Source organism: Ursus arctos, unplaced genomic scaffold (genome assembly GCF_023065955.2).
Source record: "Ursus arctos isolate Adak ecotype North America unplaced genomic scaffold, UrsArc2.0 scaffold_6, whole genome shotgun sequence".
Classification (NCBI taxonomy): domain Eukaryota; kingdom Metazoa; phylum Chordata; class Mammalia; order Carnivora; family Ursidae; genus Ursus; species Ursus arctos.
Genome location: NW_026623078.1, coordinates 71,266,975 through 71,843,690, shown reverse-complemented (window position 1 = coordinate 71,843,690; position 576,716 = coordinate 71,266,975). Strand labels below are relative to the sequence as shown.

The 576,716-nt window shown below is 44.3% G+C and overlaps 7 protein-coding genes, 1 long non-coding RNA gene and 1 pseudogene across 45 annotated transcripts in view; 5 read left to right on the top strand and 4 right to left on the bottom strand.

Annotated features, from left to right (window-relative positions):
• The window catches only part of ZNF572 (zinc finger protein 572), a 5,935-nt gene extending 3,780 nt beyond the window's left edge, over nucleotides 1-2,155 (bottom strand). Inside the window, exons 1-2 of one of the 2 annotated variants that reach the window (XM_057307869.1) lie at nucleotides 2,014-2,154; nucleotides 1,361-1,394 (exon numbers count right to left, since the gene is read on the bottom strand). The gene's annotated coding sequence lies outside the window, so the exon portion shown is untranslated. Of the gene's footprint in view, nucleotides 1-1,360; nucleotides 1,395-2,013 lie in introns of both variants that reach the window. The other variant, XM_026495427.4, reaches the window with a different exon arrangement.
• Nucleotides 2,156-181,143: 178,988 nt separating this feature from the next.
• MTSS1 (MTSS I-BAR domain containing 1) lies at nucleotides 181,144-337,870 on the top strand. Of its 19 annotated transcripts, none has more exons than XM_026495433.4 (17): nucleotides 181,162-181,800; nucleotides 203,610-203,671; nucleotides 207,450-207,523; nucleotides 302,504-302,588; nucleotides 304,835-304,926; nucleotides 306,324-306,398; nucleotides 310,419-310,430; nucleotides 321,864-322,021; nucleotides 323,243-323,350; nucleotides 324,619-324,716; nucleotides 326,623-326,833; nucleotides 330,596-330,715; nucleotides 331,591-331,785; nucleotides 333,024-333,197; nucleotides 333,766-333,928; nucleotides 334,937-335,290; nucleotides 335,399-337,870. In XM_026495433.4, exons 1-17 carry the CDS (start codon nucleotides 181,729-181,731, stop codon nucleotides 335,635-335,637), a joined length of 2,292 nt encoding a protein of 763 aa, XP_026351218.2. In that variant the 5' UTR covers nucleotides 181,162-181,728; the 3' UTR covers nucleotides 335,638-337,870. The 19 variants fall into 19 exon arrangements, with proteins under 19 accessions (XP_026351214.2, XP_026351218.2, XP_048068482.1 ...); XM_044382594.3 differs by lacking the exon at nucleotides 181,162-181,800 and adding exons at nucleotides 206,041-206,134; nucleotides 207,189-207,332 and having other exon boundaries at nucleotides 203,609-203,671; nucleotides 334,937-337,870; XM_026495429.4 differs by having other exon boundaries at nucleotides 181,144-181,800; nucleotides 334,937-337,870.
• Nucleotides 337,871-338,607: 737 nt separating this feature from the next.
• On the bottom strand, nucleotides 338,608-345,537 carry NDUFB9 (NADH:ubiquinone oxidoreductase subunit B9). Of its 2 annotated transcripts, XM_026495441.4 has the most exons (4): nucleotides 345,433-345,537; nucleotides 342,722-342,914; nucleotides 341,991-342,104; nucleotides 338,608-338,838 (listed from the first exon to the last, which is right to left on the bottom strand). In XM_026495441.4, exons 1-4 carry the CDS (start codon nucleotides 345,531-345,533, stop codon nucleotides 338,707-338,709), a joined length of 540 nt encoding a protein of 179 aa, XP_026351226.1. In that variant the 5' UTR covers nucleotides 345,534-345,537; the 3' UTR covers nucleotides 338,608-338,706. The 2 variants fall into 2 exon arrangements, with proteins under 2 accessions (XP_026351226.1, XP_057163811.1); XM_057307828.1 differs by having other exon boundaries at nucleotides 338,608-342,104.
• Nucleotides 345,532-388,904, top strand: TATDN1 (TatD DNase domain containing 1). Of its 7 annotated transcripts, XM_026495444.4 has the most exons (12): nucleotides 345,596-345,688; nucleotides 356,828-356,893; nucleotides 358,766-358,815; nucleotides 361,432-361,495; nucleotides 363,178-363,321; nucleotides 363,429-363,471; nucleotides 368,667-368,752; nucleotides 368,841-368,881; nucleotides 371,082-371,158; nucleotides 383,947-384,017; nucleotides 385,226-385,352; nucleotides 388,703-388,904. In XM_026495444.4, the coding sequence occupies exons 1-12, from the start codon at nucleotides 345,667-345,669 to the stop codon at nucleotides 388,797-388,799; spliced, it is 888 nt and encodes a 295-aa protein (XP_026351229.3). In that variant the 5' UTR covers nucleotides 345,596-345,666; the 3' UTR covers nucleotides 388,800-388,904. The 7 variants fall into 7 exon arrangements, with proteins under 7 accessions (XP_057163803.1, XP_026351229.3, XP_048068486.2 ...); XM_057307820.1 differs by lacking the exons at nucleotides 385,226-385,352; nucleotides 388,703-388,904 and adding an exon at nucleotides 371,653-371,768 and having other exon boundaries at nucleotides 345,532-345,688; nucleotides 371,082-371,154; XM_048212529.2 differs by lacking the exon at nucleotides 383,947-384,017 and having other exon boundaries at nucleotides 371,082-371,154.
• A 587-nt stretch (nucleotides 388,905-389,491) lies between these two features.
• Nucleotides 389,492-401,574, bottom strand: RNF139 (ring finger protein 139). Its single transcript, XM_026495442.4, has 2 exons — nucleotides 401,375-401,574; nucleotides 389,492-391,556 (listed from the first exon to the last, which is right to left on the bottom strand). The coding sequence occupies exons 1-2, from the start codon at nucleotides 401,553-401,555 to the stop codon at nucleotides 389,746-389,748; spliced, it is 1,992 nt and encodes a 663-aa protein (XP_026351227.1). The 5' UTR covers nucleotides 401,556-401,574; the 3' UTR covers nucleotides 389,492-389,745.
• Nucleotides 401,575-401,868: 294 nt separating this feature from the next.
• On the top strand, nucleotides 401,869-409,380 carry LOC130542886 (uncharacterized). The gene is made up of 3 exons (XR_008957758.1): nucleotides 401,869-402,407; nucleotides 406,848-406,894; nucleotides 408,649-409,380. It is a non-coding gene; the product is annotated as an uncharacterized LOC130542886 (long non-coding RNA).
• A 112-nt stretch (nucleotides 409,381-409,492) lies between these two features.
• On the bottom strand, nucleotides 409,493-451,865 carry TRMT12 (tRNA methyltransferase 12 homolog). 5 transcript variants are annotated; one of them, XM_057307819.1, is made up of 5 exons: nucleotides 451,337-451,809; nucleotides 412,773-414,670; nucleotides 412,561-412,652; nucleotides 410,162-410,190; nucleotides 409,493-409,735 (listed from the first exon to the last, which is right to left on the bottom strand). In XM_057307819.1, the coding sequence occupies exon 2, from the start codon at nucleotides 414,140-414,142 to the stop codon at nucleotides 412,832-412,834; it is 1,311 nt and encodes a 436-aa protein (XP_057163802.1). In that variant the 5' UTR covers nucleotides 414,143-414,670; nucleotides 451,337-451,809; the 3' UTR covers nucleotides 409,493-409,735; nucleotides 410,162-410,190; nucleotides 412,561-412,652; nucleotides 412,773-412,831. The 5 variants fall into 5 exon arrangements, with proteins under 5 accessions (XP_057163802.1, XP_026351236.3, XP_057163801.1 ...); XM_026495451.4 differs by having other exon boundaries at nucleotides 412,791-414,670; XM_057307818.1 differs by lacking the exon at nucleotides 412,561-412,652 and having other exon boundaries at nucleotides 412,791-414,670; nucleotides 451,802-451,865.
• A 55-nt stretch (nucleotides 451,866-451,920) lies between these two features.
• Nucleotides 451,921-557,310, top strand: TMEM65 (transmembrane protein 65). Of its 8 annotated transcripts, none has more exons than XM_057307825.1 (10): nucleotides 451,931-452,742; nucleotides 472,871-472,951; nucleotides 474,536-474,596; nucleotides 475,304-475,359; nucleotides 491,648-491,692; nucleotides 494,344-494,411; nucleotides 498,815-498,869; nucleotides 499,727-499,769; nucleotides 502,239-502,329; nucleotides 551,852-557,310. In XM_057307825.1, the coding sequence occupies exons 1-10, from the start codon at nucleotides 452,445-452,447 to the stop codon at nucleotides 551,879-551,881; spliced, it is 828 nt and encodes a 275-aa protein (XP_057163808.1). In that variant the 5' UTR covers nucleotides 451,931-452,444; the 3' UTR covers nucleotides 551,882-557,310. The 8 variants fall into 8 exon arrangements, 7 of the variants coding, with proteins under 7 accessions (XP_057163808.1, XP_044238538.1, XP_057163807.1 ...); XM_044382603.3 differs by having other exon boundaries at nucleotides 451,932-452,742; nucleotides 502,239-502,344; nucleotides 551,852-557,309; XM_057307824.1 differs by lacking the exon at nucleotides 551,852-557,310 and adding an exon at nucleotides 508,747-523,571 and having other exon boundaries at nucleotides 451,934-452,742.
• A 14,561-nt stretch (nucleotides 557,311-571,871) lies between these two features.
• The window catches only part of LOC130542882 (40S ribosomal protein SA-like), a 6,688-nt pseudogene continuing 1,843 nt past the window's right edge, over nucleotides 571,872-576,716 (top strand).

The window sequence follows — 576,716 nt, the reverse complement described above, 5'->3', positions numbered from 1 at the left end:
TCTGCTAAAAATGTCCTTTTTCCTTCTTTCCCAACCATTGCAACATAACAACCCTAGGCACAGAATGTTCTGTGCACCAGACTGAAAAAAAGAAACATGGTCTTTAGAAGGTTTTTTTTTTTGGGGGGGGGGGGAGTGGGGGATCTTATCTCAGATGCAAGTGTTTCAAATTAAGTTTAACCCAATTTACTTTTTCTAAGGAAATGCCAATAAAAAAATTAAATCTTCACACTGAAGTCTGAGGATCAAGCTTCAAAAACAGAATGAATACTAATACTCATTGTCCACTCAAGAGTTTAGAAACACTTTTAATTGAAAACAGGAAGGTTTTTTTGGAAAAGGTAACAATAACAAGACTTCAAAAAATAAATATACAGGTATAGGAAGCAGTTAAAGAGAAAGCACCCTGTTCAGAAAGAATAAGCTGGCCCTTGACAGAAGGATGAAACATTGAAGTTCAATTTCAAAAGAAAGTTAGAATTTATATAATCAGTAAAGAAAGAAAAGAAAAGAAAAGAAAAGAAAAGAAAAGAAAAGAAAAGAAAAGAAAAGAAAAAAGAAAAAAACATAGGACAAAGCAGGGCTAGAATAATTATAGCCAATAACCCCTAAATCTAAAAGGGAAGCTAATGAGGGAGTTCTTCCTTGCCTCTTACTTTCTCAGTCTATTATAATCACCATATTCCTTTTAGCCTAAACTTTATCTTCTGGAGTCAACTATGATTCTTGACCTACTTTAAGGGACTCATCTATCACTGGAAGGCAGGCATAAATAGACTTGCAATCCATTTCGGGATATAAAGAACAGCATGATTTGGGAAAAATAAGAGCCTAAAATAAGGATGTACAAAGACACACGTGGAAAACAAACAAAAAATTTGTTTTTGGAGGAGTATAAAAAGGTATAATTTTCACCTTATTATTGCCTATTATGCGCCAGGAAGTGAGCTAATACTTTACACATAATATTTCTCATATAATTTTCACAATAGCCCTTGGAGATCTATAAACAATTACCAGCATGTTATTACAGATGAACAAACAAGACATTAAGAAACTTTCCCAAGGTCACACAACCAGAAAGGGCTAGAGCAGAATTCAGTCCCAAGTCTGTTTGGATACTGACTTTCACACTCGTATCTATTATGGTAAGGCAGAGCAGGGGACAGAGCTGGGCATAACCCCAAACTGCAAATGAATCTCAAAGAGGACCTTTATTCTAGAAAACATTTACTGGATTAAAAAAGATTTACATCTATCGACCTGATACCAAAAGGAGCTGGCATTCCCTAAGCACCTCAGCAACTAGGGATTTGTTACAGGAAAAGGTGAAACTAGTCTAAATTACAAATAACCCTACCGTTTGAGCGAGGTGAAGGGGGGAACCCACACACCTAAAAGGAAAAAAAGGGGGGGATTGTTCATTTGGAGTAATATGTTTTGCTGTCTATCTATTTCATCAAAGTCTTTACAAACGAAGTAAAAGTCCGGGTAACAGAGACCCGTGTAGCATTTTCCCTGCTAAGAAACTATTTACTTTGGTAGTAGGGGGCCCTCAGAAACACTGGCTCAGCAAACCGGTAGCAAACTCAGGCCATAAATGGTATTACAAGGCTGTTCCTTAGATGTCACTCCACAGAAATGGGCTGTTTTCACTGTCCTAGAGCCGAGGTGCTTAGGATGGGGCCGTGCTTTGGATTAGAAAGTCTTCCAAAGAAAATGCACTGCCTGAAGCTTAGCTGTAGGAACCGTTAGCAGGGGGCAGAGGCTGGGGTGCACTGCAGGGTGAAGTTCCAGGAGACCAGATCGTCTCCAGCCCACAAGCTCCTTTAAGGGACCCGCCAGGCAAGGGAGGCGAGGGTAGCGCGATGGCCGGGGCGGCGGGAGACCCTGGGCCTCGGCCCCTCGCAGCCGCGGGATCCCTCTCCGGGCACACACTGCAGCCTGGGTAGTGCAGTGGCCACTCCTCCAGCCCGCAGCCCTTGGCTCCCTTCCCCCCGAGAAGGAACTCACTGTTCCGGGGGCCACGCACGAGGCGCCCAGCACCCCAGCAGGCCCAGCGGTCCCGGAGCAAGAAGCCCCGAGCTCCTTCTGACCCCACCAACCCAGGGTCCTAAACTCCCCAGACCGGAAGACAGAAACAGGAAGTCACCCTAGCCCCTCCCCACTCCCCCGGCCGGCTGAGCCGGAGCCTCTCTAGGAAGCAGGGATGGCCAGGTCTCGTTGGTCTTAACCCTTAGGATCCCGGGCCAGAAAGGGAGTGCTGGTGGATCTCCTTCCCTCGCGCTGTCTGTCGTCTGTCCACTTGATTCTCGCTCCTCACACTTGTCAGGCGCCTTATAATAGGGGCCCGATTGGAGCGAATACTTTCCCTTGCCATCAGGGCATCAACGGCTTTTTCATCATCAGTACAAGAAAAATGAATCGAGCATTTGCTAAACTCCTGTTGTTTCCGTGGCCACCGCTGTGAACAGGGATGTATGTTTAGCTGTGAAACAGTTGAACAGCTGAGGCATCCACCCACGCACAAAACAATTAGTTAACAAGGCGCCGTTATTAATAACACCCGGAGAAGCTCCTAAACTCTGGTCTTTTACTACAGAGAAAATGGAAGGCAATCCCTTCATCTCCCCCCGTATCAAGCCTACAAATCTACTTAGGTCTGCGCCCTGGCCACTCTCTTCCCTCCTGTTACAACGGAGGATTGATCCACATTTAAAAGGAGTCCTTTACTGCTGCTCACTTTTCTTCCCACTCTTACACTAACAACTAACCTCTCAATTCTACCACTGCCATCCAAAAATAGTTCTTCGGCTTTTTTTTCCCCTCACAATGTTTCCATTTTATGACTTCCCGCTGACGTTTTAACTCATTTCTCCTGCCTCAAAAGCAATAAATCACTAAGATCACCATTGACTTCTGTGTTGGTATCTGTCAGTTCCCAAGTCCTCTTTGGGGAGTTTTGAGACTGCTGAGAATTCCTTTCTTCTAGAAACACTTTCATTTTAGCAGAGCTTTGTTAATCTTTAGTTAACTTTTGCCCTAGATTATATGCTCATCATTAAAATAAATGAGGACTTTCAGAAAACAACATGAACATAAGACATCAGTGTAATTTTTTTTTTTTTTTTGTAGATTTATTTATTTGAAAGAGAGAGTGTGCACTGGAACAAGGTGTAGAGGGGCAGAGGGAGAGAGAAAGAAGCAAACTCCCCCCTGAGTACGGAGCCCAGCTTGGGGCCCGTTCCCAGGATCCTGAGATCACGACCTCGGCCAAAACCAAGAGTTCACTGGTCAACCAACAGAGCCACCCAGGCACCCGAAGATATTGGTGTATCTTATATAGGCTGATAATAGAAACATTCTTTTAAAGTGACACCACATTATCCTCATTGTCGTCCAACATCTTTAGCAGTCCTGATAGTCTCTTTTGCAAGCCTGGTCTTCTCTAAATGTTGAGGTTCCTCAACGGCATCCCAGGACCTCTTTCTTATCCTGAAATGTCCTCTGTCTGGGCAACCTCACTCACTTTCACATTTTAAAATGCCACCAGTGCAGACAACTCGCAAATTTATATCTCCAGCCCAGGCTACATTTCTGAGCTCTTCACTCTTATCACCAATGGTCTACTTGACATCTCATCTTAGAGGTCTCAGGAACACCTCAAAATCAAAATGTCAGAAGTCAAAATCTTCTCTCTCACTTTCTTCTCCCGTATAGACATACGAACACAAAATAAACCTGTTCCTCTTCCACTATTCTCTCCCAACCATCCATCCAGTTCTAAAGAAGCCTAGAAGTCCTTTCTGTCACCTCCCTTTTCCCTCCCCTCCCTATATAATCCATAAGCCTCATCCGTTGTGTACTTCACACAGAATTCTCAAATTCAGATGCTTCTCCCAACCACCTGGGCCACCCTAAATTCAGACAACTATCACCCTCACCTGAAGAATTTCAGTAGCACACTAACAATGCCCATCGTTGCCCCTTCTCCTCATCCAATCTCCTCAATGAGTCCAGAGTGACCTTTTTCAATGATAAATTTGAACCTCTCACCTTTCTTCATCTAGTCAAAGCCTATCCTACCTTCAGACTCCAGCTCACTTTACATCACTTCCTCACAAAAGCTTTCCACACCCTTCCTGACAGGGTCAAATCCCTGTTGACTGCCCTTCTAGCACCATGTTTCTCTCCAGAGTAGCCTATCTTATGACTGCAACTTTATATTTGTTTGCATGATTGCTATTTTATTTTGCCTCCCCAAACAAATGTCAAGCTCATGAGGGCAGAGTTCATCCCTGTTTTTGCTCACTCTTCTACCTTAGAACCTAGCACACTTTCTGACTCTAACAAATATTTGTTGAGAGCCTCCTATGTGCCTGTTACTGTATATTCTTAGGCACTGAGGATGTAACAATACACAAAATAGTGTGGGGGAGACCATCAATGAGCAACACAACTGATGTCTATCTCTCTCTCTCTCTCTCTCTCTCTCTCGCATGCTGAGGAAGGTGTACTATTTTAGTTAAAGTGGTCGTGAATGTTCTCTCAGATGAGGAGATATTTCAGCAGAAATCGGAAGGAAGAGAAAATAAGAACCATACAGTTATCTAAGGGAGGAACAATTAAGACAGAGGAACAGTAAAGGAAAAGAACTTGAGATGGGAATGTGCTTAACGTGCTCAAGAAACAGTAAGGAGCAAAATAAGTGAGATGAACCATGGTAGGAAATAGGGCAGAGAAGTCAGACCCCATAGTCCATGACTGATGGACACGGAAATGTGTCACTCAGATTCCCTTTTAAGAAAAGATTTATTGGGGCACCTGGGTGGCCCAGTCAGTTAAGCGTCCAACTCTTGATTTCAGTTCAGGTCATGATCTCAGGGTTGTGAGATTGAGCCCCGCATCAGGCTCTGCGCTGGGCGTGGAGCCTCCTTAAGATTCTCTCTTTCCCTCTGCCTCTGCCCTTTCTCTCTCTCTCCCCCGCCCTCTAATAGATAAATGAAAGAAAGAAAGAAAGAAAGAAAGAAAGAAAGAAAGAAAGAAAGAAAGAAAGAAAGAAAGGGAGAAAGAGAAAGAAAGAAAGAAAGAAAGAAAGAAAGAAAGAAAGAAAGAAAGAAAGAAAGAAAGAAAGAAAGAAAGAAAAGGCTTGCTGCCCAACTTCCGGGAGTGCTCTGACCAGAGAGCTCTCAGCTGTCAGCCCCCCTCAGGGATTGCCTTAGCTGCAGAGAAGAGATTCTCCCAAAGTCACACTCTTCCTGGGCAGTCCACAACAATGACTGATCGAGGCAGAAGTATAAAACCTGGACCTTGCACCCAAAGCAGACAACTCTTATGAACAATTTCAGCTCCTAAGTTCTCGGTGGGGTGGGTAGAAGCAGCTGTGGTCAGTGCCCCCCCAAGTCAGTAGGCGAACCTCTCCTTCTGCTCAGGCCTGGGTTCTTGCCCTCCCTTCCACATCTGAGACTGGGTTCAAGAATGAATACATGAGTGAATTTGCTCATCAGATTGTCTTATATTGTAGTAGGCTGGGTAGGTATCTGACCCCCAGGGTAGCAGGTGAGCCGAGCACAGAATCCTGTCTCGTTCTTACATTCGAAGCACAGAGGACATAGTAGGAGCCACCAGATACTGAATGCTTTAATAAACTCCTAGGCTGAAAGGTCTGGAAGGTAACGGGGCATATTCCTGTCGTGAAGCTGGGAAAATTCATCAAGTCCTTCTATTCCTCCTTCCATTTCCCTTGTTTCTTTTGTTCTTTCGTGCACTTATTCAACCAATATTTAGTGTCACCAGCTGTTGACTTCCTGAGAGGGCCCCCCTGCGTGGGAACTGGGCTGGCTTGCCCTCGCCCCTGGCTGGCTGATGCAGGGCACTAGCAGAGGGGGCTTCTGCCCGTCCCCGGCCGTGGCTGTTTCCAGGCATCGGCGTCACTGAGAGTAACAGTTGCAACTGTCTTTACAGGGCTTCTCTGGGAGTGTTTTCAGCCTCACAGTACAGACTACCTTACTCACAATTGTTTAAACAATAAGGACTTTATTATTCACTTAGAAATGTCTAAAGGAGGCAGCACTGGGATAGATTGAGCTGCCCAAAAATTCTCCTGTGTCTAGGAGAGCAAGGGGCTTGGCACTTGCTGTCAACTGAATTACGTCCCCTCAAAATTCGTATGTCAAAGCCTTAACCTTCAATGTGATGGTATTTGGCCACAGGGCCTTGGGGAAGCAATTACGTTTAGAGGTGGTCATGAGAGCGGGGCCCTCATAGTGGGATTATTAGCACTCTGACAAGAGTGGACAACAAAGATCTTACTCTGTCTCTCCACCATGGGAGGACACAGGCAGAAGGCAGCCATCCACAAGCCAGGGAGAGAGGTCTCACCGGAAGCCCACCATGCTGGCACCCTGATCTGACTTCCAGGCTCCAGAACTCTGAGAACATAAAAGTCTGTCATTTAAGCCACCCCAGCCTGTGGCGTTTTGTTATGGCCTTCTGTCACTTGAGCTGACCAATACAGTACCGAGCTGACGAGCTGACAATGCGATCAGAACAGCTTGCAGGAAATGGTCAGTTGTCAGGTTTTATTCTCTGCAGGGATATTTGCGTTTCAAAAGAGAAGGGGGTTAGAACAATGGCATCCCTAATGGGCAGGTGTGCAAAGCCATGTGGTGAGGGGCGGTGTGGTCTCCTAATCAGCACATTCTTTGCCTCACGTACAAGATTTAAGGCCCTTTACAAAGAAATTGGATTTCTCTAAGCCTCAGTAACTTGCCGTGTGGTGATACCCACCTTCCCCAGAGTTTCTGAGGCTTATTTTGATGACTTTCAGTGCTGGGCTTTCGGGTCCTGTCAGCAGATCTCTGGCTCCTTTTCTTCTCTTCATCATCCCGCCTTTCCAATTCTCCCTCTATTACTTGGCCTGGGGGTGTATACAGAGAATTGTTCCTGCAACAATCACTAATCCACGGACCTTTGCACCTGATTCAACGCCTCCAGGGTGCAGAGAGCAGAGACTTGGCTCAGCGAGAAAGTATGGACTGGCACAGAGCACCAAGAAGTCCAGGAGCTGGGATGCCTGAGTAGCTCGGTCTGTTAAGCGTCTGCCTTTGTCTCAGGTCATTACCCAGGGTCCTGGGATTGAGTCCCACTTCTGGCTCCTTGCTCAGCGGGAAGCCTGCTTCTCCCTCTGCTTCCGGCTCCCCCTGCTTGTGTGCAATCTCTCTCTCTCTTACAAATGAATAAATAAAATCTTAAAAGAAGAAGAAGAAGAAGGGGAAGAAGAGGAGGAAGAAGAGGAAGTCATCAAAGAGCCATCCGGCCATCGTCCCTGACGCAGAGGATTACCTGGGTTGAAACTGATACCGAGGAGATCCTAACATCTTTTTAGAAGGTGGGTGGGTGACTGGGTGTGGAGGTTGGGAGGGGAAAGAAATGTCCAGGATGGTTGGATTCTGGTGCTAAGGAAAGGCGACGGGGTCAGCAGGGCCGAGCCTAGATGGCGCCTCTCTCATAAGAGCACTGGAGGGCTCTTTCCTTCTTCCTAGTAAAGGCTCACGATTCTAAACTGTGTCAGCAGGTGGCCCCAGAGGCAGCTGTTTGGAGAGATTGTCACCAAATATAAGCAACTCTGAGGAGGGACTGAATGCTGTACAATCTTGGAGTCTTGATGCAAACACGAAGTGGTATTTGTACCAATTAGGTTTAACCAGAATAAACCTGAGTGTAATGGAGGATTATGAGGATTGTGGATTCTCTCTAATGTGAGCCATTTGGAATTAATTAGCATAGAGGAAGAGAGACTATTGTCCCCAGGGCCAAATACCACTCTCTAGAATGTTAGGGGTCATTTTTCCTCCTTGGCCGCAGACTTTCTTTAAGGTTAGCTGTCTTCAAACGTCCTCATCTTGGCACCCGCCCTGTGGTAAGCCAATCTTCCTCCAGAAGCCTAAAACTCAAGGCTAGGCAGACCTCATTCCTGGCTAGACAGGTGAATTCTGGTTCTTGGGGCCAGGTCTAGTTCTCCAAGTCACAGAGCCGGCGAAACCTACAAAACTGGCCTCAAGTTATACCAGAACCTAGAAAAGGAAGATGCCCTTTGGAAATTTGAGGTTTGGTAGGGGTGTTGAGGAAGAATGAAGAGCTGCAGAAATATCTATATATTTTTATTGTCTTTCAACAATATTAAATCAAATGATAGCATGTATGGAAGGTTCATACTTCTCAGCCTGGCACTGTAACAACTCAGTACATGGGCTACTGTTAATATGGAAATCACATGCAAAAGGACTTCCTGGTTAATGTGTTTCATATCATAACTGCAGCTTGGCAGGGGGTCATGCTCTATTTTCTTCTTTTCTTTTAAAGAATTTATTTGAGAGAGAAAGACAGAGAGAAAGAGTGGGGTGGAGGGGCAGAGGGAGAAGGAGAGAGAGAATCCCAAGCCGACTCTGCACTGAGCATGGAGCTTGATGAGGGGCTCGATCTCACGACCCTGAGAGCATGACCTGAGCCAAAATCAAGAGTTGGACTCTGGGGCGCCTGGGCGGCTCAGTCAGTTGAGCATCTGCCTTTGGCTCAGGTCATGATCCCAGGGTCCTGGGATCGAGTTCCTCATCGGGCTCCTTGCTCAGCAGGGAGCCTGCTTCTCCCTCTTCTCCTCACTCGTGTGCTCTCTTACTATCTCTGTCTCTCTCTCTCTCTCTCTCTCTCTCAACTAGTAATCTAATCTAATAAATAAAATCTTTAATAAAAAAAAAAAGAGACGGGTGCTTAATTGACTGAGCCACCCAGGCACCCCTGTATTTTCTTCTTTTATCTAGAACTCATCTTTCAGTTCCCATGAGTCTCTTCTTCCCTCTAAATTTCTCATTAAATCCTTTTTACATTAGATCTCAGAACAGAAAGTGACTGATTTTTATGATACTCATTTGTGAAAAATGTATTCCATCGAGGCAGGCAATATATAAATAACAGCTTTGAGTCTATCTGCCCGTCCCTGATCGCATATTGCTTTGGGCTGGCATGCTCGGAGAGAGACGGTATTATCAGCTTCACCTAATGATATAACTAATGCATTGGGTTTCCACTGGAGTCAGTTAAGAAAGCACTTTTCTCCGAGAACCATCTTAGCTGTGATCAAAAAATGATAGCCAAAATTAACAGGCAAACAGGCCTTTGAAAGTATTTGAAGTGAATGTGGAAATTCTCAAGGTTGTAGAACATTACAACAGGAAGTCTTCTTAGAGTTCTAGGACACATTTGAGAATATGTGGGACTTTTTGATTATCTTTGGGTCCCTTTGGCTAATACTACCAGTAGTTAGTGGGCAAATGCTACATACTGAATGGGTCCCCCCAGGTTTCAGGTATGAAGTCCTAACCCCACAATGTGACCGTATTTGGAAATGTATTTCCTTTAAGGGACTTTAAGGGCCTTCAAGGAAGTAATTCAGGTTACATGAGGTCGTATGAATGGGGCCCTAATCCAATAGGACTGATTACTTTTTAAGTTTTAAGTAATTGATTTACTTATTTATTTATTTATCTGAGAGAGAGAGAGAGAGCACAAGCAGGAGGAGAAGCAGGCAGAGGGAGAGAGAGAAGCAGGCTCACCACTGAGCAGGGAGCCCGACTCGGGACTCGATCCCAGGACCTTGAGATCATGAGTAGAGCCAAAGGCAGATGCTTCACTGACTGAGCCACCCAGGCATCCCTCTTTTAAATTTTTCATGTGCTTATGTGCAGTTTACCTTTTGTCTCAGTTCACCTGAGCTATTTATCTGCTTGGGGGAACATCATTTGATACTGAGGGACTGCGAAGAGACAGACGAGGGTAATGCTGAGCGGTTGACATTCAAAAATGACATTTTGCTGCAAGACAATCTGGCATTCTTTGCCAAGCTCTTGCCTTGAGAGATTATTTAAAGTCCTTTCACATATGAAGGGTTTGCTTTGGGGCTCAAAGAGTTTTTCCTATGGGGGTTCCCGAAAGAAGACAAAGCCCTTTGGCTGAGGGTGGAGAGCTTTAGACTGAGAAAAGTAGTACTGGGAGCGGGAAGCTAGTGCCCCCTCCGTTCCCTGGCCGCCCTGTCTAGAACTTGTACCCCAGTCACTTATGGTTACCTGACACTCTGTTTTATACTTGTTTGTTTCTTTGTTCATTGTCTTTCTCTCTGACTAGCGTGTCCATTCTATGAGGCAGTGCTTTGCCTATGTAATCACGGCTATATTCCACGCATCTAAAACAGTACCTGGTAGTTCAAGAAATATTTACTGAATGAATGAATGAGTTTTCTTTTTTCTTCATCTCCCTTCCACATCTAAAGAAGTAGGAGAAAGAGAAATAATTTAATTTGAGAGGATATCTTTAAAACTTTGGAACTGATTCACTGGATCTCCTCTACTTGCAGAGGAAACCCTAAGAACTGGCTTCATAAATTCACATCCTGGAAGATCTGAGGACAGGCCCATTTCTGACTCACTACTGCTCATTGTTCTGCAAAATCCAAGTGTGCTTCCTTTGAATTCCTTCTCAGAGTTTATGGTGTGACAAATGATATCTCAAATGGCCTTGGGCCACTCATTGGTCAGAAAGTGCATAGAGAAAATAGAGCTGATGCCCTGGGTGCCTGCCTGTTTCTGGCCAGCAAACCTAGGACGCTGTTGCATGGACAGTGGCGACCCCTTCTCCGTCATCGGTTTAATGGGCACTGGGGCTCAGAGGAGCTACCCAAAGAAACATGCCATGTCACTGAAGGAAGTCATACCTCCTTGACCATCATCTCTGTGGGAAGTGGATATGGGTGAGAAGGTGAAGACAGGATTCTGCATTAGAAAACAAAGCTAGCGGGAAATCCAGTGCGTTCAGGTCACGGGGATTTAGCAATCCTCACTGGGACTTTTCTTTGCCACGAAACAATAAATGTCCAAGGAAACACTAGGTTGAGTGACCAAGAATGTGCGTCTTCACAAAGGATCAGGACCATCAAGTTCTTTGTTTATCAGGATCCAGAAAGATCAATCACATTCCTTTGAGATAAATTACACAGTGACTCTTGACTAGAGTGGGAAAGGGAAGGAGGGAGAAAGAATCCACAAAGAGCGTGGCACTTGGCAATAGGACATCTGTATACTATCAAGTTCAAGTTCAACAAGTCATTTGTTACTTGTGACAGCCTCTATTCTAAAATGGGGTCTCATCTAGTATTTTGCTGTTTCCTTATTACAGAATTAACAGAATTTTAAAGCTAGCTGGGAAATAGAGCTGTCATCCAACCTTCTTTTGTGGATGAAAAACTGAGAAGCAGAAACATTAAGTAACTCAGATGGATTAACTTGCAGCCCATGTGTGATTTATGTCTTTACTTCATAGTAGAAAACAAATATGTATTTTATGAAAGGAAAATTTCTCTGTCTGCTTTCAGGGGACTAATTAATGTAGTTACGTAATATTTCAATTAACTTGGAAGGATAAATAGGTCGCTGTAACACCAATGTGACAGACATTTTTCAACACTTATAAATGTTACTGGCTTTAGAAACTTAACCATTGTTGAAATTTCTTTGCTATGAAAGCATTTTGCTAATAAATACATATATTGGGTAAATACAGAGACTAAAATTAAACAATGTCACTGTTCTCACTATAAGCTAAGGAGCCTAATATATATCTGGGAGTATTTGTGCCCTGTGGTGTCCACCTGTCATGGAATTTTCCAGAATATTTTCAGGTTAATGTATTTTTATTCCTTTTCATGGATGTTACTTATAAAATGTGTGACATGTAATTTAATTTTTATATTTTGTATGACTTTTCCATAAATAAATTTTTAAGTTAGGGGGAAAAAAAGAATAAAATGGAGTCTCTTCAACTGCAAAATAGGAAAAACCTTCTAGCAAGCTATTAAATTATAATAAGAAATAATGGGCTCTTAATCTATATTGTCATCATAAAAAGAACATTTATCTGCTGAGTGGTGCAAAGTTGACCAAGTACTTTCCCACCAATATGCCACTTATTCCTCGCCACATGTCTGTGAAAAGAATAGAGCAGGACCCATGAGCATTTTGAAGACAGGAAAACTGAGGGTCCGAGAGGGGAAGTGAGTTGCCTAAGCCCATAGAGCCAGTGGTGGAATTGGGTTTTTTATTTTTATTTTTTTAAAGATTTATTTAGAGAAAGAGAGCATGCGAGTGATGGGGGGGCACAGAGGGAGAGGAAGACAAGCAGACTACCCGCTGAGTGGGGACCCAGTGCAGGGCCAGATCGTAGGACCCTAAGACTATGACTGAGCCAAAATCAAGATTCAGATGTCCAACTAACTGAGCCACCCGGGCGCCGCTGGAGTTGGGTTTTTTAAAGCCCTGGTCTTCCAGCCCCCACTCTCAATATGTCTTGCACTACATTTGAATTCAGCGCTCCATGGTGGGTCACCAATAGAGTGAGCATGAGATTTATCACCCAAACCAGGACACTTTGGAGAGTGAAAGAGGCTCTGTGAATAATTATTCTGAGATAATAACTGGAAACCAGGACCGTCTCAAGGATACTTGGATGAACAGTTGCCTTAATCATGGGCAGAAGTGGAGGTGATGGGCGCCCTGTCCTCTACACTGCCCTACTCCTCTTTCTTCAGCAGAAGACATCAATCTTCTCTTTTTTTTGGAAAGTGAGTGACTTTTCAGTCCTGAGCAGCACAGTTCAATAAACAGACTGGTTGGGTCAAGTAACGAGGAGCCAGTTCTCTACTTTGGGCCACCATGTTTGATCAATTTGGACCCCAAAGCTCAGGAAATATGGCCAGTACTTGGAAGATGCAATCAAGAGTAAAAGAAGGAGGGATGTCTGGCTGGCTCAGTTGAGGAAGCGTGCAACTCTTGATGTTGGGGTTGTGAGTTTGAGCCCCACATAGGGTGTAGAGATTACTTAAAAATAAAATCCTTAAAAAAAAAAAAAAAAAGAGGGGCACCTGGGTGGCTCAGTTTATTAAGTGCTGCCTTCAGCTCAGGACCCTGGGATCAAGCCCCACGTTGGGCTCCCTGCTTAGTGGAGAGCCTGCTTCTCCCTCTCCCTCTGCCCCTTCCCCCCACTCATTTTCTCTCTCTCTCTCTCTTGCTCTTGCTCACTGTTACTCTAACTCTAATAAATAAATAAAATCTTTAAAAAAAAAGAATAAAGGAAGGAAAGATGAAGTGGCTTCTGTAGGACGGAGAGTAGGAGGCTGATGAGAACAGTCAGGAAGGACAATTGGGCAACTCATGATCCGACAGCTGGGTGGCAAGCTGCTTGGGTGTTACCAGTGTCCATGTGTTTCTGCTGGGGAAGGCAGATTCTTTCACGGGGGTAAGGCCATGAGGCTTCCTAGAAGGGTAGAGTCTGCCCCATCCGGCTGGCTTGATTATTTGTTTCCTGGTCCCTGTGAATATCTCAGTGGTCCCTGTGATACCTGTTATGGCAAGAGCTTGCTTCGGGATAGAGTTACTTATGCAAAAGTGCATGATAACAATGAAGAGTAATTATATTTCTAATAATAGCACATTTCTTTTGCAGAATGCATTTATCATTTTTAATGTTTTTACCACTGTCCTGAGTTCATATATGTAAAGTTATTAAATCAGTACCTGCCATGTAAGAAGTGTTAATGTGTTTTCTATTATTATTTTGATTTCATTTGATTCTCAAAAACACCCTACAAGCTCAAACAGATATGACAGAAAAGAAAACGAAGCATGCTTTGCCTCGGTTTATTTTCCATTGCTAACCAGCCTATCTATTTCAACAGCATGACGCTGGTTAGAATTCTTTGAGTTCCGCTAAGAACATCTTCAAACCAATTCAGCCTGTAAGTCTAGACACCCTTCTGGTCCATGCCACTTGGATATTTGGAATCTTGAAGCAAGTATGCCTGTCCCCAAAAGCTCATCAGCATCCTAGGGTGACAGTGTGGCCAGGTGATTCGTTGTGTCCATGTGTGCTGTATCTTGTCTAACTCACTCTGTGTCACCAGCACAGTAAAGCAATGTCCCATCACAGGAGCCGCGTTTTTGAGCCTATTCTATATAGCTGTGTTTGCAAATGCACAAAGGAAGCCAAAGACATCTGTCAGAGTACATTTTTGCTGCATTTCCAAAAAATGCTCAATGAACGAGGAAAGAATTGGCCTCTTTCAGTCACGTGGCAGGGCGTTGCTGATTTCTCTCAGCCTCCAGCAGCAAGGATGGAGAAGTGAAATCAATACAAAAGCAAATTGAAGTTGTTTCTAGGGTACATGTAGACAGTTTGCCAAAATCATGTCTTTAGAATAAAAGAAGAATCAAAGGGAAAGGTTACTGTGGGTTAGCCCATTGAGAAAGGTCAGATCTGAGTAGGGATAAGCCACATGGTGCCAGCCCAAGGTCAAAGCCATTTGAGAATTAGATGTGGAAACCAGAATAGTGGGTGCTTGTGTTTGATTCTGATGCACTTACAAGGTTGGTGACATCTTGTTGTGGACTTCTCTGGAAAGGCCCTAACCTTGGGACTGGAGGTGAGCGTTTGCTGCCATATTAATTAGGGTTCTCCAGAGAAACAGAACCAATGAAACAGCAGGGGGAGGTGAGGGAGTAGACAGATTTATTATAAGCAATTTGGTCATGCGAGTATAAAGGCTGACAAGTCCCAAGGTCTGCAGGGTGATTAGGCAAGCCGGATGCTCAGAAGACACAGTGCTTACTTCTAGCCCAGGTCCAAAAGCCTGAAACTCAAGAGCCAATGTTTCAGTTTGAGTCCAAGACAGGAAAAAACATCCGTGTCCTAGTTCAAGGCTATCAGGCAGGGAAAATCCTCTCTTACTCAGGGGAGGGTCAGCCTTTTTGGTCCAGTCAGGCCTTCAGCTGATTGGATGAAGCTGACCCCCATTAAGGAAGGCAATCTGCTTATGCCGCCTACGGATTTAAATGTTAACCTCATCCGGAAACAGCCTCACAGAAACCCCCAGAATCATGTTTGACCAAATATCTAGGCACCATGGGGCCTAGTCAAGTTGACACAGTATTAACCATCCCAGCTGGGATCACAGGTGCACCAGAAATGACAGAGTCATCCGGGAACTGCTGGAAGCAGACGTCCATGATCTTGGTGCACATATAAGGAGATGTCCAGCTAGCCAAGGGCTCTGGTGGAGTGCTAGAACTCCGGGGAGACATAAAGGAAATTAAGACCATGCATCAGCCCACCAGGGGAATCAACACAGCCAGAGAGTATTGCTGGACTCTTTCTGGACTGAGAGCTCTTCCTACATCTGGCTGTTGAGAAAGCACATCTTAGGCACGGGCTGTGTTTACCGCTAAAACAATGAGAAAATCTAAGAAAAGAAACTATGACCAGAATTCCATCAGGATCCTAGCAAGTATTGTTTCTTCTTTGTTTCTCCCAGTTTTTATTCATTTCTGTACAGGTTTTCATAGAGTGGTCTTATATGTTGAATATGCGTTCCACTTGACCAAAGGCAAATTTACACACACACACACACCCCCAGCCAGGGGACGTTTGGCAACGTGAGGAGACATTTTTGATTGTCAAAACTAAGCAGGCGGGTGTACCACTGACCCACTGGTGGAAGCCAGAGGTTCTGCTAAGTATCCTGCAATGCACAAGACAAACCCCACCACCAGCAGAGAATTATCTGATCCAAACAGCAACACTAAGGTTGAGAAACCAACTACTAACCAACAAGAGAGAGAAACCAACGGTTGAGAAACCAACAACTAATTTTACTTCCTATACAGTGTTCAATATTACCACACGTTTGAATTAATTTAATCTAAGTGTTATGTTGTTGGCACTGAATTGTGGACACTGAATGAAACTTATGAATGCATAATATTCCATTGAGTTGATGTGAAGAAATCTCCCAAGCTATCCCCCTTGAACATTAAAGTTGAGACACTTTGCTACTAAATATAGCGCTGCAATGAAAGTTGTGAAAATAGCTTGATTCGAAATATTTCCTTTGGATTAATTCCCACTTATGAGATAGAAGGTCCACTGCAGAAAAGGAGACTGGTAATGTTTTGTGTACATGCTTTAGATTCTTGAGAGCAAGGACTGGCCTCATGTAATGATTTAATCCCTAAAACTTAGTCCAGTGCCTTGCCTACACTGTGTCTCAATAAGTGTTTATTTAATACAAATTTTTATTATGTTAAGGGAGTATTCCTCAAGATCCTGTTTACTAAGAATTAGTTTAAAAACTGGAATTGTATTTTTTTCTCCTGTGACCTGTGAAACAGACTTTATTAAGATTAACACATTTTCTAATGTTTTATTCTCCTCGTATTCTTGGAATTAATCCTACTTGACCATGAGTATTATTCTTTCTATACATTGATTAATTTGAGCTATTAGTATTTCATCTAAGTTTTACTCCCCAAAGAGATTAATTTATCATTCTTTTTTTATGCTGCCTTTGCCTAGGCATGTCCTAAGGGAGGAGGAGGGTGGCAAAATGCCCACAGAGAGAGTGGGGAGGTCACAGAGGGGAGCAGAGGGAAAATCACACGAAGAGATAAATGTACAGGAAAAAAAACCCCAATAAATCATAGCTTCACCACATGGCCTCCCTTTTTGGTATCTTTAAAGAGAGCACAGAACTAGTTGGGAAAAAGTATGATGCCAGACTAAACATACATCTCTTTGAAGTAAATAAATGAATCAATCAATAAATAGCCTTCCATCCTTGGAGAATTTATTCAATGCTTTTACATACATCAATTATTCAATAAATATTTACTAAGCACCTACCACAACAAGCCATTGTGTTGGATGTTATAGGTTTCACGGTGAATAATTTATTCTGTCCAGTGGAAACAGCCATATCTTGGAAGGTACACTTTAGGCAATGCTACTCTTAACTCAAAGTGCTGGGGGAAAAGAAGTGATCTCTCTAATTATGAATTTAACACATGCTTAGTGCAAAAAAAGAAAGAGAAAAACACCAAGAAGTGTATACATATCCATAGTTCCATTATCATCCAAACATCTGTCTTGTTGTGTATAAATGTGTAACGAACAACCCCCAAACACAGTGGTTCATGCAATTTGTTCTTGTCTTTCAGAGTTCTGGGCCTGATGCGCTCAGTGGGGCAATTCTCACTAGAAGTGCCTCAGATGGTGACATTCAGAGAGCATCTTTCTACCCAACCTCCCTGTGTTCCTAGCCTGGGCTTCCTCGGGCGTGGTGATTTCTGGGTGTTCAGACTTAAGTAGCAGTTGGCTTCTCTCAGAGCAAGCGTTCTAAGAGACCCAGGCAGAAACTAACAGACCTCTTGGGACCTAGCTTCAGAAGCCACATAGCATGACATCCGTCGCATTCTGTTGTTCACAGCAGTCCTAAGTCAGGTCACACGCAAGGGAGCATGGGAACAGGCTGCACTTCCGGCTTGTGTACGCAGAGCATCTGGCAGGGATCACCCTTACTTGCCTGTCTTCCCATTAGATTAGAAACGTTCTGAAGGCAGGAACCATGGCTCCTTTGACTTGGTGAAATTACAGCCCAACACAGCATCTGGCACATGGCCTTCTAACATGGATGCTTAGTAAATAAATGACTGCAGTCCAGGCAACCCAGTGTGTGATATAAAGGTCAGGGTCAACAATGGCTTCTTGGGAGAGGAGGCAGTTGACATGAAATGAAGGCTCAGTCCAGGTAACCAACTGGTGGCAGGTGAAAGAACGCAATATGTGCCTTTGTTTTACAAATATTTGAGGGCCCTCACGTGCACACCGGTTGCTTGGGGGTGGATGACAGTGAGTGGGACAGACGTGGTCTTTGCCCCCATATGGAGTCTCCCGCTTCGTGGTGGAGGTAGACAATCAAGAGAGAAATACATGAATAAGCAAGACAGTTTCCGATAGTGGTTAAGTGCTTTGAAGAACATAAAAGAGGGAAATAAGATAAAGAATGGAATGGCTGGGATGAGGGAGTCCCCCTTTAGAGAAAATGATCCAGGAAAGCCTCTCTGAGGAGGTGACGTTTCCGCTGAGACCCACAAGATGAGAAGGAGCCAGCTTTATAGATGGGAGTGTTCTAAGGAGAAGGACTAGCCTGTGCAAAGGTCCTGAGGTGGAGAGACTTGGCGCTTTTCAAAGCACAGCACGAGGACCTGGGCTGGGCACAGGATGAGCAGGACAGTGGAGGAGATGAGGCTGGAAAAGCAGAGCCCAGATCATGGAGGCCCCGGGGGCCCAGGTAAAGAGCCATGAGGTACTCTAATCACAATGAGACCACAAGGGAGGGTTTTGCAAGGAGGTTGGGGGGGGGTGGGGGTGAACCGTCTGATTCATATGTTGCAAAGATTTTCTAGGGTGGGAGTCAGGTCAGGTGAGTGAACCGTGGGTGAGCTGCCCTTTCAGGGTTGAGTTCTATAGTCCCCAGTGGGACTTCCAGTCAGCATTTGAGAGGGAGCTGGGAGCTAAAGACAAAGGGCCATGTCTGTAAGAAATCTGTAGGCTGTTTAACTTCCTTATATTTGCTGTTTTTGTAACCCCGTGTTCTGCAAAATCCTTAGGCCTCCTGGATTTGTTTCTGGAGAATGGAGCAATCGGGTGGAGCTGATGATAAGGAACCCCAAGGAGTAGAGTAGGAGGCCTGCGGCCAAGGAGAAGAAAACCAACCAAGTGCCCAAGGCCTGTTGCAAAAAAAAGAAAGAAAGAAACACCAAAACACCAGAACCAGCAGGTTTGGGCTTGAGGAGCACAAAGGGAGAGGGAAAGAAAGCTTTTACATGTAAGTCCATCCATTCAGTCATAAGGGCAACCCCTTTCTCACAGCCGTTGATGGCTCAGCCCTCACAAAAGCAGTGCATTTGCATCGCCTAAATAACACTTCTACACCTCTTACCAACATTTAACTCACTCTTTCCTTGATTGCAGCCCTGGAACCCTATGTGGACAGTGGGTTTTACTGGCACTGGGGAACCAGCTTGAGATACTTAAGATGCAATGCTAACAGCAGGCTCAAGGAAGACTTAAACCTAATAGGTTGTAGAACTTTCCATGTGCAGAGGGTCCCGCTGAAAAGCTGGTCCAGCAATCCAGGGCCCCATTGCCTGTGATTTAGGGCAGCTGTTGTAAAAAGGAAACCAACCTGAATACAAGGGAAAGGGCAGGTTCGAGACTCTTCTTAATTTCCCTTCCGGTCTTTCTACTGGATGACAAATATTGCTCCACACATTTGAAGGAACGTTTTTTGCTGTTGTTGTTTTTTCACCTCCAAGCTCACGGATGCTGTGCTCAGCATGTCACAGTTACTTGGCAAAAGTTATGAAATAATTCTTAAGAAAGAAATAGGCCATAGAGCTACTGGATGAGAAAACTAGGTCATGGCACGAAGATAGAAGGGTTGCTGACCAAGGCGCTGGAGCCAGACGGCGGCCTGCAGGGACAGGTTCCTTTCCACTTCCTGCCATGAGCCTGGGCTGGGACAGTTGTGCTGAAAGCAGCCACAGCTTCTCATCTCTCATCTCTTTCTGTTGCTTGGCTGCCTTACAAGGTGGAATTCCATCTCAGCCTTCAAATCCTGGCTCGCTAGCTCTGTGACACTGGTAAGTCACTTAGTTTTTTGGGGGTTTTTTTTGTTTTTTTTGTTTTTTTTGGGGGGGGTTGCAGTTTTCTCATCTGTAAAATAGAAGGTGATGATACTTACCTAGGGTTTCTGCGAGTTGAACTAGAGACTTAGAGAATTGAGTGCCCAGGTACTCGAAGTTTCTTTCCGTGTAGCAAAATGGTGGTATCGCGTGAAACCCAGCTTTGCCTCTTTGCAACTACCTGACAAACTGGCTGCTTGGGCAAGCTATTAGACACCTGTGTGCCTCAGTTTCCTCATCAGCAATTTGGGGACGATCGTAACAGAGCCTCCCCTCATAGGGTTGTGAGGAGGACTAAATTTGTAAATATGTGGAAGGTGCTAAGAACGGGGTCTGATCCACAGGAAATGTATCTGGTTTTCTCCTTCCTGTCCCCAGAGCACCAGACACACAATATACATATTGGGACTCCTCCATGTTTCTAAGAATTAAATCTCTTGAAAAGTTCAATAGAATTCCCTTTCTTAGAATTGCCCTTTGCATTTGCTTCTGTTTCCTCAGAAAAACACTGCCATGAATTCAAATTTCCAAAGAAGTCTCTGGAGATTTAAGTTGAGAAGCTTTGTAAGAACAGATTTGTGTTAGACCACTGGCCATACCTTTGGTGTTCTCTCACATTTCACCGTCCCATGCCCCCTTTCCACTCCCCAACCTGTGGCATGGCTCCTCACAGCTTCTGTGAAGGGGCAACATTTCCTGGCAAGGCCTGAGCTCCTTACCCCATTGCTAGTCAGAGGAGAATGTCCATAGTGAATGTGGCCCATAAGAGGAAGGCAGGACAGAGCGAGAGAGGAGGCTGGTGTCAAGAGGGAGCACCTCTGAGGGCTCTTGCAGGAAGAGCTTCCCCATACGTGGACAACTTGGTGGAACCACCTTAGAAAAGCACAGCCTGAGGACCTTAATGCAAATGTTAGATCACGGTGTCCAACCATGGAGAAGACCTGGCATTGTGCTGTTTGGGGACATTGTTTTGTATCTAGTCTGTCAATAACACTCCCCAAAGAAAGGGAGGAGTCAAGTCCACAGATGATGGCTCTGACTTGGAACAGAGATCCAGAGGAGAAAGGGATGCTGGAAATTGGTCATTAGAGGCAGGAAAGAAAAGAATGGGATATATGGCTACCTCTGCTGCCCCCTGGGAACAGCAGAGTTGTTTGGGTTGTGGTTAGGAAGCAGGTGCCAGGAATGAAAAGTTGCTGATGACTACAAGGACTTTACGATATGTGGCAGGAGACAACTGACCTGTCCCGAAAGCTTCGGGTCAGGTTTTTCATGGCAAATTCTGGTGATAGGCATCAATGTATTGTCAGAACTAGAGAAGAAGCAAAAAGAAAAGTTTTAAAATGGGTCCTTCTGATTTTCATATTCCTGCTCCCAAGCCGTGGTCCAGCCAGTTTCCTGAGCTCAGAGTCACAGCAAGCCAGCTGCTCTGCAGAGAGGCTGCAGGTGTAACCAGGGGCTTGGAGAGGGAAAAGCAGTTTCAAGACATGGATCTCTGGGTTCTAGCCTGCCTCCGATGACAGCTGTTGTGAGGAGAGGAAGGCTGTTTCCTCTCCACTGAACTTGGAACAATCCTGCAGGGCCATTCTAGTTCCAGAGGTCCACACAGCATTAATGCCATGTGAATAGTGTAATCGAGATTTGATCAAGGGCTTTCTGACTCTGTAGATAGTCAAATTACTATGCTATTCTGCTGCCATGGAACCATGCAGAAAACAGCAGGAAGCAAAGAAAATAGAAACATCACAGTGTTTTCTTGGTGAACACTTGGGCTGAGAGCTGTTGCCGGAAATTGCTTTTCTCTAGCACATAGGGGCATGGCGGGTTGGAGGGGCAGCCATATTTAAGAGCTATTATGTCATGTTTCCTATTGGGTTTTACTGGTAAGTCAATTGAAGTTGCTGACTCATGGAGTCACAAATAGCAAAATCTGGAGATGACGTTTTAGGGAGTACAGACTTGGATGAGAGAAGGTGGACTATTAAGGTCTGAGGTAATCAGCAACATCCTACATGATTATTTGGAGAGCAGTGGGATTGATGAAATAGAGCACGGAGTGGTATCCACATGAGCTTAATGAAAACAGGGTTCGTTCCTGAAGAATCCGTGCTCCATTTTGAACTCACAACATCATTCTCATATCTTCCTGGCCGTCCCTCCCTCCTTTAACCAGCCAGCCAGTCATCAAAGATTCACTTGTTTCCTCCTGTATCCTGGGCCCTCTGCTAGGTTCTGGGATGGAAAGATACTTAAGCAATAGTACCAGCTCAAGGAGCCTCCTGTCCCTTGGAGTTGACAGATCTTTCCAACACAATGGCATCATTGCTCGGATCTGTCAGCTTAGGGGAAATCAGGCTGCAGTAACAACCGATCCCCAAAACTGCAGTGGCTTACAACAATCCAACTTTATCTCTCCCTCGCCTTACTTGATCTTTATAGGTTGGCTGAAATTCTGCTCTACCTCCTTTTCACTTGGGGACCAAGCTAGTGGGAGCAGCCTCTATGCAGAATATGCTGGTCTCATGACGGAGGGAAAAGAAAGAGAATGGAAATAAACAAGAGCTCTTCAAAGCTTCTGTTAGCACGTAGCGCATGCCACTTGTGCTCACATTTCATTGGCCAGAGCGAGTCACATGGCCTGGCTGTGACATCAGCAAGGCAACCTTGGGCAGTTAACAGTTAGCAGTTGGCAGTTAACAGTTGGGAGGGAAAAAATCACAGTCCTCCATAGCGCCCTCGCAGAGTTAGGCACCGGGCACAGACAGCAGGCAGGAGGGCAGCGACATTTTGGAGCTCCTCTCCCAGTTCTCTTTACTGATTGATACATTTTAATTAAGCCCGCAGGTTTTTTTTTTTTTCTTTTTCTGTCCAGCCTTTAGAGACAACCTTTACAGAACTACCAGTGAAGGGAAGGCGTTAGAATTAGTGTTACTCGCTGTTTCTATAAAACTGGAGCCTGCATAAAACGTTCAAGCAAAGTGGAAACCCGCTTTTATGACAACCCTACGTGGTACAGAGATGTTACTATAAATTGGGGGTATGTTTCCGGATAAGCCATTGGGCTTGAACCCGGGTTTGAGTCCTGCCCGGCCTCTTTCTAGCTGTGTGACTTTGAGGAGCCAATTCGGGCTCTCCCGAGTTTGAGTTCATCTGTAAAACAAGGGTAATTTTGAGACAAGGACGTTGTCAACAGCGAAACACTATTGAAATGTTCAGCCTTTGTAAAAATGTGATGGAAATGTCCTAAGAAGTGGGCAATTGTGTTTTTTGTTTTTGTGTTGTTGTTTCCTCCATTGCTGTGGGAAGCTGGTGTGCAGAATCAAAGTTTACTGCAGCAGCTGACATGTGCAGAAGCTGGTAGTTATCTGCAAGACAGGCTGAGTTTTGATTGTAAGTGTGCCTGGAAAACCTGTCACTGAGACGTGTGCCTTGACAAAATGCTGCCGGTCTATTTACACAGAGGCAGCTGTGATGTCATCAAAGAAGGAAAGGCAGGCTAGAGGTCTAAGTCATTACGAACGGGAGGACTTCCATTTCTCTGGGCGGTTGATAGTTCCAGGATTGGTAAAAATATGGTAAAAACATGAACAAAGCAGTTCTTGAATTTTAATAATAATCCAGGATCTTAGAGATGAAGGCTTAGCAATGATCGAATCCAACCTCTTGTCTGTAGAGATGAGGAAACTGAGACCCAGCAGGGTTAATAAGCTAGGTTTTATCACACCTGTGCTTGGCTAGACACAGCGCTAATTTCAGAGTGGCTGTTCATACAGAGAGAAGAACTTACCTGTCTTTTGTGTAATGAATGTGCTATCTCATTAATCTCTAAAACAACATTCCTTTTAATATTTAGCATTCGCATTTCTAAATATTTATTTGCTATTTACACATAATCAACTAAAGCATAAAAACTTAACATTAAATTTCCCCGGACATTTAAACATCAATGACAAATTTGTAATCAAGATCTCATGTAAACAAATAATTAAAACTACGAATCTAATAAATGAGATTCTTTCACACGCGCTAAACACTTTAAGAAGCAGACAGCACGTGCGCAAAATGTCACGTCGATTACAGAAGGGACTGCGCTGTGGGGAAATGGTTTTCTGAGACACTGGAAAGCCAGAGGGAAGACGGTTTTCTTCTTCTCTTGTGTAAGGAGGAATCTTGCTCATGCTGTGTGGCTCAGAACCTAGGAGGTGGTCTATGAGTGTATTTTCAATTACGTGTGTGGATTGTTGGCATAAATTCTTCCTGAATGACAATATTTAATCCTGTAGCCAAACACACGCAGGGGCTGCGGCGGGCTGGGAATGAGCTTAGGTCTGTCCGTTGCCCACCCTGACGATAATACTTCCAAAGGGGCTGGCTTCTCTCGGGGGTTCTGGGGGCCACAGGCTGCACTATGGATCATTTACCTACTGCTGCCTTTATAGCCCCAGACTTCTGACGACTTTCTGCGTCCTTAGCTCATTCTATCAGGAACTTTACAGAGTGAAGGAGAGCAAAAGTCAGAATGGGAAAGGTCTCCCCTCACTAATGCGTAGCCCACCTGAAAAGTTGCATGACCCTTGCGCTGCTAAAACCAGCAATACAAGCACGAATACCATGAATTTACATCTGTTTCTTTATTCTCTGCTAATCTTTACTTTGAATTCATAGCTTCCCAAGGTTACCGCTTTTATAGCTTTCCAGTATTACAGTAATTTTTATAGGATGAGATTTCTATACTTTCTTAGAGCCACTGACTTCATAAAAGCCTCAAGAGCAAAAGTTTGTAGGTTAGGGGGATTCTGACACAGAACCAGCCATTCCTTGGATCACCCTTGACTGCATAGTCCGAAGTGGTTCTCCAGCACATCTGAATTCCAGCAGCAGGGTGGGGAGAAGGGGAAGGAGAGGGAGATAGGTTCCTTCCTTTTAAGGGCTTGTCTATATTACTTCTGCTCATTTTCATTCAGGCGTTTGGCCACACTAGCAGCAAGGGAGGCTGGAAATAGCCTGGCCAGGTGCCCAGACAAGCATCGAGTGTCTTATTAGTCTAAAAGAAGGGAAGAACTAGCGCCGGGCTGATATCTAACAGTGTCTGACACTATCCATGCTTCCCGCCACCAAGTGTTTATGGGCCCGCGTCTTCTCACACCAAGACACATTTACCCCTTCTCCAAGGGAGATGAGACCCGAATCCCAAATGCTTTGATGAGCTCAAAACCAGGAGCTCCTGAGTGCTAATCAATCAGGGTGAGTGTAGTTCCTGTTGGTACCACAACTTGAAGAAATGAGGGGTCTCCCCCAACTTTTCTACACCAAGAGACCATGCCAGGTAGGAACAGGAAAATGACAGTAAAAAGTCCCATTCAGGAGAGGAACACAAAAAAAACCCATGTATGTGACTACACCATAGCAATGATCACATCCCACTGGGCGGGAACAGAAAAGACTTTCTTCTCCACCAGCCAGTGAGTCACTTGCGGGACCCCTCTAGCAATCCTGGTTCTGCCCCCCAAGGGACCCCCCTCCGGCTGACTCTTCCCCTTGGGAGGGTCCACCTCGTCCACCTGAGATGGCATTCCAGGTTTATGCCCATTGGGCTACAAGGCTATCACAGTCCCTTCCTGCAGGTGTGGGGGAAGAGCCTAGACCGGCCTCTGGGTCAAGGGCTTTGGCAGGTCAGCCTAGTAGTTTCTGGGGCAATAAAATTCCCCCAAGAATGCTTTAAATAGGCTTTAAGTCTATTTGCTCAAATAAGGACAGCCGAGATCTGTTTTTTCCTAGGTCCGTCTAAAAACTGTATTTACTGACCTCCACGCTCTGCTCAGCCCCAGTGTCTCAATCTAAGTTGTCCCGAGCTCACCTGAATAAACAGGCTTGGATAGGAAGGCAACATCCTTGATTCTGTCTCTGCTGTTGCCATGTGGCAGAGAAGTCTGGATCGTGGCGCTTGAGAAAAGCTTGCGGACAGAGTCTTATTTTTTGCTAAAGCTCCTTAGACCACTCACCCCACCCTGCAAGGGACTCCCGTCACGTCGTCAGATCGCTCTCTCTCCACCTGTCTGCTGTGTTGTGCTCCAGACTTCTTATACCCACTCAAACCAGCTCCCCAGCACCCCTAAGCCTAGAGAGTCCTGATTTTCGAGGGGGACACACACGATTGCTTCCAGCGTCCACACATAAAATCCTAGGGAAGTTCCTGATTGGCCCGGTTTCTGTCACCTACCTACCCTGAATTAGTCATTCCGCCCAGGAGACAGAGTTCTTTGGTCAGCCTCTGTCGTTTGACCACCATAATGTGGGGCATCATGTCTGGGGACTCGGCTAGGACCACATAAAGGGCAGAAGGGTCAGCTTCCCCCACCCTCCACCTAAAATGAGGGAGGTGCTGTGAGACCAAAAAGGAAAGTGTGTTTGGCAAGAAAAAAATGAAAGAGACGCAGACATTAGGCCCCCAGCAGGGGGGACCGTGTTCTTCGGGACCTGGAAGGCTTGGTAAAGAGGGTGGAACGGCTAAGACAAACTTAGTTTTCGTTTCATTTGATAAGATTTGTTAAAACCCAGGCCGTATCTGTCTAACTGCCCCTCACTCGTTCACTGTTGCTTTGGACAGAGTGGACCAGGCTGGAGACCACATGGAGACGGGGAAGCATGATTTCCTCCCCAGCACTTACGGTAGCCCCCCCAAGAGCAGTGTGCTTGGCCCACAGCTGGAGGGAGCGGAGAGCCAGGTTCCCCTCTCCTCTCCTCTCCTCTCCTCTCCTCTCCTCTCCTCTCCTCTCCTCTCCTCTCCTCTCCTCTCCTCCTCTTCTCGGTGCCTCCCTCTCTGAGGCGGTGGGTCTCATCCTGGGGTCCTTGCCCTGATGGGGCAGCTGAGAGCCTCTGGGTGTGGAGTCAGGTCCGCAGCTGACAGAAAGGAACTGAGCTTGGCAGAAAACAAGCAGGCTTGCAGTAAACTCCTATATCTCTGGAGAGAGGTGGGAGAGGGCAGAGGCCACCACCTTCCACACCAACCCAGCTAGGGAGTGTTCTGGCCTGCGCCCCGCTTGTGTCCATAGTCCCCCCCCCCCCCACTCCCCTACCTGATCCCGCTTTCTCCAACTGGCTCTTCCCTTCACCCACACATTCGTCCATGGAGCTTTCCGAGCATGAATGAGCCCTGTGCCCACAAAGCTGCCGGTCTCCACACGTTCGAGAAGCTGTCCGAACGATGAAGCCCTTGGACAACGTTTGTTCCTTTGCCATCGGGCCCCTCCCTCCTCCCGTGCGTTCTGCTCCGATCTGCCCCGAGCTCCTGGAGCGCCCCCTCGGCTCCAGCCGTCCTGTGTTTTGGCCCATCCCCCACTGCGGGCAGGATGGTGAGAGGCAGATGTCGGCCAAGGTGGAGTGGAGTGGCGCAGGTGCCGAGTGGTTTTTGAGAGATGTTTTCTTGGTCTTGCCACTTCTCCCTCCGCAGCAGCCTCCCCATTAACATCCAGACCAGGAGGAGAAGCAGGCGGTCCTCTGGACGGGGCTCTCTAAGTCCAGGCCCCTTCAATGCAGAGGCAGCTGTGGGCTTCCTCTCTTGGGTCCCCAATACTGGGTCTCAACCCACTGTGCCCTTGGGGGAAATGCAGTTATGTCCGGAAATCAAGAATAACCCAGAGAGTTCTGGAAGACTCTTGATGAATCTCAAAGGGTTAGCAAGCTCCTGTCAGGGGGAAAGTAGGTTGGGAATTTGCCATTCCCCGAGGTTCCTAGAGTCTGAAGCCCTGTTTGTAGCCACTGGTGGGGAAGCTGGGCCCTGCCCTGTCCTCACCCACCACCTCGCTGTGGCTGATTGTGCTTTCTGAAGCTGGCCACCCAGTACCTCTCCTCCTGAATGCTCCTCTGCACGGTGACCTTGCCACTCCTCCATCAAGAAGTAGACTTGGTTTTGCCACGTCCTTGAAGACAGGCAGGCCTGGGGACTGCTTGTGATGCTGTGCCCCCTCGGGCGTAGCCCTTCACTGGCCTGGGGTTGGCTTTCTGCCTCTTGGAAGCCAGCCACTCTGTAAGAAGTTGGTCTATCCCCTGAGACCCTTACACTGTGAGCAGCCCAAGAAGCCCCCGTGGAGATTCCCTGCCAATGAAATGCCCCCGTGGAATCCCGAGGCACCAGACATGGGAACGTTGAAGATTGCAGAATTTTCACTTAATTTCTCTGATTTTATTCTTGTATCTCTTTCTCTTACGCCCCAAATCTTGAATCCTCATGACATTAACATGTAATCACTTATTCACTTTATCTTACCATATACCTATAAACATTTCAAATGGCAAGAGTGATGCCAGTATTGTTCGTAGAATATTTGAGATTGTGATCTTGAAAAGATAACTTGTTATTCTTTTTGCTTTTACAATAGACTCCTTTATGGCAGGATTTCCCAACCTCAACACTGCATTTTGGGCTGGATAAGTCGGCTGTGGGAACACACTGCACGTTGTAGCCCCCGTTTAGAGGCTAGTAGCCGCCCTCTAGTTGTGACAGTCAAAATGTCCCCAGACACTGTCAAATGTCCACTGGGGGGAGCAAAACTGCCCCAGTTAAAGACTCCTGCTCTAGGGACATACAGTCAAAATACTGAGTTTAAAGTCTTTTGAAGTTTTTTTTGGTTTTTGTTTTTGTTTTTCTGTATGACTCTGACGCCCGCTTGACTATAGTTAGGTTCGTTTGTTTCAGTGGTTTTCAGGTTTTAAAGATTGTTTTTTTACTCCTTTAAAATTTTTAAACCTATGTAAACTATTTATATTGTTCCAAAGTCAAAATACATAGCCAGGTAGTTTAATTTTTTTAAATCCTGTAAAATGCAATATTTAATACCAATACTGTCAAGGAAGTTTCAATTCTATTCCTCCAGCCTGTTCCCGCCCTTCCTCTACGACAACCATTTTCATTACTTTGGGGTTATCCTTCCACTGTTTCTTTTGGGAAGTATAAATAAATATGGATTTATATGTGTTTGTGTGCATATTGACTTATATTTATTACCCCCTTTCTTGTACAAAAGTTACCACAGTCAGCACAATTGAGTCTACCCACAAGCGAGGATTTCTATCTACGCCTTTCGAGAACGTTGCCTGACTTGCCCGGCATGTGTTCATAAAGATGCCTCAGGAGAGGCTGACACAAGTGTAGAAAGAGTGCCCAGAGCCCCTTTCCATGTGTGCTAGCTACCGGATTCTGTTACAGGAGGCATCAAGAAATCTTAGGGTCAAAGTTAGCCCCTCACTTCTGTTCCTTACTTGTCAAAATATCTATGGGTACAAGTGACATATGGATAAGTTTGTTACCTTTTATGATAAAAACTTCCAAACAGAAGCAAAACTAGAGAATACAATAAACAATGTGGCCCTCACCTGGTTTCACCACACCTGCTTTACCGAGGGCAACCTATTTTTGCTGAAGTTGTAACACAAACCCCACATAATACGCCATTTCACCCTTACATCCATCTTTTTAAAAAAGTAAGGGACAGGACCCGGGTAGAGCATTTTTTCGCATAATTACAATGTCACTATCATACCCATCTATTAAAGAGAACGTGAATTTGTTAATATCACCCAATATCGAGTCCAAATGTAGATTTCACTTGTCATCTAAAATAAAAACAAAGCCCCAATAACTGTCTTTTCCATTTGCTTGAATCAGGGTCTAAACAAAGTCCACTCGCTGCCTTTGGGGAGCCTGCTCTGGGACATAAACTGAGAAAACATGAGCCCAGGGCACTCGGGGGGGCTGGAAACAAACCGCAAAGCCTCACAAAATCCTGACTCCTGGTTGGTTTGATACCAGATACTTGGGGTTGTTGAAAACACCTGTGTTCCCCTTCCGACTTCTCCAAGTTGAACACTGTCGATTCCTTCCATCGTTTCTCTGTGATATGTTTTTTTCCCTCCTTCCCTGTCTTCTCCTGCTTGTACGCTCCAGTTGGCTAGTGTCCCTGGCAGACCCTTTACAAGGAGATGGTGTCCTCAGTTATCAGTTCTCAGATCAGCACTGGTGTGCCTCCTTTAGAGATAAGGAAAACCAATAACTTCTTGGGAGGGTGACTTGGTTTTGAGCTCAGTGTCAGTTATACACTCCAGAGGGAGGCCAACAACTCCCAGCTTTGTCTGATTCTTCTTTTTGGAACACGAACAAGCTATTTTGGTTCTAACCATCCTTTGGTTCCTACTAAAATCCCATTTTACTGCTCCACCATTTGTGAATATCTAGGTGCCCACCCAGCAGAGTATGGTCAAGAGCTTGGGTCCTGGAGTCTCAGAAGCATGGTTTAGTGGTTAGATGCACAAACTTTGCAGCCACATTCTCCAAGTTCAAACTCCAAGTCTGCCAGCTATGAGCTGAAAGACTTGGACAATTCATTTAATCTATTTCTCCATTTGTTTCTCTACAGATGGGCATGGGGACAAAACCAACCGCATTAGGCTGTTGTGGGAATTAAATTAAATGCTTGTAAGTTTCAGGGATGGCGCCTGACACAGCGTTACATGGGTTTGCTACTTCTTACCCTGCACCCACCACTTAGGTGCCGAGCAAGTCATCCAGCTGGAATATGTCTCCGAGTCCTTATCTCTTAACTTGGCGGTTACAGTGGAACCAACTAAGAGGAATATTGGGGGAAATTAGGAGATAATGCACCACAAGCTGAAAGAAGAGTGTCTGGTACATAATAAGCACTCAATAAATATTAGCTATGATTAATTTAGCACTTCGTACTCACCGTGGTACAGAAAGTCAGGTGTGCCAGGCCAGAAAGTCAGGTGTGCCAGAAATAACGGCATCTCTTTATTTTCAATAAATCAACTTGATTTCGTTTCCAGCTTCATACTGCCTCAGTCCTTCTTGGTTTCTCTTCCCCGAGTCCCTCCAGAGTTTGTGTCAGGGATCTGACATCTTACCTGATCTCCTGGTTTCTGGAGGGTTCCCGCTGGTCATCAGTCCCCCATCCACTAAGATGCCCGTGGTCTCTGACCAGGAGGTCTCTGCCACTTCTGTGCCACACTTGGGACGAGAGGTCTTAGCCGAGCCTAGGGGCCCCTGCCCAGGGCCAAGTGTCCTGCATCATTTCCAGCCACAGGCTCAGAAGACTCCCGGGACTCGCCGAACTCTCTCTCTTACCTCTTGCCTAAGTCCCTGGAAATCTATTCTTAAACCAGAGGAAAATCTATTGTTCTCATACACTGTTCACCTCCATGGGTTTTGGAAACAAAAGTCTGGGCATAAGTCTCTCCAGAAAGAAAGAAGCACAGGGCCTGCCACATGGCTGAGTGGGAGCAGGGAAGGGCAACAATCGGGGGAAACATCCTACACCACCATCTCACAAAGCCCTTTCCCCTCACGTCTGTCCACATGAGCCACCGCACAGAGGAGACCCTCACAGTCTCCCGAGAGAGCACCTCCCAAGTGCCAGGCAGGGGGGCACGCTCTCAAAGAAAAGAAAGAGCTGACCTACCTATGAACCCCGCCCTCAACAAGCTGTTCCCCTAGAGGACTCGTTCTCAAGCAGGGGTGATGTGGGCTCCCAGGGGACGTTTGCCCATGTCTGGAGACATTCTCGGTTGCCACGACTGGAGGGGTAGTGATTCGGGCTTCTAGTGGGTAGAGGTGGGAGGTGCTGCTAACACCCTACAATGCACAGGACAGCGTCCTGCAGCAAAGAATCATGCGGCCCCCAATGTCAATAGTGACGAGGATGGGATAGGACGACTGTCAACTCGAGGCGAAGAAAATTATAAGACGATTGTCCCAGAGGCTCGTCCAACAGAGATCACCGAAGGGCACCACTCTAACCAGAAGGAATACGCCTGGGAAGTTTTTAAATCACAGATGGATGACCTGGGATAAGAAGAAGCTGAAACTTTAGCTCATAGTCCCTTCCACACAACTTGAGACATCAGTGGCCTAGAAAAGACGTGGAGAGCTAACCCTCGCCAGCTCCCACAGGCCTGGCAAACTGAGCTGGAGCAGGCTGCTGTCCTGAGGTCTGGGGCCAGAGAAGGACCTGCATAGGGCCCATGGAGAGCAGGGGTGCACCTGGGGGTGGCCCTTCTCCCACTCCGGTCTGTGACACTGTCGTCCCCGCAGTGACCAATGACCAGGCTGCTCAGATGAGGAAACTGTTCCTGAGGTTCTTGACCCCAGCCTCGTGGCGGGTTTGCCCAGGGATTCCGAGAACTTCAAGAAAGGGCCCAGGTGGGGCTATTTTTTTTTTTTTTTTATTAAACTCTGCAGGTAATTCTAATGTGCAGACAGGTTGAGAGATCTGTTTTACCAAAATATCATGTCTCATTGCTTTTGCTGTGGAACATAATTCAGAACTATTTCCACTGCGGCTGCCGTGGATGGGAGAGGAAGACTGGCGGGGGGAGTGGGTGGAAGAGGGAGAGTGGGAAAGTGCTTCTCTGATGACCTTGACTGCAGAGGGCATGGGGTAAAAACCATGGGACAGGGAAATGCCCTGTTTCAAATTTTAAACATTAAAGGAGTCCTGTTACCCAAGATGTGAAGATCTGTATTTAGAAAATAGATCATGTCAAGAGTTTACTATTCGCTTTTATTTTTAGCCTCTTCTAGGACATGGAAAATAAAGTTCAATTTACAGAAAACCAGCATTCTTAATGGCAGACCAGCCAAGAATTTCAAGGGTCTCTTTATTTCCTGCTCTAGTTGGGGGTGAGGGGAGGCCTCAGCCCACCCCCTCAAATGTTCTGGCAGGGTTCTCTCCGAGGCCACACCCAGCCCAAGAGCCATCTTGTCTTCTCTGATGGCTTCAGCTGCCAGCTCTGCGCTGCTGACCCTCAGTTCTATTCCCCAGATGACTTTTCTCCAGCCAAGCTAGCCCGCTTCCTCCTGGGTAGACCATATTCTCAAACTCATCATGTCAACAACCACTGAATCATTCCCTGTGTCCGGTCTCCCAAGGTGGATTTTCTATCTCAGTGACTAGCAGGCAAATCCACATTACTCCTTCTCCCTCACCCCCCCTGCACTTGCCAAGAGCCACTCATTCCAGAAGGTTCTCTGTTCTCAACATCTCCCATTTCAGTCCTGTGCAGTCCTCCCCCAATGCCTCCATGCTAGCTCAGGCCATGACCACTTCACATGTAGACCGTGGCAGTAGTCTCCTATGTGACCCTCCTGGTCCACTTCTGTTCCCTTCTACTTTATTTTCTACCTAGAAACTAAAGTGACTTTCTAAAATGTACCAACGGTGAGCTTATGATTCGTGGAACATTTGGTATATGTGCGTCACCGTGCTGATCTCTTTACATGCATAACCTCTTTAAAAACCTCCCGAGGGGGGGCGCCTGGGTGGCGCAGTCGTTAAGCGTCTGCCTTCGGCTCAGGGCGTGATCCCCTCGTCGTGGGATCGAGCCCCACATCAGGCTCCTCAGCTATGAGCCTGCTTCTTCCTCTCCCACTCCCCCTGCTCGTGTTCCCTCTCTCGCTGCCTGTCTCTCTCTGTCAAATAAATAAATAAAATCTTTAAAAAAAAAAAAAAAAAAAAAAAAAAACCTCCCGAGGGGCGCCTGGGTGGCACAGCGGTTAATCGTCTGCCTTCGGCTCAGGGCGTGATCCCGGCATTACGGGATCGAGTCCCACATCAGGCTCTTCTGCTATGAGCCTGCTTCTTCCTCTCCCACTCCCCCTGCTTGTGTTCCCTCTCTCGCTGGCTGTCTTTCTCTGTCGAATAAATAAAATCTTAAAAAAAATAAAAATAAAAAAAAATAAAAATAAAAAAATAAAAAAAAATAAAAACCTCCCGAAAAACTGGATGAGAAAGATCTTCATTATCCCCATGTCACAGATATGGAAACTGGGACACAGAGAGGTTAAGTATCTTTTCTGGGGTCACACAGCCATTAAAAGGAAAAGTCTCTGCTCCAATGTTACTCTCTGGTTTAGAATCCTTCAGTGACTCCCCAAATATTGACCTTCAGGGCAAAATGCACACTATCAACTTGGTCCCAGGACCCTTTGTGACCTAGGCTCAGCCTATCTGTCTGGATTTATCTCTCACCACACTTCAGCCTGAGCCCTGGGTCTCCGGCCTTGGGGAGCTGCCCACAGCTGCTCGGAGTGCCCACGCCTCCTCCTGCACCCCCAAGATGCCCTTCCCGTCTGGTCTGTGCGGCAGACCCATCTGCCTAAGTTCAGCTTTAAGGATGCCTCCTCCGTGGAACCTTTCCAGAGTGTATCCCACCCCCACCCCTTGGAGAACGGACCTCTCACTCCCTGGGCTTGGCTGTTACCAGGCTACGCATTATGACTTTGTGACCAGCTGTGAGAGCAGAGGCCGAATCTCCATGCGCTGGTGCTTATGGGTATTTACTATGGGTGCTTGTGGCCTCATTAATTCATGCTGCCTGGAGAGGATGTTTCTCACTGTCTCAGTGGTGTGGGCGATAATGATTGGGTGTGAAGTTAATGTCCTTTAGTGTCAAGAAGAGTGCATTGGTGGCCAGCCGGATGCCCTGGGGTTGGGTAGTATGGTTCAGGGACCAGGGGGGCCCCCGGAGCCTGGAGAATGGCTCCCCCGGGACAACAGGGAGCTCAGGAAAGGTGGGAAGAGCTGGCCAGTGTCCTTTGGGTTCTAAATTCCTCAAATTCCCGGAGAGGTCTTGTGCAGCTGGAGCCTGTCCATGATGCAGTGGAAAGTACCAGGTGGGGATTCTTGGCCCAGGCTGTGGTAGGGGTCTCCTCTAGTGTCCTGTGGCTTTGAGCAGTCCCTTTCCTGTGGGATGGGAGACCAGCCCCTCCCCTCCCTTCCCAGGCTTCTGTCCCATTCCTTTGGGAGTCTTCCCAGGCCACCTCCAAAGACCTTTCCTCACCCCGTGTTCGGTCCTCAAAAGCCCTGCCTCACTCCTTAGCCCACTGCTTGGGCAAGTCTGCTCCTTCCCCTGCTTCAACGTCCTTCGTTTTAAAAGGGAGCAATTCCTAGCTGCTCCGTGCAGCACACTTGGCAGTGGGCGCCGGGGGAGAACCTGGAAGAAGTGCTTTCATTTCCTCAGGACTGAGGACGCGGAGGAAGCTCCATGGAGAGCTAATATTGAGTCATAATTTAAGCCCAAACTGTCGGGAGCTGGGATTGGGGGAGGGGGGCTGCCCGCTGTTCCCAGTTTTCATTCCCATTCTTCTCCAGCCCCCACGGGGTTGAGACCTGACACAGCGGAGGCTGCCCCGCAGGCTGGAGGGGTGTCCAGAACCCGCCCCCCATCACTCCCCCTGCCCCAAGCCCCCCTCCAGGGGAGGGCATCTCTCCCTTGCAGGCAAGCGGGGCAGGTGCCCTCCCGCTGGTTCATGGAGGCATGCCAGAAGGGGGTTTCGAAAACCCTGAGGCAGTCTCTACAAAGAGCTGTATCTTTGTTGACAACAGATTGAGTTGGTCCCTTAGATATTCTTAGGCTTCGGTTCTTCCTCCGAAGGGCGGCAACAGTGCCCTCCTTTGGCCCTCTGAGCCCTTGCTGCGTGCATGCCTCCAGGAACCCGTACTACTCCGGTTCTCATCGTGCTGATTTGTGTACGTGCCTTTCCCCTACTCCCTCTAATCTTTAGCTGCCTGTGTTCCTCATCTTCATATTCTCAGTGCCTAGCCGGGAGCCCGGCCTTGGTGGGAAACTGAAAACGTGTTGAATAGACATCGCTGAGAGATAATGACCTCAGCGACACAACATCTCAACATGTTCTCTGGTCTTCCCTCATGGTTTTATCGTTACACTCGTTATTATTGTATCACTACTGCTATATATTCCTTACTATCCATAATAGTATATATTATTACCAATATACCATTTGTAGTTTGTTACTAATATTACGTACTGTCATTATAGGCAAAGACACTGATAGAAGTCTGAGGTATGTAAGAAGGAAAGAAACACGACTCTGGTGACACATCTCTCTCTCCTTTTCACCCTCTCTCTGCTCCTGTCTCCCTTGCTTTCACTGGACCTTTCCATATGCTGTTCCCCTTTCCTTGGCACTCGCTTCCTTTCATCCCTCCTCCTTCGACTCATGCTTCAGAACCCAGCCCACATGCCACCCACTTGCCTGATCTCCAGGAGTCTGAGCAAGTCTCTCTGGAATTTTTAGACCGTCTTCTGCTACAAGACACAGAATTATTATGTCTCTTTATGTGTCTGCCTCTCCCACTAGAATACCTGCTCCTTGAAGGCAGGGCCCAAGCTGCTTTCTACGCCTAGCCCAGGAATGGGTAGAACACGTGCATTCATCACACATTCAAAAAATGCTCTTTGAATGTCAACCATGTGGCAGGCACTGGGGTTCTGTTAACACATAAACTATCCTTGTGGGAGCCAACCTCCAAGATGGCCCCCAACAATCCTCATCTCCAGTGTTCATGCCCTTGTATGGTTTCCTCCCACCTGAATGGAGATTGGACTATGGGGCCCACAGGATATGGCAGGAGTGAGGCTCTGTGACTTTAAGGCTCTATAGTCTAAGATTCGACCATAAAAGCATTTTCAGCTCCCTCCATGGTCTTTTGGATTGCTTGCTCTAGGGGGAGCCAGCTTCCATATCAAGAAGACTGTCAATGCAGCCCCAACAAATTGTCCAAGAGAGGAACCAACTAGGCAGCAACCATCCCCCATGTGAGTGAGCCACCTTGGAAACGGATCCCCCAGGGTCTGTCAAGCCCACAGAGGATGACAACCCCGTTGGCATGGGGGAGAACCCTGAGCCAGAATGGCCCTACTGAGCCACTCTCCAACTCCTGATCCACAGATGCCAGGATCCTGGTGGTTGTAAACACTAAGTTTGGAGATGATTTGTTATGCAGCACTAGATAACTGATACACTCTTACTGTCATGGAGTTTATGCTCTCGCGGAAGAATTACAGGCACAGGCTCTCTCCCTTCACTGACTCAGTACTACTAGATACGGCCAGGCTGAGAGGCTAGAGGGGCAAGTAAGACACTAGACAATGTTCTTTTTCTTGCAAAGTCTATGCTCTAGTGTGGGAGACAGAAAATAAACAAGTACATTCTATCGAATATGAGGTCATAAGTGCTAAGAATGAAAGAAAACCCAGCAAGCTGGATAAAAGGGAGAATTGCGGTTTAGATGGTCTATGTTGTACCAAGCATTTTTCATCTTGATATCATTTAATCCCTCCAAAGATTACGACGGAGGTAGTTTATCCCCATTTTACAGATGAGAAAATTGAAGGCTAGAAAAGTTTCATGACACAGCCAAGGTCGCACAGCTCTGCTCTTTGGCTCACCCCAAGTGGAAGCCAGGCTGTGCGGACTCCAAAGCCGGTGCTCTTTGCGGTACCTCAGGCTGACCATTTTGGATTTTCCTGTTAGTCCTCCCGCGGGGGCTCTGCCTTCCATGCCGCCAGGCCTCCGCATTGGCTTGGAACACACTGGTAGGTGGAGGGCCGGGAAACGATCTGCAGACAGGCTTGCTTACCGCAGGCTGGCAGCGGGCGTCGGCCACCTCTTTCTCTGACTCTGGAGAGTATCAGTGGCTGCAGATCCACCGACTGGCTGGGAAGGTCCTCCCAGTCCCCTAAACCTTAGCTGCTCTAGTTGTCTGTAAACAGTGACGTCCGCCCCTTCCTCCCCACTTCCCTTTCCGCCTTTCCGTGGCCACTTCATTCGTTCTGTAACGAAGGAGCTGCGGTTCTTCCTGCCAACCTCATACCGTAGGCTGCCCCTCATTCATCCTCACTCTTTACCCAGTGCCTCTTGCCCCTCGTCCTTTTTTTTCTTCCTTGTGCCGAGACCACTAGATGGAGGTATACTAAAACTTACTGGACACGAAAGTGCCAAGCGCCCTTCTATGGGCTTTTCCTGCATGGGTTTGTCAAACTCTCATGACAACCTTTTGTAGACATCCCATTATTTTCCTCATGGATGTTGAAGCTCAAGGTCATTCAGCTACTACCTGGCAGGGCTGGGTTTCATTTTTTTAAAATGTTTTTTTAAATTATAATATGTTAGTCACCACACAGTACATCCCTGGTTTTTGATGTAAAGTTTGCTGATTCGTTGCATATAACACCCAGTGCACCATGCAATACGTGCCCTCCTTACTACCCATCACCAGCCTATCCCATTCCCCCACCCCCCTCCCCTCTGAGGCCCTCAGTTTGGAGTCCATAGTCTCTCATGCTTCATTCCCCCTTCTGATTACCCCCCTTTCTTTATCCCTGTCTTCCCCTACCGATCTTCCTAGTTCTTATGTTCCATAGACGAGAGAAACCATATGATAATTGTCTTTCTCTGCTTGACTTATTTCACTTAGCATAATCTCCTCCAGTGCCATCCATGTTGCAGCAAATGTTGAGAACTCGTTCTTTCTGATAGCTGAGTAATATTCCATTGTATGTATGGACCACAACTTCTTAATCCAGTCATCTGTTGAAGGGCATCTCGGCTCCTTCCACGATTTAGCTATTGTGGACAAAGCTGCTATGAACATTGGGGTGCATATGGCCCTTCTCTTCACTACATCTGTATCTTTGGGGTAAATACCCAGTAGTGCAATGGCTGGATCATAGGGTAGCTCAATTTTTAACTTTTTAAGGGACCTCCACACTGTTTTCCAGAGTGGTTGTACCAACTTGCATACCTACCAACAGTGTAGGAGGGATCCAAAGGGGCGCCTGGGTGGCTCCATCAGTTAAGGGCTGGGTTTCAAACCCATATCTCTTTGAATCCAGATTTCATTGTTTGGCCAAGATCGCACACGGAACTGGAAGAAGTCTGAGGAGGGGTGATTTCAGAGGTCATCTTGTCCATTCCTTTGCCCTGGACAGGGCCAAATCCAGATGATCTCCAGAAGGTTATAAATAACTATCTTAAATTAGTGCTAGAGAAAAGGAAAAAAAATTCCTGAACAGCTCATTACAGCTTATACAAGGATTCGCAGGTTTAACATTCTTGTTAATGTCTCACATAAGTCTTTCATGTGCTAAACTTTTATTAGGTGCCTCTTGTGTTAAGTCCAGTGCTGTGATAGGGTTAGGTGTGCGGACGCATTATTAACATGCAGTATAGAGCGGGGGCACTGAACAGACCGGCAAGTCAGGGCTGCCCCCCGCTGATGCTAAGTGAACCCTGACAATCTTATAGGGCTCAGGCAGCATAGACGGGCATGCAGACAGGTGGAACAATGCACCAAAGGCAGTCAGAGGTGACTGAGAATGACTTGTTTCAGCATATGGCCGGAGTTGACAGGAAGTGCTGGGGAGGGATGAGCAATGGAATTAAGAGATAAGCAGGGGCCAGATCAGTGCCAAGGTAAGGAATTTGCTCTTTATCTGGAAAGCACTGGAGAGCGATTGAAGTTTTGGGGTAAGGTACTGATATCATCAGATTTGCATAGTAGAAAAATGATTCCATCGGTGGTATGGGTGATGAATGGGAAAGCCCAACTAGAGAGGATATTGCAGTGGTTTGGCCAAGAGAGGATGAGTAGCTGAGAGAGAGGGAAATGTGGAAGAGATATGGGGGAGAGGTTTAGGAGTAGACAAGTTAAGACTTGGCAACTGCTGGTTTGTGGGGGGAAGGGAAGAAGGAAGGCGCAGGGACTGATTCACCAAGCTTCCTGGCTGAGGCACATGACTGGGCGGTGGTGCCCTGTGCGGAGATGGCGATCGGGAGGAGGAGCAGGTTTGGGGCAGGGTTACTCAGCTCTCATTATGCCTAGACTCCTTAGGGCAAGCCTAATTTCAGATGAAGAAATCAAGACTCAAAATGCTGATGTGATTTACTCAAATTCACCTAGGCAGAATAGTGCCAGAGGTGGGACTCAAACGTAAGTCTTCTTTTTTCTGGAATTATTTCCCCACGCCCAAGCAGATTTACTTTGCAAGAAATGTAAGGAGGGCTTAGTACAGAGTAACGTGCGGCGAAGCAAACATTTCCGTACATCAACCTACCGTTTTTATATTGGTTCGTTCATTCATTCATTCATTCATTCAGCAAAACTTACTGAGCACCTACCGTGTGCCACGCACGTGGGGGTGCAGTGCTGAACATAATAGGCAAGGACATCACCCACGTTGAACCTCTGGTCTCCCCTTTTCTATGCAGATAGGCAGTAGGCAGATAAGCAAATACTGACAAAATACACCATCAGAGTGCAGAAAGCGTGGCAGGAATGACAGTGTGGATGCTCCTTTGGATAGAGTGTTCCAGAAAGGCCTAGGACCTGATCATTTGATCAGGACCAAAGTAATGAGGGAAAGTCATACAAAGATCTGAGGAAAGTTGGTGGGGGGGGGGCTTCCAATGCAAAGGTCCTGAGGTAGGAACCAGCTTGAATATTCAAGGAATCACAAGGAAACCAGTGTTCCAAGAAAAGAGTGAGTAAGGACGAGAGTGGTAGCAGATGGAACTGGAGGCAGGGGCCGGCGCCTGTAGGATTTGTGAGACACGATCACGAGTGTAGACTTGTTCTAGGTGCAATAGGAAACTCTCGGAGGTTTGGAGCAGGGCTGCGACATCCATCTCTTAGTTTACTTTTAAATTTTACTTTTTCTTTCAAGGTGCTTGCAGACCCACATGCAGTTGTAGGAGACAATACAGAGGAACCCCACGTCCCCTTGTCCCATTCCCCTTCGACTGCAGCATTGCGCTAAAGTAAATGCAACGTCACACGCGCGAGTGCTCACTGTGGTTTTAATTTGCACTTTCCTAATGGTTATGTTGTTGAATGGTTTTCGTGTTCTTATTTACCATCCATATATCCTCCACAGTGAAATTTTTGTCTTTTGCTCACTATTTTTTTAAAAATTTTTAATAGTTTTTGTTGCCCACTTTTGGGTATTCTTTACATATTCTAGACACAAGTCCTTTGTCAGATAAGTGACTTGCAAATATTTTCTCCTGGTGTGCAGCTTGTCTTTTCATCCTAACAGAGCCTTTTGCAGAGCAATTTTAATTTTGATGAGGTCCAATTCATTACTTTTTCCTTTTACGGACTGTGCTCTGGGTGTAAGTCTAAGAACCCCGTGCTTGGCCCTAGCACCCATAGTTTGTCTGCTGTGGTTGTCTCAGGAAGTGGAAGCATAAACTGACTACAGCAACGCAGGGCAGAACTGGGGGCCCATCTGAGAATCAGGCGCAAGTGGCAAAGGAATGGGTGAGGGAAGGGGTTTCAAGGCCCTTTCTACTCCCCGAAGGGGGCTCTGTGGGGTACAAACTCCTTCCCCTTCGAGCTTGCGTTACAGGGACACAGAAGACGGTCATCCTGGCATTATAACCACAGGCCTAGGCTTCTCCCTTCCTCAAGAATACTCACCGGCCCTGAAAAAATAGTCTTTTTATCCCCCCAGAGCTTTACCCACAGCAATGTGCTTTCACGGAGTCCTCGTGACTGACTTCTCACAACAATTCTGTAAGGAAGATATTATTATCCCCTTTTACAGAAGATACAACTGAGGCCCAGAGAAGAGCTGGGACTAAACACAAATCTGAAATCTGAAACCCAAGGAGAAGATGATTCTTCTCCACCAGCTGATGCTGAATTTCCACCACCAGTTTTTACTCGAGGTCAATGGTTCTCAAAGGATGGTCTAAGGATCCCCAGGGGTCCCCCAGACCTTTTCAGAGGGTCTTTGAGGTCAAAGCTATTTCCCTAATAATACTAAGACCTTATTCTAGCCTTTTCACTGTGTTGACCTTTTCACTAATGGTGTAAAAGGGCACGTGGGTGAAACTGCCGATCACCTGAGTGTGAATCAGAGCTGTGACACCGCCTGTCCTGGTTGTCACTGTATTCTTCAGCCCCCTCCACTCACAGGGGGAGAAACAGCCAGTTTCACGCTAATATTGCGATTAAATGGGAACTATACAGAAAGCGTTTCTGTTGCACCCTGAAGCAAGACTGTTACCTTGTGGAACCATGCCTCTCCAGTGATTGGGGTTGCAAGCCGAACTATCCTCATTTCACCCCCAGAATGCAGTTTGCACTCGGGAGACTGACTGACGAACTCTAGGTATTCAGCCTTGGACGGACGGCTTCTTAACAAATGAACGAAGTTGAGGCTGTCACGTAAAGGAAAGCAACCGATAATATTTTGCGCTACAGAGAAAATTCGAGCATTTGAGTGAAAATAAAAATTTGGGGAAAAAAAGCTCATTCACTCCTTTGAGCTTCACAGCTTTCCAATACTTTGACTTTTCTAATAATATCAGTGGTAATATTAATAAATGCGATGTATTGAAATTGCATAAAGAAATGTGCTTATACTTCGAGGAGCTGCATAACTCCGTAAGCTCGGGAGTTTCCGAGTGACCAGTATATGGCGGAGCAAATCGGTGTGGGTCAAAGATCCAATAGAAGTGTAAGATCCAGGGGCGCCTGGGTGGCACAGCGGTTAAGCGTCTGCCTTCGGCTCAGGGCGTGATCCCGGCGTTCTGGGATCGAGCCCCACATCAGGCTCCTCCGCTGGGAGCCTGCTTCTTCCTCTCCCACTCCCCCTGCTTGTGTTCCCTCTCTCGCTGGCTGTCTCTATCTATCTCTGTCGAATAAATAAATAAAATTAAAAAAAAAAAAAGAAGTGTAAGATCCAACAGAGTAGGACTGATTCATTGGTACGGTCTCAGATTCCATATTGCAACTAATCTTTAGGAAACTTCCACTTGTCGAGTCTTGGGGAGCATCAAGGAAGAGTATCCACACTCCTTGCTTTCCCTGCTGCCCAGCTGCAAGAGGCTGGACTTTCTACGTGTACTTAACTGAAAAAAACACGTTGGAGGAGACTCCAGCTGTCTTCCATGAAGCCAGACAGCTTGAAGCACAGCTGAGCCCCAGCCAGCCCGGCCCCCTCTCACTTACAGCTCTTCCCTGCAGAGCTCAAAACATTTCGTCTACCTTTTAACCACTGCTTCCCCCAAACTAGAGTCCTTGTCCCCCGACCCCAGGAAATTTCCAAAATCTCCTAGGGGTGAGGCTCAACCTCCCCTAATCTCTAGCTGTTCCAAGGGGGTGTCAGGGGTGGTGTTCCCAAACTTCTAACTGACCCAGGACAGGGGTCCCAGCGTCCCCATGCACTCTCCACTGCCCCCAAGAGCCTATGGGCCTATGGTCAAGTAGACATGGTCTAACCTACCCTAGGTGGGGGTGTGGGCCCTCCAAATGTTAACTGAACCCAGCTCACGGAGGGGGGGGGTCTGAGCCTGAAGACTTCCCAAGTCCACACCTCCAACTCCCAAGGAGGGTGCTGAGCCCCTTTACGTGGGACCCACTTTCCAAACAGGGTGGGCAGATGATGTTGCTCGTTGGAGACAAATTCAACCACAACCCCCAAGCATCTTTCATGTTAAAGATGGAAAACTGTAAAATGATCTTTACTCCAAATCTTTGTTTTTGAATTAATACATACACATTTAAAAAATGCCTCAGTTTTAATTTCAGTTCATTGCAAATATCGCTAGGCACAACCCATATAAACAAAAGCTCTTTTAGGTCCTCAATAATTTTTAAGAATATATAGGGGACAGAAAAGTCGAAGAACTGCTTTATGCTAAAATGGCGAGGGCTCCTGTGGGCGGCTGTGAGTAATGAAGCATCACCCAGGGGTCCCAGCGCCCCCACATGCCTGCTCGCTCCACTGTCCCCAGGAGCCTGTGGCCAAGGAAACAAAATCTAACCTACCCTGGGTGCGGGTGGGGGCCCTCCAAAAAAACTGACATCCGCATCCTTTTCCAGATTATTCCCCAAACTCAGGCTTCAATATGACCCTAAAATAAGGGACTTGACTTCAAAGGACAGCTGAGAAAACTAACAGGGGACCCAGGGCTCTGATAAGGGCACACACCCTTTCCCTCTCCCTCTGCTGCTCTCCCTCCTGACAGACATCGTGGACCTTGAGGCAGGCCGACTTTGGTCTCAGTCTCAGCCTCGCTTTTAGCCAGCAAGGTGACCCCAGGCACGTCTCTCAATTCTCTGGTTTCCATAAAGCAATAACACTGCCCGCCTTTCCTTAGGGGATTGTGCTGAGGATCAAACCAAGGAAGGGAGACAGATCTGTAGAGGCCTTACAAATGCAAGTGACGAAACATTTGCCAACAAAGTCTCATACACATCTATGGCCATTCATTTCATAAATATTTACCAAAAAAGCGGCCCGCTGCAGGCCTTAAAGGCAAAAACAAGAACACACAGCTCCAGCCGGCAGGAAGCCGTCTGCCGAACAAGGCAGAGGAGCCCGGACAATGACAAGACAGTGTGATTGGTAATCTTTGAAATCTTAGCCAGTCTTCCTCCCAGGCACCCGCTCGTGCTCCTTGCCTCCGTATGACCCCTTTTTCCTGCAGGCAACCAGATGGTGCTTTGGCAAAGGGATGAGCCCGAAGAATTCGAGAAAAAGGTTTGGGATGTTTCGTCAAAAGCCTGGCCCTGAGCAGTCTGGAGGTTTAGAAATGACAAAGTGAGGCAGGATAAAGCTGCCCCTTCCCCTTCCCCTCCAAGACTAGAAACTGGGCTTTGTGGGCACCCTAGAGGGGAGACATCGGGGGGCCCCTGGGGCTCCAGAGGAAAGGTCCCAGCCAAGGGGAACCACGGGGAGCAGGCCAGTGCAGAGTTCATTCCAACAAACACCATCCAACATCGGAACCGGGCGGCTTCCTGGGAACTTAGACCTCTGAGCAGCGCAGATCACGGCGCTGGGGAGCCACGCTCTCTGTCCTCCTTGGCATCCGACCTTCTCAGCAACCAGCTTGTTCTCTGTTAATCAGTAGAAGTGGCTCCCGTGTGTGCTCTCAAGACTCGGCTTAACCACATTCTGACTATTCTTGCATAGATAACCTTTCTTCGTGGATGGCCTGAGGCTCTGAGTTGTTAAGGGGTGGAAAGGAAAGCCTCATAGGAGCTTGTGCTGGGGCGATACCAAATGGAGCCAACCCGAGACCTCCCCCTGTTACCAGAGAGATAAAAGCTTGAACAGAAATGCGCAGGGAGCAGCAAGAGTACAGAGGAAGTGACTCATTCTTCCAGGCCTTTCTGGGCAGGAAGCGGATGGGAGGAAAAGGGTCAGGGAAGGCTTCACAGAAGAGGTGACATTTGAACTGGGTGTGGGTGTCAGGCCACCAGTCATCTCCACAGAGCTCAGCCTGCCCAGCTGAGGACAAAGAGTCCATTTCCTGGGAAAGAGGAACACATTGAGAAGGCACCACTGGGAACCAGAAGTCAGGTAGAGAGCCAGCAGACACCAGCCCTTCTCTAGAAATTGGGGCGTGGTTTTTTCCAGAGCACCGATATTACCCTGTTTACTCTCCTACCCACTGACAAATGGTGATCGATACTCCTGTGCTGGCTTTAGGATGGTTACCCAGCAGAAGAACCACAAGTGATTTACTGAGTACTCAATGTCCATCAGGCGCGGTGCTATGCATGTACGTTCATTAGTCCATTTTGCCCCATGGGGGAGTTGTTTCGATCCTGAATGCACAGATAAGAACACAGGCGAGAGCTCCTGCAGCTGGCTAAATGACAGAAACAAGACTGAACCCATACTTTACATTCTACCTGGACTTCAGCTTGGACAGCTTAGAATTTAGTTGGATGGTTAAGGAATAAATGCTTGAAAGGGTAAATAAGAACACAAGTGGTAAGCTCACATTTGGGGGCAGTGCCCTTCCACAGACCCCTGTACTTACCCCAGCTGGAAAGCCCTGTTGGTCCTCCCTCTAACCTGTACCCCACACCTGTCCTCGTCTCTACACCTCCACTCCGCCCGTATTCCATCTCTCACCTAGACCAAGCACTAGACCGAACACGGAGTACAAGGTCTTGACAGAAAGAAAGTGGGTCTCTGCTATCAGGTTTCCCATAGTCAGAAAGGGCAGCTGGTAGAATCTGTTAAGTGTCCCCCAACATTCACTCGTCCTTCTGCTGGCGCAACAGAATCCCTGGTTTTTAGCTGGGTAAATAGATGCTCAGAATAAGGACTGCACTGCCTAGCCTACTTTGTAGCTGCATGTGGTCATGTGACCAGGTTCTGACCAATGGGATTGGATTGGATGGAACACCTGCAACTTTGGGCTCCGACCCTTAAAGGGAAAAGGTGTGATTCCCCGTCCCCTTCCATCCCTTCCACTGGCAGGAATGAGGATGTTGTGTTGCGCTATTTTGGACCGTGTAAGCGAGGTGACACCTAAGGGACAGCAGACCAGTGAGTCTGAAACAGAGCTGCCCTTCCAACGCCAAGTCTTACATGAGAGAGAAAGAAACTTCGTTAAGTCATTTGGAGATTATATGTACATCCGAATAAATACAGGGGAAGAAAAGATTGAAAACCCATCACTCAAGTATATAATCTGTATAAGTACAAATTATAATAAATGCAGTGAAAACCAGATAGCGTTTTTCCCGAGAGAATAGAATTTGGGAGGGAGGGCTAACTTGTAATTGTCAGTTAAGGAAGGTTTCTGGGCTAGTTCAGGTTATTATAACAAATTCCACAGACTGGGTGATTTCAACAACAGACCTTGATTTCTCACATTTGGAGGCTGGGGCACCCCAATGAAGGTGTTCGCAGATCCTGGGTCTGGTAAGAGTTCTTTTCCTGGCTTGTAGATGGCTGCCTTCTCGCCACGTCTTTACATGGCTGAGGGAGAGAGGGTTCGGCTCTCTTCTTGTTTTTGTAAGGGTGCTAATCCCATCGTGAGTGTCCCGCTCTCATGACCTCGTCTAAACCGAATTACCTCCCAAAGGCCCCACCTGCAAATACCATCACTTTGGGAGTTAGCCCTTTGAGACACGAATTTGAGGGCTCGCGAAACTTCACTCAGCTACACTGAGAAAGGGTTACTTATGCTGAGATGGATCGATGGGTAGGATTTGGTCAGGGAAAAATAGAGGAGCAAGGAAGGAGAATCTGTGAAGATTCTGAGGCCATAGAGAATTTAGCCATTGCTGGGACCCCAAGAAGGGCCATGGGGACAGAGCCCCTTGGTACCGAATCACCAGTCACTTCTCAGGCTCCCCATCCTCCCCCTACCGTGGGTGAGGGCCTGGGCCCCTCAGAACCTAGACATGAGGCCACACAATGACTTCTGTCCAAACACCTCTTGAGGGGATGGCCGGTGCCTCTAGAAAGATCTGGAGGACAGATGCAAACCTTCTTCCAGGAAGGAGCCCCCAGAGTCAAGCCAGAGAAGCTGAATCTGCCGTTGGGGCCCAGGAGGAGCGTGGGCCAGGGAGGAAGGGGAAGCCGGGGGTCAGAGCGGCTCAGGAGGAGAGGAACCAGACAGCTGTGTAAGCTGAGGTTCCGAGGTGTTGGGTGTTAGCGCGTGCCCAGAGCTGCTCCCTGTATTAAGGGCTTGATGTGTGAGCGTGTGTGGTTGTGGGCTCACTGCTACTTCTAAACTGTGCTGGGCACAACGGCAAATTCTCTCAACACAGAATCTCTCTGAATCCTCCCACACTGACTTGACATTATGAGAAGGCATTATCTCCATTTTACAAATGAAGAGGCCGAGGCTCAGAGAGGGGAAGGTCAAACCTGGTCCAAAGTCACCAAGTGGGTAGCGCTGGCCTGGGGGGGCGGCAGGTAGGTCCAGGGCTCATCTGACCTTGCACCCGAGTTCCTGTGGGGTAACACAACACATTCACCCTGTCCCGGAGACCACTTGGGCAGGGTGTGGAGGACTCTCGGCCTAGTAACCACAGATGGTCCACAGCTGTGTTCGCTCTGACTGGTCCGTGATTTAAACACACAACTGAATTTGAACACCTGTAGGCAGAGAATGGACTTTATAGATTGTCATAATCTCCCCCCACTTATTCTCATCTACTCTCTGCCATGGCCCCAAAGACATTTCAGTGTTAATGTGGCTTTCATTCTAGAAAATCCTTGCTTTAGCACCAGAAGCCAGTGGAGGAAGCTTCCCTCTGCCCCTCTTCCAGTCACTCTGGGAACACGAGGGAGACTTGGAGCCTGAGTCATTATCTAATACATTACATAGGAAATATCTAGGATCTATAACACGATTTTTTCTCCTATCAAGGAGGGTAACGCACGTAGGCCAGGATCTTGCTTTACAAACTAGCCATTATGTGCACACTAGCGAGTGAAGAAAGACTGAACGGGCTGGGTCCTTGCCTGGCATTCTTTAGGAAGAGGGGGTGGTTGTGTTCTCCAGATCTCCAGAGCTGGAACACGGCAGGTAGGCAGCTGGGACACACTGCAGTGGAAGGTTCGAGGGAGCATGCTGTCTGAGAATGTCTTTTTCAGGCATTTTGCCCAGCTTGCTCACTCTGGGGCAGCCAGGCAATTGAGTCTTAACCCCTGGCTTTCCCGTTGTATACCCTATCTGTTCGGTCCGGGTTTAACCAGACACCACCGTCAGGCCTAGAGTTTTCTTTGCAAAGCGCTGTCCTGGGAATAACTAGAGTGTTTGGAAGCACAATTTGCAGACCCCTCTTGCCATTTAGAGTAGCAGCCATTTAGTTCAAGCGGTAGTTAAAGGACTTTGAGTTCCTTTGGTTGCAAGTTGCCTTGGGCAAGGGAAGTTGTTTTCCTGAACTCAAAATAGCCGTCTGTGTGTTAACTACTTTTTTTTTTTTAGATGAAAGCAACTTTTTTTTTTTTTAAACCAAGATAAATTTAAGTTGTCCATCGTCTGTCTAGTGAAAAGCTATAATCGAGGGGCTTATGTTTCATGAACGCCTTGAAAATTAAAGTTTAGCATAAAAGATGGGATTGAGTGCAGGCAGGATCCCTGGGAAGAAAGACGGCACCTCTCTCTGTTAACTTGGGCTTCCCAATGAAGGGGAAGGCGCTCATCGTTCACCCAAACCTCACCCCTTGAAAAATAAGTTATGCTCCAATGGAATAGGCAGGAAAGGGGTGGGGCTCCTGGGCTTATGAAATTTCATCTCAAACAGCAAAGTGAAACATGCTTTGCCTAGGGTCACAGTCTAACTCCCTCTGAGTAAGCAGATTCTGAACACGCTATTCTTCAAAATCTCCAACCTGCTTCCCTGTGCCTGTTTTGAATTTCCTCTTCTCTAACGTATATTTATATCCTGCCTGTTACAAGCCGACAAGAACAATCACTAGCATTATCTGTTTCCTTTCAGATCCCGGGGTAACTCGCTTACCTTCTTCCCACGGGTTTCCCCCCCTTGAAATAAACCAAACTGTCTTATAAAGATGGAGGGAGAAGAGCAGTTGTACTTTGGGACTTTATTAAAAAACAAACAACAACAACAGCAAAACCAAGGTTATTTGGTGCTGGTTACATGAAGGAGTGGAGTACATTCACATGTTTATTTCTTCCCTCAAGAATTCACCATGTATTGGCCCTATGGCAGGGTGTGGGAACAAAATGGAGGACATGACATGGTCCCTTTTCCTCAAGAAACTCACAGTCTAATGGAGCACAGAGACAAAACACATACCTTGGGCTTTTACAAGAGACGCCAGCATGAATGAGCCGGACGGTTGTGGTCGCACAGTGCATTTGCAGGTTGTAGGCCAAAGGAGGAGTAAGGAGGGTGTCTGTTGATTTGACTTGATTGAAGTTGTCAGGCCATTCTTATTACTAACAATAGTGTATTAGGGACTCCCTACAGGGAAAGCAAGGCTTTCTGTGGACAATTGCCATCTGTCCAAGTTCACCAACGCCTCTGGCTTTAGCTCAAGGGGTGTGATCTTCGACTCATTTTCTTAATCCCAGGACGCAAAGAGAGGAGTACAAAGCACAAGAGAGCTGGAAGGTGAGAGCAGGGTGAGAAGCCCATCAGCTCCTCAGCCTTTAAGAAGGTTCTCTCTGTCTCCTGTGCTCTGTGCGGTCTGCAGCTGAGGTCTTGCAGTGGCCGACGTGCGAGCTTTTCCAGGAGGGGGGCTGGCCTGCCATGAGGATACAGGGCATCGGGGAGGGCAAAGTCCCAGCACGCATGCTGTCGCTCCCCTGCCCGGCATCCAAACACCAGCGGCTGATATCTGACTGCCTGATCTCAACCAGCGTTCTTCATCGGAATCAGAGAGAGCAAGGACGACTTTCTAGATTGCCCTAAGCATTTACATGATTCATCCCACTGTAGGTGCACAAGGGAGACGTTAATCCATTGTCATCAATGCCCTGGGGCGCTCGGCCTTCCTTGTCTGAGGGACCCGTGTGCAATCCGACAGTCCCTTTCTATAGGTAACACGAGGCAGGGACTATCTACCCCGCAGGTTGGTGAAGGAGCTGAAGTTTATTTGCCATCCTGGGCAATTTGGAAACCTGAGGGGAATGAAGGAAATGCCACAGAAAGAGTATCATTAACTCTTCCACTAGGGGCTTCTGAGAGCTCCTTTGGGTACAGCCCTGAAGGGAGGCAGGAAGACACACAAGGAAACTGGGCGTCGTCATGAACTTTCCTCTTGACGTTTGTCATGTTTGTTGTATTGGCAGATACTGTGGCAGGCAGAATTCCAAGATGGCCCCAGATTCCCGCCCCAGGTGGACGCACACCCTGTACTCCCCACCCCGACAGAGTGAGTAGAGTGGGTGGGACGTGCGAGTGTGGGTGGCATCTCGGTCCTGTGTTCAGGTTACACTGTGTGGCAAAGGTGAGGGGACTTTTCAGATGTCCCTCTTTAGTTGACTCTGAATTCATCAAAAGGGAGAGTATCCTGGTGGGCCTGACCCAATCAGGCAAACACTTTGAGGGTTTAGAGGTCAGAAACAGAAGAGTCCGAGAGGTTCAAAGCAGCAGACACCCTCCCCTATTGGCCTTAAAGAAACAAATTGCCATGTTTGGAGAGGGTCTCATGGCCAGGACCTGCGGGTGGCCTCTAGGTGCCGAGGGCCTCAGCCCTCCAGCTGCAAGGAACTGAATTCTGCCCACTACTGGTGAGCTTGGAAGAGGACCCCGACCCTCAGCAGTGATAGCAGCCCTGGTCACCAGCACCTGGATTTCAGCATTGGGAGACTGAGCTGAGAAAGCCAGGTGAGCCCACGGGAACGTGGAGAGAATAAATGGACATTGCTTTCACTGCTAAACTGTGGTACACAGTGATAGAACACTAATGCAGACCTTACCTACTGTAAGACCTGCCATTGAGTGCAGGACGTACCACTGACTTCCTAACACTGCGGAAACAATAAAAGCTCCAGCATTAAATGTTCACATCAGCTATAAGGCATAAATTGTAAGACATCTGATTTTAAAAAACAATAAAATGAGAAGTGTATCTTGGTATTAAAAAAATGTCAGGGGCGCCTGGGTGGTTCAGTTGTCAAGCATCTGCCTTCGGCTCAGGGCGTGATCCTGGCATTCTGGGATCGAGCCCCGCATCAGGCTCCTCTGCTGGAAGCCTGCTTCTTCCTCTCCCACTCCCCCTGCTTGTGTTCCCTCTCTCACTAGCTGTCTCTCTCTGTCAAATAAATAAATAAAATCTCAAAAAAAAAATAAAAAAAATAAAAAATAAAAAAATGTCAGTATTATTACATTTGTGAAGCCCTAGACATTTCCCAAGCCTTTCACACAAGGTTTCTTTAACTCCAGTTAATTAACATACAGTGTTATCTTAGTTTCACGTGTACACTGTAGTGACTCAACACTTCCATACATCACCAGGTGCTCATCACAAGTGCCCCCTTAATCCCCATTGCTGAGTCCCCCATCCCCCCATCCACCTCCCCTCTGGTAACTCTTGATTTGTTCTCAACAGTTAAGAGTCTGTTTTTTGGTTTGTCAATCTTTTTTATTTCGCTCATTTGTTTCTTAAATTCCACAGAGGAGTGAATTGTATGACATTTGTCTTTCTCCGATTTTTTTCACTCAGAATTTTACTCTCTAGATCCGTCCGTGTTGTTGTGAATGGCAAGACTTCATTCTTCCTTATGGCTGAGTAATATTCCATTGTATATCGACCACATCTTTATCCATTCATCAGTTGATGGATGCTTGGGCTGCTTCCCTAAATGGGCTATTGTTGATAACGCTGCAATAAACATAGGGGTGCATCTATCTTTTTGAATTAGCTTTTCACATAAGATTTTATTTAGTCCTCCTTTGCCACTCTGTCATAGTGAAGAGGGGAGGGGTCATGATGAGAAAGCTGAGGTGCAGAGAAGTTAAATGACTTAACCAAGGTCACCACACCAGACAGAGCCAGGACCAGAATCTAGGCTTGCGCTTTCCACTGTACCAGGACCAGACCACGGCCAAATCTAACACCCCTACGAAGTGAAACTTTGCCACCAACAACCCTGTTTAAGGAAGAGCCACAGAGGCCATATTTTCTTTCAAGCGAGCCTGTCCCTTCTGAGCTAATCTGAGGGGATTTGAAGTGTGTCCCCGATCCAAGGCAGCCATTCCATAGTCTGAGAAACTACTTCGGATGTGGGCCTATTCAAAAAGATGAGTTGGGCTAAGCAGATGCCCTCTTTCCGGAATTGTGAAGCACTAATTCAGCAGGAGAGCAGGAAGTCCTGTGAGCCATGGGTAGTCAGAAGCTAGGTGGGAGTTGACGCCATGTGCAGTGAGAGGAGGCCCTCCAATGGCCTGAGAGAACAGAGCAATGGAGAAAGCGGACGAGCCGTCTGATAGAGCACACAGGGCCCATGAAAAGATGGTCCCTGGACCTGTTTCTGGTTCAGACATGCCCCAATTCCAATTCAAACCCTTCTGTATCCTTAAAATCCCCTCCCCAAGCTTTCTGAGAAACTTGGGTGCGTCTCTTCATTGCAGCTGTATCATTTATAAAGTCACGATCTATGTGGTCCGGCTTTGAAGCAGAGTGATGGTTCAAGAAACATAGTTCATGCAAAAAAGTAATGTCTGAGAACCTGGTATTTACCAAACACCATTTTTCTCCCCGAACACCCCCTATCCTCCCATACTGCAGCTGCACAGGTCCTTAATAAGCCCCCGAGGAAGACGCTCTAGCCCTCCCCCCATGTGCATCTCGTTGTCTTCCTCCCTTCTTCACTGTCTTGTAATTACCCATCAAAGAAGCCCAAGAACTGGTCTAGCCAGACAACGTCCTCCTTGGAGGGTGGAGGAGGGTAAGAACCTAAGTAGTACAAGTCGGAATCCTCCTTAATGAGCAGAGGGGGGAAAACAGATGACAACACTCACATTTCAATCACTATTTACCCTGTCATCACACAGCCAAGAAGAAGCCTGTAACTAAAACGGAATCTAATTTTGAAATCCTGGTCACTGTAGGTATATGCCATGAATATTAGGAACTGTGTTTCTGTGGTGTACCCACACTTATCCTGAATTTTCTGGGGGCCACACCCATCAAATGATGTGATAAAATGAGCTAGATGGACTAGATGATAGTTCTCTGAACGAAAACAGCGAGTGAAGGAGCAGCAGGATGGGGGTGGGTGGGAGGAGATGTGGCTGAGGGTGAGTTCCTGCTTCGTCTTGGGAGGCTTGGCCGGAAGCAGTCTATAGACAGAGCAGAGGGAGTTCCAAGACCTGAGTGAGGAGGCGGGAGGTGAGCCTTCTGGAAGCAGGATGCGGGCAGGCCGACCGGACCATCCTCCTAGGCTCCTCTCTCCAGCCGGCCCTGCAGTGCTGGCTGTGGGCCTCTTCAGGGCAGTTCAGAGCAGGGAAGGGAGCCTCAAAGGGTACTTTGATTTTACCCAGCTCCAAAGGAGGCTACAGAAGATGTCAGGCCTAGAGTTGAGGTCATGCCATGCCAGAAACTCCCTCCCAGCATGGATGGCAGGGACTGTTCCTTAACAAAGAGGCTCTTCCTCAAGGGAGGACATCTTGGGAACCGTGTCTGAGAATCTGTGAAACCCATCACAGAGCCCCAACTAACAAAACAGTCCCAGCTCACCGAGCCGAGGCTGCTTAGCCCAGCATCTCATCTATACTGAGCAGAGCTAAGAATCAGGAGACATTCCAAATCACAGCAGAGTTGCCAAAACAGATTTCCTAGTGTCTACCCACTGATACTCACAGGAATTGGTATTCTAGGTGCAGCTACCATTTATGGGATGGTAGCTGGTCAATGTCAGGCACCTTGCCTGCATTTCCTTTTATTTCTTCCTCCATCCCCACCATGAAGTAGGTATTATTGTGCTCATCTCACGGATAGAGGAAACCACACCATGGGAAAATTAAATGACTTGCCCAAACTCCCTTGGCTATTAAGTCAGAAAGCAAGGATTTGAACACAGGTCTCTTTGACTCTTGACATGAGAGGGCAAAGGCCCTACTATAGTACATTTTATCCCTGTTAAAGTCCTATGGCCCTGCCACCTTGACTGTATATCTGAAGAAAGCCGGACACCCACCTTCCACCTCCCCTTGTCCAATGACCAACTCGGGCAAGCTCCGTCAACTACAATGCTTTCAAGTTTTCAATTCTCTCCCAGCCACCCCCCCCCATCCCAATCCAGGCCAGGTCTCCTACTCTGATTTTTAACCCCATTTTCAGCCATATCCATTTTTTGGAATATGCTAGCAGGTCTCACTTTCCCCAGCTCACCCGGGGGTAAACACTCAGATCTGAACGCACCCCACTGGCTGCCTTGGGAAGAAGCCCTATGGTCCAGCTCTGACCTCTGTGCTATAAGCCCCAGTGTTGCTCACCGCCCTGTGGTCCTTACACCCCACTGCACCTCCTCCATAGAGAGGGCGGTGAGAACATGCTATACAATCTTTTGGTGGCCTAACATTTCCTTCCCGCCAACCTCTGACCTTGGGCTGTCCTTGCAACTCTGGTTTGTATGGGCATTTCCTACTGGTGACTGGGTTCCTGCTTCCAACCTACCCGCTCCCACTCCCAATACCCATTCCTGCACAGTTTTAATTGTAGCCACCACACCCTCCTGTTGGGTACCTGACCTTGACTCTTCCAAGTTCTCAGTTTCAAAAGTAAAAATGAGGTGCTACAAAAGGAGAGTTTCTCAGGCATTCGTTCAGAGTCTATTTTTTCTTTATGCTAATACTTCTATTTTTAAATTGAAGCATAATATGCATACAGAAAGTGTGTAAGTCATAAGTGCTCAGTGAATTATCCCAAAGTGACTACATCTCTGTGCATACCTCTCTGGTTAAGAAATAAAGCATTAGTGGCTAATATCAAAAAGCCAAAGAGGGGCATCTGGGCGGCTCAGTCGGTTGGGCGTCTGACTTCCCCTCGGGTCATGGTCTTGGGGTCCTGGGATCAAGTCCCATGTCGGGCTTCCTGCTGAATGGGGAGTCTGCTTCTCCCTCCCCCTCTGCCCCTTCCTCCTGCCCACACTCTCTCTGTCTTTCTCTCAAAAAAATAAATAAAATCTTAAAAAAAAAAAAGTACAAGGAATGGGCACCTGGGTGATTCGGTCAGTTAAGTGACTGACTCTTAATTTCTGCTCAGGTCATGATCTCAGGGTTGTGAGATGGAGCCCTGTGTTGAGTTCCATGCTCAGTGGGGAGTCCACTTCTCTCTCCTTCACCCTCTCCACCCCCCACCACTCTCACACAATTTCTCTCTCTCTTAAGAAAAAAGATAAGGAATAACAGGTGTTGGTGAGGATGTGGAGAAAAGGGAACCCTCATGCACTGTTGGTGGGAATGTAAACTGGTGCAGCCACTGTGGAAAACAGTAGGGGGATTCCTCAAAAACTTAAAAATGGAACTACCATATGATCCAGAAATTCTACTTCTATTTACCCAAAGAAAATGAAAACACTAATGTGAAAAGATACATGAGCCCCTATGTTTATTGCAGCCTTATTTATAATAGCCAAGATATGGAAGTGTCCATTGATAGATGGATGGGTAAAGAAGATGTGGTGTGTGTGTATACACACACACACACACACATATATATGTATACACACCACATCTTCTTTATCCATCCATCGATGGACACTTCCATATATATATATATATATATACATATTCACTCAGAATATTACTCAGCCATAAAAAAGAATGAGATCTTGTCATTTGCAACAACAGGAATGAACCTAAAGGGAATTATGCTAAGTGAAATAAGTCGAAGACGAACACCATATGACTTCACTTATATGTGGAATCCAAAAAACAAAACACGTGAACAACAAAAGCAGACCCACAAATGCAGAGAACAAACTGATGGTTGCTGGGAGGGAGGTGGGTGGGAGGATGGGCGAAATGAGTGAAAGAGATTAAGAGGCATAAACTTCCAGTCATAAAATAAATAAGTCACGAGATTAAAACAACAGTGTAGGGAATACAGTCAGTAAGACTGTCGTAATGTTGTATAGTGATAGAAAGTGACCACAGTTGTCATGGTACAGTTGTTGAAACACTGTGTTGTGCATCTGAAACTCATTTAACACTGTATGGCAACTGTGCTTTGATAATAAAAATAAAAAATAGGAAAAAATAGAGTATAAGTGATACTTCCTAAGACCCCTCACGCTCCTTCCCGATCAGATCTTTGTCCTCCTTCCCAAAGGCAGCCCCATCCTAATTTATAACACCTTAGATTCGTTTTTATTTAGTTAGTTAGTTATGTATTCATTATTTATTTATTGAGAGAGAGAGCATGCGTGTGTGAGTGGGGGCAGAGGGAGAAGGAGAGAGAGAATCTCAAGCAGGCTCCACGCCCAGTGCGGAGCCCCACCTGGGGCTCAGTCTCACGACCCTGAGATCATGACCTGAGCAGAAATCAAGAGTCGGACACTTAACTGGCTGAGCCACCCAGGTGCCCCTACCTTAGGTCAGTTTTTGAATGTTTCTGATTTATATATGAATGGAAACACACAATGTGTGTTCTGTTGCATCTAGTTTCTTTCATTCAAATGAGATTCATTAGTATGTCTTCATGCGGCTCTAGTTTATTTTCATTGCTACAGAGTATTCCATTGTATGAATATGCCTTAATTAATTAATTCTATTGTTGATGATATTTGGGTTATTTCCACTTTGGGATTATATACACATATATATAGATGTGTATGCATATACATTTTATTGTGAACATTTATAATTATACGTAAAAATGGAATAAAACAATGAATGTAATATACCCACCAATCAGCTTAAAAAATTATCAATGTGATTATTATTTTATCTTTACTCTCCCACTGGTGTTCCCTCACTTTGATTATTTTGAAATGAATACTAACATCATATAATTTTCTTTCTAAATACTTGAGTGTACATCTCCTAAAGATGTATACTCTTTTAAAAAAACCCGCAAAACCAATATCCCGTCTAAAAAAAATAAATGTAATTTCTTAATATCATCACATATGTAGTCCACATTTACATTTCCTGATTGTCATATATCTTTTTCTTTGCATTAAAAAATGGATCTAAAAAAGTTCCAAAAGTTGCAATTAATTGATAAATCTCTTATGTCTCTTTTAATTTGTAGTTTCTCCTCTCTCTCTCTCTTTTTGTTCCTTATAATTTTTGTGAAAAGGCCTAGGTTGTTTGCCAGATGGAGCTTCCCATATTCTGAATTTCTTCCGATTGCAACCCCAGTGTGTCCCCCGCCCCTGTATTTCATGTGGATTGGAAGTCAGATCTGGAGGCTTGACCAGATTCAGGTTTGGTTTTCAAGATCGCTTTACAGTGCATTGTATATTTCTATCAGGAGACATCTGATTGGTTCTCTTTCTTTTGTAATGTTATAATGCATTGCTGATCCATTTTTTTTTCTAAATACATACTCCAAATTTCTTTCAATTCAGATTTAGAATTACAGGTTTTTTTCTCCCTTTCCTTTGTCGAAATACAGTTGACATACAGTGTTATAGTAGTTTCAGGTGTACAACATGGTGATTTGACAATGACGTACATTATGAAATGCTCAGCATGTTAAGTGCAGTTACCCTCTGTCACTACACAACGTTATTACAATATTATTGACTATGTTCCCTATGCTGTACTTTAGGATTACAGGGTTTTTAACTTAACTTCACTGATCTTAAAAACTCTGTCTCCTTCCAACCATGCCAAAAGTCGCAGTTCTCAATGATACCACATTCTTCATTCTATTTGTCCTATAGTAGACAGCAGTCTCAGAATATCAGGTCAAATGCTATTACCAACAATAGGGTCACTGAAAGCAGTGAAAACATTTTTTGTAGCTCCTTTTGTCCTTAGAGTATATCTCATGGTGATGTCCGGCCAAAATCATGGAGTTTTAAAGAAAGCTCCTCCCTGTGTGATTGTGACGTGATTATGCCGTTAACTGAATGCAGTTAGGTTCGTGTATTTCCTTTCACTTTTGATGTGTATAAATTGTTTTTCTAATTTAGTTTTAATAAGTTTAAAAACTTAGGTTAATAATTTAATAAGATAAAATAGCTACATGGTCCCAAAGTCAAATATGCCAGACCTATTTTTTATTTCCTACGGACTTAGTTTTCTCTAACCACCTTGGAACTTTTTTATCTAATAGAGCCCAACGTGGGGCTTGAGCTCATGACGCCAAAAGCAAGACCTGAGCTGAGATCAAGAGTTGAATGATCAACAGACTGAGCCACCCAGGTGCCCCTGAAACTTTTTTTTTTTTTTTTTTTTGAGAGAGAGAGAGAGAGAGAGAGCATGTGTATAGATGCTCGAGGAGGGGAGAGGAGCAGAGGAAGAGGGGCAGAGAGAATCTTATCCAGGCTCCATGCCCTGTGCAGGAGCCTGACACAGGGCTCGATCTCATGACCCTGAGATCATGACCTGAGTGGAAATCAAGAGTCCGACACTTAACCAACAGAGCCCCCCGGGCGCCCCATTCCTTAAGGAACTTCCCCAAGGAAATAGATGTATTAAGTAACAGTGTCAGGATGAAGCCCAGCTCTTCAAGGATTTCCATTTTCTAGAAAAGATCTTATTTGTTACTTCTCCCGTTGTAAAAGCAGGATATTTAAGTTTACATTGTAACCAGTAGAACAACACTGAGATGTATCTAGAAAAACTCTCCTGCTCCGTCTCTTACTACTGAGGGAGTTAGTGTTAATGGCTGGGTACCCGTCTTCCCATATTTCTCTCCTTGTTCATCCATTTAAACCCAGAGACATTTATAAACAGGGTTTTTAGGTTGTTTATTTGCTGTGAATGAAATAGAATGACATCACAGTATTTTTCTGGACAATTCTATATCTCTTATCGTACCTCTGTATCAGTGAACGTGAATGTAAACTTTCCCATCTTCCACACAAACGCATACAGAAGATTGAACAATTGAGATCCAATTAAGTATGTTCTTTTTAGCCAGACTTTTTTCTTTTCAAAGTTACATTCCTCTTACAACCTGCATCACCACTCCCTGCATACATAGGCACGGAAAATCCACGTTAACAATCAGTGTGATTCCTTCCACGCTTTTCTGTGTGTTCAAACATCCTACAGAAATATGTCAAAAATACACATACACATGTGGGCTTTTGTCATTGTCTACTTTATGGAAATGAGATGAATTATACACATTTCTGTACATACAGTTTTCTCGGGACCGTCTCCTGGCAATCCCTCCAAGTCAACTGATAACAGCTCCGATTTATTCCCTTCAGTAGCTTCATAATATGGTGCAGCTGTGCCAAAATTTATTCACCCATTCCCATCATGATGGGCCCATTTATTTCTATTTTTGTCGTTATAAACCGCTAACAACAATCGACTGCTGCACGTAATATTCTTGTATCGATGAGCTTATACATTTGTGCTTCTCCAGGTTGAAAGTAATCTCTACATAAAAAGATCTAAAAACTTCAGTAATCCAAGAAAGGTTCTGAAATCTTGTATTACTGTCAATAAAACATAAATGATGTGAAAAACTTAAGTATAACAAAAACCCCCTTGCTTTTGCTGAAATGAAGCAAGAAAAATAAATGGTATAGTCTAGATGTATATAACTGGTGAGTTATATTTGTCTTTATTTTGTTATTTATCCCCAAATGCTCAGCCTCTCAATAGAATACCTCAGCATTTGCAATATTAATTAGGCATGAACATCTTTGATATTCTGCCTACTTTAAGTCACACTTAATCCATAACTTTTCATGTATCTTTCCCCTTTTTGGTTATAAAGATGTATTTGTCGAGCTAGGAAGCAGGAACATTTTATTCAACAAGCTTGTCAGTTAGCTTGTTTGGTAACTTTTATTATTGAAATATATCGTAAGAGAGCCTCAGCGTGCTCTCCTGCCCAGGCCCTGCGTTTATTCATGAGGGACTGATACACTTCGGGCCCCAGACTATACTCATCTATTAATTTGTTCCTTCTTCATTCACTCAACACACATCTGCTTCATGTTTTCTATGAGTCAGGCATTGAAATAATTTCATTCTTTCCATAAACGATGAGTGCCGAGGACTGGTACTAAGGATGCTTGGATTAATGTGATCCGATTGCAATCAGGAAGAGTGCAAGCCCATGAAAAAAGATAGAAGAACTAAAAATAATTCAAACATCATGGTACATGTTCAATGAGGGCGCCGTCCAGAGGGCGAGGAGCACACAGAAGAGATAATCTCAGTCCGGGGAAGTTGGGGGCATCTTTATAGAGGAGGAAGTGATATTTGAGGGGGGACTTAATGGGTGAATGCCGGCACTGGGTATCAAATAAATATAGAATGTATATTATACATATAATATATATTTATACTATAGTTAGTAACCTAAAATATTGTTCATGTATTTATAATTAGATCTAATATGACATAATAAAGAAATATATTTAAATATAGAATTCATTCTTCTAATATATATAATACACACTATATATATAAATTTTGGACCATAGGAAAAGTACAGGTAGAAAATGAAGGCTAACCTGGGGAAGAATTTGGCTCCCTTTAGAGTCTTGCCACTCTTTTAAAATGTTGATGAAACTTGTGGAGGGAGACAGGAATTTGGGGGTGAAGGAAGGACAGGACTGAAGAAATCACCATCTTGAAGGAAGGGACAGTCGCTTGTGGGATTTCAGGCTTGTAGATTGATTATGGTAGAAACTCAGATCTCCTGGGCCAGAAGCCAAGGTTCTGTCCACACTGGTGAAATGAAGATAAGGACCAACCAATTAGCTGGTGAACTTGGCTTAAGCGGCTTGTTCTAGCCGTTGAGATGATTCACCCCAAAGCAACCCTCAGCAATGGGTTGATGAGACCAACGTCATGTTATTGCATTTGCTAGTGGAGGCTTTCCAAGGCTCCCTCCGACCACCCTGACTCTTCCCAGGTGCTGCCTGCACATGCATGAAAGAGCTTTTGCCTGCAGGTGTTTTTCTGACCCACTACCTCAATCTAGAATATTCTCTGAAGCTGTTATTGCCCACAGCACCTAACTCTCTCACACCCCCACTGCTCAATGATCTCACCTCCCCAAGATGGCAGCTGAGATTACTGGGAAAATTCCCACTCTGGTGACGTGCACACAGCAACGGAGGAAGCAGAGAAGATTCTGGCCCATCCTTCTAATCAGAGGAGGGATTCCAGCTCCCCTCCTGGCAAGAATTATACTCCCCCACCTGAGTAATCAGAATGGAACAAATTTTGAAAATCATAACAGACTGAACCCCTTTCATGCACCAATCCAGGAGAGTTTTCCAGCTGTGAGGAAAATGATAGAAAACTTCAAATAGGTCTGTTAAGAAATCCAAATTAGGTCAATGGTGAGAACCCAAACAGAAAATCTAAGCCAATAATTGCATTTTCCTCAATGGCAGTGAGGAATCCTCCACATTCTAGCTTCAATTCTTTTCCTCTGTTTGCAAAGACAGCCGAGGAAGATATTGCTTAATCTATAAACAAAAGAAATCAGGGATGGTCGATCAGAAGGCTAAGGGTCCTTCTCCAATAAGGATTCACAATCCCTTGCTCAGGTTTTGGACCACAGGAAAAATACAGGTTGAGACACCCGAGCCCATTTTCAAACTCCAAACACATTGCCTGAGGGAGAGGTGAGTTCCCGGGAGGAGCTTACAGCAACACTAGGACCAACATACAGCAACGAGTTCCTCCCTCCTTTCCTGTGGCCAGTCACTACCCTGGGCCATCCTACCCTGGAGAGAAGCCGACCTCCAAATGTTTCAAATATCCCAAAGACTGCTGGACACAGAATTCAAGTTATCATGAGGTATCTGAGACCTGAAGTGTCAACATGGTCCCTCAGTAAATGAGGGGCTTATGGAATCTGGCTCAGTGTGAGTCCACCGGGTCCACGGACAAACCTAGTACTTATTTCTTCAATCTCCAAATGTGTGGTTTTAATGGATCTACTTGGCAGTTCACTGAACAGCCACATTGGTTCCTTGGTTTGGTGGGAGGAGGAGAGAGCTATAGCAGGGGAAACATTAAGTGGAAGCTTTTGAAATGGCTTCCTCCCCACAGCCAACGTGGTCAATCCAAACTAACATTGTACCTTTGCAGGGACAGCCGAGATCATGCCTCCCTTAAAGACCTACCACCCGAGAGGCAGTAATCCCTACCATGCTTCCTTCAAAGGCAAATGCATCCTCGAGGATGACCGTGGACTCCTGAGGTGGAGTAAACTCATTGCAACTGCTGTGCCAGAGGGAGGATCTTAGATTAAACTGACATGGTCTCAGGCGCATTGATTTGGGGAATCTGGGTTTTTTGGTTTTTTTCTTTTTTATCCCTAGCAGGAAGGAGAATGAGAAGTAGCTGGAATTCGGTTGAAATGCACTCCAGCGTTCATTTATAGTCTTGCCCCATAGAGAAGAATAAAACTCTATGCCAAATGAGCCTCAGGACCTAGCTGATATGTGCCGAAGTGACCTGGACCAGCTACACATTTCAAAGGACTTCACCATGGTTCACTGTCTTGATGGCATCCTGCTGATCAGAGTAGATGAGCAAGAAGTGACAAATATGGTGGAGGTCTTGGTAAGTCCCATGTGTTCAAGAGGGTGGGAAGGAAGTCCTGTAAAGATTGAGGGGCCCACCGTATCAGTGAACTTTGCCTACATTTGAAGGCAAATGGACAAATGCACAGATACAGCCTGAGAAGGGCAGCGTGCCTAGGAGCTCAGGCACTTGGAGGGTCTGGTCACGCCCCTAGGTAAACCATCTGGATCAGCAGAGACGCTGGCCGAGGGTGACGGTAGTCTAGGAAGGAGAGTGGAGGAGGGAGACCATGAGGATTAGTGGCTGCCTAGGGACGAGCTACAGTGAGAGTGGCTAGTGCTTGCCCCATTGGCTTTCCCCTTATACAAAGTGGCCCAGGGGCAGATCATAGGGGAACCTGAGGTATACCACCCAATCCTCTCCTTTGGGCCCGAAGCATACTTCTGGCAGCTGCTAGAAGTGCTGATGACTGATAGCTCAGCTGGGCTCCAGCACCTCCGGTGACACAACTGTCCTTAGCAGGAGGGAGTTCCTCACCCGGGGTCCTAAGTCCTTGCCTGAGCAGCCCCCACGCAATGACCAGTTAACACAGGGCTATACACGCCTGGCCCCTTTGCCCCAAGCGAGAACCACTCCTCAGTGCCACCCCAGCTCCAGAGTCTCCCCAAATGGGCTGAGACCTTTGCTGTGACTGTATCACAGCCCCATTCTGGTCCCTTCGCTCTCCCACAGCACCCAACATGCTAATCTCCATTACAGAGTCGGCTTCCCATGGAACTGGAGCTTCAACACGCAATAACCTTGCCCAGCTAACTTTTTTAAGAAAATATTTAAAGATGTCTGAAATTTCAGCTTATTCAAGACCCCAAATATCATTTATGAAAGAGAAGCCTTTAATGCCACCATGTGGTAATACGACATACCATCATTGGCACATAAACAACAAAGAAAAAAGGAGAGAGGGGATTATAGGGGTTATATAATGCCAGGATGTTGCCAGGCATGGGAGGAATTTCTGCTATCCATGAGAACAGGGAAGGGAATGTGTGACTGATATGATCCTGGAATCATAAAGGTGCTTGGAAAGAAATTTACAGAGGTATTGGCTTTATGTGGATAATAGCCAGTTGTTAAGTGCTAGGTCTTCAACAAGGTTCTTTCCCATATTATCCCACTTTTTGCAATCATCTTTGAGGTGGGTAATAAGATGATCACTGTCACTTTGCAGGAAATCGAGATTTCCAGAGGTTAATCTTGTCCACAATCACACAACCCATCAATGGTGGAGCTGGATTTGAAACCAAGACACCTGATTTCTGAGCCCGAGGGCTTCCAGAGGCTCTCCTGCCTCCTTACAGGAAAATGCCTGGACACCTAGACACTAAGCATGGCATTGTGTAATTCCTTTCCATGCAAAACCTTTCTACCAGAATTACTTATACCCTGGGAACACATACCATATTTTTATTAGATGCTATCAATGGGAAAAGAAGATTTGTTTTACAGGGATTGACTCATGTTTGCTGGAACATACCAATTTTGTATAATAAAGGGTATCTCTATGAATCTGGCTCAACCGCTCAAACTCTGGCTCAGTAAAGAGGTGACAACCATGTGGGGTTTTAATGTCACCCCATTTAGTAACTCTCTATATGGTGCAGGTCTGCTACTCCTGAGTTATTGGCTTACAGTTGACATTTTTTTTTCAAGATTTTATTTATTTATTTGACAGAGATAGAGACAGCCAGCGAGAGAGGGAACACAAGCAGGGGGAGTGGGAGAGGAAGAAGCAGGCTCACAGCAGAGGAGCCTGATGTGGGGCTTGATTCCAGAACGCCGGGATCACGCCCTGAGCCGAAGGAAGACGCTTAACGACTGCGCCACCCAGGCGCCCCTTACAATGGACATTTTAAAGAAATTGTTTTATTGCATTTTTTAAAAAGCTTGTAGCAATTTACACTGTCATCAGAAGCATGTGTTTGGGAAACTGTAATTAGTGAAGGAAAATCATACAGTGCAGGATAGCAATGCCCAGGGCCTCGTGAGGTTTATCATGGTCTAACTGCTTCCTAAGCCAAGGTTTCTTACCGAATTGTTTACCCCCTAAAACACACACTTCATTTTCATAATGAAAGCTGATTAAAAAAACAACAACAGTATTTGCTTTATAAGGATGTACTTTGTACAAACGCAGAACATATAAATTTTGCATGATGAATGATATTTCTATAAATACGGCTTCATAGAATTTATATGTGATTTACATATAAATATAAACTTTATATAATATACATTTGCTTACCATTCGTTGAGGGTTTACTGCGTACAAAGCAGTGTTTTAAGTGCATTAACTCATTCAATCCTCCCAACAGCCCTATTCAATGAAAATCTATTATTTTTACAGATGAAAAGAGCATAGTGCTTTGTATAGATGAGGAAACGGAGGCACAGCAAAGTTAATGAACTTGACCAACAGCATATAGACCACGACCGGCAGAGCTGGGTTCAAACTCAGACACTCTGGCTCCAGAAGTCTCTATTCTTTGGGTGTAGAGTTAATCAACCAAAGGAGGACAAGGGCATCATTCCCGCAGTCCTCCTTATGTCCTTCTACAATGTGGATGGGTTTTAGCAGGTTCCCTCTCTCTGCCATATTTTTTTAAATGAATGTAGAGAACTCAATCTTAACTTGGAGAATAAACTAATAATAAAGGAAATTCAGGCCACACTGGGGGAGATATTTAGAGGAATGAACCCCTAGGATTTTGAACTTGTCTGTTCAAAGAATTATTTTATCAGCAACAGTGATGGATAAACACGGCAGGGGTCCACTCTGATCAAAGCATCTGGAAGAATTAGAGATATTTCCAGTAAATCAGATGCTTACAGGTGTCAGGCAGGGAACTTGCGAATGGAACAGCTGGTTGGAGACGGTGGCAAACTGGGGCTCTCACGCTCATCTAATGGGGGCAGCTGCTTCTCAACGCCACCCTGGAGCTGACAGTAGGTAAATGGGTCCAGTGTGGACAGACCCTCCCATTTTTTTTCAAGAGAATCCATGAATATAGATAAAATCTCCTAATTGCTAAACAGGAGTAAAAAAAATTTTTTTTAAAGATTTTATTTATTTATTTGACATAGAGACAGCCAGCGAGAGAGGGAACACAAGCGGGGGAGTGGGAGAGGAAGAAGCAGGCTCCCAGTGGAGGAGCCTGATGTGGGGCTCGATCCCAGAACACTGGGATCACGCCCTGAGCCGAAGGCAGACGCTTAACAACTGTGCTACCCAGGCGCCCCAGGATTAAAATTGTTAATGGCGATATTTTGCAAGCTACACAGAATCCATCTGTAGCCCAGCTACGGCTCATGGGCCGCCATTTTGTAACTTCTGATCTGAATGAAAATTAGGAGGGTGGCCTCCCAGGTGCTATGAACTGAAGAGAATTGGGGAAATGGCCTCATTCCTGTAAATATCTCCCCTAGTGTGCCTGAATTTCATTATTAATTTATCCTCCAAATTAAAATTGAGTTCTCTACATTCATTTTTTTAAAAAAAATGTGGCAGAGAGAGGGAACCTGCTAAAACCCATCACTGGACTATGAAGAAAGTGATCAGATACTGCAAGCCCTCCTTCTAGAAGGAGACACAGTCCATTTTTAAAAAACTACCTAAATGGGTTGGACTGAGGGGTGCAATGGAACCAGATTCTGCTTTTGGCTACGGTGCTTCAGACTTTCCTTGGCCAAGACTCGTGGGCCCACCAAGTCCTCAGGCCTCCATCCTTCACTGCACCTGACTCCACCCCTTTTTTGAGAGATGATTTTATGAATTAAGATTTTTTTAGTTGCAAATGAAAAAACAACTCAAAGTGTCCTAAGTGAGAGAGAGAGAGAAAAAAGAGAACCTTCTAGAGAGAAGGTATTGATTCCAGCTGGAAACTAATCACATCCAGTGATACCTTTCCCCATCTCCCAGCGTCATGTTCCTCTGTGTTGGCTTCATTATTTGGCAGGGTCTCCCGATAAAGTGGGCAAGGTAGCAGCTCTGCTGTACCTTGTACCCACCCGGCAACTCTACAGAAAAAGGCCCCCCGCCCTTCCTCAATGGCCCCAGAAAAATTCCCGGAGTGGGCATTCTGGACTAGGGTCATGTGTCCATTCCTAAAGCAGTCACCGTGGTGGGGGTGGGGAGTGGGGTGGTTTACAGCTCACTTCCTCTCCCCCAGAAGCCGGAATATAGGGCCAACCCCTTCTAAAAAGTCATGGGAGTAGAGTCTAATGCGTGAGACTGGCTTCAGAATAAAAACCTGAGGACCTCTTACCACAGGAAATGGAAAGGGATACCGGACAAGTACAACACTATCTCAGATTTCCAGGGAGACCTGGACAGTTACCCAGTTTCCTTGCACCTGACTAACAAGGAAAAGCAAATCCAGTGGCAAATGAAGCAGCTTAAGAGCTTTTCTTTCCCGAGAAGCCAGTTGCATTAGGTGGTTCCTGATCTGGGTTCTGGCCTCTGCCTTTGGGCCCCTGCTGATGGGGCCACAGGGCTCCAGCCATGCTGCTGGGCTGATCTCCCGGACAGGAAGCCCCGCCTTCCAGGGGCTGTGCCGCTTCATTGTCTCCCCTCCAAGTGCTCCTGCAGTGTTCCCTAAACTTGCAATGCAGCAGGCAAGCTTGCGAGCTTGCAGTGAAAACGGGTCCAAAGCACAGCCTCAACCCAATGTTCTCTCCCAGGCATGACTACCGTACTTCCTTCCTCAAAAAACTACTGTGGCTGAACTTGGCTAGACTTAACTGCAGCATTGAGAAGACCTGTGATTCGGGCTCAACCTATCTACCTTTGGCTTTCAATATAATTCTTTATCATTCCACTCAGCTGCTTTCCACTCCCTCCACAACCTGGAACTGTTCTCCCTTACCTTTGCAGATTCTGTTCCATCCCAAGTGTGCCTTTCCTTCATTGCTACCTACTGTTGTAATCCTACCTACTGTAGAGGAACTTCGCCTTTTTCTGCTGTCCAGTATTCAACATCACTCCTTTCCCATTAGGTCCAGGGTGTGGTTCAGACACACTGTTTCCTTATTGATTTTCTGCCTGGATCATCTATCCATTGATGAAAGTGGGGTGTTCATGTCCCCTATTATTACCATAATTACTGTCCATCTCTCCCTTTGTCTGCTAATATTTGCTTTGTGTATATGGACGCTCCAATATTGGGTGCATAGGTATTTACAATTGTTAGAGCAGTGTCCTTCTGATTAGAATACTGATCCACAAGAGAAATTCTCCACGTCTATGATTTTGATGGAAAGGAGTGGCCCACTCCCACGAAAGAAGCCAAGGGTACGTATTCTACTCCCTCCCTCCTCCCACCCCGGGCTTCGCCAGCCGCCGATTCTGTGACTTTGCTCAGCTTGTCATACACACTGACCTGGGACTTTGACTTGGAGAGAATAATAAAAGGACATTCTCAGCAGTAACGAGGCTGAACTAGCCTATTCTTTCTGCGTGACCGCTGCTGGGGTTCATATTCCTCATCTTCCATTTTCCAAATCTGGTTGTTTCCACCTCCTGACAATTCTGTGAGCCCCTAATCTCCTTCCCATACTTTTCCCTCTTTTTGTTTCAGCTAGCCAAGGAAGCTTTCTATTGCTTGCATCTGAGAACTCTGACAAAACCCCTTTAAGGCCCAGCTCACATCTTCATTCCTGCTGTCCTGCAAACCATCTTCTCTTCCACATTTCCCTAAATTCTCCAACAGAAAAGCGAATCTTTGGAATTGACTTTGATTTTGAGTTCTTCACTGACATATTTGTCCCCTACATCAGAGCAGGGGCTCCTTGAGGACAGGGACTGTGTCTTAGGTGGCTGTGGAACTCCAAAGCTAGCTCAGGGCTTGGCACACAGTAGGTACTTCATAATTGTGCATCGAATGAGTAAATACGGGTTTAGTTGCATTTAGGCAATTGTTTCTTTCAGAACATTGCCCTGCTGCAGGGATTTTCCTCCCGTTTCTATTTATTTAAAAAGAAATTTATTTCAGCTCTCATCTCGACCAGTATGTTCACTTGAGGCATTTTCACCCTTTTTCCAGAGTCTTAAGAAACACATCAAAGATTTTGGGTTCCTTTCCTTTCTCCTGGTCCTGCTGGTCAGGCCATGGGGATAATGGTGACGACAATCATATTTACACAGCCTTCACTGCCCACAGAAGTGGCCGGCTGCTCTCCATGCAGTAACAGGTCAGTAAGTGTGATTATGATCCCCTTTAGGGCTGAGGAAACTGACGTCTGGCAAGCTCACGTGGCTGTCCCAAAGTCACAGAACCGGTAAGACGTGGGAGCTGCTGTGACCCAATGTGCTTTCCATTGCTCTCCACCTACCTCTTCATGGTGATTCTCCGAAGGTATGGAATGTTTAAAAGATCGGAAGAAATATAAGGAGAAGCAGGAGGCTGAATAATGATCACAAGAAAATAATCAGCTCTTGGATGGCTAAGAAGTATCTGCTTTTTGGGGGGGGGGGCTTAAGTTAAACGTTTTATGGGAGCATCTTACCAGGACTGTTTCCAAGTTTTATTCATTATGGGACCTCCTCTTTTTTTTTTTTTTTAAGATTTATTTATTTATTTATTTATTTGAGAGAGAGTGTGAGCAGGGGGAGGGGCAGAGGGAGAGGGAGAGAGACAATCTCAAGCAGACTCCCCACTGAGCACAGAGCCTCACATGGGGCTCAGTCCCATGACCCTGAGATAATGACTTGAGCCGAAATCAAGAGTCAGGTACTCAACCGACTGAGTCACCCAGGTGCCCACTATGGGGCCTTCTAATTCAGTAGATTTCAGTTTATTTGAGCCCCCATGTGTTTCATAGCTCCAGTGTTTAAAACACCCGGAAAGTATCTGCAGGTGAGAACCCCATGGATCCAGAGATGAACAGACCAAATCCCAGTCCTGACAAAGCTCCCCACTGGTAGGGGCCCAAGGTTAATAAAAACCCTGCCCAAGGACAAAAGAATCTTCGAGGGACCAGCAATTCCCCAAATCTATATCACGGTGACGTCACAGGGCAGGAGACTGGAGAGATGTGTACGGGAGGAGCAAAGCATGGTGGTTACAAGGGGAGACTCCAGAGCCAGCTGCCTGGGTTCAAATCTTGCCTGGAGCACCTGCCAGCTCTGGGATCTTGAGCGAGTTTCTGTGCCTCTATTTCTTCATCTGTACAATGAGATAATAGCAAAGATACCCACATCATTAGGTTCCTGTGAAGAGTTAACACTTGTGAAGTCTTCAACAACAATTGTTTTTTTTAAAGATTTTTATTTTTATATATTTGACACAGAGACAGCCAGCGAGAGAGGGAACACAGGCAGGGGGAGTGGGAGAGGAAGAAGCAGGCTCCCAGCGGAGGAGCCCGATGTGGGGCTCGATTCCAGGACTCTGGGATCACGCCCTGAGCCGAAGGCAGACGCTTAACGACTGAGCCACCCAGGCGCCCCTCACCAACAATCTGACACCAAGTGAGCGCTGTGTAAGTGACTGATAAGCTAATATGTCAGATGAACAGAGAAGAGTGCAGGAAGGTATTCCAACCGTGGAACCACTGCTCAAAGTGAGGATGGGTGCCTGGCAGACGGGGACAGGGCCTGATCCAGGGACCCGGAGCACCAATGGCACAGAGGAGGGGATTGAGGAGGACACTTAGGATGGAGATGAGCTAAACCACCTGGGGAGGGGTCAACACCACTCCCTAAAATGTGAACCACCCCCTAGATGCCATACAGCAACTTTCCCAAGCAGTAACCCCAGTTTGGAGCCAAAGATGGTTGCAACATGCCATGAATTTGGCTCCCCGAGTTAGGGCAGAGAAAGGAATAAACTACAGGAGAGAACCTTGAGTGTTTCTAAAAGGAAAAACCCAGGGAAAATTATTTTGACATGAATTTTTAAAATAAGCTCATAGAAGGGCAGGGAGGGAGGCCTGTCCTCTCTGAGGCAGGCTACACATGTCTGAAGCAGCCCTAATAGAAAAACATGGGCACCTGGACAGGGCACAGAGTCGGGAACCCTAAATCACAACTCAGTTCTTGCCGTGTACCCCTCAATGAGTCACTGAAGAATTTCTGAATTTCCAGCTTCTCCACCCTCAAAATGTGGGCAAAACCTCCTTTGTCTGCTAGGAAGCTAAGGGTGTGAAACCCTTTGCGGGGAAGAGGGTCCTGCATGCATGCTGGCTAATAATACCACATGCAAATATTCCCAGAGCCCCTCCCATCGCCACACACAATCCCCAAAGCCATGATTAATCCTTTTTGAAAGCTCTGTACACATTTCACTCTGCTTACCTCTCTCCCAAGAGGGCACAGTAGATTAATTCTGAATTTCTCAACTGCCCTAAGACAGTTTGAACTTGTAAATGGTGATTTGGTGATTCTAACTGGTTCAAGGTTGTAAGGCCTGGCACACCCAGGAGCCACAAACCCACCAAACAGGTTCACCCAGTCCCAGACACCCTGATGGATCAAGAGAGGGGCCCCTAGGACAGGCTAAATTTAATGCTCTGATCACACGTGTGGCAAGGGAGGGATGACTTTCCTCATTTGGGAAACCTTGAAAAAAATTGAACTAATAATCTACGTACATTGTAAAAACACTAGATAATGTAGCCCCCCCCGAAAGAAAAGAAAACACAAATTATCTACAGTCCTACCACCCATAGAAATCCAGAGTTAACTATTTAGCATATGTAATCTTTTGCTAACCTGCTAAGGCTATTTTGTCACATAACCTTCCAGACTTCCTTTTATATATTTTTTACAAAATGGACTCTTACTCATTCTCATCCTTGTTGATGTCTTATTATTCTCTAAGATTTTTTTTCAATTAAAAATACACAGCGAGTGTCTCTCTGTGTCCCAATGTTGCTTTATATTATCATCTTTAGTGGCAAACTGGCATTTCACTGTATAATAACAATCAGAACTCTGGGTGGGATAGAAGCCCAACTCAAACTGGTTTAAGTCCCATGGAGGGAATTTATGGGCCTGTGTAACTGAAAATCCAGGGACAGACTTTAAACATAGTTGAACACGAGGATGCAGATCTCAGCCTCCCCCATCCATCCCCTCCACATTCCTCTGTGTTGGCTGCTCTCCGGTGGGCTCCCTTTGCTGCCTGCATAGGTCCTACCAGCCCCACATCCAGCAGAGACCCCTCTGTCTTGATTTTTCCCAAAAAAAGTCTTTGAGTAGACTCCCATTGGTGCAGCCTAGATATGTGTCCATTCCTGAATGACACTATTCACCATTGTCAGGGGTTAGAATGCTCCTACTAGTCAGGCCTGGGTTCCTGTGCCCTTCATAGAGTTGAGTTAGGGATTAGCCCCTTCCAGCACCAAGAAAAGAGCTCTACTTCTCACTTAAAGTTGGGGTACTATTACTGTTAAAAAAAAAAAAAAGAACAGTTGCTAGGCTGACCAAAACATATCATGTTTACTACATAGAAGAATCATTCTCCTTTTTAAAAAAAAAAAAAAAGATTTTATTTATTTATTTGACAGAGAGAAAGAGACAGCCAGCAAGAGAGGAAACACAAGCAGGGGGAGTGGGAGAGGAAGAAGCAGCCTCCCAGTGGAGGAGCCCGACGTGGGGCTCGATCCCAGGACCCCGAGATCATGCCCTGAGCCAAAGGCAGACACTTAATGACCAAGCCGCCCAATGCCCCAGAAGAATCATTCTCCTTTATTGAGAATTCCATATAGGTCTGGCAGTATGCTAGTCACTCTACAGTATCTCATATAACCCTCAAATAATCTGTGAAACTGGGGTCATTGTTATTATCACTTAATCTGAAGCTTAGCAAGGTTAAACAGTTTGCTTAAGGTCACAGAGCTAGTAGGAGGCAGGAGTAGGGCATGAGCCCAGGTTGTCTGACTCTGGAGTTGATCTCTTCAAGTGCCGTACTTTTCTGGGCAGACCTTGGTTTATTGGACCAGTCCCCATCTTGGTGGAGCTGAAGAATCATTCACATTGGGTACCAGAGAGAGTGAGTTGGAAAGATAGGAGGTGAAGATCAAGGAGAGAATGGATAAAATTAAGATTATCTGCAGGGGTACAGATACTGAGTAGGGCAAGGTCCGGTATGACCATGGCAGTGGGTGGTTGAGATATAAAATCTTTGGAGAAGAGATCAAAGAACGGAGAGAGGCCAGGACACTGGAAGGATTAACTATGTGGACACTGAAATCACCGAAGTTAGGTTAGGCCTAGTGATGGAGAGAATGACAAGAGGTCAGGAACTAGAATCCTCAGGAAATGATGGGAAGTCACCTGGGTCTGGTGAAGACTGCACCCAGGAGCAGTTGTGGGTGGTATTGTCTCTTCACATGACCTTCAGAGTTGTTGGTTCTCAGGGGAGCACCAGGTCACAGTTAGAGCAAGAAGGTGAAGGGAACAGAGAGTTTGAATTCGTCAAAAGTTTTTGACAATACAGAAGACATTACTGATGATGGTCAATGCATTCCCAAGGTTACACCGGGGAGTAGAGAGGTGCAAGATGCGACAAAATCAAGGCATATACAGAATCTGGGTGATGCCCTGGGAATTTGGACTTTTGGGTAGGGCTTGTCAGTGTTAGGGATAGAGAGCATTATGGGTGAATCCTGAGGATCCCAAGAGGGTGGGACTGAAGCAATGAGTGTTGCTGGTAAGGAGAGGATGAAAGTTCTGGGTCCCCTTTTCACTCCTTCCAATGAAGGTGTTTGATTTTTCTTATAATGGCTGTTTATAAATAGCTCCCCTTTCCAGTGTTCCCCTCTAAATTTCCCTAGGCCTAACACATCTTCGCTTTGGCAAGGGAAGTCTTGATAAAAAAAAAAAAAATCAAAGCCTTAGAATCAAGGTCAAAATAGAAAATGATACGAAAATCTCTATAGGATATAAAGGATATATATCGTTTCTCGGGCTTTTGGCTAAGATCAAGTGTAGGGTATAAAGGATATAGTCCGGCTTCACTCCTTTTATGGCCAAATGATATTCCATTGTATGGATTTGTCACATTTTGTTTCTCCACTCATCAGTTGATATATATTTGGGTTGTTTCCACTTTTTGGCTATTATGAACACAGATGCTACAAACATTTGTGTACAAGTTTTTGCATAACCGTATGTTTTCAATTCTTTTGGGTATATACCTACCCTTAAGGACTCTGTGTCTATCTAGAAAGGAAGGAGTCTAAGGAACTAAACTCATAAATAATGTGAGATCCTTCCCCTTGAAAATCGTATTTTCAAAATAATGTCTGCCCATTATGGATGGAAATGCAAAGTTCCAGCCCATTACCAGAAAAAAAAGATGTTCCCTTGAGCTGATTACTTGTGCACACAGAGGAGGAGCAATCCTTTCTTTTACTACTGAAATCTCGTATCCGTTCATGCAAAGTCCACTTGCATGGGCTTCTGAGAGCCCTTCTGGCAGGTTATAAAAACCCTCCACTTTCCCCGCACAGACCTGCCCTGTAATAAGTAAACATTCGTTTAGGTGCTGGAGATGCAGTGCAGAACAAAGTAAATACAGCCTCGTTGAGAAGAGAAAAATTAACCAAATGCTTACATGTCATGAAGACTCCCGGGGTGGCTCACAGAATACAGTGGAGGATGGAGCAAACAGGCCTGGCGCCATTAGCCTAGAAATCGGAGCCAGGGTATCCAGGGGGGCGTGAAGGACTTGCTCCTAGCATCTTGTCTGAGTCGTCTCTCTGAGTTGATTTCCTTTATTTTCACAGGCTGTTCCATGAGCAGCTTTGAACTCTCAACCTCTCACTCAGCTCCACTTTGAAAATCTCAAGAAAGGTTCTCACGGCGCAAGGAAGTGAAGTCCTCTAACTGGTCAACATGGGTCATATGCTACCTATGTTGTTAGAAGGGTAGGATATGTTACCCCAAAAAGGAGAGAAGGAAGGAGCAGACCAAAACATAAAAGCCCACCGCATGGCCGGTCCCAATTTTCTAGGTCAGGGTCGAGAAGAATGAATGACTGAGAGTGTGAAGTCTGAGACGCATCAAGACAGGAGAGATGGGCAAGCTAGATTATGGGGAACTTTGATGCCATTAAAGAAACTTGGGCTTTATCTCACTGCCCTTGAGAAGCCACTGGAAAGCTTTAAGCAGGGTAGGGATATGTGTTTGAGAGTTACCAGCCTTGAAGTTAGGAAGAGGCGTTAGAGGGCTTTGTACTCATGCATGTGAAAGGTGATGGGATCTGAGCAAAGGTAGTGAGGAGAGAAGAGATTTAAGCTGTGGTGGGGGAGGAGCTTGAGCGGCTTGGAGATGCGACCAGTGGACAGGGAGGGGCAGGTATACACACACCCCCATTTAATAGGTCATCAATTTCATTTGTGACCAACTTCAGGCTCAAGGCAATTCAAAACCAGGCCAGAGAGAGTTGGGTGCTGCAAACAAAAAGCAGGAGCCTTAGGTCTTTGCCCCAGGGACTCCTGAAACATTAGGAAGCCAAAATAACTATATGAGAAATATATAGTGGAAGGTCAATTAAGCCAAATATAGTAAGTGAGACTGGAAGGAAAGGATACTCTCATTTGGTTGGCCAATGAAGGCAGATATTATAAAAGAAAGACAACCGACTGGAGTTTTAAAGAATGAGAAGGAGTCCTACAGGTGGAGAGTTACTGGGGCCATTTCCGACAGGAAACAGCATAAGCAAACACATGGTAATGGGAAAAAACGTGGCATATTTGGAGAGCATGGAATGACTCCTTCGGCTGGGTGTTAAGAAGTTGCGAAAGATAAACCAACAGAATGACAATAAAGGGAGGAAGGAAAGATTGTAGCTTTTTTTTTTTTTTTGCAGTGGAAAAATGACTTTAAATAAAGGAGATTATTTAGAGAAAAGATACTAAGTTTCATTTGGAACATATCGCATTTGAGGCAACTGTAGAATATCCCAGTGGAGATACCCAGTTGGGAGTGATAAATTATCATTTGTATTTCTAATGAGAGATGAGGGCTCAAATATTGAATGGATGTGTGCACATGCATGAGTTTGTTTATACCTCAAGTCATTCAAAAAATTATTTGGCATACACAGATTTGCACCAATTTAAATAGACAAACTAAAGAAAGGAAAACACAAGGACATGAAATAAAATTGAACGTAAGCCATAAAGTTAACCCATCATCTTCATGCCATAGGTTCTGCTAGAGATGGACCCCAAACTTTGGCTTTGAACTTCCTAGCAGCCAAAGCAAAGAAGGAAACCTGATTAGTTCTAAGTTTTCTAATGGGCATAAACACATATTTGCAAATCTGCTGGACAGAGGGAGAGTTGAGGCCTCTGATGGGTATAAGACAGCTCCAGAAGAGACACTTGATGCTGTCTTCACCTGGTGCTCCTCTCATTCAAGAACATGCCCATCTTGAAGTTAGATATGGCACTGTATTTGCTCTATCCAAGAAATGTGAGCATTATCGGTGTGTCATATTTCCAATGGGAAGATTAAAAGGCCAGTATGCAATTCTCCATGCACTCTTTCCCATGTTACAGGGACCCACACTGCCAAGGAGAAGGGGATACAGGGGGGAAAAGGAAAGAAAAGAAAATGGAGAATGGACTCTCTGGTAACATCTAATGTTTAAGACAAGGAGAGAAGCCAACACAGAAAAGAGAAGAAATGGGTGAAATACCCAGAAAGGAGTCTATGGGAACCATTGTATTCCAAAAACCAAGATGGAGACTTTCCAAAGGGAGACACAGAGATGAAATGCTTGACCACAGGCACATAACCAAGAAGTGGTAGAACTAGAATTTGAGTCCACTTCTTAATGACATGGAGAGCTGTGCTCTTAATTGCTTCCTTCCGAGGGGAAGGGAACTACAGGCCCTACCACTTTCCAGCTGTATATCGAGGGCATGGTTACCCACAGTTTACTCATCTGTAAAATGGGGATAATAATAGTACTCCCTCTTGCCATGCTGTAAGGATAGATTTTATATACTGCCCACAATGTATAAGGATTTATGGTTCTGGGCTTTGAAGACCTGGGATTTGCAACTATAATATGAATATTCATTTTTACCTTTTAAACCCCAGAAAAGTGAAATGGAGTTTCAAGCATCCATTCCTGGAAACCTCACATCTCCGGACTCTGCAACCCACTGAGGGCCTGTGTGACCTGGGCAACCTTAACCTGCTAGAGGAAGATGTAATGAAATCACAGTGTTGGCCAAGATCCACCCTGGCAGGCACCAAAAGGCAATCTTTTGGCAGGAAAGGGAAACAGTCTTTTATTCCTCACCCCTTGGATACCAGTTTGAGCAAAAGGCCCATTTTATGAAACAAAAGCAGTGATCTGGCCAAAAAAAAAAAAAAAAAAAAGTTTAAATTGAGTATCTAGTAACAAGAAACACTGCCACCTCTTGAATGTTATATCCAGACACTGTCCTAGGGCCTCGCAGACATCTGCTTTGTCTAAGGCTATGGTTCGAACGTCAGCTGATATCCAGGTAGTGGCTCCATCTTCCCTAACGTTTGTCACACTGCCTGGCTTCCTTCAGTGGCTGCCCGCCCCACCCCACCCACCCTCATTCCACTTAGATCCCCACGTAAGTAAGAGGCTTTGGGAAATGGTAAATTTTTGGTGCTTATTTACAAGAACATTTTGTATTAGATCAGTTCCAGAATAGAAGATAATATGAAAGATAATTCAGCCCTACTACATTTTCAGGACCAAAGTATTCATCCTGTCTGCACTTGATTACTTTTTTTTTTTTAAGATTTTATTTATTTATTTGACAGAGAGAGACAGCCAGCAGCGAGAGAGGGAAGACAAGCAGGGGGAGTGGGAGAGGAAGAAGCAGGCTCCCAGCAGAGGAGCCTGATGTGGGGCTCGATCCCAGAATGCCGGGATCATGCCCTGAGCCAAAGGCAGACGCTTAACTGCTGTGCCACCCAGGTGCCCCTGCACTTAATTACTTCTAATGACCGAACAGCTCCATACCTACCAAAGAAGAATATTCTTTCAAGGCCATGTGTATTCCCACCTCCAAGCTTTGCCATTGAAGTGACTTCTTCCTGAAACCCTTCCCTCTGTGCCCTCAGTCCAGTCATCCTTTCCCCTACACATGTGAGCCTTTCTTCCACCTCAGTACAATTTTACTCAGTTTAGAGTTTTTACAACAGCATTTATTGACATCTACTACATGCCAGGTACTGTTCTAGCCTTTAGATACAAAGACGATTAAGACAGTTCTGCTGACAGGGTTAAGAGCCCAGGGACTGGAGTTAGAGTTGAACTGAAATCCTGCTTATAAGATGTATCACCTTGCATCAGTTACTGAGCCCTACTTTTCTCATCTGTAAAATGGGCCAAACAATAATTTCTATTTCAAAGGGCTGATGTGGTGTCTGCATGAAATAACAAGCATAATGTTTTTATCAGAGTGGCTGACGCAAGATCAGCACTTTGTAAATGGCAGTTAAGGGCGGTCAGGACATTTGAGCACACTGGGACTTCGGCTTAGAGCTTTCCTAACTTCCTAAGTTACAACACAGGCAATTAAATCCTGGCTTAAGCATCACTTGCTCAGGGAAGCCCCACCCCAGACCAGGATGGTGCCCGACTTCACAGTCGCAGTGCTGTCTACCTTTCTTGATGGCGTGGCCACAGCTGTGGTTCCACCTGCATCCGTGTGATTATGATTAACTTAGGTCTGTCCCCCACCCTCTCCCACCGCCCCATCCCCATCAGACCGTAGCTTTGCAAGCCCAAGGATCTGGCTTATTTTTACTAACTGTTCTAACTCGTGAACTTCAGTTTGTAAGAATCAAGGAGGCACCTAGTAAGTATTTGAATGAATGAAGACACAAATGAACAGACAGATAAAGAATATGTAATATTAGACATTCCCAATGACACTGAGGTACTATACTGGGAAAAAAAATCAAAATGTTTAGCCTCCAAAAAACCAGTTAGTGACTATCAAGGAGCTGGGATGGGATAGGATGGGCAAAATAACTTTGTCCTGACCTTCCTGGGGAGAGGGTTCATAGCAATGTGTAGAGCAGAAAGAGGCATGCAGCTCACTGGGGCAGGTCCTTTAAGAAAAGATAATCATAGCTAACATCTAAGTAGCACTTACATTGCTCCAGGCACTGAGCTAAGGGCTTCATACATATTAATTCCTTTAGCCTTTACAATCCAATGAGATGGGAACTATGCTGAGGGGTTAGCTTATCTGCCCTAGGCTAATGTGATGGAATCATGTTCCCTTTTGGGGTCTTATTACTAGTACTTGGGTTTTCTTTTCTCCATGACCTTCTGGATTCTGGCCCTTTGCCTCCCTTAGCACATGCCAGGGAGGCAAAGCACTCCCAGACTTTGCATGTTTCTGACCATTAGTAACCACAGACTTCACCTCTTACTTTCCAGCCCTTTGATATGACTTGATTTCCAATGCTCATGAGGGCATTAGTGCTGAGATGACCCTGGAATGTTTCTATGGTATTGCTACTCACATCCTAATGGAGAAGACCAGAAATATTCGCCTCCTACTCAAATTTCCTTTTCTGGCTTGAACTGAGTTGTCTCAGTTGTTCCTCTGTCATTCGTCGTAGAGAATCATAGAGCGAGCTGGTGTCTTCAAGGTCATTTAAGGGAATCCCCCCACTGAATTCAGTAGTCTACTGGACGGTATCCCAGAAGAGTGGTTTTCTAGCCTCTATTTGTACACTGCCAGTGATGGATAATTCATCAGCCCCAAGAAAGTCCATTCCATTATTGCCTGTTGGAAAGGTCTTTCTCTACCAAACTTGAAACTTCACTCCCTATAGCTTCTCCTCGTGGGCACTTGCACATCAAGCAGTAGAGGGACAGTGGGAGCTGTCTGTCCCAGCAGGAGAGAATATTTTATTACCAAAGGTGTTTAGAATGTCTACCGTTCAATGCTAATAAAAGCATATCAAGTTTTCATGAGTTTTATCGTTGTTTTTAAATTCTGCAGACAAGATACTACCTCATTGCCTGTGCTGGGAGGACTTCTCACACCATGGCCCACTGGACCCAGTCCCATCTCCTGGGGCGACACAGGCCCCATGACCATTCTTTACATGTTGGAAGTGGCCTGTGTGGCCACCTCAATCTTTCTTTTACCTGGTTCTTCCTGATACCTCCTCATTATCTTGATTATCCTCCCCTAAACAAACATACTCCAATCTGTATCCCTTACAGTACTTCCAGTTTCCTGCAACAGAAAATCAACTCAAAATGGCTTAAACAGTAAAGGGGATTTACTTGGGCCGCTGACTTTAGGCAAGGCTTTGATCTAGAGGTTCACAGTGGCATTAGAGATGTGTTTCCATTTCCCTGCAATTTTCTCAGCCTTTTCCTGGGCTTCATTCTCGGAATGACCTCCCTTTGTGTAGCAAGATGGCTGCCGGTGCTCATAGATCTCCTTGCTTCTCATTCTCCTCTCAGGGGGAGAGGATATTTCTTCTTTAGCCAAAGCACGAAAATATCCTGGCCTTCCCCCTGATTGGTATCCAAACTATCCATCCTCCTCTATGCATGATGGCTACTAAGGGGAAGGGTCATAGAATGGATGTTGGGAGATGTATCAGTTTGCTAGTACTGTAGGCCGAGTGACTTAAACAACAGAAATTTATCATCTCACAGTTCTGGAGGGTGGGCGTCTGAGATGCAGGTGTGAGCAGGGTTCATTCCTCCTGAGGGCTGTGAGGAAAGAATCTGTTTCGGGCATCTCCTGTTGGCTGGTAGACGGCCGTCTTCTCCCTTGTCTCATCACACTTCCTTCCTTCCGTGCTTGTCTTTTTCTCTTCACATGGCTTTCTCTTTATAAGAACACTGGTTGTATCAGGTTGAGGGCCACCCCCTACTCCAATATGATTTCATCTTAACTACTTGCACCTTCAACAACCCTATTTCCAAATAACGTCGAATTCTAAGGTACTAGGGAGTTAGGATTCCAACACATCTTTTTTGTGGGGAGGACACAATTCGATCCATATTGTCCACCACAAAATACATCTTAAAATGGGCCGGGAACTGAGTACAGCCTGCAGGTGTGGTTCGACTTGTGTAGAGAATTGTAGATTCAGCTTCTGACTTTGGAGGAATCAGTGTCCTTGACTTGTTACCTAGTCCATGACTCATCTCCAGAGAAGATTATGTGAAAGCCATGTGACAACACTGAGTGAGCACTGTAACAATTTCGGCAACAGCTTAATGTGATGGTAGAAATCTACATGGTGATTGCATGGATGACGTGCCACACTGATTCCACGAGACAGTCAGCAGAGTGGCAAGCCCAGGCAACAACACCATGAACTGCCTGTTCATGAGACCTGGATCTTTTGGGGTAACATGGAGCTTGCAAATTTTTCCTGGCCATAGAGGTAATTCATTCATTTATAGATTCATCTAACAGATATTTCCGAATACTTTCGGCGTTCTATGCGAAGTGATGGGAAGCCACATATTTACCTTTAACATCTCCCACGCTCCGTGTCTTTCCAGACACCAGTCCTGATCCCTAGATGCACTCCTCTTCATCCTTCAAAACCTAGATCAAATGTCACCCCTATTGTTAAGACTTCTGAGCCTTTCAGTTCACTGAATTTGTCTCTTCCTCCTTGCATAGGGCCTTGTACTAATGTCACAGATCAGTTTTAGGACTTACATCCTAATACATTCAGGTACTTGCAAAAATAACTCTGTCTCTCAACCCCTCTTGACTGAGAGTTCTTTTTTGTTCATGGATTTCTCCTCCTCCTTCTTCTTCTTCTTTCTTCTTCTTCTTCTTCTTCTTCTTCTTCTTCTTCTTCTTCTTCTTCTTCTTCTTCTTCTTCTCCTCCTCCTCCTCCTCCTCCTCCTCCTCCTCCTTCTTCTTCTTCTTCTTTCTTCTTCTTTTTTTTTTTATCATAGTAGCCTCAGGCCTACCGCAGAGCCTGGGCCTAGTAGGCACTGGCAAACATTTGTTGGAAGAATAGATGTCCTGCCTTCCAGAAGTTCACAGTCTCACAGAGAGAAATGAAAATTGGACAATTACAATAGATTATATGTCTTTATTTTATTTTATTTTTTTAAAGATTTATTTATTTATTTATTTATTTTAGAGAGAGAGAGAGAGCATGCAAGTGGGGGGAAGGGCAGAGGGCGAGGGAGAGAGAGAATCTCAAGCAGACTCCGTGTTCAGACCCCATGACCCTGAGATCATGACCTGAGTCGAAATCAAGAGTCAGAGGCTTAACTGACTGAGTCATGTAGGCACCCCTAGATTATAAGTTTTTATGATGAGAGAACTATAACACGCTGGGAGTCAGACAGATAATCCAGTCATAGGTGGTCAGAGAGGGCTTCTCAGAGAAGGTGACACTGGACTGGAGTCCCAAAGGATGAGAAAACATTTGCCAAGCAAAGAAAATCAGTTGGAATGGGGAATAGAGGAAAGAGCTCTTCCAGGCAGAAAAAGCAGCAACTGAAAAGGAAAAAAGAGAGACTCGTAAACACAGTTGGTTAGTGGAGAACACGTTGTAGTGAAGAGTGCAGGCTCTGGGATCAGATCCTTGAGTTTAAAATTCAGCCCTCCTACTTACCAGCTATGTGCCTTTGAAAGTGAACTTAAAACTCTCAAGCTTCAATTTCCTCACCTATAAAATGGGGAAGGGATGGTTGACAGGATTAAATGTGATAACGTCTGTTAACTGCTCAGTATCTGTCTAACATATGATGTATACTCAACGAGATGGCAGAGAGTCTTTCACTGCTGGAACCTTGGCTGCAAAGGGTAGGGGGCTATCAAGAGATGAGGCTAAAGACGCAGGGAGGGCCAGGTCAGAGACAGAGGACAGCCACTAATGGGGGTCATGTGGTTAGATGTGGATAGATTACTTCTTCTTCTTTTTTTTTTTTAAGTTTTATTTATTTAAGTAACCTCCATGCCCAATGTGGGGCTGGAACTCACCACCCCAAGATCAAGAGTTGCCTGCTCTTCCAAATGAGCCAGGCAGGCGCCCCTAGACATGGGATAGATAACTTCTTCCATTGCTTGGGAAATATGTGGCAGCAACTGTGGTGGCCCACGTGACCATTAATGGGGGTTAGAGGGCGTGGGTGAAATGTAGATCCCTACTCTCCTGTTTTACTGCCTGACAATGCCAAGTGCAGAGAGAATGAGGTCCAACAGCATCCCTGATATGGTGGTGGTGGGAATGTGAACTGGTACAACCATTTGAAAAAGAGTCTGCTTTTGCTTGTAAAATTGAATATTCCCATACTCTGCAACTCAGCAATCCCACTTCTGGATATATGCCCAGAACAGATTGTCCACTCATTCATCCAACACAAATCTAGTGTCTACGCTATGCCAAGCCCTATGATGGAGATGGAGAGAGAGATGAATAAGACCCAAAGGCTCATAGTCTAGCAGGGGAGACAAACAAGTAAGCTGCGTGGGTGAGACACTTTCACAGAGGTCTATGGGTGCCGCTGCAGGTGCAGAGTAGACGGATGGAAAAGTGGTACATTCTGCCACCATTGTCAGAGGCTGGGGTTCCCAGGCTGGGTCTCTGGGGGTGCAGGAGCACTGAACTTGGAGTTAATGGTAGTTGCTTGGGAGCTGGGTGAACTTGGGCCCAATGCTTAATCTTTCCAAGCCCCAGGCCCCTCGTTTTAAAAAAGAGGCACAGATCACTGTTGGGGAAGTGCAAACTGGTGCAGCCACTGTGGAAAACAGTATATGGAGGTTCCTAAAAATATTAAAAATGGAACTACCCTACAATCCAACAATCGTACTACTGGATATTTACCCAAAGAGTACAAAAACACTGATTCAAAGGGATACATGCACCTTGATGTTTATAGCAGCATATTTACAATAGCTAAATTACAGATGCAGCCCAGGGTCCATTGATAGATGAATGGATAAAGAAGAGATGGGGTATATATATATATATATATATATATATATATATATATATATACATATACATACACACAATGGAATAGTACTCAGCCATAAAAAAGAAGGAAATCCTGTCATTTGCAGCAACATGGATGGAGCTAGAGAGTATCATACTAAACAAAATAAGTCAGTCAGAGAAAGACAAATACCATATGATCTCACTCATATGTGGAATTTAAGAGATGAAACAAGTGAGCAAAGGAAAAAAGAGAGAGAGAGACAAACTAAGAAACAGACTCTCAACTATAGAGAACAAACTGATGGTTATGGGGGGGGGATGGGGGATGGGGGGAAATAGGGGACGGGGATTAAGGAATGCACTTATAATGATGAACACTGGATGATGTATGGAAGAGTTGAATCACAATATGGTACATCTGAAACTAATATAACACCATACACTATCTAAACTGGAATTAAAATTAAAAACTTAATTTAAAAAAAGAGGCACAGATCAGATCAGACATGTGCCATGTAGAAGACCGGAAAGCGCTGTGCATGTGCTCATGACTGTCCCTGTGCTGACATCTGAGGCTCCAACAGGAAGTGACCTTGGAGCTCCAGGGACCAAAAAGAGGACAAGGGTGGGAACCCTGCCCACGACCAAAGGGTGGAAATAGCAGGGGTTGATGAGGAAATCGTAAACCCAAGAATCAGAGCGGTAAACAAAGCAGGAATCTGACCCATAAGGACCTTTTATACTGATGATTGTACCAGCCAACACACGGAGCGCTATGCTCTAAGCATTTTACAACGCATTAGTTCAGGAATATCCACAACAGCTGTAAGAGGTAGAGTGAGTGTTACCCCATTAGGCAGGTGAGGAAATTGAGGCACAGGAGGACTAAGTACTTTGCCACGTTTGCACGTTCCATAAGTGTTGGGGCAGGGATGCCAACACAGACCACCTGACTCTGGAACCTGGGCTCTTGATCACTCGGCTCTGGGATGCTTCCAGGTGGCAAGGCCGACAAGGTAAGGAAAAGACTGGGGCGGTGGGTGGATTCAGGTGGGAGGTCCTAAGACTTGACCGGACAGGGCTTCAGGGTAGCTGAGGAGGCAGTGGGGCCGGGTTTCTGAGACAGGAAAGGAGGAAACTCCCAGCAGGGGGAGAGAGAGCCACAAGGAGCCGAAGCAGAGGCACTGGAGCTCAGTTCACCTGCGGCAGCGTTCCTCTGGCGAAATCCCCCGGATGGGCGCTTGCCAGGTTCAGGCGTAAGTAATTCCTAACAGGTGCCAGGCCCTGTGCTACACACTTCGTTCATATTATCTCCTTTACCCTAAACAACAACCCTACGAAGGAGATGGAAGTGTCCCCACTTTAGAGTCCCAAAAAACTGTCGGGGCGCCTGGGTGGCTCAGTGGGTTAAGCATCTGCCTTCAGCTCAGATCATGAACCCAGGGTCCAGGGGTTGAGCCCAGCAGGGAGCCTGCTTCTCCCTCTTCCTCTGCTCACCCCTCTCTCTCTCTCTCTCAAATAAATAAAATCTTTAAAAGAAAAGAAAAAAGAAAAGAAAAAACTGTCGGTAAGGTTAGTGTGCCCTTGGTCGCACAGGTAGAAACTGGGCTTTGGGCTACGGGGGCAGCTTTGCCCACAGGAAGTGTTGGGAGTGTGTGTCCGGAGGCAGCCCTTCTCTGGGGGAGTGCGAGGGCCCTGCTTCTCCCGGTGAGACAAACTCGGAAGGCATAACTTACACCCCAGAGCTACTCCCACCCCACTCCCACCTCCCCCGACCCCCGAGATCAGTGATTAGGCTGAGGCAGGGACTTGGTGGGAAATCCCTCCATCCCTCTGAAGCAGGAAGGTCCTTTGGGTTCAAGGTCAGCCTCCCCCTTGTTCGGTTGCTTCCTCTTCCCTGTCCCTCTTCTACTCCCATCCTGGTCGCTGCTGGGAACGCTTCCTTAATGAGTCACCTGCTCTTCAGCCCTCTTCTCAGGATCTGCTTTGGGGACCCCCACATAGGACACGCCTTAGCCTCTTTTTGTAAAAGATTTATTTATTTTAGAGAGACAGCACGAGCGGGAGGGCAGAGGGAGAGAGAAACCCAAGCAGACTGCGCTGAGCTGTTGAGTGCAGAGTCCATGCAGGGCTCAATCTCGAGATCCTGAGATCACAACCCAAGCCGAAACCAAGAGTCGGACACTTAACCGACTGTGCCACCCAGGTGCCCCCCAAGCCTCTTAACCACCATCCTACGCACCGTCTTTTTGCTCACCACACTCACTTTCTAGGAGCTGCTCACACTCCCCCAGTCACTTGCCTTCCCTCCCCTCTCCCCCTGCCTGCAAGATCCACAGGGCTTCCCCTCTGCAAATTCCTGGGACCACCTCCCAGCCAGAGCCCAAAGAATGAGGCTTGTGCCCACCGCCTCCGAGCAGAGTTTGGGCTGTGCAGGCTCCGACCAGATTGTGCCATTCCCAGACTTGAGCAAGCCCAGACTCAGCCCACCTCCCAGGGCGTGGGACAATGCGCTGTGAAGTCAGAGGTGGTTTTCAGGGCCCTGTCCAGACTTGTGGGTGGTGCAAGCCAGATGTGCGAGGGATCAGCCTTGGTGTGTCTGGGGCAAGAGAACCAGACAGACCACTCCTCAGGGAAAGAAGCCAAACCAATAAATAAAGGTCTTGCACCAAAGCATAGGTCTTAGACTGTCAAGTTTCCCAAGGAATGCACAGCACAGAGTTAGGCATAGCCCCCTGGGATGGAGTGGCGTTTCTACGATGGATCGTTGGGCTACGGCTCACAGGAGAAAGGCGCTGGGAAAGCCAGTGGTCTGACTCAGTGCCTCCCTGTGTCAGCCTCCGCTCAGACCACATCTTGCCTGGAAACTTCTCTGATCTTTTCCCTACCGCTTGGTTGGGTTGCGTGTCTCTCCTCTCTGTTCCCACATCATCTCGTCTACGTCTGTAATTGCCTATCTGTCTGTGTGTTGGTCTCTGTGACTAGACCAGACCTCAGTGACACCACAGTCCTGTCGTTTTACCTCTGAAACCCCAGGACGTAGCACAGCATCTTGGACACGATGAGTGCTCAGTAAGTGTTTGTTGAATAAATACCCACCTTCTAGGGGTGTTTGAAGGTCAAATGAGATAATGGATGTGAAAACAAACCATAAATTGCCATTACATTTGTTCTTATTTTCCATGAATATATTAATGAAGTTTATGCAAACCGACATATCATATGTATTAATAACATAGTAACATGTGCCAAAGTCTAGGCAAAAAGACTCCTCTAGAGTCCTATGTTGAGAGAAACAGAAATACACATGTATATTTACAATGGTGTATTCATCTCTAAATTCATACCACCAGTGACAAGAAATTCTTATAACCCCTAAAGACGGCAGTCAGGTCTCTAGATTCTTTGTCCAAGAAGACAGAGGAGTGCTAGCCTGGGGAATGACTGTCACCACCTCTGCCTTTCATGTGTTTAAGACTTTTTGGTTTCCAGCAGATTCTGTGTCATTGGCCCTTGCATTTGCCACGTAAATTAATTTAAGAAATCAGACAAATTGGAAGGGGAAAAAATGCACTAGGTCCTTCTTTTTATATCTGCATTCTTTTCTCAGGAGACAGGCATGCCCACAGGGAACCCTGTGCCTCCTTTCTGGGAGTGAAGAGGAACCTGAGGAGGGGGCCGTGCGTGCATGGGAGCAGCTGCTGAAAACAAGGGCAGAGCTGAAGCCTGAGGCTCACCGTCACACCCCGGTGGAAAGACACCTGCCAGGAAGGCCGCCAGACTTCAGTGTCAGGTTCTCTCCCGTAAGTCAGCGGCCCACCTTCCTTATCATAATTGATGCTGAACCAGATCCCGTGATGCTCAGTGTGTCCCTCCCCTTCTCGGCTAGGACAGACCTGCTCTCCTTCAGTCCCATCTGATGGCCCAGGACTCCCTCCCTCCTCAGCCCTCCCACTTCTTCTCTCCCTTCCCTTCCCTCCCTCCCTTCCTGCTATCCTGCCTTGTTTCTTCTTTCCTTAATACAATTTTGCTCTATTTAATTTTTTGAATAGGTAATACATTCTTAAAGTGATAAATAGATGATTATAAAAAGATACAGGGAAATTTCTCAGGAACTCAGAGCCTGCTACGTATCCCTCCAGAGATTTTTTTTTTTAACGTATATACAAGCATGACGCGGGAATATGATTATATACCACCCCATTCCTTCCTATACAAACACTGAATATTGTGTAGTGATACATAGTGTTCCGCCCCTTAATTTTCTCAATTAATAGACTTTAGAAGGTGAAGAGCTGCTTCTACCATTTTTTTTTCGTAGCTGCATAGTTTGCCAGCCCATAACTTATTTTAATCAGACAGACATTTACGACCAGTGCCGCAGTGGAAAGCCTTAGACATACATCATTTCCCAACTGTTATCTGTACTTAGCAGTGGGGCTGCCGGGTCAAGGGGCGGGTCAATTTGTGGTTTTGAGAGCTATTGCCAAATTGGCCGTCATAGGAATTGCACAAACGTATACTCTCGATCACTGTATGAGAAGAAACAGATTTCTAAAACTTTACAATGGGAATCATTCTACCACCGAAACACATCGATTAAGCCCTTGCTTTGTGCCCAGCATTTATTATCTCATTTAACCCCCACCATGACCTTTCGAGTCGGTGATGATGGGGTTCCTGCCGCCAAAGGAGAAAGCTCAGATTCACAGGTGAGCGCTATTGCTACGCTAGGTCTCTCATCCGGAAGTTGGGAAGTCAGCAAGTGTTCATTCTGATAATCACAAGAATAATTCTAACAGCCTGTGTTTACTCGCTTGACCCTCGCAGCCCTGTGACTCAAGCTCTGTCGTAGGCTCCACTTTCAGTAATGAGAACACCAAAGGCTAAAGCAGTCACAAGCCCCTGGTTGAAAGTTATGCAGCAAGTGGGCCGCAGTCCCAGGTTTGAACCCAGACAATCTGACGGCACCACCCAAACCCTTCACACCACTACACTGCGGTCACAGCTTAGAAGTTCCAGAACGCGCAGGCCTCGGCAGTCGTCCCCTGCGAGAGCCTCGATCGACAGGTAGGGAAGCCGAGACCCAGGGGGGAGTGGAGGGGGCCTGGTTAGTGGCTGCCCTTGGTGAGGACTCCCTTCTCTTGACTCTGGGCAGCGCTCTCTTTTTACACCTTGCAGCCACACAAGTGCTGTGATATTCTCAGCCCTGGGCTGGTACATAGTGCGGATGACAACGGTGGTTTTGGCACAGCTCATAACCCAGCTGGTAGGATCCAGCCCCACAGCCCACCTGGCAGGTTGCCGCCAAGGAATCAGAGGGTGTGGGTCCCCGGGTTACTGCTCCTACATACTTGCTACCAGTTGTTATATGATGACAAAAGACACTATTTAGCACCTACTATGCGCCTGGCGCTATAAGCACATTGATTGACTTCATCCTTAAAACAAGCCCACCACTCAGAGAGGTTAAGTGATTTGCTCATGTCACAGTCAGTTCATGGCAGAGCCGGGATGTGAACTTGGATATTTTTGATGTTAAAACCTATGTTTTTAGAGGTAAGATGGTCCAGTGGTTGGAAACCCTGTCTCTGGAGTCACGCAGACTGGTTCTCCCACTTAGTATTTGTTGAATCAGGAGAAATTACTTAATATCGCTGAGCCTCAGTTTCCCTCTCCATAAAAAGGAGATTCAGAATATAGTTGACCCTTGAACAACACGGGTTTGAACTGCGCAGGTCAACTTATATGCAGATTTTTTTACAGAACAACATTGTCAGTGTATGTTGTGTTCCTTCTGATTTTCTTAATAACGTTTTCTTTTCTCCAGCTCACTTTATTATAAGAATACAGTACATAATACAGATAACATACAAAATATGCGTTAATCGACTGTTTATGTTAACAGTAAGGCTTCTAGTCAATAGTAGGCTAGTAGTAGTTAAGCTGGGGCCGGGGGGGGGGTCAAAAGTTATATGTGGATATTTTACTGCGCCGGAGCCTGACAACCCAACGTTGCTCAAACAACTGTATCTGTTTACTCAAAGAGATATTTGCACACCCATATTCATACCAGCATTATTCACAATAGCCCAAACATAGAAGCAACCCAAAGGTCTATCCGTGAGTGAATTCTTTAACAAAATGTCACACACACACACACACACACACACACACACACACACACACAAATATTATTCAGCCTTAAAAAAAAGAAGGGAATTCTGGCACCTGCTACAACATGGACCGTGAGTACATTATGCGGAGTGAAGTAAGTGAGATAAGCTGGTCACGACAAGACAAATCCTGTTCGGTTTCACTCATCCGAGGTGCCCGAGATACTCAAAAACGTAGAGACGGAAGGCAGAATGGTGGTTGCCAGAGAGCAGAGGGAAGGAGGGAGAAATGAAGAGTTGTTTCATGGTTTTAACGGGTATGGAATTTCGGTTTTGCAGGATGAAAGGGGTTCTGTGGGTGGAAGGTGGAGATGTGCCCCGTGGTGCGAATGTCCTCAACGTCACTGAACGGCACACTTAAAAAAGTAAATGTAAGTGTTACGGTCTAGGTTTTCTTTACTGCAATTCTTTAAAAAAGAAAAAAAATAATAGTGCCTGTTTTGGAGAGATGTGAGGATTAGATCACGTTTGTGAAGGGCCCGGGACGGGCCTGGTTCGGAAGAAGCACCGAATCGACGGTATTACGTGTACTGTTCGCAACCACTGTGTCCACGGCGGGAGCCACCCTGGCTGAGACTTCAGTGTCCCTGTCTTGTCTGCTTCGCTGAGTGCATGTGGGGAACAAATGAGCTCTTGTGTGTGAAAATGCTTCATAAACTGTTAAAAAAAAAAAAGCTGAGAAACGATTGATCAAGGCGTTAGGGGCCCGTTTCTCAGCGAGCTGAGCTTTTGTCTGTCATTTCTCAGCACTTGCTATTTATCCCCACCACCCCACTTGTCACCTTCCCTGGGGGTGACTCCTCCAGGACTCTCTCTCTCTCCCAACTGGAATCTTCAGGCAGGAGTTCCTGTCTCCCTTCATTCCACATCCCAGCACCCAGCCCAGCGCCTGTGTCCCCTTGAGTCATTTTTGCTGTCCTCAACCGAGTGGGGGGGGGTGTGAGGCAGCCCCCCAGATCCATGTAGCTGGGAGATGTCCTTCTGAGGTCAGAGGTGGGGCCTCTCCTGGGTGCAGCTCCTCACGGTACGAGTCTGACCGGCTGCCCTCGAGAAAATGTGGCCTCAGTCGCCCAGCAGGCGTGGCCTGTGGGGAAACAAGAGAGGCAGAATTCGGGGAAAGTGGACGGAACACTCCTGGACCGCCCAGGAAGAAGTGACTTCGGGACGCGGGTGATCTCGGCTGTGGGCACATGCCCTCCGCAGAAAGGGCAGCCCCAGGAGGTTGAGGGACTTGCCCGAGGTCTCTTGGAAAAGTGTCAGGGTGGGGACAACAGCTCACAGTTGCGGGCCAGCACGGATCCTACTACCCTCTGCTGACTGAAAAGTTGGGTTGAAGTAAACTGAGGAACAAAAGCAGTTTTTCTGGGATAGGCAGGCTTGGAGCCGGGGCAGGCACCACTGCAAGACCTTCATAGTCACATAACAAGTATGTTCACCCGAGAGCCTCTACACCTTTACAAAGTTGGAATAGCTAAATTTTGAACTGAATTTGCCCTCCAAATACCAGACCAGAAAAATCACTTATTCGTCATTCTTCCTTTTGACTCATAATCCCTCAGCATATCCTACAGAAGGGAGTGTTGGTAAGCCCTGGAGAAGAGGAAGAAAACATGATGAGGTGGCATGAGGGCCTTCCTTAGTCATCAGATGCTTAAGAACAAGCTTACTCAGACCGTCTCAATGATTAACAAGGGACTTTCTCCTCAAGGAAGGAAAGAAAATGGCCGCCATGGTAGTTGCCACTTCACAGAGCACAATTTGACAGTGCATGCCAAGCGTCTCTGTAACTCCACACTGTTTCTGCTAGCAGGGTTTGGTGGTGGTCAAGGGGGATGGTAATTAATGTTAGATGGACATAGTGAAGTAAGACAGGGAGAGGATAGACACGGCAACCCAGTGAAGTCAGACTCAAGGAGCCTCACTCAGAACTCAAGTTCTTTCCTGCTTCTGGAAGATTTCACAAGGCCAGGAAGCCAGCTGTCCTGGGTCAAGTGAAGGGGAGGCAGCTCCGGGACACACCCAAGAGCAGTTTCTGGTCAGGCATTCCTGGCAACATGGGGTACCTCAGCCCACCCACGCCTTGTCCACGATGAAAGCTGATAGGCAAGGCCTGCGGAATGCTGGGGCAGGGCAGTGCCTCCCTGGTGGTTTAGGGGCACTGAGAGGTCTCCTTCTAAAAATATCTCCCTCCCCTTTCCTGCCGTGGAAGCTGAAATGTTCACATGGAAGTCTTACTCCCTTGGTTTGAGGCATTATATTCTTAGTAGATCTGATTTAAAAATTAAATACCATCATGTGCAGAACAAACTGAGATATGATCACGCCGTGACACTTCACTTGGCATTTATTTATATCCCTGCAGAAGTCCAAAGAAGGATCTGAAATTATCACACATTTATTTCTCAGATTAGCCAGCTGAGGGAACCAGATCTTATTTCAGCAAATCTGTGGAGCAGCCGAGAGAGAACTTTAGTTCTGCCCGGGACACCTCATTTTTCTGCTCAAACCGTGCACCAAGACCTTCCCATCGCTCCTTACGCAGAACCCTCACCCAAATCAGTCACCATCTTGCTCGCTGCATTCCCAACTTACGCAAATGCACCAAGCTCTTGCCTGCCCCAGACTCCCTGAAAGCTGCCCCTTCTGCTGGCAGATCTTTCCCTCCACTCCTGGCTCCTCTCTTCTTTAGGCCTTGGCTTGAAATGCCACCACTCAGGTGGCCCCTTGACTTTGCCAGTTAAGATAAGTGTTTGTTCCTGTCTTTCAAAACAGTATTCTTTGGTTCACAGCCTTTCTTACCATTTGGTATGTGTATCTATGGTTGATCCGTGTTATTTGTAAATTCTGTACTTATGAATTTGCCTACTCCCCAAAACGGATTTGTATCGCCAAAATCAATACTTGCCGTGCTTTGGAGGTCATCTGTGGACATGCGCAGAGCAGCAACAATTCGAGTCACCCAACGCACGGGTTCCCACCTGAGATCCAACAAAGTTGACACTCTGCTTCTTATCTCAGCTCTCAGACTTGTTTAAACAAGTGTCCTTTTTGCAATTTTGTGTCCCACTTTTTGCAGGTTGGGGCTCGAGGTTGGTGGTTGCCCCCAAGCACAGTGCTGAAGGGCTGTCTGGCGCTCCTGAGCCCAAGAAGGCTGCCGTGCGCCTCGTGGAGAGAAGGGTAAGTGTTGGATAAGATTCGTCCAGGCATGAGTTATTCTGCTGTTGGCCATAAATTCAGCATTAATGAATTGACAATAGATACTAAATAAGATGTCTTTCAACAGAAGCCCACAGAAACTAAGATTAGGTAATAATTGGTGGATGAAATGTTGTGACCAGAGGCTCCCGGGAACCTAACCCTGTGTTTCTCCTGGGAGCAATGGTTCAATGCTCACGAATTCAGTTCCTGCGGTGTCTTTCTAGAACATAATCCTGTGGATAACAAGAACCGCATTTGTATTCGTTTGATTTGTTTCTTAGGGCCGCCATAGCAAATGCCACAAACTGGGTGGCTTAAAACAGCAGAATGGTATTCTCTCATGGTTCTAGAGGCTAGAAGTCCAAAATCAAGTTGTCAGCAGGGCCTCGCTTCCGCTAAAGGCTCTAGACAAGGATCCTTTCCTGCCTCTTCCCAGTGTCTGGTGGTTTGCTGACAATACTTGGTGTTTCGTGGCTTGCGGTGGCATTTCTGCCCCAGTCATCACATGGCATTCTCTTGGGTGGCTCTGTCTCTGTGTCACTTCTCTTCTTGTAAGGACACCAGTCAAATTGGACTTAGGGCCCAACCTACTTCAACATAAACTTGTCTTAGAAACGTATTTATTACGTGTAATATATAAAAGCACATGTATACTATATATTATTCATATATTTCTATAATTTATACATTTAATCAATACCTATCTACCCAACTGCCCTGCAAACTCCATGAAGCAGGGACAATGGCTTTCTTATTCTTCTTTTCATCCCCAGCACCAAGTCCAGCCTGACACAAGTCAGTAGTTGTTTGTGGGGGATGAATGGGTGAATGAATGAATGGATTTCAAAGTTCAGAATGTTAGACGCCATTGAGCCAGCAGCGACCAAACTCCCTTGGAGCCCTAGGCTTCTGGACATCCTTCTTCCATCCGGTCAGGCTGAGAAAGAGGCTAGGTGGGCGGGCTTCCTCTCTCAACCCCCTCCCTGACCCACGTCAACCAGTCACGCTGTGGGTACCTGTTTTACGTACTCCACTTGTGCACAACATTGCTTTTATAAAGGAGCTTTAATAAGTTTTGAAAGTGTGAAAAGTCCCGAGCTTCCCCTCCCGCCCACCTTTATAGATAAAGAAACTGAGGTCCAGAGACATAAAGGGGTTTGTTCCAGGTCACCAGGCAGTCGTGGGAGAGGCAGCCAGGTTTTTTGAGCCTTATTCCAGAACTTTTGCCCCGATGCTCACCTTCCTGCCAAGACATACAATGGGAGAATTTTGGAATTTGCCCTCCCTGGGACCCTGTTTTTCTATCTGGAGCAACTTCTGGGAGAAGGAAACAGAGCCCGTGGCATGTGCCCCTTCCCCACAGCTCTCAAAAGCCCTTTTGTGCCAAGTTCCATGGACATTCCACAGGCCCGCTCTACACAAATCCATCTGCCAGCAGGTCACAAGCCGTGCCTTCATCTCTGAGCTGCGGTGGTTCGGCCTTTCTGTCTTTAAACGCACCCGTTGCTTTCTAGAAAGCTGAAACCAAGGGAGGGAGGTCGGACTATAGAGGCCAGGTGCAGATGGGCTGGGGGGGCTACCAGAGGAGAGGGGTCTGTTTCGCAGACCTGGCTTGAGACGAAAACTGTGCTAATTATCTCCCAGGCCCAGCTGCAGAAACGCCTTAGCTCGGCAGCAGATTATAAATAGCCCAGAATGCACTCTCAGCCGCTTGAAAACAAGGATATTTTTTCCCTGGGTTCGAAGAACAGCTCTTCACAGCTATCCCGGGCCCCCTCCTCAACCCGCCCCCAAAGTGCTGTGATTTATGTCTCAGCACCATTACTGGGACCAAGTATCACACAGCCCCGATAAACAATGATTAATTCATTGCCAAGTTTTGTGAAAAAAGGAGGCATTTCTTTGGAAGTCCTCTCTTTCATTTTGGCAGAGACTTGCTGACCTGTGAGACCAGAGGGGCAGTTTCGCTGCGAGTTCATTACCCTGGCTTTCGTCTGGCTGTCTCTGCCCTTGAATGCGGTGGGGGCTGGGGAAGGCGGCGGGTCACTGATGTGAGGGCAGGAGGACGCAGAGAAGATTTGCTCTGAACTTGACCATTTGCTGAGATGCTCCAGAAAGAAAAAGCCAAGGATGCTGGGCCCATCCGTCTACACTCGAGTCCTTCTTTCTAGAAGGAAATCAGCCTCTCTGTGAGGAAATCAGGCCTTAATGCACATACCCTAGAAATCCTTGCACCAGCTGGCTCACTCCTTAGGACCTGAAGTTTGAACAGTAGCACCCAATGTACAAAGCACTTTTCATGTCCTGCTCTCATCTGACCCTTACAACAACTGTTTTATTTGTTTGTTTTTCTGGAATCAAAGACAATCCCTGCTTGTTGTAGAAAAGTTTAAAAATTTCACAGAGGCATAGAGGAGAAAAAAAAAATCCCACCCAAATCCCAACACACTGAGACAATAACGTTTTCACGGTCATCCTTCCAGACCTCCCTTATCAGATTATAGATGGATATCATTTTACCAGCCTGGAATTATTTTAGCGTGTTAGTTGGGCTCTTGGTAGAAATAGATGGCACATTCAGATGAGTAATTGCAGAGAGTTTAATAGGTACTGTTTTCATTGGCCTGGGCAGAGGTTAGGAAAATCAGCAAGGACTGGTGCAGTACACCGGGGCTAGCAGCAGGGGAGAGCCATTATGAGTCCTAGGTCTAAAGGCCAAGGGCAGAGGGAGCAGTTACTACAAACCGGAGCTATACGAAACCTTCAGTGGAGACACAGCCAGCCCCAGCCACCAGCAGAGATGGACCCCTGCTCTCACTCTCCCTTACCTTCCAGCTGCTGATGGCTCCCATTGGCCAACTCAGCCACAGTTAGAAGGCATAGAAGCCCATTGACCATAGTCCCCAGAGGCCAATGCCCCAGGGCGCAGAACAGGATGGAGAGGGTAGAGAGTAGACAGGAGAGACAAGCAGAAAATATCCTTTACATCCACTGTTTTTATCATTCTGCGGTAAGCCAAGAAGTTTCTAATTCAATGAATATAGATCAACATCATACTTTTTAGTGACCTTTGTATGGATGCAGCAAATCTATTCCACCGAGTCCCTGTTGACGGACACACAGCTCGTTTCTAATTTCTCAAGAGCGTAGACAGTGCTGCGACGGGCCGATCTGTACATACAAACTCTCTGTGCACTTAGGGCACGTGATTTTGATTCCCCTTTGACATTTTTTATAAACTGATGCTCGTTGCCTGTGAGGCTTGCCCCCCGTCACACAGTGGTCATGTGGCTTTTCTAAATCTTCCAACTTTTCAATAATGACAGAGAAAGGAGGAAGAAAATAAGTTTTGATAGAAATATTGATAGAAAAAGGAGAAAGAAAGTAAGTATTTCGTTTTGAAACAAAAAAAGTGCTTATTCCCTTGAAAGTCCTATCACCCACACGACTCTGAAAGGGAGAGGACTCTTAGGTCCTGGGAGCACAGGGCCTCAGTCAGTCATGGGGGACAAGGGGAGGAGGACAGGGGAAGTGCTAAGGGGAAACAGAAAGTGTGTCACAGGACACCCCTTCACTGGCTTCACAAGTGTCACCTCAAGAGGTGGAAACAGCTCCAGAGGCCTCACTGTGGTAAATCAGGGAGGATATGGGCTCAGGAAGTGAGTGGAAGACACAAAGCCACACTTCCTGTTTGTGCCTCGGTCTCCCCGTCTGAAACGCGGAGACGACGTTCACCACACAGACTCGTCCTGAAAGCCGCTTGACCCACATGTGAAATGCCTGGTGCTTTGTCAGTCCTCAACAAAGGCACATTTCTTCCTTTGTTGCCCCAAAGCTGGGAGCGAAGCCAGGTGAAATCTGATTTTTTAAAATTCACAAATATTTATTGAGGAGTCGATAATATAAGGTAAACAGGACTCAAGGAGCGTAGAAACCAATGTATGTACGAACCCACTCAGTACTTGAAGGTCTCTGCTTTTGTCTGGACTTCTGTTCCTTCCCGGAATGTCCTTTCTCTTCTACCTGGTGAAGTCACTTACCTTCTTCATTGTCCACTTACACGGGAACCCAACCAAATGTGTCACGCCCTCATCTGCACCCCCACAGCACTGTGCCCCTTCCTCTCTCTCAGACCTCATTTCTTGGTGTAGCCCCGTGATTAAGAGTTTTGGAGTCAGATGGGTTGGTCGCCGTCCCAGCTCTGCCACTCACCAAGCTGGTGTATCTCAGTGTCCTCTTCTCAGAAATAGGAAGGACATCTCCTACCGCACAGGGTAGTTGTGGGAACCGGACAGGTCTAGACACGCACAGCTCAGAGAACAGAGCCTGGCGCGGAGGAAGCCCTCCTCAGTCAGCGCTGGAGTTGTCACTCTTCCTCGCGGCCCACCTGGCACCGAGCAGGGGCTCCATGGACGTTTGTCAAAAGAACTCACGATGTGTATTCATTGGCAAAATAGCAGGATAAAAGAGGATTCCGAAACGGTCCAGAACCAAGAACTCACAAAGGGACAAGGTGTGCGGTGGCACACGGTGTGTGGGGAAGAAAGGCTTCTAGGGCGAGCAGCCTGAGGAGAAGGTGCAGGTGGGGCCGGTGCCCGGGGACCCCGCAGGGATTCGTGGGTGGGACACAAAACACAGAAGGAGAGGGGGCTGCTGAGTTCCCATTCCAGCACTTCTGGGCCCTGTGACTTTGGACAAGCCCTGTCAGCAGACAGGTTGGCCTGCTTTGTAAATGAGGAGAAACAGCCCCCTTCGCCCAGAGCGCTGTGAGGGCGAGGTGAGCGAAGTCGCGCTCCCGGCGCGCAGCGAGAGGCAGGCTGGCCACTCTGGTTTCATTATTCTCACGGCTCCTCGAGGCCACATGGTGATGGCGCCCCTCACCTACAGCCCTGCCGCAGGGCTGCGCTCGACCTGCTGGGGTTCCGTTGAGCTTTCCGATTCCTGAGGCCTAGGTGCGGCCCCCTCCGGCCGCGGGAGAGCTGGAGGCTGGGGAGCGTCCTGCAGGAGCGGAGCCTGGGCCTGCTCGGAGCCAGCTTCCGGCCGGGAGCCATCTGCGGGGTCGGCCGGGCCGGAGCCGAGAGGGGAGGCGGGCAAGGAGTCTGTGTCTGAGCTCCATGCCAGCCTGGGCACCGACTTTCTGCTTCCCCCGGTGTCGCCGCAGGCTCCATCAGCCTGCCTGCCTCTCTGGCCGTCCCCCAAGAGCAGCCGCTGGGCCCCGCGCCTCGGTCGCCATGGACACGGCCTCCCTCACAGGCCTTGCCTCTGGTCTCTGCCTCCTGGGTGTTCTTCCAGACCGAGCCCACCCACCACCCTTGCTCCCAGGCTACCTCCTCCTCCCCGAGGGAAGTCTCCCTTTCCATTCATTCCTTCATTCCTTCAGTCAGATGACCAATATATATCGGGTGCCTACTATCAGGCCAGGGACTGTTCTAGGCGCCGTAGATGCGGAATTGAACAGAAGAATAGAGTCCCTGCCCTCATGGAGATTATATTCTAGTGAGGAAGAGAGATAATAAATTTGTCTATATATATAATATAGATTTATTTTATTTATATTTATATGTATATTATATTTATTTATATGTATATTATATTATATATAATATGTATATTATATTATATATAATATGTATATTATATATATGTATATTATATATATGTCTATTATATATATATATACATATATATATATAATACAAAGGAAATCATGCAGAAGTGTCTTCTCAGAGGAGGTGACGTTTGAGCAGAGACCGACACTGTGATGAAGGAGCCACCCCGTAGATGTCTGGAAGAAGCTTCCAAGCAAAGGAATAGCCGTATGAAGACCTGGCATCAATAACACACTCGATGTGAGGAGCAGCAAGGGGCCAGTAGGGTTGGAGTGCAAGAAATGAGGGAGTCACAGTGTAAGAAGAGATGGGACTGATATCAGGCGTCAGCTAGCGTATGGCCTAGGAGGACACGCCAAAGACATGGCATTTTTTTCAAAGGGACGGGAAGCTGCTGCCCCCGGAGGATTCAAGCAAGGGGATGCTCTGATTGCATTTTACAAGTTTCCCTCCGGAAACTTGTGTGGAGAATTGGGGGTGGCGGTGTGTGGGGGAGGGGGAGACACAAGTGGACGCAGCGCTCTTGGTTAGAAGGCTGTTGCAATGACCCAGGGGAGATGAAGTGGTTTGGGCCCGCGTGCCGATGAGGTCCGTGGTGACAAGTGCGTGGACCCAAGATGTCTTTTGAAGAATCGGTCAATAAGCTCAGCTGCTAACTAGGAAGTGGAGGGCAAGTGAGTGTCCGGCCTGAAGAACGACTCCCAGGCTCTTAGCCTGAGCTAGGTGGGGGTGCCTTCTCCTAAGATGAGGAAGATACGGAGGGAGAAGCTATTTGGATAAAACTCAGAGTTTGGTTCGGAAAGTCTGAGGGGTCTCTCAAGCCAGGAAAGAGGAAATGTCAGGTGGGCAAGTGCATAGTCGTCGAATCTGGAACTCAGGACGGCGGCGGACTCCGTAGACAAGAAGCCAAGGAGGTGCACACGGCCAAGGGCCTGAACAGGATTCCTGGAGAGCGGGATAGGGGTCGGAGGAAGAAGGCTGACACCAAGTTCAATAAGAGAAAAATAAAGAGTGGAGTTCTAGAAGCTGAGTGAGGAAGAATTTCTACATAGTGTGGTAGGGAGAATAGTGGCCCCTGAGTGATACGAGCTTGCTAATCCCCGAACCCTGTAGATATGCTACTGAACCTGGCCGAGAAATGGTGCAGATGTGACAGGATTATGGACCTCGAGGTGAGGAGATTATGATATTCTGCAGGTGGGCCTTGGAAGCAGAGACAAGGCCAGAAGGAGATACAACCACAGAAGAATAGCCAGAGAAGTTCAGTGTTCCACAAACCAAAGCATGGGAGCAGCCTCTAGAAGCTTCTAGAATCTGAAAAAGGCAAGGAAATGGATTTCCCCCCAGAGCTTCCAGACAGAAACATAGCCCAGCCTATCATTTAGCCTAATGAGATCCCTCTCTGACTCCTAACCTACAGATCTGTAAAATAATAAATTTGTGTCATCCAAAGCCAGGAGACTTGTGGTGATTTGCTGAGTTTGCCACGGAAAACTAATGAAATGAGGAAGTGATTGGCTGGTCAAGTCACAGACCAAGCTTTAGGAAAAAGAGAATGAAAATTTCCAGTGGTTTAGGCAATAAGGACATCCTGGGGACCTTGACCAGGCTAGTTTGGAGGGACGAAGTGAGGTGGGACAGGCCTGAGGAGAACATGGGAGGGGAGCAGCAAAGTCTGAGGACAGGCCAATCTGTGGAGGAAGAAATGTAGAAAAGGAAGCCAGGAAATGGGATAGAGATGTGTGTGGCCTCAAGGGAGGGTTCTAGTTCTTGCTTTTGAAGGTGGGGTGCACACTTTTGTGCCGGTGAGAATGATACTGGAGAGAAGCAAAAATGTGATGAAGCAAGAAAGAGTCGACATTCCGGCTGCAAGTCCCATCCCCCGTGCACTCCTGAGCCCTCCACAGCCAGGAGCCGAGGCAAAGGACCCAACCTTCCATGGAAGATAGGGATCTCTCCCGACAGTGTGGACACAGGACTCATCTCGGGCCACTCCTCTCTCCACGTGTGGTTCTGTGGTACCTCTCCCATCCTGTCTACCTGTGTTCCAGGGGTCGTGAGGTGTCCAGGTTTGTGGGTGCGTGGTTCCCTAGGCAGCAAGACTGTGTCTATTTCATTCTTTGTGTTTCCCCAGCCAAGCGTAGACACTGACACATGGAGGGCATTCAATAAATGTCTTGCTGAGAGATGGTAACAGCCACATCTACCAAGTGCTTACTCTGTGCCAGGGGCTTTGCTGGCCACAGGTGTGATCTCACATAATCCTGACAATAGCCCAATCATACCCATTTTATAGGCAAGTACGCTAAGGCTCAAAGAGGCTGTTTTGGTTAATCCAACCAAAGAGGTTAAATGACTTGCCCAACATCACATGGCTGGTAAATGGCAGGGCTGAGACTTGAATCCGGGCAGTCTGACCCAAGAGGCCCCTCTTGCAAGCGGCCCACCACCTCACCTATGACTTGTAACTACTGGAGTGAGCCAACTCCAGGCGCTAAAGGAGCAGAGTGGCGGGGGACCCAGGCCTTCTCGGAAGGGACACCTGAGCTTGGTTCTGAAGGCTGAGGAAGACTCAGCCAGTGAGGACAGCGGGGAAGGGAGCCCTGAGTGAAGAGTGGGCAAAGGTGGGGAACATGGGCGCGCTGTCAGGAAGCTCCCCGAAGCTGGTTCCATTTTGGAGTAGTGGAGGAGCTTGGAGCAGGGGGAGAGGGATGCAGGCGAGGGAGGCAGGGCCTGGTGCGTGAAGGCCTGGCAGGCAAGGGAAATGCCCAGAGGAGCCTAGTGAAAACTATGCAGAGCCCCAGCCCCGCCCCCCCCAACAGGCTGGCGGGAGATTTGGGCGCGGCCGGAGCTAGAGAGGCGAACCAAAGCCGAACCCAGCCAGCCGTCACCCTCACAGCTGACGCTGGCCTCTCCAAGTCTAAGAAGATTCAAGTTCAATCTGGAAAAGCAGTGGCCAGGGACCAAGGCCCGAAGGGGGAAGGGCAGTGTCAGAGAAGGGAGCAAGGGCCAAGCCTCTGTGTGCCCGCAGACAAAGGGAGAAAGCAGGCTAAGAGTGGGGACAGCATGTGACACCTGGGCTGCAGGCCTGGGCAGCAGCCGCTGCAGCCCTGGGGATAATGGCTCCTTTTGTCCTCCTCATAAATTCTCTGTAAAAGAAAGGATTCCAGGGCCTGCTTCTCCTGCTTGCACAATGCTGGCTGCCCAGGGCCCACTGTGAGGGCCTGCCTTAGCGTTCGGGGAGCATTCAGGCCTCTTCACTGTCTGTTTCTTCCCTGTGTGCAGGAGCGGGAAGCCGAGCGCCGTGCCAGACGTTCTGCAGGGGGTTGGGAGTCCGGGCTGAGGCACAGCCTGAGCCAGGAACTTTCTTTCACGGCCCTGAGGAAACCAAAGCATCTTGAAGCTCTGAATGAGTCTTCATATCTGTGTTGGCTCCTCTAATGCTTATCTTCCCCTGGGGTAACCCTCCACCCCCTCATTCCTGCACTCGCAGCAGACCATAGTGATTCCAAACACAGGCTCTGGCCTCAGACACAGCTGGGTTCAAATTCTGACATGGCCACTCAGAATGGCAAGCTATTTCACCCCAACAAGCCTCATTCTCCCTCTCTGTAAAATGGACACGATAGCCCCTACTTCCTAAGATTGGCAATGAGAATAAGGGAGAAAATGCGTATAACATGCTTAGCTTGGAACACAGCCCCAGAAGAGCTCAGTGACGGTAGACAGCCCAGGGGATCATTCAGCCTGTCCCTAGTCTCCAAAGACAAGGCACTTGCACCCTGTATTCTATATTCAGACCAAGTGCAAAGCTGCTCTTATATTCTCATTGGTGCTCGGGGTAGAGAGGAAAGGGGCCCAGGCTTATGAAGCATTTCCTATGTGCCAGGTGTTACCATAAATGACTCAGAGAAACTAGGGGCCTTGTCCACACCACGCAGAGGAAGGGATCAGGATTCAAACTGGAGTCTGTCCAACCCTCTGCACCATGATACAAGAGAATTTCCTATCTGTGAAAACGTCTTCCATGCCCTCCTTGGTACCTTCTCTTCTCCAGGGAAAACATTCCCAGGGCCTCAAGGGCGATGGTTTTGTGTTCCTCCACTGTCTTGGCCTCTTTCCTCCAAGTCTGCTCTAATTTGTCACTATCTTCCTTCAAAAAATAGCCTCCAGACACAATATTCCTGTTGTCTTTTGACCAGTGCCAAATAGAAACACATTCTCACCTCCTTTATCATAGCTGCTATGTTTCTGCTAATAAAACCTAAGATGATGAGACACCCTGGCCATCACTTTATGCTGATGGCTCTCTTATACTCACTATATTCAGCCTATGGAATAATATGCCCCCTGTGCTCTGAACATTTGTAGCAGTCATTGTGGATTTTCGTTGCCATAATAGAACCCTTCCCAGCTAGTTTAAGCCATCAAGCATATTTTATTTGGTAGCTCACAGAATCTCCAGCATAGGGCCAAAGATTCCAGCTCAGAAGGAAGACAGCCAGGAACAATTCATGAATACCCCTGACGGGGCTTCTCCACCGGAGTCAGTACTGCCATTGGCCAAGGCGGCACCAACCTCACACTGCACATGCTGGCATGGAGCGTTGTCTCTACGACATCTGAGATCTGGATTTTTCACACGGCGGCAACTCCTTCTTTGCTTCAGTCTCTTCTAACTAAGCCTCCCTGGGCACATGGGAGGGACTGAATGAGTTAATACACATGTAGCCAGCCACCAAGATGGCTCCAGTGACCCTCGCTTCCTGGCGTTTGTGTCCTTGTGTGGTCCCCTCCCATAATGAATAGGGCTGACTGGTGTAACCAATAGGATTTTGCAAAAATGACAGTGTGACCTCTGAAACTAGGTCATAGAAGGCATGGCAACTTCCAGGCTGTTCTCTTGGAGCACTCACTCTAGGAGAAGCCTGCCACTAGGTCATGAGGACACTTAAGCAGCACTCCGAATTGGCAAGGAGGTCACCATGCAAGGTACAAGAGCCTCCTGCTGACAACCAGCCCAAGTGAGCCAGGCCTGTGAGGGAGTCATCTTAGAAATGGACCCTCCAGGGACACCTGGGCAGCTCAGTCGGTTAAGCATCTGCCTTTGGCTCAGATCATGATCTCAGAGTCCTGGGATCGAGCCCTGCATCCAGCTCCCCATTCAATAGGAAGTCTGTTTCTCCCTCTTCTTCTGCTCCTCCTCCACACTCATGCTCTCTTTCTCTCAAATAAATAAATAAAATCTTTAAAAGAAGAAGAAGGAGGAGGAGGAGGAGGAGGAGGACAAGTAGGAGGAGGAGGAGGAGGAGGAGGAGGAATGGATCTCCGGCCCCAGGCAAGCCTTCGGATGATGCAATCCTGGCTACCGTCTTGACTGCAGCCTCACAGGGGACCTTAAGCTGGAACCACTCAGCTAAGCTGGTCTCAAACACCTTATCCACAAAAACTATAAGAGATATAAAATAGGGTTTGATATATATTGTTTAAGTTCTGGGCTAATTTGTTGTTATGAAGGAATGGAAAATTAAGGCAATACATGTAAAGATTTAGAACACCACCTAGCATGTGGTCAGCATTCCTTCAGTGCTGTCCATGCGTTTGTCCTCACTCACCTCTGGGCCAAATGTCAGAAGCCATCACCTGAGCAAACTGGGGAGTCTAGACAAGGGAAAAGAATGCCAAGTTCACTTAATCTTCACAGCAGCCCTATGACTAGGTATACTGGGCTCTTCATGTCACAGCTGATGAGAAGCTGAATCACTTGCCCAGGGATCTGAAGACTGAGAGCCAGGAGATGAGCTCTGGCCGTCTGACTCCAGCTCACCGCGGCAGCAGGCACCGAGGGAGGCTGAACGTCACTGTGGGAGCTCCCAGCTTTGTGAAATGTCACTTCACGTCTTTGTCAGAATGACATGTGGAAGCTGGGAGGATAAGCAGAAGCGAAAAGGGGGAGAAGCTGGGAATTATAACTTAATCCCATGAGACCCCGGGAAAAATGTTCTTAACACCAATTTCTTCACCACCGCCCCTTTGGGCAGAGATGTCGCAAGGACCCACGGTAATTCAGCTGGTAGGAAGAATTCTGAGCGGACAACCCTGTAGCAAAGAGTTTTCTGATTAAGGTGCAGACTGTCTGGGAAATTCCCAGTTCTCCCAGGAAGCCCCCAGGGCTCCTTGTTAGGCTGGGCTGCCTTCCTCACACCATGTTTGAGCTGCCACCCCCAGCTGGATTTGGGGGGGTGCCCTGTCCCCCACCCAGCACCAGCCCTGAAGTGAAACTCTAGCCCTCTGCCCCCATTTCTTTGCTGTCTCCCAAACGAAGACCGAAGGCCCTGTCATTGCAAGGTTTCTCTCACTAGTTGCTGTGGGGTGAAGGAGCAAAACAGAAACATCAGAGAGTTAGGGGGAAAGAGCTCCAGGAATTTGTAGCACAGAACAATGGAAAGAATAGAGATTTGAAGACGGAACCACCGTGACTCAAAGCCCGACGAAATCATGTCATTGCAATGGCCCTGGGCGAGCAACCTAACTTCCTTGTGCCCCAGTCATCTGAAAAATCGGGAGGCCCCTTTGGGGAGAGCAATACAGCAAAATCTCTCAAGATCGACAGTACAGATACTCGCGCCACCAAGAAACCACCCTACAGGAACACGCTCGCCTACACTCAAGAGCCAGGTACGAAATTCCCTGGTGACACAGGCTGTGACAAAACCTTGCAAATTCTCATTCCTCAGGAAGTAGGTAAACAAATTATGGAGCACCCAGAAGATGGAATTGCTTGGCAGCTGTCAGAAAGAATGAAACAGAAACAAAGAGACGACCTCAGCAGCTCATTTCTTCTCCAGCAGTTTCCTGTGCCGTCCGCCCTTCCCGGCCACCTTCCTGTGGCCCCGAGATCATGCCGTCTCACTCCCGCTGCCCCCACACCTAGCAGAGCACCTGGAAACCAGGGGATGTTCCACAAAGAGCTGGCGATTCGTGGATGACACAGCGCTGGGGCCACCCTCTCTGAGACAGCCTTCTGACCTTTCTGAAAGGGACCCGCTTTACGGACAAGCCAGTGGCAGAGTGGGGAGGGGCCCCAGGCCTCTCAGCTCCTAGCCCCGTGCTTCCCTGGGAACTCGGGCTCCCCTCATGCTCCTTCTTTATTGCAACAGTCTTAACCGAAGATTCTGTTTCTTTCCCTCCATCCGTCCTCCGTGCTGCTGGCAGAATGATCTTCCCAAAGCACAGCTCTGCCCTGCCCTACTCCCGGCGGTTACAGAGGAAGGTCCTCAGGCACAAGCCCAGCAGTCACACACCACTACCCCAGCCCCCCATTATCTCCTGCTAATTGCCTGTAAGAAGATCCTTTGCTCCAGCACCCTCGTGCTAGCCTGAGGCCCCACCTTTGCCTCTGTGTATACCATTTTCTTCTCCTATAATACCCTCTCCCTTCCCTCGCTCTGCTTCCCTGCTGGGACCCTTGCTCCATACCCAAATCATACCCATCTTCTGACACCGCCTCTGGGAAGACTGCCCAGATCACAGCCTCTTCCACCATTCCTGCCACCCCTCTGGCTAGGAATTCCTGGGGCAACATGTACAGGACAGATGTCCCCATTAGGCAAGGAGAGTAGTCCCCACCAAGTCTCTCTGAGTCCCCACCCCCACCCCCAGGGGACCTGGCATTTCCAAGGCAGCAGGTGCTCAATAACTATGTGAAAAAATGATTAATGAGTAAACCAGGCAACGGATTACTCCAGGAATAATTTCCAAGCAAATGAAAGAGTAGATGAATGAATGGCCCTGAATTCATGAAGGAATGATAATAACCAAGACGAGTTTCATGGCCCCTGGTCCCTTTTCTCCAGACAATTAAAGCCAACAATGCAAAGATCGTCTTGGTAAAGCCACGAGCTGAGGATATAATTTCCGCAGGATCACACGAGGTCACCCCCGGTAGAGAAGAATTAGCAACTGCATGTACAGAAAAGGAAAACACAGGTGGCCAAAAAATATGAAACTATGGTCAACTTCACTCATGATTTTTAAAAATGTAATTTAAAAAAGACATAGATTTTTTTTTTTCCTGTTAAATATCTAATGCTTCATGGGCAGAGGAAGGGAAACAGGTAGTCTCAAATACTGTTGGCGGGACTCTTATTATATCCAACGCTTACAGAGGTCAACCCAGAAATAACACCTCAAAAATTTTAATCTTTAAATGTGTTTACCCCAGGCGCCTGGGTGGCTCAGTCGGTGAAGCGTCTGCCTTCGGCTCAGGTCATGATCCCAAGGTCCTGGAATTGAGTCCCACATCGGGCTCCCTGCTCAATGGGGAGTCTGCTTCTCCCTCTCCCTCTGCAGCTCCCCCTGCCCGTGCTCTCTGTCCAATAAATAAATAAAATCTTTAAAAAATTTTAAATAAATGTGTTTACCCTTTAACCCTGCAACTCCACTTTTAAGAATTAATCCCAAAGAAATAATTGGGCGAGAAGACAAAGACTTATGTACAAGAATTTTTATTTCAGTATTGCTTGTAAGAATGACACATGGGCAACAATATAAAAGTCTGTCTACATGGTCTGGTTAAATAAGCTGTGTTTCATCCACGCAGCGAAACCATCAAACCCTATAGAGCCGTCAGCAGAGCAACCGTCCGAGTAGATAGAACACGATACTCCTACATCGCTAAGTTGGCAAAAGCAGATGAAGAGTGATAGGACCCTTTTTATTGACCGTCCATGTGTATGTTTCTTTGTGAATAGCAGAATTATGGAAGCCTGTACACCAAAGGCGGGGATTGTGAGAACTGTTGCTTTTTATTTTATACACTTTCAAAGTTTTTGAAAATAATCATTGGTTACTTTTATAGAAAGAAAAACATTCGGAGAGCCCAAGAGGCAGTCAGGGGCCCTGCTTGGGTCCTTCTAGCCTTGGCCCTGCTGCTTCCTGCCTCCGACCTCTGCTCTGTCTCCGTCCAAGGACTCAGCCCCTGGGAAAGGCCGCCCTAGCCCACTTTCTAAAACAATGAAAACAATGGTGCTTCCTACAGAATGGCGTATTCTCCGCAATAAACCTTGGGCCCCCTTCACAGCCCACACGAGGGAGTGGAGTACGTGAAGGTCCTACAGCTCAAGGGGGGAAACTGCACAGGGTGGACCCTTGGGACAGACTTCCTCTTCCGTGGCCTTGCCCACTTTGTTCCAAGGTCAAATTGCCTGCGGCTGCGGCCCTAGTAACTCACCAGCTTCATCCAGAGCCCCAGGGTATGAACTAATAGGGCCTGGGCAGGGTTCCCAATCAACCGGAATAGAGGGGAGGGAAAGGGGGTGTTATTTTAACCCAAAAGCTCCATGGGAAGGAGGCAAAATAGTTAAAATAATATTTGCTAATATTTCATAATTGTTATGCCTGATACTGTGTTGATTAAGCCTTGGGGTCAGTGGCTTTGGACAAGAACCTAATCTCTATGACCCTTAGGTTTTTCCATCAAGGAAATGATATGGTAACGCCTTTTTGGGTTGCTGTGCAGAATGAATAGATTATGCGTGTAAAATACTTAACTCAGTGCCTGGAGAACAATAATCGATCAGTAAGTATCAATGTTACATCATTCTTGTTGCAATTACACTTTGATATGTAGACGGTGACCTGCCTTCTTTACCTCCCCTCACCCCAGCCGATCCATTTCAGTGGGGAGAGTGGCCGGCACCACGGGGACCTTCCTCCACACGCAGAGGCCCTCTGACAAATGCAGGTGGGCATGAGCTAATTAGAATGTCAAGGAGATCTAACTCTGTGCTAACTGAGGTGGTCTCTGAAAGGAAGTGGAAGGAGAGCAGCCAGGTGAGGGATGCCATGGTCTTGAAGGTAAGTGTTAGGGGTTGAACTGTGTCCCCCCCAAAAGATGTTGAAGTCCTAACCCCCAGCACCTGTGCATGTGACTGTGTTTGGGAATAGGGTCTTGGTAGATGATCAAGTTAAGATGAAATCTTTAGAGTAGGCTCTACTCCAATATGACTTATATCCTCATAAAAAGGGGGAATTTGGACACGGAGACAGACACACACAGGGAGAACATCATGTGAAGACAAAGGCAGAGATTGGGGCGATGCTTCTAGAAGCCAGGCAGCACCAAAGGTTGCTGGGAACCACCAGAAGCCAGGACAGAGGGACAGAACAGAGTATCCCTCACCGCCGAGAAGGAACCAATCCTACTGGCACCTTGGTCTCAGACTCCCAGCCTCCAGAACTGTGAGACAATCCATTCCTGTTGGTTCAGTTACCCCCTGTGGTCCTCTGTTAAGCAGCCCTAGCAGACTGGACAGTGGGATCTGGTGAGAGAGGTTAGACCTCTGCCTCTTGCCAGCTCTGTGACCCTTGACAAGTTACCTCCTCTCACTGAGACTAGAGCCTTTATCAGTGAAATGGGGTGCACACTAGGGACCACCTCCTGAGGTTGAGTGAGATACTGCATGGAACACTCCAGACCCAGTCCTGACACATCAATGCTCAGCATCGGTCAATGGGCAACTTAGTCACCACTAGGCACCCAGGGGCTCCTGTCCATTGAAATTCTAAACTCCTTGCGGGCAGGGCATGAACCTTCATATGGACTCCCCAGTGACGCCAGGATAGTTCTCTGGATTCCATAAAAGCTCAGCAAATACTTCTTACTCAGTAAAGTGTCTTCTGTATTGGGATTGTATCAGAGTAAATTCTAGAGTAAAATCTGATGTCTTTGCTTCCTCAGTCAGAAGACCTCACCCAAGACAGTCAACGACTATTGATGGATGAGTACTGAATGAACAGATGAACTTTACGGGGTGCATGATTTGGCTCGTAGTAGAATTGAATCTATGGCGAGGTGCGGTGTTATATCGAGAAACAATGGAGCCGCTTCAAGCTATCGATCTCAGCATCATAATAGACTGGAGAAATACAAAATAATGAGCGAAGGATATTAAGCATTTACTGTGTCAGGTGCTGAGCTCGAGGCCGATTATCTGCCTCAAAACAACATTATGAAGTAACGCAGTTCTCACCTTCGATTTGGCAGTGTGGAAGACCTCTCAAAGTCACAGCAAGCAGGGGCACCGCGGTGGCTCAGTTGGTTAAGGGTCTGACTCATGATCTCGGCTCAGGTCTCAATCTCAGGGTCGTGAGTTCAAGCCCCACGTTGGTGGGCTCCACACTGGGCATGGAACCCACTTAAAAAAAAAAAAGTCTCAGCAAGGAAAGGAGAGTCAGGATTTAAACTCAGGAATTCTCAGTCCAGGGTCCACACACTTAACCATTATAGGACACTCCCCTCCTCTTTAGTAAGAAGTATGTGGACCCCTGTGAAGGCTCTATAATCTGGGGCTAGAGCCACTGTGAGGCTGGCAGGGGCCTGCAAGCATCTAATCCAAGACCCTTTAAGAAAATGAAACTGAGAACCAGGGAAGGTGTGTGACTAGCTTTACAATGAGAATGTGACCCGCCTGGGACTCGAACCCAGGCCTCCTGAGCCCCAGCCCAGGTTGGTGTGCCTTGGTGGGAATGGGGACATCGGCTGTAACTAGTCATTCACCCAAGGCCCTAGCTCTCCATCCTACAAATGGGCAGGGGAAGTCAGGGAGGTGTGGGAACCCTGGAACCTTCTGCTTCTGTCCACAGAGAAGACTTGAGCCAGGAAGGGCCATCCTACCAAATGACCGGCACATCTGTCCCTCCCTCCTCAGGGACTGCACTCCTGCTGTTCCCACCTCCTCGGACTTTGAGCCTCGTCAATCTAGGCCCAGTGCAAGTGGGAGCCCACGAGCATAGGCCCAGGCTTTGCTCTGGCCGATGTGCTGCTCGTTATCACTCAGGGCACGGGCGCGACAGCCGGTGAGCTCTGATGCTGCGGGACACCATGGGGCATCTAGCCCTGCTCCTGGAGGAGACAAAAGGTTCCTTATCATGCCACTTGTAACCTGAGGAGGCTGCAGCCAATGCCATAGAAGTCCAGATGGCACCTCTCAGTGCAGGGAAAGGGCACTGATGAACATTCCCCATCTTCACAACATAACGTGCGTTGCCTTGACCTCTCCCCTTGCCTCCATCCTTTCAGTAGCCCCGACGTTGTAGCTGTGGGTCAGGGGCTGGCAGTGGGGCTGGAGGGCTCTAAGCATAACAACCCAGGACCTGATTCCTCTGAAAACCACTCAGGGAGGGTTCTTCCAAAAAGACCTGGGGTCCTTACAGAATGCTCTAGAAATAGCGGTCTCTTTGGAGTCTAAACAGTTCCTGATACCTCATGCAGCCGCCAGCGTCTGGGCTTAATATGCAGGGAAACACGGCAAGAGCGACTGTTAGATGTGAGCTTCTGTGGGTCACTTAAAATCACCCTGTGATTCTCCACTCAATGGTGAGGCAGCACAGCTGACTGGTTTTGGTAGATTCGGTTGGCTGCCTTCAACCAGAGTCAGAAAGCATTGGCACTGAAATGGGTCTGGGGCACAAATGGTGGGGTTGTTGACATACTTTCTTCTGTTTCGTGTATTGGGCTTCCACCCACAAAAACGCACTTGCAAAGAGAGGTCAGATGCTTGGAAGTTAATAATAAAAAGGCTTATCAGTTGGCACTCAAGGTCGATCTTTTCTTTACAGGAGGAAATGGGCCCAGAGACAGAAAGCGACCTGGCCAAAATCACACAGCTAGTGTCAGAGGCAGCAATAGGACCAAGAGAACCGGGGAGTCCTAGGTCTCAGTGAAAGTGGACACAGTGCAGGAAATTTCACCATTAGGAATTGTCACTCTTGTTTTCATAGTATTTGATGGTCTGATTCAGGGATACAAGTAGCAAATGAAAACATTAACATAACTACAAAAAACTTTAAAGACCAATTGTATTTATAAAGCCTTTCAAATTTCTCTTTTGTAATTCTTTGTCTACTTCCCAATCCCATTCCCTCCCCTAGCAGTGTCCGATGTTAACAAATGCTTGCCAAATCTTTCCAGATCTTTTCCAATGCATTTAGGAATACATTTACAACATGTAACCAGATTTTTAAATATACGCTTATATATTACTATATGTATTGTAAGTATAGGTATGTTATTTAAAATCCCAATTCAAGGGCGCCTGGGTGGCTCAGTCGGTTAAGCATCTGACTCTTGGTTTCGGCTCAGGTCGAAGGGTTGTGAGATGCAGCCCTGAGTCTGGCTCCACACTCAGTGGGGAGTCTCCTTGCAATTCCCTCCCTCTCCTTCTGCCCCTTCCCCCTGTGCTCTCTCTCTAAAATAAATAAATAAAATCTTTTTAAAAACGGAATAAAATCCTGGGGTGCTTGGGTGGCTCAGTCGGTTAAATATCTGCCTTCGGCTCAGGTCATGATCCTGGGATCCTAGGATTGAGCTCTGTGTCGGGCTCCCTGCTCTGTGGGGAGTCTGCTTCTCGCTGTCTCCCCCAGTCCCTCCTCCTGCTCATGCTCTCTCTCTCTTTTTTCTCTCTCCAATAAATAAATAAAATCTTTAAAATAATAATAATAAAATCCCAATTTCTATATCACCCCATTTATAAATACAAGATCAAATTATACTATTTTGTTCAGTTAACCTTTTCACTTGGAGCTCTTTCCACGGTCCTTCTAGAACCTCGGCCTCTTGTCAGTGGCTCCATAGGATTCCACTGCATGGATGTACCAAATATATATTTAGCCGTTTGTCTATCCTCCGACATTCAAGTTGTTTCCCATCTTTTTCTATTGTAGTCATAGCCACAACGAACTTCGTTACATACAAATCTCTGGGAGATAAGCCAATGCTTCTGCAGAAGAGGTACCTAGAAGTGAAAAACGTGAGCTCAGTTGTTTAGAGAAGGTCTCCCTTTAGATGGAAACAAGTCACCTTAATGTTTTCCGAAGGGTTCTCTTCTGAGCCTTGGAGGGTCTTCAGCAGCCCCACATTTTCACCCAGAGTCATCGCGGCAACCCTGTGAAGACAAAGCACAGTCGCTACCTGACAAAAGAAGACTGCCGCTAGATTTATTAGCTAAGGCCAGCACAGCTGTCCTCATCGTGCCGCACTAGCTCTGCTGGGGGGTGTCCTCTCATGTCCTCTCAGCCTGGCTTACTCCGCTCATGCAGGCCCCCGACCCCGAGGGCGAGCCCTGCCTGGGCTCGGGGCACAGCTCACCTGGTCGGGTCACCAGGTGAATTCTGAGACTGGAGGAGCGGAAGAGCCACAGCCCACGGTCTGAAGTGGGGGCGTGGGGAGACACCCTCGCCCAGAACAATGAAGATGTGAAGGACATAAGCCCTGAGCTAGAGAGACTTGGGTTCAAGTTGCGGCTTCACGAAGCTCCATGCCTTTTCCGAAGGGAAACGTTTTCTTGGCAGCCCTGATGTCAGGTTTCTCATCTGTAGAATGGAGGTGATACTAGTGCTGACCTCACAGTGCGGTGGGGGCATTGATTCCAAGCATCCTTGCAAGGGGTGAGCAGTCTGGCCGCCGATGCTTGGCAACCTGGCGTTTCTGAGCTTCTCACCAGCCGGAGTGGGAACGGAAAAATATGCCTCTCGCATTCACCTTCAACTTAATTCATTTTAAGGAAACAGAGGTGTTACCTTTTCCGTTGTTCCCTGTTGATTATCCTTCCACCCCCACAACTCAATTCCGCACAGAACTTTAGTTAAAATAGCATTTTGCTATTTGAGGAGGGGGCCTGGAGACCTTGGTCCCTGAAGTTTGATATTGTGGTTCCAGGACAGGTGTCAGAGAGATGAGGACACTTTGTACCGTGTAGCAGAAAAAATACAGGCTCCAGGGTCCAACAAACCTGGATAGAAAGCCAGGGCCTCTGTTGATGAGCTGTGTGACTCTGGCACATTTCTTAACTTCTCTGAATCTCCATTCTCTTCATCCTTAAAAAGAGGATTAAAAAAAATAACTGCTTTGCTGGCTAATTGAGAAGTTTATGGGTAATGAAATAAGGCTCTTAGCATAGTATTTAGCTCTCAAGATCAGTAGCTGATCTTGCTAAGAACATGGAAGCAATCAGAAAACATGCACATATCCCAGCCATCAACCACTGGCCCTTCCTCCGCCTGCATCCACAAACTGCTTTCCCCCAATGAGCCTGTCTTTCCATCGGTATGCGAGATCCAATCCCCCCCATCTACCCAAAGATATCGCTCCAGCAATTTTTCATTTTCATTTGTTCTCTCTCTACGGGATCAGTCCCATCAAATGAAAACATGCTGCTATTTCCCCCATACTTTGAAACAAAAACAGAAAACCTTCTCATGATCTCACTTCTGCTGCCAACTACTCCCCCACATTTTTTAGGCTTCCCTTTGCAGCAAAACTTTTCTCTGCCTCATTCAGCACTTCCGCTTCTGTGTATGTACCCAAAAGAATTGAAAGCAGGGTCTCAAAGAGACATTGACAGCCCATGTTCGTGGTAACATTCCTCACAATGGCCAAAATGTGGAAGCAACCCCAGTGTCCATCAGTGAATGATATTTAAAAGGAAGGAAATTCTGATTCATGCTACATCATGGATGAAATTTGAGGGCCTTATGCTCAGTGAAAGAAGCCAGTCATGAAAAAAAAATACATTGCATGAATTGTTTAGAGTGGTCAAATTCATAGAGAAAGTGAAATGATGGGTGCCAGGGGCTTGAGGGCAGGGGGACCAGGAAGGTGCTGTTTAATGGGTGCAGAATTTCAGTTTTGCAAGGGGAAACAGTTCTGGAGATCGGCTGCACACCAGTGTGAATGGGCTTAACGTTACTGAACGGTAAACTCACACAAACGGGTTAGGTTGGTAAATTTTAGGTTCTGCGTTTTTCACCATAGTCAAAAGTTAAAACAAAAAAACAAAAAATGAGGGCAGCTGCGTCTGGCTTCTCTCACCCCTTTCTTCCTTCAGCACACCCCATCAGCGTTCGTGCTCACCGCCTCCTCCCCAATCTACTTTCTTAGCTGGATTCTGGAACACAAAACCTTCTGACCTCTCCTTCCACCCCATTATATCCCATTGTCTTTTTCCTTCACAATGCTTGTGACCCCATTTCTGGATTACTGAGCTAGTCTGCTAGCTAGGCTCGTATTCCTGCTTCTACCATTACCATCTAGATCCACTCTAAACACAGCAGCCGCGGGATCCCTTTAAAACATGCCAGGCCGTCACTCTTCCAAGTCAAACCCCCAGTGGCCCCATTTCTTTCAGAGGAAAGTCCATGTCAGTACACAGCCCAAACCATCCACCTCCCCCAACCCCCCCAGGCCACCCTGAACTCCCTAACCTCCCCTTCCCCTACCATGCTCTTGGGCCCCAGCCCCAGTAGCCTGGGACCCAGCAGGTGCACATCTGCCTCTTTACCTGTCACACTCTTCACCTGCAAGTCTGCGGAGCTAACTCCTTCACCTTAAAATGTCTATACAGTGTCACCTTTCAGTGAGGTCACCTACACCCTCCTCCTTTTCTCCTTTTCCCCATAGCCCTTCTCCCCTGAGTGTAGGTACCATTGTAACACACTTTAGAATGTTCCCATCTCTCCCCGATAGAATATAAGTGGGGATTTTGTCTTCTTGGCTCACAGATGTATCCCCAGCCCCTACAACAATGCTGGGTGTACCATAAGTGTTGAATGATTTTTCAGAGGATTAAACCACTTCCGGGAGTCCATTGTCCACCATGACCTTCACAGCCATTTTGTGAAGGCCGTCGAAAGATATTATTGTATCCATTTAACAGATGAAGACATGGAGTCTCAGAGAGGCTAGGGGTCTTCATTCACTTAAAATACACTCATTCATTTACTCAGCAAACGTACATTGTGTGACGTCATGATAGAGCTATGCTTAGAACAGAGATTGTTCATGTCTATTCTTGGGTTTTTTCCTGCTTTTAAACACCCATACTCCCTTTTGAGAATTGTTAAAATCTCATGCACCCCCAGTTAAAAAGCAATAGAGAGCCATGGCTGAGAGCAGGGGCTTTGGAGGCTGTGCTGTAACTCTCTACCTCCCCCATTCCCTGACTCTGTGACGTTGGACAGGGTCCCTCAACAATTCCCCACTTCAGTGTTCACACCTGTAAGGTGGGAATGGCATTAATGGCTACCTCTAGCATTGTCATAGGCACTCACAGAAACAAGCGCAAGTAAAGCATTGCTTTAGTGCGGGTGTTTTCTACTTATCCCTACCAGCCCAGGGATTTCTACCCATTTGCTTCCAATAGTTTGCATGACAAAACCAATAGGCTTATTTTGTTCATTTCCAAATAAAAAGCTATATCATAATATTGAATAGGCTTTTTCAAACCCCCAAGTTTGATACGCCCACTCTCCATTACCCCCGGTTCCTCTCAGCATCCACGGATTGTCAAATGTGACCCCAAGTTAAGAGAGGGCCCTAGCCCCTTCCTTCCTCCTTTTGCATCTGTTCCCGACAGAGGAAAAGCTACCGATTTCCAGCTGCAGGGTTGAAATGGAAACCGGCAAAAAGTGCAACCGAAGGGCTCCATTTCCCAATCGCTGCAGCTGAAGAGCGCCCCGAGCTATTTTTAAACCTCTTTTCAGAAACTCCAGCGCTTGCAATGGATCTATTTTCTTAACTGCCAAGAGATAATGCTTAAAAGGGATAGCTTGAAAATATTCCGCAGCACTCATAAAAATGACTGAAATAGACGGTGCATAAGACAGCCTTTGTCTGGAGCGGCGGCCAGGAGCGAAATGAAGTCTTTCAGACCCCGGGGCAGCGGTGCTGCTGGGTCTGCTGCCGACAGCCGTGGCTTTGTGCGTTCACTGTGCATGAGGACCAGAAAAGGCAACAAAGCCAAACAGAGCTTGTAGAGAACATCAGAGACCCGGCATTGAAATCGGTCATCAATTCCAGGAAACAGGGGACCCCAAAATAACTCTCAAAGTTATTGTAAACCTTGTAAACCTGTCCAAGCCTTGGAAAACGAAAGGAGTCTTCTGCCCCTTCCCTGAACTCCTGAAGTTTCTCTGCCTCCCTTAGTTGAACCACGAGCCCTGGGGTCATCTGTGCTACAGATTTACGAATCATGCTCAACTCCGCTTGTCCTCACCTCCCACCCCCAATAAAGTCTTACCAATAGCGTCTCTTAAGTAGCTCTGAAGTCCTGTTCTCTGTGTATTACAGAGACCACCCCCACGACCACTGTCCTGATCCAGTTCTTCGTCAGCTCTCAACTGGATTTTTGCAAGAGCCTCTTAACTAGTCTCCATACATCTATTTTGGTCCCTCTTCAGCAATAGACACTAGGAAGTTTTTAATATTTTGTAATTACATATTTTTAAATTTCAAATATTAGTATTGCTTAGAATCTTCGCGTGTTTAATTGACCTCGGGAGACAGTCTGCACTCGTTAGCAGACAAGACCTTCCCCGACCTGCCCACTGCAACCTTTTCCCTCAGCCCTGCTACGACCTACCTCATGCTTTCTGCTGTAGCGACATCAAGCTCCCTGTGATTTTCCCCACGCCGTATTATTTATTCCTCCACCCTTTTGCTTATGCCATCTCTCTAGCCCAGAATGTCATTCATCTCTATTTCTTAACAGGAAAAATTTTATTGACACATGACATGAATATAGCAAAGTGGTACAGCTTGAAGCATTTTTATAGAACTGACATACTCAAGTAACCGCTGTAGAAATCAAGGCTTTGAATACCACCAGCACTCCAAAGCCTCTCCTGGCCTCTCCTGACACCACACCCTAAAAGGTAGCCAATATTCTCCCTTCGTTCCATTTTGATTGGTTTTGCCCGATTTTGAACTTTACGTAAATGGAATCATACAGTATATGCCTTTTTGTCTGGTTTCTTTCATTTAATATTATTTTGAGATTCACCGACACTGTTGTATATGGCAGTAGGTTGTGCTTTCTTATTGTCAAATGTATGTTCCATTGTATAAACACACCAAATTTATTTTCCAATCTAGTGTTGAATGGTTTCCAGGTTTTGGTTATTAGAAGAGCTGCTATGAGCATGCTTTTACATTTTTTTTTTTTGGTGAACACATGTGTGCATTTCTGCTGAGTAGAATTGCTGGATTATATGAATACGTATATTTAGCTTTAATAGATGGTGCCAAACTATTTTCCAAAGTGGTTGTACCATTTGTACTCCCACTAGCAATATATGAGGTCCTAGTTGCTCCATATTTTTGGCTACACTTGGGATTGTCAGGTTTTTAAAATTTTAGCCACTTTGATGAATTTTTAAAACTATGTCTGACAACATCTCCCTTTTAATTCGAGTGCTTAGATCAACTATTCTTAATGTAATTATTGACATAGCTGCATTTAAGTCAACCGTCTCATCATTTATAGTCCATTTATCCCATCTGTTCTTTGTTCTTTTTTTCTTCTTTCTTTGACTTCTTTGGGATTATTGAGTATATTTTAGTGGCTGCTCCTGGTTTTATATTATGTATCTTTGACTTAACACATTCTATCTTTATTTATTTATTTATTTTTAAATATTTTATTTATTTGACAGAGATAGAGACAGCCAGCGAGAGAGGGAACACAAGCAGGGGGAGTGGGAGAGGAAGAAGCAGGCTCATAGCAGAAGAGCCTGATGTGGGGCTCGATCCCAGATCTCTGGGATCACGCCCTTAGCCGAAGGCAGACGCTTAACCGCTGTGCCACTCAGGCACCCCAACACGTTCTATCTTTAAATAGTGTTATAAAACTTTATGATCTAAGGAGCTTAGAAGAGTATACTTTCATTACACTCTCTTTTCTTGTGTTTTTATTGTCATATGGTGTTTCCACATATATTATAAAATTTATAACTTTTTGGTGTTAAACAATCACCTTTTAAAAAATTTTTAAAAATAAGGAGAATTCATTTATATTTACTCATATAGTTGCCATTTCTAAAGCTCTTTATTGCTTTGTGTAACAAGAACAAGTTTGCAAATGATGCCACTCGATAAAACTTTGCTGAGTAAATGAATGGCTGCACTTTAAATAAATGAATGAAGACCCCTAGCCTCTTTGAGACTCCATTTCTTCATCTGTAAAATGGGTATAATAATATCTTTTGGCAGCTTTCCCAAAACGGCTGCGAAGATCAAATGGGATAACGGCCGACTAGAAGTAGTTTAATACCCTGAAAAATCATTCAGCCTGCTTATCTTCAAATATTTCGTCATCCTATTTTCTCCCTTGTTTTGGCACTTAAATCGTTGGCATTTTAAACCCTTTCACCATGTCAATATGTTTCTTTTTTTTTTTTTTCCTGTAGTTAACATAATTTTCCTCTGTGCATAACTCTGGATATTTCCCACCATCCTCTCTTCAGGTTTACAAATGCTCTCTCCTGTCATATGAAATCTACTGTTAATCCCATCTATTAAGTTCTAAATTTCAATTGTTGGATTTTTCAGTTCTACATTTTCTATTTGATTTTTTCCTATAGATCTAATTCCTCACCTTGTCATCAATCTCTTATTCAAAGATATTTTAAAGATTATGTTTTTTTTAAAAGATTTTATTTATTCATTCAACAGAGAGACAGCCAGCCAGTGAGAGAGGGAACACAAGCAGGGGGAGTGGGAGAGGAAGAAGCAGGCTCCCAGTGGAGGAGCCTGATGTGGGGCTCGATCCCAGAACTCCGGGATCACACCCTGAGCCGAAGGCAGACGCTTAACGACTAAGCCACCCAGACGCCCCTAAAGATTATGTTTGTTAACCTCAAAGTCTAGGTCATCTGTGGGTCTATTTTTATTGCCCAATAGTTTTTCCTTTGGGTTTTCATCTTTTGGTTCTCTTATTGGAATATCTGGTAATTTTTAAAAAGTTTTTATTTTAATTCCAGTCAGTTAACATACAGCGTTACATTAGTTTCAGGTGTACGATACACGGATCCAACACTTGCATACATCACCATGTGCTCCTCACGACAGGTGCACTCCTTAATCCCCATTGCCTGTTTCACCCATCCCCCCACCCACCTCCCTTCTGGCAACCATCCGTTTGTTCTCTAGAGTTATGAGTTTCTTAAATTCCACATATGAGCAAAACCATACAGTATTTGTCTTTCTCTGACCGACTTATGTCACTTAGCATTACACTCTCTAGCCTGGAATATCTGGTGATTATTTAGTAAAGGCTTGGAATTGTCTTGAAAAATTACAGAGAACCTTGATGATGTTATATCTCTCTAGAGAGGCTTGACTTTTCTTCTTGGATGCAGTTATATAGGAGCAATTTGGCTTAATCCAATCAGACATTGAGATGATTTGAGTGCGAGTTTGTTTTTGTAAAGCCTGCTCTCTTTCTAGTCGCCCTCACTCCTAGGACAGGGATCTTCAGCGGTGTCATTACAAGTCTGAGCTATTAACCAGGGCCTTTGCTTTTTGGTAGAACTTGAATTCCTCTAGTGTCTTGAGAGTGCCAAAAATTGTGCTCGGATTTTTAGACTTCTAGCTGTCACCTTCTAATTGATGTAGCCTCTTTCCTGATAAATTGCAAAGACCTTAAGGGGAAAACTGGTGCAGAATATCATTCACTTCTTTACAGCTCCCTCCGTCTACCATCTTGGTCTCTCAAGTCATGCCTACCTCGGTTGTGTTCCAATCCTTCCAAGCCACTGTTTTTGGGTTTTGCTTGATTTATATCTAGCCTTCCCAGTTATTCTTGGCAAGGAGAATTGGTACATCACAATTATCTAATGAATAGAAGCAAATGCCTGTTCATCCCCTTTTTGACTGGAAAACTCCTATTCACTCTTTAAGTCTTAGATGCCACTTGGCTAGAAAATCTCCCCATAATATTGTTCACCCAACTCCACCCTTGTCTCATGACTCCTCACACCCTCTCACATATAATCCCACAAAACACTTAATAGTTCCCACACAGCATATAAACAGGGTTTATCATTACATGACTTTGTCTCTCTTCCCCCATTAAACCATGAGCATCTGGAAGCCAAAACTATGATGTATTCATCTTAGTATCCTCCGTACCTAGCACAATGCCTAATTCAAAAAACATATGCCTTAGTGTGAACTTAACTGGTTCTCAATAGATGTTCAGAAATGCATACAAATGCCAGCCAAATCAGCAAAAAAAGGGATTTCCTTGACCTTGGAAGCAACCACCAGGATTTTCAGACCCCTTCTCAGCCCCCCTTCAATCTCCTAGACGTTTTATCACTGGCCTTGAGAGCATGGCCACTAAAACTGAGGTGATGTGCTCTAGACATCCGGAACTACCACCTTAAAAAGGTGACAATAATTCACCCAGACAAATCCCTTTGCCTCATATGTAAAATAGAAATATTAAAATCCACTTTTCCTGGGTTGACATGATACAGTGATAGCTTTATGATTAAACATCCAGACTTTGAAGCTAGATTTCCTGGATGCCAATCCTAGCTAAGCTTCTCACATGCTGTGTGCCTTTGGGCAGATTAATGAGCCTCCCTGTGTTGGTAAGGAAAGGGTGTCCATACAATTCGTAGAGCAGTGCCTGGCACAGAGTAACTACTAGCCATTAGTATCCTGTGAGGATCAAATGAGATACAACATAAGTAACCTATAAAACAGTATGTTAGTTATTACCATGATGACTGAGTATTATAGTAATTAAATCATTTCCCCTAGAGAAGAGCAACTCAACCCTGAGGCTTCACTGGGTGCTACCAAATGACATATTTAGCATTAAAATAGGAACATGCAACCTTTTACTGTTGGTTTAACTTGCTAAAAAAAAAATTTTTTAAAGACATTTTCAGCCCTAACATTTACTCTGAATGACTCATGTACGAGAATTGAGGTTTTCCCTATACTTCCTAAAATCTATAAACCAGAAACCCAGAGCATTACATGTTTTCCCAATCACAGGCTGTGGGCAGGCCTGAGCCAAAGACAGCAAAGGAACCATACTGAGAAGGGGACAGAAGCCTCCAGACAGTGTGGCATGCTCTGCCATGTCTCCCATGCCCTGGGCTTGGGAGACACTCAGGACCAAGGCGGATTCTGAGGGTGTCACAGAGATGGGGACCGTAAGCTGAGTCGCTGTGTGACCAAGACATTGGGGAGGCCAGAAGGGACTTGGACGTGGAGTTCCAGAGGCGTTAGTGGGATCCAGAGGGCTTAGTAGGCACGAGCAAGGGTTCAGAGCAGCTAGCTACGGTCTCCGTGCGCCAGGGTCTGCATCTCACCAGAGGAGGTGTTCCAAGAGCAGAACAGTCAGCAGGAAGCACTGAAGAGAAGTGCTGCCCTGGAGTGCGTGTGAAAATGCAGAATCTGAGTGTGGCGATCTGGACAAGGCCCAGAAATCTCCATTTTTAACCACCTTTCAGATTATTCTGACATAGGTCGTTCTTGGGCCACATTCGAGAGAGTGGCGGGGTCTACTTAGCTTTAAAGGCCAAGGGTGTGGCCTCTTGGGAGGAGTGTCCTGCGGGGTATAGGTGGCCCTGAGCACCCAAGGATAGACAATAACCAGCTGGAAGTCAAAGACAAGCAGGCTGAAAAAAACAATCAAATACCCCTTTATACCCTGAACAGATTCTTGTCTGTTCAGTGCCTTTGAATGAATTTGGAGAAGATGCCCCTGTGGGCAGATGAACTTGATAAAAGCACCCATACTTTTGGGTAGAGAGGCCCGACTAAGGCTTGGAAAGCAGAGATGGGGGTGGGGGTGGGGGGATTCAGTCCCTACTTTATCCCTTAGCTCGGTGGCCTCGCAAGACCTGAGATAGAGGGGTCGGGGGGGTCCTCTGGTCCTCTTAGCCCCTGACAAGGATCTCACCCCTGAGCTCTGGAGCCAGCGGGGAGCATCGCCAGGCCGACTGGAGGAACAGAGGCTAGAGTTCATGTTCTGGGGTCAGTCGGGATTGAGCCCAAGTGTTTGCTCTGCTGTTTGCTGGTCACGTGACCAGGAATCAATTCCTTACCCTCTTCCCACACCTCAGGAACTTAATCAGTAAAATACAACAGCCCTATCGCCCACCAGTGAGCCATGACCAGCGCCAAGGTAGCCACTCAACAACCATCAGGAACTTCTGACAAACATCAGCAGCCCCAGTGACCACAGGAGGGCAGATGCCCTGGGTCTGTCCCCCACAAACTCACCACCAGGAGGAATGTTATAACGAAAGCAAATACAAGATGACATCCTACCGTATACAAACACAATTAGCAGACAGGCACAAACACAGCTGTTCCCGTAAGCTCAGGGTAGTCCCTTAGGCATTCCCCCAAGCACCGTGCAAGGAGGTTCTCTCCAAGGCGCACAAGGCCAGGTCCAGGGATGCCAAAGGCAATAAAAGAAGAAGAACCAGAAGCCCAGTAGATCTTAATTACACACAACTATGTGAAAGAGAATCCAAACTATTATCATTGCTCTATCTTTCTATTTTTATTTAATAATTTTGGTATTAAGTAGTTCAATGGTATGTTGGATGTATCAGTTATCTGGTCTGAAGCTTCCTCCAAAAAAGATTTGGTTGTACCCTGCTGTGGGAAGACTTCCTGTCTCCAGAATAAAGGGGAACCCTCAGAACTCCACCAGGAAGGTTTAGCTCACAAAGAAAGAACAGTGATGAGCAGTGGCTGTTAGTTCTAGACAGGGCCAGCTGCATAATTTGTGGGATCCAGGGCAAAATGAAAAAAAAAAAAGTATGAAGGGAAAAAAAAGGAGTTAAAGCTTTTTTCTTTCTTCCACTCTCTCTCTCTCTCTCAACCTGTCATGCTGTCTTAGCTTGAGCCACCATAACAAAATACCCTAGACTGGGAGGTTTAGACAGCAGAAGTTTATTTTCTCATAGCGCTGGAAGCCAACAAATGCAAGATCAGGGCGCTGGGAGATCGGGTTCCTGGTGAGAGCACTCTCTCTGGTTTGCAGACAGCAGACTTCTGGCTGTGTCTTCACAAGGAGGAGAGAGAGAAAGAGCTTTCATGTCTCTTCCTTTTAGGGGGTCATTAATCACAACCTGGGCCCTGCCCTCAAGACCTCTTCTAAACCTGGTTCTCTTTCCAAGGTCCCACCTCCAAATACCATCACCTTGGGAATTAGGGCTTTAACGTAAATTTTGGGGAGACACAAACAGTCTATAACCCGTGATATTTTTTTATTTGCTATTTAATGTTGCATTCCCTCAAGCATGGGGATACTTCTGAGGCATTGCAGACCCTCAGGGGTGCCCCAGGACTCTGCCCCCTGACTTGATGCATGGAGGGCACATGCCCCACCCAGCCCTCCCCATGCGCACTCCAGCCCCTCCCAGGCAAAGGGCTGCAGCAGTGCCAGGGGCGGGTAGAGGAGCTGGGAGCGGAGAACCCTTCCCAGGCAGGTGGCGGGTGGAGGACCCCATGTGAGCTTGGTCTCAAGCCCCAGTGTGTGTGTCATGGTCTCAGCAGACTGCTATCAAAACACAAAGTCAGGGCCGCTGGGGTGGCTCAGTCAGTTAAGCGTCTGTCTGCCTTCAGCTCAGGTCACAATCCCAGGGCCCTGGTATCGAGCCCCCACCTGTCCCTGCCCAGCAGGGAGTCTGCTCCTCCCTCTCCCTTTCCGCCTCCCCCTTTGCTCATGCTCTCTCTCTCAAATAAATAAAACCTTTAAAACACACATACACAAATTCAAAGACAAACAATTAAGAATTTCAAAACAGCCACTGCAGAGCATAACGCCCCAAACACAGGTCCTCCTACCGAGCCTATGTCCCCGTGTCACTACACTGGTCACGCGCCCTGATGCCAGAACTCAGAATACTCCGAGTGCCTCGTTGTTTCACTCATTCAGTAACAGCACAGGGGTAATCCCAGAGCACCTGGAGCAGCGGCCTACCCTTAACTGGTGCTCAAAAGCATGTAACACTGGGATTTTGAAAGTTCAAAACTTTTGAAAATAGGCCTAGATACAGAGCCAATGCAAGATTCACAGAAAATAAAATTAACGTAGACGAGGGTGTCTCAAGCTCAGCCCTGCTAACACTTGCGGCTGGGTCCCTCTTCGTGGTGGGGTCTGCCCTGTGCATGCTGGGGTGTTCGGTGGCACTGCTGGCTTCTACTCAGGAGATGCCAGGAGCGTATCCATCGGCCCCTCCCCCTCACCCATGACAACCAAAAATGTCCCTGGTGGTGCCAAATGTTCCCTGAGGGGCGAAATGGCACCTGGCTGAAAGCCACTGGTATAAAATTTGGCACTTTGGGGTGTTAATTTTATTTACATTTGATGAGTAAGTTACACACTGTACTCCCACATTTAAAAGTTAAATTCTGGTGGGCTATCTATATGGCATTCTTTTTGTTTCTTAACCTAAAAATTGTTCATGCCTTACACCGCTCTGCCTTCTTTATTATTCAAACATGCAAGTCCTGCATCAGCTGTTGCCAGTAAGCGGAGAGAGGCTATTCTTGTGGGGAGGGAGGGAGAGGTACCTTTCAGAATATTCAACAAAGATCCACTGATGGGACTGTCATGTAATCAACACTCGATTGCCCAGATTTCGAGGGAAGCAGATGTGTTGATATCCAGGAAAAAAAAAAAAACAGATTATGCAAAAATCAGTTCTATTTGGCTTAAATTTTTGTGTTGTTTTGTTTCTGCTGCAAATCAACTTAACTGGGTCTTGTTTAGGCCGGTACTGAAATGAAAGAGGACGCCATCTGGGCCAGTGGGTATCTGGAATTTAGAAGAAGCCTGGAGGTCGACCATTTGGATTTGACCAAAGGAACATCCGCGAACTAAATTTTTCCCTTTCCTACTCTTTGAAGACTTCTTGACGATCACTTCTTGGAACAGAGAGATAAACAGAGTTGAAACTGTGATGGATGTTATTGGCTCGCATCTAGAAACCCCCAAATCCCTTGGACCAGCTAGCCGTCCATGTCTGTCCCCACTTCTGCAGGCTAACTGATGACACTGCGACTTTCCTGACAGCATTGCTCTCACGTAATGGCCAGGTGCGGCGGCACAAAGGCACAGTTCCTAGGATCTGAGCTGGGACAAACCCTGAGGTGCAGCTTAAGCTCTGGGGTTCCCTGTGGGGTCAGAGTGAAGCTGCGACGTTGGCTGAAATCACACCCTGGCCTGTTTCTTCCTCGTTCCTGTTCTTCTTCCTCCACTCCCTTTCTTGTTTCTCCCAGGAGCATTTCCTTGATGAATCAGTTGCACTCAGGTCGTTGGCTCAGGGTCTACTGGGAAAAACTACCCTGAGACATTTTCCTTTCACTCACAAGACCATGAGGGAAATGTGACCTGTACAGGGCTCCCCCCAGAAGCGCACCCCCCACAAGGTGGGTCATACAACCAAACCAAGAAGACATGGTTTAAGTCCAGGATACCAGTAAGACCTTAGGGTTTTAAAATATCATCCCATTTTTCAGGAACTCTCTGGGTAGGGCCAGAGCCAGAGAAGGGGCCTGAGCCAGATCCGAACAGGCTACCCAGAGAAGGATGAGTACCTTGGGGTCAACCTGAAGCATCTGATTCCTTGGAGTTCAGCCTGAAACGCATACCAAGGAAAGAAGATGAGCCTTGAACCAGGGGCCCAAAGCACAGAGGATGGACAGCCACGGAAACCACCGGACTCGAACCCAAACTGAGAAGACTGGTCAGGGGCTGCCGAGCTGGCCTGCAGCCCCAAACTTCTAACTCGAGGTCCAATGCTCTTGCTCTTATGCCCTGTCCTATACATTGTGGGGTGTACCCATCAGATGCCGATAGCATACCCCTCCACCCTCTCTTTATGACAACCACAGATGTCTCTAGGTGTCACCAAATGTCCCTAGGCAGGGGGGAGGGGGGGTCAAAATTGCCTGCTGTCCCGTGCTGCTCTGTGTTGTTACCTTTCTTTTGTTTTGTTTCCCCTAATAAATGAACTTCAAAACTCTTGGAGAGCAGAGGCAAGAGGTGCCCATCACGTCTAGGGTAGGCTTTCAAAATACAGTTTGGTGGTTGGATGGCTGACTGCGTAATGCTTTTCCTGACTTTCCTCGACATTTTTTCTGTAAAGCAGATAGACAGCCGCCATTCACAGCGGCACGGATGCTGCTCACACAGCCTACAGAGTGCATGGTCCGCGCCAGAGTTGTGCAGTGGACAACACGCTCGACCTTGCATGGAAGCCCAGAGCAGAGGCTGTTTCTCCCGCCAGAATCTGGAACTTCCTCCCTCTAAACATCTAAACTTCCTCCCCACCTGATGCCCCAGGGAGTTCTGGAACACAACTACGCTTCAGAATCTATCTCACTTGAGAATCTACCCCGCACAATGCCTGGTATATGGTGGCTGTGTGAAAAACAACAGTTGGTTGGAGGCTGAATGGTACAGCATGGCGCAGTGCAGACCCATGGGCATTGGGCTCTTTACAATCAGCTAGACCTTGGGCCGAGACCTGGCTCGTCTAGCTGTGTGACTGTGGGCAAGGGATTTACCACATACCTCTCTTCACCTCCCCCTCAATCCTTGCCACCCCCCCCCCACACACAAGAATTGTTGGTGGGAAGGAAGACAGCAGTTGAAAACAACAATCCACAGGCAATCTTTGGGCTGATAGTAAGAGCGATGTGGCGTCGTGGTGGAAAACACTGGTTTGGGAGCATCAGGCATGTGGTTTGAATCCAGTCTCTCCTGGTGCAACACCAGTCAGGGTAGTTAGGTGATCTCCACCCGTCATCACCCGGCTGTGACCGTAGAGATAGTAACAGCCCCTACCTCGCGATCACCGGGAGAGCGTGCAGTCGTACGCACGTAGCGCTTCGCACGGGATTGGCACAAAATGAATAAGTGCTGAATGAATGAACAAAGGAGGAAACAGAAGGATGACCTAAATGGGGTCACAGCCAGGGGGGTAATGGGCTGTGCCTGGCAGAATATCCAGGTTCCAAATCCGCGTGGCAGCGAATGCCCGGTCCGCAGTCCAGCTGGGGACTGGCGAAGGCTCTCCCCGCCAAGTCACCATCCGTTTTCCTCTTCGTGGGTTGTGTGGGTCCAGAGGAGGTGGAGAAGGGAAGCGGCCCTGGTGAGTAATCACAGAGTGGCAAAGAGTGACACACGTGAGAGTTTGCTTCCTGTGTCCCTGTTCAAGCCAACGCTTGGAAGCGTGTGCCTTCCGAGTCGGGAAACTGCATCGAGCCTCCGTTTGAGTGACCGTGTCAGGAAACTATGGAGGGGACGGTGTGATGAAAAAGTATCCATGTTTGAAGCCAGCGGGATCGGCATGACAACCCCAGAGAGCCAGTTGGTTTGATTATGGGTGGATCAAAAAGAGAACAGAAGCCAAGAGAAAAGTCTGATTCTCCGCCTGATTCTTCCGCCTGATTCTCCAGGGGGCTCTGGAACCTGACCTGCTCCACAGACCTGCTGCCTCCTTGAGGCCCTGGAGTCAGCAATTGGCCGCAAAGGAGCTGGGAAGGGGTGGGGGGAGCCTCCCAGATAAGATAGTTCCTGACGGAGGGTGATTCTCCACGGAGTGGGGCAGCGGTGAGCCTCTCAGCAACTGGGGATGGGTGCACCCGACCTGTGGAGAGGCCCAGGGCGGGGCACCGAGAGCACCCACTACAATGGTGATCTGTCCCCCGAGGGGGCAGTTACAACAGAAGACTTCTAAAATAGGACCTTTCTTCCCACTGGAGAGGTCTGTGAACTCGGGATCTTTGTAAGAAACCAGCCAAGGAAGGAGTGGATTTCGTTCCTCTTGTTGGGATTCTCCCCCCACAGCCCTGGGCGGTGTAGGGTCTGGGGCGTGGCTTCTTTCTCAAGCCCCAAGCACCTGCTGGCGTGGTCTCAGCACCCCAGAGGCCCCCAAACAGCAGATCCTACCCTCCAGGCTCTCTCTTTTCTCTGGAAGAAAGACGGGTCTCTTGCTCGCTCGCTCTCCCTCCCTGCCCTGCAGGTGCCCGGCTCAGTGGTGGCCTGGCAGCCTCCACCGAAGAATGTCACTCTGGCCTGGGGCCCGGCCTCAGACAAAAGGCCTTTTGGAGCTAGGCCTGCATCCTCTGGCTGACGGGCCCCTGCCCGCCTTCCCGCTGCCAACTAGGGGTGGCGGCTAAATTCATGCCCTCGAATTGATGGTTTCCACAGAGCAAGGCCTCTTCCCTGCTTAGGAAGTAAAATGAGTCTGAACCCTTGATACGCTGTCCTTGGCTCCGGGACAAATAGCTGACTGTCCTCACATCGAGGAGGGAAGGAAGATGAGACGCCCCACCGCCTGAGACCAGAGGCAGCCAGGCCCGCAGACGCGTGCATGGCGGGTGGGAGGAGGGAGCCCAATGCCCAAAACAGAGACAAAGCTCTGAAGCCCGAACAAACCTTCACACCCAAGCCTGACCCTGACCTGGGCTGGGCATCAGCCCAGCCCGAGTTTGGATTCCTGGCCCTGCTATTTCCCAATGGTGGACCCCTCAGCAAGTCATTCTCTGGACCCCCGTTTTTACAACTTCTACAAGGGGAGATAAAAGGGTTCCTAAATTGATTTAAAAAAATCATATGAGAGAAGGTCATAACTTTGTGATTATAAAAAGAAATAGGTGGAGAAAACTTAGAAAATAAAAAAAGGATAAAGAAAAAATTGAATTAGTTGATATTATGCTAATGATTGTATAATTTTGGTATGTTTCTGTCCTGTCTTCTTTGCAATCATGCACATAAGTGTGAATGTTGGAACCCACAAACTTGGAGCCACTCCGCGTATTTTGTTTGGTCCTAAGAGAATTCACATTCGATATCCACATACGTACATATGTAAGGAGAATGCTTCCCTTGTAATGACTTGTTTTAAAGATTAAAGGAGAATAGAAAAGGTCCCAGCACATTGCCTAGCACTTTCTGGACAAGCCGACCTTCTAATGCCAACCTCTCGCACTGCAGATCCAAACCCTCTTTTTGGGGGTCCAGCATTTAACCTATTTGGAATCTTCCAGATATACCCACATACCCCCCTTAACCAAGATCACTTACGCTGCTCATTCTTACCCTTCCTCTCAAGCCAAGTCTCCCTCTCTTTGTGACTCCATTCCTTCTGAAGCCTTTTCTGGGGCTGTCTCTGGGAGGCCATCAGCCGTGGTCTCATCTGGACCAAGAACAACAGGTCCCACCCAAGTACCCCTCAGATGCGGCTGCTGAAAGTTATGACATGGGGTTGGAGGAGCTGTTTGTTGGTTGCAGACTCATCTAGAATGGGACACCTGTCATTACAGGATTTTGTTGCTACACTGTCTTCCAGACCGCTGTGGCCCTTCATGCCCCCAAGTGAGGCTTGCTTGCTCACCTAGGAAATGAGAAATGTTACAGGTGGATGTGGCCTGAAAGCCAACCCTGTCATCTTATAGATGACAAGTTGGGCCCTCAGAGGGGTGAGATGAGCACAGAGTTGGAATGCCACCTGGGCACAGAGGCAGAGAGGATGGCCTTCCCCTTCCTGCCAGCACCCACTTCTCTGCTTCACACAGTGCTGTTGCCTTTTCCTTCTTTTCTGGATAGAATAGTGTCCTCCTCCCTTGGAATTCATGTCCACCCAGAACCTCAGAATGTGACCTTATTTGGAAATAGGATCTTTGCAGAAGTGCTCAAGTTAAGAAGAGGTCAACTCTGATCCAATGACTGGGGTCCTTATAAGAAAAGGGAAATTTAGATGCAAACACACAGAGGGAGGACAGCCATGTGAAGACAGAGGCAGAGATTAGAATTAGGCTGCCCAAAGCCCAGGGACACCAAGAAGTGACAGCAACCATGAGACCCTGCAGGAGGCAAGGGAGGATTCTTCCCCAGAGCCTTCGCAGACAGCACCGCCCCGCGCACACCTCCCCTTTGCACTTCTAGCCCCAGAACTGTGAGAGACCGTTTTCTCTTGTTTTAAGCCACCTGGTTTACAGCACTTTGTTACAACAAAGGAAACTGATACACCCTCTTGGGTTGGTGTTCTCCTCCATCCCTTGGTGAAAGAACATAACTCTAAAGAGACAACACTAATTTATTCAAACATGTTATGATTTGGGGCCCACAGTGCCAGTCAGATTTACGTTACAGAAGATGACTTCCCTTAAGGGTGATGAAATTTAGGTGATACTAGGGATCCTCACAAGTGGGGTTCTAAATCCAGCTCTGTGACTACCCCCTACAGAGTGTATGATTCCCTCCATTGGCTAGATGCCCGAACCAGGGCTCAAAGAGGCAGAGGTGAGTGGGGCAGGGTCATATGGTGGCAGAGAGGGTGGGATCTGGCCTCATGGCCTCTGCCCAGATTCTCATTCCTCCACTTCACAATTAGCCATATGCCTTTAGGCAAGTCCCTTCACCTCTTTGTGCCTTGGTTGTCTCATTTATAAAGTGGGATGATGATAACAAAACCGATCTCTCAGAATTGGCAATTTCATAAGCACATTCATGGAAAACACTTTGAACAGGGTCTGGCACCTAGTCAATAGCCAATTATCTTAGTTTGTCACCAGTGCCCAGGATTGTTTGGCTGTAAGTGACAAAGGCAACATTTGAACGCAGGCGTGTCGGCTCCAATCAATGTTTTGGTTCTCTAATTCTAGACTGGAGAAAGTCCATGAAGTTCTAAATGCCAGCTTCACCCACAGACTTCCTCCTAGCAAATGAGCCCAAGAGTGTTGTGCAAATGATTCCATGGCTTGATGGGGATACTCGACCCAATCAAATACGCCATCCTGGACGGCAACAAACCCCACCTGGGCCTTCCTTTGGGAAATAGGACCGTTGGGCGCTTGTGGCCAGGAAGGAATGTTCAAGCTCACGCTGTAACCCAGATGAAGCTGAGCCATGGGAAGCCAGCTCTTCATTTGGGTCTTAGATGTTGAGGGGGGTGTGTATATATGTCTGCATGTGTGGAGAGGACTCGGAATCCCCATCTCCCCGGGCAGAGTCAGCTGTGAGGTCAGGTTCACGGTCATCTTTGCAGTCTTGAAGAACCCTCCCTGAGAGGTGGTGTAGACACGTGGTTATGAGCTCCAGCTTTGGAGTGCAAAGGCTTGAATTTAAATCCCAACCCCACCACTTCTTATATTGGGAATATGGTCCAGATTAACTTTCCTGAGCTTCCATTTCCGTTCTTTGTCAGATGGCAATCATCGTTGACCTGCTGTCATGCGGTGGTGACGAGCACACGAGATAATGTCTGTAGAGCATGGAGCCCAGAGAAAGCACCTGGGTTCCGGAAACTGATGCTGCTCTGATAATGGCAGGGATGAACATGGGGGTGAGCTCACTCAGAGACTGAAACGGGGGAGACTGCTGCCTTCTGCAAACCACCAATGCCCGGGCAGCCCCTGGTCTGCGCGGCCTCCCCACAGCTAGCCCTGGAAGGAGAAATGAGATTAACACACTTCAGCCGTTAAAATCCATTTGTGAATTCCTAGTCATAATGGGTAATGGCAAATCCCTGCAATTTTGTTTCCCTGGGAAATGCTATTAAGATTCTGTCTGGTGGAACTTCCCAATCGATGCATAAAGACCTCCTTCGAGAAGGTTGATCCTAAAACCAGCATCTCCGGTAAACACGGCCCTGTTGTGTGAGATGCTAACAATTACTGCGGTTCTTTGTTCTGTGTCTTTTGGCTGACTTTCAGTTCATGAGGAAGTGTCTGTATTGGAGCCAATTTGAATTGATTTTGCAAGTAAAATTTCAGGGGACAATGTGCCAGGTGCCTCGGAGAGCTGGAGTCTGGCGGACTCTCTGTCATCTGCTCACAATAACCCCGACCCAGGTTTGTATGGCGAGCCGCAGTTTCCAAAGCACTATGGTGTCACATTTGCTATTTTATTCCATCTTCACAATAACCCTGGGAGGCTGCCATTGTTCACCCTGTTTTTCACTTTTTCCCCTTAGCAGATGAAACAACAAGCACTTAGGTGATGTACCCAGGCATGGACGCGGCCCCTGGCTGGTCTGGGAGGTGGACCCAGGATTTTCTTTAAAAGCCTGTCAACAATTTAGTGAGTATCTACTATGTATCCGGGATACTGTACTAAGCATCGGGAACATGGAGATGAATAAGGCACAGCGGGCTGCCTGAGTAGGAGGGGAGACGGGCGTGGAAACCACAGTGTGACAGACATTATTATATGCACACGTATAAGAAGTTAGTCACTTGCTCCTTACTCCAAGTCCTTCTTCAACAGCTCTCAACAGGCTTCCATTCCCACCCCAACCCCAACCCCAACCCCATCCCAGTAAACCTGCCCTTACCAAGGTGCAGACGACCTCAGCTTGCCAAATGCAAGGGTGAACTCTTCCTGCTCACTGAACTCAAATTCTCAGAAGCAGTCGACACAATTGACTATTCTCTCCCTCTAACACCTTCTTCTTGGGCTTTCATAATACCAAACACTCTTGAGTTTTTCCATCACGGAAAGCCAAGCTCCTCCGTCTCCTTTGCTAACGCCTGGCTTTTCCTTTGATTATTTGTGAATGTTCAAGAACCCTGGGCTGAGTGTTGGGCTCCCTTCCACACGCCCTCCCTAGGTTCCCTCCTGGTCCCATGGCGATAGATACTAGCCACCTGCTGATAACCAACTCCTTCTCTCCAGCCCCAATCTCTCCCCCTGAGTTCAGGCCCACATATCCATTCAGCTTGCAGGTATATCTCCACGTGGTTGTGTAATCACCATCTTAAAGTTCATGGTAAAATTAGCATACGCAAAACAAAACTTTTGATTTTCTCCCCTAAACTTGTTCCTCCATTCTTGCCCATCAAAGTTAGCAGCACCATCATTCACCCAGTAAGTTGGGCCAGAAGAGTCATGCTGGATTTCTCTCCCTCCTCATAAACCACACACAATCTATCAACAGGTCTTGGCGGTGCAGCTGCCAAATTATGTCTTGAGTCCACTTACTTTTCTCCATCTCCATGGCTACCATCCTGATCCCAGCCATTGGTGTCTCTCTGAAACCAATGAAAGAGACTCCTAGCTCATGCCTCTACTCTTACACCCTAACAACTCACAGAGCAGCCAGATGGACCTTTTAAAAGATGTAAATTAGATCATGTCACTTTTCTGCTTAAAACTCTCCACCGGCTTACTATTGCTTTTACAACCAAATCCAAACTCCTCAGCATGGCCTATCAGGCTTTGCATCATCTCACTCACACCTTCCTCTCTGACCTCATCATCTACAACCCTCACCCCAGCCCCCTCACTGCCCTCCAGCGAACCTGCCCCAGGGCCTTTGCACTTGCTCTACCTTCTGCTTCAGATAATCTCTCCCACATCTTTGCAGGCTTATGCTTATGATTCTTTCAGGTCTCAACTCCCTCCCCTCAGCACGGCCTTCCCCCAGTCGTTTATTTTATGTCCTTCAAAAGATTTACTACCATCTGTAGTCATGTTATTTGTCTCTCTCAAACCCACTAGAATGTGATCCTTATGAATGTCTGGTTCAAACATGTGCTGTGAGTAGAGCCCCATAGCCAGCGTCTGGCATCCATGGTTCCTGCATTTATGGAGAAGGTAAACAAGCCAACATTATATATACTTAGAAACTTGTTAATTGCTGTGAAGGAAAACAACTGGGTTCTGAGAGGAAGATCAGATAGCGCTTGTCTTAAAATGGGTGATCCAGGAGGGCCTTCCTGAAATGAGGCCTGAAGAACAGGAATGAGCATCCATGGAAAGAGCTCCGGGGGGAAGCGTTGTAGGCAGAGGGATCTATTAAGGGCATACACAGACAGAAGACAAGGAAGACAGAGATTATAAACTTCTTTCCATCTCTCTCTGTCTCTCTCTCTCTCTCTCACTCGCTCTTTTTTAAAATGGGTTCATAGAATTTTACAACTTTATTTTAACTTAATGTATCAAAAGCCTCTTTTCTGGTCATTCGATCCTTTCCAGTTTTTGTTTTGTTTTGTTTGTTCTAATGAACAATGCTGCATTAAATATCTTATTTTTAAAGGTATCCACATCCACTAGAAAGGTTAAAACTAAAAAGACAATATCAAGTGTTGGTGACAATACAGAGCAACTGGAACAGTCCTATGCTACTGGAGAAAGTGTAAATTGATATGACTTTGAAAGTCTTTGGCAGTATCTACTTCACTGGGCAGATATTTCCCCGTGACTCAGTAGTTCTACTCCTGGCATGTACTCAGCAGAGCTATGTGTGTCTGTCTACCAAAAGACACGCACGAGAATATCAACACGGCACTGTTGATAGTAGCAAAAACCCAAACAGAAACAACCCAAGTATCCAGCCACAGTAGAGTTAATCGTGCAGTAATCACACAACGGAATCTGGAGAGTGATTAGAACTGAACAGACTATTGCTACACACAACATGAATGAATCTCACGAACACAATGTTGGGTGAAAAAAATCCAGACACAAAACAGTAGACTGCATTATTTCACATTTCGTAACTTCAAAAATGGGAAACCCCATCTATGGCATTGGAGGGGAAGATCAAGGGAGGGGACAAGAGGGAAACTTCTCCAGGAAAGGTCATGTTCTGCTTCTTGGTCTATGTCATCATATGGGTGTGTTACTTTGTGCCGATTTGTGGAGCTGAACGTGATTTCGCACTAAAAAGAAGGGTTTTTTTTTATTTTTTAAGAATTTGTTTATTTATTTGAGAGAGAGAGTGTGAGCAAGAGAAAGAAGGAAGGGGGGAGGGACAGAGGGAGAAGAAGACTCCCTGCTAAGAGGGAGCCCAATGCGGGGTTTGATCCCAGGACTCCGGGACTACGACCTGAGCTGAAGGCAGATGCCTAACTGACTGAGCCACCCAGGGGCCCCCAAAAAGAAGTTTTAAATATTCGTGATTATTTCATCAGGAAAATTCTCGAGCATGAATTTTCTCTAAGGCAAAAATTTTTGGCAAATGGTACTGTGGTGCATTGGGTTGAATCATGCCCCCCTACAAATGCATGTTGGAGTCCTAACCCCCGGTACCTATAAACGTGACCTTATTTGGAAATAGGGTCTTTGCAGATGTGATCAAGTTAAATGAATTCATACTGGATTGGGGGGAGTCCCCAAATCCATTGACTGGTGTCCTTATAAGGAGAGAGAGGCTTGGCGGCACAGAGACACCTTGAGAAGTCCTTGTGGAGGCAGAGAGATTGGAGCAATGCAGGTACAAGCCAAGGAATGCCAAGGACCGTCGGCAACCACCAGAAGCTGGGAGAAAACACGGAGCACATTCTCTCTCACAGCTTCTAGAAGGAACCAACCTTGCCGACACCTGACACCTTGATCTCTGACTTCTTGCCTCTCACACTGTGAGACAATAAATTCTTATTGTGCTGGTTTGTTACGGCTGCCCTGGGAAACTAACATAAGCCCCAAATTCCAAGAAGGATTACTTTGTGATCCCCACTCAGCCTTTTGGTAGCAGGTAGAGAGTGTTCCCAAGCGGTGGTTACAATTTAATCTCTTGAGAACCCTCTTGTTTCCAGCCGAGCCCAGGGCCTCTCCAGACTTTCCCTTGCAAATGATGCGATCAATTCATTCATTTATATGCTGTGTACAGAACCTGGGGGTAGAGGAGGGAGGAGAAGGTGAGCAAAGGGAAGAAGCGTGGCATAATTTTCACATATGTCATCAATCCCAATTCTTAGCTGTTAATGTTATTCAAAGACGTTATTACCTTTTTTAACTTAACTCCTTCTTCATTAGATGATAATTCAGGTTACGAAAATTATAAAATACACGAGAACAAATCAAACAAATACAAGCCACTCATAATCCAACACCCAAGGACAGCCACCATTCATATTTTGGGGTATTGCCTGCCAGACATTTTTCTTTGCAGGGATGTACATTCTCTTTCATAGGAAAAATACCAACCCTTCCCCATTGTCTACATAGCTGCTCTTCCTCTTTACTGATAAGCACAGATTTTTACAAATACTCCTGAGACCCGGTCTACTGCCCACACACACATTTCTGCTTTTGTCTTCCTTCATGCAGTCCTCGCCCGGGGCCCTTTCCTGTGACCAACCCATTCTTTCACACAAGCAGTCAATTTTCTCTCCAGCCCTGACTTCACATGGGAAGGCCTGGATTCCATCTCAAACAGTACAAGGGGAAAGGCTGTTTTCCAAAGACTTCTTTTAGTGTGCTTGCTGCTTTTCCAGCCACTATCAGATTTGCCTTCTCTTTGAGAGCTCAAGGGCTGAGGGCTAATTACGCTCCTCCGTTCAAGACGTGATTAAGCTCAACATTGGAGCAAAGAACCTCTTTTAGTATCTTCCCCTACACTCCGAGTCCTTACTTTCTTTCCCTGTCCCCCACTGACATCCATCCTAATATCTGCAATTTGCATCCTGGAATATTGGGATGGATCCCTTCCGTTTGCCCCTCCAGACCCGCTCTCCATTTCCCTCGGCCCAGCTCTGGGTTCCTGGAGGCTCATCGGTAGGGTGGACATCAATGGTTTGCTTGCCTTCTGGGGATCACAGTCAGGAGATCCAGAAGGTGAGAGAAAGGTGCCCTGCAAAGGCAGGTGTTGGCTGCGTCTCCAGGGCCCCTGTGAGGTGGCCTTCTCCGGGCACTCTCTCAACCAATTCAGCCCCTGCGGGCCTAGGGCATGTCAGGTCACGTGGCCGTTCCTCCTCTAGCCCACTTCACCGTCACTGGTGGTTTTCCCAACCCTACCTACACCTTTGCAAACACAGCTCTTCCTCAACTTAGGTTGGGCTTAGGTCCCAATAAACCCATCGTAAACTGAACCAACCATACGTCGAAAATGTGGGTAATACACCTTAATCTACGCAACATCATAGCTTTGCTTAGTCTACTTTTTTCCCTTTTTTAAAATTTAAATTCAAGTCGCCAACATATAGTACATCACTACTTTCAGATGTAGAGTTCAGTAATTCATCAGTCTGCTCTAAACACGCACAGAACACTTACATGAGCCTGCAGTAAGGCAAAATCATCTAACACGAAACCTATTTATTATAAAGAGTTGAACATCTTATGTAATTTATTGAAAACTGTACTGAAAGTGACAAACAGAATGGCTACATGGGTACAGAATGGCAGTCGGTATATCCGTTGTTGACCATGTGATCGCTGGCAGACTGGGAGCTGTGGCCGCTGCCTATACCCAGCACCACGAGATCGGAGGGACCACTAGCCAGGGGAAAAGATCCAAATTCCCATTCAAAGTATACTTTCTACTGAATGCATTTCGCTTTCGCACCACCTTCAAGTCAAAGAAATTGTAAGGAGAACCTTCCAGACCTAGTCTGTAGTCCTTTTATCAATTCTCCAATGGTGTGTTTGTATGTGCCCATCTTTTTCCTTTCTGAACACGCACGTGTCTCTGTAAAATGGGCACTGTTGCTTGGCGTGCACGCTTCTGCGTATGCACGCGTGCAGTGAATAGCCTTCACCCTATTTCTCCTTCACTCCGTGCAGCGCCGGACCGTGCATGCCCCTGGCTACGGCTCCCACCCACAGCGCTGCAGTCTTGCCGCAACCTCCCTCCCTCACTTCTCAGTCCCCGGCCAGGAACTGCCTCCAACGTCCCGCTGCGACTGCAACACCACAATAAATCCAAAGTTTCACAAATTTCTTAACCCACCATTTTTCAGTTCTTTTTCTGGTCTCAGTCTTGACTTTATGCCAAGCACAGTCATTTTATGAGTAAACCACGTTGCATAAACCTCAAGTCTGTGTTGCTCAATGAAACGTAGTGACCCTACATTCATCAAAAGCACTTTTAGAATGTGCTTCCCCCTCCCGATTTTCCCCCTACCGTCATAAATTGCGTAATAAAAATAAATGACAAGAATCACATAGGTTACCGTTGACTGAGCGCTTCCGTGTGCTGGTTTTGTCCTGTGCCTGGCGTGAACCTTAGCTCATTCGCTGCTCGTGGAGCCAGCTCGTTCTGGCTCTTGAGAGCCAATGGTTACATTTTCAAGAATTTTGCAAGCTGGTTACTAAACACAGCAATTACTAAAAATTAAGTTATGTAAACTCCCAATTAAAGAAATTACATTAAAAAGAACTATAATAAAAACTCAACATTCACCCATGTCTAATTATTTTACTACATTTAACTATTATCTAGGTTTGAATTATGTCTATTGCATCTGCACAGGGGAAATATTATATAATGGTGCACATCTCTGCCAATTTCACGTTTAAATGTGTTACACTGGTATCTTGGACGTCAGCTGTCGGGGGTGTGTTTGTACCATGGAAATTAGCAAACGCTGCAAATCAGAGTTGGTGGTTAAGCAGTTACTGACACACAACAGTGTACTTGGTACTTTTTTCATTTTACAGATGAAGTGAGGTTTCGAGGAGAAAAATAGCTATCCCAAATCCCAGAGCTGGTGGAAGGTAGAGGCAGAATTGCAATGATAACTCATACAACCCCAGGCCACTCCCTCCCAAGGGTGTCATAGAACCATAAACATGGTAACTAGGTCAGATTTAGTTTTGTCACATCCTTGTGCAGACAAGGAAACGAGGCACAGAGGGGTTAGGTTCTTTGTCCAAGATTACGTAATTAATAAAGAGAAAGGAGGTGAGTTCAAGCCAAAGACTCCCAGCCCTAGAGCCCACCCCCTTACCCACCCCCCTCAGATCCTCTTAGGCACTGGAAAGGGCAGGACCCAGGTAGGGATCTTCTGCACCCCTGTGCCTCCCTCTCTGCCTCTCCCTCCTTCTTGCCACATGATGTCCTATTTACGTTCCTCCCTGTGCTTGCTTTATTTTCCTCTCTCTGCTTTTCCGTACCCAGTTCTGCCTTGCAGTTCCCGACTCCTTGATTTCAGAACTTGCCAAGGCTTACAAGAACGGCTGTTCCAGAAAATACCACGTTCCTGGACAGGATCTGATTGGCCCAGCCTGGGTCACATAGCTGCCCCTGGTTCAATCGATGAGTCCAGCAGGGCTCCTGGGCACGCAACCCACTCCCATGGATAAGGGAAGCAATGCTGGGGGCTGGCAGGGGGCAGAAGGACACTGAGCAGACACAGAGGGTGTGTCTACAGGCTTCTTACCCGGCACCCAGCCAGCGGGACCACTGGGACACGCACAGGGCCAAGTAGAATAATAGTGGTAATAAACCACTTTCCTGGTCCTTAGAATATACTGACTCATTAAATACAATAACCCTGTGGAGGACAGGCTATTATTAACATCATCACTCTCATTTCACAGATGAGATAACTGGGGATCAGAGAGGTTGAGACACTTGCTGGACATGGTCAGCGAGTGAGGGGCGAGGCCCAGATCCCAGCCCAGCAGTCTGTCTGCGGTGTTGACACTCTTACCTGCGGCCGTCCCGCCTGGCCTAGCTCAGTGCAGCCAGACCGGCCTCACAGAGCTGTTGAGAGAACCAAATTAGATGATAATGCCTTGGAGAGCCCTCTAAGCTCTAGAAAAATGAGTCCCTCCTCTGTTTCTGTGTCGTCCTTTACGTTGGAATCAAGGCAGCGATACAAAACCACCTGTGGGGCACATTATAGGTCAGCCTGTCCTACCTGCCTCCTCCCCAGTGTCCCCCCAGGAGAGTCACCCCCTGGCCAGAAGCCACGTCTACAGAAGGACTCTGCTAAACCTTAAACAGGTAACTTCAAAGAGGCAATGAAGCTTTTATTAGCCCTCCAGGTGGGGCTGTGTTTTCCTCCAGTGGGGGCTTTGTGAGTGGCAGAGGGCGGGCAAATCTTGCAGGTCGATGAAGGACAGCTGGGGCCAGCAGGACTCGGGCGGAGAGGAGGCAGGAGCCCGTGGCAGGCGGGGGGCTACAGGGCAGAGGGAGAGCGCTGAGGGCGGGAGAGGCGCCGAGCAGGAAGTGGTGGCCAGTGCCAGCGTGACTTTCCAGAATCGCAGCCCTCCGAATCTGCAAGGGCTGGAAGGAGCTGCCCATTGTGCAGAGGAGGACACTGAGGCCCAGGCCTGCTCTGGATCAGGCTGTTGCCCAGGCTGCTTTTCTGGTTCACCAGGTGATTTCTGTTGATGCTTCAACAATCCCCTGGCGGTGTTCTTCCAGGACGGTTTGCTTTGCCGGGAGCAGACCCCATGGAGTCACCAGCAGGGATGCTGGGGTGCCAAAGAGGACACGGGGTGCCCCATGAGAACTTCCTCACGTGCCTTCCTGTCCCTCGCTCCGTCGCAGTGAGTGTTCTGGGGGAAGCGTTGCCGGAGTGCACATCACTTTGCCAGATAAACTCCAAAGGCCTCTGCCCAGTGGTCGAGAGCTCCCTCCTCGTTAGCTTGTCACCTTCCTGTCCTCTCCTTGCCCACAAGGGCAGCGCCACCTACCCCAGCTCCCAGAGCTGCGTCTGCTGTGGTCAGCGGCCCATGGTTCATACCCTGTCTTCACAGCTAGTTTGTCGGCTCGAGGAGGGCTCTCAGCTAAGACTTCTTAGAGCTCGGTAATGGTAACGCTTTTATCCATCCACTGCCAAGCTCTTCTACCTTCTCCCCCTCCCCCGCCCCGCTCCCCGCCCTGCCCTGGGGACTCCTGCAAATCTTCTTGCCTCCCGCAAGACTTTGGCCCAGTCCCTTCCCCTCTCTGGGCTTCCTTGTCCTCCTCTGGGAAACGGAGGTGGGGGACAGATGATGTCATTACTAAGGTCCTTATCGGAACTGTCTTTCCACGAGATTAGTAGTAATACCTGATGGTAATCCCCCGTGCTCCTGCAGCCTTTTACAGTTCATAAAGCCTTTACTCATCCTTCTCATTCAGCACATTGCCTTGGAAACAAGATTTGCCTATATGGTTAGACCAGCTCCCTGGAGTCCCTGCACAGGGTTGTCTCAGCAGGAAGGGCGGTTCCAGGAACAGGCCTGCCTGGGCTGACCCTCAGGTCCTGGGAGGCACTGTCTGTCCCTCCCACTCAGGCTGCCTTCTCCATGGCCTGGCAGGGGGTCCAGCTGGCAGTGGCCAGACGTGTGAAACCACCTCCGTACACAGCCCAGGGAGGCAGGGCCATGAACTGAGCAGCATAGGTCTCTAGGAAACACCTAGTTCTGGAAAGAAATCATGGAAACAGTTCTGGAAGCCCTGTGTCAGTCACTCCTTTATTCATTCAACAAACACCTGTTGAATATCCAGGATGGGACCTCACTGGGCTAGGCATTTAGGATAAAAGATGTGCCTTCTACTCTTGAGGAGCCCACCGTAGGGGAGAGAGTGGAGAGCCAGGGGGCCTCAGTCAAGTCAATTGGGTGTCTGCCTTTGGCTCAGGTCATGATCCTGGGGTCCTGGGATTGAACCCTGCATGAGGCTTCCCCCTTGGTGGGGAGTCTGCTTCTCTCTCTGGCCCGCCCCCGCTCATGCTCTCTCTCTCTTTCTCAAATAAATAAATAAAATCTTTAAAAATTAAAAATAAAATTAAAAAATAAAATAAAAAATTTAAAAAGATGATAAAATAATTGAGGTAATACAATCCCACTTTTCTCTGTGTCTGAACACATAGAACAAGATTGGAAGGATGTACATAAAATTAACAGAGTTTATCTCTGGGTAAAGGGATTCTGATTTTTATTTTCTACCATCTTACCTGCATTTTCAGATACGGTTCTATTATAAACATTACTTTTATTAAAAAATTATTTTTAAAAGTCAAGAAAAAATAGGGCATTGACACCTGAGTCAATAATCCTGAGTACAAAACTGAAATTAAGAAAATCAAGTTTAAAATTCCTTGTGCTATCTAGAAGTTCTTATGTCATTTGATTTGTATGTCCACACCTGTGTCAAATCCATTCGGTTCTCGGTTAAATCACAAAATGCTACATGGTATGGACCTCCTGGGCCCTTCAGAAATACTTGAGATGGCAGATGGGTTATCTACAGCGAGGATCGCCAACTCAAATGCCTTCGGGGTCAGTCAAGTTCCATAAATGAGTGAGGTCAGCAGAACGTAAGTGCTGTGGCGAACCGAACAGCACGTGCTGGTCAGCTCTGGCTGATTATGTGTGGGCGGGCGGGTCCTGTCGTGCCAGATCTTCCACTTTCTTTTTTTTTTTTTCTTTTTTTTTTTGTTTTGTTTTAAGAGAGAGTGCGGTGGGGAGGGGCAGGGGCAGAGGGAGAGAGAACATCCTCATCAGGCCCCATGCTCAGCATGGAGCCCAACATGGGGCTCCGTCTCATGAGCCTGAGATCATGACCTGAGCTGACATCAAGAGTTGGACGCTTAACCGACTGAGCCACCCAGGTGCTCCCAGATCTCCCATTTTTTAAAGAAAAGCCAGAAATCTAGGTTTTTTTAAATGTGAAGTTTTATCATGTTTAGATGTTGAGAACCAATTCAAATTTTTAAAATATGGCATAGGCCGTGCACCGTGTCGTAGCCCTTATCAGATTGTTAGTTGGCCAGTGGTGACCTTGGGTCCACGGCTGGTGTGAAGCCTGAAGAGAGGCAGTAGGAGGCAAACATGCAGAACGGGGGAAATGCGGCTGAAGTGGGGAGCCAGGAGTGGGATCGGGACTGACAGCCAGGGAACTATCCCGGGAGGAGGCAGCTGCAAGAGATCCTTGCGTTACACAGGATCGTGACACAGAATTGCTCAGAGTTAGGCTGAATTGTGTTCTAAGTTCCCAAGAGTAGAAAGGGGCCACCACCGGGGAGGACATCAGATTTGCCCTTTTTGATGACTGACAACATAGCTCATTTGTTGAATCTGTACATTAAGTTTGTAATCATTAAATATATTTTAAAGCTCTGTCAAGAGAATTTTGTGGAAAAATGGCTCTAACGCAGCAATTACTTTCTTTGTATACCCTATCTGTAATTTGTATCAAGGCCATAGTCTTAATGTATAAACAATTGTCAATATTCATTTGATGACACGGTGGAAAGGCTAGAGTCTCTCTCAGTAGGAGTTCTGTGTGACCTTGAGAAAGTACTTAACCTAGGTGGGCTTCTCTTTGTAGCTTTCATTTGTAAAATGAGAACATCTCAAAGATTCTATCAGGAATGAGCTGAAAGAGAAAGATCTCTTTAAGGCCAAGGTGTCATTACTCCCAGAGCTGCGGATGGGCCTGTGCTGAAGCCCAGGGGAGTAGCTCTGGTCATCACCATTTGAGGGCCCATCAAATAATTAACATTCTGGATTGGAAAATGCCTTTAATGTGCTTCAAGAAAGGAGAACTCAAAGTAAAGGTGTTTTTCTCAAAGCTTGGGGTTTTTTTAGATGGGATTTAGAGATATGACTTGTCAAATGTTCCTTGGAAACATGCCCCAAATACTGCCTCTTCGTCTCCATCAACATGACCTCTGCCTAAACCTACTTGCTGGCCCCTGGCCTTTGGGTTTCCATCTCTCATCAATTGTCTTCCTAAGAACACACTGAATATCCCATTCCCCTAATGAAAGCCAAGTGGACTGCCTGGTGCCTGCAGGATCAAACCGAACTCCTTGGCCTGATATCTGTACAGGGTGGCCTCTTTGCCTGTCTTCTTCCTTGGGTCTCCTGACCCCTACAAACCCTGTGCTCCAGCCAGTAGGAACTCCTCCTATGGGTGCAGGCAAACCATACCCTTTCATGACACACCAGGCATCTTCAAATGCTGTGGGACTGTTCATTCTCATCTTGGTAACCCCCAAATCATCTTTCCAGGTACTGAGGATTCAATGGTGAATATAAGAGAGAAGTCATTCCTGTCCACACACAGCCTGCTCTGGGCCTGATGTGTGGTAGTAAGAAGGTACTCGATGAATGCTATCTTAATGGATGAATGAATAAATGAGTGAATAGACAGATGAGTCCTTGAAAAAGTGAATGGACCAATGAGTGAATGAATGAACAGATCAGTAAATAGATGGTTGGAAGGATGGAAGAAAGGATGAATGGACAGATGAAGAAGTGAATAGAATGAATAAGTGGATAGATACACGAATGTAGACAACTAATTCTCAGCGATCTAACAAGGCCAGATTCCATGGTCAGAAGAGAACACAGAAAAGGAAGAGGGGAGACAAGTTAAAGCCAGAGACCTATAGCCGTCCTGCCCTTTTGTTTCCCTGTAGCTGCTAAAAGGGGGCTAGCATTGCCCTCTCTTCTTTTGGGCCCCAACTTGTCAGTATCCTTGTCCCCGACAGTCCTCAGGAGAACATGCCCCACTCTCCTTTCCACCATGTCCTCAGAGCAGGCATGGGGATGCTTGTCTGCTGTGACTGCTGGTGAGGGAGCAAGGCAGGGGGTGCGGGGGCATGAGTTCTAGGGTCTCCTATGGACAAAGAGAAGAAAGCAATTGGTTTTCTTTCCTGCTCATGTTTTGAAAACCTTGTAGCAGTCCCAAGGGAGCCACAGAAGCTTGGGGTATCATCCCACTGGGCCCCCAGAAGGGTTTTCTTCACTGATAACCTAGTCCTCACCACACGAGGCTCTGTGCATTTCCACACCTCCCTGCGTTTGCCGCTTAAGCTCATCCCCATTTCCTACCAGGCAGTAGGGATACGAAGACTACCATTCATTAAGCAGTTAGCATTCCCTGTATGTTATCTCATTTAATCTTTACAACAACCAATGCAGTAGGGACTCTCATCCTCCTTATATAGATGCAGAAATTGTGGTTCAAATAGGTTAAGGAAATAGTCCAAGACCTTACAGTAAGTAACCTGTATGTGGTGAGGCTAGGATTGAAATAGTTTCTTTTGACTCCAAAGTGCATAATATTAAGCTGTATATTATATAGCTATTAAGATTTCTTCAAGGGTGCATCTTGGGCTCCCTGCTGGAAGCAGATGGAACATTCTAAAGGAGTTATTGGGGTGAGTTTAATAAGAGATTGGTTCAAACAGGTGGACGGAGTTAAGGGAACCCAGGGATAGCTAAGAAGCCCTGGGAGCTAGCAATGGCAGAGAGCTGCTATCACCGTTAGGTCTCAAGGGCTCAGCAGGGGAGTTTCCTGCACTGGAGAGAAGAAGTTCTCTGATAGGGATTGTGCCCCTTCGTAGAGGAAACCAGACTATGGCAATCCAAGGCTTGGTAGGATGGGAGCTGGGGAATGAATACCCCAACCTCCATTCTCTTATCCCCTTCCTCTCCTACTGAAGCCACCCATTGTCCAAACCCAACCTTGATCTGGGAGCACAGGAACATAGTGATATAATCCATAAAGATCAGCCTCCTGGGGCACAGAGCAGAATGAAGGGGGGAGGAGAGTAGATCTACAAGAAGAGATGGGTAATATCTAGCAAAGTCATGAGCTCCAATTTCCTTTTCTTTGGGAAGTCTTTGGATCCTCCCCAAGTCAGAATAAAACAGTTTGAACTTCCAGAGTAGATGGACCTTATACCTCTCTTTGTCACCGATTTCCTTATTTTCTCTTTGAGGTGGATGTTTGTATGTGTGTACGTGTATCTAGCTCCCTACTAGACTGTACTGCTCTGAAGGTATATCCGCAGTCCTGTCATCTTCAGGCCACTCTTCTCCACCCTCCCCCTTGCTTAACACAGAGCTTGGCACTTTGTTGACCTTCACAATTATTGGCTGAATTTGCTGAGTGCTGGTAATACACAAGGGATTTTCTCTGGATGAGGGAGATCTGCTCAGTTGGTGCTTGCTGTGCTATGTTAATAGGTTTGCTTTACAGGCTTCCTGCTTTTGCAAATTTTTATAGCATTGTAAGCCAAAAGCTAATAGTTCTGGGTACTTAACTAGAGTTTAAGTACTCAACTCCTACTTTTATTTTTTATTTTTTTTTTTTGTTTTTTGGGTTTTTTTAGATTTTTATTTATTTATTTGACAGAGAGAGACAGCGAGAGAGGGAACACAAGCAGGGAGAGTGGGAGAGGGAGAAGCAGGCTTCCTGCAGAGTAGGGAGCCTGATGTGGGGCTCGATCCCAGGACCCTGGGATCATGACCTGAGCCGAAGGCAGACGCTTAACAGCTGAGCCACCCAGTTGCCCCTCAACTCCTACTTTTAGAACGTTGTTACCAGGCCTCTATCTCCAAGAGCTTCCAGATTCTTTGTTAACTTACTAAAGTCAGAGTTTGGATGCTGCAGGACTGTGATTTTTAGAGGCAGCACAAGTAAAAGGTTCTAGAGAAACGTAGGAGGCTTGGAGACAGGATATTAGATGGCAAGCAAAGACTGTAATTTTTATCAAGTGAACATCTAAACAATCCCCACTATTTTCAAAGTAGATTTATCTAATGATAAACTGAAATCAAAAGTATTAATAACAAAAAGTTGGCATAAAGTGTCTCAAAAAATAAAAATGAGGCTGGGATTTTGGAAGTAAATTCAATCATGTTCTACATCAGGGATGGCCAAATATTTTTTACAAAGGGACAGATAGTGACTATTTAACGCTTTATGGACCATACAGTTTCTACTCTGTCATAGCACAAAAGTAGCCATACACTATTTATAAACAAACGGGTGTAGATGTGTTCCAAACACATCTGTTTCCCCAAACAGGATGAAGTCTGGATGTAGCCTGTAGCTGTGGTTTACCAAGCCCTGTTCTAGATAAATCCAGTGCTCCTAGGTCAACATGACCTAGAGAAATTGACCACTGCTCCTCTTTGTTATATTAAATTTTAAGAGAAGCAATTGATATTTATTGAGTACTTACTAGATACTAGGCACTAGAGTAAGCATATTATACAGATAATCTCATTTAACCCTATAAAGGAAGTACTAATATTATTTCCATTTTACGTTTGATGAAATGTAAGGGATTGAGCTTGGGTCCAAACATGGGCTTGGCTCACTCCAAAGCCCTAAATCTGTCCACCTTATATTATCTTGCAGAGAGCTTGAGCCTTTTAGCATTATGTTTATTCCATTAATATTTAATGTAATTATTGATATGTTTGGAGCTAATGCCACTCTCTTTATATCTGTTTTCTCCTTTTGTCATCTTTGTTACTCCTATGTTCTGAACCAGGACAGCAGAGCTGTGGGTTTTCTTGGTCCATTCCCAGCTAATCCCATCACTTTCAGCTGGGAAAGTGTGGGTTTTTGCCCCTACCAGCTCCTCAGTCAAACTCATCCTCTTCTAGCATCAAAGTTGCTGATTTTCTTGGCCAGCTCCAGAGTGATAAAGCTACATTTCTCCCCTAGGAACTGGAGGTGAGCTGGATATGAGTAGCCAGAGGCAAGAAGGCCATAGACTTCTACCATTCTTACCTAAAGCTCTAATAATGTTTTAAGAGTAAATACTTCTCAATTGTTCTGGAAAGTATTTATTCTTAAAACTCCCAGTACCCAGAAGCTGTTGTTTTTTATAATCTTGTCCAGTTTTAGAATTCCTCCTTTTGTTGAGGGGGGTTGCTGTCCTCTTCACTCTACCATTATGGGAAATCTTTCCCTCTTTACCTTTAATAGCACTTTTGGACGTAAGAGCTACTTTACACAGCACTAGATTTCTTTTGGTTAGCGTTTATGGTACCTTCTCCAGCCCATTTCCTTCTATCCCTTCAGTGTTCTTACATACCTCTTGTAGCAACGTAAGGTTGGATTTTGTTTTTCTTTTTATCTAATCAGGCAATTTTTGAGTTTTAATTAGAATATTTAATCCATTTTCATTTAATATAATTACTGCTCTGTTCGTGTTTAAATCTACCATGCTATTGTTTGTTTTCTATTTGCCATATTTGTTTTTAGTTTTTTTTTTCTCTCCTTTTTTTATTACTTCATTTTCCATTTATATTAGCTTGGTAGTTATATATGCTTGTATCATTCTTTTAGTGGTTACCCTAGGTGTTTCAATGTGCATTTTTGACTTATTACTGTTAATATAAAATACACTTTCATATACACTTTCATATAGAGTATTTAACACTTCCCGGAAAATGCAAGAATCTTAGAGCACTTGAACTCCATTTCCCCCTCCTGCCTTTGTGTTCACAAAACATTATGTCATTAAAAAATTATGTATATATACACTTATGTATATATACATTTACATTTTTTATTATATTTTTTACTATATATATATCCCAGAGGGGACATATACCAAAATATTAAGGTTTACCTTTGGCTGGGAATTAGGGGAGATATATTTTTTATCTGCATATTTCACTTTTTCAACAGTGAGCATGTGTTTTGTCAAACTTTTTTTTTATGCAGACAAGAGGGAAAAAGAACACTTGCCATGCAGACCCATTAAACCAGAGCACTTCCTCCCTGTTCAGCTGCTCTGCACAGACAGACTCCTGCCTCCCCACCAGCCAACGGGGTGAGTCAGAACGTGGGCTGGGCCGTGAGTGAGTGGGAAGCCCCTCGGGCCTGTGAAGATTTACACAGGATCGCACGGTTCAAGCAGGATGAGGAGACGGTGCAGCCCCGTCGAGGCTTGCCTACGAGCTCGTCTGTTCCAAGTGCTCGTCACCACGGGTCACTCTCTCCAGGCGGATCAGCAATATCTGGTTGTGGACGTGACAGGACGTTGTGCAATGACTGGGCAAATCCAGAGTCTTCCTTTTGTACAGCTAGCGAATACTGCTAGCAGGGCTGGGCCTATATGAAAAGGAATTAGGCACAAATCTGCAGGAGCCTCTTCTCCACATGGCCCTCTCAGCCCTGGCTTTGGTCCAAAGCACGAGCCAGGCCAAGCTAAATGCCATAGACCTCCCTTCCTGCCTCTGACTCCCGGAGTCCAGCCCCATCAAGTTCCAGCTGTCCTGGAGTCTCATTTATGCAAAGCTCCACTCTATGCTGGGTGATAATGGGCTGAAGAAGCGAAAATAGTGCTTTGTATTTCTCTAATGCTTTTGAAGTATTTTCGTCCAGATTACCTTTTTTGATTCCTATAACAAGAGAATACAGAAATCACCAGAAGTCAATGCTCTTGAGTTTCCCACCATCAAATTTATAAGAGGACTTGCGTCTGTACCAACGCTCTCCTATTTCTCTTCTGTTGTTAGAGAGGAAAGATCCCTTCTCCTCCAGGAGGCAACTGCTTTCATGTGAGCTGTGGATTTTCTCCTTGCTTACCTTCTCAAGGACCCACTGCATTAATATTCATTGTTCTCTTCCACACCTCCTACCTTTCCTTCTGCTGGGTCCTCTTTCTTAGCACTCAGATTTACTATAATATCTCCAGTGTTTAAAAAACAAGCCCAAACATCCAACGAGAAGCAGAGATTGTCAGATTGGACTAAAAGCAAAAACAAGATCCAATTATATGCTGTCTACAGCAGACAAACTCAGGTTCAAAGATACAAACAGGTTAAAAGTAAAACGATAGAAAAAGAAACATCATGCAAAAAACAATTATGAAAGGTTGGCTTGGCAGTGCTGATATCAAACAAAATACACTTCAAAGCAAAAAGCGTCACTAGTAATAGAGAGAGAACTTTCATAGTGATAAGAGTTGGTGCTCAGTAAGACTTTATTGACTAAGTGAATAGAGATGACAGAATGGAGTTTATGATCTCCTTTCACTGGCGAGAAAATGGAGGCCCAGAGAAACATGGCTGACGTTGAGGCTCAAATGGATAATTTTTTGATGATCCAGGAGTGGGACCTGGGTGTCCTATCCTTTTCCTAGGAGGCAGCCTCTCTAGCAACAATTCCAACGACAACCATTACTGTGTACAAGGCATTCTGTGCCTTTCACATATTAGCTCCTATACCCTCACAGTCCCCATCGATGTATGACAAGGGTACTATTATCTCCACTTGACGTATGAGAAACTAAGGCACGTGGGGTTGAGTAACTTACCAGCTGGTAAGAGGTGGAGTCCAGATGTGAACCCAAACAGTCTGACTCTGGAATCTGTAGATTAGCTCACCACATAATATTGCCTTAAAAAATGATTCCTCTTAATAGGTTCGCTAAATAATATATAATTATCTCCCAGAGAATGATGTCTAACTCACCTCCAGGTTGTAAGGGTCAGGTGAGCCTTCCCAGAGAAAGTACCATTTAGGCCAAGGCCTGAGGATGGGTAGCAATTAGCCAGCCAAAGAGAGACTTGTGTATGGAAAGACCTGGAGGAGAGACACAGCAAGACAATTTGAGACACTGAAAGGAGAACAGGGCTTGAAAGCATTGAGATCAAGTGGTTTGATACAGGGCAGGACAAGGAGGCACCACGTGGGTAGAACAGAATGGTTCTGGAGGCTGCCAGGTACAAAACCTAGGCTCGAACTGCCCTAAGTAATAAGGACACTTTACAAGAGGCTCGGAGGCGGGTGGCTTCAGAGTTGTTTGAGTCAGTGGAGCCAGAGTCTTCAGCTCATTGCTCTGTCACCCTCAGCATCGTGAGAACCTCTCCTCATGGTCTCAAGGTGGCTGTCAGCAGTGGCTGGAGGAACAGACTCCTTTGCTAAGGACGGCCAGTGATAATTACCGGAGATCGCCATGCCCTGGTGATCCAAATTCCCTCCGAAGCTGGGGCTGAGGTGTTTACGTGAATGAATAGAGGTGTAGTTGGAAAGGGGGGGAGGGAATGACGATTACGTACGCAATCTAAACTGTCCACTCTATCACGTCAGAGTTTGGAATTTTTCCTAATGTCAATGGAAAGCCACTGGAGGCTTTTGGGCAGCCCCTGCTTATTGATGGGGTGATGGAAGAAAAGCTGTCTTCCTGATGTGGTCACTCGTAGGGACAGGTCTACCGTCTCTCTCTCTCTCTTTCCATCTTTCCTTCCTCTGTACCTTCCTTCCTTTTTTCCTGTAAACCGATGGATATCTTGCGTGCACTCACCACTTTCCTTAAAAATTCAGAGCCAGATTTACCTCCTGACTTTACTCAGCACGTGGCAATCGGAATCTGAAAAGCTCATGACTTTTGTTTTAGTTCTAGTACAAAAAGGAGTCTTTCATTTGAAACCTTTTTTTAATTTATCGACCTTGCGCTTTGCGTGTGTGTTGTTAAATGCCTGGCATATGGTATGTGCTCGACAGATGACAATGACAATGAAATTGTGCCATGGTCTTGCCATCCTCGCTGCAGGACCCATATTTTCTGTAAAACTGAAGATGCGGCTTTATGGCACTTTCATTAATTCCAGACAATTCATATTAATGAAAACATTCCCCTCCTTGTTTATAAAACGTTTCTCTTTTAGAAAATATTAAACATGCCAATTTTGAACAAATATAATTAAAGAACATTCTTAGGGACTTTAAAAAAATATGAACTAGCATGATACATATCTCAATGTCTTCTCAATAATTTTAATTCTCCTGAAACTTGCTGTCTTTGTCTGCTTTCACACCCGTAAAATGATCATTCGTTTCCATGAGTGCTGACAGTGCGCCTGGTGCTGTCCACTCCATGGATAATCTCATCTGCTCTTTCCTGGGAACTCCATGAGGTCGGTTCTATTAATACCTCCTTCACGGACACAAGACCTAAGGCTTTTACATGAAACAAATGGCCTTCCCAGTGTCTAATAGCCTGAGACTGGAAAATCAATCTTGGAGCCTGAGCTTACGCTCATTTCTCTTGACTTACTTGGTTAGTTTATTACAGAAACTGTGTACTTTTCCTTTACTTACCTATTAGATTTTGGTCAGACATAAATTCCCAATGATTTGCATTTAATCTTCTCCAAATTCAACACAGATTTATTGAATATCTACTGATTGCAAGGCATTGTACTAGACGCTTTGGTGTGGAGGGCATATAAAAGGGCAAGAACTGGAACCCGTCCTGCAAGGACTTTATTTTCTAGAAGGGAGCTGGGGTTGGTATGAAAATTATACACATCACTCTAATACAAGGCAAAATACAGTAAGGGAGAAGTTAACCTCCCCTGAACACTCTACTACGTGCCAGGAACTGTGGGTACTTTATTTACATGATCTCATTTAATTTTCTGGAGAAGGAATCAGAGACTCAGATTCCTTAATAATTTGCCCAACACACCATGTAGGAAGTGGGAGAAGTCAACAAGCTAGAGTTTGAAACTTGGCCCTAACTCCTGCCTTAAGAACCAAGAGAAATTCAAAGTAATGAAAAGTCACTTGAATTTTAGGGGATGAGCGAAAGCGTGGTTGAAGAAGAGGTGCCTTGGAATCGTTGTTGAAGGAGGGGAAGATTGGTGAGGGGATCAAGTAGACAGAGCATTGCAGTAGAGAGAATAACAATGTGCCAAAGGAAAGAGTCAGGCTGGCGCTGTGTGTTTGAAGAATGGCACCCAGTCCATTGAATGGAGGATATGATATGACATGTGCCCATTATGAGGGGAGCATGCTTGAGAAGTTGGGCTGGGTTCCACTATGGAGAACTCTCTCTTGACGGGTAATAGGAAGATGAAGGAATGGGCAGGTCAGTGATGTAACCAGAGCCGTATTTTAAGAAGATTAACTTTCTGAGCTTTAGGCTGACTCATAGCTGATGTCAATCCTGTTGTTCTGCCCCCCAAGCTGCTTTTTCTCAGCTTCTCCTTCTCCCAAGCAGTGAAAGGAAGAAACCTCCAAGGACAAAGGCTAACACCATTCAAAGTCTATCCTCATTGCTTCATTCTTGAAGAGCTTCTGCCTTTTTTTCTCCACTTCAAATGGATGAAGAAACTTCTTTCCTCAGAGAAAATGGCTAATGAATATATATTTAAAGATTTAGATCCACTTGTAGTAGAGAAATACTAATTAAAGTAAATGAGTCAGCACCAAATTAGTAATGCATTTAAAAAGTGATAATACTCAGTGCGTGTGAGGATGTGGTGAGGCAGACACTAACATATGATGCTTGGAAGAGTGTGACTCGATGGACACTGTCCAAGGAATTCCAAATTCATGCAGAGGAAATCACCTAAGATTAAGACAAAGATTTGTACCCAAAGAAGTTTACAACAAGATTAGTGAAAATAATTAAAATTTTGAAACAATTCTGATGTCCAGTCTTAGAAGAAAGTTTCAAATAAGGTACAGCCAGGTAATATAAACAATGTAATGATAACCACAATAAAACTTAACTCAAAAATAATTTTGATTATCTACATAGTACATGAGAACTAGAACCCCTCACTCTTTTTTTAAAGATTTTATTTATTTATTTGAGAGAGAGACAGAGAGAGCACGGGTGGGGGAGGGGCAAAGGGAGAGGGACAAGCAGACTCCCCACTGAGCATGGAGCCCAATGTGGAGCTCCTTGCGGGGCTTGATCCCAGGATCCCAAGATCATGACCTGAGCCAGTCAGACACTTAACCCAGGTGCCCCTCTCTCTTTTCAAACTTGGCATTGCAGGGAAAGCTAACATCCCTTGTTTTCCTGCACCAGTTTCTTTCCTCTCCCTCCGTCTCCCCAGAGAAAACCACCATTTTGAATTTGAAATGTGTCCATTCAGAGCTTTACAAAAATATTTTCCATGTGTGCTTAGTAAATGCACCTTATTATTTTGGCTTGTGTTTTTTTTCTGGTATCAGACTGTATGTATTATTCTGCAACTTGCTTTATAATGTGTCTTTTAATTATGTGGGAGAATCCTTGTGGCCTACCAACTGAGAGGAGGAAGAGATGGTAGTGTACAAACAGCATGAGCTCAGATATGTACACCTGATCTCATGCTTAGAAGAGAGACCAGAAAAGAATATGCCCAAAATACTGTTTGTCTGTTGTCCAGGGGAAGGATTTGCAGAGACTGCTCTTTTCTTTAAATCTTTCTGGACCCCACCCCCCACCCAGATTTAACACATATTAATTTATAACCAGAATAAAGTTATGAAAAATACGTAGAAAGGATCAAAAATGTCCCTTTACCTGTGAAACATCAGTCCCTCCCCTCTCCTGCCTTCCCAGAGAAGTCTTTTTCTCCTTCATTCTCTGGAAGAAGAGAGGCGGTCTCTGCCTGCATCGCTCTCCGTGTGCCTCCGAGGTGGTGACAGACATTTGTCAGCCTTTGTCTGGAACAGCTGTGGCATCTTTGCAGCAGAATTTCAAATAGCCACATTCTTCCACACTGAATAGAACATTCTGAACTAGAGATTGCCACACTTTATACACCATACTGTATAAAGAGCGCTTAGCGTTCAACCAACTTCCTAAATAGTTTCACAGAACATTCTTGCCTGGTCCCAACTCAAGGCGGACAAGGCTTATCTTACGAGGACGCACCTGTGCACCCGTCCACATATCACCAGGCTTCTTCCTGACCTTCCTCCGCCAGTGATAGCCTCAGGACCCTCTATATAGCCATATGCATTCCTAGTGTCCAGGACAATGTGTGATGAAAATTGTCCTTGGGGTCCACAGCATTTTGGTTCCCATGGGGATTTGTAACAGTCCGCTGTCTTTTGGTTGTTGTTGAAGATAACGTAAAAATAACTTTCTTTTTTTTTCTCTTCTGATAAAGAACTATGTGTTTGTGTTTTAAAATAGTAGATACAGATAAATGAAAAGAAGAAAAATGAAATGCCTGTACACACTCAGATTTGGCGTGTGGCACACTCTTCCTTTCTAGATGCCATTATCCGCTAAAAAGAAGTGACCCCTCGAGAAATGGCTCATTCCAAGGCTGGGGCATGGAAGGAACAAGGTGAGCCTGGAACATCTTGCTGTACCAGAAAGAAAGGCCAGAAGGAAGCATTAAAAAAAAAAAAAAAAGACTTTGGGACATGTCAAAAAGGCACAGGAGTCAACATGAATGGGCTCCTACCTGCCACACCTAGACAATTTCAGGCATCATGATAAATATAGACAGTAATGGACTCGTAACCTATTGAATAAAACAAAACTCCGTAGTCCATTTTGGTCATAAGTAAATAAATAAGGAGGAGCTCTTGCTTACAATTAATAACTATAGAAGAAATGATTACAACAGAAAAATCACCCTTTTGTAACTATGCAGTAAGAATTGGTTCAAGTAAGATTTATCAACAGATTCTACGTGGAAGGTGGGGAAGAAGTCTGACAAGGAACAGGAAATTGACACACTCAGAGCATCCTCCCACAAATTATTTACTAGTTACAGAAGGAGAAATTGAAACTATACTGTGAAGAAGGCACAAGTGACAACAAAGTGATGAAAGTTAGCATCACGCTAAGGGACAGACAGATGTCATGGGTCTCTGGACGTGATGCCTTGAGAAGGACACAACACCGCTTATGTGGTATCCCAGCCCAAAATGCGTAACCTGAATCAATCATAAGGAAACAGACAACCTAAATCGAGGGCCATTCTGTAAAATACAGGCCTGTATTCTTCAACACTGTCACTGTCACGAAAGACAAAGAAAGGCTGATGAACTGCCCCAGATAAAGAAGACAAAAAGATGAGGGGTGCCTGGGTGGCTCAGTCGGTTAAGCCTCTGACTCTTGACTTCGGTGTGATCTCAGGGTTGTGAGATCAAGCCCGGCACCCGGCTCCATGTTTGGTGGGGAGTCTGCTTGAGATTCTCTCTCTCCTTCTCTCTCTGCCCCTCCCCTCCTCTCTGTCTCTATCTCTCTAAAATAAATGAATAAATCTTTAAGAAGACAAAAGATGTGACAGCCAAGTGCAATGCACTGCCCTGAACTGGGCTCTAAACAAAAGAAAAATAAGTTCCTGTAATGAACATAATGGGGACAATTGATTAAGTTGGAATACAGACGGTAAGTATTGTATCAATATACATGTCTGGCATTTGGCAATGAGTCTGTGGCTATGTAAGAGAATATCCTTGTTCTTAAGAAATGGATAATAAAATACTAATGGGTAAAGGGGCATGATATCTGTAGCCTACTCTCCCCTGTTTTATAAAAAATAATTTTATAAGCACAAATATAGGAGACGAGCAAGAGAGAGAAAAAGAGAGATACACAAGGGGGTATACAAGTCTTCCGTGTACTGTTCTTGCAACTTTTCTGTAAGTTAGAAATTATTTCAAAATCAGTTTAAAAATAAATAAGGGGCGGGGTCTGGCTGGCTCAGTCAAGCAGAGCGTGCAACTCTTGATCTTTGGGTTGTGAGTGCAAACCCCACATTAGGTGGGGAGCCTACTTCAAAAAAAAATTAATAAATAAATAATATTTCCAAATAACCAAAGAAAGATAGATAGATAAATAAATAACATTGGAATTCACTAATTTTAAGAGTAATTCAGCTGTGAAAAAAGAACACCTCTAATCTTCCTAGCATCAGGCGATCCTCACATGCACTGTGGTGCCCATCCACACAGAGGTGTTTTTCAAACGAAAGCGGAATCGGACTGAGGCCAAGTTTCGTTCATAAAACAAAATATCACCAATGGCTTTCATCCATATACATACATAGCTGTGATTTATAAGACCCGTAATTATTAGCAGTTTTATCATTATTTTGTATTATTCAATTGCATAAAGGTGCCTTCACTAATTTAATCAACAGCTGCCCCATATTGGTTCTTCCAGTTTTCCCAACTACAACTGATAAGACATTGCATCAAATCAAAGGACTCTTGGCTTGTAAGAGACACCACCATTACTTCATGTACAATTAAAGAAAAGCGCATCCCCGTTTCTGAGATGTTGGCAAATACGCGTTTAGTATTTGTGAAATAAGGACTTTTTCTCCAGCGCCTCAGAGAACTGTGGTCTGACAGCTCAAATTCAGGTCAGAAAATGAGGTTGCCTGGGGCCCTTTGCGACTGGGCAAGTTGCTTAACTTTCCAGGATGATTCAAAAAGTTCTTTGGGGTTTTTCAGAATTTAAGAGTCATTATTAAAATGAAGATAATAATGCCTTTCCCTACCAACTTGTTTTTCACTTTTACTATTGTTTACTGATGTTCTGTGTCATTCCTGGTGTCTGCCTCTGAGGACTTCGCAGTTTAATGGGGATGATGAACCAGTAATTGTTCTGCCTGGGGATACTGGGTATGGCCTGGGCAGAGAAGGGGGGAGGGGGAGAGGGAAAGGGACGGCGGGAAGGGGGAGAAACCCGATCTTGTGGGATTTATTCATCCAGCGAATATTTATTCATCTTCAACTCCCTCTTAGGCCCTACTCGCAGGGTCGAGTAGGTATTTTTTGAGACCTACACGGGAAGGGGCATCCCAGGCAGAGGGAACAGTGGGAACAGTGTTGCAAAGGGATGGTAGCATTAAGAGTCTGGTGGATTTGTGAAACAGATTGTTTGGAGAACGTGGGGAGCTGCGGAAGATGAGACGGAAGCTAGGATGTTATCAGCCCCATGCAGTTGGTAAAAGGACAGGTTCAGAGGGTACGGGGGTGCTGTAGGCTCCCGCAGCAAGAGCGCTACGTCGTGTTGGATCGATCTGTTTGAGAATCTGGCTCTGGAGCACGATCTTTAATAACCGTATGATATTTCATCCTATGCTTGTCCTTTGCTTTATTTGACCAAGTCCCTACCTGTGGGGGTACTCGGGCTCTTTGCGCTTTGGGGTGATTTTTGAACGATGTTTCAAAGAACAGTCTAGAAGCAGAACAGGTGCGCCACAAGATATGCAAAAACATGGGGCTTGTGATACACGGGCTGAGGTCGGGGCTGTATTTCAGCGGGCAGGCGTTCACATACACAAAGTGAGAGTATGCCTTTGGGATAGGCTCTCCCGCACAGGGACCTTATCAGCACTACCTCATTGACTCAGGGCCAAAAATCTGAACGTGCGTCTGAACACTAGAGAGAATTTAGTGTGGCTATGTATTAGTTCTAGTACTTGGATTTAAAAAAAAAAGAAGCTGTAGAAATTCATTATCAAGGAGATCTGATTTAGTTACGGTGTGTCCGTCTCTGCGTGTGTGTTTTAGTGGACAGTAAGGTCAGTGGGCTGATAAGGCTGCCGACAGAAGTTACTCAGAGAGTCCCAGGCTGCATTTTCCAGGACAGCAAGAAGGACGCGGACAGCAACAGGCGTTCTGCTCTCCTCCACCAGATCACTGTGGAATAGCGTATTCAGCTCGGCTGTCCCAGTTCTGGAAAGATAGCAAACTAGTGTGTGTTCAGAGGAAAGGGGCCAGGATGGCAGCGGCTTCCTGACTGTGCCCCTTGGTTGGTGGCCTCAGGAACTGAGAGTGAGTTGGTTCTAGGAGAGACTTCGGGCACGTGGTATCAGAATTGTTGACTATCTGAAGGTGAACTCTGTTCAGTAGTTTCCAAAACTCAGATTCTGTGTAAACAAATGGAAACCACAGGCTGGCAGATTTTTAACTCAGTCTAGGGAAGAACTAACAGAGCTGTGAATAAACAAAATAGAGGTTTCTGGAGGGAACCCAAGCAACTATTAGCAGTGGTTACTTCCAGGGAGTAGGACCAGGGGGATGCCCATTGGAAATTACCATTGTGTTCCACTGAAGATGTTTTAAAACCACGTGGTGGGTTACACTTACAACGAAGAAATGGATTTAATAGCGCAACGCCACAGAATGAAAACACAAGTGCATTATAACAGCTGAGGTATTTTGGTTGCAAGCCTCAAAGTACAGCCCTGGTGGGGCACCCAGTGTCTCAGTCGGGTAAGCGTCCAACTCTTGATTTCAGCTCAGGTCATGATCTCAGGGTTGTGAGATTGAGCTCCGCACCTGTCCCGTGCTGGGCATGGAGCCTGCTTAAGATTCTCTCTCTCCGTCTCCCTCTGCCCCTCCAACCCCCCAAAAACTGGCTGATAGGCAAAACAAGCCAAAAAAAAAAAAAAAGGATTTAATAGAAGGACACGACTGCTTCCAGAATTGAAGAGAAGGCTAAAGAAGGTCAGGAGTCCCAAAGCGGCTCAGGGCCCTCACGGGCACTCTTGCTTTGCTGTAACTTGGTTTTATCAGTTTTCTATCCTCGTGTTCCTTGGTGTCCCAGGAGAGATAGTCTGATTGGCCTGACCTGGGCTCTTATGGGTATATACTCCCTCACTGACTGACAGCCCCTGGTAGAATCACTTGAAATAGGGGAGGGCGTGGCCCAAAGGAAACTTGGCACGTTGTTACCAAAAGGGAGGCGGGATGCTGGGCGGGCAAAACCACGATATCCATTACACCGGTTTGCAATAAACAGAATGAGCTATCTCCTAGGGAAGGGAGGTCCTCGTCCCTAGAGGTATTCCAGACAGACCAGAGGAGCACTTGGTGACAAAGTTGTAAAGAGGTTCAGCATCTAATGGGGGTTAGGTTACACCACATCGACATCCCTCCCAACCCTGAGATTTATGGTTCTATGATTTGGGGGAAATGCTATCCTTTAGACAGGACAGATAAGAGCACATTTCCACAGCCAACGTGCCTTTCAGGTTCTCAGTCTGGAGCCAGGCAGACGATGCTTTCCCTGGGCTCTTCCTTCTCATCTTTCTTCCTCTTTCAGTCCATTTGCCTGCACTTCCAATACTTCTCATGTGATGGTTTTGAGGACTCAAAGGGAATATTCGAGAGGCCTGTCTCTGGGGTCAGACGCCAGATCAGCTCCAGGGTTCAGCCTTGACAAATCGTGTGACCCCAAGAAAAGTACTCAGTCTCTCTGGGGCCATATTTCTTCATCTGTAAAATGAAGATAATAATAGTACCTGCCTCCTGGGGTTGTTGAGGGAAAGAAGTCATACATTTAAATGATTATTAGAGGACCTGCAATGGAGAGAGGGCTCCAATAGGGGCGCTTGGGTGGCACAGTGGGTTAAGCATCCGACCCTTGATGTCAGCTAAGTTCTTGATCTCAGGGTTGTGAGTTCGAGTCCCATGTTGGGCTCCATGCTGGGTGTGGAGCCTACTTAATAAAAGGCGGGCCTCAAATAATGTCATCTCCTCCTCGTTCCCCTCCTCTAGCATCAGGGGCTCATCAGCTACAACATATCATTAAAAGGAGTAGCTTCAGAAGGATTGCTGACATTTTGCTTTCCACAAGGAAAGGGGCCGCATCTTATTTATTTTCTAAATTCTTCTCCCTAGCAGAGTTCCTTGTACGTATAGGTGCCCAGTAAATGTGAATAAGTGAGTGAATGAATCAGGTCCCGGGGGGTGCAGAGTAAGAATATTTCTGATGTGGTTTCTACCAAGGTTCCAGAAGAAGCAGAGGAAGGCAGAAGGAGAGGAAAACCCCTCAGCAAGGGTTAAGGGGCAAAGAACAGGTGACAGAGTTAGTCAAGGAGTGATTCACGGACAGAATGGGCCCAAAAAGAGAAGTCTCCAGGACCACCCCCGTGACCCAGGGGTGGAAACTCAGATGATGAGCCATCCGGAGGCCCCTGAGGGACCGTTTTGTACTGATTTGGGTTTCGGGGTTGCTAGAACATGATGGAAGTTTTCAGAGTGAGGCACTTGGGTGATCTATTTTGGAGGAATTATCTAGAGAAAAGAAAATGAGAACTGCTGGTAACCTTTGCGTGATAGCCTTGGGGGGGGGGAGGTGACTCGGGGACATTCTCATAGCCTCGTTTTTCAGGCCTGGTGCAGCGCGGCGGGGTCGCATGCAGACTGAGTTTGCAGAAGTAACACTGTGGCAAAGGGCTCCTGGTAAAGAGTCTATGTCTTATATGGGAGGGGATTTTTAAGTCAAGTTTTGTTAAAATGTAACAGACACAGAGACAAGTGATAAACCAGAAATGTACAGCTCCATGAATTTTCAGAAGTGCGCAGGCGCGTTACCAGCACCTGCGTATGGAAATGAGTTTTACCTGTACAAGTTCATAGGAAACATCTGGGGCACTTGGCAGGAAAGCAGGTTCCTTGGCCCCAATGTCAGAGATTCTCATCCCGTAGGTTGGCCCCTCCTGAATGTGGGCCAGGAATCTGCTTTTCTACAAGCACCACCAAGGTATAGATGACGGTGACCCACGGACCATGCTTTGAGGAATACTAGCCTTTTTGGGTGAGAATGAGCTTTAGAGTCATGTAGGCCTGGAGTTGGAATCCCACCTTCTCCTTGAGTGAGTGATTTGACCTTGTCATAGGGAAAGGAGGAGCCATGGTACAGACTTGTAGGTTTGCTTTGACTATTAAAAGAAAATGCATGTAATCAGAGAAATACAAATCAAAACCACAATGAGATAGCACCTCACACCTGTCAGAATGGCTAAAATGAACAAGTCAGGAAACAACAGATGTTGGCGAGGATGTGGAGAAAGGGGAATCCTCTTACACTGTTGGTGGGAATACAAGCTGGTGCAGCCACTCTGGAAAACAGTATGGAAGTTCCTTAAAAAGTTAAAAATAGAGCTACCCTACGACCCAGCCATTGCACTACCAGGTATTTATCCAAAGGATACAAACATAGTGATTTGAAGGGGCACCTGCACCCCAATGCTTATAGCAGCAATGTCCACAGTAACAAGATATGGAAGAGCCCAGATGTCCATCGACAGATGAATGGATAAAGATGTGGTATAGATATACAATGGAATACTGTCAGCCATCAAAAAAATGACATCTTGCCATTTATAACAACGTGGATGGAATTAGAGGGTATTATTCTAAGTGAAATAACTCAATCAGAGAAAGACAATTATATGATTTCACTCATATGTGGAATTGAAGCAACAAAACAGATGAGCATAGGGGAAGGGAAGGAAAAATAAAATAAGACGAAATCAGACGGGGAGACAAACCACAAGAGACTCTTAACTCTAGGAAACAAACTGAGGGTTGCTGGAGGGAAGAAGGGTGGTGGGATGGGGTAACCGGGTGATGGGCATTAAGGAGGGCACGTGATGATGTGATGAGCACTGGGTGTTATATGCAACTGGTGAATCATTAATTCTACCTCTGAAACTAATAATATACTATATGTTAATTAATTGAATTTGCATTTTAAAAATGCACGTAAATCCACGACGGCTGCTTAGCACAGTATTGGAAACACAGCAAGCACTCAATAAATGTAGCAAAGCAAACACTTGCAGAAAAAAGACAGGGCTCTCTGCAGGTCCTTGTTCTCAGTACCCAGTACAGCACGCGGTCCAACAAGATTAGGGGCAGTGGGAGGGGCGCCTGGGTGGCGCCGTCGTTAAGCGTCTGCCTTCAGCTCAGGGCATGATCCCGGCCTTCCGGGATCGAGTCCCACATCAGGCTCCTCTGCTGGGAGCCTGCTTCTTCCTCTCCCACTCCCCTGCTGTGTTCCCTCTCTCGCTGGCTGTCGCTCTGTCACATAAATAAATAAATAAAATCTTAAAAAAAAAAAAAAAGACTAGGGGCAGTGGGGCACAAGAGTTAACAACACTGGCTTGGTGCTTGGATGCCCTGGGGTGTGAGTCTGAGTCCTGGCTTTACCACCTACTAGCTGTGTGACCCCGAGTGGTTTACTGAACTCCTCTGACTCAGTTTCCTCATCTCTAAAAGGGGCATAATCACATCTACTTCCCAGGGTGAATGCCGGGATGAAATAAGATGACCGGGTAAAGCCCTGAGCCCTGGGCCCGTGGCCTGGTCCCTGAGAAGAGCTCAGTGTTAAGTTGACTACTGCTATACCTGCAGCCGAAGCTAAGAATGTTCCATCGCTGAGCAATGGAAGTTCTCTTCCGGGCAGCCTGAGGGGAAAAGGCCACCTCTGTGTGGTAACATCGAGCTGTGTAATCAAAAGGCTAAGAATTGCATGTTTATTACTAGGCAAAAGTGTCACTACCATAATTATGGGTCAGGCCCAGATGCTCAGGAATCTTCCTCACATGTTTACACCTTGGCGGGGGGGGGGGGGGGGGGGGCAGAGGCAGGAACGGAGTCGGGGTAGGGGGAGGCTTTGCTCCCTGCCTGAAAACTCTTACTTAACTTCCGCCAAACACAGAGGTTGGCATTTGAATTCCTGTAGGGGTTGGGGGCATCAAGCTATTTCCACCCACACTGCCCAGTACTCACATATGAGGTGGGGATCACTACAAATCCCTCCTTGACTTTGAAAATTGGTTTCCAGGGGCCTCCCCAAGGTGCTTTATTTCTGGAGAACTAAGTTATCCTGGCCAATTACCCCAGAGTGGAATACAGACAGCATACCTGGTTAAAGTTTGTTGTCTCTTGCATAAGACAGCCTGTGGCCACGCCAAGAATCAGAGGTTCCAGTCCTTTACTGATCAACCAGGTAGCCTTGAGCAATTCAGTCACCTTTTTAAAATGCTTATAAGCCCAGCTCTGTGCTAGACACTGGGGAGTACAAACCAAAGTACAAGGCAAGTTTTTCATCCTTGAGAACAGGGCTGCCGTGTACAGTTGTGCAGGTTGGAAACTGCCGAAGGCCATTTGACCAGGAGCGGGAGTAAGGGCCAAAGTCCACCTGGCACTTTGGTCCCATGGGCCACGACCACATCCTCCTGGAAGAAAAGGTGCCTTTTACTAATTTGTGCAAATGTGCTATGTAGGTTAGGTTAGTGGTACCTCTTTTGAGAAGGTCATGTCTGGCTACTAACACAGAGATATAAATAAAAACTGCTTTTCCTCCTAACATGAAAACAAATCATTCTGTATTCTTAGGTGAAGAGCGATTGAAAAGACCAAATGGGAGAATAAAGATGAAAACTCTTTGTGACGATATAGAAAACAGAATACAGCTCTAATGATACCACAGTATATAAGCATCTTCTGTTGCAAACTAGCTGTGTGACCTTAGGAAAGTCACTGTACTTTTCTGGGCTTCATTGTTATCATGTGTACAATGAATCAGTATCCCAGGTAATTCTGATGCCCGTGTCCAGCAGGTCTGGTGGATAAACATCGGCCCCTCCCAGATCCAATGTTCCCCGAGTCTGTATTCCACTATGTTACGGCAGATAGGACTTCTGCTTGGCATGAAGTGATGGGAAGGCCAGGAAATAATGTCATGATCGCTAACCTGAATGCAATGATCTTGCAGAGGGGCTCAGCAGCAGTGGCTTTGTGTTCCTGTCCCCAAGCTGAACTGGCTGGCCCCAGACACTCACCAATTATACACACAAGCTCACAGGAATATGGTTATTCTGCCTGGGCCGACACCACTCAATATCCTAACTGAAAATTGGGATCAGCTGCCCCGAACAGATTCCCTGTTGATCTTGCTGTAAGTCCGAGTCAGTAAATGTCACAATAAGCCTCTGGCCAGCCTGGAAATTCTCAGTCCTCAATAGGCTGTAAATACTATTTTTTTTTTAAGATTTTATTTATTTACTTGACAGAGAGAGACAGCCAGCGAGAGAGGGAACACAAGCAGGGGGAGTGGGAGAGGAAGAAGCAGGCTCCCAGCGGAGGAGCCTGATGTGGGGCTCGATCCCATAACACCGGGATCACGCTCTGAGCCGAAGGCAGACGCTTAACGACTGAGCCACCCAGGCGCCCCAAGGCTGTAAATACTATTGGTCAGGATTTTCTGTTTGTGCATTGATCTATTTAACTGAGTGACTTCCTCCTTTCTCCCTCACTTGTCAAACATCTGCTAAGCCTGGAGTCTATGTCAGGCACCGTGCTAGGGGATTGGGATATAGAAATGAATAGTAAGATGGAGTATAGACCCCTCTGATCTCCCATACACCCACTAATGCATAAACTGCTATATGGAAGCCAAGGGGCATTTCAGGCTGTGAATCTTTTTCAGGCCAGTAGCTTCCAAATGTGCCAACTGCCATCTTAAACAGTAGCCTGCAACCCAAGAAAAAGAAACCCACTAAGGTAGTTGGAAGCTTCCAAAGCAGGGGAAAAAACTTCAATGACTCACAAACATGCAGCAGGGGTCCCTTCCTTGGCGACACTATTGTGTTTCATGGACGGAAGTCGGGACACTTTGCAGCTGCCCACATACATTTCCCCTCTCCTGTTCCAACTGGAGTTTCAGCCTTACTGTCTGCAGGTTTGTCTGAAGCCCAATGTGGTCGGCAGTGGTTGAAAGAGGAACCACAGAGCCTGGATTGCTTGGTCTGCGACGATCGGATCTCAACCATAATGTTGCTGGAACAAATACCGGGGGTTCTCTGCCCTAGATTCCTAATTATTTGTAAAACAAACCTTAGGGTCTCAAATGTGTTTTCCACTAATGGGAGGGGCAAGAGAATGAAGGGCGCCCTCAACCCTGTTCCGCGTTGAGATGAGCATGGGTGGAAGTGAATTCGTGCTAATATTGAGTCGATGCTTACTGCGTGCTCTTCACAAGAGCCTTGTAAAGGAGGGGCTCTTGTCCTGTTTCACAAATGAGGAAACTGCTGCCTTGGCATTTTGTCTGGATTGTCCAAAGGTGCACACTCAATGATAAAACAAACAAACAAACATCACATTATCAGCTAGCATTGCTGAGCACTTCCCACCTGTGGACATCATTCATTTTTCTGAATAATTCTACATCGTGGTTAATACTATTATCCCCATTCTACAGATGAGGAAACTGAGGTCTATACAGGTTAAGTAACTTGTTCAGGATCATACAGCCAGTAAGCTTGGAGGAAAAATTTAAACTTCAGTCCTGGAATTACAATTCAGAGGTCTAGACTCTTGGCAAGCTGGGTGTGAAATTCTTTGTCCTCGCTTTGTAGGGGAACAAATTTAATTGGGTTTTAAAAAAAGGGAGAGAGAAACCAACAACAAAAGAAAACACCTCCTGGTCAATGAAAGCAATCAGTGTACTTAGTTAATACACTTCTCCCTCATTTCAGGTCTAGCCTTTCAATATCTGGACTGAAGTTCATGGGCAGATTATCACAGAGAGGCCAGTTGTGTTGCAAATCAAATAATTCTCACAAACAACAGGCTCCTGTCATTGGCCCAACTTTCAGCTGCGTCTCTGATTCGGATGAGAGCCCCTTGGTGCCAAGAAGATGGTTACTGGCATAATCTTCGTGGAAATCTTGACTAAAATAAAATCAAAGTATATTGCAAACAAATAAATAGAGAGCCCCGAGTATGGGGCTATGTTGAGGAAAAGAGAAGATGTTGGGTTTGCTCTCTGCCCAAATTGTCTAGCAAGGAAAATAAATGTTGGGCAAGCAACTCTTAACAGTTGAGATGTAATTGCTAAAATATTGACAAGTAAGTCCTGGAAGAACCCGGGGAAAGGCATGCTGACATGCAACGCAAAAAATGGAAAGGTGTCACTAAAAGGTGACATTTTCGTTGACATTTCATATTATTTTCTTGTTTCTAAGTGAGCAGTGAGCATGCCTCCCAGCACCCATGCCATCTCCCCACTGAGTAGCAGCTCCAAGCTCTGGATGGCACTGAGCCAGCCCCCGGGGAATCTAGCTTCAGGCCCTGGCTGCAAACCAGGGAGATCCCCTACCCATCACCTCACTTTAAGGCTGAGCACCTGATCCAAGATGGTCTAACCACAGGGAAGCCCAGGGCTTCTGTTTGCTGGTTTTGAACTGAGAAGGCTCTTCCTCTCTCCTTCCTGGTGGCACAGATCTCTGAGGCCTGGAACCACTGCCCCATTTTTGCTACCAGACAAGCCAGCCTAAAGGCAGAGCCAGCATAATGAGGACGCCTGGGCCGGAAGAGCTCCAGAGAAATGGACCTAGAGCCGATTTTTTTCACACGGTGCAAAGAGACTCGTGAAGTGCTCTTAGAGTTTAATCAGGATCAAGGATCATTTGGCAGGGGGCGGTGGCCGGGGGGGTCTTCTGATGTCAAGGACAGAAAAACTAGCCTAAACTAACAAGCAAGGGGAAATTTATTAGCACAAGACATGAGCAGTTGGTGAACAAGTTGGGTTTCAGGCATAGCTGAATACAGGAGTTGAGACGAAAATCAGAGCCCTCCACTTCTTTTCGTCCCTCTGCTCAACTCCGCCCTCCTCTGCGTGTGGGCCTTATTCTCATGACCTCCCTTCCCAGGACAGCCTCCATCTCCTGACCTGGCATGTTCAAGTCCAGTGGAGAGGGGAAATCCCATCTTCAGAGTTGTCCGAACAAGTCCCCAGGCATTTTCTGATTTCGTCTTGGCTTCAGTCCGGCTCCCAATCCAGGACTAAGGACTGCGGCCGGGAGAATGGACTTCCCCAGGAGACTTGGGCCTGACGCTTGTGATTCACCTCGGCAACCAACACGGAGGTCAGCTTCATGGGAAGCATGTGGCTGAAAGTGGGGGTGGCTATGCCCCCCAAAACGAAATCCAGCAACAAAACAACAGCTGTCACTGACAGTTCACTTGATAATGCCTCTCGGACAACATTTCTACCACAATGCCACGCACAACAGGGTTTGACGGAAAATTTGTGTGCCACAGCTAAGATCGCCTCTCTCGCCGTTGCTGGCCTAAAACCAGAAATAGCTTCTGCGAGATTTGTGCTCTTCCATGACCTGTATTCACTCTTTCAGCTTACGTTTCCGGGACACTGGCGATAATAACGATAATAGTTATCAACCTCACGCTTGCACATGTAATGTAGGCACTAGCTCATTTAAGCCTTACTACGAGCTCATCAGTTCTCAAGCAGGGGCGATTTTGCCTCCCCTCTCCCCAGCACTGTCTGGAGACAGTTTGGGTTGTCACAACTTGGGGGATGCTTTGGGGGTGCCTAGTGGGTAGATGTCACGGATGCTGCCACATTGCACAGGACAGTCCATCAGTGCAAAGAATTATCTGGTATGAAATGGCAACAGCGCCAAGACTCAGAACCTCTGAACAAGCTCGTGACAAAATCCTTATCGCTCGGATGAAGAGACGTACACAGCTTGCCTAGGCTCACAGCAGGTAGGAAGTGGTGGGGTTGGGGTTTTAATTCAGACACCTTGCTTCTGTCTAGTGACTAAACTTGGCCCTGGGACTCGGTGTCCCTCGCCCACACGGTAAATTCTGGCTCGGTGGGCCAGGGCCCCCAGGACTCAGGATAATGGGATTGCAGGTGATGCTAGGGTTGGAGCAGCTAACTGATGAGAACTTGTGCAAGACGCAGGTGCCACGTACATGGGTGCAACACAGACGGCACCAGGAACTGGGGAGGCAAAGATGCGTGATTTCTGGACGAAACAGATGCATGGAAAACCGGGACATGCATTTCACTCCTCCAGTCTTTGCCCGTGCTTTTCTGTTGCTTGGAATTCCTTCCTCCCTTCATTTTCTGGCTCGTCAGCCTTTAAGCTCATCTAGAAAGCTTGCCTGGCCTCCCACCTCCACAGTCCGTTGTAGGTCGTCTGCCTCTGTGCCCCGTAGATGGTTCAGCAGCCTGAACAGAATTCTCTTCTACCCATCACACCACACTGTAATGAGTGGTTTCCTTGGCTGTCTCATCCGTGGGACTGCAAGCTGCCCGAGGACAGAACCCACACCCAGGTACCAGGTGCAGGCCCCAGTGCCTGGCTGTGGGCTGTTTGTCCACAAATCATTATCTGTTGTCTATTCCAGGAGTCCGCGAACTTTTTCTGTGAAGTGTCAGATAGTAAATCGGGTGTATCTCATCACAACTACTTAACTCTGCTGTGGTAGCACAAAAATAGCCGAAGAAAATATGTAAACGAGTGAACTTGGCTGTGTTCCAGTAACACTTCACGTACAAAACCAGGCAGTGGGCCAGCTTTAGCCTGCAGGCCATAGCTTACGGACTCCTGGTCTGTCGTAATGTCCATTCTTCCTTTAGTAAGTCCTCATGTTTAGCCGTGCGTTTTTGTGTCCAGCCGTCCCCCCAATACACGATAATTCTTAGCCACTCCCAAAGCCAAATGTGACCATTTCAATAAATTCCAGCTGATGGGACACAAGAGGAAGCATTATTTGGGATTGCTTGAAAGGCTGTTTAAAAGTAGCTGATTCATTTGGGAAGGACCCCTTTCTGCTCTTCTGCTCTTCCTCCTCCTTCCATCCCAGGAAGGGCCCCAGCAGCCATCTTGGACCGTGAGGTGGCTTGGAGGAGGAAGCCGCAGTGAGGAGGGGGGAGAGCAGAAAGACAGAGCCTGTGTCCCCGATGACCCCACCGAGTCACCACACTTGTCCTGACCGCCCACATGTAGACTTTGACACGACAGAAAGATAAACATCTGCCTTGTTTAAGCCCCCGTGTGTGTTTGTGTTTTATGTTCAGTAGAATCTAATCTGAACTCTACGTCAGCATGTGGAAATACTCAACAAATAGCTGATAGTGAAAGGAATGCCTAGAGCATAAGGAACACCCTAGGGAAACTCATTCTGCCGGGATGGGTGGGGAGTCATGGAAACAAACAAACACTAGGTCCCCCTCAGGCTTTCCGTAGTTCAGCACCGAGGATGACAGATCTCTGGCCAGTTCCTCCTGCTGCCTTTCTTCCTCCCCACGGGGGACTTTCCTTGTTTCGTGCCCACAGTTCACTCTGTCTTCTGGGGCACCCTTCCCCACCAAGATTGTCGTAGAGAATTCAGTTTCCTACAAGCGAATGCACTGTTCCTTGGTGTTTGAAAGGACAGCACCAGACACCAAGGGGACGCAGCCAGGAGGATCTCCAATATCACACAAAGAACAACGTCTATTAGACTGAGGAAATGCGACAGGTTCTTATTGTCGTGACTTGTTTCCTGTCACTGACAGCATGTGGGTGGCATAGAGGGAAAACCTGGCTTTGGCACCCAGCAACCTGGAATTTGACTAGTGACTCCGTCCCTTAGCAGTGTGACACTGGCCACGCCGTGTCATTTCCCTGAGCGTCACTTTCCCCAAGTACGAAATAAGGCCACAGCAACTTTCTCATAGCAATTGTGTGAGAATTAAACAGGGAAAGAGCCTGGCACAGAGAAGGGGCCTAAATTAGTTCGGAAACGTCTCTCAGCCTGCCATCCTGACGATCAGGATGGAAGCATAGTGGGACGATTACCCGGGATTTGGGTGGATCCCCTGTCCTGCTTTGGAAGGGCAGAATCTTCCAGACTTCAAGCTGAACACTTCCGCTTCTCTTAGCCTGCCCCCACACAACGGCACTTCCTTTTTCATCCCCGCACCCTACTTTAAAGAGCTAGCAGAACAATCCTTTGCATCAGTACAATTCCATTTCTCTGACATGATTTCAGCCACGCTGGGGTCCTGCGTGACCATCCAGTGCCACAAGGACATTCACGATGTCACACTTACCACACATTTCCACTTTCTGATGAACAAGGCCTTGGCACGTCTCCGACTGAGTAAGTGGTCACGGGGCCCTTCAAACCTGCAGGCCCTTTCCATAAAGGTGGCTTACAAATGCAAAATAGTCCACATCCCTGGAGAGGTCTGAAAAAGCTATTAGTGCCATGCAGGGGAAATGAACAACCCAAAAAAGCTGTCAGCCGCACGCAGGATCCCACAGCATTACGGTGTGTGCGAATTGGGTTCATAGAGCCGCTGTTCATGAGGCTGTAAACTTAGCACCGCCCCTTGTAAATGGTGTCAAGGAGAAGTGGGTGAGCTCTAGAGAGAGGGTAAGGGGACCCACGGGCGATGGCTCTTTGGAAGCGTTCATGGCAGAGCCACTAATCGGGGAGTAAAAACAACACACTCAAAGGGAGAGAGGAGCAAATTATGGATATAGATTTGGGTGAGAAAGAAGCAAATGAGCTTTCTCTCTCTTTTTTTTCTTCTAGCACCTATTGAGACAAATGGTCCTTTTCATCCAACGGGCCATCGAAATATAACAAAAGACAGGACTAAGCATCAGGTAAATAGGAACAAAAGTCTGGTGGGGGCAGGGCAAACAAACTACTATTTGTGTGTAGTAAAGCCTTTCTCTTTGGTTGTTTACAATAACGAGGGAGAAAGCTGAACACAAACAAGGACGTTGACTAGTATTAACTTCCAATGTGTATGAAATGTTTTGTTAGGCCCTGTGCAGATGAGACAGAAGCCATTCATTCATTCCATAAATACCTGCTAGGCATAGGACTACGTACTAAGCATTGAGGGAGGTGCTGGAGATTCAGTGGGGCACAGGCAGCTGTGGGCTCTGCCCACATACCATTGACATGGCAGGGGGTAGACCCATAGCAGTGAGGAGTCCGGGTTCTGGAGTCCAACTGTCTGTGTTAGATTCCTGGTTCCATCACACCAGCTTGGTGATCTTGAACAAGTGAGCTAACCCTGCCATACCTCAGTTTCCCCACCTGGATGCCACTAGCGTCCACCTCGTGGGGTCAGCTGGAGGCTTACATGAGATCGTACACCTGCAGTACTCCGAACAGAGCCTGCCATTCTGTGTGTTCTGTTGTGATGGTTACTGCTGCTGTTATTATAACTGCTGGCCAGAGGGGCCGAGTCGGCCAGCCCTGAGCAAGTAACGAGTCCGAGAAGTAGGAAGGAGAAGGGCAGAGCTGTGTGTATCGGAACCACGCAACAAGAAGAACAAATCTACTAACCTTAGATATGCAGTTGGTGGCAGGGTCTGGACTAGGACCCACATCACAGCAGCTACACATATTTGAAGGGAGGGCTATGTGTATGAATGAGCCGTATTACAGCTCTGATTTATACCCTGCAAATAAACGAAGGCCCACCGAATGAGAAAAGCAAAGGCTATTTATGTGCGATCGCAAGAAAGTCGTTCGTTGTCACTGGCATTTTGGCGGAGGCCAACAGGCAGGCAGAAGAGTTGGAGAACTCGACTGTGGAAGTAACCCCGGCTTTCGGTGTGCCCTGACTGGAGGATGTTGGGAAGCTGGAGGCGGGCTAACTAGAAGCAGGGGATCCTATTGGTTAGGGGTGGTGCATATGTACCTTTCTCTGATTGGTCCCAAGTTGGAAGCGAGGGAACAGAAAGAACCAAGGACGGTATCAGTTACCAATCAAGTTCTGGTGGAAACGATCTTTACAGAATTATTGTTTTGCTTCCTGAATTGCCACTAGAGAGGGCAATCTGGCTTCTTGCAAATCTGGCTTAGGGCACGCTGGCTACCTGGGTTGTTAATTGATGAAGATAGATAAAGGATGTATTTCTTGGGCAGGTTGTGGCTCAAAGTTTTTATTTTTTTCATGTGATCTGGCCACTGCTTGTATATTCAGTCTCTCTGTACATGGGCTTGGCGGTTCATGGGTTCGTGAGGCTGTATGGACGCCTTGCAGTAAATTCCGGGAAGATCCCACAGAAAGGAACCCATTCCTTTAAAATATCAGAAAATAAAGTTACCATGCTTCGTGGGACTTAGATGCTTTTTGTGGGTCGCCATCTTGCTTGGACTTCTGGGACCCCAACGGCCAGATACTTCCAAGGAGGTGTGCCCTTCTCTCCTGAGTGAGTAATGTCCAAAGAGGTGGTTTAAGCTGTGGTGCTCAGGAGATGGTGTGGTTAAAAGAGATTTCAAATTAGAGTCCTGGTCCTGGTGCCACTCTGTCAGTTCCTAGCTGGGTGCGTTTGGGGAGTCAACAGCTCCAAGCCTGCTACTGCTCCTAGGGCACGAGTCCCGCTGAGGACTTTCAGGGCCATCCCCACCTCCTCTTCCCCCGCCACCTCCTCCCACCCCCTCTGACACTATGAGAGCTGCAACAATATTCGTGAAAATGCTTCATGATCTGTGTAGAGTTATGCAAATGTAAGTGCATATTATCAAAATTATGGAAATGTTATTGTCTTTAAAACAAAAATTTCCCCCCCTGGCATTGTTCTTAGGCTACTATGTGAGGTTTTACTCCATCAGCTATTAGGTCTTTAAAGTGGCACATCATTTTCGAGTGAGTTATTCAATTAATCATTTGTCATAACTCCAATGTCCCTTTGGACTGTGCTTCTGGAAAACCATTCTAGCTGGAGGAGTGGCCCTAACTAACCCCCTGCTTATCGTGCAAACAGATCAAATGGCCTTGGTGGGGTGGGTGGGATGAGCTGGGTTAATGGCCAAATGAATTAGTAGCAAGTTGGGGGAAAAAAACAGAGAGCCAAATGGTCACCAATACAGTTTACCTTCTTTTACACAATGAGGTGGTCCAGTAATGCAGCTAAATGGGATTGCTACATATTGAATCAAAATGGGGAGATTGCTATTTAAAGGCCCCCCGGGGGGAAATTACTTGATAAAAGATCTTCCCATTTTCATGAATGAGTCCCCTGAGAGAATCACTTTTTCTAAATTAATCCAGTTTTCAAATTATTTTTATATATTACAATATATATTAAATTATAAGCAGAAATTACATTATAGAATAGAATATACAAATATAGAGAGAATATAGTTTAGCTAATATATGTAATTTCTTATAATAATAAGTTACTGAGACCCAGTGGCTAACATGTATGTGAATTGTGTGGCTATTTACATTTCTCCTCCCAGAGATGGTGTTGAAGGAAAGATGGTGCCTTGATTATAGGTCCTTAAGAAAATTCACTTCAACAAGGGGAAAAGAATCCAACTCAGGATAAAGATATTATTTCAAATAAATAGCTATGACCAGCAAGAGGACGGTTGCCATTTGAAGTAGAAAGCTCCCTATCAAAAAAATTGAAACTATGGGGAACAGCTTCGTGGAAATCTGTTTTCATTTGATGACTGGGTTTGAATTTGTTCCAGAAAATACATGTCTATAGGAGGTGTGAGATGGATAGGCCTCTCTTATTTCAACATATTTAGGTTAAAATAGATTTAGAGTTAAGTAAATATAAACAAGCTTTTTGGGGAAAGAAGTGCCCCCATTGCAGCTGGGACACGCTAATGGATAGTGCTTCCTTCTGCTTTGTCTGGTGACAGACAGTGATAGGGACAGTCCAAGAATCCGAGGTAGTAGGGGGCAGGCCTTAACAATTAAGCATCATCTGGGAAGTGACTTTGTTCTTTCACTGGAAATGCCTCCCTGGGTCACTGCCTGGAGCAAACAGCACTCGTCTCTTCCCTAATCTCTTTTTCCAGCTGTTTCCAAAACCTAAACATATATGTACCCACAAAGACAGACACATACGCTTATATATATGAAGTCAACAAAGATCAAGAGTGAGCCTGAAATCAGGCTGAAGATCAGCCATTGCCACATGGAAGACTCTTGTAACATCACCTGGAAGCTACCAACCCTCTCATTTTACAGAGGAGAGCGAGGCCCAGGAAGGATCTCTGACTCCCCGGAGATCCCACAGCCAGTCAAGCTCAGGTGGGCAAGTTCTTTTTTCTCCCTCTGTCTCCTGATGGGCATCACTGGGGATATTACGTAACATCATTCCTGCCTTGGGGCCAGGGGGCCAGAGGGTGTTGTGCTCATTAGTTGGGTAATGCTTGCCACCACCTTTGAAGCGGCTGGATAGGATCGCAGGTAAATATCATTACCCTCTGCAAATGAATGTTTCCCAGCACACAACCTGTTTTCACTTGTTGCCCGGGGCCGCTGGCCACTTGTGGCTGCAGAGATTGCTGCTGATGCCGGTTCACAAGCATCCATTTGCTCCCCAGCTTCAGAAAATAGAAGGGCTGGGGCTCGGTCTTATTATTAAAAGCAAACAAACCCATTATTAAAAGTAAACAAGGCAGAACTGCTTTGAAACAATTGATTAAATGTCTCCTGGCTCAGTGGCCTAAAGTCACCCCTGTTACCCCAAAGCCTCCCATATTGAAAATCTAAAGACCGAATGCCTGCAGTCTGGTTGAGAACCACACACATGCTTACACACACACACACACACACACACACACACACACACACACAATGCTCTTGAGTGCCTGTTACAGCTTAGGCTCAGGAACCACATTATCTCTAATCTTCAAGGTTTTGAAGAATATTTTGCATTTTATCAATGGCATGGGCGGGCCAAGTAATTTGCTCATGGGCACAGCTATAATATGGAAACATGAGCATTTGAACTTAAATCTCTGTGACTCCAAACCCATGCCAAACTACCTTAACACATTACAGACAGGACTTGTATGCCCCTGTGTTTACTGTTGATTTAAAGAAAAGCCCAAGACACAGGAGAGGGAAGTTCGCATCTGCCCTGGCAAAACCTCCTGAAATTGTAGGCACCTTCATCACTTAAATGTGCAAGCTGGGCACAGCAAAGCCTGTAGATGTTAAGTGGCTGGGGTTTAGTATCTTGCCCCAATGCATGCCTAATTCCCAGGCCATTTTATGTATTGGGCTGTCCAAAGAAACCAGAAAGCAGCTTTGTAGGTGCAGAATCTTGGCCTTGTCAGTGAGTCAACAGACTCTTAGGGATAGATTCCTGCTAGCCAGGTTTATGACAGACAGATGCATAGACAGTAGAATTTTGTTTACCTGGGAGTCTCAGTGCTAGAAACATCTAAACAACGGGATTGTTCTAAAATAAATTTTAAAATTTCTAAAATCATGCTATTGAAAGAATCAATAAACAATTTGCTATGGGTTCAATGCTAGGTAATAGAGAGATTTACCATACCACCAGTGACCAGCTGGGGGATGATACAGGGGCCAAATCTCTTAAGGCAGATAGATGGTGTCATTGTTATGAATAGATTGACATTGACTTCATCAGAGCTACTTCATGTTGTGAAAAACCTTATGTAGTTATATGGAATAAAAAACTATTTACTGGAAAATAGTCTGACAATTCCCTAAAAGGTTACAAATAGATATTCCATAGGACGCAGTAATTCCACTATAAGTATATACCCAAGAGAACTGAAAACACATGTCCACACAAAAACTTACATGTGAATGTTTATAGCACCTTTATTCATAGTAGTCAAAGTGGAAACAATTCAAATGTTCATCAACTGATGAGCAGATAAACAAAATGTGGTCTATCCATGCAACGGATTATTCAGCCATAAAAAGGACTGAAGTGCAGAAATGTGCTACAACATGGATGAACCCTGCAAACATTATGCTGAGTGAAAGAAGCCAGATGAGAAAGGCCAATGTATGATTTCGTTTACATGAAATGTCCAGAATAGGCAAATCTCTAGAGACAGAAAGTAGATTAGTAGATGTCTAGGGCTGAGAATGGAGAGGTATAGGGAAATGCTAACAGGTTGGGGTTGCTCTGATGAAAATTGTTCTAAAATTGGTTGTGGTGATGGTCACACAAATCTGTGAATATACTAAAATATCACTGTAAAATGTTTACATAGGGAAATGTTGCATTTTGCAGAATATGTAATATTTTCCATTTTTCAGCAAACTCAGATACCTCTGATTAATTATATCTAACTAGGTGTTTTTCAATTGCTTCACATGGTAGGTTAAAAGTAAAGTGTTCTAACATGCTTTTCACTTTTTGCTGCTACTGTAATCAGAAGTCATATCTTACTTACAAAATGCTCCCTTTTTTCTCATTGTGCTTGTATGGAACAGAAAAAGCTAAGCTCAAGAAGACGAAGAGATCAGATCCTGGACAATCTTGTTCTGTAATTTGCAAGCCCCATTCTCAAGATCAAGGTAATTGAATAACAAGGTAACTAATTTTGCCAAAATAGGAGTCAGCAGGCAGCCTGGGACAATATAAACAAGGAGAAGGAAATCAGACCCTCCTGGGAGAAGTGTGGCTCCGCGGAGTAGATGTTCAAGAAATGTCTCAGGAATGGACTGAAACATCCCTACCCCAGTACGGGGCAGACCTAGAACCATTAGATAGGGTCCCTCTTCCTTGAATGGTCCCAGAGAAATATAAATTCTTATACTTTCCCCCTCTTTTACATCTTCCCTATGAACTAAACTCGCTATGTGATTGCCATAATCAGATGCTACAAACTGGCCTGCAGAGATTTTAAAAACCGGGACATTTTAAAATATTTAGATTTTGGAAAACCTCACATCAAGATGCAAAGTTTCAGCCCCTCTGGAAGGACCGGAATGCGTGGCAGTTAAGGGCACACCTTCCCACTCTGCCTGGGACCGCAGAGCAGCGGGCTCTTAGAGCGAGCGCTTTGCTCTCCAGGTGCCCACTGTCCCCCCACCTCTTATGAACTTACAATTGGCCTGCTTCACACAGGTATGCTGCCCGACCCCATAGACATGATGGGCTTGTGACCCCACTGTTCCAGCCCTACTTTGGACTAGCTACCAATCAGTCCGTGAGGGTAGACCTTCTTTCATTAGTTTCCTGCCTTGGTGACACATTCTGCACATTGAGGTTCTATTATTCTTGGGTGTATCCCAGGCCACCATCCGCAAACATATATAAAACATCTCTTAGGCTGAGTCACCGCAACAGATATTATTTGTTGATTCTTGCTGGTTTCATTTTCAAAGAGGCCTTCGGTTTCTAACTTTGAGACACTTTTATCTACTGACAACTCCCAAGTTTTTCTAAGGGATTTAGTGGGTTGGGGCTCATAAAACATTCTGCAAATAGGTTATGCGGGGGAGCTTAAACCAATTTTATCTCACAGATGAGCCAAGGTAATGATCAATACATGTTAATAGCTAACCTTTATTGAGTACTTACTGTATGCCAAGTGCTGGAGTAAGTCATCCCATTTAGGCCGCACACACCCTCAGGAGTTTGCACTTCCATTATCTATTTTACAGATGAAGAAACAGAGGGACGAAAAGCTGGGAAGTGAAGAAGTCAGAATTCACACCTAGGCAGCTTGACTCTGAGCCTATCGTCTTCGCCACCTTGCACAGCTGTCCCAGCGCAAAGATCCATTACAAGGGTTAGAAATGTCACAGACAATTGTCTGAAGTTTCATGGCATCCCTGAGGCCTTGCCTAGCAACCTGGACACCCATTAGAAACTTACGAGGAGCCTCTAAAGCACGTGGAGACACGGAGGAAATCCTATAATGGGTTAACATTTGGGGGATCTAATGAAGGGTCAATGTGGAAGTCTCTGCACTCTTCTTGCTTGTTTCTGTATGTGTGAAATTATAGTAAAGTAAAAAAAAATTAAGTGAAAAAATGTATTGGAATAATATTAATTGACCTGGAGGGATTTCTATAGGAATTTGGTTTTTTTTAAAGATTTTATTTATTTACCTATTTGATAGAGAGAGAGGCAGCACGAATGGGCAGAGAAGCAGAGGGAGAGAGAGCCCAAAGCAGACTCCTTGCCAAGCGTGGAGCCCGATGCAGGGCTTGATCTCCAGACTGTGAGACCATGACCTGAGTGGAAATTAAGAGTCAGATGCTTAACTGACTGCGCCACCCAGGCGCCCCAGAAATTGTCGATGGTAAGAAGTGTTAACAGGTAGTGTTTTTTAAAAATTTTTATTTCTTTTTATTTTTTAAAAAAGATTTTATTTATTTATTTTAAAGAGAGAGAGCCTGAGCAAAGAGGAGGGGCAGAGGGAGAGGGAGAAGCAGGCCCCCTGTTGAGTGGGGAGCCGGACACAGGCCTCAATCCCAGGACCCTGGGATCATGACCTGAGCCCGAGGCAGATGCTTAACCGACTGAGCCACCCAGGCGCCCCGACAGGAAGTGTTAATAACAAGATCCAGAAAAGCAAGTGTCATGTGATTCTATTCCTGTAAAGCAAATAATGATAAAATATGCACACATACATATGTGTACACACACACGCAGGCCTGTATGCCCTTATATGTGGACGGAATAAAATATGTATAATACATTAAAACAAATCTGGAGCCCCGCCCGCAGAGATTCTACCCTAATTGTTTAGGGGCAGGACCTGAGCTTGAGTATCTTCTTTTAAAGTTCCTTAGATCAAAGTTCTCAAATTTGCGGCACATTAGAATCATTTGGGGAGTTTTAAAAAGTCCTGATGCCCAGGCCATGGCCCAGGTGAATTAAATCAGGCTCCCTGTTCGTGGAACTCAGGCACAGGTGTTTTCAAATTCCCCCAGGCGATTCCAGTTGCCAAGTCTGAGGACCAGGCAGAGCTCCTGGCGCACCTGGGGCTGAGAATCACCTCTGAGAGGGAAGGGAAGTCCTGTGGGTAGACTACTATGTGATAGGCATTTGATATCTACTTCAACCCTGGAAACAGGCCACGAGTTAGGAACCTGCAAGGAAACAGAGGCTGGCTCCAGAGATCAAAAAACCTGCCAGAAGTCTCAGAGCTAGGAGATGGTGGTGGGCATCCTGAACTGCCCTCTACCAGGTGAAGGAGGGTGATGGGAGTGGCTTTGAGAAGGCTTCCTTGCCTCTCAAACTCTCCTTTCCAAGATGACATGACTTGAAATTCCTTTAGTAGAGCTTCATTCCTCTGGGTTCCTCCTCTTAGGAGCTATTTAAAAAAAAAAAAAAAAAAAAAAGGCAAACACTCCCGGGAGGAATTGCATGTTAATCAGATCTTGATGTCTGCCCAGCAAGTGCTGGGCGTTTTGAAGGGAGGAGAGAGTTCGAGGGATGCTTGAACATGGGGAAAGAATGTGATGTAGGAGGTGTAAATCTGATGTTGTCCCTTTCCTGCTCAAAATCCCTCATTCCCTAGACTTACCTCATCTTGTGTAATTGAGAGTCCGTGCCCATTGGCTACCAACTCCCCATTACCACCTTCCCCCAACCCCAGCGCCTGGCAACCGTTCTATGAATTTGAATATTTTAGCTCGTACCCAATTCCACTCATCAGTGGAATCATGCAGTATTTGTCCTGTAGTTGGTTTATTCCCCTTATCATAATGTCCTCAAGCTGAGTCCAAGTTGTTACATGTTGCAGGATTTCCTTTGAGGCTGAATAAATATCCCATTGTATGCACATACCACATTTTCTTTATCCATTCATCCATTATGGACATTTAGGTTGCTCCCACATCTTGGCTATTATGACTAGTGCTTGGCTATTATGAATAAGCTACATCTGTAAGATTTATTGAATGCTTATTTACTATATGCCAGGAACTCTTTTAAATGCTGCTTTACATATATTAGTGCAAGTAAAAGTCACTACAGCCCTATGAAGTCTTTATCCCCACTTAACAGATGAGGAAACGAGGCCCAGTTAGTTTGGTCCACGGTCACACAGTTAGTTAGTAGGTTGTAAACTGGAGTTTAAACCCAGTATAATCAGGCTCTATAAACAGTGACCTGATCACTTTAATACCAATAGTATTAAAAATCATAATAATGATAATGATTGACAGCAAACTGTATGTCAAGCTCTATTATTGGCAAGGTGAGAACGTGACTTACACATCCTAATAACCTTGGGGACAGGATCCAGGAGGGTTGTCCGAGATTGGTTAATTTCAGAAGTAACACTCCTTATGATTTTTGGGAGAGGGGTGGAGAAGGGTTGCAATTTAAAGTTGGGCAGAGTGGGCCATGGTAATATTATCTTTCTGCAGCTGTGATAATGCCCCTCCATGTGCCTCCTTGCAGTTTTTCAAAGCCCAGAACTTTACCTATTACTTAGTGAGCAAGTCTGGCACAAGTCTACAGCATTTTGCATATGGTTTCCCTTTGTCTCCTCCCCAGTATTTTCCTTTTGTTGTATTTTGTGCTTCACATGGTCAGCTCACAGGACAAGGGAGAAGAGTTAGGTTCTTATGTTTAAAGGTCTTTTAAAAGCTGCTCATTGGATTCTCTTCTTCCTTGCCTATTTGGTGGTAATCTCAATGAGGGCTCCAACTATGTGCAGTTAGGCAGTGGAGCTATGAAAATGAACCACCAGCCTCCAAATCAACTCAGGAACATTTGCAGTCTTTCCAGGTTAAACTTCCCAACAGGGCTCTCTGACGTGAAACCAACACCCAAGGCCCTCAGTGGGCCTGAAAACAAACAAACAAAAACAAAAACAAAAAAACCATCCAAGTCACAGGCAGTCAACAGTATCTTGAAACCAAAGACAGTATACAAAAGCTCAGTGCCATTTATTTTGCAATGGCAAATCAATCCACTTTCTCAGCATCCTGCAACTTTTGTTGAACTGGGCATCCCGCCATAGGATACGCCCCCAAACTCTCCTTAATTACATATTTGTTAATTACAAATTAATTACAAATTACGAATGCTGTCTGCAATCCTGACTGGCGTTGCAGTCCTGATATCACAGGGCTTCTTCTCGAAACGCTGCAGTAGCAGCAGCAGCAGCAGCAGCAGCAGCAGCAGCAGCAGCAGTTTTCCCGCCCTACTGAGCGCTCGCTATAATATGCTGGGCACTGCGCTAAGCGTGCCACCCTGCAAGTCCCCGGGGAGCGGCGGTGCACCCTCAGTTCCCGGCGCTCGCAGCCATTGTGGGGTGGGCGCTCGGCCAGCCGCGTGCTGACACGCCCTCTCTGCGCCGCGACCCGCGGCCAGGGCAGGAAGGAGTGCTCTGTGCGTGCTACGAAGAGAAGGCAGCTCCCGCGGGGGTGGAATCCTCGCCGCACCGCCCGCCGGTTCCCCTCAGCTGCGTGCGCTCCACGCGTCTCCCGGGCACGCGCTCCTAGCCCCGCCCGCGTGCGGCGGACGCACGGCCGCGAGCGCGCGCCCTCCCCGCGCCCCCGCGGCGGACGCACGACCGCGAGCGCGCGTGCGCCCCTCCGGACGTCCCCGGGAGTCGCGCCAGAGCGAGCGCCGGGGCCGGGCGCGCAGGAGTGAAAAGGAGGCGGCGGCCGCGGCTGCGAGCTACAGATCTGGACGCGGCGAGCAGACGTGTTCTGCTGTTTGTTGGGCGATTTTTTTTTAAATTTCAAAAATCTTATTAAATTAGAAAATCTCGCATTTTTAAATGGCGCTGGCCCCAGGTCAGCGGGTGGTTTTCTCTGCTTCAAGATGGGCTTTCCTGTTTCCGTCGTGGGCACCAGTGGTGGCCTGATTGTCAGTCTTCTCCGGTCATTTTTAAGGCCAGGAGCCGGGCACTGCATGTAGGCGAATTACCCTGCAGAGCGGTTTGGCTTTTAAAATTATTGTTATTATTTGGGGCAGAGAACAGCCGATCTTGGGCGCTTCGTCCTCTTTGCAGAAGAGGCTGTGAGTCGGAGGTGGGTCGCTCGGAGGGTGGAATTGCTCCGCGGGTGAGCGAGCCCCGGCCCCGCGCACAGTCCAGGCGGCCCCGAGTGTGTGTCCTCTCCCTGCCGGCGCCGGGAAAATGGAGGCTGTGATTGAGAAGGAATGCAGCGCGCTCGGAGGCCTCTTCCAGACCATCATCAGCGACATGAAGGTAGGACGCCGGGGGCGCGGCTGCGGTGGGGGCGGCCGCGCACTGACCTCGCCGCGGTGCTTCGCCTCCGCCCCGGGCCAGCCGCCCGGCCCTTGCCTGCACTGTGGCCGCCGGCCACCTGCGGGAGCGCTCTGGCCCGGTGTCACCTGCTCACCCGCGGCGCTGCTCCGGGCTCTGTTGGGTCACCGGGCGGGCTGCTTCTCTGGAGGTGTCTGATGGCCCCTGCCCTCTCCACGCTCATTGTCCCAGGGGGCGGCACCATCTCTTTTCCCTGGGGGCGCGGGGCCCCGGCTCCAAGTTTTCCATTGTCTTCTGCTGGAGTGTCTGCGACCCGTGAAGACTGGGTGCCTGGGCGGACACCTGATTCCCCCGAGTACGGGGTGGGGGCGCCTGGCGCGGTGGTGGGGAGGGGTATGGGGGCTTTGCCGGGCCGCGGGAACTGGCCCCCCTCCCCGGCCGAGAGCCTGGGAGAGAGGCCTCTCCCTCCTTGGGTTTCAGATCCACCCTGGGGGGGGGGGGGCTGAGCAAATTAGGCATTAATTAGGCTGTTCCTAAGCTGGTGAGGGTGTGCATGCCTTCCCTCAGCCCTCCCCGGGGGCGCGAAGCAGAAGTTCCCAGAGTAGCCTTGCTGGGGACCCTCCTTCCACTGGCTGAGCTCCCAGTCTGAAGACAAGATTGGGGTCCCCTAAACAACTGTATTCCCGCCCCCCCCCCCCCCCAGACTCCAGGTTTTCTCTTGGAAGGATTGTGAAGATATTGTGTGTGTGTGTGTGTGTGTGTGTGCGCGCGCGCGTGTGTGTGCGCGCGCGCGCTTGTGTATATTGGGGGCGGGGAACAACACCCTGGTTTTTTCCTGCGAAGGGTGGGACTGGGGATAACCTGATCCTTGGATGTGGATTTTCTGGTGCATAGAGATAGACCAGGGCCCTGTGTTACTCATCCAAAGGAAATATAACCAGCCTCGGGAGCTGGCTGGAGGTGGGAATTGGGGGCGGTGGGGGGATTTTTTTTTTTTCATGTGTATTTAGGGAGCTTCTCTTTGGCTCTAACCCAGCCCCAGTTTGCCTCAACAGATCCGGGGAGGTGGTGTTTAATTAAAAGCTCGGCTTCCAACAACGAGTAGGCAGGTTTGGAAGGCTGTACGGCCGGTGGGTGTGGACAGCCCCTCTTCAGCCGCTGCCTGGGCGTTTGGAGGAGCTTTTGTCTGATAAGTGTAAGGTTTAGAGAGGGTTTGGTCTGGGAGATGGACTTTGTGAAGGAATGCTCAGCTGTCACGCCTGCTTCCCCCTTTTAGAACCAACTGCCATCTCCCCAAGGGTGAACTTTTCCAAGGTGCCTCCATCCTGGTCTTGGCCCTCCTTCTACAGAGCCTGTGTTTTGTGTGTGTGTGTGTGTGTGTGTGTGTGTGTGTGAAATTGACATTCACATAGCATTATTTTCAGCTAGACCCTGCTTGTCCAGGAATGCCTCTAATCCAGCCACTTGGAATTAGATGGATTATTCCCTGTTCAAAGACAGCCTCTTTCATTCCTTTGCCCTCAATCCACATTGACTTATTGAAGTGCTCTTTTGAGACAAAGATTGGTGTCCCCGCCTCAGACTCGGGTATTTCTTGTTAACTTAAATTCTGTACGCCTTATAATCAAAGATTGGGTTTGAGGCACACGTGTATTTTGATCACCAGGGGAAGAATGTGAGATGGGTTGGTAAAGCTGCTTGTGTTTTTTTTGAAGAGAAATGGATGTTTCCAGTCCCTGAGTAGTTACAAGGACCCAGTGACCTAAAAGTTCTGCCCACTGCAGTCCCAGGGGGGAAAAAAAAACAAAAAATGTGTAGAGTTTTTTTTCTGTCTTTGTTCCTTAATCCATAATCCACCCAGTCTCAGTTCTTTGCATTTATTGGTTTGAACCCAAGGCCTTTCAGGAGGTATCCCACCACAGGATGGGCCCCCTGTTTTCCGCCTGCCATCCCATGGCTGCCCTCTAGCATTCTGGTGAGGGAGATTTGTGGGTGCCAAGGTGGCATGTTTTTCCCTCTGCAAGATTCCAGTTAAAAATAAAGATTTATTTAATGCCCTTTCGGTGCTAGATCTATAGTTTGTGGTTCCTGACTTCTTTCCCTTTGAATTTAGTAGGGTTTGTTCAACATCCTGTGGGAAGGCATTTATTTTAAGGTTGTTTGTTTTGTTTTGGCAAAGATTTGAAAAGCAAACTGGAGGGGAAGACTAAAACTTGCTTCGGAGTCTGCAGGATTCCAGACTTCTGGGGAGTAGAGAGAAGGAAAAAGAGAGGGGTAGACTGATTCCCAAGATTGTTTACTCAGAAGACAGTTGTTGAATATTTTAATGGAGTTTTCTTTTTAAAATACTTCTTCGTGGGTTGGATGGCAGTGACATTTTAAAAGGGAATTTTAAAAAGTTTGAGCATATAGGATAAGCAGTACATAGTATACATAATGCATGAAGTCACCACCAATAACAGTGTTTACTATCTGAAGTCAGCTGGCTTTCTAATGACCAGTTTATCCTCTTTTTCTCTTCTTTGAACTGCCGTGATGGGTTTCTGATGTCTTTGGTCCCCTTTCTGTCGGCTTTGAAGGACAAGTGTAAATGTTGGAAACCCATTTGGAATGCCATCTTGAGAAAATTTTGAGGTTATTTTTCCAGAAGTAAGGCTAGACTGGGGTGAGGAAAGGGTAAGGAAAAAAAAATTTTTTTTTTTAAAGTAGCATTTGATTCTCCAAAATGTACAGCAACACAGGAAGGGAGTCAATTTCCTCTTTGGAGAAAAAAAAGAAAACAACAACAAAAAAATGGAGTAATTTCAAGGCCTAACACCATACATCTTCCAAAACCAAAAACCTCAAGGCATTGAAAAGCTGGAGAGGAATCTTTCTGCTTTTTTCTAGTGATCCTTCATCTGGCTAAATCCTCAGTTGTCAGGGTGTGTGTTTTGTCCTTTCCAGGGGGAAGGGTGCAGAAGAAACCCTCACTCTTCTTCCATTGGGATCCAGCAGCAGCTGTTATATAACTTGACGAGAGGAAACCTTGTGTTTTTTCCCCTGTCTTCCACCCTACTGTGGTGGTGGTCACTAATGATGGTGGTGTGCGGAATCGCTTACTGGCTGCCTTTCCGCCCATCCACATAAATCAAGTTGTCTGGTGTGAGCTGGTCCCAAAAGGAAAAGAGAGGAGATTCACGTGGCTGGAGGCTAGGGCCCATCGTCTCTTGTCTGGGGGAATAGTAGCTTGGAAGTGACGCTGTGGAAGGCCAACTGACTGGCTTCTGATGTTTGACAATGGTTAGACATTAAAGAGGTTCTAGAATCTTTTTGGAGTTTCTATCCAAGTGCCAAGAAAAACGGGCTAAGTGCTACAAACAGCAGATTTGAGCCATTGCTTTTTTTTTTTTTTTAATTTATTGAGCTATAATGAACCTATAATGTTACATTAGTTTTAGATGTACAACACAGTGATTTGATACTTGTAGATTTATTTATTTATTTATTTATGTATTTATTTACTGTTTAGATAGCTGAACCAGCAAAGAATTTGGTGATGTTTGGGGAGCTTTTAAGACCAGGAGATGGGCCAAACTCAAGGGCAAGTCATTGTGGATATCTTTCTTCTTTTAATAATTAACTTAGGTTTTTTGTGTTTTTTTTTTAAGTTGGATGCTAAAGCCAAATATTTTCCTCAGCCTTGTTGCTCAAGAATCAGTTCGTCAGGAGCTGAATTAGGCCTGATGCAGGGAGAACTTTGTACTAGGTTCGAGAGTGTGTTAGGGGTTATGCAATGGGACTGGGGGGGGGGTGAAAAACACCCAACCACACCTTGAATTCCCTACCCCACCTCCCACTGTAGAGAGGGGTGTCCTGTTACCAGCACCTGTTCTGAGCAGAATAGGGGCCTTGTTCAGTTCCTCTCTACTGCCCCCCACCTCTATTTGCACCGGTATCCTCTCTCCTAAGTTCTGCCTAAAATTAGAGCTGGTAAAGGGACTTCTTGAATTCCATGGAAATCTTCTGTGGTTTGAAGGCATGACACAGTATTTTCCCTCACTTATCATAGATCAAGAATGTGGGTATTGGGTCCAGCGCTGGATAATGATTTCAGGATTGTCCCCTCCCCCCCAACACCGCCAGTGCTTTGGCTTTGGGGTTTCTGTCAGATGTGAGGCTCCCTTCCTTGGTGTTTATCGAGGGCCTGCTGTGTGGAAGGTCTCTTGCTGGGCAGCGAGGAGCCAGAGAGCCACAGGCCTGCCCTTGGAGAGCTGCTTGTCCTGTGGGCCGTAAGTAGGTAACATTAGATACCGTATGGTGGCCACGAAGGAAGGGCATCAGTCAGTTTTTGAAGGACGTCCCTTTGACTCTTCCAAAACAACAAAAAAAAAACAAACAAAAAAACCCCAACATTTTCTCTAGGAAGATACTGAAAACCCAGCTAGGCGTCCAAGAGTGGTCAGGTGCTCTGAGGGAGGTAGGCAGCCCTGTAAATGGGGACACACAGAGGCAGGACAAGCAGAGCCCTTGTAAAGTACAGATGGGCCCCATGTTGGTTTTTCTCTTAGCAAATGGCTGTGTTTGTCCAGGATTTTACAGTGTTCTCGGTTTGGGCCTGTGGGAGAAGAAGGAAAAGTGAAGATGTCATAAAATTGGCAGCAGGGGAACTGCCCAGAATGGGTGCCTGTTCTGAGATTGAGGGCCTCTTCTATGTAGATCAGTCTGTTTGGTTTCTTAGGTGCAAATCTTGTCCACGTTTAGAAAGAAGTCTTTTTTTTTTTTTGGTCTTGGCTTGAATGTTTCTATGGGAAAATCCCATATACATCTATACATCGTATTTAACTAAATTGTATAGAACTTGTTGCTGGACACTGTGAACATTTATGTTCTGAATTTCCATAGTTAACGATGCCCCACATGGAGAGAAGGTCAATCCTAGGTCATGGTTTGCATGGAAGATGAGCTGAGTTTGAATTTTGCCTGGTTCAGCTATCAGTCAGTTCTTATGAGAGTAACATGTACTCATAATTCTGTAGTATTTATTGCAAGCACACAACTCAAGTTGCCAGCACTGAGCTCAGTGCTATGATTCAGCAAGTAAAGATACAGAATTTCCAGTTAAATTTGAATTTCAGATAAACAGCAAACTGCTTTTTAGTATAAGCATGTTCCATGCGTCCTGGGGCTTCTCAGCTCTGACCTCTTGTACTTTGAACTGCCCTTTTGCATCCAGGAAAAGGAAAAAGCTAAAATGATATCTGTCAATATGGCCGGCTCATTTGAGGTTGTTAAAATGTTTGGAGGATGAAAAGGTTGAAACTATTGATCTATTAGACGCTTTATCTGTAATTTTCATCTGGGCTTTTCCATCTTCCCGGGGATGGGTGAGAGCTGGCAAGATTCCTTCTGTAGAAGACTGTTTAGGTGCTCAGATTGGGAATGGAAAAATGAGATCATTTTGAGGTCTCCATTACTTCTCGGAACTGCCTTTAGGACACTTTCCCCTTAAACCCATACCTCTGCAAAAACAAAGAAATACCTCTCCTGGAACCAAACAAAAGCCAAAGGCAGATTTAGCTGCCTAGGACATCAGAGGAGAAGTATTTGGGGCTCCTTAGAGGGACCTGATGGTTGCCTTAAGCAGTTTAACTCAGCTTTGCAGATTGCACTGCTGATATGGCCTTATTAAGTAGCAAACCAGAGAGACAAATGGAGTAAATTAATTGGCTGAGCTTCGAGGAAGCCCATTGTATTTGATTGCGGAGGTTCTCCCTTGAATTAGTTGGGCGGCTGCGCAAGGTTTCCTCCAAGTATCTGACACACAGACACACACGAAACCCCCAAAAGCAAAATCAAAGCCACCCAGCATAGATTCCAGAGCAGCCCACCCATTGTCAGTGTTCTCCACCTCTTAGCCCAGGGAGGACCTGGGCTATGTGTCTCTGCTGCTCCCCGATTTAAGATGCTCTTGTGTGCCACCTGTACATAGTAGGTGCTCAGTGTTCATGGCATATGGTGAACACGGGGCAGGAAGGGACTTGCTGAGAACCTGCCATGTGCCAGGCATTGTGCTAAGTGCTTGGTACGCATGGTTTTATGTCATCCTCACATCAGCCCCACTTTACAGATGAGAAAACTGAGGCTCTTAGAAGAGAGGTGGTAACTAATCCAAGGCCATGGTGAGGTGGATTGATTCAGACCTTGGCCAATTTGATTCCCAAAGCTGGAGCTCTTTAGAACACGCTGAAGTAGAGAGAGGGGACTGGATTTATTTCTAATAAATAAATACAGGATTCCACTCTGCTGAGTTCTGTAGAAGGCTCAAGGAAGGAATCAGGGTCTTTTTTCCGTGCCTCGAGCCCGGAGTCTGCCCGGAGGCATGAACTTGAGCTAAGATGCCGTGGGGACTGCTGTGGGGCAGGCGACTCCCATCTGGCTGTCACTTTTGTGAAAGTCATTTAATTTACGATCTATTGACATTGGGCTTCCTTCCCTCTCCCACTCCTCTGACAGACAAACCTGGAATTCTCCTTTCCTCTTCTTCTGGGTGTGCACAGGGTAAAGAAGTCTTCGGGCCAGGCTCTGGCCTGCCACCCTTGGCTCCTGTCCTCATCCCCATACAAAGTGCCCTCAGTCTTCTCCGTGCCTGGCCGGAGGGCCATGTTTATACGTCCGGGGAGCCCATCGGTTCCTGAGACTGGGCGACTGTGCAAGCCTGGCAGCCCTCACTAATTATTTGAATTAAATAAGTTCACCCAAAGTTCAAATGACGCCTCTAAGGGAACTCCTTACCTTGAACTCCTTTTGTGTCCAGCCCTGCAACTCTCCTGTAAAAGAGCTTTTCTGTATTTCATTATGTCCCGGTGGCTCTCCAGTCTGGTTGAGTCTGTAGAGCCATTTCAGGTCTGTGTTTGGAGAAGTTGATGGGATCTCCAACAACAGCAACAACAAAAAACCCCCCAAAAACAAAAAAAACCCCTCCTTTCTGTGCTGATTCTTGGCATATACAGCCTGGGTCATAGTTTCTAAGTGGTTTTTCTTTTCCTGTCTAGTTTAAGTGGGTTTAAAAAAAAAAAAATCAATTGAGTGCCTTTTGAGCTGTGTGTCTTTTTATTTGCTTTCTTCACCTTGAAGAATTTGGGCAACTGTAAAATCTTAGCTTGCTTAGCATGAGCGATCTCCTAAGTCCTGGCGGTGGACAGCAGGTTTGGCCTGGGACTCTCTTCCCTGCCACCTCCCACAGGACAGGGGTCTCTGGGGGGCCGGAGGAGTGGGTCTGGGCTGGTGTGCCCCTTCTGGTGGCATGCGCTTGGTTACAGGCATACAAGTGTCGGATTTCCTGTGAGCCTTTAAGACACTGATACCTGGACCTGTTCCCTGGAGGTTCTGATTCTGTGCTTCTGGGGGACATCCTGGGCATTCACATTTTTTAAAAGCACCCCCAGGTAGTTCTAATCTTAGGCTTGAGAACTACCAAGTTTACACAGTTTTAGCACCCTCAAAAGTACTTTCTCAACCCCACCGAAGCCTGAGTAAAAGCATGTTTAGGTGTTTGTACAACAGCGTGAATATGCTAAACACTGTTGAGCTGGACACTTAAGAATGGCCGAGATGATAGATGGTCTGTGTGTTTTGCCACGATTAAAAATAAAAATAAATGTATAGTGAAACAACATGAAATACATTGAAATATAAAAATAGTAGAAAAAGCATCTTTAGGATACTTAACGATTTTAAATATACAATAGCACAGTCCACCATGGTTTTCTACCATAATGAAATTGTCAAGTATGTTAGCTACTAGCCACATGTGACTATTGAGCACTGGAAGTATGGCGAGCGTGATCAAGGAACTATTAGGCTTTTTTTTTTTTTTTTAAGATTTTATTTATTTGTCAGAGAGAGAGAGAGAAAGAGCACAAGCAGAGGGAGCAGCAGGCAGAGGGAGAAGCAGGCTCCCTGCTGATCAAGGAGCCTAATGTGGGACTCGACCCCAGGACCCTTGAATCATGACCTGAACTGATGGCAGACGCTTAATGACTCAGCCACCCAGGCGTCCCAAGGAACTATTGAGTTTTATTCACTTTTCTTTAAATAGCCGTATGTGGCTAACCTGCCCTGTTGGATAGCGTAGATCTATAACATACCATCTAAGTAAAAACAGTCCTGCACACCTTCTACTCCCTTCTGGCCCCTTCATTGCGTCTAAACCCCTCCTGTGGAAATTCCAGAGCTCCCGCTGACCTTGGCGTGAAAGACATCTGCTTTTCAATCCTGCGGGCAAGTTACTTAATCTCTCAGCCTCCTTTTCCTCTTCTGTACAAGGGTCTAAGAACGTATGCACCTTTGAGGATTCCGAAATCAGGCTGTGCCTGCGAAGTGCTCCACACCGTGCCTTGCCCACTGGCACTGGAATGTTCGCTGCTGTTACTGTTCCAATCACTGTAGTAATTCTTTCCACCACTTCAAGCAAAAGCTACCCCACCCTTGACCTAGCTGTATTTAGAGTTTGCACTGAAGTTGCAGGAAATGGAGGAGTTGAGTTGTTTTTTTCTGGCTAAGTCAATTACTCTTGAGTTCATTATAACCTCATCTGCCTCAGCTGGGCCTATTTGCATTTCTGTTTGCAAACCCACTGTCTATAAAGGGAGAGGAAGGGCTGGGTGCCCAGTGCGGTCCTCAGGGCATCTAATGCTTGAAAAAAAAAAAGTCTTTCAGAGATGTTTACACCAGGGTAAGGGGAGAGGAGCAGCTCTGTAAGGGCTGTCTTTTTCTGTCTTACTCCATTTGAGTTCTCCCTTCTTTTTCTGGAATGACCACCAGGAAAGTAGCCTCGTTTGCCTCTTAGCGGGCCCTGTAGCAGCCTCTTGGCACTGATCTTCTGTCCTTTCCTAGGACTTAACCGTATTTGGGTATTTCCTACCCGCCTACCTGCTGGATGTGTCCCACCTGCCTTACCCTGGGATTCAAGGACCCCACAGTTGGGCCCTAGCTGATTGGTCTGCTGTATGCCTCATGCTCCCCATCCTGGAGTCCCAGGCCTCTTTGAACACACCCTGTGCCCCTCATTCTTGCTGTTTGTCCTGCTTGGAGGACGTTTCTGCATTGTTGTCCACTGAAATCTTTCTCATCCTTCAAGGCCCCACCACAAAGTTATCTCCTCTTTCCACCGCCCCAGGTACCCTTAGGCATTCTTCACATTCTGTGTTGAGTCTCCTGAGTATTACATTCTACCTTACACGGTTGCCGTTGGGCTTTGAAGCCTGGCTCTGCCACTTCCTAGGTAGATTACTCTGGGCGAGTTACTCAGCCTCTTGAGACTTATTTTCTTATCTGTAAAATGGGGGAAATAATACTTCCCTCTGAAACTTGTGGAAACTTCAATGAGAAAGTGTATGTAAAGGGCTTAGGATGAAATAAATGTGAAATAAAATGCTCTCGTGTATCTGAGCTACCCTGGTAGTTTCTAGTGGAGTACCCTGTAATAATGGCACTCAGATGTTTCAGAAAATACAGGAAACCCATAGCTCCACTTTGATAATGGAATAGTGACAATACTGCAGTGCTTTTCAACTTTCAACATATGCATAATTTGAGAGAACACAGTACACATATTCAACAGATATGATGCTGCCCGCACTGTGAGCCAGGTATTGCTGGGGGTGGAGATCTGTGAGTAAGCCAGGTAAAGCCCTCGCCCTAAATTGTTTTGTCTAGAAGAGGAGCAGAGAAGCAGCGGGATCTTAGGAAGGGTCAAGGGGCTTCTCTGTTTGAAGCAGAGATAGGCCCAGCCGACAAGATGCTGTTGGGTGGTTGACTCCCTGCACGGGTGCCTCTAATTTGTCAGCAGAGGGGAGTAGGTGGGGAGCAGGCAGGGTGTTGAGACCTAGGGGTCTGATACGGCCCTCGAAGGTGACAACCATGAGACACATGTTTGTTTTGCTGAAGAAACCCCCTCCCGTCAGGATCGCCCCAGTAACGGCTCTGCACCCCACGTGACTGAGCACAAAACAGGAAGGGGGGATATTTGCAGTAGGAGGCTGGAAATGCTTGAGATTAGTTTCCAGGGAGACCTCAGTTTCACTTCTGAGGCCTGGCTTGCTTGCATCCTCCTGCAGCTGAGCACGGAGTCATTAAGGAAGTCTTTGAGTTTGGTTTAATGGTCGCTCTTTGTTTTGAAGTGATTGTTTACTGAACCTTCAAAGCCAGCTCTCCAGCAGGATGTGATCTTGGGCCTGAATAATTGGATGAGGCACCCCAATAGGAAGCAAGTAGCGGGGAGCAGAGCCAGGAGGAGCTAGCTGGTGGCGAAGCCTTTGGCATCCCAGCACTCAGGAGCTCTGCAAGCTGCCGCTGCAGGGACTGAGGTTGCCTTGCAGCCAGGAGTAGACCTGAAGCAAGGGTCCCCTGGAACCTGGCCTCTTTGATGTGGTGCTGGCCTTAATTAGGGACACCCTAATTAAGTCACTAAGGAGGGAGCTTATTCCTAAAAAAAAAAAAAAAAAAAAAAAAAAAAATTAGCAAGTGTTTTGAGAGCACCTCATGAGGGATTACTTCTCAAAGATTATGCAAGCAATATAAAGTTAGTGGAAGAAAAACTGAGAAATTTCGGTTAAGTAAAAAACAAAACTCACCCGTAACCGCTTGATTACAAAGTGGGTTATGTACACACATTTTAGACAAAGGTTTTCATGCGGCCCACGCTGTGCCAGAAATTTCTTTTTTCACTTAGCTTTTCACTTACATTGCCTTTCCGTGTATGTAATTTTGAGCCATGTCAGTTTTAATGTTGTGTGGTGTTCCATTGTTTGGTGTGTGCACAGTTCATGTATTCAGTTGACCTGTATTTGAGGACCGACCGTATGCTGGGTTCTGTGTTAAGTGCTGGGGGTGCAGCAGTATAGAAAATGGACGCAGTCCTTGCCCCCCTTGGAGCTTACATTCTAGGGCAGTGCAGACAAGCTAAGTCAGTTCTGTATATTAGAAGGATTATGTGCAATGGGGAAAAATAGAGCGGGGGCAGTGTTGTTGTTTTTAAATACCGTGGCTAGGAAAGGCCTCACAGAGCAGCTGACCTTTGAGCAACACTTCAGGAAGTATGTGGATTATCGGAGAAAGAATGTTCCAGGCCAGGGAAGAGCATGTGCGGAAGCCTTAAGGTGGGCACCAGTTCCATACGTTCCATGCTGATTTCATGTTTAGGCTGTGTCCGGTTTTTAACTAATTAGAAGCAATACTGCAATGAGTATATCCTTGTAGCTAGACATTGATTTGCATTGAGAGTTTTGCCTGAAGGCTTTATCCTGTGTCAAAGGTATGTATTTTTCATGGCATTTCAAACATGTTGCCCAATGCCATTCAGAAAGCACGTATCCGTTCATCTTCCCATGTGCGGGTGCTCATCACCAGGGATTATTTCACTAGGAGCTAGACTTGAATATTGGGACAGAGAAATTGCTGAGACCACAGCTCTTTGGGCCTCAGAGGGACGAGATGTCTTACTTGGCGTGGTGATTTTCTTTTCTTTTTTTTTTTTTTAAAGATTTTATGTATTTGAGAGCGAGAGTGAGAGAGCAGACAAGCACAGGGCCCCGCTCAGCAGGGAGCCTGACGTGGGGCCGGATCCCAGGACCTGGGATCATGACCTGAGCCAAAGGCAGATGCTTAACTGACTGAGCCACCCAGGAGCCCCGGTGTGGTGATTTTCAAATCTTGCTGTGTGTGATTTTAGCAAGAAAGTATGAGTGTCCCCTGGGGAGTGTGTTTAATGCAGGTGTCTGGGCCCCCTCCCCAGAGATTTCGATTGTGTAGCTCTGGGGTGGGGCTCAGGCCTCCGCAGTTCTAGCAAACATTCCTAGTGAGTCTCTGGTAGGTTGTGATTATACCAGGAATGGGGCCGGGGGGGGGGGGGGAGTGGGAGCGGTTCTTGGGCCATCAAGGGCCTCCTTTGCAGCTCATGAGGTGAGTAGGAAGACTCTCCCTGCTTCCCTCTCTTGTGTCCCCAAATTACACCCCAAAATGACTCTCATGCTTAAATGCACCATGATCTTCTGTATTCTCTTTCCTTTGCTAATTATTTCTTTTGCAGGGAAAACTGTCTCCCTTCTTTATTTCCTTCCCCTTTGCCAGGAAAACGCCCCTTTGTCCTTAAAGACTTAGGTGAGGCATTACCCCCGCCTCCTTGGAAGCTAGTACTTTGTATCTGGAGTATGGTGTCCTCCGACTGGTCGCTAACACATCCGTGTTCTACCAGCCTGAGTTCCTCAACGCTTTGGCTCCTTATCTCTCTATGGCCTCCACCCGGCTCGTTGCCTGTGTGTAGCAGGTGCTCATTAAATGCCCCAGGGAGGTTGGCTAGCAATGTACGTAGACGCCTGAAAATAGCAGTTGCTGGAATTTATTGAGTCCTAAGTGCCGGTCACCCTTCTAAGCGCCTGTACTATTTCCCTTACCCTCATTACCATCCTTGGAGGTGGGGACTAGCGCGGGTGTCCTTGACACACGAGCACAGGGCAGTTGCGGGTGACTAAGTCACCTAGGCCATCCAGTGGGTAGATGGGAAGTCGGGCAGGCTGACTCTAGCGCCATGCTCTTGACCCCTACATCACACGGGTCCCGTCAGACTCTGGAGTATGGCTGCGCATCAGGGCGCTCCCTCCAGGCGAGGAGAAGGACGTGCCGTGGGAAGACTAAAAGGAGGACCGCAACTGTACAAGTACCCAACACAGTCATTGCCTTTTTTGGCGACGCCCCCGGGGTGTCCTTCCTAGCAGCCTGGGGTGGGGCTTGGGGGTGTGGAGGAGGCACCATTTAGTGGAAGGCAGCAGGGCACCCAAGGGTGTACGACGTGGCGAGGCCGTTGCTCCCCACGGCGGATTTGACAGATTGCTAGAATCCGTTGTGGGGTTGGGTGGAGACAAGTCCGAGAGGGCATTTCCAGGGAGGAGAAGTGGGTGAGTACAGGTGTGCAAGCATGAAATAATGATAACAATACTTGACGTTTTTATGGGGTGTGGAGCTCACCACGTGTTCTGTTCATTATCTCATTGGGATGTTTATACATGGGCATAAACAAATGAAACAGGAGCTTTGGACTCCACATAATTTATTATTTTGGGGGGTGGCTTACATGTACACAGACATCTCTTACTTGCCCTTGGGTGAGAGCAGCCAGCCCCTGTATGAGGGATCGGATACTGAGTCCCCAGGTGTCCAGTTGTGGAGAAGCAATAAGTTTTAGGGGAACCCGTAGGGCAATTTCATTTAATTTTTTATTTTTAAAGATTTTATTTATTTGTTTTACAGAGAGAGAGCGAGAGCATGAGAGGGGGGAGGGTCAGAGGGAGAAGCAGACTCCCCACTGAGCCAGGAGCCCGACTAGGGACTCGATCCCAGAACTCCGGGATCATGACCTGAGCCAAAGGCAGCCGCTTAACCAACTGAGATCCCCGAGCGCCCCTGGGGGCAATTTCATTTTAAAAAGAACTGGGCAAACTGAGGAGCACTACATGATCTGAACTGGGTGTGAGGGCAAACCCTTCTCTGACCTGAGGCAGATTACTTAATCTCCTGGGCCTTATTTTCCCATGGAAAAAGGAAAAGTGTTCAGTTTCCTGTTCTGCCAAGTGCCCGGGCAGGGTTGTCCTGAGAGCCCTTTTTACTCTCAAGGACTATGGAAACATGAGATGGGGCTCTTAATGATGATCGTGAAATACACTTGGACTCTGAGATGGCCCCAGGTGACCCTGGGGGTAGTACAGATTTGGGCAGGGAGAGAGGGAATTTGGGGAAGAAGGAGAGGAGTGGGATTCCATTTTCATAGAAATGGTAGCTCATGGTATGCACCCCAGTTTTTGCAAGAGTGAAACAATGGAACCAGAAGCCTCGTTGTGGCATAGAACAAGGCTGGGGTGCCCAGAGTGGCTTTGTCACATGATGGCCAGCGCTGCCCGGTAGCGCTTTCTGCAGCGGGACACGTCGGGACACGTGTTCTGCACCTCCGTGGCCTAGTACTACAGCCACGGGCCACGTTTGGCTCTTGAGCACTTGAGTGAGGAACTGAATTTTACATTTTGTTTAATCGTAGTGAATTTAAGTCCATGTGGCCAGTGGCTCTTTGGCTGGAAGGCTCAGGGTAGACAAAGGAATGCCTTTTGGCAGAAAATGTAAACAACAACAACAACAATAAAACTTTGAAGGTACAGTTGACACATTTGGTTGGTTCTTCTTTTATTTCAAGTGGCCACCTAGCCAGGGTGTCAGAAAACAGGCATTGTGGGCATAGGACGTCATAGCACTGGAGGAAGAAGACGCCTGATGTCCTTGACTTAATTAGGGTCTTATGGTTACAAATGGAGCAGTTTGTGAGGGGAGGTTGGGTGGAGGGAGCACCTTTTGTGGTTAAATCTTCCTTTTCATAGGCGTATTTATTGCTGGTGAGCTTGGGCAAGTGGGTGAGGGTGGGCGTGTGGAGGAAGCAACCATTGATTATCCCCAAGGCTGTCATCCACTTGATGGACAGGGATAATTAGTGGATTAGGCAGGCCCCAATCAGGGAATAAAAGCGCAGGAATGGTTTTTATGATGGATGGGCTACACAGTGCCTTTCATCCGAGGATCTCGGGAGCCCTTCCTCTTACAGGATGGGGTGGGGAAGGGTGGCTTTGGGGACAAAGCTGTGACAGGCAGGCAGGGGCCCCGTCCTTCATCCTGCACACCCACTTCTGGGAGCGGCAGATTCCTGGCTCATGCTTGTAGAAGAACACGGGGTCCAGGGGCACGCCTGCTCAGATCAGAAGCTTCCTCTGGAAGCTTTGCTTTTCATTTCCCCGAAGTCCACACCGAGGGGTGACCTAAAAGAGGAGGAGCAGGGATGCTGGGGGCGGCATGGCTCATGCCGAGGGGCCTGGTGGCTTGGGGTGGTGACAGCAGCAGCCTGTAGAGATGCTGCAGATAGGCTCTCTGATCTGGTAGAAGCCGATCGGGCCCCGTGTCCATCGAAAACCTGGAGATGTGATCAAGTTACCCATAATCGCACCACTAATGACAGCACCTGTGAACACTGCTGGTTCATTCCTTCCAGACCTTTTTCTACACGAAGGGCTTTTCTTTGTTTTGTGCCTTGTGTTTTCTTTTTCACGTGGTTGAGGATCGCGACCATTTCTGGCTCCCCTGGGGAGCAGTTTTGCAGTTGCAGTCGGGGGGCTGTGGGTTTGGGGAGCCCTTGTACCTCCCTTGGCCTGAGCAGGACCCAGCCTGCCTACTGAGCAGCAGCCTCCTGCAGCCCTGGGGCTGGGCCGGGAGCTGGGGCTATTCATCTTGAGACTTGTACTTCCCAGCGTCAGGGAAGCCCTTGGGCCCCAAAGTCGGTCCTCCATTTCCTTGGCTGCGAAGTAACAGCAGCCCGTGCCTCAGCAGGGGGTGGTGAGCACGGACGGAGTGTGTATCAGGCCGTGCTCCTCCGGGTCCGTGCGCCGGCAGCCTCTGCATCACGTAGGGGAAACAAGCGGCACCCAGGGAATCCGAACCTGCCTTTCTGCAGGGTCCCCAGGTGGTGGACATGGAAGTGAAAGTGTAAGGCCTGCTGATCTATGCCCCTGGCACCAAGCACCTGTTTAGAAACTGGTGACGCTCCACGAATGATGGTGACAGTGATGTCGTCAGGATGGAAAGAGGGGCTTGGGAGGTTAGCCGTCCAGTCGTGTGTGTGCCTGGGACTTGAGTTCTCAGCGGCATGACCACTGGTGAGCCAGCGTCCATCTGGAACCTTTGGGCAGGACCGAGGCCTTCGAGCTGGAACTACACTCCCTGGAGCCAGTGCCTGGTTTATTGTCCTTGTGAGACTTCTCCAGCTCTGGCTCCTCTCACATCGCCCCTTCCCTGACCACAGCTCCTGGCTCCTCCGAGTTCCCTGTGTGGCAGCGTGGGTGTCTGGTTCCCTCAGCTGTCCCCTGAGGTCCCGCTGCCACGGCGGGCTGGGCTGGGAGAGGCAGTTGCTGCATTATTTATGGGGCATCGTTTGCCAGCCGGGCCGATGAGTTACACACAGTTTATTCTTCTGCTCCGTGTGTGGGATGCCATCCTGGGCCTCTGTTTAATACAGAACAAAACAAAGCAAAACAGAACCCCAAGCCAAAACAGCCACAGGCTGGGTCCTGCGCCCTGTGCCCTGTGTCAGGCAAGTGGCCTGTCCAGCCTTCTGGCTGTGGGGAGAGTGGAGGAAGGGGACGGAGAAGAGGAGAGGGACCCTGGGGTGGGGTGGTGTGCCCAGAGCTCAACTTTGCGGGTGGGGGTGGGGAAGCCAACTTGCATATTTGCTTAAGTGGCCCCCAACCTCTTGGGGAGTTGGTAGAGATTGGGTGGGTCTCTTTTCTCAGAAGTGAAAGGCTTCACCACCCACCCCCTCCCTAAGGGACCAGACTGCTGTTAGGTATGTGACCTGTTAGTTTCTCTTGTCACCTAGGTGGCTTGGGAGGTTTTTTTTTTTTTTTTTTAAGATTTTATTTATTTATTTGATAGAGAGGACTAGCAGGCAGAGGCAGAGGGAGAGGGAGAAGCAGGCTTCCTGACGAGCAGAGTGGGGCTCGATCCCAGGACCCCAGGATCATGGCCTGAGCCAAAGGCAGATGCTTAACCAGCTGAGCCACCCAGGCGCCCCGTGGCTTGGGATTGAATGTCACTCACCATCTGCCAGGTCTTTTGCTGCCTTTTTTGTGATTGAACTCTGACCTTGCCCTTGAAGGCTGCTCACAGTCACCTTGTCCACCCTGTCCATGTCCTGCATCTCCCCAGCGTCAGTGTGCCACTCCAGTGTCCCTTGGAGAGAGCCCACTTATGTCCTCTCTGCTTCCCTGTTTTGTGCCAACTGTTGCTCTTACTAGAAATGCTTTTCTTTCCTCCCTCCATTTCTCTGTTCTTGAGCTCACGGTGTATGAGACTCAGGCTCGTAGATGATGAATTGCATGATGTAAGGGTAGTAGGTGCATTCAAGAATGCTTGGAAAGAGGTGACATTAGAGCTAGACTGGTGGTGATGGCTGAATAGGAGTTTTCCAGACGCTTGAATCCTCTTGGAGGTTAGAAGAGAGAATAGCTGTCGGTGGTGGTGTGTGTGGTGTGGGGAGCATGGTGGGCACCCCACCTGGTGGATACAGAAGTGGGGCTTCCCTGCCTGTCTTCAGGGAAGCCCCACCTCTCTTGCTGTAGGAAAAAGGGGGGAGTCCCGCAGTTTGATCAAGGGAGTCCTTTACATGTTTGTAAACAAACTTGTTTTTGGAACAGGAGACTTTTCCTTTCTCTCAAAATCCAGTGTGGTGTGGGTTCTATTTTCAACAAATTGCCTGGGATTGAGAACCTACCCTCGTCTCCAAAGAAGTCAAGGGGTTCCAGGGAGAGGAGACTTTGCCTGTGACTTCGGACTTGGCAGAGCCCCGGTGCCTGGCGCGAGTCTTACCTTCTTTGATTTTGGTCTGTCTGGAGCGTTGTGAAACCTTTATGTGTTCTCTGGTGAACCCCACAGAGGGGTCTGCGTGGAGACTTTTTGACAGCCCCAGGAGTGCGTTCCTGGGGATTTCCTCAAAAGTGAACCAAGCCCAGTCAGAACCAGTGGCCTCGAAGGGAGAGCTTTCTGTGACTTGTTGGTGGGTGGTGCAGATCAGAAAATTAAGGCCTGTGTTGGAATTGTTTTCTGAAAGGGTTCTCAGTGGATACGGCATCTTGAACTGCAGATTTCTTTTGAAACTTCAGTATATTCTCTTTGGCTCAGTCTTAGAGTCTAGAAAATGCCCCGGCTTTTTCTCTTACTTTTAACTCTTCAAGTTTCTTCTCTCTCCTCTCTCACTTCCTCCAAGCTTTTGAATTTTTGTAGTAAATCTACTTTTCAGGTGGGTAGAAACTTTTTTTTTTTTTTTTTTTTTTTTTTTTACCTTGAAAGAAACTTAAAAAAAAAAACTAGATCTAGAGCAATCCAACATCACCTTGCCTTTAACATTTACGCACTTTAAAAAATTCTCAACAAGGAGGTTTTGTCTTCTGTTCTTAGAAGTTTTTTTTTTTTTTTTTTAGAATCCATTAAATTATATATTGCCTAAAACAGGTGGGCCTGACACTCTTTGATAGACTGTCAAATATCATTAAATCAGGAGAGGGCTGCTTTTGGCAGCCTTCTTCTGGCTGAGTGGGTGTTCGTGGGCGGAGAGCTGTGTGCTGCACCCCTTGACTGGAGAGGGGACCCTCCTTTTGTTGCTAATTTGGTAAAGACTGCAATGAGGCTCCCAGTGGTGGGGGCAGATAAGTCATTTTTTTGAAGAGCTTTGAGCAGTTGATTTCCGGCACATTCATGTCGGTCTGAGTACTCCTCCTGCCATGTGCCAGGGAGTGGCGGAGACTAGTCTGACTCCCTGCACCCAGCTGGTTAACTAGCTGTGAGATGCAGCTCGTTCTGTGCTTAGGACTAAGCATGCAGGATTCCAGCCTGGACGGACAGTCTGACTTACAGGCTTTAACATCTGAGCCAGTAGCCTGAGTGAGGTGACAGGGGCCTGCAAAGCCTTGGCTCAATCCTGTCCAATGTTTATTGGACAATGACAGATTGCACTGAGCACTTTTGATGTCTGATCTCTGTTATCCCTCATGCCAACCCCAAGAAGTAGTGACTTATCCCCTTATTTCTTCCCTCCATTCTTTCAGTGTTCAGAGATGTCAGTGTTTAGTAACGGTGAAGGAATTATTTGTCTTTATGGTTCGTCTTTATAAGGAGCTGACCCTGAGAGGTAAAGTGGCTTCCCCCTAATAATGGTGCAGCCATGGCTAGAAATTAGGACTGTGGGCTTCCTGCACAGACCTGTTTTCTTTTTGGCGTGTTCTCATTGAATGTGCCTCACCTTTTTCTTCAATACTCTGGATCATCTCAGATCATCTCATCTGGAACTTCTCTGGGGGCCCATGCAGGAGAGCGGTTGGTGCTGGGGAAAAGAAGGCCCAGCGGTCATGGCCTCCTTTGTGTAGATGAGTGATGCTAGTACCTTTTGGCTAGAAGGTGGTGGTCAGTATGTTTGAACATCTTTAGGTTTTTCCAAAAGCTTCTCATACTTTCTTGGGGATCTGGAAGAGAAGAAAAGATTAGGTGAGGCTGTAATTGGTGGGTTGAACTCTTATGCTCTTAAGGATGTTGATGTCCATGGGGACAGAGATCTCTCGCGGCCAGCCAGAGAACTCTGATCTCAGCCCTTGCCCCTATAATTACTTGGATATAGATGTAGAAAGGGTGTCCATACTTGATGAGAAAATGGTAAATACATTGGGTGTTATAATTGGACTTCTCTACCAGGTCTCGATGGGCCTGGAATGGTAGCCTGAGCCTTCAAGGATTCATTCAACATAAGCTAAACTAAAGTTGTGCTCTTGGGTAGAAGCAGTGCACTGGGGCGCAAAGACGAAGTGGAGGCTGGGTGGCTTAGCAGTGTGCTGACAGGCCCTGTGCGTGGCTACTAGTGTCAGTAGCTCAGGTTGAGCTGCCAGAGCATCTCTGCCAGGAGCCAGTCAGACAGGATGCCTGGCCCGGTGCAGCTTAGCGCCCCGTGGGAGCAAATTGTCGCTTGGGGGAATAAATCCCGAGACCTGCAGTTGGACCAGGCAGGTCTCTGATGCAGAGCTGATCGATGTGCTCTAGTGGCATCAGTGAAACAGGCTTTAGGCTCTGGGCACTTTGTAACTTCATGGTGCTCTTGCTGCTGGGACCTCTAGTCTGATCTTAGAATTAAAAAAATATATATAATGACTATTGTTTTCGTAAAAATGATACTGTTATTTAAAACACACAAAACACAAAACAAAAAAACTATGACCATATGGGAAAATACAAACAAGAAAGCAACACATGGGTCCAAATCTTAGTTTCCAGAAATAGCCCATTTTAATGTTGGTAGACAATTTTCCAGATATCTCTCAGCACATTTTCAGACAGACTTGATAGCTAGAGAGATATAGAAAAAGGCACTTTTATGATAAGATGCAAATCCAAAAATATATTTAATTTTACTTTTATTTAACAGGAGAATTGAAACTTTAGTGAAGTAATACTGAAGAAATTGCTGAACTTCAGATGACTGTTTCATCACCCAAAGAAATTAGTTTCTCAGGCATCCCTTTATTTTATTTTTAAAAAGATTTTATTTATTTATTTGAGAGAGGGAGAGAGCAGGGGGAGGGGCAGAGGGAGAGGGCCAAGCAGACTTCCCGCTGAGCCTGGAGCCCAGTGCGGGGCTCAAGCCTCCCTATAAAGCAGTGGTTCTTTGTTTTTGTTTTTTGTTGTTGTTGTTTTGGTTTTTTTTAACGATTTATTTATTTATTTTAGAGAAAGGGAGAGGGTGCCTGCAAGCAGGGGAGGGGAGAGAGACAGTCCTCAAGCACACTTCCCACTGAGTGCAGAGCCTGACGCGAGGCTCGATCCCAGGACCCCGAGATCCTGACCTGAGCGGAAATCGAGAGTCATACGCTTAACTGACTGAGCCATCCAGGCGCCCCTGTTATTGGCATTTAGTGAACCGAGGTCAGGGATGGTGCAGAGCACCCTACAATGCACAGGACAGCCCCCCACGAAAAAGACCTGTCTGGCCCAAACAGTCAGTAGTGGCAAGGTGGAGACTTTGCACACGAGGGTAAACCGCCAACTCACGGGGCGGCCGATGTTCCATCCCGTCAGTCAGTATTGGAGGCACTTAACATTCTGTCCTGCAAGTACCCCACCCAGGTGTTTAGTCTTAGTTCTGTATGTAAATGGTTCAGTGCCAAACCCTGCTTCTTTGGCCAGGGCTTCTCCTTTTATGGGTTTATTTTGCATCCCCTCTTGCAAGTCTCCTTGGTCTTAATATAAATCGAATGTGTATGTGGAGGGAGGTGTCACGCTCCAGTCTGTTTGCTCCAGTCAGAATGGCACCTGTAGTTTTGAGTTTGTGTCTGAGTACCGTGGTTTAAAGAGGAGCGGGAGATACCTCATCGTGTCCCCAGGACGCTGCCCGGATGTGAAACACCGTCCTGGGTAGGACATGAACCACACTTGGGGAGAGAAGGGAGAGCTGGGGATGAATGTGCTGGTTTTCCTCAGTTCTTTGAAAAGACTTCCACGTGGAGGCTGGGTTGGGCGTCACCCTGAGGGTCCCTAGAAGGTTCAAGCCAGTGCTGCACGGACCTAGAGGACACGGTAGCGGATAGAGGCACTCAGAAGAGGGTGTTGAGTTCCCTGTGAGCTGAAGTGTGCTGGGGATCCGCATGCCATGTCCTATGTAGATGCTGGGTTCAAGCCATCAGCGGGGTGGCTACCCTTACGTAACTTCTCAACCTTGAGATTCTGATCCTTTAGTAATGCTTCCCAGTGGCTGCCAGTCTCTGTCCTGGGGAGGAGTGCAGATCACTCTGGTTCCCTCCTCCCTGCCCGCCGGGAATGAGGGTGGGGAAAAGCCACAGCCATGGGCAGGTGGTTCCCGGTAGAGCCTTGAATGTTCTGCGTATATTGAATTTGGACCCACCATCTGTTACTCAAAAAGTGATCTATCAATGTATGTGTTAGATTCTGCCAAACTTGTTCAAATTGGCGTTTGTAGTATTTACAAGATAACAGGGCCTGAGCACATTCTAAACCCATTTCTGAGCCAATGCATTTATATATAATCTGGGCACCGTATCCTCGACTGCAGAGGAAGAGAGCACACACAGATTGCTCCCTGTGTAATTGGAATTGGGTGTTCTGTTATTGTCTTAATCAGATGTCTATCACAGCATGCCTTACTGATTGATGACTTTGTTTTGTTGTAGGGGAGCTATCCAGTGTGGGAAGATTTCATAAACAAAGCAGGAAAGCTACAGTCCCAGCTTCGGTAAGTAGAGAAGCATGTCATCCCCAGAAAAAATGGCAACATCCTTAGACAGAGGATGGATTAGGATAGATCCAGGGTGCGGATTGAGGTTAATTTTGGAAGCATTACAGATACAGAAGCATGTAGCGGGTTCCCATTTGAGCATTGCCACTTCTTAGCCTTTTTGTCCTGACCCCCGAGTCCCGTATGTAAAACTGAACTCCTATCGGCTCTGCCTTCTTCCACAGGAAGTTTGAGAGTCAAATGAGGTATCATATGTCAGGTAATAATAAGCAACATTTAGGTAATGCTCACTATGTGTGGCATATGTTAACTTAATTGGATCTCACAGCCCCACAGGGGTAAGTACAGTTAGTATCCTCAATTTACTGATGAAAAAACTGAGGCACGGAAAGCTAAGTAACTTGTCCGAAGTCACACAGCTAGTAAATGGCAGAGCAGGGATTTGAACCTGAGTCTGGCTACCTAGTCCATTCTGCTCACTGCCTAGCTTTATAAAGAGTTTACAACTGACTGTTGCTATTGTATAATTCCGTGTGCGTGAAATGTTTAGAAAATGCAGATCTGTGGAGACAGATAACGATTAGTGGTTGCCTGGGACTAGGAAAGGAAAAGGAGATGGAGTACAAATCTTTTGGGGGTGATGGAAATGTGCTAAAATTGGCTTGCGGTAGTGGTTGCAGAATTCTAAGTTTACTAAAAAATTGTTGAATCACACACCCAAAAAGGGTGAATCTTATGGTGTACAAATTATGCCACAATGAAGCTGCTTAAAAAAGCCCAAGATCTAGGGCCGAGCGGCTCTAAGGGGCTATTATTGTTGCCTTGTCTTCTGCGTGCTTGTGTATCATTTGGTATGCAATAGGAAGTTTGTCAGCATCTTCTTGTTACAGCTATATGCTTTTAAATCACTGGGGAGAAGGGTGACCCACATGGTGGGTGCCCCATGAGGGATGGGACATTTTAAAAAGCAGTAATTTTCATGACTCCTGTTCATGGCTTATGGGGGATGACATCAGTTGGTTTGGATATATGGAGGTGGTTTTCCAGAGGACAAAGCAGGTAGGTGTTTCCTAGGATAAAAACCCACGTGGATGATGTGATGCTCTTGGTCCTTTGCCCGTGGATGTCACCGCCCAGAGCTTTAGCCATAAGACTGGACATTCCATGGCTCCCCTGTAGATCATGAGAGAAGAATTCCAGGAGGAAGGATCTTTCCTCTTCCATCCTGTCAGCTTTGTGGGGCCTGGGATTTCTACCCCATGAACCTAGGATTCCCCAAGCTGTGAGTGGTCTTCCAGATGGACAGTTGCCTCGGGCATATAGCCCCTTCTCTGCTTGTCAAATCCTTTACCATTTTGGTGCATAAGAACTTGTACAGACTTAAAAAAAAAAAAAAAAGAGAGAAAGAAAGAAAGAAAAAGGAACTTGTAAAGATTTTCTGCTGGGCCAGCTTCACCCTCCTCTGTTTGAAAGCAGGCCCCTGCGGGGGCCTTCACCAGGGTCACCTTATGAGCTACACCTACCCTCCCATCTCTGCTACTATTCGCATTTATTTCTAACAGTTAGTCTCCATCCTATAGGAGGTCCCTCCTGGAGTAAACCGGAAAAACGTTTCAGTACCCCTCCCCCACCACCCCGTCTCATTTCTTATCTGACCTCATTTAATTGTCTGGCAGCCTTTCAGGGTTGACCAAGGAGAAGATCCTCTCTTCCCCTTTTACCAAAGAGGAAACTAAAACTTAGAGTAATTATTTGTTTAGCATAGCTAATCAGTTACAATGAAACTTAAAGCAATCTTTTTTTAAATTAAAGTTTATTTATTTATTTTAGAAAGAGAGCGTGGGGGAGGGGCATTCGGGAGAGAGAATACTGAAGCAGACTCCCCGTTGAGCACAGAGCCTGACACGGGGCTGAATCCCAGGACTCCTGAGATCATGATCTGAGCCCAAATCAAGAGTCGGCCGCTTAACCGACTGAGCCACCCAGGCGCCCCAACACGTAAAGCAGTCTTATCCCCATTGGTACAAAGAACATTTTATACTTTTTTCCCCCCACAACGTTTAGGCCTCCTGGGGACAGGGACCATTCTTTATTTTGTCAGAGTAGCAGTACCCAGCTGAGAGCCTCCTGCACATGGTTTAGTTTCCATAGTAAAGAAAGGATGAGAAGACTGTAGGAGAGGCGCGTAAGCTTGGAGTGCGCCCGCGGAATCACGCCTCTGTGCTGCCGGTGCGTGCGTGTTGGCTCAGCCCCGGGGGAGAACCAAGATGGCTCATGACAACAGCAGCCAATGAAATAGGACTCAGTGGAGAGTAGTGGTTAAAAGCTCCTAATTCCTCATAGTTGACCACCATTCTCATTTTCAGGGGAGCCCGTGTTGTACGCAAGACACCTCTACAGCTGGCTCATTAAATTGGGATGATCGGCATTGACTTGAATGAGAATCAATCCAGCCATTGTGTGAGATGTTAATCGTCGATCAGAATGAGCTATTTATAAATCCCAGGATGTTTGATAAAGCTAACTTTTCCAGGGTTTGCATTTGATGTCAACTCTTTGAAAAATATGCTTCAGAGTGGCTTTTTTCTTTCGGTTTTGTTCTGTATGTCTTTTTTTTTTTTTTTTTTTTTTTTTTTTTTTTAATTTGAGCAGAATATTTTCTTGCTCTACTCGAAAATATCAGGCCTCATTCTGCAGTTTGGTGCTAAGGCACTGTGGCCTGGGTTTTCCTGGGGACCACTCCCAGCACCTTCCAGAATCTTCTGTGTCAGCTACTGTTGCTGAGGTGTAGGGTCCTTTCTTCAGTTCCATCTTGAACTTCCTTTCTTGTCCTTGTTCTCATGTTCTTCCTTCAACAGTTTTGCATTCTTAGGAATGCTGAGCAAAGACTAGATTCATATGTGAAAAACTTGGAAATGAGCTTATGTGTTCTAGCTGTCACAGCCCTGGTGGGGAGCGGGGCTGACCCTTCACTGGATGACATCTTGGGATCACAGCACTAGGAACCGGTAGACCACAGAGTGCTCAAGAGGATGTGAAGAACTCAAAATAATTTCTAGGACAGCAAATGAGTGCAGTGACTTCTCCCCAGTCTCAAGGAATTCAGAGGATGCAGTCGAGATAGCATTCTAAGGTTGAAAAACTAGTCTCAGTTTCATTATAAGTGGGATTTAGGGGGAAAAGTCACACGGCTGGGATCTTGTCCTGCAGCGGGATGGGCACAGGACTGCATCCTGCCGGGCTGTACCCGTTCCAGTTCCGAGACGAACTGGTGACTTTGAAAGTCACTCTAAACTTGTCTCTGTTTGCCCATCTCTAAATGAATTATTTGAAGCAGAGGCTCTGCTCTCTCTCCAAGATTTCATCTCCCGGTCCATATAGGATGCTGTTTGCCTACTCTAAAATGAATTTCACCTGTACCATTTCTGGTTTTTAATGATGTTTTTCTTTTAGGTTAAAACACCTTCTTTCCTCCTTTGTGAAATTTGGCCCAGTAATTATGTTATGTCATCAGGTGGAACGGGACGGGAAGAATTGCCAGCATTTACTGACCAGCACCCAATGCGCTGGGTATTTTTGGGGGAGAGTGCTCATATGAGAAGGAGAAGTGCTTCCTGAGCAAACGGGGGCCTGCAAAGCCAGTGCCTGCCCACGTCCAGTTGAGTCCTTTCTCCTAGAAGGTCTCATTCCGTTCCCCACAGAGGTGTTAACCCTTTAGCTGTAATGAATTTGCGTGAGACATTCCTCATGCTTTTGTTCTCTGTTTGCATTTTAGGACCACAGTAGTAGCAGCAGCTGCCTTCTTGGACGCCTTTCAGAAAGTGGCTGACATGGCGACCAACACACGTGGTAAGCAGATGGAGGGATGGCTTCCAGCACGAACCGAAGGCAGCATGTGGGCTCTTACCCTTGGGTTGCTTCATGAGGAGCTAGAGCTGAAGTGATCAGAGCTTAGCTGACTCATGGTTTTAACTTCCTAGAAAACTCTGTGGGGTTCCACATATTAGAAGTTGCAGATAGTCCTCCAGATAACGAAGCACATGAGAGGAGGAGTGAAAAGTAGAGAAAAGGAGGCACAGTTTGTGCGGGGTCAGGGGGGCTTGATGTGTGATGTGGATCAGTTTTAGTGGCATGCGGGTTGCAGAGCCTGGGACCGTGTGTTTGGTTGTAGTTCCTCTCTCCTCACATGGGTTGTCCTCAGATTTTCGTTATTCCCTTGTGGAGAGGGAAGCTGTGAGAATGATCCAACAGACCATTTTTCTGCAAGGACCCCTTGTGTAAGTTGTGTCCTATTGTGTTGTATCTGTGTGTCTCCCGCATTTGACTGCAAACCCCTTGAGACTATGACGTATTCATGTCGGAACTCCCCCAGAATAGTGCCTAGGACAAAGCAGGTGTTCAGAAGTAGGTTTATTAAATCGGTGAACAAAGGGAAATCTTGTGCAACTTTTTAATAGTTTCAGTGACTATAATGAGAACATGTGAGAGGTATAAAGAAGCTCCGGTATCCACCACCATTGTCAGAAAGACAACATCACCCATAACGTGGAGACCTCTGTTCGAAGGGGGGGGTGCTTTCCTTTTCATTCCCAGGCAGGGAAGCTCTCCTGCCTTTTTTTTTTTTCTTTTTTCTTTTTTTTTTGCCTTATTTTTCTGGGTCAGCCTGTATACTGTCTGTTCATCGTCATGGTAACATTGGAAAACATGGGTGTTGGGGGTGGGCATTGGGGGGTTGTTGCTCTCAGTCATGTGAAGGTTTAGCTTCTTGGAAACACACGATGGCTACCTCCAGCGGGTTTCAGTTGGTACCCCTTTACCTTCAGTGCCTAATTAAATATTCAAATGAATTTGCAGTGAGGACACTTCTCATTTGTTCAAGAAACTTGAGAACTGCTAATATTTTAGGTACTATTATGGGACCACAAAAATCAATAGATTATTTATTCTCCTTGTCCTGGAGGGGCCTGCAATCAAGTGGGGGGCGGAGAGTAGATGTGCAAATAGAGAATTTCGGGATGGAAGTAATATGTGTGGTACAGTAATAGTGCTGGAACAGCGTGCTTGGGGAATATAGAAAAGTGAGTAATTAGCTCAGCTCAGGGAGTCGAGGTTCTCCCAGGGGAGGTTATATTTCCCGTTATTTCCAAGATGCCAACGGTGTTTCGAAAGGTTCCCTAGGAGAATGTGATGGAGACACGAAAGCAATGGTTGGAAGGACTTGATCTGGTCTGTCAGCTTGATATCGGTCTTAACTCTTATCTTTTCTTAATCCCTTAAAAAATTCTTCCATAGTCGACATGTGTCCATTGTACTCTTCTTACTTGGATATTCTGAAGATTCTGTAACATTTAAGCCAACAATCACCACTGTTAGTGTTTTTGAGTCTGCTTTCAAATATCGTCTTCTGCTTCAAAAGCCTCTGGAACTGGTCTTGTCAGTCACGTTGATGTCTTTCTAGAAGAGCCACCAGAATGTGTCTTCCTTAAAAGAATGGCTCTACTATTTGAAAGGACAGAGATTGCTGGTGTTGCATTTTTGAGACTCTGTGATTCTTAATAAGTTTTTTGTATTTTCATATTTAATTATTGATGGGGCCCTCAAGACGGAGAAGAGCAGCATCCCCCCGAGTTCCCATAATTGCCGGCAGCAGGAAATGGGGTTTCTGCAGAGGCTGCTCCCCGGAGTGGCTCTCGGTGGGAAACCGGAGGGCCTGCAAGTCTCATGGCTGCAGGGAGGAAAAACAGAGCAACCGTCTGTGGGAAAAGAAACCAGAATAGCCTCTCTGTGACGGTGACGGAGGTAGAGTCGCAGCTTGGAGGTGAAGTGTTTGACAAAAGACAAATAATGCCCCAGTGAACAGACCCCCGCTTTGAGGTATTTTTAAACCACTTGATTTCAGGTCATTTTTAGCGATGCCAGAATAACTTCACATCTCGCGATCTCTAGAAATCCCTCTGCATTGGGGTAAAAAGAACTTTCTCTTGAGTGTGAGCGCTTTCACATGACCTAGAAAGGGTACGGTTGATACAAAGAAGGTATATTTTATGGAGGTGATAAGAGAGAAACCATGAAGGCGCTTCTCCAGTGGTCAACAAGCACCAGACGTGATTTTTATTAAGTTATTTTTAACTTAAAAATGGAAAAACCTAGACCATGCGCTTTTGTTTAAACAATTCACATAACAAAGTCTGTAAAGTAAAATCCACCCTCCCCGTGCCCCCTGGCGGGGATTGGGCTGAGCGTCATTTGTAGACTTTTTTGCGTATATGAACACATCTGGGAGGAAGAAAGCTGGTTGCAGAATGACGTGTAGAAAGGTACATGGAGTAAAGTGCTTCTGGATGATGTAAAGGTAGCCCGAAAGGAACACATTCCCATGCTTTTACTCCACGGTATGTTATAATTTCCTTTCCACGTTCATACCTGTGGATCTGTCTCATTCTTTCTAGCGTCCAAACAGAATTTCATTGTCTGGATACAGCACAGTTCTAGCATTCTGCTGTGGATGGAAATTTAGGATATCTCCCATTTATTTGCTGTTACAAGGCACGCAGCAGTTAATGCCCATGTATACATCCTTTGGGAGATCAGGGTGTAATCTGTTTTTAATAGTGTGTGCATCTCCACGGAAACAGTGTGTAGAAAATGCTTCAAACTCTTGGTCAGCGGCAAATCTATTTGGACGTAAGGTCATTAAAGGCTGCGACTCTATATGGTTTGCAGTTCGGTATCTACCTTCTGCAAAAGTCCAGTTTTTTGTTTGTTTGTTTTTTCGCTTAGAATTTTTGGATGTATTTTTTGAGTCCTTCTTGCTCAGAGTGACAGAAGGCAATTTAAGTGCATCTCTTTGGGGCAGGCATCCAGAATCTCAAGTTAGCATGTCTCTGGTTTCCAAAATATTAGCATTCCATATTGTCTCCCAAAGCTCTGAAATTCCTTTGTCCTTTTTAGCTAATATTTTACATTAGCTATTAATACAATTTATTTAGGAAAAACTTTTTTTTTTTAAATAATTTTTATTTTGTTATATTAGTTACCATACAGTACATCCCCAGTTAGGAAAAACTTTTAAAGCTGTTCACTATAAGAGCAACATTAGTGTAGTCATTATATAACTTGTTAAATAGGATGTGGAAATATGTTAGAACTGTTTTTTGTTCATTATACAAATGCGTGTAAGTTGCTATTATAATGTGTGTATTTAGATTAATAATTAAACCATAATGGAATTTAAGAGTTTATTAGCACCATAATCCATAGTACAGTTTCATATTTTGTTGGTTGTGCATTCTGGAATGAATATACAGTTTGCAATTAGCATGAAAGTACACCTTTTCCCATATTACTAGCCACAAAGAATTAGTGTTTAGGCATTTGCTATGCGTGGAACGCCAGACTTTATGGAGCAGAGACCCCATCTTCTTTGTACCCATGATGGACCAGCAAACGACCTGTCATTGGAGTTGGGAAATGTTGCAGTTGTCTGAGTTACTTAAAAAAAAAGAAAGAGAAAAAGAAAAAGAGAAAAGACTAAGGGGCTTGAAGTGGAGGGCTTCTCTGCTCTGGATAGCAGAGGCACCTTTTGGGGAAGAGCGTTCCTGCACCTGTGAGCACGTCCTTGCACACTGGGCCCTGCTCCCTGTTTCACTGGAAGGCAGGGGTACTGAGCTGATGAAACCCTCCACCTTAGTCAGCACTGGCCCTTCGCACCACTGCATTGTTTGCTTGTGTCAGCAAGGGCCTTTGAAGAGCATAATGCTGTGTGACTTTCATTTCTGGCTGCCTCTGTGTGCCTGTGTAATTACTTTATAGCTTTGAAAAATCATCTCAGGGTTGTTTAGATAATGATACACCAAACCCAGAGTGAGGAATTTAAGATTTTATGAAGAAAGGAAATGGCTCCCCAGCCGATCATCTTTAATGTCCAGGAGCCTTTGTACATCACTTTAAAAAAGTAGGCATGGTTTCAATGTTGGAAATCATGATAGCTAACCTTTATTGAATAGTAAAGCGGGCCGGGCTCTGTTCTAAGAGCATCACCTATTCTGAATCTGTTCTCACAACGTGGATACGTGCTCATTATCTCCATTTTAGGTGATGAAGTCAGGGTAAAGAGAACTTACCTAAACCAAGGTTAATGGCCAGTAAGTGGTAAAAGGAATCTGGCCCAGAGCCTAGATTTTAACATTAAGTTACGATTCCTTATGTAAGGAGCTCCTGGATTTAGTATAAGCTTATATTTGCTTTTAAAGTTACTTGATCCTGAATGCATTAAAAGATCTATGTAGCACCTCGGAGTAATCTAGATTGGGAGCTGTGATGCCTGGGTTTGTCTTCTTGTTTTGCCAACTATGTAGCCCTGAGTAAATTACAACAGCCAACTGCCCTACCCCCTGCCCCTTATCCAAGGGGTATACTATCCAAGACCCTCAGTAGATGCCTGAAACTGGGGATTGTCCTGAACCCTAAACATACTGTTTTTTCCTATATATATATACTTATGATAAAGTTTAATTTATAAATTAGGCTCAATAAGAGATTAACAACAAAAAGTAATAATAAAGTAGACCAATCATAACAATATGCTATAATAATTATTTGAATGTGGTCTTTCTGTCTCTCAAAATATCTTCTTGTCCCATACTTCTTGTAATGATGCGAGATGATAAAATGCCTACGTGATGAGACGAAGTGAGGGGAATGACGAAGGCACTATGACATAGCATTGGGCTCTTCCGACAACTTGTCGGAAGGAGGGTCAGCGGCTTCCAGACCACAGTTGGCTGTGGGAAGCTGATACTGCAGAAAGCAAAACCACGGATAAGGAGGGACTACTGTATATTTCACTTTTCTGGGCTTTAATTTCCCCAACTCTAAAAGGGGTTTTCCCAGGACACAGAGTCCTAGATGATCACGAGGAACCTTTCTCGGCTCTTATATTCTATGATTTGAAAAATCTCATTTGGCCCTATTAAGTCCATAAAATATGAATGAAGTTGGACATCCAAATTCTCTCCCCTAGGTTATCTTTAGACTTTCCAATTTTTGCCCTGGAGACAAAGGAAGTGGAGGGAGCAACATTAAGCATAGGATAACGGAGAGAGGGAGGGTTAGAAAAGAAAAATAAAGCCCCCCCCCAGACCTGCAGTATGCGCTTGAGGAGGGCAGGTGGAAACTGGAATGTTTAGGACCACCATGGAGGTCCAGACGGCCAGAGGCGTGCTTTATTCAGCATGTCTGGATTGCTGAGGTTCTGTGCACTGGTGAAGAAAGTCTCTGTGGCTTACGTTGGATAAAGCAGTAGTGGTTCTTGCAAATAGTGATGTGTTTTTAGTATATGTTACGTATTTTTAGTATACAGTTTGTTAAATGCCATGGTCTCCAAATCTGGCTGCGTGGATCATAATCACTCAGGAAGTTGGTTTTAAAAATGCAGATTTCATACAGAGGGGAGGGGGGTGGGGGAATGGGATAGACCGGTGATGGGTAGTAAGGAGGGCACATATTGCATGGTGCACTGGGTGTTATACACAACTAATGAATCATCGAGCCTTGCATCGGAAACCGGGGATGTACTGTATGGTGACTAACATAATATAATAAAAAATCATTATTAAAATAAAAAAAAAATAAAATAAAAATGCAGATTTCAGGGGCTCCTGGGTGGCTCAATTGGTGAGGCCTCTGCCTTCGGCTCAGGTCATTATCCCAGGGTCTTGGGATCGAGCCCCTCGTGGGGCTCACATGCTCAGCAGGGAGCCTGCTTCTTCCTCTGTCCCTCTCCCCCGACTCCTGTGCTCTCTTGCTTGCTCGCTCTCCCTCTCGCTCACACTGCTCTCTCTTTCAAATAAAGAAAATCTTTAAAAAAAAATACAGATTTCATGGCCCTGCCTTATATCTGTGGAATCAGATGGGTGTGGGTAGGACCGGGGAATCTCAGATTTTTAAAAATTCCTTGGGAGATTTTACTCCCTGGTGAGCTTTGTGCCTCTTGCCATAAGCCACCTGTCCAGCAGCATCTCCCCCAGTGGCTGGCAGTTCCACCCGTAAAGAAATGTTCCTGGCTCCCTGAAACCCTTAAATCCTTTGATCCCTGTCTGCTTGCATGTGTGTGCATTCCAGACCTGGAATGTCCTTCTCCCTCCAACCCCTGTCCACCTCCTTGAGATGTTCGAGGATTTGCTGCTTGTTTACCAAGAGCCAGGTTAACAGTCACATCACCGATGATACCGATGATGACCAAAGTAGAGGGAGATTTCAGGCCTCAGGGCCTCTGTGGCACGTTCTTCTGCCAGTGCAAGTGTGGGGCTCACTGTGTCATCTCCGGCCCCCTACTAGAATGCAGGCCCCTCCAGGACAGGCCTGTATCCTGCTCCTCTCTGAGGAGCCTGGGCACCTAGATGCTCAGTGTCTGGCATTTGACAAAGTGCAGACAATGTTTGACGAATGAATGACTGAGCGCAGACAGCAGTGAGCACACTCGCGTGGCCCTCAGTGGATCTGGGTGAGGAAGCCTGTCATCCCCGGGGGCAGGAAGCTGCTGGGATAGGATCTTGGTCGGATTCCACATGGGGGTTCAGAATTCATATTTTGGCGACCCCCTCCCTGAGGTCCAGTCTGATGTGGAATGTGTAACTTCATACTTCTTGTAGCTGAAGAGGGCCGAGCAATTCCATGATGCAGTCACAGGAAGGGGCAGGTGGGTGAATGGCTGGGCCCAGGGAAGAGAGGGAACCTTCCCTTCTCGGGTTGGAGGTGCTCAGAAACTGTTCCGAGAGGCAGCCAGACCGGTTTTGTTTGCCCCCGAGTTTTATTTTAACTAGGTGGTTTGAGATTTCACTGGCCCTTAACTTCAGGATTGACTTTGGTGTTCAGGTCAGACTCAGAGCCTTATGATTTCTACCTAGGAAGCTCCTCAGCCACAAACTGGGGGAAAAATTAATTATTTAAAAAAATCATCAATAAGGCCCTTCTCACAGGCCTGGAGCTGAATATTGTTTGAATATGACGTTAAAGGAATGCCGACAAATTCATTCCCTGATTCAAAATGAAAAGGTCTGGTGGTAGAACATGAACGGTTATTTTAGGTTATTGTCTTTGGGATTTTATTGCCTTTAGGAAAAGAGAGAACTTAAAAGTCTTTGGGAAACAAGCTCAGTTGTGATTTTTCTTTAAGAGCTTAGCTTGTTTTGAAAAATTCAAGGGTCGCGTATTAATTTTTCTGATGATCTTATTCTGAGGATTTACCAGATAATAGGAGAAAAAGGAGTCTAGCATAAAGCATCTTCTGGGGCCTGGAGAAGGAGTTTTATGAAAACGTGGCAGGGGTTAATTTTGCTTAGAGCCTGTATATAGCCATAGTAGGGGCACCTTGGCTCTGATTTCCTGGAGCCTGGCACATTTTAGGTGCTCAGAAAACAGTTGCTGATGTATTAAAAATTTTTTTCTTAAGTGAAACACTTCCTAGCTTGCAGGGTGGATGGACCAGCAGCTATATTCTCTCATATTTTTAAACACGAGTCTAGGTATGCTGGATGGAAGATGACCTAGAAACTCTCCATTGCTTTTCATTTTCAGGGTTTTGAACCTGACTTCTTGGTTTTGATTCCCATGAATTATGCTGAGGAAGCCCTAAGCAAATTGTGCCCCGCTGGTGGTTACATTTTGAAAAGTCTCACTGCTATGATGTTGGCGGGTGTGGGGAGTGAGAACAGAGCTATGAAGAATAGGAACATTTGTATTTGGTGCAAGTGGGAAATTGGCCGGGCAAAGACAAAGTCACCTTTTCTCTCGCATTTCTTTTTTGTTTGTTTTCCCTTTAATTTACAGGCCCGGTGCCAGGACTTGACAGGTGCCGTGTATGCCATGGAGTCATGGCCCTGTGGAGCTTTTAGTTGGGGCCAGGCTGGTTGGTGAAATGCTGGAAATGTTCCATATTTTCACTGTCCAGTATGGTAGTTACTTGCCACGTGTGGTTTCTGAGCACGTGAAATGTGGCTGGTGTACCTGAGGAACTGAATTTCTAATTTTTTAAAATTTTAATTAATTTTAATTATATATAACTTACAACTTTGCTGAGGACTGTGCTATCCCACAATCTGGGAGAGCAGCTTCAGGAATTTCCATCAGCTTCTCAAGCCACTCCGTACTGAAATGTGTACGTGTGGAGGAGTATGTATCCATCTATGTTTGTATTTAATACCTATCATAGTCTCAATCTTACGTGAAGTACAAATAAAAAATTTGTAAGTTGTTGCTTTTTATGATAATATTTAACCTAACTAAAAAGTGTGTGCCTATTATGTAAACCCCTTCGGGATATAAATTCTCATCTCCTAGAGAGATTTTACAGTTGTCTTTGACTTACAAAGGGGTGACATAAAAAAACACAATGTCTTTTTAAGTGGGTTCATAAATGCATATCCTGCTTGTGGGTTTCACTATTTTGATGCTTTTCCACTCTGATAGACCTTGAGTCATTTTAACTCATTACCGCGATACATTTAATCCTACACATTCTGCTTGGGCTAACACAACCTTTTAAAAATGGCCCTATGGGAGGGGTGCCTGGGTGGTGCAGTCATTTAAGCGTCCAACTCTTGATTTCGGCTCAGGTCATGATCTCAGGGTCCTGGAATCGAGCCCTGTATTGGGCTCTGTGCTCAGTGGGGAGTCAGCTTGAGGATTCTCTCTCCCTCTCCCCCACTTCCTGCTCATGCTGTCTCTCTCTCAAATAAATAAATCCAAAAAAAAAAAAAAAAAAAAGGCACTATGGTGTGCCTGGGTGGCTCAGTCGGTTGAGCCTCTGACTCTTGGTTTTGGCTTAGGTCATGATCTGAGGGTTCTGGGATTGACCCCCTCATTGGGCTTTGCACTCCGAGGGGATTCTGAGGATTCTCTCTGTCCTTCTGCCCCTCCCCCTGCTCACATGCCTGCAATCTTTCTCTCTCTCTCAAATATATCTTAAAAAAAAATAATAAAAGTGGCCCTATGAATGTGAAGTTTGTCTTACCATTTTCCATTTTTTAAGAGTGATTATATTTTGGTTTGCTTGATACGAAATTCAGGCTTGGTGTTGAGTCTAGGATAGTAAGGAGGCATGTGTATTTTAAACTTTTTTTTTTTCTTTTGCAAACCATGCTGTAGGTAAGGACAAGAAATAAAGGAATTCATATGCTTATTAAGTATCTTTATTTTATAAATTTTAAAAAATGAATCTTCCCTCCCCCCCCTTTTTTTGGTTGTAGGAGTTTGGAGGTGGGCGCTAATATATTCAGTTATTTTGGTGGACAAATTTGTATATCCCAGGAGATTGGGATCATGAACCAGGCATTACTGGTGATACAATGAAATCCCTCCTTTCTGATCCCATTGATCTTTTCTCGATGTTAAAACTGATGCTTGACAGCAGTACCATTCCCCACTCTTACAAGTGGCCTTTTCTTCTTGATGTTTGGGTGGGTCACAACAGTTGCCAAAGACAAGCCACCTTCACTGTGCTTAGCCAGCGTCCTGCCTGTGCGGTGTTTGGCTTTTCACCGTCTTCCCGAAATGACCCTTGAAACAGCGGTTATTGTGCGTTGGCCTGAAAGGCACTAACATGAGTCCCACTTGAATGTAAGCATATCGTGGGTGTCCGGAGCCCGATGTCCCCAGAATCTGAAATCCCGTAATAGGGAGAGCTGGGGATGTCCGAATTCTGCACCAGAGCCCGTGTGTCCTGCTGAGGCTTGTCCTCCCGCTAACCCAAGAGCGGCATCTGTTCGTGTCCCTTTCAGTGGTGTCACCCTATTTGGCCCCAGTGTCTTTTCCTAGATGATGCTGGAATATAATGTGCACTGTTCTCTGTCTAATCTCAGCAGCCTTAATAAATGCCGGGGAATGACACGGCAGCGGCGGCAGCGGCAAGGGCGGCGGTGGGGAGGAAGGTCCAGGCACAGAGAGGATGTGTGTTTTTACGGGTGACTGGGTCGATCTGTGCAGCGTCGTTATTTGTGTCATTAGGCAGTTTACATAATGAAGTGGTTTGCTCAGCAGTTCCATCCTTCCAGCTTGTCCGGCTGTCTGCATTTTGTACACAAGCCGTGAGGATTCTCTCCCCGTTCTCCCTCCCTCCTCTCCATCCTGATTCTTTCCCTTTGCTCTTTGTTTTGGCTTAATAACTAATACTCCAGCCCATCCTGCTGTTGCACACAAACGTGTTGTTGTTACCTTGGTAACATACGGATTAGCATTCATGGGAGGATGCCATTATTGTAGTTCATACAGATGAGGCAAGTTGTTGTTTTTTTTGCAACTATGTTTTCTTGTGAAAGATCATTTGCTCTAGAGTCCTGAACTTGGTCTGGTCTGCCCACCTCAGATAAAAGTAACGGTTTGGAATGTAAATGTGAACTTGAAGACCCTTGAAATTGTCAAAACTAATATTCTCTTCTCTGCTCCCTCTGATAAAGCCCTAGCCTAAAACTTGCACGAGATATGAAAACGCCTCTGAATGAACGTGATCACTTTGACTGCACATGTGTGCTCTGCTGGAGGGAAAAAAATAGGATGTTGAGAAATAGCTCTGAGAATGCAGACTACTCAAAAGGGTATTCTTCTGTCACAAAAATCTGGCAGTGAGTCCTTCTGATACATTTTAAAGAAATTCTATTTTTATGCACTTCTTTTAGAAACCTATCTGTGGCCTGAAGTGAGAATGATCTGGAGGGTTTTTTTGTTTTTTTTGTTGTTGTTGTTTTTAACCTAAGCCTGTGGTCTTTTATTTTTAGGATGGCACCAGGTTTTTCTTATAGACCACCTAGTGTCTGGTGCAACCTTTTCATTTTTAGGGGGTGAAGTTGCTTGCCCAAGGCCACTCAGTTCGAAGGGACTCAAGGGGGGATCATCCTGCTAGCGCAGCGCCTTCTCCATCGTGGTTTCCCCCGAAAGCTGCACGGTGAACCGCTTGTTCACTTTGTCCCTTGGTTTAATGCTGAGGATATTCAAGGGGAAAATAACATGAGCTGTGGAAAAAAAACAAAACAACTCTTCTGTGCTTTTAGTCGATTATTTGTAAGGATTTTTGTTTGCTTATTTCTGCAGGATCCTTGGTCAACTGGTTTTCCAAAGCCATTTCCCACTTCTATTTCGGTCCGTCGTTTTTCTTTGGAAGATGCTTTTGTTTTCTTTTAGCTCTGTGTCTTTTGGGGTGGAGGGCAGCTGTTTTGCTTCAATTTGGAGCAAAAATATGTTGTTATATTTGACATAAGCATATTTATCGATGAGAGTAACGAGATTTCTTTCCTCTGCATTGTCTTCGTTTTGCAAACCTATCTCCATCCACGCGTGTGCACGTACACACATGCGCACACATACACGCGCACACAATATGTTTTTTGATTCCCAAACGTTTAGAATTGCCACGGGACTCTTATTTCTAGTAAAAGATAGTGCTGTGGAAATCTGCAGCATTTCCTGCTGTGTGTGCCAGGGCCCAGGGACCCTGGTTGCCATGGAAACTAATATCCAGCCGCTGGGTGGTACTTTCCTTTCGAGCTGCATTTGAGCGCATTTCACAGTTCCATACAATGCTGCTGCTTCTCCCTTTAAAATGGGAGGGGGGGAGGTGAATGATTACAAATTAAAAAAAAAATGCTATTTCTGCGAAGGCAGAAAGAGACCTTAATGTGCACCCTTTTCATGTGAGTGAGTGTCAGTAGTAGGCCAGCACCGTCACCCAAAGGTGGCCAGAGGTATCTGATAAAATACAGAACAATTTTGGAAGAGGTGGTGAAAGTGGAACCCTTACCCTAAGCCGGGGATCTGTAGGCTTCTCTCTGGGAATGAGGGGCAGGCCGGGCTAACGTGGCCTTTCATTCTATTGACTCTGGCTGAGTCCATTTGGTTTGTCCGAAGGGCTTGAGAGCAGACAAAAGACCTTCAGCTTTCCGCATGTTCCCTGCCCCGCCCCCCTTCCTGCGTTTCCTGACCCCTCTCAGAACCTGCCCAGAGAACCAGATCAGAGAGCCTGGAGAGCTCGCCTGAATTTTAGCCCTGGATTTGCCAGTTGAGCACGTGGCTGCCATCTGTGCTCCTTGAAAGGCGGATGCTGATGTTGAGAGCGATCCTTCATTTGGATAATGCAGTTTAAAGCCAAGTGCAGGATGTGTTGCTTGTACAAGAACCGGAAGGACTCATGAGCCCTGTGAACACACCCCCTGAACTCCCAGTGGTGTTAGGTGGCCCGTCGGTCACTGGCCACAGGTGGGCCGACAGCACATCCTTGAGGGAGGTGGCAGATACCCAGCCCCAGGTTCCCACTGCCCGTGCGCGTCTGCTTCGAACAGTCCCTTCGAACTGGCATGAGATTGAGGGAGGGTAAGATGGGCCCCAGCCTTGTTCAGATGGACGCCTAGGGCTCTGACACTTGTTTTTCCAAATGTGTACAAAGCAAATGCCGGGAGCGGATCAGAAACAGTGGGACAGCCCAGGGCCTTTGCCCGTCACAGGTGGTGGGGATCTCAGTCCGGTGGCCTTGAGGATTCACTGAGGGCGCTCTACCTGTTGAGGCTCTCAGCTAGCCCTTCAGCTGCTTTATCTTGAGGTGGTAGCCACCCCATTTTGCAAACAAGGGAAACCAGCTTGGTGACTTGCAGTGACTTGGTTAAAACGTCATACAACTTTGAAGCCGCAGAGCCGCCTGGAGTGTGTGTCTGCTCTGCGTGACCCAGTCCCACATTCTTTCCACCTGAGAGATGAGTTGTATATACAGAACCAGCTCGGGATTAGACCAGCGTTCCTTCATCTTGGCACCACTGACGTGTTGGGCTGGGTAATTCTTTGTTGTGATCCCTGTGCATTGTGGGATGTGTGGCAGCATTCCTGGTCTGTCCCCCAGCTGTGAAAACTGAAAATATCTCTCGACATTGCCCAATGTCCCTTGGGGTTAAAACAGTCCCTTTGAGACCCTCAGAACTAGACCCTTCAGGTATTTTCATATGGCAGTTTGATGGAACCATGGCTGTGCCTTTTCTTGGCGGAGTTTTAAGTTCTTTATAACTGTGTTTTGATTTTGGAAATCTGACAGTTCATGCAATTGTTTCGTCTGAGAAACGACCACTGTGCTAAGTCTTGGATGATAAAACTTTGTGAAGAGTCCACATCTTACCAAAAGATTGTTCCTTTTTAGCAGAAGGTCATTTCCCAGTGTGAAAATATGCATAGTATTTTTAAAAGATTAAGTTGAATAAGAACGGTGATGGAGATGAACGGAGGGTTTTCCTTCCCACTGGGCTGGCTTCCTTCACGGAGAGGTGGCTTGGCCGAGGCAGAGCCTATCTCAGGAGGCTGGCTTGAGGTCGGTGCTGCCCGGTCACAGCTGGGTGGCCTTGGGGGGTCAGTCTGATCAGACACACCTCAGCTTTCTTGTCTATTGGAGGACAGTCGGGTTGGCCATATCTGCCTGTCAGGGTGATTGCAGAGCTCGCATGATGCTGTGGCCCTGAAAGCCCCCACCAGCTATGACACAAGGTCATGTGCTCCTATGTCACATAATTTCTGAGGGTCCTGCCCACGTCAGAGAGGTGGCTTCTTGGCTTCTTCTTAGACACCAATGCTCATGTCTGATTCCACCATTGCTTTCCCTATCTCCTACCTCTCTGTCTCCAACCTCTGCCTACGCCTCTGGATCTCTTTACAAAGTCTCTGATTTTCCTCTGAGAGACTTCTGACATTTTAAAATTCCCCTTTATTCTCTGGGCTCTGTTATTATTTTGTTTATTACTATTACAGTTTATTTTTTTGTTTACAAATGAGTATTTGCATATTATAAATATTACATGTGATTATAATATTTTGCTATTAGATTTGGGGTATTGTCATGGTAACTTGAATGAATTTTTATTTTTTTAATGTTTTATTTTTTATTTTTTCAAGCTTATTTGAAGTATGATTGACAAATGAAAACTATATATTTAGGTTGTGATTTTTTTAAGGTGTACATCGTGATGATTTCACGAAAGCATTAACTTAGACATTGTGAAGTGATGCCCACCATTAAGTTAATTAACAAACCCATCACCTGACATGGTTACCATTTTTAAAAAAATGAATTTCGAGATTCGTAGTTGCTCCTCGCATGCCCCCAGTCTGGAAAATCTGTCGCCTTCCCCGACTTGGCGTTCACTTGGAATCTTCCTTTCCTTCCCTCATGCAGACCCTGGCTGATCCTCTAAGGTTGCTCTCAGGCGGTTTCCCCTCTGGAAAGCCTTTTCTTGGTCCTCAGGTGGGTTAGAGACTGCCCTGCTTTGCTCCAAGCCCAGAACCTGGGCTCCACCTGCCCATCACTGTTCCCTTATGAACTTCTGAGCTTCTTCAAGGCAAGGACTCATTCCTTGATTACACTAGTGAGCAGGCTGGTGTGCCCTGTTTTTTCTTTTTTTCTTAATTGAGATGAAGTTCATATAACATAAAACTGTTTTAAAGCAAATAGTTTGGTGGCATTTCATTTATTCACAGTGTTGTAGAACTGTTGCCTCTGTCTAGTTCCAAAGCATTTTTTATCCCCTCAAATTAAACCCTGCACCCAGGGTGATGGAAAAATTGTGGTGGTGGTGATGGATGAATGGATGGCAAATATACTGTAACGCCATTCAACTCTACATTTAAAATGGTTATCATGTTGGGGCTCCTGGGTGGCTCAGTCAGTTAAGCAACTGCCTTTGGCTCAGGTCATGATCCCGGGATCCTGGGATCGAGCCCCACATTGGGCTGTCTGCTCAACGGGGAGTCTGTTTCTCCTTCTCTCTCTGCCGCTCCCCCTGCTTGTGCGCTCTCTCTCTCCCTCTCAAATAAATAAATAAAAACTTTTTAAAAAATGATTGTAATGCACAGAGGATTTTTAGGACAGTAAAGAATACTCTTGTGTCATACCATACTGATGGATACGTGACATTATACACTTGTCCAAGTTCACAGAATGTACAACACCAAGGACGAACCCTAATATAAACTGTGCACTTTGGGTGATAATGATGTACCAGAGTCAATTCATCAGTTATAACACATATACCACTCTGGTGGGGGATATTGATAATGGGAGGCTGTGCATTTGTGGTGATAAGGGCATATATGGGAAATCTGTCCCTTCTCCATTTTGCTATGAACCTAAAATGGCTCTAAAAAATAAAATCTGAATTAAAGAGATGGCTATGATGCTAAATTTTATGTTAGGTATATCTTACCACAAAAAAAACAAAACCCCATACGCATTAAGTAGGTAATCCCTATCTTCCTCTTGTCCACTCCCTCCGCTGGTGTCTGGCAACCACCCTGCCAGTGTTTTGTAGTTTTTTCATCATTATACCCTTAGCCTCCAACATGGTTGTTGCTGAATAAAACTTTGGTCAGTGAACGAAATGAGCTTTTACTTTAACATTGATTTGTCTTTCTGTATTTCTTCAACAGCCGCATAATGAGAAAAGTTATCTTTAAGGAAATTTCTTTGAAATGTTTCCCTAGTATTTATTTAAGAGTTTTCTACTTGTCCACTAATATCTGCATAGAAGTGCCTCTGGAACCAAAGCTACTTGTGTAGTTTATCTACCCATAGTGGTTATTTTTAGTTGATGTTTTGGGTTGATAATGGTTGTCCTGGTTCTGTACCTGGTGGCATCCGTCTGGCACACTCAGAAACAAAGACTTAATGAATCTTTCAAATACATGTAGCGATGGCCAAACTACATGCTTTTTTCTTAGGATGTTAAAATTTTCATTTACTGTTTCTTTTATGGAGGAGAAAAAAATGTAGCCATCCTTTCAGAAATTAATATTTTTAAGCCAATTTCTTCCTTGAAGTATATTAGTCTTTTTCTTTATGCTCACAACTCATAAAATCTTGTTCTTCCCTGTTGCTCTATAATTTATAAAATTGTATTGCAGTTGGCTTGGGTAGAATTTACTTAAGCATAGTTGAGCCTTTAGATTTTCTTTCTGGCATGGACAAAAGCCTCATTAATCATGAATATGAATTCCTTTTGCAAAATGACAAGATTGAACATTTCCTCATGCCAATATCCCAGCTGTCTCATTCTGATGCTCAACAAAGACTTTTAGAGACTGTCTTTAATGGCCAGGCTATCAGATACTTAAAAAAAAAAAAAAAAGGAGAAGAAACTAAGAAGAATGCAAAATAGCTTACAGTTTTGTTTGTCTGGAAAAAATAATGAAAGGTTTTTGTTCTACTGCGGACATTTTCTGCTCTTGTGATGCATTTGTGGGCTCGAAGATTTGGCCATGGCCACAGACCAAAGGATCATTTCTTTCTCTAAAGTGTAGATACAAAATTCCATTTGTTTAGATGATCAGTACTTGGAGTCCCTAGGCTTAGGTCACCTTTTGCCCTCTGACGAACCAAAGCTCACTCTTGGTTTGGTGATGGGAGATGGGAGATGGGAGTGGGTGTTGGTAGCCAGCCAACACTGAGCCCTGATTCATTACGGCCTCCCCACGTTCACATGGTAGCTTCTGTTACCACCACTGGGTGTGTGGGGGGGAGTGAATTGGGGCCTCATTCCAGAGCCTCCAGGCTTTGAGCCACCATCTTCTATTGTCTTATTCCTGAATGTGTCTGTGCAGCCATCGGTTGACCATCTCCGTGCAATAGTTTTTCAGATTCTCACTTGCTGTGCATCCTGTGGTGTTTGATGCCAGAGAAACTGACCCAGGTGTGGCAGTTGGTTCCTTGGAGTTGGAACCCCTGGAAGTGGTGGTTCCACCTCTGGCCTCCAGCTGTGGTTTTCTTGTCTGGAGATGGACCTGTGTTGTCGCATCCTTTCCAGGCAGTCAAAGAAGCCAGCACTCCTGGAAATGCTGTACTAATTTCAGAGCCTAAGGCCCAGGGAGTGCGCATGTGTATGTACGTGTGCGTGGGTATGCGTGCGTGCGTGCGAGCGCCGATGTTTGCTAATACGCTGCGGGCTGCTGGAAATCTTTTTTCTGTTCACAATCCCTTGAGAGGGAAGATGTCCAGTGTTGCTATTCGTCTTCCATTTTTTAATTTAAAATTGTTTGTTATTATTTATTTGTGTGCTTACTTTCACTGGAAGCTCCGTAACATTACACATGAGCTGATCATGCTTAAGTCCCGTGAAAAGAACACGGGGTCGGACAGTTCGGTGTGCTGCTGCTTCTTTACTTCAGGAAACCTCAGGACTGGAACCAGGATGGTCTGGTACCGTCAGAGGCCAGGGAAGGAAGGGCCGGTGACCATTGGTGAGTGTTAGAAAAGCCAGACAAAGCAGCCATCCGTAGTTCGAAGCCCGTCCGTTTTTGTTTTTTGACAAGAACATGGTCAGGGGTGTGATTTGGCTTCCGTAACCCTCTTGTTTTCTTTGTGTTTAGTATACATTCGGCTTCAAGCGCTATTTCACCTTGTTGTGTGTGTTCTTGTGCTGTGTGTGTCTGTGCTGTGTTGTTGTCCCTTCCCTGTGTTGCTCTGGGTCTCTGAGGTAGGGACTGCCCAAAGCTGGCCCTGCCGTCTGCCACCAGCACAGGCAGCCAGCCTTCACCCTTGGCCTTCCATCCAGCAGCCTGCCCCCACACCCCACCCCAGGTTTCCTGCTGCCTTCCAAGGGCCACACTAGCCCCTCCAGTGACCTCTTTGCTGTATTCTTGCCCTGCAGGCATTGCGGCAATGGCCAGAGCCTTCTTGTTTTCTAAGCCTCAAAACCAAACACTTATCCTCTGGAATGGGGCCACTGCTCCCTGCCTCTTTGCTGCTCCTCATACCTGTGACCTTGCAGGCAGAGGGATTATTTGTCCTGAGTGAAGCAGCAGCATGGGGGCGGGGAGGAATGTTAGTTCTGGATCCCAGCTGCTTTGCCACTGATGGCTGTGTCACCCCCAGGGAACGCCAGCCAGTCAGATAGGGCTGACCCTGGCCGGAGGGAGGCTGCTGGAGGGGGGCACCCATGTTGATGAGCCCTGCTCTCACTCCACAGAAAAACGACCTCCAAAATCATGTCAGTGTGAATTGTAAAGGAGGGTATATTTTTCTGGTGTGAATGCTGCCCAGCTGTTAGAGTTGAGAAATTGCACAGTGTGCCAGTTAAGAACCTTCAATTTGGATTGAACCCTGGCCTGTGATTTTTTTTGCAGCATGACCTTTGGCAAATGGCTCTAATCTCTGCATACCTCAGTTTTCTTGTCTGTAAATTAGATGTGATGATAGCACCCACGTAGGGCTGCAAGGAAGTCTGTGTGTGTGTGTGTGTGTGTGTGTGTGTGTGTGTGTTAGGGCCTAGTTCAGTACCTGGTCCATAGCAGCCTTTACATGTTAGTTATTTTTTTTAAAGATTTTATTTATTTATTTATTTATTTATTTATTTATTTAAGAGAGACCGAGAGAGAGAGAGCGAGCAAGTATGAGCAGAGGGAGGGGCAGAGGGAGAGGAGAAGCGGACTCCCCACTGAGCAGGGAGCTGATTTGGGGCTCAATCCCAGGACCCCACGATCATGACCTGAACCAAAGGCAGATGCTTAACTGACTGAGACACCCAGGCGCCCCTGCATGTTACCTCTTACCATGAAGAAGGTTAGCTGCTACTTGTCAGTACGTGCAAATGTGTCAGGCAGTATGCTGTGTGCTTGCTATGGATTATGTTAATTAATCTTTATGCAAAGTGGTTCTGAGAGAGGTGGTATTGATTTACACAGTGGTCAGGTTCCCTGAAATAATTTGAAATATGTTTAGGATGGGTATATTTTCATTGTGGACGTTTAAAAAAGTTACACCCCAAAACACACTCTCTCTTGCTCTCTCTCTCAGACACACATACCCCTAAAACAACTGGGTGTGGCATAAAAGCAGTACCTTTCATGACTGATGGATGATCCTGGGTGGAAGATTAGTTACTTGAGTTTGTCATTTGCCTTTTTTTTTTTTTAAAGAATGCCACAGCTTCCCGTGTTGTTTGGACTTGATAGACACATTTGTGTAGGGTTTCCAAAGTCCAGCTTTTCAGTCAGCAGGAAGCTGAGCACAATAATCCTCCTTTTTGTTTGCAGTGCTGAACCTTGGAGTCTACTCCGTGGCGGGGGAAACCTTTCTACTCTACGCTCTGCTACTTAATCCCCAGGTGGCCTTGAAGAGATTATTAACTTGCTTAAATATGATTAAGGAGCTCCCTTTCTGTGGTCCAAAGAAACCACTACTCTGGTCATGAGGGTCTTTGTGGCCCGGTGTAGCCTTCTTCCTGCAGGAATAAGGGGTAAGGGGTCAATGCAGAGTGGCAATAGCCTACTGCAGCATGGGTAGGGGTGAGGGCTCAGTGCATCCTCACCCGTTTTGCGAAGGGGTGTGTCCTTCGTTCGTGCTGTGGAAGCACTATGCCTGGCACCAGTGAATGTTCTTCAACACGTGGAATGGGTTGTTGAGTTTCTCTGTTGAGAGTATATTCCTGGGTGTTCTTGAAAGAGATGAATGTAACAGAAGTGTTAAAATAATATACTATTACTGTAATCTATTACATGCTGTTCATACAGCGGAAATGCTTTGTTGGGTTCTGGAACCTGAGTGCCTTCGTTGTGGCATATAAATAACCTTTGTTTTTTCTTATGATCATCTTCCCTATTTACCTTGGAGTAATCCCTTCTTTCCCCCCTTTCCCTCCCTGGTGTGTTCTCCCCAGGGCTCAACTTCCAGGGGCTTCCTTCTTAACTATTTTTAGCTGAGAACAGAAGTAGCAGCTGGCTGGCAGTGGGCCCGAGGTTTGATATCTGGAGGAGGGCCTTTGTCAGGTGACTCGTCCCCTCCCTGTCCTGCCGCCTGACACTGGGCCTTACCTGGTGCTCCTGAGCTGGAGATGGAGCTGACCTGCTTAGGAGCAATCCTGTATTCCAGATGCAGGGTCTGATGCAGTGGTAAGGAAGTTGCTGTTTAAAATCTCTTCCTGGGACACCATTCTGCCTTCTGTAGTTTATGTACTGACAACTGAAACTCCAATATAACTCAATTTCTTAATTGAGTTTCCCAGTGCTTAATACATAAATATTGATTGGGAGAACATGACTTAACTGGGTTTGTGCAAACCCTAGATACTAAAAAAAGAGAAGTTCTGGAGAAGATAAGGAACACTAAGTTTAAAGAATGTCTTGGCAGTTGTTAGAGGTGATTTTAATCAAATCCCAGACTAGTGTGTATGTCAGGTTCATAACCCTTTTTTGATGGTGACTGTTGAGGTTAGTCCTGGTCAAATCCTGTGTTGTATAAATTTTCTTCCATTGAGGAGTTAGGCTGCTTTCTAAACTTTCCCATAGGTCTTGTTGCAGAGTGTGGGAGGTTTCAAGAGTCTCACAGTCTATGTAAATCTTCCATTGGCATTCTCAGATGTTCAGTGTGAGGTATGAGTCGACTGGTATTGTGGGTTTCTATACCACATCCCGCTCTTCCGTTGAGACTGAATGGCAGTTGGTTCCGTGGTTCACCCAACATACTCTGAACACATTCCACTCTTAGAGGACCGGGGCAGCTTCAGGAAAGCGCTTTTGAAGCAGATCAGGCAAGGATTTGGGCCCAGTAGGGCTGACTGTCCAGAATGGGAAAGAATGCATGTACCTTCAACCCTGTTGCTCACAGGAAAAAGTAACCATTTCTATGGAAACTGGAGTGTTTTTGAATCTTCATTGGTGGGCCTTTGCCCAGATGAAAATCTGATCTTTCGAAGCATGGGGAGCCATGCAGGACAAGTACATGTTCATGCAGAGATCGACTCCAAAGGCCAACAGGTCATTTGTCAGGTAGAATCTATTGTCATGTAAGTTAACCTCACTGCAGTAAAAACAGAGAGAGGGAGATAGAAGGAGGGAGGTGAGGGGACAGAGGGAACACACCACACGTGCAGTTAAGCTTTAGAGGTAAAGAATTTGAATCTGTTTCTTTTTTTTTTTTTTTTTAAAGATTTTATTTATTTATTCGACAGAGATAGAGACAGCCAGCGAGAGAGGGAACACAAGCAGGGGGAGTGGGAGAGGAAGAAGCAGGCTCAGCAGAAGAGCCTGATGTGGGGCTCGATCCCAGATCGCCGGGATCACGCCCTGAGCCGAAGGCAGACGCTTAACCGCTGTGCCACCCAGGCGCCCCTTGAATCTGTTTCTAATCAGGCTCTTCACCAGTTTTATTTAACTCACATAATGGCTAGGCAGGGTTTGGGTATGGCATCTAAGGGATGAGGCAGGTCACAGACGTGAATGAGTGGAGTCAGGCTGCCAAAGGCAAAACACGTGGCCTGTCTAAAGCAAGCGGATGACACTATTGTCTTATCGGAGTGTGAATCTAGATCCTTGGATTTTTAGGGACAGTGCTGTCCAATAGAATTGTATTAGACTGTAGTAGGATTGTAATAGCCATTGTATTGATGATGGAAATGTTCCATATCTGCATCATCCAGTAAGGCAGCCACATGTGGCTATTGAGCACTGCAATGTGGCTGGTATGATTGAGGAACCATATTTTTTATTTTATTTCAATTGAATCAATTTAAACTTAAATAGCCGTATGTAACTCGTGGCTACCACATTGGGCAGCACAGTTGTAGAAGAAGCCAGAATCTGGGTATTATGTACAATCTTCTGATTTTTAGGAGTTTGCAGGCTACATTTGGCTCATGGACTGTCACTTTACAGCCTCTACACAGATGAAAATCAGAGGAGCATTTAAAAAGTCCTGATACTTGGGCTTCGCTCTCAGATGGTCGGATTTAACTGCTCTGAAGTGGGGCTAGGCATCAGTATTTTCTAAAGCACCTAGGTTGATTCTAAGTGCAGACAGGGTCAGAAACCACCTCTTAGGCCCTGAACATCAGAGGGTGACTGTACAAGATCCTTGTGGATTTTCAAATGTTCTAAAGCTACTGTAGTGTCCAGTTACTTTCAGTTTCTGTACCTGTTCAATGAGGATGGTTATACCTGCCTCTTAGAGTAGTTGCAAAGACTAAATAATCTGTGAAATGAAAAGAACAAACTGAAATTGATACAGGTGCTAGACTTGGCTTACTTACTAGCTAAATGTCTTGCCTTCACAGATGAACCTCACCTCTGTGGGGGAGGAAAACTTTTTGCCAACACCTTCTGAGGTTCTCCAGCGAGGGCCCTGTGAATTGGACTGATAAAAGGCAGATTAACAAGAGAAAAACATACACATTTATTTCATATAAGTTTCATGCCAGATGGGAGCATTTATAAGGAAATGAAGATTCCATTTAAACCTGAGTGATTTTATAAGTTTTGATGAAGAGTGGAAAGTCATGGAAAAATGTGATGGGACAAAACGGTAGGAACTAAGGTAGTTACTGGGGGAAGTGTATCAAGGCCTGTTCATTCGGATTCCTCTAGATATCCCTCTGAGGGCAGAGAGTCTTTCCTGCACCTGCTGCTTCTCAAATCCTTTCAGCTTAAAGTATTTCTTATGTCAAAGTGGCATATTTGGGGGCAGCATATCCTAGCATATCCTGATCCCCCTCACTACTTACAGGATTCAAACCTTGCCTTGGCAAAACCATGTGTTAACACTCGCCATGGACTATAGAATTTCTTAAGAATGGTCTCAGTCAGGAGTGCTTAAATCTTTGAATGCCAGCAGTCTTCTGAAGTCACACTCTACAGCAAGAATGGCAGATACAGGACAGACGTTGTCTGTTGACGTGTGTCTGTTAGATTCCAAAGCCAGTGCCACTCCCAGGGTAACAGGTTGGAGTGGAATTCAAAGTAGAGAAAGCAAAGGAGGATAGGCGTTTTATAGTTTAAGGAGTGTTTTAGGCTTGCGTGTGTGTTTTTACTGAAAACAGCCAATGAGTTGCCGTTTGTCTGTAAATTCCACAGTGGAGGAGACTGGGTTTGCCTTGTTCATTGTGTTCCTCGGGCCCTGGACATTGTAGGGGCTCATTAAACCTTTGTTGAATAAGAGGGTGAATTAGTGCCAACCGGGCCTTGCACCAAAGTGTTGGGATTATTTGAGAAAGATTGTTTTTATGTCTGTTCTCATAAAAGGTTTGGAGAGGTTAATTAGTTTTCCTTGGGTCACAGAGCTAAGTGGCAGAATTAGTATTTAAAAATCTGGTATTGTTCCTATAAGACCATGCTAACTTCATTGCCATAAATACGTGTACTAACAACATATACACAGACAAACACAACATACACAAAAAAAGAAAAAATATATCTATACTAACCTCTAGGTAAAATCATTTCTAAAATGCATGCAGTGGATCAAAGGGGGATCAACTGGGATTATGGATCTGGCAGGGATCAGCCCCAATCTATCACTTCCATAGTGAGGGTATATCACTGAAAACTCTCAGGGATCAAAGACCTTTAGGGGGAAAAGATGTGTTTTGATATCCTTTATATCCAACAGTGTGCCCACTGCTGAACCCACAAGAGGAATCTAAGGAGCACCTACCGATCTGATTCAGAAAATATAAATAAGTATTCTCATACTTCTTTTTCAAGGAGGAGAGAGTGAAACACTTAACTTTTAGAAGTAAGCAGTCATGTTTTAAAATTTGTAGTCTTCTGCCAAGAAGTGATGAAAGGGGTGTTCAGACTCTCTTGCGATTGGTGTAATAGAGGTGGGTGCTTTCTTGCTGAAATGTACTGTTGTAACATCGCCCATGCCTGGTTCTCTTTTGGTTTATGCAAACCTCTAAACCTTTCACCAAAAAAAAACCCCAACACAAAAAACCCCCCCACATATACTGCATCCCTAACAATCTAGCATCAACAATTTAAAGCAGGGTCGGGCAAACTAGACCCTGTGTGCCACATCACCTCACTGCTTGTCCATGAGCCGAGAATGTTTTTTTAATACCAGTTGAAAAAAAGGAGTCACGTTTCATGACGTGTAAAAATGAACGTGAAATTCAGACTTAAGGGTTCATCCATAAAGTTTTGTTGGAACACAGCCAGCCCGTTAGTGTTAAGCTTTGGTCTATGGCTAATTTTGGAGTCGAGTTGTTGTACCAGAGATCCAATGGCCCACAAAGCCTAGGATATTTACCCAATGACCTTTTACAGAAAAGTGTGCTTTGATAGAAAGGAAAGTAGGTTGGGTGGAAGTAGTGTAGGGACGGAGGTAAGGTGGAAAGTGTTTTTGCCTTAACTTTTCCCTGCTTTTGGTAAAACTTAAATGTTCCAAATGAATCTTTCTTTTAAAATGTTTTTTCCCCCTCCCTCCTGAGTTTATGTATCCCTGAATTGAAAGTCTTGACTGGGGGGAGAAAAAAAAGAAAAAAAATGAACCATTGGTGATGGTGGAGGCCGCGGGAAGGAAGGCTTTGATGTTGTTGAGCAAGAGAATTCTTACGGCTCTCGCTGTCTTCTATGGCCCATCCCCAAAACCTTTACAATTTGGAATAGACAGTTTTTCTCTTTGCATCACATGGGGAACACAGTATGAGTATGTTCATCTGACTGACTTTATTATGTATGCGGTGAAGAGTATTTGACGTGACACAGTGAGTCGTGCCAAGTTGCGTCGGCTGCGCTGCGTGCTTGTGCCTGGCTGACTCCTGGGGACGGCGGCTGGCCGGCCTTCATGCTCAGGTGAGACTGCATTTTGCCCTTTCAAGGAGCCTGTTGTATGGGGTTCGCTTTGTATCCTGCATCTGAAGCCCCACACCTTAGATTTAAAAACTATTCCAGGGAACTGAGCCTTTTTCATTGAGAGCTTTGGACACCTAGCGCTTCTGGGGAGTTGGTTCTGTTTATGTAGAGGAGCAGTGGTCTTGGAAGCCGAACGATGGCAACAGGAATGAGGACAATATGAGTCTTCCCAAGTCTAGCTTTGAGCACACTGTTCTTTCATTGGACCCCGCAAGTGCGATGAAGGCCCTGAGGGTCCCTCGGGTCCGCAGTTGCCTGGTGGTTGCCCACCTGGCTTAAGGTGTTGAGCTGAAAGTCTCTGGATGGTAGCGAAGGTGTCCACTGGATGAAAATCGTTCTGGGCAACGGAAGGTCTGGATGTCTTGAAGTCACTGAACTCAGTGGTGAAGAAGTGTGGAATCAGAGATGGGGAGCTTTCCTTTTGCTCTCCCCTGTGTCTCATTTCTCTCCACATTCCTGCAGTGGCTTTACTTTGGAAAGAATTTAATTCTTATTATGGCCTTTACATTTTTCATACATGTTAGGGTTAGGGTCCAATTTTCTAGATGTCCAGTTACATTCTCAGTTATGGTTGATTTAAAAAAAATCAAGTCATGAATAGACGCCGTTTTGTTCTTTCTTCACAACATCTTCATGCGTCTGACTTGGCCTTCGAAGTCCTTCGCCATTTTTCTTGATTAAAACGAAGGTTGGGCAGGGGAAGGATTTGAGTGTGATGAATTAATGAAGGGGGCAGCACGCCCCAAATATCATTCATACGACTAGAGTCTACCTCACAAAGTTGTTAGAATCAAATGTAAAAGTGCTTCAGGAGATGGAAACTGCTACAGCTCTAACAATAGCCAGAAGGTGGAAACCGCCCACCGGCCCATCATGGCGTGAATGATAAATTGTGTTAGATACAGCAGGATATCATTCAACCAATGATATCCTGGTATCATTGAAGGAATGAAGTACTGGTATTTGCTACGACTTGGATGAACCTTGAAAACATGATGCTACGTGAAAGTCATACACAAAATGTCTCGTAGGATTCCATTCATGTGAAACTTTCAGAATAGGTAATGTAGAGACATAGACACAAAAAGCAGGTCTGTGGTTGCTAGGAGTGGTGGGAGTGGGGAATGGGGACTCACTGCTTAATGGGCATGGGAGTTTATTTTGGAGAGATGAAAACATTTTGGAACTAGATAGAGGTGGTCACTGCACAACATTGTGAATGTACTAAATGCCTCTGAATTGTTCGCTTTAAAATGGTTAATTTCATGTTATGTCAATTTCACTAACATTAAAAAAATATATTGGGGTGCCTGGACGGCTCAGTTGGCTGGGTCCGACTCTCGGTTTGGGCTCAGGTCATGATCTTGGGGTTGTGGGATGGAGCCCCACATCGGGCTCTGTGCTCAATGGGGGCAGGGGGGTCTACTCCTCTGCCCTTCCCACCACTCACGCTTGCTTTCTCTCAAATCTTTTAATATATATACATATATATTTTTAAATTTTATTTACTGATTTATTTATATATTTATTTTTGCTGTATTGCCAGGAGCTGGGGACCCTGAGTCTTGGATGATAGAACTTGGGGAAGTGGCAGTTGTAGGATTGGCTCCTGGGTTTTCCTGCACATCTTTATTATTTACACGTGATGTTTGCCGGCAGGGCGACGGGAGAAGCCAGCACAGTGGATAGGCTAGTGAAGGATCACTCTCCCTCTGGAAGCTTCAGATCTACCTCTCAGTGGAAGACCCTTTCTTGACAGTATCTGCCATGGAGCAGAAGGGTTAGTTTCCGCTCTGATTCTTACTAGCTATGTATTTTTGGCCTGGTTATTTCTCCTAGCTCTTTGAGCTGCTTCTCTCTCTTTTAAAATAGAAATAGTAAGAATTATAAGAGGATCATTTAGAGTTTTTAATAAGACATGCAGGCCCTGGGAGAGGTTTAGTAAATGTAGTCTGTTACATACCTGCTCCTTTTACAATCTGGTTCGTTACATTTCCTGGAAAGTTGTGAGGAAAAGTGGTGTGACTTCAGAGGTCTGTCTGGGTAATGAGATGTCCTATGGGAGCCTCAGTCTACCTTAAGCCATGTTCCAACTTGGATGGTTCGCGTTTTCCTCCTGCTCTCTGATGAGGATGAGCCTTCCTGTGTCTTGAGGGGCTGGGATTGCTCTCACAGTGGGGTGGCACCCATGACACCGAAGGATACCTAACCACTTACCAGCCATGTACCTTCTGCCATTTTTCCCGTGGCTCTGGCGTTTGGTTCCATGGAACAGGGCAGTGTTGGTGAAATGCTCTTAGGCTTTGACAAAAGAAAGAAACAGTGCTTGCAGCTGCTTAACACGTCACAGTTCCCGCTTCATGATGCCCTAACAGGAGGCGAGAGAAATACTGCTTCCAATCTGGGTCTCCTTATCTTCCTGTAGTAACAGAAATTGAGGCAGCCCATCTGTGCTGCTTCAGAACAAACAACAATGAAGTCATAGTGCTTAAAATAGCACAGCGCGGAACGGCGGAGAGCAGCCTGCTTTGCCTGACCTCCCTTGGGGACTCTCACACAGCATTTCGGGATCTCGGCCTGGCGCTGGGTTCACTTGGCGTGTCCGCACGTCTGGGTCCCGCATGTCCTTTTGAGTAACTCGCAGCAACCTGGGTGATTTTCTTCAAGAGGAACATACTGTGTGAAGGCAGGTGTGGTCTCCTCTATGGCTTCGTATTTCATTTTATGTGGCTTTCCCTCTTCATCTCTACTGTGCTGTCATCACACATTTTGGTACCACTTTAAAACACAGCTCACCTTACTAACAGAACACACCCAGTCCAGTGTGGCATGTAGAGGAACTAAGTTGCCTAACTTGCGGAAACCCTGATGGAAACCCTGGCTGCTTAGTCCAGAGCCAAGGGCATGGATTTGGTTCCTGAGGTTTAAATCAAGTGGAAAGGACTAGGTCACCTTCCTTCTCTTTCCTGGACGATACGTAAAAGGTCACAGTTCTCCATGAGGCCTTTCTTCCTTCTCCATATTTTTAAGTGGATGAAAATAATATTACCGGGTTAATGCTATCTTTGTGTCCCTTAGCGTCTGGGTGCATCTTATTATTTCAGTCCACACATGCTGAATAAAAGTACATCCTCAATTAGCATTCTTTGAGAACCATGTATTCCAGTTCATTCGTAGAAAGGTTGTCTGGGCATGACTGCCTGACTTCCCTAAAACTTCTACAGAGTAGTATCTACTGAGTGTACAGACATGTACCCTTCGTGTGTGTTGTGATGCTTAGGCATTTTTCTATGAGGTCACCGAATAGAGCAAAAATCGAGCTTTTGTCTGTCTTATGATTGTCTTATACAAATAGTGTTGATCATGATGTGTTTACGAATGGAGTATCTCAATCTTCTTAAGTGATGTTTGTAAAAGAAATGGAGGTTGATCGTGGCAGGTATTTCTTGGGGCAGGATGCTGGGTTCTTAGTTAAGATGGTGGTTATATAACGAATATCTGGTGTTCCTTGTCCAAGAGCTGTTATTTGAAGGCAGCTGTCCACAGTCACAAAATCTCACACTTGGACTTGGGACATCTTGAACTAATTTGCTGCTGCCGTGAATCCTTCTCCAGAGTTTGAGCCACCAGTGGGAATGTGAATGTCCTGGAATACTCTCTCTACTTTGGTTTTCTGAAAAGTTAGCTTTCTTTTCTTTTCTTTTTTAAAGATTTTATTTATTTTAGGGGAAGAGAGAGAGCAAGTGTGAGCGAGGGGAGGGGCGGAGGGGGAGGGAGAGAGAGAGAATCCCAGGCAGGCTCTGTCCTGCGTGTGGAGCCCAAAGTGGGACTCAGTCTCACCACCCTGAGATCATGACCTGAGCAGAAACCAAGAGTCAGACTCTTAACCGACTGAGCCACCCAGGCGCCCCATGAAAAGTTATCTTTCTTTATGGAAACTCTGGGTGTCCCCAGGTTCTCATGCTATGAAGTTTTGGAAGACAAGGCAGCCAGTGAAGGCGAGAATAGTAAAGGAAGGCTTCATGAAAGAAATGTGACTTTTCTGGTCCTGCAGGGACTCTGTTTGGGTAGAAAGAGGGAGGACGGCTTGTCACTAATGAGGGCCGTGTGGAGACTCCTCTCTGGAGGGGAGAATGGGTGAGTTGGAAGCAATGAGAGAAGAGAGGTTAGCACAGTCAGAGAGGCAGGGGAAGCTCTGATTTTGGAAGAGGGCTATGTGGAGGGTTCTTGAGATGAGAAGTGCCGTGCGGAGAGAAGTATTTAAGGAGGGTAGCCTGACGTGAGGGACTGGAGCAGCCCGGACCCAAAGAGCGTATCAGCAGTAGGAATGCAGAGGCACTCAGAGCACAAAACTGAAAAGGTGCGTGTCCTAGAAGGTCTCAGAGGAACTGGTCACAATGGAAAATTAAGGCTGCCTGAGTTTTGTACCGAAAATGGCCTCTGTGTGTTTTGTTTTGACGGCCAGGCCTTTTGGCACTCGTGGGCTCGTACCCCAAGCCTCGTGAAAGAGATGATTTGAAGTGTTCAGAGGCTGGAGAGCCCTGAAGCCACCTCTTTCATCCACAGTCTCTGGCGTTTTCTTCTTTAACCACTTTAGAGACAGGATGAATTGGTTTCTTAGTAATTAAGCACTCACAGTTCTTTTTACTGCTCCTCCTTAACCTCTGACGCTCACTGCTCCGGTATAACCGTGCAAAGATGATGATGTGGTGAAAGCTCTTGGTAGCCCCTAGGGTGCTGTACAAACGGTGTTTATCATAAGCCCACTTCCTTATGTTTATCCTCCCAAACCATCAGTTCTAAGTGTATCATGTTTGCTGAGCTCGTCCGCACGTTTGCTATTTAAAGGAGTAGCTCCGTGTGGATTTATAAAACTCCTTTGCAGGTAGGACACAATCAGAAGTCCCCTGTGGCCTACCTGGCTGCATGGGAGGCCCCTGCTAGCCTCCTCCCCTCCCCCGGCACTTGTTCCCATTGTTTGTTGTGCTCAACCCTAAGGACCCAGCTCCTTTCCGCCCCAGGATCACTGGCAGGATATACTTGCAGTTCCCTCTGCCTGGAAGATTCCTCCCCAGACTTTAGTACAAGTTTTGGCTCAAATGTAACATCAAAAAGGCCTTCTCTGAGTGCCCACCCATCCCAGGTTAAATACCCCATCCTCCTTCCTCTATGTCCCCCCCACCACCATTCTCTCTCTCTTCCACTGTGCTGTTTTATGGCTTTTGGAATTATATGAAATTCTTATTTGCATGACCTCTTGGATCTGTTTCCTGTCCACTAGCATGTAAGCTTCACAAGGACAGAACTCTGTGTATCTCTGTATCCACAGTACCTGGCATTCAGTAGAGATTCATTGAATGAATGAATGAATGAATGCATAAGAACTTTTAAATGAATGGACTTAAAAATAGCTTGTGCTTGCAGACACACTCTTCTGTGGAGATGATATTTGGATACTATTAGTAGGGCAGGAGCGAGACGCTTGTACCATCTGCCTTTATGTAGCTTAGGGAGACTTGAGTGCTGTAGCTACCCATTTTCACCAGGACTAAACTAAGAAGAGCAATTATTAACTTTGCTTCGTCAAGTGGAACCAGCTAGATTTAGCACATGAGCTACAGAGGTCATCGCTTTGCCTTGTATCCCTGAGTATGTGTAGACAGAGACGCCAAAACTATGTGGCTCACTGTCTTTGACTCATTTGTGACTGGGACCTTTTGTAGTCCTGTAGCATCGTATAAAACAGGCAAAAATCATAGTTCCTTGAATATATTCCCTAACTAGCTCTTCGCTGCCCCCCACCGTCCCCAGGCCAAGAAATCTGGGCTTTATCTAAAGGACTTGTTTCTCTATTTCAGATGTCTGTCATTAAAAGTGTGTTTGGAGCAAGCTGTCTCATAAAAGCTGGACAGTGAGGTCGTCTCAGCCTGTGCAAACATCAGAGCCAAACACGTTTTATTTACCCCTTGGTTAGCGTCATTTGTCACGGTATCTCTGTGTAGTAAGTTGGTGACACCCACGCAGTTTCTCAGGCTGTGCTTTCTGCTAATTGTTTGTTTAATTAGAAAATGAGTAAGTATTTATAGAGAAAATAGAATCTAAAACTGTGGGGATGAAACCTTTTCTAATTGTACTGTGTTATCATGGTGTCCTAGGGATTGCATTTTTGGAGCGTGGAGGTGGTTGGGGGTCTTATTTTGCTGCTTGGTGTGTACTGAGAGATTCATTTCGCGCTCAGCATTTTGAGCGGAGCAACGTGAAATCCAGTGGCATTAAACCCAGTTGGAAAAGAGTTTCAAAGCCAGATACAGTCAAAATGTCTGTGTAAACCATGAGGCTTGTGTTCACTCAGCAGCTTTGATGGGGAATGTGATGTATCCAGGGCCTCACGGAGGGTACGGAGCTGTGTGGGAAAGAGCCCGTGGGTACCAAAAGGTGTTTCTTTTCCATCACAGGAACACAGTGAGTCAGACCTTGATGAGCTTTGTAGAATTTGCTGGTAAAAGCTTGTGTTGGGTGAGGTCCTGTAGATCTATCTAAGGATGGACCTTGGATCCTGGGTACAGGAGTTATTTTCCACACAGCGGTCAGTTTGGATGGGTTGTCCTAATACATGGAGGTCTTGGTTTCAACTTAACTTCTTTAGGCATCTTTACATTTTTGTTTTCTGGTCACATTCAGAGGCATTGATTTTTCCCCCCCTTATAACTGAATCTGCTTCGTGGTTGAAGAGCGTCAGGATATGTTAAGTTGACCTTGCGGGTCTCTTTGCCATCCTGAAACAAAATGGCTGATGGGACGTTTTCAGCTGTCCATGACCACATGGAGTAAGGAATCCATTTCCAGACAGACCCTCAAGGGTAGGAAAGAGAAGGGAGGTGTTGAGAATGGGGAAGCAATGGGATGAATTCCTGCTGTAGTTGTGAAACTGAGGGGTAGAAGCTCAGCTTTGGGTCTTTTGGATCAAGCAGATCTGGTGACACCTCCTGTCCACAGTGCCATTTGTAGATTTAGGGCCAGAAGAAAACATGCTGGAGAAGATGTGGCATGTGGAACCGGTTGTGCCCATAAGAAAACCAAATGGGGATGGGGCGCCTGGGTGGCTCAGCCGTTAAGCGTCTGCCTTCGGCTCAGGTCATGATCCCTGGGTCCTGGGATCAAGCCCCACATCAGGCTCCCTGCTTAGTGGGAAGCCTGCTTCTCCCTCTCATTCTCTCCTTACTTGTGTTCCCTCTCTCGCTGTCTCTCTGTCAAATAAATAAATAAAATATTTTTAAAAAGAAAGAAAGAAAACCAAATGGGGAGAGTAGAAGTACCATCCTGCTCCAGCATGCTCAGCAGTTCTGTGGGAACACGTGTGGCTGATTGTGCTGCGCCATCTTGGATCTAGAGTTAGCCGGTGGAGCTCGAAGCCCTGGAGCCTTTGAATCTTAGTTCTGTAGCTTGACAGCTGTGCATCCTTGTGCTAATTACAGAACCTTTTCAGGACTCCCATTTCCTCACTTGTCTGAAATGATAATAATACCTACCTTGCTGGGTTATTATTTGTTTGTTGTAATAAAATACACATACCATAAAATTTACCATTTGAAATATTTTTTAAAATTTATTTTTTAGACAGGGGAGGGGCAGAGGGAGAAGGAGAGACAGAATCTGAAGCAGGCTCCATGCATAGCACAGAGCCCGATGTGGGGCTCAGTTTCACCAGTCTGAGATCGTGACCTGAGCCAAAATGAAGAGTCAGATGTTTAACTGATTGAGCCACCCAGGTGCCCCACCATTTTAACCATTTCTAAGTGTACATTTCAGTGGCGTTAAGTATATTCACATTGTTGTGCATCCATCACAACCATCCATCTCTAGAGCTTTTCACTGCCCCAAACTGAAACTCTGTGCCCATTATATAATAACGCCCATTCTCCTCTAAAAGAACTGAGATTTGAACCCAGGATTTTGGGCTACATGTGTCTAGTGCTCTTTCTACCACATTACAACTCAAGAAAGTTTGCTGTCTTAAATGTTTGATATCTCCTAAGAATCTGTTGTGTTACTTGGCACTGTCTACAGAAATGTGTTTTCTGAATACCTCAGACCTATCCCTGATCTAGCAGTGTGGGTGAAGAGTCTGGACCAGTGAGCCTGGAGTTCTTCCCAGTGATGGCTAAGCTCCAAATCCCCCGGGAGAGCTTCCCATGGAGGTCTTCCTACACCCCAAACTCACAATGGAAACTCAGATTCTGAGAGAGGAGGCAGTGGAGTCATTGGTTTCCCCTCCACCTGAATCCCAGCCTACTCCCCGATTTGTTCTTTTTTTTCTTTTCTTTTCTTTTCTTTTCTTTTCTTTTCTTTTCTTTTCTTTTCTTTTCTTTTCTTTTCTTTTTATAGAGCTAGCAGGATTAGACTTCTGTCTGGGGTTCATTTGAACTATTCCTTCTTAAATGGGAATCTTGATTTCTGTTCTTGTTCCCGTTCTCTTTGAGTCTTTCCCTCTTGTACTCCACCAGCAGCCTCCTGGCTGGTCTTCCCTGCCTCCTCTCCCGGGTGGCCTCCGTGCTGCCGATGGGTTTTCTTTCTGGCAGTCCAGATCGGATCACCCCACTTTTCTATCTGAAAACCCTCCATGACTCCCCATTGCGATGAAATAAAGCTCAAACCCTGCTGAGTGACATTCTCACTCTCTGCAAGGTGGCTCATCCTGAAATGTGTGACCCCCTCCTCCGTTCTCCTTGTCCCCTAACTGGACACACTGACGCAAGGGCTCTTCATCTCCCCTCTGAGGCAGTAGTGAAAGCTGTGACCTCCTACCTGGAAAGGTGTGTATTCACCCAACTAACTCTCCACTCAATTTCAAGGGGTCTGTGGATCCCAGCTGTGAACTTTGCCTGATGCTATGCCGGACCATTTCTGGGAAGACTGCACTCGACCTCTTCGCCTTTGCTCATGCTCTTTCCTTATAGCCTCCCGTCTCTGTCCTTCCCACCTTCCATCAGTATTTCTCTTCAGTGTACCTTCCTGCCAGAATTAAGTTTTCCTTCTATTGTTCTCGCACAGCACATGGCTGGAACACCTGTTTCACATTTGTATTAGAGTTGATAGTTTGCATGGTTGCCTCACCCATGTGTTCCAGAGCATGATGCCTTACATTTGCTGTACACCTAGGCATGCATTCCTTCCTTCCTTCCTTTAGCATATGTTTTTCTAGCCCTCATGAGCTAGCTATAGTGCTGGGCCCCAGCGATATGCTAAAAGATATGACCCACTGTTTACCCCCAGAGAGATCAGTTTAATGTAGAATGTATCCAGATAAACAGGTCCGAGAGCGAGGGGTGGGGGAAGAGAGAAGCCAGGAGGAAATCACTGAAGGCTTCCTGGAGGTGGGTGCCAAATGAGGATGGAGACAAAGTAAGCAAAGGCCCAAAAGTGAGACTAAGTGAATGAATGAACTTTGGATGACATTTTATGAACTAAGATCTCTAGAGATGGGAAAAGAGAGGAACGTAGTGTTCATTGATTAGATTCAGGAAGAAAAATAGAATTCAACACTGAACAGATTGTTGAATAGAGCGAAGGAATCTTTAAAGAATCCCAGAGAGACAACCCTGCAGGACTAATTTTTGTCTTCAGTTTTGGAAGGCAGCCCTGCTTCTTGGGTATACACAGGCATTCAAGTCATCTAGGTGCTGTAAGGCACCCCACGGATTACCTGGCACAAACATTTGCCTTAGGGCGAGTTATTTATCCTCTCTGCTCAGTGTCCATATCAATAAGGGGGGGGACTAAAAATAGATACTTCCTCAAACCCAAGATACTCTCAGTTAAGCTGCACCTTTATTTTTTTTATACCCATAGGAACAAAGTCCTGCTAATGCAAGTATGACATTGCTTTTTTTAGAGATATTAAAATATGGGGAGAGAAAGGATTGACGGTAGAATGAATCGAGACGTCGGCTTGGACTTGGTGAAATATGGTCGTCTGGGTTCAGGTGGACAGTCCTGGGCACACAGTCATTACTCAGTATGTGTCGATGATGGTGGCGGTGGTGTTTATAGAAAGGGGGAAACAGGCCTGGAGGCTGAAGTGACTAATGGCTTGATAGAAGCCAAAGCTCTCTGGAAAGCGCTCTCATTGCAGATTCTGCAGATTTCCGACTAGCCAGGTCTCCTGATGAGCAAGAGCCCTGGCTGCCTGTAAGTCCATGTGACCGTGGGCTGTGAATGTGTGTGCTTTGGGGTATGAGAGAACCCCATGGTCATCCGCCTTTTCCAAACCAAAGGGAAAATGAGGGGCTCGGTTTTAGAGAGTGGCCTTTAATCTCACATACTCTAAACTCTCATCTGCACACTCCCAACCATTAGAGAGACGTTTTGTAACCTTAAATGGTCGGGTTCAGACCTGAGTGCCTGGGTGCTACCAAATTAAAGGCCAGTGGGAAGCCACTTGGAGGGCTCAGCCGCTGGGCCTTGCGGTGGGGGAGCCTTTATCTAGAGACGGGCCTTGCCGGAAGGGAATGGCCACGCCTGTGTCTCAGGCCACTTTAATTAGGGCCATTGACTCCATTGCCCTCTGATGACAGGTTGAACTAAGGCCTGTGGTTCCAAGTCATGAAACCACTCCTGGGAAAAGCCTAGCAGAGCTGTGGGTAGCACCCTAATGCCTCCAGAGGGGGTGGCCTTGCAGGCTCTAGCCTCTGCCCGCCAGTCCAGTGTGCCCCCCTGCTGTTCCCCGATTGGACTTCACCTCTTGTCCCACTCAAGAGTCTAGGTAGTTTCTTCCCACATCCCTGGGCATGGGGTTGCTTCTGTGTTTTGCCCACGGTCTATCCTTTGTCTGCCAACACTACGTGGCCAACTCATCATCAGCTTTTAGACTCATGCTGGGCACTGCCTCTTGAGAAGGCTTTCTGTGAGCCTTGCTTATTCCCTGTGCTCCCCTGGTGCCCTGGCTTATCTCTTCCATTGCATTTTCTATTATCATTTTCGGTTCTGTGTGTCTTTGCCCTTCTTGAAGAATGGGATTGCATCTTCTTTTTCTTTGTATCTACTGTGCTTTGCACATAGCAGGCCATTTACAAAAGGACACTGGAATGGACAAAGACAAAATGGCAGAAGGTGATACTCTGAGGGTCCTTTGAGGAGGAGGAGGAAGAGGAAAGCAGCCTGTGTTTGTAGGTGAAAATAATGGGTCACGTGGCAGAGGAGCCAAGAAGGCGAAGAGAATTCACAAAACCTCTTGCATTAAGGAGTGTGGGATAAAGCAGAAGTGGGGATGCTCCTACACTTGACATTGGCAGGGGCATGGATGGGGCAGGTGGGTCATTTGGGGCAGATTGTGCATATGCAAGTCTGGGTTTCCTGCCAGGGTCTTGAGTCCCGGCTTTTTGAGGCTTCAGGGAGGGAGGGGACTGTGAATGGGCCAGTGAACACAGGACGCTGGGGATTTTCCTTCCCTCCAGGGGACAAGTGTCCTTAGCTTCACTTACAGCTCTTTGCCAAAGCCTTTGTGGGAAGCCTCCTTGAGCAAAAGGGCACCTGAGGCTATGACTTTCTCAACAAACGTGTGTTGTTCACTTAGTATGAGGTTTTATCAAGTGGCCTAAGGAAAGACTTAACAGCACAATGTGCTAGTTCCTGAGAGGGAGTTTATGGCTGAGCTGCAGGTGTTCCTTTTCTGAAGAGACCTACTTGTAGGCCTCAGGTGCAGGTCAGCGCAGGCCACCTGTTTCTGTGCCCGAGGCCATCCAGACAGCACCTGACACAGCGACTCTGAGTGCGGGGTGGGAGCGGGGCACTGACAACCAGCGTCCTCATCTGGTTAAAGGTGAGCAGCTGCCCTTTGGATCAGAAATGGCTCAGTGCCACATTTCTCAGCCACTCAGACCCTTAGGAAGTCGCCCTTGATCTCCGCGTGCTTTGTCTGACTGCAGAGTGCTATCAGGTAAAGGGAAGCATTGATACTTACAAATAAAATATCCCCGGCTTCGCTTCTCTGCCTGTGCCTATGTCCCAATATTTATAAAGGTCACAATAGCTTTATTTTTCTCGGGGGGGGGGGTTCTCAGCTGTGTATTAGAATCATTTGGCTAGCTATTTGAAAAGTAGGTGTGCCACACCCTGTCTTCAGAGGTGATTCAGGAGGTCTGGAAAGAGCTCGGCTCCTGAGTATTTTGGAAAAGCTCTCCATCTCCAAGTAATTTTCATGGGTGCCCTAGACCAAGAACCACTGGATTAGAAGGACAGGCTTCTTGGTGGCAGAGCCTGAACCCTCTCTATCTTGGTGTCTCTTGCTGTACCTCGCATTTAGGACCATCCAGAAATATTCATTGAACACCCGCCAGGGCCAGGCCCTAGAATACAGTGGTGAACATCACTGTTGGTGCTTCTGGAGCCTCCGTGGAGGGTGGGGTGCCTGTTTGTGTTAGATGCTAAGGAAATATGGAGACCAGCTTCTCTTCATGCTCAGGCGTCGTTGGAGTCTGGTCTTCCCAAACACCATTGGGAGGTACCCTGGAATATTGTTCGGTGTTAGTAGTGAATGAGATAAATAGATTTAAAACGCCATCCTTGCCTTTTCCGTCGACTTTGAGACTAAAGAGCAGAGCCTGCAGACAAGACTGGGCTGGATCCTTTTCCTTTTTCTTTAATACAAAATGAAGCTGAGGTTGGCTTCCTTTTCTATTTTAAATGCCTCTTACATTCACTCTGCAACATTTCTTGATCACCTCTTATGTGCTGGACGTGGCCACGAAGGTAAGTAAAGCACAGCCCCCAAACTTGTGGCTTGCTTAGTCTAAGCGGGGGAGACCGATGGGGAAAACAGATAAATGCAAAGAAGCCTAATAGGTTCTCCATGTGTGATGAGCAGACTGGGAACAGGCTCTTTGCTAAAGTGGCTTTGGTCATTTGAATAAATAGAGAAACCCTTTATGAGGCCCTGCTGTGCTGATTTGATTTCCCACGTTCATCGCCAGCCCCATCTTTGAAGGGTGGCATTTGTAGGGAGGGGCGGATCCAGGTCGGAAGCTCGCTGCCCCTCACCTGGGCTGGGAAGGCTCTGGCTTGTGTTTTCTCCCGGCGGTGTCTGTACCTGTGGCCTTGCTAGGATCCCACTACCTGATCATTTGGCCTTTTCATGCATTATGGTCACATGTATATTCTCACTTGCAGATTCCTTTTGAATTAGCCTGAGAAACAGAAGAATGTGTGCTTTGGTGGGCACTGGGGAACTGGGTCATGAAACGTGCTCTTTGTCTAGACACTGTAATTATCAGCCTATGCAGGCATGGGCCGTTTACAAATATCCGTCTGTTTACAGGACAAAAGAGAAAAAAAAACAGAAGGAAATAAACCTATATCATTTTGGAGTTGTTTCTGGGTGGTGGGGTTTCTGAGTGACCTTTTCCCAGGTTTTTTACTCTTCAGTATTACCTTTTCTTTTGGAAAAAGCAGATTGACTTCAGTTTTTAAAACATATGTGTTAGAGAGTTTTTCTTACTGAAGCTCTTTGCTCAAAGGATGCAGGTTCCAAGTGATGAACTTCCTAATGAGGGGGCTGCTCTCCTGCCCTGGGGCATCTTGCTGCAGGGCTGGGCCTTCAAGGTGTTCACGACTGTTGCCTCCCTGTCTCTGTTGATTGAGTTTTCAGTCAGCCGCAGGGCATCAGTTCTCCCCCTTTGGCCCAGGTGGGGAAAGGAGCCTTCACAGTGGGGAGAACCAGAATATCGTGGGGGGAGAATTTGCTATCAGAGGGGAGGGTTCTGGGCTGCCCCACCGTGAGGATTTCAGCACCATTCACATTATACGCACTTAGAGCATCCTTCATGGAAATATCGGGACTGCCTGAATTCCCTCATTAAGCCACAGCCTCCTCTTTGGTGTAGAGTGGGAGGCATCTCAGTCCAGGCAAGTAAGTGGGAGCGGGGCTTAAGCTATAACCCAGGAAGTTCCTTTTCTGTTGGAGGAGTGGGGTGGTGATCTGTGCTATGGTGGGGGAGGCCTTGCTGATTTATTGCCTCACCCCTGTGTGAGGGTGTGTGTGTGTGTGTGTGTGTGTGTGTGTGTACTTCTCTCTAAATACCATAATATACCTTCTAATTATAACCTTGTGTCGTTGGTTTCTTGCCCCCTCCTTCCCCTGTTGACTTTCTTTTGGCTAAAATGCCACCCTGTTCTAGGGCTTGTGTTTCTGTGGCACAACTTATTTCAGAGTGCCCGTATGATTGTGCTTTTTTGAAACCTGACTCTAGGCTGCCCAGTGCCTCGTCATGTCGCACAGTTGAGCCCAAAGCCAGTGCGGGGCTTTTCAAAGTTCTTTTCTTTAACGTACATGTGTGGACTGCCTTGAAGTCCAAGGATATCACTGGGACAGTTGCTCGGTTTTGAGATCTAACTGGTTAGAATGGCCATCCCACCTGCCGTATTTTGTTGGGGTGGGGAGCAGTAAGTTTGAGTAAGTGAAGATACAGACTGTTTCTAATACTCTGGCTTTTGTTACTCAACTTCCACGGGAAATGGATCACAAGGTCTGATTTTAACAGTGAGGAGTCAGGAGGAGGGTTACTCCTTACAATGGTGTGTCCCTGATGGATGGTCCCACGGTATAGTGATTAGCACACCTCCCAACGATGGTGTGTCCCTGTGGTTATTTCTGTTTAGTTATTTTATTTGGACTCTCAATTTCATTCCATTGTTCAGGATCACTCTCACTGTCTGAAGTGGATTTAATATCCATTCTTTAATGTCTTCACACTACTTTTAGTACATTCTGTTTTTTCCTGTGTATTTTATTAATTCCTCAGGGTTATGGGTTCTCCACTCATCCATCCATCCACCTTCTGTCCACTCAGCAGGCATTTGAATGCCAGCCATGAGCCAGGCACTGGGCTGGATGCTGCTGATTTGAAGAACCACAATCCTTTCCTTCAGGGCCTTGGTCGAGATAGAAATATCTCTGGGGAAACCAGTTCCAGGGAAAATGTGATCCAGGGGCTGGGAGAGGTTTCTGTAAGAAGGTAGGGAGGGCACCCAGGTGGGAGTGGGGTGGCCTAGGTGTTATTCCATCACTCTGCTTAGGGAGAGGATCCAGAAGATGACCAGGTAATTTTTCACGGTCCCCTTTGATGCTATGACAATTGTACCTTGTCTGTTTCCTCCCAAGAATGTCTATGGAGTTTATAATTTAACCAGTGGGAACAATGGGGTTTAAGTGTTTGGCTCTTTGCTTCTGGAGTCAAATCATAGTTCTTAGCCTTTAATCTCCCGAGAAATGAGCTGAATGGCTCCATGTGATTTTTAAGTAGCTTTTCTGGAATAAGCCTACAGTGCTGATCTATGTGCTGTGATCCAAGTGTTTCACTTTATTTGAAGAGAAACGTTCAGGTAAAGGCACGTATGTATATATGATCATTCCTGAGATGTGAGTCACTAAAGTGGATCGAGTCACGGGGGAAACGTAGTAAACCACAGCTGGCAGATCCATAGAATCCGAGCTCTTAAACCATGTGGTAGGTGAGACTACTTGGCTGTTACGTATTCAAAGCTACCCCAATGTGAGAAATAACTGTCTGAGCAGGATAGAAAGGTAATTTTCATAGCAACTTGTTTCATCTCAGATCCTCCACAATGCTAGTTGTATCAAGGTTCTTAACTAGTGTTGAGTTCTTGTAAAGGGACTATTTGTCAGAGTTAAGCTGGTAGATTATTAACGTCCTATACAACAAACGTCAGAATTGCTAGGATTTGTTCACATTCATTTGATATAATGCAAAGATGGTATGTGAGTCAGTTTGAGCTTCTGTGACAAAAATACCACAGGCTGGGAGGCTTAAACAACAAATTCATTTCTCACAGTTCTGGAGGCTGGGACATCCAGGGTCAAGGTGCTGGCTGATTGGGTTCCTTGAGAGGCTGTCTTCCTGATTTGTAGTTGGACACCTCCTTGCTGTGTCTTCACATGGCAGAGAAAATCATATCTCTTGTGTCTCTTTTATAAGGGCACTAACCCCATCCATGAGGGTTCCACACTTCATGATCTATTTCCCTTCCAAAGGCCCTACCTCCAAATACCATCACATTGGGGATTAGGGCTTCAGTATATGAATTTGGGGGGGGGGGATACAACATTCAGTCCATAACAGATGGAGAAGGATTTCATTTTGTAATGCTTGTAATTTGACAACTTGAAATAGGTTAATAATGAGGTTATCAGCTGGGTTCCAAACCTCCTGAGGGGTGGGTGTGTGAGCTGAGGGTCTCATGCCTCTTTAAGGAGGTGGTACCTGGGGGTCCTGTGTGTTATTAGAAGGCCCTTATCTCCTGGTTAAATTTGGACTGGGGAAAGGGCTGTGTGTATCTGCCTTGTGCACGATGCATGGAGGGTGGGCTTGGGGTGACCCTGGAACGCTCTCTGGCACAGAGTTGCTGCTGAGCCTTTGTGTCTTTGTGCTCTGTTTTGGCTCAGTGCAGAGGGAGCTGGCCTCTGTTCACGTGCAGTCCATCTGTGACTAAATGTCCTTTGGTTTTGTTTTTTGTTTTTTTTTTTTAAGCTTACTCTGCCTTTAAAATGACATGTGTGTCAAGAAGAAGGAAATAGATCTTTCTAATTTTTATGGCTTCATTTAAAGAAGTTTTTAGTATGGGAATTTTTAAAAAAGATTTTATTAGAGAGAGAGAGAGGAAGAGTGGGAGGAGGGGCCAAGGGAGAGGGAGCAGCAGACCCCCACTGAGTGGGGAGCCTTACGTGGGGCTCAATCCCAGGACCCCCAGATCGTGACCTGAGCCAAAGTCAGACGCTTAACCCACTGAGCCACCCAAGCGCCCCTAGTATGGGAATTTTTAAATACACACACACAAAAGGAGACCAGATTCTCTGACGAACCCCATTTACCCATAACTCAAGTCAGCAACCATCAACTTGCTGCTAGGCTTACTTTCAGACAGGCACGGCCCTCCTGTTTTGTGTGCAGCAGTATCTTAAGCAAAATACACACATGACTTTAGCCATCTACACTTAAGCAGGAACCACTAACGGATTAGGCTTTAAAAAAACAACAGCCTGTAACCACAATACTGTTATCACTTCTAACAAAATTAACAGTCATTTCTTCACATCATTAGTCTGTACTCAGTTTTCCTCAGTTGTCTTTTATTTTTATTTATTTATTTTTTTAAGATGGGGGAGAGGGAGAGGGAGAGAGAGAATCTCAAGCAGACTCCACACAGAGTGCAGAGCTCAACTCAGGGCTCAATCCCAAGCTCCTGAGATCACGACCCGAGCTGAAACCAAAAGTCAGACGCTTAACTGACTGAAGCACCCAGGCGCCTCTGACTCAAATGTCTTTTACGTTAGTTTGTTTGAATCAGAATACAAGGTCCTATCATTGTATTTGTTGATATGTGCTTAAATCTCTCTTAATTGAATCTAATCAGTAACTGCCCCTTCTTCTTTATTTATGTATCCAGCTGACTGTTGCAACAGGGTTGGCATCGAACATCTTGCCTTTTAGAATCATTTGCAGTGACTTTGGGAACAATTGCTTCCCTAGAAGGGCTTGGTGGACTTGCTTGGTACACAGGTGGGGCTCCGCTGGCCCCCTTGGCAAGTACCCACGCCTGGGCTGAGCCACAGGGCGGCTGCACTTAGCACGCCTGGCTCGTAAGCACATCATTTTCTGGTCCACATGTTGCTCTGCTCTTTATGGGCTGCAGAGCAGAAAAGGGAGGGTGGGGTAGTGCCTGACTTGGGATGTGGTTTTATGATGAAGAATAGAGTGCCTGACTGATCTTTAAGTTTCTTATTAGACTGTCAGAGGTTTCAGCCTTAGAAGACCAGAGCCCAACACCCTGTTCTGTTTCTGTCTAACTCTGTGGCCTTGAGCAAATGATTTGAGCTTCAGGGTATTCTTGTCAAAAATTGGCAGAAGATAACTGGGTAGGGTTGATGAGAAGTGTAAGTAAGCTGTCAAGACCTGTTCACATCGGTTATCGTGTTTGCTGATACAGATCTTCCTTGACTTACAATGGGGTTAAGTCCCCATAAACCCACCGCAAGTTGAAAATACCGTGAACAGAAAATGCATGTGATACACTTAACCTGTGGAACATCCTAGCTTAGCAGAGCCCACCTCACATATGCTCAGAACACTTACATTAGCCTGTAGTCGGGCAAAATCATCTAACACAAAGCGTATCTAATAACGAGGTGTTGCATATTTCATGTCACTTATTGGGTGCCGTACTAAAAGCCACAAACAGTATGACTGCATGGGGGCAGGATGGTTGTCAGTGTATCGGTTGTTGACCTTCGTGATCGTGGGGCTGACGGGGAGCCCCAGCATCGCCGGAGAGGATCGTCCCACGTATTGTTAGCTGGGGAAAAGGTCCACATTCACAATTCAGAGTATGTTTTCTAATGCATGTGTATCACTCTTGCACTATTGTAAACTTCAAAAAATCGTAAGTCGGGGACCATCTCTAGATATTTCACGTTATGCTTATCCCAGAATAGTCATGTGACTTATGCCCTCTCTTTTTCAGTAAGGCCACTGGGACCTAGAAGGATACCCAGCTGGCAAAGGTCACCTTTCTAGTAGAGACCGAGCCAGGTCAGGGTAAAGTATCTTGACTCCCGGAGTTCTTGACATAAGAATAGACTTCACAGGGTTTAGCGTGAACCTTTGAATGTTTACACTTTATGAAACTCTTGTTTTTCTCAAAATTCTTCGGAATTATGATTTGTCATTTCTTCTGATCTATGGGAGGGAAGAACTTTCCCGCTATATAGTTTATTAATGTGCCTTACATTTTAGACACTATTCTCACCATGAAAAGTGACAGACGGTGAGAGAGTACATGGGAACATTTACTTCTGTAATGGTTCTCGAAACAGGGAATTTTTTTTCTTTCTGAAGAATGCATTTCTTTAACACGAAAACTGGTTGAGAGAAGAGGGTCAAACATTTAAAAATAGGTTAAAGTTCATTTGGCAAAGAGTTTCATCCTCGGGATTTTCCTGGCAACTGTCTGCAGGAATGCTTCGGGCCTGTCCTTCCTTTCTTAGGAGTTGAGGCTGCTCTGTTAGCTGGCAGGCCGATGACGATGACCCACCTCGTTACCCTCACATGGGGTAGCAGCAGTAAGATATTTCTGGGAGCATCTGCCTAGCAATAGAAGCTCTGGAATGTAAATAACCTGAGATATAGCTGCTCAGCCTGAGAATCTGTGATGGGAAGGAGGACTCTTCCTGCAGCCAAGGCTATACAGCTGTCCTGTGATGGGCACCAGGGGATCAGTGAGTTAAGATTTGCTAAGTGTTTGGCATTCTTTGAGTGCAAGTTGCTTCTAGAGGTTCTCTTGACGGTGGACCTCCCCGAACATCTTTATAGAAAGTCCTAGTTGTAGTATCTCCTATGAAGAAAAAGGGTATTTTTATTCAAAATAGTTACAAAGGCGTTTTCCCCCCTTAAAACTAGTGCATACATCCATTCCCTTGATAGTCTATCAACATAGTTGTAATGAATAAAAACCTACAAAATATGTAGTATGTGAGAAGTATTAGCTAACCATTTTGTTTCAAGATGGCGGGCTAAGCCACAAGTTTCACTTGGACATAACTTTGAGTTGATCCCTCTGTGGACTGGCCCTAACCAGCTGTCATCTCACAGAGCATTGCTGGGTTTCCCTCATGTTGGCACAGGAATTGATTGGGATTTCCCATGAGATCCACTTTTCTGAATTCCCACCCCAGTCCTTCTCCCACCTGCCTAGTGCATGTGTCCCATCCAGACATTCCAGAGCTAGGCCAGCCCCATGTGTCTGGGCACAGAACTGAGTGTGTTTGGGGTTTAAATCTGTGGATTCCTTTCGACAGTTGTCCCAAAAGGGATGGATAACTCAGGTGGTCATGGGGTCAAGCAGAGAATTTGGTGCAGTCAAGTCACAGAGTGAATGAGGTTGCAGAGGTGCTAGGTAACCTACCACCGGCATTGGGAAGGGGGGGGGCACAAACTTCAGGGTCTTTATGTGGAGATTCATTCAAACAGACTCCGTGAGATCACTCTTTAGAAGCACTTTTCAGCATTCATTACAGGTTACTATCCATTTTTGTAAGGTTCCCAAGGTTCGCTATCTTAAAGTGTGACTGTTGGAGGTAGAAGGAGGGGTGGCTATGTCTCAAGATCCTCTAGGATAGAGACATACTGCACATTTTGTGCTTTACTCCTAATTAAGAGGCATGCTTTGATGTGCCTGTGATTATCTTCCTTGTTTGTGTTTTCTTATGCTATTCCTCAAGTCCCAGGTAAGGGTGGGAAGTGGATGCGAGACTGAATTGGTGAGATTCTGTTGCATTTCCTAGATCTCAGAAATTTGGAGCTTATTGGGAGAAAGCAGAGTTTTGTTGTCTTCTATAACAGCCTTAATCTTAAATCTTAAAGTATGCATTGACTGCGGACATTGGTAACCAGGTAGATACATGTGTGTGTGTGTGTGTGTGTGTGTGTGATTTTTTTTTTTTTTTTTATTTGAAGAACCCTTGACTAGACATGTAGATTTTAGGCCTCCCTCTGCTGTTGCTTATCTGTGTGACCTCAGGTTATTCACATTCATTTTCTGGGTGTCAGTCTTCTCATCTGTCAAGTTGGACCATGAGATCTCCAGAGTCCCAGTTCTAGTGAATTAATAGGGAAATGCTGGGTCTATGCAGACGCCCTGTTTCTCAGCCATGGCAGCCTTGGCTAACTGACATACCAATGTGCTGTCTTTGTAGGAAGGAATTGTGTTTTTCCTGTATATTGTTAGAAGGAACACACTCCCCCGCACTGTAGGAATGCCCACAGACAATGGTGTAACCGCCCTGTCCCATACTGTAGCTACTGGCCACTTAATGGCTGTGAAGCACTTGAAATGTGACTGGTCTGCAATGAGATATATTTTTCAGTGGAAAATACACACTGGAGGGTGCCTGGGGGGCCCAGTTGGTTAAGCATCTGCCTTCAGCTCAGGTCATGATCCTGGAGTGCCCTACATTGGGCTCCCTGCTCAGTGGGGAGTCTGCTTCTCCCTCTGCGCCTCCCCCTGCTCATATTCTCTCTCTCTTGCATGCTCTCTCTAATAAATAAATAAAATCTTAGAAAAAAGAAAAAAGAAAATATGCCCGGGTTCTAAAGGACTTGATATTAAAAACAGAATTAAAGTATCTCATAAAGTGATTTGTAAGTTGGCTTTGTATTGAAATGACAATATTCTAGCTATATTGGGTTAAATAAAAATATATTATGAAAATTAATCGCTCCTGTTTCTTTTAATGGTAACAGGGCCCCAGAAATTTAAAAATCACTCCTGTGGCTTACTTTGTGGGTTGCATTCTATTTCTCTTGGACAGTGCTGATGGAGAGAAGAAATTCCTCTGTGGGGTCAGAATCGGAATAGATGTTTCCTGAGTCCCATCCAATTATTACAGAGTTTGTGATTCCTAGTGGACGGGGAAGTGTAACAGTGGTCAAAGCCTGTAGAAACAGCCTGGAAAGGGTGCCCAAGGGAGGTGGCCTTAGAACTGAGTTTTGAAGTTGGGGGGTGAAAATCCTTTAAGGAGAATGAAATGGACAGAATCGGGCTTTCTGGCGGACTAGGAACCCTCGAGGAGGAATGGGGCTCTGGGAGAGAACCATGAAAGGAGCTCTCTCCCTTTGGAACAGATTGCGCTGCAGGCCTCAGATCAGAAAGGATGAAGCCCAGCAAACAGGAAGTCCCTGGGTCCCCTAATCTGGGGGTCAAGGTGACCCCGAGGCAGTGCATCCCCTTGGATGATTTAGCAAGTTCTTCCTGTGCACGGGTGTTTTTCTGCTGAGTGTCGGCTGGGACTCTGTGACCAGTGGAGAGTCCTGTCCCAGAACAGCTGAAATAACTTCTTTTCTTGTGAAGCCTTTCGCATTGTTCTTTATCTGGTCTGTGGTTTCAGGGAACGGCCCTTCTGCAGCCGGGAAGAGCAGCAGCCTTTCTTTAGAGGGCAGAACTCTAAAGAGATGTTTTTAATGTAACATGTTCGCCGCTGGAGTTGTCAATGGCAAAAAAAGAAAACAACAAAAACCTGGCCACAGGGACGGTGTTCGGTAGCTAGGGGCCAGGAGAGCAGTTCAGTGTCATTTATGTGAGTGTGCTGAGTGTATTAAAGAAATGCTCTTTGAGTGGGCATGTCAGGCTCAAGTTTTCATTTTAGGCTTGCGCACGTGACCGACTGCTGCTATCGGCTTACTTTATGGCATGTTATCAGCTTAAGCCAGATGTCTTTCCGAAAAAGGCTCTTGTTGCCTGCTGCTTTAAGACTGACATCCTTGGAGGTGGCTTTTCTCAGGTCATAATTTTAAAAAATTGCTGTATGTGTGTTTGGGGAATGACTATGTGAATGAGAAGGGCAAAAAGTGGTCCAAAGCTGGGGATTGAAGTCAGGTAGATTCAACCCAGTGAGTCAAAGGAGCCAGCAGTTAAGGGACACCTGCTTTGGGCCAAGCATTGTCCTAGTTCATTCAGGCCTCATGGGGTGGCTTACTGTTATTTCCATTTCACAGATGAATGAACTTGGGCAGAGAGAGAGGTCCATTGACGTCCCCAAGGTCAATGGCTAGTCCATGGAAGAGTTGGAATTTGAATCTAGGCCCTAAATAATTGTGGACTTACCTGTATTAACTACCAAGGACTTGCCAGACCCTAGGGTCAGGTATGGAGTGGTGGGTGAGTCAGAGAGTTGTGACTTTGCTGCCAGGCCACAACTCCTTTCTGAGCCTCAGTTTTCCCAGCTTTGAAACTGATACCTAAACCCTGCCCTGCCACTTCATGGGATTTGTATTTAAGATCAGTTTGCCTGGAAGCAGGGAAATGTGAGGGGAAGGTCTGGGGGAAGTCTGGGGTGGTTGAAGGCTGTGCCTGGTTTTGGTTTGCATATGTCAGAAGCGATGGGGTGGAATGGGAGGATGGGGGAGAGGGCTGAGATGTGGCTGCCCCTGGCTTAGGACATTGTCATGATTTGGTCATGTTGGGTGCCTGCCCCTCACTTTGTCCTGATCATCTTGTTTCTTATCATTTGCCGTGCACTCTGGCTGGCGTCACTACCCACATAAAGGAACAGGAGTGGGACCTCACAGCCCTTGAAAGCATCATCTCTTCACAACTGGCTAGTCCATGATGCTGTGGTTTTGTCACTGTCTTGGGTACCCTATTCTACTTGCTTTCTGTTAATAAGGTTAAACACACAGTGTTTAAAGATTGACCCTAGGTGGCTAAGCTCTGGGGCTTTTCCACATCCTGAGGCTGCCTGAAATTTGGTATGGAAAGATTCTATCCAGAAACCATTCACAGTCTTTTTCCCCTAACACAAGAACATAAAATCCTGAGCCTTTAACTTTCTGTGACTCAGGAAAGAGAGAGAATTGCGTCTTTTGTCCGGGTTATACTGCTCTGAGTTCGTGATCCTTTCTGAGATCGTCGCAGGAGGGGCTGTAATGACTGAAGGTGAGTATCTCAGTGATTCACATTTGGGACTCAGATCACCATGGTTGGTGAAGGGTCATTGGCATTAATGGAGCCACCTTGAGGAATACCAGGCCTGGTTCTAGGTGCTTTTTATATATGTCATCCTGTCCGATCCTCAAGACGGCCTCATGAAGTAGGTGTCGATGCTCTCATCGTATAGCCAGAGGAGCAGAGACCTGCCAGAGTCATGTGGTTGTCATGAAAGCTGGTAAGAAGCACAGCCTGTCTCAAAGCCCCCACCCCCTCGGTCCACTGCACCACTTGGGGCATCGTTTAGGTAAAGGGCTGCTTCCTGCTGATAATGCTATGGACCTCCTAGAGGTTTAAATGCTTTGTACCATTTAGGGTGCACTTTTTCTGAAAGGCCACAGAGTAAATACTTCAGACTTTGAGAGATCCAGCAACTCTTTTGCAGCTATTCAACCCTGCCCCGTAGAGCAGAAGCAGCTGTAAAAAATAGCTAAATGGATGGCCCTGGTTGTGTTTCAATAAAACTTTATTTACAACAACAGGCAGTGGGCCATATTTGGTCTGATGGCTGTAGTTTGCCAACTCCTGATTCAGGGTTCAGTCTGAATGGAAATGGCTGTTTATTAGTATTATTTTCTGAAACTTTTTGAAGAATGATGGTAGGCAGCTCACAAAAGACAGAAAGGGTAACTGTTCTGGAGAAGGTTAAATCACGATCCATTCTTGGTGGGGAGATTCTTGTGGAGGTTGGATATTGTAGGAGCTCCTTGAGGGCAGGCTTGTGTGCCCCCATGTGACGTGGACTCCATAGGTTTCGGATAAATAATGGCGTTTTTCATCCTGGCAAACTCACAGCCTTGTGATGTCCATTTCACTGCAGGTGAGAAGGGAGTCTCACCTCCTCTCTCTTACCTTGTGTTGAAACATCCCCTGGTCAGGAGTGGGAATTCAGCTGCTGGTTTGAGGTGAAGGTGGCTTTTGTTTTCTGCCACCTAAGTCTGAGGTGAGGGTGTGGGTGGCTGTAATAATATGAAGAAATGAGAAATTATTTGTCTTAGTACTTTTGAAATTGGCTAAAACATGATAATGATAATGGTGATAGGAATGGTAACACTTCATACACACACACACACACGCACACCTTTTTTTTGTATACTGGGGCCTGTTTTATTGAGGGTAAAAACCGTTAAACACAGAAACTTTGATATGTAATAAAGGCCAAAAAAATTCTGTTAAACAAAAGATCTTAAATTTGGGTGTGTCCGGATATGAGTAACCTAATATATCCATAAAACAGAAGTAATATGAAATTATAGTTTGAGGTAATTCTTGAGCACATAGATAAATTCCTTCTTTTAAAGAAGGTATGTGCAATGATGCAGTGTTTTGTTTTTTTTAACTGTGTGGAAAATAGCTATTAGCTGTGATCCACTAACTTGTACAGCCTGTTTATGTAGTGCAAACGGCTGATACGAATTTTCCTCCAGGGTGCTGGGTGATAGCTTTCTGATGACTGCCTTCTGTGTGGAAGGCTTAGAACTCAGGGGCATTTGTTCTTTCAGAGCAGTTGAGAAGCTTTGTTCCCGTCACACCCAGATACCACATTCTATTTTCTTGGCTTTCTTGCAGGTTGTCTAAATAATGAAAGTATGGATTTAACAGCAGAATGATTTCTGATCATTTATTCCGTTTGTTTACACAGAAATACTATTAGATGTCAGCCATATTCACCGTTACACGTTTTCTAGGCCATCAGCTGTTTAATATGTAATGGATTAAAACTGAGATAGCCCAGCCTTTGAGTTAGTGGACTAGGTTGGGAGCTTGGCCTTGACCGTGTCACAGTGGAAAGAGGGAAGGAAACCCAGAAGGAATGGATTCCTGGATTCCTGGATTCCTGAAGGAGCCCAGACAAGTTGAGATGTCAACATGGCCCAGACTGCTTTCAAAAAATGAGTTACGAACAATTTTCTAAAAACCTCACTCTCCATTACACGTATTTTAAATACTTCATTTTTTTCCTGAATAGCTAAATGGAGAGAAGGGGAGAAATAGAGCAGGAGCAATTGGAGCCCATTTGCATTAGCAGCTCTTGGAGGTACCACAGTCTGAAATGGGGGGAGAGTTGGTGGCCTTACTGCCCTGAAGGAGGAGTGAAGGGTTTCTGTGCAGCTTGGGTTGGGGGCCGAGGAGGAAGCTGGGCTCTGAGCTCAGCAGGGAGTCTGCTTGAGATTCTGTCTCCCTCTGCCCCTCCCCCCACTTATGTGCTTGCGCATGTACACACACACACTCTCTCTCTAAAAATAAATAAATCTTTAAAAAGAAAAGCTTAGAGTGCTCAAAATAGTAAAATGTACATGGTCATTTTCACTTTCTGGGCACTCATGATAAAGAGTTTAAGTCAAAGGTTTGGGCTTAAAATTGAAAATCATGCTGAGTCTTAATGGAGAAAATAAGATTTGGGAAAAGCAGTAAAACAACAATAACAACAACAGAACAACAACCTGATGAGGTACACTGGTGTGCTTTCAGCTTGTGATACCACAGTAGCTGCTCTCAGAGGCCTGGTTCCACTAGCCACCCTGGGTTGGAAGCCCTGTGCGCTTCTGTCCACTGACGGATGTATTTGATCTGCTAACCTGAGACCATCTCTGGGTCAGGTGTCCCTGAGGCCTATCACGGTGCCATGTTTTTCTTCCCGGAGTATAGTGTCCCTTCCCAGGTTTTAGTCTTCTTAAGGACTTGAGTTTAAAAGTCTCCACAGTGAGTGAAAGCTTTATCTGCTATGATTCATTTTAAAAAAAGGAAAATCTTGGGGCGCCTGGGTGGCTCAGTCGTTAAGCGTCTGTCTTTGGCTCAGGGCATGATCCTGGCGATCTGGGATCGAGGCCCACGTCAGGCTCCTCCTCTGGGAGCCTGCTTCTTCCTCTACCACTCCCCCTGCTTGTGTTCCTGCTCTCGCTGGCTGTCTCTCTCTCTGTCAAATAAATAAAAAAAAATCTTTAAAAAAAAAAAAAAAGGAAAATCTTAAGACATGCTATGCTTAGGTACCTGATAGATGTTTATGGTTGAATGAGTCTGTGGATGACCCATCTGACTATCCAGTGTATCGAGGCAGACATTTTTGTAGAAAAATGCCTTGAAGGGGGAAGACACAAATTCTGTAAAATGTTTAAAGCCCCTGATAGTTACTGAATCATGAGTAGGTGGCTTAAGTTACCCCATCCCTTTTTGAAATGATCCACTGATTTCTTTATAATACTCTGTCTGGAGTGTTCAGATGTCAAAGCCTTGCCCACCACTCCTGGAGGGAGGTTTTCCAGTTTGACATTCACCTGTTAAAATTTGGTCTGGATCCTTCCCCCCCCCCCCCCGCCCAACACACACACCACTTGCTGCTCAAGGGACCTGAGGTAGAGACAGCAGGTATGTGTTTAGACACTGTACTATTTAGCAAAGTTGGAGACTTAAACGTGATTTCCTTTTTCCTTTCCCTTAGAAAGATTAATTATGTTTAGATGATGATAAAATTAAATTTGGGTAACGGGAAAATCAGACAGTTTGGAACTTCTGGATGGTGAATGTGTCAAGATTCGCTTCTTTAAAATCGTTGTGGGATGAAGTTGGTGTGAGCAAATTTGTTAATTAGGATTTCTTAGTGAGCATCCCGCTACGGTTGGCCACTCTGTCGCGGGCAGTGATCTCAGGGACTTTGTAGGACCAAGGCTCTGGCATGTGTAGCTGAGGTAGAAGGCAGAGATAAGGTTGCCAGGGAAACCACCAAATGCCATATAACTGTGCGTTGCTTGTGCATTCAAATGTGGTTTGAGGTTTGGGAGGCCCCCCTGCTCCCCAGCCTCCACACCCGCCAACACACAAATGATGGTACATGGAAATGAGCAATGCCCACGTGCCCGGGTCTTAAAGGAAATGACCCCAGGCTTAATGTAGCTCAAGCTTGGGGCCTGAGGGGATCCTGTTCTGTTCCTTCTTTCTGTGTATTCAAGTATAACTACTAATGATGTGCTTCCAGTTCATTTTCATGGAAATGGGCTGTGGGATATCTCTAATGTACTTTCTCTCCCTTCATCACACACACTTCATAAACTTTTTTTCCTGATTTTTAAAATAAACTCTTTTTACAGAATTTGAAAAACACAGAGCACTTCTCTTTTTACAGTGTATAAAAATTACCTGTAATTTCACCATCTGGAAATAACATAATATTTTGTACTTCTAATATTTTTCCATATTTTCCACGTATATACATATATGTATATAATTTAACTATGTGAATGCATAATATTTAAATATATTTATATATGACATATAAGATCTCCAAATTTGGCTACTGATTTTAATTTTTAAAGATTTTTTTTTTTTATTTTAGAGAGCGTGTGTGCGCGAATGGGGGAAGGGGCAGAGAGGGAGAGAGAATCTCAAGCGGACTCCCTGCTGAGTGCAGAGCTGGACATGGGGCTTGATCTCACAACCTTGAGATCATGACCTGGGCCAAAACCAAGAGTCGGACGTTTAACCAACTGAGCCACCCAGGTGCCCCTACAGATTTTAATGTTTAAATTATCATTTTGTAATAATATTTTCATTATTATAATAGAAACACTCATATGAGCATTATAGACATTTATTTAACCATTTCTCCACTGTTGGTTATACTTTGTTTCTAGTGTTCAGTATTACAGATGATGCATGTGTGTGCATCATTTTATCCTTAGGTTAGGGTCCTCAGGGGTGGAATCACTGAGTCAAGGGCACAGGCATTTTTAAGGCTTTTGCCCTATATTGCCAAATGCTCCTTTTGGAAGGCTTTAGATAGTTAATCCCCCACCAGGTGGTGAGGTGTCTCATTAAGACTAGGGATTAACCAGTTTTTTTTTTTTTTTTTTTTTTTTGCAACTCTGCCAATTTTACTGTTCAGAGATCCTTTTTGTTGGTGTTTTTGTTAATTATATAGAGCAGGAGAATGATAGCAGGATCAAGGAGTCATTGTACAGGATGCACTAAGTCTGTTATGTATCTTTGGTTCTCAGTTATTATCTCAGTTATTATTTCAGTTAGTTTCAGCTAACTGAAATAGGTTCCACTATGTCCCCATTTAGCAGATGGAAAAACTGAGGCTTAGAGAAACAATAGGCCATTCACTGTTTTCATATTGTCTTTTAAAAACTTAGAAGACAAGTGAGGCTGTCCTCAGAGGTTCATAGTCCCAAATTGGGTGGGTTAATGCTTATGTTATTAGCTGAGGAGATGCCTGGAGACTTAATAGTTTTGTTTTTTTTTTAAAGATTTATTTATATATTTGAGAGAGAGAAAGAGAGAGAGCATATGAACAGGCGGGAGAGGCAGAGGGAGAAGCAGACTCCCTGCTAAGCAGGGAGCCTGATTTGGAACTCAGTCCCAGGACCCTGAGATCATCACCTGAGCCGAAGGCAGCCGCTAACCAACTGAGCCACCCAGGCGCCCTGAGGCTTAATAGTTTTAAAGCTTAGTTGGGCCCACCAAAGATGGGCCGTCAGAAAGAAGATGGGAATTATCTGAAACTGAGAAGGGTAGGTTGATGTGAGGCTCCTGTTTAAAACTGAGATGTGTTTCTTCCCAGAGTATAACGTCCCCTCCCAGGTTTTAGGTAGGGCTTTCTAAGCACTTTGCGCTTTTGTAAACAAAAAATCTCCAGTGTGTGAATGCTTTATCTGCTGTGATTCATTTAAAAAAAAAAATCTTAAGATGTGTTATACTTAGGGCCTTTCTTTCCATTTCTGCCTCTTTTCCATTAATATCACTTCTGTCACTGAAAGCATGTATCCTGCACCTGTTTCATTTTAGTATTTAAACATCTTTCCAGTTAACTGTGCCATTTAACACATGCGAAGTACTCAAAACCAAACCACATGGTGGTCTTTCTGGAATACTTCCTTTTTAACTTTTGAGACTTGCTGTTTATTGAAAGCTAAAGGTAAATAATTTACCTTTATGCTGGATTTAGCCGTCAGTACGTTTCTCTGTGACACCCAAGTGATATTGCTTCCTTCTCAGTAATTACATTTGGAAAGAAGGAGAGGGGGCCAGATTTCTCTACCAGAGAGTCAGTTTTTTTCTTGAACATCCAGCACTGATACTTTCACAATTCTCTTCTGCTTGTCTCTTTCCTTTATCCTTCCTTTTTTCTCTCCATGCTTATTGGTAAAATTAGGATTCATTCATCTTGGGGTAGGGAAAACTCTGATTCAGGATATAGCTTCTTGATTCATTTATTTGGGCCATTTGAGCCAAACAAGTTACTAAATTGAAGAGTTTTTAGTTCTTCCACCAGACCATTTGTCTGTCAGGCTGTCCATCTATCCATCCAACCATCATCCATCTTCACAGCTTTCCATTGGAAGTATGTTGCTAGGTGCTGTGGAAGAAAGGTACATAAGACAGAGAAGGAACTCATGTTGGTTGAGCAGTTCTGTGTTTCAAGGCCAGGGCTGAGAGCTTTTATATGGTCTTATTTAATTTTTGCTGCAGCTGCATGAGAAACTGCTCTGCTTTCTGATGGAAACTTTCACCAAGTGTTTGCCCCAAGGTGCTTACAGGTGTGTGTGGTAGAAGCTCTCTAACTGGCCTCCAGTGGACCTGCTGGCCAGGGTGACTGCTGCTGTCCGTCCCTGAGGTCCGTGGGGGCTGTGCTTACTGGGCAGTTGGGTTTTTTTTTTGCCTCCAAACTTGTTTTTGCCATTTGCACTTGCTTTTTGCTTTATACAATTGAATGAAGTATTATATAAACTGATGAAATCTGGCTGTGAAGAGAATTTGTTTTTCTGAAAACTGCATTGTGTGTTTTGGAAAGACTTGAAAAGCAACTTTATAAAAAAAAATAATATTAATTTCCTGGGGCACCTGGGTGGCTCAGTCAGTTAGGGGTCCGACTCCTGATTTCAGCTCAGTCATGATCTCAGGGTCGTGGGATCGAGCCCCCACATCAGGCTCAGTGCGGAGTCTGCTTGCCCCCCTCTTTCTGCCTCTCCTTGCTCTTTCTCTCTCTCTAAAATAAATAAATGAATAGAATCTTTAAAAAAAATTCCTGTCATTTTAGGTGTGGTTGAGACGTATCAGTATAAATAAACAAGGGGCACGGTGGTGGTTAAAATCTAGTAGGATTCTTCTCTTTGCAAGTTAGTGAAACTCTCACTGAAGGAAGTTGCACTGGGACCTTGTGGGTGTGATTTTTGCTAGAAAGACCATGGAACTTCAGTCAACAGATTCATCCTCAAAAGAAAAGACCTTGGCCCTTCATCACAAGATTGGGGAATGAATGTTTAAGGTAAATTGTTTAAGGTGTGTATATTTCATTTCTGAGTCCTTTCCTGCTCTGCCTTCTTAAAATAAACAGCCATCACATCAGACAGGATAATCTTTCTGCTGAACTGGAGTGACTGCATTTCTTTGCCTCACCTCCTGTTGCCTGGTGGGAAAAAGGCTTATCCCAGCCTCACCCACCTACCAGCTGTGAGACCAAAGGGAAACCATTCAGTTTCCTCATCTGTAAAATGGGATGGTCCAGCACTGCAGTTGGGGAGGGTCCAACTAGTAAATAGTGTATGTGAAAGCACTTTTCCACATAGTAGGTGCTCATTAAATGTCAGCTGACTGTGCTAGGCTCGTTATACTGGTCTCAATTTATTATGTTTCTCTTATTCACTAATATAATTATGAGTTATGGGGGCAAGAAGTTCAGTAAAAATCTTATTTGATTAGTCTTTGCAGATTCCTAGTTTATAAACATTTAGACCATAACTGTCTTTTTTCTTTTTTTTTTTTTTAAGATTTATTCACTTTTGAGAGAGAGAGAGAGAATGTGCTCGTGAATGCGGAGAGGGGCAGAGGGCAAGAGAGAGAGAAAATCTCAAGCAGCCTCCCTTGAGCATGGAGCCTGAGGTGGGGCTCAATTCCATGACCCTGAAATCATGACCTGAGCTGAAATCAAGATTCAGACACTCCACCGACTGAGCCACCCAGGTGCCCCTAGACCATGACAGTCTTAACACTACATGGAAAAGAAATGCACGAAGCAAGTCAGTACTATTGGAAAAATTGTCTGATTATATATGCTGGTACAGCACTGCAGACAAGCTTGCTGACCCGCTTTTGTTAGAAATTTATATGTTCATTAAAGCAGGTGTTCTAGTCCTTCTGCCTGCCAACACCTGTTTAACCTAGCTCATTACTGTAGATGCATTTCAAAACCAGAAGTCCTTTTCTTGTTAAAATGTGGAGTTAATACTTGCCAGGCCAGCTTTTTGATGAATTCAAACTGGTCTCCGTTCATTAAAATTCTTTCCCTTGTAGGGGCTGATTTTATATTTCCAAAATGATATTTATCATTTGTTTGCTTGTAACACGAAAGCAATAATTACTAGTGATGAAGAAAAGCATTTTCCTCCTCTGTGTACCCATTCTTTTGTGGCCTTAAGGTCCTTGACACCCGCCTGTGTCCTGACCGCAGTGGTAGGAGATAGGTATGTGATGGGTGTTGATCTAAAACTCCTAGGTTATTAAAAGGGAAGCATTTGGGGATATTTCCGCTTCATGCTTGAGTGGTGGTAATTAGCTCTGTGGCCTTTTCCAGTTCTTTGGGAGCTCAAGGAGCACAGAACTGCTCTAAGGATCAGGTGTCTGCCTCTTTCCTCGTGGACCCTCCCGTTTCCTGACAGTGTCCCACAGGACTCAGGTCTCTGCCAGGGAAGGAACTTCAGAAGTGGAATGTCTGTGTGTGATCCCCTTTCCTGTTTCAGATGGAACTCTTCTCGTTCCAAGCTTATTTTAGGATGATTTGGGCTTCCTTTGAAGCTCCACTCAGCAGCATTACTAAATTCTTAGGTGGGGCCACTCAGGGGTAGCGGATTTGATTACAAACACTTCTGTGTTTCCTCTTGACTTTGTCTTCTCCGCCGATTGAAGAAAAAGACCCTGAAAACTGGGCAGTGGTGTTCAAGCTTTAAATCTTTTGTGGTTATGAGATTTGAAATTTCCTTGGCTCTCTACAAGATAAAAGAATTATGATAAACATCTTTATTCAATTTATTGTCAGAGGCTACGTTCTCCATCTTAAATGATAATATCATGAAGGGAGTCGGCATCTTTTTCCCAAAAAAGATACAGGAATCGTAGAATTTTATGAGAAGGAGGAGACCCCAGCAGGGAAAGTTTCTCAGGTGTTGCTTATTATGTACAGTAACGTTTGGGAAACTCTGTCCTCCTCCTAACTGGAATTAATCTCCCTCCTCTAAACTCCCAAACCTGTTTCCCCTCCTTCATTCGTCTAACCTGTGTGTAAGCCTTCTCTGACAGCAGACGTCCTTTGAGGGCAGGTTCGGCTTGATGGGGTGTCATGTTCCCACAGCAGTTTTCCCACCTGGCTTCAGCGAACATTTGCGTAGAATGAACGAATGAGCGAGTACCTCCATGTAAAATGTACCTGTGAAAACCAGCTCTTAACTTTCAGGGGCAGATCACCTTTTCGCTTGGAGACTCCTCAGAATAATGCGGCTCTGGCTGAAGACTCTGAGGCCCACACGTGACACACAAATTCCATTCCTGCCAGGATGTGAGTGGAGATGGCCGACCACCTGTTTCCTGCAGGCCCCAGCATGAAGCAGCAGCTGGGCCACCGCTCGGGGTTTGCCAGTGACCCGACCCCTCCCTCTGCTTCTGCAAGTGTTCCGTGCTCAGCTGCCCATACCAAGCCCACCACCAGCCCATCCACCCCGGAGCCCTGTGCTCTGCTTCCCACTTCCCGTGGGAGAGGGGCCTTCCTGGAGCTGCACCCCCGACCCCAGCCTACAAAGGCTCTTCCCCCTGGACATCCCTCCCTCGGGACTAGCCGTGGGTGACTTTAAAGTCATCATCCAAAACCTCCCTTGATTCTGTTTTCCTGCCCCAGTTACTACCCCATTTCCCTGTGCCCTTTTATAAAATAGACCATCCAGTTGGATTGGATGAATAAATAGGTTCATTTTAAAATCTAGCTGTCTTCCTCTGAACTCTTTGTCTTGAAGGGAGCCAAGATGACTCTTTAGAGAAGCGCAAAGAGGTGGCTCCTGCCCAGAGCAAGTGCCGTGGCTGCAGGCTTCTCTAAAGAGGCTCAAAGACTGTCCTGCAAGGTCGTGATCAGGCAGAGGGCTCCATGTGCCAAGGTGTGAAACAGCCCCCTTTCGCCTGGGCTCTCTCCATCAGGGCTGGTGCCTTTAGTTCGCTGTACAGGAACGCTTGGAGACTCTTGGTCTGGGAGATCCGCGGCTCTCCGGGGCTATCTGGGTGTGTCTCCTTCGTGGGGACCATGAGGCTCCTGTGATGGCGCTAAATGAACAGAGAGGGGCCCTCTGCAAATAAAGCTGCTTTCGTCACAGCTGTCAGAATGACCGTGTCATGTCGGCTGCCCTTTGGAAAACTTTTGGGAGGCAGGCTCCCTGAGTTAATAACCCTTGTTCCATTGGCCTCGTATTTGTGGAATCTCAAAACATGTTTGGTAGAAAAAAAGGAAGGAAAAAATCTGACCAGAGCTGTGATTACTTCCAGAACCTTATCCGAGGCGGCTGTGTGCTCACAGCCCAGGGAGCCTGCTAACCTTAGTGTCTTCTAACCTTAGAGAGCTGAGTGTCGAGGACTTTCTGCATTTAGATACTTGGTGCGAGTAGCGGGGTATTTTATTTGGCCTGGGGGAGAATATCGAGACCAGGGAACTTTCTCCTGATTTTGTTTAGCAGCCAGACGGGAAGCATGCTAACATTCTAACAAAACGGAAATCTGGGAGTCATACATTAAGTTTGATGCCACCTAGGAATAGGGCAGTTGCATCAGAGACAGTGACAGCTCAGGACATGGATGCAGCAGCAATGATGGAGCACCTGTAGTCTACCAGCTCTTGCAGTGCTGCAGTGGGTGTAAAGAGGAACCAGCCACTCTTCGCCTCAGGCAGCTTAGCTTGGCAGTTTGGAGATAAGCAGGAAGCTCCTAATCAGAGTAGCCAACCGTGATAAGGATTTTCATGGGCTCTGGATGGGGGAATATGGGGGATCTTATAGGAACAGAGGTGTTTGGGCATTTGGCTGGGATATGTCAGGCATCACCCGTTTCTCTGTTTACATATGTATTTACAGCTGATCTGTGCAACCAAGAAGTCCTGAGTCTTCTCAGACTTTAGGAACCACGGCCATGCTGCTAGGACTGGTGGGCATGCAGTCTGGAGGGGGCACCGTGCCTGGTGGTTCCACCGGCATCCTCCCTCCTCCCACCTTGCAAGTGTATTTTCCAATCGGACTAGAGTAGCTCTGTCCTGCGTCTTGTTCTTTGCATTTGTCTCTTTTCTCCTGTCTTAGTCTTCTCTTACCTTTTTTAACCCCAAAGTGAGGTTTATGGGGAAGAAAGGGAGGAGAGAAGTGGTGTCTGGAGGGTAAAGACCCAGGGAGGATATAAAATGTTCCCTTTTAGTATATAGGGAACCAAGAGTCACAGTTTATTATTTTGTAAAACTACAAAGTTCTAAGGTTGCCACCAAGAGCAGCACTTGTCAGACTCTAACGTGCATAGGAATTACCTGGCATCTTGTAAAAATCAGGTTCTGATTCAGCAGGTGTGGGGGAGGCCTGGGGTGCTGCACGTCCTTGAAGACTCCTGGGGCGGGTGCTGCGGCTGCAGATCCAGGGACCGAACTCTGAATACCAAGGGCGTGGATTGTGCACCTGCTAGGTGCTGTTAATGCTGTTTTTTTCAGCAAATAGATTTAGTTCAAGGAAGTGTAAAAGTTTGCTGCTCTCATCGGTTGCTCACGAAAATAGGACTGGTGACTTTTATTTTCCAGTTGTCATGACCCCTTTGGTGTCCTTGGTGACAGATTGAGATCTCTTCGTATTTGTAAATATTTATACAATGTGGTTTGAGAGGATAGAGAACAGAGGCATGAAGAAACATAGGGGAGGACATTGGGACTTTTTATAGCTCCCATTTTAAGTAAGGACTGGCCTATATATTAACCTTCTTACTGGTCTTAAAGGAAGCTACGTAGAGAACATTTCTCTTTTATCATTTTGAATAACTTAGATCTTCATACATAAATTTAGATCTGGATCACACCTGGAAGTTTGGGAGAAGTAATAAATTATCTTTGGAAGCTAATTCCATTTGTTCCATCAGCTCCACCTGGCCACTGCTGAGATTTTGGGGGGGCTCCCTCTTCTAGAACCACCATCAGAACTTTGCATAATATCAAATTAGAATCAACAGATGTTATTTTTTTTAAAGATTTTATTTATTCATTTGAAACAGATAGAGCATGAGCAGGGGAAGAGGCAGAGGGAGAAGCAGACTCCCCGCTGAGCCAGGAGCCAGACGTGGGGCTCGATCCCAGGACCCTGGGATCATGACCTGAGCCAAAGGCAGATGCTTAACGATCTGAGCCACCCAGGTGCCCCAACAAATGTTATTTTTGAAACCACTTATTACACTTATTATAGTTTTCACGCACTGAGAGTGGACCTAATTTTTCCCTTTTGCGGTAGGAGTCAGAGTCTTGAGACCAGAGTGGGTGACAAAGCTGTTCAGTACTGTTTTTGATCAGAAAGAGTGTTTGACTGTCAAGTAGAAGGACCACTTTTCTCCAGTTCCTTATGAACCAAATTCCGAATGCTGTTTCTTAAAATAGGAGTTCTCAAAAGGTTTTGGCCAACAATAGGTTTATTAAAGCATTGGCTCCTAAGACAACAACCACCATTTGGTTGGAGAAATTCTAAGTTTGTGGCGAGAGCCACCTTATTTTTACCAACTTTTGTTTGTGGTATGTGTGTGCTGATAAAAGGCAGCATGGACAGGCACGCTCCTTACCCTTTCTCCCCGTTCTGTTTGATTTCTGTTAAAACCAAACCAGACCAATAACCCCTCCTGGCAAACTCCAGGTCTGTCACTCCAAGAGCTGCCATAGAAGACCAGGAGTGTGTGGGTGGGCAGTTCCGGGAGCCTCTGCCTTTGAAGGACCGTGGGTTTATACCCCAAACAGTAGCGCCACCCAAGGGCATGGTGGGGTCGGAGTTGTTGTATGGGGTTGACCAGGGGAGTGATGCTGAACAAGGATTGAGCTGTGGAGAAACAGAGCCAACAGCCCCAGGGCTTTCATGATAAGAACCTGAGATGTGGTTTGTGGAGTGAAGTGGACAGTACAGGGCCAGAGACCTCTTGGGACAGAGATAGTGTGCCTTGAGCTGACTCCAGGCCAGGTTGTGGTGAGGTACAGGGGCCAGGATAGGATCTGACCTAGGCAGAGGTGTTGGGACCCTGCTGCGTAGACCCTGCCTTTGCTTTGTATGTGTACGTGCCTCCAGTGCCTGAAAGGGCTCACCTCTTGTGAAATCGGTGTGTTGTGTTTGCTGGCTCTGGAAGTAAAGGACATTTTGTGTCATTGGGGATATTTGTAGGTCAAGGTAGTGACCTTTGGTCTGTGCTGCCCTCAGGGCCTCCAGCGGTGGCAGCTGGTTGGAATCAGGGTCCAGAATTGCTGGCCTGTCCCCCCTCTGCTGGCTTCCTTGTCTTTGACTTTAGCGCCCTGTGAGGTGCTTTAGACTCAAGGACAGAGCCTTGGGGGCTGGCTGACAAAGTGTTTGAGCACCACCATTAGTCATCATTTCCTTTTCATCTAAAAGTGTGTCTTTGCCTCCAAGTGTTGTTGGCAGCTTTCTGCCGGCGATGATGCTGTGTTAAATTGTGTATTTAAGAACACACTGGTGAGTGGCAGCACATGGCAGCGTATCAGGCAGGCTCTGGAGTGCTGTGGCCACAGGTGATGGTGATAAGAGGCGAAATCTGGTGACGGGCTCTGCCTTCAAGTGTTGATGACAGCACAGCCAACTGCTGCTTTTTTTGTTTTGTTTTTTGTTTTTGTTTTAGCAGATTTTGTGCTAAGTGCTTTACCTGCATTATTTTGTTTACTTTTACTTTACCTTGTAAGTCGGTTCTGCTTTCCAGATGAGAGAGTACAGAGCTTGCTCTGAGTCACATACAAGTAAGTATTATTGCCAGAACTGGAACCCTGATTTTTCTGACCCCAAAGTCTGTGCACTAGGTGAACACTTCTCGAACTTTAAAGTGCCTGCAGGGGCGCTTGGGTGGCACAGCGGTTAAGCGTCTGCCTTCGGCTCAGGGCGTGATCCTGGTGTTGTGGGATCGAGCCCTACATCAGGCTCCTCCGCTGTGAGCCTGCTTCTTCCTCTCCCGCTCCCCCTGCTTGTGTTCCCTCTCTCGCTGGCTGTCTCTATCTCTGTTGAATTAAAAAAAAAAAAAATCTTTAAAGTGCCTGCAAATCACCTGGGGTCTTGCGGACATGCAGGCGGGAGGTGGGGGCGGGAAGCCTGCAGTGGGGCTCCCAGGTCTTGCTGCTGGTCCATGGGTCCCTCTTGTGTAGCAAGTATCTACACCACCTGCTGTCTGGCTTAATTTCTTTTGAATCTCATTTCCAGAACCTGTAAACCAAGGAGATCATTTACTGTGTGTCCCTTCTTCCTTAGAATCACCAGGAGAAACCTGATTGTAAATGTGAAATCTCTGTAAAGCAAATTAATGGGAAATATTCATGGTCCTTTGTGTCCTTTTTTCCCCTTCAGTCCTTTCTGAACATCCTCTCCTTCCAGTTCTTTCCCTCTGCCCCTGCTCCTGCCTGTTGTTACCATTATCTCCATGTGGTTGACCCCTGTCCATGTCGTGGGGACCCACTTGTCTGCTGATGGCTGTGTTGATGGAAAGCCTAATGTGAATAATATGTTTGAAAGAAGATGACAGCTAAAATGAAAAGGAAAACTTGTAGCTTGCTTGGAAAGGGAGTTTTCAGTCATTGGGATGATTCACCGAGGAAGTGAGGGGAAGCCTTGCAGTTGGAGCCTGGGAGAAGGGACCCTCTGGTCAGGCGGGCTGAGGAGAGGGCCGTGTGTCTGTGTTGGGATGGAAACAGTGCCCGCCCAGCCTCCCACCAGGACTGGAGGACACTCGTGTCCCAGTGCTGGGCACAGAGGAGCTGGCACCTGGGGCTGTTATAGGAGGGGTGTCCCCAAAGCCCAGCTCTCCTGTGGTTCAGCGGGCAGATCTTGGGCAGCAGAATGGGTGCCTTCGAGCTAAATACCCGGCCCCAGCCTTCTGTTGTTGTGTAACTTGAAGTGACTGGAGCTCCCCGCGTCTCCCATTTCCTCATCTGTAAAATGAGGATAACAGTACCTCCTCACTGGGCTGTTGGAAGAATTAACACGAATTAACGTGTGTACAAAACTTAGGCCTAGGCCCCGCTCATTACCGGTTCCTTGCCCTCCTTGCCCCCACGGACCTTCCCGGTGAATAAAACTTTCCTATGGATTGTCTAGGCTTACATAATAAGCATGCATGGTACCTTCACAGTGTGCTGTGCTTTGATGGGGCTCTGATGTACAGACTTTGGAGCCGGATACCCTCTGGGTTTGAATCCTAGGTTTACCCACATAGGAGGACTTTCTAGTAGCCTCAGGCTCCCTGTCTTTAAAATGGAGGGGAGGTGACATCACACTTGCCTCAGAGGCCGGCCATAAGGATTGAATGAAATTATGTCAAGTGCTCCTCGCAGTTTCCGGCCCATCAGTGTGCACCCCGTCGGAGGAATCTCTTAACTCACAAAATGCCTGTAACTTGAGGTTTTGTAAATTGCTCATCCTTGGTGGGGAAAGCACCCCCTTTGGGGTTGGAGCATCCTGACAGCCTTGTTGTGCAGACAGCAGACGTGAAGGTGAGCGAGCCCTGGTTTCTCTGGATTCTGCCATCAGTGACGATTTGCCCTTTCCCAGAGCCCCTGCTTGGGGGGCCTGAGGGGGCGGGAGGCGGAGGGTCCTGCTGGGCTCACCTGCCGTCCCGGGGTTCCTCAGGCGAGCTGTGGGGAGCAGGAGACACAGCCTTCTTGCTAATCAGGGTCATAAATGCCAGCCCACAGCTGAGTGAGCATCCTGCTGCTGCTTTCTGTCATTGGATCTGGTATCCTGTGGCGGTGGTTTAATTGGAAGAGATAATTGGTGCTGTGCTCTGGGGAACATGATCCGAGAGCGAGAAGACCAGGAGCCGCCAGGCTGATGGAGTTCATACTTGCTGACCGTGGCGGGAAGCACCCCTCTGCCCCCTGCCAAGCTTTTAGTGTCTGCTCCTTTGGTGACCTGTGCTGTACTGTGCATCCTAGCTCGTGTTCTAGCCACAGGAAAGTTTTACCCGTAGAAAATGGTGATGTCACGGTTTTCTTTCCAAAGTGCAGTTCATGTTGCTTTCCTGTGCTTCTTTCCCTGGCTCCCTGTTGCCTGTGGAAGTTCCGACATCTGGGCTGGCACCTGACATCCTTCTACGTGACCCGCTCAGCGGTGCCTGGGGAACCCATGGCTCCACTTAGGCTCTGATTCCATTCTGCCCTCTCTGTGACTGCTTCCTGGCACTCTCCTGTCTTCCTGGTTTCCTGTCACCTCTCCTCCTTGGCTATGGCTTCGTGTTATGGGGGACTTGAGAATGCGGTTTGGAATCTGATGGTTCTGGTTTGAATCCTGGCCCCAACACGTTCACATTTTGTGACCTTGGATAAGTGACTTAACCTCTGTGAGCCTGAGTCTTTTCCCTTATGAAGGAGAGGTGCCTGCCTTGTGGGGTCATGCAGAAGAGGAAGTGCCAAGTGCCTAATGCATACAGTGGCGCTCTGTGTTAGCTCATGCAATGATTATGCTCCAGTTTCCTCTGATAGCCAGCCCTCATCCTTCGAGTGCCAACAGAATAACTTAATTGAACCATTTTTCGATAGTTTAAGATGACTCAGGTCTTCAGACAGCTCAAAGGCACCGCGAAGACACCAAGGTCAGAGGTGCCAGGGAGTGGGAGAGGAGATAAGCACAACCTCACTTTCTCTCTTGAGAACAGGCTGGCAGCCTCTTAAGGCCCCCCCCGGGGGGGGGGATTTTCTCTGTGCAGATTTTGGCCTGGGCCCTGCATCTGCTTCCTATGAAATAGGAATGAGTGTAGCACTCGGGAGGGATGCGGTACCAATTGGCGGGTACTTGGCAGGCTCGCTTCTGACCCTAATGTGCAGTCCGGGCAGGGGCTGCAAGCGCACTGCTGACTCCTCAGCCACAGTGACCCGAAGATGCCTCAGGAGACCTTTCTTGGCACCGGGGCCATGTGTATCAGACCCTGCAACGGTCACTTCCTTTCTCTGCTATCTCCCAGAGCAGAGATTGGGATCACACACACACAGGAAGAAACCTGCAAGCAAATGTCCTGGATGGAACGTGCAGGGGCGCTCTGGTCTATTCTCGCTGGGCTCTGGCCATTTCTCATCCCCTGTCCCGAGACCAGGTGCATCCTCCTATCACCTCTTTTCCAGTGGTGGGTGGAGTACCTCCCAACAAACTGCCTTACAGAGCGGAATCTCACTAGCTCCCCATCCCCACCCCCCTGTTCCGTGGCCAAAATGGCAAATTTCTGGACTTCATGCTTCTCAAGGTCCTTTTGACTGGGGCTACCTTGACTATGGGATCGTCTTTTAGCTCAGCGTTCTGGCAGAAAAGGCAGCTGAGAAACTCATCAGTGGGCTGAACCAGCCCCACACTGCATGTCGAAAAATGTTCCCAAGACAAGAACTTATGAGACGTTAGAATGGCTCAGTGTAGTGAGAGGTGGATTCTACTCGTGGAAGACCCACACCCTGCACCTCCCTCTCCCACGGCCCTTCAGGGTCAGTGGTCTTTGCTTTTGTCAGGTCCCTTCTCCTCCTCCTCCTTCTTCTTCTTCATCACCATCATCATCATCAGTATCATCATCCTTGCCTGCACAGTGCTGAACTTAAAAATCCTGTCCTGGAGTCATACTAAGACCCAGTCTCTCCCTTCCTGTTGCCAGCAGACTCTGCACAGTGCTCTCCTGCACACAGTAGGTGCTCGCTGTGCTTCAGCCAGAGTCACAGACCGTGGAAAATGGATCCGTAAGCCTGCTGAGAGGTTCAGAGAGGCAGGGGAAATATTGCGGGGATGTGATCCTATCATCTGGATTTCTTGGGTGTAAACTGGTCTGTATGCGGATGTGCTCCTCAAGATGGATGTGTAGGCTCCCCCTTCTGCCACAGTGCCTGCGAGGCTGGTCAAGAAACTAGACGTGTTTAAGGAAGGCAGCGTAGCAGAGCTAGAGCCTTTAAGCCCCTTTCACAATGATTCTCGAAGCTGCAGCTTTTGTGTATGGGTGCCTTAACTGGCCCACTCCCTCCCTCTCTCTCTCTCTCTCTCTCTCTCTCTCTCTTTCTCTCGGAGCCAGGACTGGGCTGCCTCTGGGCATAGAGTTGCCTTGAAAGCAGGTGGTATATACGCTGAACGTTGCTGTGAAAGCCTCCTGTGTTGGAGAACTGAGTGTCAGTGTCCCAAAGTACTGGTCCATCTAAAGTTTCAGCTTTTGTGATCGTTAAATCCCCAACCCTACGCTTGTTTCTCTGGACCCGAATTCTGCCCGTAGGAGTGAGTCAGAATTGTTGTGAGAGGTTCAATGCAAGGATCGGAAGGATTCTGCTATTTGGCAAGAATCCCTTGCTCTTGCGGAGGGCTTTACCATTTTGTAGTGTGTTCTCCTGGGGTTTCACTCACAGGTGCCTTAACTGCAGTCTTTCAAAGGCCGGAGAGAGTCCCACTTTACAGATGATCACACAGAGGCTCAGAAAAATCCTTTCCAGGGGCATGTAACCAGAGGTAGGCGGAGCCTTGACGAGAGTCCTCCATACTGCTCCACCAGATGAGATCAGTTACACTGTTCTGCTCCCTGCCTTCCCATTCACTCTCCTGCTGGCTCCCAAGCCCCGCCCATAAGACCCGTTTCCCTGAAAGGGGGTGATTTGCATATTTGGATCTGAAATCCACACACCCTCGCCCTGACAGATTTGGGGCCTCTTGCTGTTACAGCTGTGAGTCTGTAGCTGGGAAATGTGGGCATGTTGTTGATAGCATTTATGAGGGGAGCATCAGGAAATTTCCAGGCACTTGCTAGACATCTGCCATTTGTAATGTGGAGGGCAGGAAACGGCTTTGTGTGTAGGCCACATTAATTCCGGTGCCCACATTCCCCTCTTCTGGGCAAATCCACTGCCTTGGGTTCATTTCCAATCCCCTGCTCCAGCCGTCTGCTGGTTGGTCTCCATCCATCTGAACAGACGTTGATTTCGGTGCCATCCACGTACCTGGCACAGTACAGGGATATTGGTTCCCACCCGGTGGCACCGGAGACTCTGCCAAACTAAACTGCCTCCTCTTGATTTCCGTGTCTGTAACTGGGCCTCTCAGAGAAGGTCCCCCGGTCCTGCAACTTGATCCCTCTGGTGCTGGCTGCCTGAGAGCCCGTGCTCCCTGTGGTTCCCCTGTGCCCATCCCTTCCCTTTCTGCTTCTCCTTCACGTCACCCCCGAGACCAGGTTGCCATGGGCCATCTCCTCTCTGAATGCTGATACCTGCCTCTCTCGTTTCTCCCCTTACAACCTGGGCAGCTAGTCTTCCAGGAAAAAGGCCCCGCCCTGCTCCAAAAATGGCACTCCTTTGCCATCTACTCACAGTGCCGTTTGGTTTGGAGATCTTCTGTGACTGAGAGTAAACAGCGCATGCATGTTCCTTTCTCTCCCACTCTGGTCCAGCCCTTGAAAGCAGGGGCTGTCCTACTCTTCTTAGGTCCTGGCAGGCCTTTGCACGGTGTCAGGCCTCCTCGAACCCATGCACGACGGCTGACTGGCAAGTTTAAATGGAGATTGCAAGTATACCTCTCTCCTTTGTTTTAAGTGGGCTTAACCAGGGCGTCTCTGTTCACTGACGGGAAGCAGTGTTTGATGGCTTTGAGCTGATGACGAGAGGAGGAGAGACAGTTTTCCTATCTCTGTAGGGAAGGGCAAGAGGGTAGCATATTTTAGAAGACGCTTCCTTGTTTTAGCTGTTCTTTGTTTTTTGTGGGAGGTTTTTTGTTTTATTTTTTGTTTTGTTTTGCTTTAAAGTCAAAAGTTTAAACCGGATGGTTAATTTTATAAACTTCACTCTTTGGGGACGTTTTGTTAATTCAACAAAAATTCATTGTGCAGATGAGTTGTTTTGGGAGAGAGTTGGGGCACCAAACTATTTCGAGTTCCAGATTGACTTGTGTTTGGTAAAAAGAAAATGTGGTGTTCGGAGAGTTGAGCCTCACCATGTTTTCCAGTAATTTTGGCCCTTCATTATTGCCATCTGTAAAAGTGATTGATCGATACCTTAACGGAAGCTATCTGGGGAAATATGACACGTTTAATATATATGTGTGAACACAAATGCATGCAGTTTAGTCCCTGTGGCCTTTGTGAGAAGGATAAACATTGGTGTGAGTTCACATGATAGCAGATGGAGTTAAACATTTTCCGTAGGGGACCAATATGCCTCAGAACAGCCACATCGAGTAGTTTGGGGAATCGTTCACCCTTGGAGCCCTTCAATGAGCCAGTCCTCTGGAACAGATAGCACTTGAATGCTTCACCTAATGATTCCCGTGGCTCCAGCTCCCGGAAGGGCTGATGAAGGCCAACAGGTTGGATCGTTCTTACTGTCCTGTTCTTGGACAGAGATGGGTTGTCTGATCTCTGACCTTGCCCTCAGCTCTCTCCCCTTATTTTCTTGGGATGCTACTCGGGGAGAGTCTTCTCAACTGAGAGAGTGAAGCCAGCTTATGGTAGCGCGTCCCCTGAGAGAAGCAAAACCCAACCAAAGCCTTAAACCTACAGTTCAATGCCAGGAACCCACGTGAGACTCTTCGGGGCTCTCCAAGGCTTAGTAAGGTTTTCTCCACAAGAGGTCATGGCCTCTGCTTCTCTGTGACATGAGAGACAGTGCCACAGGGCTCTGAGGGCAGATGCTCATTCCTCTTCCTGCCCCTGGGCCTGCTTTCCAGGTCTGGTATAGGGCCGCCTTCTCTCTCCTAAGCAACTCGCCCTGCCGGGGAGCTGACTCTGCGCTCATGAGACCATGGCCAGGGCTAACAAGGCCCCAAAGTATACAGTGCCTCAAACAAAACCTAAGGCCACTAAATATTTAATTGAATTATTTCACTCTGGGGATATTGTGACTCATGTTGAAAACTAATCACCTGCCTTTTTATCTGGCCCTTAAAAAATATATTCCCTGGTTAAACATTTAAAAGTCAGAGTCATGGTGGTTGCAGTGGTGTCATTGTTTTCCTTCCTTGTGGGTTTGGGTGGGGAATGGGAAGGAAAGGGATGTGTGGGAAGGAAGAGAGAAGTTGCCTTTATGGGTGAAGGGATTCCAGGTGATCAGGATAGCTGTGCATGTGTGTGTGTGTGTGTGTGAGTGTGTGTGTGTATACAATTTTTTTTTCTTTTGGCCTTCCCTTGTCTTGATTCTCCAGAGGGATGTCAGGAAGGGGCTGGAATGTGGGTGAGGACGGCCTTTGAACCGGACAACCGTGCTTAATAGGAGAAACCGTATTCCGTGTCCAGTCATTCAAGATAGGGTTTCATTTGCACCATCAGAGCTTGGTGAGGCATTGAAATTCCATTGTTCTGCCTTTTAATTTAGTTTTTTATGCAGAAAGAAGGAAATAGGTTTGAAATTGCTGTGGTTTTTTCCTTCCTCGGCGCACCGTCGCTGTATGCACAATGTAGCCATTCTTACTGCTGTGATGTCTCATCCACAATGGTTGGAGCCTAGCTTTATTATTCTAGTAATAAAATGGATTGGCCGTAATTAACTTTTTAGGTGACTCCAAAAATGCTTTGCCCTCTACCATCTGATAGGAATTTCCAGAGAAGAATGGAGGGCCTTGAAAGTGAAATGGGTGTGGCTGACATTGGGTCTTTGTTGGTAAAAGACCAACTTGGAAAGATTTCGAGCATTCCCTGTGTGCCAAGACCTTGTGGGGCACCCGTGGGAATTAAAAAGAGTTAGTCCGGTGCCTTCCATGAATGCCTATCGAGAAGGGAGGGGCAAAAGCTATCCCCTAGAAAAGACGGATACTTCTAAGGACAAAATGCCCACCTCTATGAAGTCCTAACTCCTTTAAATTTTTGTGGGTTTTTTGTTGTTGTTCTTTGGGGGTTTTTTTGTTTTGTTTTTTTTGTTGTTGTTGTTTTTGTTTTGCATCTGTTGGAGTCGATAAACAGGAGAAAGGTGAAGCAGTGGAAAGAAAAAAAATTCTCTAATTTGTGTACTGTGATTCTGCAGAAAAATAGGCCTGCAGCTTATGGCTCTTCGGGGAGCAGCGTCTGCCAGGATAACAGAGCATCAGTGATGTGTTTGACTCAGTGCAAGTCAGACACGTGTTCCCTGCATTATATGGATATGGGGCCATGTGACCCTAGGATCCCTTCCAGTTCCATGAGTCTGAGTTCTGCGATACTTACATCTAGCCAGCTGGAGATTTTAAAAAGCCTTTTTTTTCCCCCTTCTTAAGTCTAGAAAGATCAACCAGATCTATTTCCTTTGCATTTCCATTGTTCTTAATGATACCCCCCCCCAATAATTCCTGGTTATTTCTTCCTTCCCATTTTCCATCATTTGGCAAGTCTGTGTGGAGTGCTGCTTGGGCCAGGCGCTGTGCAGCGGGCAGGACCCCAACCTGCAAGAAGCTTGGTCTTGGTGGAGAAGACAAGTAGTAGAGAGACCGTGGCAGGACAGCGTGTCGGGCGGGGTTGGGTGCAGACGGCAAGGGGGCTTCTCAGAGGCGGAGCTCTGGGAGTGCAGCTCAGTCTGGGGGACAACCAGGCACGGTCACGAGGGGGCATAGAGGCCAGCTGGCAGGGCACCGTCCCAGCAGAAGGAACGGCATGTACGGAAGCCGAGAGACGGTGGAAGGGGGGATGGGGCATCTGGGAGCTGCCAGGATGCCTGTCATCCCGAGCGCCGGCTTTGGCAGTTTGGGCTGATTTTGCTTTCCGTGAAGACTCTCAGGTGCCAGCTTAAATGAACGTTCACAGCTCTGCCTTTTTGTCTGTTAACTTTAATAGATGTCAACTCTCTGAAATTCAGGTGAAATCCTCCTCCCATGAACGCTAATTACCTCCTGGTAACGCGTACAAGAAAATTTGAGGTAAACTTAGAAAACATCTGTCCCAGTCATTTGGAGCAAAGCACTTCATCCTTGCCTCTCCCAGCCATCATACCCCCAAATGTTATAAATCTGTTATTGTCAAATGATTCTGAGGCTGTGCAAAAGTCATTGTCAAAGTCTGAGACTGTCTCGCATCTGTTCCCCTTTGTTCCTTAGAACCATATTTCAGCTTGCTTATCAGTTGCTGCTTTTTGTGTTTGTGTTGTTTTTTTTTTCCTCCTTTGTCTTTCTCCACGTCTGGGGAAGGCTGCTGTCTGTGGCTGAAGCCAGCACCCGCATTACGGAGAGCTGCTGGGTGCCAGAGTCCCTGCAGAGCCGATCCGGGAAGCCATGGGCCCGAAACGTGGTGTCCCTTTGGAAGGAAAGGAAGGGCCACGGCCTCCTGCTGCTCTTTGCCAGCCTTCAGTTTGGTCACGATGCGTAAGAAGCACGTGTGCCCTTAGGAGCAGGGTCACCAGGTCTGCCCCGCCAGCTGTCCGAGGATTAGTTTTGTCAACTGCAGATCAAATATGAAAGAACTGGCTCAGACTTGCTGCCCTGTTGACATCATCTTTGAAAATCTGTCTTGTGATAATGTGGAACTATGCGGTAATGTGGAACTATGCGGCGGCTGCTTGCTCTGGGCGTGAGTGAAAGCCAGGAATGTGGTGAAACAGAAGAGAGTGTTTTGGGTACTTGTCTGCTCTGAACCCTGGTACCTGGAGGGTGATGGCCAGTTCTCTGCAGCTTCCCCTGAAGCCTAGGCGGCAGTCTGAGAGATTTCGGTTAGAGAAGCAGTGGGGTTTGGTGGAAAGAGCACGGGCTTTGGAGGTACACATCTGGTCTAAAGCCCAGCTCCCTTATGTTTGCTTTGTGACCCATGGCAGGTTGCTTACCCTCTCTGTGCACGGGCAGCTTGAGAATGTTGTTACATAGGTGTCTGGAAGGAGTACTTTTACGTAACACTTGTACAAGACTGAGGAAACATGCATAGCCCAACAAAGAATCCCCCTTCCAAAAAACAGTTGATGTGGGGTGAGGGCTAAGGCGCCAGGCCACCTCTTAGAATGAGTGCCTCGGTTTCCTCATCCACAGTGGGAATATTAATGTCTACCGTGCACAGCTGTCATGAATATTAGAATGTATAAAGTATATACATTGCCTAGCATAAGGTTGCCGCCCTGAGAGAAAGGAGAGTAAAAGGTGGTGGTAAATCTTGCCAGCTGACTTATTTAGATCTCTGAGGTCCCTAAAATGAGGGTGTGCTCTAAGTTTTGAATGGCATTATCAGATGGGTGAGCTCTCAGGTGGTGCCCAGGGGATTGGGGTGGAGAACAGTCTAGGAGGAGCCTCTGCACTCCCAGACCCCTTCTGGCCAGCACTGGACCTCTTTTTCTCTGTAAGACATCTGAACTCAAAATAGGGTTTTGCTCCTTAAAAAAATTATTTTGCAAATCTCTGGTTTAGGTGAGATCCCTTATGAAGTACCAGATGAATTTTCAAGGACCTTCCCAGATCCCTTGGTTTTCTCATTTGTAAGAAGTGGAAGAACAGAATTTTTGGTCCTTCGTACTTCATAGGCCAGGAAAATGAAGGTAAATGGGTTAAAGCAGTTAATAGTCTTTTGGGGCCTAAAAGTCTGCCACCTCCCTGGTTGGGAACCCTGCGACCCCGCTGGCCGTTGGCGAGCCCTTGTTCTCCTGGAAATGGAAGTGAGAGTCCTGGGGCCCCTGGAGGCGGCTGCGGTCTCAGCAACAGGGAAGCCCGGTAGCCACATCAGCACCTCTTCCGGCAGGGAGGACGTCCTCCCTGGATGCTGAGCCCTGTCTGAAAATGATCTTATTGCCACCAGTGTTCTGGGAATGAATCCTGGGAAGAACATTAGGCACAGACTTTAAGTCCGACGGACTCCCTGTGCCAGAGGGAGACACCCTGCCCTCACTCTGTCCACGGACAGCATTTCCAGCTGTGGGTTCCTACTTACGTAATCCTGATTGGAAAAACATTAGGATTTGTTGCAGGCTGGAGGGCAGATGAAATGCTAGTCCTTAGGTCTGGATTTCTCTGCTAGTTAATCTGAATAGTTTGCTAATCAATCCCTGTTTTTAAAGAAGCTCAAAAATGGAAATAAAAAAGCAGTCCAGATTTCAATAGCTAAATGCCTCATTGGTCCAGGGGGTGAATGAGAGGGGCTTAATTCTCTCCCGGATATTATCAGTCGAGAGTCTGTAGCAGCAGCAATCACTTCAGACTCTCAGAGAAGGCATTTGTTAGAGGATTTGGTGGGGGGGGGGGGGGCGCTCACAGGACCCTGTGCTTGCCCCTCCCTCCTTTCCTGTCCCCCTACTCTGCCATACCCTTGACACGCAGGTGTACTTTATCTCATTCCCTTGTGAGGTCATGGGTTCTGACCACAGCGATGGTCTTATTTGTTGTGTCTCATCCCCTGTGCTGGCCTGTGGGGGTTGAGTCACAGCAGCTGTCCCCAGGCAGGATGTCCGATCACGTGGAGGCCTGTTGCCTGCCCTGCTCACAGAACAGAGCAGTGCCCAGGGGCTGTTTTTACTACCTTAAACAAACACACTTGCAGCAGAGGCCACACCCACAGAAAGAGAAGGTGCCTTGAGCTAATGCTCTTACCCCACCCACTTCCCAGTCAACCCAAACACCACCAAACACAGGCTCGGTTTCACAGTTCACTGCAGGGATCCCTTCTCTGCTACGTCCTCAAGCCCAGGACCATGCCCGGAGCCTTCTGATGTCACACAGAGCGTTGGCATGTTCTGTGAGTGTCATCTTATGAGGTCTGGCTTATCTGTACCCTGCATGTGGAAGTGTGAAATTGCAGTCCCGATTCGATCCGAGGCAGATACAGCCCTGAGACCTGACGTCGTCACCAATGACACCGGCCACCTCTGATGCTGGCAATAGGAAGAGCGTTGAGGAGGGACGGGAGGACCCTGAAGGGCAGAGGTCTTGGAGCCCAGATGCCAGAGCCTGAAGGAGGCTGACCAGAGAAAAGCACACAATTTAGCAGGTTGCACTTCGATTCTTAATGACTCATTCTGGGACCCCCTGGCTGATCTGGTCCAGGAAGGGTGTCACATTCCTGTTCTTGTATTAGCTTCTCCTCCAAAACCATTCCCAGAGCAGAAGTGGAAGCAGAGATGAGATCACTGAAATCTTTTGAAAATTTTTTTAATCTTAATTTTTAAGATGGTAAAATACATATAACATAAAATTTACCATTTTTTTTTTTTTTTGCCATTTTTAACCATTTTTAAGTGCGTAGGTCAGTAGTAGTAAGTGTATATACCTTGTCATATAATCAGTCTCCGGAACTTTCTCATCTTGCAAAAACTGACACTCTACCCACTAGACAATAGTTCCCTGTTTTCCTTGTCCCCTAGCCCCCGGCAACCACCATCTCACTTCCTGTGTCCATGAATTGGACGACTGTAGATACCTGCAAGATTTATTTATTTATTAGAGAGAGCGCGTGAGCGAGCATGAACATGAGCGAGGGGGGCAGAGGAAGAGAATCTCAAGCAGGCTCCCCCACTGAGTACAGAGCCCGATGTGGGGCTCGATCCCATGACCTTGACATCACAACCTGAGCCGAAACCAAGAGTGCGACACTGAACCCAGGCGCCCCTCACTTTCCTTTTTAAGGCTGAATTATATTCCGTTGTATGTATACACATTTTATTTATCCATTCATCCACTGGTGGACCCGGGTTTCTTCTGCTTCTTGTCCATGCCTCTTCTTTTTTTTTTTTTTTTTTTAAAGATTTTATTTATTTATTCGACAGAGATAGAGACAGCCAGCGAGAGAGGGAACACAAGCAGGGGGAGTGGGAGAGGAAGAAGCAGGCTCATAGCGGAAGAGCCTGATGTGGGGCTCCATCCCAGAATGCCGGGATCACGCCCTGAGCCGAAGGCAGACGCTTAACCGCTTAACCGCTGTGCCACCCAGGTGCCCCCATGCCTCTTCTTTTAAACCTTTCCATGGCTCTCCCATTTGCCTGGGGGTGAAATTTCTCCGGCAGCGTAACCTTGTTGCTGAGGCCATTTCAAGGCAGGGCCTCTTCCTGCCTCTCTCTCCAGCCTCATCCTCTGGCTACTGCCCCTCCATCCAAGATGCTCTAGCCACTTTGGACTCCCTGGAGGCCCCCAGACCAGTTCCCCTCTCACTGCTGGTCTTCCCCACTCTCTGAACTCACCAGCACACTGTCGTAGCCTGGCCGGGCCCTGGCCTGCTCAGCTTGGACAAGCTCTTCTCCCCAAACCTGGGACCTTACACATTGTATCATCTATTTCTGTGTACTTCTCATTTTGTACCAGGGGCCTGTGAGCTGTTCTTAGAGCGAGGACCATTTTATTGACGAATCCTAGCATCTGCGCGTGGTAGGTGTGGCATGTTTATTAAACACATGAGGAATACTGTCTTTTCAAATGCAGGAAGCTCTTCACTTCCTCTTTCTGCTCTGCCCTTTTCTCTTTGCCACTAAAATCCATGTCCCACCTAGAAACTGCTCTCTTTTCCCCATACCCACACTGTGGCAGGACTGGTCCAGTTCCATAGTACTTGGCTCAGGTATGTAATGTGTCAAGTTGTGGGCTAGCTTGAGAACTGCCATCGTGGCATTATGTCTTTGTGGGGAAAAAAAAAATGTCCATTCTTGAAACAGCAAATACAAATGGTCTTCTGGAACATGCACCTCTTTGGTAAGTTGAGGTCTGCTGGTGATGCTGCCACTGATTTGGAAAAAAGATATTTTTCCTTCCCTGTAATGAGGACAAAGGTGAGTGGGCCTTTGTACATCAGGAAAAGAAATCTACCCATCCATCCGCAAGGGAGAGCAAAAGGTGTTGCAACTTCATTCGTAGTCAAGTGATTCCTGAGAATGTAATGTATGATTTTTCACAAATGGGGTGGGCCAGCGGCATTAGGCCCTGGTCTCCATCTAACAAGGTTTCAGTAGAAGATAATCACCCTGTTCTTTCCTCTGAGCTGTCTGGTGTGGGAGCTGTCCCTTTGCTGAGAGTGAATTGGTCCATTTTAAACTTTGCTAACAGACAAAGGGAAAGGAAAGGAGAGGGTGGGGGAGAGCAGAGCTGGCAGCGCTGTGACTCCAATGCCACTCACATCTCCTGGATTTGACTGGGGTCGAAACGAGACTTTCGGAGGCCTGTGATTCACTGTCTGTGGGAATGGTATCCTCTGGAGTCCTGCAGTGCACAACCTATGCAGCCGTATACATCAGTCCCAAGAGGCTTGAAGGGCCTTTCGGTGGCTGTCTTTGAAGGCAGTGACCTCTTCCTCCTAATCGATCACTATTTACATTTCTGCTGCAGTTGAAGCATTAAACAGAAAACTGAAATGCATTTGGGAATGAGGTGGGATGTAAATCCAAAACCAGCTTTAGTTGAAAGAGTCTTGTGTGAAGCCGTGCACGCAGAGGCTCAAGTGAAGAGGTCTGGAATCAGGCAGCTGAGGTCTTGAATGTTGATAGCATGGTAATAGCAAGTGTCTGTTGAGCACTTTGTCTGCATAGGGCCTGCTCAGGGGCCTGGCATCTTGCTTGGATTGTCTCACGCAGTCCTCAGTGGCCCTGTATGGAGGAAGTGCTGAGCTGCAGAGAGGATGCGGCCCAAGGTTACACTGCGGGTTGGAGGGAGAGCTGGAACGGTCACTAGGGATGGGTTCTGGGTTCAACTCCAGAACCCAAATCAGAGCCTCTCTTAGAACAGCAGCCAGCTCAGCTAGGTTACCCTGAGTTGATCTAGAGGGGGTGCAACCGGGGCAGTGGGTGCAGACGCTGTCCTTCCAGGGCCAGAGAAACACCCCCTAAGCTCCTTTGCCCAAGCATCATGCTTTGAGGAATCCGTTCATTCTGAGGAAGGAACTTGAAGGAGTAGCCTGAGTGCAGGATTTGTCTGCCTGTTCAGTGGGGGCATTCACGGCGGGGTGGTGTCTGTCTTGGGTTTACTTAATCCACTTGATGGGTCTCAGTCTTGGAACTTAAAAAATAAGAAAATTGGGTTTACTCGGACTCATTTTCCAGCAGTTATTAATCCATTTTGAGTGCTGGTTTGTGGGTTGAATAGAATATAATTCCGTGTTAATCTAGCAGGCTTGTGTGGCAGGGGACCTGTCCCTGCCCTGGGTTCCCTTGTGTCTGTCTCTCTTACACACACAGATGCGCAGAGGCACACATACCCACTCTTGAAATGGAAGCCATTGAAATGTCATTGCTTTTCCTGTTTTCTGGCTGGGGACAAGAAGGTCCCTGATGTGATTTCCAGCTGAAAGGTCAGTCTCAGGTTTGTTATAACTGGGTAATTGTCTCTTAAAATAAACCGAGCATCTCCAGGGCTGTAAGCTTGTCTTCTTAGCTATCTGGACGCGAAGCTGTTGTCAACTAATGGCTGCCCACAAGTGCCATTTCCTGTGGCCCCATGCCATCATCTGGAAACGTGGCCAGCAGTCCCATGGTGGGGGAAGGCTGGCTTCTTTCTCTGTAATGGGAATGTGCTGACGCCCGCCGCTCCTTCCACCCTTGGGCTTCCGCCCCCTGGTCAGGAGCCACTCTCTGTGCGCCTGTCCTCCCCGAGTTGTCACCGCTGGCTTGGATGGGTACAGAGTCTTCTCTGTGGGATGCTCACCAAATCAACACTCATTCTTACAGGAGCTACATTCCTGTCTCAAACTTGAGTCCATGTGCTGATTCAGAACCGTTAAGGTTTGCTTGCTGGGCTTTTCCCTGAATGAGTGCTGGATTCCTGATTGGGAACGTTGGCGGGAAACCTGGGCGGCTGCCTTGCAGCGTTCCGGGGAGACAACTGTGCACTGGTATTGTCTCCATAGCAAATCTGTGAAAATGAGCCCTCTTGGGTGTTTGATTTCGATAAGAGCACTGTAAATCATACAAATAGTTTCATCTTTTCAAGTTCTTCCTGAGGATGGCAGATATTATTTATAAGGCACTAAGTAAACTGGAGCTTTAAGAACAGATCGTGTAAATCGTTCTGAGTCTTTCTCCTTTGAAATGAGCCTTTAAGCTTGCTTCAGGATGGCGGTCCCAGGTAGTGCTGCCCTGGCCCAGGGTGAAAGATGCAGATAGTGTCCAGAGGCCATCCGGGAAGTGGCAAGCTAAGGGGCACGGTGTACTGAAGGAAACCGAGGTTCTGGACCATTCCGTTCTAGACAGGATACAAGTAGGCACCCAGGGGAGCCTCTTGTTTTGGAACCTCACTGTAAAGGGATGATGGCAGGAAGACAGTTGGAGATCATCTGTTCCAGGATCTGGAAGATTCCTTTTCAGACTGTGCTGCTCCTCACAGCACATGTTGGTGGAATGTGGGGTTCCCCTTCAGCAATGCTTGTGTCCACTTTTACGATGCAAATCACGTGCCCAGCAGTGCCCCCAGTTCAGCCATGTCCCCTTCTCCTGATCCTGGTCTGCACAAGGGTGTTCCCCTGGGAGTTACCCAAGCATCCATATGCATTCATCTCAAAGGTGTTTGCTGCCTGGGGCCCTGAGAGAAGTCCTTGATGCTGCTCCATGGAGGTGACTAAAGAGACCCACATTATGTTATGGTGGCTTCCTCTCTCGTGGTCTGTGCACACATGCATGTACTCTGTATATGTGTGGACACAAAGCATGTGGTTATGTTTTTGCCATATGCAGTATCCCGGGTGGTTCACTGAATACCATTAGGGTCCCTGGTGTGCCGTGTCTGTTTCAGGTCACAGTAAGACAGTGACAATCATGAAATGTCCTGGTGGCATTTCTTCAAGGTAGAAGAAGCTACCGTCCATGGCTGTCTTTGTTTTGTTCGGCCTCATTGAGCTAATGGCAGATGTTGCCGAAGAGGTAAGGGTGCTTTACCCATACCTTCTGCCTGGAAAGGGAGAGGTTCTTCAGATGAGAAGTCCTGCCCTTCGTAAAGCTTCGCCTGTGCTCACTTCACTCCAGGGACTGCGGAGGAAAGCTCCCTGCCCTCTTCCTCTGAGCATGGGACATGGTGAGTTCTCTGGTCTGGGGGATATGTCACCGGAGTCTAGGCGACTTGGCAGGGGTGGGAAGGGAAAAGAAAAATGCCAGTAACATGCTAAAACTGGGCTGTCCCTCAGTCCCATTCAGCTTGTACATTCTCTAACTCCTAGATGCTGAAGCTTCTTTAGAAAGTGAAACCTCAGGGCTTACCATTGAGAATACCATTTGGTGGGTCCCTCGTCCTTCTTTATAACTCAGCCAAGCGATCGTTGTCATGGCAACAGAGCTACGCCTGTGAAGGCTTTTCTAATCGCATATAAGGGGCTCTGGAGCTTCCTGAGGTTGTTGGTAATTATCTTCTAAAAAAATATGTTCTGAATATTGTGAACATTTTAATGGGCCCTGTTCCATCCCAATGGGGACTTCCGAGGGCCGTTATCAGTCCCCTATCTCCAAGTAAAAAGACTACTCTTCGTTTTGCCTTCTTGGTTTTTTTTCTTTTGTGCATGTTCTTATATGGAAGAAAAATTGCTATTCCAGCGTTACATAATGCCTTGCACATAGTAGGTACACAAATAATTTTATTTGCACGGGCAAAACACCTGAGCTTAGATCTAAATTTTTTATTTAGATTTTTATTATTTATTTATTTGAGAGAGAGGGAGAGAGAGAGAGCATGAGAGGGGGGAGGGTCAGAGGGAGAAGCAGACACCCTGCTGAGCAGGGAGCCTGACACGAGACTCGATCCCAGGACTCCGGGACCATGACCTGAGCCAAAGGCAGTCACTTAACCAACAGAGCCACCCAGGCGCCCCCTAAAGTCTTTATTAGATTAACCTTTAGATATATTCTTTCACTAAATGATCTTGAACCTCAAGCCAGGCAGGCCTCCCAGAGCTCACAGGGCTCAGAACTCCTGTCCCTTTTGTTTTCACTCCACAGGTGAGCCTAATTCTGGTAAAAACTGCTCATCACCCTCTCCTGGGAGCTCAGATTTCGCCCCAGCTACCAACTTGCTAGGGGTACCTGCTCTTCAGGATGGGTTATTGCCCGATTAAAAATTTTTTATTTCTGTTTTGGTTTCCTGTATCTGCAAATATCTACTGAGCCTTTATTCTGGGCCATGCATCTTGCCAGACACTGGGAATTCAGAGATGGCCAGGACGTTGTGGCTGTCCACAGGAGGTCACTGTCTAGCAGAGGACACAGGCCCAGGATGTAGTAAGCCCCGGACAGCATTACAAGTGTGGTAATGCATGAATGTGCGTGGGAAAGAGGGAGGTGAGCTAGCAACCATCTGGTCCCCTTAGTCTCTCCTCTCCCTCCATTATCCCATCCTGAACTGCACATGCTGGAGACCCGTGAGGTGCTAATTCTCTGTAAGGCAGAGGAGAGAGCCAACTCCATGCCCACGTTTTTATCCTGCGTCACTCTAAAGATTGCTTAACATCCCAGGTAAGGGGGGAGCCAGAGACTCTCGGGAACCAAGGACCACTTTGTGACCTGTACTTAGCTTACATCCAGCCACTTTGCCCTCACTTGTTGTCTGATGCTTCTGAGCTTTCCCTTTTTCTTGGGACCCAGATTTGCAGTTTCACTTGTTGGCAGGGTGACCTCGAGAGAGGGGTGGCAAACTTTGCCAGCAGGAGGCCCAGTGTCTTATGGGGGAGGTAATACACAGTGAACAGTCTCATTCCCCATGTCCCTCCTCCAAGTCTGGGACATCTGGTCCACCTAGATTTCACCTGGCAGGGTCCTCGTTGTGGTAGGGCTCTCGGGGAGTTTGGGAAAGGGGTATTGGCTGATGAAGTACCCCAGCCCCTTTGACCCAAAGCATGGTTGCTGGTCTGGCAGCGAGTCATCATCAGCTGGGAGCTGGTTAGAAATGCAGTCTCAGGGGCACCTGGGTGGCGTAGTCGTTAAGCGTCTGCCTTCGGCTCAGGGCATGATCCCGGCGTTCCAGGATCGAGCCCCACATCAGGCTCCTCCACTAGGAGCCTGCTTCTTCCTCTCCCACTCCCCCTGCTTGTGTTCCCTCTCTCACTGGCTGTCTCTCTCTATCAAATAAATAAATAAAATCTTTAAAAAAAATTAAAAAAAAAAAAAATCCCCGAGTGATCACATTAAAGTGTGAAAGCTTACTGCTCTAGTTCCTGTGAGACCTTACGGCCCGAGTAGCAAATACAAGGCACGCATCCTTCCGTGGTTCCTGCGTTCATGGCAGACACTGCTAGCTGATCTAGACACCCACTTTTCCATCAAGTCCAGATCCAGCCTCAGAATCTTTCTTAACACCATGTTCCAGGCATCATTAGCAGGCAGGCAATGAGCCCAGAAGATAAAAACCCATTTGCCCCACCCCACCCTGCCTTTGTGAAGAACTCATCTTAAAAAACAAGGAATGCCTAGACCTTAAGGGTTGAGAATTATGGCCCTAATCATTCCCCAGGGGAGAGGAAAGGAACTCAAGAGCCACTGAATGAACAGCTGTTGGCCACCGGAACATACACAGCGCGGTGGCCATAAATCAGACCCATCTGGTCCCCGGGGACGGACAGCAAGCTGGACGGAGCAGGGGAAGCCGCTGTGTTCCCCGGGCTGCCATGTCCCCCCCCTCAGGATGCAGGGCCTGTCCAGTGCTTTCTGGCAGCTCCCCGTGGGGTTTGTTTGATGACTGAGCCACAGTTAGGTTTAAACCACTCATGGGTGGGAAGTGTTCGTGCTCTGTCAGAAGAGCTAGGGAAAAGACGGATGGAGGGGAACAGAGAGCAGGAAGAAGAACAGGAGTGGCTCTGATCATTGAGTAGAAAGTTCATGTCCCGTCCTGTGACTGGCTCTTGGGGGCATCTCCTGGAGGCCGGTGAGGCTAACCTCGGAGGCTCATCAGGACGCTGGGATTGTATCCTGTTTTCTTGGAAATTGGGCAGGACCAAGAAAGTGTTTCGGGGGAATGCGTGTTTATCTTCTGCGTCCAGCAGCATCTTCTGACCACTGAGGACTCCTTGTACTTCCCCAACATCTGTGGACCTGCCTCAAGCTTCGTAAGATCTTGTTTTCTGAACCAATGACATTTTAAGGAATATTTGAGCTGCCCCCCGCCCTTTACTTTGGAGGACTCTAGTAACTATGAGTCTGGGGTCATTTTTGCCAGATTTAATGCAGTTCCGGTACAACACAAAGGACTGTGGGTGGTTGAGTTGGCCAGAGCAGTAAAGAGATTTAGAAATAACTGAGAACAGTCTTTGGTTCACTTCACTACTGCTTGACCTTGAGACTCAGCTGGGGAACTCGAAACTAAAACCAGTCTATGCCCTTGCATTGAACAGATGGAGGATGGGAGAGCGGGGGTGGCCGGCCCGAAGGGTCCTGTGGATGCTTGGGTTGCATCTCGGTGCTGCTTTCCTGCCTGCCTGAGCCCTATACCCGCTTTCTCTGGTTGGAAGAGCCAGCCTCCTGTTGGCTTTTTTCAGGGTTAGATAGAAGAAACCTGATCAGAAACCATCCAAAGATTCATCCAGAAACCATCTGGGGAAGGTGTGGCCCAAGATAGAATGGAGGGGAAGAAGGTTGGGGTGACCTTCGATGAAGCTGGGTAGGAAATGTCTGTATCCTGTGTGCCGCTGACGGAGTCTTGGCTGATGCGGCCACTCTTCCGGTAGCATCTGATGCCTGCGCTTCTCTTGCTCACTTCCCTGTTACAGTGGCAGGTGAGGTGGGCAGCAGGCCTGGAGAGAGGGGTGGGGAGCAGAGGGAGGTACTAAGAGAATAGGGAAGAGCCAGTGTTACAGGCCTGGAACCAGAGCTCAGCATGCCTGCCAGTTCCCACATACGGAGGTTTGCTGAGCACCTACTGTGTTCAGAGATTTGCACACATCCTGTGATGTGCCGTTTTAGGAGATGTCAGTGTTTCTAGAAAACAAAGAGGTCTCGATTTAGACTGAGCAAGGATGAGGTCTCCACAAAACTGCTACGGGACTCCTCCTGGGATGGGTCAGTAGCCGAAAGGGTGATCTTTGAGAAGGACACTGCTAGTGAGTAGGGAAGGGTCCTTTGCATGAATAAACAGAACCCTGCTCCGAAGGAAGCTGGCAGGAGGTGACCTGCTGAGACCATGTCCACCCAGAAGCCAGGGCCTTGCATGCAGACCAGCCAACCTGTACAGAGTCCCACAGGGATGTGGCGACAGGGGTTTGAATCTCGCTGATAAAGCAGATGTTTGAGTGGAAAGGTTTTTATTTTATTTCAGTTATAGCAAGGGCAGGGGGCGAAAACCTGACTTCTCATCCATCACATATTCTGAGATGTATTTGCAACAGTGAGCTATCCTGAAGAACGTTTAAAAGATCTATAGACCAAGCCCTGGATACAGCTCCTGAATCCTACTGTGTGACCTTGGGCAAATGACTTCACTTCTCTGAGCTTCCCTGTCCTCATCTGTGAGATGAAAATAATAATACCTACCTTATAACGATACCTATATGAGTAGAATAAGGTTTTTAAAATTGAATTCAGCGTGCTTGCAACTCCCTCTTCACTTACAAGCTCTCAGTAAATGGTAGCTATTCCTAATAATTTGGAAAACAGCAAGACGGCTTCCTGAGAGTTGATAAAGTCAGCACATTCTAGCATAGTTTAGGGATGTACAGAAGCCCCTTAAAGGAGTAGAGGCGTTCACAGGCCAGCAACACATTTCTGGATAGCAGAGGTTTTAAGGGTAAATTGTTAGTCACAGGGAGGGTCTGGTCACCAGCAGAAGCAGAACCAGGGGACAGCTAAAGAGACAGCATCAAGGGCTCACTCTTAGGGGTTTCATTGCGGGACAGTGGGTGCATCAGGCTTTCTCTGATCCCCAAGATACTAACTGCCCTGTTCTGTGTCCATATTCCATCAGGTCCCCTTCTAAATGACCTGGCCTTCGCTGAAGGCCGCCTGGGAGGTAATGCCCAGATCAGTGGCTGTAAGCATCTTATCTGCCCGACAGTTCAATTTCACCAGCTAAGAAAACACAGCAGCCCACATCTGCCTTGCTGGCACGAGTTGGTTTCCTTGAGTTGAGCACCTGGCTCTAGTGGGAGCGTCTTTCCGCGCCTGTGCAGTAGAGGCAGACCCTCGCAGTGGGCGCTGGCGGGGCCGCTGTCTGGGGGGCCAGGGGCATTTCCTGGTTGATACCCCCACAGCCTTTTCCAGCCGGGCACCACGGCGTTCCAAACGGCGGCAGGGAAGGATCCCTGGCGGAGTGCATTCGCTGCTGCTCTGTCTTCCCCGGAGTGTGAGCGGGTCCGCGTGTTTGTGTTTCCATATTACCACTCTCGCTTTGCTTTTAAAACAGCAACAAAGAAAGAGGAATATTGGTCTTTATGGCTGCCAGTACCGTGCATGCCAGAATCTCGTGCTTGCTGAAGCCGCCAGATGGTGGTAGGACTGTGTGTGGTTTTGTTTCCTCTGCTTTTTGAAAAGTCGTGAAGTGGGAGAGGCTGGGGAGTGTGAGCTTGGCTGCAAGATTGTCAGCTGATAACAGTTTGCAGTGTCTTCCACCCCGCATGTGGGCACAAGGGTGTCTTCCCAAAATGTGTTGCTGACCCTCTCCAGCATTTGCTGAGTGCACAGTATTAGCTGTCCCGTAAACACCAGCTGAATTGTCCGGCACCTCCAGCCGCATACAGTAGCTGAATAATACAATTTTTCAAACAGGAAACTCCATGTGTTTTTCTCTTCCGTGAAGATGGAAGCCAGTGGTTAGGATTGCCATTGTAGCAAAAGGGAAGTTATGCTTCCTTTGTGGGGGAGCTTTTAAGGGTTTATTTTTAAAAATCTTTATAAGTTTTTTTCACATTTGTCCTAAGGGACGCAATGAGGACAAAGGGGCAGATCCTTAAAATCTGCTTAAAATATTGTTCACGTTTCTCATCTGTTAGTTTCCTTGAAATCAGATGGTGGATTTGTTGCAAGAACATTTGGGTGATCTAAGTAGCATGTGCAAAAGTGTTGGGTATTCTTGAAACCGTCGTCAGGGTTAGCATAAGGCGTTTGGATGCTGTTCAGTGATTGAAGTCTGACCAGTGTCTCTACTGAGCAGAGCCAGCTTACGTGGTTGACGTTAATGGTAAACGGTCTGTATGGTAACCCGCCATACCAGGAACTGGTTGTTTCCCTCCCCTCCCCTCCCCTCCCCTCCCCTCCCCTCCCCTCCCCTCCCCTCCCCTCCCCTCCCCTCCTCTCTCCTCCCCTCCCCTCCTCTCCCCTCCCCTCCAGTAAACAAATGTAGGGCATCAAATGATGCCACCTTTTCCCTGTTGTCCATCTCTCTGTGCCCAAGGATAAAAATAAAATGCTGATGAAGCCAAAAGAAACACAGTTAATTTGTTCTTAATATCCTGAGTGCCTTCTTTGACCTTTCATGACAATGATGGTGCCCCTGACAGGAACCAGCCGCCTCACACATGCGCAATGACGGACTTGGGTGTGTTTCCCAAATACGAGAAAGGACAGCCAGTGTGGGACTCCTGAGAGGGCAGCAGGAGCTTCTTTGCTAATTAAAGGCAACAGTGTGATGCTGAGCAGTAAGGAACTGCTGGTTCGTTGCTTGGTGAGTTTTCTAAGGGATCTTCCAGCCCAAAGGTCACCCTAAAAATTCCTTGCTTCCGCGTGTTGATGAGCTGTGTGTTCACGAAGGCTGGGGCTGTCTCCCAGTAATGGAACTGTAGTAGCATTTCCTCAGTGTTTGTTGAGTGTGGGACTGCTATCCCATCTCTTCTCCAGCCTCCTGGCTTCTGTAAGATGCTTTTCCTTGAAGGAAGAAAGAGGGTCAGCCTGGAGGTCACCCGGAAAGTGAACTTTCTAGAGCCTTAGGCAGGTATGCCCTCCTCTAGCTGGGGTCCAGTTGGTCCCCTGCCTGGATCGCCCGAGTGCTCCCTACAGACCCATTATTTTGTTGGTCCGGCTGTGGTGGTGCACCTGATGGCCCTTTGGACTTGGCCCTTTTGGACTGGATGTTTGGGTAATGCGTGGTCTTTATTAGCTAGGGCGTCATGGTTGAGCTTTTCCAAGGATAAGAATTGAGCTCCCCTCTTTCTTATTAGAATTCAGGCTCACACTCAGGTCCCCGAGACACTTTTATTCTCCCTTTCGGAGTCCGGGCACCATCACTTAGAGCTGTGAGAACCCCAAAACCGCCCTGCAAGATGGCAGAAGTGGGGCGCCAGCTTCCCCGTCAGGTACAGCGCTGGCGTGCATGCGGAGCCGTGGTGGCCGTGGCAAGTGCCGGCAGATGGTGTCCCCAGCCGTGCCCTGCTCCATCTGGCCAGAGCGGCAGCTGACGCACGCTGGGGCAGCTTCTGTGATGCCATGCCTGGGCAGTCTTCCAGCCGGCCGTCAAGGTGAAAGACACCTGACGTTTTAAGACTTCGGGGCTCTTGAAGAGCAGGGGCTGGAGAGAAAGGACAGACATACTCTCTTGTTGTGTACTGAATCTTCAGTGTTACAACCTGCCACAGGCCATTGGCAGGAGAGCTCCTGCGTGTCCTGTGATGGTACCGAGCAGAAGAGTCCATGGGACCTTTCCTTTCCATCCTTTACTGGAAGGAGGCCAGTGACACACTGGTCTCGATCTTTGCAACGTAAAAGTAAACAGCAGAAATATAGGGCTGGGGACACATTCAAAAGCTGGCCAGCCAAGGACAGCTGCCTGCCTGTTTCGGAGGCCTGGGGGCACCGAGAAGTTGAAGCTCACTGCTGCCGGCTGACCGTGAACCTCTTGATGCCACAGCTCTGAGTTCCATCAAATGACCACTTGGTTGATGTGTAACTAAGGACAAGCAGACGTTTCCAAGGCAGACCCTCTGGACCACTCCTTCTCAGCCTTTGGTCTCCTGAGATGTTTGGAAAGAAGGAATGATCCGGGCTTTCACAGAAAAACATCCTTTGTGCTGTTAACTTGCCTTCCATGTTCTCATCAGGCAGCTCCTTGGAGAAGGGCCATATTCCACGTGGGAGAAGTGAGGGCTGTCCTCTGGTTGCTGGCACATTGATGCAGGCAGTCGCTCCAGCCAGGCCAGAGTTACACTGGCCTCTGCCTTCCTGTAGGACCTGGCTGATTATTGCCACACCAGAGCCCTACTTAATTGGCCCATTGATGTAACCAGTGCTCTTTCTCTAGAAACTGTACCAACCCCTGCCTTTAGTAAGCTCATAGCTGGTAGGCTTCTCTCATAGCCACACAGTATGGACCATTATTAAATTATTTAATTATAAGGTATGTAAATCCTTTGAATATGAGTGTAAAATCAAGATTGGTTATTTCTACAAAATAAATGGAATGCTTAAGATATGGGATAGAAGCAAGTTGCTTTTAAAAAGAAATATCACCATCAAATGGCACACGAATGAGGCAGTTGTGAAAGATCAGGGACAAGACTATAAAAAATCTGAGATACTCAGGCTGTTTCACAAGAAGCCCAAACTCTGAATCATAGGTGATGCGTTTCAGGTGTGATGTGTGCAACAGAGACCCGAAACACAAGTCGGCACTACTGTTTATTAGAATACAGTCATCCACATTTGAGTCTAAGCAAGTTAGACCCTTCCCGAGGTCACACAGCTTTGAATCCACATTGTTTCACTTCAGAGCCTGGCTCTTAACCCTTTGGCTCTCTCGCTTTTCTTCTTGATCCGCATGTTAATTTGGGAGATGGCAGGGGGCTGGTGCCACGACTCCAGATCAGCCACGGTGAGCGGTGAGCATGTGGCTGTGGGAGCTCCGTGGCCTGCAGGCTATATGAGGTCCGCATGTCACTCAGGTATGTGGCACGGGGGGAGGGGAATACAGCTGGGAAGGGGCCCCCAGAACTCTTTTGAGGTCAGTGGGGGAGGGGATGGGGTTCACATACCACAACAGGTAAGATCTGGTGTGGATAAGACAGATACGCTTTGGAAAAAGGTTCCTGATTAAAATATGTCACAGGGGCAACCTACAGTCTTACTTGGTATGTGTGGCGTATCTGGCGTGTTTGGTGGTTGTGTGCCTGGGAACCACACACGGCCGCCCCTCTTAGATCTCTTAAACTTTAACTAGGTGGGTTCGGGAAGCGATTGCATGCATCCGTGTGCACAAGGATGGAACACCTGCCCGGGCTAGGGTAGTGTCTGGTGTCACCGATCTTCAGAGACACCATGGGGCGGTCAGTGCCTCGCTGGCCTGTGTCCAGACAAAAGTCATGAGCCGTTGAGTGGCTAGAGATCACTTTCATATTCTGCTGCCCTTGTTCCTCTGAGCCTGTGTCGGTCCCACGAAGGAGCTCTTCTTAACCACTGACGGTGGATCTTCTGTGCCTGGGATCGGGCTCTTCTCCGCCCCCCTTTCATGGCTATGTGGATCCTTCTGGTGTTTACCCTGGAACATAAGCTAGCCCTGGTGGAATCTATGTGTCCCTAGGGCTGTCGGGGAGGGAGTCAGTGCCCTGTTGACCTTGTGGGGAATGTCCACTGTGTGTGTTGGAATTAATGTTTCTCTAATGGCAGTGGAGTTGTTCCTTCCTCACATGAACAGGGGGTGCCTGTCACCTCTGTGCTCAGGAAGCCGGGGGGTGGGCAGCGAGCTCGCCTCTTGGAGCGGCTGAAGTGTGTGTTTGCGGGGCCGCTGCCATCCCGGGGATAATGTCAGCTGTGGCTTCTCCAGGCCCAGTGCCCAGATCAGAGAGCTGTCCTTGTGGGAGAAGGTCACTGTTCCCCTTGGCTGGTGGCTCTCAACAGGGGTGAGTCTGCCCCCCAGGGGACATTCGACAATGTCAGGAGACATTTCTGGTCATCCTGACCTGGGGCGTGCTGCTGGCACCCAGAGGGCCAGGGATGCTGCAGGATATCCCGCTGTGCTCGGAACAGCCCCACACAACAGAGAAGGATCTGGTCCAAGACGTGAGCTGTGCTGGGGTTGAGAGCCCCTGCAGTAGGTGAGCGACCCTGTCCCTTTGACCCCGCTCCTGCAGAGGCTTCGGAGAGCCTTCCCCTGTCCAGTGACTCTTTCGGACTGCTAATGAGGCTCCCACCGACTTGAGCCCTCGGAGGGCCTCCGGGAGGCAGAGTGACTTATTGTGGCCCTATGCTCCAGTCCGGGCACTGCTTAAATCCTGCTTCCCCCTCCCCCTGCCCCCTTCCTGCCGCAGAAGCTGGGCCTGACAGACCAGCTTTTTAGCCCTTGCTGGCCACCTGCACGCCAGAGACCCCACCATGGCCGGTGCATTAGTCCCCTGCTGTGTGGGGAGACGGAAGCTGCCTGCCAATGAGGCGGCGTGGAGGGACAGACAAGGCCACTAGATGCATGCCACTGTCCCGCCTCTCTGCAGAGCCACCGTGTGGCAACTTGCAGTCTGAAGGGCGTAGCCCTGTTGGACTTTTGGGGGGAAGGACCGTGGCTCAGCGTCTCCTTATTTTCCTCTGTCGTCCCGCAAATGGCATAAAACTGTTTGCATTCTGTTTGTGCCTTTAATGTGCCTCTTTGTCCTCAGTTGGGAATGTCTCCAGCTTGTCATAGTGGGAAAGGGCCTTTGGATGTCAGTAAAAGTGGGGCTTGGAGCTTAGCTCTCCCACTTCCCAGACCTGTGGCCCTCAGCAAGTTAGTTCACCCACCTGAGCTCCTGTTTTTCCATTTATAAAATGGGGACAGTAATACCAACCCCACAGTGTTGCTGCACCATTTCCTAACTATCCCCCCAACCAGTCTGCTTTGGTATCACTTTAATTCTTGCTGCATGGTAGATCCTTATTATGGGGTGCACTGAGTCTCCCAAAGAAGTAGGTCGACATCTTAACACCCCAATAACAGTGAATGTGACCTTATTTGGACATGAGGTCTTCGCAGGTGTAATCAAATTAAGGTGAGGTCATGAGGGTGGCCCCAATCCAGTATAGCTGGTGTCTCTATAAGAAGAGAGAAATGTGGACACAGAGATGTGCAGAGATGGGAATGGCTTCCCAGGTGCCTCGTGTGAAGACGGACTCACACAGGAGACTGCCCCTCGATGACGAAGACAGAGACCGGAGTGATGCGTCGACAAGCCAGGGGCTGCTTGTAACCGCCAGCAGCTGGGCGGAGGCAGGAAGGATTCTCCCCTGTGGGCTTCTGAGGAGCACGGCCCTACCCACACCTTCCTGTCAGACTTCGGGCCCCTAGAAGTGTGAGACAGTAATCGTTGTTGTTTGAAGCCAGCTGGTTTGGGGTGCTTTGTAACGGCAGCCCGAGGAAACGGGGGCAACCCTCAATGAGCATTTGTGGAATTTTAAGTGTCTTCAGGTGCAAAACAGCATCTGCCCCAGCATTCATACTCTGATGGTCTAGCCTCTGCACTTCTTTTTTTTCCACCGTTTGTGTCCTTTGCAATTCATCCAGTGTAGATCCCCGACTGATTCTGTGCTACGCTATTATAAAAACCTTTGCTTGTTTCGGCAGAAAGTTCTTATATGTACCACGTTGGAAAGAATTAAGATTTTTGCCCTAAAGTAGATTTGTGGCGCTCGGCAGCCACTGCCCAGACCGCGCTCTCGCAGCAGCGGGTTGCTTCCTGCTGCTCGGGGGACGTGCAGGAGGCCCGCGGCACTCTCCAAATGAGCATCTCTTATGCGGCGTCGGCAGGCAGAACAGTGCCCTCCCCAAAGGGGTCTCCATCTTCATCCCCAGGACCCCCGACTGTGTTGCCACAGTGCAAGGCAAAAGGGGCTCTGCTGCTGTGAGTCAGTTAAGGATCTTGAGACAGGGAGATTATCCCGGATTATCCGGCTGGGTCTGTGTATTGACAAGTATTCTTATAAGAAGGAGGTAGAGGATCAGTCAGAGAAGATGTGAGGAACTTGCAGAGGTCAGAGAAGAGAAAAGATGCTAAGCTGCTGGCTTTGAAGATACTGGAAGAGACCGCAAGCCAAGGGATGCAGGCAGTCCCTCGAGGCTGGAAAAGGCAAGGAACAGATTTGCCCCTAGAGCCTCCAGAGGGAACACGGCCCTCCTGACACCTTGATTTTAGCCCAGTGAAACAGATTTCGGACTTCTGACTTCCAGAACTGTAAGATGATAAGTGTGTGTTGCTTTAAGCCAGTTAGTTTGTGGTAATGTATTATAAAAACAATAGAAAGTGAAAAACCATTGTTTCTTTAGATTGACCTTACGTCAGTCTAGACCTTTCTTAAGACAAGACGCTTGTATTTATTTTGAATATTCTATAGTGTGTACGTAGAAGACACACAAAGATTTATGGGTTCAACAAAAGACAGACCCAGCCCCTGGTCCTGCCCCCAGGTAGAGGCCTGCCAGCCTGGTGATTGGCTCTCAGAATGGTAGATGGTGGCTCCTTCCTTCAGCACAGTGCTGGGTGTGGGGAATCCAGAAACAAGTAAGATCTTGTCCTCACTCACAAGCTGCTGAGTGTCTCAGCCAGCCTTTTGATTCCATAAATATTCTCACTGTCAAATCGGAGCCCTTCCAGATGTCTGCTCTGTCTTCGTAGCTAAAGCCGGTTTCCTCTGAAGCTTTTTCAAACTTGCTGATTTTTTTTTTTTTTTTGGTAAGTTTTAGCAAGGGTCAGGAAGAGCATAAGATGTTAAGCACATTCACGGATAGAGCTATTTTTAGGGTGCCCCATGCTGCTGCGATCAGCAGTAATTCCAGCGGACGGGTCCCGGGGTCCATGGAGGAGGTCACCGCCTGTCTCCTGCCCTGTGCCAGTTGGACAGAGACGCTGCTGTTTGCAAGTTGTCTTTGCGGTTTTTATTTCCTCCCCTCTCAGGCTTTCCTGGGCTGCGGGGGCCCAGCAGTGAGCACATGCAGCCCGTTTAGAAACTGCTGGTTATCGTACCATAGGTCAGCTGTTTCTGGGAAGCCTCTGGCTTTCCTGGGGGTGGCACGTGACTGGTGGCCATCTATGGAAAATGTCTGGCAAGGTCACAGAAATAATGGAGCAGAGAGATGGGGTGAGGGAACCGACCTTGAGTGATCTTTTCCAAGTCTATTTCGAGGAAACTGAGGCATGGGTAATCCGTGAGGAGCCGCCCACCACTGCGCCCTCAGCGGTAGCTTAGCAAGGACGGGAGCTCAGTCCTCTGCTACCAGTTCAACATTTCTAGGCTCCACAGCCAGAATTTGAGGGCCGGTCTTTAAAGGCCTAACGCCGCTCAGAGCATGTTGCTTAAGTGAATTTAGCAGTATTCATTCTAGGCCCTTGGCTCTGCCCCTGCCCTACCTTCCTCTGCAGTCAGAGCCACATGCGGAGTGGTGACACGTAGAGGCTCTGGGGCCTCGGTCTGGGTTGGAACCCCACTCACTAGCAACGTGAACTTGGACAAAGTCCATAAGGCACTTTTCCTGTCTATGAAATGAGATGTAATTGTGCTAGCAGTACCAGGAGTGTCTCGGGCGCTGAGGGAGTTCGTGTGTGCACGGACAGCACTTCTCCCTGGGCCTGGCACAGCCTGAGCTCTGTCCCGCTGGCTCGCCTTCCCACGACCTTCAACAGCTCCCGCCTGTCCCGTGGCTGACTGCACGCCACTGTTCTACGCTTTCTTTAACCTGCTCCCCAGAATGGGATTCTACCTTCAGTGTTTACTGTTGTCAGCAGCGTTTCGAGGACTGTCCTCCTGTGAAAGGATTTGCTCTTGTCCTTAATTGTTTTCTCTGGTTAAATTTCTAGAAGTAGAAGTGCCGTGTTAGAGAGGGGACTTGTTTTTAAAGGCTTTCCTGGATGGACACCGCCAGATTCTCCTCCACAAAAGGACTAGTTCACACTCCCTCCAGCAGTGCATGAGTGTGCCAGCTTCCTTGCATGGCCAGGTTATTAGCTTTTAATCAAATGAAGGCCCTGGAAAAATGGGAGACACTTCCCTGGGGATAAAGTGTTCCTCGTCTTTGCTCCTAAGCAGTAAAAGCTTGGGAGGACCTGAACAGAGCCCAGGAGGCACGCAGTGCGTGTGCAGACAGCGCCCTCTACTGGTCGCCCCTGGTGGAGACTGGTGAGCGGCAGTAGATGGGGATGCCCAGGTGGCTTCTGACTCCCGGGAGAGGCTGCAGGTGCCAGGGGCTAAAGGGTGACATTTTACCAAGACTCCCGGCTGGTTCTGCCCAGCCTCAGGTGACCTTTAGCTCTTTCTCAGTTTTCTTACAACAGTGCTTCATAAACTGGGTTTTTGCGGCCCAGGGAACACTTTATACTGTCTGGACACATGTCTAGATTCACAGATCGGGGAGCTGCTACCGATTCGTGGAAGGTCGAGGCCAGGGATGCTGCTAAAACCATCTTAAAATGTACAGGATCCCCCACCCCCACCCCCAACAAAGAATTATCCGACCCCACATGTCAGTATTATTCAGGCCGAGAAGCCGTGTTTTGGAGGAGCGGGGGAATTGTTCTAGAAGGCTTCTCTTTTCAGTCTAAAACAGGATATAGAAATGTTAATATTTAATACATATTACTATTATCACTAATTTTTTTTTTTTTTTTTTTTTTGGTTCTGGAACCTGTTAGTTTTGCAGAATAAAATAGAAAATAAGAGGAACTGAAATTAGCACATTGGTGTTTCTAGAAGAACAGGCAGAGGGGGCGACATGAACCGTAATAATGTCACCAGTACTAATAAGGGAGGGCATTTTTTTTTCCTGTTAACTCGGCTTGGTTAAACCTACCGTAAATGCCTGCAGCTTTCCCTTGAAGGCCTTGTCTGAAAAATAGTGCTTTATTTGATGCTTCCCCCTCCCCCCGATTTCATGAGTTCTAGTATTTTCATAACGTTTGTAATTGAGCTTTCCAGTGCTTGACGCTGAATTACCATCTGTGGCTGCAGTTTGCTCCCCCACACCCAGCTAAGTGCTGACTCGGGCATTGTTTCTAAGAGGGGAAAGGAGGGGAACTTCACAAATAATCTTAAAGAGGGTGTGCCCGAAGGGAGCAGGATGACCAGAATTTCGGGAAAGTCAAACTGAATTACAGCTTACTTTGACTTTTGTTGAGTCTGAGGACCTCTTTCACCAGAGTTACCCAAACCCTTTAGAAAACACTCCCCTATTTCATTTTGCTTTGGCCTCGCTAGTCTCCGAATGATTTGTCTTCTAGACTATGTGTCTTGAAATAGCTAGAGTGGCTTTATTAGCTGTTCTAAGTAATGCTACGGGGGTTATTTGCCAGAAGTGGAAAGCAAAACAAAACAGAACAAAACAACAGCTTTTCCTTAAATATCAGATACTATTTTAATCATCTTCCTTGGGACATTATTTTTTACGTTGCAGGTCATGATCTGCGAGTGGGTTGTAAAATCAATTTCTGGGTCACAGGCGGCATTTCGCGAAAATCAGAATAGAAAGTATTACTGGGCATTGTATATAGTAAAGATACCTTTTATTTTGGTGATTAGAGAAAAATGTGTCACCGTATATATTTACGTGTGTGTGTGTGTATGTGCTCGCAGGTACACACGCCTGGCGAGAGGCAGTGGCTTGGGTTTTACCCCGTGATGAAATCCGGCTTCTTTTCAGATGATTTCATGCTCTTTTCAAGATTTCCGTGATTCCAGCTTGTCTCCTGTGCTCAGCGTCGCCTGTGTTTCTTTCTCAGGTGGAACCAGGGAGATTGGCTCCGCCCTGACCAGGATGTGCATGCGGCACAGAAGCATAGAAGCCAAGCTCAGGCAGTTTTCGAGGTGAGGAGCGCGTCTCGCCTGGATCTCACCAGCCCTTGCTGGTTTCCGGGGAAGGGGCAGTGACCTGCCCAAAGCAGCATTTCTTTCCCCGTGGTGTTTGAAATGCCCACAGCCCGTCACGCTGCTCACTCACTGAACAAGTGGGTCGTCTGCTGCGTGCCAGGCTCTGGTCTGGATGCTGGGGGTGCAGCAGACGACCAGACGGCACGGGTCCCCACCCTCGTGGAGCCTGCACCCCACTTTGTGCTCCTCTGGGTCTCTCCTCGGCCCCTGCCAGCATGAGGGCCGTGCTCCACCGTCTGGAAGGGGAGCCGCGGTGCTGGGGAGCTGGGCACGTGCGGCTCCTCTGTTCCCTGTGGACATCCTCTCCACCCCCCCCTCCCCCGGAGGACAGCGGCAGCGATGGAGCCCTCCGTGCTCCAGCCTCTGATCTGTCTGACCGTGGGGATTTGGAGTCACCAGTGTTCTAGTGAGGGGGGACGTTCTTCCAAGCAGATCAGACCATCTGCTTTATGGATCGCAAGTTGTGTGAGGGGTTGCCGAAGGGAAGGGCTCTGACCCTCCTGGCTGGGCCACCGTGGGAGGTGGAAGAACACTGTGGGAAGTGCCTGGTCTTAGAGACAGGTAGGCCTGGGTTGGAACCCCGGACTGGCCGCTCAGGTGCTGGAATCTTGGCTGCTACAAAGTGGGGTGCTTGTGAAAAATCCATGGAATGCCCGCCTATTTCCAGCAGAAAGCACGTGGGTGGCAGGTGATGCCATCTGCCCGCCTCCCCTCCTGCCGGCTCCCAGACCGTGCCGCGCCTCCTCTCCCACTTGGCATCCGGGTTTATTTGCAGGCCAGTCTTGCAGTACCCCACCCCATTTTAGGGATGAGGAGACACCATTTCAACAGCCAGCGTTTATGGAGCACCTGCTGTGTGCCAGGCACTGTCTCAAGGTGTGGGGGCTGTAGCAGCGAGCAGGACCGTGCCCTGTTCTCACAGGGCTTATGCTCTAGACACCGTACACCTCCCACAACGTCAGGTGGTCGGAGATGCCACAAGGTGAAATCCATGGGATAGGAGACAGGTGGCCACTGTTTGACACCGGGTGGTTAGGGAGCAAGTCTGTTCAGAGGGACGATTTGAACAGAGACCCGGAAGAAAGAAGCGAGTGAGCTGTGTTGATGGCCGGCATGTGTGTGAGGGAGGGGACACCCTGGCGAGGAAACGAGGGAAATGTACCAAGAACTTAAAGATTTTTAGGAAGTGCACGATCAAAAAGTAGTCGGAGAACTCCTTCAGAGTAATTCTCACCAGTGCAATTCGAGCGATTTATGGGCACTTGCTAATGTTTCTACAACATCTCTGTGATATAGGAACGTGTCCGTTTTCCTTCCGTTACACAGACAGAAACCCTGGGGGTCCACGCCTTGCTCGGTTCCTCTGTGTGGGGAGCCGCCTGGGGACCGTGCACAAAATGAAGGGCCGTACCTGGGGATGCCTTTGCTGCTCTGATCCAGAAGGTGGCCGTTCAGCTTTTCCTCCTCCAGGCTGTCCGCAGTTAGTCTACATTCATGACTTTTTTTTAAATTTAAATTTAAATTCAATTGATTAACATATAATGTATTATTTGTTTCAGGGGTACAGGTCTGTGATTCATCAGTCTTGTATAATACCCAGTGCTCATTACAACACATACCCTGCCCATGTCCATCACCCAGTGACCCCACCCTCCACCCTCCATGCTTCCAGCAAGCCTCGGTTTGTTTCCTATGATTAAGAGTCTCTTACGGTTTCTCTCCCTCTCCCTCTCTGGGTTTGTCTTGTTTCATTTTGTCCTCTCCTCATGACTTCTAATCCCGAATGCACATAGAATCATGTGGCTCTTATTAAAACAGTGGTAATACTGGGGTCCCACCCGCCAGGTTTCTGTCAGGCAGTAGGTCTGGGGTGCAGCCAGAGGGGTGGCCCCACGGGTCTGCAACCATGCTTGTGAACGCAAGAGTGAGAATATAAGCAGGGGAAATGAGAAGAGGACTCGCTCCATCCAGTCACGTTGACGGCCTCCTACCAGTCACTGGAGAGCATTCTGAGAATAAGGTTGTTATGAAATGGGGGGATTTGGATGTGAACTTGGGCTCAGTTGCTGCCTCGGTTTGCACCCAGTTATCATGATTTAGGTAGTTTTGACAATCAAGTATAAATCTTCACAACAGAATGTATCTGTTTAATTTCTCCTTTTCTTTCTTTTTTTGGGTAAAAGTGCTTTAATCGATTGTCTGATAAACCCACTTCAAGAACAGATGGAAGAATGGAAGAAAGTGGCCAACCAGCTGGATAAAGACCACGCAAAAGGTACAGGGACAGGCTGTCTGCTGCGTGGTAGCATGCACTCCGAGCAGAGCTGTGCGTGCTGCCGGCTGCTGCCGTGTGCCCCTGCTGGTGTTCCCCTCAGGGCCCCCTCTGGTCCTACTTCTCCCATGTCAGCGTTGCAGAATAAAGACTCATGAAACTCCCTCGGCAGCGGATGGCCCAGGCCCTCAGTGGTATCAGTTGGGATCAGGTGAATGAAACGTGAATGGTGAATGGTAATGGTAGGCTTCAATGCCAGAGATGCGCAGATGAGGCGTTCGGCACAGTTTGAAAGCCAGCCTTTTAATGGGAGGAGCTAACCTTGGGTCTCCTGCCCAGAACTGCCACCCTCTCTGGAATATGCTTCCACAGATGCGCCTCAGCACCTCGTGTGCCAGGGTGTGGGGGCAAGAGTGGTCCAGACAGACACCTCTCGAGCTGGTCTTCCTGGACCCAAAGGCTGGGGATGCTGGCAGCATGGAAGGGGCAGGAGACATTGCTCCAAAGAGCATATGACCTGCAGTGAGTGCTGGGGAGGAAAGGCATATGGGGAAATCAGAGGCGGGAAGAAGCCAGAAGGAAGCGTTGGCGAACAGCAGATCCCAGGAGCACATGACTCTGAGTGGTGGCATGGGGCTTGGGGGAGGGAAGCATCTGGAAAGGTGCGAGGGAACTGGCCGAGTGGGCAGTTACTTGAATATGAGGGCACCAAAGGTGGAGAGAGGTGTCAGAGGCTGTTGTCATCTCAGATGTGCATGTCTGGGTGACAGAGGCACCAACAACAGAAATGGGAAGTCCAGGAGCAGGTGTAGACTGGTGGGGGAGGAGGAAGTCATTGTAGGGGAGACGTGTATACGTGGGCTGCCCCTCCTCAGGGTCCAGTGCTGGCCTTGGTGTGAGTGTGGGAGTAAGGCTAAGGCTGCTGGACCTTTCCCAGTTTTCCTGCATGCCATCCCATCGCTCACGCTTTGGTCTCAGGTGCTCTTTGCTGAACTGCAACATCTAGCCAGCGTCTTGCCACATGCATTCTTTTTTCAGCAAAGCGCTGCGAATTTGGGCCTTTGGGAAAGCAAATCATATTTTTCAATTTCCTGATACATGAGCCGAGAAATTGTGGATTTTTCACTTTTAGTGAAATATCCCCGAATGACATCTTTCTTCACAGCTGATACGAGTGAATACTATCAGGAAAAGACCAAGGTGCATTTTGTGGTTTTTCATGTTAATAACCCCTGCGCTGTCAAGTGTCAGCGTGAGATTCTTATCATAGGGCGTCCTGGATAAAGCTCTTTATTGCATGTCATCATTTCTGCTTTCTGTGATGAAAGTAATGGCTGCTCCTTAAAATATTTTCCATGGAGCAAAGTGGTAAAATGATTCAATATTCTGCTTTCTCTTAGAATATAAGAAGGCTCGCCAAGAGATAAAAAAGAAGTCCTCGGATACACTGAAACTGCAGAAGAAAGCAAAAAAAGGTAACTCTCCAAATTCTGCCATTAATAGCGCTACTTTGGGAAAATGAGCACGTGCTTGGTTTGTCTTTGAAGCAGAAAGCATTCGATTCAGACTCTGTTGCATGTGACGGCCCTGGGGAGCAGGAGCACATAGAATCCATCTGAATTAAAGTTCTCGAGTGCAGAATATCTATTAATTTGAGGCCCTTGCAAAGTTGTACTTGACTTGTTCCCTCCCCCCACCTTTGTCTCCAGAATTTGACAGTTTCCATGCCTATTGTGCGTTGTAATGAAACCTATAAATTTCTTGGAAGCCTTGGGATAATGCATAAAAGCCTTCATGCAAATGTCCTCCAGTAATTATTACAGAAATTATGTCCTTTTCTCCTCCATCTTTCACAGCCTATAATCTCCGAAACCCTTTATTAAGCCTTGTAAGAATGTTAGAAATGGCTGCAGTGGGAGCCTGTGCTGTGTAGAGATTTTTCATGGTGTTTGTGAGTGTCGGGGCTCTGTAGGGAAAACTAGACTGGGGCAGCGTGGCCCTCTGCCCACCTCCCTGCATACTGTCGTCCACACATTGGCCCCCTGTCAGATCCGTGACCCAGCTCTGCTCTTCCAGCGTGGACTGGGAATGTGCAGAGAAAAATCTAGCTACGTCCACTTTGCAAGCATTTGTGACCTATTCCTAAGACCTAAAATCTAGGGACTCGAACTTGAGAAAGTGACATTCTTTCCAGACTATTCTTCTTGGTACCAGGTTTTTGAATTTGTTGTCTTACAACTGATAAAATGTTTTTGTTTTTCCCATAAGGCTGCTCTGTGTTTAGTGCTTGTTTGGGACAATGTTTGGGACAATTTTTAGGTGGAAACACCCAAAACCAAATTTCCTCTTTTCCTAAATGGGCAGTTCTTATTTGGAATTAGAAGAAAATACATTCAGAGAGATGGAATAGCTTGGTGGAAGGGGGGCAAGGACTGGACAAAGTTTTTTTTAAGCTTTGACATTTCTCAAAAATGTCTTCCCAGTTCTTATAAAAACCATAAAACCATTTCACGATAAGGGCAGAATTTTCACCCATAATCAGATTTTCTGTCAGTATTGGCCTCACTCATTTGTTTTGGATGTGTTTTCTTGGTCTTGGTGCTTTTCGAACACGCAGCGCACCTGGGAGCTAGCATTGGACAAGTAACAGGGTTTGCAGCCAGTAACATTTTAGTGAGTCTAGAGGTAAATGCTTATAAATAAAACGGCCATCATTTCCATCGAATCTGGGGTCGAGAGCTGGCTGGTAAAAATTCAGAACTGATTTCCATGTTGTTGACAGCTTGGCAGCTTTGAGATGAAAGGGATTTGGAAGGAAGGCCCAGGGAAGACACTCACAGGTTGGGAAAGGTTTGGGGAAGTTTGGTAAAAAGGATGAGGGAATAAAAAGTATCTGTTTTCCCTTAGCTGTTCCAGAGTTCCCTTTCCAGAGGCCTTAAGTTCTTGGCTGCAGTGATAATCCTTTTATCTGAATTCTGCTTGGAGGCTGAAATAGTCCTCATCTGTCACTCAAAGTCCCTGGCATTGCCCAATTAGCAGAATTTGGACATACAGGGAAAGCCTGATGGGTTGATTGCAGTGCAACACAAAAGGAAGTTTCTGGCAATTAGACTTGCCCAAGCACTGGCTCAGGCTGCCTAGAGAGGATAATGAGTTCCCCATCAAGGCACCCGAGAGAAAGATTCAGGACGCCTAGGGTGCTGGACTGTGTAACATGAAAAGACGCTTCTGGTCCCAGGACTCAGTATAATTGGCATTTGGTTGTGAGGCTTCATGGAGCACTTGGGCCTGAAGGCAGAGAACGGAGGCTATGACCAGGGCTTTCTGGAAGCATTCTCTCTCAGCCCTAGCCATATAGCTGGTACTGTCAGGCACCATGTCCTTCCAGACAAGGTGGCCATGGTGGTGTAGTTATGTACATGCGCCAAGTCAGATCAGTTGCTTGGAATGTTCCAGATGATTTTCTAGTTAGTTATTCCGGAGTACAACCAGAAAACAGTTTTCTTTCTTTTCCTTTACAAAAAAATTTTTTTCTAAAATCTATAAGTGCATTTTTTTTGACCGAGCGCACACATTCGTGTATATCTGGGGTGCATGGAACCTTCTAGAAGGCACCAGAGTCCTCATTCTGACTGTTTATATAGGAGTGCTCTCCTAGAAGGTGGATAGCCTGAGGATAGAGCAGGAATGCTACAAGTTAAGGGCCAGCAGAAATCTGGTTATTTGAGGCTTCCAGTGATTTGGGGTCTGGTTACCTGAAGTTTCTCTCCCTCTCGGCCAGAACTCCTCTAGAGGCATCTGAATTACCTCCCACAGGTGGTGGCTTCCTGGACTCTTGGCTTAGAAAGCATTGGTAGTTTCTTCTGAGATTTATACGATGTGTTAAGATAGACCCATGTGCAGATACTTTTTTTTTTTCTTTTTTGGTCCTGATAGAACTGAGTCTGATAACCAATTCCCTTTTCATGTGTTTTCAGGAGATCACCAAGCAGCTTTCTGCCGTGCCTTTTTAAAAAACTGTGATCTTTGATCTAAAAATCCTTCTGACTCTCCTTTTCAAAATTTCAAATGCCTTTTGTGCATTTAAGCATGGTGGTAGCACTGCCTTTGACATAGGCAGACATAATGGGACCTCATTTTTGTATGTGACTAATTTACTTTAATTTTCACTCTGCAGATATCACCTTTTGTCACACACTTTTTGGACTCTTTTTTTTTCTCTATAATAAAGATAGTGGTACTTTATAATCAAAAGGTATTTAAATATTACCATCAAAAAAAAAATTTCGAATGTTCTTTGGGGGATTTGGTTAGATTTTATCTCAAAACCATTTTAAAGCAGGTGTCATCTGCTCCAGCTGTGGGTGAGTGTACCTATTTTAGTGGAAGGCAGGTTTACCGAACACCTACCAGGAGTCAACGCTAGGCAGATGTTGGGGGCTGCAGAGATGGTACCCTCCCTCGGAGAAGTTCCAGGCTGATGCCCAGGGTTAGGGACCCAGGACAGAGCCAGCCTGATTGACAGGTAATGGGGAGAAGACCAAGGCAGTGGGAAGGTAGGGACGTGGCATGGAGCTGACCCAGTAGCCCGAGCTCTAGAAGGCATCCTATGAGTCCTTGTCAAGCCCGGCTGCTTGATGTCAGCTCAGGTTCCAGAGCTGGCCGAAACGTCACTGGGGAAGTGAGCGTGGATGGAATGTGGGAAACATGTTCTGTTCTTTGCTTGCTTTTGCCACCTTACTGTACAAAGTCTGCAGCCTTACTTCTTATTTAATTAGCTCCCATGTCCTATTAATTTAAATGTAAAAATTAATTACGGTCAAACCTTCTGTTTCCATCTGGAACTACTGAAAGCTTATCAGGACTTTCTTTGAGGCTGCTAAAACTGGAGCGTCTTATTGTATTAATCCTGTTAATACTACTGTTTCAGTAGTTCAATCTGTCATTTTTGACCAGAGGCTGGGAAAAGCGAATACTGTAACCCTAATAAACAGACTCACAGAGGTCCAGACAAACACGTTATTTGCTCTTCTACTAAAATTTTAACTTTATTTATTTTTTTTTTTCATTTTTCACCTCAGCTTAAATTTTGTTTCCTGGGTTTCCCTAATTACTCTTCAAGTTATAATAAATTATACTTGAAAGATTTTCTTGGTAAAGCATCTTAATTGGCTTCTTTGGGGAATATAGTCTTCATCTCTCTTCTTAGAAACTGTGCCGTGATCTCTAGGGGGTGATGCTTGCTAACGAGGAAGGTTTGTGTTTAGAGGAGAAAGAAAAGTATTAGCAAGTCAGGGAAGAAAGGGACCGTCGATGCACAGCTCTCAGTGGAGGTGGGTTTAATTGCCCCGATAGAAAATCTGGTGGCAAGCCACGAACTGTGTAACACATGAAAGGAAGGTAAGACTGCTGCTCGAATCCCAGTTTGACTTTATTATTTTCCTTTTTGTGTCAATTGTGTATCCTGCACTTTCTCACCGTGCGCCCCCCGCCAGTGGACGCTCTGGGTAAGTCTACCATCCCGACTCTCTGGTGGCTGGTCACGATGTGGTCCTTGCTGTGGGCTTTCCGTGGTTGTCCAGACCTATGCTAGTTGCCCAAGTCTTCCTGCCAGCTCGGAATAATCAGTTGTGACTACTTAATTTGCCATAACTTCAAGAAAATCGTGTGTGTGTGTGTGTGTGTGTGTGTGTGTGTTAATCATTTTCTTTCTTCGGTGTTTGGCCCTTTCACGGGTTAGCCCAACATCCTGAGGGCCTTTGCATCATCATAATTCAGTATTAGACTCATGGAAAAAAGAAATACAGAGTGATTTGCACAGAAAAGAAACATATTTATGCATACATATATATCTGAGTATATATATGTATGTGTGTATTTATGTCACAAAACGTGTAGAACTGCACTAAATAAACCCTCAAAATAATCCCCAAATCAGATTTGGTTGTATTAAGCTAGCAAAATTTCTTTAACTTTGTCTCCCTAGGACCATCTAGTGCTTTTCAAAATGAATAATTCGTGGTTTAAAAAAAATCAAAAGTATTTCTTATTTCAGTGGAGTTTGTGAAATGTTTCATTTCAAAGGTATCATATCTTCCAATTCAATAATCCAAATGATTCTTCTCAACTGAATGTTGACCTTTATTCTCTGGGTGATCTGCTTTTGGAGTCTCGTGGCTAGCCCTCTGTCTCAGAAAGGTCTGTCTGTGAGGTGTCCGTGTGGTTTATCTTGCCTTCAGTGTGCCTGAGTGTTCTCGGAGAACATTTTTACCAATCAGCTCCAGAGAGGTTTTTGAAATGGAATCTGCCATCTCCAACAAACCCAGATGGCCCGGGTCTCCTATGACAGTTGGGGGGCCGAGAGGGTCCGCTGTTGTTCACACAGGACATGGCCCTGCCTCAGTTTCCCCTCATGGCGACATTGGCCTCGTTGTTCCCTAACTTTATAAGCGATGATCTTCTCCAGTCCTCAATGTTGTGATTGTGAAACACTCACAATCTTTAGTGTACTTTTGGGAGGAAGGTAAGACAGCCACTTTTTTTTTTTGCATATTATTATGATAAAATTTATATAACCTAAAAGTCACACTTTAAAGTGTACGTTTCTGTGGCTTGTAGTACATTCACAACATTGTGCGACCATCACCACTGTCCCATTCCAGAAGATTTGCACCACCCCGAAAAGACACCCCTGCCTTTTGAGCAGCGACTCCACATTCTCCCTGCCCCCAGCCCCGGACACCCACCCATCTCCTTTCTGCCTGTATGGATTTGCCTCTTCTGGACGTTTCATATAAAAGGAACTGCACAATAGGTGTCGTTTCGATCACACAGTTTTACTAGAACCTTCTAAGAGCCTGGTGTGAGTCCGTCTGTGGAGCAAACTGGGCATTTTATTTGCTTTGAATGATGGGCAGTAGGGTTGGGGATGAGGAAAGAAACCGCACAGCCCCCTTTGGCTCTGTCGCGTAAACTCTGCTCCTCTCAGGAGAAATTGCCACAGTTCTTTCTGTTTCTTTCTCTTGCAGGGTCCAAAAGCTAAACCACAGTGACATGTAATCATAGCCATGAACTTGGGCATAAAGACATAAGAGAGCAGTATGGCTTGAAGCCCTCCTAAATTTTTTTTTTTTACAAGTTTTAAATCATTTTTGAACCTGGACATCTACATTTTAACAGTTTCACACTAGTTAAATTGTCCTGGTTCAACGAGAGAAAAAAATATAAATGAAACTCTCATTTGGTCTAGTTAGAAGTATTTACCTTGTGAACCCTGGGTTCCTGCATGAGCTTGGCTCAGGGCCTCCATGAGGGAAGGAATTTACAACTCAAAATGTATTCTGCCAGGGATACGCCACCCCCTCGAGGAATTGGGTCTCTAGTGGAAGTAAACCAGCTTGTTTAATCCGGTGTGCTCAGCTCTCTGAGGAGTGTGAGCAAAAAGTAGAGCAGTGGGCGAAGAAAGAGGAACTCAGCTCAGCTTGGGGGTGGGGAGGTGATAGGAAGATGGGAAGGGATCAGCTGGTAGAAAGTAGGGCAAGGGCTGTTCAAGGGGGAGGGGACAGTATATGCCAACATACGGCTGTCACTGGAATCCTGGTCAAAGGTGACCGTGTCCCGAGGGGGCACCCTGAGGGCAAGTGTGTGTGCTACCCTGAGTTAACTTTTCAGGAGGCTGCCGGTCTCCCTACAGGTGAACTGTAGCCATATGAGATCCACAGGGATTCCCCCCTCGCTCAGCCTCAGCTCCCCGGCTACCCCGACCTGCCTCCGGATGGTTCCATGACTAGGCCTCGTTTCTGCTCAGACCCCAAACTGGACTAAACTTCTTCACCATCATCTCCCTCTTTCTTAGCGCCTGTGCAGTGCCGAGTGCCTTCCACCACGAGCGTGGTTTACGCGTCCCACGGCCACATCAGGCGTATGCGCACATCCCCACGTGTGTTTCTTCTGTACCTACAAACCCGGCAGAAACCACTCTCCGAATGCCCCTGAGACCTGCAGTCAGTGTGGGTCGTTGTCCCTGCCTCCGTGGCACAAACTGGATGGGTCCGGGTCTGGGTCTCTTCCAGCCACCCCTGCCTTTGGTTCTGGAAGGGGATAGTTCTAGGAGCCCTCTTCCCCACAGGGGGTTCCCACCTAAAAATCTACAGTCTGAGCTGTTAGTGGGTCGCCTGGCGTTCTTGGCTGGCACGGGGCAGAAGACGTCCTTGCTCTGTTCCTGCTGCTGAGCACGAGAGACACCCGGCCGCTCAGAAGCTGGCGTGGCTGGCACGAGGAGCCCCGCACGGCTGTCCACTGCCTGTGTCCTGGGTGTGCCTCTGAAAGTCGCCCGGAGTAGCGATCCCCTTAGGACCTCCTGGGCCACTGGAGTCGGGATGGAGCCGAGAGGGCCCCCCCGCCCTGCCCGGCTGCTTCTGGCTGTCTAGGTTCCGAGACCTGGCCCTAGAAATTGACTGCTCGTTGCGGTCACCACCTCACTAACACGTGTGGGCAGTCTGCACAGCAACAACCCAGCCACTGTCCTTCCTGAATACTGTCGTAGGTGGTGGGGGGCTGGCCCGTGGTCCAGCTGCTTCCCCCGTCTGCGCTCACACCAGTGCAGATGGTAAAGGTGTACTTACTTTGGGCCTGAACAAATGACTGCTGTCTGTGGAAATGGAAGCTGGAACAGTCCCTTCCGAAGTCGGGGGCAGGTGATGGCTCCAGCCTTCGGAGGTGGTTTGGCCAGGTGCAGTCTTGCGATGTGTCTGGGGATTTGGATCCAACTGTAACTCGGGGGAGGCTGTTGAGTCACGGCTTTGTCCCAGGCTTGGGGAAGGCATTCCAGGAGCACACATATTTAAGTATGCAGGAAATAATTGAATGGGTACAAGTCTTACTTAACGGGAAAACCTGTGTGACATGGACAGGGAAGGACTTTGTAACTAGGGAGCGACGGCCTGACGGAGGTTCTGGCCCTCGGAAACACCGGATAGAGCACGCAGCAGAGCAGAAGCGAGAGGAGCAGCCGGCGGGTGACACAGCCGGCCCTGTGAGGCAAAGCCCAGGGCTAGCGGGCTGATGGGGAAAAGCACAGCCTGGGACAGCCCGACTCCTTCCACCTTGGTGGAAGCAGGAGTGATGAATTTTCCTTTTTATACCTTGTGTGGCATTCGGGAAGGCTGTCCCTGCCTGAAATCAGTAGGGACGTTGGAATTTAACCCAGGAAACTCCTGCAAAGGGCTGTTGCATTGGAGAAGAAAGCAGGTGGTCCTCAGAAGCGGGGGGGATTCGTTCGCCATATTTCACAGCTAAGAATTGTAGGTAAAAACAGGCCACGCAGACCCCCCCCCCCCCCGCCCGGAGGCCCAGAGCTGTGAATCCCCTTCCTTTGCAGAGCTGATCACTGAGAAAGCCTCACCCCCACGCAGCTCACCAGGGGCCTCGCCTGTGGCTCTGATTACGGATGGCTGACCCCAGGAGCTGAAATGCCAAGCTGTCCCTTGCACAGTGACACTGTTGTCATGGGCTGGAACTCCCGGCTTCCCTGCGGCTGCATTCAGGAGCCAAGGGAGAGGTAAAAAGGCTGTGGTAAAAGAGAGGTGTTTACAGTGGCCTGGAGGGGATACAACAGGAGTCCAGTGGAAAGGCCAAGAATTGAAAGAACAGCTTGCTTGAAATACTGATTTCTTGCACAGTGTGGGTTTCACCTCCTTGGCGGCGGGTGCGGGGCGGGGGTGTGTGCGGCCGGTCTGTGTCGCTAGAGCTGCAAGCCAGTCTCGGTTTTCACGGGGCTAGTTGGTTCCCATCTGGTGGCCTCTCTCTCGTTCATAAACGTCCTCCCGGGAGACTGTGATGAGCCCCGCGCAGCAAGCCATTGAGGGAGATAGGTATGAGTGCCCCCCTGCCCCCCGCTAGCCCCCGCGGGCAGCTAAGGAAGCAAAAGTGGCCTCTGCCCCCAAGCTGTCCCCAGGGTGACAAAGGCATTTATGTTCTAACATCAATTGTCTGACGCCTATGACTGAGCCCAGTTCTGACACTAACTACCCAGAGTTAGCATAGATCCCAGAGGCTAAGTGCTCAGTTCCACAAGACCACCCCCACTTCAGTCACTAGCCACAGGTGGGGGTCCCCAGGCTTTGGCCTGGCCAACCTCGAAGTCAGGGTTTCCTGTAGACTCCCCTCAGGTTTGCTAATTCGTTAAAACGACTCCCAGAACTCAGGGAAGCACTGTACTTAGGATGACTGGTCTGTTCTAAAGGATACAGATAAACATCCCGGGGAAGAGATACACAGGGTGGTGGGGTCAGGGTGGGTGCAGAACGGCCGTGCCTCCCCGGGCGTACCACTCTCCCAACTCATCGGAATATTCCCCAGCCAGGAATTCCTCCTGAAACCGGCTATTCACGTTTTTACCTCGGCTTCATTATGGAGGCACGATTGATTAAGCATTGGCCATTGGTGATTGAAAGCCCATTCCCTCTCCCCTCCCTGGAGGTCAGGGGTGGGGGCTGAAAGCTCAAACCTCGAATCCTGTGGTTGGTTTTCCTGGCCAGCATCTCCCATCCTGAAGCTATCTAGCCCCCTACGCTCCCTGTCACCTCGTTAGCCTGACGGAGACATTCCTGCCATTCTGGAAATTCCAAGGGTTTGGGGAAGTTCTGTGCCAGGAACCAGGGCAAAGACCAAGTGTGTGTATATTTGCGTTGTGTTCTGAGACAACACACTAACATCTTATGACAACTCTGACATGACAACATGACAACAGTTCGTTATGAAGAAAGTGCTGGTGCTTACACAGGAGGCAGGGGCTGGGTTTTCCTTGGGGGAGCTCAAGGTTTCCAGGAGGAGACAACACTCAAACCGACTCCTGAAAGTTGAGTCAAGAGTGTCTGCAGAGAAAGGGGCGGATGGGAGAAGAGGGGAGCAGGCACTCACAAAATCCGCACGGCTGGAAGCTGGAGGGTGGTTCCATTGACGTTTGACTCAGTTAATGCTGAGTGGTGCCTGCTAGGCGTCCTGTCGGGCTACACGCTGGGGTCACGTTCTCCCCGTGCTGAGGGAAGATGGAAGAATGTGCTGTATATATCGAGACCTTACACGGGCGGGAGTGGTCTTGACTCTTCCTCAGGTACAGGACTAGGCACAGGTGAGCAGGCTGACGGGTCACAGCCTTTTTCCACGTTAAAGACGTGGCTTTCAAGACTGTGAAGCCCTTGTAGGCTCGTTGGCTTCTAGAAAGTTCTTCTGTGACTGTGTGCATTTGGATTAGGTAGTGACCCAGCTGGATGCCCATTAACAGGTGGCTGTTGTTGTCCAGGCAGGAGGTGACCGTGGCCAGGGCTCAGGGAAGTGGCCACAGGGATGGAGAGAGACGGGGGTTCAGGAGCTTTTTAGGGGAAATGTGAGAAAGAGGAGGTGAAGGGGAAGCAAATTTCAGGCAAACAGGTGATGGATGGGAGAGTATGTCTTTGACCATGGAGGAGGAATCTTCTCAGTGACACGAGGATTCTGAGATACCACGGGTGCTGAGCCACAGGTTGGCAGGGGACATTTCCTGGTTGTCCTTGGAGCTGTCTTTGCTTCGATTACACAGCTGATTGCTCGGGGACCAGCGAATCCTGATGACGAAACTCCTGCCTTTCCTGAAAGGATGATTGGATGTTATGCATTTGTGCACAGCACAGAGGACATTGCACCTGAAAGCCCCTTTGAAACAAGCCCGAGTGCCCTGTGCCCTGCATACTGTCCCCTGCCGAGGCGCCCGGTGCGGGGAGGATGGCTTGAGAGATGCCAACAGCATCGGACTCCGAGTGATCACCACATACCGGGTGCCGTGCTAGTACTGTCTCAAGACCACCGTGCGAGCTGGGGACTGCTATTAACATCGCACAGATAGGGGACACGGAGGGCACAGCCTGGCAAAAGAATAACAGAAATTGAGTTTGAAAAATGCTAGGTCAAAAAGCCTTCAATCCGGTCTGATCGAATCTATCAATCTTTTGATTTCTAGTGGTTTTTCCTTTGGGGAATCACTCAAAAACTGCTACAGGGTAGCCGAGCAGAACTGTACGTGGATAGCAAGGACAGCCGCCTTTTGATGGGAAAGGGGAATTATCATTGCAGTTCTCATCCCCAGCCTCGCCTTGGACATCCGTTTCCGTATTTGTATCCCAGATTTCAGTATTTCTATCCCATATGATTTGTGAGCTAGAAAAATGTGAACAAGTGGGTGCCTCTGATTGAAGTGCGGTATGCTTGCGTGTGTGTGCACGCATGTGTGTGCGTGCACGTGCATGTCAGGGGCAGGTGGAAGTCACTTTGTGGGATTCTGCTAGTTTCCCTGTACTTCTGTCCCAGGAGGAAGAGATGACTTTGGGTATTCTTCTGACCCTGGTCTTGACCCAGTGTGTCCTGGGTTGGTTGTCTGTCAGAAAGCCCTTTGCCTGAGAATGTGTCTGGCTTGGTTCCGCCAGGGCTCAGGTGTGGGCTGCAGTGTGTGTGTGAACGGCTGGGAGGTTCCAGATCACGCTCCTCACAGCTGACTGGCTTTTTACTTTGGGCTGTCGAGGACATAGAGCGTGTAGCTCCTTGTGGCTTGTTCACGGGGTTCATGCTTGCTGTGGGCATGGAGTACGGAGAGCATGGGTTTCTGAACAAGAAAGACCTCCGGGTGAGTCTGGCCGCACTCATTCCTCGCTCGGTGGCTCTGTGCACGCCACTTTGCCTCCCTTGGTCTCAGTTTTCCCCTCTGTCCGTGGAGGGTATTAACTCCTGCCTTGAACATTGATATAAAGATTAAGGAAAATAAAACATAAAATGTTTGGAAGATATAGCATCTTCATATCATTCCGGATAGCTTGGTAAACTCTCCCTACTAAATTAAAATAAAAAAAATCCTTTCTCCTTTAGGGGTGCTGCTTTGGACCCTGACATTGTACCCATTATTGGTACTTTGTCCCAGCAGCATTTTCTGTAAAGAGAATCGTGCTCTGACTTCTGGGGGAGTAAAGGACTCCTGGCTGTTGTTAGAATTCTCCAGTATGAATACAACCAACACCTGGAAACTGGCGGTAGGGGAGAAATAGTCTCAAGACTAAGGTGACTTTAGTTTTAGAGAAAAGGTCATAAGCGAGTCTTTGCTCAGGAATTTTGTCTGGAAAGCCCGCTGTGGCTGCTCGGCAGTCCTGGGATTGGTGAATTTTATAGCGTTAGGCCCTTTAAGGACAGGATGGTCGAGGCCAGTGAGCAAACTCGGGCCAAGTTATTCTGTCAGTGCCTCGTTCATTCGCAGATATCTGGGTGCCCATCTTCCAGGCACACGTGCTGGGTGAGAAGGTACATCCCTGAGCAGAAACCTTCATGGGGTTCCCAATCAGTAGGGCAGACTGGCATCAGTCGAAGACCTCGAAAAATAAAGATGGAATTTATACTGGGAGCTGTGTCCTGTGGGATCCATGTAGGGGACTTCCGAGATCAAGTAAGAAAACCCCAGTCGGGTGAGAGAGTTCAAGAAGGACTTTCCTGAAGGCTGGAGAGTTGCCAGGTGAACAGGTGCTTAGGTGGGTGCGAGGAGGAGAGCGCGTATGAGGATGGGATGGAGCTGGACCCCGGACCCCAGAGAAAGGCCTGTGCAGTGGCGGAAGGAGGGAAAGGAGCGTGTAGCCGGAGAAGGCTCTAAGAGGCTGCCAGTGGGTGGGCTGACCTGGGCATGCCCTGCAGGGCAGGCGGTGTTGAAGACATTGGACTTTTCTTGAAAGCACCAGGAGCTGTTGAAACGAAGAGGTACTTTGCATTTCGCAAGTCATCTGGCATTGTGCTGGGCGGGCATAGGAGGTGACAAATTAGGGGACGTTGTAGCTGCCCAGGCTAGACATGGAGCTGACCCAGGGAGGGAGGCCATAGCAGAGGAGAACCGAGAGGATGGAGTCCAGTCCCATGGGAGCTGGAGCGGCCGGCTGTGCGGGGCGAGTTGGCATGGGCTCCCCGAACATCGCCAGCAGGAGCCCCGTGAACGGGCTGTACTGACTCAGCACCCATACAGCTCTGGATTGTGTCCTAAAACCGGTGCGTCCAGCTAGGACATAGAATAATTTCTTCCACAGCTTTTTTATAAATATAATTATATGTTGTGTCGGTGAATTTAAGAAATACACAGTGTGTTGTTTTTAGGTTATGATATATCCTGAATGGAGATGGACTCAAGTGCCTATGATTAAGCAGTTTTTAAAGTTTATACTTACTTTAGAATACTACAATTTGAAAGTCCTTTAATTATAATATGGTACATATTTAAGATAACTTTGCTGTAATTATAGAATAATTGAAATTTTTATTTATCAGATTAGAAGACACTTGGTTCCGTCACTTTGCATTCCTATGGACGTATATGCTTAACAGTCAGTGTTAATTACTTGCAGATAGAAATGTGCCTTATATCTTGTGAAAGGAAGGGAAGATTCACGTTTTCATAATTTCTTATAATTATAGGCTGATAGGAAGAGAAATTGCTGCCGTAATCGGAGCACATCCCAGTGGGCTTGGTCAAGCACTGTGGGTTTTACTCTATCTTCCCGACTCCCCCCACCCTCGTCCACAGCAGTTGAGAACATTCTGATGCCTGGGGCTCTTCGTGTTTTGTTAGAACATCATAGAAGAGATGGAGAGACTGAAAGAGTACTTAGACCAGCCCTAAACCCCTCGGCCTCCCCGTGCAGGGACGGAGAGGGGCCAGGCGGTCTCACAGGCTGCAGAACAGCCGGGAATGTTGACAAAGCCTCTCCCGGAGGAGCTTGGCTACCAGAGGCTTGTGCCCGGGCACCTTCGGTGCATATGCACTCAGCTGCACAAACCAGCAATTCAAGAGGGGAAGAGAAGGCCCCCGTTTCTCATAGGGCCGATGACACCCCAGCCTTCCCTCCTAGAGCATGTGCCCGCGGACAGTGGGTGTCCTTGGTGGGGAGCACCTGTCCCCTCCCTGGTCAGCCCCCGGTGAGAAGGGGCGCGTGCGCTCTCAGGTCTCCTATCACTGCAGACGCGTGAAACCTGGGGTCTGGGGCCAGGTTTACGTGTGAGGATGATGCCCCCCATCCTTGGGGAGGCGCCCGAGGCAGTGGTGGGGAACCTGGAGTTGGTGCTAGAATTATCCTGAGGGGTAGGCAGTGACTAATTGGAGGCGGTCAGCTTGGACGTAGGCAGACTCTCCCATTTGGAATTGTTGGATCAAATCCCTGTGCGGAATTCACTCCTGCCTGTTGCAGCCATCATGCGCCTGTGCTCCCTTGGCTCGCGAGAGTTGTGCACAACCGTGTTCACTGTGCTTTACCGCCGTCCAAGGCTTTTTCAGGGGTGACCTTTGAATTCACAGGATTTTTCCCTCTCTGTGCTCACCTACAACTTCATTCTTGCCCAGGAATTGACTTTTCCTTAATAAAACCCAAAGACCTTTTCCGTTGGAATGTTCTTGAAGCCGAACCACCTCTTGCTCCAAATTAAGCTTTCTCATCTGCTTATGAGAGAAAACATGGAACATATTCCTCCTTTCAAGGCAATTTCCCCAACCCTTTCCTTCTTCAAACCAAATAACACATTTCATTTAACGTTCTCTACATCATTTTAAAGAAGGGCAAGGGGTGACTGCTCAGGCCCCTTGCTGGCAGGCAGGTGGGGCTCCTTCCTGCGGCTGAGGCCGTGGGACAGAGGAGGATGAGTCCAGCATCCAAGGAGTGAGCCGTGTGGGCTCTGTCCTGCTCTCCGGCTTTCCCAGAATGACGCTGGACAAGCCCCTCACCTTCTGGAGGCCTCTGCCTCTACTGAAGCAGGTTGGACAACCCCGAAGGCCCCCTCCATCTCTAACGTTCTGTGGTTAAAATGACCATGTATTGAGCACCTGCTGTATACACACATGACATTGCCGTGGGTAGGGGCTGGGCGGGGAGAGTTCCAAGGCCCTGCCCTGAAGGGGTTTAGAAATTTTCTCTGTTCAGGTGATAGGTGAAGCCCCTACGTGGGGACAGTAGCACGGAAGCCTGTGAGCTGGGCTCTCAGGTCATCACCCCCTTGTCCCCCGTACAGATCAAGTCTGCAGGTCCCTCTCCTTCCGACACAGTGCCTGTGTGTGTCTTCTAGTGTAACGAACTTTGTTTCCGAAGAATCAGATCGTAAATATTCTTAGTGCAGGGGCCATACAGTGTGTGTGCCACCGATTCCACTCTGCAGTCGTAGCAAGAGCGGGTGTAGACAGTGTATCAGCGAGTGGGTACAGCTGTGTGCTAATAAAATTTTATTTGTGGAGATAGTTTGCTGACTTGAGAAAGTTTGAGTTTAAAAGGTTAACACTCAAAAACAAACAAACAAGAAAAGGTTAACCCTCTGTCTTAAACTCTAGAAATGGTTGCCTCATTGTAACTGGGTCTGTGGACATGGCCAGACCGTTACCTCACACAGGATGGGCTCAGCACTGACCCAGGTTCTCACCAGCGGAGACCTGACTGTAGGGCTTTTTGTTCCCGGGCTTGTTTTGTAAGAGGGACATTCAGGACTCTCCACCAGGGAATTAAACTGACTGCCAAGAATTCCAAGGGGCCCCCCAGAGACAGGAGAGCTGGTGCTTGCCATCTTTGTCTTCAGGGACGGAAACTTCTGTCCAAACAGAGGCTCTTGGATTGAGGCTGACCCAGCAAAGCCAGCGTGTGCCCATTTTGGGAAACAACCACAGGCCCTCACCTTCTTCATCTCTTAGCCTCTTCAGAATGTTCTAAAAAGAAAGACTGCTGTCTGGCTGCCTCATCCTGGGGTTTTGTTGGCGGATGTCTCTGTGGGGTTGCACGAGGCAAGAAGGCAAGTCAGGAGGAGTCACCCAGGAAATCTTCTGGGAAGTCCGGGAGGAGGTGGTGTCCACTCTGGCCAGGACTCGAGGGAGGAAGGGCATTTGTTCCAGGGCTTTGTTCTGTTTGCAGGGAGAGGCGACATCCAACCGCAGTTGGACAGCGCGCTCCAGGATGTCAACGACAAGTATCTGTTGTTGGAAGAGACAGAAAAGCAGGCGGTCCGGAAGGCTTTGATCGAGGAGCGCGGCCGATTCTGCACCTTTATCTCCATGCTGCGGCCAGTGATTGTAAGTTAGTGGAAAGCTCTGGAAGGCATCAACGGCCGGTTGGGAGGAGACTTTCCTTTATTGACCCGCCCATCATCAAGTCACGGGGAATGTGCTGTGCGTCAGGAGTCATGATGGCGGAAGGGCTCCTGTCAGCCAGTGATTCTCTACGGGTCTCTGCTGGCCATGGGGCCCCCTCCTTGTTCACGGTTCTTAGCACTAGGTATTCACTTACTCTTTCTCCCCAAGTCAAGAAGGCCTTGCAGAGTGGTTCTTAAGGTGTGGTCCCCAGGCCGGCAGCGTCCCTGGGGAACGGGTTAGAGATGCTGCTTCTGGAGCCCAACCCAGACCCTCCTGAATCCAAACCTCTGGGGGCGGTGACCCAGTCACCTGTGTTTTAAACAAGGCCTTCGGGTGGGTTTGAGACTCGGTGGCCCAGTTCAACACCAGTAGTGACCATGAGATTAATAATGGGAAGAGCCTCAACGAATCAATTCAGACTTAATTTTTTAAGTAAAGCATTTGTATACAAAAATCGAGAACTGCTGCTGCCGGCGTTCTTGAAGCTGATAAGAAGACACCAGCTCATTTCCCTCAGCCCTAGCAAAATATGAGTCATGCCTCTGAGCACAGAACTTCTCCGTGGCTCGTTCTTGCCCAGGCCTGCAGTCCCAGCTTGGCACTTCGGTGGAGTGAATGACTCCCTTCGGTAGTCTCCTGTTCCCGTCTCACATGCCAGTTATTAAGTTGGTGGAAAACACAAGAGAGAAGGGGGATACTTAACACTATAGCACACACGTGGGCCGTCTCAAAGATCCGTTATCTGATCTGGACCCAGATCACTCCAGCTCGGGTCAACCATTGAAGCTAAGTGACTTCAGAGCAGGGCCTCAGCCCATGGGGGGCTGTGCTGCAGGATCCTGTGAGAATATGCAGGCAGACCATCTGAGCAGGTGTGCTAGCCCCCCGCCCCCAGACCCTGCAAGGAAGGCCACGTGTTTGCTTTGACTTGCTCATCACTGTCCCGGGGGGGTACAGGTCACCCCATAATTATGGCAGATTCCTTTCTCCCTTTCTGTTTCCCGAGAGAGGGCTGGTACCTTCAGCACAGATGTACCAGTCTCGGGGTGCCTTTTCTGGAAAGTTGAAAGGGATAGACAATAACCCTAAGAAGAACAGTTGACCAAGACAAGGAAGTGAATCACTCATGATGACAACATGTTGTGAATTACTCTCCTTTAGGAAGAAGAAATCTCAATGCTAGGGGAAATAACTCACCTTCAGACCATATCAGAAGATCTGAAAAGCCTGACCATGGACCCTCACAAACTGCCCTCCTCAAGTGAACAGGTAGGAGTCGCGGCTTGAGCACTCGGGAGAGCAAACCAAAGACATAAAGGTTTAAGGTCTTGAGGGTTCCTCAAGGCATTATCCATTCAAAATCCTGTCTGTGTTTTGCAGGATGATGTATAGTCATCATCACTGTGAGCCATTATAGGGCACCTGCTGTGTGCCAGGTAGTGTTCTAAGCTCTTTACATAGACTTCCTCAGCTAATCTTCAGTATTATTCCCATTTTATAGAGCAGGACAGTGAGGCACGGAGAGAGAAAGTCCCTTAACCAGGTTCACCTAGCTACTTAGTGGCAGAACTGGGATTTGAACCCAGCAGTCAAGAGCCCGTGGTCTTAACCACTGTGGTTGTCTGTCGTCTAGAAATAAACTCTTACAGGAACATGGCAGTGGTCTTGGTCATCGTTGTGAACCAGTCTCACTGGATTTCTCCCATTCTAATTAATTAATGCGTGAGGCTCGCTCTCATGAAAAAGATGACATTTTCATGCTTATTCATTTGGTTCATAGGACAGTAACATTATCTCAAGTGGGAATTGCTGATGAAGCTGGCTCTTGGCCTTTATTTAAAGTTCTTATTGCCTCCCTAGAGAACCAACTCCGAAGACCAACGCAAGGGTTTATATTTTCTGTTCTATGAAGTTGCTTTGTTAAAGCACAGCGGGCGTGTGTCAGCTCAGTAAACAGACGTTTGTGGGGCATCTGCTGTGAGAATGGAAGGCCGACCTCACGTGCAAGTGGTTACTTGTCAGGCAGGGGAGCCAGGTGCAGGAGTACCTGTGAAAACACTGGCTTTTGCTCTTGCTTCTGTCAGGTGTTAAAATATCAAGTCCTGGTCAGATAGGGCACGAGTGACCACTGAATCCCCAGCAGTTAAAATGCAAGATTAACAAATCCTGAAGCCGTGATTGAATGCGTAGTGCTTGAAGACAGAAGTGCTGTAAATTCTAGCCTGGAGTGTAAATGACTTGTAAATTGTTCATCTGTAACTATAAATCTCTCTCTCTCTCTCTCCCTCCCTCTCTCTCTAGACATTCACGGTCCCCTCCCCCCCACCAATTTTTTCTATTTTTGCTTGTGTCAGAAAAAGGATGAGGACATTGATGGATTGGTAGTATGGTTCTTTAATTTAAAAAAAAGACCTGAACAACAGTTTTTACATTACACCCCTGGATGATGGCAGAACTTTGATGTTATGGGTAAAGATTTGATGGATAAGGTTTCCCTGCTCAGCGACTCACTTACCCACTTGGCTCTGTCCCCGTAGGTGATTCTGGACTTGAAAGGCTCTGATTACAGTTGGTCGTACCAGACGCCGCCCTCTTCCCCCAGCACGACCATGTCCCGCAAGTCCAGCGTCTGCAGGTAAGTCAAACTGGACTCTGCTCCTGCTGATACATGAGAGAAGCATCTAGAATCATCCTGCCATCTGCAAAATTGTTCTCTAGCAGTTTTCTGTTTGACCATTCTTGGCTTGCTGACTGCAGAGTTCACTCTCCTCTTTGTGAAGGATGGGAGCTTCATCTTGTACCACTGATCCTTCTTGGGGGACTCGACCGATTGATCTTTTTCTTTGACTTTCCAAAGCCAAATGAAGTTCCCCTTCTTGCGAATTAGCACTGGGGGTAAAGAGCAGGTTGGATCTGCCAAATCTGGGTACTGTTGTGTCTCTGTGCACACTTGTGTGTGTCCTTTCATATTTGAGCAGGCATAGCAAACACTGAGCAGGGATTTCAGACTGGAAGATGCTACATCCTGACGTTCCGCAACCCAAAAATATTGGTTGCTTTGGTGGCCTCTTTTGTGGGCTGTGTGTGTGTCTTCGACAAATCTACTGGGTTTTCATTTTGGTAACCAAGAAAACTATCTCACTGGTATAAAACAAAATTGCACGAAAATCTTTCTCTCTTATAGTGTTAGCTTCGTTCGAAAATCCCGTTGCACTGACGGCATCGGCCATGAACTTGGTGGAGTGCAGTTGCCATGAGCGTCACTGTCAGTCCCCAGATGCCCTCTTCTGACTGATTGGCAGGGGGTGGGGGGAAGAGGGGAAGCAAAAATTATGATAATTATCCCCAGCAGGAGTGATTTCCTCTGGCACACTCCCGTATATCCGTCAGAACATCCTCCCCGAGTAATTCTAGCGTAGGGCGGTCACACAGCCCTGACTACCACATTAGCTGTCAGCGTTGGCGACATTTGACGAGATTCTTGCCAGGAGCAGAAGCCACAAACTTTCTAATCCCGGGCTGGGTTGGTTGTTCTGTCCCTTCCGATACTTCTACAACTGCACTTTATATCTCACTTCTGGTTGTTGGGACCACGGAACTCTGTTCTGTTTTCTGGTTTTCATAATCTGAGGAATTAGTGTGCAGAGCATTGTTAGACCTGGAGATGGAAGCAGACAGAACACCCAGTGTGTATCCCTTCTCGACATCCTGTTTACTGTTCATCTCGGAAGCAAACAGCTCAGCATTGACTCCCTGGAGTTGTTGAAAGCTGCACACCTCTCGCCAGGTGTGCTGGTCACACCTGGCCCACAGATGTTATCCCACATTCCTGTCATCAGGGTAAAGCCGTTCATTAAAGCATCAGCTTTGCTAATAAGAGGTAAAGCACAGCGACACGAACACACTGAGTCGATTTGCTCATGTTCTTGATGATGGTCTCGAACCAGGCTCGCGTAGGATAGAATCACCTTGAGGAGGCCCTCGGCACCTGCACTCCCCAGGCGACGGTTGTCTGGGTTGCCCTTGGTTTCCTGGACCCAGATGGTCCATCTAAGGGAAACGCTTGACTCTTCTAATTGGGTGGCGTTGCAGCCTCGTGGTTTTTGCTACAGGGTCATGGGCTTCTGCGAGCCGCTGAGCAGCGAGGATTCGCCCCGTCTTATCCTACCACAGACGTTAGGTCTCTAGCTTTGGTGGCAGATGACGTGCAGGACTGAGTAGCACGGTAGATTCTTTAGAATCATGGGCCTCCGTGCTAAGGACCCCTCGTGGGACCATCAGAGAAGTGAGTCCGGCAGACCCCCGGTTTATAATAACGCTAGTTTTCTCTCCCTTGCTCACGTGAAAAAACTTTTGTTTGCTAGCTTCATGATCTGGGGTTCTGAAAACTTGTCTTACCGTTCGCCCTGCTTCTCAGTGGCAGATAGCTGATTACATTATGTTCTCCCCCCACCCCATCCCCCTGTTTTTTGTTTCCCTCCTTCCTCCTATGCCTCCTCCTTTACCTTCCACGCCTGCCTCCCCTCTGCCGGCCCCCACAGCAGCCTGAACAGTGTCAACAGCAGTGACTCGCGCTCCAGCGGCTCCCACTCCCACTCCCCCAGCTCCCACTACCGCTACCGCAGCTCCAACCTGGCCCAGCAGGCGCCTGTCCGCCTGTCCAGCGTGTCCTCCCACGACTCAGGATTCATTTCCCAGGACGCCTTCCAGTCCAAGTCACCGTCCCCCATGCCGCCAGAAGCCCCCAACCAGGTAAGGGTGCCCTTGGCTCCAGAAGCAGCTGTGACGTCAAGTGCCGGGCCACCAGCAGGGGCTGGAGCCAGAGACGGGTGTTGGCTCGGACAGACCCCTGGCCTCTTCCCACGAGAAACCTCTGGTTTAATTTTTCATCTTTAGATGTGTTGTTTCCCCAAAGGGTAAGAACTCTAAGTTGGGTTTGAAGCCTGTCTCCATGGTGGTGATGGTCAAGTCACCCTGTTAGTTGGGGGAGTTCTCTCATGTAAGTAGACGGACTCAAAGAAGTTGGGCCACCTTCTGGCATCCCTGTAAGTGTCCGGCTTAGCATGATGCTTCATTAATGACTTTGGTGCAAACAGTGGCCTGTCCTTCACCGCCATCTCTGCTTCTCTCTGAATGGTGGAGATTCTGTGCTCGAACGGTGCCTTGGAAACCTTCCTTGGCACTCTCCGGTTCCCTACAGCAACTGGTGTGAGAATGAGAATGAATCCTGAGAGCCCTTGCAGAGGAATTCTGTGGGCATTCTGCTCCTGGGAGAAGGGAAGGTGTTGCATCTTTCAACCACAGTTGGGTTGGGTGGCACTGGGGCCAGCCCAGCGGTTCTAGCTGGAGCAGGAGGCAGGAGCTGGACTGGGCATGCGGACACCCTCCGCCTGCTGCCCTCTCTGCCCTCTTTCCCCTGGTGTCAGGGGCCTGGCTTCCCACTCAGTAAGCAGCACAGTCGCAGACACCAGGAAGCGCCCGTACCCGGGGTGCCCCGCAGCACCGTCTGCTGGGGAGCGTGGTGGCTCGGAGCCTGCCGCACTCTGAAGCTCGCCACGGCCTGCAGTCCACAATCCTGGGGACTCAGAAGGTCATGTGCTTGTCTTGTTTATCCAGGCACCCAGTTCGCTTAACAGTCCTTGAATATCTCCTGTGTCCCCGGCACCACCCTAGGACCCCCCCATCCGTGTCCTTCCAACAACCACGTGGACTATTGTGATCCCTATTTGTTGTGGAAACAGGCTCAGAGATGTGACTTACGCACGTTGCACTATTGCGTGACCTGCAGGTCGGGGACCCGGAGCAAGGCTTTCTGGTGACTGATCCAGAGCCCTGTCTGTTCTTTCTCAGCCATGAGGCATCCTTGGAGGAGTGTTCCGGGGAGCACTTCGTGGAGAGGAGCAGCTGCAGTGTTTTGGGGATTTAAGCCGGAAGGTTACTTATCTGACGTTGCTGAACCCAGAGGTTCTCAGCTCAGTGGTCCCTCTGGCATTTTTCAGCTGTCCCAGGCGACCGTGGCCTTGCTCTGTCTTCCTGGGACAGAGACTCGATTTCCCACAGAAATATTCAGGGCCAAGAGGCATGGCTTTACGTTCTAATGTGCTTGCCCTTGCGGGGGTGCTCCGGCTTGGTCCGTCAGGTGTCCCCTGCCTGTCCCCCGCCATGTGCACACCAACCCACACGGGTGCGTCTTGAAAGCAGTGTGAATGGTTGAAAGGAAAACAGGAATGTGCGATTCTTCCAGGGCTATTCCACTGTGCAGCCTGACTCTGTGTGTGTTTTTAATCAGCTGACAAATGAGCATGGTGTCGCGCGCTGAGGCTCCTTTCTCAGGAGAGGCCTTGCGCTCAGGCCTTCCCGTCAGAGACCGGGTGCGGGTCCGGCCGAAGTGAGGGTTCTGCCTCCGTATTGGCGAGGGAAGCAGGAGGTGGCGTGACGGGATTTCCTGAAGTCTGAGCGCCGGTGCCCAGGACCTGCTTGGCTCGCAGCTCTAGGGTAGTTTTAATAAGCTCAGGGAGGCTGCAAAATTCAATAGAGAATTCTGTTTTTACAGAAAGGCATGACGGCTGCTTGTAATTGTAAGGTAGAGGGGAAGTTAAGGAAATCGCACAAATCACATAGGCCGGAGGATACAGTCTCCTGAAGGTCGTAATGGTACCTTATTTAGGACGCGAGGAGGGGAACACGCATCTCTAAGGGGCAAGATCCCTTCGTTGCTCCCCTCAGTCACATGGCTCTAAGTGAGTGCTGAGTGATGCCAGGTGTTAAGAATTCTCCCATTTTCGTCCACGGTGCTCTTTTCAAGTCGTACCTTAACCCACGTATGCCCAGGAGTGGGGCTGTGTCTGTGGTGAGGGTCTTGTCCGAGAGCTGTTCATTCCGTCAAGGCGAGAGGATCTTTAGGAAAAGTGAACAGAAGTCAGAGGAAATAGGAACCCGCAGTCCTTCGCTGGTTTCCTGGCTCTTTCTTTCAAGCTGAACAGACTTGAACTGGAGGGACCAGAATGAACAGCCCTGGCAAATGACAGCGATAACTGGCTTCTCTGTACACAGACGTACGCTTTCGTCTTCTCTTCATCCATTAGATAGAAAATCTCATTTCGTCTTCTTCTGTTAGGTATTACTGGTCCCTAAAGATGAAAACAATCGAGATTTAGATTAAGCCCAAGGTTCCTCCACTGAGAAGTGACAGAAACGTAACTTAAATCCGAACCCCTCAAACTTTGGATCCGGGACTGCTCACCAGAGCCCGAGCTGGAGGGGCCGCCAGGGCACCCGCCGGGGAGCCTGTCCTTGCTGGTTCCGCAGGTCCTGAGCAGCGGGGGGTTGTCTTGGAGCCTTGCTGCTTGCAGGATGGAGAGCCACAGCCCTGTCGCTTGGCAGTCTTTTTTTTTGGCAGTGAAAGAAGTGGACAGAAACAGGAGTCTGGCCCCCTCGGCAGGGAATGCAGAAACACTTTTGGGGACATAACAGTGGACCCCAGTAGCGTTGGGCTTTAAGCAAAAGGACGAGCCAGAGGTTGCAGTTGGCCATGAACAAAACTTACAGCAAATACCTGGGTGTGCCCAAAGCAGCCTCCTAGGGAACCCAGCTTCTACGGAAGAGATGGTCATTGTCGTGCATCCGTTCAGTAATTCTGAGCACCTGCCAGGTGCCAGGACAGGACTAGAAAGTTGAGACGGATAGGTGAGCCCCCTGGCCCAGTCCCTGCCTGAGCTGAATGTCAGGAGACTGACCTGGGAGCACGGACCCTGGCCGATGCAGGGCGGGAGGTCCCGGCAGACTGGAGGTGTAATAAAGATGGGCATGAAGGGATATTGTCCCAAGTCAGACCTCCTTTCTCTAATGGCCCAGATCTCTCCAGATGCTTCCCCCTTCCCTGGACAGCCACTTGAAACATTGCACTGAGCTCAGGGCTTCAGTGTCCCAAACCTCAGAATCATTTCCCTGGGAGAGAAACGGAAAAACCTGTCCTGCAAGGATGCAGCTTCCTCGCTGGAAACCGCCCTTCATGGGTGCGGAGGCTGCATGGGACCAAGGGCACGGCCAGGAATTGGAGATGGAGCCAGAGCCCAAGCTGGTGTGCGTGTGTGTGTGTGGCGGGGGTGGGGGTCAGTCCTCAGGCAGTTAAGAGGCCTGTGCACCTGGCATTTTCCAGAGGCAGGCCCCCCTGGGACGTGGGCTTGTGGCGTGAGAAGAAAGCCCCAAGGGAGCACCGGGAGTCCTGTCCCTGACCGGTCCTGGCACAGACTAGACACACACAAATCGGGGTCCCCAGGGGGCTGACAGCCTGGCAGGTCTGGGCCTTGCCGCGTCTCAGGCTTCTTTCGGAGGGCTTGGAAGCCTCTGCGTGGGTGCAGCTTTGGGGGAAAAATAACCCTAACCCTCTGCTTCTCTCATCCTTCCCTCTCGTGTGTATGTGTCTGTCTCTCTCTGTGTGCGTGCCCTCCCCGCCCCATCTTCGCTTTCGATTTCCTGTTACTTTTGGTGGCCTGTGGTCCCCGGCTGCGGCAGAACTCGTCCAGCTCGGCCTCCTCCGAAGCCTCGGAAACCTGCCAGTCCGTGAGCGAGTGCAGCTCGCCCACCTCAGTCAGCTCAGGCTCCACCATGGGCGCCTGGGCGTCCACAGAGAAGGTGACCGGCTGGGCCCCGGCCACCGCGGCCGCCCCTCCCCGCCCCCTCTCCTCTGCCCGCAGCTCGCTGTCACGCCGGGACTGGAAACATGAACTCAACAAAGGCACACCCAGGGCAGTCCCTCCTGGGGACAGAGAGGGGGACAAGGCTGAGGGCTTTTTCTTGAGTGGGCGCCTGACTCCTGAGCCATGACCTTGCCGTCGTCCTGAGGGAGAGGAAGGGGTCTGGGGAGCTCGGAGGTGGAAGGCTCCTTCCCAGAACAGTGCCGTGTGCTCATCCATCTCCCCCCTCCCCTCGCAAGACCCCCCCCCCCCCACCGTGGCCCCCTTGTCGCCATAGTCCTACCGCCGGATGGGACCTCTCCTACAGCAGAGGCTGTGCGCTTTTCGGCCTTTTCGTTTGCCATCCCCTCCCCCCTCTTCACCCCGATTTGGAATCTGCTCCTAAACAGTGAGATGATTTCAGAAACCTAGGATGAACAGATTTAGTTGACGCCTGAGAATTTTTACATTTGCATAATGAGATGAGCAAGTCACGCTCACCATGAAATTCTGCTTCGTTGGCTGAATGATCAAAAACCATTGCGCTCGCCACAGACGAAGGACCCTGATCAGTCTCCACACTATCCAAAATGTAGATGAATGACGTCCTTGACCGAGCACTCATCTGGTGTCCCACTGCACTCTTTGCCCCGTGGCCCTTTGTGCCCCACGGGTCATCCACGAGCAGCAGAGCCCTGCCGCTTGTTTGACTCATAAAGTCTCCGGTCCCCCTCCTCCCTTGAATGTCAATGCCATCTTGTGCCTCCACACTCATCCTGTTATATTAATTTTATTTTCCTTTTTCCCCCCCTTTTTTGTTTGTTTTGTTTCCAGTTGTCTAACGGGTTTTCTCACTGTAGTTTGCCAAGTGAGTCCCATGTGGGGCCCGTGGGGGCAAGCCTTTCCCCTCATTGCCTGCCTGCCTCCCGCCTGCTCCCTCGGGTCACCTCTGTCCACCTTCCAGACTTCGCTCATTATCACACCATTGGGCCCGGCATGTTCCCGTCATCTCAGATCCCTAGCTGGAAGGTTTGTGTCTCTCCTCCCTCCCCTCCTCTCCCTCCACCCTCTCTCACGGCTCTGTGCTCGCCCCCTCTTCTGTCCCACGATCCTCATCCTGACCCCCCTCACCCCTCCCTTCCACACTCTGCCTTCCTCCCCATAGAACACCTCTCCCTAAGAAAGTTCCCTCTGGGAAGAACCAAAAAGCAGCAGGCAGATCTGAGAGCGAGATTTCCACGTGGAGCTGAGATGGGAGAGGCTCCCTGGAAGACACCTTCCTTAAGCCCGGGTAGACGGCAGACCCAGACAGGGCCTTGGGCAGTTCTGCCCTGCCGAGGGCCGTTGCACAGTGTCAGTATTACCAGGGACCGGGAGCCACTCCTTCCCCGGCCACGTGCCCCACACTTTTCCCCCGAGTCCCTTATTGGGCCGTGGGAACAGAACCATAATCCAAACTATGGTTTGGTTCACCATGTTTTATCTCAAAAGTAAATGGAGACTTTATTGTTTAGTCTCATTTGTTTACTATTAAACTGTGTTTGCCCTCACACAAAAAGTTTCAAAATGATTTCCTAGCAAGTCCAGAAGGATACTCTATTTTGAGAGGTGGTGTCCCTGATTTGAATAGTAGGTGACCCTAGGCTGTGGCCTTTTGAGCCGATCTCGACTTAATCCCTCACAAGTAGTGTGGACCCCTCAGACTCCTCAGAAGTCTTTCTGCTGACCCCAGAGGCCTTCCCTCCTTATGAGGGCCTCAGAGGGGCCCGTCCTGAGTGCCCTTTGGGGCCCAGTTTCCTGGAAGTGGAGGTTCAGCCTCAGGGGGAGTGGCTGAATCCCGTTAGTGCCCCCTGGTGGCCACTTGGCTCAAGTGAAGACATTTGGGCTGGAGGAGAGCGGGTGCCTTCAGACACTGGAAGGGAGGGCCTGCTCTCCACGGGCTGGGGCCTTCAGACGTCCTGGACATTGGTCGGCTGCCGGGTGGCTGTCAACTAGGAGTCTCCCGCAGGTACCTGCCTGGTTGTTGAGGGTTTTCCATCTTTGGGCAGATAGGAGGAAAAGGGAGGTTCCCAGGGGGCCCCCAGAGGAGTTTGCACTCCCTTCTTTTAGAGCCGGGTGAGGACCTGGTAGAAGGGCCTGCCGGCCTGTCCTCGCCTGAGCTTCCCCAGAGGGCCCAGCTGCCTTCTGTGGGCAGCTGTCCGGAGGGTTCTACAGCCCCCCAAATGGAGGCAGAGGCCCCGGCGTCTGACCACGTTCGTTCTGCTTAGGACTGGGCCAAGCCAGGACCTTACGATCAGCCTCTGGTGAACACCCTCCAGCGCCGCAAGGAGAAGCGGGAGCCCGACCCCAATGGAGGAGGCCCCACTGCCGCGGGCGGCGCGCCTGCTGCGGCCGAGGAAGCTCAGAGACCACGGAGCATGACTGTGTCAGCTGCCACCAGGGTGACTTTTTTTTTTTTTTTTTTTTTTTAAGATTTTATTTGACAGAGAGACAGCAAGAGAGGGAACACAAGCAGGGGGAGCAGGAGAGGGAGAAGCAGGCTTCCCGCCGAGCAGGGAGCCCAATGCGGGGCTCGATCCCAGGAACCCCTGGGATCATGACCTGAGCTGAAGGCAGATGCTTAACGACTGGGCCACCCAGGTGCCCCCAGGGTGACGCTTTTATTCTCTATAGCCAGTTGGACCCCTCTAGACCTGGCTGGTGGCTATGCTGGCCAGCAACGGGGGGCTGAGTCAGCCTGGCGTCTGGAGGGATCTGAGCCCCGTTCCCCCTCTCCCTGCTCTATACGGGTTAGAAGGCCTCCAGGGAAAAGCCTGGCACTGAAATCAGACTCTTAGAATTTTCTAGAGCCTGGGCAGGACCCACAGATGGGTGATGTTCACAGGAGGAGAATAGGAGTAATATTGAGGCTCCCACTTGAAGAAGTATGTGGAAAGGCTCTGGGGACATGGGACAGGGGATTCATGGCCCTGGTGGCTGGTCTGTGTCTCTCTCTCCTCCCACCTGCAGCCTGGCGAGGAGATGGAGGCGTGCGAGGAGCTGGCGCTGGCCCTGTCGCGGGGCCTCCAGCTGGACACGCAGAGGAGCAGCCGGGACTCGCTTCAGTGCTCCAGTGGCTACAGTACCCAGACCACCACCCCGTGCTGCTCCGAGGACACCATCCCCTCCCAAGGTATGAGGCAGCCTGGGCTTTGCAGGTGGGCTTCCCGAGCAGGGCCAGGTGAGGAAGGGGAGTCCAAGGAGCGGCCCAGAGCCATCGTCCTCCTCTTGGAGCACTTCAGAGTGCTGATCTGTAGTTGTCAGGTCTCTTAGAGCCCCAAGTTCTGGATCCTTCCGGCCAAATCCCTCACTTCCCCTGCCTCTCTGAGCACCGCGGGCGCCAGCCAGCAGGACGGCAGCCCCAGGCTGGAGGAGATTGGGAGTTGACCAAGCTGATTTGCAGCCCGTCAGTCAAAGTTTCTAAGACTAAGTGGGTCTCCATGGAAGGCCATTTTGCGGTCGGGGGGACACAGGGCAGCGTGTGGAGTCCTTGTGGCTGTCGCACGGGGAGGGGGTGCTGCCGGACAGCCCCCTGGCCCACAGCGAACTGCCCTGGCCCCAGATGGCCGTGGTGCTGCAGCTCAGAGCTGCTCGGGGAGGCTGCAGCTGCCGGCGTCCACCTCCCTGGCGGCCCCGCGCTCGGAGGGGACACGCGCATACCGTATGGGGGAGCTGGATTTGTACGGGGTCGCAGGGCCTCAGTGCCAGGAGCGCCATTCCTTTCCAGCCTTTGCCCGGCGAGTTACTTAGGAGCGAGGTGGTACGGGCCGGGGCAGGCTGTCTGAGGCTCGTGTCTCACGTCCAGTTCCGCACTGGGGGGTGTGTGGAGTTTCTCTTCTCTTCTTGCACACCCCCTTTATCCCCCCCCGAGACGCCCCACCACGCCCCAGTATCTGAGCGCCTGAGTGCGCGCCTGTGGCATCTGCTGCTGTCCTGCGGCCCAGGTTACACGGGGAACGGGAGGAAGATCCCTGCGGGGACTTGTCAGACGGGGGGCTTCCGAGGATGGCGCAGAGACGGGGAGGCTGGGGAGGAGGTGGGGGAAAGCACCTTGCCTCTCTTGCCTTCTGTTCGTCCAACACCAGAGAACCGCAGAGCAAAGTTGCGGCCTCGGAGAGTCCCAACCACATCTTATCCTCAGTTTCAGATTACGATTATTTCTCTGTGAGTGGTGACCAGGAGGCGGATCAGCAGGAGTTTGACAAATCCTCCACCATCCCGAGAAACAGCGACATCAGCCAGTCCTACCGACGGATGTTCCAAGCCAAGCGCCCGGCCTCAACGGCCGGCCTCCCCACCACCCTCGGACCGGCTATGGTCACCCCAGGGGTGGCAACCATCCGACGGACCCCTTCCACGAAGCCTTCTGTCCGCCGGGGGACCATCGGCGCCGGTCCCATCCCCATCAAGACCCCCGTGATCCCCGTCAAGACCCCAACCGTCCCAGACCTGCCCGGGGTGTTGCCGGCACCTCCAGATGGGCCAGAGGAGAGGGGTGAGCACAGCCCGGAGTCGCCCTCTGTGGGGGAGGGCCCCCAGGGTGTCACCAGCATGCCCTCCTCGATGTGGAGTGGCCAAGCCTCCGTCAACCCTCCTCTCCCAGGCCCGAAGCCAAGTATCCCCGAGGAGCACAGACAGGCGATTCCAGAGAGCGAGGCAGAAGACCAGGAGAGGGATCCTGCAAGTGCCACTGCTTCCCCAGGCCAGATCCCGGAGAGTGACACCACAGACCTGAGCCCGAGAGATACTCCGCAAGGGGAAGACATGCTGAACGCCATCCGAAGGGGCGTGAAACTGAAGAAGACCACGACGAACGACCGCTCAGCCCCTCGCTTCTCGTAGGCTCGCGTAGGCTCCCAAGAAATGCTGCCAGTGGGGGAGGAACTGTTTAATTCATAAAACCTAATTTGTCTCGATCCATTCCAATCTATAATCAGACAAAAGATTTTGTAGGCAACTCAGAATACAGCTCTTTTGAAAGTACTCAACACCTTTAGATAAGAATTAAAAGCAACATACGTAACTGACATAACTTTGATCTTTTAATTTGTAAATATTGACCGTTTTCTTTCTGCACATTTTAATCTTAGTTTCCCTTTTGATTTTTCTGAAGGTGCCAAATTCCATTTAACTTTTTTACAAGTCTTTGTAAAATTTTAATGCATAATGGGTGGGGGGGTGGTCTGGGCAGGGGAAACACAAAGTAGTTAATTTCAGAAAAAAGGATAATATACTTAGCCTTTTCTTTCCTCTCTCCTTTTTTTCTGCAAGCTTTTGTAGATGCATTGTAGTAGTCTGGCTTAGAAGCAAATTCAAGTTATTTTAATGTACAAACAAAATGGATCAAGGGGTAAAATCTTCATTTACATGTAGTATGTTCTGGCTGAGAAAAGCAGGAGGAACAACTGATGAGCAATATTCCGTGCAGTAAATCTGGGGATGGTAGACTCTGGTGGGATTGGGGGGAGGGCCGTGGGAGGGGCACACTGGCAACATAGCCGATCCTGTTAACATTTAAGAGTAGCCTCGTAGGTTGAATTTCTAGTAGCTTCATGGTAAATGCATCCGAATAAGCCATACTGGATTGCAGTGTTTGTTTCTGTAGGGTGTTTAAGGACTTCCTTTCTCCCACGATTCCTCTTGACCGCGCACAGCACCCACCTCCAGTCCCGTGCATGCTGCCGCCACCGGGTAGACCCAGAGCCCCCCACTTCAGTTACTCGTCTCTCGCACCCACGTTCATTGAATCCAAATACATCCAAAAAGGGTAAGGCAGTTTTAAAAATGTGAAAACATTTAAAAATGATAGCAGGGAATTCTTAGGTATAGCCAATGCCTTTTACTTAACCATGCCCAGCAGGCTGGGCACGCTGAAAAGCCCAAATATTTTGAACAAACTTGAGCGGATTTAACAAGGGTAACCAGCTTGGAATCTAGCAACTTGCCAATGTGTTTACCGATCTGGGGGCTTGTTTTTCTTTTCTTCTTTTAAATAAGTGGCAGTTAATTGGCATCATTCCAAACATTGAAGAACGGAGGATTTATTTATTGTCACTGGGAATCTGACCACTATACTGTCCTTTTTTTTTTTTTTTTTTTTTTTTGGTATTATCGGTAATGTTTTTTGGAATGGATTTATGTCTTGTCTTTTTTAAGTGAAAGTTGAATTTGTTCTAATGCCCATTCCCTAAAGCCAACAGAGATTTGTAGATTTAAAGGGATCTTGTTTGGAGCAGACAACAGTGTTTGAAAAAAACCAAGCCAGCCCCTTAGCACTCGGGTCAGTTTCTCTCGAAGGAACCAGAGCTTGGTGGGGCCCACAGACCCTGCAGGTTTCTGTTGGCTCTGATCTTCAATGACATAATCTTATGCTTTAATACATAACTGCATTGGATGTGAGAGTAACGTACCTGTATAGTCACTGTTCTATATATTAACACTTAACCCTGCTGTGATTGCTCAAGGGCATTTATGTTATGGCTTTAAGGCAAAGGCATGATTATTAGAAACTATTTAAGCTTTTTTTCTTTGAAAAACAAGCTCCTTCTACAGAATATAAGCAACAGTAGTGCCTGTGGTTTAGCCCACCAATCCTGATGACTAAAAGTAGCTGATGCATTGTGCATATGATGCTTGAGATGGTTTTTGCAAAAGCAGAAATCACTGCAAGGTAATTACAATAGATAAAAGTGGTATTTTAAACCTTTGAAATAAATGGATGTAACTGTACCTCGGTACAGCTTTTCACTTGTTTAGTTTTTAAACGTTAGTATAATCTGAATAAATTTAATATAAAATGTTGCCAAATTCAATGTAGAAAGAATGTGACAACACACCTTGGGTAGTTCTGTTTGTGTTTTTGCATATTGTAAAAGCAGTGTCACAGCTAAAAATAAAGAAACCGTTTCTAAAGGTAAATTATTGTGGTTTAGTTGCTAGTTTGTACTGAGAGTTGACCTCTCCCTGTGCAGTTTTTGTTCTAAACTTGTATAAATAACAATTGTGTAATGTGTCTCCCTTCTACCTTGTAACAGTTGCTTCAGCCTACATTACAAATAAAGAACCACTAGAAAAAGTCCTGTATGTCAAGACTTATTAAAATTCAGTTTCAGGTCTTCGTCAACTGTTAGGAGACGCACTAAGGCTCCGACTGGGCGCACTCAGGAGCGCTATTTCTGGGATGGCCCCGAGCCCCGGGAACACTACAGCCTCCGCTCATGAACTATCTGGATGTAATTCTAATGAGTTATCACCAACTAAAAGCCAGTGGGTTTGGCTGACAGTTTTAAAAACGACTCTACCTTTTAAAGAAACTTCTTCCAACACTTAAAGAGTTCTGCTGCCCCCTGCCCTAGGAGTCGGCAGACAACCCAAGCTACAGTAGAGGAGGCAGAGCTGGAAATCTGCCCCAGGGAAGTTTCACCCCAACCCCCAAAGCTCCGCTCGCAAGCAAAGCCCATAAACTCCATGGTGATTTGTTGAATCTGTGCTGCTTAGTTACCCTTTTAATCACACTAAAATTTCATTCCTGGCATCTTTACAAAACCAAAAAGGTTATCTCAGGTCCTCAGTATTTGCATACCTTCTCCCGACCTTGTACTCCTTCCAGTCGCTAAGCCTGCAGCTAGCGTTTGTTCCACTACACGGATCCTCAGAGCACACCTTGTATCTGGTTCTGCTCTTTTCCCTGGTGACACGTGTTGCAACAGGACGTCCTGGGACAGGGACACCTGACCACACTTCCCGTTCTTCTAGCTGCAAGGGGCACAGGCGCTTGGTGTCGCGCTAACCCTCAGAAGAACACAGCAGTCATTCCATGTTGAGTAACTTTTATTAGGGCAAGTGCGTCCATGTTCTGTAACTTCGTTCACTTGCGAGCGCGACTGACTGGTGCGGTGTCTTCCTCTCCCTCTACATGGGCCGCTCCCGGGGCCTGGTCACAATGTGCCACCACAGCGGGGGCAGATCACCTTCCTTCCGGGCCGGGGGCAAAGCTTCAGTGTTGGGACCACCGACCGGGGTTTCCTCCTGCAGCTGCTTAACCTAGAAAGGGGGGAGGGAGGGACAATTAGAGTCCAACCAACTGGAAAAATCTGCAGCCGTGAAGTAGCAGCTTTGTGTCCGTGTCACATTTACACGCATTCTGGTCTTCACCACTGGCGTGTTTTTTATATATACCTGCATTACGTTTATACCCACAGTTTAACTCAGAAAAACAATTCTCCGTAAAGGTTTTCCCATTCTGAAAACAGCGAAGTGGAGAAACCCTCCCATCCCGTCTCTTACTCATGATGCAAGACTGTGACTATTACCTAAGTCCCAGTCCCTTTGTTATGGTCCCCTACCTGTCCCCCCACAGAAAATATTTACTTTTATGTCTCAGCTAAGTGCTCTCTAAAAGCACCATTAGGAAACCTTAATTCATATATATTAGAGATGTTAATTTTAAAGCCCCCCCTTCCCCCGGAGCAACCAGGACAAGAGATACCATGAAATCACATGGGAAATGTGCCCCGCTCAGCCTGATGCTGCCCGCCCGCCCCCAGCTCCAGTGATCTCCCAGACGGTCACTGTCCCGATAGAGGAGGACACGGAAGAGACCCACTCCCCACATCAATAGTTTTCTAAAGCTTCCTCCAGAAAACTCAATTCTGGATCGTGGGTGACGTGAGTCTCAAGCATACGTGCTGTTGTGCTGAATAACGTCAGCGAGACGAACTAGGTAAAGACAGTTTTGTGGAGAAGAGGAGGTTATCAGGGACCGACTGCGGGACCTCCATGAACGCACACACCTCCCGTTTCCAAACGAGACACTTCTTAGCAAGCACTGCCCTCCTTGGTCACAGTGACTCTCCTCTCACTTCACCCTGGCCAAGGACTTCCTGCAGTCAACACCCTGGAACCCGTATCACCAGAACCCGTATGACTCAAACTCATGAATCAGGGGCGCCGGGGTGGCTGTCAAGGGAGAGTCTGACACTTGGTTTTGGCTCAGGTCATGATCTCGGGGTCCTGGGATCGAGCCCCACATTGGGCTCGGCGCTGAGCAGGGAGTTTGCTGGAGGATTCTCTCCCTCTGCCCCTCCCACAGCTTGAGCGAGCACTCTCTCTCTAAAATCTTAAAAAAAAAAAAAATCATGAATCAAATATCCCACCATCTAACCACAGAACCCCTCTCCAGCTCATGTGCTTAAATGTCCCCTTGAAAATGCTTTTTGAAACTCAGAAATGGCCAGTTCACAGATCCTCCGACCCAGTTTGTCCTTCTCTGCATCAGCCTGTCCCTGTGCCTGCTTCACCCACTTCCGTCCCATCATGACAGTCATTCCCTCTGGAATAACCTCTAATCTCTTGACACTCTCCACCGGACACACACCATCCACCTTCCAGACTGCACCCAGACAGCTGGTGTTGCTAGAAAGAAGAAAGTACTGGAACCAATGTCACAACACATTGATTATTCCAATCGAACGGGCCTTCAGCACTACCTGGCAACCCTAGTATTATCTCCGGCGAGCTCACCCTCCGCGTGACTCCCACGTCTTTTCCACATTCTCTGACCAAGCTGCGCCCACTTGACGCCTTTTCCTCTTTGCTAAAACAGAGAAGCCATCACATAGAACCCCCATTTTCCCATCGCCAAAACTTCTAGCCCAGACGTCTGTACGTGCATCTGGGGTACAATTCTAATGGAGGAAGAACCCGTTCTTTCAAAGGCCTCCACACATGCTTGGGATCTCGTCGCTCTTCTCGAAAGCTTTCCTCCTTGACCTCTTCCACCCTGCTTCAACCCGAACCTTCTCTCAGCACACATGCATCACTTATCTTAAAACCAAATAATGCCTTGGCCTCCAGTTACTTTTCCAGCGAAACTTCTCAAGAATTCCCCCCTCCCCCCACCGCTGTCTTCTATCTTCTGCTCACTCCTACCAGTGTGATTAAACCCTCTAGAAAAGGTTCTCACCAAGGTCACGAATGCCCTTCCAGAAGCCACAATCTGTGGAGGTTATTTCCACCTTTTAGCCACTTTCAGCAAAGCCCAACGCTGACCGGCCGTTCCTGAATCCCTTTCTCTAGGACTCGAGGTCACCTCTCCCCCTTGCTGGGTGCTTTGCTGCCTCCTTTCCTCGCCTCCACAAGTGGGAGCGCCTGTGACTTTTCCGCTCTCTCTCTCCTCTCGCTCACGGATCTCCTACATTTCTGTGGCTTCTAAAACAATGGATAACTCACAAATTTGTTTTGAGCTCAAATCCCTCCTTGGAGTTCCAGGTCCCTACACCCGAAGTCGCCTGTCGATAACATCTCACTTGGTGTCTCACAGGATTCTCAAATTCAACAAATTTAAAACCAAACACTTACTTGTCCCTCTGACGCTGGTTTTTCCCTTATTTTTTTTAAAGATTTATTTGAGAGAGTCAGAGAAGAGAGGGAGAGAAAGAGCACACATGGACAGAGAAGCGGACTCCCCACTGAGCGTGGAGCCGTACACGGGGCTCCATCTCACAACCCTGAGATCACGACCTGAGCAGAAATCCCGAGTCGGATGCTTAACTGACTGGCGCCCGATTTTCCCTCTTCGTTATCTCCACAGACCACCACCAAACTCCAGGTGGATCTGATTCTCGAGTCCTTCCTGTTCCTCATGTGTCCCCCACATCCAGTCAGTCTTCATATCCCTCCCAATGATACCCTGATTCGATCTCTTTCCCTACTCACTGTACCCCCTGGTGCCAGCTGCCGTAATCAGAAGATTATGCAACCACCCCAACTGACCTCTCCACTTCTCCCCTTGCCCTCGCCAATATTTTCTTCACGCTACGGTAAAGCTGAGAGCTTTTCAAAATTTAAGTCAGACATCATGAATGAAAAACGTCCAAGGCGCTGCTGGAGAGGAAAGTTCAGGGACAGGAGGGTGCCGCAAGAAGGTCAGGCAGAAGACTGAGGGGAAGGAGGGGAGAGGCAAGATCAGGGAGCAGAAAACCCAACAAGACCAGCGACGCCCTGCCAGCTGTTTGCAAGAAGGCTGTGCAGCTGCCATTTACCACATATGGAAACGCAAGCATATCCAAGAGGCAAGCGGCCGCGGTACCTGTCGTAACTGGACTCTGGACCTCTGCCCCTGGGGAAGGGCCTGAGCCCCTTCGGGCGCTCACCACGTGGGCCAAGCCGCGCAGCGAAAGGCATGGAAGACTCACCTCCCGCTCCCAGCTTTCCATCCGCAGCTTCTTCCACTGCTCTCTCTTGGCAAAGTAATCAGGATACATCGCCTTCTCGGAGGGATGCCAGTCATCTAAGCACCACTCGGGCACCTGTCGGGGAAGTCACCGCGTCAGCCCACAGGAGGCCCGGACAGGCCACCCGCAGGGCCTGCTCTGGAGGCAGAAGGCAAAAATGACGGTGGATTCTTACAACCATTGCAAGCATCAGACATTTCAGGCACTGCACAACGAACAGGAGAGGGCAAGCTGGCACCGACGTAAAGAACATCCCAAAGAGCCAAGGGCTCAGAAACCTCAGGGTCAGTTCGAGGACAGCTGGCACCATTCTTCTCTGGTCAGCATTCTCTCAATACCCAGAGCGGCTTGACGCCACGCGGTAATGCTACCTGTAATTGCTCGGAAATACTAGCACCAAGCCGAACTGGTTAACTTTAAGATCCCCAAACGAATTATATACCAAGTAATTTAGCACACGGCTTTGCCAAAAAGATATCGTAAGACCTTGGAGCTGAACCCAGAAAGACAAGGCTGAATGTCACCTGGGACAGAAAAAACGGACACCCGGAAATAGGAAAGTACTTACCACTGGCTGGAAAACAATGTACCTAGCTGTCCCTAACGGGGCAAGCGGATTTGGGGCTGAGGTCTGGGACGGGAGAAGTCTGTCTGCCTCCCCGAAGGCGGTCACCACTGCGGCGCTCACCTACCTTGTAACACTCATATCTCTCGTACGACGTCCCTCCCGGGGACTCAGGGAAGATGTAAGGCTGAGGATGCTGGTTGTGCCAGAATTCTTCCTCGGCCGCCCTCAGCAGCTGTGCGGCCTTCACCATGTCCTTCTCATTCTTGTGTTCTTCAAACCGGGCTCTCATCAAACAAGCAAAGTACCGGTATTTGTCCCTTTAACCAAAATGGTTTTGGAGATTAGAAATGTGATCGACTCAACTGAGCAGGATTACCGTCTGACAAGAGGCTGTCTTCTACTAACGTCTTCTGAACGTGCAGCAGACCTGCCTGGAGCCGCCCCGGACCCTGCCAGTGGAGCAGCCACATCATGATGACTGTTTCCTCGGCAGGCCCCCCCACGGCTGCAGCAGCAAAAAAAATACTGTAATAAACACAACCTAACCACCTTTCCCCCATCTCATCCCAAAAAGGAACGCTGATTCAAACACACCAAAAATGATAATCTGCAAAAGAGGAAAACTCTGGCCTCTGTAGGATCATTCAACACTCACTGAACAACTTACTGAGGCTCCTCCTCCCTTGTGCTACATAGGCACTGTGCTGAATTCTGGAGATACAAAGATGAGTAGGAAGGGTGGTGTTACACAGTGGAAACAGTATTGTTTGAATCACACACACCTGGCTTTGAATCCTAATTCTGACACTAACTGCACGATTGTAGGCAAGTTAAGGTCGGGTTCTAGAACAAACAGTAGGGAGAGATCATTTCGCTTTGACAGTAACCCAAGCCACAGATGAGAAGGGCCTGAAGCAGGCAACTGTGATGGTAGGAGACAGGAGAGAAACATTTACATTACAGAATTATGAGAGTGTCTACTAAAATCAGATCGCTTCAGACTAAACTTACTAGCTGTGTAATCTGGGGTAAGTTTACATCTTTAAGCCATGGGTTCCTCCTCTACAGAAGTGTTAATAACAGGATCTAGATCTTAAAAGGTATTCTGAAGATTTGATGAGTGAAAAACATCAACACACTTCAGATAGCGCCTGGTACCGCCTCTGCTCAATGTCAACTACAGTATTATTACACTGCGGAGAGAATTACCAAATCAGTGTCCAAATAAACACAGCACACAAGCACGTGTCACTTGTCACTGCAGCCGAATCAGTAGGGAGTACTTAAGAACAATTCTAAGACTTAAAGCTGAGTGACTGAATTACTAATAATGCTATTAGCTGAGACAGAGCATTTGGGAAGAGAATCAGAATGAAGTAGTTTTGAGTTTGGTTTTAAGGCATTAAGACAAGCTGAGTTTCAGAGAACTGCAGGTTACCTAACAAATAACTGGAAAACAGCTCTAGGGACAAGTGAGCATAGGCGGTAACTCAACTCCCAGCATCAGATGAGGCTGCCCAAAGCATACACACCAACAACAAGGACCTGGGATGGAACCATGGAGAACAAATAGCACTGAGGACAAACGGACAATAAAAGTCCTGGGAGAGGACATCAGTGAGACTTAAAAACCGCTGAGTCAGTGTTATCATAGGAGACGCTTTCATCTCCCCTCCAGGACTATGGACTTTAATATTCCCAGATGCAGTTCAGTGTTACCTGAATTCTAGACAGCTCAACTTCCTTCATCTTTATAAGATTGACAATTGTTATCTATTTGTTTACGTGTCCATCTTCCCCATTAATCCGTGAGCTGCTACAGCTGATAAAGAGGACTTAATTTTTGTTTATCAGTAGCTGGCACAGAACCCGAGTTGCAAATTTTGTCAGCTGAATTAATAAGGAAAAATTAGGGAAGAAACTAACAATCTTACAACAATGAACCTGGCCATCTTTTTGTCTAGCAAAGAGAATTAGGTCAATGACTTTCCAATAATCACAAATACGCAATCTGGGCTTTAAGGATACCCTCCACAATTTTTCCAGACCTTAGTTTTCCATCGGTTAGAGGTTTCTCCCAGGAGCCCTTATCCTGGAACTAGGCTTTAGGATTCCGATGAGGCAGTGGCGGCATCCACACATCCGGGTTGCTACCCCATCATGCACTGCATCCAGGTCACGAAAAATCTATGTTTAAGACTACTCTCAGATGGAGAGAAGAGAATGACATGGCTGGTAAAGAATCATGTGGATGTGAAAACAGTGGAAAGGTCTGAAGCTAAAAAGAGGAAAGCTGACTGGAGAGGTGGGAGACTGGTGATGCTTTGGGGTTAGCACCTGAGTTTTAATCCTGGCCGGGCCACTCACCAGCTGTAGGGCCTTGCCAAATTACTCTCCATGCCTACTTTCTTACTTGCAAAATAAGGCTAAGTAATCCCTAACTCCTGGAGTTGTTATGAGGACTACAGAAAACAATGCATATTCCTGTTGCTAATATTAGCAACAAGAAGGTCAAGAAGAAAGCTCTTATTTAGTGAGCGCTGGACGCACAACTAGAGTTTTGGGCACTCTCCTTTATTTCATTTAATCGTCATGCAACCCTCTGCGCTGGTCCTGCGTCGGTCTTCCTGAACAGAAAACTGAGGCTTGGGACAGATAAGCAACTCGTCAAGGTCCCGCAGCTAGGAGCGACGAAGCGTGGATTCGAACCCCGGTCTACGGCCGCCTTCCCACTTCGTCCCCCATGTCCTTGAACAGCTCGGTCCCGCAAGGCCTCTAAGCCTCTTTGAGGATCCCCGGGGTCACCTCCCCGCGCCCCGGCTCTCCCTCTCCCACCTGTGGACGCAATACGACTCCAGGTGGCGGAGCGCCCGCTTATAAAGCCGCAACACCTTCTGCTGGTGGGTCAGGTAGGCACCGGGCCCGCAAAACGCCATGACGGCCCGCTTCGTCCAGCAGCCGCGGGGGACCCCGGGAAGCCGGAGGCCGGGCCGAGGGGCGGGGCAGCCGGAAGGGCGGGACGACGGCGACCACTTCCGCTTCCGCCGGGGAGGAGCCGGCGCTGCAGACATGAGTCGCTTCAAGTTCGTGGGTAAGCGTCTTCCCGGTTCTTAGGCTTTTTTGACCACGCACGGGCGTCGCTTACCGCGGCCGGGAGCCCAGCACTTGAGCTCTCCGGCTTTCTGAAGGTTGAGAGGGCACTCAGGGGAAGAGGGCGCGGGGAGGCTTCTGGGTGCCGTTAATATTCTGCTTCTCGGCCTGGGTGCTCGTGTCACGGTGTGCTCATCTGTGAAAATTAACGAGCTGTACAAGTTGATTTATGCTGTTTTCAACATATGCGTTGTATTCAGTAAAAAAAAAAAAGGAAGCAAAAGTAGGCCAAAAAAAGGCCACTCACTGTATCCCCCTCCATCCCGTGTGCACCTCCCACCCCTTCCCCTGTTGGTGTCTGAGAGGATGACGGCTTCGAGGCTCCAGTTCACCCACTAATTCACGCGTTCATAGCACAGTTATTGAGCGTCTCGGGGGGGCCAGACACCGGCGTAGGAACACAGGGCACAAAGACTCGGTCTCTGATCTGCTGGCATCACCATCTGGTGGGGAAACTGGAGCACACAAATAGTGGGGAGAAAAACGAATTTTATTACTTGGCATGTGCAATAATCTGTTCACCATCAGTAGAACAGGAGAGGGAGAATGCGACAGGAACCAAAGGGGTAAGAGTATTTGCTACTAGGCACATGGGAAAAGCTGGAGACATTGTGAGAGCTAGGATCGGAAGGGTAACTTGGGACTCACAGGTCTGGCTGAGTTTACTTTCACGGTGTGTAGAGTGAGGTTTTGTGGAAGGCTTTCAGCCTTTCTTCAAGTAAATCATGGAGTGCCAGTTATGTACCAGGAAGCTTGGGCTGTGCATTACAGCAGTTAGTAAAGCTGGTTGTGATTCTTGTCTTTGTGGCATTTCCAGCTACTTGAAGGTGGGAAAGGGCAATGATCACATCTCTGCTTTAATAAGGCAATCCTGATAGTTACTGTAGGGGGAGAAATGGAGAAACATTTCCGAGCTTGAACTAGGGCAGTGGAAAAGGGAGAGAGAAGTAGAAGAGATGTACATATGCAGCATTTGGCAGCTGTGTTTATGGCAGCAACGGAGAGTGAACAGCCAGAGATGACTCAGGGTTGGGATAAATACCTAAATATGAAATAGAAGCATGATTAGTTTGGCAGTGGGTGGTAGGAGATGGAGTGAAATCCATGTGGATTAGGTTAAGTTTGAGAGTCTTACAGGACATCCAGCTGGAAACATTTACTGGGCAATTGGAAATGTAGTCTTAGATCTGAGAGTTATTTTTTTTTTTTAAAGATTTTATTTATTTATTCGACAGAGACAGCCAGCGAGAGAGGGAACACAAGCAGGGGGAGTGGGAGAGGAAGAAGCAGGCTCATAGCGGAAGAGCCTGATGTGGGGCTCGATCCCATAACGCCAGGATCACGCCCTGAGCCGAAGGCAGACGCTTAACCGCTGTGCCACCCAGGCGCCCCAGATCTGAGAGTTATTTTAAGCGATATTTTTTCCAGAGACTGTGCTAACTTTATGGAACTATGAAAGATTCGAGTGGTGCAGTTATTTTTCAGACTAGAGAGATATGTACAATCAAAGCAACGTCAGGGGAGAATGTTTTCAGTGCCCAAAAGAAGTTTAAAAATGCTGTGGTAGAGCCTGGGGTGGGGTTGGGGTGCTGTCCTCAGTGGTATGTAGCCATTTCCAGGTGTGGTGTCGGTCTGCTTCTCTATTCCAATCTGTGATATAATTAGTGGGGGAGATGGGCTAAGGGCCATGAAACAGTCCACAAGAAAAAGATAACTTTTTATTTGTGATATAAAACTAAATCCCTGCCTCCAGTCATGTCACCTTAAATCCATCATACATACAGCCTTCAGTGTGGTCTGTATAAAAATCAACTACGGTTTTCTTCTGCTTCAAATCCTTCAGTTACTGTCCTCAGGGTAGTTGAAGTACCTTGACGTCCAAAACCTTTCCGTGTTCTGCCCTGCCCTATTTTCCAGCCTCATCCGTTTTATCTTTGATAAACACTTGGGCATGCTCTTTCTTGCCTGGAACAAGGTTTTCGAGTGGCAGTTTGGGACCATAATGTCACTTTTGCCTCTGATATCCCCATGACTACCTTCTTGCTTGGTTGATTTTTACTTGCTCTTTCAGACTTCATAACTCTACCCTTTGACACATTATTTTATAATTAAATATTTATGTGTCTGTCTTTTCCACTAGACCACACTCTTAAGGCAAATACTGAGTAGTGTTTGTTTCCCAGGGACTCAGTACGGTGATGGTCAATGGAAGTATGAATCAATGGGTAAAACAATATATGTAGTTTCAGTACCATGGTGGTAAAATTGATAAAGGAATTTGAACCTTTCGGTAAGATAAGTTCAGAAAGACTTCTTGAAGAAAGTGGGTTTATTTTGAATCATTTTTTCCCTACTCTCCTGAGACAGCCAGAGTTAAAAGTTAAAAGTCTATCTTCCCTAGTTGTTGAATAGATTTATGCATAGAAGGAAGCATATTCCAGGGGTGGTGGGGGTGGCAGCGGTGATGTGTAACTCTTGATGCATTTACATTTCTTTGGATTTTTGTGTTTATCTTTGAAATAATAAAGTGCCCTTTTTAAATTAAGATATTTTATCCCCTAAATTTTCCAAAGTAAAATTGATACTCCAGGAAATCTCAAAGTGTTACATACTCTGTGAAACACCCATAGTTTTTTGTTTGTTTTTTAGAGATTGATTTATTTTAGAGCACTCGAGAGCCCAAGTGCATGCTTGCTTAAGTGGGGGAAGGGGCAGAGGGGGAGGGAATCCTCAAGCAGACTCCCTGCTGAGTGTGGAGCCCGAAGTGGGGCTTGATCCTAGGACCCTGAGATCATGACCTGAGCCCAAACCAAGAGTTGGACGGTTAACTGACTGAGCCACCCAGGTGCCCCGGAATACCCCTAGTTTGAAAAGCACAGCTTCGGATGATTCCTATTCTACCAGTCCCCACCCCCCTCCATGAGCCCATGAGAGAGCAGCTGACAGTAATTAGTAGCATAACGATCTCTTTGGGCCATCCAGCTTTTAGGTACCTAACATTAATTTATAATTGTCTTTTTTCAACAGGATTCTGATCCTGCCCTGTAGCCCTAGAAGCAGGCTGGTTGGGGCTTTTGGCCAACTTTTTTGTATAAATTCCATTTCCCTGGGGATTGGATAATATTTCCTATTCTTTTTTTGATTCCCTTAAGCAACCTAGTCATTCATTTATTTTAAAGTATGTATTGTTAAAGTATTTACTGAGTCTACTGTGTGCCATCCAGTGTGCTAAATGCTAGGAATCGGTGGTGGTCAGAAACTAGGTCACGGTCTTGTGGTGGAGACAGCCTCACGAGCGCACTGATGGCTCTACCACAATTACAGTGAAGAGCGCACTGAAGAAAGGGAACATGGTTCTCTGGGTATTTGGTGAAGAACAAAACTTAGTCTGGCAGGTCAGAAAAGGTTTCCTTGCGGAAGTGACACTTGGACTGAGCTCTGAAAGATTGAGTTAAGTGGGCCAAGAAAGGCAGAAGTTTCCAAACAGAACAGCCTGTGCAAACATCCTGTGGCAAGAGGGCACATGGTACTTTTGGGGAACTGGAAAATGACCAGTGAGTGGGTCTGTGGAGAGAGAAATGGGGAAGGGTCTGAAGGAGTGGGAGGATGGTATAGAATGAGCTAGAGATTAGCAGAGCCAGGGTCCAACCGTGTTAGGACTTCGGTTTTTATCCTAATAGTGAGGAGTCCAGTTAAAGTGTCATGATCTGATTTATGACTGAAATAAATCTTGGGTGGGGTGGAGAACAGAAGGGGGCCACTGTGGCGTCCGGGCTGGAGTTGGCTGACTGGAGTGTTCTGGTGGGGGGCGGGGGGAGACGGGAGTGCACAGGTTTGATAGATTGGGAGATCAAATCCACCTACTTGGTAAGTACACCTTGAGAGAGAAGCTGAGGTCAGAGATTGCCTTAGTCCATCTGGACTGTTATAAGAGAATATTGCAGATTGGGTGGCTTACAAATAAGAAATGTATTCTCACAGTTCTGGAGCCTGGGAAGTGCAAGATCAGGGCACTAGCATGTTTGCGTTCTGGTGAGGACCCTCTTCCTGGTTTCTAGCTGCTGCCTTCTTGTGCCTTGTGTGGTGGAACAGGCAAGGGGTCTGGAGCCTCTTTTATAAGGTGGTCGTGTCCAAAACCATATCCAGTCCAGAGCCACCTACTTGGATGCCCTTAAGTTTTGTATCTAGCACAGAGGTTGGCCAACTTTTTCCTTAAAGGGTCATGTAATATGTATCTTTTATTTGTGGACCATATGATGACTATTGCAAGTACTGTGATCTTGTCACTCAAAAGCAGGCATAGACACCATATAAACAGATGGGTGTGGCTATGTTCCAGTAAAACTTTCTGGACACTGAAACTTGAGTTTCTTTAATTTTTATGTTTCACAAAATCCTATTCTTTTGATTTTTTTTCCCCCTCAGCTATTTAAAAATGTAAAACCATTTTTAGCTCAGGGGCAAACAAAGATAGGTGTTGGTCTGCAGCCGCTTGCCAGCCCCTTGATGTAGCACATTTCTTTCCTCGTGGCACTCTCAGAGAAGTACTTGGCTGGTTGCCCCACAGAAGTCTGTCTTTTGGGTTTGGCTGATTGCTGTGTGCTGGTGTTTAGCCTGTCCGCTGATTTCCAGTATTTCCTGTAAAGCTGAAGTTCTATCTGAAGGCGAAGCAAATCTGACACAATTTTAAATGCCCTGTTTACTGTCCATTTGTATCCCTGGATCACAGGTGACAATGATGGGACATCCTTACTGACCCAGTGAGGCATCAGTTTGGATATATGGTTTTGTTTTGGTTGCAAGCAGTTTTCCACTCTTGTTTTGAGAAGTAAAACTCCGTAATACTGGAAGTAGTTTTTAACAGTAAAGCAGTTACTGCTTTTAAAGCCAGCCAGCTAAAAAAAAAAATAATAATGGAAAAGAAACATCACTGATCCTTACAAGATGACATGCCACTGAATGTATGACTCCCTCAATTCCCCCCAGTCAGAAGTAGTCATTTTCTACCTTGTCTTCTTCCTATCCTTATTTCACCCCATCTTTCTTAGTTTTTTCAAGCTATTTCAAGCTAGAAATTGATTCGTATATATTATTTGTTTACTTTCTCTGAATTTGTTGACAACACACATACTTGTGATAGGAACTTTTTTTTTTTTTTAAAGATTTTACTTATTTGAGAGCGTGCTCTCCGAACTGAAGGAGGGGCAGAGGGGAAGAGAGAATCTTAAGCCGACTCCATGCTGAGCACAGAACCCGACATGGGGCTCGATCTCACCACCCTGAGATCATGACCTGAGCCAAAACCAAGTATCAGATGCTTAACTGAGCCACCCAGGTGCCCCGTGATAGGAACTTTTTAATTGAAAAGGTAGTATCCCTTATTAGCTATATTAGGACATTTTGAACAGGTTAAATGGGTAGGATTTTGAGTGGCTTTATTTTCACAGTTGCATCATGAGTTAGGTATAAAAATATGGACTCACTTTGGCTCTCGAATAATGAGTGTTAACCACTGAAGGTGGTATAGCAGGGTAGCTAATGTTGACTAAAATTCCATGTGTTACTGGCATGTTACAGAATGTATAGTGTGCTTAATGATAATACTAAGTACATTTTATAGGGCTTTTAATCTGCAAAATGCTTTCACATTCATTTTCCATCTTGAGCCACATTTCATCCCTGGAAGGAGAAATGTTATGCCCTATTAGTGGGGAAACTGAGGCCCAGAAGGCCTACTGATTTGCCCAGCATCATTCAGTTTATTCATCATATGCCAGGAATTCTGACCTTCCATAACTGCAGTTCCTCCATTTCATCATATTTCTTGGAACTTGCTCACAAATGTGCACTTTTTGGTGATCGATTTGAACTTTCCTTTGACCCCTCCATAATGGCCTGTTCATTATCTTAACCCCCCTGCCGGTGTTCGCCGGGGAAGTAGGTGGATGGGGAGTGGGAGGCCCAGAGGCCAGCCAATATAGGAGAGAAGAACTTCTTAGAGAAACAGAAGTGACTCAAAGTCCAGAAAAAGAACGCATTTGCTTCTGTAGAGGAGGAAAAGCTTCCTCTTACCCTGTTAGGTTCTGTAGCTGGTCGAAGAATTAAACTGATATAAGACGTTAACAGGAGAAAAGCATAGCTATTTTTTGTGTATATGGGAGTCTTCAGAAGGAAAATGAAGGCCAAAAGCGTAAGTGGCAATGTGATAAAAGGGCTTAAACTGTCTGAGTTATGGGACAACGATGAGGAAATGTATGGGGAAACTAATGGAAGATGATGACTCCAGGGCATTCAGCTCAAAATAACTGATACGCCAAAGTGACATATTTTGGGGTAGTATGTTCTGACCCCCTTCACCAAACCTGACTAAGGTGAAGCGTTCTGTTCAAGGTAGAAAACAGCTCTAACATCTGGCTAAGGAATACACTTCAAGCAGACCCTGTGTCAGAAAGAAAAGGGCCAAGCAAGGGCTGTAAGTCAGAAGAGATTTCTTGCGGCAGAGGGAAGATGAGCCAGCTGTATCCTAAAGCCCAAGGCTCACCTGGGTCCAAAGCTGAATACAGATATTTGAACTACACTGTGACTTAGGGCCTGAAGGACTGACCCACAGCTAGAAGTGGGTTCTAAGAGGTAGTGGTATCGCCTTGAATTGGCTTCAGCCATATCTGCCTCAGCATAGAGTGCTGAAGAATGATTTAGCATCCAATCCAATGAGGGTTGAGACAGGGACATGGGAAGGCTTCAGAAACTGAGCCCCCAAGCTAATCTTCAATTTGCCTTTTAAAAATTATTATTTTTAAAGATTTTATTTGTTTTAGAGAGAGGGAGTGCAAGCTGGGACGGTGGGGAGGGAGAGGGACAGAGACAAGCGGACTCCCTAATGAGTGTGGAGCCTGACGCGGGGCTGATCTTGGGCCTTCTAAGACCAGGATCTGAGCCAAAATCAAGAGTTGGACACCTGGGGGGCTCCTGGGTGTCTCAGTCGTTAAGTGTCTACCTTCAGCTCAGGTCATGATCCCAGCATTCTGGGATAGAGCCCCACATTGGGCTCCCTTCTCTGCAGGAAGCCTGCTTCTCCCTCTCCCACTCCCCCTGCTGTGTTTCCTCTCTTGCTGTCTCTCTCTCTGTCAAATAAATAAATAAAATCTAAAAAAAAAAAAGAGTTGGACACCTGGGGTACCTGGGTGGCTCAGTCGGTTGAGCGTCTGCCTTCATTCAGCTCAGGCCATGATCTCAGGGTCCTGCAGTTGAGCCCCAAGTCAGGCTCCCTGCTCAGTGGGAGTCTGCTTGTCCCTCTCCCTCTGTCCCTCCTCCCGCTTATGCACGCTCGCTTGCTTTCTCTCCCTCAAATATATAAATAAAATCTTTAAAAAAAAAGTTGCACGAAATTTAGCAAGTAAACTTTATGATACTTATTTTAAAAGCAAATTGAGGGGATGCCTGGGTGGCTCAGTAGGTTAAGCAAGCGTCCAACTTTTTTTTTTAAGATTTTATTTATTTATTGCTTAACCTACTGAGCCTACTATGCACGCTCGCTTGCTTTCTCTCCCTCAAATATATAAATAAAATCTTTAAAAAAAAAGTTGCACGAAATTTAGCAAGTAAACTTAATGATACTTATTTTAAAAGCAAATTGAGGGGATGCCTGGGTGGCTCAGTAGGTTAAGCAAGCGTCCAACTTTTTTTTTAAAGATTTTATTTATTTATTGCTTAACCTACTGAGCCTACTATGCACGCTCGCTTGCTTTCTCTCCCTCAAATATATAAATAAAATCTTTAAAAAAAAAAGTTGCACGAAATTTAGCAAGTAAACTTTATGATACTTATTTTAAAAGCAAATTGAGGGGATGCCTGGGTGGCTCAGTAGGTTAAGCAAGCGTCCAACTTTTTTTTTTAAGATTTTATTTATTTATTGCTTAACCTACTGAGCCTACTATGCACGCTCGCTTGCTTTCTCTCCCTCAAATATATAAATAAAATCTTTAAAAAAAAAGTTGCACGAAATTTAGCAAGTAAACTTTATGATACTTATTTTAAAAGCAAATTGAGGGGATGCCTGGGTGGCTCAGTAGGTTAAGCAAGCGTCCAACTTTTTTTTTTAAGATTTTATTTATTTATTGCTTAACCTACTGAGCCACCCAGGCATCCCCTCAATTTGCTTTTAAAATAAGTATCATAAAGTTTACTTGCTAAATTTGCTTGTTTTTGTTTCCTTTGTTTTTCACTTTGTTTTCTAGTAAAAAAGATTGCTTTAGGAAAATACTCATCTCTTTGCTGTACAAAGAGGAAATGAGTAGAAGAACTACAGACCACGTCTGTGCTCCTAACCATTGTCCATGGTGGGTGATTGTAGGCGGAGCCCTGTGAAGGATTATTCCAGGCAGAAAAGCCTCTCCTCTCTTCCCTGGGTTCCCTTTCTTTTAAGATTTTATTTATTTATTTATTTATTCGACAGAGATAGAGACAGCCAGCGAGAGAGGGAACACAAGCAGGGGGAGTGGGAGAGGAAGAAGCAGGCTCATAGCGGAGGAGCCTGACGTGGGGCTCGATCCCGTAACACCGGGATCACGCTCTGAGCCGAAGGCAGACGCTTAACCGCTGTGCCACCCAGGCGCCCCCCTGGGTTCCCTTTCTTACGTCTGCACCCTGCCCTATCTAGTTTCCTTTCCTTAATTGGGAAAAAAAAAAAAAAAAAGGCAGATGCTGAGTGAACTGGGCCATTCCATTGAACCCCTATGCTGTATTTATTGTAGTCAATGTTTGTGTGCTAACAGTCCTGTAAGGGTGCCGGCTCCTACCCTCTATTGACATATGTACTGTTGCTGGAATATCTTTCGAGTTTTCTGCATTGTGCCTTTCTTTAGCTTTTTCCAAATGTCTGCACTACTCTCCCCACCATCTCATAAATCATCCCCACCGCCATGCATCATCTCAAGTCTCTCTTCAGGTGGAAACAGCACAGCTTACTGAGGGCCAGCCTGGCAGAAATCAGAGTGAGAGCATACCAAGAGGAAGCTGAAAGTAAGCAGAAGTAAAGTAAGGGTCTATAGGTAGGCAAGTGCCCCACCATCATGAACTTGGAGATTCTGCTAGTGCTAAAAGCTAAAGGTGTGTATTTTAAATAAGGAAAGTATTATTTTTTTTTTAAAGATTTTTTATTTATTTGAGAGAGCTCAAGCAAGAGCACAAGCTGGGGGGAAGGGCAGCGGGAGAGGGAGAAGCCGGCTCCCCACTGAACAGGGAGCCCAACTTGAGCCTCAGTCCCAGGACCCCGGGATCTCGACTGGAGCCGATGGCAGACGCCCAACTGGCTGAGCCACCCAGGCGCCCTGTAAGGAAGCTATTATTACTGCCCACGGCCAGCACGGCCTGACTTCATCTCCCGTCATTCCCTGGTCCCCTTTTACTCCACAGCAGGGTTTATCAAGAACAGCACTTGATGTTGGGGTCAGAGACTCCCTCCTTGCGGGAAGCTACCCTGCTCGTTACAGGATATTTAGCAGCGTCCGTGGCCTCAAGCCTGGACGCCACTAACTCTCCCCTCAGTTGTGCCAGCTGGAACTGAACGCAGACGTCGCGAACTGCCGTGCAAGAGGGGAGGATAGAAGGAGGGGTGGGCTGCCGAGTTGCTCTTCACTGAGGACCACTGCTCTGGAGGCACCATGAATTTCTTCCCGTCTTCCAGATACAGTAGGCGCCGGCATGCAGCCGTGTTGTCAAATGACCACTTGGTTTGTCAGCTTATAAGCTTTAGCTTTGTTCAAGATCCAGCTGCTGGGAGGCTTTTCTCGTCCTCTTTGCCAAAATGGTTAATGCCCCCTCTTTGCGCTCCCAAGCACGTAGCATTTATAGACTAATGTGTAGAGCTCCTACAATGTGGCAATCATTATGCTAGGTTTTAGGAATGTAGCAATAAGAAAACATTCTTGCCTTGTGTTGCTTAGTCTAACATATCACAAATACATATTATATTTGTAGTTTGCATAGAGACCATGAATTCCTGGAGGGCAGGGACCAAGTGTTGGGTCCTACTCCCTTCTGTATCCCCTAACTCCTTACATAGTAAGGACACAGACTTGGTCGTCATAGTATTTGGTGAAAAAAAGAAATAATTTATTCTGTTCTCTGCATCTCTACTTATATCACCCCAATTCAGGTTCTCCTCATTGTAAATATGAGCTCTTGCATGTTTCCAAATGAGAGACGCTGACTCCATTGGCCCCCTTCAAATCGTATCTTCTGCAGAGATACAGAATGAGATGTCCAGAAGACAAATCTTAACTCCTCTGCTTAAGAGTCATCTGTCCTTCTTGTCGCATCTAGTATTTTATTTTATTTTTTTTTTTTAAAGATTTTTTTATTTATTTATTCGACAGAGACAGGGACAGCCAGCGAGAGAGGGAACACAAGCAGGGGGAGTGGGAGAGGAAGAAGCAGGCTCATAGCAGAGGAGCCTGACGTGGGGCTCGATCCCATAACGCCAGGATCACGCCCTGAGCCAAAGGCAGACGCTTAACCACTGTGCCACCCAGGCGCCCCGCATCTAGTATTTTAAAGACAAATGTAACATAGCCGAGTCCGGACTTCTCTGGCCACTCCCTTCCCTACATTTCTCTCCAGCAGCCAGACAGCCTGTAGCTCCGCACAATCACTGCTGTTTCACACCCCAGATGCATTGCTCCTACTTCATCTGCAATTTCCCCTCTTCTACTGGGTAACTCTAACTTTTACCCTTTAAGATTCAGTTCGGGGATCCCTTCTTTCTGGAAGCTCATGGGCCATCTACCAGACTAGGTTGGGTGTGTTCCTCATCTGTGCCCCACTGTGCCAGTGCCTACTTGTAATTATTTCTTAACTGTCTGTTAATGTGTCTGCCTTCCCAGTTCTGCAGTGAGTTTCTTGAGAGCTAGGATTCTATCTTCCTCCTCCTTGTATCCAAGGTGTCTAGCACAGTAACTGACAAGGGGTAGGTACTTAGATTTTGTTTGAGTGAATGAAAAATTTAGTGACAGGAGCTTTTATTTAACAGAGAAGTTTAAAATAGAAGCTCTTAATAATTATTTATTTTTGCTTTCCACAGATATTGGTATCAACTTGACAGATCCTATGTTCAGAGGAATTTATAGGGGAGTTCAGAAGCATCAAGGTAAATGTTTCATTTATTAAGATAAATAGTTTCTTTATGATGACGAGTTTTCTGCCTCAAGGAGATCATGAACAGCGTAATCCACTTTACAATTGAAATATTAAAGGATTTATTATTGCATCTTGGATGCATATAGTTTAAAACTATAAACAAAGTGAAACATTCATAAGCTATTTGGGTCAATCACAACCATGAGCATTTATAAAGCACCTGTAATAACAGTGTTACCAAGGCCTCCTTTTCTGAGGAAGTTTATAATTTCGAATATAGAAATGCATAAAATCCATATGCATAAAAGCCAAACAACAGTTGATTGTTTAGTCTTTTAAGCAATTGAACATTAGGGCATGTAACCAAAAACAACACGTGCAGTTGAACATCACTCCAATACCTAGTCTTGGAAATGTTCTCGGCCGAGTGACCGAGTGGCTAAGGCGCAGGCGTGCTGCTGTCCAGCTTCCCTGTCTTGCCTTCCCCCCTTTCCTCCACATCCTGCTAGATCCCACATCCCTACGGTACAGGTGGGAGTAGACGGTGGTTTCTCAGAGACGGATGGAACGCTTAGCCAAAAGCAAAATGGCTTATACTTCTCACATCAGGTTCATTCAAAGAGCGTTATTTTGTCAGCTGAGGTGAGGAAGCAGGAAATGATGGTGACAACACGTTTTTGAAAGGAGAATTTCTCCAACAAACTGGTTTATGAATATTGTCTCAGAAAATTACTGTACTTGTTACGTAAATGCAGACAGGAAGATTCGGTCTTGTGGTCTGGGTGAGGTGGGACTGCACATTTCAACAGTTCAGTCCGAGCTAATTCTCCCGCTGCTAGGTGATACTCAGCAGAAGCTTCTCTGAGTACTGGGAATGCTAGATGCCGCTTGAAAGAAGAAAGTTAGACGTTGGCTTTCTTTCATAAGCCTGACCGCAAAACTTAGCTTTTCTACTTCATTTAGAAGTTTAGATAATGTTTTTGTTTTATGTTTATAAGATGTTAGGTACTGCAGATGATTGAATAAATTATATTCTGATTTTCTTGCCCTTGTAGCACTTAATAGATTTCCCGCTTTGTGACTCTGTATGTATGTGTGTGTTTGTGAAATAAGTTTTATTGTCATCAATCTCAGCACTCTGGTTTATAGTATTTATCAAAACTAGTCGTCTTAGAATAAGTTCACTAAATTCATAGTTTTTGTCTAAAAGAAATTTTATAGCTACTCTAGAAATAATTGAATTCTAACTAAATTTACTGTGATAATTAAATAATGAGTGGATTTTTATGATAGAACGGTTTGATTTTGTTGTCCATTTACCTCAAGCCTCTTAAAGCTTAGCTTTCTATTGCTCTCCCCGGAAAAGCTTGTTGGTACTTAACAAGAAATTTTGGGGACAAAAAACTGTCAGAGAAAATAAAAATTATCCTTCCTCAATGGGATGGGAATTAACGAAATTTACGAAGAGGAGATGTTTTAGCATGTTTTGGGAGGCGTTACAGATATATTTTGAAAAGCCTCGTAAAAATAACAATTTTAATGATTGTTTTAAATACAGTACCAACAACTTTCAAACTTAAAGCAAGTGACTTAAATTGTAGTGAGCAAATTCACCTTTCGTTTGACCCTCCTGATTTTTGTCACTTTTCTCCCTTTTGCTGAACAGAATAAAATACAATTAAATGGATAACTAGTCATCTAGTTTGTCTTATATGGGTTGTTTTGGCGGGGGTTATTGCTGATTATTACTATATAAGTACTCATCAAACAGTATTGACTTGGTAAATATAATTTTTTCTGTGTATTTTTCTTTCAAGAAGGGATAAGTAAGTGAATTTTTTTTTTAACCATGTTTTCTTAATGTGGGGTTTGCTTTTTACAGATGACTTACAAGATGTAATAGAGAGAGCTGTCCAGATTGGTGTTAAAAAGGTAACTTTTTGTTAAGTTTTTTAAAAAATTAAATTTTGCTTAAGATACTCTAGAATACGAGAGAAAGAGCTGACTAATGCCATGCTTGACATTTTGGGATATGTATCGTCCACAAGTAATATTAGCAAGTACATGAAGTAAAATATCAAAACTTAAGTGTCCCGGACCTCATGCTGGGTAGTTCTTTGTGGGCAGAAATGTGGCAAATGGCAAAATCTCTTTGAAAGAAATGTTTAAAAGCAATCTGAATTCCTAGGCTCCTCCAGATGCAACTCTTAATAAATTTTATGACATAACTTAGCATTTGTTAGAATTCAGTGGTCATCAGAAAGACCTGTAACTGTCACCAAGTTTAGCTTTTATAGTATGGATATACCTATTCAGATAACTGAGAAGACACTTTAATTTTTACAGTACTAATTTGATTATCAGGCAAATTCTACTTTTTAGAGAGTTCTAAGCAAATGAATATTAGCTCTGTCAAAGTCCTTGAATAGATACTTTTTAATTAGTGTTCTTAAAAAATATCAAGCTAGCCCACATATGCACACGTCAAGTTAAGTTCCCCAGTGTGGTGTCAGGACACCTGGTGGCTGCGGCTTCTCAGTTGAATTACGTCGGTTGTGAGAGAGAACCCTGCTGGCTCCTGGTTCCGCAGTCCCAGCTCTACGCTGTAGAGTCACTGCTCACAAGTAGTAAGAAAGGATCAGAGTTACAGCATTCGTTTCTCTTTATGCAGTCGTTCTCTGCTTGGTAATCACTTTATAAAATGCTTTTCTGCAGGCTCTGAAATACCAAGCTCCTAAATTTTCATGTGTCAGCCATGAGTAGTTTAATCCTAACATTTGGAAACGTACACACAGCGATGCAAGAAGACAGAAGTGGAATTTACTCGAATGCGGTTCCTAATTGGAATCTAACTTCGTGTCTTGCAGTTACGCTGTAGCGATGAAAAGCACAGTACGGCCTCACACCGCTGGGTTCCAGCCCCGGCTTCATCCTTCAGAGCTTCGTAACATGGGTGCTGCTCTCTCCAGGATGATAGTAGTGCCTAATTAAGGGAGTTGTTGTGAGAGTTAAATAAAGCTGGAGTGCAAAGCACTTGGTATTATACCTGCGTAAACACCCTTTACTCTTGTTAGGTTTATGGTGGAAGCCACCGTCATCCTAATATCACCATTGTGACCTGGGAGAGGAAATTACATCCTCTGGTCTTGTCCTTACTTTTTCATCTATTTGGGAAAATTATAGATAAAATAAAATAAAAGATACACTTGAATACTCTCCAATTTACAGAATTGAAATACTCGATGTGGGCCCCTGGTCTTGTATTCAAGAATTAGGTAGTGTTAGTAAACAGTCAAGTTCTCCCAATATTTTTGTTGATATACCCTGTGTTTTACAAGCAGGTGAGGATTTAATAATGGCTGTGTATCCATGGAATGCACATTTGCATTAGAAGCATAGGTTGCTATATGAGAACGTCTCTTCATCATTTGCACTTCCTCCTGTGTTTGGCATGTTTTCTCTTTGGGCGGGTACCTAGAAGGAATTCTCATTTTAGCTCAGGCACTTGAAGTGAGATGCTTTAAAAAATCTACATCCATGTGCTTAGTGAGTCCCTTCTTTAGAGGGACGCACACTTCAGCACTCCGTCAGCAGCCAGCACCCACACATCGCTCTCTGTGACATTTTCCTTTTAGTACAGTAGTTCTGACTGCCGGCGGACCCTGAGCCTGCCTCCTTAGAAGCCTGCTCTCTGCCAGGAGCCATACGTTTCCTTGCAAAGAATTCAGTATATGTTAATCTCGTGATGGTCAAACTTTTGGTCTCAAAACCCTTTCACATTCTTCAATATTACTGAAGACCCAAAGAGCTTTTGTTTATGTGGGTTTTATTTGTTAATACTGGAAATTAAAACTAAGAGGAATGTAAAATGTCTATTAACAGTAAACCATATATAACATAAGCAGTATATTTTTATGAAAAATAAGTATTTTCCAAACCGGAAAAATGTGATGTGAGTGGAATTGTTTTCTTTCTTTCTTTTTTTTTTTTTTGTTTTAAACCTCTCTTGAAGGTCTGGCTCTTAATAGAAGACAGCTGAACTTGGATATCTGTTTTTGCAGTCAGTCTGTTGTGATATTACACATCATGTAGCCTCTAGAATATCTCATTGCACACTGGGGCCGAGTGAGAGTGAAAAAGGCAAATAGCATCTTTAGTATTATTATGAAGATAGTTTTGACCTCACATTCCTCCGGGGGTTCTGGGACCACACCTGGAGAACTGTGAAGCCTTCAGTTATTCAGTCTTTCGTAATGTGATCTCTGTCCTTCAGGGGCTCTTGATGTGAAAGGAAAAACCGATATGTGAATACATTTTAATAGGAAGGAGTGACAAATTCTGTGTTGTATCTATGCTTGTATGTGTGGAGAGGGGTGCTCAGGGACCACTCTAAATAGATGACCTTTCAGCCATATTTTAAAGGAAGCATAAGTGTGTGACAGTCAAAGAGAGGAAAGCATTCTGGAAAAAAGCAGCAGGAAGGCATGTTTGGGAAACGGTTCTTGATACTCTGTTCAAGTAGGCTTATTTTATTTCTTTCTCTTTCAGTTTATGATTACAGGTGGAAATCTGCAGGACAGTAAAGAGGCACTACATTTGGCACAAACAAATGGTATCCTTATATTAGTTTTACCCCCCAAAGTATAAGTTAAGTTATTTTGAAGAAATCTTTCTAAAAACCGCCTCAGGTACAATACGATGGATTGTGACCGTAGACATAACAGGAAAACAGACTGATTGTGGTGGGACGTGATTAAAATGCAAGAAGTCTAAGTGCCCACTGGTATAACAGATGTTTGATTAAACCCTCTCTCTCACTGTACTTAACGATTATTTTGATTATAGTTAATGAGAATTAAGTTCACTGGGTATACAGTTTAGCGTCACATATTCCTGATGTAAGATTTTTGTATGTTGTCATGTGCTTAAGATGTGAGTTGCTTTTTATTTGCTGTTTTAATGAAGGATCATTTATTAAATATTTATCATGCAGACCATTATTGTAAAGCCCCAGGAATGCAAGTAATAATATGTAATCTTTCCTACGCTCACTTTATGTTCATATATTTTGCATTTATTTAAAATCTGTGAAGTTTTGGAATTGGTTCCTAAGGAAATTCTAGTTACAGAAAACATCTCCTTTATCTGGCGTTCATTTTACCTAACTTATTTTGGTTTTGTGTTTTGGCATGCACGCTTCTTGTGCTAGACATTGAAGAATTAGGCATTCTGTTATTTTTCAAAATACTGATTTACTTATTAAAAGTTATTTTTTATGGAAATCTTTCTAAAATGCATACTTCTCGTCAGAATCCACTGACACTTTTTCTTGGGGGTATAAGAATCTTGTCTTCCATACTTTTTATCCCCAAAGAGAGATGCTTTTAAAAGTTCTTGAAGCTCGGCTATCAGTCCTCTTCACTCCTCTTCCTGTACCTATCTCCTCACTGCTTTAAAATCTCTGCCTCCGTTTGTATGTAAACACCTGCAGGAGAGGCTGAAGAAGGCTCCCCACCTCTCCCGTGGGTTCAGGTGCAAGCCACTCAGAAGCCCTTTTTGACTTCATATTTGTGTTCCATACACAGCTATCAAGGTATAGTCTCCAAATAAGTGAGCTTTATTTTTTAATAGAAAACAAATCTCAGGGCATCTGGGTGGCTCAGTCTGTTCAGGGTCTGCCTTCAGCTCAGGTCATGATCCCACGGGTCCTGAGATCGAGCCTCGAGTTGGGGTCCCTGCTCAGTGGAGAGCCTGCTTCTCCCTCTCCCTTTGCCCCTGACCCCCCATCGTGCACGCGTGCTCACTCGCCTGCTTTCTCTCTCTCCAATAAATAAAATCTTAAAAAAAAAAAAAAAAAGAAAAAACCCCTTCCATCTCTTTAAGTCACCCTTTTTAAGGGGAAGAAATACATTTTGTTATATTAAATACATGAAACAAGACAGTGATGTGAATAGTGAATATAAAAGATATAATTAGGTTATGACCTTTCATTCTCCAGGAAATTGTTTCATTTTCTATTCTACAAGACTCGGTAAATATCAAGCTTTGGAAAGAGTTGGATTGAATTCATTCTTTTTAACAATATGTTAAGGCAACTTTCACAATCATGTCCTGCTTTGTTAAGGTATTCCAAAACTTATCATATGATTAACCTTATACAATTCTTATAGTTCAAATAGTTTATGGTTATTGTTAAAAACTAACCAGTTGAAATTATTTGTACTATCATTTTTGCATATTAAATAAAATATGAAAAATATTTTGAAATTAATCCTAAGACATTATTTGTGCTAGATATGTTTTTCAGTACAGTTGGATGTCATCCTACAAGATGTGATGAATTTGAAAAGAATGACCCTGATCTTTACTTAACGGAGTTGTTACATCTTGCTGAAAACAATAAGGGGAAAGTTGTAGCAATAGGGGAGTGTGGACTGGGTAAGTGCCAACCTAGCCCTGTTAGAGTGGCTTTGAAAGTGATTTGTTCTGTACAAGTTAATGAGTTGTTTATTGGTTCTTTTTTTTTTTTTTTAAATCTTTTAAAGATTTCGACCGACTACAGTTCTGTCCCAAAGATACTCAACTCAAGTAAGGAAATTTTTTGACTTTAGAAATTATTGTAAAATCTGGGGCGCCTGGGTGGCACAGCGGTTAAGCGTCTGCCTTTGGCTCAGGGCGTGATCCCGGCCTTATGGGATCGAGCCCCACATCAGTCTCCTCTGCTGGGAGCCTGCTTCTTCCTCTCCCACTCCCCCTGCTTGTGTTCCCTCTCGCTGGCTGTCTCTATCTCTGTCAAATAAATAAAACCTTAAAAAAAAAAAAAAGAAATTATTGTAAAATCTTAAGAGTGATTTTTTAAAATAGATTTTATCTGTTCAGAACGTAGTTGCATTAAGCATCAGAATTTTTTTCCCTTTATATATCAAAAGTTAAGTGAAATAAATTCCATGCATATTTGCATGGAATTCATTAGGGTTGGAAGCATATAGTTCCTAATTGATTAACCATCTAACTTAATTGTAATGGTAGAAATAAGGGATGAGTTTTACCTGATGGAGACTTTTGTTGTTCTTTGCTTCATAAATGTATTCATGCATGAGCCATTCCAATGAAATGATTTAAATTCAGTTGGGGGCATGATTTAAGAGCAAGGGGTATTAAAAAGAGATTATAGGATCAGTCACCAAAGCAGGAAAAACCTACTCTTGCCGGGCACTTAGAATGTGAGGGTCTTTTCACAGGAGCTATGTGGAGAGTGGTAGCTTCTCAGAAAACTCCAAAGTTCCCAAGCCTTGTAGACTTCCTACAACCCACTGTCTATACCTTTCAGTTGGAGCTTCTGTTAGCATTCTGGTGGGTAGTGTTACAGGCCAAAAAGAAAAATTAGGTCATAGACTTAATTTAAGACATGAGTATTTTGTTGCATTTCAAAAACAATGTATTAATTATCCAGGTGATAAAACATGAGAATAAACCCTCTCAGAGCTGTTCAGTGATGTATGATGCTGTGGTTTTCAGGGACATTCACATGATTACCAGCGGGATTACTAAATCCTTAACCTCTCTTGAATATCATTTCTAGGTTACTCACTTACCTTAAAAGATCACATATTCACATTTAAATAGAAAAACAGCTGGCTGTTTGTGTTTCTTAGGTTAAGCCCAGACCATAATTCCTCCAGTTTAGAGTCTGTTTTTTGGCCAAGATGAACCTCGCGAAGCAAACAGACGGTGTGGGGTGTGACAATCCAGGGCCGTGTCAGTCCCTCAAGAGCCCCCGTTCAGACGGATTCTAAAATGCAACCTCAATACTTTAAACTCCATGTTTTTGTATTTAACGAAAACATTGGTAGTTCGGTTTTACTGCTCTGAGGATATTCCCACCACCACCTTAAGCTCAGAACTTAATCTGTATAGCAGGATATCATTTATGCTGGAACACAGACACCAGTTGCCCAGGTGTTAATCTGTACTAGAGAGTTGAAACTCCATTCATTCAGTAGATGATTACCAAGTGCCTCGGCAGTGAAATACAAATAGGCTTGGTTCTGATGTCTTTATAGACAAGAGAGGAAATAAATAATTAAAATGGGTTGGAAAGTGCTAACAAAAAGGCGAATGACAGTAGGGGGGAAGGACTTTCTGGGGGAGTCAGGGAAGCTTTGTTAACAAGGTGAGGGGATGTGAGCTAGGCCTCTTCCAGAGTAGATAAAGCTAAGAACATACTAAAGTATGGTATAAATTTTGAGAAGATGAGCAGTTCAATTTGAGATTTCTTTAAATTGTGAAACATCAAATGATTTAGTGAAAAACCACACCAGTAGGAATCCTCCCTCCCTTCCTCCAGCCGATGCTCCCTCCCTTTCTCCAGCCGCAGCTCCCTCCCTGCACACGTGGTGCTCTATACTTGTTTCAGCATTTCTCACATTGTCCTGGAATATGTTTATGTCACCCCTTCCCGTCCCACAATAGGCTAGTGTCTGAGTTCTCAGAGGCACATAGCCAGTCTCACTCATGTCGTGCCCATAGCACCATACGCCGTACTCTCAGCGCGTGGCAGGTACTCCGTAAATGTTCAGAGTTTTTAATAAGGAGAAAAGGGTCTTTCTGATTCCTGGAAAGCAGCATGGATAAAAAGCCTGTAATTCAACTTTTACTGTTGAATCTTCTCTTGGAAGAATTTAGATTTTGAGCTGCTCTTTTATACCATCTGAGACAATTAACCAGTGTATGATTTGTTGTTTTTGTTTTTTAAGTAAAAATGCAGTCAGAAAAAAATGTATGAGACAAGTAGAAAATGGTGTGATGGATTAGTAGGCAAGACAGAACTCATGTGCAGTAGACACAGTGGCCGAAAGTACTGTTGAGACCTCCTGGTAAGTAAAGGCAATGCGAAACTGCAGAGTAGTTCCCTGTAGAATCGGCAGCTTTGGGTTTGAATCGTAACTGCCATTCGTGGCTGAATGTCTCTTTGTAAATCTCAATTTCCTCATCGTTAAAATGCAGATAATACCTCCTACCTTTCTTAACATTTGGTAAAGCCCATAGAAGCATCCTTGGCACAAAGTCAGTGCTCCGTAAATTGTGGCTGTGGTGGTATTCTTAGAAATAATTTCATCCTAAAGAAAACACAGTCTATACTTTCTCTTTGGGGTTTTTGAAAAGTATTTTTTCTGAAGAGCAAAAAAACCAAAAAGCATGAAAACGAGGAAGCTGGAGTTTGCTATGGAAGGGGTATCCTCGAAGCCTGCCCTGTATTTTCAGTTTCTGCCCGGTGCTACATTCCCTTTTCTTGTTGAACGTTGAGAGCTTGGTTCACTTGAGTGGGAGGAATTTGCTGTGGGATTTTTCTTGGGGCTTTAAAATGTTAATACTGTGCATGTCTGTTTTGGAAAAAGAAATCCAACATCAGACAAGATTTCAAAATAATCGTTTGGGGATTTAGGGACCCTCAGAGATGAGGCAGGCTGTCCTTGCCATCGGCCGGTCCAGAGCGGGGCTCAGCTCTGTGGACTCAGGTGCGCTGCTGTGAGGCTCTGGGCATTCGGGAGTTGCCGCAATCTGAATTACTAACAGCTACTTCGGAAGCTGACCTTTTCAAGCCCTTGTCCTCAGTTATTGTCGACCCTAAAATTTAAGAAGCAGGAATACAATCAGAAGCAAATCACAGCTTCACTAAAATGAGTATATCTAAGTCAAGTAAACAGTGCTTTTCATATATGAAATTAAAAAGCAGCAGAGAAACCTCTTGATAGGTGCCAGTTTCTGCTGCCCTGTAGCTTATGCTATTTCTAGTTACCATGGTGGGTTTTTTTCTTTAAAGACAATAGGTACTTAATGTCAAGCACTGGTTATCGTCAATTTATGTCATTAGGAACAATTGGCCTTCTTAAGACACCTAGCTAGCTCGAGTGCGCGGACCTTTCTTTTCTCATATGCAGAATTCTGGAGGCACGCTGCTTGAACATCTGTTATTTTCATAATTTGTACTTTTGCCTGCTGTGATAGGCAGGCTTATTTCCAAGGGGATCATTAGATTCTGTAAATCTGTGGCTCGGTTGTGTGGCTTTGTACATAGAATTGTGTGTGAAAGAAATGATCCGTGTAGAGTGGGGAGCGTGACGTGGAGTGTGTGTGCGGTGTGTAGCCAGAAGCCAGATCCACGGTGAAGTTTACGTAATGACTGGAGCACACTTCATTGCTGACATTTGAAATACTTCAGAGGTTATGGAAATAGTGACTTCTTTCAAGATTTCATTTCTATTTCCTACACTGTGAAATTTCAGCAGTTTGTTAACTAAAATTATTTTTGCTTATTCTAGCCCAGCAGAACCTGAAAAGGTGATTTAAAAGCCTAAACACTGGGTGAAAAAAGGCAAAGACCCACCAACATTATGAAAACTATTTAAGAAGTACACTTACGTTTCTAATTTTAAAAGTTAGCATTTTCAAGAGAACAAAGGGGTACTCCAGGAAAAATGGTTGTCTTGTATTTCAAGGAGACAAGATAGAGGAATATATAGCAAAAGAGATTTAAACTAAACACCGAGAAATTGTTCCCTAAATTTAAGGTGCCTAGAAGAGGTAAACTCCTGCAGGAAAATAAGATGCTTACTGTCTGTAACTCCTGGTTTCATTTGAACTACATGACCATGAGTGACAGTGAGTGAGCCCCGCGCTGAGAAGACCCGGAACACCCACCCCGTTATATCTGGCTATTGTCATTATGCTGTGGGACCAGAAAAGGCTTCTTGGAATCTCACAACTTTTAGTCATTTTGACTGGGACCTAGAATTAGAGCACTCAAGTTCTGGGTCCAAGTTTGTCACATTGTGTTGTGATCCTGGATGAAGTCCTACGTCCCCTGACACCAGCTCTTGTCTTATTCTAGGATTATTTTGTGGATCAGATGATACAATGGTATGTGGCAGTTGAAAAACCTTTTTATAAAGTACTCTCCAAACATTCATAGCTGCCATTTTATCATGTAATTTTTATATCTTTGAAAAATAGAGTGTTTCTGTTTTTGTGCTATTTATATTTATTTAATAAATCCTTGCGTTTAGTGGTAGTAATTTCTTGTATAACAGCACATGGAAAACAGTATAAAGCTTTGACCTCTTGCTGGAGTGAATGGACTCCCACTGACGGTGCTCAGCCAGTTCTCGGGGCAAGAGGCTGGTGGTGTGTTCCTCACCTCCAACACATGCTGCAGGGAAGGGGTCCCACAGGTGATGGGAGGGTGTCTGCTTCATGTGCTGGGGTTTGGTGGGAAAGCTAGATGAAAGTAATTATTTGAGGGGCACCTGGGCGGCTCATTCGGTTAAGTGACTGCCTTCAGCTCTGGGATTGAGCCCTACGTCAGGCTCCCTGCTCCTGCTTCTCCCTCTCCTGCTACCTCCCCTGCCCCCAAACCCCCACTCGTGCTCTAGCTGTCTCTCAAATGAAATCTTAAAAAAAATAAGGGAACAGCTTCCATCACTGTAAACTTAAACATTATAGGTCTCTATTTCTAGTGATCAGTAGTAAAGTGCTACCGAATTTACCCAGCAGTTATAATGGAAAGCTAACGAACATTTTTGAAAATAAAATTTGTAATCCCAGAAAATGAAGTATCCTTTTCAGGAAGTTGGCTAAGCCAGATGTGTTTTAAATGTCTGAATTCACTACTTCTGTCCTATAATCTCTGGATAATAAAAGTCCTTTAACTTAAAAAAATATTTAACATAATTATTTTTTTCACACTAAAAATTAACAAAGAAAATTTTTTTGGCGCCATACAGATATTTTGAAAAACAGTTTGAACTGGCAGAACAAACAAAATTACCGATGTTTCTTCACTGTCGGAACTCACATGCTGAATTTTTGGGTGAGTTAAAGCTAAAATCTCAGAATTTAAGAATTTTGCAGAAATCAAGCAAGGTATTTGCCAACAGTTGTTCGTCTTTAATTCACAGACATAATGAAAAGAAACAGAGACCGGTGTGTGGGTGGAGTGGTAAGTAGAAGAGTTGTTTTTACTAGATGATGCCCAGAAGCTTCCTTGTTCCTCAGGTTGGCCTCCGAAGTAATTCGGGTAGCAGCAGTCAATGTTTTTCCCCCTCCTACTGAAGGACATCTATGAGCCAGATGTGATACATAAATCACACTGATTTAGTTAACATTTATTCTGTTCGAAGTACAAGAGTGATAAAGAATTCCATTCACAAGAAAACCCCATGATTTACTCACATTTTAGTAGTGCGGCTGATACTCTTTCTCTGCCTCTTCCATCAGACGTTCTTCACTGTTTTTCAATTGAAATTCTGAGCAGAGTACAAACTAGTTTTAATAAAGTCTTTTAATACTCACTTCAGGTTTACCTTCTTAATTTCTTGTCAACTGTATTCATTTACCGTTAACCACTCTGATTAGAGACCCCTCCTTTCTGTAATTTGCTTCTACTCCAAACACTTCTGTGTGGTCATTTCAGTCAGTTCTCAGAAATATTATCCGCCTTCGCTCAGGCATCCAAACCAGTGTTTTTGAAATCTTTTTTTGGATCAAGGGTTCTTTTGAAAATCTGCCTCAGAAAAATTCTCAGATGCACAAAGTTTCACCTGTAATTTCAGGAGTAGTTTACTAGTCTCTAGCAGAAAAGCTATTATCCAGGTATATAAAATCAGTCCTACTAAGTCCAACCAAGGAAAGAGGAAATGGCACTGAGCACTTACTGTATACCCACACTGCGTTGCTTTGAGAGTGTCTTCTGTATTCCTCGAGCCTGTAGCCTCTGCTTCGTGTCTTACGGACTGCTCGTGATCATGTTTTCTGCGGTGCTGTGCACATTTTATCTAAGGGTTACTGACCCTGCAGCTTATCCTTTAGGAACTGGACTTGGGAGCTGAAGAGGCTTAGGAGGCTCTCATTAATGCCCTTGGGACTGATGTTTCTACCTCTTAGCCCATTTGCTTTATTTCTAAAGAAGAATTTACTTAACAGCAACAAATCCAACCTAAGTGCTTGATTTTTATCAAAAAAAGATTTGCCAAGGGGCGCCTGGCTGGCTCAGTCAGTAGAATGTGTGACTCTTAATCTCGGGGTTGTGAGTTCAAGCCCCACATTAGGTGTAGAGATCACTTAAAAAAAAAAAAAAGATTGCCGAATAAAGTATAACTAATTTTCTGAAATGGTTTATGAAGAGTCTTATTTAAAATTATTTTGATATTAGTGGAGGATATATTTTCTAGTCAGTTGGAAATGCTGAGGGGAAGAATAAACCCTCTGGGCAGCTAACAGTTTTATTCTATTCATAGTGGATTCGAACTCCGGATGCTGTATGATTGTATTTATGACATCACTTGTTAGGTGTGTGTGCTTATTTATTTATAAAAAGATTTATTTATTTGAAAGCACACGCACACACGAGCAGGGGAAGGACAGAGGGAGAGGAGAGAGAGAATCCCAAGCAGACTCCGTGCTGAGCCCCACAAGGGGCTTGATCCCATGACCCATAAGATCACGACCTGAATTGAAACCAAGAGTTGGATGCTTAACCAGCTGAGCCACCCAGGTGCCCCTACTTGTTAGGTGTATTTAAAGAGGTGTTGTTACTTACTGTTTTGATGACACAAATACATCCAAAGTGTGAAAAACTGTGCTTTAATCCCTATATCTTTAAAGGATAACACCGCCATCTCATTCCTTTTGGCCTGCTGAGATGATTATTACTGTCTGTGTAACAATTCACTTTTTTTTAGTGACATTCTCACAATTCTATATAGATCTTAAAACTCATCTCTTAAGTCATCTCTCTTATAGGAAAAAGTATCTCATAACATAAAAACTGAACATTTTAAGATATACTTTATGTGGTTTTATAACATTTTTAACTTCATGCTTTTGCCTGAGAGTGTGGCTCCCTCCACCAGCCCCCTTCCTGGAGGTGCCATGGTAATGCTGGAGCAGAGCCATCAGCCGGCCGCAGACAGAAATTCTAGGCGGCCGTCTCCCCTCTTGCCGCCTATCAGTGGAGATGCTGACCCATTTTAATTGTGAGACTGGATTTGAAAATAAAAACTGTAGGGGCCACTGCATTTGAAACCCTCTGGTCCAAAAAACCCTAATGCATCTATATTTTTGCTTGGAAAGTCTTATTGTTATTTAGGATTTTAAAGAAAGAGTAATTGTTAAGTGAAATTATACCCGTATGTCCTTAGGTGCATTCATTTGATGGTACGAAGGAAGCAGCAGCTGCCTTGATTGACTTGGATCTCTACATAGGATTTAATGGTTGGTAGGTCCTTAAGTTTGTTTTATATTAAATGCCTTTCTCTGTTTTACGGTGAATTGCAGATAAGGATTTAAATGAGTTTATTTATCACATTGATCTTGGCCTGTGAATTCCCATAAGTATGTAAGAAATTAGACTACATTACTCCTGCAAGGTAACACTTGAAAGTTACAGGGCACCTGGCTGGCTCAGCGGGTGGAGCACGCAGCTCTTGATCTTGGGGTGGGGAGTCCAAGCCTTTGGTCATAGAGCTTCTTAAAAACAAACAAACAAACAAAAAAACTTGCAAGTTATAAACTACTAACCCTGTGCCGCAGTTACAGAAAAGAGTTTTGTATTGAGATCGGCAGCTAGCTTTCTCTAGCAACGCCATTTATTCTCAGGTCATTCTATCCCTTTAAAGCATACATGTTCTCAGCATCGTGTGTGCACATACACAAGTGATGTCTGCCCTGGGGGGGACTCCTACGGCATAATCACTTTATATATCTCTACAGGCCAAGAAACTGAGGCTTGCAGATATAAAGTAACTCACAGTGTGAGAACCAGTGTCCTCTGGCTCCACACTCGCTGACCTTCCTGCTGGTACACCCCACCAGTCTTCGTAAACCCAGTACAGTCAGCTCGCCCCGCTGGGTCCCTGGGCTTTCCCTCTCCAGTGTGTCATTCCTTTAAAACTACCATTTGGCTGACTACATTATTTTTTACTAAAATATCTCCTCAGGGAAATAGAACCATGAAATTATTTGCTCTGGAGTTCAGATTTATGTGTCCTAGATGCTTCTATATTATAGTCATTAATAAACCACTATGGAAAGGAATACCTGAATAACGGATTATAAAGTAGTTCTAAAAACTTATAAACACGGTCTCCCCACCACGCTCTCTACCTGTAAGTCAGCTTCTTCAGAGAGGCCCACTTTGCTCTTTATCGTCATATATCTAAGTGTTACGTGCTGTGGTTAGCTCTTCATTCATCCCCCCTCTGTTTCCATTAAGGAGTACGAGCGTCTTCGTTCTTAAATCCAGCACTTTCCTGTCACCTGCATTCTTTCCTCCACGGGCTTGTCAGGTACTTAGGTCAGAATTTTAGGCTGTGTGCATATGTAGTGTTTTCAGTATTAGGTCTGTGTGAAGACTGCTGACTCCGGAACTGTAGGATATACTGCTTTTTTATTTTCCTGGAGCAACTTTCCTCATTTTTATTAACTTGGTTTTCTTCAAAAGTGGAAGCCTTCTCACACTTTCCAACAGCTCTGTAAAATGCCTTTCTCTGTTTTTCCGCATAAGGAAAACTGTCTAGATAATCGGGCTGTCTAGATTACCTGTCCAGTTCCTTACCCTCCCATCTTCTTCATTTTGGAGCAGTGTCTGCTCTGTGACGGACTCTTCCTTTTAGATCCCATGTATTCAGTTTTGTTTTGCTGGAACATGTTTCAGATGAATTAATTTTGCTCTTGAAAGTTTGCCTGGATAGTTAATAAAAGAAAAACAAAAACCCTTCCACTTCATATGTTTCCTGGGCATAAAATTCGAGACTAGAAATAATTTTCATGAGAATTTACAGGGCTCCATTTCTAGGTTTAATGTCAGTAAATCAGTGGCTGTCCTGATTCCCAGTCCATACTCTATGACCTACTACTTTCTCCCAGTGGAATATTTTAGTTCTTTACTTCTAGTATCATCAGACGTCACAAAGGTGTTTCGGTGGGTTCGTCATCGGGAGTTCGTACACTCTCTGCAGGCCCGTTCCAGCTAGAACTCATCTCTGTCAGTCCTGGGAAATTTTTTTTTTTCTGTTTTTTCTTTGGACCTCCCAGGCTCATACTCTGATCTCATTTTTTTCCCCTATAATTTCTATCTCTGTTTTTCCCCCTACTTTCAAAAATATTTTTCAACTTCGTAATAAAACTTCAGCTTCTGGTTGTAATCTCAGAAAGCTCTTCCCTGCCGTTATCTGGTTTGACAGATGCAGATGCATCTTACCATCTCTCTCAAGATACGAATTACAGTTATCTTTTGTTTGCCATATGATGCTTTTATTTCCTCTGAGTTCCTTTTTCTTCTTTTAGTCTCTGTCATGACTTTCTTCAAATGTCAGGCAATTCTTAAGCTGTGTATTTAAAATGTTAAGAAAAATGCTCTTTGGAATCTCTGTGGGGAGACAGCCCAACAGCTGGCAGGGATTCCTAAATGTCAGCTTGTCAGGATCTTTCTGGGTTGCTTCGTTTTCTTCAGAGAGGGCTCCTCTGATCTCTGCTGGGAAAACGGTGGGGATTCTTCAATGTACCTGTGTTCTGGAGCAGAATGAGGTCGGAGGGAGGACCTCACCGAGCAGTCAGCATTCAGTCTCTGTTTTCAGCCCCGTGCTAACCCCCCTTCACTCCTCTGTGCTGCTTGTCCTCTGACTTAGCTTCTCCAGAGACTGTACACGCAACCTCTCCCCCTTTCTCTCTTTCAGGCCAGGGGTGGGGGGCAAAAGTGGTCCTCTCTGTACCAGTTCACTTGAAAGCAATCTGAGACTTCTGTCTTTTCTGTTCCTCACCTTTTACAACAGTCCCTACTCAGTCCCTTGCCTTATCCCAGCCTAAGTACCTAGATCTTTCAGTTCTTAGAACTTCCTTGGGTGAATTGGTTTGCTTGTCTTCAGTATCTCTCTGCAGCCACATGGCACTTAAGTCACTTAGTGCATAGAGATCATTTATCATTTTACCATCTACTTTCTAGTTTGTATTTTGTGACTAGGAGTCAGAAATATCTCCTAGTTTCATCAAAAAATGTGGGAGTTTTTTTCCTTCTTATTTTGAAATGATTTGTAACAGAAGACCATAGGGATGCCTGGTGGCTCAGTCGGTTGAGCGTCTCTTGATTTTGGCTCAAGTCATGATCTCAGGGTCATGGGTTTGGGCCCCACATCAGGCTGCATGCTCCCCCATGGAGTCTGCTTGAGAGCCTCTCTCTCCTTCTGCCCTGCTCACACTCTTCTCTCGAAATAAATTTTTTTTAAAGATTTTATTTATTTATTTGACAGCCAGTGAGACAGGGAACACAAGCAGGGGGAGTGGGAGAGGAAGAAGCAGGCTCCCAGCGGAGCAGGGAGCCCAATGCAGGGCTCAATCCTAGGACTCTGGGATCACGCCCAGAGCCGAAGGCAGATGCTTAATGACTGAGCCACCCAGGTGCCCCTAAATAAATTTTTTGGAAGAGGACAGAAGGCCTTTATTCTACCAACTTGAAATGTACATCTGTCTTAAGAGATTTCTGTATGACCCTGACTTTATAAAGATTTGGCTTTAAGTTTAATGACATGAGATTTTTTTTCCTGTATTAACTCAGAATTAATATGAGTCATTTAATCAGTCAATATTTCTTTTTTTTTTTTTAAGATTTTTATTTATTTATTCGACAGAGACAGAGACAGCCAGCGAGAGAGGGAACACAAGCAGGGGGAGTGGGAGAGGAAGAAGCAGGCTCATAGCGGAGGAGCCTGATGTGGGGCTCGATCCCATAACGCCGGGATCACGCGCTGAGCCGAAGGCAGACACTTAACCGCTGTGCCACCCAGGCGCCCCCCTAATCAGTCAATATTTCTATTCTTATTCTGAAGTTCAATTTATTGTAGTCTTAATCTGAGTCTCTGAGCTATGGTAATTTAATCTACACTACCTGTGACATAGAGTCTGGTTTCTGAGGGTTAAATTATAACATTTTTCTCCAAGAAAATGGGAAAGTTTCAAATTTGACTACAGAATCATGTAGCTGCTCTCCTTTAAATGGAAAACCTTATTAAAGATATAATTGGCTTTGATTTAAAAATATTTCTTCCATAGTATTTCTGTATTTAGTTCAGTTTTTACAAGCATGGAGTATATGTAGAAAACAACCAAGTCAGACATGATTTCTTTTCAAGAGATAAAAAATATGCAACTCATTTGATAACTGGAAGCTTTAAATTTAATACCCATATCAAGGGGCGCCTGGGTGGCTCAGTCGTTAAGCACCTGCCTTTGGCTCAGGGCTTGATCGTGGAGTCCTGGGATTGAGCCCCACGTTAGGCTCTTCCGCTGGGAGCCTGCTTCTTCCTCTCCCACTCCGCCTGCTTGTGTTCCCTCTCTCGCTGGCTGTCTCTATCTCTGTCAAATAAATAAATAAATAAATAAATAAATAAATAAATAAATAAAATCTTTAAGAAAATAATAATATTACCCATATCAAGCATATCGAATTATTTTTGAAAATACTCCTATTGATCAGTTGTTAAGCTGGCTGAGAATAGGAGTTTTGGTTTTTTTCTAGAGAACAGTAATAAAAAGGCTGGTATTTATGGCAAACTGGACACACATTTCCCTTTCACTCCTAAAATCATTCTAAAGTAAAATCCTATGTATTCAAAATGGAAGACGTGTAAGAGCAAAGAAACAAGGCTGGAGTTTCTGAAAGAGACCACTTAGACTACAGGGCCCCAGAGGAGGGGAGAGCAAATTTAGCACACAGAATCGCAGAGAGGACTTTGGGTTTAGAATTAGTGACAAATAGGACCAAATTAGGGTAATTTGAGGCCTTTATAGAGAGAGCTGTCACTCCCTGTATTCATTGCCATGCACAGAGTACAGGTGCCACAAGCATTTCTACCCAAAGGGAAATCTCTTAAGAAAACTGAACAAATTGTGAGAGCCAAGACTTGGAAACTCTAATGTTGATCCTAGAGGAAAGCATTTAGAGGAGCAAAAGCCTCAGTTAGCTCCTTCCCTTCTTACTTGTAAATGAAATTACGGATCAGTATGCCCAGTCCTGGCCCGTCCCACAAGGAGCTTCCAGTAAGACTCCCCACTCAGAGAACTGGCCGTAAATCAGTCCTCTGTTTTCACAAAAGTAGAGGGAACACAACACTGGCAACTCAAGCCTCCTTAAATATAAATTGATAATTAAGGACCACCAGATAAATGAGGTGAACCAACAGAAAGAAAAAGACTGAGATAAACAGAAAAATTAACAACAGAAGAAACAATTTAGGGAAAAGAACTTTAAAAGAGACCTGATATAATAAAGGCTGAGATGTTATATCCATAAAATGTGAACAGAATATTACAGGAAAAAGAACATGAAAAGAGTTCCTTAATGATTAGAAATGAATGTCTGTGTTAAAATAATACCACCATTGGAGAAAGTGAGGGAATCAACACATTCAACAGGAAGATACGTATTTTTCCCCTCTACCAACTACCACTGGGTACTTAAGAGTAGACACAGGAGTTTTTATACAAGTATTCTGGTGAATAAAGGGCTGACAGAATTCTATCGATATTCTGCAGCTCCTAGTAAACTAAGAGGTCTAAGCACTGGGCATCCCTGGCTGCCTCCTATCACAGAAATACAACCAGATACCATGTGCCTCTCTAGATAGATCATACCACCACCTATGAAAGGGTTGCCAAAAAAGGAAGAAAAAAATCCAACCGGAATCTGGTCCAGACTCCAGAGGGTACGCTAGATATCCTGCAAGAAATACAGAAGGCAAACTGTTCTTCATATTGACATGACCAGGGAACGTGGTGGAGTTGGAGGATCCCACCTCCTCCCATGGACACACCAGGCAACTGTATGTAATGCAGCTCATTCAGACAACGATTGATTACGTCAGCAGAACAGCCCTTCCACACTAGAAAAGTCACACTGAGAAGGGTATAGGGAGGGGCAGAGACATGGTAGGGAACCAAATGTCTGGTGTGGCAACTCACAGCCAGGAGAGGTATCACAGGTGTAGAGGTCCTCCCTGAGGAGCAAGGGAAGCAAGCCCCACATCAGGTACCCCCCACTCCCCTGACTGCCCTGGGGGTCTGCACCAGGAAGACAAGCCCCCTCACATTTGGCTTTGATAACCAGCAGGACTTTACTCCAGCAGAGCCAGGGTACTATAAGAAACTGAGACTCTCCTCTTAAAGGGCCAGCATAGAGGCAGCAGTCTGAAAAGCATCTGGGTTATACAGGAAGGAGATTTATTGGTTAATTTTAGGGCATGTGCTGATGGGGCAGGGATCTGTAGAAAATCTCTCCAGGAGTGGGAGTGCTAACAGGTGCCATTTCTTTTGATCTTCTCCAGCCTAGCTGGCCTGATGCTAACAAGAGCCAGTTCTGACACACTCCAACTATCATGGTAGCACAGCTCACCCTGCCCTGGCGTTCCCTCAGACCCACTCCACCCAGCCTTCCAGTTCAGGCAGGTGCCTTTCCAAAGTGGCTCCTGCCCAGCAACACCCAGTGGTCACCTTGTTTGGGGTTGGTGAACCCACAAAGCAACCACTGCCCCCCAACACCTTGTGGGCAGCTCCAGCTACAATCCTATCCCAGCCCCACCCAGCATGCCTGCAGTGACTTGAGGAGGGCTTCTCAGCCAGCTGGGCGTGGGGACAGCCCTGCCCACCAGCATATCCACAGCAGTTGCAACACAACAGGAGGGCATAGGCAGCCCACATGGGACCCCTGGAGTGCTTGGTTCTGGCGACCGTGGGGGATATTATGCTGCTTAGCCCCACAGGACACTTCCTACACAAGGCCACTGCTTACAAGGCCAGCAGATGTAACTGATGTGATACAAAGAAAAAAAAAACAGACAAAATGAAAAGACAGGAGTTTATTCCGAATGAAAGAACAAGACAAAACCTCACAAAAAGAACTGAACAAAACCAGGACAAGCAACCTACCTGATAAAGAGTTCAAAGTAATGGTCATAAAGATGCTCAGTGAACATGAAAGGAGTGGATGAACTCAGAAAAAGAGAAAATATAAAAAAAGAATCAATTAGAGATAATACAATAACTGAAGTGAAAAATAACAGATTAGAGGATACAGCAGAACAGATGCATGTCCTGGAAGACAGGGTAGTGGAAACCATCCAAGCTGAACAGAAAAGGAATTTTTTAAAATGAGGATGGGTTAAGAGACCTCTAGGACAACATCAAGTGTGCTAACATTCGCATTATGGGAGTCCCGGAAGGAGAAGAGAGGGGCAGAAAATCTGAAGAAACAGTTGAAAGCTTTCCTAACCTGGGGGAGGAAACAGATGTCCAGGAAGCACACAGAGCCCCAAACAAGATGAAGCCAATGACGTTCACACCAAGACACATAATAAAAAGGTCAAAAATTAAAGAGTCTTTAAAGCAGGAAGAAAAAGCAACTAATTATATATAAGGGAAACCCCCTAGTGCTATCAGCTGATTTCTTTTAGCTAAAATTTTTAGTGCCAGAAGGGAATGGTGTGAGGATATGTTCCAAGTGCTGAAGGGAAAAAGCCTACAATCAAGAATACTGGCCTGGCAAGGTTATCATTTAGAATTCAAGGAGAGAGAGGGTTTCTCAGACAAAACTTGAGAGTTCATCACCACTAAACCGTCTTTACAAGAAATGTCAAACATACATTTTAAGATAAGAAAAGGCTAACTAGAAGAAAAACATAAACAGAAAAAATTTCTCTGGTAAAAGCAAACATAGTTAAGATAGTAGAGCATTCACTTATAAAACTAGTATGAAGATTAAAGTAAAATCAGTTATCTAATAATTACACAAAATAAGATGTAACATATGACACCATATACATAAAACTTGGAAAGGAGGGAATCATATAGTGCTTTTAGAATGTGTTCAAACTTAAGCAAACATCAACTGAAAACAGACTCCTATAAACATAGGATGTTGTGTATGCACCTCATGGTAACCACAAACCGAAAACCTACAACAGATACACAAAAACTAAAGAGAAAGGAATCCAAGCATAACACGAAAGAAAGCCATCAAGCCACAGGGGAAGAGAACAAGAGAAGAAAGAACTACGAAAGCAACCAGGAAACAATTAACAAAATGGTAATAACCACACACTTATAAATAATTACTTTAAACAATGGAGTAAATACTCCAAAAAGCATGGGGTAACTGAATTAAAAAAAACCAAAAACTTCTATATGCTGCTAATGAGAGACTCATTTCAGACCTAAAGACACACGCAGACTGAAAGTGTGAGGAAAATGATATTCCATGCAAATAGAAGCAGCAACAACAAAAAGCTGCAATGGCAATACTTAAATGATACAGTCTTTGTTTTAAAGTGTAGTGTAACAAGAGACAAGGGCATGGCGTAATGATAAAGGGATCCAACCAGAGGATATAACAATTGTAAATCTCTGCACCCAACATAGCATCTAAATATGTAAAGCAATTCATTAACAATATAAAGGGAGAAACTGATAGTCATCAATTACAGTAGAGGACTTTAACACCTCACTTATATCAATGGATACATCATTCAAACAGAAACTCAATAAGGAAACAGTGGCTTTGAACGACATATTAGACCAGATACACTTAATAGATCTACAGAACACTCCATCCAAAAACAGAATACACATTCAAGTATATGGAACATTCTCCAGGATAGTTCACATGTAAGGCCACAAAACAGGTCTCCATAAACTTAAGAAGACTGAAATCCTATCAAAAATCTTTCCTGACAACAACAGTGTGAAACTAGAAATCAATCACAGAGGGGTGCCTGGCTGGCTCAGTCTGTAGAACAGGCGACTTGATCTCAGGATTGTGACTTCAAGCCCCTCATTGGGTATAGAGATTACTTAAAAAAATAAAATCTTTTTTTAAAAAATCAATTACAGGAAAAACATTGAAAAGAAAACACATGGAGGCTAAACAACATGCTACTGAACAACCCATAGATTGAGGAAGTCAAAAAATTTCTTGAGACAAATGAAAACACAACAGTTCAAAATATTTAGGATGCAGCAAAAGCAGTTCTAAAAGGGAAGTTTGGATCAATACAGGCAGGCCTACCTCAAGAAAACAAAAATCTCAATCTAACCTTACACCTGAAGAAACTAGAAAAAGAACAAATCAACTTGAAAATTAGATAATAGAGATCAGAACAGAAATAAATACAGACTTAAGAAACGAGAAAAAAACCACCAATGAAACTCGAGCTGGTTCTTCAAAAAAATAAGCAAAATAGGTAAACCAATAGCCAGATTTATTTAAAAAAAAAAAACACTCAAAATCAGAAATGCAGGGGGAGAAATAGCCAACACCACAAAATACTATGGATTATAAGTGACTACTATGAAAAATTATACAACAAATTGGACAACCTAGAAGAAATGGGTAAATTCCTAGAAAAATATAATCTTCCAAGAATGAATCAGGAAGAAACAAAATCTGAACAGACTGATCGCTAGTGATGAAATTGAACTGGTGATTTAAAAAAACTCCCAACAAACAAAAGTCTGGAAGCAGATGGCTTTACAGGTGAATCCTGCCAAACATTTAAAGGAGTGTTAATACCTGTTCTTCTCAAAACTGTTCCAACAAATTGAAGAGGAAGGAATGCTTCCAAATTTATTCTATGAAACCAGCAATACCCTGATAACCAAAACCAGACAAAGGCACTACAAAATAGAAAATTACAGGCCACTATCCCTGATAAACATGATAAAGCATTCCTCAACAAAATATCACCAAACTGAATTCAACAATACATTAAAAGGATCATTTACCATGACCAAGTGGGATTTGTTCCAGGCATGCAAGAATGGTTAGGTCTGCCAACTGAACAGCACATTAACAAAATGAAGGATAAAAATCATATGACCATCTCAATAGATGCAGAAAAAGCACTTGACAAAATTCAACATCCACTCTTGATAGAAACTCTCAACAAAGTGGGTATAGAGGGAACATATCTCAATATAATAAAGGCCATATATGACAAACCCACAGCTAACATCATACTTGGTGATGAAAAGCTGAAAGCTTTTCCTCTGACATTAGGAACAAGACAACGATGTCTACTCTAGCCATTTATATTCAACATAGTACTGGAAGTCATAGCCACAGCGATCAGACAAGAAAAAGAAAAGCATCCAGATTGGCAAGGAAGAAGTAAAACTGTCACTATTTGCAGATGACATAGTATTTTTAGAAAAAGCCTTAAAGACTCCACCATAAAACCATTAGAATAAATGAATTCAGTAAAGTTGCAGGAGAGAAGGTTAATATACAAAAATCAGTTGGGTCTCTATAACTAAAATGAGTTAGCAGAAAGAGGAAGTAAGAAAACAATCCCATTGACAAGTGTGTCAAAAAGAAAAAAAAAAATACCCAGGAAAAAATTTAACCTAAGAAGTTAAAAGACCTATACTCTGAAAACTGTAAGACATTCATGAAAGAAATCGAAGATGACACAGATAAATGTAAAGATATACCATGCTCATGGATTGGAAGAATTAATATTATTAAAATGTCCATTCAGCCCAAAGCGATCCACAGATTCAGCGTAATCCCTATCAAAACACCAGTAGTATTTTTCACAGAACTAAAATTCTAAAATGTGCATGGAACCACAGAGAGCCAAAGTAATCTTGAAAAAGAACAAAGCTGCAGTTAATCACAATCCCAGATTTCAAACTATACAACAAAGCTGTAGTAATCAAAACTATGTGGTACTGGCACAAGTATTTATGCAATCAAGTTTTTCAGTTTTAGAAGTTCAATTAAGCCTAACTACTTAAAAATGGGATGTCAGAGTATGTGGTAACTAAGGAGGTTGTAATTATAAATATTTTATTGAAGAAGTAGTCTTAACAAAGTATCTCACCTTGGGGTTTCAAAAACTTCAGAATTTTTTTTATACAGTGTCATCTTTATAATGGCTTAATCCTACAATACTTTTCAAATAAAGTACACCCAGTGAGGAACCTACTTAAAAAATAAAAATAAATGAGCAAACAAAAAACAATTAACTCAAATATGGAGAATAAACTGATGGCTGTTTTAAGGGTATTAAGGGGTACAAACTCCAGTTACAAATTAGTCATGTGGATGCAAAGTACAAGATTAAGAACATGGTAATGTTGTAGTAAGTTTGTATGGTGACAGATGGTTACACTTGTTGGCATTTGGTGATATAAACGAATGTCAGATCGCTGTGGTTTACACTGTAACGAATATAATACTGTATGTCCACTATACTCCTATTAAAACAAACATACGTTAGGAACCTACTAAACTGTGTGGTTCTGGCCAAAAACACACCTAGAACAGTGGAACAGGATACAGAGCCCAGACCCAAATCCAGATGAACACAGACGAAATCGAGACTGGGAAACTTCAGGGCAAACAACTGGGTTTCTTCAACAAATTTTAATGGAAGAAAGAGAGTCAGGAAAACTTAACAGGTGCAGATATTTAGAACACTGACCAACTGCAATGTGTGGCCCTCATCTGGGTCCTGAGTTGGACAAACAAGACGAATGTAAGACATTCAGACAGTCTGAATACCGGATATATTATGATAAAAAACAAAAAACAAAAACTTCATGCTTAGAGATACATGCTGAAATATTTTCTGAAATAAATGCTAGAATGTTGAAACTACACATTTTGAATTTCCTTCAAGATAATACAGGAGAGGTTTGGGATGAGTGGATGGGATAGTACTGGCCAGGAGTTGATAATAGATCGGGGCCAGGTAATGAATACATGGGGATTCTGTATTCTAGTTTTACATATATTTTAATCTCTCCATAATAAAAAAATATATGCTAAAATTAAAAATACAGGACAGTATTAATCATCGTCACGTTATATAGCAAACCATCCTAAAACTCATTGGCATAGTACAGTAAACATTTTCTTCATATTCCTGGGTTAGCTGAGGGTTGACTGATTGAGAGAGGCAGATCTCTCTGCCACAGGCACGTGCTGAATTCAGATCTGAGCTGTGTTTTCATTCTGGGTGCCCACCCTGAAGAGGCATAATGGCTATTTAGTGCATGCTACTTTGAGATGACAAAAGTGCCATCAAAATCAAAAAAGTGCATTTTCAAGTCTCTGGCCATGTCATCTGGTCAAAGCAAGTCTTGAGGCCATGGCCAGATTCAAGCTTCTTCCTACTAAGAAACCATGGCAGGGTGCAGATACATTTCTATTAAAGGAAAGTGAAGAAGTGGGACCAATAATTCCAGTCTGTCTCAGGGTCTGAAAATGAAAGTTAAGGAAATGAAAGTTAATTTCCCAGAAAAGGAGAAAACAGGGCCTTAGCAGACCAATTCAGGAGCTGTAAAACTGACCAATGCAAGTCCCAGAAAGAGAGGAGAGAGAAAACAAAAGGGGAGAATTCCTTTTTCCCGTAATTTTTCCCAGAGTTGGGGGGAGGGGTCTAAATTGGAAGGGTTCTAACTCCCCTAAATGAATGAAAAAAGGCTCTTGCCCAGACACATTAAGTTTCAGAATGTCAAGAGTAATGGAAGATCATGTTTCCAGGTGTGGGGAAAAGGACATCTAATTAGGTTTTCATTCATTGTTAAATACTCCTAGTCCTATGATTGTGATTTTCCTCCTTTGTGAAGATTGTGTTGCTGATTAGTGAAACATTAACTTTGATTCCTTCCTAGCAGTATTTGGCCTGTAACAGAACTGGCCATACCTTCAAACTCAGCATTTTGAGCCTAAGTTAGGCAAATTACCGAAAGAAGCAAACAAATTCTTTAAAAAGTTGTTTTACACAGATTCAGAAAGTTATTGGTCAGCAGATAAACACAAAAAATTGCATCCTGTTAAAGGCTGAGTGTGGCTGGAATAGATCTTAATCTAGATTCTGTAAGGTCAGAAATGATATATTGCCATTGTAGCCAACCAAAGTTTTGTTTGGGGACTTGAGAGGTCTTGTAATCTGTTTTAGATAAGTTTGTAATATGAAAAAAAGTTGATTAAATATATCTATAAATTTTTTTAAGCTCACTGAAAACTGAGGCTAATTTGGAAGTTCTGAAGTCAATACCTAGTGAAAAACTAATGATTGAAACTGGTAAGTTTATGCTTTTAGAATTTTCATATTACACCATATCAAAAAAGAGCTGGACAAAAAAATATCTTAGAACAGCTCACTCACAGCTTCAACAGCTGTACTTTTCAGAAAATCTTTGGGGTTTTTTATCAATTGATAGAAAGTATTTATGCAATCAAGTTATTCAATTTTAGAAGTTTGATTAAGCCTAATAAGCACTTTAAAAAGGAATATTAGAATATGTAACTAAGGAGGTTGTAATTATAAATATTTTATTAAACAAGTAGTCTTAATGAAGTATCTCACTTGGGGTTTCAAAAACTTAATTTTTTTATAGTGTTGTCTTTGTAATGGCTTAATTCAATTTAAAATAAAGTACAAGAATTTAAATCAAACTGGTTTAGTCAGGATATTTTAGAAGTTAATCTGTTGCCTCTTAAGGTTAGAAGCTAAACATTTTACCTAACCCTGAACTCAAGGCTTTACCTACACATATGGGCTTTTTCAGTAAAGTCAAGACTAAGCCATCCTGAAGAAATCAGGTTTATTTCCTTGGAGAGTCATGAAAATGAAATGATTTTATTAGAAGTACAATGCTTGTAAAATATGTGAATTTTTATAATTCTTTATTAAAGAAAGAGGTAAGTGAATAATCCCAGTATTTTTTTTAAAAGCTTTTATTTAGTTGAGAGAGAGAACACAAGCAGGGAGGAGGGTCGGGGAGATGGAGAAGCAGACCCCCCTGCTTGAGCAGGGAGCCTGATGTGGGGCTGGATCCCAAGACCCCAGGATCGTGACCTGGGCCGAAGGCAGATGCTTAACCAACTGAGCCACTCAAGTGCCCAATCCCAGTGTTTAAAGCCACTGTTTCACATTCTGTAGAGGCAAATAGAGGCTTGACTTGAATGTTTTCAGGTTACAGTTTGTACTTCTTTTAGCTTTCTTTTTTAAAAGTATGCCATACACCAACAGTAATGTTAGCAGAAAAAAATACAATGAAAATGATTCTTAGAAAGCATTTTTAAAAATTTTTAAAAAGGCATTTAAAATTGTGTACAGTTCAGCATTTAATCTTGTGCTTAGAATTGTGCTGTTGCTTTTTACCATTTTTAAAGCTGAATCATGACTTACATTTTAGAAGTTATATATCTGTTTGATAATGTTCATGAAGAAAACAATGATTTTAAAGATAAACCTTGTAAGAGACTTCTTTCTTTGCTTAACTCTAGACGCACCTTGGTGTGGAGTGAAAAGTACACATGCTGGATCAAAATATATAAAAACTTCATTTCCTACCAAAAAGAAGTGGGAAAATGGGCACTGCATAAAAGACAGGAATGAACCCTGCCATATAATGTAAGTATTTTGTTTTCATGGTCTTCAGAACATTAAAGTCAACCACCAAATGCCATTTCAAAATGAACTCAAGGGACCGAATTAAAGTTGGGTGACATCCCAATGTTCAGATCAAAAGCCGCCATTTTAATGCGGTGATGTGGAAGGCTCGGCACCTGAACTGCTCTGTCTGGGCTCCTCTTTTCCCATCATCTCAACCTCTCGACTCATTAAAAGTGGTTTTATTACAGGAGTGAAAACTTCATGTGATTTGGTCATTTGTCATTTTGTAGGAAAGGGAAAAAAAAAGATTCTCATGCAGCTTCCTTGCTCATGGTTATAAAAATGCACTCTTAGCAGGAGACCTTTTTGTGTATTTTAAATCATTTGACAACCTGAAAAACCTAAATAGTAATACATTTCTTCAAGCCTCTGAACAAAAAGGTCAAGTTATAGAAAGGATTTCCTTTTTCTAACCCAAAAGTTGGGGGGTGGGGGCAAGCAGTAATTCAACATCAGTTTTTGAGTATAGTATAGAGCATATGAACAGAGGGGCTGTTTACCATCCAGCTGTTCAGGAGCTATAGCGTTTATAACTTCCAGGGTAAGTTTGTATCATGTTGATGGGCACATCATCCGGCTTTTGTCTGCATAAGCAGATAATTTATATCTAGGTTATATCAGTCTAGTATGGTTTACCAGTTCAGGCAATTGAACTGTTACTTTTAGGTTGTAATAATTCCTTCCATATGCATTTTTTTTAGTAGTTTTTAACAGAAAAGAGTATTAGGTAAGCCGATCTAAAAATTCAGCAGGCAGAGAACTGAAGATTTATTCTACAAAAATAATACTGGAAAGATTTTCCTTCATTAACATGCTGGTGTTGGCAAGGATTTTTAAAAATGAATGTTTTCAAACCCATAGGCTGAGGAATATATTTAAATTCTGATCAGTAAAGAATCACCTGTAACTTTTATGAACTGTAAGTAGTTGCACATTCAGTCAGAAGACAATTATTACAGAATCATTCTTTAGAGATATTTAATAGGACACTAAAGACAAGAAACTGGTCTCTTTCTAGTAGCCAGCTTCGGGGGAAGTATTTGCCAGCAGTTATCCAAGTCAGGTTTCTATACTGCCTTAACGTTAAGTACAGTATAGCCGTTGACTTTAGTGACACATTTGCAAAACAGAACTGTAAGGTCTTCCAAATGCAGACTGTTAGGAACCAAGAAAGCTGGAGTCTCATCTGCAGTCATGAGTACCGGCTGCGGGGCTTGGGAAAGCCGGCATTTACAAACTGAAGATTTTTTTTTTTTAAAGATCTTATTTATTTATTCTACAGAGATAGAGATAGCCAGTGAGAGAGGGAACACAAGCAGGGGGAGTGGGAGAGGAAGAAGCAGGCTCATAGCAGAGGAGCCTGATGTGGGGCTCGATCCCATAACGCCAGGACCACGCCCTGAGCCGAAGGCAGACGCTTAACCGCTGTGCCACCCAGGCGCCCCAACAAACTGTAGATTTTTAAACCACATTGTAAAAACACACGTCTCTAGTCTAATGCTAATTACTAATGAACTCCTACTTACAAAGTCATTTTTATCAAATCCATCTATTAACAGTTTTATGTTTTAATGATTTTTATAGAGATCTTTCCTCCCTTTTAGATTTTAAATTCCTTGAAACCCACTTTGAAGCTCCTGCATGTCAGCAAAGGTTCAAGTTACTGAGGCTACCTAGAAGAATCAGGACAGTCCCTGCCCTGCATCCATCCACCAGATGACTAGATACATTTTGCCAGGCATTTTGGATAAGACACTGAAGGAATCAGACAGGGATCCTTGCCCTCCTGGCGCAAATAAGCAGAAAGTATAATCCAAGACGTTAGTGCTGTTACAGAGGTATAAATATATGACGAGGACCCTAGGACGTGGCACCTGCCTGCCTTGAGGAGAAACAGCTTAACTAAGGTGACACTTCAGCTGCTCGTGGGGTACAGCTGGGCGTTGTGCCAGACCAAGACAGACACCTCGAGCAAAGGCAGACCGCAGAAGGGCTTGGCTGCTCTGTGGGAAACAATGAGTTTAGTGTGGCAAAAAGTAGGATGCACGGGTAAGTGATGAGTCTGGGAAGGTGGTGAGGCCAGACTGGTGAGGGCTCTCCTATGCCAGCCTCAGTAGTTCAGATTGCATCAGGACCCAAAGGATTTTAAGCAGGAAAGGGGAAGTTCTTGTTTTGTTTTTTTTTGTAAAGCTGTAACATTATCAGCATAGAGAAAGAACTAAAAGGGAGATGGGTGCCAGGAATCATACTGATTTCACACAATACTATGGAGGTAAGTTCCAACTGAGTAGTTAAGAGGAAAATTCTGTAGTTTACTAAGAAAATTGGGTCAATTTAAATGTTAATATATTTGCTTTTAGCACATTTTAATTTAGATAAAAATTTAGTCTATATTAAGCACGGTTGTTCCATTATGATTATATAAAACTTCCAGTTAATCTCTAAATCCTTTAGGTGTTCATATTTAAGAAACCCATACCAGGGACAAAAATATTAACGAATATTTAAATGTTTAATTTGGATTTTAGAACTTTCTAATTCATGTACAAAAACATCTATATATAGTATTGCTAGAGAACAGTACTACTGATTATTATCCTAGGCACAGAAACTGAAAGATTTGACACTTGGGCTAGTCTTGGTCTTGCAGGGAAAAAGGACAGGAGAAAAAGCATCTCTCCAACCCCCACCCCGATAACCATACGTTGTTCCAAGTAAATAACTTCTAACTTCCTTTGCTGTCATTGTGCTGGTCATGACGTGGCAATTTCTTGCTGCTTCTGGGACTAATTCTCTTAGCAGTGGCTTTCAAATTTTGCTATACCCACAATACCACATACCTTGTGACTCAGCACACATGTACAGATATAAAACCCAAACAGAAATGAAACAGTACTTCCCTAAGTGCAATGTACTTTTCCTTTTCTTACAATTTTCTGAAAGCTCATCATGAGCCGCTAATGAATGCATAATGACCCACAGTTTAAAAGAACTCTTCATTTTCACTGGGTTAGTTCCATTAGTTGTGGTTGACATAATGTGGGCTGATTTTCAAATGTATTTGAATCTGGACCTTGGCTCTAGTTACATGCAAGACAGCCCCAGAAATTTGTCTCAAATCACTCATTTTACATATCATAACAGTTAAACTTTTCTGTTGATAGTGCTAAAAACCTTATACCTGTTAAGCTGCTTATGTGAAAAGTGCTAGTACAATGGTTTCCTTTATGTGGAAACGAATACCTTTAAAACTGAGCATGTACTTGGAAATTTAACCATCCATTTTGTTTTGTTTTGTTTTCTTTTAGTCAAATACTGGAGATAATGTCAGCCGTAAGAGAGCAGGATCCATTGGAATTAGCCAATACACTATATAACAACACCATTAAAATATTTTTTTCCTGACATGTAATTGGTATGTTCTTTCCATTTCCCATCATGTATGTAAAATTTCATGGTAAAACTTACTGAAAGATTGAATAAAGGAATTCTCTGGAAGTCGTCTAAAAAGGTATTCCATATTACTACATACCATCCCCCTCACTTTTATCCATCAAGTCAGATCAGAATTTCAGTATCTATTAAGGTCTTAGTTTATAACAACAAAAATTCCCAGTAATTCATTTTGTAATCTCTTCAAAAGTCTGAAAGGACAATTTTATGTCAACGCTGCAAACAGAATGGCCAACAAACATACTGATTTTATTTACATCAAAATTAAACAATTAGCACATTCTGGTTTTTATACCAAAGTTTAGTTGATAAAAGCCTGTTTCTCAACTCTTACACAATCTCTGGATCATGACTTTCGAACCCAGCTCAACCGCGTGCTACACTCAAACTTCCAAAAAAGTCTCTTCTGGCAGCCTATTTTCTCCTTCGTTTTAAAATACTCTACATATAGCTTTTATCCTCTGGTCCAAATTATTTCCTTGGCTTAATGTGGTTTCCTCTGATTTGCATTTTCATTTTCCCACCCATTTTAAAGAAAACTAGGGTCCAGAGTTAGATACTTTTATATGCTTTCATTGAGGAATCTTTGGCACAGTTGACGCACTGTATTATCATTACATCTATTAAAAAGCTATTTGTTCAAATTTTGTCATAAAAACGTGAAAACATTTTATTCTATGTACAATAATGTACACAAATTTAAATAGGTCACCAAAGAGACCAGAAGTAATTAAAGAGGTATATTTACAGCAGCACATCACAGTAAACGGAAAACCATTCACAGATTCAACATGGATACTGTTTTTGTGCTTGGTTACACACTGAAGTGAAGCATATTACTCCATTTTGGACGAACTGAATTTTAAACAAATAACCTCAATGATTAGTAAACGCTCTGTTAATCAGTATCATCAAGCTCTTCAGCTGCTGGGCCTGTGTGCTGAATCACCCCGTTTCTTTCTCTCTCAACATCATCATCACAATCTGTACTGTCATCTTCGTTCAATTCCCTGTCAGATTCAGCAGCAGCTTCTCTCACAGCTTCCTCTGGATTTTCATTGGGTGCAATAAATCCATTGTTGTTAGATATATTTGAATTATCCTTAATATCATCTTCGATGTACACTTTCTGATGGCACATTGGACAAGTATCTTGGATGTACAGCCATTTCCGAAGGCAAAGTGCATGGAAATAATGATTACATGGTGTGATGCGAGCAGATGTTGTAAACTCATGATAGCAGATTGCACATACATCATCTATTTCTTGCAAGCGGCTCCCTTTTATTTCAGGAAGTGAATTAATTTTCTTAACAGCAGTCCTACGATTCATGAATGTCTTCCAGCCATTTTTCGCTTGTAAGTAGATGTTAAAATATGCATGTAGACACATCATACAAGCCCGAATTTTGCTTCCTGACTCAAACATCATAGTGTAAGCTCCATTTCCAAACATTACTACTCCGAATATAAATTCAATAATATTGCCTGTTGAACGAACATAGTAGACATAATCATCAAGCTTTTCCCAAAGGACATTATAGTAGCCATCAATCATGAATAACGTATACACAGTGAGAGAAACAATTACTTTTAAGCAGAGTTCCACGCAAAAGGCTGTAACTGCGAACAACCATGTATTTAGTGCATAGTGATGCCAAAGAACATAACTGAGTAAAACAGGAAGAACGAACAGGCAAGCAGAGACAAAGAGCACAGGAAAATGTCTACGGAAAGATGACACATGAGAGGCACTGAGAGACATTAATACAGGGTCTGTCATTCCGTGGATGAAATGCAGGACTGCAGTTAATAAAAGGCACATGTTTCTACTTAAGCGAATAAGTCTCTCTTCCGGTCTTAGCCCACTTAAGCCAGTCTGAAGAGCCAAAATAAAAAATAAAACAGGTGCTACGAAGCCAAGCCGCCTGTCATCTTCTTCAGTTGATCCAATAAAGGCCAATATTCCAAGGCCCAAATAATGGGCTACTGAGGAAATTACAGCACTCATGCCCAGTACGGTTAGTGTAGAATCACACCCACTAATTATAAGATTGCAAACGAGGTCCCAAAAATCGTCCCAAGAAATAAAGAAGGAATCCGTTTCATTTGCCATCCTTAAAATGTACATCAACACTGTAGCCTGAGCTGTAATTCTTGTTAGCCAAAAGACTCTCAGTATATCTGGGAAACGAATCCTCTTCCATGTGTCCTCCATTAATAGCTGTAATCCATAAATTCGATACATGTGCCTCACTAACAGATAAACATATCGTGTAGAATAATAAAACCACTTAAGTTTCACTGCCAAGACAAGCACTGTGTTTAATGTGAGAATCAAGGAAGAAGTAAAAACTAAAGTCTCTCGGATGTGTAATGGTAGCTCTGTGATTAAGCCTATTACAGGAACCAAGAGATCCAAAATAATTAATTGTGAATAGATGGAATGAATTTGTAGTAGTGTAATGTATCCAATTCCTAAGGTTAGCTGTAGAACGATGAGTGCCATCCATAGCGAGGGCCCTTTTCGAGGAAGCAGCTCAATTCCGAAAGCTGATGCGTTGTAGGCACCATAGAAGTCAATGTGCAAAGAAGCATAATAATTTACCAACACTGAAGTTGCAGCTAATAGAAAGGCTGAACTGTACATGTAAAACTTGAAAAGTGATCGTTGTGACAAGATCAGAACAATACTGGATACAAATATACCTAAAAAAAATAAGAAGGAAAAAAAGGTCATTTGAATGCAACATTTTTTTAAAAGATTTTCTTTATTTGAGAGAGCGAGCGTACGTGCGAGCAAAAGCGGGGTAAGGGGCAGAGGGAGAAGCAGACCCCAGCTGAGCAGGAAGCCTCATGCAGGGCTCAATCCCAGGACCCCGAGATCGTGACCTGAGCCAAAGGCAGACACTTAACCAACTGAGCCACCCAGGTGCTCCTTAAATACAACTTTTTAAAGAATGTTTTTGTACTAAGTTATGCCCTTCTTCCCTTAATTAGGAAATACAATATTTTCAAAGTTATGAACATTAAGTCTCAAAACAATTTAGGCTTAAAGGCCAAGAGAGGTTTTGTAAAGTCAGGAGTTCAATAGAACAGATCATACTATTTTTTAAAATCTTATTCCTTAAAGTTCCAAATTCTAGTAGTACTATATATCCAGACACCAGATTAATAGATTATCTCCAAGATTAGTTAGTGATACCTACATTTTAACAAGTTTTTAAATCTTGAAAGAATATGTCCTTTATAATTTCATAACCACTAAAAATATTTAAAACAATTCCATTACTTTAAAATACATTAAGAATCAAAAATAACCAAAATGCAAATATTTGTTCCTATTAAATCTCAGATTTCTTTTTCTTAGAAGTGTTCTTTAGGAAATTGAGTTTAACTTTTATACTTACACCTAAAGCCTTCTTTTTCTCAAACAGTGAACTCCAGCTGGCTTTTATTTTTCCTGCTCCTTAAATTTGTGCATTCTCCCATGAGTCCAAATTCAGGGGTTTTCCCCCCCTATATACTTTCCTACAGATTCCAGAAACATCATCCAGGTTCCTTTTCCTGTACATTACTGTATCTCGTACTACAAACAGTCAAACCTTTTTATTGTTCTTCGAATTACAAAAAGTAACATTCAGAAAACCAAAACATGTTTTAAAAAATGGAGTAAGTCCCCCCCCCCCACTCCGTATGTAACCAAGTACAGTGGGATGTGTGTGATGTGCATCCAGCACCATCTTCCTCTGTGCTCTGACAAATTTTGTGAGGTCACAATAAACATTATTGCCCAAGGTTTCAATATGGAAAGGATATCTAAAAATTCACCTGGTTCCACTTCTAGTTACAACTGCAACACTCAAAATCTCTAAAACCTAACTGACTTCAAATAACTCTTGAGATTTCCAATTTCAGTTAAAAGTACCATTATTCTCTTAATGGCACCTCTAGCCCCGCACCCTAAAACTCTGACAGTTATTTGCCAATTCTACTAACACCTGTTACCTCCCTTTTCTCAGTGACACCAACCTGTTAGCTGGTCTCTAAAAACTCTTATCCAAATCTATCTACAATCCCATCTATCCAAAGTGCCTTTCTTCACTTCTTTGCTCAAAAGCAGCAGCCCTTGAAATTACTATCAACAAAAATCCACATTCCTTGTCCAAACACTCAAGGATCCAATGTGGTATTCCTCCCAACACACACACCACTCCAGACTTTCTGCAACACACCCCTTTCTCGGCCATAACTGCAGCTATGTTTACATTCTTCTCTTGCTTGGTATGGTGAGCTTCCCAAAGCCCGGACTGTTCAAATCCTACCCATCCAATAGACCATTTTCTCTGATCGTTACTGATCTTTCAAATTACCAACAGAACTCAGTGAAAGGCCCAATACTCACACACTACCGGATACTGTAGTTTGTAGTTATCTGAGGAGGTCATCCACCCCGTTATATAATGTATCCCTGTAATAGCAAGCAAGGATCCTACCTTGCACATTATGAATCCCAAAATATTCTGCAGAAAATAAATTATTTCATTGTTCATTTAAATAACACTGGGGAAATGTTAATGTAAAATTCTGGATTATATTTTTAAAGGCAACCACAAAATACAGCCCACATGGAAATTGAAACCTATGAAAAGCTAAGACAAAGCTGAGAAACCAGAGCTTGGAGTACAGCAAAAGCAGCAAACCCCAAATTAAACATCATCTATCCACCCTATTTCAGCACGTAATCAAGAAAAGACACTGCATATTATGATGGAGGCATTTTACAACCTATTGCATATAAAAGCAAGGGCTAGTTATTCTAAATGATGGCTATGCCCATGAACTTAAAATTTATCCTGTGCCAACCTGTCAGGTTATTTGTGAAAAGGAGAACAAAAGGACACAATCACGTGAAAGACACATGAGTCTCTGTGTAAGAACCACCTGATTCCTGGAGCAAATGGGCCACTAATAATCTCCCAAAGAGCTGACAGCTGGGAATAGGTCCTTTCAATAGAAAATAACTTTTTTTTTGGAGGTTTAGAAACATTTTCATGTAAGGTAACAGGGAATGGAATTAACTCAGCCACTATATGTAATCTTGCTTTCTCTCCATAGAAAAAAGTCAGTATTTTTCCTGAGACAAAACTTAATCTCCTAAAACAAGTCAAAACAAAACCCAAATAACTTCAGTTCTATTTTATGCCACTTAAAAAAGGAGAAAGCCAAACAGGGACTGTAAAGTGTTTTTGTCAACTTGCTATTCACTAAGGGGTAAATTAATCTTTACCTGTGACTACTCATGAACTCTGCTGTAATTTATAAACCAGTCCTTTTTATTCTAATAGCTTTTTTCCTTGAAGCTTATTTTTACACACAAATGAAGGAATGATTTGATTTTTAGAAATATTTCTGTAGAAAAAGTGCTATTTTGCTTCATGCAAACGTCTGAAAGGGAAAAGGGGGAGAAGATGCTAGACAGCACAGTGAGACTATCCTCAAAGTCTGTATGTATCCTAGCAAGTAACAATAAGACACCACTCTTCTTGGGGCGCGTGGGTGGCTCAGAGAGTTAAGCGGCTGCACTGGCTCAGGCCATGATCGCCAGGTCCTGGGATGGAGTCCCACTTAGGGCTCCCGGCTCAGCAGGGAGTCTGCTTCTGCCTCTCCCCCTGCTCATGCTCTCTCCGTCTCAAATGAATTAAAAAAAAAAAAAAAAAGATACCACTCTTCTCTTGATTAAAATTATACCCCAAGACATAATAATGATGAAATACTTGAAGAATAGTATAAAATTATTTTAATTCTACCCAAAAGTTGCATGTATGTAAGGTGCTTACATTTTCCTTTTATACTCATGTTCCTATGTATGGAATGTAGGAAAAATCAGCTCTCATTTCATAGAAAAAGCCAACGTGCCAAGTAACAAGTCTCTCAAGTAACATTCCCCCTTATGGCCTTTAGGGAGTATTGTCAATAGCATCAAACTTTGTTGCATTTTCACAACTTCAGATATAAAACTCTTGGTATTTATCCTAGAGGCCTAAGAAAATGAAGCCCAGGGGTAGAGTTTCTCATTAGGATTTAAGAGTGATCTGAAGAAGCAATCAAGACTATAAATGCTACTTTATGAAGAAAAAAATCACCGTGGGACCCAGGAGAAGAGAAGTAACTGAAAGCACATCTCAGGGATGCAGCTCTCCAGTGATGCGAGTGTCACTGAAGTCCTCAGGGTAGGAAAACAGGCAAGTACCAAAATCAATTCAGGAGCTTTGAAGATACATAGAACTCAATTCAAGAGAGTTGAGGACCTTTGCAATTTGACTACCAAAAATAAGCAAACAAAACAAACACTACCAGGCACGGTGTACAAGAAAGCATTTAACCCGTTTATGTGTAAAAACACATTCATACCTTCTTTAACCTTGCCTGGAAACTTAGGACTAAAAACTAGAAGGAACTAAGACAAAACACTTATAACTCTCCGGGTATCTTCCAATACCTTCTAAACATGATCTAAAGAAAACTGTGGAAAAACATTTAAATGCCTACAAAGATGGAACAGCACAGAAATGTTATGATTACCCTAATCCAAAGGGAGCCCTCAGCAACGAAATGTCGACAAAGTAAATAAAATACCTTGAAATGTTAATCTATAGGTATACTTGATAAAATAAACCAGAGTATAAAGAAAATTTTTCTGTCAAACTCTCATTTTGGGTTAAAAACGGTATTCTAACTCTTTTATTAATAAGAACACTAAGTTTTTGCTTCTAAGATTTTTAACATGTTTTTACTAAAAAGAAATCTGAATATAATTTTTTAAAGTAAAACTTAGAGGTATTAGAGGAAGAATAAAGTTTTGCATAAATAAACATACATTCATAAACACATTCTTTTTTGCTTTTATCGAAAGGGGATCTCATTGTAAAAGTGGAGTTTTTTTTTTACCTTTAGGAAAAAAAAAGGCATTTCTGATTACTTATCAAAGAGGGCATCTTCTAATTTATTGGCCCATTCATCCGTCTTCCTCTGAATTGCCAATTTATCTTTTTTGTCCATTTATCTATGGAGTTGTTTTTCCTTCTTGAATTACAGACACTTAAAAATATTCTGACTACAAATTCTTTGTCAGTTACCTGTAATGCAAATATCTTCTCCAGGTATGTGGCTAGTCTTTTCATGTTTCTGATTTTTTAGGTTTTTAATTTTAATACTGTTGGATTTATCAATATTTATAAATTTACTTTCATGTATATATACGTATATATGTGTAGATTTATGTGTGTTTGCTTTTTTTTTCTTTTTTTTTTTAAGAGGGGTAGAGGGGCAGTGGAAAAAGGAGAGAGACTCTTAAGCAGGCTCCACACCCGGCACTAAGCCCGATGCAGGGCTCAACATCAGAACCCTGAGATTATGACCTGAACCAAAATAAGAGTCAGACGCTTACCTGACTGAGCTACCCAGGCACCCTGACTTTCATATATATTTTTTTATTTGTCAGAGAGAGTGCGCTCAAGAGAGAGCGCACAAGCAGGGGGATGGGCAAGCAGGGGGAGGGGCAAGCAGAAGGAGGGGCAGGCTCCCCGCTGAGCAAGGAGCCTGATGCAGGACTATCCTAGGACCCAGGGATCATGACCTGAGCCAAAGGCAGATGCTTAACCGACTGAGCCATCCAGGCATCCGACTTTCATATATTTTTAAAGAATTTCTCCCTTCTCTAAGATTAAAAAAACCTCTATATTCTCCTTTATTTTCTTCTAAAAATTTTAAAGTTCTGCTTTTCACATTTAGGTATTAAGCCACTTAGAATTGTTTATATATTGGTAGTTAGGAATCCAGTATAATATTTTCCATATAACTAAATGACCATTACCTGAATAGTCTGTATTTACCTCAATGTATACACTCCAGTTCTGCCTTTGAAACACATCAAGTTTCTCTATATACATGGGTGCTCTGTTTCTGGGCTTTCCATTCAGTGCTATTGGTCTATTTGTCTATCTCAGCGATTCTTAACAAAGATCAGATTTTGCACCAACCCACCTCCCTACCTCCACACCAGGCATTGGGCAATATCTAAATATCCAGAGACATTCTGAGCAATCACAAAAGGGGAAGAGGGGTGCTAGTGGGTATGCAATGGGTAGAAGACAAGGATGCTAAAAATCCTACAGTTCGCAGAACAGCACCTCCCACCTCCCCAAGAATTACCCAGTCCAAAGTGTCAATAGTGTTGCTGAGAAGTCTTAATCTATCCCTGTCAAAATTACTACTGCTTCAGTGTTTTTTCACTTCAAAGGTTTTCGGAGTTCTTTCTACAGCACCAAAATAACTTTCTTTTCAAAAACTTCATTATTGTATGTCTAAACCTAATACAAAGAACAGATTCCCTTTTAATAGATATTTAAATAATTTATGTTGTTATTACCAATGATGCTGCAACGAAAATCCTTTCCCATAGTCTTTGAACAAGTACAACTATGTCTCTAGGTCAAATTCTTACAATTGTGAGTCAAAAGGTGTATGATGAATTTCAGTACCTAGCGCCAAATGCCTTTACATAGAAGTGACAGCATACCAAAACTGTATAACTTTACTCATTTCCCCACACCTTTGACAAACTAGTTTTTATTTGAACACTGAACTCTTCAACCAATCTGATAACTGAAATTTTGTTCTGACTGCATTTCTTTCATTATAAATGAAGCGGAGTTATTTTTCTTTTGCTTACTGACCATCTGCATTTCATTTATTGGGAACTGCTTATCCTGGGCCCATTTTCTCCGGGAGTATAAATTTTTCTTAATGACAGAGTAAAATTTTTATTCGATCTCATACAATGTGAATAGTATCCTCAGTGTGTCATTTTTAAGAGTTAAAAAAATATTTTGTCATAAAAAAGTTTTTCATTTTTATGTATTTATCAAATTTTCCTTTGTAATTTTGGGGTTTTCTTGTATACTTAAAAAGGACTTTCCACTTCAATGAGTTATCATTACATGAATAATACTATTAAAACAAACTTCTATGCTTGTATTTTCTGCCTTGGATTTAGATTTGTTAATTCAGCATTATGCTGCACTGGGTTGTGTTTCATTTAGCATTTAACACCTCCTAAGAATAGCTTAATATTCTTAAATACTCTATATATCGTGATTTGATTTTATTTGGATCTCTAAAATGAGATGCTTTATATTCTGATCTGCTGAAATTCTCACATTAGTTTGATACCAAAAGTGCAGTGGTAGTATTTTTTTGTAGGGGGAGGAGAGTAAATTCTTGAGAGACGAGATATAAAATTGGTAATGCTTTTTACTTAGAGAATAGATTTCCATTTTTACAACTTCATTTTAAAGAAAAAGGTGAGACTGACAAGTTTTGAGATTTATATATAGTAATACTGACGTCTACAATTATTAAAAAAAAAAACTAACCAGGTGTAGAACAATTAATTTCAACTATCCTTTAGTATCTTTTACACACAAACCTATCACTATCAATAACAACAAGAGCTGCCTCATTGAATAGGCCTCAAATATTGAAGACATTTGTTTTTATTCAGGGGGAATTTTTAGCAACAAAACCAGTTTTTAAGAATTTTATCATTCTCAGGGCACCTCGATGGTGTAGTCTGTTAAGCGTCTGATTCTTGGTTTCCGCTCAGGTCATTATCCCAGGGTCATGAGATCAAGCCCCACCTCAGGCTCTGCACTCAGTAGGGAGTCTACTTGGGATTCTCTCCCTCTCCCGCTTGTGCATTCTCTCCCTCCCTCTCTCTCTAAATAAATAAATAAATCTTTAAAAAAAAAGAATTTTATCATTCTCACAAATGTGAAAAATTAGCAAACTACACTGGCATAATGTAAGGTGCGGTCCAGGTAATAGATTTGGAAAAAATATTTCTCACAAAGTGTAAACAAAAATTCTAGGAGCAAAGCACCAAAATTACGTTGATGCCTTCAAAAGACCAAAATATCTGTACTGGTATGGTCTTAATTGAAGTATAGATTTTTTTTTTTTTTTAAGTTATCAGGTTTAAGAGCTAACACTTAGTAGCCTTTACTAGGTCCCAGGTACTATTCTAAGAGCTTACACCCTAACTCATTTATTGTCCTTAACACCTTATGACAGACCATCATTGCCCATCTTTAAAAATGTAAAGGTAAAAAAAGAGAGGTACAGAGCAGTTAAATAACTTGCCTGAGGTCACATTCTACTTTAACTTGTCGAATACTAACTTCCATGATTTACTACAAAAATAAGCATGAATTACAAGGAAAATACCAAAATTACTGTTCAGTGTTCTTAAACTACAAATGATTTAATTAAGGAAAATACTCCCTTTTCCTTAAAGCTCCTTAGCCTAAAGCTCAACTCTAAGAGCACTGCATTAAAGCACCTGGTCACAAAGGGACTGTCAGAGGATATGCAGTCACAGACCAAAAGAATATTCTAGGCAGTGGCTACACTATTTGCCAATGAATAGATGAATCCCCTCAAACACGGCTATTTTGTTTTTTGTTTTTTTCCTTTACTTTTTTTTTTTTCTCCAAGATGACCTCCTCTCAAAACAGAAACAAGGAAAGTCACCCTCCCCATCCCCTCTTGTCTATGTTATATTCAGTTAGTTTCCAAAGCAGCACTTGGGTTATCCCAAAATTGATAAAGTTCCGTAGAAGTCTGTTAGCTTCTGTTCTCTCTCTAGCAAGCTCTCTCCCAACCTGCGGAGTTGAGGAACAGAAATGATAATTTTTCTCTTGCCTGCACGTGTATCATCAACAAACGTGGGTAGGTATGGCAGGGCAAGAGGGCTGGCAGCTGATCAGGCTCAGCTGGAACCCCTGAGTAACTATACTGAGATAAGAAACTGCCTGTTAATTTATGATCATGATGAGTGGTTTCTAACTGGCAGAAATAAAATGCCTCCCCAACAGGTCCCCCTTACTAATTTCACTTTAACGTTATTTAACTGAAATCACTTCTACCCATGACTACCAGAATTAAGCAAAATACGTTAAGTATGAAAGATTAAAACTAGTGAATGCTTTCTTTATAAGCTGCGGTATAACTGACATATAACATACTAGTTTCAGATGTAGAACGTAAAGATTGTATACGCTATGAAATCACACAGCTCTGCTTTTGCCACAAATAATGAGGGCATTACACTTTTGCAGTGGTAAGTAGGAATGACTGGGATTAAGTAGCTGGTGGGTTACCAAGAAGTCCTGTGCTAAAGAAAGAACATCACATTCACATCTGTTAGTTTTAAGATCTAGCATATGATCATTACTGTATCATTCTGTATCTGGATAGCAGCTGTATGGAGGAGGAAAGTGAACCATCCTTGATGTCAGAAGATTTTTAAGCCTAGGCTCTGAGAACCACTTAATTGCTTTATATCAAAAGCAAAACACAGTAAAACTCTATAGCTCTCAGTCTCCTCATTTAAAAAATGAGATTAACACAATCCACCTCTGAGAGATGTTTAAAGTTTAGGTTAGTGAAAATGATTTACAAAAGTAAAGTACCAAACAAATGTAAAATGTTATTTATTGCCAATAACAAAACTCAACATTTTTTTTTGGAGGAATAAAGAAGCAACAGATGGCTCCTAATTCAGAAAGGCTTGGTAAGGATCTCATCATCAACCCTTCCTCAGCAACACTTCAAAGTCACAAGCCTACTAAAAACTGATCACAAGAATTACCTCATCAACGAAATTTGCCAAGTTTCAATTACTTTAAAAAATTCTTTTATGGATAAATGCAAGTGGTAATGCAAGCGAAGATGGGGAGTGAAACATAAGAGATTTTTAACACTCCATTCATATGCAACAAAGACACTGATTTTCATAAGTCTCTTTTGGAAAAGTCTCATCACTTTCTAGCCACGTTTTTATAGCCATTTTCAATACCTCTCTATTCATGGAAAATTTCAGGACTCGTTACAAGTATCGCCTTCCTCATGAGCATTTTTAGTAATGGTTTCAAGGTCTGACATTCAAAACCCTGTCTCTTTCTTTTGGATGTCATTTACCGCAGATACTTCACGATCATGTGGACCCCGTGGATACAGAAGTGACAACATACGAGTACTCTGCATTTTGGAAAGGGGGAAACTGAGGCTCAGGCTTTGGCACTACAAGTCCAAGGTCACACACGGCGAGATCGAGGCAAACAGTTGCTGTTTTTCTAAGGCTGTCGCATAAGACGCGGCACGCCAAGCACTCATTCCCCAAGAGAAACAGCAGGCAAAGAGCCGCATGCTCACACATCCATGCTTTCTCCCCACCCTCGGTTGCAAAAATGAACAGAGGGCTGACTCTTCAGGAGGACCGCTCCGCTGTCAACTCTTAGACAAGTGTCATCTCTTCTCCCCTCCCAACCTGCAAAGACGCTCCTATTGGCGAAGAAACTAGTTCTCAAACACACATACACACACTGCGCGCGGGCGCCCGATCCCTGCAGCACGTTTCGGCCCTCAAAGCCGTCCCGGGACGCAAGCTACCCCGTTCCCCTTACCAAGGAGCCGGAGGAAGATCTGGAGCCCGATGCAGAACCGGCTTTGGCTGGAATCGTAGTAGGAGTTGAAAATGGCGTCGATGATGTAGAGGCAGGGCACCCGGAGCGCCACCTCGAGCGCCGCCCAGACCTGCTGATGGGCCATCCGCACCTGCTGCTGCGGGGGGCCCACCGCCGCCATGAGCCGCTGCCACACCGGGGCTGGGCGAGCCGGGGAGGGCCGCGCGGGGCAGGGCCCGGGACCGCGGCCAGGGGCGGGGGCTAAGGCGGGCGACTCCGCCCCCGCCCTCCCTCCTCTGCTCTCTTACGGCCCGCCCCGCCGCCCGCTCGCGTCTCTCGAGCTGGAGCAGGCGGCGGAGGCGGCAGCGGCTGAGGCAGCGGCGGCGGCTCCCGGGAGGCCTCTGGGTGTCGGTGTTTCCGGTCGGCTAAGGTCTGGCTCCTCCTCCCTCCAACACCTCCCCCGCCCGCGGAGCCACCATCTTGACCTCGCCCGCCTGCCTCTGCCGTTGCTGCTGTTTGGAGGCCAGGAGGCTGTACCCGCGGTCACGCGAGACCGCGGAGCCCGCGCCGCTGATTGCATCATAATCGGGCGCTGGGGGCGCTCCCCACAACGTCATCACGCACGACGTAGCAATCGTCTCGCAGTGTTGCTATGGTTTCCGCCCACCTTCGCGGCTTTGGCGCCACCTCATGGCGCAGGCGCTCTCCAACAGCCGCGCCCTCTTGGCTGAGTGGCTTTTTCACCGGAGGCGGTGTCAGCGTCGCCTCGGCGAGGGACTCCCTGCTTCCGCGGGCGGGAATTATTAGCTGTTTTATTATAGTGCATTAAGCATCCCATAAACGTGGTTCAGAGCTGGTTGGGAGGAGGAAAGCAAAGGGCGCCGCCCGCCAGACCTACACCAACCCCACCCGGAGGCGGGGTCTGGGATATGGCAAACATTCCGGGGAAAATATCTGCGAGGCCGCCTGGAGTCCCGCTGGAGCGTCGCAAGGCGCGCTTTCTGCAGCGGCGCGCTACGTGGCACTGAGCTAGGTATGGTAGGCGCTGCCAAAAGCATCCCTCTCATCTTTGCACATCACCTTTCCTACCTTCTACCCGATTGCACAGAACTGAGGACGCTCAGCGGCCGCATTCTGCTAATGTTAGGGCCAGTGTGACTTAAGGGCAAGAACCCAGGCCTCTTTGTTTCTAGTCCTTGAGGTAAGCGCACCGGCAAGAAGCCATAATTAAGTTTTTGTGGGGGTTCAGAATATGCCACCCCAAAATGTGCCACTTTGACAAAAGGATTATTTTGAGCGGAAGATAGTTGAGAAACAGCAGCAGAAGCTTAAAAAAAATGTTAAGATCCCTACCTGCCCTCCTCACTGCCACCATTTGTCTAAAAAGCAGGGCATAAATTTCCATTTGTAAAGGTGTCTCCCTTTCCCTTACCAAAAAGGAGGGCAACTCAGACTCAATCACCCACAAACCTTACTAAAAGGAAGCCTGATCTTCCATTAGTTTCCCCCATATGTTTACCTTACCACAAGTTGGCCACCCCTAAAGCCTAAACCCCTTTTCTTTTGGAACTTCTCTACAAAATTCATTTGGGTTTTTTTGCTTTACTAACCCAGCCATCTTAAGGGAGATAAAACAGGAAGAACCTGACTCATTTGGGCTCCTAGTCCAAACTGCGCTCTGCTATCCATTCGTGTCAAGGCTCTATATCGGTGATTATCCTCTATTAGTTAAAAACCCTCAGAGAGGAGGATTATAAAACTCCAGCAGCCCGCTTTCTGGGTGGAGTTATGTGTGGTAGGGTGATTGACTCACACCCAAACTCCTTATTCCAGTCTCCTGTTTTTAACCTTTTGTTGTTATTCCCCACTAATAAAGACTGGCACCTATCTAGTGCTTACTTACTAGGCACCATACATTTTACTTCGGTCTTTGCCATCAGCCTTCTTTTGGGTAGGTATTATTATCTGTTTTAGAGAGGAGGAAATTGGGGCTTAGATGGGTTATTAAAATCACAAAATATGTGTATAAGTAGTAAGCTGGTGTGGCCGTAGCTAGTAAAAGTCAAACTCGGAATTAGAACCCAAGACCATCTGAAGCTTAGAACTTCAGGCATCTTTGACTTCTTCCTCTTCTCACCCACAGCCAGACCGCTACCACATCGTACCCCTTCTTTCCTCACCGTCTCTTGTACCTGTCTCTTTTCTATTCTTTCTATTGTCACTGCCACTATCCTAACCCGAGATCCTACTGTAGCTTGCCTGATTAACTGCAATATCCTCATTATGATTATTATGATCACCACTTTTCCTAATCTAGTCTGTTTACCTCTGCCAGGTTCATTTTCCCAAATTGCACATATGGGGAATAAACACATGATTCTGACAAAATTCCCAAAGGAAAGAAAACTTGATGAGAGGACTATTAAGGTTTATATAGAAACCTCAGAGACGTAAATTAGCTTCTCAACTCACCTGTTATTCTGCCCTGATTGCAATTTAAAGCAAAAAGAGAGAAGCTGTTACAGAGGAAAGAGTCTACAAGGATTAATCTAAAATAGGAGTGCGGTAGAGAAGGCAGGCGAGTACCATTATATTATGATCATGCAAAATGGAGAATAAAATAGTTCATGGGTTTTCCTCCAATTTTTATTCAAAAAGTTAAATGTAGTAAATAGTAAGTAAAAAATCTTGTAAAAATGCTTTAGCCCTGTTTTAATCGTTTCTCATCTTAATTTGATGCACAAATTTTATTAGTATAGAATTTTTTTAAAGATTTTATTTATTTGAGAGAGAGAGCAAGAGCAGATAGAGCACGAGTAGGGGGTGGGAGGGTCGGGCAGAGGGAGAAAACTCCTCGCTGAGCAGGGAACCTGAGGTGGGGCTCAATCTCGGGACCCTGGGACCACAACCTGAGCTGAAGGCAAATGCTTAACCAACCATTACTGTAAGAATTTCTAATTGAAACTGAATCCCATTTGGGCCAAGAAGTCTCAGGAGTGGTGGTATAGCCATTTTTATCTTAAATGACTTCAAGCACATCCCTTTAAACTCTCTACCTGACTTTATCTATGAAACTAAGGTTTAATAAGATCCTGGCAAAGTACTTTAAAGTACTATCTTAAACCAAATGTATATTACTGAGGTGGTTTTCAGAAAGCTTAGGAATTTTTAAAATAAAACATAAGCTTTCAAAAGATTTTACCTACGCCAGGGATGCACTCTTCTGCTTTTACATTTGGCTTAAGTCTATATTCTTAAGTTCAGTTTCATCATGTCTGAGCTTGTCCAGTTGCCTGCTTGTATGTTTTTGTTTTGTTTTTTAGAGAGGAGAGAGAGAAAGAGAGGGGCAGAAGGAGAGGGAGAGAGAGAATCTTAAACAAGCTACATGCTCAGCGCGGAGGCCTGACGTGGGGCTCGATTCCACGACCCTGAGATCATGACCTGAGCCAAAATCAAGAGTAGGATGCTTAACTGACTGAGCCACCCAGGCGTCCCTGCCCGCTTACATTTATGGGTCCAGTTAAGTTAGGAGAAATAATCACTTGCAAGTAAAGATGAAGGGATGCCCTTCCTATACTACCAAAAAATATCCTGTACCAAAAAGTTGATGACCACTTAATAGATGCTATGATTGGAACAGAGGAACAATGGGGAAAATCTCAGAGGAACAGTTATTTACAAAAGGAACTTACTAGCTATGTTTGCTTAGCTTTGCAAGAGGTCTTCTCAGTTTTGTATCAGGAAATGTCTGTGTTAGTCATCTTAATAGAAGCTAAGTTCCTAAAAAGCATAATCCCTCCATAGCCCTCACCAAATGAAAAAAAAAAAAAATTTAAATTAAATAAGCTTTCATAGAAATAGCTGCAATTCAGTGAATTTAGTCTTTGCTTGGTTTCTACATTGACTTGAACGTTGTACAACTCAGGCATGTATTTATATTGAATCCACTCAGAGCAGTGTGGAGGGTGTGTGTGTATTCACGCAGACACACTCTATAGATATAAATTACCTGTGTTTAAAAATAACAATCTGTTCATTTGGCTTTAATGGCTGAATGTCTTTTAGTCGTTCTAAAAAAAACCTTTGAAAGTAGGATGTGTAAAAACTCGTTTGAATTTTCTGTTGATCTTTGCATTTGCCAAGTCTTTGTTCCAAACAGCAGCAACTGATTCCAGGCTATCTTAAGCAAAAAAGGAATTTATTAGAGGGTTATTTGCATTGTTTTTCAAGATTTCAAGTTGCAAGAGCGATATGCAATTGGTCGAGCTTATTGGGCCATGTATCTTCCCGTCGCTGTACCAGAGGGCAGGTGCACGCAGCCTCCTTAGTGGGGGAAAGCAGTAGGAAACAGGTACTTAGGACCACCCACCCCACCTCTCTCCACTAACGTATTATACATTTACTTCAAATGGAAGATGGTGATGCTGGTAGGAAAAGTAGGAATTGATAGCCCAAAAAGGGATAAATATGTCCCATAACTTTTTCTCAGACCTTGGGGAATTACTCAAAAAACTAATTTCTGGCCTGAAACTACTTTATAGTTTTTCTCATTTAAGTAAATTTCAGATATGTCCATAAAAATTCAGCTACTAGTTGAGTTTTCTGGTTTTGTAAATGCCATATGAATAGGAAGGGTCTGTTGTTCACTTAAGGAAACAACAGAGAATACAGTGGCATTTGGAGCCAATGTACTTCGGTTCGTTCATTCGTGTAACAGACATTGAGCAGTATGTGCTTGACAGTATGCTTGCCCACTTCTGCCTCTTGTTAGTTCTCTGTCTCTAGACACAGTACTTAAGCTCTCTAATCAGCATCCTCACCTGGGAAGAAGAAGCGAGATGGTTAATACTGCCAGATAAGATATGAAACACATAGCATGCATCATCTAGTTTAATCTCAACAAAACTGTTGAAAGACACAGACAATAATTGGCAGAGCCAGGATTCTAACTGGTATTTTTCTGATTCCAGAGCCTATCTGATCCTCTGCAAGTAATTTTTCATGCTGGTTACACAAATTAAAACAATATATTTTAAGTACTTAGTATGATATATAGTATGTAATAATAAATAGTACGGTGAACAAATTTTAGGAAAATACAGGAACCCTTACAACACTACACACGACACTTTGCAATGGTTCCACGCGTGGGTCAGGAGTACTGTTAAGATATTGTTTGTTAGTTTGGATTGTTAGATGTGATAATCACATCCATAGTACTTAATTTATGTGAGAATGTAAATAGGTGATAGGTTCAAATATGTTAATGATGTAAAGTGATGGTCAAGAATAATCTGAGGGCTGAGATCCTGCTGAGAGGCAGAGTACAAGTAACACTAAGTTAAAAACATCTGCCGAGCAGGGAGCCCAAAGAAGATGGATACACAGCCCACTGACAGATGGGAAGGAAAGGGCCCTTCCCCCACAATGGAATCCTGTCGTCCAGGCTTCTGATAATCACTTCTCATTTCAGAACTGCACCCAACTGAGTAGAAGAAAAGCTTCAAGACGGAAGATTCGGTACTGTAAAGATTTCAATTGTATCCTATATGTTCAATGTAATCCCAACAAAAAATCTCAATAGGTTCATTTTCCCCAAAATTGACAAGCTGATTTTAAAATTCGTAAGAAAAGGCAAAAGGTCAAGAATAACTAAGGTAAACTTAAAGGGCAAAGCTGAAGGACATAGAGTATCAGATATCAGGACCTACTGTAAAGATACAGTGATTCAAACAAGATCGTATTGGTGCTTCGATAGAAAAACTGACTATAGAACAAGAAAGTCTAGAAACAGCCCCACATATACGGTCACCTGATTTATGATAAAAGTGACACTACAGTGCAGTGGGAAAGGGTTAAAAAACCAGCAATATAATGGGTCTAACAAAGGCTGCATATCATTTAATGGTGAATCATCCTGGAAGCATTCACCCTACAGTTAAGAACAATTTAACTTCTATTAGAGTTGGAGGGTAGGAATAGGGCATGTTAGAATGCCAGAAGCTTCCCTTTTTAATCAGATTTAGCAGTTTTTAAAATAAATGCTCTTCAGATTGCTTTAGTTTCTAGAGTTCTAAAAAAAAAAAAAGTTGATTTTGACAATTTCTGCCAGTGTTCTCATTGCTTTTATGGAGAGGCCAGTTTTCAGAGGTCCTTATTCCGTCATTTTGGAAGTCGCTCATTTTACTCTTGACATTGGGTAGGGAAGTATCAAGAGACACCCTACTGGATGGAATAAGCACAAAATATATGCCTTCCTGCCCTCACTGTGCGACAGTAACCATACTTCCTCCTGATGATCACACTCACTTATCCCCAACCAGAACGGGGACTTCTCCTTGTCTGCTGGTCTCTAAGCACAAGGAGCTTGATGTGACTGGGAGACCTCAGAAGGCTCAAGTTGAAAAGGTCTATTATTGTATCTCCTGATGAAACAGTTTCCCAATTAGGAACCAGCCCTCTAGTCAAACGAAGTTATGGAGACGGGAGGCACAAACTCCCCGGGTAGGCCAGTGGGGACAGTAAATGAAAACGTCCCCTTCCTACTGCTGCTGTAACACATAACCACACGCTTAGTGGCTTGAAACCACATAAATTTATTCTCTCACAGTTACGGAGGTCAGAAGTCTAGAATCAAGGTGCCAATAACTCTGCTCCTCCTGAAGCGTTCTGGGGGAGGATTCATTTCCCTGCCTTTCTGTCTCCAGAGGCTGCCTTCATTCCTCGGCTCGTGGCCCCTTCCTTACATTACTGCGTCCTACTTCCATCATCACACCTCCTCCTACTTGTACTGCCTCCCTCTTATAAGGACCTCAGAGATTATACTGGGCCAACCTGGATAATCCAGGATACCCTCCCCATCTTGAGATTCTTAATCGCATCTGCCAAGTCCCTTTTACCACGTATTTGTCCCATTGTAAATACAATGTATTTACAGGTTCTGGGTAATAGGACATGGACATACTTGGGGGGCATTATTGAGCCCACCACAGTAGGAATTCTATTTCTACCCTAGCTGTGCACTTTGTCTATATGGGACGTGGCACTATGTAATAGGTGTTTAGAGTATATACTGCATTCTGGGGGATGGCACCTCATTCATTGGGCATTATCTCCAAGCTTTGGTCTGGTTTCAAAAGGTTTTTCCACCACTCCACCACGCCAGCATTTTCTAGGGTGTGACAGGACTGGTGAATCGCATGGTCATGTGTCCACTGAAACACTTCCCTGTGCACCTGTTCATTTCCTCTGGCCTTGCTTGTCATCCATCCCAGAGGCAACACTTCCATCTTATGACGGATTGACTTGAAGGGTCTGACAAAACTCAGCTTGTGATGGGCAACGCTGGCTGCAGAGTTACCTCATGTCCCCAGAGATGCTTGGCTTCTACCAGCAGCCACTGGCACGCAAGAGCCATTTGTGGATGATGAAATGGTGTGTCACCTTAACTACGTGTATATATTTATTATGGCTAGAAGTGAACTTCTTCAATGATTGTGAAAGCTAGTAAATTTATACCCTAATTATTATAAACTTCTAAATAGTTAAAAAAAAAAAAAAAGCTACACAAAACACATGAGCAACCCCCCTCAAGGCACTGGACACAGGCAATGGACAATGATCCATGGGAGACGCAAACCCACAGGGCGAGCCACTGAACTGCTCCAGCTTACCGCCTGGAGACAGTGTCTGGGCTTGAGGAGGGAGAAGCCGGACTCCCTGAGGTGGAGATGGAACGGGGAGTCCTAGGAGCCCAGGAATGAGTCCAGAGGGTGGAATGCCAGAGTACAAAGAGCTACAGAGAACTCCAGACATCTGCTGACCATCAGACTGTAATGATCAGTACCCACGAGAGGAAACTACCCAGGGCCAAGAGAATGACTGGTTTCATGGCTTGCCCAGTGTGAAGTGGATGCACCCTGAGGCTGTTCAGAATAACATATACTGGGTTTCTCCTCACATACGTGTCCAGGGTGGGAGAAAGTGAATTAAAAATCCTATCTGTTACTCATCATTTTAAATTTCTATGTTTTTATATTTAAAATGTATACATTATACTCCCTATATCAATATATGCACATAATTTATTAAAATTAGGAAGTTAATGAATCAAGCAACTCACGGTTGAGGGAGTTTAAGAAAATTATCATTACTGTTTTTTAATCACAGCCTCTCCATCAAGTGGGTGCATTAACCGGCAGCCACTACTGATGCCCACAAAGGCAGCCTTCGGCACTGTACACACTCCTGGACTGAGGTGACAAACTCTCCACGAGCCTGCTGGTCCTTCCAGTCTTTTTTCCTTGGTTCCATTAGATGCCTCTTCCTGACCAGGCCAATCCAGCAAGTGCTCGGAGAAAACTGTAATGTAAATGGATATACTCAAGGTGGAGACAAGGCTTGAGGAACTCTTGTTTTCTTCCATTCACACATAACTCTGGCTCATTTTTAACTCTCAGTTGAAGCATCTCTGCTCCCACGTTCCCAGGCACACTCTCCACTTCCCCCAACCCATATCCCCAAATGTGGATGGCTGCCTCCCCTGGGTGTGCCTGTAAAAACCCGTTTGTCTCAGCACTTAGTACATAGTATTGTTTCCTCTGTGTCCATGTGCCCACAAGTGATCCCACTGTGGGCAGGACTCAGCTTGGGTTTTTTTAAGATTTTTATTTTTAAGTCATCTCCACACCCAACATGGAACTCGAACTTAGAACCCCGAGATCAAGAGTTTTATGCCCTACCTAGTGAGCCAGCCATGCACCCCCGTCAGGACTCGGCTTTACTCACCTCTGTGTGTCTGGCCCTCGTTACAGTGCCTAACGGAGAAAGGACACAGTACATACCAATTAATCAATGAGTGGCTTTTCAAAATAAGGACATTCTACTTTACCTACTAAACAAATGTACAGCAGTTCTTCACACCCAGATTAGGAAATGGTAGTTCACCTTTTATAAAGACTACTGAAGTATTCACTATGTGCCAGTCATTGTGATGATAGTTAATGTAGGTTAACTCATTTAAAGCTAATGAGTATCCTTCAAGATATGTACAACTGTTAACCTGTATGTACAGATGGGGAAATAAATCTTGAGAAACTGCCTCAGATCACGGACACGGGAGAGAAGCCAGGAGGTGTATGAGTGGAACCTCAATTCTATGAAGACAGAATCCATGTCGATCTCCTGGCATCCCTGAACCCTCAAAGCCGGAAGTGTATATCGCAGGGTGAACGAATTCATTCAGGTCTATCTGACTTCAGCGGCCTATCCGTAGCCTACAGCAGAAAGGTAATCCTCAGCCCCCGCACCTGTGGCTCCCTGACTCACCTTCCTCATTGTCTCTCCCCTGCCTTCCTTCGTCCCCATATTGGCTCAAGCCCCAGCGTGGCATTTTTAGTTTGAGGCTCGAAAGTTGTAGGCACACATGTGAAAAGAAACCCAATATGTAAAAGAGGAGCTGATTAAGGCAAAAAGGCAGGCCGCTCAGTGGGATGGGAATGGGACAGTCAGGCCTCCTTCTGTGGTGGGATCACATGACAGCTAATATTTCCTGGTGGATTACTATGTACTAGACACTATTCTTTTTAATCCTTACAACAACCTCCATCTTCAACACATCTCTCACTGCTTCTTCTCTTCCAGATTGATCTAACGACGATGCTCCAAACATTTTCCGAGCAAACTTTTTGCACCTGTTTTTTTTTTTCCCCACTATCATCTGTTTCCACCCTGACTCCACTTACCAAAATCCTACCCAGTTTTTAAGACCAAGTTCAAAAACTACCTCTCTGAAGACTTCCCCATTCTCAGAACTTTTCTTCTCCACCTTTGCACTTCTACGCCGTGCTATCACTCCCATGGTCCTTACTGTATTCCAATTCTTTCAGTTTTCATGTTATTTCTGCTGCTAGGTTGTGAGCTCCTCAGACACTGGGGCTGTATCTAAGGCACCCGCAGTTCAGACACAGTAGGCTCACCGAACCCGTCCTCACCAACACCGTTCCAAGAAAAGGGCAAGCAGCTCCAGCCCAGCCCCGGCCAGCCAAATGCCAGATATAATCATACTCCCGATAAAGCCACACTTTCCTGTGTTTCCTTCCTCAAGAAAACAAGCCCAGATGGCTTCAAAGTGCACCAAAACAAAGCTCTGAAGTGATTCTCAAAATTAGTCATCCCAAAGGTAAACAGTGATTCTCTGCAATTAGTCATTCCAATGGTAAACAATGGGGCTGGCAGACAGCCATAAATTAATGAGGTGAGGCTTGAAAAACCCTGGAGAGTTCTCACATTGCCTGTAGCTCCTTATGTTGGCCCTGATGTCCACCAGAGAAAGACTATGAAAAGGGGGTTTGAGGCCCGTTAAAATCTAAGATTTTAATCAGAACTTTTAAAATAGCTAGCTCAGGGACACCTGGGTGGTTCAATCAGTTAAGCATCTGATTTCGGCTCAGGTCATGATCTCAGGGTCCTGGGATGGAGCCCCGCATTGGGCTCCCTGCTCAGTAGGGAATCTGCTTCTCCCTCTGCTTCTGCTTCTCCCTCTCCCTTCCCCGCTGCCGCCCCGGTCATGCTCACACACTCTCTCAAATAAAATCTCTTAAAAAAATTTAAAAAATAAAATAGCTAGCTCAGTGCACGAACTTAAGGCTAGAAATCTAGTTTCCCCATAATTTAAAGCAGTCATTCTTAACCTCTTTTCTACAACAACAAACCTAATGTATAAGACATCCTCCCCAACACTCATTTAGGAACAGTAAAGGGAATGAAGTTAATACAATAGAGTAATTCTCAAACTCCTCCTTCCCTAATTTAGTCAGTTCATAACAAAGCTGCACCATGAGTGCTTTGATTTGGACTTATTGCTTAGTCCCATCGATTTCATATCTCAAATCCATCCACTTCCCATTGCCAGCACCCTAGTCCAAGCTACCGCCACACCACGACCTATCTGTGCAACAACCACAGAAGCCTCCTCCCAGGTCTCCCTACTTCTATCCTGGCCCCACTCCAGTCGGTTTTCCACACGGTAGCTGAAGTGATTTTGGAAAGAGCACTGTGTCTTTCACTCTAAAGTAACCAATGCCCTGCGTACAACTGCTTATTAGACAACAGCCATATGAGACCATTCAAAGAAACCCTCATTTTACAAGGAAATCCAAGGCCAAAAGAATACTGGAACCACGTACCCAAGGTAAGACAGGACTGAGGTCAGAATTCACTGTACAGGCCTCACTTCAATGAGCCATACTGCTTCTCCCAGATATGTAGTTCATTCTCACTGTGTTAACGGAAGAGAAACAAGAGGACTTGAACTGATCTAGAGCCTGCTTTCAGGGACACAAAATATTAAAACAGGTTGCCAGGAGAAAAGAGGGGTGAGAACCCAGCCCAAACTTACGTATCAAGGGTCACTCACATGTAGATCCTTGTGTCTCAGGATCCACCTTCTCTACCCAACTAGAGGACGGGGCGGCATTCCAAATCCAACACTATGTGATCCACGTGGGGAGCATAGGATTTCACTGGTTGGATGTGCAGGATTTGTGTCTTCCATGGTGTCCCATGCACCTGCTGAAGAAGGGTGGCAATACGAATTTCTGCAGATTCCGCCCACCTCTGCCACTCTGGTTTGGGGGCAGCTGATAGCGTTTTTCTCCTAGAATCCCTGGTTGCTCCGTTTGTACACTCGTTGGTGATGATTTGCTGAGGATAAGGCCAGTGCTTTTTCTCCATTTCACTGCCTTCAGGAGGCTGGAGATTCTTGCCTGGGTAAGATTCCACATTTTGGTGGATATGCAAAATGCCCCCAGCATCCCGTCTTAGCACTTGGCAGGCAATGGGCCAGCCTTCTTCAGAGCTAGGAATTAGTCCCAGGTTCACCCTGTCTGCAGTGTTTGAGAGCTTCAGTTTTCTGTTATCCCCAAAGTGTATTTGGCACCGATCTGCTACTCCATTGATATCAAGGTTCTTTCTCAGAGCAACTACAGCATGGGGGTTCCACTCACAGGCATGGACGAAGGCAGCACCAGCATGGACTAGGAAGGGCAACGTAAAATAACCAATCCCTGCATAGAGATCCACCAGCACTTCTCCAGCACAGGGCAGCGATGCCACTCGAAGCTTCTCAGTGATGTTTCCGAAGGAGAACATGCACCGGGTTACGTCAAACTTATATCGGATCCCATTATCCACATGCTCTACCCAGCCATGGGCGCCCAGCAGCAGAGTCACTGCTGGTGTTCGAGTGCCATCTGGTAATACTCGCCCTCGTTTAGCCACACGATGGACGCCAAGTGCCGACGCAACAGCCTCCCAGAGTTCTGGTTCCAGATTTTTCCATTGCTTGGCTTGGAAACAGTCCTCGCTCAGCAACAAGAGGTCACCATGTCGTTGCCAAGATCGGGGCAAGTCAGCCTCCAACTCGGCTGACCACGTCACTCCCCGGCCCTCTACCCAGCGACTCACTTCAAGACACAGCCTTTGGGCGGGTGAACAACCCTGGGCCTTCTTTGAGGGAACAGGATCCAGGAGCTGCGTTACTTTACAGGTGCTGCCTGGAGCCACACGATCCCTCAGCTCCTGCAGGTACTGCTCAGGGAGAGCCTCTCCCACTACGGGCAGCGCCACCGTGCCATCCGGCATCTTTTCTACACGGTGCTGTCTATCCAGGAGTTTCTGCTTCTCGAGATATTCCCTGTATCGCTGGGTAAACCGAGGCTCAGTCACAACCGCGACAACAGCCGCGGGCTTCCCACCTTCCCTTTCCATGTTGCTGGCCCCACATTCTCTCGGTTTCCCTCCGCGAGACTCTCTCAGACTCCACTCACCCAGCTCTGCGTACCCACCGCGGCTGCAGGTGGAGCGGCGCGCACGCCGCGGGGCCGGTGTCGGAAGTGACGTTAAACGGACAGGCCGGAACTAAATATTGAGGCGCTCGTTGCCGTGTAGCGTCGCCGTTGCCGTGATGAAGCCGCTCCCGCCATCTTTGTTGTGGTTGACTGTTCATTTGTTGCAGCCTCACAGAAGATTAATAATAACAAGGAGTTCAGTGGGCTTAAAGACGTCCAATTAGTCGGTATCCTCCAGAACCCTCGTGCCCTCTCTTCAGTTCTGCTCACGAATCCAAAGAGAGAAGTGCACTTAGAATGATGGGCTGAATTTGGAGAAAGGCTTCCCATAGTCTCATGCTGCTCTCAGGTCAGTGTCGTTGGCCACAGCATTTGCTGAGAGTGAAGAGTCAACTATAGCTTCCTCATTCCCTTTCCTTGTTAAGATAGTCGTCACCATCTCACTGTCCTGCAGTATCAAACAAAACAAAACAAAACAAAACAAAACAAAACAAAACAAAAAACCAAAGACAAAAAAACCCACAAATGGTTGGAAGTCAGAAGGATCTGAGTAAATCATATCACCTCTCAGAACCAGAATTGACACCTGTCAAATAAGCCTTATGTTAACTTTCTCAGATGACTGCTATGGTTAAAGATATTATATATGAAACGCTTTGAACAGTGACTAGCAAAGAGTAGATACTCAAAAGAGATATAATGTAGTAAGTTGAAGTGGTTAGATAGTAGATATTAAACACCTGTTGAAATGCTTTGACATAGCTAATGAGGACAAAGAGAAATTCCCCTACACCTAAATTCAAATAATGGAAAAGAAGAATTGGAAAGAAGCCCTATTCTTTCTACTTACCTCCCACCATTCTACACATTAGGATATTGAGACCCAGAGAGGTTAATATTCATTAGGTTCCCCAATTCAGGTCTCTGTGTATGGGAGGCACAAGATTATGGCTAAAACAGTTTCTGTTTCTTGACACCTATTGAGTATCGATCAGAGTTGTTGTTGTTGTTGTCAGTTTCGTCTCTATGTTTAAAATTCAAATTCCATGGAGAAAATATCAAGTGAGACAGAGTAGAAGACCCTTTTGGTGCCCCATATACTCTTGGGACTCACCATTCCTCACCATCCAATGGCTTCTAACTGAAAGCACTTAGGAGTCTGCCTGATGGCTTTCTCTGCCCACCAGATTGGCTTAACATATGTCCAGGGCAGGCCAGAAATGCTGGGGAATTACTGCCCACCCAGTCCCCACTCTTGAGAGCATTCCAAAACTACCAACTGATGGAAGTTGGTGAATAAATTTCCCAGCTTCCACACACCTTAGTTGAAATACTTCTAAGGTAAGTTCTATATGCTGTCTCCCAGCGTTTTCTTAGGACTTCAGTTTTTCAATAATCCTCTCTAGGCTGTACACATTCAATTTCTCTAGTTCTCTTTCTCCTGGATTATTCCCATCAGTATATAAACACACTGCCACTTGCCATCTTTAGCAACCTCTCTTGATTCTTCACTTCTACTGATATTTTCAAGTTCACAGTTTAGAAACTATCTGTAATCACCCCCTGCCCCCCACCTTTTCCTCAACTTCCTGTAGGTATTTGATAATTAACTGCCAAGTGCTTACATACTCTATATACTCCACATACTTTTATACTCTAAAGTATATACCAAATTAGTCTACCTCTTTTGATCTCCCTAGACACCTTCTGGGACATAGATTACTACACCTGCCTTCTCACTGGTTTCTCCTTTAGGATTCTTACCTTCTTTTTTTGTTCTCCACATACCAACCAGGATGAGAATTTTTTCAAAATATTCTGATCTTATCTCTCCCTACTTAAACAGTTCCTGCCTACCCATTGTTCAAAGAGTAAGCTCCTGGCCCACCAGACTATGCATGATCTGGTTCCTAAAACTCAGCCTGAGATGGACCTCTTCCCCAAGCTAAACGCACAACAGGGACACCAGTCTCCCTTCGCTTCCTGAAACAGGCCAAGCCTTTTCTCATGCTTTTACCTTTTTACTCACTATTCCCTTTGTCTGAAATGCCCTTCTCTCAGATGATGGAATGGCTGGAGATTTGTCTGAAGGTCATCTTCTGGTGGGGTCTTCATTCAATTCAACACTCTCTTTTCCCTCCACTGTTAATACTGTTAATTTTGGGGTGCTTCTGTGGCTCAGTCTGTTAAGCCTCTGACTTGGTTTCTGGTCATGATTTTAGGGTCATGATCTCAGGGTCATGATCCCAGGGTTGTGGGATCAAGCCGTGCCTCAGTCTCCCTGTTCATCAGGGAGTCTGCTGGAGATGCTCTTCCCTGTCCCTCTCCCTCTGCCCCTCCCCCACTCGTGCTTCCTCTGTCTTTCAAAACAAATACATAAATCTTTTAAAAAAAATACTGTTAATTTCTCCTTTAGCACTTGGTTGCTATTTATTTACTCTTAAATGTCGGTCTTCCCTAGTAGCAAATAATTTTCTCATAGGCAAGGAATGTTCTTTTTCTGTTTACTGCTATCTTCCCAGCATCTTGTATAGTTCCTGGTCACAAGTCATTGCTTGGAAAATACTATAGTAATTAAGAGAATGACAGCACGATCACTAAGAGACTTGAACATGTTTGTACCCATTTGAGCAGTAATCCATTCCATGAATGTAGAATGATTAGAAATTCAAACAAATATCAATAAACTAAAATACTCCTTACTGCTTTACTTAAACCTACAGATGAGACGTTAAATGAATTATGGTACATCATTTAGATGGAAATATTAAACAGTTGTTATGATTTATAAGAAATACTAATGACACAGGAATTTACTCCTTATATGGTGTTAAGTTGCAAAATATACAATTATGCCTTAGATGACATTTATTTAAACAAGTTTATGAGGGCAAGCTCTAAAATGTGAACAGTGATTCATAGTGACTCCATATATGTGATGCAATTACAAGTGATTCCATTTTCTTTTGTACATTTTTCTCCAGTTACAAATTGCATGTGATGAGCAAATGTTATCCTTATACCTGAGAAAAATCTTTAGAAAATCCACGAGGCAGCAAAAAATTGTTTTCTGGGTCCCATACAAATGGAAGCTTCTTTTCATTTTATTTGTAGTGGGAGGTGAGAAAAGTCATATCTTAAAAAGTGTTTTTTCTCTAGGTTTCCTTCTGTTCCAAAGTCAGTCTGACACTTAACAACAATAATTAAAATAATGTAGCAAGGGCTTCGACCCAGACATGTCCTATTGTTATTCTGAGCTGAACATCATATTGGGGGATATGATTTGAAAGCTGACTTAATATTTGAGGGTTGGAAATGATCCTCTAAAAATTTCAGATTTACAAATGATCTCCACTTGCACATGGTCACCTTGATCCACCATCCCTCAAGCACGTGATCTCACTTTCCCCACCATTTCCATCATGTGAACTCATTAAAATGACAACAAAGCAAGAGCAACCAACAACGACAATAATAAACAAGCTTGTAGACAACCCATGAGTTCAAATGCGGAAGAGGATGATTACTTAGTAAAGGAGAAGTAGGTCATGGAAATTAACTGCAGAGGAAAGGGGAGGGTGGGCTAACGTGATCACAAACTGCCTCTCCTGACGTAGCCAGAATTATTTAATTCCATATGAATTTTAGTGAGAGAGCCCCCAGCTGGAGATGAGTTTGTTTTCACCTCTTCTTGGGGAAATGCCAACACAGTGAAGACCAAGGGACCGTCCACCCACCTCTCTTGTGAGAGGCGGCATTCAATTCTTTAAGGGCCGTCAGATTTCATGTTAGGAAGGAGGTTCTGAACAGTGTTGGGCTGGCTGTACACACAAGAGCTTGCCTCCATGGGTTGAAAGATCCTGGAGCTTAGAAATAAAGAGGAATAATTGCTTTCACTTTCTTCGTTTTCTCTTCGTTTTCCCCTCCACTTGCTGCACCTGGAATTCCGTTCCCTTCCCGGAGGTGCCTCTTCATTTGTTCATTCATTTTAGCATCACTGCTGTGTTTTTCAAGTAACTGTTTGCTAACTTCCCTTCACGGAACTCTCTTCTGAGTGGTAGGTACACTCGTGAGAATACTTCTGATGCCATGAGTGAAGTGTGACTGGAGTTGCAATTTCAAGTGCTTTGTGGGCACGGAGGAGAGATTAAGCCATCTCTCTTGCATTTTGAAGAACACATTCTGTTACTTTTCCTCCTACCTCCCTGAATGATGCTTCTTATGGTGTACTTGTCTACCTCCCCCCCAGCCCCACCCCCGCCACATTTGATGTTTCCCAGACACTTCACACTCAACACTTCCCAGATTGAACTCAGCTTGTGTTCTCCCCACTGCTCTTTAGCTCATGAAATGCCCCTGCCAGTCTCCTCCTTGCTCATGTCACAAACCTGGGACTTTTCTTTTACTTATGCCCCTCCCTTGTCCTCAGTGCTCAAACAAAACCACCTCCATTTTGAATGGACTTTACCTGCTGCATAGTTCCCCGGAGAATCCCCTTCTCTCTGCACCAGTGACAGTGCTCTAGACCGTGTCTCACAGTTTCCTGAATGGATTGCCCACCTCTGTTTACTTCACCGATAACATACCCTTATTTGGCTCCCTTTATTTTATGTCAGAGTATTTGAAGTAAAAACCAAGATGGTGAAGAATTTTTTCATAAGCTTTGTTTTATTATATAAAGAGCTACATCGTCACATTACAAAGTATATTATGCCATAATTGAATGTTCCATTATTGTACATGGGCTTTGAATAATTCATATTATGATAGAGCTTGAGACTTTGTAATATGTAAGCTTATAAAAAGTCAAAAATAAGAAGATTTAATAAAATTTTTATATAAAAAGTTCTCACTTTAATCCATCAGTAATTTCATTCCATCATGGCCAGAGAACATACTATATATACTTCCAATCCTTTTAGATTTATCGACACTTTATTTTATGACCTCGCATATAGTCTATCCTGGAGAACGTTCATGTGCACTTGAGAAGAATGTGTGTTCTGCTGTTGGTGTGGAGTGTTCTGTAGTTGTCTGCTAGCCTGTATCTTTTTAGCTTATCAGGTAAAATAAGTTTATGGTCATTATAACTAACAACCATAGTCTCAATTCAAAAACTAGAATGCCTAGTATTAAGTACTAATCTAAACACATGTCCTCTCTTATTCCCATGTCCTCAACACACGCCCTCCCTTTGCTGCTGCTCACTTTCCTGACTGGTCTCTACCGCCCAGATAATTCCCTTCTTAAGACCAATCAGAACATCCTCAGGAAAGCCTTCTCTAACCTCCTATCCATCTCCCCAGTAAGGAAAATCCCTACGAGTGACTCTCATAGCGCCATGTTCTTCTCTTAGAACCCTTTCCAGTCATATTTATTTCATTCTTTAATTTGATTTAATGGCTGTCTTCCCACAAGTGTGTAACTTTCATGGGGGTAAGGGGCTGGATTTCCCCCCATTACAGTATTTCCTTATTGCATTTATGAGGACCTGCCACATATAGCACATTCTCATAAAATATTTGTAGAGTGAACACATGAATGAGTGAGTGAATGAATGAATGAACGGATGATGGAAGAAGAAAGATGTACAGGAAAAACAGTTTATGGCCCAAGCGAGCGTTTTAGTTCCAAGTTGTTGCCACTAGATGGCAGCAACGATCAGCACCAAGGTAGTTGCAGCGTCTGAGTAAAGTTCTTGGGTTTCTTTTTTTCTTTTTTTTTTTTTTCTTCAAGATTTATTTATTTATTTTAGAGAGAGAGCGACTGGGAGTGGGGAGAGGGGCAGAGGGAGAGAATTTTCAAGCAGACTCCCCGCTGAGCTCAGAGCAAGATGCCAATGCTGTTGGGCTTGATCCTAGGATATGGTGTAAGGCATCTATTTGTTCTGAATTATTTATTCTGAGTATGTCTGTCAGGCCTTGTCCTGTGAAAAGCTTACATACCAGTTCACGTGACCTGCACGACGGACCTGAGTCATGTCTTCTGTCTGCTGTACTGGTGACGAAGCTGCGTCCCAGAGAGACTCACTAACCTGTGCAAGACGACGCAAGCCGTGTGTGGTGTGAGCCCAGGCGAAGCCATCCCCACGTGCACCACATCCCGAGGGCAGGCGCGGGGGCGTCGCTGCGGAATCCCGGGCAGATCTGTCAGGGACAGACAGAGTGTGGGAGGTGTCATGGAGAGACGGAGCTGGGCCTGTGGACGCAGCAGCTCGACCAGTTAATAATTGTGCGGCCGGGACGTGTTTCCCTTAAATTATCTGGCCTTCAATTTCTACACCAGTAAATTAACAATGTGGAGCTAAATTCTCTGCACCCCAGTTTCCTCACAAGAAAATCAGTGATGCCCAGCTGGATGGCTTCCAATGCCCTATCTAGTCTTCTTAGAAGGACACCAGATTTTGAGATTAGGGAATTATTCTGGATTATCTGGGTGGGCCCCATGTAATCACAAGGATCCTTGTAAGAGGGACGCAAGTGGATCAGAGGGACTAGTGAGAGGTGTGACAACAGAAGGAAGAGGCTGGAGTGATTCAAGGAAGGAGCCATAAACCACGGCAGCAGGTGGCTTCTAGAAGTTGGAAAAGGCAAAGAAATAGATTCTTTTTTGGGGCCTCTAGAGGAAACCCAGCCCTACCATCACCTTTTTAAAAAATTTTTAAATCTTTATTTTTTTGAGTATAGTTGATATACAATGTTACATTAGTTTCAGGTGTACAAGTTTATATGTTATGTGATGTTCAACTCACGTGAGGCTGCGTGTAGCTGCCACCTGTCTCATTACATCACCACTACAATATCACTGGCTGTATTCCTATGCGCTTTTGTTCCCGTGATTACTCATTCCAAAACTGGATGGCCGTATCTTGATTTTCTTTTTTTTCTTTTCTTTTTTAAAGACTTATGTACTCATCTTGGGGAGGGGGAGGGAGAGTGGGGGGGGCGGGGAAGAGATAGAAGCCTAAGCAGACTCCCTCCTAAGTGCGGAGCTGGATCTCATGACCCTGAGATCTTGACCTAAGCCGAAATCAAGAGTTGGACGCTCAACTGACCGGGCCACCCAGGTGCCCCTGATATCTTGATTTTAGACTTATGATCTCCAGAACTGTAACAGAACATATCTTTGTTGCTTTAAGCTGCTAAGTTTTTGGTAATGTGTTATAGGGAACTAATACAGATCTTTAATAAATATTTGAACTCACTCTTTTTAAAGTTCCGTCTTTGTACATTTATCATGTACATAAATACAGTAGCTCAAAGTTCAATACTGTGTGTAAATGTATACAGTTTAAAAATAAGTGAACATAAAAAATTGAGGTCTTTTTAATCTTAATGATAAATGTATGCATATTAAAAAATGTGTGCAAATTAAAAAATAAGGGGAACAGAGGTCTAGATATAATATAAATTAAGATAATTAGTAATGTTCTTAATATAATTATATAAATGAGTTATAATTAATATAATTTTATATGTATGTGACTATATATACATATACTTGATAATCACCAAAAAAGAGAAACAATATTGTAGTTAAGCAAGTGGCAATATTTTCTACCTATTTGGTGGTTGCCTTAATATAGCTTAGAAAAATAAAAGTTCAGGGGCGCCTGGGTGGCACAGCGGTTAAGCGTCTGCCTTCGGCTCAGGGCGTGATCCCGGCGTTACGGGATCGAGCCCCACATCAGGCTCCTCCGCTAAGAGCCTGCTTCTTCCTCTCCCACTCCCCCTGCTTGTGTTCCCTCTCTCACTGGCTGTCTCTCTCTCTGTCAAATAAATAAATAAAATCTTTAAAAAAAAAAATAAAATAAAATAAAAGTTCAAAAAAAGAAACTTCTGTATTCTTGGGTGTTCACTTGGCTATCAGACTGTAGGGCACGTGCCGGACCTATAATCTTATGACGCTGTCATTGCCCACCAGCGTAGGTCCCCAGGAATCTATTTCCATTAAAAATCTGCTTCAATTTACACCCTAGGATGTGGTAGTTAGTTTGAAATATTGTTGATTCCAAACTCATTTCATCAGAGGTCACTGAAGGGGGCCAACTACTAGTTTTTTCTGGGATGTATCCTGGAAAAATCTATTACATTTACATCCAAGTGCCTTGCCTTGTTTGATTTTAAGGAAAATAATTATACAAATAGATGCACAGATAATTTTTCTGTAATTTAAAAATAGGTTTTAGGCTTTTTTTTTTTTTAATATTTTATTTATTTATTTGACAGAGGGACAGCCAGCAAGAGAGGGAACACAAGCAGGGGGAGTGGGAGAGGAAGAAGCAGGCTCCTAGCAGAGAAGCCTGATGTGGGGCTTGATCCCAGAACGCCGGGATCACGCCCTGAGCCAAAGTCAGACGCTTAACGACTGAGCCACCCAGGCGCCCCAAATTTTAGGCTTTTGAAAAAAGTAGGCAGTGCTGGCTGTCCAGATCAGAAGTGAAAGATAGAACTAACAACAAGAATAAATACATTTACAATGTTTATTATAAGAAAGGCACTGTTCTAAGTACTCTGCACCTACTGACTAATTTAACCCTCACAACGACCCTGTAAAGGTAATTGTTAATGGTAAATTTTATTACCACCATCCCCTTTCTACAGATGAGGAAATGAAGGCTCAAGAAAGTTGAAGGATGTACCCAAGCTCACACAGCTGGAGTGAGGTGGGGTTGGACCGCACCCCGTAGCTTTTGCCCTTGACCAATGCACTACACCGCATAGCCAATTAACAGAAAAACACATGATGGTGCAAGCTCCTACTTGAATTTTGGATTGTATTCCAAAGTGTGTCCAGAGTAGAGATGATCTATTTGTGGCATTATACTCAGTAAACACACACACATATTTATATGATTCACAAATATGGATACACGGGTTATAGTTCTGTATAGTCTCTGAGTAGATGGAATAATTATTAATGACTCCTATCCTTCAAACTGGTTCCTTTACAACTAGCTTCGATTCTAAATTCCCTCTGCATAGACTAATAAAATCACTGTCATATAATGGAAGTATTGCTCCAATGACTAGGGATTTGGGCTCATTTTTCATTGTTTTCATCATTAGTCATCTTTTGCATTTAGAATGCACGCTGAGGATCCAATGAAAAGATTAATGAAAAGAACCGAATAGTTTCTTTTTTAAGATTTTATTTATATGTCAGAGAGAGAGAGCGCACAAGGAGGGGGAGTAGCAGGCAGAGAGAGAAGCAGGCTCCCCGCTGAGCAAGGAGCCTGATGCAGGGCTTGATCCTAGGACCCTGGGATCATGACCTGAGCCGAAGGCAGACACTTAACTAACTGAGCCACCCAGGTACCCCAAGAAGTGGATAGATAGTTTCTATTAAATTATTTTTACATTGATTTCTCACATTCAAAGAGAACGTTCCAACTGTCACAATGGCTCAAGGAAAGAAAGTTGGAAAAATACATAAATTGGACAATCTAAAAAAAATTAAAAAAAAAAAAGAAAAATACATAGAGTTGTCTGGGAAGTCATCTTTATCTTGGGGTGCCAATTTCAGGGGAAATATAAATAACTTAAAGTATTCATAGTAGGGGTGAAGTTCCTGATCAAGTTTCTAATATTGAGAGCTTTGCAGAAATGATCATAAACATCAAATTTGATCAATCGGAGTAAACTTTCCAACATGACTAGTTAGTTCATTTTCCTGCTTAGTATCCTTTAATGACTGACTGCCCATTGTTTTTAGAATAGTTAGAATTCCTTGGCATTGTGTCCGAGCCTTTCTTTGCCATGGGCCCTATGTGTTTCTCCAGGATATGTGGGCCCTCTCCCGAAGTGCACTGTGCTCCAGCCTTGGGAAACGAACGACATCACCCTCTTCCCTGCTTCCAAGGGCAGCACACGGCCATGTTCATGCCGCCCTCTAAAATGTGGCTGCAATGCCAGCACCTCCCTCGGATGTCTGCCCTGGTTTGTCTTCCCTTCTCCATCTCAGTACCAGCTCAAGCGAAGTTCAGAATTTGCTCCGATATGGGCCCATGACCCAGGTTGACCAGAACTCCCCTACAGCACTTACCTCGCTATAAGGATTTATTTGCTGGTCTGTCTTCCCCACCAGACTGAACACTGGAGGGCCACAATCTCCTTCCTCTCCTCTGAATGAATCTTGTGCCCCAGACAAATATGGACCACCACAACCTGCTCTTGTCAGTTCTTCTCAACTCCTCCCTTTTAGCTCTGAAAGTATGAAAGAATGGATTCTGTATTTAAACATTCATGTCATTGAAGACTAGGGATAACTGCTTCGGTGTTGCACTACAGGCACGATTTTGGAAATTTCCAGAGTTAATTTATGTCAACACCTAATTGTTATGAGCACACTCAAGTGCCTGGCTCCCGCATAAAACTCCACTGGAATTATTTTATATTTGTTATATACACTTCACAAAAATGTTAGTGTAAGAATTCTAAAGCTGTGTCTTAATAATTTTTATTAATTTTAATAATTTTTAAATGCATTGGGGAGCTTGCTATTTGACAAAGAAAAGAAACAATAACACATGTCTATCTTTTGTGGAAGAACAGACTACTGTGTATTGGATTTGTTTTACCACGGGATCTGTCAGAGTTAAAAATTAGAACTAGGGCTAACGTCTGCAAAGAAGATGCTCTCAGAAAGAAAATATTACAATTTTTTGCACTGATATTGACAATTAAAACCATGTATTTATTTAAACAGGGGTACCATCCACTTATTACATTTAGTGTTGCCTCTTGGAAAGGGAACTGCTTGAACTGCACTTAGGAAAATTGAATAGATCTTATATTTCTGGTATAGGTCACCCAAGTTAATATTTTATAAAGCAATGATTCTCTGCAAGAAAATGCTCTCATTTCAGCTGCATGCTAGGGTTTCATAATAAAGCTAAATGAGAATTGAAGTGACTGAATCTGCTAAAAGCAATTTCGAGTTTTAAATCAGTTTTCTTTTCTCTGTCATGTCTCGTAAGTGAGAAAATTTAAGGATCATGTTAATGGATCCTAATGTAAAGCCTAAGCATCATTTGTAAACTTTTTTTTAAAAAGAGTTTATTTATTTACTTATTTATTTGAGAGAGAGCGCGCGTGGGAGTGGGGGGAGGGGCAGAGGGAAACTGACAAGCAGACAAGGCAGGGCTCAATCTCACGATCCTGAGATCATGCCCTGAGCCAAAATCAAGAGTCAGGAGCTCAACCAACTGAACCACCCAGGCGCCCTGTCATTTGTAAGCTTCTATATGCCACTGGTAGTTTGTTACTTGAATTGCTACCCCTCCATCCCAGTTACCATGAAATTTCCTATTTACACACGCCAAAGAAGAGTTTCTTCAGGATGATCCTTGGATTACTAGCATGAGAACAACTTGAGGCTCATCTTAAAGATGCAGGCTCCTGGGCCCTACCCCAAACTGTGAAATCAGAAACCTTACTCAGGAGGGCACCTCTCCCCCATACTAGTTCAACTAGATAGCTTTTATTTTTCTCATAGCAAGAAATCTGGAGGTAGGTAGAGTAGGGTAGTACGGCAACTTCATGTTGCCTTCAGAGACCACAGAGCCTTCCAGCTTTCTCGTTTTTCTTCATTCTCATGTTTTTAAAATGTTGGCTCCATCTGTGGGCACTGGGTCCCGTTGCAGGAAGAAGAAAGGGAGAAAGTCAAAAGGCCACGGTGCTGTCTGCCACTTTCATGTGCTTCCTTAGATGATCGACCTACTGGATTTCTCACTTCCTTCTCATAAGCTGTTCTCTTCTTCCTGAGTTTCTTCAACCGCACTTAATGGCTTAAACAAAATTTATGCGCCATCTGATACATAGGGCTCAATGTACGTAGAGGAAATACTTAAGACAGCTATATTAAAAAGAGGGGAAGGCAAAGGGACCTAAATGGAATATGAATTAGAAATAATTTCTAATTGCATCAGAAACAAAATACCTAGGGCATCCATCTAATGGAAAATATTTAAGAACTGTACACTGAAACTACAAGACAGTGCTGAGAGAAATGAAAGACCTAGATACACTGGGAGATGTTCATGAATTATAAGGTGCAATTTTGCTAAGCTGCCAGTTCTTCCCAAATTTTTCTTTAGATTCTATGCAATCCCAGTCAAAATCCCAGTGGGCTCTTTGGTAGAAATTGACAGATTGGTCCTAAAATGCACATGTAAATTCAAAGTACTTACAATAGCCAAAGCAATATTGGACATGGTTGGACACTTACTACAATGCTCCAGAATAAAGACAGTTTGAAATTAGTAAAAGGATGGAAAAAAGCACTATGAGACTGAATTAAGAGTCCAGCAATGTACAGGAACCTATAAAGCTAAGTGATTTTCTTGATAAAGGCACCAAGGCTGTTCAACGGGCAGAGGAAAGACTTTTCAATAAGTAATTCTTCAACAGCTGGACATTCATATGGAAAAAAGCGAACCCTGACCTCTACCTCACATAATACAGAAAAAAATTACTTAAAATGGACCATCAACTTAAATATAAAAGCTAAAACTATGAAGCTTCTAGAAGAAAGCATAGCAGATTATCTTTGTAACTTGACATAGACAAATGTTCCTTGGAACACAAAAAGCACTAACCATAGAAGAAAAAACCTGGTAAGTTAGACGTGAAAATAAAAAATTTCTGCTTATCAAAAAATATATGGGGAGAAAATAGTCACAGTGCCATATAAAGTTCTCTGGCAAATCAAAAACAAAAAGACAAAATACCTTACCACCCAAAAAATTAGCGCACACATAAATAGACATATCACACACACACAAAGATGTATAAATGGGCAATAAACACATATAAAAGTGCTCAATACAACTTTCATCATGCAAATGCAAATTGAAATCATAATGAGACACCAATACACAACTACTAGAATGGCTAAAATGGAAAACACTGACAACACCAAATGTTCGCAAGGATACTGAACAATTAAAATCCTCATAGGTTGCTGGTGCAAATGTAAAATGGTATAATCTCTCTGGAAAACTGGCAGTTTCTTATCAAGTTAAACAGGTAGCTATCTTAAACCCAACACAACCACTTTTATGTGTTTATTGAAGAGACATGAAGTCATATATCCACAAAAACCTAGTACAAGATGGTTCATAGCCACTTTATTTATAATTTCCCAAATCTGGAAACCATCCAAGTGTCCATCGACAGGAGAATGGATAAACAAACTATGGCATATTTATACAATGACATCCTGCTGAAAAACAAAGAACAAACTACTGACACACACACAGCAACCTGGACGAGTACTGAAGAGCAGTATTTGCTGAGTGAAAAAGCCAGACAAGATAATAGTATCCATTCATGATTCTGCTTATATGAAGTTCTAGAACAGGCAGACCTGATTTATGCTGCTAGAAGTCTGGACACCAATTGCCTGGCATGGGGCAGAATTTGATTAGGAGGGTGTGGGGTGACTGAAATGCTCTGTAGTTTACAGGGGCATGGGTAAGCTGGGTGGCATACCTTCACGAAATCTCACTGAACTTATACTGAGATACAGTGCGGTTCACTATATGTAAATCATTCCTGAAGAACACCTTGAATCCTGACGACTCTGCCTTTAAAACAAAAATATAGGGATGACCTAATGATCTCCTGCCTTTTCTGTCAATGGAGATGTGTTATGGAAGTCTGCGATCCAGTCACTGTGACCATTGTCAGGGAAAAGCTTGCAGCCATTCTAAACAATGTTGAGGAACGGTTAAAAATGGTTGAAGTGATGGATTTGCCACCACGTGAATCTTAGATGTGGGCAGCATGTTGTCTGCGACTGTGAAAGGCTATATTGTGAAGCTAGTATCTCAACCATAAGGCATCTTACAGGGCTTGGGGAAAAAATTATGAGTCGCACATTTAAAGATAATGATTAATAAGACTTTCTTTAAGGGGTCATTTCTCCACTTATGCACCAAGCATGTGCAATTGCTCTGTGCATCCAGGGACATCGAGTCTATCAGCACTTTCTGTGCTGTGGCTGGGATGTGTCTTTGATACTCAAGAATGTTGGGCTGACACCCATCATCCTTAGGCTCTAGCAGCAGGTGGCTGCTGTCCAAGGTCTGGGCCCCACTGCTGTGTGCCCTGGTTATCTTTAGCGTTTACGTTAACTCCCCAGATGCCAAATTTCTCATTCTGATGCTGGGTACTTGCCAAACAATCAGATGTCTACTGATTGTAGAATGGAACTAATTCTTTCTTCATTGTGTAAAACCCAGGATTAGTTTTCATCCTTTGGCTAATGCCTCCTCTATGATGCTCCTCTATTCATACCTTGGATTTTCAATGCCCAAACCTCTATTCCCACATATGATGCCCTTTTAATCAGGCCGCACCTTATCTACCTAGCCTTACTTCTCACTACTTTCCAACATAGCAGCATGGAGTAGTGGAGAAATTCTAAGCCCAGGAGTCAAGAGAGCTGAGTATAGCCCTGAACTTCCTATGTCATGGGCATATCACCTCCCCCGTCACATGAAGAATCTGGATTCAAAGGGCTCCCTTCCTGCTTTCACTCTCTGAGTTTTAATCAGACAAATATCACTATACTCCCCAATATTTGTCTAAACATTCCCTCAGTCGAGGGATCTTTGTTTCATAAAAATATTACCCATCTTTTCTGGTACAGCCAAAGTGGTCTTGGCTCTCTGGCTTTCCCACTGTTATTCCATGCTTTATCTAACCATGCATGGCAGTGAACAGTACCACACACTGATCACTAATTCTATTTTTATCCTCATGGTGTCTACTGTCAACATGATATATAAACAAAATGTTTACTGAGCCCCTATTATGTACACTGAGATAATTACTGTGGGATCCATAAAACAGTACTTACTTTTAGTCCACTTATAGTCATATGTGTGTATCCCAACTTCCCCATGCCCCATCAAGGGTATGAGTTCCTTGAGGGAGTGACTGTGCCTTTTACAGGTACTTTTTTGTGTCCCTTAGATAAAAATATAGCCTTACTATTTTTCAGACTTTCACTCCACTCCCCTTTCTTCTTTCCACTTTCTCAGAAGATTACCCTGTGGGAATTCCCTCTACCTAACTTATTCCTTCCAGTCCTTCCCTCACCAGCCACCTGTCCTGCTCACACTCCTGTGCACTTTGACCCCCGCTCACCTGGGCGGCTAGCTGGTGGACTTTGTGGGGCCACTACCTGTTACCGATGGCTTCTGATTGGAGGAGGACCCTGAGATAATAATGCCTATTTCCCCCACCAAGTGGTTATGGGAGGCAAGTGAGACCATGTCTCTTGGGCTATTAACTTGTTTGAGAATGACCCTCTTTACAAAAAATGTGCAGACAGTCTAGACTTACTCACTCCTGAACTTCAGAACTCCATCCACAGATCCACTAAACATCCCACAGACCCCAGGTTATAAAGGCCTACTGCACATGAAATTGCATTATAAATCAGAAAGACTAACTTTGGCAGAGGCTGTTATTAGTATTATTTCCTGGGAGCCAGATCAATGCAAACTAAAGTCTCTTAGTCCCCTTTCCTGCCATCAGAGTACTACTCATAAGAATGCCCTATGCCTTCTGTCTCTCTCCTATGCCCCAGTTTAGCCTCAGCATCTTGCTTGGGGAATTAGACAGTGGCTGTGAATCAGAGTTTTGCTTTGGAGGGAAACCTGGCCTAGTGACAATCCTTAAGAGTCTCAACATATATTAAAATATATCTAATGATATTTAAAATAAAGTAGCAGTCTGGCTACTTTATTTATTATGGGCTCAGTTGAAGTTTATGGGCCAGCTTGGAAACTTTACATACATGTAACATGATAGCTACTATAAGTATACATTGTAATATGTTATGATTGTTAGTATATTTCTATTACATTTCCGTTGACATAGTTATTTCTAAAGAAACACATACACATTTCTATAGAAAACTAGGTTAAGAAAAGGGAAACCTTTGTAATATAACCTGTTTGTAATCTGGGGGTTTCTTATTCTACTTTTAAAGTTTTGGTGACATGTCACAGAACTTAATATATTCCAGATAATTTGTGATCCACAAATGGGAGGAATGAAAAATAGATGATCCCTGCCCTCAAGGATTTGATAGAAAAGTAGGAATTTGATAAGTACTTATTGATTTATAATGCACTGACCTTTGGCAACTGGATAACATAATGACTTAATATGTCACACTTCCCTGATACCAAATAGACACCCAAAGGGTAATGATTTCACAGTAATGATTTCAGTAAGCACAATTTAATCATTAAGACGATAACATTTATTGTGCATCCTTTCTGGAAAAATACCTTATCACTTTATTTTTGTCTAATCACCATCTCAATTATAAATCATATTTGAACTTATGTACCTGAATGAAGGTTACTCAAAAGAAAGGGAGCAATTTTGCAAATAAAAATAATAAATTATTTAGCCAAAGCTATTCAGAAAATACTAGACAAAACTGTTTGGCTTCCAAACACAGTCAGTACTTAAATATTTCAAGGTCAAAGTCAGATTAAGCAACTGGTGTTAGGTATTTTTAGCAGTAGCTACAATTAAGATTTAACACCACTGGTCAGGTTTGGAAAATGTCATGATGTCACTCACTGATTATTAACTTGAAACTCATTAGGAAATCCATAATCATGAGTTTGGGGAGACGGGCAATGGAAAGAACATTTCAAAAAATGTTCCTACTATGAGCTTGGTGCTCTGCGATCCTTACATAAATTATCTTATTTAATTCTCACAAAAACCCTGGAGTGTGGATTTTTTATTCTCAATTTATAGATGAAGAAGTAGAGTGGAAATAATTTGCTGTAGGTCACAATAGCTCGTAAGTGGCAGAACAGAAATTTTTTTTTTAATGCATAAAATAATCTTCAGAGAAAATTACCAAGGAAACCAGTTATGATAATTGATAGTAAAATGTTGCATTAGTTTCCTATTGCTCCTGTAACAAATTACAATAAACAGCAGCTTACAACAACACAAATTTATTATTTTACAGGCCTGGAGGTCAGAAATCCAAAATGGGTCTCATGGCACTAAAATCAAGGTGTTGACAGGGCTGCATTCCTTCCGGAGGCTCTAGGGGATAATCCGTTTCCTTGTATTTTGCAGCTTCTGGATGCTGTCCACAGTGATGGGCTTGTGACACAGCCAGCAAGCACATCACTCATTCTATAGTCACTTCTGCTTTGCTCTGACTCCCTTTTTCCCTTTGAGGGATCTTTGTGATTAGACTGGGCCTATCTGGACAATCTCGGTTAATCTAACCATGCATAGATCCTTGACTCAATCACACTGGCTGAGTTCATTTTGCCATGTGAGGTAATATTTTCAGATCCTGGGGATTCACATGTGGACCTCTTTGGGGGGCCATTATTATGTCTACCACAATTACTTCTCAGTAAGCTCACACACCTGCTACTTCAAATACCTAACATATAATCTTGGAATTTTATTTTTTTTTTGAGAGAGAGAGAGAGAGAACACGCGCACGAGTGCCTGCAAGTAGTGGGGAGGGCAAAGGAAGAGGGAAAGCGAAAATCTTAAGCAGGTTCCATGCCCAGCACAGAGCCCCACCTGGGGCTCCATCTCATGACCCTGAGATCACAACCTGAGCTGAAATCAAGGGTTGGGACGCTTAACCAACTGAGCCACGTAGCACCCAGAATTGGGATTTTATAATGAAAGGGCCCTTTTGGTTCACTTAGCCCAATCTTTTTAACAACAAGGTAATTGATTTACTTGCATTTGTTCCTCCCTGATGACTCTCACAGTGGTGTCTTCTTTTTTTATAAAAGACCATCTATTTACTTAAATATCGTTAATATTGCAAATCTGCTTGGAGATGCTCACGTATTTGTTGGTGGTAGTAGGAGTGCTTTGCTTGAGCTGTTATTAAACGTGGCTGATTTGTTCACTAGGAAAATGAGCATGCAGGATGTGTCTACAGCCTAAGCCCAAAGGATATAGGGTGAAGGAAACAGAGAATGTCCTTGCCATAGAGGAGCCTGTGCTCTTTTCCACTGAGTTTATCAGTTAAAGAAACCTATAGGATAAAGATAAGGGGAATGTAAGTATTTGCATAACCATTTGAATTAGCATCAAATAGCCAGGAACCCAAACACGCCAAAGATGTAAGCCGCCAGGATGGCTGCTATGAGCTCAAAACAGATCCCTAATGTTCTAACTACGTGGCTGCAATTAGAAAGTAAAATTTGCTATTTTTATAGTTCACTTATAGTTTATAATATACACTTAAGACTTACTCTTATTTCTCATTAATTTAGTACCTTATCCTGATAGCAATGGGAAGCCAACGACGAGTTTTAAGGAAGTAAATGAGATACTTAAGTTTGCGTTTTATGAAGGGCTGTGGCTGCAGAACAAATCTGGTGTTAGGAGACTGGTTAGGAGACAGTTGTATGCCGGGTAGGAGATGACTGTCTAGACCAGAGCAATGCCAGTGAAACGGACAGAAGCGGGTCCAAATGAGAGTTGCTTGGCTTTGGGACAGCAGGAAGCAGATCTGGAGAAATTGTAAACAAGATCGTCCAGGTTGCTGGCTTGAGCAGCTGGGTCAGTGATAATAATGCTATTCAGTGAGTCAGAAAACACTGAAAGAGGAAGAGAGAAAGAGGTCAAAAGATGTCCTTTCTTTTTTTTAAAAAATTTTAAATTTTTTAAAAGTTTTAATTTAAATTCCAGTTAACATAGAGTGTAATATTAGTTTCAAGTGTACAATATAGTGATTTAACACTCTGGACAAAAAAAAAAAAAAAAAAAAAAAAAAAAAAAGACGCCCTTTATTTATCATCTCAACTACCCTGTAAGGTAGATATTGCTTTGGAGGTTTTAAAAGGGAGGAAAGCAAACCTCAGAAATATTAACTTGCTCAAGGTCACACAAAAAGTGGTAGGGCTATGATTGACACCAATCCCGTGCTTTTTTCTGCTGTCCTATGTCTTGGTTAATCTTGATGTCAATTATCTGAATTCCCCTGTGGTGGAGAAGGGAGATTTCAGAGAAAGGTGGGGCATCTGGGAGAACCAGAGCTGGGGGAGGAAATTTCTTACTCTGAGATTCAGAGCGCCCTGAGGATTGCGTGGAGCATTGGGTCAAGTCAGAGGAATGTTTCAACATGCTATGAAGGCCAAGACTGTTGGGCCATAGGCATGCACTAAACTTTCAGTCAGAGACTGGAATCTGGAAGCCAAAAAGAACAAGAAGGAAGATGTAATGTGAAGAGACGGGAATTGGTCCGGGGATGCTGCCCAAATAAGCCACAGCTCTCTGAACATGTTTTTGCATTCTAGAAGAGGTCATCAAAGGTTATCAAAGGTCATGAGCACCTGTATCACTCAAGGGCCTCACTATCCCTTCAGTCATTCCAGCTGCCCAACCAGTGTGGGCTTGGGGAAGACGTATTACCCAGGAGTTTCAGATTTGTTCTCAGTAAAGACTATTCTATTTTGAATATTAGAGCCAATGAGAGGGTAGGAAAAACAGAAATCCAGTGTTTTCCAAGATTTCAAAAAAGACAGCATTTCTAGAATGAGGGAGTAGTTTGCTATTTTGAATATTTCCGACATGTCTTTTGTCAGGCACTGTGATAGGAGGGGGGATAAAGCAGTGAGCAAGATTAATAAGGTTCCTATTGCCACAGAGCTTACCTTTACTAGGGTCAAATACACTGTAAATAAATACACAACTAAATGAACCAGGTTATTTCAGAAAACAAAAATTGCTAAACAATAAAGTGACATGATTGAGAGAAAATAAGAGAAAGGCAACTCAAAACATTCATATATATATATATATAAGTATATATATATATGAATGTTTTGACAGGAAGGTTTGTTTTTTTTTAATAATAATTTTTTATTATGTTACGTTAGTCACCATACGGTACATCCTTAGTTTTTGTGACAGGTAGGTTTTGACAGGAAGAAGACAGTCATGGGAAGTTGCACTTGCAGAAGGAACAGCAGGGGCAAAAGTCTTGAAACAGGGACAAGACTGGTCTGTCCCAGCATCAGAAGGGATGTTTGTGTGCCTGAAGTATAGAGCAAAGGGCAGCATGTAAGGAGGTGAGGTTTCAGATGTAAATGCAGGCCAGATAGGTCATATAACGACCAGTAGGATTTGGTGAGGAGTTTGGATTCTATTCTAAGTGGAAGGAAAGCCACAGGAGCAGGCAGGAAAGGGGTTAAGCAAGAGAGTGACATGGTGTGATTTGTGTTCTAAGATAACCATTTTGTTTGCTTTAAGGAGTATGGATTTGGATGAGGCTCAAGTAGAAGCAGGGAAATTATTTATGCTATTGTGGTTGTACAGACCAGAGGTGATGGGCACGTACTAAGATGGTGGCCATGGAGATGATAAGTGGTTGGACTTGAGACATTTTGGGAGAGAGCCCAAAGATTTGCTGGTGGATTTAGATGTGAGAATAAAAAAAGAGAAGATTAAAAGATAACTCTAAGAGGTTTTATTTTTCATCTTATTTAGATATAAGCCATATGCCAATAAAAGTCCATCCATGTAAAGCCTTCAACTCAATGGTTTTTAGTGTATTTACAGAGCTGTGCAACTATCACCACAATATAATTTTAGAACATTTTCATCACTCCAAGAAGAAACCTCCACACCCATTAGCAGTCACTCCTCGCTTCCCTTCTTGCCCCAGCCCCACCGAATTAGTTTTCTAGGCTCATGGAACAAATCACCAAGTGCTTGGTAGTTTGAAACAACAGAAATTTATTGCTTCTCAGTTTTGGAGTCAGAAGTCCAAAATCAAGCTGTCAGCAGGACTGCTCGAGCTCCAAAGGCTCCAGAGGAAAATACTTTGCCTCTTTTGACTTCCAGCAGCTCTAGGTGTTTAGGTGTTCCTTGGCTTGTGGCTGCCTTGCTCCAATCTCAGCCTCTGTCCTCACATGCCATCTACTCTCTTCTGTGTCCTCTCTTCCTGTCTGTCATAAGGACACTTGTGATGGGATTTAGGGTCTACCTGGGAAATTGGGGATGCTCTCATCTCAAGATGCTTAACTTAATTACAACGGCAAAGACTCTCTTCCCAAATAATGTCACATTCATAGACTCCTGGGGTTAGGACCATATCTTTTTAGAGGTCATCATTCAACCCAGGACACCTGGATAATCACTACTAATCTATTTTCTGCTTCTACAGACTTACCTGTGATACTCACTTCACTTCTAGGATCTTGACCCAAGAATTTGGGTGGATGGTGGTGCTGCTTACCTAGGGCCACATCAGGAATAAACGGTGTAGAATCATACGTCCTTCACCTATGTCACCTTTGAGATGTGTATTGCGTATCCAAGTGGAAATGTCAGGTGAGCAGCTAGATGCATGAGTTTGGACGTGTCAGTCTGGATATGGAGATCTGAGATTCAGAGGTATACCCATGGCATTTATAGCCATGGGACTGACTGAGATCGCCTGGAGTGAAAGGTGAAAGAGGAAGGATGAGGAGCAGTGCCTGGAACACAGTGAGGTAATGCAGAGGAACCTTTAGGGAAGACTCAAAAGAAGGGAGCCAATAAGAGAGTAGGAAAAACAGCAAATTCAGTGTTTTCCAAGATTTTCAAAAAGACGGCATTTCTAGAATGAGGGAGTAGTTTGCTATTTCACATACCTTTGAGATTTAGAAGAAAATCAGAATAGAAAAATAAACACTGGGTTTAGCAACATAGATCCTATTATTTGTCAGATAAAAGCAATTTCAGTGGAGTGGGGCTGGGGGTGAAGGACTAACTGAGTGCATTGAAGAGTAAATGGAAAATGAGGATGTGGAGATGATGACCATGAATACCTCTCCCAGAAGTTCTGCCCTGAAGTGAGACAGAAAAACGGGCTGTAGCTTTAGATGAATGTGTTCAAGGATTTGCTTTGTTTTAAAGGTGGAACATAACAGAAGATGATTTTGTGCTTGGAGGAAGTATCCAGGGAAAGAACTTAAGGATGCAAGAAAAATTTAGTTAATTAAAGATGTTAATTCTAGGAATGGTCTTCCTGAGCAGGCAATACCCACAAAATATGCCTCGTAAGAGAAGGAAACTACTGCAGCACTATTTACAATAGCCAAGATATGGGAGCAACCCAGGTATCCATCAGTAGATGAAGGGATAAAGATGCGGTATACATGCATGTGTGTATGTATGTTTACATAGATATAACTATATATTTATTTATTTATTCACACACACACAATGAAATATCATGCCTCCATAAAAAAGGATGAGATTTTGCTATTTGCAACATGGATGTGCCTAGAGTGTATAATGCTAAGTGAAATACATCAGAGAAAGACAAATTCCATTTATTTCACTTATATGTGGAATCTAAAAAACAAATGAATAAACAAACAGCAAAATCAGACCTATGAATTCAAAGAACTGATGGTTGCCAGATGGTGGATGGGCAAAATATGTGAAGGGCAGTGGGAGATAAAGGCTTCCCGATATGGAATGAATAAGTTACAGGAATAAGAAGGTACAGCATAGGGAATAGAGCAAGGGTAGTGTAATAGTGTTGCATGGTGACAGATGGTGGCTACACTTGTGGTGAGCACAGCATAATGTATAGAGTTGTTGAATCACTATGTTGTACACCTGAAACTAATGTAATACTGTGTGTCAACTATACTTAAATTTAAAAAAAGAAAAAGAAAGAGCAGGAATCCTCCATCTGTTGTAAAGGGAGAGAAGCCCCAGTGGTGGGGACAGATGAAGAAGGCTGTGATGTTTTCCAACCACATGCCACTGCCCAAGAGCTAGTGTGAGTATCTGGCCAATATTTGAGTTTAGCCAGAGTTATTATGCCAAACAAGAAGGATGGAGAGACAGGGGGCAAGCAAGTTAACAGTGTTTCAAAAGGAATGATTATAATGCCAAGGGATTTAAGCTGGGTTCAAAGGGAAAGGACATGAGAGGATTGAGGGATAATGAAAAAGCGCTGGAGTCAATGGTTAGAGGTTGTGATAGGATCAGACCGCTGTAGTGATTTGAAAGGTAGACAGTGATGATCAGAGGGGGAAGTGCTATAGTTGAATTTTAGGGTTTCGATATTATTTGTGGTGACCAGGCCAGGTATAACCACAGGAGTAAGTGGCTGAAAAGAGGGCAAGCAAAGGATCACTGGAGAGCTCAGGGAGCCCAGTACAGTGCTGCATAGAGAGAAGGTTGCCGATAAACAGTTGCAAGGGAAGAAGACCAAAATACATGAATCTTCCAACATTTATAGTGTTTTGGTTTGTGTTACTGGACCCTGTGTTTAGTGTATTATCTTTTTTTTTAGCATATTATCTTATATAATTTTTCCTCAAATGAGGTATTTTCCAGTGCCTCAGGGACATTACATGAAAAAATCATTTGGGATGGTTAAAAGGGTAATGATAAAGGGAAACTCAAACTGGAGATTAATAAAGTCATTAGATATGAAGCTAGTCAGGCAACAGATAATTTACTAAGAGAAGTTGCCAGTGGAGCTATCAAGAGGAAGAACAGACTTACAATTTTGAAACACCTTGAAACTCATGCAAAGAGAAGGCTGTGGTGCCTCAGTATCCCTTGGGTCTAAGGTCAACATGTTTGTGTCTGAACTTGGCTGGGTCTTCGAGGGGGGAAAAAGCTTGAACTCTGGATTCACAGAGATCATAGGTTTTAATCCCATTATTTATTAGCTGTGTGACCTTGAACAAGTTACTTAACTTGTCTTTACCTCTAGTTTCACATCTAAAAAATGAGGACTAAAAATATTTCCTACCTGATAGGTTTATTAATGAAGATAAAGAGAGGTACTCTATACTAAAGGTTCAGATCAGTACCTGGCACACAATAAGCCCTCAATAATGATGAGCTATAATCTTCATTGTTATTACGATCTTTAAGCTGGAGATTTTTTTAAAAAGCTACTTTGCAAAGCCTAGAGGATTAAATGAGATGAAATATGTAAAGTACTTAGCACAGTGCCTTCCATGTAGTGATACTATGAAGTGATGAGCTATTACAATGAAATTGATCAGCAGACCTAATCTAATTTTATAGTACCTGGGGAGTGATGGAGGTAGAATGTAGAGTTATCCCTCTCCTGAACCTAGTATGGGTTAACACTATGCAACTAGAAATCAACCACAAGAAAAAGTCTGGAAAGAGCCCCAAACATGGAGGTTTGCTACTAAACAATGAATTGCTCAATCAAGAAATCCCAAAGAGAGGGGCGCCTGAGTGACGCAGTCATTAAGCATCTGCCTTCGGCTCAGGGCGTGATCCCAGCATTCTGGGATCGAGCCCCACATCAGGCTCCTCCGCTAGGAGCCTGCTTCTTCCTCTCCCACTCCCCCTGCTTGTGTTCCCTCTCTCGCTGGCTGTCTCTGTCAAATAAATAAATAAAATCTAAAAAAAAAAAAAATTCCCCAAGAGAAAATCCAAAAGTACATGGAGACTAATGAAAATGAAAACATAATGGTCCAAAATTTTGGGATGCAGCAAAAGCCGTTTTAAGCGGGAAGTTTATAGCAATATAGGTCTACCTCAAGAAGCAAAAAAACCCCTCAAATAAACAACCTAAACTTACACCTAAAGGAGCAAGAAAAAGAACAAACAAAACCTAAAACCAGTAGAAGGAAGTAAATAATAAAGATTAGAGCAGAAACAAAATAGAAACTAAAAAACAATAGAAGAGCTCAACGAAACCAGGAGCTGGGTTTTTGAAAAGATCAACAAAATTGATAAACCTTTAAGCCAGACTCATCAAAAGAACGGGTTGTGAGGAGAGCACTCAAATAAACAACATCAGAAATAAAAGAGAAGAAATAATAACCAACACCACAGAAATAGAGGCATATGAGAGAATATTATGAAATAATATTTTTCATGATATTCAGAATCTCTTGTGGTTCCATATGAATTTTAGGATTTTTTTTCTAATTTTGTGAAAAATGCCATTGGAATTTTGATAGCCATTACATTGAATCTATAAATAGCTTTAGGTATTACAGATATTTTAACAATATTAATTCTCTGACCCATGAACATGGGATATCTTTCATTTATTTGTGTCTTCTTCAGTTTCTTCATTAACATCTTGTAGTTTTTATTATATAGATCCTTCATCTCCTTGTTTAAATTTATCCCTAAATATTTTGTTTTTTCAATACTATTGTAATTGGGATTGTTTTCTTAATTTCTTTTTCAGATAGTTCATTCTTAGTGTATAGAAACACAACTAATTTTTGTACATTGATTTTGTTTCCTGTAACTTTATTGAATTTGTTTATTATTTCCAACAGTTTTTTGGTGATGTCTTTAGGATTTTCTATATATAAAATCATATCTTCTGCAAACAATTTAACTTCTTCCTTTCCAATTTGCATGCCTTTATCTTTTCCTTGCCTAATTGCTCTAAGACTCCAGTACTATGTTGACTAGGAGTGGTGAGGGTGGGCATTCTTGTCTTTTCTGTATCTTAAACCAAAAGCTTTCAGCTTTTCACTGTTGAGTTTGTTAGCTGTGGGCTTGTCATATATGGCCTTTATTATGTTGAGGTACATTCCTTCTATACCTTATTTGTTGAGTCTGTATCATTAAAGGATATTTACTTTTGTCAAGTGTCTTTACTGTATCTATTCAGATTATTATATATGGTTTTTAATCCTCCACTTTGTTAATGTGGTTTTCATGTTTATTGATTTGCGTATATCGAACCATCCTTACATCCCAAGGATAAATCTCACTTGATTATGGTGTCTGATCCTTTTAAAGTGCTATTGAATATGGCTTGCTAGTGTCTGTTGAGAATTTTTGCATCTACATTCAAGAAGGTATTGGCCTATAATTTTCTTTTCTTGTATTGACCCTACCTTGCTTTGGTATGAGTTTAATGTTGGCCTAATAAAATGAGTTTGGAAGTGTTTTCCCACCATTTTTTAATAATAAGAACCTCCAGCTCTCTCTGGTTCCAAATCTAGTGCTCTTGGCAACCGATTAACACAGCTCTCACCACTGATAATAAAAAAGAAGGTATCATTTACTGAGTGTATATGATGTATTCCAAGCGTTCTGTAAAACTTTTCATGTAGATTATCTTATTTAATTACACAAACAGCTTTGGGAGGTAAGTACTATTATTGTCCAAATGTTGCCAAGAAGAACACTGAGGATCAAAGAGGTTAACTGGTCCAAGGATATGCAGCTGGTGAGGGGCTAGGGCAAAATATTAGTCCAGGTTAATCTGACTCTAATACCTCTGTTCTATTTATACAGTGGATACAATATTGGGTTACAGCTTCTCAATTTTAATAGGACTTTTTAGTCCATGCACCCTCTATCTTTTCCTTAACAATCATACAGTGTTTTCTTATGTTGCTGGGACTTGGGGCAAGGTAACTTAGTCTTATTATAATGATAATTCCCTAAGATTACTGCTCTTTTTTGCTATTCGAATGGCAGTATATCATAAAATCAAATACTGATTGGCAGAATGGTAGTTACTGGGGGGAGGGGAGAGGAAAGAGGAGTTGTTCAGTGTATAAAGTTACAGTTATACAAGATGAGTAAACTCCAGAGATCTGCTCTATTACACAGTGCCTACAGTTATCAATAAGGAATTATGTGCTTAAAATTTGTTAAGAAGGTATATGTCTTGTTGTATTCTTACCAAAAAAACCTAAACCAAATCAAACCGAAAACAAAGAGATACAAGGAAACTTTTGAAAGTGATGGATATGTTTATTACCTTGACTTCGGTGATGGTATAACAAGTATATATACATATGTCCAAACTTACCAAATGATATACATGAATTATATGCAGTTTTTTGTAGCCAATTGTACCTCAATAAAGCAGTAAAAAATATTGGTTGGCTAGTTTAAAAATTCAACAAATATACTGAATGCATATGTATATAGGATACTCTGCTAGCTGCCAAGGGAAAACAAAAATGAATTAGACAGGGAAGCTTCCTTCAAGTTGTTTATAAGTGAGGCCTAAACCACCAACTAGCCCCTACCCCTGCCATGCACTGGAACACAAGAATGTTCAGAGACAGTGATGAGGGGGTTCAGAAAGAGAGGTCATATCTTTTATGAAAGCATCTTCAAGAGCTACCCCAGGAATGAGAAGGCATTTGAGCTGGACCCTGAAGAACGGGAAAGACTGGACATGGAGAGATATTGAGTGTAAGGTGCTGTAAACAGGTGACAATGTGAATACCAGCATGAAGACGGGAAATCTTAGAGAGTACTAAGGGAGTCCTGTTTGGCTCAAGAAAGGGGAAGTAGTAAGAGATGTGGCTAGAAAAGCAGTTTCTAATAAGACCACAAAGTCCATAAGTGAATAAGGGGCGATATTGGAGATATAGTTTAGAGGCATAAAGACAGTGCATAAAGACAGTCAACAAATACCGATAGCTAAACTCTGTCAGAACCAGCCAGGATGGAAAAATGGGAATAAAAATTAAAAACATTTAATGGATAGGGGCACCTGGCCTGCTTAGTTGGTAGAGCATGTGACTCTTGATCTCAAGGTCATGAGTTTGAGCCCTACATTGGGCACAAAGATTACTTGAAAAAATAAAAATAAAATAAAAATCTAACAAAAAGCCACATTTAATGGATAGAATGTGTGGTATTTGGCAAAGACATTTTTGAAGTGAAAGAGGAGGTCAAAGATGGTTCAAACTTTGAGTTTCGAAGGTATACAAAGGAAATACAGCAGAAGGAATGGGTATCAAAGGCAAGAAATTCTGGGGACAGGTTACGAAATAATAGTTAGAAACCATTTTAATAATTAAAAGCAAAAAAGGATGTTTTGAATCCTAAAACTGTGCATAAACAAACAGGACATATGGTTTATACATGTGGGTCCAAAGTATTGGATGCAAAGCTCATTAAAACACAAATCATATGCAACACACCTTCCGTCTATTTAAACTAACCGACTAGCTATTACAGACATTCACTGAAGGGCTGATTAACACAATTTGACTCATTTCCCAATCATCTCAGCTTCTCTTCTCAACCCACTATAATCTGACCTCAGTTCTTGTCACTTAACTGAAATTGCAGGGCAAAAGGTCATCAGTGATTTTCCCATTGAAATACAAAGAGCACTTAAAAATTATTTTTATCAAAGTTCTATATAGTTATAAAAGTCAAATAGTTCTAGAACGTACACAAAAAAAAAGCAGTTCCCAACCCAGTGGCTTCCTATTTCCAATTTTCATTTCCAATAGACAACTATTTCCAAACGTTTTAGGTTTCTTCTGAGTACATAATAGAATTATATGTCTATTATTTGTTTATTTTGTTATTCTTTTTTTATTGTGTTGGATATCTTCCATTTGTGTCTTGAATCTGCTCTACTCTTCTACTTGTTCTCTGTTCAGAGAAATGCACTGGTATGGACCACGGCAGTGGGTTTATGAATAGACCCTCTGTTTTCCAGCTGAAGTTTTTCTCCACTTCGGAGAAGAGGAAGAGACAGCACGTGATAAAAGACAGTGAGATGAGAATATTTATCCCCCTGGCTCCCTCCTTGACCATCCACTCTAGCTGGCTATGTCCTCAACTGGAGGTTACTGCTTCTCTCAAGGAGGGCTACTCTGCTTGGTTCTCATTCTAGATTGTGGTCCCCATGTACTCCACTTAGCCCTTTAGGCCTAGGGTTGCTAACACTGCAATTGCTACTAAGTCCTGGGTTATTACACTATCTCTCGCCACCCCCCCCCCCCACACTCACAGCTTTGTAAATAAACATTCCTCGAATTATCCCATTTAGAATGCACTGCTATCTATGAACTGTTGTGACCCTGACTAGTATGCTTACTATGCAAGATAAAGATTTAGCTTTCTTACTCCCAACTTTCTTGCCCTACTACACTATACATACCCCCCCCCAACAGATGCTCTTCTTGTTTGTGTCCCCTCACTGTCTTGAAGCTTTAACCCCCAGCGTGTTGGTATCTGGGGAAGGGGTTTGGGGAAGGAGTTACAGTCAGATGAGGTCATGAGGATGGGCCCTCATGATCGTATTATGGCCCTGTAAGAAGAGACACCAGAGTTTGCTTCCCTTCTCTCTCCACACTTGCACAAAGCAGATATATGAGCACACAGTGAGAAGGCAGCTGCGTATAGGCCAAGACAAGAGGCTACAGAATGAAAATTATCTGCTAACATCTTCATCTTGGGCTTCTAGCCTCCAGAACTGTGAGAATACTCTCCTGTTGATTAAGCCATGCAGTCCGCGGTATTTTGTTATGGCATTCTGAGCTAAGACATTTCCCCTCCCCCACATCTGCCTTGTTTAGATGTATCGTAATTTTTGGTTAAATCAATATTCTGTATTATTATAATCCTGTGAATACTATTTATCTGTGATCTTCTAACTCATTACAATTTCTCCCTAATATAATTTTTATTTATTAGGTCAGCCATAAAAAGAGTGAAATCTTGCCATTTGCAGTAACATGGATGGAGCTAGAGAGTATAAGGTTACGTGAAATAAGTCAGAGAAAGACAAATACCACATGATCTCACTCATATGGAATTTAAGAAACAAGATAAATGAGCAAAGTAAGGAAGAGGGAGAGAGAAGCCAAGAAACAGACTCTTAACTATAGAGAACAAACTGATGGTTACATGGGGGGAGGTCGAAATAGGTGACGGGGATTAAAGAGGGCATTTGTCAAGATGAGGACTAGGTAATATATGGAATTGTTGAATCACTATGCTATACACCGGAAACTAATATAAAACTGTATGTTAACTATACTGGAATAAAATCAAATAATAAAAAATTATTTACTAGAGTTAATTGTCTTAGTTTTTGTTTGGTTAATTTTCTAGGCACCTCTCACTAATCCATCCCCAAACTGTCCACCAGAAGTGTAATTCTTTCAATATTTCAGATACATCAGAAAAATCCATAAATTCCCTCTCTTTGTTAGAGGCATACCTCCCAAAGCCTTCCATTGCCTTGCTCCCTTGTCGACTGCTTCTCTAGACCTGCGGTCCTGCAAATTCCCATCTCCTCGATCTCCTGCTTTATTCCATGTGATGGAGCAGCTTTTCTGGGTTGTTGTTGTTTTTGATCAAAGCGATAGAAGTTCATTAAGTGAAGATACAGAAAAAGCTCTCAAGAGTGAGAGGGGAGCACATCTTCCAGTTTCTTCCTGATATGATGTATGGGATATACATATTTCGAGACTTCAATGTTTAAAAAGGTTTTAATCTACCTTCACATTGGATTGCTGGATATAGAATTCTAGATTGGAAATAATTTTGATCAGAACTTCAAAACTATTATGTTCCATTTGTCTTCTGGCTTCCAACATTAGCATTGAGATATCTGAAACAGTTCTGAAATGGGATCCTTTTTTAAAAAACTTAGTAGAGTTGTATATACAAATGAGTTATATAGTCATTGTAAATATAGACACACAATGTTACATTAGTTTTAGGTGTACAACATAGTGATTCTATACGTTATGCTGCGTGGACCACAAGTGTAGCCACCATCTGTCACCACACAACGTTATTACAATATAAACTATATTTGAAATGGGACCGTTTTTACTGAACTTCCCTTGACATCCCTTGACTTTGCTGCTGGAAACTTTTAACATCTTTTTTTTGGTCCCTAGTGATCTGACGACAACAAAGGTGATGACATCACACTTCCTTAATGTTATTAACTCCCAAATCTGTCTGTGGTGCCAGATGCACATAAAACTCAGAAACAAGAGGAAAAGAGGACCCTGTCTCCCTATATCCTACTCAGGAAAAACAAACACACCGGAGCCAAAACAGGTCCCCCTTTAGAAAAATAGCAGGAGTGAAGCAAGGCATTCAACTTTATAAAGGTAAGAGAAAGAGCCAAAGCAGAGCTGTATTAGTCATGATACCGGAGCTTTTGCTGCAATGAGAAGGAATCCCTCGATCACACTGACTTAGTACAAAAAAGTTTCTATTTCTGTCATGCAAAATCTGCTATGGATTGGGGCAACTCTCCAGGGCAGCTGCTCTCCTATATTGGCTCACTACTGCCAGCATCATCAATTTCGTAGAACTTCCATTTCAGCACATGTGAACCTCACTGCATTAGGAGAGGAGAACTGCCTAGTTGAGCACAGGCAATTAAGTACCTTTATTTGGAGGTGAAATATGTCAGGTTTCCATTCACTGGTCAAAGCAAGTCACACAGTTACCCCTAGCTTCAAGGGCATAGGAAAGAATAGTCCTCTCTGGCCCTGAGACCTGGATACTGTTGAAAAGTAGTAATTTATAGCACTGAAAATATTAAATTGTAAATAGAAAATCTGGCCTTAAACAAAGTACCTTCTTATTTTCATACTTCCAGTACCTCACTTGGTGGCTGGCACAGAGAAGTTGTCAATATATGTTGAATTCAGATTGAGTCTGGGGATGATTTGATAAGTCTCTTTGAAAACATGTTCAAGAAAAGTCTGAATCGATGCCTTATTTTCTTTCCAAAACAAACAGGAACATTCACAATCCTTCCACTGACCTCCCTGCTGGGCTCACAGATAGAGTCATTTTTTTCAAAAATAGTTCTTGCAGCATCTAAATATTTGAAGCCTAAGAATTCGAGTTTTAAGCTTGCAAAGAAGTCATTTCATAGCCATACTGTTTATATTTGCTTTGATTAATATTCCTCCCCAACCTTAAATATGATGGGAAACCTGGAAAGGAAAAAAAATATAAGATATTGCCCCGAAAGAGTCAGGTAGGTGTGTGCATGCATGTATGTGTGTGTATTTGGTGTGAAGGTGCACTTTTTATGGTGGGTCTGGGACAGTCAGTTGTTGCCGATAGGTATGCTTAAGGACGTAAATATGGGCTTCATGGAGGATGAAATTGAGCACAGGAGTTTTGTCCTCCAACTGATAGCCCCTCTCTTATATTTTCTATCTTGCTTCCATGAGATACTGTTTCTTGACCTGTGATGGGCACTTTCCAATATGTAGGTGAAATCATTAGATGATGAGAGGTAGTATTAAATGACTGGGGTGGAGGAATGCAAAGGATCCAAAAGAGAGATTGTCCCTTCAGGGTTTATTTTGCATTTCTCAGGTGTTCTGTAGTTCCTTTCTTTAATAAAAGCTTTGTTTTTAAAAACAAATTATATACATTTACCATGAACAATTCAAGTAACAGATACAAGTGCAAAGGAGAGAGTAAAAAAAAAAAATCATCCAATATCCCAAGAATAATAATGACTAGTATTACACCATGTGAACATTGTTCCAGGCATCTAATAATCTGAACAGAAAGAAGAACAATAAACACCACCATCTTCTGGTTTTCCTTCTACCTTGCTAGCTCCTCTGCCTCTTTCAGTCTCTTGGAAATGAAGAGTCCCAGGTAAGCCCCAGACCCTCTCCTCATCTCCGTCTTTTATTGTTTTGTTTTGTTTTTTAAGATTTTATTTATTGACAGAGAGAAAGGGAACACAAGCAGGCAGAGGGAGAGGAAGAAGCAGACTCCCCACTGAGCAAGGAGCCCAATGCTGGGCTTGATCACAGGACCCTAGGATCATGATCCAAGCTGAGGGCAGACGCTTAGGACTGAGCCACCCAGGCATCCTCCTCAACTCTGTCTTTACCCCAATGGGAACCTGGCCAGTTCTACAGCTTTAAATGATACCTGGATGCTGATGGTTCCCACATTTGTATCTCCAGCTTTGTCCTTTGGAAACTGGACAGCTAGATTGCAAGGAGTTCGAATGCTGGGAAACACTGACACAAACGTATTGAGAAAATAGAGATCTAGTTGGATTCTCTTTCTTTTAGCTCGAAAGCTACATGGGCTTCTGATACTTCTAGATATGCTGTTTACTGTTAACCCTACTTTATAATCTTACTGCCTTTTAAAATACCTATCATTTGGTGAGCACCTACTACATGTTAGGTATATATATTATCTCATTTTATCCTCATGATTCTTAGGGTAGATTTTAAGAAATAACAAGAAACTCAAAACCAAGACTTAGAAAGATAAACAACTTGTCCAACTGATACAGTTAGTAGGTGCTAGCTTTAGGATTTGAACTCCGGGGGACTCATGCCACTTCTGCATGCTATATGGCCTCCATTTGCATTTCAATGTAAATTTTACTATCAGTTTGACAATTTCGTACACACACATACAGAGACACAACCCCAGCTGGGATTTTGACTGACATTGCGCTGAATTTATAGATTAATTCAGAGAGAACAGACATCGTATACTTCGCGTTTTCCAAACTTTAATTGGTATTTCTCTCCGTTTATTTAAGTCTTCCTTAATTTTTCTAATCAGCTTTCGTGCTTTTCATTGTGAAGCAGCAATCCATGTACCATAACTCTGATGGCGCTGGGGAGTTTCAGGGGTCAGAATCCTAAGGCCAGAACCTGAGGGATGAGAAGTGCCAAAAGGGAACTACAAAAATGTGGGCAGAATAAACAATTAAAGGTCCCACTGAGTAAAGCAACAATTCACGAATTTAAAAATGGACAGTAATAGCTGGGTGTATAACGTATCAGAACACGTACACAGCAAACAGCCTTGTGCCCTGCCAGCAACAGAGATGCCAGGAACTCTGGAAGGTATTTACATGATGAAATCCACTGTGGACTGCTGATTCAGCAGCAACTTTTCATGAGAAGGAGACTGTGATTGTTAACTGAGGCATGATGTCTATCATCTTTAAAAGTGAAGAGCAGGGCAGAGTGAATCCAAGCCCTGCTGTTCTCCCTCTTCTGTAACCTTCTCCAACCTGCTGGCACTATCTCTTCGGCACCCTCACAATTTCCCCAGGACCATCCTCTTGCCACACACATGCACCTGCCTTATCCTATATTTCTTGATAGCTCTATACACAGACACCAAGCCCTCCACTCTCTCCATCTCCACCATTTACTCAGATTTGGTATATTCAGACGTCCAGAGAAAGGGAATGGATAGGGCATCCAATTAGTACACATTAAATGTGTATTAAATGGCAGATAGCTAGGTAGATATTTCTCAAATTAGGGTCCAAAGACATAATCCTAGAGATCTGAGAGGTTCACGGGAATTTGGATAATGAGAGTTAATATTTACTGAGCACTCACCATGTTCCAGGTATTTTTTGAAATGCTTTACATGTATTAACTCATTTAGTTTCACTATAGCCCTATAAAGCAGATGCCTTATCTCTATTTAATAGATGAACAAATTTAATAACATGCCTTTAGCCCATCAAATGAGTGGCCATGAAAGGCTGAGTTATTAGCTCAAGGTTATAGAGCTAGTAAATGGAGGAGCGAGGACCCAAACCCAGGAAGTCTGGCTCCAGAGGTAATGATCTTAACCTCTTTACAATGCTGTCATCTGGATCTTGATCGGGGCTGGATGGTCCAAGATGGCCCCATACATGTACCTGGTAGTTAGCTGGGGTTACTGGCTATTGCCTCCTCCTCCATGTGGCCTTTCCAGCAGGATACTCCAGAATTCTATGTATGGCAGCTGAATTCCAAAGGGCAAATGTTATGTGGAGAATTACTTTGATGCAATGGCAACCTCCACATACACAGATTGTACCATAGGTCACGGGACAGATGGGTTTATAAACCAAATGAAGACACCTGAATCACAATGTTTACGTGGTAGCTTTAGAACATGTTCCCAAATTCTTTGGCATCACTCCCATTGAATACTCTTGAATCTTGGCTGGCCTTAGTAGCTTGCTGGCAGCTAGTAGAGCATAGTAGAAGTGATGCTGCATGACTTTTTTTTTTTTTTTCTTTTTAGATTTATTTATTTGAGAGAGAGAGAGTGGGGGGAGAGTCAGAGGGAGAGAGAATCTTCAAGCAGACTCCCCACCGAGTGTGGAGCCTGACTCAGGGCTTGAGCTTACCACCCTGAGATCAGACCTGAGCTGAAACCTAGAGTTGGATGCTGAACTGACTGACCTACCCAGGTGCCCCTCTGTATGACTTCTTAGGATATGTCAGAAAAGGCCATGAGCCTGGTTCTTTTCAGACACCTGCTTTGAGGGAAGCCAGCTACCATGTGAGAAGTTCTGCCTTGCTGGAGGGGCTGAATGAAGGTACACTGGTTCACGGTCCCAGCTGAGCATGCAGCCAGCCAATAGCCAGCATCAGTCCTCAGCCACATGAATGTGCCATCTTGGGTATCCAGCCAGCAGCTGCAGTTAGTTGACATCTGACTGACATCTTATAAGAGACTCTAACAAAGAGCTGCCTAGCAAGAGGATAGATAAACAAGAGATGGATAGATAAACAAGCTTAGGATAGCAAGGCGGAAGACCTCACTACCTGAATTTTATTTTACACAATGTTCGTATGTCCTAACCCCCCTGCTGTGCCAGTCTTCTCTGCAGGTGGTCTGGTTTTAAGGACCACAGAGGAAAGTAAGAGAGGGGGGCCCTGGAACCAACCTGTATCTGTTCTGTCAGAGAGATGAATGAGGAAGTATGTCTGGTCATAACTGTAGCTGGCCATTAGATGGCTGAGTAGCTAGGGGTTTATCTGCTTTTCTGGTACAGACTACACGAGACTATATGGGACTATAATGGGTGTCACTAGTAGGTGGCCAATTTAGGGATGACATAGTTATTAGTCTAGAGGTAGTATAATCGCTACCTTATTAATATTTAAAGTACACTTGGTCTATCTCTTTCTTTCTATCTAAAGGAGCCCTTTTATTTGTTCCATCCTTTTTATCTATGATCAACACAGATCCATTTATCCATTTATCCTAAGTGTAATGTCTCATAACCAAATTGTGTCTACGTTTTAGATTCTTATTTCCTATAGCAGACTTGAATAATCATAAATCACCATGCAAACACATTACAAGTCCCAACGAGCAAGCACTTAGATCAGGTTTGTGATGTCCCACTTATCGGCTAAAGCAAGTCATACGGCTAAGCCCAGAGACAATGTGGGACAGGTCTACACAAAGGAATGGATACCATAAGCCAGGATTCATTGGGACTATTCTAATAATCTACCACCAACACACTTAGAAAATGATTGAGCCAGTTGTCAAACTTTCGGCCATCTGTTTCTGGAGCCCACCCACAAAACTGGTGTCCTAAAGACTGTGAGGAATGGGTTCTTAGTGAGTAGCTTTTCCAAACCTCACTTCCCTGCTCCAAGCCCAATGAGTCAGAATCCCTTATGGGTAAGAGATATAGGACAGAAGGTAGTGGTAATCCCAAGCATTTGAGACTGAAATAACTGTAGAGGATTCCAACAGGCACTGGGGATGTAGAGGGTTCAAAACCAAGAAAGACACAAGTCTTTACGCCCAACTTCATTTTCCACAGAGTACATTCTCCCCCCCCCAAGTAATCTCTACACCCAAGCTGGGGCTCCAACTCACCACCCCAAGATCAGGAGTCACGTGCTCTTCTAACTGAGCCAGCAGGTACCCCTCACAGAGCACATTCTTAACTGCCATTATTACACTAGAGAGGCTGCCTTGAAATTTAAAAAAAAAATGCTTTTCATGGTTAAGTTAGAGCAGTAGTTCTCAAACTTTTGTGTGCATCAATATTAACTGGAGGGCTTGTTAAAACACAGATGACTGGGCCTAAACCCCAGTTTCTGATTCAAGGGGTCTAGAGCAAAGTACGCCAATTTGCACGCTTAACAAGCTCTGCTGTCCAGGAACCACACTTTGAGAACCGCTGAGTTAGTGCAATAGAATGATTTAGTGGTAACATTCCTCCCCCGACTAACATTTATACATTGCATTTAGGATTAGAGCACATTTACAAGGTCTTGGGCGGTGCGTCAGCGGATAAGATAAGGGTAAGATTTAGATCTTGATTGTGCTTGAGCAGATTTACTCTCTAAGTGGATCTACTCTCTAAGGCAGGAAGCCTAAGTGTCATTAGGTTCAGATAAAGTGGAGATCTCCTTCCTGAGGAGGAGATGAAGGAAAGACGGGAGTAGGAGACCCTTCGACCTTGGCCCTGAAAGAGGTCCAGGACCTGGACACGTGTAAACAGTGTAGAATCACTAAATTCTTTTTCGCCTTGGCAAAGAGAAAAGCAAAAAACAAAAACAAACCTTTGCAAAAACCCGGAAAAGGTGACATTCTTGCCTCCCACTCCAGCATTAACGGTCTACAAGCTGCTGGCATCAGAACGAGGAAGCTTATTTTCGGTGCCAAGGCCTCAGTCTCAAACCCCTGGCTTCGCCCTCCCTTCGGAGCTCCCAGAGCGGGTGCGTCAAAGACCGGAGTGCCTGGCCGAGGCCACGGTGGGAGCTTCAATCTCCAAAAGCCTGAGCAGGACGCTGCCCCCCGCGAGGTTCCGAGCGGTGGCGAGGCCCGTGCGGGGCTCGGGGGCCGCACGCCGGGGCACTGTTCAGAACAAGCCCCAGGTTTAGGCCTGGCGCTTGCGCGGAGCGGTGGCAACGACACTACCGCCGAGCAAGACGTTCAGAGCTGTTTTTTCCCGGTTCCCTGCATTATACTTAAAGGTGGCGCCAGCACTGCCGATGCTCCCAGTCCATTCCTCCACCATCACTTACCGGAGGGGGCGGGGACTCATGTGCATGCTCCTAACTCCCGTGGGTGCGCCTCCCGGGAGCTCGCGGACTGCGCTTGCGCGGCCCCGCCCCGTCCCTTCGCCCCGCCCTGTTAGCCCCTATACGGCCGCTAGGGGTAGCGGCGGCGGCTGCGGCCTGAGAGCGCTGCCGCTTTGAGGGCGCGGGAGCCCTACGGAACGCCGAGGAGGGCAGGCGAGAGGGTGGGAAAGCCGGCAGGAGCGGAGGGCGGCGCCGAAGGAGGGCGGCGCGTGGCTGACTCATCCCTCTGGAAGATCAAACTGACAGAGACAAACCCTAGCCAAACCCGCCCGCCCGCGCCGCCCCTCCTCAGCCGGGAGGCGCCCGCCCGCACCGCCCACCCGCCCTCTCCCGGCCCGGCCGCCTCACAGAAAGTTTTTCTCGTCCGAGGGACCGAAGACGTCGCGGGCCTTTCGGAAGGGAAGAGGGGCAGAAAAGGAGGCGATCGCCGCGCGGGCCCGGGGAAGTGCATGGTGCCCGGTGCCTCGGCTGCCAGTCAGGAGGACATCGGGGCGGGGTCCGGCTGAGCCTAGCTCCTTTTTCCCCCCTGCCTCGCCAGAAGTCGCCCTCCCGGACTGCCGCGGGGGTGCCCGCTCCTCAGCCCGCCATGTCCCGGCTGCTGCCGCTGCTGAGGAGCCGGACCGCGCGCAGCTTGAGGCCGGGCCCGGCCGCCGCCGCTGCCGCCGCGCCCCGCCCGCCGTCCTGGTGCTGCTGCGGGCGGGGGCTGCTGGCGCTCGCGGCCCCCGGCGGCTTCCGAGGGCTGGGCACCCACCCCAAGAAGGAGCCCATAGAGGCGCTGAACACGGCGCAGGGCGCGCGCGACTTCATCTACAGCCTGCACTCCACCGAGAGGAGCTGCCTGCTCAAGGAGCTGCACCGATTCGAGTCCATTGCCATCGCCCAAGGTAAGGGGTCGAGTGAGGGGCGAGCCTGGGGCCCCGGCGTCCCCCCCCCCCCCGTCGGCTCCCCGGGAGCCCTCCAGCCCCTCGGCCAGGGACCCCTGCCGCCGGCTCCCCTCGCCCGCCTGGCTTCGCGCCTGGGACGTCCGGGCACGGGGGGCGGGGGTTGGTAGGGGGGAGACCTTCCGCCTCCTGAGTGTCCCCAGGGCAGGTAGGACAGGCGCGGATCGTGCCAGGCCGCCCGGATCGACGCCTGGCTGGTTCCTCCCCAGCCTCAGAAGCCGAGCTTCAGTCCAGATTGTCAACCGATACTGTTTTAATTGTGCTTTGATTTGTTGTGTGCCTCCCCTCCCCAGCCCTCCTGTCCCCCCAAGCCCTTGCTGCTTTCTTGTGAACGTGCAGCTACGCAGGTGGCATGCCGTGCCTGCTTGAAAAGTGCTGCAAACACGAGAGGTAGAAGAAACTTTCTTGAAAGGTTATCAAACCAAGATGTATGGGTGTCCAAAAGAAGGGGAATTGCTTCCTAAGGCAGAGATGCTCTCAGCTGTGTGTTTGCACACATATCTAGTTGTATTAAATTAAGCAGCCAAAGGAAACATTTTCCTGGGAAATGGAAAGAATGAATCAAACCAAGAACTGCAGATACGTAACTTGCAAGCCCCTGTAGGTTCGGCGCTGCACAAGTTAAACTCCAGTTTTTGTTGTTTCCCCAGAGGTTGAAAGAATGAAGTAAATAAGAAGGTATTTTTCTGGGAATCTGGCTCTACAATGAAAAGCAGACTTCTGCTTTAAAGTAGTGTGGAACGGTGAAAGGCTATTTTTAAGCTAACATGTTAAAATAGGATATTTTTAAAACCAGTGCAGAATGCCCTAGGTCTGAATTTGAGTGCAGGTGAAAAAGCTAAGAATACAGAAAATCAAAAGGATGAAAGAAGTAAGTGATTAATTCCACCTTAAAATATTTTTGCAGTCTAAATACAGTAGTACAGACAAAATACATAATACAGACAAAATACATTGCTATTTTATATTACATTCTGATGTGTTTGATATTTGTAAAAAAGTTTACCTCCCTCCCCAAAGTTGATAGGTACACAAACATCCCATAGATTCCTAAGTTTAGAGTACATTCATTGGAACAAGGCATTTGATTTGCCAGAGGCACTTGAAAGTGTTTCTTTGGCCTGTGTACAGGAATGAAGGAAGGTCATATAAGCATGACTTACCTGTACTGCTTCTTTGGAAACTTTTTCTTAGTTGTGCCTTTGAACTGCTTTTTTTTCTACATTCAGGAAATTGTGGACCAGTTTATAGTACCGGATATTCCAGATATAGTCTGTGCACAAAGCTTTTAAGGGAAAAATGTAGCATCGCAATCAGTTCAGTTATTAAGTGTGCAATCATGCCATTATATGAAGCAATAATCGAATACTAGCATATTTGTAAGGTATGTTTGTACTCATTGTGTGATTTAAAAATACCCAGTTCTGAAAATGTGCTCCTGGGAAAATAATATAGCCAGTCATATATGCCGTAATATTAATTTTAGAAATGTTTTCTCCATGGACAACACTATTTGAACATACATTTGGCTTTGTCTAAGTAATTTCTTGGAAATTCTTCTGCATTGACATTGTTACACATTTGCAGGGCCCTATTAATATAATTTTATGACAGTTCTTGAAAAGCAAATCCTGTGGTTGGATAAATTTTACCTCATACCTTACTGTTTTAGCACGTGGCAGTAGTATTGCAGTAGAGACGCTCCATTTTCCAATGAAGATAATTTTAAATTGGACACGGTTTTAAATATTTTGGAAAGGACCTATAAACTTCAGTCAGTGGAGATCAGTTGGCATCAATTAAACTTAATAAGTATGTAAGTTATATGAGAGAGAAGTTAGTAATTTGTCTTCTTTGTTCAAGATAAACTGGCAAAAATGTAGGAAACAATGTGGTAGTCAAATGCTTATCTCCTATTCGTAAGCTAAAGAACTTCAAAGTTTAAATCAACTATTTTTGCCAGTAATGATGACTAAATTATTGCCTGTTGATTCAAATGATACTTACTGATGCTGCTGTTTTAATTTTTAGTACAGTCTTTGTATTCCTTATTGTGTTCAATATCAATACATACAGTTCCTATGGAGATTACTGAAATCATTTTTCCCCCATCAAACAAATGAAAAACTCCCATGTTTTTCTTTTATTGTTACTTTTTGGATGTTTTAAAATACCTGACTCGTGTACTGAATGTATGTGCACTAAATGCATTTGCTAATTAAATAAATTATGTTAAAAGGACTGTTTCTTATTATAGGAAATCTTACGTGTTCTTGGAAAGTGTGCTTGTATGATCGAAAGAAGTGTTTTTCATTTGGTATGCAAACATTACAGGAAAAAAAATCATCCGTGCTCTGATATGCTTGGGAAATCTATTGTTGAAATTTGGTACATTTGCCCTTATCTTTCTTATGTGTTTATCAGTAGGCATGTGATATGATCTGTGACAAGATAAAGTTTTACATGATTCTAAATAGATAAGACAAGCTTTGTGGGATATCTTATCGTAGTTAAATAGGATATTGTGATTTTTAAATTACAAAATGATTTCATTCCCAATTTTAAAAAAGTTGATGTTGTGTTCCCACTCAACCTGATCTCTGTTCTTCCAGAAACAGTCCATATTTTCCTGATAGTGCTTTGTTGGTTCATTGTTTTTATAAGTAGGACTGGCAAACTGACATTACAGTTGCCTTCAATTTTAACCAAGATTTTAAAAACAAATTTTCTCCCAATTATTGCAGTCACTATTTCTAATTTTTTTTTTTTTACTTTTAAAACATATGAGTTTGGTTTTTGACGAATAGGCAATGCTCATTGTATTAGTTACACATTGCTGCATAACAAATTACCGTAAAACATAGTGGCTTAAAACAAACATGTTTTATCTGACAGTTTCTGGGGATCAGGAATCTTGTATAGGCTTAGTAGGATGTTTCTGACTCAGGGTATCTCACAAAGTTGTTTGAATCAAGCTTTTAGCTGGGGCTGCATCAGCTGAAGTCTTACCTGGGGATGGAGGGTCCATTTTCAAGAAGGCTCACTCATATGGCTATTGGCTGGAAGTCTCGTTTCTTGCCATGTGGGCCTTTCTACATGGCTGCCTAAGTATTCTCAACATGGTAGCTGATTTCCCCCAAAATGAGTGATAGGAGAGAGCGAGAGCCTAAGGCGGAGGCCACAATCATAAACTCAATCTTAGAAGAGATAGTCCATTTCTTTTGTCCTCATACATAGCGGGAGGGTACCATACCGGTGCAAATAACAGGCGGTAGAAATCATTGGGGGCGATCTTGGAGGCTGCCTTCCACACTTACTTAAAGGTGTTAAAATTAATGTTTATTGGAGGATTACACAGAGAGATAATAGCTGGCTTTGAGGGAGGCACAATGAAGGATATGATTTGAAGAAAGGAGGTTCTAAGGGAATATTTTTGTTAAGTGTGTACTCCAGATATTTTTAAAATGAGATTTCTTTTACATATAGCAGATAAGAAATGTATGGAGGTGAACAGAGCAGTTTTTCTATTAATGTTAGATCTTAATCAGCTTGCATTTTTTTCTCTTTGTGTAAGTGGTAATTGTGTACGTTTTCAGTTTGCTTTTTTTGTTTTTTTGGCCGTTTATCTACATCTGTATAGATACACCATATAATTCTAAACCTGATCTTGTAATTCTCGCCTTTTGTGATTATTTAAGGTAGGATGTTTCATTTTGAGAACTTGCCATATACAACAAGAGGCCTTTGGCAAAATGAAAGGCTGGAAGATTAAAAATCTGATATTAAAGTGGATACTTAGAACACTTAAAAACAAGACTTTTCATGGAGTTCTGATTCAGTGGGGATCTTAGACTCTTTAACAAGAGTATCCTCATTTTTCTCAGCCCATGGTAATGTGAGAAAGTAGCAACTCAGTTAAGCTATTGGTTTCTGGAATGAATTGGAGAAAATCGTGGCTTTTGCTCAAAGAGGATAAAAAGAGAGCAAGAAAAACATTTCATATTCCAAATTAAGATATGTGAATAAAGATATTTCAGGGCCTTGGTTGAAACAGTAAAAGAGGAATAAGGTGTAGCTTACACTAGACCCAGCAAGAGAGGAAGAACCAGGATGAGGATATGAACTAAGAATTGAATCAGGAAGAATGAGAGATCTCTAATAAGCTGAGCGCCTTTTTTTTTTTTTTAAGCTGAGTGCTTCTGTATTATGGGCGCCGATAAGTTAAATGAAGCTTTGCTACGATCAGTTATTTTACCAATATGGAAAGAACCTAATTATAGTAGTGTATTTCAACAAACTTAATTCTGAATATTTTAGAGTTACTGGCATAGTGGAGTAGTCTTATTACTAGGGATTACTGCCAGCAGAAAATAAGTAACACAAATAGGATTTTTTCCTTCCATTATAAAATGGGTATGTGCTATTTGATAATCTCTAATCATCACTCACATATACCTTGATGTTCAGAGTCGTGTGTGACTTAAAACAGCAACTGTTCTATTACATTTCGTGATTTTGTGCATCAGAAATATAGGCAGGGCTTGGCTGGATGATTCTTACTGTTTCATGTGGTATCTGTGGAGGTCACTTCATAAATTTCAGCTGGCAGATGTGCGGGTCACAAGGTCCAAGATGGTTTTACTCACATGTTTGGTACTTTGGTGGAGGTGGCTAGAAGCTGGGCTCATCTGGAACGGTTGACCAGAGTAAATGCACATGACCTCACTAGCACAACATTCTTGAGATGACTCTAGTACTTAGATGATTAGGTAGTCAGGGCTCACAGAGAAAAAGTTTCAAGAGGGCTACGTAGAAGCTGTAAGATTTTGTATTAGTTTTCTGTTGCTGCTATAACAAGTTACCACAAATTTGATGGCTTAAAACAACATAGATTTATTCTCTTAGAGTCTAGAGATCAGAACTGACAAATGAGACCTAAGGGGCCAAAATAAAGTGTCAGCAAGACTCGGTCCTTCTGGAGGCTCTGGGGGAGAATCTGTTCCAGCTTGCAGCAGTCCTTGGTTCCTGGCCACATCATTCGGATTTCTGCCTTGGTTGTCACATCATCCTCTCCTTCATTTACCTTTTTGCTTCCACCTTATAGGACTCACATGATTACATTTAGGGTACACCTGGATAACCCAGGATAATCTCTTTCAAAATCCTTTATTTAGTGACACCTGCAGAATCTCTTCTGCCATATAAAATAAGGTATTCACAAGTTAGAGGATTAGGATGTGGGCATATTTGGGGGCCATTCTTTAGCCTACCACAGACTTGTTATGACCTAGTCTTGGAAGTCCCAGAATGTCATTTCTACTGCATGCTGTTGGTTAAGCAAATCACTAAGACCAGTGTAGATTCAAGGAAGGGAAATTAGGAGTATTCCATGTAGATAACCATACCTAATAATTGTAGTTTTTTTCCTTTATATCAGTATGTTAAAAACATTAATAATTTCTGTTGGAATCTCTTTTATCTTTCTCTATTAATGCATACCATTAGCATGCTGAGTGCTAGTACAGTAATTCCTTTTATATTTGAGATGTATAGGACTCCTTCTTCTGTGTCAAGATTTCTCAGCCTTGGCAATGTTGACATTTTGGGCTGGATAATTCTTTGTTGCAGGGGGAGTCCTCCACATAGAATATTTAGCAACATCCCTGTCCTCTATCCACCAAATGCCAATAGTGCCCTCCCACCTTCCTCACCTCCAGTGTGCAACCAGTCATATCTCTAGACATTGCCAAATATTCCCTGAAGGAGACTCTGGGTTTGGGGTAAGGGGAGGAGTATAGCAAAATTGCCCTGGTGGAGAGCCATTGCTTTATCTGAAATGCTGTAAGGCTATGTCTATCTTTCCTTCTCTTCTTTCATCCATTGATACTTGCTATTATCAGCGTATACTCTGTGCTTCAAGCTTATTGCTTTATTTTACATTTATTTGTCTCTGGATAAAGACAGAGAAGTAACTCCTTACCTCCATACCAGACTCCTCATTTCTCTATCAAATAAATGAGTTCTATGATAACTGTTCTCCTTGATTGTGTTGCTTCTTCACTTCTAAGTTCTTGACTAGATTCTAAATATTAGACTCTTAGAAAATGTGGCTTCAGAGAAGTTTAATACTGCTTCAGTTTAACTCACCAGCAATTAATTTGGCGTTGTCCACCTCAGTAGTTACTTACTGCTTACTTTTTTTTTTTTTTTAAGATTTTATTTATTTATTTGACAGAGAGAGACAACCAGCAAGAGAGGGAACACAAGCAGGGGGAGTGGGAGAGGAAGAAGCAGGCTCCAGCGGAGCAGGGAGCCCAATGTGGGGCTCCCTGAGCTGAAGACAGACGCTTAACGACTAAGCCACCCAGGCGCCCCATTATTGCTTACTTTTTATAGCAGTTATGAGAAGCAGGTTTTTATAAACAAATCCATGTATAGGAAAATTGAAATAATAGGTCTGTAATTTATAGACTTATCCAGAAAATTAGGTAGAACTAAAGATAATGGGTGTTCTTGTGTGTTGGGATGACTGATATTGAACCATTATTAGTGAAGATTGTTTCAAGTTTTCTTTTTGTTAAAGATATAACACACAAGTAGGGGGAGTGGCAGGCAGGGGGAGAAGCAGGCTCCCCGCCAAGCAAGGAGGCCAATGCAGAACTCGATCCCAGGACCCCAGAATCATGACCTGAGCCGAAGGCAGATACTTAACCAACTGAGCCACCCAGGCATCCCTGCTTCAGGTTTTCTAAAAATAGTGATGAGTTTGCATAACCACACTCTTGTCTGGTTTTCTTTGGCATGTCGTAGTGTAAAGCTAACTGGAACAAATAGGGACTAAATCCCTGAGTGCAGATTTTATTAACATCTTGCTCAATTCAGCTGAATTAATTAGTATGCAGATTTATAGGACTCTAGCCTTGTCTTTGACTCATAGGTTTATATCTGTTTTAAGTTAATGAAAACAACCATATAAGAACAAGTAGTTGTATGCTAAAATATAATAACTTAGTTACCCCAAATCATCTGGTAAATGAGAGACTCTTCTAGGCAAAGGACATTACAGGTAACAAGACGTCATTTCCCTTGAGCTCTACTTTGATGGCTTTTGGTAGTGGCATATTTGAACATATTGCATTTTTCTCTACCTTAGTAAAAGTATAATGAGCACAATTTAGCTTCAACCAGATGCCAGTGTCTTTATATACTGTATTTTAATACTTTTCTTTGGGGTTACTTCTATTTGTAGACATATTAGTCATCACACCAAATGCCTCCAGAACACTGTGCCATTTCAGTTGGCATGTTTTTTAGACTCTGTCATAGTGGTAGTGAATGTGTGGGGCTTATAAGCCCCTCCTCCCACTCCCTGGTGCCCTCAGACAATTCTGTTCTCATTCATCCCTTGTGGTTGTGTTAAACTCTTTTCTGCTATGTAAAGGAGGTCTGCTTCTTGATATCTCTGTTATTGTTTCTAATGCCTACTCTTTGTCACTCTTCCATAGTGTTTTTTCTTTCTTTCTTTCTCTTTCATTCTCTCTTTCTTTTTCTCATCCCCCTGTGTTTCCCAATACGGTTTACTCCTGATAGACACTTCAAGGTCATTAGACCACTGCTCTCTTGCTTACCTGTTGTATTTATCACATTGTTATTGATCTTTGACTCAGATCTTATACTGAAGATCTTGTGAATATTTTTTGCTAACATCTTGGATATGACTGTTCAAAGGATTGTTGTTTTAAGCACATAAAAGGTAATTAACTGAGACATAAACTGTTTTTAAAGTTTCAGGGAAATTTAAATTAGAATGTGCCCTTACTTGGTTTACATTTTCTGTCTCCTGTGTGAGTTTTAGGGTAGAATATTTAGTACACTGTGTTATTAGAAACATTTAAAATTGTAAAAACAGTCTAGTATTTTGTAACACAACTTCTGAATTTCTATTGTATAATGATTCCTTATTTTATAGAAGACATCCTGTTACTACCACTATTGCTGTTGCTAACATCATCTTTACTACCACTAGTTAGCAATTATGGAGTATTTGCTATGTGCCAGACATACTGAGCTAAGTGAATTTTCAGGTAATTATTTTGTTTATTTTCTCTCAGAGAGAGAAGGAATTTTTTTTTCTATAGACTAAGGAACTGAGGCTCAGAGTTGCTTGCCCAAGATCCTACAACCTGTGTGTCAGAGTAGTTTTTAATTTATTTTTTATTGCACCTTTCTGGGTACTCAAACTTGGGATTTTTTTTTTTTTTTTTTTTAAGATTTTATTTATTTATTTGACAGAGATAGAGACAGCCAGTGAGAGAGGGAACACAAGCAGGGGGAGTGGGAGAGGAAGAAGCAGGCTCATAGCAGAGGAGCCCGATGTGGGGCTCGATCCCATAACGCCGGGATCACGCCCTGAGCCGAAGGCAGACGCTTAACCGCTGTGCCACCCAGGCGCCCCCAAACTTGGGATTTTTAACACACAATGAGGAAAAAAAAAATAGCACCTCAGATGCTCAATAAAAGTCTCATGTGCCGGTTAGCATGCCTTAGTCTCTCTTCTGTATAGTTGTACAATATACAACATTCAATAGAAAAGCAAATATGGCATTGTTACTTTGAAAATAAGGGAAGTCAAAGTAAAATCAATATGCAAAAAAAGTTTATAAACCTCATAAAGTTTCTATGTGAGAATTTTGGAAGAGTCAGAAAACTAGTATTTGGGACCTCTTACATAAATTTCTATTTTTAAAAAAAATTTATTTATTTGACAGAGAGCGAGAGAGCACAAAAAGGGGGAGCAGCAGAGGGAGAGGGAGAAGCAGGCTACCCGCTGAGCAGGGAGCCCGACAAGTGGGACTCAGTCCCAGGACCCTGGGATCATGACCTGAGCCGGAGGCAGATGCTTGACCAACTGAGCCACCCAGGCACCACCCCCCGCAAATTTCTAATTTTAATTTTAATTTTAATTTTCCTTAAATTTTTTGAGTGAGTTGTTGGATTTTTATTTTTAAATATGTAACACACTACTCATAGGAAAGCTTTCCAGCTTTGAAAATTTATTTATTTAGCAAATATTTGTTATGGTACCTATCCTATAATAGACGTTGTGCTAGGTGTTGGGGGTATATCAGAGAATTAATTTGGCAAAGTACTCTCATAAAGTTTACAATTTTGAGAAAGGAAAAATATGAACAATAAAGTAAATAAGCAAGATAATTGTTGGTAGTATGTGCTATTAGATTGAATAAACAGAATGACACTTTCTTTAGATAAGGTGATCCGGGAAGGCCTTTTTGTAGGTGATATTTAAGCTGAAAATAGAGGATTGAGGAGAAGCCAGTCATTCAGAGAATTGGAAGAAGAGCATTCTTAGAAGAAGGGAAAGCAAATACCAAGACCCTGAGATAGGAAGAGACTTGGCACAGAGTCGGAATTGACAGAAGGCAAACATGAGTGCAACTTAAAGAACAAAGGGGAGCATGAATGAGCTGAGATAGGCAGGTAGGCAAAAAGCAAGATTAGACAGGGCCTTTGTAGGTAAACTGTATGAAGGCCATTCCTGGTTTGAAACACAAGAGTGAAGAAATGGAATTTAAAGTGCACTCAGCTGGTTTTAGAGAACAAACTGGAGGGTACAAATGCATAAGCTAGGAGACTGCTTAGGAAACTGTGCCATAGTTTAGGCTAGGGATGTTGAGGGCTTAGACTAGGCGGCCATGGAGAAGAAGAGAAGGAGATGGATTCAAGATGTATATTTGAGAGTGAACTGATAGGACTGCTGATGAGTTAGAAAGGGACAGGAAATTAAAGGAAAGGAAATAGTAAGTGATGACTCAAGTTTCTGAGTATAATAATTGAGTGAAAGGTGGTGCTATTAACTGCCAGGGAGAGCACTGGAGAAAAATAGATTAGGGATGTGTGTGTGTGTGTGTGTGTGTGTGTGTGTGTGTGTGCGTGCGCGCATGCGCGCACACGCGCACGTTCACATAAATCTGGAATTCATAGGGGAAATTGAGGCTGCAGATGGAAGCGTGGGTGTCAGCAGTTGTATGTAGATGCTACTTAGTCATGGGGGAGAGGAGGGCACCCAAGGTGAGAGTCTAAATCAGGGGTGGGAAAACTATGGGCCACAGGCAAATCTAGCTTGCCACTTCTGCTAGGAAATAAAGTTCATTGCAGTAGAACCACCCTCATCCATTTATATGTTATCTATGGCTGCTTTTGTGCTAGAATGGCAGTGTTCAATAGTTGTGATAGAGACCATAATGGCCCTAAAAGCCTAAAATATTTAGAATCTTGTCTCTTTACAGAAACTGTTTGCTGACCTTTAGATATAAAAGAGGAAAAAGCCCATGATTGAGACTGTGAAGCTCCAGAATTTCAAAGTCAGAAGAGTAGGAGCTGTGAGGGGTAGCATCCAGTGAAATAGGAAAAGCAAAAGAGTTTTGAAGCGAAGAATGGAGAAATGATCTGCTATGATGTATGTTGCTGAGAGGGCTAGTAAGAGAATTTGTTTACGAGGAGGTTACCGGTGACCTTGGAAGCATCTCTTTGGTGGAGGGACATACTTGAATAGGTTGAATAGAGAATTACTAAAAACATTGCTTAGTCTTCATTTCAGTATTAGTCTTTTAGAAATTAAAGAAACATTTACCTTCTTTACAGAACAGATGTTGGCAAACTTTTTTTAAAGGGCCTGATTGTAAATATTTTAAGCACTGTAGACCAAAAGCAAAATTGAGGGTATTATATAGTATTTATATAAGAGAGAAAACAATTTCCACAGTTTTTTTTTAATTGGCAAAATAAAAAATATAATAAAGTACTTAGTACAATTTTTTAATACAAGTCTTCTAATGGGGAAGGTGGAATTCTTGGAGGATAACATTTAGCTTAATTGGGGTTCAATATTAGTGTTCCTTATTGTCAAACTTGATTGCAGATATTATGTGTTAATGCCAGTCTATAATGAGATTTTATATATTTCATCTTTGAAAATGTCTTTTTCACATGGTTAGGTACCTCCAAATATTGGCATCAGTCTGTAAGCCTATGATTTTAAATGAACGTATTGATTGCTTAGAAAACATTTATGGAATTCTGTTAGATTCTTCTCCTGATATTTGTCTTTTCACATATTACATTGTAGATTAATCCTTTCCAATTTGTGGTAGGTAGAAACTCCTCAATTGCACTGTTAAATGGATTTTGAAATACAGATCTTGCATTGAGGTTTCAAGAATGCTGCTGGAATTGTGGTTTGAGCTAGGAAAATGAAACTGCTACATATTTGTGTGGAAGTGAAGATCTTGCCTCTCGTTTCAACTTTTAACAGTAAGGGAAGTATGTAAAGCAGCTTAACATTACTTGTGATTCAGAAAACATTGGTTGTCTGCCAGTGACGCTGTTTAACATTTTGCATATAAATGCTGTTTTGGGTTGAATTCCTTAAGAAATATCATGGCCACAGCTAATTTCCATAGCCATTCAGTGTTTGATAAGAATGGTTGAGAGCTGTTCTTCCAACTATTTAAAAATGTAAAATAATTTTTAGTTCACTGGCTATATAAAAAACTGGCTGGTTTTGACCTATAGGCCATACATAGTTTGCTGACCGCTACACTTACTTGTAACTTATTGAAAATTTTGGACATTAATTATAGTATGTAGTATAAAGGAAAGGAATTGTTTTAATAACATGAAATTAGTGTGTGTGTGTGTGTGTGTGTGTGTGTGTGTGTGTGTGTTTGTTATAGGAGCAAAGGGCAGGCTGCCCCATGATGGGCCACTTTGGCATGAAGATTATTTTTGAGTTAAAAGCAATTAAAACCCAGCAGATTCAGGTAAGGCTCTTTACCTCCCCCACAACTGCCTTAAAAATTTAGATAGATGACCTGCTCCAGGAAGAAAGCTATCACCGTAGAGAACTTCGCTATGATATAAGCTAGGTATGGTAGACAGGGAGGAACCTGGCAAGGCTTGTTTGCTCTAGGTGTCCCATTGTTTCCGAGTGGCCCAGCAAATGTTTGTTTACCAAACATTTACTCTTTTTTATCTTTTTGTAAATTGCATTCATTCTCTTTGAAGTACCAGATCCCTACCCTTTTTTCTTAGTTCGGAATGACATGTATACATCATTTTGCCTGTTTTCAAAATTTCTTTTCTTTTCTTTTTTTTTAATTTTGAAGATTTTATTTATTTATTTGACAGAGAGAGAGAAAGAGCACAAGCAGGAGGAGTGGCAGGCAGAGGGAGAGGGAAAAGCAGGCTCCCCGCTAAGCAGGGAGCCCGCCCATAGGGCTCCATCCCAGGACCCTGGGATCATGACCTGAGCCAAAGGCAGACGCTTAATCAACTGAACCACCCCATCTGTGTGGATTCCCTATACATAATAAAGTTAAATTTTATTTTCTTCTGTTAATATGCCTCATGTCAATTTGATTCTTAGTCTAGCTAAAAGGACCTAGAAGAGGACAGGAAATTTTTGCTCCACTACACTGTATTTTATATATATCTCAATTCTACTAGTCCATTATCCATAATGGAAGGAACACCTTGGGCTTATAAGTCACTTATTTTTTAGGCTTTTTCTCTCATAACTATAACATGGGTTTAACTATATGATCTCTAATATCTCTACCAGCTCTGTAGTGTATTTTAAAATATATTCTAAGTCTCCTCTTTTAAAAAATCCCGTGAAACGAGTATAACTCCCTTAAATGCTAGAGAGAGGTCTTCCACTTGGTTTGTAATTCCCTGTGGGACCTAATTATACAACTTCGCAATCATTTATGTTATTTTTGATTGGGTAACTAGTACTAATTACAAAACCTCCAGGTAAAATTTTAGAGAAATTCATGCCAATTTTTGCCATTTTAGTGCTTGACATTTTATTAAAGTTTTTTTGTTTAATAATTTGAGGTCCTACTGTGTACTTGCTCAACATTATTGAGGCACTTGATAGGATTCTTAAAATTATGAAGTTTATGTTTTAGAGAGGATAGAGATAGGCTAGCTTGAAATTATAATGTAGTTTGTTAAGTGCTGTGATAGGGTTAGAATCCATTGAAGTGCATTGGAGGGGTAACTGGGGAGCTGGGAAATGCAGAGGGGATGATGTTACCTTACAGAAAGTAGCATTCAAGTTAAAATCTAGAACTCAGTAGGAGGTGGGTGGATCAGGGGTGTGTGCGCAGGGCTGTGGAGGTAAACTATCATGAATAATGCCATCATATTTGCAGTTTAGAAGGATCACTCTGTGTATAGCACAAAGAAAGGATAGTAGGGGTATTAGACTAGAGGCAGAAGCAAGGAAATTAATTAGAAGAATTTTGCAGAAATCAAAGAAAGATGATAGAGACCTGAACGAGGCTAGTAGAAATAAGGTTGGAAGGAGGTAGACATATTCAAGAGAGTTTATTTAGGAGTTAAATAATAAAGCATTTAACTGAACAGTAGAATATGTATTTGCTGACAGGATATGAAATAAAAAGGTGAACCAAAGATGATCCTCTATTTCTGGTTTGAGCCATTGACAAGATAGTGATATTCTTTACAATGGAAGGGACCATGCAAGGTCTCAAGCGGATTTTGGAATGGAGAAGGTGCATTCATTTTTAGCTTCTTTGGTATTGGGTATTTGTGAGATAACCATATATAAAGATATCCAATAGTTAACTGGCTGTATGAACCCTGGAGCTCCAGGGTAAGATGCAAATTTGGGAATCCTACGCATACAGTTAGCGAGGAAGATTAAGTAGAGTGAAAAGAGAAGATGATCCAGGAGAGAACTATGAAAAACACCAAAGTTTAATGGAGGGGAAGAGGAAGAAGAACCAGAAGTAGGAGTAGACGAAGAAGGAATGTTCACAAAGACAGGAAAAATATCAAGAATAGTGTATCCCAGAAGAAAAGTGAAGAAGAGAGTATTTCAAGAAAGAGGGAATAATATGATACTTTAGATAGGTCAAGTAAGAGGAAGACTGTGGGGAAAAAGAGGAGGTCTGTTGGATTTAAAAACATAAAAGAGACTGAGGTCTTTATCAGAAGTGGTCTTATAAGAACTCTGTGGGGAGAAGCCAGATTTTAGTTGGCCGAAGAAGGAGTATCAATAAGGAAGGATTCAACTCCTTTTTTTTTTTTTTTAAGATTTATTTATTTGAGAGAGGGAGGGAAGAGGGGGATGCAGAGAGAGAGGGAGAGAGAAACTCAAGCAGACTCCACACTGAGTGCAGAGCCCCATGCGTGCTGATCCCACGATCCTGAGATCAGACCTGAGTTGAAACCAAGAGTCGGACACTTTTAACTAACTGACTGCGTCACGCAGGTGCCCCAAGAAGGATTTAACTCTTAAAGGGAACTTTGGATATGGAGGGCAGGACATGTTGTGTAGTAGCTTAAGTTTATCTGAGATTATCTCTTATAGGTCAGAAGTCTGAACTTAATTTAAATATATGTTACTAGTATACTCATTTCTTACAGTCCTATAGACTTCTAGTCCATCAGGGACATTATTCTCATGCTATATGAATTCAAATTTACAAAAGCCCAATTTCAGATGGTACCAAAAAAAATGACTCACATATACCAAGATAAGATTAAATTAATAAGCAGTTGAGGGCGCCTGGGGGGGCTTTAGTCGGTTAAGCGGCTGCTTTGGCTCAGGTCACGATCCCAGGATCCTGGGATTGAGTCCCACGTGGCACTCTGTGCTCAGCTGGGAGTCTGCTTCTCTCTCTCACTCTCGCTCTGTGTTCTCCCTCTCTTTCTCTCTCTCAAATAAATGAATAAAATCTTTTTTAAAAAAAATAAGCATTGTTTGAAAACTGTGTTGGATGTTATGCCTTCAAACTTTACTAATGGAAACTTTTTTTATAGATTTGCTTAATTTTTATATTATCTGTATTTTCTTAGAACCAGTACCTACAAAATACCAGCTTTTACCATTATAACACATTTCAGTTGTAATATATCTTAACCGAAATTCTGTGTTTTATTATCTTTACATAAAACTTTAGCTATTTTATTTCCTCAGAACTTTACATTCTTACAAGTTACGGATTTTTACAAGTCATCAACAATCTTTTGTTTTATTTTTTCTGCAGTTCCATTAAAATTTCCATAGAAATCAAAAAGATGAAAACTATTTTTCAAATTAAAATGCCTAAGAGATAGGGGGAACACTTTTTCCTGGGATGTGGAATTTCAGTGCTAAGACTGAGACAGTCTTGGGCAAACTGGACAGTTGGTCACTGTACCTGCCCCAAGGGTAATAGTATTTTTGCCCTTCTTACAATTTAAGGCTTTTGACTCGTGGGACAGATTGAAAAAGGATCTAGGTAGAGCTTCATGTTCCTTCTGCATGACTCTTTCCCCTCCTCTAGGTCTGCACCACAACGAACGCTTTATTAGGGCTCTCTCACATTTTTTGCATCTGGTGGGATTTCTGGCCAAAGAACCTGCAAGAGGGTGCGGATTCTTCCAGTTTATGCATACCTTGAACCTTCACACTGTCCCTCCAGCCCTTACTCCTCCATCACTTGTTCCTTACTGTTCTGGCTATATTCTTCTTATGGTATCTGGTTGCATCTGTCCCAACTAAGCAAGTGCTAATGTCCCCTCTGTCCTTGCAGGTGCCTGCCTCTTGTTTGCTCTGTGACTTGAGTTCTGTGATAGGTTCAAAATAAGTCATGCATTTGAATTTAGTGTGACTTTGTTTCACCCTAATGGTGAGAACAAAGCTCTTTGTAGCTTTCTACATCCCACAATGGAAACTAGAGCCCTGCTTCACAAAGCTTAATGTATATGTAAAGTCACCTGGAACTCTTATTGAAATGCAGATTCTGTTTCCATAGGTTTGAAGTGGGACCTAAAATTCTGCATTTCTAACAAGTTTGCAGTGATTTCAATGCTATAGGTCCATTGAGTAGCAAGGTTATAGAAGGTGTTTTTGTTTTTAAGGTTGGAAAGAGTTGAAGTCATGTGGATGTTTGAATTATGAAAGAAAACAGGCAAACATGTGAGAGTAATAATGTAAGATGTGGCACATTTTGTGAGCTGGCAGAATTTTGTATTTGTTTGTGACAAAGATCTTATGGTTTAAAAACATTATCCTAGCTTTTTTTCTGCTTAAAGGGGCTTCTTAAAGATACTAGCAAAACTGTAAATCATTAACACTGATTTTATAGTTCTACAATGATCACTTTTGTGTTATAAATACTGTAATAGATCTATTCTTTTTTGTTCATCTATTTCATTTTCCATGAATACCTTTAAGATACTGTCCATTGGTTAGTCTCATTTCTTCAGTGTACTGTGCCCCTAGTGTTATTTTTTTTCTTTTGCTTTTCTTCATTCTGTTGTTCTTCCTCTGTTTTCCCTACTTAATTTTGTATTGCTTTTACAGTTTTGAAACATGGGGTGCCTGAGTGGCTCAGTCATTTGAGCATCCAACTCTTGATTTCTGGTCAGGTCATGATCTCTCAGGGTCATGAGATCAAGCCCCACATTGGGCTCCACGCACAGTGGAAGTCTGCTTCTCTCCCTCTTCCTCTGCCCCTCCCCTGCTCGTGCACTCTCTCTCTCTCAAAGAAATAAATCTTCAAAAAAAATAAAAATAAAATTTGAAACAATCTCAGATTTATCTCTTTCCATATATTTATGTAACAAATCTCACAGTTTCAAGTATAGTACAATGAGCTTTTTTTTTCTTTCCCCTGAGTCATTTGAGAATAAGTTGCTGACGTTATGCCATATCATCTCTGTCATAGGTTGAGTTCTGTGGGAAGCAGTCTCTGAAACGAAGATTAGCATGCACGAAGTTTATTGGGGAGTGCTGTTGAAATCCTCACCTTTGAAAGGGAAGGGGAGGAAGTAGGTTTGGGCATAGGTACAAGTAAAATGATGCAGTCACAGTGGAAGCCTCAGTTTACCTTGTAGAGAGTTCTACAGATGGGATGACCCTTCAGTTTTGTTCTGAGCTGGGTGAGAGGTGAGCTGCCTCTACCTCTGTAAAAATGAGCTATTGGACGTGGACAGGGTGCAGAGCCTTGGGTGAGGCAACATTCTTTGGCTGAGGCTGTCTCCTATGATGACTGACCACTGAGAGCTGTCTCTTGGCAGGACTTCCAGCAGTTAAGGACTGACTATGCATTGCAGTGTCCACTACAGCTGGAATACTTCGGCTTGTGTTTCCTACAAATGAGAACATTGCCTTATATAGCCACAATGTAATATGTACTACCATCTAAATATTTTGAAGTAGTTCACTTTCATCAGTTCTCCAAATAATGTTCCTTTACAACAAAAAGATCCAGTCCAAAGTCACATGTTGCATTTAGTTGTTACATATCTTTAATTTCCTTCCATCTGGAAGAGTTCCTCAGTTTTAGACTTGGATTTTATGACCTTGGCACTTTTGAGATTACACATCAGTTATTTTGTAGCATGTACTTCAATGTTGTTTTGTCTCTTTCCTCATGAATAGATTCCAGTTTTGCATCTTCGGCAGGAATATCATAGAAGTGGTGTTATGTTCTTTTTCATTCTATCAGTTGCCCGTGATTTTGATTTGTCCCTGGTCGTGTTAACCATTTCCAGGGTAACCATTTTCTCTGAACATTTGACAAAGGTAGTATCTGTCTGACTTACCTACTATAAAGTTATTTTCCTTTTGGTAATTAATAAATATTTTGTGGGGAGGTACTTTTGAGTCTGTAAAATATTCCATTCCCTTATCAGTTCAATTACTAATTTATATCAGTATATACTTATGGAGTCTTTTTCTTTTTTTTTTTTTTAAAGGTTTTTATTTATTTATTCATTCGACAGAGATAGAGACAGCCAGCGAGAGAGGGAACACAAGCAGGGGGAGTGGGAGAGGAAGAAGCAGGCTCATAGCAGAGGAGCCTGATGTGGGGCTCAATCCCAGAACGCTGGGATCACGCCCTGAGCCGAAGGCAGACGCCTAACCGCTCTACCACCCAGGCGCCCCTATGGAGTCTTTTTCTATTTAATGGTTTATAATTAATTACAATCATTGTTAATCCTCTAATTGTTCCATATTTCATTAATGGGAACCCCTTCAAGCTAACTTCTTTGTCTTTTTGACATATTCCCATTACTCTTTGAACATTTCCTTTTTACTTATTTTCTGGCACCATTAAGATGTTCCAGATTCCTCTTGGACTTTTTCTGCCCTAGCTCTGGAATCAGCCATTGTTACAAGGAGCCCTGGTTTCTCTAGTATAGGTAGAATGGTATTTAGAAGCCAAGATCTGGGCATTAGATGTGCTCTAGCTATTGGGATGTTGCTATTTCCACCCCCACTGTGGACAGGGCTAGTGAATATATGAATATATGTATTTATATACATAATAAATATCATTTATATTTGTTGCTCTGTCTATATTATGAGAGTTCATAGCAATTTCTTCAATTCTGATCTAGCACCACAGTGTACATTCTAGTTTTCTCTGTGCCTGTATTTCTAACTCTATTCTATGATGAAAAAATACCTGACTCTCATTACCTTTAATATATTTATTATTTAGATCACTCTTCCTACATGTCACCGATATCCCATCACCACCATTGCCAATGTACTCCTATATAGATGCCCTTCTCCCCCTACCTCTAGCACTAACACCCTGAACACATCCCCTCTCTTCTACCATGAGGAAGACTTTCTCACCCTATTTGGGTTCTGACAGGCTGTGCCAGACTGACCCCCCATGTGAATACTTCCTCCCTCCCCCTTGAGCTCTGAGACCCTGTTCTGCCTCCCACACAGATGCCTACCTCACTGATTCCCACCTTATGACTTTGAGACTGAATTGTATGGGAAGGAAAAGGGAAACCTTCTTCCCCTCACTTATTTAAATCCTTGCAGTACTTTAAGGCCAGACTCAAAACCTCTTCCTGGAGGCTGTCTCCCACTTCTCAAGGCTACAGTTCTTCCCTTTTGGAACTTATATGTATTTTTTTCTTCTCTAATCATCTCTGTATGTTTGTATATCCTTGAAATTAGGGACTATTTTCTGTTTGTTTTTTGTTGTTTTTGTTTGTTTTTAGTAACCTTTGAGGACCTTTTTTTCAGCAATGAATGCACATTTTAAAAAGCTTTACCAGATGATTTGTGATAAAATTATTTTACTTTTAGACATAAGATTCAATTACTGAATCTTGCTTCATTATACATTAGCTATTCTTTCACTGATATTTGAATGATAGTAAATTAAGTGATTTAAGTGGAAAACATTTAACTTCTAAGGAAGAGAATCTTGTTCTCTTTTATTTTCCATTAATTTATATATGTAGAAAAATAATATATATGAAATTCTAATGACCTATTTTTTCCCTGGATTTATGCCTATTTCATTAAATAATCCATTTTTTAATTATTATAGGCATTCCTTGCTTTGCATGGTTCCCAAATACACCAATTTCAGTGACTATGTATTAGTTACATAACAGCAGTTCCCAACAACACAGTTCAAATTTTATTTATTACAGTATATTAACTGTGAGTAATTGTATAAAATACAAACTTTGCCGTCTACAAAGCAGTATGTAACAGAAATGCATCATGATCATGACCAATCATTACACTGTTTCAGTCTCTCAGTCATTGGTCACTACTTAATCTGTTGTTCAGTCAGTTCACACATAGATAGCAAAATGTGTAGCTTGCATTGCCTTCTTGTCTCATAGTGATAAACCATGAGATGTTTTTAAAAAATGGGTAATCAAAAGAGAATTGAACAAAAAGATGAAAGTGCAGTAAAGAAATGAAAAGTGATCATACATTAGTTTTACTATTTTAAATTTCCCTTGATGTTCATAACTATTGGCAAGAGAATTTTTATTGTTTTGAAAAAAATTTTAAAGGTCACAGAATGATTGTAATTCACCCCATTGGTATTAAGACTTTATGGTTTCATCTTGCATTGTCATTTTCATGACTCCACACTACTGTGCAAAGTGCTTCACTTCAAAATTTCACATACATTTTTTATTTATACATATTTTATTTACTTCATCACTTGAATACATTTTGATTTTACAATATTTTTAGCATGCAGATATCCCAAACCTGAGATTGCCATTGTGGAGCAAGCGAAGAAGGTATCATCAGCAGAGACCCCTGATAGTTTTGGTATAGTACAATCTTAACAGTATTGATTGATTGTCAGATGTTATTGGTATATTTGGTATAGTACAATCTTAACAGTATTGATTGATTGTCAGATGTTATTGGTATATTTGGTATAGTACAATCTTAACAGTATTGATTGATTGTCAGATGTTATTGCAAAGAGCAAAGCATCTATTTGACAGAACTTCTTGCCTGTTTGGTTATAATGATAACCTTTGTTTTTTGCACCAGTGTTTTAGACTGTCTACAGGGTATTTATTTTTATTATCTAATCCTGGACTTTGTGGATGGAATAATAATTGCATGTTTAATTAACTGAAGGATTAAATTTATAACCTTAACAAGACACAAAACCACTTATATTTAATTATATTTAAATAACATATTTTAGAAATTATTGAAATGGGGCACCTGGATGGCTCAGTCAGTTAAGGATCTGACTCTTGATTTTGGTTCAGGTCATGATCTCAGGGTCATGAGATCAAGCCCTGTGCCGGACTCCCTGCTGGTTGTGGAGCCTTCTTAAGATTCTCTCTCTCCTTCATCTTCTGCGCCTCTCCCCTCACCCCCACGTGCTCAGTCTCTCTCAGAAAAAAATGTGTTGAAATAATCAAGGAAGTGAGACATAAGAAGCAACAAAAATTATGCATTTCTTTAGGATGCAAAGGACCACACACAGGAAAATCTTCAGAATATTCCAAGGAGAAACTGTATTTAAGTAACTAAACTTCAGGGAAATACATTTTTAAAATATATTCTTGAATATTTTAAAAGCCTTATTGTATTTTAAGGTCATTCATGAATTTTTTTTTTAGATTTAGTTTCCATACAGCTTGATATCTAATTTGTGTTGCATGTGCTAGTTGGAGGAATTATGTTATGTGCATGTGCATGTGTGTGTATATGAGAGAGAGACAAAGATAAAGGGAAGGAAAGAGAAAAATAACTATCTGTCCCTATTTTATTTATTTTGATTGCTATTTAATAGAGATATATTGCCTAAGAAGTATAACACATGTATGAAAAGGTATCAAAAATATTTTACGGAACAATTGAAATTTTGTAAGAATAAAGGTTAAATGCAACTCAGTTTTCTTAGTATGTATATATACTGTTAAGAGCAAAGACCAGTCTGTAAGAACTTAAGAGAAATGTAGAGGCATAGTGTGTATACATACATACACACATTAACAGATTAGTACATTTTCTGTAAAAAATCCCACAGTAAATTCTATTTGACCAGTTCTGATGTAATTTTAAAATTAAAAACTTTTCTTCTCTGTGTATGTGAAATGTTTAATGCTAATGTCTTTTTTGTTGTTGGAGAGAGAGCAAGAGAGAGTGTGGGGGTGGGAGGGGCAGAGGGAAAGGGAGAGGGAGACTCTTAAGCAGGCTCTGTGCCTAGCGTGGAATCCGATGAAGGACTCAGTCTCACGATCCTGAGATCATGACCTAAGCTGAAATCAAGAGTCAGATGTTTAACCGACTGAGCCTCCTAGGCACCCCAAAGCAAATGTCTTTTTAAGAATAAAGTTTTAAGTTTTGAATTATTCTGAAGATTGTTTACTTAATCTTCATTTTTAGGACAATGTAGGGGAAAAGGAATGATAATGATTCTACAGATGATGACAGATATCAGTAGGAGGTAAGGTACTGAACAATAAATTAATATTAGAACTCAACCTGTCAGTGACCACCTTTTGAGACTCAATCTTTAGTTTTATCCCTGCTCACTGTAGGGTGCTTTTTTGTGAATATTTAGTTGATAGCCCTGTATTTTTTTTAAACCCTACTTGTTATGCAATAAGGAAAAAATATAGAATAAGAATCTTAGATCTAGAAAGGATCACAGGACCTAAACTCATTTTATGTAACATGGAATAGATCTAGAGGTTTGTGACATACATGTTCAAGATTTGTCAACTAGTTACATATACATCAGAGTGACGATTATTGTCGAGTCCTTTGGATTTTAGTTCAGTGCTCTTTTTGCTATGATAAATTTCTTCAGGGTTATTAAGAGATTAGTGCTAGACTATAGGGTATTAAGTTCTGAAACCATCAGAAACCATGTAATTTCCCATTCAAAAAATGTTTTATTTGGTAACCATAAGTCGGTTGATCTCCTCCTCTTTCTTTTAACTGTGATGGATTTTTGAAAAAATGATTTATCTGAAATTATTTCTTTGGAAAAAGCAATTTGAAAAGGGTATTAATATTTTAGTTAATTGCAGTTTTACTTCAATTTCAGATATTAATGTATGACCAATGTTTTGACAATGTTTTATGTATTAACATATAATTGATTCTTGGTTTTCTGTGTTTTTCTACTGACATTTTATTCATTGAAAGAGGAGTAGAACAAGAGAATCAGAACCTGGGTTCTTCATCCAGCTGTGTAGCCTTGAGTAAGTTACTTAACATCTCTGGGCTTAAGTGGCTGCATCTTCAAAGTGGAGAATTAAGTCAGTATTTCTTAGTGGGTATACTACTGGCATTTGGGCTGGATAATTCTTTATTATGAAGGACTCTCTTGTGCATTACAGGTATTTAGCATCCCTAAAGCCAGTAGCATTTCAGTCACTATCATATCCAAAAGCGACCCTGCATTTCTGGGCAAGGGTTGAGGTACACTACATGTTGAAAGCTACTGGAAGATGGTTTCTAAGGATCCTTTCAGCTCTAACATTCTGTGAAAGAATTCTTATTTGAGGAATGACTGGAAAGGAAAAAGATAATGCATTGACTGAAAAATCTCTCTTCTTCCTAGTATTAAGCAATTTTATTTTAAAATGAATGTTGTCTGAGGATCTATATAACTATACCCACAGATATATCTACCATTCATTGTGTTCCAAAATGAATTATTGTATTTTTCTAGCTCTCTTTAAGCTTTCCCTCTATAATACATATGTATCATATACCTAGTTATATGATTTTTCTAAAGTTTCTTAAAGTTACATAGTATTATCTCTATGTAATAAGTAAAAGTAAGATGATCTGATTATTTTTAAAAAGCTGTACTGTTGGGGCACCTGGGTGGCTCCATTGGTTAAGCATCTGCCTTTGGCTCAGGTCATGACCTTGGGGTCCTGGGATTGAGCCCCATTTTGGGTTCCCTGCTCAGTGGGGAGCCTGCTTCTCCCTCTCCCTCTGCCGCTCCCCCTGCTTGTGCTCATGCCATCTCTATCTCTGTCAAATAAATGAAATCTTTTTAAAAAAAATTTGTACTATTGTTTTTATCTTAGCCTTTTTCAAAAAGGAATATCGTTATATATAGTAATTATTTCCTTTTTCTGTCTTCCTTTGGCATGAAGGAAAGGAGGGAATATAGTCTTTGCATTAAGTGGTATATATAATTTTCAAGAACACAAGTTAGGCATGTAAAAGCAACCACAAATAGAATGTTTGATTATCTTTAAAAACTCTATGAAATGGAAGAGGCAAGATGGTAGAAGAGTAGAGGACCTTGTTTCATCATCTGGTCCCTTGAATTTAGCTAGATAACTATCAAATCATTCTGGACACCCATGAATTCAACCTGAGATGTAAGAAAGAATTTCTGGAACTCTGTATACAAGTAGAAAAGTGAACACTTTTTGCAAGGTAGGAGGTGCAGAGAAGTGAATCTAAGGGGAGAGATCAGAAGATTAACAGCAGGGGGAGGGAGCCTCCCCTGGGAGGGGCCGAGCCTGTGTGCACACAACAGGGCAACAGCAGAAATCAATGAAATAGAAACCAGAAGAACAGTAGAACAGATCAATGAAATCAGAAGGTGGTTTTTTGAAAGAATTAATAAGGTTGATAAACCCCTAACCAGACTTATCAAAAAGAAAAGAGAAAGGACCCAAATTAATAAAATCATGAATGAGAGAGGAGAGATCATGACCAACACCAAGGAAATACAAACAATTTTAAGAACACATTATGAGCAGCTATATGCCAACAAATTAGGCAATCTGGAAGAAATGGATGTATTTCTGGAAATTTATAAACTACCAAAACAAACAAGAAGAAATAGAAAATCTGAACAGACCCATAGCCATCAAGGAAATTGAAACGGTAATCAAAAACCTCCCCCAAAACAAGAGTTTAGGTCCAGATGGCTTCCCAGGGGAATTCTACCAAACATTTAAAGAAGAAATAATACCTATTCTCCTGAAGCTGTTTTAAAAAATAGAAATGGAAGGAAAACTTCCAAACTCATTAAATAAGGCCAGCAGTACCTTAATCCCAAACCCAGACGAAGACCCCATCAGAAAGGAGAATTACAGACCAATATCCTTCATGAACATGGATGCCAAAATACTCACCAAGATACTAGCCACTGGACCCAACAGTACATTAAAAGGATTCACTACGACCAAGTGGGATTTATTCCTGGCCTGCGAGGATGGTTCAACATCCGCAAATCAATCAACGTGATATATCACATTAATAAAAGAAAGAACAAGAACCATACAATCCTTTCAATAGATGCAGAAAAGCATTTGACAAACTACAGCATCCTTTCTTGTTAAAACTCTCCACAGTGTAGGGATAGAGGGAACATACTTTAATATCATAAAAGCCATCTATGAGAAGCCCACAGCAAATATCATTCTCAATGGGAAAAAACTGAGAGCTTTTCCCCTAAGGTCAGGAACACCACAGGGATGCCCACTCTCAGCACTGTTGTTCAACATAGTACTAGAAGTCCGAGCCTCAGCAATCAGACAACAAAAAGAAATAAAAAGCATTCAGATTAGCAAAGAAGAATTCAAACTGTCACTCTTCACAGATGACATGATACTTTATATGGAAAACCCAAAAGACTCCACCCCAGAAATGCTAGAACTCATACAGCAATTCAGCAACATGGCAGGATATAAAATCAATGCACAGAAATCAGTTGCACTTCTATACACTAACAATGAGACAAAAGAAAGAGAAATTAAGGAATCGATCCTATTTACAATTGCACCCAAAACCCATAAGATACCTAGGATTAAACCTAACCAAAGAGGTAGAGGACTGTACCCTAAAAACTACAGAACACTTATGAAAGAAATTGAGGAAGACACAAAGAAATGGTAAAACATTTCATGTTCATGGATTGGAAGAACAAATATTATTCAACTGTTCATGCTACCCAGAGCAATCTATACGTTCAGAGCAATCTGTATCAAAATGCCATCAACTTTTTTCACAGAGCAGAAACAAACAATCCTAAAATTTGTATGGAACCAGAAAACACCCCAAATAGCCAGAGATGTGTTGAAAAAGAAAACCAAAGCTGGTGGCATCATAATTCTGGACTTCAAGCTGTATTACAAAGCTGTAATCATCAAGAGAGTATGGTACTGGCACAAAAGCAGACACACAGAGCAATGGAACTGAATAGAGAATCCAGAAATGGACCCTCAACTCTATGGTCAACTAATCTTTGACAAAGCAGAAAAGAATATCCAATGGAAACAAGACAGTTTCTTCAATAAATAGTGCTGGGAAAATTGGGCATCCACATGTAGAGGACTGTAACTGGACCATTTTCTTACACCACACACTAAAATGAATGAAAGACCTAAGTGTGAGATAAGAATCCATCAAATTGGGGCACCTGGGTGGCTCAGTTGGTTAAGCACCTGCCTTCAGCTCAGGTCATGATCCTGGAGTCCCAGGATCGAGCCCCGCATTGGGCTCCCAGCTCAGCAGGGAGTCTGCTTCTCCCTCTGACCCTCTTCCCTCTCAGGCTCTTTCTCACTCTCTCTCTCTCAAATAAATAAGTAAAATCTTAAAAAAAAAAAAAAAAAGAATCCATCAAAATCCTAGAGGAGAACATAGGCAGCAACCTCTTTGACCTCAGCTGCAGCAACTTCTTGTTAGACATGTCTCCAAAGCAAGGGAAACAAAAGCAAAAATGAACTATTGGGACTTGGCCAAGAAGGAAACAGCAAAGGAAACAGTCAACAAAACTAAAAGACAATGTATGGAGTGGGAGAAGGTATTTGCAAATGACATATCAGATAAAGGGCTAGTGTCCAAGATCTATAAAGAATTTATCAAACTCAACACCCAAAACCCAAATAATCCAGTCAATAAATGGGCAGAAGACATAAACAGACATTTCTCCAGATAAGACATACAGATGGCCAACAGACACAAGAAAAAATGCTGAACATCACTTGGCATCAGGGAAATACAAATCAAAACCACAATGAGATACCACCCACACCAGTTAGAATGGCTAAAATTAACAAGACAGGAAACACCAAATGTCAGCAAGGATGCAGAGAAAGGGGAACCCTCTTACACTGTTGGTGGGAATGCAAGCTGGTACAGCCACTCTAGAAGACAGCATGGAGGTTCCTCAAGAAGCTAAAAATAGAGCTACCCTACAACCCAGCAATTGCACTACTCGGCGTTTAGCCCAAAGATACAAATGTAGTGATCCTAAAGGGCACATGCACCCCAGTGTTCATAGCAGCAATGTCCACAATAGCCAAACTGGAAAGCTGAGATGTTCATCCACAGATGAATGGATAAAGAAGACATGGTATATATACACACACACACACACACACACACACACACATATACACAATGGAATATTACTCAGCCATCAGAAAGGATGAATACTTACCATTTACATTGACATGGATGGAACTGGAGGGTATTATGCTGAGTGAAATAAGTCAAACAGAGAAAGACAATTATCATACGGTTTCACTCATATGTCAAATATAGGAAATAGTGCAGAGGATCATAGGGTAAGGAAGGGAAAACTGAATGGGAAGTCATCAGAGAGGGAGAAAACCTGTGAGTGGTTTTTAACTATAGGCAACAAACTTAGGGTTGCTGGAGGGGAGGTGGGAAGGATGGGGTAACTGGGTGATGGACATTAAGGAAAGCATGTGATGTGATGAGCACTGGGTGTTATACACAAATGATAAATAATTGAACACTATGTCTGAAACTAATGATGTACTATATGTTGACTAATTCAATATATATATTTTTAATTTTTTAAGATTTTATTTATTTGAGAGAGAGAGAATGAGAGCAAGAGAGAGAGAGCACAAGAGGGGGGAGGGTCAGAGGAAGAAGCAGACTAGAGAGCCCAGTGCGGGACTGGATCCTGGAGTCCCAGGATCATGACCTGAGCTGAAGGCAGTCGCTTAACCAACTGAGCCACCCAGGTGCCTTGGCTAATTCAATTTAAATAAAAAATAAAAAATTAAAAAAAAAAAACTTCTATGAAATGACAGATAAAAGAGAAATAAATAATTGTATTTCTGTATTTACTATTTTTTAAGCCAGAGTTAAACAATTAACATGTTACTACATTAATTAGGTTAGTAAATGTGAAAATTGACTGGGTACTATTACCTTCCTCATCATTGCTGCTGGCCGACTCCTGTCCTCAGCTGTTATGTTACTGGCCTGCCTGAACCCAGGAATGGGTTAGTTGCCCTGAAGTTAACTAGATACTAGTCTAGGTTGCAATGATGACCCAGGTCCCATGTTATGTTCCCCAGAGGTTAATGAGGTAATAGGATTATATGATCCAGGTAGAAGTTTCTTTTCTACATAATGTGCATGTTGCAGTACACTTCTAAATGCTAAATAAAATTAAAAATCACACTCAAATGCTTTTTTTTTTTTTTTGCGGGGGGGGCGCACTACGTAGTTAAGGCATGCATTTTTTTAAGGCATTTATTTCTAAAAATTACTAGAAAGGACTTTTACAATTAACAGTTTTTATTCTAAAAGACTTAACTGAAACTTACTAAACTTACTAAGTTGTTAAGTTCCTTGCTATTTCTATAGAGTGTTTTCACTTTTCAAATTTGAGTTTTTATAAGTGTATTACTAGTCATACTAATTTGTTTCTTTTAAAAATATTGCTTTGTAGCTTTTTTTTTTTAAACCTTTTATAAGCTTTTTCCTGTTTGGTGCATGTTTGATTATTTAACATGACTTGTTTAAATTATTTTGTATAAGGCATTGTTTGCATTTTGAGTTTGTATTCTTTAATGTGTTATATATATTTATTGTAAATTTCACCTTACGCTTTAGAACTTTTGATTTTATTAAAAGTCTAAACCGTTATTCATAATGTTCATGAATTGGGTAACTAAGACCTGCAGTCTCCAAGTGGTTGCTTAAACACAGTAGTTTCATCTCTTTTCTTATCATAAATCTTTATTAGGCCAAAGTGTGATTTGTGTTGCCAAGTCTACTTTCTGTACTTCCTTAGAGAAAATGCTGGGTGGGGTCTGGAGCAAATAACAGGTGTCAAAAGATCAGAAACTGGATAATTGGACACTTATACTATTATTTATAATTAAAGGAATAATGTGTGCATTAAACGGTTCCTTTTATGTCATCCCAGAGTATAGTCACTTTGGTACTTTTCTTATTAAGTACATTATAAATGATTTTAAATTGTTCCCTTGATTTGTGATCTTATATTGATGTTTATGTCCATGGTAACAGACTAAAATAAGTTACCACATTTAGAATTATCATTGCCTTTAAAGTGTAATAGAAAACAAGACTCCTCTTTTTGGTTTTCAGATTTTCCCTTTTTTTTCAAGTTTGTATTTATACTTTGTAAAATATGGTTAAGTTTAATGATGGAATGTTTGTGAACATGACGAATTATGGTTTCTATTAAATAATATAATGGAACTCATTCTGTATGTCAAGGGGCCAGCCTAGTTTTGTTTTCCAGCATCGCCACTACGAACATGTGTTATAATTTTATAATAGAGACTAAAATCTAGATACTATATGTGTTCTACTTACATTTCTTCAACCAAAATGTTTTGATTTTCAATTTAAGATATATCTCTAAATAGAGTGACTTACTTAAAAAGGAAATACAGGGCTCCTGGGTGGCTCTGTCAGTTAGGTGGCTGACTTTTGGTTTCCACTCAGTGCATGATCTTAGGGTCCTGGGACCAAGTACCATGTTGGGCTCCATGCTCAGCAGGGAGTCTGCTTGAGGATTCTTTCTCTCCCTCTCCTTCTTGCTCTTTCTCTCTCTCTCTCTAAAATAAATTCAAAGATCTTTAAAATAAATAAAAAAGAAGTACACCAGGCATACCTTATACTAAAGAGTGTTCTAGAAATGCTTATTAATATTAATTAATTAATTAATTAATTAATATTAATACTTGTTAAATCATAAAATAAGCTTCTCAGACCTGTCCTACCTAATTGTTTTATTAGAATATTTTACCAGTTAAAATAATTTGACAACTGATTAGGGCTTAGAAATTTCTTCCAAGGATTTGTTTTAATGACATTTAACCTACATTCTGAAAACACGAAAATAGTTTTAGTAGAGTATAACATTGAAAAAATAAAAATGCAGCAAGATGGGAAACTAATTTGGCATATTCTTTCTGAGAGAAATTTTGCAAAATTTTAAAAATCCTTATGTCCATTCCTTCCTTCTTTCCTTCCTTCCTTTTGACCTAGTATTGCCACTTAGGAATCTACCCTAAGGAACTTTCAGAGGAATATAAAAAGATTTAGGTACAAGTTTATATTTATTTTCTTTGTAAAAGTGAAAAAGAATAAAGAATAAGTATCTATCTATCTAGTAATAGGGGATTAGTTAAACTGTTGTACATCATATGATGAAAAAATGCCAATAAAATCATTACCTTAAAAAATTTGAAGATGAGGGAAAATATTCACCAGATAGTTGCCTTATGAAAATGGCAGAATACCATTTTATATATACATCTCTATAGAAAAGAGATTGAAGGATAATACATCAAAATGTTTACTTCTGGTAAGTTATAAGTAGTTGAATTCTCTTTTTTTGTTCTTCTGAATCTCTCTAACTTTCCACAATAAACATGTCTGGTCTTCATAGTTGAAAAGTACAACTTCTTCCTTTAGATAAGCCAGAGGAATTTAGTATTTTAAATGCTATTTTCTAATTTTGCTTAAAAATTCTTAAGTTAAGAAAACCAAACTCAATATCCTCATCTTTTTAATATATGTAAATATGAATAAATAAATATTTATGTGTAAATTATGTATATGTATTACATAAGGCATCTATGTGTATATATAAATATGGCTTGTTTAAGAGGTTTACAGTAAATTCCTATTAAAGCAATCGATTTTGACTGAAAAGCAGAATCAGAGGCACAAGGCATTGTATGGCTAGGTTGCAGACCGCTGTTCTATTTCCAGAGGTTCTATTCTAAAACTTACATGTTCAATTTAAAAGAATTTTCTACTTTATTCTAAGTAGTAATATAAAGGGTAAATTTTGGTATACTTGTGGCACTGATAAAAATATTTGAATGCATAAGTTACATTTTAGTTAAGAAGTATTCTAAGATGTTTTGATAAAACCTAGTAAGAATTTTGCAGGATTAAAGCAAGCGTGAGCTTTAAAATGGTAATAGTAGTTCTCCTATGGTTAGAGGTCGTCATTGCAGTAATATAGGCTTGATTGTAGGATTACTGTCCCAAATATATGTCCTAGGAAAGCTTCTTCTGAATCTTACCGGTAAGAAATTATTGGTTACTTTCCAATACAGGAAAAAGAAAAAAAAAGTTAACTGGAAATTAGTTTATTAGAGTCTGCAATTAGCCGATTTTATCTACTAGATGCCATTTTAAGTTAAAAAAAAAAAGACAATGATAAATGATTTGTCAGGAATTTATTTTGAAACAAATCTTGAGAACATGGCCTAGGCAGGATACAGAAACCTTTAGACCTGTGTCCTACAGCAAACCTGAGAACCTCTAGCACAGCTGAGATGCTTTCTATTCATCTGTTTTTCCCATAGTGCTTAGCTCTGTGCTGTGCATTAGGAGTATCTTTGTGCTCAACGGAGTCTGAGCTAGATGGCTGATCAACAAAGAATCACAGTAGAGGGACTGAAAAAACCCATGTCCTAGCAACTCATTCGCCCAGATCTAGGGAGTCTCTTTCTTGTGTGTCCTTCTCTGAGGAGCCCTTTAAAATAATCTCTCTCCCTCCCTCTCTTTTTAAAAATATCTCTGCATTTGAAATCTTTCATTTCTTCCTTTGCGGTTCTCTTCCTAATCTAACATTCCTCTTTCTTTAAGTAAATACAGTGAATACAACTTAAATATTTATATTTATGTAACAAAATATAAAAAGCAGCTAGATTAAATACTTCTTTAGTCCTGAAATAGGAGGAAAAAAGTCCTTAATTGTGTTTTCTTTTGACTCTCTTCTGATTTCTTTTTTATGTGACAGTGCCCTCATTTTTATATTTCCTAAATAGATAATAATGAGCATTAAAATGATGATTGTGATGCATTTTAGTTCTAATTCATCAAAGAAATATTCCTTTTTAAAAAATTTTAATACTGCTTAGGTAGTAACAGTATTTTACAGGCTACAGCAGGTCTCTGGTTGCTTCAGTTAATTAGAAAACTAAATACCTCATGCTTTGTACAGTCTAAAAAGTTAAGAGTTTCATTTAATTTAAAAAAAGTAAAATTGCTTTATATGTTTTAAATTGTTTTCTGGAATCTTCCTGGGTTACTGAAGCAAAACAAAATGTTGAAAGTGCTGGGGCGCCTGGTGGCTTAGTTGTTAAGCATCTGCCTTCGGCTCAGGGCGTGATCCCAGCATACTGGGATAGAGCTGCGCATCAGGCTCCTCTGCTGGGAGCCTGCTTCTAACGCTCCCACTCCCCCGGCTTGTGTTCCCTCTCGTTGGCTGTCTCTCTCTCCGTCAAATAAATAAATGAAATATTTTTTTTAAAAAATGTTGAAAGTGTTGAAAAATCTTATATTTAAACATGCAAGATGTTTTTCTTATATTTTTAAGATTTGTAATGAATATCTAGGATATTTTTGTATTAGGAGATTTGTTTACGTATTATAATTGAATATTTAAATTCTCAAGGATGGATGGAGGAAGAGATAGTTCCACTTCAAATAATTTTCATTTTTTAAATTAGCGGTTTGCAACAACTATCTTATTTATCCTCCCTCAAGTACACTTTTAAATGTGAAATCAAAAGGAAAAAAATCCTATAAGTAAATATTATCTCATAAATGCTTGCTGGTAATTTTCCTAACCCGTGTGTTTCTTTTCTTTTTCTTTTTTTTTTAAGGGAGGCGAGGAGCAGAGGGAGAGGGAGAGAGACGATCTCAAGCCCCAAATGCAGGGCTTGATCTCAGGACCCTGAGATCATGACTTGAGCTGAAATAAAGTGTCAGATGTTTGACTGAGCCACCCAGGCGCCCCCTAACCTGTATATTTCTAAACATGGGACTCTACTAAGAGCAACTTCTCCCTCAAACAATGAGAAATATTTAAGAAAGAGAAAAATGTAAGGAAGTCTGGGTGTTATTTTTTGCCACTCTTACAGATATACACTTATACTTCGGAAAAACAGAACAGTTGTCATTCAGTTAAGGATTTTTGTGTCTGTGTTCATGAGGGATATTGGTGTGCAATTTTTTCTTTTTTTGTCATTTCTTGATTAGGTTTTATTTTTAGGATTATTCTGGCCTCATAAAACAAGTTGGGAAGTATTTCCTTCTATTTTTTGAAAGAATTTGTGAGTTTGTGTAAGATTGGTGGGTTTTTTTTCTTTATGAATTTGATAAAATTCAGCAATGAAACCATCTGGGCCTGGAGGATTTTTATGTGTTTGTGTTATGCAAAAGTGTTTGATGACAAATTCAATTTTATTAATAGAGCTATTCAGATTTTTTGTTTTATTTTATGTCAGTTTTGGTAAATTGTATTTTTCATACAGTTTGTCCATTTCATCAAAGTTGTTGAATTTGTTGGCATAAAGTTACTCATAATACTCTTTTTAATTCCTGTAGGATCTGTAGTGATGTCCCCTCTTTCATTCCTGATATTAGTAATTTGTGTTTTCTCTCTCTTTCTTGATCAGTGTACCTAGGCGTTTATTAATTTTGTTTATTGTTTTCAAAAAAACAACTTTTGCCTTTGTCTATTTCCTTTATTGTTTTCTATTAATTAATTTTAACTCTTTTGTTATTTCCTTCTTTTTATTTACTTACTCTTGATTTAACTTGCTCTTTTTTTCAAAGCTTCTTACTATAAAACCATAGGCCATTTATCTTAGACCTTTCTTCTGTTTAATGTAAGTACTTCAAACTTCCCTTCAAGCATTCATTTAGCTGCATACCATAAATTTTGATATGTTTTATTTTTGCTCATATTCAGTTTGAAGTATTTTCTTATTTCCCTTTTGATTTCTTCTTTGGCCCATTTATTTATTTATTTATTTATTTTTATAATAATTTTTTATTATGTTATGTTAGTCACCATACAGTACATCCCAAGTTTTTGATGTAAAGTTCCATGATTCATTACTTGTGTGTAACACCCAGTGCACCACGCAATACGTGTCCTCCTTAATACCCATCACCAGCCTATCCTGATCCCCCACCCCCCTCCCCCTAAAGCCCTCAGTTTGTTTCCCAGGGTCCATAGTCTCTCATGCTTCATTCCCCCTTCTTTTTACCCCCCCTTCCTTCTTCCCTTTCTTCTCCTACCGATCTTCCTACTTCTTATGTTCCATAAATGAGTGAAACCATATGATAATTGTCTTTCTCTGCTTGACTTATTTCACTTAGCATTATCTCCTCCAGTCCCGTCCATGTTGCAGCAAATTTTGTGAAATTGTTCTTTTTGATTGGCCCATGTATTTAGAAGATGTTATTTTATTTTCAATTTTTTTCTAGATATCTTATTGTTATTGATTCCATTTTGGTCAGAGAACATATTCTTTATTATTTTAATAATAAATTTATTGACATGTTTTGTGGATCAGCTTATGGTCTATCTTGATGAATGTCCCATCTCCACTTGAAAAGAATATGTATTCTCTAGTTGTTGAGTGTCATTTAAATATTAATTGGATCAGGATGATTGGTCTTGTTCAAATAATCTATATCTTACTGATATTTTCCTAGTGTTCTGTCAATTGCTGAGAAAAAGGCTTTTACATTTCTAAGTATGATTGTAGAATTGTTCATTTTGCCCTTTAATTCTGTCAGATTTTGCATCGTGCATTTTGAAGCTGCGTTATTAGGCCTAATCAAATTGTTATTATGCCTTTTGATGAATTAACTCTTTTATCACTGTGAAATGTCCCTGGTTCTGGTAATATTCTTTAAGTCTACTTTATTTGATAATATAGCTGCTCCAGCCTTTATAAGCTTAGTGTTTGTATAGTATATCTTTTACCATCCATTTACTTTCAACCTACTAAATTGTAATTCTTGTGGATATCTTATAGTTGGGTCTTGCTTTTTTATCTGTTTTGACAATCTCTGACTATAATTTGGAGTGTTTAGTCCATTAACATTGAATGTAATTACTGATGTGGTAGGATATAGGTTTGCTATTTTACTATTTCCTGTTTGTCCCTCTGTTCTCATTTCCTGCATTGTTTTACCTTAATTTAATATTTTTTTTAAATTCCCTTCACATTATTTATTGGCTTTTTATCTGTATCCTCATTGCATTTTGTCTGTATGTGTGATTGCTCCAGGCATTACAAATATGCATTCTTACTTCTTAATAGACTGCTTAGAGCTAATATTGTATCACATAATAGACATTATAAAAATATTACAACCAAATTACCAAATTGGTCCATTTGTAACCTTCTTCATCCTTTATGCTTTGATGTTATATGAGTTACATCTACATATATTATAAACTCCAAAAGACAGAGTTATATATATTTTTTCTTTTCGACAGTCAGGTCTACCTAAATTAAATTACTAGGGAAAAAGTAGTTTTTCATATTTACCTAATATTTACCATTTCTGATACTCTTCATTCTTTCCTGAAGATCCTTCTTCCCAACTGGTATTTCCCGTCAGTCTAAAGAAGTTGCTTTCACATTTCTTATGTTGCAGGTTGGCTGACAACATATTCTCATAGTTTTAGTTTATCTAAGATACAGTTTGCCTTCATTCTTGAAGGATATAATCTTTCTGGATATAGAATACTGGGTTGACAGCTTTTTTTTCTTCTTGAAGTATATATAAATCATTGTTTTCCTTTATTTAATGTGTCATTTTTTTGTAACTGCTTTCAAGATTCCTTTTTCTTTATCATTGATTTTCTTCATGCTTATTCTACCAGGGGGTCACTGAACTTTCTTGAATCTTTTGAAATTTTGTCTTCCACCAAATTTGGGAAATTATTAGCCATTATTTATTTAAATATTTTTTGGACCTTTTCTTTCTTCTGTCTTTTTGGAACTTCAGTTATACATGTATTGACTTATTGATATTTAGCCACAGGTTTCTGAGACTCATTCATTATTTCTCAATCCTTTTATTTTCTGTTCTTCAGATTGGGTTTTTTTTTTATCTGTCATCATGTTCACTCTTTGTTTATAACCTCCATTTAGCTTTTAAGCCTACCCAATTAATTTAGAAATTTCAGATAATCTATTTTTCAGCTCTAGGACTTGAGTTTGATTCTTTTTTATAGTTTCTGTTTGGTTATGTTTTCATTTATATTTTTTAATATAATTTTAATTGCTACTTTAAAGTCCTTGTCTGCTACTTGTAACATTTGAGTCACTTCAGAATTGATCTCCGTCTATTGTTTTTTTCTCCTGAAAATGGGTCATGTTTTCCTGTTTCTTTGTTTGTGAAATAATTTTGGATTATATCTTAGTGCTGCAATTACCATGTTGTAGCAACTCTGGGTTGTGTTTTATTCTTCTAAAAAGTATCAATTTTTCTTTACTTGTTTTAGCAAGCAGTTGATGGTTAGGCTCATACTTGCAAACTCTGTCTCTGGGTGTATAGATCACATCTTCAGTTATTTTACCCCTAGCTAGCTTTTTTTTTTTTTTAACTGCAAATGTGTGGTTCACAGGTCAGCCATATTTTGAACTGACTGTATATACAGAATTTAGGACTCCTCCTTTCTGACTCTATCCTTTCCAGGACTCCCCTTCCACTTTCCAGTGGCTTTGGTTACCTTGCACCCTGTCCACTGCTTCTTCAGGCGAAAGACTGAAGATTTTTTGTTTGAGTTTTAGTTGCCAAATATATTGTGGGTTGAGGTCTGCCCTCATGCCAAAAGCTGCAATAAGCAGGTAACTCACTTAGTGCAGTTCCTTTTTCTAAGTGTTGATTCCTTCCAGAATCAACCTGTTTTTGGTCATTGTTTAGTGCATTTAGGTAACTATTTATTTATTATATGTTTGTGTATAGTATATAGTTATTCTATGGAGAATTGGTGTTGTAGGAGGTTACTAAGCCAATAGTAGAAATAGAAACAGATTTTTTAAAGCTAAAATCATTGGAAAATATGGTATGGTGAAGTACAATCTTAATGACTTTCTTATTTTTTAAAGATATTCAGAAAAAGAAGAAAGCGTGATATCACACACACACACACACAAACTGAAAGAACTAGTTTTTCTAACTCCAAAGTCTTCTTAATGAAGCATTAGGTTAGAATACATTTTCAGTGTAAATACAGATAGTTTACATAAGTCAAAAGAAAATTTTGTATCGATTTCTAAAATCCATATAGATTGTGTGGGCTTATTTCCAAGATTGAGTTCTGTTGTATATTGTACATCCAATATTTTTTACTTCTGATATATATAGTTTTGATTCAGTTAACATAGTAAAGAAGGTAATTTACAGTGTTAGAGTCCTCAGAAAGATCAATTTATGATTTAAAAAATTTTTGATGGATAATTTCCAGCGTAATTTCCACTTTCTAGGAAATGTTCCTTTCATGTTTCCTCTTGCTACTCAATAAGCTCTTTGTGAAGCAGGAGGTAGAATCTCTGCTTTGATTTTACTTTAATCTCTGTGCCAATGGTTTTCCTCCCTGCTCTGTCTCCTTTATCTTTCTCTTTCTCAGTCTTTAAAAAAGTTTTTTTCATTACTTTTAATTTTTTAGTCCTTATGGGTAATAGGAAAGGAAAATTAGGAATATTGGTTATATCACTTGGTTGTTTTCTCTTTGCTGCACCTTATACATTTGCCTACCTCTTATCCTTTCTTCTTAGGAGTTGTACAATATTTTAAATATTTTGCTCAATATGAATATGTAGGGAATTTGAAGAAGTAAAAGCAAGGACTCTGTATATTCTCATTCTATTGGGAAGGTCCTGCTTGTTGAATTTTTAGGTATTTCAAGATGTTCCAGTCAACTGACAAGGACTTCTCCTCACAGTGTCAGAACTGTAGTGATGATGAGAGTAATGCAACTAGCAAATAGTTCTGGTATGTAACCACTTTTGCATGTTTACTTCACCAGAAAACTCTGTGGAGTACAGTGGTATCCTATATTCCTTAACATTTGGAAAACCATTTGCGTGCTTTCAAAATAGATTTTGAGGTAATGGTGTTAGTCAATAGAGAACATATTTTAATCAGATGTGAAATTCTGCAAAGATTAGTATATCTTCATTTCATAACTCTTCTTTAAAAAGGGGAAAACAAAACAAACTTGCATTTTTAGAACTTTCTGAATAATATGTTAATAGATTAAACTCAACATTTTATTGTACTTCTTACTGCAAAACCATTTTGGTACTATATGTGTTTTTAGTAAAATACCATTCACAAATATGGGCGATATTGCTTTTTTATATATCCAGCTTATCAGTGGAGATTTATTTGCTTTTTACTTTTCTAAAACTAAATTCTTTAGTTCTTATGTTGTTTTAGATTATAAATAAATATTTTAGAAAATATATATCCAGTTTGTAATGTATTTCCTTGGACAGTCTGGTTATACTAAGTCTTTAGAACAGTGTGTCCATGGTATGGGTTCTCCTCCATAGACTGTCAGTTAATTCTTTTGGACTGGATGAGGGTAAAGAAAGTATGTTCTCTGCCATTTTACCATAGCTTACTCTTGTATTTATGCTAATGGTGAGATGGTTATTGTTATGAGATTAGATACATTGCTTCTTTATAATAATTGTTAATTTTTAGATTTAATGATGGCACTTAAAGATACTTTGATTTATACTTGGGAAAACTTTGTGTGTTTATTATGCTATATATTATAAATAGTTTATTGTTACTTATGATTTTGAATAGCACCCTACTTTTTTGGTCATTTTATTGTGCAGAATATTCTGTATTATCCAATAGTATATAGGTTTTAAAACTAAGAATATTCAGTGTATTATCAAGGGAGATTAAGGAACAGAACACAATCCAGTGAAGTCTTTGTTGTAATACATTGCTTTAAAAATGGTATTTTCTGTTTTTTAAAGGATACCTAGGTCTATTTGAATATTCTCTTTTCTGCTATCAGTGTATATATAATTCTTAAGTCATCTATCACTGCATATTAAAGAAGGGTAGCTATATTTCAAAGGGTTTTTTTTTTTCCTGTAGTTAGTGTAAACAGGCTCATCATATAGATGCAAGGACTTAAAAAACACAAAAATAAAAGACTAATGATTACTCAGAGTCATAGGTTCCATGGTAGACTTGTAACTAAAGTTCAGTTTTGTTTTCTAGCCTTGTAATTTAATCCATACCAAGTATTATTTTCTGTATGGATAACTTTGGTCCATCAACCTACAAAAATTTATGAATAAACTTTGATATTCTCACACTTTGTAAATCTGCTGGTATTTTCTTTATTGTAATAAAAAAGAAAGCATGCTATAGTAACTAATTCTTGACCTAAACCCTTTTTTTCCCCTTTAGAAAAGTTGGAAGCTCCACCACCCACCCCAGGACAGCTGAGATATGGTAATGGTTCTATAATTGTCAAATATCTGTGCATCTGTCTTTTAGACATAAAATAACTGTATCATTTACTGTTGGTATATAAGAGTCAGTAAATTTAATTTTTCCAGATAGAGTGGGTAATCTTATTTATCATGCTGAAACAAAAAGTTTATAAACTTGGTTTACAACATATTACAATAGTATGGAATTTCTAATATCGTTAACAGTATCTAACATTGTTAAACAGTGTTACCATCTAGAAATAAAATTATACTTATGGTAAGGTTTTCTTAATTCCCAGAAAAAAGGATATGTTTACTTTAGTTTGGATTTAAATTGGGTAATTTCAGAAGTTGAAAGTCTGGGCTAGGTAGAACTGTTCTCTGGTGGAGAAAATACTTATAGCTTGCTGTTTGTGGTGATGAAGAAAGTTAAGTTCATTTAAGACCACCAGGAAGAAGAAGCTTATAATGGTGCTGGTGTGCTTTCTTTAGTCTGTTAAGATGGGAATAAATAGTCAAGGCTAACACTGGCATAATGTAAAACAGTTTGGGATCTTATTATAAAGACAATAAAAGAAGAGAATGTTTTAACTGTACAGTTAATTTGAGTAGGTTGTAAGCAAAAGCTGAATACTAGATGTGATTTGCTGTTATAGAGTAGTATTTCCCAAAGGAAATTGAAGAAATCACAAATTAATAGGAGATCATTACATACTGGAGAGCAAACTTACATGATTTTTTAAAACTTATTAACTAGCCAGTTCTTTTTTCTTTCAGAGGTAGAATATAGGTTATATAGAAATAAGTTACTTTTCCCAAATACCAAAACATTTAAGAATTCTTTAAGACTTTTCTTCCCCTGGTAACTTTTCCTGATTCTCCTAGCCTAGGTTCATGCAAATTCATGTCCATAGCACTGTATAATACTATCATCAGTTTTTTGGTTATATTGAAATTAACTGTTGGTGTGGTATGTTATCATACCCAAACTTCTTGAGGGTTGGTAACCAAGTCTTACTTATCTTTGTATCTCATGCCCTGTGGAGTGTCCAGTACATGTTTATTTAACAATTTGAAAATTGTATTTTTTCCTTGGTGTTGACAATAAATTTTTACTTATAGGATGCATTTATTTAGGTCTAAGCATGAAAACATATATTTTATACTTCAAAATTGCTTATTATAAAATTTTGAATGTCTAGTGGTTAAGCAACTAGACAAAATCAAAGAACTAAGGCTAGACTCTTTAATTGAAAAATCCCATTTCATTAATGTGCTATTTGATTTTTACCATTTTAATAGCTTTTAAAATAATACCTTTTTAAAAATAATATTCTTTATAATTAAAAAGATGTTACTTTATACCTTGAACATCCTTACTTGATAGCAAGAAGAAATCCGAAACAATCTAGGATATATACACGCTTTTCCTATGATCTCAGTCTTCAACAGTGGTTTTGGATAGAGCGTTTTGTTGTTTTGTTTACTACTTATTAGCCTTTCCTGGGTTGGTGCAGAACTCACTATAGTAATGTCAAACTTTCATAACTTCTGGATTATATTTTAATTATGCTTTCTGTGGACTTAACTGCATTAAAAGGAAAAGCGCTCTAAAGTTACTGAGCACATACAACCAATTTGCTTAAGGAACTATTTTTTGGATATTTATAGAACTCACAAGTTTGATGTCCATTTAAAAAGTCATCGGTTGAATTGATGTTGGCTATATCTTGGCAATTTTATAGATGAATCAGAATAAAGTCTTTTAACTATCCCAGCTTTTAATCTGTTTCACAGTCTGCCTTCAATTCTCTTAATATGGAATTCTCTTCCTTTCCAGGTTAGTGGTCCTCAACTTAATTAACTAATGTTCATTGAGTATCTGCTATGCACTTTGCATTCTGCAGTGTGCTGAAGATGCAAATATGAAAAAAATGAGGCTGAATGTATAAAAAATATATAGGTATTAGTTCTTCCTAGTTGCACTTCTATTATGTCAGGTCATTCAGGTTCTATATTAGATAGATAAGGTAAGGCGTGCCTTTGTTAGGAGGAGGCCAAGTTACATTTAGATTTAAATAAAATAGTTTGTGAAAGCTTTCAGGGGTACCAATATTGGGGGGGGAAGACTGCATATAGATGGCTAACATAGATGAGATAATGACATTTTTCTCACATTTGTCCAAAAATTGTTTAGTGAGTAAAAGTGACTATGGTCGCTATATGTAGCTTCCCTGAAATTTGATTCAGGGTATTTTTTATTATTTCTAATATGGATATTAATTTTATGATATCAGTCTTTAGGTATAAGAAACGGATTGATATCAATAGCAATTAAACAGGTAAAACATGGTACTCGTAATATGTATTTACTTATTTGTTCTGCCGTTAACTGTTTGTACTTTGTATGTGTAGCTAGTAAGAAAACAACCCAGAGGTCTAACACAGTTATTTTTACATGTTACATGTTTATTTTGTTTTGTTTCCCCAGTGTAGCTTCTAGGAAGTAGTTAAACTTATAGCAGGGGCAGAATCTTTTGGCTATGGGGAATGAAAAGCAAATTTCAAAGATTGTCAAATCTGTTTAGGAGACTTTTATCATATGGTCTGTTTTCTCATTTAAAGTTATAGAAATCCTAAAATATATTTTCTGTTTTTGATGTTTTTCAGTATTCATCCACAATGCGATACCTTTCATAGGGTTTGGCTTTTTGGATAATGCAATTATGATTGTTGCAGTAAGTTCTTTCTTTCACCCCTTCTATTTTGACTTAATAAAGAAATTAATGTGGTCTAAATTTTCCTAATAATTTACATATCCTAGCTATAAAACTTTAATTAACATCATAATGAACAAGGCTACTTTTTACTATATTTCATGTTAATTAGACTATCATTCAGTTTTAAGGCATTTATATGTATTAATCATTAAGACTTTTGGTAAAGTATTGACAATAATAAACACATTTATTAGGTCTATATTATTCTGTTCTAGTTTCAACATTCTTATTAAAGGAAAAAGTATATAAAATTTTCTGATGTTCTTTAATTTTATTGACAGTTCATATCACGTATATGTTATTTGGTTAGTTCCTTGTTTAGTTTTTTCATGCAGAAATGTTTTAAAGGGTGTTTTGATGTAGTCTATCCATTTGACCCAAAGGTATTTTAAATTTTAGTTGAGAATACTGAGTGTATCTCCTTTTTTGTTCCATTGTAGTGTTCCATTGTAGTGTTAAAAAAAAGTTCCATTGTAGTGTTTAAAAAAAGTTCCCCTTTGCTGTGGTCTTTTTAATGTGAGTGTGTTCCTTAAAAGTTTAGTCTCTGAGAAGGCTTCTTTACCTTTCCTACCATTGAGTGACACCTTTTGTTAATGAATGCCAATATTGGTCCAATTTCTAAAGTCAGAGATGAGTCCATGGATTTTAATGCAAGTCTTCTAAAACTGCCCAGTGCTCTATCCACTTCTCTTCACTGACTCTAACTTGAAAAAAATGATGTAAATGGTAGCTGTTGTGTAGGAGACTGCTCAAAAAAAAATGATTTTAAGATTATTAAATGTGAGAAAAGTCAGATGAGAGCAAGGGTTTTTTGTTGTTGTGTTGTTTTTTGGTGTTTTGGAGGTCACATGTACTACAGATGAACATAAATAGAGTATTTGGTTTCAAAACAGGGAGTAAAAGTATAATTTACATTGTGTACATTATAAAATTTGCTTAAAGAATATCTAAAAAGAATTTTTTTTTGCTATTTTATAGTCTCATCTTATGTGCAGGTTAATGGTGCTCAGCTCTCCAGAAAGTCTGGCTCCTGACCTGTGTGCACATAGCAGGAAGGTATCCTGCTGCCTAAGTAGTCACAGCAGGTGACACGTGCACAGCTTGAATGTGGAAGCACCCATGGTGTAGTTCTTCAGCCAAGCAGCCTGGCAGGAGCCTCTGAAATACAATTTCAGTATGCTAGTTCTTTGACTGCTTATGACATTTTCCTAAGATGTGTATAAGAATTAAATTGGCCAATTTATATATCTGTGAATATGAGAATATATCTGTGAATATTCAGCAACTTAGAACCACACTGCTTTTAGTGAAATTACTAAAATTTGAGTTGGTTAGATTATTTAAATAGTTATTAAATAATAAATCATATCTAATTATAATGAAAACCCCATTATGATGAATTTATAAGCTATAGATAAGACTTGATGTGTTCTTAAGTAAACTGTCTGAATTGAAGTTTCTCTGTGACAAATATTTCTTTCGGTTTTACACAACTCAGTATTTCAGTTTGTCTTAATTGACAGCTGGTATCCATACTACCACCTTCATATTCATTTGTTTTTTCCACCTAAATAGGGCAGACCTTAGATAGTCAAATCCTAAAAGACTGTCCTTGCTGCAAGGAAGTATTGAGATGATATATTTTGCATAAAGAAGGGTAAATAGAGATTTTGAAGAGAGATCGGAATAGGGGAACTGGGTAGCTTCATAGATCCTGAATTTCACAGGGTGTTATTATTTATTTGAAATAAATATCTAAAGTAACAGATAATCTGCATCTAAATACAGCTACCAACAAAGTGAAACACAAACACTCTAGAGCCAAATTATTGTAATGTTGTTTTACTGTTTTCTGTTACTCGGGCCTGTGTCTCACTGTTAGTATAACTGAGAGCGAACTGTTTTTCCAGGTCTGAGATGGTTGACCCCAAGTTAGTAATACTTGTTCTTGAAGTTTACGTTGAAATCCAGTTTCAAGGACATATACCAGTTTTTACGTACATGATACTGAAATAAATGTTTAAACCACTGGCTTCAGTACCTGAGTAAGATCAGTGTATGTGTGGCAAAATTGTTATTCAGTGGTAATTGCAAAATACTTCAGGGACAGTGAAATTTCCCAAAGAGGTTTTATAATAAATAGACTGCTGAAACTAAAATACATAAATAATATAATTCTAAAGTCTATGAATAGAAAAATAAGTAGTCATCATTATCTTAAGAACGTTTTTCACCTTGTAATTTTTTAAAAACACTGATTGCCTCCTAACATTGTGGGACAGCTATGACTGTTTTAAGATAGTAAGTTAAGGAAATGGTTGATTCTTCTTTTCTATCATGCCATAGACATTTGATGTTTTCCTGTTTCCTGTTGTACTCTCTTGGTTGCTATCCTAGTTGTAGTCATCAAAACAAATTCCTATGTAACTTCCTGTAATAGATTGACCTTTATTGTTGGCTGCTGTTCATACTCAGCCTTTGGTTTCATAGTTTTTTATTATATTTTTGTATTACTTTTTTGTATTACTTTTTTTTACGTTTCTTTGGATTACGTTTCTTACAATTTAATTAGAATAGAATTTGTTAGAATTCTAGAGTAGTTTAATTGTATTCAGGTGATGAACCAGATGTAGATTGAAGATAACTAGTATTAGATGTACAACATAAAAATTGATGTGACTATGGGAAAAAGGAAAGACTGATAGTCCGTTGTCCTCAAACTGTCTTTGACTTTATTTGGAGGTTTTATGTTATTAGAAGGTCCTTCAGGTTTCTTAAATTCAACTAAATGATTAAGCACTTGAATACTTTTTATACATGTATTGCAAATAGATTTTTCCTGGGGCATTCCTAATGATTCATTGCTGCTAAAGATGATATATTTATTTTTTATATACTGTACCTGTTAGGTCCTTTGTTCTATATAAGTGTTCCAGTTTTCTGTGGGGGTTTTTTGTGTGTGTGTTTTTTTCCCATCCATATGTAAAGACACACATCTTTATTCCTTATGCATGTTCTGTTCTTTTTTTCTTCTGAAATCTGTTTTTTGGGGGTTCTTTCACAACCTTCCTTGTGTTTTTAAATACCTGGGAGACTTTTATGCATCAGGCTGTTCTCTCCATATCCAACAAGAATTGTATTTTTTTTAATTTAATTTATTTATTTTGAAAAAGAGAGGAAGAGAGAGAGCACGCACAAGCAGGTAGAGCAGCAGGCAGAGGGAGAGGGAGAACCAGGCTTCCTGCTGAGCAGAGAGCCCAATGTGGGGCTCGATCCCAGGACCCTGGGATCACGACCTGATCCGAAGTCAGGCGATTACCTGACTGAGCCACCCAGGCGCCCCAAGAATTGTATTTTAAAGGGATGGAACCAAAAGGCCTAGGGGAGAGAAAAATGAGGAAACTTAACTCAGCGTCTCTTCAGTTTTATAAATAATTGAGTAATGCAATATTTCTGCATACCAGATAGGACGTTCTTTTTTTTTTTCCTCCATAAGTATCATTGAGATTTTAAAATTTATTTAGAAATTTTCAAGCATCAGTATTTAGGAGGAAAATTAAGTCTACTTATGGCAGCATTGCCCTAGCTTTAGAACTCAATTAGCACAATAGATCATAGGATTTCTTCTTTATTCTGTTTAATGACCCATTAGAAATGTTTAATCTTCTTCATTCCAGTTCCTTCTCTTTACAGTGGAAGTAGAATATGAGTCCCTCTTGTTTACAGGGGAATGGGATGGATGTGGAAAGTCTGAAACTCTCAGTAAATTCAGTACCTTGTTTTTTACTGAGGCTCTATCTATTGTGCAAAATGCTGTTGTTGCTCATAAATGAATCATATAGTCTCACTACTTAATGGTTAACGAACTCAGTGTTATGATTTTTGAAGTCGTTGATCTCTTGGGTCCCTAGAAATTAGTTTAGTCCATTTTTTTTTTTTTACTCTTTTGATAGAGTAAATAACAATAATATAGATGTATTGTTCAGAATTAAAAAGTGAGGTGAATTGGTCTTTTGTTCCAAGAGGTTTAAAGAATCTGTCTTTGTGGAAAATACAAATTCTAGATTTTTAATGATGGGTTATATTGCTATTTGTATTATAATTGCATTTGCTGCTATTTTTATTTTTTACAAAAGCCTAATTTTAATGAATCAAATGATATTGATGTTTCTGCATGAATGTGTATATTTAATAGCTAAGTACCTCACTGCATTATATGAATATTTCTGCCTATTTTATAATTTTGCTGTAATAACCTGTGGATTTAACCAGTTTATCTGTTTTTATTAATACTTTGCTGTTTTTTTATAGTTACTTCAGCATTAATTTTTAGGATTAATTTCTTTGTAATCATTTTTTAGGGAACCCATATTGAGATGTCTATTGGAATTATTTTGGGAATTTCAACTATGGCAGGTATTTAATAAGTCATATTATTCCATTGTCCATATATTTATAAAACATTTTAGCAGGTTAGACTTAGAAGAGGATGATTTATTTTAAAAAGTTTACTCATTGAGATGTCTGTTAGTTTGTCTCCTTAATCCTGTTCTTCAAATTCTTAATTTTGTATATGTAGCACTTTTTTCCTGAGAAATTTTAGGTACTTTATGTTAGTTAATGAGTAACATTGCTGTACTGACTATGTTAAAATAAGTTTTTCTCTTAATTCAATGTTACCTTTTTACTCCTGTTTCTACTAATTTATTTTCAAGTTGAGTAGAAAAATCAAACAAGGAAATATAAGATTGAAAATCTAATTTGGTTCTGTTACCTTCTTTCCCCTAGTTACCACTCTGTTTTTCATGATGGTGAAATTTAGGAATGGTTCAGTGTTTGTTTATTGTGTAGAAAGCATGAAGTAGATGAGTTCATGAAAGAGACATTTTTCTCTGTGATTTTCTTCAATTTCAGAACTATGCATAAAGCTTTACTTTAACTTCTAAATATCCAAATTTCCTTAAATATAATGAAAGATAAAGCTACAAAATACTGTATAGGTATTGAAACCAAAATGGAAACTGGCTGCCACAACAGAAAAAAACCTACTACCTGATGGAAGGAGAACAGTATAATTCCAAGAGACTTGTGTTCTATTTTGAAATCTTGAGATTCAGAGCCATGTAATGAGTTACTTTGGATATAGATGTTGTAGTTTCAGAAACTGTGATTAGTCTTCCAGATCAGTGCTTTATTGATGATATAGCGATGTAGTGTAATGATTTTTCTGACTTCCATGTAACAATTCACTTATTCACTTCTCAATTTTTTAGCTGCTGCTTTGGGAAATCTTGTGTCAGATTTAGCTGGACTTGGGTAGGTCCATTCATTTATTCATTTGTGCATGTGTGTACTGACCTTGCTCTCTTTCTCTTCTCCATTCTTTAATTGAGAAAGATAAGAAATACGGGACATTTATTGTGTGTGTTTTCAAACTAAAGTTTTAAATTTAATATTTCTTAATCAGTAATACTAAATCTTTGGTGTGTATCAATAAAAGTGCCTGGGTTATACCTCAGAACTGTGTCTCTGGGTTTAGGGACCTAGAATTTGTGTTTAAAATCTTCTCAAGAGATTGATACATGCAAAAAGTTTTTCTAAAATGACTGTAATGTAAGCAGTTTAATTTCCATTTACTGAAATATTCGTATATATTTTATAGACATTTCCAAGTTGAGACGGGAATAAACCAAGAACCCCATCATTATTTCACCCCACTCTTCTCCCACTAAGCTCAAAGAAAGAGATATGGCTTAAATGTGAGGATACTGACTGGGCATGTTTTCTGGAGAGAGGAACTTTCAAAAGGAATAATGGCCAGAGCATACGTGGGTTTGGCCGGTTTTTGCTCTCTTTATTCCATGTGGCTGGAATGATGAAGCAAATCAAGGATGTCTACTTAGAAAAGGCCACCTTTCTCTCTTTCTCACTTTACATTCTCTTTTCCAAGCAGCACATGGCCTGCGCTGCCTCCTGAGCTTGAGGAAGCCTGGGAAGTATAAGTTAGACTAAGTTGGCATTAATTATTGTGGTAAACATATTCTCTTTTGCCCAGTCTTTGGCTCGGTTTTTTCCTTCCATTGTTCATGAGAGTGGTAATTTTTGAGATTTGGATTTGGGCCTAGCAGAAGTTTATTTAGCCTTATAACCTAAGAAAAGGCAGCTTCATAAGTGATCTGACCCTGCGTATTAGACGTCTGTACTGGAGTTTGGGGCCAAAGCTACTGTTAAAATGCAAAATTTCTTTGCTTCTGGGCCAGGGCAGAAATTTTATATTTCTCAGATTCCTGACACAAATCTATAATGATATCACCCCTTATACATTTTATTTCTCCATTTCCAACATTAAGGTTAATAATGGTAATATTACAGCTATGTGATAGCTTTTTATATTTAATAGAACTAAGTGATCTAATAGATTTTAAAGCCATTTAATTTTAGATTGCATCATTAATTAGTTATTTTTGGTTAAAGACAAAGATTTTGTTGGGAGTCTTTATATTTAAAAACTATTTCTACTTTGCCTTTAAAAAATATCATTAAATAACAAATACATTTTATTGATTCTTAGGTACACAGTTTTTTTAGAACTCAATATATCTGATATTGGGATCCATCTTATAATTGATGTATGCGTAGTTTAACTGGCAAATTTCTTTACTTTCTTACAGTTCACAAAGTGAGTTTGTATCCAATAAATGATGGGAAGTTAGACTTGATAAACACTTGAGATTGCCCTGAAAATTCTAGGCTGTTTTTCTTAGTATATCAATCTAATATCATTTTTTTTTAAGATTTTACTTATTTATTTGACAGAGAGTGGGTGAGAGAGAGACAGCACAAGCGGGAGAAGGGGCAGAGGGAAAGGGAGAAGCATACTCCCCACTGAGCAGAGTGCCTGACGCGGGGCTCAATCCCAGGACCCTGGGATTATGACCCGAACCAAAGGCAGATGCTTAACCAACTGAGCCACCCAGGCACCCTAATCTAGTATCATATGTTAACGTGCTTTGCTTTGAATTTGGAGTAAGTGCATGACTGTAATTTTATTGCAAAAATTTTTTATATACCTTGAAATTATCTCTTAAAATAAGAGAGGGGGTGCCTGGATGGCTCAGTCAGTTAAGCATCTGACTTTTTTTTTTTTTTTTGAAGATTTTATGTATTTATTTGACACAGAGAGAGTGCACGCACAAGGTGGGGGAGCAGCAGAGGGAGTGAGAGAAGCATACTCCCCACCGAGCAGGAAGCCCAATGCGGAGCTGGAGCCCAGGACCCTGGGATCATGACCCCAGCACCCTGGGATCATGACCCCAGCCTAAGGCAAACGCTTAACCCACTGAGCCACCCAGGCGCCCCAAACATGTAACTCTTGATTTCGGCTCAGGTCATGATCTCAGGGTTGTGAGATTGAGCCATGTGTCGGGCTCTGCACTGGGTGTGGAGCCTGCTTGAGATTGTCTCTCCCTTTCCCTTGGCCCCTCTCCCACCCCCCCACCCCCCGCTCGCTTGCTCTCAAAAAAATAAATAAAAATAAATAAATAAAATAAAATAAGAAAGTAATTGTCAATTAGTTTATGTATGACTATATTAATATTAAAATATTTTAAACTGTATATATTTATGCATAATAATGAAAATTGTAAAAAACATTTACACCATTTCTGGAGTGCCAATTACAGGTGTAAAATTATCTTGTTTCTTTTTGTAGCAGTTAGTGTATTATCTGAGGACATTCATGTGTCTCTTTAAAAACTTATATTCTGTCCTTGTGTTTTTTTAAAGACTTGCAGGCTACGTTGAAGCTTTGGCTTCCAGATTAGGCCTGTCAATTCCTGATCTTACACCAAAACAAGTGGACATGTGGCAAACACGTGTTAGTACACATTTTGTAAGTACTTTATATGGTTTATGATAATGAATTGAGGTAGCCAGAGCAAGATACTGTAGAGTTCAAGTCCTTTGAGAAATTTGAGACTAAATTGATTTAGTGGAGTTTTTAACAAAAATTGTCTAAGCTTTGGCAGTTTTCAGAAGAATAATATTTTTTTATTGTCTGTTTTTTGTAGGTGTACTTGATTTTTAGAATATTCTTTATATGATTCAGTTAATGTTAAGGAATATCTGTCATGTCTAGAGACTGAAGGACATAAAATGAATATAAATTAGTTATTTTTAAGAATTGTTTAGGTGAAGAACCAGACCTGTAAACAAATTATAATTTAGTGTGACATATGCAGTTATAGAATTATGCACTAAATATAGCAATAGCACAAGTAAGAGAATTAATACTTTGTGGGGAGAAATTTCTTTGGTGGGATGATTTCTTGGTGAGTATTGGATCTAAGCTGATTTTTGTGTTATTGAGATGTTTACTAGGTGAACAAGAGAATTCTGAATATATTGACTAACAAGTAGAAAGACATGATAAACAGGGTATATTCAGAGAAATACAAGAAATTAGGTATCGCTGGACTATAATATGTAGTAGTTGAAGATTGAAGCAGCAGTAGGAAACGGCATTGGAGAAATAAGAATGGATCAGACAGAAAAGACATTGTATAAGCTATACCAATGAGTTTGAACCTCATACCTAGGTGATGGAGTGCTAGTGAAGAATTTTGAATAGGAAGGAAACTGGATGGATCACAATGCCACCAAAAAAGTCAAGAAGAAAAGGAGGAAGGACAAGTTAGTAAGGGAAGGTTATGAGTTCTGTTTTCAATTCAATAAGTTGAATTTGAGATGCATATAGGACATTGAAGTGGTGATACCTAGTAGGCATTTGGATTAAAAGTCAAGAGTTAAAGAGGTCTGAATTAGAGATGATGAGTATTACCAATCATTCGTTCAACAAATATTCATTGTTTACCTACTATATGCACAGTACATATGTAGGAGTTTTGAATATATTGGTTAATAAAACAAGATCTTTTTTTTCTGGTGGATCTTACATTCTAGCAGTGGAAAGAAGACAATAAAAAATCTGATAAATAAAATGCTGTAATGTACTAGAAGTTCACAAATGTTACAGGAATTAAAGAAAAAAAGCAGAGCAGGGTAAAAGAGGTTGAGAATGCTGGGATGGAAACAGCTTGTAGGATTAAATAGGGGGGTCTGCAGGCCTCACTGAAAAAGGTGATAGATAAAACCATGGGAGAAAGTGAGATTATACAGGACAGTGCTTCTCAAAGTTTAATGCCAGGGCCAGCAGGACCAACAGTACCTGGAAACTTGTTAGAAATGCAAATCTCAGGCTCCACCTTAGACTTATCTATTTCTTTGTAAAAAATCGTATATATGTGTCCATATCCTGCAATTTGTAGGTAAATTGAAGTGAGATTAGCTGGCTAATATCTGCCAGAGTTGTTGAAGAATCAGGATATTCTAACATTCTAGCAATTTGGCTTAACATTTTAGCACTACAGTCAGGATCAAGAGAAGATTATTTTCCTGGGCTTTCTTCTCATGTAATTGATAATTCTGTTTTCTTTCTGTATTATAAGCAGGTCCATTCCCCTCTCCTATTATAAAAGTACTTCAATTACTAAGGTAGTATTTATATATAGTGTGTGTGTGTGTGTGTGTGTGTGTGTGTGTGTGTTTTGATGAATCTTCCACAAGCATATGAAGTGATTCTACTTCTTAGTTGTTGATTCTGCTTCTTTTATGTTAGGATCAAATCTACTCTGTACCATAACATTCAATTAACGAATAGTCTGAAGTAATTTAAGTTAGTGATTAACAATCTAGTCATGACATAAGCTAACTCTGAAATTTACCTATAATGGAATATATGCAAATGCACATGCCGGTTCCTGTTGACATAGGTTGTATTTTAAAAGCTTGTTTATAATTTAGCTGTTTGAAACTCAGAAAATATTTTCTTGCAGAACCATATTATGGATGTGCTCAAGTTCTTAGGTTAGCCCCAGTGTAGTTAATTATAAGGCCTAGACTGTCATAAGACCTGATGGTAATATTTAAGTAACTGATTTTTCAATGGAAAGATGTTTCAGGTTCTGAATCAGGATATCCCGCTTCTTTCCTCCCTCTCTGCCATATTGACTTTATGCCCCATTGAGATAATTGGGTTGGGATTCATTAACTGGTGATCCTAAAATGAATGGGGAGGGAAGCCTTGGTTTCCATGGACAGTAGTAACAAGCATTCTAACAGAATGGCCAAGAAGTAGAAGTGGCAATGGACATTTCATGTATACGGGAAAGTCAGGAATCTAAAATAAAATAGTCTCGCTCTGTGTATATAAATAAATATAAATGAATACAAACTTTAAGGTCAAGATAAGGATGTAGGATAAACTTTTTCAGCATCTGGAATGAAGAAAATTTCTGCTTATTAAAACTCTGTAGGAGTGGTACTTTTTGAAGTTTGACATGATGAAAATGACAAATCTGACTATTAATATAAAGTATGGATATGCCACCACCACCATCACTACCACCACGACCAAAACCCCAAAAATAACAGAGTGGAAAATTTTTATGCAAGCTGTTGTCGAAACACTAATGTTTAATCTTGAAATTTATTAGATATATGGACAATGTATAGGAAAAACCATTTTATCCAAGACTGTTGATTATGTAGCTAACTATCATAGCATCTGTAATGTTTGATGGAACTTTTTTATTTATTTGCTTTTCTCTATATAACTAACTGGAAGTTCCTGGAAGAGAGAGACTGCATCTAATTAGTCATTGTCTCTCTGGTGTCTAGCACAGAGTTTGGCACACAGATTTCTCAATAAATGTTTGTGTGAAGAAATAAAGCTTACTTGAAAAGGTTTAACCTTGATGGTCATCTTAGAAATGCAAATTTAAAAAATTATTTACAAAACTAAAAATTTAAAAGTGTTCATAGTGTAGGTATGGTTGTACTAAAATTGGTATGTGTATATACATATACATATACGTGTACATATACAGTTGACCCTTGAGCAACCTGGGAGTAGGGGCACCATCCCCGCCATGAGTTGAAAATCCACATACAACTTTTGACTTCCCAAACACTTAACTACTAATAGCTTACTGTTAACTGGAAGCTTTACCAATAACATACATAGTCGATTAACACATATTTTGTATGTTATACATAATATATACAGTATTCTTACAAGAAAGTAAACTAGAGAAAAGAAGATGTTGCTAAGAAAATCATGAGGAAACGAAAATACATTTATAATACTGCACTGTAAAAACCCACATATAAGTGGATCCACGCAGTTCAAACCTGTGTTGTTCAAAGGTCTACTGTCTTTCAATTGATATGTGTGTATTTGCAGTCATTTTTGTCTAGAATAGACAGCATGGCATTCATTGCCCTATGAATATGCGCAAATATTCATATTATTTGATTTTTAAATAAATTGGGAAAAACTATACACGGAAATGTTTATTGTAATATCACATATACTGGTGAAAAAGTAGCAGTGACTTTTAATGGAATAAAGAGAGCTTTATACAGATTATAGGCCATCAATTCAGTGGAATTTAGAAGTTTTCTATTAAGTTTATGAAAGTTTGAAAAAAGAGCTTTTATAACGTGTGTGGCTGTAGGGGGAGAATAGAGGCAGAAAACAAAGCTATGTTTACATAATGACTAGACCTACATATAATTAGGTATACATGGGGATAAATGTTGAAAAGGAATATATACAAAAGGGAGCAAATCCAAATATATTGAGAGTATTTGGTGAGGTTTTTTTTCCCTATCTTCAGATGTTAAAATGTATGTACAATTTCTAGAAGGTATTTTTCTACTTGAATATTTCTTTGGTGTTATTTCATGGCAATTTGAAAAAAAACTTTTCTAGTTGCATTGAACTTTATTACTTGTTCTAAAGCCTTTTTGTAGCTTATTATTTTTTTTTAATTGCAGTGTAGTTGACATACAATATTGTATTAGTTTCAGGTGTACAACATAGTGATTTAACAATTGTATATATTACAAAATATCACAATAAGTATAGTCACCATCCTTCAGTATACAAAGTTATTACAACATTTTTGACTATATTTCCTATGCTGTAGTTTTCTTTCTCATGACTTATTTATAATTGGAAATTTGTGCTCTTATTGCCCTTCACCTATTTCACCCATCCCCTCCATCTCCTCCTCTCTGGCAAGCACCACTTTGTTTTCCATATCACCACTTTGTTTGTTTTGTTTTTTAGATTCCACATGTAAGTGAAATCATATGTTATTTGTCTTTTTCTGTCTGACTTATCTCTTTTACCATAATACCCTCTAGGTCCATCTACATTGTCACAGATGGCAAGATTTCATTCTCTTTTTATGGCTGAGTAATACTCCATTGTCTGTGTGTGTGTGTGTGTGTGTGTGTGTGTGTGTGTGTGTACGCACGCATACACATGTGTATACATATACACATGCAAGTATACAAATGTATATATGTAGTATACATGCATGTGCACACATATACATATAGGTACACATACATACACATATATACCTGCATACGTGTATATGTATGTGTGTGCACACATACACATATACTACATCTTCTTTATTCATCTATTGATGGACCTTTAGGTTGCTTCCATATCCTGGCCATTGTAAATAACGCTGCACTAAATACTGGGTTATTTATATATCTTTTCAAATTAGTGGTTTTATTTTCTTTGAGTAGATACCCAGAAGTAGAATTACTGGGTCGTATAGTATTTTTATTTTTAATTTTTTAAGGAACCTTCGTTCTGTTTTCCATAATGGCTACACCAATTTACATTCCAACCAGCAGTGCACAAGGGTTCCCTTTTCTCCATATCCTCCCCAACATTTCTTATTTCTTCTTCTTTTTTTTTTTTAATTTCAGTCTGGTTAACGTACGGTGTTAAATTAGTTTCAGGTGTGCAATACAGCGATGGAACAATTCTATATATTACGCAGTGCTCATGAAAATAAGTGTACTCTTAATCCCCTTCACCTATTCTGCTCATCTCCCTTCTGATAACCATCTATTTGTTCTCTGTAGTTGAGAGTCTGTTTTTGGTTTGTTTCTCTTTTTTTTCCCCTTTGTTTGTTTTTTCTTAAATTCCACATATGATTTAAATCCTACGGTATTTGTCTTCCTCTGACTTATTTCACTTAGCCTGGTGCCCTCTAGATCCCTCATATTGTTACATTCTTTTTTATGGCTGAATAATATTCCTGTGTGTGTGTGTGTGTGTGTGTGTGTGTGTGTGCGTGCACGTGCACACGCACACGACGTCTTTATCCATTCATCAGTCTATCAGTGAACATTTGGGCTGTTTCCATAGTTTGGCTATTGTACATAATGCTGCAGTAAACATAAGTGTGCATATATCCTTTCAAATTAGTGTTTTTGTATTCTTCGGGTAAATACCCAGTAGTGTGATTACTGGATCATATGGTAGTTCTATTTTTAATCTTTTGAGGAACCTCCATACTATTTTCCACCGTTGCTGCACCAGTTTGTATTCCTACCAACTGTGCATGAGGGTTCCTTTTTCTCCACTTCTTGTTTCTTGTGTTTTTGATTTTAGTCATTCTGACAGGTGTGAGGTGATACCTCATTGTGGTTTTGATTTGCATTTCCCTGATGATTAGTAGTGTTGAGCAGCTTTTCATGTATTGGCCGTCTGTATGTCTTCTTTGGAGAAATGTCTGTTCAGGTCCTCTGCCCATTTTTTGATCAGATTGTTTTTTGGTGTTAAGTTGTATGAGTTCATTATATATTTTAGATATTAACCCCTTATTGGTTATATCATTTATAGATACTTTCTCCCATTTAGTAGGTTGCTTTGTCATTTGTTGATGGTATCCTTTGCTCAAGCTTTTCAGTTTGAAGTAGTCTCAGTTGTGTGTTTTTGCTTTTTTTTTTTCTTGCCTGAGGAGACAGATCCAGAAAAATGTTGCTAAGGCTGATGTCCAAGAGATTACTATGTTTTCTTTTAGGATTTTTATGGTTTCAGGTCTTATATTTAGATCTTTAATCCGTTTTGAGTTTATTATTGTGTATGGTGTAAGAAAGTGGTCCAGTTTCATTCTTTTGTCTGTAGCTGTTCAGTTTTCCCAACACCGTTTATGAGACTATCTTTTCTCCATTGCATATTCTTGCCTCCTTTGTCCTATGTGGCTTATTTTTATATTTAAGTTACTGTGATCAAAAGAAATGCAATTACAATTGAATTTTATAATACATAATAATTGTTTATTGTAGATACTTAGGCAAGGATTCTTCTTTCAGGGATAAAATAACTTTCAAAAAATGTTTTCTTTTGTTTCCTTAGGGCAAAGCTGTTGGGGTGACTATTGGCTGCATTCTAGGAATGTTTCCTTTGCTTTTCTTTGGAGGAGGTGAAGAAGATGAAAAACTGGAAAAGAAAAATTAACCCTCTTAGAATATCTATAAAAAGATGTAAACTAATGTACCTCAATTACTAAATATGCTGTCACAACATTTAGGAATTAAGACAATAACAGTGTATAGATATGGGATCAAATAATTCAGCATGTATTATGGAAAACACTAACTTATTGTGGCTTGGTTTTCTTAGGACATCTTTTTAAAAAATGTTTAGTATCCATTTTGTGTAAATTGTTGAAATGCTTTTTCATCAATGGCAGTCAACATTTTACCTTTTTCTCTTTCTTTCTATATCAAAATATCATTTAAGTATCAGTCATTGACGTACTGTACTGAGTTGGGGTTTGCGTATTTGTTACTTCATGTGTGTGCATGCATGAAAGGATCTTCTGTCGTCGCTGTTGTTCTCTAGTTACAACTCAGCCTTGAGATTTTTGCCACATTACTTAAAATGTTTAATATAAGTTAAAGGTTTTTTTTTAACTCTATTTGGCAACATCAATTTTGTACTGTTTTACGTTGAACATTTACAATCATATCATTTTTGTCATTTTTTAAACTCTTACTCAATTCAAGATAGACACACACTTTAAGTATTTTAAGTATCTTTGACTCATTTTAATTTTCTGACCTCACTGTCTCAAGAGCCAGAGGTTAATCAGAATGAGTAATTAATGTGGTGTCCCTACTACATAAAACCGTATATGTTAATCAGTGTGTTATTTTCAGTTGATTTTTTTAATCTTTAATTTCTCAATTTTGAATCGTTACATGGTAGCTTCTGCTCCAAAGGGGAAGAAAATGATTGTTTTAGGGTCTTTTATAAATGGGGACTGTAGAATTAGGGTAAAATAAGGGGTCTGACATGACACTTGGAAATTAAGAGGCTAAAAAATTTTTTTAGAGAAAAAGAAAATAGGAACTGCTGAGAACGCTTATGGTATAAGTGATGAAGTTGAAGTCTGGTTTGGAAGGTTAAGGAGATACAAATTCTATTGTTTGGGATGGATTTCTTTTTCCCCAAAGCATCTTCTCATCTGAATTGATGAATCTGAGTACTCCATACTCATAATCCTGATGTCTTATCTTGTTTAGTGAGTTTTATTTCTGGATAACTTACCTTGAGGTGAAGACTAAATATTTTATATTTTGCTTTTTTGCTATGAATAGTCTAGTAGTCAGAAGTTACGTGAGGAGAAATTTTTTTTTTGGTCTTTTTTTCTTCTTTTGTGATGTTTAAATAATATTCTAGGTTGAAATTGCTTATTTTCAGCCTTGCACATCTGATATATATAGTACAACTATATATGAGTCATGAAGTCTAATTTTATGAGCCCTTAAAGTTTGTTAGCATGTGGTCTGTTGTATATGCTAAAAAATTACTCTTAGTTGTAAGAGTAAGCACATCATGGAGGAGAAAAAACCGAAATTAAAATAACTGTTTGGGCCACTGAAATTGTTTTTGTTGCTAAATAGATGCAAAAGAAGGGAAACTTCTAAGATGGCTGTATTTATAGTTACCTTAGTTTAAAATTTCATTTGCACATATTTACTTTGACCTCTTATTTTCAGAGGGGCTCTTTTTTCCCACAAGGCAATTTGTCATAAATTACCCTCTGTGCACTTCAAAATAATTTAGAGCTATCCTTTAATCATAGATTTTTGAGAGAAAAGAAGAAAATAAATCATATAATATAAAAATAAATATATGACATTCTTATTATGTACAAATAATACAATAGTCTCATTTGATCAAATTAGAATTATAGAACTTCTCAAACAGAATTGTGGTTTTTATCTTCCACGTAGTACTACATACACACCAAAAAGAATTTTTTAAATTATTTTAGCTAATAGGATTGGAGTGCTTATTTAAACAATTTTTTTTAGATGTCTAAGTGCATTTGTTCCTAACTTGTATATTGCCAGTCCTTTCTGTTTTCTAAAAACTATTTTATTGTGGTGCTTAAATTTTCTTCTTATTAATTAAACCCCATATCCAGAATCCTTTCCTGTGAGTTTAGAAAGGGCTTTGATGTTTGGTTTTCACTTTTTGCTCTTGAAAATAATCCAGTCCTCAGAACCTTTCAGTTTAGCTGAACATGTGCACAATTATTTAAGGTCAAAACATAGCATATATAACCTACATGTTGAAAGATGTTTTAATTTGGGGGCATAATAAATATTTGAATCATTCAAATAATTAACTTTCAAAAAATGGAGCCCTTTCGTCCTTAACCTAAGGTACACATCTTTTCAACATCTTATTCTACATGAGTATTGGTGCTTTGCACAAAGTGATTTCTGAAAAGTGGTTCCCTTTAAGATAATGACTTCATAAAATCATTGCTTCATGGTACTTGTCACAGATAACCTTATTTCAGATTGAAACTGGAATCTTATTTCTCATATTAGTAATTTCTTTATTGGAAGCACCATAACTATAGTTAAATACAACATGAGCTACTTTAGTACTGTTTGTTTGAAATTCATGTTGTCTATGTATTATGATTTATTGACTTGTTGATGCATGTGAATTGGGTGCATTTTGTTGCCACTGTATGTTAAACGGTGACCAATGTTTTTACAAAGGAATTGAACAAAAAAATATCTTTTAAGAAATTTGGAATGTGGTTTTGATCTTGAAATTTTATTTTCTTCCTAATCTCTAAGAGAGGGCTCTGGTTATTCTGTCACTAAAGGAAATAGAATAAATAAATGCAGATTTTTTACAGGGTTGTAGCAATGTCACTGAGACAGTTAAATGGAGCTATTTAGTACCTCCCTGAAATCCACACTGGAGATCCATTACAGATTATGAGAGAAGAATGATCCTATTTTGAGACAGTTTGATCTTTAATAGGATGTCAAAAATAACACTAGAGAGATTGGCATAAATCACAATGATGGGTCTTTACAGCAGAGATATCCAAGCCTTCTGTAGAATAACGCCTCATTTACTCCTTTTCTGTAGGAGGTGAATTTTGAAGGTAATGGAAGTTTATCTTTCACACAAAAATTTTGTGTAAACCATTTTGAAGTAAATCTTCCTAATTTTAGAATTATATTTTCTTCCCATCTTAAAGAATGTATTAAATATAATGTCATCTTTTTCTTAGTGGCTAAATACCATCTCCATGGACATTATTATTGTGCTGTAATGTAGTGCCTCAGGAAAACTTCCATTTTCCTCCCAACTTTTTACTGCTCTCGCTTTTGGCAACTCTATTCTCTGTCTAATTTGCCACTTCTCAGCTGTGTAGACTGAGCAACTAGATAGCCAGTCTTACCAGGAATTTTTTGGGAAATATTAGGCTGTGGAACCTGAGTGAGATGATGATGGTGATAATGATGATAATAATATTAGCTCCCTTTTATTAAGCACTTACTTGCTGCTGTGTAAGTATTTTACATACTTTGTCCCATTTAACCACTTTAAATAACAACATTAAGTTGGTGCTATTATTATCCCTATTTTATACTGGATAAATTTTATATGGAGAGTTAGTACTAGACCTGTGAGGTCACTACTAATAAGTGGACTGGAATCCAACTTTGTCCAAGTTTAAAGCCTGTGCTCTTAGTTACTATGTAATAGGCATCAGTTGTATGGACTTTGTAATGTCTCTTCTCTGCTTAGGTTCCCTTTTACCTTCAGATTTGTGGAGCTGTTTTCTTACCGATAACCTAAGGGAATTGTGCTTATAATCTCAGGTTCATTTAAGAAATTCTGTGCATACCGTGTGCTAAGAACTGCTCAAGGAACTGAGGGAACAGCCAGAACATCCTCATTCTCATGAAGTTTATTCTGGGGTGGGGGGTGTCGGTGGGGCAAATATGCACTTAAATATTTTTTATTGCAGACAGTGATAAGTTCTAGAGATAAATGAAACAAAGTAAGGGGCATGGAGAGTACTGGTGGTCATATGTGAAGGTTTATTTTTATAGAGTGGTCAGGGAAGACCCGAAAGAAGTGAGAACGTTAACAATACGTGTTAAGAAAATCTCAGACATGTGAGATATATTTCACTTTCGAATGTATTGTAAGATTTTTTTCGTTTGTTTCGCATTAAACGAAAAATTCATGCTCCCTGCATATTTACTGACAGCAGTAGAGGGAAATGGCCCAGAAGCCTGGGGAAGCTACCTGGGAATTCATAAAGTCTGTGGATAACCCATCCGCAAATTATTTAGGGTTTGTTCTGTGCTCATAATGAAATCTAACAGATCACTTGTTTTTACCAAAGCAATAAATGCTATTGGTATATGAGTTGGAACACTGAAATTAGTTTTTCTTCTTTAACTTAGAAATGGAGTGCTACTTAAAGCAAGGACATACATTTTAATTTTGAAGCTTCAGGACTTTTAGTGTCTACCAATCTTGCGTTGACAGCAGTATGACACAGGGTGTTGTGTATTGGTTTTTATATTAAAATTTATGACATCAAATATGTTAATGCCATTGACAGGTTTATGAATGAAAAATTTGAACAATTTTTTTATTGACACCCATTAAAAAGAGTAGGCACCTGAGAGATTGCATGATTTCCCCACAACTACAAGTCCAAGTCAAACTTTTTGTTTACAGGAATAGAATGTGAGAATGGTGACTGAAGAGTTAAAGTCAAAGAAACTACTTTTGAGGGGAGATGGGGTGAACCTTCAAAAACCGTTTGATAAAGGAATTTTCTGTGAGAATTGTGAAATTCAGTAAAGATTTGGTATTTGCTAATATGAAAGCTATACATTTGTGTACTGCTTTACCATTATAAAATAGTTATGCAGATGATAGATATACATGGAGTTCAAGAGAGTTAGTTGAAAAAAAAAAAAACTGGGGGTACTTTAATTAGAATTACAATTTTTCTCTCCTGCTTGTCAACCCTACCATCACCATTCCTGCACAATAGTGGTTATTCTGCATCTCTTTACCTTTTGTCTCAAGTGCATTTGTTTTCTTCCTTATTTTCTCTTGTTTTCCCCAACCTCAGACTAATGGAAATGCAGTTTTTATAATGTATATTATGTCCTGTGCTGCTGTTTTTAAAGTATATAGGTCAAACATTTTTTCTCCCTTACCCCCAGTTGGGAGGAGAAAAAAATCTAAATTAATTTTTAGTTCATTTTATGGTTAACAGTTTTAACTGTTCTTTCTTCCATACTAATTCATACCCCCGTTTCATAAGAAGGAAAAGATCTGACTGTACTTCAAATGTCAGTGCCACAAAGGACAGGTTTCATCCAGCTTGTTCAGTTTTCTATCTGTAATGCTTTGTACAGTGCCTGAAACATGGTGGGCGTACAGTAGATATTTGTTTAATGGGTCAATCCTTGCCACCCACGTTGCTGTACACTTCTCTCCAGGAACTTGAATTCTGACTTGACTCCCAGCCCATTCTGTATCAGTACTAAACACTTCCCTGGGTCATGTTCTGTATCATTTTTGAACTTCCCACATTTTGCTTCAGGTAGATTCGTTCATGGTCCATCTTCTACTGGCAGTTCTCCCGTCCATTGTTTTGTAACAGATAGTCAAATGCTTAATTGGAAATATGGTATGTATATATCTCCTGTTCTACTGGTTATCAAGGAAACAAACATTTTTTGGTTTGGCATGATTTATTCTTAGTGAACTTGTGTTGGGAGCCAGTGGCGACCACTTTACTTTCTGTTTAATCTGTTCTAATTTTTCCCCTGAGGATTAATATCAAGTATATTAGTCTACAATTCCTAGAACCTATCTGCACTCCTCTTTTTTCTGAGTAGGGCATTATTTACCCAACTCTGAGCTTGCTGGTGCTTTTCCTGATCTCATTATTTCACAGAGGACAGCTTTGTAATTGTATCTCAAATTCTCTCAGTATCACAAACCAAAGATTTTAAAACTTTTTGGTCTCAAGACTGCTGTAAAGCTCTGAAAAAAAATATTAAGGTCCTCAAAGAGCTTGTTTATGAAGGTTATAAACATATTTATTGCATTAGAAATTAAAACTGACAAATTACAAAACTATTTACAATTTATTTAAAAATAACAATAAACCAATTTCATGTTAACATAAATGATAACACATTTTATGAAGATTATTTTCTAAAAGTATAATTTAGTGAGAAGAGTAGCATTGTTTTACATTTTTGACAGATCTCTTCAAAGCCTGGCTTGCGAGAAGACAGCTGGATTCTCATATCTGTTTCTTCATTCAATCTGTTTGATATTTGTTTGTTTGAAGTATATGAAGAAGATTTTGCCTCACACAAATATATAGTTGGAAAAAGGAAGAATATTTTAATAACCTTTTTATATGACTGTAGATTTATTCTTGGACACTAACACCGTACAAGGGATAATTTCTACATGGTTCATTGCACTGTAGAATTCAAAACCATATTAGTGAAATTTTGCACTGGGTTACATAAAAACCTGTTGCTCTACCTTACACTTTGAACATTTGTCACTGCGTGATTTTATAACACCATGCATTCAGCATTTGGAAATTATTGGTTCACCAAATTATGCAGATCTTCCCAATGTTAATACATTTCCCACATAAAATTTAAAAATCATGTATAATATGACCAGTGATATCATTTTAAAAAGCACCTTTTAAGTATTGGGAAGCTTTCAAATTCAGATGGCAGATACATGTTTCCCAAAATGGTGGTTTTCACGTGAAAGCTTAAATTTTATCATTGGGAACACATACCATTAATTTTCCTTGAACTGACAGTTCACTTCATTCATGTTTGAGGAAATATCTGCCAAATATGCACATCTGAATAACCAAGTTTATCTCACTAAACAATCTCATAATTGCTTTTCTCCAAGACAACCGTCATATTTTGGTATCCCCAGAAGTACTTTGTGCACATTTGCCATTTCATACAGAATATTAAAAAGACACTCAACAGTCAATATTTAAAATAATTTTTACTGCTTTTTGAAGGACACTGAGTGAAGCTTTTCTTCTCCCTCTCCCCCAGCTGCAAGTGCATGGCATTGAAGAATACAGTGATTACTAATGTCTTTATTCATTCTAATGTTGGTGCTTTTACTCATCATGGCTTTTGCACCAGCAGTGAACATATCACCACTGTGAAAAAGGTAAATAAGGTTTTAGTATATTATGAAAATAGTTTTAACCTCACATACTCCCTAGGAATCTGCAGACCACACTTTCATACTTCGAGAACTGCCATCCTGAACTTTCCTAATTAGTTTAGGTTTAGCTGTAAGTAACAAAACCCCAAAATAACAGTAGCTGAAACAAGATGGACATTTATTTCTCTCTCATATAAAATTGTTGTGGTATGTTGTCCAGGGCTAGTATAAGGGTTATGTTCCACAAAGTAGCAAAGCCCAGATTTCCATCCTTCTGCTTCATTCATGTAATTAGTTTTTGTTTTCAGTAGTCACTTCATGATCTTAAATGGCTGCTTCAGCTCCAGCTATCACATCTGCAGTCTGTCCAGGAAGAAGGAACTAGGAAGGAAAGGGCTTGAACAAACTTTTACGTTGCCACATGACACATCTACTTATGTATCAGACCTCCATCATGTGAACACTGACCTGAAAGAGATGCTTGTAAATCTCCCCATCTGTATGGCTGAATATATAGCCAAAAGTTGAAAGAAGGGAAGGACATTTTGGGGAAAGCCTAGCTGTGTATCACAATCTACCATTTTAGCTACTACCTTTTTCTCTGTATGGAAAACACCCATCCACAGGGGAGTGGGCTCGAGTTTCCATACAATGACTGCATTCAACTCCAGGAATATACTGTATGTGTAAAGTTTTAAACTGGATCACTGGTATCAGATACCCTATAAATGAAAAAAGTATCTGCCCCTACACACCAAGGATGCAATACCCACTTCTCTTCAGAAAGGGAAAGAATAAGCAATACAACCATCAACCATCACTAGTTGCTAGAAATTATTAAGTCCACCACCACCATCTCTCAGCTCATCTATTTGAAGGCAGTGGAAACCTTCCTAGCCGGGACTCCAGAGAGGAGTGAACATTTTAGAAGTGAGTTGACTTCTAAAGCTGCTTTTAGCTTAGGGGCTTTTGTCCATTCTGTTTGCAGTCAGGAGGCTGATAATTTTGGTTTGTGTATTTTAAGTCTTGCTTCTAGGGGACAGAAACCAAGGGAGCTTTTGGTAGAGATATACAGAAGCCTCAAGCATATGTAATTCCCTCTCAGAAAATTTGCAAAATTGTAGAGCTATTTAGGACAGAAGACAAAATTAAGCAGAGAGCCTTATGAAACAAAGATTAAATTCAGAAGGTGCTAGAAGAAGGGGATATGGGGAACAGCCTGGGTTATCATTTGAAAATTCTGAAGGCCAGGGCAAAGGTAGAAGAAACCTTATACCAAGGTTTGCAACTCTGCCTTGATTTATCATGATTTCTAGCTGAATTAGGGTGAGCACTGTATTGTCCAAGCAAAAGGAAGGATGAACCTCTCTGGAGGAAGATATCACCAGAAGCCTGTAAAACTTTTATGTATAACACCTGAAAATTAATTGAAGATTCTGAGACATGCCAAAAGATAGGACCACATGACCAAAAACTAAGCAAAAAAGAGATACAAGAAACAGACCCACAGATAATCCAGATAATGGAGCTAGCTGACAAGAACTCTAAAATACGTTATTTTTCTTTCTTTTTTAAAAATTAAAACAAAATATTTATTTTAGAGAGAGAGCGCAGGGAAGGACAGAGGGAGAGGGAGAGAGAAACTTTAGCAGACTCCTCGCTGAGCTCAGAGCCCTATGTGAGGCTTGATCTCAAGACACCGAAATCATGACCTGAGCTGAAACCAAGAGTCAGATGCTTAACTGCACCACCCAGGGGCCCCTCTTTTTTTTTTAATTTTAATTTCAGTATAGTTAACATGTGATGTTTATATTAGTTTCAGGTGTACAATATAGTGATAACTATGTTATTTTTGTTTGAGGAAAGTTACGGGGGGAAAATGGTAGAGGCTTTCATCATAAAGTTATTCTATAAAATTAATAAAAAATGGACATTCTATAACTGCATACAATATCTGGAATTAACAACACATTAGACAGATATAACAGTGGATTTGCACACAAAAGACAGAATTAGTGACCTGCAAGATAGGTCGATAGGAAACAATACACACTGAAGCATAGGAAGAAGAAAGTAATGGAACAACCTTTGGAGGCATGTGGGCACAATGAAATGCCTTTAAAAATGTGTAGGTGGAATCTCAGAAAGAGGGGAGGTAGAGAATGGGAGGAAGAAAGAAAATTATGAATATTTAAGGACATATCTTCTCTATATGGTCATCTCAATAGATGAAAAAATAAATTGACAAAATCTAGTAAAACACCCATACCTGATATACAGATGGCATATTAGCACATGAAAAGATGCTCAATGTCATTAGTCATGAAAATACAAATTAAAACCACACTCACTAGAATGGCTAAAATTGAAAAAAATACTATATCAAGGGTTGATGAGGCTGTGGGACAGCTGGTACATAATAACACTGCTGGTAGGGATGTAAAATGGTACAACCACTTAGGAAACTTGTGGGTGATGGATGCATTCTTTATCTTGATTATGGTGATGACACATGCCAAGACTCATCAAATTTATAAATATTTGCAATAAAGTTGTATTAAAAATAGCCGCCCACAAAAAGAAAAAAAGGAAAAACATTAAAACTCGTTGTTATAAAGTTGTCTTTAACTGTCACCCCACATCCTCTGAGCAGGAAATAATTTCTAACTCTTCTTTGTTCCCAAATCACTTTTCATGTCCATTATAGTACTTATCAGATATCTCAGTTATCCATTATTCTAAAACTTACAGGTAAAACCAATAATTTACTATTTCTCACATTTCTGTGTGCTGTCTGGGCAATTTCACTGCTGGTCTTGCCTAGGTTCAGTTGTATGGCTGCAGTCAGCTGGTGAGTTGGCAGAACCTGGAGGGTTTAAGATGGTTTGGGCACAGACGGATGGAAGACTAGGATCTCTCTCACCACATGTTTTCTTACAAATTCTTAGTCTAACCAAATCTTCCTTACATGACAGTTGGGTTCCAAGAGAGTAAGAGTAGAAACCATGAGGTCTCCTAATGCCTACACTCCAGATTTTATGCCATGCAACTCCTGCCACCCTCCCTTGGTCAAGACAAGTTACAAAACCAGCCCAAATTCAAGGGAATTGAGAAGTTGACTCTATCCTTTTAGTGTGGGAAATGGCCATGTCATACCGTAAAGGGACATGGACACAGGAAGGCATTATTCATTAGAGACCATTATTGCAATGATCTAGTCTTCCAGATAATGCCTTATTAACGCAGGCATGTTTTTCGTACCTGTATCCTTTCTGTTATAAGTTCCTTGAAGGTAGGAATCAGATCTTATTTATCTTCATGTTTTTCTTTGCATCTAACGCAGACCTTTGCACACTGTGTAATAAGTTTTGATTTTTTTCCTGGATGCTAAGAGAAATAAAAAGTCAGTGGAAAAAAGCTTAAGTTGAAAGGCATCATTGCAGTAGTAGGGTAGAAAAGATATATTGCAAAGCATTTAAAACCATAATCTCCAGAGCAGGCAAAAGCAAATAGCAACCACTGATGAGTCATCAGAATATCTTAATAATCACAGCATTTTTTTTTTTTTTGGCAAAGAAGGAAAGGTAATACGATCCCCAATTTTATAGATGAGAACAGTTGCAAAGCTCTTTAAGCAGCTAGACATTTATTTAATTTTTTAAGAAAGATTTTATTTATTTACTTGAGAGGAAGAGGGAGCAAGACAGCACAAGCAGAGGGAGAGGGAGAAGCAGACTCCCCGCTGAGCAGGGAGCTGGACACCTGGGACTCAATCCCAGGACCCTGGGATCATGACCGAAGCTGAAGGCAGACCCTTAACCGACTGAGCGACCCAGGTGCCCCTAGACCTTTACTTAAATACAACTCTTCTGATTCCGTATTCTAGGCTCTTTTTCTTCAAATTTTATAGGATTGCATTGTTACAGGCAATTGGAGAGAGGGTGGATAACTTAGGGGCTTTAAATTTACAAAGTAAACGTTCTGTGGTCGGTATCCTCCTTTTTGTATTTATTTTTCTCTGTGTAGAAAATGAAAGATTTAAAAAGAACAATGCTTAAGGTGCTTAAAATAAACTTTCCTCATTTCCTTCAAGTCCTTTCTATTTCTAAGCAGTTGGATTTCGAGAGAAAAAGTGTTTTGTTGAGTGGTTCTGCCAAAAGCTTAGTCCAAATTCTTGAATCTTTCCTGGAAATTGTAGCCAGTGTTTTGTCTGTCTGCTATTAACACATTACCCTTTGCATGCCATCTGATATTTGGCATATTTTATAAACAGGCTGAACACTAAGCTGGATCCCAGCTACGTTCAGGTTTTATAATTATATCTTCCTGCAATATTCTTCCCACTCAGACGGCTAATAAATAGTTTCACTTACTAATTTAAGATTCAGCTTTTCTCTTTGTCTCTGCAAAATTTAGAAATTCAAAATGCAATTCAGAAAAAAATATTTTCTACACTCACTTCTACCATTATGTGTTTGGTGCCCAGTAATGAACCAGATCATGAGGGAAGTGGGTCAAGAGAATCATGAAATCCAAGTCCTTTTTTTGAGGATCTTCTGCCGTCAGGAAGATGGACGACCTTTGGGTACTCTGCTCTAGAATTCTGTAAATCTAAGCGAGTGACGTACATGGATCACAGTGATGCTGTTAGGTTCTCGTAATGCATTTTATTATAGTTTTTTGTTTTTATATAATTCAACATTGGGGAACAAAGCTTGACACATCATATTGGTTCATCTTTACTCTGCAGTAAGACTTCATGTCAGTAACCTTTTAAATAAAAATATTGCATCCTTCCAATTCAGGAAAAATATAAATGAGCTATAACAATCTTAAAGGGCAAGACATTAATTCGGTTTAAATCAATGAGTTAAATCTTTCACGATTCCATGGCTCCCTGTGAATACCATTAGCACATTGTTTCACATCTATTGTGTCATGCCTCAACATTGAGGCAAAGGCTGTGTATCTAATGTGTCGTTGGGTCCTTGGTATTTATCATGATTCCATATTACGCGTTTTCCCTCTTTCTGCCCGGGTTTTTTATTAGCTCTGTATTAATTTTGAACCTCTGAAGGCTTGGTAAGGGAGTTGTAAACTCATTAAAAAGACATGGGTGGATTTAAACTACTCACCCATTTGCAGTGTGCTTTTTAAGCCTTCAGCCTCTGAGCCTCCAGGGGAGTGGGTGCCGCTGATAGACCTGGCAGTGGTCATAGCGGAAGATCTACTTTCACGGCTGCAAAGTCCTTAACTTTCCTGAAGCCGTATTTTAGTATTTGTCGCCCAGAAACCCGCAGTTCTAAGCCGATCAGTTCCTAGCTGGGGGAGCTCACACACAACGACTAGCCTCCCTGAAGTCTCAGAGTGTCCCCATTTATAAAATTGACACAATAATATCTCTCTTTGGAGCTGTAAGGATTGAAATTATATATTTGTAATGCCTTGTGAAATGCTTGGCTTATAAAATGTGCTCAGTAAATGGTGGTTGTGAAGATAGCAGTTTTCAGGAGTCTCTCCGGTCTTCAATTTGGTGGTTAAATTTTTTTTTTTAAGAGGAATCTGTTGAATATATTTGAGCTGAGGAATAATGGGAAAGTGAAAACATTCTACTTTCTCTCTCTTTGGACCTTTATTGTGTGGCTTTAAGTATTGAAATCTCAGTCCATCAGACATACCTTTGATGAAGTTAAGCAACCAAAAGATAACGCAGATCAAACACATGGCTTTGAGGTTATTTGCAGCACTACTACCCTTAAAATAACTGCGCTGAAGTACAATGATTTAGAGCCTCCCAATAGTTTTCTTGCATGTTCTTTAAAGCTGATGAGGTCCTACGAAATGCCTATAGTTTCACTGAAATAATGTTTAAATCTAAGTCCCACGTCTTCTGTTCACTAGTTGTTTGATCCTGGTCATTTAGCTCATCTGCAAATTGAGTACTAGACACTATTATTATTCCTCACAGACTTATTTTAAGATGGAATGAGACTTTGCATGAAAATGGCATTGTCATTTGGATAGCTATTGTCTTAAGTTATACTAAACATCCATGGGGGGGAAATGGGACTTCCATTTAGTGGAAAACTTCAGACACACCTCCTTTCTCTTGTGAAATAGGATTGACTGCAGTTCACTGGATTCTTCAAAATTGATTAAGAGGAGATATTTCATCTCATGGCATTTATTTCTTTATGAGCTATCTATTTTAATAGTTTTAGCCTTTCTCAATTACTAGCTTGACTCCTCCCCTCCCCTGGGCTGTGTGTATCTACCATATTTTACTCACGATGGTTGGATTGGGGGGAATTTGTCATTACTTACTGGGTTTCCTTTGGGATCTGCTTCTCTGCAGAGAAATGGATCACTTGGTAATTTTATTAAAAAAACATTTTGCTCCTGCCCAGAAAGGCCCATGGTTTATAAAAGATGCTTGTGACTTGATAGCTGGTCTGCCTAATTCTGGGGTGAAGAACTAGCAAGCTCATTGTTGCTGCTGTATACCTCACCCATATTTCCACCCTACCCTTTATCCCCAGTAAGCCTGCTATTTTTATCTTCAACTCAAAAAGTTTTGTCTAAACTCAAAAGGTTTAGAACTCATATTGGGGGAAAAAAGGAGTATTTTTTTATTAATCTACTGAAAAGTAAGGGTTACCTTATCCCGGACTGATTCCTCACAGGCTGGCCTCTGAAAAACTCCATAGAAACCAGTTACAGCTGAAAGTTTAAGACAAGCAAACGAACTTATGGTAGAACCCAGCCTGATTCTTCAACTGATGAGTGCTGAAGTAATGACATAAGGATAGTGCCAAGGTTCTGCCACACCGTAGCTGGGACCACAGGTTTGGACTCTAGCTGTTGAGCACACCATGTGAGGGGTCTGTATTCTCTCTGCCATGCAACTTAAAAGCCCCACAGCCTAAAGACTGAGGTTTCTCTTCCAGTGCCTGAAGTTTGGCCGTGCTGGGTCCTTGAATGCTGTTCAAATGCAGTGGGAAGCAGGTTCACACACCTGCTATGGCTTTTGTCTGAATTTCCCCCACCTCGAGCATGGTCCAGAAAGCCTGGTGTGTGTGCGCCTTACTTGATCATCCATCTTTGGTTGCTGTCACCTCAAAACCTCAGCATTATCTGCCCAAATGGAGTGATCGTAATATATCTAGAGCTCTCTAGTTGACAAAGAAATTTCATACAGATTATCCCATTTGGCTAAGACAACAACGTTGAACACACAGGTATTCCTTACCCCATTTCACAGGCAAGGAGTTGAATTCTGAGAACTTCAGGGTCATATACGGTGAATGACAGAGGTGGTTCTCTGTTGTCTAGATCCTTGGCCTCTAATTCCTATGCTTGTTGCTTTATAATCCTTTTGTAGGTGTTGGCATTTCCATAAACATCTATTGGGCCATACAGCAATGCATGATTCCCTTGTTGCTATGGGAATAATTGAATGCCTTGTTTTCCAAAGTCTTTTTCTTTACCTCAGATAGCAGTTCCAGTGATGGATTTTGCTTCAAATAAAAATAGCCCATCTCTCTCAGCTCTCAAGAGTTTATTTCTCAAAATTACACCAAAGCTGAAGAAAAAAGAATAGATATTGAAATTGGTAGCATCCGGATGCTGCAGAAATGGTACGGCCAGTGAAAGATGAAAGAATACTAGGTTGGGATGGAGCTGGAGGAATGGAAATTTTGTAGTTAGAGCCCAAAAGGAAGATTGGATGATAGAGGGGAAGGATGGAAACATCAGGAAAGAAGGAGGAGTTAGAAAAAAAAGAAGTATGCATGCACTCCCTTAATATTGTGGCTCTGCCCATTGGAAGATTGCAAGTAGAAATGAAATCTAGATGGCAGCTCCTGCTCCTCAGACCCAGGGGAAGTTCTGGGTGTGCAGGGCGGTCAGGCTACTTTCAGCACTCCTGGTACTATCAGGGACCAAGTGGAATTATGACCATGGTGGTGCCTGACAGGTATCGAGTCTGATGCAGTTCACAAAGCACCTTGACGCAAAGGAATTAATTTTAGTTTCACACCCACCCACTGGACCAGAAGCTGTCCTATTGTACTCTCAAGGAAAGACAATAATGACATCTAGGTCCTCGCAGTAAAGAATTCTCCTCTTCCGAAAGTAATTTATGGGTGGTTCAAAATAGTTTTGTTAGGGATGAGGGCATAGGTACACAATATAAAATGTGAATGTGGCATCTTGAAAATTTTTACCATTTTAATAAAGACAGCACGTAGGACCTTCCAGAGCAAGATCATGGTTGCAATTTTCCATGTTAATGTTTTTGAGTGTAACTTTGGGAGGAGAGGAAACTTCTAGATTGAATCAAATCGGAGGTAAATGATGGTAGAGAGTAGAGCTGTAAAGAGTGAAAGCTGAGGGCCTTTTGGAGACACCAGGATAAGAGAGAGGACAGGTAAATTGATCCAGTGGACGGGGCTGCAGAGTCCATACAAGGCAGATGTCCTAAATCTGGGAGTGTTGAAGAATGGAAATAGCATTCAGTTTGGAGCCCACAGACTTGAGTTTCTTTCCAGCCCTAAAATTCAGTGACTCTCCAAACCAGGAAAAACCAGCAACGGAGAGGACAATCAAGATGTGGTGACAGACTGAGCAAAGCGCCTAATACCACATGCCTGGTGACCTGAGTCAGCCACTGTGCAAACTGAATGCACATCACATATTTGGACCTGAAACTAGAGTGGGGTGTGGGTGAATTCGGGGCCCAGGAAAGAAAGGATCCCCTTTTTCTGCAGACTAAGGAATGAAAGAATTTAGGTTTGGAGTGGATGTGGGATCAAACAAGGAGAGTGATCCAGTGGGTTGGGGCTAAATTAGGAGAGGGACTTAGAGCCCCAAAGGACAGTGAAGATGGAGGGCTATTGCAGTGAGGATCCCAAACACAGTAAGACATGGTATCTTTTCTCTTAAGGAGCTTACAGCCAAATGGCAGCACACAAGGAGGCCAAGCTAGTTACAGCGGAGACTTTAAGACAAAGAAAGAAACTTATGGTAGAGCTGACTATATTTAGCATATCCTTGAAATTTGGGGTAGGATGCCAGTGTGCTTTAAAATTAGGAAAAGGGAAAAAAAATCAAGTCAGAGTAGAGCCTAGAGATTTGTTTATGCTTTTTAATGCCAGAAACTTCAAATGGCTTTTCTTCTCTGCGGAAGGCAAGCATATCTGTAATGTTGCACAGTTGAGAAGAAGAGTTTCCGCTATCCCTCGAAATCTCATTCCCTGCCTTGCAGCCACAGAAAGAATCACTGTGGCTCCTCACATGTGCCAGAGGCTCTCTCACATCTCTCTGCTTCGCCACGTTACTCGTTCTGCTTGTGCGTCCTGTCTGCGTCTACCCAGTAACCTCTATACTGCACGCACTTTGTCTAAAAATATGCAGGTGGAGCTTGCACTTGGGAAGACCTTCTTGACACCTGTCCCTGTGTCTCCCCAAGCAGGCTGACCCCACATGCCCTGGGCCACTGTTATACTTTGTTTTCACCTCTGTTTGTTTGGCTATACAATTCCTGGGATGGTTTGTTTGCTTGTTTTTTTGCTGCTTCTGGGCCATGGGTTTCTGCCTACTGAGACGGCACATGAATAATGTGTGGCATTTGTCGCATGATTGTAACATGGCCTACAATCAGTAGTTCCCAAAGTTTTGGTTGCATCAACAGTGCTTGTTAAAAATGTGTATTTTCTACCCCCACCCAACCCCAGAGAGTCTCATTCATTTGGGGCTGGGGGATGTGCATTTTAACACCTAGGTCACCCTGATGCAGGTGTTCAGCTGAGTCCATTTCACAAAATACTAGCATGGTTTTCTCATGTCTCCTCTGGCCTCTTGCTCCTTAACTCTAGGCTGTTTCCGTCCAGGAAAGGAGAGCCAGGGACAGTAACTTGGTGAAACTCAAATCAGGGACACACCTGGGTAAAATGTTCTGTCCTGAAAGTCAAAGGCACAGACTAATATAATAATTATTTGTTGATGATGTTTATCCCCATTTGCCCTGACTTCCTTTTCCACTGACAGTCCATGACTGGCCATATTTAAAGCTGTGCTGGTTGATTTTTTGTTTTTTTCAAGGCACTATGAATAGCTCCTCAAAGCTGGAAGAATTCATGCATTTGCAAATTGAATTGTGATGAGCTTATTTGTCAACTGCATGATGCTTCCTCAGTCATTCTGTTCTGAGCAATAAATCTATAATCATTGAAAACTAGAGCCTTTCATTATACCTGTTCATATAGTTCAGTTCGAAGGCCCAGATTATCCCAATTGACACCAGCAACAACAGCTACCATTTATTTACCTTTCACTTTGTACCAGGGCTGTGCTCAGTGTTTTACATCCAATTTAATCCTTAATCCTAGTTAACATCTTTGAGGTCAGTTTCATAGATGAGGAAAGAAGGGACTCAGAGAAATTTAAAGAACTTGACCAAAGGGGCAGAGCTAGGACGAAAACATATGTCTGTTTGACCACAGCACCTTGATTTCCAGATTACACTGCAGGCCACTTCTGTGGTCTATGGATGGTAGACAGGTCCTGGGGCACAGGCACAACTTAGGACCCAGGCTCCGGACTCCCAGTGTAATTCTCTTTTCATGATCTTACACATGGGAAAAAAGAGGAAAGTTGGAACTATTAGTAATTAATTCTGGTGAAATGAATAAAAGAGAATCACCTCTGACTTTCCTTTACTTGTTTAGCTAATCTGGGAAATTCTTGATTCTTCTAGAAATTGTGGTTTCTGGAACACACTTGCCAAAAGGCTTAATCATGCTGTTTTATGTGGCCTTGGAACAGATTATCTGGGCACTGCCCCAGTTCCACCAACTTCTATTCCCCCAGTTTTGTAGAAAACGCTGACAGTCACATATTTCTTGGTCCATTCTAAAGATTCTCAAAACCCCTAAAAGCCTTGTGAGACCCATTCAACCATTGCAGAGCCTTTTCATGAACTGGCAAAGGATAACAACTAAGCCATGAGGGCACTATTTGAGGCTGAGAGCAGGCTGGTTTTATGAAAGCCCAGCAGCTTTTGTGACTATTACCCAGACGTAGAAAGTGGCATGAGCAGCACCATGAGCAGCTGGGACTGACTTGGTGTGGGCGAGAGACCTTACGATATGGCACAGAAAACCCTAGGTTGGCAGCGGGCCCCTCAATTTATTCTCAGCTCTTCCTGTGGCTCTGAGATCTTGGAGGAAGCTCTCAACCCGTGTGAGCCCGGTTTTTATTTTAAATGATGCTGTTGGTGTAGATGAGAATCGATGAGAGTATCTGTGAGAGAACTTCCCACACCTCAGCTGTTAGGAGATTCACCTGTCATCTGTTTCTACTGGCTAGTTCATGATTTTTCTAAACAGACCTTCACAGCTGATGTGACTGAGATCACTGCTCACAGCATGACTGCAGCTATGGAATTGAACTGCTGAATATTTACGATAATTGAGAGCCTCAAAGATGAGTCTGAACTTGGCGATGTTGCCCTTATCACTCGTGTTCTATTTAAGAGCTAACATAGTTGTCCCGGTTGGAGGTCACTGTTGACTGAAGTGTGGGGTGTGTTCACTGTGATGTGCAGCGTGAATCGAGGTATTGCATAGAAAAATATTTTTAATGTATAATGAGGTATTTGTTTTACTGTGTGTTTTTAAAAAAGATTCATTTGAAAAAAATGAGTAAAAAATGAGTCCATTAAAATATATAAAGCAAATAATAATACGGGTGGTAAAAGAATATGATAAAAGTCACGAAAATGGTGCATGAATGACGACAGCTTAGGATCTATTCCTAGGATATAAATCCATAATTCTTTAAGCAAACTTCTTGGGTCCAGATGTGTTTCAGAATATCTCATGCATTCTTGTCACACATAAGGGTAACTGGAATGGCACTTTCAAATACATTATTTCCATGGTAAAACATGAATATTCACCATAACTAGGATAAATAAGGTCTATAAATAACTCACATCAGTTGAGGTCAAGTATTGCAGCCAAATGAGTTACAAAAGGTATCGTTTTTCAGATGTTTTTGCATTTTGGAATTGTAGATAAGACATTTTGACCTCTAGTAAAATAGGCCAAGAGGAAAAGAGATAAATCCAAGAAACTTACACGTGAACATACTTTGTAGTTTGTAAAACACTTTCCCTCTTGTTATCTTATTTGTGAGGTATACACTCTTGTAGTACAGATGAGGAATCTGAAGCTCAGAGAGGCTAAGTGACTTAGCCAAAATCACACAGCTCAACTGCTAACAGCTGGGCCAGGCCTAGAACAGAACTCAGGTCCTCTGTCTCCAGGTTCTTGGATCTTCCCATACCATAACCTACACATCATATAAAAAGTTCTGAAGAATCAAAATTGTAGAGGTTGACTTCTTGAACATGTTCCTTGGAACACAGAGATTCTTCCTTCCAGGGGCTCTCCTAACAGACTTGGTAAAGTATATTCCACAGGGAGGCTTCTGGAGGGAAAGGATGAGAGTGGAGGACATAACTTTGACCTTTTAATGTTTGAACTAAAGATATATCCAAGGTGGTTGGATCATTCTCTTCAGGCAGTGCATAAAACCCAGTCCCAAAATGCTTGTTATGGTCCAGGGCCATGTCAGAGGAAACGTTGCCCACTATTTTCAGAAATTCTAATTGTAGTAAACATTTTATTGAACACCTGCTGTAGGCCAGGCACTCCTCCCCATAACAGTTTGGAATGTTATGACCATTCCCCTCCTCCAGATGAAGAAGTGGGGGTTCAGAGACATAGCCAGCGTCCCAGAACTGGAAAATGACAAGTCTGGTCTGAGCCAGATGTGGTTCTGCTGGGGGCCACACTCTTGCCCGGTACTCTAGCAATGACAGAGCCCTGGATTTCTGATCTACCTGTGGGAGGGATGCCTTTTCCCTTGACCCCAGGCTGCTGACAGACAGACAGGCTAGATGGATTGGTTTGGGAGATGGAGACCCAAGCACGTCTTCCACGGTCATCATGAGGGTGACTTCAGATGAACTCAAGAGTGCTATATTTGCAAGACGCAGAAGCAAAGACCCTCAAGGACCTTGGCCATGATTCTTCATGTGCTCCAAAGGAAAGAACCTTTCCCAGAGTCCTTTTATGACTGGACCCTGCATCTTGCATGCCTTGTGTCCCAGAAATCCAAGTGCAAGTTGATTCAGCCACCTGAGTTTGATGGTGCAGCCCCCAGCAGTAGGGGAATAGGAGGGATTGGCTGTATTCAGGAAGCCACAGCAGGTGTGCATGATTGGAATGTGAAACAAGGGTGGAGTTTGGGGAAGGACTGGAAGCAAGGGTTAAATCATATAGGGCCTTGTTGTTCTCATTAGAGATGGCTGGATTTTGTCCCACAGGCGATGGAGAATCACCCTGTGGTTTTTGACTAGACGAACAACATGGTCATATTTTCATGTGTGATATCTTATTTGATTTGGAAATCAGGGACCACTTCCTGGAAGAGGTATCAGTTAACCTAGGACTGAAATGACGGGTAGGATGTCAAGCAGCAGAGGTGTGCATGCAGGGCAGAAGCAGCTGTGACGACAAGGTATGTTCAGGGTTTACAATGATATGAATCGAAACAAACCATTTCCATGTATTGAGCAACTGCTGTGTGCACTGGCACATGTACATTTATTAACTCCCTTAATCGTGGCAGAAGCGCTGCAAGGAAAGTCTTAATTCCTAGGACATGGAGGTAGGATTCAGATGCATTTCCATCAAACCCTAAAGCCCATTGTCTTCCCATCCCACAGGCTATCTCTCCTATGGAGAGACACAGGCTTGGCTCAGAGCACAGAGGGAGCTGGAAGAACAGTGGAGGCTCAGACAGAAATGAAAGTCGAAAACATATTTCAAAGAGCATTGACAGCTTAGTGACTGTTCCAAATTTGATCTCTCCATTACTGCACTCAAACTGTACCTGTTCCCTAATGGGGCAATGTTAATCAAAATGAGATTATTATGTGCAGGAGAGGAGTGCTCCCAAGGAACCAGTTTTAATTCCAGGATTAATTCTCCTACCTTAGTTACTGTTCCTTCGTCTTTGTCTTTCTCTCTCTTCATTTTTATGAGTTCATATACTATAAGTGAAAACCAGGAGTCATGAAAAAGAATGTCAGGAGCAGGCCTACATCTAGGAGTCTTCAGAAAGCCATTTTGAGGACACACAGAAATTGAGAGAATTGGCTAAGATTTGGTGAATGTGAGCTGGATCCTGGGGTTGGCCTGTGGGGCATAGAAACAACCACAAGACAGCCCCCTACTTTCATCCACCTCCCGAAGTTCGAAGTATTTATAGTAGAAGTCAAGCAGATACCTCTGGAACAGTCAGACACACTTACACCTTAACTGTTAGATACTGACTGAGAGAGAGGAAGGCAGGGGGTGGAAAGGTGGGGCCATTATGGGTGGTAACCATCAGGGAAGGCTTCCTGCACTTGCAGGAGAGGCCCTGCATCTTGAAAGTGGTGCCTTCTTGGAGTTCAGGTGCTGGCTGCCCCTAACTAATGGGCCCCATTTGGAGGCATCATAGAGAGGGGCTCTTCCCTGCTGTGAACCCATCCCATTGAAGCAGACCCATTGATAGCGTCAGGTTGTCCATACACCAAGGGCACCAAGATTAACCCAAGGGGGGCAGTTACAGCTAATTATCCTATGAGATCAATATATTATAAGGAGCCAGACCTGTCTCCCCAAACGCTCTGGGCTAATAGAACTTAAACTGACCCAAAGGACCAGTGGTCACCTGAATGTGGTTTCCCTTGGCCCAGCCTCAGATCGGGTGTTTCCAGGATAAAAACAACCAAAGGGACTTTTAAAAAATAAATAATATTGTCAAAATTGAAAGAGTATCACTTTTTCTGAAAAAGGACAATGACCCTGCATGTGTGTCATGCTAAAGTCCACGAATTGGCCACAGGGCCCTCAAGTATCAGTGCCCTCGACCCTCTTTTCTCCACATCAGGATTTCTCTGTTTTTGGGAGAAGGTGTGAGCCAGCCTGAGTCTTTCTACCACTGAGCCCCTCGGGTGCAGCTTCTTCTGGCCTGATGCCCAGACTCTCCCATTTTGTCTTCCAAAGGTTCTAGAATCCCACCCCTTAGACGTTGCCTTTCCCCACTTCTGGCCCCACTGATCCTGAGAGATTTCTCTTCTCCTTGACGCTAAAGACAAGCAGATGGACTTCTCTTGTTTGAAGGTTTTTTATTTTGTTTTGTTTTTTTCCTTAACTAATCACAGTGGGGACAGACACAGCAGACAGAGCCCAGTAACAAGCACAGTTTACAAAGTTTAGGAAATCTTACACCATTTGTGCTGCTACTGTCTTTCCCTACAGGTGCTTGGCAGATTGGCCAAGCGAAAGTGGTTGTCAGATCTGGGTTCAAATTCTGGTCTAGCCACTTACCACCTGTCATCCTTAAGCAGATCAGCTACTTACCCCCACCTGCCCCCTGGTGTTGTAGGGACCTGAGATCACACAGACATAACACCACACCTAGTTCCCGGTATGCAATAGGTGCTCCACACAGAACTGTGTTTGCCAACATAGTCGCTGGGAAGGCCCTTGGACCCCAGCTCTCTATCTTCATTCCTAAAGGCGAGGGGCATCGCTTTCTCCATGAAGACCATGTTTCAAGCTTACAGGCTGCGGATGGAAAATGTAGAACCACGGGCATCAGTCAGTCTCTCCAGCTGTCCCATTTGTCTGTGGTAAGTGATTGCAGATTTGAGGATGCAGGATGGGGCTCCATATTGGACCCCAGACACACACGGGTGAAATGTCCCTTGAGGGAAGTATCTTGTAATTCTCCTCATAGAGGTTCTCGTAGAGAGGAAACTGGCCAGAGCTTCACTGTCAGCTGGGAGAGTCAGTCACTGTCCCTATCTGGTTGGACACTGGTCAGGGCACAAAGTGCCGCCTTCCCCCCCCCCCCACCCCCGAAGATCCGCATCCATGGCAGGGCTGCCACTCCCACAGTCTCCCTCAAGGTGTTCCCACATTTGGATCCCATTTGGGGGTCGGGATTGGGTTAGAATTTGGATCCCCACAATCACTCAACAGAAGTTCTCTCGGGGGCATCCACATCTCCCCCTTCCCCTATGATGGCGTGATTGGGTGTGCAGAGCTCTGATACACGCTTCGCTCCCCCGGGGAAAGGATCCAATGCTTGCTGAGTGCTCCTCGTGCTGAGGAGGATGTCATGGGTCGTCTCGTCCTCTCAGCAGTCCTTTAAAAGAAGGAAGGAGACCTGAAAGGGCCAGTGAGTTTGATGTTTCCCTGCGAACACAGGTGACAAGTTTCTGTTTGGGAGTTAAATCAGGAAAACCCAATCATGGTGTAAACCAAGCAAGTATCCACTGATGAGAAACCCAGGAGTCTGGAACGGTAAGAAACCGTAATCAGGTGACCTGATCCTAAGGAGACCAAGCAGGAGTCTTTGGAACCCACATAGCAGATACCCATTCACTTGTAATTTATGGTTTGGTGAAAAATTGTGGGAACCAAGGGGGAGAGTAAGGCTGAAGAATAGAACAAAGAAAATCCTCAAAGAGCCAGGAGTCGCTGTGCTTTTCAAACACTGTCCGGTGGAGAGTGTCTGCTGCCCCAGAGGCATCACCATTCCTGTTTCTGGGTAGATGTATTATCTCACGGATCAGTCTACACAACTCGGCATCCCCACTGATCTAGCAAACCTCTGATTGCAGTTTTGATGTCCATGTATTTGGTGGGTAGGGAAAGACAGTTGAGACGTGCCGAAGTGGGTACCTGGGCTTAGTTGGCAGGTGCATGCCATCTTAACCAACAAGCAGACATTCTTACTTGTGTCTCAATCTCCAAGTGGTGCATGCCTGGTAAGCCTGAGGTGTGTGCTTCCCTCTGAGACCTCACCTGCTCACAGCCCTGTCAATGCATTCTTACCAGCTCATCTGGTAAGAGCCAGGCTCTAAGGAACAAGGCAACCATTAGTCAACCAATAAATAAGTGTGGATGTACTTAGAGGTTCCTAATGAAAATAGAAATAAGAGGAGAACAAAGTCATTATTTGTTTTTAAAGATTTTATTTATTTATTTGACAGAGTGAGAGAGCACAAGCAGGGGGAGCAGGAGAGGGAGAGGGAGAAGCAGGCTCTCCACTGAGCAAGAAGCCTGATGCAGAGCTCAATCCCAGGATCCCTGGATCATGACCTGAGCCTAAGGCAGACGCTTAACCGACTGAGCCACCCAGGCGCCCCAGAACAAAGTCATTATTAAGTGTAAACAATGAAAGGCTGAAGGTGATTTTAGGGTAATGCTCAAACATGTGGACTGAAGGAGGAACATCAGAACCTCACGCAGCACCAAGTCTCTTCTCTTCCCAGAGATAACTGTGTATCAGGTCATTTTATCTCTGTTGGGTAATTCCCATTGTCCAGAGAAGACACAGTGTGATCCAAGGAGCTGTGGTATTTATCTAATATTCACCAGAGCCTTTTTCTTACCTTGGTGACTTTTCTTTTTGGAGGAGAATACTTCACTTAGAAATGTCAGCAAATTGATAATATTTATAAAGGGCATTTTAGTCACACAGCATGAGGCTGGAAGGGAGATGAATTTTATGAGACATAGTTTCTTCCAGGGCCACTTTATACAGCTGTATAGGCTGTGCACTGCACAACTGTAGAATGTGCTATTAACATTAGAGTCTATGCAATTGTCCCCTCTCCCCAGGTTGTTCAATGCAATATGTGGCATAGGGGGGCTCTGGCACATCTAGGGAGCTTAAAATATAGTTTGTATTTGGAGGTGACAGCTATATTGTGGAACTCCCCACGGAAGTGCCTCAGATGTGAAACATTTTGCTCAGTGTAGGAACTGGGACTAGAAACTGTGAATTCCTTTTATGAGTGCTTTAGTGCATATTCATGAGAGGAACATTCCAGTGATGTGCCTAAAACTGAATGTATGGAAGAATCCTAGCATGGGAAGAAGCTGAAATGTGAACAAGAAGTAACTGTCTGCTCCAGCCTCACCTTTGGGAGCCAGGGGGTCTCTTCAGGAAGAATGATAGACTGTAAGAAAAGTATGCTCTCAAGTGCTGTGGCTCTTCCCTCTTTTGCATTGTCAAGTGACAGCTTGAATATCATTGGCTGGAGACAATTTCCCAAAGCCGCCATAAAAATGAGTACACAGGGTTTATTTTAACTTGTGATATGATGCAGAAGCATCTGCCTGTTGAGAAATACAAATGGTGTGTATTAGTCAGTTCCAGCTGCTATAACAAAGTACCACAGACTGCGGGGGAGAGCGGCTTAAGCAACAGGAATTAATTTTCTCACAGTTCTAGAGGCTGGAAGTCTGAGCTCAAGGTACCTACAGGGTTGATTTCTTCTGCAGCCTCTCTCCTTGGCTTGCCGACAGCCTTCTCACAGGGCCCCACATGGCTTTTCCTCTGTGCACTTACATCCCTGGGGTCCTTCTGTGTCCAAATTTCCTCTTCTTATACCGACACCAGTCGGAATTGGATGAGGGCCCACCCTAATAGCTTCATTTTAACTGAATCACCTCTTTCAAGACCCTATCTCCAAATATAGTCACATTTTGAAGTACTGGGGTTTAGCGTTTCAACATACTCATTTTAGGGGGACACAGTTTCCCCCATAGAGCACCTGAAGCATTGTAGGGAGGAGTGAATGTTTGCCAGAAGGTGGACTGAAGTATGCCAGACAGAAATCTAACCAGAGTCACAACAGTGGCTCACCAGGAAATATAATACCTTGGCCTCCAGGCTGGGCCCTTGAATCTAAGTCAGACCCGTCCGGAGGAATGTGATGGGACAGAGTCTGAGGACTTTACAAATACTGTAGCAAGGCATCTGCACCTTGTGACCATCAGACCAAGGCAAACAAATGGAAGAGGGCAGAGGGACAGACTGTATCACTGAACTAGAGAGTCCATATTGAATTCACAGGGCCGCTGGCCCCAGAGGGCTGCCCATCCAAGACAGCACCATCCGGCTACCCTGCCTACCCTGGCTAGTGTGGGAAGTTAAACTGAGGTGATATATATTTAACCAGTGATAGATAATTAAACGGTGTTTGTTGGATTAGTCCTCCTTTTTTGTGATCTGTGTAAAAGCAAGAATATTAATAATTATTACATGAATTATTGAACGCTGGAACTATGCTAAGGGTTTATACACCACATATTACCTTGAATCTGTACAACCTGTTGAGGTGGGTTTTAATTGAGACCCAGGACCCACAGTCAAACCAAAAGTAGATGTCAGCTCTGGGATTTAGCCTGTAGCTTGGCCCATTCCATAGCCACAGAGTTAACCACTGGGCTATGGGCTACTGTGGAAAGTTCTGGAAGGCAGGGCCTGGGCCTGTTTTGCCAGTAGCCAGGCAGGCCATCCTCATCTCTGGCTGTTCTCTTCCATGTCAGAAAAGGGACCTTGGTGGGGATGGGCGGTAAAGAAAGCTTTAAGGCTTCCTGGACTCAGTAAGCAAGGATTGCCTTTGAAACAGTTTCCCTCTTCTTGCAGACAGTGTCATGGTGACAGTGGCAGTAGGCAGGAGGAGTAATTGGTGTCCCTTCTCTGATTCTACATTCAATTTCCTTGGTTGGAGAAATTAGATTACTCAAGAGGTTGAGAAAAGGAACATTGGTAATAAAGCGCAAAGAGATGGATTACACTCGGATCTTTAAACTTCTCGGCGCTAAGCAATTGATTTAAATCCTGCCTGTTTGACAGTGATAGATGGCTGAGGCCCTAAGAATTTTAGCTCCATTTCCAAGGGATAACTTTTCTTGTATCTAAACAAAACCCCGCAAATAATCACTAATTAACCTCTTTCTTTGGAGTCTCTGTCAAGAGGCCAATTTTGATGGGTTTCTAGCGCCCAAAAGCATAGTATGGACATGGTTGTGGTGGCTTCCCATGAAAAAGGTGGTCAGTCTCTTTTTTTTTTTTCATTTTATTTTGTAAGTTTTATTATTTTTTTATTGAAGAATAATTGACATACAATATTATATTAGTTTCAGGTATACAATATAGTGATTCAATATTTATGTACATTATGAAATGGTCACCAGGATATCTAGTTACCATCTGTCACCATACAAAGTTGTTACAATATTGTTGACTATATTCCTTATGGTGTACATTACATCCCTGTGTCTTATTTATAACTGGAAGATTGTACCTCTTAATTTTATCTATTTTATCCATCTCCCTACCTCTCTCTTCTCTGGCAACCATCAGTTTGTCCTCTGTATCAGTGAGTCTGTTTCTGTTTTGTTTTGTTTATTCTTCTGGGTTTTTTTTTTTTTCAGATTCCATTTATTAAGTGAAATCATACAGTATTTGTCTTCCTCTGTCTGACTTATTTCACTTAGCATAATAACCTCTAGGTCCATCTATTTTGTCATAAATGGCAAGATGTCATCCATTTTTATGCCTGAATAATATTCCATTGTAAGTTTATATATCACCTCTTCTTTATCCAACTATCTATCAGTGGACAGAGGTTGCTTCCATATCTTGGCTATTCTAAATAATGCTGCAATTAATATAGAGGTACACATATCTTTTCAAATTAGTGTTTTCATTTTCCTTGGGCAAGTATCTAGAGGTGGAATTACTAAATTGTGTGGTAGTTCTTTGAGAGGTCAAGGTATTGAGTTGCCTGGATGATTTGTGACTCACACATTTAGTAGTAAAAATAAGTTTAAACATTTTAAGAACTTTCCCTAATATCCTGGAAAGAGTACAGATCTGTTAACTGGGAGACCTGGCTCCTAGGTCCACTTTTTAGTGACCTGTGTCCTCCCAGGCACTCAACTGACATGTGTGACATGGGTGGATAAAACAAGGAACTGAATGTGAGACCTTGACTAAGTTCCCCTACTTATCTGCCTCAGTTTTCTCATGTCAAACTTAGATAAAGCTTGACCTCTGGACCTCTCAGGTATGTGGTGAGGGTCAGATGAGAAAACAGAGAACCACAATCCTGGCTAACATATTTCAGCATTCCATCACGACAGGCACTCTCCGAAGTGTTTACGTAGCTCCTCTATTTTACTGTGAGCAATTGTTTTCTAGGTTGACAGCAAAACTCCTCCAAAGGGTGTTTAACCATCTTTAATTCCTCTCATTCCAGTCCCCTTTCAGTAGGCTTTTATCTCCACCCCTTCACCAGAAAGGTTCTTGTCAAGGTCACCAGTGACACTACATCACTAAATCCATTGCCAGTCTGTGCTCATCTTATTTGACCTCTGTCTTCAGCATTTGCCCCAGGTGATCACTCCCTCAAAGCCATTTGCTGCCACCACAACCCCAATCCTCCCCCATACCCTACACACTATCAGCCAACCAAGGGGAAAGGAGTCTCTTTCCTTGCTCTGTGGGGAGACTTAGCCTCCATCCCTCCCACCTCACTTACTCAAGGATGTCATTATCAGTAATATAACCATTGGTTGACATCCAACCATATCAACGTTTTTGGGAAAATGGAAACCACACATTTACAATCTAACCCAACCCTCCTGCTTGACAGATGAGAGACCAGGGCCCCAACATCACACGATTGGCTAATGGTAGGGCCCTAAGCCCCCAACCTCTTGCCTCTTAGTGCTGTGCTCCAGAAAGTAACATCTCTACAAGGAAAAATATAAAGACTACAACAGTCTGCAAATCAAGGCTACAGAACTTTGCTTCCAGCTTTGCACTCCAACTTTCAACTAATGGCATTTAAAATAAGGTTTGAAAAGTGGAGTTCCACATTTTCTATAGCTAGGAAAAAATTTAACTTTCATGACAGGGGTTATTGCCATCACTCTTAACTGTATCTGTCAGGGGCCCAGCTTATCTTTTTGATGAGGAGAAGTTGGCCCCAGAGGATGTTGTCCAGGAGTAAAAAAGGTATTAGAATAATCCCACTCATTCTCAAAACAGTGAGTTACTTTTGAGCTTTCTTTATAGAGATTCTTAGACCTGCTTTCAAATACATTGTACCATTTATTGAACCCCTACTATGTGTCATCAACTGGTTATTTTTACACATTATGATACTGAACACCTACAAAACCCTATGAAGTAATAACAATTATTCATCGATCACCTACTATGTGCCAAGAACTTGACATTCATTATTTCCAATCCCCACAAATCCCCTTCCTTCCTCACAGGGCCAGAAAGCCAAATCAGAGTTTACTATCTACCACTCATCCTTGCAGTAAACATGATTACTATTCCAACTGTATACATGAGTAAACTGAGGCATGAGGAACTTCAGTGACATGTCCAGCAACGCACAGTAGTAGTGAGTCGACCCCAGAGCAGGCCAGTCTGTTTACTTCCTACTCCACTTACTGCTATGGCCTTGTCAAATCTGTCTGCTCAGGTCAAACCAGGGGCCTGTTGGGTATCCAAGGAGCATGATTTGGGTATGACCCACAGAGTAGACTGCAGGTCAGAAAATCCCAACAGGATTGTCTGAGATAGCTCCAGGCACTTCTGAGAAGAGGCCACCACACTCTTGATGGCTACCCCAGGCTGGTGGTCAAGTTTGGGAAGCTGGGAACACATCACTTCCTTTTCCTTGGAGTCCAGCTCCAGTTCATTAGCCCAGGAAAATCACATTCTCAACAGTGGAAAAAGTGTTTCTCTAAGTACAGGAACACTTTTGAAAGCCCCACAAGAGATTGTAAAAAGTTCTGAATGTTGTTTATAAAGTAATCAGATTAGGAAAAGAAAAACAAAGTTGGCCCTGCACTGGAGAAGGAAGGTATAATTAACAAGAACAACAAACACAGGGAAAGGAGAACAATGCTGACTTTTTACTTTTGTTTTTTGCTGTTCTGTTTAACTAAATGAATCTTTGCTATAAATATAGGCTAATCTCTGCTTCTTCCTCTAAGCACTAGACAGATTTTACCCATGTCTTGTTGTGTGTCAGAAGGGAAGGATATTTATTATGTTCTGACCATGTGACCATAGTGTAGTCATCTAGCGGCACTGGATTCATCTGCTCAGGTCATCCTCATGGAGTCCAGTGAGGTTAGCTTCATTTTCAGGCTCTCCTCTGGTCAGCTGATCTCCTGCTGGTGCCACCCATTGGCTGAGTCGAATTAGAAGCCACAGGAGCCAGGGTAACTCAGTGCTTGAAGGTCAGCGTCCCTGGACACTGGGGAGGTGTCGAGGGCAAAGAGTGTCTGGAGAGGCAAATGGGGACTGACCACCTTGGTGCCCATGCTGATTGCTTTGAGGTAGGCATGATTATCTGATGAGGACCTTAACTGGCCTTGAACTCAGCTCTTCGATCCTGCAGATGACTGGGGCTCATTAGCAAGTGTAGGTCCTCCCATAGAACATCTTCAGGATCTTTCCAGGTCTGGAAAACTAAGGGTCTGGTAGGAAGCCATTTGACAGGGTGGACAGAGGACTGACTAGGAGCCAGGAGACCTGCCACGGAGAGTGTATAACCTTGGGCAGGTCTCTGTCCAGAGCCTGATTCCTCATCTGTGAAATTAGTGGGGTTGACCTGACCCGGGACCTCAGCCCTCACTGTGCATCAGAATTCCCCAAGAAACTTTAAAAACCACCACCTGCCTGAGCCAAACCTCCAGAGCTTTCATTTCTTTTGGCTTGAAGTGGAGCTTGGGCTTTGGTGTTCAGACACACACTAGGTCATTTTCATGTTAGGCCACAGGATTGAGAAACACTGGATGAGATTGTCACCTCCAGTTCTGGAATTCGACTTCCAGGGACTAAGTTCTCTTCAGTTCTAAAGCCTTACTTTTCTATGAAAATAGCAGAGAAGGAAGTAAGCGTTTTATTGAGAATCTGATGACACATTTGTGATATCGTTTACTCCTCACCCCAGTCTTGAGGCTGTCATAGTTATCACACCCATTGTCATAGTTGAAGTAATTGAGATCAGAAGGTTTTGACATTCATTCGGCAGTATTTACCAATCACCTACCGTGTGTGGTAGGTGCTTGGCACAAATTGTGAACAAAACAGAATTTCTCACAGAACTGTTCCCATGGAGATCACGTCCTAGTCTAGAAGATGGGTAATTAGGGCTACCGTAACTCCCTGCTTAGTCTGGGATCATAACACCTGTTCATTATTTTTAGCTTGCCCTTTAACTCTCAAAATGTCCAAATTTGGTTGATAGATTATATTTTTATCCTACAGATTATAAACAAAAAAAATGAACAAAATGGTTTTAGATGGTGATAAAGGCAATGAAGAAAACAACTACAGCATTGTCTTGTAAAAAAAAAAATGCCGTGACTTACAGACATATATTTCTCAGGGTCTTAAGGCTCAAAATCCTGTGGTTGAGGTTTTCCAGAGAGTGGCTGCTTGGACTGGATGGTCGAGGAACACTTTCCTGAGGAGGTGACATTTGAGTTGAGATGTGAACAATAGAGACCTGGAAACAACAGGCTATGGGAACAGTAAGTGCAAAGGCCCTGAGGCAAGAATAAACCTGTTGTGTTCAAGGGACCAAGGATGGTCACCATGGTGAGGCCCATTGAGCTGGGAGATGGGAGGAGATGAGCTTATAGAAGTGGGCAGGGCAGGTCTTGAGGACTTTGTTGGCCGTGGGAGGACTTAGATTTTAGCCTAAGTGTGATGGGAAGACTTTAAAGGGGCTTAAGCTAGGGAGAGCCATGATCTAATTCAGTGGTCCTCAACCAGGGGTGATTTTGTCCATAGGAAACATTTGGCAATGTCTGGAGACATTTTTGGTTGTCACAATTGGGAGAGCAGGTGCAACTGGCATCTAGTGAGTAGAGACCAGAGATACAGCTAAGGGTTTTGCATGGCAAAAAGCAGCCCTCTCCTCACATATACACACAACAAATAGATATCCGGACTAAAATGTCAATTGTGCTGAGGTCTTAAAAGATCATTCTATGCTGTTGGTGTGAATATAAAATGCTGCAACCACTGTGGAAAACAGTATGGTAGTTCCTTAAAAAATTAAAAATAGAGTTACCATGTGATCAGGGTTCCTGGGTGGCTCAGTCAGTTAAGCATCCAACTCTTGATTTCAGCCCAGGTCATGGTCTTAGGGTTTTGGGATCCAGCCCTACATCGGGCTCTGTATTCCACAAGGAGTCTGCCTGGGATTCTCTCTCTCTCTCTCCCTCTGTCCCTCACCCTGCTCATGCACATACATGTGTGCTCTCTCTTTCTCTCTCAGTAAATAAATAAAATCTTTTTTAAAAAATCACATGATCCAGCAATGCCACTTTTGGGTAAGTACCCAAAAGAATTGAAAGCAGGATCTTGAGATATCTATATACCCTGTTCATAGTAGCATTATTCACAATAGCTAAGAGGTAGAAGAAATGCGAATTTCCATTGAAAGATGAAAGAATGAACAAAATGTGGTGTACACATACAATGGAATGTTATTCAGCCTTAAAAGGGAAGAATGTTCTGACACATGCTACGCATGGATGGACCTTGATTACATTATACTAAGTATAAGAGGCCAATCACAAAAAGACAAAGACTAAGGATACCGTTCACATGAGGCTTCTACAGTAGTCAAACCATAGAGAAAGAAAGCAAAATGGTGGTTGCCAGGGACTAGGGGAGTGGCAAGTGGGGAATTGTTTCACAGATACGAGGTTATAGTTTTGCAAGATGAAAGTCTAGAGACTGGCTGCACAACAATGTAAATATTCTTAACACAACTTAAAAATGGTTAAGATGGAAAACTTATGCATGTTTTATTACAATTACATTTCAAAGATTATTTTAGCTGTTGAGTGGAGAATGAACCGTTCGTAGGCGACTGTGGAAGCAGGGAGGCTGGTTAGTAGGTAAGTGCGGTCAGCCAGACTAGAGGTGAGGGTGGCTTGTGTGTGGTGGGCAGCAGTGGAGAGGAGAGAAACAGATTTGGGACATTTTTTGGTGGTAGAGCCAAAGGAACTTGCTGATAGGTGACATATCCCAGGCCATTCTGCTGATAAGTGGCCAATCTGGGACTTGAACTCAGGACTGACTCCAAGGCCCACACTCTTTCTCTCCGAACATCACACTTTCCAATGTCATCTGATGGACTAGAAACCTCCCTGGGATAGAGAGCATTTCTTGCCATTTAGCTCTGTTCATACTATTGGGTAGGTGGCAATCACTTCTAAGAAATGCCATGACATATATTTCTCAGAGCCTTACACTTTCAAATGCTGCTTTTATTTCTGACTATTGCACAGTGTCTTTCTGCCAGCAGCTCACAGTTATGCTGCAACACTGAGAGCTGTGCTTTGTCTGGCTTTAATTGTGATGGGCACTGCGGTAATTAGTCTCTGCCTTTATGTTCAGCCTGTGGATTGGGATCACAGATCTTACTCATGCTGGCAGGCAAAACTCTTTGAATTCTGCAGAAATCTCTTCCGATACCTGGTGGGGGCAGGCAGCGGGGGATGACCTCCTAGAACCTTTTGTTTTTACGTCTGTTCCTCCACGTTTGGGTTGCTAGGAAACCAGACAAACATCAGCGAAAGGGCTTTCTGAGTTCACCTGGGGCCCAGCTTGTGTTAATGGCCACAAATTGTAATCAAGCTTCAGTGGTTGCCAAGCTCTCTTGCAGAGGTTGAGAGTGCCCTAATTGTAATGTGAGCTGGTTTATTCTCCTTTTCCTGGATTTTTCCTTACCTGGCCCAAGGAAGGGCCTCAGGGAACCAAGCCGCCCACACTGGGTATGGGGGGAGGGTGTTAGTGAGGCCTAAGTCTTCCACCCTTAGCTGCCTGGAGGGTGTGATTAGATTTGGACCAAGCAGAAATCTGTGTCTGAAGAATACATCTGCTTGATAAACAATGGTGTTGACAAGGCTGTATGTGGATGAGTAGGGAAACCTAACAACCTTTTAAAGAGTTCTTCCTAAGGACTCTTCCCTTTTCTTCATAGCTGAGGTTTAAGTAACTGACACGGTTGCCATAAAGCAGGTGTTCTCAAGCTCTGGTTCCCCGGACCAGTAGCATTGGCATCAGTATCCGTAGCATCATCACCCCCTGGGAACTTGTTACAAATGCACATTCCTGAGCCCTATGCCAAACTTCTTGAGTCAGAAAGTCTGCAGATGGGGCCGAGCAATCTGTTTAACAAGCCCGCTGGTCAATCCTGATGCGTGCTCAGGTTTGGGAGTCCCTGGGAAACCCCAGTCTTTGCAATCCACCATTTGCAAGCTGAGTGACCCTGGCAGGTTGCTTCTCTTCCATGAGCCTCAGTCGGACATGCTGTGAAGTAAAGCACACCAAGCATCGGGCTTACCAGACTGATCCTCTTCCAATGAGGAGTGGCCTGTGATTTGTTGGCTAGTAGCTGGAATTAAAGTGTGTTCAAATATAAGGGACTTCTGCTTAAGCTCAAAGATTACTGTGTTAGTGGGACCTTTCTTATCTCAGTATAAAATCTGAATCATAGAGCTTTTACTGTGATTCAGAATCTATGGTTCTCAGAAAGAAGGAAGCTGGAGTCATGAGAATCTGTCCTTCCTGTTCCTGAACTCTGCTCATGGGGACTTTCTGCACATAAAAGGGCACGAAGTCAGAGATGCCCTCCCTGCCTTCCCCCCTTCAGGGTCCAGCGTCAGATGCCCCCAGCTCCCCTCGAGAATGACAAAAGCTCCTTAGAAGTCCAGGGCGCGGGGCACATCTCCCAGGGGCGGCTTTCTCCTTCTCCACCACCTAGAGACTCTGCCCTCTGCCCTCTGCCCCTTGAGGCATTCTTTAAAGACCAGTTTGCAGCTGGGACAAGGTATATAAGCTTTTCTGTGCCCCAACCCAAATGCTCGGGTGCAGGTTATTGGAGAGAAGAGAAAAGAAAGAGAAGTAAGAGCTCATTCCTCCCTGGTCAGCAGACACTCTTCACTTCATGACCTCCTCCCCCCTTAACTCGGGGATGGAACACTGAGATCTCAAAAATCATGATACCGAGTGCTCACCATGTGCCTTATACACATCACCTTGTTTAATGCTCACAGTGACCCCCAAGAAGGTTTAATCCCCATTTTACAGAGGAGGAAATGGAGGCACAGAAATAGTCATCATTCTGCTCCTGCCTTTGGTCCCATAACTAGAATTGTAACGGAGGTGGGATTCACATGCGGGGCAGGGGGGGCGTCTGCAGAGCCTGGGATGCTACCCCCTGCCCCCCCCCCCCCCCGCTACCAGGTGATGGTGTGATGCTGGCCGCTGTTGAATCTTGATGGCCCAGCACCCTGCCACAACCCTGGGTGTCAGGGGGACAACTGACGCCGCGGGCGTCTCAGCCTGGGATGCACATGGCAGTTGCCCGGGGAGCCTGAAAACATGCCTGTGCCTGGGTCCCTCCCTAGAGACTCTGATGTAATTGCACTGGGCTGTGGGTTGGGCACCGGGAGCTCCGCAAGTGCTTGAGATGATGCCAGTAGTCGCCTAAGTGGGGGAGTTCTGACGTGGACTTGAGCGGGGTTCCGGAGACAGGCGCCTGGGCATGGGCAATTCTGGCCTTGGTTTTTAGACCTTTCAGAACGCAGTCTTCTTTAAACAAACACACACACACATACAAATAAGCCTCATCGAGCCCCCCAAAGCTCTCCACTAACATGGAAGCAGTCATTTCTACAAGTGAGAGGGGAGAGAATAATCTTTGCCGCATTCAAAAAATATTTCCAAACTTGGAGGAGCACACTGTGACCAGTGTCTTACACGTGTCTGTCTTATTGGGTATCAACAGTCTTATTTCCCCCCAGATACAGATATAAAACATTCATTTATTTACCTATTTGTCATTTTTTTTTAAGTAAACTCCGCGTCCAACATGGGGCTTAAACTCACGACCCCGAGATCAAGAGTCAGCCAGATGCCCCGGAAAGAATACATTCTGAATACATGTAGCCTGTTTTCTACACAGATTCTTCTGTATAAAGGTGAAAAATTACCCTGATTCAGGGGACAGCTGGGTGGCTCAGTCAGTTAGGCATCTGCTCAGGTCATGATCTCAGGATCCTGGGATTGAGCCCCGCATCAGGCTCTCTGCTCAGCAGGGAGTCTGCTTCTCCCTCTCCTTCTGTGATTTTTCTCTCTCTCTCAAATAAATAAAAATCTTTAAAAAAATTACCCTGATTCAGTAATAAAATAGCATGATTTTATTATTTTAAACAAGAACCCCCAAGTTTATGAATCTAGGTAATATTTCCTTCTCAAATAAATCTGGGAATGGAAGCCCCTGTTTTAGTGATGTATCAAGTGCTCGAGACTCAGTGGGAAGTCTTCTTTCAGAATTGCCTCAGAACTATATTAATTAAAAAAAAAAAAAAACCCTCCAAGGATTGTTTTCATCACTTCCTTGCTCTTTGGTCAAAGAATGGACTTACCCCATTTCTTTGATGTCTTTATTCCCCCGATTTGGCTGTGGATAACGTCTAGCAATTTCTGATACTCAAATCTATAGTCAGTGAATGTTTTGTCAGCAGTGAGGACGTGCAAGGATGTGGGCTAGGCATTGAAGGCACCACAGAATTTGTGATGTGGCAAATAATTAAATGCTGTCTTTTTACGAGATCAGTTTTTGTTAAGTGTGTTATTTTTGTCTCTTTAACTAGGCCCTTTGTAGAGTAACTGCCCAAGGTGTCTTGTAAATATCTCTCCGTAGTACCTGTGCTTGGCACATTGTGAAGTTGAATTGCTGCTTGTTGGTTGAGCAAATAGTGGTGATAGGTTTTCACCCCCAGGCAGATGATCTTGTTAAACAGAGAATCCTAGATAGAGAAAGATCTGTAGGACCTGTTGCTCATTGAGGTGCCTCAAACGCTTTTTCTGGAATGGTGATGACAGGTGGGGTGGGATACAGAAGTAAAATGGCTGCGAGCCACATTAGTGGGCAGGCAGTTGGCCAGAAAGAAGGGGGCTGGTCTTCCAGATTGAGCCAGAGGTAAAGTTGCAATCAATCAGTAACTGAGTATTGAGATACTTAATCTCCCATGTTCCACTTTCATTGTCTGTGAAATGGGGATGTGAGCATCTACCTTTCATGATTGTCTCCAGAAGTAATGTCTGTAAAGCACTTGGTACACAATAGATATTTTTAAGCATGTAGCTACCACGATTTAATGAAAACCTTGCCCAATTGACTCTTTCCTAGTACCTGTTAAATACATGGCAGTAAAATCAGGACCTGACAAGATTTTAGACTCACATTCATGCATTCAAAGAGCCAACAAATAAATGTTTACTGAGCTCTCATACTCTGTCTATTCTGGGTTCCTTTCGAGGTCCAAGTGCTAGGAGGGTTCACAGGGGGAGAGTCCCCAGTGCAGAGACTCACATACCTGGATCTGGAGTTGATGAGGGCCAATGAGGGAGGGAGAGCATGGTTCTAGCAGGCATGTACCTAGAGAGGGGATAAGACCCTTTTTAGGTAAACCCATTGAAGGGCAGACCTTCTGGAGGTCTTTGAAAGACCTCCTCAGCCAGGGCACCCCCTGCCACTCACCCCACACCCCCAAGTGAAGGGGAAGGAGGCTTGAGGCTGCCATCTGTTGCTGGCAGGCAAACCTGACAGGTGGATGTGGGCCTTTTCTTTCCTAAACTTGAATTTGGAGTACATCAAATGATTTGCCTTGGTAGGAGAGCTACAAGTGCAGGAGAAGGAAGTCCTGCTCCCTGCCAGCCTCTCCTTGAAACCATCAAGCTCTCTTTCTTCTGGAAGATCCCTTCTGAGGTTCTGGACATGTCTCTCCTGACCCATATGATGAACTGTGTCCAAGAGCAATGATTAAGGAGAAAAATAAACATAAACCAACAAAAAGAAACAGCCCTAGATTTGATCAGACTTGAAGATGTCTCAGTTGTGTCCCATCTGGTAGCGTTTCCTTGATTTTCACAGGGAGAGTGGTCAGGGTTGGTGGTCTCACTTCACAGGTGCAGATACTGATTACATCAGCAGTTGGGCACTGTTGACCGACCTGGAGACAAGCTTCTGGAAATCAGGTGCCTCGGAGGAGGCTTTGGACTTGTGGGGGTGAGTCTGTAGCTCTCTCTGTCCCAAACTTCTCCTTTGGAAATGTGGCAATTGTGATACTGTTTTCACTGTGGGTCACAATTCTCTGGTCACTATTTATAACCACCCAATGCAGAAATGTCTGGCTGTCTCAGCTGCGCTTTGGGGAAAGAAGAAAAGAGTTGTTCGTCACCTTGGGCCTGAGTTTTAAGGCAAAGGGGGATAATATTGGGGTGGTCACAAGAAGCTGAATAGGAGAAAGGTAACCCCCAGGGGGCATCAAGGGGAGACATCCACCAGGAGAGAGCCCCACAGCCCCTCTTCTCAGCTGAGATTGTGTATGTGTGTGGGTATGTTTGCAGGGCTTCTGTTGCTGTGCTGGGGTACTGTGCTGTCAGATGGAGGCCCCTCTGGTCCTCTGAAGGACCCACTGGCTTTGTGATATCTTGTTTCTCAGTATAGAGAAAGATTCCTAAACCAGGGAGACAGAAGGCCTGGGTCTGAGTCCCTGATCTGCCCCAACCACCTGCTTAAAGTGGGAAAGGCACTACACCCTTCTGTGCTTCAATGTCCTCACTCTTAAATGGGCATCATAATCCCTGTCTTAAGTCCCAGTCATGAGAGCCTAATAAGACAATGGAGGTTGAGCAAACACTGTGCAAGTCGAGTCTTTCTCATTATACATCCTGGATTTCATTCTATGAACAGAATAGAAGTGTGACACTTTTCACTCCTCAGTGACAATGCCATAATTGAAAATATTTGCTTCTAGAACTGAGGCTAGTGTATCTCAGCACCCATGGCTGGACTGGACTTTCATATGGGACTCTGGCCATATTTACTGCAGTATTATTCCTGATCTCCCCAAGTCTCCCCTGTGCCAGCCCCACCCAAAGTGTCTGCCATTGGTTTTAACCTTTCAGAGCAGCCACCCTGGGCTTCAAGATGACATCTTGGGTAGGTAGCCCTTCTCTCTCCCTGATAACTTTCCTGCTAAGTTCTTCTAGGATGGACACTCATCAACTCTCCCTTCCCATCCATCTTGCAAAAAAGGAAGTCTTAAGCTGGGGGCTTGTGATTTGCTTTGACACTGAACTGGTGTGTATGACTAATCCCAGAAATGACAAGTGGTTTCCTTTCCCCTTTTCTTAAAATGACTGATTTGGACGCAGAAGAGGAAAAAATGCAAGTCTGTAGGAGTTGAGGGTCTTCTCCCTGGAGGGGCCAAGGGGAATGGAAGAGTTGCCACCATCTCCTGGGTTTGATGAGAACCTGGTGTTCTGTCATGCCCTGAGTATGCCCTGGGCTCCATTGACTGAATCTTGTCAGGGCAAGGGTTAGGAGAGAAGGGCCCAGAACTATCACTATATTTGCAGCTTGGTAACTGGAGGGGTGACGAATTTGAAATGATATTATCTTGTCTGTAAAATGGGGGCACTAAACTGGATGACTTCTGAGGCCCTTTTAGTTTAATTTAGTTTATTTACTTCAGCAGTTTGACTTTAAGAGGAGAATAACAAAATTTACCTTTTACTAAGGTATTTCTGATCCACTCGGTCTTATGTCTTATATCCATAAGATAGACCTATGAATCTTGAAGAACTTTAAAACAGCATAGCTTTCTATATTACCTACATGTTAATGATAATCTAATACAGTCCCAGGTAAAGCCTGATGTCTTAACAATGAAAGCTACACCATATAGATGAGGTCCTACTTTTCTGTTTGCAATAAGGTTGGAGGGGGAGGGAGAGATTCATATACATAAGAAAATAACATATGGAAAGTTAATTAAACGCCAAGTAAGAGGTAAAACTCAAGTGTTGTAGGATCCCTAGAAGGGTGAATAGCAGCATTTGACTTGTAAGAATGGAGAATGACTCAAGAGATGGGCTTTAGTTAATAAGAAGTATCTAAAATAGTGAAACTCACAGAAACAAGAGTTTCCCTCCTTGCATAGCTGCATCTCAGGAAATGCTCTCTAATGGCCACATCCCCCCCAATGAGAAACCACTTCCCAGAGGTCCTGCCAGGAGTGTGGAATCTCCACTGCCTGGGCAGGAGCTCTGCTCCTCTGAAGAAGGAGAGCGAGGGGTAAGAACGGGAAGCACTGAGGGGTCCCAGCCTTCTCCCAGGCCCCCAAACTCCTGCCTCAGGTGCACGCTGGTCTGGCAGATTCCCTTACTGAAAGCCAGGTGGGAAAAAAATTGGGAAGGAACTCAAGTTCATTGTGGGTGGAGATAAGGGGACTTCTCAGGATTGCCTACTATTCCCCAAGTTCCCTCTTCTCTCTTCCTGTTCTCATTTGATTTTGTTCCTTACTACTGTTTCGGTGCCCCTTGCTTTCTACTGAATGCTCTTTGCCCAGCAGTTCTTCAGGATGGAGGTGAAAACCAAATTCCTCAGGCTCCCCCAAACCAAATTCCTGATCTCTCAGGCTCAGCCAGTCTATGGCCAGAGCATCTATACGAGGCAGCTTTTCCAAGGCAGCTCGGATTCCAAATAGACATTTTATTTGTCTCCATGTGTGCTTGTCACATGCCCAGATTTCAGGTTTATGAAAAAAGATCCTGGAATTACGGATGATGGGATTGCTAGTCCTGTAGATAGGTACTGATGGATGTATTTCCCAGGCAATATGTGCCTTTAATGGGGACCACTCAGAAGCAGATACGCTTGTGCAAAAGAGGGTAGCAATTTGAAGCATGACACTGGCTATTGCAGGGGGTAGATTCTGGTTTTTGGTGCCCCTCAAATCCACAATACTGATGCAACATATTTCAGAAACAGGTAGGGCTGCCTTCCTCTGTGTGGATCAGACCATTCTACCTTCAACCAGCCCCATCCTTTATGCTGCCGCTCACACCACCCTGAGGCTCTTTTCATCTTCTGCCTTCTGCTCTAGTTGTGTGTATGTTTATCTTTTGATCTCCTCTACTAGATGTGAGTTTTTTGAGGGCTTGCTGAGGCTATAGTTCATTTCGTATATAATCATCCTTTGCCTATTGATTTTTATGGAATTACAGACTCCTAGGTTGTAAAGGTTCATAAAGATAATCTGTTCTAATGATGCCATTAAACATTGTAGACCATGGCTGGATGATTTGGTTGGATGGGTGAATGGATAGATGGAGGGATGGTTTGTTGGAAATGTAGGTAGATGGATGAATGGATGAGTGGGTGGGTTAGGTGATGGATGAGTAAGTAGATGGGTGGGGTGATGGGTTGGAAGATGAATGAATGGGTAGATAAGTATTAGAGATGTGGACAGTGGGGCTCAGAAAGGCTGTGTGTTTGGCCCACAAATAGTTGTTGTGCAGTAGAGCCAGGACTCAAATAAGCAGATTCCTAAGATCATGTTCTTAGTGATTATTATTAGTGATTCTTTGAAATGGGGTTCTCTAGGTAGAAGAACTGTTCAACTAATAGCTAAAGTAATCCTTTTCTTTCAGCATTTATTTGGATAACCAGTTGCTACTCATGGTGAAAATTCTTCCCTATCTCTTCTCCACCCCCTTCCCCTCTCCTGACCGAAGAGAGAAGTATCATAAAGGATTACAAGTTCTTTTTTCTCCTGGACCCAGTTATTCTAGGAACCAGCCATGAGCAGAGTCGGTGTAGGTGGTGAGAGTCTTTAAGAGAGTCTGGTTCTAGGATGGTCAGGGATTCTGAGGGAGCCATCTAGATCAGAGGTTCTTATGCCATCTGATCATCAGATTCCCCTGGAGATCCCTAAAGCTACACACAGACATTTCCAAGACTCAATCTCTAGATTTCTCTGAGATAAGCCTGAGAATATTTATTTTAAAAGTTCTCCAGATAATTTTAATCATCAGATGGGTTTTGGTTCTTTGGTCTGGATTATAATGCTATATGGATATGTGAACAGGATAATACTATTTGAGTCCATTAACCAATTAATTCATTTTGCAAACATTTATTATTCACATTCTCTATCAGCTGGGCTCCTGGAAGGGAACTAATGGCAAGTTCCCACTGGATATTTTAAGGAGCCTTTAATAAATGAGTTGATCTTGAAATTTAGAATAGTGTTTAAGAAAATTGATGGAGGGATAGTGCAAGCGGCTTGGGCTGAGTACCCGTAGGGAGCTCTTACCGTTCCTAAGCCTGAAATGCAAGGCGAAGAAGCTGTTACTGGAACCCAAAGAGAGAGAGAGATGTGGATAAGGTGCCCTGACAGGAGAAATGACCCCTAATGGACACCATAAACCCCCAGCCACCCCTCAAGGAGAGCATTAGGGAATAAACACCCTAATATCGCTACTGATCAAACTCAACCAGAAGTCAGATGGCAAGAGAGCACTTTGACTAAGAACATGAAAGTCAGTCTCTCGGGGCCCAGAGCTGGGCGGAGCAGGGTGGAGCAGGGTGTAGGACCGATCAGGAGAGGCAAATGAGTGGTCACCAGCACGCCTATAATGAACCTGACACTCTGGAAGTTGTTAGGGCTCCAAAGGGCATTAAAATGTGGTCTCAGCCCTCAGGAACCCAGAGATTTGCTGCATTATTGCTCAAAGTCACCCCACCACTGTTTCTGGGGTGCTCATCATTGGGAGTAGAGGTGGAAAGCATGTCCACTTCATGCTTTTCATCTGATGACTCGAGCTTGTGGTCAAGCAGCCTTATGTCCCTCGGTGAGACTTTTTCATTGGAAATGTGTGTGCCAACTCTTGGCTTTTTCAGATGCAGAATTAAAGTCTGTTACCTTGTTCCAGGGGTAGATGTTCTGGTTTCAGTCAGCTGCCTCTGAGCGTTTACACTGAATCTCGTCCCAAGGACAGTGACCAACATCTAAGTTGAATCATTTCTTTCTGCCTCAGGAAACAAAATGCCACGGAATATATCCATTTTGCCAACATAATTTCATTTTTCATACAGGAAAGTCTTGGAGATACTTTGGACCACTGAGTCAAATACGGAAGTAAATTGGAAACAGGGATGACTGAGGGAGAAAATCATTTCCATTGCTGTTCTCAAGTATACAGGAAAAATGTCATTGACTCTTCCAAGCACTGAGAAGCCCAGGGATGTTTTCTTCGAAAGGATGACATAGGGTTAAGTAATTGTGGGGGCTAAGATCCTCCTCTACTGCTCACCCACAACATCTTTTAGCCTGACCTTGAAGAAGCCGACTTGTTTTGGTAAATTACTCTTCTTTCCATCCCCATAAACCTGAGCACTTGTTATAAGTCATGCTTTGTACCAAATGCTTGGCATGCATCTCAGCACCTGACATACTGTATAATTTATGTCGATATTTGTTCCCTTGTCTTGCCCACTAGAGGGACGGGGATTTTGTTAAAAATCTGTTCTGTTCACTGCTGTGACCCCAGAAGCGTGAACAGTGCTGGCACGTCCCGGGCACTCAGTAAACATTTATTGCACAGATATATGAGTTATCTCATTTTTTCTCACAAGGACCCTGGGAGGTGAATATTATGTCTTCTGCTATAGAGATGGAGAAACGAAGATGTGGATCTTAGGTACTTTCGAAGATATCTTAGTTTGGAGGGGGTGCCATCTGAGGCTCATGGGAAATGATGCATTTCACCAGGAAATTTGTGAAGAAAATAAAACTCATTTAGCTCTGTGTTTCTTCCGGAAGGCAATTATGTGAGGTCTCCATCATGGACTTGTTTCCCTCAACTATGTATGTAATCCTCCATTCATTGTGTTGAGGGAGGGATTACACCCCTGGCTCAGCTCCCGAGAGAGAGGTGGAAGGGAGTGACCGATCACGAAGCACACAGCGTGAGCCAGTTCTTTGCATCAATGTCATCTCACTTCCCCCTCTCCAGCCTGGCATCAGCCCATCTCACAGGTGAAGACACTGAGGCTGAAAACAGTGACAGGATCTCCCCGGGGCCACATGACCAAGATGAAGCTGCCAGTCTTTGTTCTTCCCATCTGTTTATGAGCCTACTCACCTGTTCAGCTCACAGACAGAAAAGTCTTTGTCACCATTATATCTCCAGTGCTCAGCAGAGTGTCACGTATGTAGTAGGTGCCTAATAAACACCAACTGGGTTGATGGAATTTCCCCAAAGTAAGTTCAGGGGCACATCCTATCTCCAGAACACCCTCAGTTCCTTACTCATGCCTTTCAGCTGAGACCTCACTGTACAATCTGAGCAGGGAGGAGTGAGAGGAGGACTAGTCTCTGTTTGTTGACAACAAGACACAGATGGTGACTAATTTGGCAATTATTTATTTTGATCTTATCCAGCATTTTCATTTTTCGCTAGTTCTTCGATTAATTGGGTGGCTCCGGCAGCATGTGGGTCCATTTCATGCTTCATCGATGAATCCCACAAAGTCCCATTAAATCAATTAAGTCGGGGGGAGGGGGCCGTGAGAGAAGCCAGGAAGGGAATCTGTGTGCCTTAGCTCCTCACACAAAGCTCCCCAGTCCTGGGGCTGCAAGGGGAGGGGCTTCCACCACAGTCACCTGACCTGGATCCAGCGTGGATTCTGCCTCCAAAGTGAGCAGTGTCCAGGAGAGAGAGTTGGGACCTCTGCACACAAAGCCAAAACACCAGGGATAAGGTGTGGGGCGCCCACAGGAAGTGCCAATAAAATGCTCTGGCAGTTCAGAGAAGGGAGAGAAGATAACTGCTGGGGGTGTGTGCTAATGGTGGGCAGAGGGTATCAGGGAAAGTTTTCTGGAAGAGACAGGGGTTGGCCTGGGTCTTAAAGGGTAACGGGATAGGCTGTGCAGAGAAGGTGGGAAAGGCATTCCAGGAAGCAGGCTCTCCTAAGCCGAGGCGGAGCTGGGCAAATGCAGAGTGGGTATGTTAACAGGAGTGCCTCCAGCTGAAGCAGAAGGTGCACAGAAGGGAAAAACTGAGGTGGGAAGCGAAGTCTGTGGAATAGATCCCAGGAAGCCCAAATGCCGTGCCTGGAGGCACATAGGTGCAGTGGCACAAAGTCCTGGGTCTGAAAGTTGGCTTGCTAGCTGGGTGACCTTGGGTGACTGGCCAGTGCATCCAGTTTGCCTTCTCCTTGACCCTGTAATGAAGCTACGGCAAGAATTCAGATAATCCATGTAAAGCACTTCACACAGGCACATGGTAAGCATTCAATAAACGGCAACAGCTCTTTTGTTGTTAGTTCTGTTTTTAATTATTAGACGGTAAGATTCCATGAAAGGTTATATTGAAACATGTAAGAGAGATGGAAGGAAGAGACTTCAGAAAAATCTGAGGTCTTTTGACATCTCTGATGAGCATCTTTTATTAACGAGTTGTTCATGTGAACAGATACTTTATTTTTGGTACGTAAAGGGCATGACACTGTTTATCCTGAGTCATAGTAAACCATCATAGAGAGAGTAGTATTGAATTTGACCTAAAAAAAAAAAAAAGTTTAAGTGGGAAGAACAGCTCAATTCAGAGCTCACTTAAAAGAAGATTTTCTTAGCTCTGCCTATGTGCTAAATACTAAATTAAGCAGTGACTGTACAAAGATCAGTGGTCCATAGTCCCAGCTGAGTAGGGAACATCGACATGAAAATAAATACAAAATGTGATAACTTGGGCCAAAGAAGTTTGTGCGGATTTCTAAATTTAGGAAATTATTGAAATAGCTCCAGGTAAAGTATCTCTTGCTACCTTGTGACAGCATACCTAGGTCTGTGTTGGGTTTTTTTGTTTTGTTTTGTTTTTAAGTAATGAACATCCTTTTCATGACTAAGTCGGTAAATTCAAAGTGTTAGAGCTTTGGTGATGAAAGCAATAGAACTGTTAATGTTATAGAACAAGACACCCCGGAGTTTTATTTATTTTATGTTCTGAGCAACTACAGTTCCATTCTGGGAACTCTGATACACCTGAGATGCAGTGGGGTGGATAGGTTGACGAGCAATTGAATGGTCTACCTGTGTGCACCTAGACATAGTGATTCTCTTAGGAAGGAAGAGGGAGACATGGTCATTGTCTTGTTTGCTTCTTCTGAGCCTGGTGCCGTAGGCGCACAGCATTCCACGTATGCCAAGTCTTCTGACTCTCAGCAGTAACCCGGTGGAGTTAAATTTATTATCCCCATTTTGTAGGCAAGGTAACAGAACCAGAGAAGCCAAGCAGCTTTCCCAAGGTCACAGAGCTGGTCACTGGCAGAGCCTGGGTTGGGGCGCAGGTGGGTCAGACTCCAAAGTCCTTTGTGCATTTGCACGCCAGACTCTCTACGATCACACTTGTTAGGCTGACAAGGAACAATCTGTAATCAGCCTAATGCAGAAGTATTGCATCCTCATAAAGAAACATTCCCTTTGCGATGAGTCACTGATCATCCGCTGTACACGGGGCTGGAAGATGAGGTGGCAGTTGCTTCTCTCCTGCTGTGTGGGGTGGCGATAACTTTCTCAGAGAGCCTGTCTCCATCCCTGCACTGTTTCTGACTGCCTGCCACTCCAATCAGAGCCCTTCTCTGATGCTGGCTGCTTCTGGGACAGCTTACCTCCAGCAGCACAGTGACTTGGGGGCTTCAGCTCCTCGCCCCCAGGCAGGTGAGCCCCCTCTGACCCTCTGACCCAGCACAGTGCAGATGCTGAGCCGCACCGAGCTGAGCAGTCTAACAGTGGTGTCTCCTAAAATCCACACAAGTAAGGGTTAACTAAACACGGAGGTGCCAGGAAGAGCAATAAAGGTCATCGCATCACGCCGCGCATGTACATTGCGTCGTTCGGTTTATGATGAGCTTTCTCCTGCCGTCACAGGTGTAGCCAGGGACTGTGTTATCCTCACACCAGCTCTACGAGGGAAGTGTTTTTATCATCCCTATTGTTCCTAAGAGGAAACTGAAACAGAGAAGCTGCACAGTTTACTCAAGGTCACAAGGGTAAAAGGTGGCAAAGCTAGGATCTGAATGTGAGCACCCAGCTCCCGGGGCTAACACACTTAACTAGTAAGCCGCTGTTCCTCTGCTATGTCTGGTGGGCCCATGGGGACTCTTCCAGCTCCATTCGTCTGTGACTTTGTTGGTCTGTGAAGTGCTGTTGGGTTAGACTATTGTGTGGACTTGTCTATACAGGCTAGAAATGGACCCGATACTTACCAGAAGGGAGGGGGCCTGGTGAGAAGGGGCAGGATGAGGTGGGCTTAGCAGGGAGCGCTTTCCTCCCTGGCGGAGAAACCACCAGGGTGCGAGCCTGCAACGCTTGGAATTTCCAGTTGTCAGACTGGTCCACGTGAACTCAAGGATATTCTTTTCACTCCAATGCAAAGGAAAAAATGTCTGACAGATGAAGCAGAGAAAACGACCTTTCTCATAGACCCAGAGCCGGGTCCTTGAACTCTGTGCTCACAGGCCTCTGTTTCACTGCGGGGCTGTTATTTGTGTGGCCATCAGGAGGGTGAGAGAGAAAGCACAAGCCAGACTTCTTTTTCCGCCTGTGAGCTGGGATCCTTGAAATGAAATTTATTTCCCATCTTCCTGAGCCATGAACTGAATGCCAGGCACCTGGCACATGTGCTGGTGGGTATAAATAGTCTGGCAGGGGGGCCTCTGCTAAATTAGTACCTCCCGGCCCTTCCTCAGAGGACACTCCGAGCCAGACAGCTCTATCAGCTTTACACCAGCCTCTCTCAAGCACAGACCTTTCAAACATTCACAACTTTTCCTTATCGTATAATTCATGAACAGCTATATGCTGAATGTTCAGAACTGTTCGGTAAAAATACAAATTGTAAAACTCATCACCCACCCCAAAAAGCTTACCGGTTGATGAGTATAAACGATCGGTAAATACTATACCCGTGACCTTCTGCTCCTTGTCAAGGACAATGTCCTTATTTTAGCCTTCTTTCCATGGCTGGGTTTTTTTTGTTTTGTTTTGTTTTTCTTTTTGATAATGCCGACTCCATGGCCCTTTTCTCTTTTGGCCTTCATGAGATTGTATACTCTGGTTTTCCTCTTTGCTCTCGTTTCCTTCCATCGGCCTGCTCCCCTTCTGGCTCCCCAAAATAGGCTGCCAAGGGCCAGTCCTAATTTATCTTTTGATTTTCATAATGAAAAGTGCTAGTTTTGTGGAGTAGCCTGTTGCATTAACGGGCTCACTTAAACTATTACACTATCTGGGCAAAATATTTAAAATATATGTGAAAGCTGGGGGGAGGGGCAGCCCAGGAAGTAGAGGGGCCACGATCCTTGGCAGAAGGCAGCACGTCAGATGAGCTCCCCATTCACTTCAGATTATTACCTGAGGCTACTTGTCATTCTCAGCCAGGGGGTAAATCCTGGTCAGAAAGCATCACCTCACTGTAGAGAGGACACAGCACTTGGGGCTGCCGGAGAGGAGGGAACCTCAGATAAATGATCCCCCGAATATGCAGGCAAACTCCTTTTTTTTTTTTTTTTAAGATTTTATTTAGTCATTTGAGAGACACAGCCAGCAAGAGAGGGAACACAAGCAGGGGGAGTGGGAGAGGAAGAAGCAGGCTCCCAGAGGAAGAGCCCAACGTGGGGCTCGATCCCAGAACTCCAGGACCACTCCCTGAGCCGAAGGCAGATGCTTAATGCCTGAGCCACCCAGGCACCCCTGCAGGCAAACTCCTGAAGTCATCAGATAACTCCTAAATTGCACTAGTGAGGAGTGAGATTTCAGGATGCCCGGAGCAGTGGAACAGCAGGGAAGCTGAAGTGCTGAGCAGAGGTTTTAGCAACTGAGCAGTACTGGGGAGATAGACGATGGAGTTCAAGTCGCCAAAGCCAAGAGGCCTTGGTAAAACTCCCTAGGATTTCAGTTAGGACTCCAGGAGGCCGGAATCCTAGGGATAAGGGCTACACGCTCAAACAATTCCCTTAGAGTCATGACTCTGCCTCGGAGTAAGGGAAAGATCACAACAGATCAGCAGGAACAAAGCCTAAAGCCAAACCTGGCCGGGCTCAAGGCGAGTACTGGTCCTTTATCTGCTCAAAGAAGAGAAAACCTTAACCCTACTTGGAGAAAGACAACGTTAACCAATTCAACCGTACCCAAAGAATTCATACATTGACAAGGATTGGAGCCCACCAATTTAGAGAAACACTCAGAATATCGGAGGTATAAAAACTCTGCTGTTTCTTTTTTCTTTTCCTAAGTCTTGACAGAGCACATCCAATCTTGTCATTGACCATGGCGTTTATGTAGTTCCCAAGTCCTCACCCTTCCCGGAAATCCAGACCAGATTTTCTGGCTTCCCGATGCACACGTGCACCTGTGTGTCCCTCTGAACTCCCAAATTCCATACACCCTACACGGAGGTGGTTATGGTCTCTCCCAGACTTGCTTGCCCTTCTTTTGGTTAAAGGCGCCGCTGTCCTCCCTCATTTTCAGTCCTAAAATTCTAATCACATCTGGCTTCTTCCTGTTCTTCAAAATCTCCTACAATTAATTTGTCTTCTCCATGTTAACCACGGCTACAGTCTTAGGCAGGTCTTTGTGCCTATTTCTCCGGCTAGCAATTGCATCTTTTAATTTAAAAGAATTGAGATATAATCCACATACAGGATTTAAAATTCAGCGGTTTTTGGCTAGATGTACAAAATTTCTACCACTACTGTCTAATCCTAGATCTGGGCTCTGATGGGAGGGTCAGATTTGGGAAATGGGGTAAGACGGAAATAAGGCGGGGTAGGGAGAGTTAGGGCCCCTCCACCATCGGCTCTCAGAGCATCGGGGGCCAGGACAGAAGGACACAAGAGCCCTGGCATCCTTCGTAATGTTGAGCTTAGGTCTCTGGGGCACTTTTCTTCTCTTTTTCTGTGAGAGCCTCATGGCACACTGTGAGGTAGACAAGTTAGGTATTATTCCATCCACTTGAGAGAAGAAGAAACGGGGGCCCGCTGAGAGGTGCCAGCCCTCGTCCAAGGTTACATAACTGATTCCTGCAGCTCCGGTCTGGACTCCAGCCCAACCCGTTTTTACTGGGCCACACTTTTTTTCCAGAGTGAAGAGATTACGTCGGATCCTAACTTAGGAGATACAGATACATAAATTAGAAAAGGATCTAGTTAGAAGTAAAAGCCTTTCTTTTAAAGTTTCCTCAGGCACAGAATAAACTCTAAACTTGAACTTGGCTGTTCAAGTTCTAGTTCTGCTGCTTACCAGTTGTATGATCTTGAGGCTATCCCTGAATGTTTCTGAGGCTCCGTTTTCTCACCTGTACAACTGAAATGATAACAGTTATCTCACAGATTTGCCACGAGGGTCAGATCAGGGACTACATCGTTAGTACTCTGAAAACTGGGAGGGTAAGGTGAAGGTTTATGGAGGTTAAGGTTTTTCTTTGACTAGCGCTGGACTCCGGATGGGATTCTAGGGCTGTTCCCATGCACGGGCTGTCTCAAGCTGATGAAACATTTATTCACTCACTCAGAAATAAATTTCCATTCTTCATAAGCCACATGGTATGTGGTGTTCTGTGCTCACAGCCTGAATGGAGTTAGACACAGGTTGATGTCACAGTGATGCAGGGGGGCACTCCTTTCAACAGAGGGGTCAGGGCAATGAAACTTACCAAGATCCTGATTTTTTCTCCATCTTTCTGCAGTTTCTCACCTGGACCAAGTCCTGTAAAATTCTGCAGAATGAGCTCCTCAGCGAGCAAGTGTCTCACAGCGAATAGTTGGAATGATCATAAAGACGACGTGATCCTTTGTTTGGAGGACTCTGTAGCAGGTGGGGGAGGTGGAAGAGGGGAGCTTGGGCAGTGAGGGGTTCAGTCCATGAAAGAATGATCTCTTGCTCACTATGCATCCAGAGCACACCAGATCTGACAAGCTGGGCCTGGTCCCTGAATCATCACTTTAGGCCTTTTTGAGTTTCGTGAGCCTCTCTTTACCAGGCTTCTGGACTGAAATCCAGGGCAGCCTTTCTGAGGATAGCAAACTTGGAGGGGGGCGGATGGGTCTTCAGAAGCCTCTTTTAATTTTGAGGTCACTTGATACATTAAAAATCCGTGACATAATGGAAGTACAGGGACCTTTCCTTTCTCACTGCTTTACCCAGGACACAGGTTTCTTTCTTGCAGCTCTCAGCTCCAGCCAATGAGACCTCGGGCTCACATGCCCTGCTGTCAGGATTGCCCACTGAACAATCCATGAAAAAACCGCAGCTCGGTCAGCACAGTCCAGAGGATGCCGGATGACGGCAGGATACAGGGCCTCACTTAGCATGTCTGTCCTCATGTTTGTCTGCAGTGGGACTTGGCACTTGGCTGGAGCTCAGGTCCGAAGCGCTCTTTAGGTTTTTGTTGTATTTCAATCCAATCAGTCTGGTTTTTATCCCACTTCTCCCAGATGCCAGGCATGGTCCCAAGCACTAGGGAGGGAAATATAATTCAAAGCCATTTCTCTGCTTCTCACCTGGGTGAAGCCATTACCATCTGTCTCCTGTGGTATCACAACAGCTTCCTAAATGTGGGTTATATCACGTTCCTTTCCAATGCAGAATCTCCCAGTGGCTCCCCACTTCCCCCAGAGCAAAGCTCATGTCCCCTCATGGCCCCCTGATTACCTCTCAGTCCTCCTCCCCTTCTGCTCTCCCCCACGTACACACCCATCTCAGGGCCTTTGCACTGAATTGCACTTCCAAGCCCATACTACGAGCTGTATTAGTCCACAGGGTCGTTTCCTTACCTCTTTCATGCCTTCATGAAAATGCCCCCCCACTGATGGATTTTCGTCTGTTTTGTGCACTGAAGTATCTTAATCACCCAGGAGAGTGCCCTTGGTACATATCTCTTCAATGAACAAGTGAATGAATGAAGAACTTTGCCATGTAGTGTGGGAAGAGAGGAGACATGGCAAGTATGAAATCTCTTCTTCCACCATCATCCTGTTCCCTTTATTTGCATCTCTTTCGGTGCTGACTCAAACCTACATTGTGTGGAAGGACGATGTCCGCCTGTGTCTCCTGGCACCCTGCATCGTGCCCCGTGTGAGGTCTGCCTCCAGCACTTCGCACTGAGTTCTGCATGCAGCAAGGGCTTGCTACATTATGGTCTGATTGAAGAAGGATCTGAGTCCTGCGGACGCAGGTTGTAATGGTTTGTGGAGGGGGTGGCGGTGATGGCTATGGGCTGTAATATCCAGGGAAACAGAACTGAACTTGGGAGCTGTGCACTGAATCCGGAAGTGGGGAACAGAGAGGGAACTCTAGGCAGGGACGGAAGGCAGGAGAGGCTTGGTGGCTAGAATGCATTCATTGCCTTGGGACTGAGGTTCCCTCCCAGGCGGGGCAAGAGTGGTCGTGTCTTTGCTACCTGTGGCATGGCTGTTGCCTATCTTGAGTGTCTGGACCCCTCTTCCTTCGGCTCACACCCCTGCCCTGGGGCCTGCCTGCCCCTGGGGCCTTGTGTCATGAGCCAGGCAGGTGTTCATTCTTCCATCCAGCATGCCAGCAAACTGAAGGCTCCTTTGATGCCTAGAGACTCCCTCTCCAGGTAGCCAGACTTTCCTGACCCTCTGTCCCATTTCTTCTCTGCTGAGGATCTGTGGGCCACTCCATCCTTTGCTCTGGGGTGGACGGGTGTTACCCCTCTAGTCCTGGGCTCCCTCCTTACGAGTTTGTAGCTGTCTGTTTCCTCCTTCAGTCTGTAAGTCCCTGGAGAGCAGGGTTAGGGTTGGATTTGTATCTTTTATCAAATCTGTACCTTTAATGTAATTCATAAATAAATTCACTTAGTAACAGTGTGTTGATTTGAGGGAATTGTTGAATTAATTCCTCATTGGATGCTGCTCTGGGAGGCAGAGATGGGCCTAGAAAAGTGCTCCATTTGACTACACAGAAACCGTGGGTTCCCTCGGAAGCGGCGCACTTTCCAGGGAGAGGGCAGCGATGTTCGGCATGTACTATGGACCAGGCCGTGTGCCAGGTGTTTCTCAGACTTCACTGTATTTATTCCTCAGAACAATCCTGGGAGGCAGCTCCATTAGAATCTCTATATTTATGCTCGTGCCAAGTGCTCCCAACCCCTTAGATTAGATCGATTTAAGCTCTGTGAGCAGAGCCTTCACAGCCCTCTGGTCTCAGCTTCAGTGCCACCGCCTTGGAGAAGCCTCCCCTGACTCCCTTCTGTCCAGACACCTCCTTCCTGCCATTGTCCCCCATCACAGTCCACAGCTATCTTTCCTTCAAGGACTTATTATTATTTTATTATTATTTATTTATTTATTTGAGAGAGAGTGAAAGGGAGAGAGAGAGCACGAGTGGGGAGAGGCAGAGGGAGAGAGAGAAGCAGGCTCCCTACCGAGTGCAGAGCCCGATGTGGGGCTCGATCCCAGGACCCGGGAATCATGACCCGAGCTGAAGGCAGACGCTCAACTGACTGAGCCACCCAGGGCCCCCCCGCAAGTACTTATTGTAAGCCGTGATTATCTTACTGATTTTTTTCCCTAAGTTTTCCACCACCCATCCCTCTGAATGGTACCTCCACGAAGGCAGTGGGCGTGGTTGTGTGGTCCACCATCGAATCTCCAGTGCTTAGCAAAGTACCTGGTGTGCAGTCGGCACACATCACAGGTTTACTGAATGAGTAGCTCGGACGTCACCATTTTGCATCTTATTTCGTGCCTATGAAATTGTAAGGGCTCGGTACATTTCGACGCTTCAGGAAGATGTTTTAGTATTTCCCTCCTTTTGTCTGATTCTTCTAAATTAAAAAAGATATTTTCACAGCGGTTCTTTCCACAAAAGTTCCATGAAAATGATTATTGTTTTTATTTAAGAAAAGAAACGTATGTAGCACCTACTATATACCAGTCAACGTTCTGAGTGCCTTACAAATATTAACTAGTTTAATCTTCATAAGAACCCTCTGAGGTCGGTACTATTATTGTCTTCATTTTGCAGAAGAGCAAACTGAGGCAGAGAGAAGTTAAGTAATTTTCCCAAGGTCACATAGCCAATAGATGGCAGGGCTAGAATTTAAAGCCAGACAGGCTGGCTCCCTAATTCATGCTCTTAACTGTTCTGCTATGTTTCTCTTTACTCCACTGAGGTAGAAGTGGATAGAGAAGGGATAACAGAGGATTATCATTGATTGAACCTCTGCTAGATTCCAGCTACTTTGCCAGATTATCTCAGTTCAGCCTCCAGACTGGACATTATCTTAATTTTGGAGATTGAAAAATTGTGACTCAAAGAGGGTCAGTAACTTGCTTAAGGTTTTCTCCAGTGGTGGAGCTGGGATTCAAATTCTGATCTATTTGATGGTGAGGTCCAAGTATCTCCCCTTGGCCATGCTAATGGCAGCTAGGAAAAGCAGGCCCGGCATTGGTACCCCGGCTCCCCTGCAGAAGCCTCCCATTCGTTACACGAGACCAAGATGCAGTCTCCATAATTTTGCTCTAATGGCAAAGCAGCTTTTCTCAGGGCAACTGTGGTTCTTCTTTGCATGTCTGCGACATTGGTCTGGCTGTGGCTCACGATGGAAGCAGCCCTCAGTCAGATATCAGAATAGGTGGCTCAGCCTCTCTAAAATCCTTCCCTGATAGTAAGATGGGGACACTAATATGCACGTTTCCTGCCTTAATGGGCTATTGCAAAGATCTAATGGCATTATGTTCATGAAAGGGATATGAAGACTGTAAAAGTCCGTGAGAGAAACACGGAGCAGTGTGGTGCTTGAAGAACGCACCCTGGGGAAGCAAGGACAAAAACCCGGCAGAGCCCGATGCTGCGGCAATTTTGAGTGATTTCTCTGCAGATTCTTCCTGACTTAACATCTGCTTCAAAGTCATGGAGTTCAGGTCCATTTCTTTCGCATTGCCCCTTCTTTCTGGAGAGTCTTAGCAAAGCAAACATCACCATCCATCCACCCATCCATCTATCATCCATCCATCTATCATCCATCCATCTATCATCCATCCATCCATCCATCCATCCATCCATCCATGTATTCATTATAGACAAACATCCCAGTTACTGGAGATAAGACACAATGACCAAAAGAATGGAACCCCTCAGTCCTCATAGTGAGTTTCTGTGTTTGTGTGCACACGCGTGTACATGTGTACACGTACACATAGTTGGTATACTACTAAGCACTTAAAAACACTATAGTAAGTATTTTCTACACTTTTTAAATTTTATCTTCACAGAAAACTGATAATGAAGGGGTTATCCTCCTATTTTACAGATGAGAAAACCGAGGCTCAGAAAAGTTAAGCCACTTGGCAAAAGCCCAATGATTAGAAAGTATGGAGCCAGGATTCATCCTCATTTATAACTCCAAAGCCCAAATATCATCCTGATGATTGTACTAAACCATATGAATGTAATTGCTTCAAACTTTCCCCTGTTTTTCTCTTGGGTTTTATAGACTTTGCTTGTGTTTATCCACTCTAAAGCTATGGGCATCAGGCCGACTGAAAAAGAGATTACCTGGGTCTGGCTCAGGAATATATTTTAGGGGTTGGTATGTACTGAGCTGGAAATAACACTGGCTTATGATGGAACAAAGTCCGTCTTAAGGCATGGATGAGTGATGTTTGGAAAGTAGCATTAGAAAGTGGCTGGCATGTTAATGATTTAAAAACCTAAGCTTTTAAGGCTGAGCTCACATATACCTTCTTTTGCCTGACTGTACTGTCCCATGGTCTTATTAGTGATGGTTTTTCAGAACAGCAGAGCCACATGGCTAATATGGAGTAAGGGAAGCACCAGAGACGTTAGACCTTAGGCCGTTGTGGGAGGGGGTGAAGAAAGCTATGTAAGACTTGCTTCTACTTCTGGTGCTAGGCTTGAAGTTTCTCCAGGTCAGCAAGGCCAGCAGTTGGAAAGAAAAGATGGATGTGAAGTGGAGAACAGTGAGAACAATTTGGGGTGCACAGAGACAAATCAGAACCCATAAAGGCAAATTAGAGCCCACGAGGACAGGTTGGAACCCACATCTTTCTCTTGCTGCCTCTAATTTTCATGATGGGGGTGGGGTGACCTCCAGAAGCTGGTGCTCTTTGTTACAGAGTTACGCATGCTCCTGTTCCAGACTCAGGGGAGGAGACCAGTGGGGCCTGAAGTGCTGCGAGCCGGCTGTATCCCCACCAATGAGAGCCAGCGTTCATTAGAGGCACCTGCGTGGGTGCTGGTCCACCAGGACCTTCAGGGCATAATAGCTGCTTTCAAATATTGCAGATTCTTCCTGTGACCAGTGCTAACTCAGAACCATCCAGGGAAAGGAATTCTGGGAAACATAGTTCCAGTCAAGCCAAATTGGCATAATATTGAACCTCCACACATCCCAATCTCTTAGGAAAGTCCACACAACTTAGCACTGAATGGGTTCCTATGACATGACACTGTCATGTCTTCTGACTTGATGGTAGCTCCTTCAGTAGAGAACGCTACCTTGTAGTTTTTGTTTCCCAGCAATGCCCAGTTCAGTGCTAGCCACAGAGATCTTCAATGAACAATAAATTGCAGTTGATCCCTCCCTGTCTGCCTCTTCTGTTTAGTAAGCTTAGATTTTCATCTTGGGTACTCCCTTAGAAATCACTCCATCTATAATATTCTTGATAGCTGATTATCTTGTTTCTTTTCTAGCCCTCAGTGACAGGTGTTCTAATTCCCGGAGCCCATCCCCCAATAGCTATGGCTCTTAGCATTGAGAGAAATAGAGCTTGAGGAGTTTAGATTTTATTGATCTCACAGCATCCACCAGGCTGTTGGACTCATGCATGATCCATTCCAAGCACAACTCAGAACAAGAAACTCACGAATGTTTTATGTTCCATTATTATTATAATGCCCTTAGTCTCCTCCAAATTTCATATTTTCCTTCTTTGAAAAACATTTTCATATACATAACATAAAATTTACCATTTAAACTATCTTGAAGTGGGGGCGCTTGGGTGGCTCAGTCAGTTAAGCATCTGACTCCTGATTTTGGCTCAGGTTTTGATCTCAGCAGGGAGTCTGCTTGAGATTCTCTCTCTCCCTCTGCCCCTCCCCTCTGCATATGCATGCACATGCTCTCTCTCTCTCTAAAATAAATAAATCAATCTTTTTTAAAAAACTCTCTTGAAGTGGCATTAAGTACTTTCACTACTGTCTATTCCCATAACTCTTTTCATCCCACACAACTGAAAGTGTGTACCTATTAAACACTAACTTCCCGTGCTCTCCTCCCCCAGCTCCTGGCCCCCACCATGCTAGTGTCTGTCTCTATGAGTTTGACTACTCTAATTACCTCGTTAAGTGGAATCATACAACAGTTGTCCTTTTGTGACTGGCTTATTTCACTTAACGTAATGTCTTCAAGGTTCATCCGTGTTATAACATGTGCCAGAATTTCCTTCCTTTTTAAGATTAAATAATATTCTGTTGTATATATATCCACATTTTACTTACCCATTCATCCATCGATGTCCATCTCTTTGATAACTTATGTTACACAAAGAGCCCAAAGAGGAATTTATGATCTTATCTAGGAGTCCTGTTTTGCTTTGATATTCTTAAATTTGCATAGCAAATAAAATATATATTAGACTTTGACGATCCTTAGTTATCTAAATTTAACATCATGGAATGAGATTCCATCAGAGAGGGAGTCTTGATGAGATGGGATGACAAGAAAGAGGACGGAGCAGGGAAAGCCATTCAGCAAACATCTGGTCATTCATGGCTAAGCTGCCTTGAGGGGATCATGGCAAGTGAGGGAGGTCTATCTGAGTTCATACTAGTTCGTTTAACTTAGGTTATTTAAATCTATTAATATTTCACAAGAACAATTTTCACAACCACAAACAATATTTCTTTGGAAAGAATGCAACTTTGAAGTCAGACTCTTTCTCACTGTGTGGTTTGGGTAAAGTACCTTAATGATGGCGGGTCATAGTCATTAAGTGCTTACTGTATGCTAGGCACATTGCCCAATGTCTTACTTTTATTCTCTCATTTATGAAAAGTACCATTATTATCCCTATCTTATAGAAGAGATGACTGAGGCACAGAGAAGACTTGCCCAGGTCACATGGCAAGTAAATAGCAGAGCTGGGAACCAAGCCCAAGTAGTCTGACTGCAGCACCTGGGGCATAACCATTACTCTGTACTTGGCCTTGGCTTTCCCATATGCAAAATGGGACAGTAACATCTAACTTTTAGTTTTGTATGAATTGAAGATAAAGAATGTTAAAAAATATTCAAAGTTCCTGGTATGTAGTAGATCCTTTATAGATGTTATTTTGCAAAAAAACATTGCTACTTCTCTCAAGGCTTTGGTGCCCTGTTTCTTTTGGTCACTTAGAGATTCCTTAAGAGAATCTATTGTCCCTGCATCCTTTAACCTGTCAAGTCATTTGGTATCCGTGGTCATTTTGCTGGTAAAGTGATTCTCAGTCACTCTGCCTGGTTCTTCCTCTCCACCATGTTTGCGAATGAGTGTGCGGGCATGGGGGTGGTGCGGGGGGAGTGCAGTTAGGGTGTCTGTATTAGCTTTCTGACCCTTGGAAAAGGAGGCAGAAAAGCACAGGGAAGAGGTATGATTTGTGTAAAGCTGTGCACATGAATCAATGAACAGGAGAGGCAGGAAGTGTTGCGAACCTTTGCTGTCTACCAGCTGTCAAAGCCACTGCCCGTCCTTGAGTGCCCTGGCCTCCCTGTCTCAGTGGCCTTCCTGCTCCATGCAGGTGTGGCTCTCTGAGAAGGGCTCACTGTCATGGCAATCTCTGCCACAGGCAGCTGGCAGCCTCAACCAGATAGACAGGGGCCAAAGTATGGGGTACTGCCCCAGGTCCCTGGGCTGCGATCAGCATCTGTCTACCAAACAGGTCATCTGCTTCTCAGTCCAGGTACCTTTAAAATTATAAAATAGTTTGCACATATAAAAACGAATGACAAGCGGGGCCCTCCCTGCCACCTGCTGTTATGGAGGCCGCCTCTGCCGCCCATGCTCTGCCACAGGTCCAACAGTTCACAGGTCTCATCTCGTCTTGGAGGGGCTTATCGACCTGGGGAGTTGAGTTAACCTAGTTGTCTTGTGACTTTAGCTCTCCGACATGCTCCAAGAAAGTTATGATTGTTTAGATCATCTAGTTATCTCTTATTGTTAGGCTGAGAGAAAGATCCCCTGTATCTCTCCACATACTAGATGAAAGGCGACCCCTTCTTGGCTGGGCAGTTCTCACTTGGATTTCTCAGAAGCAGTCATAGTCAAGCATCATCTGGGCTACAGTCATCTTGAGGCTTGACTTTGGGTAAAGTCCAAAGCAGTGCACACACAGGACGATCAGCTGCTGCGGGTTGTTGGCTGTGAGCTTGGCTGGGGCAGTGGCTTGAGTTTAGGCATCTCGCAGCATGGCGTCTGAGCTCCAAGATGGAGCTTCTAAAGAGCAAACATCCCAAAGGAGCCAGGTGGAAGCTGCTAGGCTCCTTTAACCCACCTCTGACATCATGTGGCATTACTGATGCCACATTTATTGCGGGGCCAGCCCCCATTCACCGAGTGAGGGGGCTACACAAGGACACAAATACTATGGTTCCCTGGGGCGCCATGTTGGAGACAGGCTACCATAACTATTAATGACCCATATCTTTCCAATGCCTGTCCCTTTCTCTGCTCTTTTGCAATGACTCTCATCCACGGGGTATCATGGTATAGTGAGTTATTTTATTTTCCTGAGCCTCAGATTCCATCATTTGTAAAGGGAATAATGCTCCCTGGTTATTGTTAGGAGGGAAAGTCACTCAAAAATCAGAGTTATTATAATTGACCCAGATATTTGCAATGCTAAATACAGGCTCTGTACAAGGCTCTTTACACATGTTATTTCATTTAATATCCAAAACGACCCCACAAGGGATGCACTAGTGTTATCCCCATGTGACAGATGAGAAATCTCAAGTTTAGAAAGCTTATATAATTTGTCTAATGTCACACAGTTAGGAAGCGGAAGACCTGTTCTTTTCATTACTATGTGTATTGTTTTTATTGTTTTTTGTACATAATTTTTATTTCCTTCAAAATACTAGAAACTTTGAGCTAAAGGGTTTTATATTAATAATTTTTATATTCTTCCCAGTGCCCTGCTCAGAGTTAGGCACAGGGTAGGTGTGAAAACAATAATATTCGTTAAATAGAAAAGAAACTAATTGGCAGGGAGGATGGGGACATAGAAATTCTCAGCCAGCAGATTGACTTGTTATACAGTTCTCTTTGAGAGAATGTTTTCCGTCTTTTGTACCGATTTGGATTTGACTAAATCCTCAAGGTCACAGAGGATGCCCCCTGATGGCTCCAGAGGAGGAGGGCTGAGATCAATTGTATTTACTATGGTGAAATCTCATCAATTTCACCCTGATACCAAACCCCAAAGAGTCTCTACCCTGACATTTATTTCAGAGATTCTTTGCAGACTTCTAAATATCCTCAAGTGCTCTGCAGCCGCATTGCCTGTCCTCATAGGACACATTTAGATGTACTAATACCCTAAAAACCTTGTGCCTTGATGCAAATCTCATCTCCGCGCCACTTCCCCAATTCTCCGAATCCCAGCTAATTCTTAAAAAGCGGCTCATCAGGAAGACAGTGATAAAGTTTTCCATGCAGTTAGAGAGCTAGGTATAAGGGAAAATAATTATTTACCAAGTCACTCTGTCCCCAAAGCACCCTTTGAAATTCTGTTTTTATAACCTGCCATAATTAGTTTTTTTTTTTTAATCAGTCTTCTTGAAATGAAAAGAATAATGATTTCCTGCAGGATTATAAGTAGTTATGGAGTGGCTGACCTAGACCAGAAATCACTGCTTTACATGTCTAATGTTAGCTGTCAGGAGGAATTAATTGGGGAAAGAGATAAACAGCCCTGCAGAAAGGAGGTGGTTTCCTGAGCACTCTGCCCAGAAAGGACTTGGAAGTGTCTAAGGCCCTAGACACTCTTTGGGAACCCTGACATAGGTCACTTCCTTCGTATTCTACCACCCAGGGTGACACAGGATCCTGTCCAGTGGACTCAACTGGATACTCACATGTGATTAAAACCCTCCTGCCCACCCCTAGCCAGACCTCATGTCTTTTGACTCAGAATCTAAGTGGGACGAAGGGTAACAGGAGTATCAGGGCTACTCATCTCTCTTTTGTGGCACATGCTGTGAGGATAGGTTTAGATAAAGTCATCTAGGAAATCTGGTGTTAGGGAAGGGCCATGGATTCTCAGAACTAGAAGGTATCTTGGGATGGAGGTTCTCAAAATGTGGTCCACGGATCCGTGGGGAATCTGAAACCCTTTCCGGGAATACATGAGGCCAAACCTGTTTTCACAATAACACCAAGATGTTATTTGCCCATCAGCCGTTTTTATTTATTATTTTCATGGTGTTGACACGTGCACTGATGAGGCAAAAGCAATGTGGGTGGAAATGGGGCACCTTGGTGCAAACCAGGGTCTTGGGCCCAAACTACTCTGGTGGTTAGGGCATTCTTTACCTCATGCACTAGCTGCAAAGGAACCCCACCTGTTTCACTTAAGGATGTCCTTGATGAAGCCGTGAAAAGTATTAATTGTCTTAAATCTCGACTCTGAGTACACCTATTTTTAATACTCCATGCAGTGAAATGGAAAGAAGAGAGGACGTTAAACACCCCTGCTACGTACCAAGGTGTGTGGTTATCCAGGGGAAAGACAAGCAGGCTGTTGTTGGACTCAGGAGCAGGACTTGCCACTTTTTTCAAGGAACACCATTTTTGCTTAAAAAAAAAATTGACAAACTACGGTTATTCAGCCTTGGGTATTTGGCGAATTGTTTCTCAAAAATGAATGAAGGGAATCTGGAACTTCAGGAAAACTTACTGGCAGAATTTGTGGCCGTGACAAAATTCACATTTTCAAGTGAAAATTAGAATTTTGAAACTCTTTTCTCTGGCACCATGAGCCGGATTAACATTGGGAACATTTGCAGAACTCAGTGAACCGGTATTTTCCAAGTGATCAATGCGCGATGGCACAAAACCCATACATGGGTAAAACATTCATTTAAAGTGTGAGATAGCTCAATGGACTTCAGTTGAACAGAGTTCAAGAAGTTCATTGATATCTCAGGTTCCATATTGTCATTAAGCTTTACGAAACTATCACTAGCCAAGTTGGGTGCAGTATCAGAGGAAAATATCTGTATTTATCTGGAAAGGCCATTAAATTCTGCCTCTTCTCTGCTCCGCCTTTTCAAACTGTATCTCAGTGAGGCAGAATTATTTTTCCAGGCTCCAGCCAAACCAGCATATCACACCAGACTGAATCCAGACGCATATATGAGAATCCAGAGGTCTTCTTTAAGCCAGACATTAAAGGAATTTGCAAAAATACAAAACAATCCCACTCTTTTCACTAAATTATTTGGCTTTGGGAAATGTATACATATATCTTTTTCATAAAAATGTGACTTGTATTCATATGGAATGGGTTTATTATTATTTAAATGAATTAATAAGCATTTTGAATTTTTAAATTTTTAATCTCTAAGATGGTAAAGATCAGTAAGTATCATCCCCGTAGTAAAAGGTCTTTAATAATTTTCAATAGTTAAAGGAGTCCTGAGACCAAAATTTTGAGAACCACTAGCCAAGAGAATGAAACCCTCCTTACGTGGGCCTGTTCAATGGTGTTGCATTATAAGGACACACTGTATGGGCCTTTGCCATATTTTTCAAGTTTGAGATAATTTTTATTAACACTTATATTTTTATCTAACTTAAGGGCTAGAAATTCGTTTCACATTAAGTGAGTTCTTATGTTACTGAAATTGGATTTTCATAGGCTAAAGGCAATTTTAACTCATAATCTAAGAAATGGAGGTGTCATATCCTGAGAAGAAGATCTCACTTTGCACATACACACGCTGATATTTAGAGTTCCACTGGGAAGTAGACATTGAACGCCTTATGTAAGTCATGAATTTTTTTTTCTCTTAAATATACAAAGTCAATAATGTCAGGAAATTACTTATATAAAAGCAGCAGCGTATCACATATCCTTCGTAAGCAGCTGGGCCTGAGGTAAGATCCCAGCCCTCCAATTCCTTGTTCAATTTTAGCAAAGTTAATGAACCTCTCTAATGTTCAGTTCCCTGAGACTAATAGTACTTACCTCTCAGGGTTGTTGTTGGGAGTAAAGTAAGAGTAAAACTTGTTATAGAACGCCTGGCCCAAGCTGAGCCCTTGAATGTTCTTGTATAATTATCATGATTTCAGGTACATGGCCTAACCCCTTACATTACTTTCCTATTGCTGCTGGAACAAATTGCCATGAAAGTAATGGCTTAAAACAACAGGAGTTTATTTTCTTATGGTTCTGGAAGTCAGAAGTCTGCAATGGGTCTTCCAGCACTAAAATCAAGATGTCGGCAGAACTGGTTCCTTCTGGAAGCTCCAGGGGAGTATCTGTGCCGTGCTTCTTCCAGCTTCTGGTGGCAGCTGGCGGTCCTTGGATTGAGGATGCACCTCTATGATCTCTGCTTCAGTCACCACGTTGACTTCTCTTCTGTAGTCAAACCTCTCTCTTGCCTCTCTCTTAGTAAGGACACTTACAATCACATTTAGGTCCACCTAGATAATCCCGGATAATTCCCTATCTCAAGATCCTTGATTTAATCACATCTGTAAAGTCCCTTTTACCAAATAAGGTGAAATTCCCAGGTTATGGGGATTAGGACATGGGTATCTTGGGAGGGGGAGGGCATTATTTAGCCCGTTTTACCCTCTCATTTTACAATGAGAGCATTGAGTCCCATGAGAGGCGAGGATATGCAGAGGTCATGGGATTGGTCTAGGGTCAGGAAAGGTGAAGCTTTCTACCTCCACTTCCTACCAACTCATGGTTTGGAAACTCTGCCTGAGACCTCAGACTTCATAGGTAGGGTCATTTCTCCCCTGCATCTCCCCCAGAGCTGCTGCTGTACATACAAAACCAAGGTGTTGGTGACATCATATTCCACAAATCCATAGAATACAATAGGCATGGTGTCCCTTTGAAATGATGTCTCTCTCTCTTCAGTGATCAGGGATAGAGAGTAATACTTTATTTCAACAGTCTGGAGGGCATCAAAACCACTTAACATCAAAAGTGAAGATTAAACATAGTTTAGTTTATATCCAGGTGTATAAGGTGAGACCAGATGACCCTAGGCTTGGCTGATCTACAGCATCCCGACTGCTATGTATAATGTGAGTCAAAATTTGATGTTCTTTCTCTCTTAAGAGTTCCTTTGTTCCAGCTACATACCTCTAGTCACTATAAGCTATTCTGTCTCATCCCACTATCCCACACACTCACCCCCAGACTATATATACCATGGTTCCAGGGACCTAGTAACCATGTTAGGATCTGGCATGGTCATGAATGGGTTCCTAGAGAGACAACAAAGGGGGTTTTGCAGCTGATAATCAAATGTTGTCAGAATTTGAGACTCTTGAACAAGAAGAAAGCAAAGCCCTCCTTCCCATACCCATTTCCTTAGGGCATGTCTTCTGTAGTGGATTTATTCGGTAGCCTCCAGTAAAGTATGTCCCAATCCCCAGAACTTGTGAATATTACCTGTATGGCAAAAGAGTGAGTATTACCTTATGTGGTAACAGATGAGATGAAGTTAAGGATCTGGAGTTGAGGAAAAGTATCTGGGATTATCTGGGTGTGTTCTAAATACCTTCACAAGTGCCCTTAGGAGAAAGTGGCAAAAGGAAATAAGGCAGAGAAGAGGATAGGGACACAAAGAGGAGGCAATGTGAAGACAGAGATTGGAGGGATGTGTCTAGAAGCCAGGAAACACCACGGAATGCCCACAGCCATGAGAAGCTAGAAAAGGCAAGGAAGAGATTCTTCCCTAGAGCCTTCAGAGGGAGTGAGGCCCTGTTGACACCTTGATTCCAGATTTCTGGTCTCTAGAATACATTTTTGTAGTATTAAACCATCCAGTTTATGGTAATTGGTTCCAGCAGCCCTACGAAACTACTTTTGATCATCCGGGAATAGGCATGCCAGCTGCTCGTTAATAATAAAAATAACAACCACAGTAATAAGAGTATTTGGTGACTATCCACTCTATGCCAAGCACTGTACTAAGGGCTTTACTACATTATCGGTCCATTGCACAACCTCATGAGCAGGTGTCACTGCCACCCACAATTTGCTGGTGACGAAGATGAAACTTGGGGTTACAAAGCTAGTAAGAGGGGGAGCTGTGATTAGACCCAGGATCTGTTGGACCCTTTCTTGCTGTTGATCACCAGTACCTCCAGAATTACTCCAAGGACAGCCTATTTCACTGGGACGGAGAGTCAGGAGAAAGAGCAGAGCAGAGGGGCACCAGCACTGAGCGGAGAGAGGCCCAGCATTCCCAGGGGCACATTAGCAGTTGCCAGGGAGTGCTCAGGCCACCCTCATACCTGCCAGGGCAGGGCAGGGCTTGGCAGGACTGTGTGGAGAAGGGGAGGGAGTGCTGGGGATCAGAGGTTCTCTTGGTCGCTGTTCAGAGCCAAAGACTGTCTTCATGATGGTTCTCACTTCCTGTACCTTCTGCCTAGACTGGCCAGGCAGCCAGGAAGCACATATTTCACACAGGGTGGGTGTTATTAGCCCGTGTTGGTCTGGGGAGCCCTCTGTCCTCTTGGGCAGTCTAAAGAGAGCCTGCCCAGATCCTGGAGAAGCCCCCTGTGAGGGTCTGCTTGGGGAGTCATTGCCATTCATGTCACCTGAAGGCATTTTGAAGCAATTTCCAGTTCGGTCCCTGAGGCCCAGTTTCCCTTTGATCTTACACGTCTGGCTCTGGTCTATAAACTCAGTTCAAGGGGTAATTTACGCAAGCTCAAAGAAGGGCAAAAGCCAACAGAGCTCTCTTCTACAGCAAGCTTAATTCAAAGTGCTCAGGGACAGCCTGAGCACCATGAGCTTGATGAGGTTCCAGAGCTTGCTATCATTACACCAATTGTGTTGGGGGCAGATAGGGCTGGGCTCTGCTGGAGACTATGCATTCGCTTGTAATTACTTGAATGAAGGATTGGTTGCATTGAGTGTAGCAGAAACCATCTGAGGACGGACTCCAGCAATTGTTATAACTAAAGGCAACTGAGAGAGCCTCAATCTTTTCCTCTAGTCCATGGCTAACGGTACTACAGGGAACAAAATAAATAAAGTAAAGGGCCCTGCATTTACTGAGCACCTACTGTTTGCCAAGTGTTTCACATAGGGTATTTAATCTTCAAAATGACTCTGAAAGTTATTTCTCACATGTTTTTTAGATGAAGATGCTGAAGCTCATAGAATTTCTGTCACTTTATTTGCCAAATAGAACTAGTAAAATGACAACTGGAATTCCAACATGTATCCACAGCCCAGGCTGTTTTCACCATACCATACCAAATAAACAGAAGATCGAACCATAATGTGACCCTTGTGGGTACAACAAAGATGGATCAGGGCACTGGAACATATCTGAATGAAACACATACATTTATAAAGTTGGATATATAAATTTAAAACATTATTTTTGTTATTTTTGGTAGGTCAGAGAGTATGTGCTGAATTCTAAGCCAAAATGTCCCCAACGTAACATTCTTCAACCTATGGAAGGGTTAACTGGCAGTGGCCATTGAAGAATAACAGGCATTTCTGCAGAATACCATCTCCTTGCCTTGAGAAGGGGCCCTCTTCTTCAATCGAATAATATTATGAGTTTGTGGATGACCCCAACTCTCAGTGAGGGTTCATGGAGAAGTAAATATCGATAAGGAACACAGAAGTATAACTCAGAATACTGAGTAATAATTGATTTGTTTGTCCACCTGCCCAAAGACAAGGGTCTGGACCGAATGAGATCCTGAGACCATCTTCTGCCTGCACCTTTCTAGATGGTCTCCACCACCTTCCTGCCAGTTGGTACTCTAATGCGGTGTGGTTCCAAGTGTGGTCCATGGATCAGAGCTGGTCCACCACATGGCTTCTTACCAGGCCAGGAAGAAATCAGTACAGAAACTGAGAGTGTTTGGTAACATTTATTACAATTTGATGTTCATGCTATTTTTGTTGTATTTTACAAAAGTATTGAGTATGATAGACAGGAAATTTAAATATCTGTCCTTCACCACAGTTAGAGAAGCCCATCAGAGCATGTAAATCTGGTCACACGGAAAGCCCTTTGGCCAAAAAAAAATAACAAAGAAAATATGTTTTGGACGGGCATACATAATTATTCTACTTTGTGTGCTTAAAATCAGATCTGTTCAAGCCTTCCCTGACTCATCCTTGTTGTTTCTGCCAGAGTCCCATTCCTCGTTGTTCAGTGATAGTGTTTATTTGTTTACTTCCCATGGTGTGGTGAAAATAGTATTCTATATTTACATAGTATTCTATACTTATATTGTATTTTCTATATTTTTCTCCGGAAAAAACATCCCAGATCTTTAGCAGGCGTACCCTCTTCTCACCATCGTCTTCCATACTCTCTGCCTGGTCTAGGAAACTTACGCTGCCTGAAATGTCTCTTTCTAGTCTTTGTCTGTGAGCTGTGTCTTCAGTTGTCAAGGCTCAGCTCAAACATCACTTCCTGGCTGAAGCCTCCTGCCAGCCCTCTGCCCTGCTTGAGTCACTTCCTCTTGCATGCTCTCAGAGCACGCTGTGCGGGCCTGGCTCACGGCGCCCAGTGACATGAATTACACATCTGTTCCCTGCTCCACATCCTGTCTCGCTCTGTGCACCTGGCCTGAGACCCCCTCATGCTTCAAGAATTAGACCAAAGGTCAGCTCCTCCAGGAAAACTTTCCACACCACAAATAGATTTAA

Excerpts from the sequence above, each read along its gene's own strand:
- MTSS1 (XM_026495429.4), top strand. The coding sequence starts at position 181,729 with ATGGAGGCTGTGATTGAGAAGGAATGCAGCGCGCTCGGAGGCCTCTTC. Across the intron at positions 302,589-304,834 it reads AAGCTCAGGCAGTTTTCGAG|TGCTTTAATCGATTGTCTGA; the intron begins GTGAGGAGCGCG and ends TTTGGGTAAAAG. Across the intron at positions 326,834-330,595 it reads CGCCAGAAGCCCCCAACCAG|AACTCGTCCAGCTCGGCCTC; the intron begins GTAAGGGTGCCC and ends CGGCTGCGGCAG.
- NDUFB9 (XM_057307828.1), bottom strand. The coding sequence starts at position 345,533 with ATGGCGTTTTGCGGGCCCGGTGCCTACCTGACCCACCAGCAGAAGGTG. Across the intron at positions 342,915-345,432 it reads GAGTCGTATTGCGTCCACAG|GGACAAATACCGGTACTTTG; the intron begins GTGGGAGAGGGA and ends TTTTGGTTAAAG. Across the intron at positions 342,105-342,721 it reads AGAGATATGAGTGTTACAAG|GTGCCCGAGTGGTGCTTAGA; the intron begins GTAGGTGAGCGC and ends CTTCCCCGACAG.
- TATDN1 (XM_026495444.4), top strand. The coding sequence starts at position 345,667 with ATGAGTCGCTTCAAGTTCGTGG. Across the intron at positions 363,472-368,666 it reads CCCAAAGATACTCAACTCAA|ATATTTTGAAAAACAGTTTG; the intron begins GTAAGGAAATTT and ends GGCGCCATACAG. Across the intron at positions 371,159-383,946 it reads TACATAGGATTTAATGGTTG|CTCACTGAAAACTGAGGCTA; the intron begins GTAGGTCCTTAA and ends AATTTTTTTAAG.
- RNF139 (XM_026495442.4), bottom strand. The coding sequence starts at position 401,555 with ATGGCGGCGGTGGGCCCCCCGCAGCAGCAGGTGCGGATGGCCCATCAG. Across the intron at positions 391,557-401,374 it reads GATCTTCCTCCGGCTCCTTG|GTATATTTGTATCCAGTATT; the intron begins GTAAGGGGAACG and ends TATTTTTTTTAG.
- TRMT12 (XM_057307818.1), bottom strand. The coding sequence starts at position 414,142 with ATGGAAAGGGAAGGTGGGAAGCCCGCGGCTGTTGTCGCGGTTGTGACT.
- TMEM65 (XM_044382601.3), top strand. The coding sequence starts at position 452,445 with ATGTCCCGGCTGCTGCCGCTGCTGAGGAGCCGGACCGCGCGCAGCTTG. Across the intron at positions 452,743-472,870 it reads GTCCATTGCCATCGCCCAAG|CATGCAGATATCCCAAACCT; the intron begins GTAAGGGGTCGA and ends CAATATTTTTAG. Across the intron at positions 502,345-508,746 it reads CACGTGTTAGTACACATTTT|GGCAAAGCTGTTGGGGTGAC; the intron begins GTAAGTACTTTA and ends TTGTTTCCTTAG.